The 576,716-nt window shown below is 35.2% G+C and overlaps 4 protein-coding genes and 1 long non-coding RNA gene across 14 annotated transcripts; 2 read left to right on the forward strand and 3 right to left on the reverse strand.

Moving 5' to 3' along the window:
• Positions 1-34,400: 34,400 nt before the first annotated feature.
• RPF2 (ribosome production factor 2 homolog) lies at positions 34,401-79,420 on the reverse strand. 2 transcript variants are annotated; one of them, XM_074310092.1, is made up of 10 exons: positions 78,969-79,420; positions 76,692-76,824; positions 76,212-76,249; positions 72,138-72,177; positions 70,121-70,202; positions 69,503-69,579; positions 61,512-61,611; positions 46,598-46,700; positions 36,617-36,761; positions 34,401-34,860 (listed from the first exon to the last, which is right to left on the reverse strand). In XM_074310092.1, exons 1-10 carry the CDS (start codon positions 78,989-78,991, stop codon positions 34,672-34,674), a joined length of 930 nt encoding a protein of 309 aa, XP_074166193.1. In that variant the 5' UTR covers positions 78,992-79,420; the 3' UTR covers positions 34,401-34,671. The 2 variants fall into 2 exon arrangements, with proteins under 2 accessions (XP_074166193.1, XP_074166194.1); XM_074310093.1 differs by lacking the exon at positions 78,969-79,420 and adding an exon at positions 78,646-78,906.
• A 3,605-nt stretch (positions 79,421-83,025) lies between these two features.
• Positions 83,026-92,821, reverse strand: GTF3C6 (general transcription factor IIIC subunit 6). The gene is made up of 6 exons (XM_074310094.1): positions 92,633-92,821; positions 87,676-87,756; positions 85,218-85,281; positions 85,073-85,117; positions 84,877-84,990; positions 83,026-84,193 (listed from the first exon to the last, which is right to left on the reverse strand). The coding sequence occupies exons 1-6, from the start codon at positions 92,696-92,698 to the stop codon at positions 83,892-83,894; spliced, it is 672 nt and encodes a 223-aa protein (XP_074166195.1). The 5' UTR covers positions 92,699-92,821; the 3' UTR covers positions 83,026-83,891.
• Positions 92,822-149,361: 56,540 nt separating this feature from the next.
• AMD1 (adenosylmethionine decarboxylase 1) lies at positions 149,362-164,016 on the reverse strand. Its single transcript, XM_074310095.1, has 9 exons — positions 163,492-164,016; positions 154,881-154,967; positions 153,921-154,047; positions 153,069-153,171; positions 152,385-152,427; positions 152,156-152,300; positions 151,967-152,059; positions 151,718-151,873; positions 149,362-151,586 (listed from the first exon to the last, which is right to left on the reverse strand). The coding sequence occupies exons 1-9, from the start codon at positions 163,599-163,601 to the stop codon at positions 151,446-151,448; spliced, it is 1,005 nt and encodes a 334-aa protein (XP_074166196.1). The 5' UTR covers positions 163,602-164,016; the 3' UTR covers positions 149,362-151,445.
• Positions 164,017-179,048: 15,032 nt separating this feature from the next.
• On the forward strand, positions 179,049-467,422 carry CDK19 (cyclin dependent kinase 19). 9 transcript variants are annotated; one of them, XM_074310097.1, is made up of 14 exons: positions 179,049-179,225; positions 294,609-294,670; positions 324,031-324,106; positions 397,781-397,891; positions 400,330-400,470; positions 425,220-425,277; positions 432,221-432,352; positions 446,018-446,161; positions 446,352-446,421; positions 450,359-450,431; positions 453,757-453,854; positions 454,695-454,773; positions 459,123-459,392; positions 462,951-467,422. In XM_074310097.1, the coding sequence occupies exons 1-14, from the start codon at positions 179,220-179,222 to the stop codon at positions 463,080-463,082; spliced, it is 1,452 nt and encodes a 483-aa protein (XP_074166198.1). In that variant the 5' UTR covers positions 179,049-179,219; the 3' UTR covers positions 463,083-467,422. The 9 variants fall into 9 exon arrangements, with proteins under 9 accessions (XP_074166198.1, XP_074166199.1, XP_074166206.1 ...); XM_074310101.1 differs by lacking the exon at positions 179,049-179,225 and adding an exon at positions 251,985-252,119; XM_074310100.1 differs by lacking the exons at positions 179,049-179,225; positions 294,609-294,670 and adding exons at positions 252,090-252,119; positions 359,102-359,259.
• LOC141566071 (uncharacterized) lies at positions 192,618-203,125 on the forward strand. The gene is made up of 3 exons (XR_012489229.1): positions 192,618-192,686; positions 201,408-201,637; positions 202,046-203,125. It is a non-coding gene; the product is annotated as an uncharacterized LOC141566071 (long non-coding RNA).
• Positions 467,423-576,716: the final 109,294 nt, after the last annotated feature.

Here is a 576,716-nt window from a genome sequence, read left to right on the forward strand (position 1 = left end):
CCTGAGTGATCACAACTCTGTACAGGGAAAGGGTATTGGTAAATGTGCTGCTGGTTAATTAGTATGTCCAGGAAAAGGAATAGAGTTTTGCTTTTTTTTTTTTTTTTTAAATTAAACTTCGACCTACCTTTCAACATGACACCTGATCCATTCTACCTATCCAACTAGGATAAGGAAAACAAACATCTCCATCTGGAATTTGTGGTAATACTGTGCAATCCAGAACCAGGTGACTTTTAAAACATCAAAGTAACCCTAGCAAAAAAAAAAAAAATTGCAGTTGCTGGGCAAAGAAGGACATTTATTCAACTAAGTTGGAACAGGGTAATTCTTAAGTCATCTGGGATGCAACTCGGTGAAGAGTTATTAGAGGTAGCTTATTACTAGTCTGGAGATTGTTTTGTTTTGTTTGCTTTTTTAAATAAATTTTTATTAGTCTTTTTTTTAAAAACACCACCATAGTTTCTCCCAAGTATCCCTCCTGCTCCTAAACAACTATTTCAAATAATAAATAGTATTTTTAGAGACAGAAAAAAAAAGAATTTTAAAAATCACTATAACTGACTATTACACTTTAAAAAAGTCTAACCACAAGGGACCTCCTTACCTCTGAATATCCATTCATATCCTGTAGGATACTTTGATGAAAGATGAATTCCAAGATTGTGCAACTGAATCAGGAGTCAAGGGTCTTAGGGACAATTAATTCCCAGCTCTGTTTCATACTATGTGTCCTGGAGAAGTTTAATATCTAGGTTAAATGAAAGGATTGGATTAGACCAGTGGTACTAAACCTAATGTCCTTGGATCATGAAAAGATCTGAGAACTTGGATGAGGGAAAACATTTTTTTGTTTAAATATAATTGTTTTCATTTGTAATCGTCTATATTTTATTTTAGGCATAAAAACCATTATCATGGAAAGGGTTCATATGCTTCATCAGAATACCAAAAGGACTGTATGATGAAACACATATATTATGTGTCCATAATTTAAATAAGGCATTATTTAGGAGACTGGATTCATTTCCAGCAAGGATTTTCAGAAAAATCTTGACCAATGATCTTCAAAACTTTGTTCTGAGAAGTGGTTTAAAAGTTTCAACAGACTGCCAAAAAGCTCAGTGATGCAAAACAGATATTTTGGATTAAATAATATAGATATTTTGGATTAAATAATACCTTCTAGAAAATACTTTGCAGGAACGAACTCATACCACTCACAGAGTCAAATGTCAGATTTTCAGTGTGGGCAAATGCTATAAATCTAGGGTTGGATTTGTTATTTTGTTGATTGTCTAAACTTAAGAAAGTGATGAAGAAAAAAATTCATGCAAATTAAACTTTAAAGTGTGTCTTGTGTATTTTTTTTGCCCTACTTTTTATTCTGGGGATTAGGTACCTCCAGCATACTCCATGGCGAACTTCTACTCTTGGAGAGACTAGAAGTGTGTGGAATGGAGAATCACCAGTTTGCCCAGGAGTAAGGCAGGGTGAAAGAATTCTGGACTCAGAGACAGGAATGTCTGGGTCTAATCCCCACTCAGTCATTAACTAGCTAAAGGACTTTGAGCAACTACTTCTCTGATGTAGTTAGCTCATTTATAAAATGGGTACTAGATACTTCTAAGGATCCTTTCAGCTTGTTTTAACATTACGTGGTTCTGTGATTTCCATAATCGGGTCTACTCAGTAGAGAAATTGTACCCAGGACCCTATATGCATTAGTTCAGAGAAAGATGGTTATGGAAATAAAATACATTGAAATAAATAGATTTTGTGGACCATTTCATTCCTGCCTGGTTGTGGAAGGAATATTAACATCCTCTGAACCCATTGATAACTACTACATATTCATCAGGGGCCCCTTCAAGAATATGTAATTAGTTTTCTCATCTCTGCACTTCAATGTGCCCTACCTACTAAGAATTTATCTTAAGCTCACCAGAACCAAAATTACCCTTTCAAGCCTCCAGATGGCTATTATTAAATCCTACACATAAGGAAACACCTCTAGTGCAAACAAGCGGCAGGAAGACGAAGGGAACTTGTAGAAGGTGTTGAGGGGCTGGGTACTTGCCCAAAAGAAGTGAGTCAATTTTCTCAAAAGGAATAGATTAGATTATTTCTTCCCTTTCTTACCTGCTTCTCATCCTGTATGCATGATAATCATCAGCTAGAAATTCTTCAGTCAGTTCTATGCAGGCAGTCCTAGATAACAAAGACTTTTCCATTCTTTCAGTCCTAAAAAAAATTTCTCTTCCAGCTGAGAAAAGAAAGCAGCACCTAGGACAAGTCACAATCATGAGTTGCTCCTTTTTTTTTTTTTTTTTTTTTTAAATCACTGGTCAAGATTTTTCTGAAAATCTTTGTTGGATGTCGACCCATCCTCCTAATGTCTTGTTTATGTCTGACTCTTGCAGTAATTTGTTCTGTCTTTTCAATTTCCGTGGTTTTACTAAACTCAGACTCTTGGCTGACAATCCTGGCACAAAAACAAAGGATTGGAGGGAGGTTAATGGTTAAGCCTGGCGGGGGGACCCCTTCAGATCAAAACTGAAGAATTTAAGTAGCCTACTTTCTTCCAAGTGCCTCAAAAGCATTTTCTATTCAACATTCCTTCCTTCTTTCTCTTCTTCCTTCCTTCCCTTCCTTCCTTCCTTCCTTCCTTCCTTCTTTCCTTCCTTCCTTCTTTTTTTCCTTCCAAAAGTAAGTTTAAGTAACTATACAATAAAGGCATTGTGTTAGTCATTGAGGAAATTACAAAAAGTTAATTTCTAGTTCACAAAAAAAAAAAACCCTCAAAAAGTGGTCTGCTTTCTTCCAGGTGTGTTAAAAGCATTTTCTTTTTAACATTCCTCCCTCCTTCCCTTTCTCCCTGCCTCCCTTCCTTCCTTTCTTCCAAAAGCAAGTTTAAGTACCTATTATGATAAAGCCTAAGGAATCTATAAAAAGATAACCTCTAGTTGCCATTCACAAAAGACTTACACTCTAGTCCAGAGATTCTTGACCTTCTGTGTCATGGAATTCTTTGGCAATTCTGGTGAAACCTTTGGACCTCTTCTCAGAATTAAGTTTGTCACCTAAAGTTATAATTGAAAGAAATGTTCATTTTCAGTTAGAGGCTAGTAAAAATAAAGATGCATTTTTTTCCCCTCCATCCAAGTTAAGGGTTTCTTTGAAATCTATTTTTAAACCTCTTTTGGGATCTGTGGACCTTAGATTAAGAACACTTTCTCTAGTCTTTTGGTCAACACTCTAGTAATGATATGTGTCTACTCCCTCCATTGATGAGAAGAGACTAAATCTTATGGAATATACCTACATATACTATACATATATACATACTGCATGGAATATACTCAATATAGGGGACTACCAATGAGGGTGCATTCTCTACTAATAAGATGGGGGTAATTTCCTTTGCAATTTATAGTCTTAGATAGTTGTCTAGGACACATAGGGATTAAGTGATTTACCTAGCTTCACACAAAATTGGAGACAAGAAGGTAGAATTTCCTGAATTGGAGGCCCTCTCTCTCCACTTACTAGGCCATAATGCATCTCTCATTGACATCCTAATAGATTGTCCTAATAGATGCTCTCCAACATCTAATAACCAACCTCTGGGAATGAGTCTCTCCAGACTTAGCTAAGTTGATCTTGGAATAGCATACATAAGATTTCTTTTGGAAGCCTTTCCAGTTTGGCAGATCCTATGTTCTGTTGGCATAGAAACCAGGGTCATCTCTACTCTACAGTGAAGCAATAAGAAATACAATCTAGTAAAGGTGGCAAAATTACCTTGCCCTGAAAAAAAAATCTATAATATGTAAAAATAAAAATAAATTTAAAATATTTTCCATTCGAATGTAAAATATTAGCACTACTGTCTATCTACCCAGGTTACTTATACCTTCGGAATCTAATACTTAACGTGCAACAAGAAAATTGGATTTACACACATATATTGTATCTAGGCTATACTGTAACACATGTAAAATGTATGGGATTGCCTCTCATCTGGGGGATGGAGTAAAGAGAGGCAGGGGAAAATTTGGAAAAATGAATACAAGGGAAAAATGTTAAAATATATATTTTTTTTTTCAATTTAATTCAACAACCTATTTTGTATACCCATATGAAGCTTTTCCTGATCTATCTACTACTGATCTTCCTCCCACACTATATTGTATTTAACTAATTTGTATTTATTTGTAAGGAGAGATTATTTCATGCTTTGAAGTTGTAACTTCACAGTATCTAGCTTGTTTTCTAAATACTTTTAGATTGATTGATATATGCTAAGCATAGAAACATATGATGTACATATGAAGCATCTAGAAAGATACAATAAAGATTTGCCTTTAGGGGCAGCTAGGTGGTGCAGTGGATAGAGCACTATCCCTGAAATCAGGAGGACCTGAGTTCAAATCTGATCTCAGACACTTAACACTGCCTGGCTGTGTGACCCTGGGCAAGTCACTTAACCCCAACTGCCTCAGCAAAAAAAAAATTAAAAAAAAAAAAAGATTTGCCTTTAAAGATAAACTAATACACATGAGATAACATTGAACACAAGTGCCATACATTTCTTAGTAAGTAGGCACTTTGTCTATGCAAATGAGAGAGATTTAATACTTCCTAGCTGTGTGACTTTGGGCAAGTCACTTAACCCCAATTGCCTTAGAAAAAATAAATAAGTTAAGACTAGATTTGAACTCAGGTCCTCTTGACTTCAAGGCTGGTGCTCTATCCACTGCACCTCTTAGCTGCCCTTGAGAAAGTAGTTTTAAGCTGACCTTGAGATGAGTAGTCAAATAAATATGTAGTACTTTAGAGGACTGAGAAAAAAATATATTTCAATGATATATCCCTCTTTGAATAGATTTATCTTCTTATAATTATAGCCTCTTGCTTTACTGTTGTTGTCATCAGGAGTGTGCTGGAACCAGCTTGAAGACTTAGTTAAAAGAATTATGATATAGGTAATGAGATGTCAGCTTTGTAAAGCATTACAAGTGTTTTAACTGAGGCTATAACAGTGCTTTCTACATCATACTTGGTCTTCAAAAGTTCAATAGCATATCTGAAAAACTACTTAAAATTAGGCACATTAAGAATCTTTCATGTTCAGAGGTTTGTCAGTCAACACAAACTCCAAAGTCTAACATATTTTTAGAAAGAATTTTAATAAGGCATTTGACAGAGAGGATAGAAAAAAGTTGTGGTTTTCATCATGAAGTTTACATTATATAGAGCTGAAGGACAAGCATTTGTGTGTCTAGCACTAGTAAATATTGTTTGAGATATCAGCCAATAAGTATACATATTCAATAAAATTTTGGGAAAGTCATAAAGCTGTGAAACAGATCCCCATAACCAAATTAATTACTTGGTAGACCCAAAACAAAACCTGGATAGCATTTAAACATCCCTTGCTATCTCTGGCTTCTCTAGAGCATTTATGAGGTCAGTTTGAAATCTATAATAAGTTCTGAGTTAGGCAAGTTCTGACCTCATAAAGCTGGATCCAAACAATATTTATAAATAATAAAGTATTTCCCCACAGAGAGATGAATATCAGAATTATGAATAGTGAATACATTATACAAACAACATTATGATGGAGAAAACTAAAAGTTGGAAAATTTGCACTTCTGTTTTCCTTTCCAACTTCACCTGCTTCCTTGGAAACTTTATTAGAAAAGTAAAAGAATACTTTGGACTTTGGACAAAAATCCAAGCTTTTTTGCCTGTGAAATTGATCTTCATTTTTGTGGAAGAGTCACTCCTTTTCCACTGAGTTTAGCAGCTGTAGAGTGGGAAGGAAATGAAATTGCTTAACCAATAACAGGTGGTTCTCTCCCAGAAAGGCAAAACTCTTTAGTTCAGGTGTGGCAGTAAACAGATGTCCTGCCTCCCACTGCCCTGACTTCACACTTCTAGGAAATGCCATATCCAAGGTTTCTATGTCCTAATTCTTATGATCGCCACATTTTATGAATAAAATTATTGACACATATGATCTGGCAAAGGATGATCCTTTTGCAAGGCTTTCATGAGGGGGAATATTTGGTTTGAGGTTTTTGTTTGTTTGTTTGTTTGTTTTTTAAGAATTTTATTAAAGTCCTCATCTAGAAACAGGTCCATCCCCAAAAATCCAGAGACTTATAGCTTAGCTCAAAACCCATGACATAGGACAGGAAGGAGGCAAGATATTTATTTTGAATTTTAAAAAAATCTCAGAAAAGATACAATAATAGCTTTCAGGAATGTGAATGGTCATGTGAAAGAGAATGAAAGACATAGAGTTGGAAGGACTTTGGGAGATTATTTAGTTCAACTGGAAACTGAGGCCTATGAAAGTCAAGTGTGCTGCCCAAAGTTGAACAGGTAAGTAAATGGCAGAGCTAAATTTTGATACTAAGCAGATGAACTTTGAATCTAGAGCTCTTTTCACTTCACTATGCTGTCTCCTAGGGATTGGACTTGTTTTGTTTTGTTTCCAAAGGACAAACCCAGGAACAATGTATGGACATTTCAGAGAGGCAAAAAAATGAAAGGAAAAACTTCCTAACAGTTAGAAACATTCATAATTAAAATGGGCTGTCTTGGAAGGTAAAATAGACTCCCTCTCACTAGAGGCCTTTCTGGAGAGATTGGATGAATATATATCATCTATATTGTAATGAGGATTCCTCATTGGACTATGATTAGATTAAATAATCAATAAGGTACTTTCAAACTCTAAAGAATCTATAAATCTGTGATACTTTAAAAAAACCTCCAAGATTGGAAAAGTGAATTTTATTCTATAATTGGGCCCTCAGACCAAGGTCAATCTCTCTCTGTAATTTTTCTTTGTATCATCCAGCTCAGTTTTCTGTGCAATGTCTCTCATCAGCTGCTATCCCCCCAAGTATAGACTTAATAGTGAGGGAAAATAAAGTGCTTGTTTGATGGGTAAAAAATATATATATTTCCTTCTATGTAAAAATGGTCTTATGGGTCATTGCCTAACCCCAACTGCTGTTGTGGACTGTGAGATTAACATAGTGTCATTACTAAAAGTCTGGGTAGTCCAAGCAGAAACTAACCCACAGGAAAGAGAGACAGGAAGTGAAAAATAATAAAGACAGGGTAGAGTTAAACATTATCAAGTCTAGGTCAGCATTTTTTGTACTGATTCAGTAAGTAGCTATTGGGGAAGGAGTATTAGAAGTGAAGTGTCTAAAGGAAATGATAGTATAGTTAGACTATATATTTAAGAAACCATCACAGTAAAATTAGAGGAAAGTTTAACATGATGATAAAAAAGGGAGAGATTTTTGTTTACCCAAGGATTGGTGAGAATCACTAGCTCTATCTTAGTAACACATCATGATGAGTTTCCTAAATTAGAGACTTGTTACCTTGGACACCTAAAGGGAAGGCACAGAGAATCTGAGACCATGAAATACAAGGCAGGTACATTTCAGGGAGGAGGGAGAGAAAACAAAGCAAGGACAACATCTGGGTGATAGTTTAGAGCCCTGACTAGGGCTCATTGGTAAAGTGCTTAAGGGGTGTGTGTTTGTGTGTGTGTGTGTGTGTGTGTGTGTGTGTGTGTGTACATACACTCTTAACTCATGTATATGAAATATCTGAAATCAAACTATAACTACTTTTCAGTTTTGCACAGAACTGGTCTATTCTCCCAGACTACAGCATAGTGAATAAACTATAAAGGCATTGAGTGTCACTGGTAACAGAACACAGCCTCCCACAATGCAGGTCCCTGCCTAACTCGCGGGTTCTTTACTGTGTCTATGGTCTAAACTTATGATTTCTCATAATATTAATTCAAAATAATCATGAATGAATATGGTATAAGGTTCATGAACTCTAGTATCCTGTAATAAATATCCTGATAGTACCTGTGAGCCAGGATCAGAGGACTGAGAACACTTCAATAGGAGGTAGAGTTCACAGTTATTGCTGTCTGTTCTTCATTTTAAAAGAGGACCAAAGACCAATGGGATGTCTTGATTCATGCATGAATTGGATTTAAGTGAGGTACTTGTGCAAAGTCATCAGTCTCACTCTCTCTTCCAGTCATCTAAGTCCAGTAGCAGCACAAAAATCAAGATGACTGGTAACAGCCCAGGATGCACTTTTATATCTTTTATGTTTGATCAAGCTCTAAACACTCCATGAGGGTGATCTCTAGTCCTATTGATCTATTTTTTGCCACTGGACCCAGATAGCTCTGGAAGGGGAAAGTGAAGCAGGTGACTTTGCCCAGCCCTTCCTCTCTCAAATCCAATTCACTTGCATGTCACGGGCATCACCTCCCTGATGTTGGTCTTCTTCCAGAATGAAGGTCCATCAACAACAAAGGCTCCACCAGCCATCTTCATAGCAGTTGGAACAAATTGTTCTCATCGGCCCATTCTGTTGGGGAAAATCTTCAGATGCTCAGGGTAGATATGCCCCTAACTTACAGTTACCCTCAGCCTAGTTTAGCCCATCTCCTGAAACACTTTACTCAAGTGTGGCAACTGCATGTGCTATAGCTTTTTGGAGAGCTGAGTGCCAGGTGAACACCAAAGGTGTCCTGAAAAGCAGCCTTAAAAAGGATCAGCAAGCTCTCATAATAGAGGTGCCAGTCCTCCTTGAACAACCATACATTCCCAACAGCTCGTAGCTATTGTCAAAGCTGAAATTGAGTGTAGAAAGCCATATTAGAGCTATTCCCTATCTGTCTTTCTCGGTCTCTCTCCTTCTGTCTTAATACATGTACATGGATGGACAGACAGACATGCTAATTTCTGTGTCATTGCAGTACTTTTGTCATCCTGCATATATCTGTTTGTGAAGGCCAGTTTTAGCCTACAAATTTGACAGTGAAGTAATGAAATAAAAGAGGAGGTAATTAGGTTGCACAGCTTCCAGCTGGAATTTAAACTGTGTCCTGTGGCTGAGTTAACTTGCAGTATCCCTCAGAGGCACAGGAGATAGCTAGCTATCCAGGTGTCATTGCCAGGAATTTTTGACTCTCAATTTAATTTCTTGTTGACTTGCTATTCTATTTCATTAAATGCTTTTTATTTTTCTCTTGAAACTCATGTCTCATATAGCATGATCCAGGGAAAGAATATAATTGAATGGAGGCTCACAGGCTATGAATTTGAATAGATGCTGACCTGAAGAGTACCTATCCAGGTGTTATTGCCAGGAATTTTTGACTCGCAATTTAATTTCTTGTTGACTTGCTATTCTACTTCATTAAATGCTTTTTTCCCCCCTCTTGGGACTCATGTCTTATATAGAATGATCCAGGGAAAGAGGTAATTGAATGAAGGCTTACAGGTTGTGAATTGGAATAGATGCTGACCTAAAGAGTACTTTGACCAGAAAAGAAAGTTAGCAATATAGCTTTCAGGGAGTCACACTAAGGGTGCTTTTAGCCTCATCTCTGTTCTCTTTCAACATTCTTGTGGTTTCAACTAATATCTGTTCATGGGTAATTACTAAATCTTATGCCTCCAGCTCTACCCACCCATTCCCATTAGATTATACCCCTATTAAATCATCCTGACTGCTTTTCTGTTAAGGGTTTCCTTTCAGTCACTTGGAACTTGGAAAAAAAGAGAAGGTAAAGCATGGTGAATAATATAACACCTAGCAATGCTAGCAAAGGTATGAGTAAGAGAGGAGGTTAAAACTGGTGACATCTTGTATTTGGACATTTAATTATTCCCAGCCCACCACTGTGCCTTATTACCAAACCCTACTTAATCTTTTTCTCATTTCTTGAAACCAGAGGAGTTATTTCCACTCAAGCATTTATTAATAATCCCTGGGTACATTCCCTCTGTAACAATCCAACAGCAGAAAGTTTTCAAAAAATCTTTTCACAAAAATTCACAGAGAAGAAGATTGTTCCAACCATAACATGTCACGAAAGCCAAACTGTTCAATAAGGAGCCGTCGGGTGGAAACTGGAAAAGTTTCCAAGTCTCTTACTCTGTGCCAGGAGGGAAAGGAGGGGGTTGGAGACACCACAGTATCGAATTCGAGACTTTGAGTTTCATAGCAGTGATTGCATTGCCTCTGTTGGCTATAAATATTCCTTTGACTGAAAAAAAAAAAATGCAGATCCTGCCAGCTTGCTGTAACAACACAATATTGTTTCAGAATGTCCACAAACTAAATTGCAGTCCTAGGCTCACATACAAGCAGAGAGAGCTTGGAATCAAACAGAGAAAACATATTGAAGGCATTGAAATTCCATTAAAAAAAAAAAAAAAAAAAGTTTCCAAAGGTGCTTATTGCCCTTAGCCCCAAAGTTGCTATGTTCTGTTTACAATAGATGAATGCAACATAGTTAAAATTTCCCAGTGGACTCAAGGAACTGTATTTGAGCTAATGCTCTTAACAAAAAAAAAAAAAAAAAAAAAAAAAGCACTGTTTTCTTGTATGTCCTATTTCATAAATTGCAATTGTACTATACCACTTGTGCTATATGAGTTTCATGATATATAGTAGCTTTAAAATATAAAACATATCACTCACAATTAGAAGAAAATTGAAAGTAGGTACTTTATATAGTTATGGCTGGGGTAGGGAGGGGGAAAGAATTCTTTTTTTCCCCTTAAATATCAAGGATACACTCTTTTTAAAAAATACATAAATCAATGAATAACAATTATATCACAAAATCTTCCATTAATGTTCTCCAAGCCTCCAAGGCTTTGTCAAGGCCCTGAGTTATGAAAAACTCTACTAGAGGAACACAGATTCATTGGAGCATCTTATCTAGAGAGGTTTTGAATTGACTCCCAATCTATCCTTTGTGGATCACTATAGCTAGGTCCAGTCTCTTTGTTTGTTAACCAAAGGGTGAGGAAATTTTCAGTAATAGCAATTCATCAAAATCATCAAAATTTATCTGGTCATTCTGATTTGCCTCTAGAAGTTTAGCTTTAGAGATTATGCAGTCCAGCTTTATCTCCTTAGAGATAATTGATATCTCCTAAGTGATAATTGAGAGTCCTAATTGTCATAAAACCCACTACTAAAAATTCACCTTTTTTGTTTTGTTTTGTTTTTGTTTTTCCTAGTCCTCTGCAAAGTTTATTATAATTGTAAAAGAGGGCTTAAATTTCCAAAAGAAATTAGAAACTGAAGCAAGGAGACACCTTACCCAGCTTTTTATCATAGATAAGCTAATCCAATAGCTCAAAGATATGAAGGAGTGGTCTCTGGAATTTGGTTCTTGTTCACCATATTATTACTGATCAGATTATCAGTCACCAATGAATTGAGGAGTGGTTTATTCACTATTATCTTAGGAGTTTGATCTGTGGAATCTATCTGATTTAGAAGTGGTCAGAATCAGACTGAATGTGGGAGTTTCCTGAGGCAGACTTCAAAGCCAGAAGATCTAGAATCACTGACTTATTGCCCCCCTAAAATCAGGGGACCACAAAATCATATAACATTTCCCTTCTCAAGCAGTTTGTACCCCAAATTCATTTGGGACAAAGGGAAAGAGGTCTCATCTTTTGGAGCCGCTTCATGCTGATAATGGGCATAATATAAGGCCCTGCCTAGTAGGGTCCAGATTGAGGAAGGAAAGCAAGATGGCAGCAGCAGCATTCAGAAAGATGAGGGGTTTCAGAATTAGTTAATCAATGATATTTGGAGTGGACAAATAGTTGGAAGTTCATAGCTTGGAGTCTGGAAGAAACAAATCTCACAGGTTAAAAATGCAGGAACCAAATAGGAATAATTTTTTAAAAATAAAAGAATAAATAAGAGGACAACTAAATAAATATTAAATAAATTAAACAAACTAACTAACTAACTAAAATAAATAAATAAGTAAAAGAATAATTAAAAGTGGAGATAGTCGGGACAATAGCCAGGAACCCCACCCAGGGAAAGACTTGGGGGGTAGGGGGAGGAAATGAGGCTATCTTAAATGCCTCTTATCCAAACAGCTTTTCTTAGGATAAATACCAAAGAATGTTTTCCCCCAAATCCCCACTTTTGTCTCTTTGAAGGGATAGGGGCAGTTTCGGAAGCAGTGGCATTATACACAGTGAAAAAAGCACTCAGATGACTTAGCAAGCATCAAGTTTAAAAGGTGTTAAACATTGATCTACTCAAATTTTAATTCTACAGTGAACAATGCAGATTAGGTGGAGGACAGCTATTTTTATTTCAACATGAAAGAAATGCTAAAATTAAAAAGATTCAAAATCACATTTTTAAAAAAGTATTTATTTTTATTTTTTATTCTATTATATTTATTAGCTTATAAAAACTAAATAAACCATATAAAGAAAATAGACCTGTTATGTGCAACTTGTTTTTATTTATAATTATATAATACATTCAGATTATTGCTTCAAAGTCTATGCTTTTCCCTAGCCTTTCTTTTATCTTCTTTCTATTTTAAGCAAAAGATGCCTCTATGAGTGTCTTCTCTTCCTTTTTTCCTTCCTTGCTATCCATGTGCCATTGCTTAAAACACTTCTCAATTTAATTTCATTTCCTTGATATTCTATTTCGTTAAATGATTTTTCATCTCTTGGAATTTATGTCTCATATGATTTAGTCCAGTAAAAGAATAACATGAAAAAGAGTCTCATTTTTATCCCTTCCTACATCTATCTAAGGAGAACTTACACATGATCTAAACCTAAGCTTTAAGTGATTTTTTTTCCTCCAGGGCTCCAGTGTGGGGACTGAGAGTTTGAGAAAGAAACAGACTCTGCTCTTTATGAGCCAGGTTCCCTCAGGACTGAAGATGGTCAACAAATGTGAATCCAGAGTTTAGAACATCTTAGTGAAAGAGGTAAATGGTGAGAGCCCAAGCCCCTGTGGGCCTAGTAGTGGTTCTGTGCTGTTACACTAGAGGGAAAAAATCTTAATAGCAGATATCTTTGATAAAGGTGTGTTAGCCAAGATATATAGGAAATTGATTTCAAATATAAAAGAACAATGGCCATTTCCCAATAGATAAGTGATTTAAAGATATAAAAAAGGAACTTTTCAAAAAAAAAAAGAAAGAAAGAAAGAAAGAAAGAAATCTAGTTATATTAAAAAAAAATGCCCCAAATCATTAATTTTTTTCTTTTTTTTTGAATTTTTTAAATTAATTTTTATAATTATAACATTTTTTTTGACAATACATATGCATAGGTAATTTTTTTTTTTTTTTACAACCATTATCCCTTGCACTCCCTTCTGTTCTGAATTTTTCCCCTCCTTCCCTCTACCCCCTCCCCTAGATGTCAGGCATTCCCATACATATTAAATATCTTATAGTATATCCTAGGTACAATATATATGTGCAGAACCAAATTTTGTTGTTGTTATTGTTGCAAAGGAAGAATTGTATTCGGAAGGTAAAAATAATCTGGGAAGAAAAACAAAAACAAAATAATAATAATAATGCTCACAGTTTATACTCATTTCCCAGTGTTCCTTTTCTGGATGTAGCTGATTCTGTCCATTATTGATCAATTGGAATTGGATTAGCTCTTCCTATGTTGAAGATATCTACTTCCATCAGAATACATCCTCATACAGTATCATTGTTGAAGTGTATAATGATCCCCTAGTTCTGCTCATTTCATTCAGCATCAGTTGATGTAAGTCTCTCCAAGCCTCTCTGTATTCCTCCTGCTGGTCATTTCTTACAGAGCAATAATATTCCATAACATTCATATACCATAATTTATCCAACCATTCTCCAATTGATGGACATCCATTCATCTTCTAGTTTCTAGCCACTACAAAAAGAGCTTCCACAAATATTTTGGCACATACAGGTCCCTTTCCCCTCCTCAGTATTTCTTTGGGATATAAGCCCAATAACAGCAATGCTGGGTCAAAGGGTATGCACATTTTGATAACATTTTGGCCATAGTTCCAAATTCTCTCCAGAATGGCTGGATTCTTTCACAACTCCACCAACAATGCATCAGTGTCCCAGTTTTCCCACATCCCCTCCAACATTCATCATTATTTGTTCCTGTCATCTTAGCCAATCTGACAGGTGTGTAATGATATCTCAGAGTTGTCTTAATTTACATTTCTCTGATCAATAGTGATTTGGAACACTCTTTCATATGAGTGGAAATAGTTTTAATTTCATCACCTGAAAATTGTCTGTTCATATCCTTTGACCATTTATCAATTGGAGAATGGCTTGATTTCTTATAAATTAAAGTCAATTCTCTGTATATTTTGGAGATGAAGCCTTTATCAGAACCTTTACCTGTAAAAATGTTTTTCCAATTTGTTACTTCCCTTCTAATCTTGTTTGCATTAGTTTTGTTTGTGCAGAAACTTTTTAATCCCAAATCATTAATAATAAAATAAATGGAAATTAAAATATCTTTGAGGTTTCACCTAATATCCACTAGGTAGGCAAAAGTAACAAAGCAGCAAAGAAATGATCTTCAAAGTAAGTAATGTTTGGGAACCCAATGAATGCTGGATAAATTGTGATATGAGAAAAAATACCATATTTTTGCTAGAAAAATGACAAACATGAAAAGAGAAGATTTGTGTGATTTGTATGAACCAATATAAAACAAAGTAAACAGAATCATAGGAACGATTTAGATGATGAATACATTAGAAAATATTATGAAAGATTTCAAAGCTCTGATCAGTGTAGTAAACCAATCATGACTTCAGACAGCTGATGATGATATTTGCCTCTTACCTCTAAAGAGAAATAAAGGACAGTAGGTCCTAAATATATATTTTTAGACAAGGCCAAATAATGATTCATTATTACAATGAGAGAGGATTCCTATGATGTGAGGTGGTCATTTGGGAGTTCTAATAATGTAAAAAAAAGAAAAGCATTAATAAAATATTTAAAAACATAAAAGATATGTAATTGTGCTTTATTTTAAAAATAGTTGCTTCTAAAATTATAAGGAAGTTAGTTTTTTATTTGGTTTGTTTTTTGCAGATTAAAACAGTTTCATTCATTTAGCAAATATTTATTAAGCACCTGCTGAGTATTAAGAATATAAAGACAAAAAAGAAAAAAAAAAACCAATCTTATTCCCAAAACACTATGTATTTTAATTGTATTAGAATGCTATAGTGAATCTTTCTGTAATATGCCCTTTGAGTCATGCATGCATTCATTTATTCCTTCAACATTTTTTATTAGGGATTTGTTATATTTAAGATAATTTGCTAAATGCTGATGATATAGGGAAATAGGGCACAAACATTATTTTCAGAGTAGCTTTCAATCCAATATGAAGAAAGGCATTTTTTTTATACTTTATTTTTTATTAATTTTATAAACATTTTTTTTGACGGTACATATGCATGGGTAATTTTTTACAACATTATCCCTTGCACTCACTTCTGTTCTGAATTTTCCCCTCCTTCCCTCTACCCCCTACCGTAGATGGCAGGCAGTCCCATACATGTTAAATGTGTTATAGTATATCCTAGTTACAATATATGTGTGCAGAACCGAATTTCTTGTTGCACAGAAAGAATTGGATTCAGAAGGTAAAAATAACCTTAGAAGAAAAACAAAAATGCAAATAGTTTACACTCATTTCCCAGTGTTCCTTCTCTGGGTGTAGCTGATTCTGTCCATTATTGATCAATTGGAACTGAATTAAATCTTCTCTTTGCTGAAGATGTCCACTTCCATCAGAATACATCCTCATATAGTATTGTTGTTGAAGTGTATAATGATCTCCTGGTTCTGCTCATTTCATTCAGTATCAGTTCATGTAAGTCTCTCCAAGCCTCTCTGTATTCATCCTGTTGGTCGTTTCTTACAGAACAATAATATTCCATAACATTCATATATCATAATTTACCCAACCATTCTACAATTGATGGGCATCCATTCATTTTCCAATTTCTAGCCACTACAAAGAGGGCTGCCACAAACATTTTGGCACATACAAATCCCTTTCCTTCTTTAGTATTTCTTTGGGATATAAGCCCAGTAGTAGCACTGCTGGATCAAAGGGTATGCATAGTTTGATAACTTTTTGGGCAAAATTCCAGATTGCTCTCCAGAATGGTTGGATTCTTTCACAACTCCACCAACAATGTATCAGCATCCCAGTTTTCCCACAGCCCCCCCAACATTCATCATTATTTTTTCCTGTCATCTTAGCCAATCTGACAGGTGTGCAGTGGTATCTCAGAGTTGTCTTAATTTGTGAAGAAAGGCATTTATAAAAATAATTTTAATGCAAGAGATAATGAGAAAAATAAAAAAGAGGAATACAAAGCTTTATAGAAGTTTGGGGGAAGAGTAGGTTTAGAAGAGAAAATGATGACTTCAGATTTAGATGTATTGAATTTGAGGTAAAATCTCAGCATCCTAGTTATATCCAGCAGGCAGTTGGAAATCTAGAAATGAAGTTGAGGGGAGGGGTTTGAAGTAGAGAACTAGAATTGGGAATCTTCACATAGGTGATCACTGAAGTCGATTAACAGGAAAAATTTCTTGTTATGTCTATATCTCAAAGAGATCATAAAAGAGGGGAAAGGACCCAACATGTGCAAAAATGTTTGTAATAGTTCTTTTTGTGGTGTCAAGGCATTGGAAAATGAGAGAATTCCCATCAATTAGGGAATGGCTGAATAAATTATGGCATATACCATATATAATGGAATATTACTGGTGTATAAGAAATTATGAGTAGGCTGATTTCAGAAAAGCCTGAAAGACTTATATGAACTGATGCTGAGTAAACAGAACCAGGAGAATACTGTATACAGTAACAGCAAAAATATGCAGTGATCAACTCTGATAGGCTTAGCTCTTGACTCAGCAATACATTTCCAATAAACATGGTATGGAAAATACCATTTGTATTTGGAGAGAGAAATATGAGAACTATGAAGACTGAATGCAGATCAAAATATACTATTTTCACCTTTTTTTTTTTTTGAACAGCTTTTTTTTCTCATGGTTTTTCTCTTTTGTTCTGACTTTTCTTCCACAAAATGACTAATATAGAAGTACATTTAAAATGATTGTACATGAATAACCCATATTAGATTGCTTCCTGTTTGGAGAGGTAAGGTAAGAGATGGAGGGAGAAAAACATTTGGAACTCGGAATCTTACAAAGATGAATGTTGAAAATGATCTTTACATGCAATTAGAAAATAAAATAATATTGAATTTAGAAAAAAATTCCTTATAATGAGAATCATTATGCTTTAAGTGATCTGTTTTGTACTTTCAAACTTTTATATCAGCTTTTTTTTCAGATAAGTCAAATCTTTTTTGTCTTTTTTTATAGAACATTTCTTAATATTTTATTTTTCCCCAGTTACATGTAAAAATAATTTTAGCTCATTAAAAAAATGTTGAGTTTCATATTTTCTCCTTTTTTCCCCCCTCAAACAACTTGATATAGCTTATACAGTCATGCAAAATTATTTAGTCAGGTTGTAAAAGAACACACAGACCAAAGAAAACACCAACACACACACACACACACACAGTGAAAAATACTATGCTTCAATCTGCATTCAAATTCAGATGAGTCCTTTGGAATTGTCATAGATCATTGTAGTGATGAAAATATCTAAGTAATTCACAGTTGATTATTGTACAATACTGTTGCTATTGTTCCTGGTTCCATTAATTTCACTTTGTATCAGTCTTTCCAGGTTTTTCTGAAATCATTCTGCTTGTTATTTCTCCTAGCATAACAGTTTTCCCCTACAATCATGTATCAAGATTTGTTCAGTCCTTCCCCAATTGATGGGCATCATATAAATTTCCAATTTTTTTGTCACCACAAAAGAGCTGTTATACATATTTTGTACATATACATTCTTTTCCTTTTTTTTTTTTTTAATCTTTTTTTCAATACAGACCTAGTAGTGATACTGCGGTTCAAAGAGTATGCATACTTTTATAGCCCTTTGATCAGTTCCCAGTGACACCAATAGTATATAAGTGTTTCAATTTTCCCATATTCCTGCGAACATTTGTCATTTTTCTTTTCTTTTTTTAAAATTAATTTTATAATTATAATTTTTGACAGTATATATGCATGAGTAATTTTTTTACAACATTATCCCTTGTATTCATTTTTCCATATTTTCCCCTCCCTCCCTCTACTCCCTCCCCTAGATGACAGGCAATCCCATACATATTAAATGTGTTACAGTATAACCTAGATAACATAGATACAATATATGTGTGTAAAACCAAATTTTTTGTTGCAAGGTAAGAATTGGATTCTGAAGGTATAAGTAACCTGGGTGGAAAGACAGTAGTACAAACAGTTTACATTCAATTCCCAGTGTTCCTTCTCTGGGTAGAGCTGTTTCTGTCCATCATTGATCAACTGGAAGTAAATTAGATCTTCTTTATGTTGAAGATATCCACTTCAATCAGAATATATCTTCATACAATATCGTTGTTGAAGTGTATAGTGATCTCCTGGTTCTGCTCATTTCACTCAGCATCAGTTGATATAAGTCTCTCCAAGCCTCTCTGTATTCATCATTTTTCTTTTCAATCATATTAGCCAATCTAATAGGCATGAGGTGCACCTCCGAGTTCTTTTTAAATTTTCATATCTCTAATAAATAGTAATTAAGGGGTGTTTTTTTTTTGCATGCGATTATAGATAGTTTTGAATTTTTCCTTTGAAAATTGTCTGATAATATCCTTTGACCATTCATGAATTGAAGAATGATTTGTGTTCTTATAAATTTGACCCAGTTTTCTATTTATTTGAAAAATTAGGCCTGGAGGAAGGAGGGGAAAATTGGAACACAAGATTTTGCAAGGGGTAATGTTGAATAATTGTTTATGCATATGTTTTGAAAAATAAAGTTTTACTGGGACGCTAATATATTGTTGGTGGAGCTGTGAAAGAATCTGGCCCTTCTGGAGAGCAATTTGGAACTATGCCCAAAAAGTTATCAAACTGTGCATACCCTTTGATCCAGCAGTGCTATTACTAGGCTTATATCCCAAAGAAATACTAAAGAGGGGAAAGCGACCAAGCGACCTGTATGTGCCAAAATGTTTGTGGCAGCCCTTTTCATAGTGGCTAGAAACTGGAAGATGAATGGATGTCCATCAATTGGAGAATGGTTGGGTAAATTATGGTATATGAATGTTATGGAATATTATTGTTCTGTAAGAAATGACCAGCAGGATGAATTCAGAAAGGTTTGGAGAGACTTACATGAACTGATGCTGAGTGAAATGAACAGAACCAGAAGATCACTGTACACTTCAACAACAATGCTGTATGAAGATATATTCTGATGGAAGTGGATATCTTCAACATAAAGAAGATCCAACTCACTTCCAGCTGATCAATTATGGACAGAAATAACTACACCGAGAGAAGGAACACTGGAAAGTGAAATGTAAATTGTTAGCATTACTGTCTATCTACCCAGGTTACTTATACCTTCGGAATCCAATATTTAAGGTGCAACAAGAAAATTGGATTTACACACATATATTGTATCTAGGTTATACTGTAACACATGTAAAATGTATGAGATTGCCTGTCATCTAGGGGAGGGAGTAGAGGGAGGGAGGGGAAAATTTGGAAAAATGAATACAAGGGATAATGTTATAAAAAAAATTACTCATGCATATATACTGTCAAAAAAATTTATAATTATAAAATAAAAAAGAATAATGAATTTACCTCCCAAAAAAAAAGAAAAATAAAGTTTTAATAAAAAAAGAAAGAAAAATTAGGCCATAATCAGAGATACTTGCTGTAGAAATAATTTCCCAGCTTTCTACTTTCCTTCTAATCATGGTTGCATTGGTTTTGTTTGTGCAAAACCTTTTAAATTTAATGTTATCAAAATTATGCTCCCTATATCTTGTTTCTATAAATATATATATATATATATATATATATATATATATATATATATATATATATATATATACATACATATATATTGAAGGGAGGCAGAATGGACATCTCTAGCCTCCTATTTCATAATTTCCTCCCAGAAAAACTATTCTTTCTGCCAGAAAGGAAATCCATTTATTTCTTTCTTATACAAATTCTTTTCTATCTAGTTCCCTTATCTCTTCTTATAGGTCTCCCCATTGACACTTCATACTCTGTACCTCCCTTCCATATCCTCATCATAGTTCCTCTCTACTGGAATTCCCTTTTTCCTCTCCATTGTTCTTCTGAATTTGCCTCCAAGATCAGCAACTTCTACTCATATCCCTACTTTCTCATTTCTATGAAATCTTTTACAAGTCAATTTTTTTAAATGTTTGCTTGGCTTTATTTATATATTATAATAGAAAGCTTATGGAGTGGGGAGAGTCAGTGGGATTAGGGGGAAAAATAAAGATAAAAACATAAAAAATACACCAAAGATAAATGGTCAAAGGATATGAACAGACAATTTTCAGACAAAGAAATTAAAATCATTTCTATTCATATGAAAAAATGCTCTAAATAACTATTGATTAGAGAAATGCAAATTAACACAAATCTGAGGTATCACTTCATACCTCTCAAATTGGCTAAAATGCTAGGAAAAAAAACAATGATGAATATTAGAGGGGATGGAACACTAATACATTGTGGATGGAGTTGTGAATTGAAGAGAACAGCTGGAAAGCAATTTGGAACTATGTTCAAAGGTCTATTAAACTGTTCATTCCCTTTGATCCAGCAGTGTCTCTACTGGGCTTACATCCCAAGGAGATCATAAAGGAGGGAAAGGGACTGACATGGGCAAAAATGATTGTAGCAGAAAAAAAAAAAAAATTATCCCTTTTGTAGTGGCAAGGAACTGGAAACTGAGTGATTGTCTCTCAGTTGGAGGATAGCTGAATAAGTTTTGGTATGTGAATGTTATGGAATATTATTGTTCTGTAAGAAATGACCAACAGGATGGCTTCAGAGAGACCTGCAGAGACTTACATGAATTGATGCTAAGTGAAATGAATAGAACCAAGAGAACATTGTACTCAGCAATAACAAGATTATGTGATGATCAACTGTGATAGAGTTGACTCTTTTCAACAAGGAGGTTACTCAGGCCAATTCCAATAGACTTGTGATGGAGAGAGCCATCTGCATCCAGAAAGAGGACTATGGGGACTGAGTGTGGATCACAACATGGTATTTTCATCTTTTGTTGTTATTCTCTTGCTTTTTTTTCTCTCTCATTTTTTTCCCTTTTTGCTCTGATTTTTCTTGTACAGCATAAATGTGGAAATGTGTTTAAAAAATACATCAGAGATGGAAGTGGATATCTTCAACATAAAGAAGATCCAACTCACTTCCAGCTGATCAATGATGGACAGAAACAACTACACCCAGAGAAGGAACCCTGGGAAGTGAATGTAAGCTATTAGCACTACTGTCTATCTACCCAGGTTACTTATACCTTTGGAATCCAATACTTAAGGTGCAACAAGAAAATTGGATTTACACACATATATTGTATCTAGGTTATACTGTAACACATGTAAAATGTATGGGATTGCCTGTCTTCTAGGGGAGGGAGTAGAGGGAGGGAGGGGAAAATTTGGAAAAATGAATACAAGGGATAATGTTATAAAAAAAAATTACTCATGCATATATACTGTCAAAAAAATTATAATTATAAAATTAATTTTAAAAAGGGAAAAAATACATCAGAGAGAACAAAAATAATCAAGAAGGGGCATAAATAAAAAGGCTAATTAGTGGGCCCATTTTGGCCAACACAACTCCCACGAGTTACACCAGATTAAAATTAATTGAGAAATATTTAACAAAATAAATGAAAATACAACTGAATATAGACAATATTAACATGTTTTTCTAAGTTCCTATTAGGCCCCTCAAGGATTCTAATGTACGATTTTGTTCCCTCCATTTCTATTTAAGTTTGACACCACTAGTCTAGACTCAAGATTTTACTGATATAGATAAATAAATAACAAATTTACCAGGTATCTAAGTCATGCAGTGCTAGAGTATTGGACAAGAAATCAGAAAAACTTCTCTTCCTGCATTCAAATCCAGCCTTAGACACTTACTAGCTACTTACTGGGCAAGTCATTTAACCCTGTTTGTCTCAGTTTGCTCATCTGTAAAATGAATTAGAATAGGAAATGACAAACTACTCTAGTATCTTTGCCAAGCAAACCCCAAAGAGGGACATTACTGAAAGACTGAACAACAATATGCTTATCAGACACTTACTATATGCTGCACATTGTGCTAGTCAGTAGAGATACAAAAATAAGTAAAAATGTCAGTTCTTACCCTCAAGGAGATTACATTCCAGTGTGAGAAGACAAGCAGTGCATAAACATTTATTGACTACAATAAGGAGCCAGAAAGAAGAAAGGGCAACTGACAGATTCAAGAATTCTGGGGAAATAGAAAGTTATGGAGAATAAAAGATATAGCCAAAAAAGAAGTGATTATTACCTAGGCACCTTATGGGCTAGGGACTCACAAATAAGGAGAAAGAAATGAAAAATAAAGGCATCTCCAGAATAAGAAGGCAGTTTTGATGTGGCTTATGGTCCCTTTAAGATTCCTTTCTGATTCCCAACCCCCCATGGCTAAAGAAGCTAGGATCTTTGATTCACAAATCCTGGTCAAAAAGCATCCTTTTGAATTCCAATGATATCTGGGCTTTCCCAGCCCCCACAGGATCTGAGCTAACTTGGGCTTTCCCAGCCCAGCCACTATCTGCTCAGGTTTCCCCAACCCCTACAAACAGTTTCTTCCTTATCTAAAAACCCATTGAATTCTACTTTTTTTTCCCCCCTGAGGCTGGGGTTAAGTGACTTGCCCAGGGTCACACAGCTAGTGTTAAGTGTCTGAGAGCAGATTTGAACTCCGGTCCTCCTGAATTCTGGTGCTCTATCCACTGTGCTACCTAGCTACTCCCATTGAATTTTATTCAATACTAAGCCTGACCGAAATCAGCCAGGAGCCTGGGACTCCACCTACCTTCAAGATCACCAAGAGCCCCCATTAAAAAAAGGGAAAACTCTGGAGCCCATGCTTTGCAGGAACCCTAAAACATGGTGTCCTTACGCTATTCATGTAGGGGTTCCTGTCTGCCTGGCGACCAGCTCTGGCCCTGGCATCTTTCTACCCTTACTTCCAAACCCCTACAATAAACCTTTTTTATCAATTTAGGTTTTCAGGCTTGTAAATACCTTTACAGTGGACTCTGTGCTGTCACTAGACTGTATTTAACTGTATCCTTGCGCCAAACCAAAAGGGGTTCCCCCTTTCCTAACTCTCATCAGTTTCCAAAGAGAGGAAAGTATTCCTTTCTGTCTCTATTCAATTTTCTCCAAAGATCTATCATATCTAACTTTTCTAGTGTTCTATTTACTTTCTCAACTTCTTTCATATTTATTTTGTGGTTTGATTTATCTAATTCTGACAGTACAAGGTTGAGATCCTGCACCATTATAGTTTTGCTATTTATTTTGTCTTGCAGCTCTCTTAACTTCTCCTTTAGGAATTTAAATGCTATACCACTTAATGCATATATGTTTAATATTGATATTTCTTCATTAACTATGGTACCCTTTATCAAGATATAGTTTCCTTCCTTATCTCTTTTAATTAGGTTGATTTTTGTTTTTGCTTACCTGAGATCAGGATGGCTATCCCTGCTTTTTTTACTTCGCTTGAAGCATAATAAATTGTGTTCCAATTGTGTTCTTTTTGCTACCTCTGAGGCAGGACTGTTGCTTTGCCCATACAAGATTCAGCTTGGAGTTCTGGGTGGCAGGCCCTTGGTGAAAAAGAGCACTGGCACATCAGAGCTTACAGCAAGAGTGAAGCAGAGACTCTCCTCACAATTCCAAGGCAGAAAAGAATGGTCACTCACAGACCAGATCACAGCCCAGGAAACCTCTCTTTAGATCATGTCACCTTGAAAGAACTGAAAATTTATAGGACCTGAAAAATAGGTCCAGGAGAGGCAATTTAAAAATTATTGGACTATCTGAAAACCTTGATCAAAAAGAGCCAAGACATCATCTTTTAAGAAATTATCAAAGAAAACTGCCCTGATATTTTAGAAGAAAGGGCAAAATAGAATTAAAAGAACCTACTTATCACTTCCTGAAAGAGATCCTAAAATGAAAACTTCCAAAAATATTATAGTCAAATTCCAGAGCTTCCAGGTCAAAGAAAAAATATTGCAAGCAGCCAAAAAAATAAAAATAAAAATAAAAACAATATCTTGTAAATAAAAAGCTATAATAATAATTAAGAAAAAGAGTGTGCAGGATGGTCTAAGAAAAACCTGAGAAGACTTACATAAACTGATGCAAAGTAAATTGTTACAAAGTAACAGTAATTTCATTTTTTAAACATTATTATGGCTTTTTATTTATAAACTATATGCATGGGTAATTTTTCAGCATTGATCTTTGCAAAACCTTCTGTTTTAACTTTTCCCCTCCTTCCCCTCACCCCCTCCCCAGATGGCAGGTAGACCCATACATGTTAAATATGTTAAAGTATATGTCAAATACAATATATGAATAAATATCCATACAATTATTTTGCTGTATAAGAAATAACCTGAGAAGGAAATAAAAAATGCAAGTGGACAAAAGCAGAGAGAGTAGAAATGCTAGGTTGTGGTTCACACTCATTTCCCAGAGTTCTTTCGCTGGGTGTAGCTGGTTCTCTTCATTATTGAACAAATGAAACAGATTTGGTTCATCTCGTTGAAGAGAGCCATGTCCATCAGAAGATGATCTTATGAAATTACTGTTACTCTGAGATACTCCTAAACACTTGTCAGATTTGCTAGGATGAAAAAATAATACTGAATGTTGAAGGGGATTTAGGAAAATAAGAACACCGATACATTGTTGATGGAGTTGTGAACTGATCTAACCATTCTGGAGAGCAATTTGGAACTATGCTCAAAAAGTTATCAAACGGTACATACTCTTTGATCCAGCAGTGTTACTACTGGGATTATATCCCAAAGAGATCTTAAAGGGAAAGGGACCCATATGTGCAAAAATGTTTGTGGCTGCCCTCTTTGTAGTGGCCAGAAACTGGAAACTGAGTGGATTGTAGAATGGCTGAATAAGTAGTGGTATATGAATATTAGGGAGTATTCTTGTTCTGTAAAAAATGACCAACAGGATGATTTCAGAAAGTCCTGGAGAGACTTACATGAACTGATGCTGAGTGAAATGAGCAGAACCAAGAGATCATTATATACTTCAACAACAATACTATATAATGATTGCTTCTGATGGACATGGCTCTCTTCAACAAGATGAACCAAATCTGTTTCATTTGTTCAATAATGAAGAGAACCAGCTACACCCAGCGAAAGAACTCTGGGAAATGAGTGTGAACCACAACATAGCATTTCCACTCTCTCTGTTTTTGTCCACTTGCATTTTTTATTTCCTTCTCAGGTTATTTCTTGTGCAGCAAAATAATTGTATGGATATGTATACATATATTGTATTTGACATATACTTTAAAATATTTAACATGTATGGATTACATTATTACATAATTACAATTATTCTCATCAACACAATGATTCCAAATAATTCTGCAGGACTTGTGATAAAAAATGTTATCTATCTCAAAGAAAGAATTGAAACATGCTTTTTAAAATTTATTTTCCTATGTTTTTTTTTTTTTCACAAAATGACTAATATGGAAATGTTTTGCATAATTGCACATAGATAACCTATATTAAACTGCCTGCTTTCTCCATGAGGAAGAGAGAGGAATGAAGATGGGAGAGAATTTAAAGCTCAAAGTTTAAAAATGAATACTAAAAATTGTTTTTATATGTAAGCTGGGGAAAAATAAAAGACTATTTTTGGTGGAGTTGTGAAATGATCCAACAATTCTGGAAAGCAATTTGGAACTATATCCAAAAGGCTATAAAACTGCATACTCTTTGATCTACTAGTATTAGTACTGTGTTTGTATCCCAAAGAGATTATAAAAGAGGGGAAAAGACATGTGCATAAATGTTTGTAGCAGCCCTTTTTTAGAGGCAAGAAACTGAAAATTGAGTGGATGCTCATCAGTGGAGGAGAACGGTTGAATAATTTATGGTATATAAAGGTAATGGAATGTTAGTGTTCTGTAAGAAATGATGAGTAGGCTGATTTCAGAAAAGCCTGAAAAGACTTACATGAACTGAAGCTGAGTGAATTGAACAGAACCAAGAGAACACTGTACATAAGTAATAACGAAATTATGCCATCAACAACTTGACTCTTGTCAACAATGAGGTGATACAAGGCAATTCCAATAAACTGGTGATGGAAAGTGCCATCCACATTCACAGAGAGAACTACAGAATGTATATCAAAGCATAATATTTTCACCTTTTTTTAGTTGTTGCTTTTCTTTCTTTCTTGTGTTTTTTTCTTTTTTGATCTGATTTTTCTTGTGCAGCATAATGAATATGGAAATATGGTTAGAAGAATTGCACATGTTTAGCCTATATTAAATTGCTTGCTGCCTTAGGGAGGGGAGAGGAAGGAGATGAGAAAGATTTGGAACATAAGGTTTTGCAAAGGTGAATGTTGAAAACAATCTTTGCATGAGTTTGGAAAGATAAAATACTATTTTAAAAAAGAAAGTGTTAAATTTTTTTAAATGAAAAAAATTCAGTAAGAAACCATAATGTCATTTTTACCAGCCAAAAACTGCTCACACACACAAAAAGAGATCAACTAGGGCCCTACTAGCAAAGTCAACCACAGTACAAGGTAACCTTCCAGTTCAATCTGATCCCAAAAAAAAGGAGACTAAAAGTAAATGAGAAGGAAGAAATGAGAAGGAAGAAAAGCAAAGAACTAGAACATAAGCGATGCCTTACATTGCTTCTGAGGAAATTGGGGAATGGCTAAACAAATTGTATTTGTGATGGTTACTATTATGAAAAATATAATAAAAGATTGCAGAGATTCTTAGGTAGTACTTGAACTGACAGAGTGAAAGGAACTTCTGATCAGAAGAACAATTTATTCAAGGATGACATTATAAAGAAAAAACAACTTTGAAAGATTTAGGAACCAATTACCTATGCTGGTTTTCAGCCAATGTCTCTAGAGCACTTGTAATGATGCATGTAGCCTATCTCTTGGCAAAGAAATGATGGATACAAGGTGTATAGATACACATTTTTGGACGTAACCACTATATGGATTTGTTTTGCAAAATTTTGCTTATTTATTACAAGGGCTCCCCCCCTTCCTTAATTTTGGTTAATTGGAGGATGGAATTTTTATTAACTAAAAAATGAAATAAAAACTTCTGATCCTGACATTTCAGGCCCACCACTATCTCATTTGACAAACTTCCTTTCCATTCTTATTTCATAGCATAGGACTTCCCCAACTCCTCACTCCAGTGAAATCAAATCACTTGCTGTTCCTTTATCTCATCCTGATTTGTTTCTGTGTACTTTTGCACACAGTATCCCATCCATGGAAGAAACTCCTATTCTTCCATTCCCTGTTCTCCTAGTAGAATTTAGGCCCTTAAAGAAATTGATGAAGAAACATTGGCTTCTTAACAGTCTCAGTTTATCCTTCTCAAGATAATAAAAGGGCACAGAAAGAGAAAAGGGAAAAAAGATACAAAGCATTCATTCATTTGGACTTTCCTTCCCCTACATCTAGGGAAATAGACTTTATATGATTTCTGGGGAACTTCTGCTCTCCCAACATCATCCAATTTGCTTGCTAATACTAGGAATACTTTTTGCCAGGATCTAAAGTCTTTTGTTTCTAAATGAGCTAAGTCTTAAAGAGTAAATGCATCTAGATATTTAAATATCCTAATAAGAGTGCATAGCATTTATATAGAACTTTACAATTTGCAAAACTTTTTTCATATGCTATTTCATCTTCACATCTTCCCTGTGAGGTAGTTTTATTATCCTCAGTTTACAGATAAGGAAACTGAGGCTTAGAGAGTCTAAGTGACTTGCCTAGGATCACATAGTAGTGAGTGTCTGAGGCAGGATTTGAACACCGATCTTCCTGATTCTAGGTCTCTATTCATTGCACATTTTGCTTTTTCTCAGATAGCTGATAGTTTCCAATGTGTTGTGATCATTGGTTACAAGTATAGCAGATCATCTGCTGCTTGAATGGATGAGAAAGGTAAGAAAGTTAGGTGAATTTTAGAAGTTTATGTAGGATCCACAGAGAATGGGGCAAAATAAGTGGCTGTAGGGGACAGTCCTCATTGATATAAAAGTCCTCCTGTCTAGGGAGTTTGTTTAACAAAGTTTCATTGTAAAAAGACCATCCTCTGGGCCGCTGCCACTTTCATATCCTTTTTCTCCACCATCATTAGACATTCCTTCTTTTGAAGTTCAGGACTTCTGTTTAGATCACCTCATCCAGATTCTTTTTGTTATCAGGTTATTTTTCCTCCTTTCTTAAGGTGTACAATACACTCTTGATGTTTCAATCACTCACCCTGCTAATTCTCATCTTTAGGTCAACCCCTACCCTTCTCATGGTGTTATGATGTCCTTTGTGACAAATGAACAGATTCAAGCAAACCAAATGCACATAAAACGTAATTTCTCCTGTTTATATCTTTTAGTCATGTCTGTTTTTACTGTATTGTCTAAGATCATGATAACTGCCTCCTGCATTTTTAGTTCACCAGAAGCCCAAGTTCTGATTGAGTCTTTTATTTGAATTCTGTGTGAATATTTCAAGTATGTTTCTTGTTAATATCTGATTGGATTCTGCTTCCTAAAATCATATTTTCTTTATTAATTCTCAGTTATGATTGTTATATATTTCCCTCTATAATATCCACTTATACTTTTTTTCTATTCCCCCTTACCCACATTTTCTCTTTCTAAAGAAGATAGCAGGAGAAGGCTGTTGTTCAATCATGTCTGACTCTCTAAGTCCATCTGGGGTTTTATTGGCAAAGACACTGGATTAGTTTAACCATTTTATTCTCCACATCATTTTACAGATGAGAAAAGTGTGGTAAACAGGATAAAGTGACTTGTCCAGAGTCAGTTACTATCTGAAGCTAGATTTGAACTCAGGAAGATGAGTCTTCCTGATTTGAGGACCAGCACCACCTAGTGAGAGAAGACTGTATTCAACACTAATAATTTATAATTGATGTGACAGTTCCACTGTCCCTCTTCCCTTCTTACCAAGACACAAACCCAGGTCTTTTCTTTTTTTCCTTTTAATCATCCTTTTGAGAATACACCTTCAGAAGATAGTTTATATTGCTTTTGACTGATCACTTCCCGATTCTATCCTCCATCTTAATCTTTCTCACCTTTTCCTATTCCTACATAGAAGTTTCCTGAATTGAAATTATTCTCATAAAAATTACAAGTTATCTCGATGATTTCATCCAACAGCCTTTTTTTTTGTTTCATTTTTCTCAACTTTCCAAGGTTTTTAACATGGTTAACCACTCCATTCTCCTATATACTCTTATCATGTCCTATTTTATCTTGTTTCTCCTACCTGCATGGTTAATTGCGTTTTCATCTCCACTTGTTTATCTCTTTCCTAGGACTTTAATATGAGATGTTGATGAAAAGTTTATCTTCAACTGTCTTATGGTCACCTCATTCACTCCCATGGTTGCAATTATCATCTCTATGTAGACAATTCCCAGATCTGCATAACCAACCCAAATCTTTCAAATGTTTCTATAAAACTCCTGTCCAAAAAAAAAAAAAAAAAAAAGTCTCTTATATTAGTGAAATAATTCTAGTCCCTATTACTATCTTAAACTTAAAATATCCAAAATAAAACATTTCCTATTAGCCTCCACTAACCCAAATGTGCCTATTTTCTCTTTCAGGGTACAATTATGCTAGATGTTCCCTCACAATCATATTAAATTTTAACCTGTCCCTTGTTATCCTAAGCCAATTAGTTGCAAAGTGTTACTGATTCTATCTCCATCCTTTCACCTTCCCTTCACTTTTCACCTTAACTAATACTGAAGCCTCCAGATTTGTTTTCCGTATCCAGTCTCCTTCCCTAATAGTCTCATTTTTTAATCTTGGTAATCCCAACAACAAGCACATAGTAGATGCTTAAATGTGGAATATCAAAGTAGCAACAGGGGTTGGGAATCAGAGGGCAATACAGGATATAGGCTTTCCCTGGACACAGGATGCTCAAAGCAATAAATGTAGAGGAGGCTCTTCCTCTACAACACCTGTTCAGAGAAGGGGTCCACCTTCCTTTTTACAATTATCACCAACTGCTGACTGATGAGAGAGTAAGTCTATAAATAGCAGATTTTCTTGGAACAGGTCTTGCTTCCAGTCTTGTTCCTATAGCCATCAACCAGGAAGCAGACTATGTTGAAAGCCAGAAATTGCTTTTGCAGATGCTTCAGTGACACTTTCCCAGCAGCCACAACTCCTAAAGACCCAGAAAATAAAGTTCTTTGCCAAAAAATTCCTTGTCACTGTCAAATGCTTCCATACCAAAAACAATTAGTAGAAAAGAGACCTTTCCATTTGAATTATGGCTGAAATTTTCTTTGTTGTTTCCATTAAGATGTGAGCTCCAGAACCGGAAGATCACTATACACTTCAACAATACTGTACGAAGATGAATTCTGATGGAAGTGGATATCTTCAACATAAAGAAGATCCAACTCACTTCCAGTTGATCAATGATGGACAGAAACAGTTACACCCAGAGAAGGAACACTGGGAAGTGAATGTAAATTGTTAGCACTACTGTCTATCTACCCAGGTTACTTACACCTTCGGAAGCTTAATACTTAATGTGCAACAAGAAAATTGGATTTACACACATATATTGTATCTAGGTTATACTGTAACACATGTAAAATGTATGAGACTGCCTGTCATGTAGAGGAGGGAGTAGAGGGAGGGAGGGGAAAATCTGGAAAAATGAATACAGGGATAATGTTATAAAAAAAAAAAATTACTCATGCATATATACTGTCAAAAAAAAATGTATCATTATAAAATTAAAGGAAAAAAAAAAAAGATGTGAGCTCCTTGAACACTGACTTTGCTATTTGTATTCCCAACACTTAATATAGAAGTTCATTCATTTTTCTACTTATTAGTGGTCCTCTTCAGCTGGTCATCCAGGTTGTTCAGCTGTTTTCGTTGATGGCCGATTCTTCTTGACCCCGTTAGGGATTTTACTGGCAAAGGTACTGGAGTGGTTTACTGTTTCCTTCTCCATATGGTCTTCATAAGAAATGACAAAAGAGATCGTTTTACAGAAACCTGGAAATACTTGTGTAATGTGATGCTGAGTGAAGTGCAAAACCAGAACAACACTGTAAAGAGAAACAACTTTGAAAGACTTAAAAAATCTGGTCAAACAAATGACTAATCATGATTACAGAAGACCAAGGATGAAGCATGCTATTCTGACAAAGATGACGTTCAGAGCATAGAATGAATGAGACTTGGTGTTTGGATAGGGCCATGTGGGAATTCGTTTTGCTTGACTATGTATATTTGTTACAATGATTTTTTTTCTTTTTCTTTCAGTAGCAGAGGTAAGGCGGGGTGAGGGGAGGAAAAAGAATTTATTTTTTCTTATTGTTATTGGTTTGCTGTTGTTATATTGTTGTAAATATATGTTATTATTAATAATAGTTATTTGTTAAAAAAAAAAAAAAAAAAAAAAACCTGGGTTTCCAGTATATCCAATACTAGCCTAACCACCCTACATAGCCTTCTCCTCCATTCTCCTTTACCAGCAATTACTTGTTCCTTCAAAATTACTTTCTTCTACTTCAAGCTTTTCCCCTTGTTCGAAATTTATTTTCATTAGTGTAGGTCACAGCAAGATAAAAAAAGAATGTCACCAAATTATACTGTGAATTAACTTTTTTTTTAATAAAAATTTCTCTCCATTTTACCTCCCCTCCCCTCTACTTCAATTAGGGAAAAATAAAACCAAAACCCTATTAACAAATATATGTAGTCAAATAAAACAAATTCCCATGCTAGCTAGCCAGTTCAAAAAAATTGTCTCTTTCTGCTCCCCAAGTCTTCTGTCAAGAAGGTGCTAAGTGTGAATACATCCAGCCATCATGGAGAATGATTTGGAACTATGCTCAAAAAGCTATCAAATTGTGCATACCCTTTGATCCCGCAGCGTTGCTACTGGGTTTGTATCCCAAAGAGATCTTAAAGAAGGGAAAGGGACCTGTATGTGCAAGAATGTTTGTGGCAGCCCTTTTTGTAGTGGCCAGAAACTGGAAACCGAGTGGATGCCCATCAATTGGAGAATGGCTGAATAACTTGTGGTATATGAATATTATGGAATATTATTGTTCTGTAAGAAATGACCAGCAGGAGGAATACAGAGAGGCTTGGAGAGACTTACATGAACTGATGCCGAGTGAAATGAGCAGGACCAGGAGATCATCATACATGGCAACAAGATTATATGATGATCACTTCTGATGGACGTGGCCATCTTCAACAATGAGATGATTCGGAACAGTACCACTTGTTCAATGATGAAGAAAGCCATCTACACTCAAGAGAGAAAACCATGTGTGTGGACCACAACATAGCATTCTCACTCTTCTGTTATTTGCTTACATTTTGTTTCTTTTTTTCTGTTTTTTTCTTCCTTCTTGATCTGATTTTTCTTGTGCAACCAGATAGCTGTGTGAATATATATATATGCTTATTGGATCTGGCATGTATTTCGCCATATTTGGCAGGGGGGGGGGGAAAGAAGGGGAAAATTTGTGGCAGGGGGTTATGCAGGGGTCAATGTTGGAAAAATTATTCATGCATATGCTTTGTGAATAAAAAGCTTTAATTTAAAAAATGGTAAGCAAGTTTCATCACTGAAAATCACAGTTGGTTCCTGTTATTCAGTTCTCAAATTTTTCAAAATCTATGTAATGTTGATAATGTATAAATTGTTCTTTGTTCACTTTGCTTGGTTATTGATTCAAACTGGAAAGTATGAATCCTTCATCTTTTTTAAAAAAATTTTTACTAAAGCTTTTTTATTTATAAAACATATTCACGGGTAATTTTTCAATATTGACCTTTGCAAAACCTTTTGTTCCAACTTTTCCCCTCCTCTGCCCACCTCCTCCCCTAGATGGCAGGTAGTCCAATACATGTTAAATATGTTAAAATACATGTTAAATACAATATATGTATACATATTTATACAATTATCTTGCTGCACAAGAAAAATCAGATCAAGAAGAAAAACTGAGAAAAAAAAACAAAAGGCAACAAACAAAAAGAGCGGAAATGCTATGTTGTAGGCCACATTCATTTCCCATAGTTCTCTCTCTTGGGTATAGCTGATTCTCCTCATTACTGAACAATTGGAACTGGTTTGAATCATCTCATTGTTGATGAGAGCCATGTCCCTCAAAATTGATTGTTGTATAATCTTGTTGTTGAAGTGTACACCGATCTCCTGGTTCTGCTCATTTCACTCAGCATCAGTTCATGTAAGTCCCTCCAGGCCTCTCTGTATTCATCCTGTTGGTCATTTCTTACAGAACAATAATATTCTATAACATTCATATACCACAATTTATTCAGCCATTCTCCAATTGATGGGCATTCATGTAGTTTCCAGTTTCTGGCCACTACAAAGAGGGCTGCCACAAACATTCTTGCACATACAGGTCCCTTTCCCTTTTTTAAAATCTCTTTGGGATATAAGCCCAGTAGTAGCACTGCTGGATCAAAGGGTATGCCCAGTTTGATAACTTTTTGAGCATAGTTCCAAATTGCTTTGCAGAGTGATTGGATTCATTCACAGTTCCACCAATAATGTATCAGTGTCCCAGTTTTCCCACATCGCCTATTATATTTTCCTGTCATTCTAGCCAATCTGACAGGTGTGTAATGATATCTCAGAGTTGTCTTAATCTGCATTTCTCTGATCAATAGTGATTTAGAGCATCTTTTCATAATTACAAATAATTTGAATTCTTATCCCAAAAGCTGGGGTCTTTGGGTTTGTCAAACACTAGATTGCTATTTTTATTCACTATCTTGCCCTGTGAACCTAACCTATGCCACTGATCAACTAGTCTACTTCTTGGCCAATACCAAATGGTTTTGGTGACTGTTGCTTTATAATATAGTTGTAGATAAGGTACAGCTAGACCACCTTTATTTGATTTTCTTTTCATTAGTTCCCTTGAAATTCTTGATCTTTTGTTCTTCCAGATGAATTTTGTTGTTATTTTTAGGTCAGTAAAATAGTTTCTTGGGAGTGAATCCTTCATTTCTTATGATATTATATTCTATTACATTTATCTACCATAATTTGTCCAATCTTTCCAATTGATGGGCACCTCCCCTTAGTTCCCAGTTCTTTAATACCACAAGAAGTACTTTTTCTTGATCATAACAAAATTTTATTTAGCAAACATTTATTAGGTACCTTATTGTTTACAAGGCACTATGGAGGCACTTCCATATAAAAAATAAGATAATATAGTTCTTACCTCAAATAGTTTACAATATGAAAATGTAAATTTTATATTTACTGTTTAACAAAAAAAAAAAAAAAATCAAATAGGTCCATGTAATAATTTTTATAGAATTGTTTACATCTGACAATTCTTTCCTGCAAAATATAGTAACAGTCAATTGTAGACTAAATTCAATCAATTTTTCTTCTCTTAATTTTCTGAGATTTATTTTCTTGATTATTAGTTAATTTTTCTGCAGGTCTTTTTTTCAACCCTTTCATTTTCCTTGTTTGCAATTTACTCAAATCTTGTTTCTGCATGTGAATTCTTCCATAAGTTGCACCAAAAGTATCATGGGAAATATTCTTCTTCTTCTTTGGCTGTAAAATAAAAATTTTTCTTTTATAATTCTTAGTGGCATAAAATAGTAAAAGCTTAGCTTCAGTGGGTCATCTTAAAGGGGTTTCCATTAATGAACATTTACTGAGCACACTTTGGATACTACAGGATGACGTAGCCATTAACAAGTATAAAGAACCTTTAGTAAGGAGGTTCAAATAACCTGTCAATATCCCTGTCCTTACAGGGATGGCAAAAATCCAATTTGTTTTTCAGCTTAAAAGGTAAATCTACAAATGAGGTTGTCCATGAAGCTTTGGGCCATGTGAAAGATTGACTATAATTTCCAGTCTCCATAGGTCCCAAACTTATTTCCATTACAGTATTTGATTATTCACATTCACCAAAGCATACTAAAATACCTTCTTCTCCCATATTACCTGGTAGTAAAATTTGTGACTGGACCTCTGTTCTACTCATCTAAAATAAAAATTAGTCAATTTTGACTGAGGCAAGCATAAAATATTAGGTTTGCAAAAAAGTGAAAAAAGAGCTAGATTTAGAATTACAGGATCTGTATTCAAAAGTCAACCCTGCCAATTAATTTGATCTTGGGCAATTTCGCTTCTAGGGGCCTCAGTTTCCCTCCTTTCTTAAGTTAGGGGGTTGGATGAAATATTTCTGAAGTCCTTTCCATGTCTCAGCTTTCTAAGATCCATAATGTCAAAAACATAGTTTTAAAAATATTATGCCTAAAACAGATTAAGACTTTATAACTTCTTTTTTTTTGTACTTTATAATTTCTTAAAATAGCAAACTGTTGAGCTGGAAAGGACTTCAATAGACACCCAGTCCAATTCCTTCAATTCAGAACCAAGGAAACTTGAAATTAGAGGAGTTAAGTGACTCATTTGGGTTATACAACTAAGAACAAAGCAGCAGGCCCCAGCAGCCAGGATACCAAACTCCCAAGCCAGTGCTCTTTTCCACTAACAGTGACCACAATCTGTTTTCAAAATTATTTTGAAAGCTAAATAGACTCTCAAAAAAAAGTGCCCTGGACAAATTCATGCATAGGAGTTAGAATCACAAGGTTTCTCAACACCACAGCCAGAGTCAAGATCAGACTTTACAATTAAGTGGCTACCCCACTTGGTCAATGAAAATTCAAGAGTTCACTGGAATCAATTATTTACTGAACACCTACCAGGCCTTAACAACTGTCAAGACACAAGAATTATCAGCTCAAGAATCAATCATCAATTCTAATTATTTGATAACAATTAAGTTATTTATCTTCTCTTAAAAAAATATATCATCTTTTCAAATATCCGTTCAGTTTGTTCTGTTTTTTCTACATTTCAACAAAAAGTTATGATGGAAGGAATAGAGCTGAAATCAATCTTCCACAGATACAGTGACCACAAGATAGATTTAAGCCTTCTTATAATACGACACATGACAAGAAACTTTTCTATAGGCCTCCATTGTCCTTCTTATGGGTCTAACTCTTTATTTACCAATCTCGAAGCCAAACCTTGAAAAGATATGTGGGTGGCTATAAAGTAATGAGGTCTATTCTGTGCTACTCATGGAAATCAGTCCTATCTGTTCCACAAGCCACCAAAAAATGCCATTCCTGCTGTTACACTTTTCACTGTAATGGTATCTTTACATTATGGCATTCCAACTCCATTCTTTTTCTGAAGTTTAATTTTAATGTCCCTCCCCCCCAAAACCAAAAGACTATTTTGCAAGAATTGACACTTTTTTGTTTTGTTTTTTAGGCTTACACACCTTCAGTGCTTTAGGCAATTTCATGGATAACTTATAAAGATCATCTGATGCCAAATAGGTTCTCCTCATGATCAGATCCAGTGATGGTCCCATTTCTTCCAATTCAATTCGTGGTGTTCTGCAACCAGATTTCTTCAATAATAATCTTTATAAAAATAATAATTAAAAAAAATTAGTGTCTTTTCTCTTATAAAATACTTCCTCTCCCCTGCTAATAAAAAGAAAATCTAAATTTGGTATCTTACAAGTTTCATTCAAATGTTCTCTTTGACGAACATAGACTTTTAGGACAGAATATAATAAAATATAACTGGAAAGAGTAATTCAAATAGAAAAGTGTTTTCAGGAAAAAAATTATTGTCTCTCCATTTAACTTATTCAGTTCCCCAAGTATGAAACATTTAATGTCCTCATGCATTTATGTATGCATAAAATTCATTCTATGAGTTTTGAAATGAGTTTATACTAACATGAAATACAGTCTTACATCTGATAATTATGAATTATGATAATTATATTATATGAATTATGATAATTATTTAACCTGGATCATACTGACATAATTTTATGCAGAAAATTTAAATATGAACTAAAATACAGTCAAACATCAGGCTTGTGGAACAGCCCTGGGCAAGAAAATAAGAAAAGGAGGGCAGCTAGCTGGTGCAGTGGCCAGAACAGTGGCCCTGAAGCCAAGATGACATGAATTCAAATCCAGATTCAGACACAACACTTCCTAGTTAACCCCAATTGCCTCCTGCCCTCCTAAAAGAAAGAGAGGGGGTGGTGGCAGGAAGAGACCACTTCTAACCCTTTGAGACTCTGAAACAAATGAATACAGCTAAAAAGAAAAAAAGAAAAAAAAACAAACTGAAAGACTATTGGATCACAGGAATTGGTAATTAAAGAGAAAGCCATCTATTCTAGCCCCTTCACTATACAATTGAGTAAACTGAGGCTGAGAGGGGTCAAGGAGTTAGAGGATTCTACAAACCTGAGGTTTTTCTGATATGCTAAATAGCACTCTATCCATTATACTATAAAAAGGCACTACACTACTAAAAAGAGTCAGGAATTGAATCTAGTCCTTGCTTATGATGAGGGAATACTGCCACTGAGTTCAGTAGAACCTGATTAGAATTCTAACTAGCTGATGAAACTATATAAGACTAACCTTTCTGGGTAAAAGCTGAGGAGACAAAACATAAAATAAAAATTTAAAAAAATAAAAATAAAAAAAAATGGAAAGAAGATAAGGATGTTATCACTGAAAGAGTACCAGACTGTGAATCAGGAAGCCTGGGCTCTTCTGGATTGTCTTTTGCACCAACCCATTTGTAAACTGGCCCTAGATCTCTTGAGTTCTGTATTCCTGTTTTCTCATCTGCAAAAACAGGGTTTGGATTAAGATGATCATTAAAGTCCCTTATAGTTCCAGGACTGTGTGATTAGTTGCAGAGGGAATAAGAAGGGAAAGAGTAGGGGGAGAAGAAGGGAAAAGAAGGGAGGGAAGATGAAAGGGAGCAAGAGACAGAACAAGAATTTATTAAGCTCCTACTATGTGCAAGGCACTGAGTGCTTCACAAATATCTCATCTGATCCACACAATAATCCTAGGAGGTAGATGCTATTTTTCTCCTCATTCTACAATTTAAAGAAATTGAGGTAGACAAAATTATTAAGTTGACTTGCCTAAAGCCACACAGCTTCATACTGCACCTGAACTCGGAGCTTCCCGAGTCCAGGCCCAGTACTTTGCACCCTGTGTCATCTAGCAACAAAGCTGTTGGTGGCAGAGAGACAGCAAAGTGCCATTCACACTTTGACACTTCAGCTCCAGAAGGATAAGGAGTCTCCACTATGTGTGTGCTGAGAGATGGGGGGAAGGAGGCTGAGAGCCAGGGAGTGTGAGGGTGGGGAGAAGAACCAGGGGGCCTGTACTGAACCTCAAGGATTCCTGGAACTGCGTACATGCCAGACCGAAGCAACCAAAGTAACTTGGCAAGGACAGATTCACTGCCCACCCACAATGTAAAGTTAAACCATAAACACAGAACAAAAGGAACATCTCTTTAACAAAGTAAGCAGAATCACCCTTGTCAGCACAGGTCTGACCATGTGCCCCATTACCTCCAGAAGCAAATTTAAAGTCCTGTTTGGCTGTGAAAGCCATGACTGCCTGGCCCCTTCTTTTCCAGCCTGGACATTCAGTGACAGGCCTGCGAGATTCTCTTATCCTGGACTCTGCTTCTTCCCTGGCCATCTCTCCCAGGCCTTGAATGCTGTCTTCATCACTGCTGCTTTTGCTCGAGATGAGCTGAAAAAAGCCTTCCCCATCTATCCTTCATATGGCTTATATGGACACGGATGTTTATGTGTTGTCCCCCCTTACATTATGAACTCCTTGAGGGGAGGGACTGTGTTTCTGCCCTTTTCTGAACTCCCCAGTCCTGGCATAATGAAAGCAGTAAGTGCCTGCCGACTTCTGCCCGTAAAACCCCCTGCATGACTCTTACAGCTCCAGCCTCCAGATGAGGGGCTTATCTGAAACCAGAGGGGGTTTTCCTGCATCAATGAAGTCACAGGGTTGTGCTGCAAAAATAGCGGTATCTATGCATGACTGAAAGCGTCAACCCAAGAAGCTTTTAATAGATCAGTACAAGGATGGTCTGTCTATCCTAAAAAGATATTAGGATCCAAATGGAAAAGCTTTTGAAATTCTCTGCAGATTCTGAATCCTAAAGTTATAGGCACAATGCCACATAGAGCATCTACTTAGATTAGATGGTTCTGCAAAAATGATTCTCTCAGGGAAAAAAACCAGGAGGCCTCCCCTCTCTGCTGTGCCATGGTTATTCAGACAGAACTGGTAAAAAAGAGGAGACTGTGAGGCTGCAAAAATTTCTGTGCAATTCCTCTCCCACACCACCTCAGATACTGATAAAACAAATGGACCTGGGCAGAGCCGGCCAATGCTGGCACTAGCTTCCAGAAAGTAAAAGTTTCAATTCCCGGTTTTGTTGGGCTTCCAAAAATGTCACACTATCACTTGTTAAAGTGCAACAGCTAAAGCACAGAATGGAGAGCAACAGAGAGAGAAAGAGAAAGAAAACAACAAACATCAATCCTATTATCTTTCTCTTTCTTCACCGATCAAGTCTAGAACCGTGACTTCCCCAGTGAAGGAAATAAAGCCGAGGAAATAACTGCCCCATGTTCTGGCCTGTGCACCTTAGTTATGTCATTAACTCATTCCATGAACCAGGATGTTAGAATATAAAAGGTGATTACAGAAGAGTTTTCATGAGAAACCTGACCCCTCATGCAAGCACTACACAAGGCTTTCCGTTTCATTACACATTAAAGATGTCATTTTTTAAAAGTACTGCTTGCACTTAAAATTCTATTCCATGTCAAACATTAAAAAGAAAAATGTTCTATTCTTCGCAGAAGTTGGGAGACTTATGGAGGTAGAACATTAAATATGCTATCAGACACATTTAAGTTTGCTGAACTGCCTTTCCACACAAATTCCTACCTTGTTTAAATGGACTAGTTCAGGGACAATTAGGTGGTGCAGGGGATAGAGTACTATATCTAGAGCCAGGAGGACCTAAGTTAAAATCCAACTTCAGGCATCTGGCACTAGCTGTGTGACCCTGGACAAATCACTTAATTCCAACTGCTTTGCCAAAAAAGAAAAGTCTAGTTCTCTGGATAGCAGAAGTGGGAAAGATATTTGAAAGTGAAAGTGGTATTAGTATAAAAAACAGAAGCTATCAATAAAAATTAGAACATTAAAAGAAATCACTGTGGCTAGGCAGTTTATTTGTAAAAATCTAACCATTATCATGACAAAGAATATGCTGACATTTTAGTCATTCATTATCCAAAACACTAGCAGAAATTCTTGAAATACTTAACTATATTACCCCCAAGCCACAAATAGCATATGAGCAAACAACACAATTCAAGCTGACGAGGAGATCTGTCTAGTCCCTTGAGCGGGGAAGTTCTCAGAATAATAGCATGAACAAGTTTAGAGACTTGCTAGAAACCTGCAGAGAACAGAAAATTTTCTTAAGATTTGGAGGTTACATGATCAGTACTAGTCTTGTCCAGGCAGTCTAGCTTCCAGCCAGACTCCACCATGCACTGTGTCCCTTCCCTCTATATAGGCCAGCATGTTCCGAGGTTCCTGCCTTTACTTGGGCTAGTTTTTAGGCTAGAAAGACCATCCCTTCCTTCTTCCAATACAACCTGTAACATTTTTACCTACCCATAAGTAGGTAAAACTTAAATAAGTAGGTATAAATACTATCATCCTCCCTTCTGATCTCCACTCCCCTGCCCATTGCTTGATCTCAGACAGAGCACTTCACACTTATGCTTTTATCATGTATTAGAGTTACAAGAGGTATGTTATTTTTCCCCATTTACTTCCTTACTAGACAGTAAGCTCCATAAGGGCAGGGGCTAAGTTTTAAACTTTATTGCCCTTAGTGCCCAACATTGTACTATACATGTGAGGCACATGATATGTTTGCAGAATTGAATAAAATGCTTTGATCTTTGATCTGCTAATAAATTTTACAGAAAGGCAGTCACATTACCATGGGGAGGGGGGGGGGGGGGAGAGAGTGGAGAAGAGAGAATCCGAGCTACAAGCTTTAATTCACTTTTGTAAGAAAGATGCAAATGACTAAAAAGCAAGCTGAAATGGAGTTTTTCAAGAAGACTCAATTAAGTTTGCTTTTGTCCTGTGATGTCACCCATCACAGAAACTGATGCTTTCAACGAGTCAACCGGAGGGGGGGAGGGGAAAAATTTTTTTTAATAATAATAATAATAATAATAATAATAAAATAAATATATATACACACCCATTAAAATATATACATATATGTATATATATATAAACATATACATTTAATGTTCAATATCTTCTATTTATGAAGGCAAAAAAGCATTTACTATTATTTTAGAAAGGTACTATAACGCAACAATTTATATTTAGAGTATTTAGAACACGTAAGCGTAATTGTCATCTATCTGGAAATCTTGTATTTGTCTACTAAGCAACTCAGATAGATGTAGTTCTATTATACTTAATCAATCCTTTGTCGCAAATTGTATTTCCTTGTCTCACCACAAAACAAGAATATATTTTCCCATGTAGACCAAGAATTATTTCTTTCCAATAATCTTAAACAAATTTTATCTTCTCACTTTGTCAAATAATTGAAATGTAGTTTCGGTGTGTATGAACTTAACTCATTTTAAATAGAACTTAATAAATAACCATGATGAGATATCAGTGAGCAAATTTCCCTAGTTCTTTATACATTATACACACGCTCTATGATCTTTTTCCTTAAACAATTTTGAACATCCTAGTGGATGCCCTATAATCAAACTCCAATTTTTTTTTATCTCTATGTTAACTATAACAACCTCAGTATTTGTAATGAACTGAATTTTCTATATAAAATTAAGTAAATCCTCTTATATTGTTTTTTATGCCAGCAAATCTGTCTTCATGACCCAATTAACTATAACTGCTAATCCTTTTGAGAAAATATTTATTCACTTTCTTTCATAGAAAGGACTTCTTTCTAAAATTTTCAATCACTTTAGTCTATTAGTTTTCTAAAGAAAATCCAATCAATTAATAAATAGTTTATTCATGGGAGAGGGGAAGTGTTGGAGAGTGAGGGTAGGGGAAAACCAAATAAAATAGACCTAAAAATATTCTCAAGTGGAAACAAACATATAATAAACATAAAAATGTAAAGGAACAAAACCCTTATTAATATAAAACACACACAATTTCCACCAAATAAAAATCAATTTTCCCAAGGATTTTTCCTCCAAATCTACACACACACACACACACACACACACACACACACGCATACACACGTACTCATGAACACAGGCATGCACACACCCTCACCTAAATTCTCAATAGCAATTCTAGTACCTGCATTTCAAATATTATTTTTAAAACAAATATTAGAAATGAAGTACAAAGGCTATATATTAATGTCCACAATTTCTGTCTACTTCTCAACAAGGTTTATAGATATGCTTACAATAATAATCTCTTGATTTTCTCCCTCACATTCTCTTCTTTCTTTCCTGTTTTCTACTCTTTGTTTTTGTATCTCATCAAACACTGCTTTAGGTCTTTCAGTAGAATCTCTAAGGGATGGCCCTGATGTTGTAGATTTTTCCAATAAAGCTTCTGAAAACGCCAGCAAACATATTCATTATTATTAAATAATTAAAGATTTTCTATGTTTCATAACAATGATTCTAATTCTACAAAGAGTAAACTAGTTTCTGGTTGTAAAATATTTATTTATATATGAAGAATGAATTCTTTAAGGGTTCAAAGGAAGAGGCAATTAACCATACACATGTAAATAAGGTTACTCATCAAGGTCAGAGGCGATATTCTCACTTTATATTCAGAGATCCTTTAATCTAAGCATCTTATAAGATTTATTAATTCTCACGAGTAACAACTAAGTCATAAATGTAGGACGTACCATTACTATTTAGAGAAAAAAATAGCTTAAAGGGTCTGTCTAAAGTAGTAAAAGATACAAATAAGGAATTTCCAGAATGAGCTTCTTATAGATACCTTACATATTATTATGTATACCTCTATTTTAGATATGCCATTCTGAGTGCTTCTCTGACTGAATAATGTTCTACTGTTTTTCTTCTACAAAGTGAACTTTTTATGAAAGAGAATACCTTAATACAGAATATACTGAAAAAAGCTAACGCAGTGCTTGGTAACAAGCTCCCTTAGGGAAGCTTGAAGTATAAACTACAAATCATCTTGGCATTTCACCAGGCTGCTTCACATATTTATTGATTTCCTGCCTGCAGCAGAATTTTCTCAGCCCTACACTTCCTCATTTTTTTATGTCAAAGTAACAACATACAGGCATTATAGCCAACACAAGAAAAGTCCCAGGCACTTTAACTGGATCATCAAACATATCCTTCCTGAAATGAGGAGTGCCCCAATTCAGCATGCTGGAAATTATGGAGAATTTCTGCTCACTTGGTTTAATTATAATCTCGATGCAGATGACTCCCAGATCGTCTATGCAGTTGCAGCCCCTCTTGCGAGCTTTAGTCCCTGATACCAATTGCCTCTCAGACTTTCCAAATTCAATGTTTTACAGATACAGACCTAAGAACTGGACTTGATATTTCACTGGCATAAGTAACTCCTACCAAAGAAGGTCTGTACCTTCTCTTCCAGGTAGAGTCTTAAAGAGATGCCTGTGGCACTGAGACAAAAGGAACACAGAGTCAGTGTTGTCAGGGGCCACAGACATCTCTAACTCAACAAGAGCAAAACAGAACCCAGCAGCTTTCTGGGAGAGCCCATCCCTCTTCTGAACTTCCCTATTTCTATTGGGATGATGACCCTCCTGTCAGACATATTAGCATCCTCTGGGTCATCTCTACTCCCCACCCACTCCATATATCCTATCATTTGTCAAATCCTATGAATTCTACTTCCATAACATCTCTTCTATCTTTCCCCTTATCTCTGCTTCCATAGCCACCATTCTAAGCCAGGCCTTCATTCCCTGTTACCTGAGCTATTTGTTCGCAGGTACAAGAATTGGTGGTGGTCTTTCAATTTTTTCCTCTATTTTCTAGCTTGGCTCCAGCTTTCTTTTCCAAGTTTAATGCTGCAGTCATGCACTTAGTGGTTCTGTCAAATTGACCTTCTGACCCCTTCTTACACATGAAATTCCATACCTCTTTGTAGAGGGCCACAGTCAGTGGGGGAATTCTGGGTGAGGTTTAAGACCCTTTAGCCCAGAGGGAATCTGATAACAATGTCTGGTTTGGCTCCCCATCTCTCCTAAGGGCTCACGGCATTCCTGAGAAGTCAGTGGGCAGTGACAACCTGTGTGGAAATTGAGGCAGGGTGATACCAGGTGACAAACTACATACAACAGCAAGTTGTTTATGTGGTACCACGTGCTCAGTGTTGTTTTTGTTACATTATAAAAATGGGAAAGCTCTTAAAATAAACGGTCTCCATTTTCCCACCATTCTTGGGAGTCCCGCCTCATCACTTCTCCACTAGGAAGGTATATTTTAATTACCCCGGTGTGGGGGCTCTGGAAAGTAATGGTACGTTTTGTCACCCCAATTTGGGGGCTCTAGAAAGCAGGACACAACACCTCTTCTCTATGCCTTTGCAAAGCAAAGTCTGTCCCTCCAAGACTGAATTGCATTTCCTCCTTAATTCTGATATCTTTCAATTCCTTTAATTCCTTCCTAGTTTCCCTCAAATCTTAGCTTAAATGCTTCTACTACATGAAGTTTTTTCTAATTCTCCAGATTTGGCTAGTGCCCCATGTACGTCAAATTACATTTTATTGTAGCATGTATTTCATATATATTTATGTTTGGATATATTGCCTCTTTCTTGAGAGAATTACAACTTCTTGGTGAAGTGACTATTTTTTGTCCCTAGTGACCAATATTGTGTCTGATATAGAGTACGGGCTCAATAACTGCTTGCTTGATCTGGAATTAGTTTCTTGGAGTAAAATTTTAGAAGATTTTTTAAAATTATATTTCATATTTTCAATTCGGGCTTAAACTCAATTATTATTTCTAGTTTCCTTAATAGAAACCAAAAGGAAGGAAAGACATGAAAGCACACTTGAGGTAGTTACACTCCTAGATGTCCTGAATCAACAATTCTTTATTCATTTTATTCTTTCAGAAGCTTATATTTCTTTCTTTCTTTTTTTTAATTTGCAATAGTTTTGCTCAGAAGCAGCTAAGTGGCATAGTGGGTAGAGAACCAGCCCTGAAGTCAGGAGGACCTGAGTTCAAATCTGGTCTCAGACACTTAACACTTCCTAGCTGTGTGACCCTGGGCAAGTCACTTAACCTCAATTACCTGGGGGGAGGGGGGGGGAAACAGTTTTGCTCAGTTTGATTTTTGACACCATAATGAAAAATGCCTTGATGCTGGTAAATCATATGAAAACTATGATGCTCTTTTTTAATACTCATTTTCTCTACTTCACAATCATACTTCTCATCCCTTGGATAGCCCTACCTTCCCTGTATTCAATTTATTCATTCCCTTCTACATCCCTACCTCAAATTTTCATTAAAAAGGAATTTTATGTATTTTAGGAATATTCATCTTTTCATAGTTTTCAGTTTCTATATATTGGTTCTACCCATTTGTTTTATTTGTTTGTTTGTTTGTTTTGGGCTGAGCCAAAAAGTGACTTGCCCAGGGTCACACAAATAGGAAAAAGTTAAGTATCTGAGGCTGGATTTGAACTCAGGTCCTCCTGACTTCGGGGCCAATGTTCTATCCACTGCAGCATCTAGATGCCCATTACTCATTTGTTTTAGAAAGAAAAATACAGAAGTATTTTACAAAGGACAGAGGGCTACAATAAAATCGTAGTATGACATGGTTACTTGCAAGCCTAGAATCTCTAGAGCTTTAAATTGAAATATCTCATGGAAATTTTTGACCCCTAGGATGAAATAGATATAGGAAAACCATAGTTCTAGTGAATGAGTTATTTTCTAGTTCCTTTAGATTTAATCTTGGGTTACCCTCAAGGTCTGGAAGCTTAGACTGGACCTAGAGAGGAGGGCTTAGAGTTCTCTGACCACCTGGGTGAAGGACATACAGAAAACAAGGATGATCTTACGGCTTTACTAAAATTTCAGGCTCAAAGAGATTCAATATGAGGATGTATCCTCATTGTCAAACCCAGACATCCAACAGTTTATTTTTAGTAGATTATGTTGAGGCAAGACACAATCAACGTGCAGCACAGAGCTGGTGCCCCACACAGTTCACAAGACTGTGGTCTCACAATTCTGAGTTTGAATAATGGAAAACAAATACGAAATATTCCCCCCAAAATAAATAAAAATATGCTGAGACAAACTTACTTATAGGTCCGAAAGTAAATCTTCCCATCCACTGCAGTGAAATGCAAGACATACTCTAAACCAGCAAGACGAATATTTGGTACTGTAGGGCCTCTGAAAAAATCTAAAAGCATAATTCATGACATAAGAAGAATCTTGAATGAAAACTTTTTTTAAAAAAATTCATCTACAAATGGAACAAAACTATCAACATGAAAATGCAATTTATTCTAAACACAAATCAGAATATCAAAAAGATGACAGGTAGAAAGAATCCCTGATTAAGCCTCACAAGTGCTTCTTCTACCTCATAATGTATTGATTCTCTCTGGTTAGTTCACTGACCATGATGCTTTTCAGTTTTAATGCTTTTCTCCCTCTCTGCCAATACTTGACAAGGGGTCGAAAAGTCATGTTCATCATGGGCATTAGCTTTAAACAAAAACCTACAGAAAAGATAGTTCACATGTTTTTCTAGTATAAGCAGACATACAGGTTAATAAAAAAAAAGTGTTACATAAACTGTGTCTAAACAACAAAACAATTAAAACTAAATGTTGTGAAATCATGATGACCAAATTTTATTCTTCAAAAAGAGATGAGAAATCACGTGCTCCTACTTCTTTGGACAGGTGGGTAATCAAGTTGTGGAACATTGTATATGACGTCAAACTTTTTGAGTATGTTGATCATCGGTTTTGCTGAACTTTTTCCCCTTCTTGCGTATTATAAGGGATCACTTACTTGGGAGGGGATGTGGGAAAAGATACAGGAGGAAATATAGGTGATATAAAAACATAAGCTATTGATAAAAATGTCTTTTAAAAGAAAAGTCAATAATCCAAGGTGACCCTTATGACAAAGAGGAAGTCTACAGTAAAAGTAAATCTTAAAGAAAATTCCCCAAAGAGATCCCAATTATAGAAGAAAAACTTAGGTTTTGAGGAAATCATTTGAATAACTATGACTAAATTCAGAAAAAGATAATCCTTCCCCACTTCCTGCCCATATGCAGAGTCTCTCTTTCCGCACATAACTCAAGGCAATTAAAATAAAACAATCAAACAATGTACCAAGAGAACATGGTGCAAATTTCACAACTAATGAAGAAAAGCCAAAAGATTTTGACCCAAATTCACCAAACCAGAGCTACCAAATCAATAAAATTGTTAAACTCTGTCTAACAGTACCACCATTGGGATCAGCTTAATTCTTGAATCAGCACATATTTCCCTCTACTTTGAAGAACAGAATCATTTCCAACATGTGTTGCTTTCCTAAGTTTTTAAAGAATGAAATGATGGATTAAGAAAAATACTTGGGACAACAGGCCTATATTCTTTACCAGTCAAAAGATTTTAGACATAAAATAGCTTATGAATCTATATCTCACCAAAGTCAATTCCCTTAGATGATTACTCCTTGAACTGCTGATTTCATTAGTTTATACTTCAAGAAAAACAGAAAAATATCTTTTAGAGAAGAAACAAGGAGAAACATGTGGGAAGTACATCAGTAGCATACGTACTAAGTCTTAGCAACACAAATGCAAACATGATGAATGTAATAAGAAAGTTTGCCTTAGAAGTAGGGGGAAAAGAAATATTAGGTGTCATCAGATATTTGCTCTAAGAGGTATTGGGAGGATATAAAGATGAATCTTTATCCTCAAAGATATATACTATATCTTACATACATATATATATATATCTCAACTATAGAAGTTGAAACAATGCAAATACAAAAATAATAACGTAATTTAAGTGAAAGAAGAGGCTGAAGCTAGAGTCCTGGGTTGGGAAAATGAGAGGCAGTTTTGGAGGAAGGAAAAGAGCCTAAGTTTGGAGGAATTAAAAAAAAAAAAAAAAAAAAAGAATGGTAGGAATAGTTGGAGATAAAGCAGGGAAGCCATGTTAGGAATGGTAAATTCAGGAGACTGATAGTAAAAAGCATGCATGCCTTCTAATTCTCTTAACTGAGAGGCTCTAGAATATTAGTACAGAATGAGGCACACATTTTCAGACAAGGTCAGTATATTGATTTGTTTTGTTTGACTGAATTGATCTATTACTGTTCCCCACTATGAAGGGGAGAGAGTCATTAAGAGGTAATAATAGTGATTTAAAAAAAAAAAAAAAAAAAAAAAGGACTATCAACAAAACTTTTTTTTAATAGGTTTGGAGTCAGATCAAAGAAGACCTTGAATACTGAAACAGGGACTATGAACTTTATTTCTTAGGCAATGGGAAGCCACTCAAAGTTTCTGATTAAGGGCAGTTCTAATATAATCAGAACCATGCTTTAGGAAGACAACCTTGTATTGGTCCACGTGCTGTTTGTAAAAGAGAGGAAATCCACTAGGGACAATCACCTAGTAAGAAACTACCTTTTTTTTTTTTTTTTTTTTTTTTGGCGAGGCAATTGGGACAACAGGCCTATATTCTTTACCAGTCAAAAGATTTTAGACATAAAATAGCTAAATATGCTTGCATATTTACAAACATCAGACTACTATCCTAATGTGAAAGCCTAAAATAGGGGAATAGGTAAAGACAGGACACAGCAAGAGAAATTATGTAGAATCTAATCAACAGGACTTGGTGACTGGATGCTGGGTGGCAAAGGAGAACCAATGAATGATGAGTTCAAGTTTTTAAAAAGCAGGCAGCCCGAGAATGATGATGCCATTAACAAGGTAAAAAAAAGTCAGAAGGTGCTGGGTTTGGAGGGATGGTGAGGTGGTGGGCTATTATTACTACTACGGATTTTCATTTCTTTACAGATTATCTAAATGAAACTAAATAGGGATATGAAAATAAAGGATGGAGACTAGTAGAAAGACCAGACCTAGATGTATACATTGGAAGCAGTAATAACACTTCACATTTAATAGTGCTTTAAGGTTTACAAAGAGCTTAATGTGCATTATCTCACAAATAAGCTCACCAAGGATAATCACCAAGTAAAGAGAGAAGGAACATGATGAGACAGAATGACTGAGGAAATCTAATGAGGAAATTTATTAAGGGAATAGAGAAAAGAAACAGAATAAAGAGTAACGAGGGGGTAACAGAAGAGGAAGATGGTGCAGAATCCCAGAAATAAAACTTCAACTTAGAAGAATGGACAGGAGGGTCAAAGACTTGTGAAAAGCCAAGGAAGATGAGAATTAAGCAAATTGGTGAGCACCACTACTCTATGGGAATTTTGGCAATAGAAAGAAGAAGAGAGGTGGGACAGCAGCAGGTTATGATAGAAGGCAAGTTGTTTGCCATTTGGTTCTTTAAAAATCCCCAGTGGATTATAAATATGGAGAATTCAGAAAAACTTGGAAACTAATGAAGAATTAAAAAAAAGAACTAAAAGAATAAACACAATAAGTATAAACAATGTAAATGAAGACAATAATAAGGGATGACAATTTAGGCCAAACACATCAAAAAACCCCCACTAATATCAAATTATTCAACCAAAAGCATACCACCCTTTCTGCAAAGGACTTTTTAAAACAAACACACGTAAAGGTATTTTACTCACAATCTTTGTGGTGCAAAGTTGGACTATATGGTTGCATAAAGTGCCTATGGTAAGCAAATAGAACTAAAACAGATCCCAGAAGACTGTTTAGCACATACATGTACAATAAAGACAGAGGGAATTCTCAGTTGTTGTTTTTTTCAATATAATCACTAGCTCTAAGTTACTGCACAGAGAAATAACTGCTTATGATCTTCTCCTCTTTCACCATTAGTCATCTACACAAATCTATATATTTAAAATTATCACATGGTATCATGCCTTCAGAGCCAATGCTCCTTTCCCCCTAGCCCTCCCCACCTCACTGCCTCCTTTTTCCCTCCTGCATCTCATGCTCCAATCACTGATGGCAGAGGCTCTATAGTTATGCCTGGTCAGTTTTGCCACCTAGTGACTGAATCAAAAACATGACACAGAAGAGGCAGTTTAGATTTTTTAGACAAACTAGTAAAAATTTCCACTATAACTAATTTTGATACTGATACCTTAGTAAACCTTTCAAATATCTAAAGATATAAATATGACCACAGGACCATGAATCAATGGTCTGAAAGCTACTAAAAGCTAATGCAATTTTACATTAACCCAACTACAGAATCCAGGATTACTGGCTTGTTGAAACAGTGCCATTCTCAGCTCTGTAACAGGCCACAAGTCAAACAGGCAGTCCTGGATGTCACACTTTTAGGACTAAGAAAGGGGATGCAAGAAACCCTAAGGAGCCTTCTCTAGAGGGTCCATGATTCTATAAATGGCTCTAAATAATTATTCTGTATTAATGAAATAAGGAATACCATGAGATTTTAGCTTTTCTTAATCACAGAGGCGAAATATATCTGGTCAAACACTAGTGTTCAACTTTTTAAAGTGGCTTCCTATTGCTGATTTAGTAAAATTCAAAATCCTTTCCTAGATATTCAAAGCCCTTCAACAATTCTCATTCACTCTACTTTTCTGAGCTTATCTCAAATTACTTCCCTCCATACACTCATGACTTAAAACTACTACTGTCTGTCCTGCAAACATGAGCTATACTCTTCTGCCTTTGCCCATGCAGTTCTGTATGGTTAGGAAGCCCTTTTCATCAACATTCTTTAAATGTTAAAATCTAACACAATTAAAACTCTTCCTCTTCCACTGAAACCATCTGACGCTTCTATTAAAATTACCTCAGAAATAACACAGGACTTTGTTTTTTTAACTCTAAAAATCAAATGACATGTGTGTAAATTCTTTTGCTCATTGTCACCCACATGGCAGGAGCTCTAAATGTTTGTTCCGTTCAAACTCTTTCCCTATTTCTCTAAAATGTAAGATTATATGATGAGTGCACTGCAGTTAGCCATTTCAGTAGTGAGCTCTATGAGAACGGAGCTTTATCTTGTCCCTTTGTGTATCTAACAAATCATAGTACTCAGTGCACAATAGAAACTTAACATATGCTTTTGATTATCAGTGGATGTATGATTTCATTAGGATATTTTATTCATTCATACCTTTTTATTCTTTCAAGTCCTCTATGGAAGATGTATCCAATATACTACAGCCTTTCTCTAATTAATATTTTATGGATATCAGTGTTAACGCCTGGGCCAGCCATCTTTCACTCTCAAGAAATCTTCTTTTCCAATCATGCTTGTCCATCACTCCAATTATGCAATCATCAATAGTCATCAATGGTGATATGCTATAGTCTACTCATACCCACACCAGGGTTAATATCTTCTGAATTGCTAGCGATTTTTATTCTTTTTAAGAGAATGCTAGTGCATAATTGGCAGTCATACAACAGTACTGGAAGAATACTAGTGTTAAAAAGATGAGATTCTGTGGCCATGAGCAGCATGAGATCTCTGTAAGTGTATAAATTTCCAAATGTAATTCAGATCTACCTCCTCTGCTTATTAAATTCTAGGCTGAATTCAATGGCCTATATATAGAGTACCTATTCAAGACAAATTTAGGTATGGGTTAACTCATCAGGTTGCCTGTCATAAGCATCCATGATGCAATTTTTCCAATGTGAATGGCTAGGCTGATGTTTTATACCAATGGATCTTAAATTTTTGTGTCATGGACCCCTTTGGCAGTCTGGTGAAGCCAAGGAACCTTTTTCAGAATAATTTTTTTAAATGCATAGGATTACAAAGAAAATAAATTATAATATGATAATTTTATATACACAAGTTTTGAAGAAAACTAATGACATCACAGGGTGATATCTTGACTTGAATGTGGATACACACATAAATTAATATAGTCCTAGTTTAAGAAACTTTGTTGCAGAATGACTGATTCATTAAGAAAGCTTGGAAACATTCTAGAGCTTGATGCAATCAGCATAATGCTATCTGCAAACAGAATCATTTGTAGAACCTTCCTGTAAATAAGAAATCCAGCTTCTACTTGTATTTTGTACAAAGCCATCATCCATGACATTTGTAAATATTTTTTTCTTATTTTAAGTGCTGCGTCTAAGAATATTTCAATGATCTGCTATTTCTATATCTGTATTTGTCTTAGAATCTTGTATTATTTTAAGGTCATGGTAGAAACTTTTTTTTTTTAAAGAACTTACAAAGCTAAATTTTGCTGACTCAAATGCTTTGTTATAAATCAAATGGAAGGATTTTCTATTTTCTCCTAAAACTCATCAGTTGAAGTGTCTATAAAGATGTGATCTTCCAGGGAAATCAATCATGAAAGGCTGTTTATTCACTTCTTATATTCTCCATTCCCTTTATGCTTAAAAAATTAATTCTCAAAAAATTTGTGGAGATGAGAAAATGGAAATAGTTGATAGTTTATTTTTTTTTTTAGCCATCTTTTGAAATTCTTTTGGAACCATTTCAATATCATGAAAATTGATGCTTAAATTCCCTTAAAATTTATCACTTCCTGTACACATTTCTTCTGCACTGTTCTTATTAGGCATAAACTTATCATCTTAGAGATACCTCTCCATTTCTTCAAGAGAAGAGAGTACTAAAACAGTGTTTCAAAAATCACCAATAGGTAATGACCTAGAAAAAATAACAACAAAGTTCATATGGAAAAACAAAAGGTCAAGAATATCAAGGGAATTAATGAAAAAATAAAATAAAATGAAGGTAGCCTAACTGTACCAGATCTAAAATTATATTATAAAGCAGCGGTTACCAAAACCATTTGGTATTGGCTAAGAAATATATTAGTTGATCAGTGGAATAGGTTAGGTCCAAAGGACAAATTAATAACTCTAACAACCTATCGTTTGACAAACCAAAGAACCCCAGCCTTTGGGATAAGAACTCAATGTTTGACAAAAATTTCTAAGAAAATTGGAAATTAATATGGCAGAAACTAGGCATTGATCCACACTTAACACCGTACACCAAGGTCAGGTCAAAATGGGTTCATGACCTAGGAATAAAGAATGAGATTATAAATAAATTAGAAGAACATAGGATAGTTTACCCCTCAGACCTATGGAAGAGGAATGAATTTATGTCCAAAGAAAAACTAGAGATCATTATTGATCACAAAATAGAAAGCTTTGATTATATGAAATTAAAAAGTTTTTGTACAAACAAAATCAATGCAGATAAGATTAGAAGGGAAACAATAAACTGGGAAAACATTTTTATAGTCAAAGATTCAGATAAAGGCCTGATTTCAAAAATATATAGAGAATTGACTCTAATATATAAGTAATCAAGCCAATCTCCAATTGACGAATGGTCAAAGGATATGAACAGACAATTCTCGGATAAAGAAATTGAAACTATTTCTAGTCATATGAAAAGATGCTCCAAATCATTAATAATCAGAGAAATGCAAATTAAGACAACTCTGAGATACCACTACACACCTGTCAGATTGACTAGAATGACAGGGAAAGGTAATGCAGAATGTCAGAGGGGATGTTGGAAAAACAAAATACATTGTTGGTGGAACTGCGAATACATCCAGCCATTCTGGAGAGCAATTTGGAACTATGCTCAAAAAGTTATCAAACTGTGCATACCCTTTGATCCAGCAGTGTTGCTACTGGGTTTGTATCCCTTTTCCTTTCCCCTTTTCCTCTCCCCCCTTTTAATGAGGTGAGAGAAAATTCTCTGAAAAACAAATATGTTAATTATTTACTCTTTGAGCCTCTTCTGATGAGAGTAAGATTCACACAATGATTCTCCCCCTTACTAAGTTCCCTCAGATATGGTGGATTTTCTATGTCTCTTCCTGGGATGTAGTTTCCCTCTTTTTATCACTCCTTCCCCTTTTTCTGAACCGACCTCCTTCCCTTTACTACACCCCCCTTTTTTTCTTTTATATCAGTAAAATCAAATTATCCTTGAGTATTTTTTATATACCCACAACAGAGTTACAGTTCTCAAGGGTTCTGTGTACCTTTTTCTGTTTCTCTTCAGTCTTGTGGATGTAGATCAAATTTTTTGTTTAAGTCTGTTTTTTTCTTAGAAACATATAGAATTCCTCTGTTTCATTGAATGACCATCTTCTTCCATGGAAAAAGATGCTAAACTTAGCTGGGTAGTTCATTCTTGGTTGCAGTCCTTGATCTTTTGCCTTTCGGAATATCAGGTTCCAGGCCCTTCTATCTTTTAATGTGGAGGCAGCCAGATCTTGGGTGACCCTTATTGTGGCACCTTGGTATTTAAATTGTTTTTTTCTAGCTGCTTGCAGGATTCTCTCCTTTGTGTGGTAATTCTGCAGCTTAGCCACAATATTCCGTGGTGTTCTTTTTTTAGGGTCTATTTCAGAAGGAGTTCGATGAATTCTTTCCACATCTACTTTCCCTTCTGTTTCTATTATCTCTGGACAGTTCTCTTTGATAATTTCCTGTAAAATAGAATCTAGGCTCTTTTTTTGGTCATAGTTTTCTGGAAGTCCAATAATCCGCAGATTATCTCTCCTAGATCTATTTTCCAGGTCTATAGATTTTCCCAGTAAGTATTTGACGTTGTTCTCCAGCTTCTCATTTTTTTTGTTTTGTTTGACTGATTCTTGGGTTCTCTGTGAATCATTCATTTCTATTTGTTCCATCCTGACTTTTAAGGAGTTATTTTCTTCTTTCACAGTTTTTAGTTCTTTTTGTAAATGCCCAATTTCGTTTTTAAATGAATTATTTTGCTCTATTGAATTTTTTTCCATTTCCCTAATTTTTTTTTTGAGAATTATTTTCTTTTTCCAATTCAGAAATTCTATTTTCTTGAGACTTTTTTATCTTTTCCAATTCAGAAATCCTACTTTCCTGTGTTTTTTTAACCTTTTCTAATTCACTAATTTTGTTTCCCTGCATCTCCTGTGAATTCTTTATTTTTTCCAACTCCAATTTCAGGACGTTGTTATTCTCTATCATAGCTTCCCTTTCCTTTCCCCATTTTTCTTCGATCTCCCTCAATTTTTTAAGAGCTTCTTCTAGGAGAGAGTTATGTGATGGGGGGCAGGAATCGTTCCCCTTTAGGTTGTCTGCTGATTCTCTGCTGTCAACTTCCTCGGGGTTGGACACCCGCTCTTTCTCTGTATAGAAGGAATCTATGGTTTTTCTAGCTTTTTTGCTCATACTTAAAAAAATCTTTTGGGGTCTGTCCCTGGGGTAGGAAATTATTTACTTCTTTACCAGCTTCCTCCCAGACCGGATGGATGCAGCGGCCCCTGCGCCAGCGCTAAGAGAGAGCTCTGGGAGAGAGTTCCCCACCCTCTCCCTGGGAGTGCCTCAGAGGTGATTAGCACTGCTGTGCTTTGAGGGCGTAGAATAGTGAAGACAGCACGAAGCCCAGCCTATGTGTCCGGGTGGGGCGTGGATGTCTGCAGCAGGTGACGTGAGAACCCCCTGGGCTCAAACTGGAAGTGTCTGCCAGAAACCGCGGTCCCTAGTTCAAAGGTTCCGCTTCTCTGGGACTTCCTGGAGCTGAGTTCCACTCCCGCCAGCTAAGCTAGGCAGTGTGTGTTGCCTTGGGCCGTATCCACCCACTTGTCAGTCTCTTAACTATTCTCAGGAGGTAGCTGAGGCCACACCCCCTGGTGCCGAGATCTGTGCCTGAGTCACCCCCAGGGTCCGGGGAAAATCTAATCTGAGTTTTAAAATATTTTGGCTTTCTCTTCTGAACTGCTAAATAATTAGCAGAGAAGAGCTAACAGCCTGTGCCAGATTCCTTTACCTCAGTGGCTTCTCTGATCCCAGAGCCCTTCCCAGCGCAATGGGCGCAGTGTGCTGCAATGGGCGCAGTGTGCCTGGGTTTGTATCCCAAAGAGATCTTAAAGAAGGGAAAGGGATCTGTATGTGCAAGAATGTTTGTGGCAGCCCTCTTTGTAATGGCCAGAAGCTGGAAACTGCGGGAATGCCCATCAATTGGAGATTGGCTGAATGAATTGTGGTTTATGGATATTATGGAATATTATTGTTCTGCAAGAAATGACCAACAGGAGGATTTCAGAAAGGCCTGGAGAGACTTACATGAACTGATGCTGAGTGAAATGAGCAGAACCAGGAGATCATTATACACTTCAACAACAATACTATATGATGATCAATTCTAATGGACGTGGCCCTCTTCAACAATGAGATGAACCAAATCAGTCCCAATAGAGCAGTAATGAACTGAACCAGCTACACCCAGCGAAAGAACTCTGGGAGATGACTATGAACCACTACATAGAATTCCCAATCCCTCTAATTTTGTCCACCTGCATTTTGGATTTCCTTCATAGGCTAATTGTACACTATTTCAAAGTCCGATTCTTTTTGTTCAGCAAAACAACTGTTTGGTCATGTATACATATATTGTATTTAATTTATACTCTTAACATATTTGAAATGTATTGGTCGACCTGACATGGGAGGGAGGGGGAGAAGGGGAAAAATTGGAACAAATGCTTTGGCAATTGTCAATGTTGTAAAATTACCCATGCAAATATCTGATAAATAAAAACTATTTTAAAAAAATCACTAATAGGAAGAGATTTCTTTCATTTCCCATCTTTTTTGGTCCTTACAGTTTTATCTACAGATAGTCTTTGGTTGATCTGATTTATATGGGTCCCATGTGCAATACTTTTTATACTTTTCCTGTTTTCAGTGGAGTACAGTTCCTACTCATAATTTTCTTTATCTTTCACAATAATTGTAGAGATATATATTTGTTTAAGGAAACAAGCATGGAAAAAGATGGAGTAGAGAAAGATTAAGGAGGAGGATAATCAGAAATGCAAATTAAGACAACTCTGAGATACCACTACACACCTGTCAGATTGGCTAGAATGACAGGGAAAGATAATGCACAATGTTGGAGGGAATGTGGGAAAACAGGGACATTGATGCATTGTTGGTGGAGTTGTGAAAGAATCCAAACATACTGAAGAGCAATTTGGAACTATGCCCAAAAAGTTATCAAACTGTGCATACCCTTTGATCCAGCACTGCTACTACTGGGCTTATATCCCAAGGAAATAATAAAGAAGGGAAAGAGATTTGTATGTGCCAAAATGTTTGTGGCAGCCCTTTTTTGTTGTAGTGGCTAGAAATTAGAAATTGAACGGATGCCCATCAATTGTAGAATGGTTGGGTAAATTATGGTATATGAAGGTTATGGAATATTACTGTTCTGTAAGAAATGACCAGCAGGAGGAATACAGAGAGGCCTGGAGAGACTTAAATCAACTGATGCTGAGTGAAATGAGCAGAACCAGGAGATCATTATACACTTCAACAATGATACTGTACGAGGATGTATTCTGATGGAAGTGGATATCTTCAACATAGAGAAGAGCTAATCCAATTCCAATTGATCAATGATGGACAGAATCAGCTACATCCAGAAAAGGAACACTGGGAAATGAGTGTAAACTGTTAGCATTTTTTGTTTTTCTCCCCAGGTTATTTTTACCTTCTGAATCCAATTCTTCCTTTGCAACAACAGCAACAACAACAACAAAATTCGGTTCTGCACATATATATTGTACCTAGGATATACTATAAGATATTTAATATGTATGGGAATGCCTGCCATCTAGGGGAGGAGGTGGAGGGAAGGAGGGGAAAAATTCGGAATAGAAGGGAGTACAAGGGATAATGTTGTAAAAAATGTTATAACTACTAAATAAATAAATGAATGAATGAATGAATTAATTAATTAATTAATTAATAAAGGTTTAAAAAAAAAAAGGAGGAGGATAATACTGAGGGATGGTTTTGCTGGTAAGGCTGCTTTGCATGTTACAGTTTCTTGAGAATTGGGACAGGTGGATACCAAAGCACCCCTGGATTAGCAGTCCTGAAAAGAACTCAAAAAAGTTCACATACCCTTTTAATGCCCCAAATACACCTTTAAAAAGTAAAGTCCTAGGGCCAGCTAGATGGCACAGTGGATAGAGCAGTAGCCCTGGAGTCAGGAGGACTAGGGGATAAATCCAGCCTCAGACACTCAACAATTCCTAGCTGTGTGATCCTAGGCAAGTTACTTAACCCTAACAGCCCATAGACTCACCATAAAAAAATTTTTTAAAAAGGAGGAAAAGGAAAGCCCTAGGCGGGGGGAGGGGAGGAGGGCAACAGACCTGTAACTCTCAACACATCCCAGTAAAACTATTTCCGTAAGAGAAGCTAAATCAGGTTGGGGGTCAGCCCTAAGTATGTGAAAACTTTCTCCTGTTGAATGGGAAGATAAAAACAATTATCCCAACAGCCATGGGAACAGCTGAAGCAGGAGCTGTGGAATTAATTCTGTCTCACTTAAATGTAAAATTTTCATACATGTTGCATGATCTTAAGACAACTGGAAAATGTCTAAAAAAATGATGGCATATGAATGTAATGGAAAGTTATGGACCATAAAAAAGTCGATTTTAGAGGATTCAGGATAGTATCAACTGATACAGAATAAAATTAGCAAGTCAAAAAATGTACACAAAAAGACAACATCATAAAGAAAAATAATTCTGAAAGCTTTAAAAACTCTGAGCAAAGTAATAAACAATTTAACTGTGTTCTCTGTCTCTAGAAAACCTAGAATGACATATGGTCAGCCACCTCCTGAACAAAAAGTAATGGAATACAAGATATAGTGAAAAATATTTTTTAACATAGTCAATGTGTATATTGATTTTGTTTGACTAAGCTAAATTTTATTCCCTCCTTGATAATGGGGCAAGTAGAGTGGGGGTGGAGATGGGAGGAAAAAGACAAGGTCAAGGAAGAAAAAAGATAAACCATAGTGATGCCCCAAAAAAGATGGACCACTGAAAGAAACATTTTTTAAAAAAATGTATTGAAGAGAACAGAAGGAAGTTGAAAAAGAAGACTAGATTAACAGGACAGTTTTGAAAGTAACATATACATTCAGGTATGTCTCTAACAGGAAAACTAGAAGTAACATTTCTTAAACAAGGAAAAGGTCACAGTATGATAAATTAGAATTTGGAGTTAATGTTTTATTCCCCCTAGTTTAAGTATTCATTTAAATCTTCCTCTAAAACTATTCAATTCCTTCTCAGATCATTTTTCTTGATCCAAAGGATTTTTTCTCTCTAATTAATACCTTAATCTGTCAGAATGAGGGAAGAGGACACTGTCCTTAAGTAGGTCATACCTCTTCTTTCAAGTAATGCTTATGATCTCTGCAACTAGGGAGACTAAGTCCAAGACACACAAAATGGAGTGTGCCCAGGAATAGAAGGCCAAAAGACTTCTAAAGGTGGGTGAATGGGCCCAGGTCAGATAAAAGGAGCAACAAATTAAAGCTTCTTTTGCCAGCAGTAATGGGGTTAGGCCCATAAGTGACCTAAGTCAGAGAGAGAGAGACAGAGACAGAGACAGAGACAGAGACAGAGACAGAGAGAGACAGACAGAGAGAGAGAGAGAGAGAGAGAGAGAGAGACCTAATCTCAAAAAGTAAAATAAAAATTTAAAAATCAAGTCTCTGGAGCCTAAAGTTTTATTCTTAACCCTTTCCATATTCCTAAAAAGAAAATTCTGGAAAGAATTTGTAATTACAAAATATCTGTGTTATAATATTTTCAATTGAACTCGAAAATTTTCTATGTGCTTTCACAATAAGTGAAATAAGTCAGTTTTAGTAGAAGACAGAATAAAAAATGAGGAAAACAGATTTCAAGGGACTATGAAGTATATGAGCTTTAAGGAAGTGCCCCAAGGTAAGAAACATGATATAAAGATCATAGTCCTGATGAGAGACAATCCAAGAATCATACAAACAAGCACAGAGCTTGTTATCTCTAAGTTGATCTTAGACAAATCATAACAAACTATGAAAATATTTATGGACTGGAAAGAATAAAATAAATGGTTTTGGAAATATCAAATTTGAGATGCCAGCAAGATATCTCGGAATTAACAAGCCAGTAACTGCAAATGTATCCCAATTCAGAGGAAAGGTAAAGACTGTTGATACAGACTTAGAAGTCACCTATATCAAAGTTATAATTACTGGGAGAGAATAACAAAAAAGAATTAAAGATAAAGTTGGACACGGAAGTAAATGCTAAACTGTAGAAGACCTTAAATATCTAATTAAGGAGTTTAGATTTAAAACCTATAGACAATGGGACACACAGTTTATGAACTGAAAATTTCTAACATTTCAAAATGTTCTAAAATTTTAGTGATTTCCTAACAGTTTTTAGTTTATTGACCTAATTTAAAATTTTTGTTTTAACAATACTGTATGAGGATGTATTCTGATGGAAGTGGATATTTTCAACATAAAGAAGATCCAACTCACTTCCAGTTGATCAATGATGGACAGAAACAACTACACCCAGAGAAGGAACACTGGGAAGTGAATGTAAATTGTTAGCACTACTGTCTATCTACCCAGGTTACTTATACCTTCGGAAGCTAATACTTAATGTGCAACAAGAAAATGGTATTTACACACATATATTGTACCTAGGTTATATTGTAACACATGTAAAATGTATGGGATTACCTGCCATCGGGGGGAGGGAGGGGAGGGAGGGAGGTGATAATTTGGAAAAATGAATAAAAATAAATAAATAAGAAATTTTAGTTTTAAATATCAGTTCCCAAAATTATAGTAATTTTTAATAATCTGTAACAGAGATTAATAACTCTTAGCTCTGGATATCCTCTACAGACCTAAACAACATTCATACAATACCACAGCAAAAATATTTATTAAAGAAAAATGATTTTGGAATGAAAGGAAAGTGTTTTGTGATACCTTTGGAGGAAAAAGTATTAGTTTGGGATGGCGCTATCAGCAGAAAAGAGTGATAAAGGGGACAGGGGAAGACAAAAGTAAAGCTACAGAAGGAAAAAAGATAGCAAAGGAAAAGAAAAGGTCCACATGATTGGAAGTTGGCAGACTATCATAACCCATTGCTTAAATTTTTGATAATGAAAGTTAGAAAAACCACTTACCAATAAGAAGACTTTTCAATCTTCTGTAGTCTTCACTTAAATCAAAAGCATCACCAGCAAATATTAACATGGGTTTTGTTCCTTCAGGACACTTGCTGTTCTAATAGAGAAAAAAAAAATTTTTTTTAAAGTACAGACTATTCCAACCATCAGCTAACCTTTTAAACTGTCTATCCTTCTACATAAAAAAATCAAGGCTTTCAAAAATTCTTAGCTATTGTTACCTTTTCTTTTTTTCTCTTTTTCTTGGCAAGGCAAATGGGATTAAGTGATTTGCCCAGGATCACACAGCTAATAAACATTGTCTTGAAGCTGCATTTGAACTCAGGTACCTATGGTGCTCTATCCACTGAGTCTTCTAGCTGCCCCTATTATAACCATTTCTGGGAACATTTGCAAAAACAAATGTCTTCTGCCCTACTCTGAGTTTATCCCCAGAGCTTCCTTCTTCCTGGTACACTCTTCTTCCCTCTGATATTCTAGATTATCTTAGACCTATCATTTTGTCTTAGCTAACTTCCCTAAAAAAGAACTCTCATCTGATGAATCTTGGACATCTATCAGATCCTTTCTAGTCGGTTCTGTTCCACTATTGCCTGTGCTTGAGTATTTTTTGTTCAGTCCTTTCAATTTATTCTTTCTCTTGCCAAGCACTCCCAGACTAATTTTAACCATCAAAAATGACAAGTCAGCCTTTCCCTAACACTTCTGCTCCTTGCTCATTTGGGAAGTCGGATCTGTCTCCCTTGATCCTCAATGACAGAAAAAAGTTCTGTATATGTGCTTTGGGGTACCTTGCTTTAGGTCCATAATAAAAGTTTAACCTATGGTACCAGGTAAAATGCCCTCATGATAAGGGAAGAAGGACTTTACTAAGGTATGATAGTTCTAATAAATTATTTAGGTGCTATCTATTGTATTGGAATATTTATAAAAACGTTAATTAGTTCTACTGGAGTAGTTTGGGAGTCAACTGAGAGAAAGTATAGTCTAAGAAGCTTCTAAATACTTCGGGACAATGGAATATAGCATTATTATCTCAGAATGTTTAAGGTTCAAGCCATAGCCCTGACACAATTAGTGGGTAGTTACTCAATTTTTCTGTGTTCAGTTCCTCACAAGATGCTTTGGAAAAGATGCTTTATAAGCCTTAAAGTATTATACATGGAATGTCATAATTATCTAGTCAATTATTATTTTATAATTACATAGAACTTTAGGCATAAGGAATGATTTTTTTAAATGAAATAGCCTCTGCTAAGCAACAAATATGACTGCTAATATAAATTATTTTGCAGACAGGTTCAAATAAGAGAAAAAAAAAATAACAGTTAAATGATTAAAAATTAACTGAAGCAGTAAAGCAGAAATATTTACAAGCTACAGATTCCCTTCTGCAGAGTCAAGAATCAAATAACTAGAGCTAAACTGATTTGGCAGGAAGGGCCTCTTCCAATCCAGACAATAATGACTGGAGAAGTCTGACTTCATTAACTGTATGCATTGGGTCATAGTCTAATCAGAAAGTAAGGGCTTCATTCAGGGTATGACAATCTGAACTAACCTGATAAAGAGAAGCAGGTCCCCAATGTCCAATAAAGAAGTCAAGAATACTTGTTAAAACTGAACATTTCTCTATTATTATTCTGTAAGAAATGACCAGCAGGATGATTTCAGAAGGCCTGGAGAGACTTACATGGACTGATGATGAGTGAAATGAGCAGGACCAAGAGAGATCATTATATACTTCAACAACCATACTATATGATGATCAATTCTGATGGACATGGCTCTCTTCAACAATGAGATGAACCAAATCAGTTCCAATAGAGCAGTAATGAACTGAACCAGGTACACCCAGTGAAAGAACTCTGGGAGATGACTATGAACCACTACATAGAATTCCCAATATCTTTATTTTTGTCTGCCTGCAGTTTTACAAAGTCCGATTTTTTTTTTTGTACAGCAAAATAACTTATGGGCAAGGAGGGGAAAAATCAGAACAAAAGGTCTGGCAACTGTAAATGCTGGAAAATTATCCATGCATTTATCTTGTAAATTAAAAGCTATTAAAAAAAAAAAAACCCAACAACAACTCGAACATTTCTCAAAACTTTTAATCAGAGTTTTGTTTTGAAACATTATTCAAATACATTCTGCTGCTTGGGGACTAGTAGGCCTATAAGGCCTCTAATCATAATCAGCAACTAGAAGACAAACTATGAAGTTCTATTAATAGTCTTGTGAATTATCACCACTAAACAGAGTAAATCTCTCTCCCCACCATTCCCTGGTTTCTACTGCCCTGACCCCAACCCTAGTTCATGCCTTCATTCTCACCTGCCTGGAGTGATTTCACCTTCTGTTCATATTAACTTTAAAATCACAGACACACATGAGAACTTAGGGAGTCCATTCCCTTGACATATGAGGAAGCTGAGGGTCACAGAACTCTCAAGCCAGATCCTCCATAATTCCAAGTCCAATAAATCTCTACTACTCTTCTTCCTATACAGACACAATCCTACTCAAAATCCTTCAATGGCTCCCACTTGGATAACTCCTGAATATGGCATTCTATACTAACAACAGATAACATTTAAAAAGCACTTACTTTGTACAGACACTGTGCTAAGCATTTTCCACTTTCTATTTGAACCTCCTAATAATTCCTAGCAGTAGGCGCTATTTTGTTTTACAGAGAAGACTAAGGCAGATGGAAGTTAAGTGCCTTGCCCAGGGTCCCTTAGCTGGTAACCATCTGAGGCTGGATCTGACTTGGGATCTTCCTGACTCCAGGCCTGGCCTTTATCTGTTGGCCTACCTCACTGCCGTATCACATAGAGCTCCCCTCCCATTCTCCATGTTTGAGCTGTTCCCTAAGTCTAGAACCCTATCTCTCTCCTTTACTGCTGATTGCCACTCATCCTTTAAGGCCCAACTCAAACACCACATCCTCTGTAAAGTCTTCACTTCAGCCTCACCATCCTCTTCCATGAAGGAGAAAATAATAACTTCAAAAACTGCTTCTTTTGCATTTCATTCATGGACCTTTTTTTGGTACAGATCTCTGATTTCTCTAATGTGGGGAGCTATTGTCTCTAACTTCTAAAACTATTTAAGGGCAGTGAGAAGTTAAGTTATGAGTCAAGGTCACAGAGCCAGGAAGGCTAGCATTTTTACAGAACCAGTTTATAAAGGCTTTCCATATTTTCTTCTTGATCCTCCAGGCAGCACTTTCCAACCTCTTCCTCTGAAACGAGTCACCTGCTGTCACCTTGTATTTTGTACTGCATCTTTTGTTTATTTTTAAATGTGATTTCTTTCTACTAGACTATCAACTTCCCAAGAGCAGGTATGTGTGTCCTGCTGGAATTTTGTATCTCACCCGTCAGCATCTAGCTTTATCCTCTGCACTGTACAGGACAGACTTTAACAATCTACTTAATCTGCTGAATCAGTAGAAGTAAAGCAAGATCTCAGGCTTCGACTTGGCGTTGACAGAAGGCTCTGAGAATTTAAGAGTCTAGATTAACTCTCAAACAATGAGTGCTTTACAAAATATGCCCTCATTCACCTTACAGGCACCTCAATCCCTAACACATTTTGAAAAACATGGCAAATTTTATTGAGCATTTATTACACTAAATTTAAATTCCTTTATAATGGTGTTGATATTCAGTTGTTTCTAATTGTGTTTCACTCCTTGTAACCCATTTTGGGTTTTCTTGGCAAAGATACTGGAGTCTTTTACTATTTCCTTTTCCAGCTTGTTTTACATATGAGGCAAATAGGATTAAATGACTTGCCTAAAACCACACAGTCAGTAAGTACCTAAGGCCAGATTTGAATTCATGAACTTAAGTTTTCCTGATTCCAAATTCAGTGCTTTATCCATTCCACCACTTAGCTGCCTCCAATACAGACATACCAGTACTTATATTCTGGGGCATTCAATATAGCTTCAGAACAAGTAAAATATTCTTTCCCATTTGCAAAATACTTCCTCTCTTCTCAATTTGTTATTGTCAGTGCTTTAATAAACATGATGGATGAAATCTAAAATAATTGAGGAAATAAAAGTTTGAGCTTCTGAGCATATCAATTTATAAGCAAATGCACTCCAACTGCATAACAAATCAGGACCAAGCCTATTCAACTTTGCACTGGATCCTGAATACAGGGAGAAACAGATTTTTATGCACTAAAAGCAAACAATTAACAGAATATAAACCAGGATACAAGATGAGGTAATCTGATTTTTTGAGTGGAAGAAAGGTTAGGGGCTTCCCAAGTTGGGAGGGGGAGAATAAACAAATACAATTCCCTGAAATCAGAAAATGACGTATCCCACTCTGCCAAGTGTCTGTATTCAATCAAAGGAACAAGGAAATTGTAACTGACTGACCAGTACAGGACCAATTTTCAGAAAGGACACATGAGTTGCATGAAATATCTAATTATGAGAAAACTCTGCATCCGTCTTCAGATGTGACTTGATTTCTTGTCAGTATAAATTGGGGTCCTTAATTAAGGGTTTCTAAGCAACAGGTAGTGATGATCCAGCTTCCTAGCCATGGAGGTCTAGGTTCAAACAATATAAGACAGAAACTGGATTAGATCCATAATTGAATAGAAAGAGAACTGAGAGGCAGCTAGGTGGCAAAGTGGATAGAGCATCAGCCCTGAAGTCAGGACTTCAATGAGTTCAAATCCAGTGTTAGATGTTTAACACTTCCTAGCTATGTGACCCTGGGCAAAGTCACTTTACCCAATTGCCTCAACAACAACAAAAAAAAAAAAAAAAAAAAAAAAAAGAAGAAGAAAAAAGAAAAAGAAAGAAGAAAAAGAACTGAGCTAGATCCAGAACTGAATAAGAAGATGGAGTCAGTTTAGTAAACACAATTCCTACAATTCCCTCAGCAACTCTCTTAAAACTGTAGGTTGTAAAGGTAATGCCTGGGATTGATAAGGAGCTTCCTCATCTAAGTAATTTCCTCTACTAATGAAAACACAGGTCTAATTTCCAATCCCTATTATCCCTTGAAAATGCCTCTGGCTGACATGATGGTATACTTAGAGAACCCCAAAGATTCTGCTCCAAAGCTATTAGAAATAATTCAGAACTTTAGCAAAGTTGCAGGATACAAAATAAATCCACATAAATCCTCAGCATTTTTATACATGACCAACACAATCCAAGAAAGAGCAAGAGATACAAAGAGAAATTCCATTCAAAATAATGGTCGATAGTATAAAATATTTGGGAATATATCTACCAAAGGAAAGTCAGGAATTATATGAGCAAAATTACAAAACACTTGCCACAAAAATAAAGTCAGATTTAAATAATTGGAAAGACATTCAGTGCTCTTGGATAGGCCGAGCGAATATAATTAAGATGACAATACTCCCTAAACTAATCTATCTATTTAGTGCTATACCAATCAGACTCCCAAGAAACTATTTTAATGACCTAGAAAAAATAACAACAAAATTCATATGGAACAACAAAAGGTCCAGAATTTCAAGGGAAATAATGAAAAAAAAATTAAATGAAGGTGGCCTAGCTGTATCTGATCTAGAATTATACTATAAAGCAGCAGTCACCAAAACCATTTGGTATTGGCTAAGAAATAGACTAGTTGATCAGTGGCATAGGTTAGGTTCACAGGGCAAGATCGTGAATAAAAATAGCAATCTAGTGTTTGACAAATCCAAACATCCCAACTTCCGGGATAAGAATTCATTATTTGACAAAAACTGCTGGGAAAACTGGAAATTAGTATGGCAGAAACTAGGCATGGACCCACATTTAACACCACATAGTAAGATAAGATCAAAATGGATCCAAAATTTAGGCATAAAGAACGAAATCATAAATAAATTGGAGGAACATGGGATGGTTTACCTCTCAGACTTGTGGAGAAGGAAGGAATTTGTGTCCAAAGGAGAAGTAGAGACCATTATTGATCACAAAATAGAAAATTTTGATTACATCAAATTAAAAAGTTTTTGCTGAAACAAAACTAATGCAAACAAGATTAGAAGAGAAGTAACAAATTGGGAAAACATTTTTACAGTTAAAGGTTCTGATGAAGGCCTCATCTCCAAAATATACAGAGAATTGACTCTAATTTATAAGAAAACAAGCCATTCTCCAATTGATAAATGGTCAAAGGATATGAACAGACAATTTTCAAATAATGAAATTAAAACTATTCCCACTCATATGAAAGTGTGTTCCAAATCATTATTGATCAGAGAAATGCAAATTAAGACAACTCTGAGATACCTGTCAGATTGGTTAAGATGACAGGAACAAATAATGATGAATGTTGGAGGGGCTGTGGGAAAACTGGGACACTGATGCATTGTTGGTGGAGTTGTGAAAGAATCCAACCATTCTGGAGAGCAATTTGGAACTATGCCCAAAAAGTTTATCAAAACTGTGCATACCCTTTGATCCAGCAGTGCTACTACTGGGCTTAAACCCCAAGGAACTACTAAAGAAGGGAAAGGGACCTGTATGTGCCAAAATGTTTGTGGCAGCCCTTTTCGTAGTGGCTAGAAACTGGAAAAATGAATACATGTCCATCAATTGGAGAATGGTTGGGTAAATTATGGTATATGAATGTTATGGAATATTATTGTTCTGTAAGAAATGACCAGCAGGATGAATACAGAGTGGCTTTGGAGAGACTTACATCAACTGATGCTGAGTGAAACGAGCAGAAGAACTAGGAGATCATTATACACTTCAACAATGATACTGTATGAGGATGTATTCTGATGGAAGTGGATATATTCAACATAGAGAAGAGCTAATCCAATTCCAATTGATCAATGATGGACAGAATCAGCTACATCCAGAAAAGAAACACTGGGAAATGAGTGTAAACTGTGAACATTTTTTTTTTTTTGTTTCTCTTCCCAGTTTATTTTTACCTTCCGAATCCAATTCTTCCTTTGCAACAACAACAACAAAAAAAAATTTGGTTCTGCACATATATATTGTACCTAGGATATACTATAAGATATTTAATATGTATGGGAATGCCTGCCATCTAGGAGAGGGGATGGAGGGAAGGAGGGGAAAACCTCAGAACAGAAGGGAGTACAAGGGATAATGTTATAAAAAAAAAAATTACCTACGCATATGTACTGTCAAAAAAAAAATGTTAAAATTATAAAATTAATTTAAAAAAAAAAAGAAAAAATGCTTCTGGACATATGCTTTATGTAGGCCAATCAAATCATTCTACACCTAGTCTCATCTACTCTTATTCCCTTCCTTTGCTAGATAATAGTCTTCATGTTAAGAAAATATTTAAAGAATTTAAGTATTAAGAAACCATTTAAGTATAAATTCTATTTAAGAAAGCTAAATATAAGTCAGATGTAATTTCAACTATCAACACCACATCCTCAGTATGTAGGGAAGCATATACAGTATGTTTTTTAAAAAACATAAGATGAAAGAACTAAGATAAAAAGTTGTTCAAGATCAAAAGAGAAACAGAAGCAGAAGAATGTAATTTTCAGGATTCTCCACTAGATGTGATAGCTGTATGTCTTCAATCAAATGAAACAAACAAAAATCTCTTGTCTTAGTTTCTCCATGTATAAAACCTAGTAAGGAACTGAGACATCTATGTGGATTGATAACTGTTCTCCAAAAGATAAGCAATCAAAGGAGATACTGTTTTGAAAATTGACAAAATTTGATCAATAATTATATGAAAAAATGTTCAAGAACACCAAGACTTTATAATCTCGAATAGCTATAGTTTTTCAATTCTAATATCTATGATTCTATAATTATGTAGCTATACCTGTTTTATGCTTTACAGTATGTTAAAAGAAAATAACAAAAATCTTTCTAGTCAGTTTAGTTTGCAAAATTATAGTGTAACTATTCACCAGAAGATGTCACTAGAGCTACATCATCAGTGTTATAAAGGGAATTTTTTTTTTCCCAATCAACTTACCTTAATATCTTTAAGTGAGACAAACTTCTCAATACCTAGTTCAATCATATCCAGAATATGATAATCATACATACGACCTAAAAAGGCAACACACAAAGTTTCTATTTAAATATTCATTTCCACATGTAGCCTTTTATATGCATCCAGTGGTACATAGACTCAAGGTATCCAATGACTATCAGCCTCTCCCCTCCCCACCTTCTCTTCATTATTGAAGGATATTCTTTCTGTAATTTAACCCTTTACCTTCTCTACTTAGTATAAAAGAAAAGTTATGTTAGGTAGATGAACCTGCTAAATAACAAGTTTGAGGGATTTTTAAAAGAATATTATTGACTCAGAATTTTAGTTGCCTTCATTTTTGGAAAACATTTTATCATATCAAAATATTTTATCTCTTTTGAAACCATATATATTTACTAAACTAGACAATATAAAGGAGATATAACCATTTTATAGATGAGAACTTTATAGATGAAAGCTAAGAAATTGTATATTTAGTATTATTCAGAATTGTCATTAGAATATACTACTTATTCCTAAATCTAAAACTTCAGAATACAATCTGAAAAACCTGTCATTCAGCAATAATCATTCTTAGATGCAGATAAATCTTACCTACTATGAGATTATTTGGTCGCTTCTTATTATGAGAACCAAACATGAATAAGGAGCAATCTGACTTCTTTGAAAAAAATTCCTATAAAGCCAAAGAAAAGAAATTTAAAAATTTATACATAACAAAACCATTGCAGCTAGAATAAAAGAGATGGCACAGATTGTGTGAAAAGTCTAATATCTAAAAGTAACAAGCAATTGAGACATATATATAAAAAACCTAAGAGATATTTTCCAATAGATAAGTTGTCTATATAAGTGGTCAAAGTATTTGAGTTTTCAAAAGACAAAATATCTTATCAGCAACTGTATGAAAAAAATGTTCCTAATCATTAACAAGACAAATACAAATCCATAAACTTCGAATTTAACCTCACATCCAATTAGCAAATTTCTCAGTGTTTAAGAGGCTTGTGCAGTTATTAGAATTGTAAAATGGTCCAATTATTCTGGAAAACAATATAGAATTTGGTGGAAAAAAAAAAAAAAAAAAAAAAAGACATTAAACTGTTCATACTCTATGATCCAGATATCTTACTACTGGGCATATACATCAAAAAGGTTAATTACAAAAAGAGCATATAAAACAAAATATTTACACCAGCACTTTTATTAAAAAATTGAAACTGAAACTAAAGCAGATACCCATCAACTGGAGGATGGCTAAAGATATGACAAACAAATGTTATGAAGCCCCAAGAACAGATGCTGAGTAAAAAAGAATTATGAGAACAATATACAAAATGATATTAAAATATAAATGAAGTAAAGACTAAGAGGGAAGGGAGTTCATATCAAATGCATTGACAGTGATATTTCCAGAAGACTGTTTTTGGAAGACACTTTCTTGGAGATATAATGGTCTGTGGGTATAGAATACTCTATCAATTATCACTTTAGCTGACAATTTGGTTTAACTTTAAAAAATAACGAAGGCCTTAGGTTTTTTAAAAATACAGTGAATCAATAAAACATCTCAAAATAAGACCAAAGAAATAGCTATTATTGCTTTTTGCAATTGCACATATTTAGCATATACTAGATTACTTGCTATCTAGGGAAGTAGTTGGAAGGAAGGAAGAAAAATTTGCAACACAAGATTATGCAAGGTTGAATGTTGCATATATTTTGAAAATAAATTTTCAAAAAATAAGTATTAAAAGCAAAAAGTGATTTTTTTTGTCTTGACATCACAGTCATTTCAGAGTATACTCCTCCATCACAATTAACAGCACTACAATATTTCTCATGTACCTACTTCTTCATTTCTATAAGTCCATTATAATCACTGTACTCAGCTGCAAAACATCACTTTAGATAACACATATACACATACAAGGTCTCTGTGCTTCAGATCCTTTCATCTCACTTTTCCCTTCAAAACTTAGGATTCCAGAAACTTGTCTGCTCCCCTTCCATCCCCAATCCCTTTCTATTCATTTCCCATGTTTGCGTGGGCCATACTATCCTGCTCATGTCTTGGGAAGCTCCATTTGTATTTCGAAAATAAGCTCTCCCATTGTATGTGGCTTTGGTTGAATTTCTTCCTCTTGGTTTATGATTAATTTTCCTTTCTAAATGTGATGTCAATAACAATTACTATACTGCAGCACATCTCCAAAAAGGATTATTATGGTAGCTAAAATATCTCTTAAGAATCCCCCCACAACAGTCCCTAATTTGGGCTGAATCAGATTAAAATGTAACTGGAAAATAAACAAAATAACAAAATAAACTTCTGTAGAAAAAAAGACAATGCTGCCCAAAGGGATCCTAATGTACATTTTAATTGTCCCCATTTCTGAATTTGATACCACTGGTCTAGGGAGCTGAACTCATAGATCATCTGAATAAATTAAGGAAACTGCTTTTTTCCAAAACAGACTTATCTGTATTATACATTCCATAATTTCATATGTGGTATGATTTGTAATTTCCTTAACCACAAATAATGGCATTCTGCACTTAGCTATTCTGACAACTTCATCAGACCCTAAAGGAGCTGCTTTATACTTACCAGGGATGTCTGATCCTCAAAAGGCCTTGTGATGTTTTTTCTAAGAATATAAACATAAATGACCAAAAAATATTAATGTTATTATATTTTATGCACTTTATTTTTCAGCAACAATGCTCAAAATTAATAATAACGGAATACAGTATATTGAATATATTCCCAGTAATACATTATTGGGATAAAAAGTTTATTTGTGCATTACTGTGTATTACCAGATTCCTCCTAAAAGATATTACTAATTTTAATTCTTTCAGCAGTATATGCTGTATATATTTCTCAACAATCCTGCCAGGATTGAGTTTTGTCGATTTTAATTATTCTTTTCCAGTTTAATGGATGTAAACTGATAAGTTACTTAATCATATCTTTTCACCATTTATCTAATGATGTCTGGTAGTTTCTTTGAATATGTATTTAAGTTTCTCTATTAACTTTACAGCATATGTTGTCCAACATAACTTTTTTAAAGCTTTATAGTTATGCAGAACTTAAATGTATAAAGGCATGTACTTTATATCATTAATTCTAATAGTTTAAAATTATTGTCAATCATGAAGAGCTAAAAAGTAGCATATTATTCCCTCTTTTATATTTTGCTTTCTTATATTTAATAATTAGTTATACTTTTAGATTATTAATTTACATTACATAATATAAAATGTCATTTATTTATTTGTTGAGGCTGGAGTTAAGTGACTTGCCCAGGGTCACACAGCTAGGAAGTGTTAAGTGACTGAGACCAAATTTGAACTCAGGTCCTCCTGAATTCAGGGCTGGTGCTCTATCCACTGCACCACCTAGCTGCCCCTAAAATGTCATTTATAAACATATAAAATATATTTTATAATTAAAAGCTCTAATATTATTTATAAAAAATTTCAACAGTAACTTTATCTTACTATATGGAAAGATAAAGTTGAATTCTTATTGCTTTCTTCCCCTATGCTGTCATTTCATTTAGAGGATATAAAACCTGTTTTGCATCAAACAATTCAACTAAATACAACAGATATTTATTAAGTGCCAGTTATCTCCTCTTATTATCTCATCCCTATTCTCCTTAACCCCACCCTACCCATTAACTAATCCAACCTAGTCCATTACTTTTTCTATCTTCCATTATGTCCTCTGGCATTTTCATTCCGTCAAGAACAAATTCCTCTTCACCTGGACCTTACAATCCTTTCTATCTATTAATCCTCTCTGAAACCTAGTTCCCCTCGTCTGACAACACTGTATCCCCCTGCTAGATCCGGCATGGATTACTGTACTTTCCCAACACCCTGGTCCACAGTAGCGACTGAATGAAAATTCTCCCTATTCTCTATGATTAGTGCCAGGCTCCCCCTTTACTTCCTCCAGTCAGGAATCTCTTCCTCTTGTGAAGTCCACTCAATCAAAATCTTCTACCCAGGCCCAATTATAGTGACTGTCTCTCATGGCTATCTTTCTTTCCTCCCCAACTCCTGCCTTTTTACTAGGGGCCTTTAATATCCATATAAATGTTCTCTCAAACCCACCGAATTTCCCAATTCCTCAGACAATTTAAATCCTATGACCTACTTCTCTACTTCACTTCAGATCATATGAAATGAAAACACTCTGTATCTCACCATTACCCACAAGTTTCCTACTTCCTTAATTAGAAACTCTTAACATTCCTCTATCTGACTGTAACAGCTCTCACTCCATATTCCACATCTTCTTATGCCTTACCCTCCCCTGAATTTGTCTTTCACCACTATATGTCAAATCTCTTGATTTCCTCCTTTCCCCAAAAAATGTTGTCAGGCACTCCTTAGGCAACTAAATAACTCAATGAGAGAGTTGTGGGCTTAACAACATGGTGGAGAGTTGTGTCCTTATCTAGCTTGAGATATCAGCTGTGTGATCCTTTTTTGGAATGTCAAAAAGCCTCTTTTGTACAGGTAGGTTCTTAAATTGGGTGTCAGGTTACCCTCTAAAAGCTATTTAATACTACTTTACTATACAAGGTTTGAGTGATTAGATAAAATGTCTGCCTTTGGACAAAGTTTGTTTTGTTTTTAAATTTCTTTAATATAACTTGAAGTGGAGAATATAATAAATTACAAAAACTGAACACATTAACTTTGTCCCAAGACCCTACCTGCTTCCAAACTCCCCTATTTCTATCAAAGGCATAAATAGCATCGTTTTGTTCTTCATGAATCTTAACTCCTTACTCCACAAATCTGATATTTGCTAAATCTTGCGGATTCTACCTTCATAACATCTTTTGCATCTGACCCTCTCTCCTTAATTTCATAGCTGCCACTCTACTTCAGGCTCTCATTACTTCTGGTGTAGATTTTTACAAAATATTCCTAATTAGTCTGTCTCAAGTCTCTCAGCATTCCAATTTATCCAACACATAGCTGCCAAAGTAATTTTCCTCCAATCTCCTATCCATTAAATTCTGTAGCTTCCTCATGTCTTGAGGATAAAATACGAACTCTTTTACTTACTTTTAAAAGTCCTTTATGATCTAGGTCCAATCTATCTTTCTAGCTTCATTGGATATTACTTCCCCTTTAGCACTCTACTACCCATCCAGACTGTCCTTGTCTCTTCTCTTTACTTAGGACACTCCATCTCCCTTGCCTCCATGAGACTAGAATGCACTTCCTCTTTACCTTTGCCCCAAACTCCCTCTTCTTTTAAGCAGCAGCTCAACAACCATATTCAGGATAAAGCCTTTGCTGATCCTTGCTAACTCCCAAATTATCTTGTATTTAATGACTTTCTGTATATTTATCTCTGTTCATTTTATAACAATATTAGCTAACATTTATATTAGTTTTAGGGCTTGCAAAGCACTTCCACAATATTATTTCATTTTATCTTTGTAAGAATGCTAAAAGATGGGTGCTATTATTATCCCCATTTTATACATGAAGAAATTGAAGGAGACAGTGATGAAATGATTTGCCTAGGGTGACAGAACTAGGAAGTGTCTGAGGCTTACTTTGAACTCAGCTACCTGATTTCAGGTCTAGAATTCTATCCACTGTCACCAGTATATGTATGTCCTGGTTGCCATCCTCATAAAAGTGCAAATTCTTTACAATTAAAAGAATAATTCATAATTTTTACTTGTATTCCCAATATTTAGCACAGTTTGGGGAACACATGTAGACATTTGATAAATACTGATTGATGAAATATATAAGATGTTAAAGATAGGAAAAATAAACAAGTTACTGCCCTCAAGAAACATACATTTTACTGAAGAAATAGAACACTTAAACAAAAGGTAAGACTTGTCTCCAGATCCTTTTTTTCCCCCAATCATATTTCAATATTTTTGACAGCTATTATCCAAGTCTTGTATTCCACCCACAGTTGTCAGATTTTTTTTTTTTTTTTACTTTATGATGCAAATCCATAAGGGCAAGAACTATGGCCTCTTAAATCTTTGTAATTCTTTCAGTAATCAGCCTGAAGCAGATGCTTAATAAATGTTTGCTCAATGAATGAATTCTGCTTCTTTTAATCTCTATTTTACCTATAAAGAAGTTGAAAGGAAATAAAGGTCAACATAGTGAGAGTGCTCCTTATACAAGGAGATAAAGAAAAAGACTAAGTCTGTAATATAGGGAATGAGAAGTGATTCCAGATAATAGCGGCTAAGATAAAGGAAAATAAAGGAATGCAAGATACTGTATTAAAATGGCAGAGGAAAGGATGTATGAGTAGGAGAAATGAAAAAAACTTTTTTTTGAGAGTTCAGGAAAAAGTTTAAAATACAGCTGTTAAGAGGATAAATATGTAGATCATGTCTCTACATGTAAGAGAACTTAAATGAATGAATTAATTAATTAATTAATAGATAGATAGATGGATAGATAGATAGATAGATAAATAAATAAATAAATAAATGCAGCAGCAGCAGCTTATCTGGCCTGATCTAGATCTACTAATCTTCTTTTAAAATATTTTTTGATTTGATTTGTCTTAAAGAAACTACTGCTTCTTACCCTCAAAGTCTACTTTTCCCATGAGGCTACTACACAATAATTACTTGATTTTAGAAAACATTAAAACATTACTCACTTTTTATATAAAACACTATAAGGTTTCTTCAAAGCATACTGCAAAAGAGAATTTAGAGTTATGAAAACATCAAATCATCTGAAACTCAGTAAAATTAAATTATTATAGTATTTGTTCTAGATTATTCCCATACTTAAACCACAACTCATTTCTTATCTGAATTACTACATACTTCTGTTCCCAGATTTGTTTACCACTAAGACCAAATACTACATCAATATCTCTTTCACCTTTCATTTTTTTGGTATCATATATTTTCAAATATTATCCTTCTTCACATCACTTTGAATCTTCCCTCACTCAAAATTTCAATACTCTTCAATAGTTCACTCAGTATAAATATGCTTTTTTCTTTGAAAGTAGAACCTTATTCAAATGAGATGTTTTAAATTAAAGAGCTCTGCTGAAAACTTTATCAACTACTTTCAGTAAGTACTTTCAATAATTACAGAAAGTTTTAGGTTTTAAAAATGCACTCACCATATCTCTGAGTACTTGAGTAATTGTTGCATTTGCATTTCCCCCTTTAATAAGCATGGCATTTTTAACATTTTCATTGAGTTTAGGCTCTCTCTTCTCAAGAAATCTCTTCGCCCGTTTAGTTTTGGGCTTTCTATACAAAGAAATTGGCAGTTTAGAAATCACATTCAAATATAAATTGCTATTTTTCAATTTTAGGTCAAATGAACATTTAACTAATATGCACATTCTTTCAAAATTTACATGAATGTTAAAATATATGCTTACATTAAGATATTTACCAATCATAAATTACACTCATGTGAAAAGTTTTTTAAAGGGATACTTTAAGGGATACAACTCTTATAAAATTATAAAGGAAACAAATTCTCCACTAAAATCCTACACATCAAAATCTATGGGGTAGAGTGAGGAGGTCAGGAGACAATACATTCAAAATATGAGAAAGAGAAAATCCAGAAACAGAAGATAAAGTGCAAAGTATAAAAATGAAAAACAGAGGGAAATCTACTTTGGCTGGTTCTTATGATTTTGGGATGGGGAATAAAGTATAATGAGGCTAAAAAGAGAGCTTCGGGCCCTATTCACTCACTCTCCCCACTGTACTACCTATTGTCTCTTTTAAAAACACTCAAGTAAACAAACAAGAGAATGATGCAGGCATACTTTACCCAGATATTAAAAACACTTGCAACTTTCCAAAGTTGTTCTTGCAAACAAAATGGGGAAAATGTGGGCTATGCATGAGTACACTTACATTCAGAACTACCTTGAATGGTCAGACTTAGTATAGTAATTAGTGATTCAACTCAACAAATATCTATTAATTGTAAAACCTGACTTTGTGAAAAGCCTTACCTTAAATAGTAGGCATGCAAAGACAAAAATGATACGAAGGGACAGCAATACACACAACATGAAGGTTAAAAAAATAAAAAAATTTTTAAAAAGTAAAATAATTTCAAGAGAGAGAATTTTAACAATTAAGGGAATTTTATGGTACCATTTCATAACAACTTTGGCAAATTAATCTAATTAAACAAAAAGCCTATCCCCCCCAAAATTCTTAATTTGAGTTACACAAATTGCCCAAAAACTCAGCTCTTGAGCTGTTTCTGCTAATCATATACTCCCAGTTTCAACTAGCATGTCTAAACATATTAATTCCCAAACCTATATTACCTTAATCATCTGAATTCTAGACCTGCATTTTAAAATAGTAGCTAAATCTTTTCTACTAAGATTTCTGTCAACCCATACAAAATCATATCTATTTTACTAAAACTGAACTGCCTCTTTCTTAGCTTTTCCGTTTACCATGACCCTCAGTTACACAGACTTGTAATGAATCTTCTGACTCTTCTCAACTATTCTGCACATCCAATCAGTTGCCACTTTCGATCAATTTCACTATATTACACTCCCTACTTCTCTATTCCAACTGCTGTAATTCACCATCTTTTCAATTAGAAAAGAGTTAGGAATTGGATTTGGGATTTCACTGCTACGGTGAACTTCACAGTGAGGAAACTCATTTTAATGTATCTTCCTTGCAATTGAGAAATTGACAAGGGCACTGAAATGTATCTGCCTAGGATCACAGAACTAGTGTCAGAGACAGGACTTCAATCGAGGTCTCGAGGGAGGAAAAGAAAGGGAAATAGAGAATGAGCCTCTGAAACAAAACTTTAAATAATTTAAATGTATTAAATTGCTAATTCGCTATTTCATGAAATGATTTTTTTTAAAGGATCGTAACGTTTTGGATAGGTTTATTTTAAGCAAAGGCTATTCTATGAATGGAAACATGGAGACAGTAATAAGGAGTAAAGGACTCATTCACTTATTTTATTCCTTCATTAAGGACGCAAGTGCCCACAACACACCAGACCCCGAGGGTAGGACCCGAGGACATAAACACACACACACAATCCGATCAAACACTGCAGCTCGCCTCCAGAAGCTATTCCTGCTAAGGAGCTGACACTCCGCCAAACTGTGGCGCCGGAAACAGGACGCCTGGGCGGCTTCCTTCAAAACATGAGGGGAAGGGAGAGGGAATGGGGAGACAGGAAGAGAGGAGTTGAAAAAGAAACCACTCTCGCGGCGTCTCCATGTCACTTCTAACTGGCCTCCGCTAGAGCCCCCCAATTAAGAAGGGCCGCCTCGCGCACGGACTCCCCGAGGGTGACCACAGCTGGTTCCCTCAGAAACTGGAGGACGCGAAGAAGCACCAAGGTCATAATGATGAAGACTTTCCCATTACTTTCCACTTACATTACTCGATCCAACTCGGCCATGGCTCCAGCAAGCAGGACTTCACAATTCACATGTGCTAGGAGAAGAGCCAAACCACCACAGTTCTCCGAACTTAGACTCTCGCAAGCGGAACCGGAAGTTGTTCTGTGACGTCAGATCCGCCTGAACCTTGTGGGAGAATAAGTAGACACGTGCTAGCGGCCATTTTTGGTAAGGAGTGAATGGCTGCTATGGTTGCTATGGATACCAATAGCGCTTTCCCCAGCAGCTGTGCAGTGGGAAGCAGCCTACACCTCTAAGTCCCTTTGGTATTAAATGACTGCTGTGAGTTCAAGAAATATCACCATGTTTTATGTTGGGTTTGTTTTAACAGATGTCTTGCAGGGGACGGAAGAAATTATTTAAATGTGACAGATAGTGTAATAAAAGCTCAAAAAAAAATCATCTGATTTAATCTTCCCAACAATCCTGAGAGGAAGGTGCTGTTACCCTCATTTTATATAGCATCTCCTGTGTCCTAGATAGAGTAATAAGCGATTTTTTTTCCTGAGGTAATTGGTGACTTGCCCAGGGTCACACAGCTGGGAAGAGTTAAGTGTTGGAGATCAGATTTGAACTTAAGGGCTGGGGCTCTAGCCACTGCGCCACCTACTCGACCCCCTAATGAGCGATATTTAAAAATATTATCAATGCATTTTTAATTTTTTTTATTTTTATTTAATCTTAATTGATTTTCACAACAACCTTGGGAGATAAGTGCTATGATGTGAGAAATACATCTCTTGGATTCAGAGAGCGGTTAAAAGTCTGTTTTATTACACACAACTACAGAAGTGGGTATGTCCTATTATAGACACACACTAAGAAAGGACAATCAAGCATTATATCCCCATTCCCGCCACAGGGATCACAACTTACCTTTATGCTTACTATATGCTTACCCTTAGATATATTCCCTCTCCCACTACATACATTGCATGACTATTAAAATGAGTCTACACTCCTCCTGAGGAGGAGAAGTTACTATTTATGAGCTTTCAAAAAAAAAGCTGAACCTTTACTTTATCTTACCTACGGCCTCAACTTGAACAGAACCGAATCAGTTACATTTCTTTAAATCTGGTCCTTCTGCTAATTGCTCCTCTGAATTTATGGAGACACAACACTTCATTTGTTATCTCTCTCATTATTATCTCAAATGATTTAGGTGCCATTATTACTCTAAATGAGCGTAGCACTTTTATGTACAAAGTACTATACTATGAGAGCTTAAAAAAATACTATCTGATCTACTTCATATATTTTTATTTCATTAAATATTTCTCGGTTACATTTTTTAAAAATTAACATTCATTTTTAACCATCTAATTTGATTATATCTATAACAGCCCTGGTAACTACATACTATTATTCTCATTTTGTTTAGTATCTACTATGTGTCAGGAACCATCCTAAGTGACTAAAAAAAAAAAATCTGATTTGATTTTCACAACAATCCTGAGATAGGTGCTATTTTTATCTCCATTAAGTAGTTGAGAAAACTGAAATTAAATCATTTATCCAGAGATAGACAGCTATTAACTGAGGCTGAATTTGAACTTGGTTCTTCTGGATTCTACATTCCATCAGCTGCTATCTGTAGACATCTCAAACTCAATTTGTCCAAAACTAAACTCATTATGTAACTCCCTAGTCCCTTCCTTTCCAAAATTCCCTATTACCATACAGAGCATCACCATCCTCCCAGTCCCTCAGGCTTTCCTCCAGAAGTCATCCTGGATGTCTAACCCACTCTCCCATATCCAAACTATTGACAAGGATTGTCAATTTCTCCCTCTGTAACTGCCACTTCTTAGACTAGTACAACAGCCTGGTGGTGGATCTGTCTGCCTTAAACCTCTTTCCCACTCCAGTCCATCCTCTATTTAGTCATCAAAGTGATTTTCCTAATGTACAAATCCATGTCAACTCTTCCAATAAACTCCAGTGACTCCTGATTGCCCAAGGTCCTTCACAGATTAGCTCCCTCTCACCTTCTTACACCTTACTTTCTACCACTTACTCTTTAATGCAGTAATACTAGCTTCCTGGATATTCTATAAACAAAACTCCTGGAATTTTCTTTGCCTAGAATATTTTCCCTCCTCATCTTTGCCTATGATCTTTCTTGGCTTCCTTTAAGTCCCAATTAAAATTTCACCTTTTGTTGTTCAGTTGTGCTCAATTCTCTTCTTAAGTGGGGAGGAAGTGTCAGGCACTAAGTGCTTTACAAATATTATCTCATATGTTCCTTTATGATACATTTTTTTTTTTTATCGTAGCTTTTTATTTACAAGATATGTGCATGGGTGATTTTACAGCATTGACAATTGCCAAACCTTTTGTTCCAATTTTTCCCCTCCTCCAGATGGCAGGTTGACCAATACATGTTACATATGTTAAAGTATAAATTAAATACAATATATGTATACATGTCCAAACAGTTGTTTTGCTGTACAAAAAGAATCGGACTTTGAGATAGTATACCATTAGCCTGTGAAGGAAATCAAAAGTGCAGGTGGACAAAAATAGAGGGATTGGGAATTCTATGTAGTGATTCATGTCCCCAAAAAAAACCCATAATGACATATACCCTCAATATCAGGCACTCCGAGTTATATTAAAGTCTGTCTCCTGTGTTAGAATATTGTTAGACTATATTACTTATATGTTCTGTTAAGACTATATATAAAACTCTCAGCATTCTTAGAAGTGAGTTTAGAAGACCCGCACCTTGCATAGATTATTTCTATACTTAAGCTATCAGCCTGAAATAGGAAACACTTCTTGAAAAAATTATCAGCTCCTCTAATGGATCTCTCCACAATCTGAGACCTGCCTACTTTTCATTTTATTTCCCACCATCTCTGCTCTCTTTTCTAGCCAAATACTTTGTACCTCAATGTGTCTTAAACTTTCCTGCTATTAATGCCTTCATCTCCTTTCTACCAAAGTTGTTTTCTTCATTCTTTAAAATCTAAGTCAATACATGAACTGATACTAAGTGAAGTAAGTAGAACTAAGAGAACATTGTATACAGCAAAACAAGATTATAGGATGATCAATTCTGATATACGTGACTCTTTTCAACTATGAGGCGATTCAGGCCAATTCCAATAGACTTATGATGGGGAGAGGACTATGGAAAACTTAAATGTGGATCAAAGCATGGTATTTTCACCTTTTTTGTTGTTTGCTTTTTTTTTCCTTTCTCATTTTTCCATTTTTTCAAGCTAATATTTTTTTTGTGCAGAATGATAAATGTGGAATTATGTATAGAAGAAATGTATATGTTTAACATATATTTGATTACTTACTATCTAGGAAAGGGGATGGGGGAAAGGAAAGAAAAATTTGAAAACACAAGTTTTTGCAAAAGTAAATGTCCTATCTTTGCATATATTTTGAAAATAAAAAGTTATTATTTAAAACCCAAATCATATATCTTAACTCAACTGACATTTGTCATATAGTGCCTTAAACTGTATTTACATATGTCCTTACTCTTAAATCAATCTTAAGCTCTTTGAAAGATCAATCTTGTGAATCATTCTGTCCTTCACACATTTTACACAACTTTACATATTTTAGACGATCAATAAATATTTAGTGAATATTATTGAATTTAGAAGTTGAGTTGCTAGTATCTAAAAATCACACCTGACCTTTTTGTATTAAAAAAACCCTAAAACTTGCCTCTTCTGTGTTTAGTTGTGAAATGCATGCCTTTCCAATTAACGATTTTATGTTTCTCTAAAGAATTTATAAGATAACAATCTAAAGAATAAATAAGAGAATATTTTCCAATTGGAAAGTCCAATTGGTCTGAGTCTTTGAAAATCACTACATTCCATGTGAACATAAAGGACAAGAAGAAAAAACTCAAAAACAGGCACTGTGATAAAGGTGTGCCAGAATGCTAACAGAATAATAAAGTTCTTTAAATGTTTTGCATATTAAAAAAGAGATATCCACAAAATAAATTGAAAAATGGTTTAATAAATAGAATAAACTAGTAACAGACAACATTAAAAAGTTTCTGAAAAATAAGACTTTATTATATACCAAGCATTATTATAAACAAGATAAAATGCACCCATGTTCTTCACGGTACTTATTACACCATTTTTATGTAAATGGATTAATTGCCATCTCACTTACCTAACTTTTGCTAATCTGGAATAGTCTGTTAAACAACCTTACAAAATGATCCTCTATAATTCCTTACACTATAGGATTAAGGTATATAAACCAATTGTTATAGAATGAGAAGAAAACTAAATTTCAAGATAGAACAGAATCAAGATACAGATAGCAGAGTCTGGAAATCCCAGGTTCTTCCCCAGATTTATCTCCTATGTGACTCCTAGGCAAATCACTTAACCTCTGAGGACCCCTCACAACTCTCCAAAATTAACTTGAGGGTAGTGGGAAAATAGCGAGGAGATAAAGGATGGAGATTACATTGACAATATAGAAGAAATTTCCATATTTGGAAAAAAAGCCAAATCCTTGGTACATTACAAAATGCCTTTATTAATTAGCAAAACTACTAGAATTTCCTGGTTATCCTCTTAGAGGAAAGGGCAGAATACATAGCTATGTTTTGCTCAGGATCTCTCTTCTCAAGTTGCCAGAAGTCCTTTAAGTCCCCTAAAAATAGTGCCTTCACCTACATAAATATCCACTTTAGCCAAAATCTCTAATTTAGAGAATCTGAAGGAATTTAAAAAAAAAAAAATTATCTAATTAGTGCTCAGTCCTGACTCATCCAAATATATGCAGCTACAATCTGTGTATGGCCAAAAGTCATGGAATCCATGAATAACTAAAAGCTATACACTCAATTCTCCAAAATCAGAACTCTAGTTATGTCCATGCCTACAACCTACAGGAATGATGTCACCTGGGAGTGGCTTCTAAGGCAGACTCCTGGGTTTCCACAGAAATAGAATCTTCTGTCTCAGAAGATAGACTATCAAGAAGAGGACCAGCATCCTCCATTTCTAAGTGTTCTGATTTTTCCAGTTCATTGCCCATGCCTGTGTTCTCTTTGGCTTGCAACTCCTGATCTTCCATTTCCAAAGTTTTGTCTGGAGCTTGAGCTGCAACTTCCTCTTCTTCCTTCTGATGTGCAAAGCTACAAATCATGTTGGGTCTGTATGAAAAATCATTGTCCTTGATCTGTAGCCATTCTACACCACCTATTCCAGAAAAGAAATAATTATGCCAAGAAATAGGGATGGGGAAATGAAAAAAGTTATCAATTAGCATTTCCCTCAATTGATAGAATCTTAGACTGATATGCCCAAATAAACATGTCAAGAGAAAACTATAACATTTAACACATTAAGGCATATGATCATGAGTGTTCATCTAAAAATCTTGGAAATGTGAGAGTAAATATGGTGAAAAATTACATAAAGCCAAAAAGAAAAAGAAAATCTTAAAAAAAAAAAAAAAAAAGTGGCTAATCACTTGTCCACTTGTCCAAGTCTGGACATCTGCTAAAACTATCTCTGACAATAATGATCGTCTAGTCATCATATCAAATCATCATCTTGATCATATTTGAGTTCTTTGAAACATGACAGATTCTCCCATGCCCATACTGGATATGCTTTCCTTGCTTAGTTTCTGAAATAAAACATTTTCTCCTGGTTTCCCTATTCCCTCACTCATTACTTTCTTTTTTCCAGCCCTTAAGTTACAATATTATTAGGTTGCCTTTATGCAGATCTAAATCCTAAAGTTCTAGCTTTTGCATTTTTTGTTGTATCCTCATCTTTAGAGTAGTTCCTGATACAGAATAAGCTCTTAATACTTTTTGACTGATTGATATAATGCAAGTTCAAATCACTATTTTCTGAAAATGATGTATACCAACCTATGTTTTCTTCTCCCTCCTTCTTCTCAGTCAGAAGTGTTCTTGTCATACTGAGCTTCTTCATTGTGTGACACTTGTATTTCAGCTCTGTTTTATGGTTACCTTCTGCATCAACTATAAACAAAGTTACCTCAATTACCACAATGTTTTCAATTTCATATGATCTTAACCTGAGAAATCAAGAGTAATTACTTACCTTGGTCAGTATTTTCTTCAAACACAACACAGGTCCCAAGAGTATCTACAGGAAAAGTAGAGGACAATTTATTGAGAAATAAGGTTCTTCTCACTCGGAAAGTCATATAATTAAAAAGAAATGTCTGACAGTGACCTACTCCTACCTTCATATTCCCCCGCAAAGACATAGCTGTCCACTTGAAGAATAGGTCTCTCTGTGTCAATACCCTATGAATTGAACATTATAAAATATAGTCAGAACTAGATTCAACAGGTTATCTAGTGGAAAACCTTTAATGCACACAAACATCCTTCAAGTAAATACTCTAAGAAATGATGTTATTCTAACCATAGATATTTAGGTCCACATAATACTTCTTTGGTGAAGTATTAATTTACTCCATGTAAAGCCAACTCTGAAAGATTAAACTAAAAGAGGGTTAAATAGCTGTCAACATTACCAGTCTATTAAAGGGAGGTATAGTATAAAGGGAGATAATTCACTCAGCAGCAAATAGTCAATAAACATTTATTAAGTCCCTACAATTGCCATGCATTGTGTTAAATTCTAGGGATACAAAAAAGAGGCAAAAGGCATTTCCTGTCCTCAAAGAACTCACAATTAATTGGGGAAATAAATAAGCAAATAAATATGTTCAAACAAAGTATAGACAGGATAAATAGGAAATCAGCAAGAGAGTTTGAAAAAGGCTTCTTGGGGGCAGCTAGGTGGTGCAGTGGATAGAGCACCAGCCTTGAATTCAGGAGGACCTGAATTCAAATCTGGTCTCAGACACTTAAGAATTCCTAGCTGTGTGATCCTGGGCAAGTCACTTAACCCCAGCCTCAAAAAAAAGAAAAAAAAAAAAAAAGAAATCTCTTGAGAAAGGCTTCTTGTAGAAGAAGGAATTTTAGCTGGGAATTAAAGGAGACCATAGAAGCCAAAAAGCAGAGATGAGGAGGGAAGAGTGTTTTAAGCAAGGGGAATAGCCAGAGAAAATTCCCACATGTAAGGGCCCTTTAAATGGGCGGACACAGTGCATCGGGAGATTGAGGCCCGGAAATAATTTCTGTGGATATTAGGACTGCCCTTGGGCGGGATCCTGGCCATATTGAGATAGTTTCGTAATGGGTGACTCTCTCACTGATTGGCTGTGTATGTGACCTCACAGGCCCTATGTAAGCCCACTGCAGGCAGCAACCGCCCTCTTTAACCTCCTGCTGTTCACCCTGGCTCCCCAGCCTGGGTGGCCAAGCCAAGATGGGTAGCCAAAAGAGGTAAGGGTTTTGGTAGTGAACACATGGGTCTTCTGACCAGGTGTTCACTTGGGAACCAACAAGTCAGGGCATCAGTTAGGGCATTATGTGAGTAGGTATAATAAAGGCTTTTAAGATTACACGTGGTTGTTCTTGAGTGCGCTACCGGTTATTAAGCTATAGATTCAAGAGATTGTGGCCAGAGACCTTAGAAGGCCTCAGAGGAGGCGAGCCGGGTAGAGTTCACACTGCAGAGGACAGTGGTCAAAGGTACTCTGGTGGGTCTAGGACAGACTAGTAATTGTAACTGCCAGGAGAGCACGTTACACCCACACATCTTTTCCTACTACCCATTCTTCTCCATGTTTATCTGTTTCTCATTCTCTTCATGTATCTATCCTCCCCCCATTACTCCTCTTCAGTAGCAACTATGTGCATTTTATATTTTTCTATTCTTCATATAAATTGTATTTGCTATTCTAACTGTAAAAGGGCAGAACACTAAATATTTTATACTTTTCTTAAATAAAATTCTGACACATGGCTCTCAAATAATTTTGAGGTTAGTAGATGGAGAAAAGGATTTGCCTCGGAGAAAAAAATGAGTGACAACTCACTCAGTAGCAAATAGTCACTAAAACCTAAAACTTGCTTGCCCTGTCTTAAATCATCTGATATGGATAATTGTTCATTTTAAAGATCTATAGGAAAAGAAAGTCCACAACTTGGGTATTTAATCATGCTTTATAGTGATTTACTATTTTAAGAATAATTATAATCTCCCACCATTTTACATAGCAACTGTCACACTTAACACAGAAATTACCTTTAAACAAAATCTAGGGACAAATATAAATATTTAGCAGACAAAGTCTTTGTGATCACTACAGCTTACATCTATGCAGTTCAAATCCTTCTTTAGTCACTTACTATATTGGTATGACGATGACCAAGTCATTTCACCTCTGAACTTAAATTTTCCCATCTACAAAATGATGATGCTAAGAGCGCCCCCCTCCCAGAGCTGCTGAAGATACAATGAGATGAAAATTGTAAACCACTTCTCAAACCTTAATGTGAGTTACTGTTATCATACCTAATGGTGTACCAAATGCTTTCCTGACAAAGTTCCTGCGATACAGAATTCAGAACAAATATGAATTCTTATTCCATTCTGCAGAAGAGGAAAGTGAAGTTCAAAAAATTGTGACTTTCCCCAAACTCAGAACCAGGACTCAAACCTCAGTTTACTGAATTGAAGTTGTATTCTTTTTTCTTTTTCCTATATTCTTCAGTTAATAAGAATTTAATCCTGCTTTTAATTTAGGAATAGTTTAAGTAAACGGCAAAATGTCAAACACTCACCAAAATCTTGCATTTGTTTCCACATCTTGTTAAAAACTCTGAATCAATAATGCCGGATAATTCCACCATGACCAATTGCTCCTGGAGGGGAAAAGGAAAAGGTGTTAAAAGCTATCAGTTGACAAAGTAGATTCCTATTTTAAAGAACCACTGAATAAATTCTGCACATTAATGCAATGGAATATTACTATGCTGTAAGAAATATCAAACACCAATACAATAAAATAATATACACAACTACAAAAATGTAAATGAAAAAACTAAAGAGTAACTAGGATGAATATTACAGAATTATGAAAAACAAGTAGTCACAAAGAAGAGGTATAAGAAGATATCTCCCTCCATTCTTGCAGAACCAGGAAATCCTAACCACGAAACATTAAATATGTGTATATATATATATATATATATATATATATATATTTTTTTTTTTTTTAATTATAGATTTTTATTGACAAAACATATCCATGGGTAAATTTTCAACATTGACCCTTGCAAAAACTTCTGTTCCAACTTTTCCCCCTCTTCCCTCCACCCTGTCCAGTCTCCTAGATGGCAGGCAGCCTCATACATATTAAACATGTTAAAGTATATCTTAAATACAATATATGTGTACATATTTGTACAGTTCTCCTGTTGCACAAGAAAAATTGGATTCAGAAGGTAAAAAAAACAAAAATGCAAGTAGTCCACATTCATTTCCCAGTGTTCTTTCTCTGGGTGTAGTTGGCTCTGTTCATCATTGATCAATTGGAACTGAATTGGATCTTCTCTTTGTCGAAGATATCCACTTACATCAGAATTGATCATCATACAGTGTTGTTGTTGAAGTGTTTAATGATCTCCTGGTCCTGCTCATTTCACTCAGCATCAGTTCATGTCTCTCCAGGCCTCTCTGTATTCATCCTGCTGGTCATTGTACAGAGCAATAATATTCTATAACATTCATATACCAAAATTTACCCAGCCATTCTCCAATTAATGGGCATCCATTCAATTTCCAATTACATATATTTTCAAATGTTTTTGACATACCAATGGATTTTATTAATTTTTTTTCTTCTTCCTCTTGATAGTTTTTTTCCCTTTAAAAATATTCTTTGCTATATAGGATGTCCTTCTGAGACAGAGGAGGTGAAAAAATACTGGAAGAAATTTAGTTGATGTAAAAACAAAGCTATCACAAATTCTTTTTAGAAAGCTTACCACATAAGTACAGGAAAGCACTTTTGAGCGGTAGAGCTCTGCCATTCACTATGTATGTAACTTCCTCTATACAACAGACAAAAATTCAGTCCTAAGAAAACAAATCTGACCATGTCACCCTCTTTAAGCTTCAGTGACTCCCTACTGCCTTCAGGATTTAAAAAAAAAAAAAAAAATCAAACTTCTCTGGCATTTGAAGCCCTTCACAATCCAGCTCCAATATTTTTATATCAATTTCTCTATACTATCCTTCACTCATTCCTATTCTTGCCATTCCTTCTCCCAGCTTTATATCCTTACACCAGTTCTTGAAATTAACAAGCATTTATTTAGCATCTATTTATTAAGGATTGTAAATGCTAGGGGCTCTGTACAAAGACAAAAATAGTCCTTGCTCTCCAGGGATGTCTAATGGACAACATGCAGAAACCTAGTTGCAAACAAGATATATGATAAACTGCAGAAACCTTAAAAGGAAGATCCTAGAATTATAAGAATTGAAAAAGGTGGGGCTTTAGCTGAGTCTTGAAGAGAAGTCAGGGAGTCCAGTCAAGAGAACAGCTTGTGAAAATGTCTGAGAAGAAAAGTATAATAAGACTAGTGTCACTGAATCTCAGACTTCTTGGGAAAATAAGGAGTAAGACTGGAAAAGTGGTTGGGTTATGAAGGACATTTTTATTACAGGGATCAAACCTGTTCTTTAGGAAGATCATTTTGATAGCCTATTTAAAGCAGGGAGATGAATCAGATGGGGTAGTCCAAATGTGAGGAGATTCAGAGCTGTACCAAAGTGGTACAAAGAGAAGGGGGGCATGTACTGGAGATGTTACAAAGGTAGATTCCACAAGACTTAGCCAAATATTGGAAATGGGAGAGGAGCAAAAGCCAAGGATACCTAAGTTGCCAGCCTGGGTGACTGGGAGGATGTGATATCCTTAACAGTAATAAGGAAATAGGAAGAAGAATGGGTTTAGGGAAACATGAAGAATTCAGTTTGGACAAGTTAAACTTAACATTTCTAGGGGGGGCATCTAGGTAGCGCAGTGGATAGAGCACCAGCCTTGAATTCAAATCTGGTCTCAGACACTTAACACTTCCTAGCTGTGTGACCCTGGGCAAGTCACTTAACCCCAGCCTCAGGGAAAAACAAAAACAAAAACAAAAACAAAAAAGCAAAAAAACCATTTCTATGGAAATCTAGTTTGGGGTATCCAATAGCAGTTAGAAAAGTTTTCTTTACTTATCTCTCCCCAATTAGATAGTACAGCAGATACAGCATTTGGCTTGGAGTCAGGAAGACCCATATTCAAATCCAGCCTCAGACACTTACTATCTGACTGTTCACTTAACCCTGTTTGCCTCAGTTTTCTCATCTGTAAAATAATCTGGGAAAATGGCAGACCACTCCAGTATCTCTGCCAAGAAAACCTCAAAAAAAACAAAGAGTGGAACACAATTGAACCTCTCCAATTAGATTCCTAGTTACATTTAAAGCTCAGCTCATAATTCTTCCTATAAGAGGCTTTTCCTGACTTCAAGTTGCATTGATCCCATATACAGAATTTTACAATTTTATTTATCTTTGGATGTTTTCTGTTTTCTAGAATGTAATCTTCTTGAAGGCAGAGACTCTCGAATTTCCCTCTTTATATCTTCAGAATCTAGGAAAGTTCCTGGCACATAGTTATCACTTATCATGCTTATTGTCTTGACCTGACTGGAAGCCAATTACATCAATGTACAGGATAGAGTACACAATTTGAAACTATAGGTCTGAGATTAAAATCTATGTCACTTTCTGTGTGACTTGCCAAGTCACTTAGCAACTCCAGCCCTCATCAGTAAAAAAAAGTTTTTACCTGGGTAATTCCTGAGAAACCTTTTAGTTCTAATAATCTTCATAACTTTCCCATGGATTTTATCAGAAAATTAAAGAAAAAGTCATCATAATTCTACACACCACATATTTTCATATCAAATTAAATTCTAAGCAGTATGACCTTACAATAATTTCACTGTGACTTTTGCCTTTTGATTACAAATGCACATTTAGGACAAAGTATTAGGTGCAATTGGAAAGGATGATGAATGGAAGTCAGGAGATCTGCACTAGGGTTTTTTTATTGGCTAGTTGTATGTCCTAATCAAATCATTAAAAAAAAAAAAAATTAACCAGGAGATCATTATACATTTCAACAATACTGTATGAGGATGTATTCTGATGGAAGTGGATATCTTCAACATAGAGAAGATCTAATTCAGTTCCAGTTGATCAATGATGGACAGAATCAGCTACAGCCAGAGAAGGAACACTGGGAAATGAGTGTAAACTGTTTGCATTTTTGTTTTTCTTCCCAGGTTATTTTTACCTTCTGAATCCAATTCTTCCAGTGCAACAAGAAATTCAGTTCAGCGTACATATATTGTATCTAGGATATACTATAACATATTTAACATGTATGGGACTGGCTGTCATTAGGGGAGTGGGTGGAGGGAAAGAGGGAAAATTTGGAACAGAAGTGAGTGAAAGGTGGGGCAGCTAGGTGGCGCAGTGGATAGAGCATCAGCCTTGAATTCAGGAGGACCAGAGTTCAAATCTGGTCTCAGACACTTAACACTGCCTAGCTGTGTGACCCTGGGCAAGTCACTTAACCCCAGCCTCTGGGGGGAAAAAAAAAAAAGAAGTGAGTGCAAGGGAAAATGTTGTAAAAAATCACCCATGCATTAGTTGTCAAAAAAAAAAAGTTATGATTATAAAATTAATTTTAAAAAATTATTTTTATCTGTAAAAAATAAGTTTAGATTAGTATTTCTCAAAATGTTTTGCAAAATGTGTCCCTATAGCTGTAAATGGAAGGGTTTCTTGAAAACACCCTTGATGCTGGTCATGTTTTTCCAAGGGAAAAATAAATTTTAAAATTTTCATTCTAAGCAAATGAATCAAGTTTCTAAAACATTATATTGCACTGCAGCATTAAGTTCTGACAGATCCAGGCAGGGAAAACATGTGGGCTGCTTTCATAGCCAGACGTAAGGACAGTAACACTGGTACCTAAGACTTTTAAGAGGCAGAAAAAGGGAGTCCGCTCTTAAGCTGATTTTCTAAGGGTGCGTTTCATAAGGGCGGATAATGACAACAAACATGAACTTGGAGCTATATCAAGGTTTCTTAAACTTTTTCCACTTTCCACCCAAGAAATGTTTATAAGACTCCGGGTATGTAGGTATACAAACCAAACGTTTACCGATAATAAATCATTATTTACTACCGCCACATGCAAGGATCTCCGTGACCATGATCACACAGAAATTTCTAGATATTTTGCAAGGGTGAATGTTGAAAACTGTTTTTGCATGTGCTTGGAAAAGAAAAAGGCATGCAACAACAAGGCGATGTGCTGATTAATTCTAACGGGGGTGGCTTTTTTCAACAATGAGGTGATTCAGGCCAATCCCGAGTCCTGGGAAGAACCTTTATCCTGGGAGGCCCGACCTGCACACGCAGCCTGGCCGCCACTCCCGGGGCTGTTAAAGGCAGCCAGCCAGGAGTATCCCGGGCAGTGCCGGCCCCGTCAAACGGTCCCGCATCGGCGACGGAGACGAACGAGGCGGTAAGGGTTTTGTCTCAGGGCCGTGGGTCCTCTCCCTCTGACTCTCCCTAGAGTGGGCGCCTGGAGGTGGGGACAGGCAGCGCAGTGGTATACAGTCGTTTCCCAATCGCGTCCGACTCTTCTCGACTCTGGCCACTTACCTCTTCTTCGTCATCCTCCTCCTCTTCGCGCCCGGAAGCTCGCTCACGCAGGGCGGCAGCAGCCATCGTCCTCGGGCTTGGGGCTTGAATCGCTCCCCCCCCCCCCCCCAGCTCTCCCCACTAGTGTCACGTGATCGAGTCAGGCCTTTCCCCCCTCCCTCTCCGGAGCCTCCATCTTGTGGGCGGACTGCCGAAGAGCAACTTCCGTGTTCTTAGGTTCCGGTTCCGTCTTTTCCGTCTAAAGAATCCTCCCCGCCTTCCACCCGAGCAGAACCGACCCTGCGGGGCAGGATGCTCGTGAGTTCTCCTCGAGTTTCTCTCCCACTTTAACTCTTTACACCAGGCCTGAGGCGGGCAGTGTTTGCTGATCGGACTGGCCGAGCACAGCCCCTGCCGAGAATACGTGAACTGAGCAAGCGTGAATTAAGTGTCTCCCTCGGGCCTGGGGAACTAGTCTAACTTGTTAGTCACGGCAGCAACCATTTATTGAGCACCTACTGTGTGCGGGGAAGGCAAAAATAGGGTTTCATACAACCTAGACTGTATACAATTAGCCACATGGGGAAAGCACGGTGGCGAAAGAAAGAGCGGAGGTCGAGAAGTCTGAGGGGTGAAGCCAAAGCTTGGGATCGTATAGTTTAGTCCCCGTCATGGATTCGAATCCCGAACTTCTCGCTGCCCCCCCCCCATTCCCTCAAGTCAAGTAGCTTTTATTAATTGTCGGACTCTTCTAATCGCTTGGATTGCCCCCCTCCTCCAAGCAAGGGAAATGGTCTCTCCCCTGGTCCCCGGATCACGTGGGATGCCTCGAAAGGGAGACGAGGTGAATCTAGGGAGAGAAAAAAAAGACTTGATATTTAGAACAACCAAAATAGAAATAACGTAAAGTGCTTTATAAATGCTGATAATTAGTCATCGTTACTTCCCAAATGGCCACTGACAGAAAGTGGAGAAAAAATGGCGTGTCCTTGCTTACAATGGTTTACAATCCTAGGGAGTCCAGAGGAGTCCGCGCCTAGATTAGAATAAGACAGGCTGTCCCATGAGGGCCCAAAACTAGGTCCCGATAAAATGCTCTGGAACTACTGTAAAGTTGTAGCCATTTTCAGCGAGGGGGTTAGGGAATACTTCATAGAGGAGACAGCACCTGAACTGGGCTAACAGCTTTCTGTCTGCTGAATAGTCTAACAAGGATATTAAAAGAAAAAAAAAAAAAAAAGGCATCCTTTTCCTAAATGACTGAAAATTGGCACTCTTTCAGTTTTACATTCAATTCATGGCAACGCCATTCCGGATGAGATTTTAGATCCTGAGATACAAAGCAAACCGAGTGAAGAAAGTCACTTCAATTTGGACCAAATTTCTAGTAAACAAAGTGTTTATATCTGGAGCTATAAAACAAATGAAAAAGATAATCCTCTTAGAGGATAATCACCTACTCCAACCTGGGGTAATACAATCCCAGTATCTGAGAAATGGAATTGTTGTTTAAAACTGTGTGCTAAACTCTGCCACTAGGAGGAGCCACGTGAATGAAAAATAACGGTAAACCTGCTTTTAAAGCGCTTAAAAACTGAGATATGTGCAGATGTAGTTCATGTGAAATCATTTCCATGGGGTGGACAGACAGATGATTAATTGGCTTTAACTGTTAGGATCAAACAGGGGCAGCTAAGTGGTGCAGTGATAGAGCACCAGCCTTGAATTCAGGAGGACCTGAGTTCAAATCTGGTCTCAGACACTTAACACGTCCTAGCTGTGTGACCCTGGGCAAGTCACTTAACCCCAGCCTCAAAAAAAAAAAAAAGAAACGGATCAAACAAAGCAAAACAAAACAGCAAACCTCTTGCCCACCTATCTGGTAACGTTATATCCTGAATTTAGTTAGACTGTTTTATAGATGTAGACTTCTAACCAGAACAAAATCTTTCAATTTGTTAGGGAACTTGGGTTCTACTGACTTAATGTTCAAGAACACAGGCTCTTTTTCTAGATAAGATAAAGCACTGGCATGGGACTTTAGTGAAGAGCAGTTCATCACTTTATTTTGTGTAATAAATAAAGCATTACCTATAATTACCTTTAAATGAATGTTAACATTTCATCTTAAAACCAGCAACATTTATATATCTCTTATTCAATCTACAGATATCAATATTTCATCATAAAATGAAATCAAATGAGATATGGTACTTTGTAAATATTAAATCACTCTATGAATGCCAGCTATTATTAATTTTAACAAGTGTCAGTGCCATAGTTTGACGAGCTAATATTGAGAGCTAAAAAGTAAATATAGGAGTGGATGCAAAATTATTTAACTCAAATTTTCTAATGCTAAAGCAGTGTTTCCTCAAATGTAATTTGGAGGATTTTCAAGAGTTGGAACTCATTGTCTGGAAAATGATCAAGGCTTAGAGCACTATTAATGAGTGAAAATGTTGCAAGTTGAAGACTGGAGACTATGGAATTAGTAATGAGATATTCTAAGAGTTATTTAGAAGTATTTGCATTAGCTCTATATTGCAAATTAAGACTATAAATTGGAGAAGCTGTCAGTCTGCATCAGTGAAGCATCCAAATTGGGAGTTTCCAAAATAGATTAAATCTCAGCAGTAAACAGCTTCTCCCCCACCCCCTTCCTCCCCCACCTCCACCAAAAAAAAGGAAAATTACTAATCAATCCCATAAGCAACCAAATCTCTAAAACTATGATTTGCAGGACAATTGCCTAATCTGCATTCCCTGAGGAAATCTCAGTAGGAATTTCCCTACACCAATGAAATCACTGGGACACCATGATTATTACTACATATTTTAGGGATATATAATTATTTATCCATGAGCAAAAAAGGACTACCCAGAAATACTTTAATTAAGGAAAAGAGAAAATCATCACTAATGTCAAGATTAATTCTGTTTTAGGAATTTTTTTTAATGGTATTCTTGATAGCTTTAAAAATGAGAAACATAAGACAACACTGCTTTTTAACATGTGGGACCTTAAGCAAGTCAGTTAACTTCTTTTGAACAGGACCAGGAGATCATTATACACTTCAACAACAATACTATATGATGATCAATTCTGATGGACGTGGACATCTTCAACAGTGAGATGAATCAAATCAGTTCCAATAGAGCAGTATGAACTGAACCAGCTATACTCAGCGGAAGAATAATGACTATTTTTGTCTGCCTGCATTTTTAAATTTCCTTCACAGGTTAATTGTACACTATTTCAAAGTCTGATTCTTTTCGTACAGCAAAATAACTATGGACATATATACATATAGTGTATTTAACATATACCTTAACATATTTAACATGTATTGGTCAACCAGCCATCTGGGGAGGGGGTGGGGAGGAGGAGAAAAATTGGAACAAAAGCTTTTGCAATGTCAATGCTAAAAAATTATCCATGCATATGTCTTGTAAATAAAAAGCTATAATAAAAAATGTTTTATTTTAAATTTTGAATAAATAATTTACATTCTAAAATGGGGAGTTGTTTTATATGTTTCCTCAGAACCCTAGTATCATCACTTTGGTATGGTATGATGCTGAAGAAATTGAGCAAGATAGAGATTAGAGAGTATTTAATAATTTATAAATGGAGAGATATTCTGGGACCAAAGTGGATCCATGATTTGGTCCCAGGGCTGAATGAGATTATCCTCTCCAAGAATCCAGCAAACAATATGAGTTCTCAAAGCCATATATATACATATATATATATAAATAAGATGAGGTGAGATCTTTCAAGACAGTTGTGAAAATCGAGTAAGGCTTCATCTACTTCAGAGTTCGAGTAGGCCTGAAGGACTCTGAAGTTCGAGCAAAGGGCATTGCCTTCCCCTCCTATGACATCTCCCTATTTCATCCAAATATGGGCAACTATGTACTTATTGGTCAAGTTCAATTTCATGGGTAGATCTCACGTTTAGAATGTAAGACTCTCAGCCAATGAGGATGAGGGTCAGTGGTGGGAGGGGGCGTATTGCGTTAGGGATTAAAGGTGCTGTCCTGCCCACAGAAGGTGCTTCCTCTCTTAGGTAGTCTACTCAAAGAGTGGGACGCCCTTCTCGCGAGAATGTACAATAAACTTTGCTTTTCTCTAGAGCTCTCTCCAGCTTTTTTATTAAATGGTGACCCCTCACCATTTCCGTACCCCACACACACACACATATATATATATATATATATATATATATGCATCTGAGCCGTGTGTGTGTGTGTGTGTATATATATATATACATATACACACACACATGGCTCAGATGCAGGTAGACTGAGGCAGGGGCAGAGTCAGGGTGCTGAGATCGGGAATGGGATTCTGACAGGGTGTGATGAGCCTCTGGAGATAGGGTTGACATAATCAGGAGGTGGGGAGAGGCATCTGGATAACACCATATCTGATATTCTAATAGTTTGAGATGGTGAGAGGCATTCTGATTTCTAAAACATAAGATCTTTTATCCTTATCAAGTATTCTGATAAAGAGGGAGGGGAGGTTTTACAGAACTGAGGAGCAGGGAAGGACTGAGAATAATTAGAGAAACTGAGTCAGGACAATAAAAGAGAACTGGTATAACATTCCACACTCTTCTGAATATTCAAATCATTGAATTACCTTCCTCTAGAAGGTCTCAGCACTATAATTTTTTACCAATCCTATGTAAAGCAAATAAACCAAAACTAAAACTAGAAAAATGTCAGCCCTGGGACCAAACCATGGATCCATTTGGTCCCAGTAAATCTCTCCATTAAGTAAATTATTAAATTGTTCTCTAATCTCTATCCTGCCTCAGTTTCTCTGCCATTACAAGCTTTATATTCAAACTCAAGATCTTTATTGAGCTGCTCTCTCTCTACATCTTTTTTCTAAATTTTCTATTTTAATGTCAAAAAATACTAACATAATATATAATTAAAAAAACCATACAAAAGATAGCTTCAGCAGGCATTACATAGATAGCATAACATGTAATTAAACTAATCATGTTATCCAGATTGTGAAAAGAACATTCCACAGCAAATAAAAGAGATCCAGATTTTAGTTTTATGTCTGCCCCAAGTTAGCTGTGTGATAGTCTTTTGAGTTACTTAATTTCTGTGGGGCCTTATCTGGAAAATAAAAGGATTGATTAGATGATCTCTAAGAGTCCTCATTGCTCTCTTGAATCCCATCTATCTAAATTTAATTATTATCCTTTTATGAGGTTAAGATAATGAGAGAGACTAGCCAAGAGGTTCTTTTAAATATCTCCCTAACATCTTGTTCATCCCTGGGAGTTACAAGTATCACATACTTGAAATGAGCAAGAAGAGCTAGATATTAGTCTATAAATTTAGAGCTCATATTTTGGTCAGAAAAGACAATATATACATAAGTAATGATATATAGGAAAAATGCAAAGCAAATCATCATAACCTGTTCTATTTTATTGGACCAACCACTCTAACTTTTTAAAGTCATTTCTTACCTATTCTCAATATAGTTCTGCTTCAGTCAAGAAAACCTGCTGTCCTTTGGAGTCATTCTGTTAATTTTGTTCCTTGATAGCATTTGTTCTTATCAGGAACAACTAACTTCATTCCATTTTCCATAGATTTCATATATACTAATTCCTTCCAGAAAGAATTAAAGGTTTGCCTTTTCTAGAAATCTTTCTTCTTAGATTCATAAAACTATAGGCAGAAGTATAAGGTATCTTAAAATTTATCTAGTCCACCCATCTCATTTTACAAATGAGAAAAATGAGATAAGATCTTTGAGGAAAGATGAGAGAATTAACAAAGATCAAACAAGTAGTAAAATGCAAAGCCAGCTCTCAAACTAATATAATCCAGCTCCAAATGCAGATCTCTTTCTACATGAGATAATATTTGTAAAGCATTTAACACTTTGCCTGGGCCGTAGTAAGTACTAAATAAATGCTTGTTTTCTTCCCCTTATCATTCTCCACTATGCTGCATCTCTTAAGTGTACAAATAAAAGGGTTTCCTTTGACAAGAAGTATCCCTTATCCTTCAGAGACAAGTAAAAAAATTGATTCTTTATACCTCCTCTAGTACAGATGAATCTTGAAACATGAAGGGAAAAAAATGAAAGATCTTGTGATGAAAATCTCAATTTTCTCAGTAAAGTAGGGATTGAGAATATGTGCAGAGAAAAAAAGGAACATAAAGGAATGTTACAACAGCCACTAAGAGGAAAAGGGAGACTAAAAAGAATGCCTGTACCAGTAAGAGCAGAAGTAAGATTGCATAATATGAATTTTAGTAGGCCTAATTAGTATGGTAGTATGACTTTCTCCAGCTGCTTTCATTAGCAAGGTAGGAGGAAATGTGGCAATTAAAAAAGTTTGAGACATAGTTTCTGGATAACTTATTCATTTTCTAAACAAGGGCAACATGTTATTAATGAAAGGGTAATTTGGTTGTCTGTCTTAGACTAAGGCTCATAGTTTATACACCCTTCCAAGAGTAGTTTTTAAGAGATGCTAATCAATTCTGAATGTTTAACACAATGGGAGGTGGGTTATATTAAAATTCGTATTTTAGAATATATGTCTTAAGTGATTCAAATCTTGGTCAAAGAGATATCAATTTCTATATCACCTTTCTTGACTGAAAGGGACTTTTCCCAGAACCATCTGAGCAAACACATTGGTCAGGAATGTACCCTTTAGCATAGACTTTTATTGTATGATTAGATCTTGGCCTGAGTAAAACTTTAAGAGAGGTTTATCACACAGGCTGGTTTCCTCTGGATCAGGAAGCAGAAAAGGGGGAAACCTTGGTCCTAATGCAATAATTAGTTATTAGAGGAGGAAACTATTCATTTCTCACAGAAAGAAGGTAGATGGTACAAGTGATTCACCTCAAGGATTCTTCTGGATGGTTGAGAACAATGTATGTTAAGAGACCAAATATGCTAGAATATATCCTAAATATGTTAGAGACTGAAAAGCAGAAGGTAAGGTCAAAGGAGAGGTGACAGACTAGGATAAAATAAGGAAGCAAATAAGGAACTAGAGTTTTTAATGAAACTGAAAAAATAAGGTTAGAAAGAGTGAGGCTGAAGGAGACAGAGAATGTCAGGTTATTAAGGCATTCTCCAGTTGATAAATGGTCAAAGGATATGAATAGACAATTTTCAGATGAAGAAATTAAAATTATTTCTAATCGTATGAGAACTTGCTCTAAATCACTGTTGATCAGAGAAATGCAAATTAAAACAACTTAGAGATACCACTATATACCTGTCAGATTGGTTAAGATGACAGGAAAAGATAAAGACCAAAGTTGGAGGGGATGTGAGAAAACTGGGATACTAATACATTGTTGGTAGATCTGTGAATGGATCCAGCCATTCTGGAGAGCAGTCTAGAACTATGTTGAAAAAAATTATGAAACTCTGTGTACCCTTTGATCCAGCAGTGTTACTACTGGGCTTACATCCCAAAGAGATCTTAGAGGAGGGAAAGGGACCTGTATGTGCCAAAATGTTTGTGGCAGCCCTCTTTGTAGTGGCCAGAAACTGGAAACTGAATGGATGTCCATCGATTGGAGAATGGCTGAATAAATTGTGGTATATGAATATTATGGAATATTATTGTTCTATAAGAAATGACCAGCAGAGCAAGAGATACAAAGAGAGATTCCATTCAAAATAACTGTCGATGGTATAAAATATTTGGGAAATAATCTACCAAAGGAAAGTCAGGAATTATATGAGCAAAATTACAAAACACTTGCCACAAAAATAAAGTCAGATTTAAATAATTGGAAAGACATTAAGTGCTCTTGGATAGGCCTAGCGAATATAATTAAGATGACAATACTCCCTAAACTAATCTATTTATTTAGTGCTATACCAATCAGACTCCCAAGAAACTATTTTAATGACCTAGAAAAAATAACAACAAAATTCATATGGAAGAACAAAAGGTTGAGAATTTCAAGGGAAGTAATGAAAAAAAAATCAAATGAAGGTGGTCTAGCTGTACCTGACCTAGAACTATATTATAAAGCAATGGTCACCAAAACCATCTGTTACTGGCTAAGAAATAGACTAGTTGATCAGTGGAATACGTTAGGTTCACAGGGCAAGATAGTGAATAAAAATAGCAATCTAGTGCTTGACAAACCCAAAGATCGCAACTTCTGGGATAAAAATTCATTATTTGGCAAAAACTTCTGGGAAAATTGGAAATTAGTAAAGCAGAAACTAGGCATGGACCCACATTTAACACCACATACTAAGATAAGATCAAAATAGGTCCAAGATTTAGGCATAAAGAACGAGATCATAATTAAATTAAAAGAACATAGGATAGTTTACTTCTTAGACTTGTGGAGAAGGAAGGAATTTGTGTCCAAAGGAGAACTAGAGATCCTTATTGATCACAAAATAGAAAATTTTGATTACATCAAATTAAAAAGCTTTTGCAGAAACAAAACTAATGCAAACAAGATTAGAAGAGAAGTAACAAATTGGGAAAACATTTTTATAGTTAAAGGTTCTGATAAAGGCTTCATCTCCAAGATATACAGAGAATTGACTTTAATTTATAAGAAATCAAGCCATTCTCCAATTGATAAATGGAGAACAGACAATTTTCAGATGATGAAATTGAAACTATTTCCACTCATATGAAAGAATGTTCCAAATCACTATTGATCAGAGAAATGCAAATTAAGACAACTCTGAGATACCACTACACACTTGTCAGATTGGCTAAGATGACAGGAACAAATAATGATGAATGTTGGAGGGGCTGTGGAAAAACTGGGATACTGATGCATTCATTGTTGGTGGAGTTGTGAAAGAATCCAGCCATTCTGGAGAGCAATCTGGAATTATGCCCAAAAAGTTATCAAACTGTGCATGCCCTTTGATCCAGCAGTGCTATTACTGGGCTTATATCCCAAGGAAATACTAAAGAAGGGAAAGGGACCTGTATGTGCCAAAATGTTTGTGGCAGCCCTTTTTGTAATGGCTAGAAACTGGAAAATGAATGGATGTCCATCAATTGAAGAATGGTTGGGAAATTATGGTATATGAATGTTATGGAATATTATTGTTCTATAAGAAATGACCAACAGGAGGAATACAGTGAGGCTTGGAGATACTTATATCAACTGATGCTGAGTGAAATGAGTAGAACTAGGGGATCATTATACACTTCAACAATGATACTGTATGAGGATGTATTCTGATGGAAGTGGATATCTTCAACATAGAGAAGAGCTAATCCAATTCCAATTGATTAATGATGGACAGAATCAGCTACACCCAGAAAAGGAACACTGGGAAATGAGTGAAAATTGTTAGCATTTTTGTTTTTCTTCCCGGGTTATTTTTACCTTCTGAATCCAATTCTTCCTTTGCAACAACAACAACAAAATTCGGTTCTGCAGATATATATTGTACCTATGATATACTATAACATATTTAATATGTATGGGAATGCCAGCCATCTAGGGGAGGGAGTGGAGAGAATTAGGGGAAAATTTTGAACAGAAGGGAGTACAAGGGATAATGCTGTAAAAAATCTTATAATTATAAAATTAATTAAAAAAAAAAAAAGGAAAAAAGAAACAAACCTAAAAAAAAAAAAAAAGAAATGACCAGCAGGATGATTTCAGAGAGGCTTGGAGAGACTTACATGAACTGGTGCAAAGTGAAATGAGCAGAACCAGGAGAGGAGATCATTGTACACAGCAACATCAATATTATATAACAATCAATTCTGATGAATGTGACTCTTTCCAACAAAGAGATAATTGATGCCAATTCCAATGATCTTGTGATGAAGAGAGCCATCTACACCCAGAGAGAAAACTGTGGAAACTAAATGTGGATCACAACATAACATTCTCACTCTTTTTTTTTTTTTTTAGAATTTTTTTTCCACAGTATATATGCATGAGTAATTTTTTTTCATAATATTATCCCTTGTATTAATTTTTCCAAATTATCCCCCCCCTCCCTCCACTCCCTCCCCCCAATGGCAGGCAATCCCATACATTTTACATGTGTTACAATATAACCTAGATACAATATATGTGTGTAAATACCATTTTCTTGTTGCACATTAAGTATTAGATTCCGAAGGTATAAGTAACCTGGGTAGATAGACAGTAGTACTAACAATTTACATTCACTTCCCAGTGTTCCATCTCTGGGTGTAGCTACCTCTGTCCATCATTGATCAACTGGAAGTGAGTTGGATCTTCTTTATGTTGAAGATTTCCACTTCCATCAGAATACATCTTCATACAGCATTGAAGTGTACAGCGATCTTCTGGTTCTATTCATTTCACTCAGCATCAGTTGATGTAAGTCTCTCCAAGCCTCTCTGTATTCCTCTTGCTGGTCATTTCTTACAGAGCAATAATATTCCATAACCTTCATATACCATAATTTACCCAACCATTCTCCAATTGATGGACATCCATTCATCTTCCAGTTTCTAGCCACTACGAAAAAAGCTGCCACAAACATTTTGGCACATACAGGTCCCTTTCCCCTCCTCAGTATTTTTTTGGGATATAAGCCCAATAGCAGCAATGCTGGATCAAAGGGTATGCACAGTTTGATAACTTTTTGGGCATAGTTCTAAATTGCTCTTCAGAATGGCTGGATTCTTTCACAACTCCACCAACAATGTATTAGTGTCCCAGTTTTCCCACATCCCCTCCAACATTCATCATTATTTGTTCCTGTCATCTTAGCCAATCTGACAGGTGTGTAGTGGTATCTCAGAATATAACATTCTCACTCTTTTTGTAGTTGCTTCCTTGCATTTTGTTTTCTTACTCATTTACATTCTTTTTTAAATCTTATTTCTCTTATGCAGCAAGAGAACTGTATAAATATGTTTGGATTTAACAGATTTTAATATGTTTTAACATATATTGAATTGCTTGCCATCTAGAAGAGGAGGTGGAGGGAAGGAGGAGAAAATCTGAAATACAAGGTTGTGTAAGGATCAATGTCAACTTATGTTTTGAAAATAAAAACTTTATTTAAAAAAAAGAATGTCAGGGTATTATGATCAAAGAGAGGATTTCACAGTTTAAACTCATGTAGGTGGCACAACTACAAGTGATACTAATTTCTGAAGTATCATTGCTGTGGTTTTCTGAGGTAGACTGAAGTTGTAGGTCATGAGAATGCAGGTTCATAAAATGCAAGGCTAGGGAGTTGAAGGAATATCAGTGCATTTACCAAAGTCCCCACCTTTGAGGGCAGGAGTTGGGAAAATAAGGAGCCAGAAACTAAACTCCTTGAGAAAAGAGGTAGATCGTAGCAACAAAGGTCTATACTAGTGAGGAAATAAAATTTGCTTTAAGGTAAGAGAGATTGTTGAGTTATAAAGGGGAAAGATGATATGATCTATGGTGTAGGTTTTGTCACTAAATGATGATAGGCACCAGAAGTTGAGGTTTGGTCATGTGAAGAAGTCACAGTGGCCATTCTTTTTGGCAAAAAGGTAAATTTATTTAGGGGAAGATGGGGCAGACGAATTGAAAAGATACAGACATGTAAATATGAAATAGAGTGGAAAGAGCTTATGAAAGACAAGTTCCTCAGTGAAACTCACAATTGCCCAGTAGAAAAGGAGCACCCCGTGAGTTAGGGGCATGTCCTTTGCTGGCAGGCTAAATCCTGAAAGGGACTGAGCATCCTAAAAGAGTTAGCTGTAAGGAAAAATGGGGTTGGGAAGCACAGTGGAATTAGAGGAGATACCACATGGCATGGAGGGAAGGGGAAAGACCCCATAAGGCAGAGTGCCATGGTAGACTGAACCAAAGGAAGGCAACAGCCATGGGATGGCCCATAAAGTAGATTTCATAGGGAAAATTTACCCTCAGGGACATGACTGGGATTTCTGACAGGGCATGGCAAGGTGAGACTACAGAGGGTGGGTCTCAGGGGTCTGACATAATTTGGATTTTAGACAGGACCACCTCCCCAGAGGGTGAGCCTTCAGCCTGCCTGCCTCAAGAACCAATTCTTCAGTTTCTCTTGGTCCAAAACACCATTCAGGATCTCATCAGAGGGAAAGCGTATAAGTGATCTGAGGAGCAAGAATTAAACCAATTTCTCCTAGCCCTGTGCAGAGATATATGACAGGAGCAAACAGCAATGGAAGGCTAGGAAGAGATACAGGTGCGTCTTTCTGAAGGAGCCATATTTCAGTGCATGCTAGAAGGTGGAGAATGTGAAAAGGAGAGATCTCAAATGAAAGTGATTTTCATGATGGGCAGTGTTGCAGAAGGCACAATGGCAAGGAAAAGAAGAGGAGAAATTTAACTGGGGAGGACTAAAGCTGGGGTAAAAGCTGAGCAGGATGCAGGCAAAGACAAAATGTAGCTCAGTCCCAAAACCCATTGAATTCAATTCAAATTCTAACCCTGGCTGAAACCCAGTGAAGAGCCAACCTAGGACTCCATCCCCTCCCCCCCCAGCCCTCTTCAGTTTGTAGCCAAAGCCCCTTATTATAAAAGAGGCAAACTAAAACCCTCTCTTTGCAGGGGGTTTAAACATGCTATGCTATGCCATCCTTGGCATACTATGAGTCTCTGCCCACTGGAATACTGTTTCCAGTGCTATTTTCTCTTTACCCTCAAATATTTCCTTAACTAGACTTTAACCTTATTTCCAATCCCCATAATAAATCTCTTTTATCAATCTAGGTTTTCAGGTCTGTAAATTCTTTTACAGAGAACTGCTTGTACCACTAGAAGGAAATTCCCCAGAATTCCCTACCCTTGCACCGAATCCCAACAGGTTGCAGCGGAGCCAAACCTACCCTATAACCCAAACCTACCACTAGACCTCATTTAACTCCCTAATCACCAGTACCCTAATTTAATTTGAGTTCCTCAAATCTAAACCTCATCATCCTCACTTCTGCCCCTGGAAATGAGTAATTTCTTCCAGGATCAGCTCAAATGCCTCTTCCTCCTGATGGCCTTAGTTGCTAGTGCTACCCCCTCAGTCCTAATTCTATTTTGCATTTGCTTCATGTATACTTTGTATTTACTTATTTGTATACAAGTTGTAACTTCTAGTGGTATATAAACTTCTTGAAAGTAGGAACCGTTTTACTTTTGTCTTTGTATCTCTAGTGTTTGCACTATGTAATTTGTCCATAGTAGGGCATAATACATGCTTTCTGGATTAAATTTAATTTATAGTATTGGGCTTTTAGAAGGCACACAATATTTGTCAAATCAGCAAGTCCCATCAAGGCAACAAGCATTTATTAAGTCACTAGTATGTGCCAAGCACTGTGTTAAACCATTAACAATCCCTGCTTTCTAAGAGGTCAAAGTTTAATGGCAGAGATAATATGCAAACAAATGAGATATGTACAGGATATAATCCAATTTTAAAGAGAGAATAAAGGACAATGGACAGGGGTAGGAAATATAATTCCGTACTGGATATAAAGTAGATGGAAAATGAATAATTTATAAAGAAAAATCAGCTAAATAATTGTCCATACATATGTTTTGAAAAATAAAAAGCTTTAATAAAAGGGAAAACAATTAAAAAAAAAAAAGAAAAATTAGCTAACAATGGCTTATATCTTAAGATATGGCACAAAAAAGGTACCTTCTAATTTACAATATTGTTCTTCTTCTAAGTGCAGTGCAATGCTTGAAAATGAATAAGCATGGATTCTGATATTTTACTGCTTTCTTACACTCAAATCACATTTTACATTAAATCTGGTAATTTTAGAAATCGCTCCTTTTTTTTCTCTGCTCTATCCCTATACTCTAATAGAAAAGAGTTTAACATAAACTGTTTTTCCTCTTTATTACAATGTAAGAAAGCACAGAGAAATTGAGGATAATTTATACTAATGAACCTGTAGAGTAGATACCAGTCATTGCTACCAATTTCCAAACCAAGTTTGGTTTGGAGTATTATGTTATAATTAAATCACATAAAAAGGGCAGAGACACAAATGAATCTAACATAGTTTTTCTTTTAACTGAAAGTGCTTGGGCCACTGAAAATGGCACTCAAACAGAAAGCCTATTGTTGTAAAAGTAAGTCAAACATCAAATTGTCTCTGGTCCCAACATCCGGGAGAGAGTGTTTGCTTTAATTTTTTCCCCATTCAAACCCTATCCTATGACAAGTCTGAGATGACTAGGCCTAACTCTGAAAGTAGGTTAAACTCCTAACTAAAAGAGTAGAGAAATAGAAGACATAACCTGTGGATCCTGGAGATTGGGGATTATTTAGAGTAATTCTGGCCATGGGCAGCTATCCAGCCTGGGACAATTGGCTCCTTGTTGGCTGCTGAGTCCAAATTGTATCAAATTAATTTAGACTGCCTTTAAAAAAAAAACAAAAAAACAGCCCTCTGCCTTAACATGTGACTTCTGAAAAGTTACTTGTGAGTTAAGATCTGGGATTCACTTTCCTCATTTGTCAAGTGAAGTATTTATCGTTTACTAATTGTTTATCACATATAAAAAAGAACAATAACTTTTAATCTAATAGTCCCCCTTTGATCAAAGATTCTATGAAAGTAACACCATAGTTTGGCAGAGATGCAAAACCTAAGCAGCTCATCTATCATAGAGAACGTCCAACTGTAGTGCTGCAGTTCCCTTTTTGTCCTGACCCATTTTCGGGAATTGTCCTCTGCCTCAGGTTATATTCCCTCATAAAGTTAGGATAAAGGTCTTATATCTTATATCTTAGACCTCAGGCTATAGTCATTCCCTCTTTATGTTTGATGAGATAAAGGTCTTTATCCATTTTAGACATCATTAGAATATCAGGAACCTTTCCAATTACCTGCTAGGAACTGTTAAGTGTCTGAGATCACATTTGAACTCAGGTCCTCCTGAATTCAGGGCTGGTGCTCTATCCACTGCGCCACCTAGCTGCCCCTGTTTCCGCAAAAATTAATATAAATCCTTATTTCTTGCTGGGCATTTGACACAAAAAAATATTTATCTTGATATTGCTATGAGGACTATGGGCAGCAAATCATTACAGGCCATAATGCTCTTGGCATTTCTATAAAACACTGTATTTCCAAAAGGGCACAGTTTTGGAATGGTATAGAATTAGCATGATGGGGGGGGAGGGGGGGGCAGCTAGTAAAGTGACTTACCTAGAGTCACCCATTATACCTCCTAGCTGCCCATATAATCAGATAGTGAAAAAACATGTTTTTCTTTGCCCTTAACTGTTAGTGAGTGTCTCCTTCCCTGGATGTAGACAGCATATTGTGAGGTTCAAGTGAGATAACAGATATAAAGCATTTTATAAACTTTGAAGCACTGTGTAAATGCCTGTTATTATTATCCTTGACATAATTATTGTTTTTGTTATCATTAATCTCCAGTTACTAGGCTTCCATTTCGATAATGACTTCATTCTCTGAGCTTCTGCACTCTTGTTGAACTCAAGCAAGTTTTATAGAGAGCAATATAGGAGTGTGCTGCTACATGCCTAATGACTAGGCTCTCTAGGGAAGAGTATATGCACAAACTTTTACACTTAATCTGCTTTATTAACACTTTCTGAAATCAAGACAACCAAGAAAACAATAAATCAAGCCATAATTTGTAGTGATTACAGGTATTGAAAGTATAAAATTTCTCATTAAAAATTTAACAATGGCTTTCACAATTAATTTAGAGTTGGCTTCCCTAATCACTTTGTGTTTTTTTGTATTTATTTTGTAAGTAGTTATCTATGTACATGTCAGTTTCCCCAAATTGACCATAAGTGAGAAGATGGGTTTTTTGTGCTTATATCTCAAGTACCAGCCACGTGGGAGATGGTTAAAAATGCTAATTAATTGCAAAAAATCAAAATCTGTCACAGCTGATGTATCAGTTAGTTTTATTTAGCTTTTTTCTTTTCAAATCTTTGTCTTAATAAGGGAAGATTTTGCTGTAAAAACACAAGACCTCAATTTGGAAAAGATCATTTGAACAGAAGTAAAATCAATTGCATTGTGCAATTCATTGCACAATAATGCAATAAGCATTAGCTTATGCTAATAAGCAAAAGGCTAATAATGGTGGGGGGGGGGAAATTCTGCTATTGGAAAGCTGTACCATTCAATTAACATTTAGTGAATATTCTGGATGCATTACAGGGTGGTTTAAATGAAAAAGCTTACCATGCATTTTGCATACATGCAATTTAAAATAGAAGAGGGAATTCCCCTCAAGGAGTATAGATTATAATCAATTCAACAGACATTAAATGCCTACCTTTGAGAGAATACTCTTCTAAATGTTAGTAAAACAAAAATAAAAGGAATTTCCACTTTTTAGAATTTGCAATCTAATAGAACTTTGCCCATGGTAACAAGCTGAATTTAATTCAGAGGTGGAAGAGATGACTTCTGTTTTAGAGATTAGGAAAAGCTTCAGGTGTTGGGTCCTAGTTAGGTCTTGAATACAGGAATAATTTCAGTAAACTTCAGTAAAAATAGGAGCCAGGGGATGGGGGTGGGATAGTTTATGATCAATATTGTGGTGCAACTGCCTCAAATCTTTATATATTATATATTCTTTATATGCCCCTTATGTCAAACCCTTTGTGACTGTGTGGTACGGAAATGGTGAGGGAACACCATTTAATAAAAAAAGCTGGAGAGAGCTCTAGAGAAAAGCAAAGTTTATTGTACATTCTCGCGAGAAGGGCGTCCCACTCTTCGAGTAGACTATTGAAGAGAGGAAGCGCCTCCTGTGGGCAGGACAGCACCTTTAATCCCTAACGCAAAACGCCCCCTCCCACCACTGACCCTCATCCTCATTGGCTGAGAGTCTTACATTCTAAAAGCGAGATCTACCCATGAAATTGAACTTGACCAATAAGTACATAGTTGCCCATATTTGGATGAAATAGGGAGATGTCATAGGAGGGGAAGGCAATGCCCTTCAGAGTCCTTCAGGCCTACTCGAACTCTGAAGTAGATGAAGCCTTACTCGATTTTCACAACTGTCTTGAAAGATCTCACCTCATCTCATTCAGTCCCTCCTCTTATTTTGTACACTGAGATCTCTTCAAATTTTTTTGTAACATAATTTCACATTCCCTATTAATTCCTCACTTCCTTCTGATTCCTGTTGGCCTTGGGCCACCGGCTCCACCCTTACCCTTTTAACAGCATCTATTTAACAGACCCTTCAGCTTTCTCTTCCAACCTGATCATTCCAGATGATGAGTTTTGGACAATTCTGGTTATTAATCTGATCAAACATGGGATGTAGATGGGGAATAATATAACACCACTAAGGGCTATAAGGCCAAACCAAAGGAGCTGCTTCCACCAGCTTCCCAAACCAGGACCATCAAGAAGTATTGAACAGTGAGGTCCAAGTCTGTACAGGAACATGAGCAAGTTTCCTAATGTTCTTAGTGATTTCCTTCACTAGATTACCATTGTTATCAATCTCTATACAACATGTGGATAAATTTAGTTTAGCACAAACTCTCCCTTCCTCAGCCAACAAATAATCCAGCACAAGTCTATGTTGTAAAACAGCCTCTCTGGTTTGAGTAGCTTCATCAGCCAAAAGATGTAGTGCCTCAGCTGTCTGATTGGTGGTAATCTCTACAACTGCCTGAAGCCTAATTATCCTGTTCAACATCTATATTGGAGTTCTATATCCCCAACTTCCATCTTGAGCCCAGGTCGCTGGCCCATACTCTTTGACTATTCTTTCTGGAGGCCAGGCCTCACCCCAACCATTTGCATCTCCAGTCCAAGTGATGGAGGTATCTAAACTCCGTTTCTCCCTTCCCAAATCATCATACAACTGAATCCCTAAATATTGGTTTGCCTGTTCGCGAAGAAAGAAAAATTTTGGCCTTATTAGTCCAATATAATAATTCCCTGTCCAATTGAGAGGCAGGTGATTATAGGCAGTTAAACCACAGATCCAATAATGACCCTTTAGAGCAGGTTGTTCCCTTGGAAATATGTCTGAGCTATTCCTTGTAAAAGGGTAATATTGTTGGTCTCTCGTCCCTAGGGGGCTTCCCCCACAAAGGGGTCATACTGGCATTTCCATAAACCTTGCTCTTTTCTCCAACTACAATTGGCAACTGGCCACTGGCCTGTTAGATTAGAGGTACTCCAAAATGTGGAAAACAGAGTCCCATGTTGCCCGGGTGTCCTTGGGGTGACATTATACCAACCCCATTGGTAACTGTACCCAATGTATATGTTCCTTTTCCTCTTATTCTCTTTTATACATCTTAATACATCCCATTCTACTTCATCACACTCAGCAGTAGTGACTTGTTGATAGCAATATCCCTGCTCTCCTATTTCTGGGAGAACATCCAAGGTACAGTCTTTCTAGTCCTTCCCACACTTCAATTGAGGATTCCTCCCCTTATCCCGCCAATATTTAGACATTTTTGTACAGTCAATTGTCTTTGGCCTCAGGTCTGTTCTCGAATAGGTCCACTCACAAACACTATTTCCCAGCTTCAAACCTCGTCCTGTCTGATTTAAGCAGTATTTCCCTTTCCTATCTTCTGTCAATGACCACTGATGTTTTTCTCAATTCCAGAAACCGGTCCCATTATGAATTTGGGATCTGTTGCTAAGGATCCAGGCTGGGCTTAAGGGGACAGGTACCCATGGCCATTGTTTGATTGTTGGGATCCACCACAGATCAAACAATTCGATAAGTTAAATGTGCTCCCTATATTCTGCATGAGCAGGAGAAATTGGTTCTCATCTCTAGAAGGTAAAGGTCTAGTTTCTATGACTATCATAAGGAAATAGATAAACCCAAAGCTTAGGGAGAGCCTCATAATGTTCAACTATTATAACACTGTGAAGTTAAGGTGAACTTCCCAAAGGAAAATATATCAAATCACAAACAGGCAAAGAGACCCAAAGTAAGAAAAGAGAAGTCATACAGTTACAATGCACTGGATTCAGAATCATGTTCCCATTCAGTGGAGGTCCCCTCCTCTTATGTAATTGGAGGTCTCCCCTGTCTTCAACTGTCCACTCTGATAAAGGTGGCGCCACAGGTCCTTTTGTCCTGGTGTGGTGTGTCCAGCCTCGTTCCTGGGTGCGAATCGCAGTATCTGAAGTCAGTATCACTTGGTAGGGTCCGTCCCAGCACGGAGTCAGCTTCTCTTCCTTCCAGGAACGGATCAGCACCCAATCACCAACCTGAATTCTATGAACAGGGAAACCTAGAAGTCTGAGCTATTAGCCCTTTTTGTTGAAGTCCTTGCAAATGTTCCAGCAATGATTTCACATATCTCTTAACAAACAAATCCTTAGTTTCTAAAATAGGGTCCCAGTCTCCCTTAGGATAAGCCTGGAAAGGATGACCATACAATAATTCATAAGGTGAAAGCCCAATATCTCTATGTGGCTTGGTTCAGATTCTAACCAGAGCGAGAGGAAGGCATTTCGTCCAAGGTAGTTGGGTCTCTAAAGATAACTTAGTCAGCTGCCATTTTATTTCTTGGTTCATCCTTTCTACTTTCCCAGAAGAGGGAGGATGACAAGGGGTATGGAGATCCCAAGTGATTTCTAAGGCCCTAATCAGATTCTGCAATACCTGGGCAGAAAAAATGTGTTCCCTGATCCGAGTCTATCCTCTCCACCATTCCATATCTAGGAATAATTTGTTCTAATAAGACCTTACTTACTGTCGAGGCAGTTGCTCGGCCTGACGGGAATGCCTCCACCCATGAGGTCAGATGGTCCACTATGACCAGCAAGAACTTAAGGCGACCCACTGGTGGCAGCTCAGTAAAGTCCACCTGGATGCTTTGGAATGGTCTGATTCCAGGAGGTCGTCCCCCTTTTGGAAGCTGGCGTTGGGCAGCCCTGTTAGTCCTTTGACAAACAAGACAACCGTCCACCAGTTGTCGAGCCATAGTATATAGGCCGGGGGAAACATACCTTGTCAGTATAGCATCACACAGGTTTTGGACATCCCAATGGCTGCCCTGGTGCAGTTGCTGAAGGACTTGCCTCATACTTGCTTTGGTCAGTACCTCTCTGCCGTCAGGTAAGAGCCATCGTCCTTCCGAGTTCTCAACTGCTCCGAGAGTTGAGGCTTTCTCTTTTTCCTCCTGAGTAAAACTAGGAGAGGGTAGACTAGGGGGAAGTACAGGTATCAAAGCCATTATATGAGAGATTTCCTGATCTCCGGCTCCCTTGGCCTCCCGGTCTGCTAATCTATTTCCCCTTACCTCAAAAGAATTTCCCATCTGATGTCTCTTTACATGTATTACTGCTATATTCCTAGGAGTCAGAATATTTTCTAGTATCTCTCTGACTAGTGTATGATGAACCAGTTCTTTACCTTTACTGTTTACATATCCTCTTTCCTCCCAAATCCTCCCAAATACATGCACCACACCCCAGGCATATTTAGAATCAGTATATATATATTCCCATCTTGGTCACACAATAATTTTAACGCTTGATTTAAAGCATACAATTCACAGCAATTCACAAGTTTGAGCAGACCAATGGGCAGGTAGACTGCCCTTGGTAACAGTGTAAGTTCTAACAAACCCATTTCTTTTCCCATTTACCATCCTAGAAGAACCATACATAAATTCTAAACAAATATTTATCATAACCTTGTGTTGATAACAATAAGGAATTTTTCCCAATGAGTTTATATCCAAGTAGATCTTTCATAAGTGAACATTATTCATACAAATCAGTTTGTTTTTAAAAACATCCAATGCAAATACAATCATATACAGAATGTCTAATTCCACACAAGAGAATTCAAGAAGTTTTGATAAGAGATTCCCATTAACTTGTAATGGGAGAGACATTCTGCTATTCTGAAACATAAGGTCTTATCAAGTATTCTGATAGAGGCAGGGGGGTTTTTTTTTGCAGAACTAAGAGGCAAGGAAACTGAGGCAGGACTGAGTCAGGACAATAATTCAAAGTTAAAACATAAGCCAGCCAATCATAGTCTAGCAAATTTTCAGCTAGAGTCCCCTGTAAAGGCCTTTTGTCTCTGCAGCCTTCTCCAAACCCCGCATCTGCTAAAATCAGGTGTGTCTAGCTAGTGGACAGGTAAAGAGCTTTTTCAACTTTTTGCAGCCTCTCCCTTATCTGTAGAGACAAGAGAGCGAGACAAAAGGAGACCTTTTGTCAATCGCAGCAATTCTTAAAAGAAATGTGCCAAGCATAGAGCTCTAACAACGATCCAGGCCAGAAGCAGCCTGGATGTCCGCTGCAAAAAAAGAAAAAAAATCTTTTACCTTTTCCAGAGTTCCATTCAGTACCCAAATTATGTCTAGTTTTTTTTTTTTGAGGTCCTTCATCAGGGAACCAAAATGATGAGGTAAGCAAAGAGTAAGTAGTTTCCAATTATGCCTGAACTGAAATAAGACATCAGTTTTTCCCAATCTTCTGACCAGTTGAAATCTCCGTTTCCCTTCCCCCCTGTTTACAGAAATTATCAGATTATACACAACAGACTAGTAAATTTCCCAAAATAGCAATAGTCATACAGTTTTATACAGCAATAGTTCTGTTCTCCAGGGGACAAAAAGGAAGCAGGATTAAAATCGTGATCTTGGATTATGGAACATTCTTTTCTAATAGTATTGCCTCATGTTTCAACACTCTGGAATCTGTGAGCCATCTCCCAGCCCTCTAGATTTAATATTGTTCTAACTTGAATACCCCTTCATTTCATCTTCTCTGCATATTAAATAGGGGATTGAGTGTCAAAAGTTCTTTCCCCACCATGATCATGCAAGACATGAAAAACGCATCTGAATATAGATCTATAGTCAGGAACTTGGGATTGGGGTTCCAGAGATTGCCAGCTTCGTCTCAAAAAGAAAGGCAAAGTGGGAGCGGTCCTAGCAATGTATATCTCACTGACCACTTGGCTCTGATTACAAACATAAGAGGAAAAACCAGGGGCATGATTTAAGGCAGTTTTACTTCAGGTAGCTGTCCTAATTTTAACCATCCCACCTCCAGATGGTGGAGTTTAACGACCTCTGCAAACAGTTATACCTGAATTCAAAACTCCAAGTAAATATTAGCTTCAGTCCCAAAGGATTTTATCTAAATGTAGGCTGTTCCTTTAAACAGTAGAAATAATTAATATCTAAATCAGCAAGGAGGTGTAGTTAAAAACAAACTAACAAACAAAAAAAAAACAACAAAACCCCACTATACTTAATGGGAGGAGGGACCTCTCCACGTGGTCACCCTTCCCCCACACCACCATGCTTCCAGTCCCAATATATCATAGCTCCATTTAAACTATTAATTACTTTTACAAATCAATCTTTCCTGTCCCGTCTTTAAGTAAATATATATGTATATATTTTTAAACTTTACACTTCAATGTTTGCACGTAACTGACCCAAATTTCATAAAACTTAATACATGCCCAACAGAGCTGACAAACACTTAAGGCATAGCTCAGTTACAAATTACCCAATACCTCTAGCAAACATACCATCTAAGTAGGGAGATACAACCACAACCTCCCCTAAGTAAGCTACCAGCATTGTTTTAAAAACCTATGTTTTAACTTAAAATCCCAAACACAGCTTTAAATTCCCAATAATATAAAACTACTTTGCTATCATATTTAAAACAATGAACTTCACCAAATAGCGGTTTCTTTCCCCCGGCCCACGTGGCCCTGCTGCAGTCAGGACACGTGGGAGGAAGAGGAAGGAAGCCACCATCTTCACTGGCTCAATCCCACAAACTTCCCCATGTACAGGGTTTCTGATCCCAAATGGGATCTACTAACAGCTATTTCTGGTCAGCTGAAACGACCCCTGCTTCAAAAGACCTAGTTCTCCTCCCCGCCCGAAGGCCCTTGGAAGGGCTAATGGAATTAAAATCCTCTCAGGTCCTTCCCTTCAGGTACCATTTAATCCTTTTGGCACCACCAGTCTGCAACAAAACAACAATACCTTATCCACTTTTTCTTGCTTTTTATTTCTCCTCATATTTTGGCAGTTTGTTCCAATTACTTAATTTATCTCCCAAGGGAATATCTACCGGTATTTTCTGATATTTTTCTCATTTCTCTCCGCGAGGGCTGGCTGGGACTAGGCCACACCCATTGAATTTGGAAGGAGTTTAACAGACTCCTAAACGCCCAAACACGTTAACCGTCACCGATTAACTCAGTCACCCAGGAAGGCCTAGCTCTCTTCCTGTCTACCGTCTACAGCCCCCTCCAGAATCTATAACTAGACTCAAGGGGCTTCACAGGACGCTTACCTCTGGGTTGCTGCGCAACAAATTACTTGACTGATCTGTCCTCCACCAACCGGTTGGGATTTTCACCGCGGAGTTTCCGTTGCTTTTCTCTGAGTTTCTCCACTTCGGGTCCACTCTACGTCAGGGAGCAAGGAGAAGCCCCTGGATGCTGGCGGGCTGCCTAAATCAAGGCAGGGCGCCATCCCACTAGCACCCAGGAGTTCACTTACCGAGTAAAGGATCCCGGACGAGCCCCCAAACTGTGTGGTACGGAAATGGTGAGGGAACACCATTTAATAAAAAAAGCTGGAGAGAGCTCTAGAGAAAAGCAAAGTTTATTGTACATTCTCGCGAGAAGGGCGTCCCACTCTTCGAGTAGACTATCGAAGAGAGGAAGCGCCTCCTGTGGGCAGGACAGCACCTTTAATCCCTAAAGCAAAACACCCCCTCCCACCACTGACCCTCATCCTCATTGGCTGAGAGTCTTACATTCTAAACGCGAGATCTACCCATGAAATTGAACTTGACCAATAAGTACATAGTTGCCCATATTTGGATGAAATAGGGAGATGTCATAGGAGGGGAAGGCAATGCCCTTCAGAGTCCTTCAGGCCTACTCGAACTCTGAAGTAGATGAAGCCTTACTCGATTTTCACAACTGTCTTGAAAGATCTCACCTCATCTCATTCATGACCCTTTGGACCATAGCACTCCATACTGTCCATGGGTTTGTTTTTTTTTTTTTTTTTTTGGCAAAGATATTAAAGTGATTTATAATTTTAATTAAGACAGAGATTAAATTAAGTGACTTGCCCAGAGTCAGAGTATCTGAGATAATATTTGAACGCAGGTCCCCAGGTTTACAACTCTGTCCACTTAGCTACTTAGCTATCTTTATGGACCTCAACACTACGTATAATTAGGAGTCAATAGTATTCCCCACTAATGCAAAAATCTCTGATACATAAAAAAGAAATGAGAACTAAAAGGATTACACAATTTCAAATTACAATTTCAATTTCAAATTTACAATTACAAAATTTCTTTTTTTTTTCTCTCTCTTACTTTTGTTGTCAGATAGGATATAGATAAATAACAATTTAACTGGATTCTCTTTGGCCCAAGTCTTCTGGCCTTGAACCACTTATCAGAAGCTTACACAGCATATGTTTAGAAAGCTTATGCCTTCTTCCAGTGCTACAATTCAGTAAAATCAATACATCGTGATTCATCAGAGAGAAAATCATAGGAACTCAGTTGTTTCTAGAGAAAAAAGCAAAGAAGTTGAACTATGGTGCCTTAAAATAGGAAGCTTTACATCATTCATGTCATTATTATTATCAGGCTCAAAGTATAGATTTGGACTTGAAAAGGAATCTTGCTAGTCTAACACCCATTTTTGCATATGAGGCCTGGAGAGTGACTTGACTGTGGTCATTGGGTCACACAATTACTAAGTATAAGTGTAAGATCTGGGATTTGAATTTGAGTATCCTGACTCAAAATCAAGTTCTTTTTTCCCCCCTGATTGTGGGGTTTTTTTTGTTTTTGTTTTTCCCATAATGAATTACTATTAGTAATTCTTTAAATGTTTCAAGAAGAAATACAGCTTAAAAAACTCATTTAGACTATCAGGATCTTTCTATTTGTGTGGGGTGTGTGTATGTGTGTGTGTGTGTGTGTGTGTGTGTGTGTGTGTGTGTGTGTGTGTGTAATTGATGTACTTGTGTTATTTTTATGTACAATAAGGTGCCAGAATTCATAGTAGTTTGAGAAAGAAAGAATGAGGATTCCTGAATCATATAAACATTCACAACAGATAAATAAAGCATTTAATAAAAGTTAAAGTACATAAATCTTGGAAAATGTAACCAAAGAAAAACCCAAAAATGTATTTTTAAAATGTGCCTTTTTGGAGTGCACGTATTTAATCTATATCATATTGTTTGTTGTCTTGGAGGCAGGACAAGGATGTGGGGAGAAAAATTTAGAACACAAAGTCTTTAAAAAATGAATGTCGAAAACTATCTTTACATGCATTTGAAAAAATAAAATACTATTAAATAATGAAAATAAAATAAATTGTGCATTTTTAATTTCTTACATATTATTTTTTAAGATGTTGTTAGGAATTCACTGGAAGTCCTGACAAAGACTATTTTTTTAAACTAGCACAGACAGGAAATATTGCTATATGCTATTGTTATCATCTGACACACTCACTTATTGATAAGAGCTGTGGGGGGACTAGAGGAATAAAAGGCTAGATAAGGCATTTGATGACATCAGTTCTGACTTTCTGACACAGATGTCATAGTCTAGATTAGCCATAAAACAGGCAGTTCCAAAATATTCTGAAAATGATTAGTACAAATTCAAGTTAAAATACTCAACACTCGTGGTTTTCTTGTGTGTGTGTCTGTGTGTGTTTTAAAAGGCTATCTGACTGGATATATTATAATAACGCTAGGCTTCAAGTTTTTCCATCTTTAAAATCAGGGGGTTGAACTAGATGATTTCTCAGGTCCTTTCCAGTTTTAAAAGTGTTTGATTATATGAATTCTTACCGAGGTTTTTCTATTGTTGGATCACCAAGTATGAAAGATTTCCTAACTCAGGAGCTTGCTAGTTCTATGTAATGTTAAGGCTGCGGATAGAAAATGATGCAGCAGCAGCATCCATTAACATTTATTAAGGACCCTATAATAAGTATAACAAGAATATTGCAACCTGTATTGTCGGTTTCCTTTTCTCCCCTTAATTCCATGCTTGTTCATTTAATCAGGTTTAGTCAATAAAAAGCTTTACTCTGTTGTTTAACACATTGCTGGTTTTATGTATTTGAAGTTGACATTCTCCATAGGAATGGTAATAGATTTTATATTTTAATACAGTTTACTGTATGGGGCAGTTAGATAAGCCAGTGATCAAACCTGAATTCAAACCCACACTTAGTCACTTATTAGCTATATGACCCTGGACAAGTCACTTAACTTGTTGACCTCAGTTTCTTCATCTGTAAAATAGGACTAATAATAGCACCTAAATTCCAGTGTTGTTGGATCAAATGAGATAATAATTATAAAGTGCTTAGTACAGCATAGGGCACCTAGTAAGTTCTATGTTAGCTATTATTATCCTATTATTCTTTCCACAATGTGTAACATGACTCCCTTATTTCACCAACTCCAGTGGTTCCCTATTGCCCTATGGGATAAAACTCCTCTGTTTTGCTTACAAAGCCCTTTACCACTTAGTTCTAACTTCACTAATTTCCAGCCAAAGTGGCATTTTCTCTATTTCTTCACTCATGATACTCCATTTCTGGGCCCTGTCCCTTTCTAGGGGTTGCCTTCCTTTAAAGGTAAAGTACTATCTTCTTTATGAAGCATTTCCTGATTTCCTTTACCTGCTAGTGTTCTCCTTCCCAAAATATTTTGATATATATTTTTTAATAATAATAGCTTTACACTTTTCAAAATACATGCAAAGATAATTTTTAACAGTCATCCTTATAGAATCTTGTGTTCCAAACTTTTCTCCCTCTCTTACCACCTCCCCACTCCCTTAGACAGCAAGCAATCCAACATAGGTTAAACATGTGCAATTCTTCTATACATTTCCACATTTATCATGCTGCACAAGAAAAGTCAGATCAAAAGGGGGGAAAATGAGAAAGAAAAAAACAAGAAAACAATAACAACAAAAAAAGTGAAAATATTATGTTGTGATCCACATTAAGTCTCCATACTCCTCTCTCTAGATGCAGATGGCTCTCTCCATCACAAGTCTATCTGAATTGGCCTGAATCACCTCATTATTGAAAAGAGCCCTGTACATCAGAGTTGATTATCACATAATCTTGTTGCTATGTACAATGTTCTGTTGGTTCTGCTCATTTCATATAGCATCGGTTCATGTAAATCTCTCTAGGCCTTCCTAAAATCATCCTGCTGATCATTTCTTATAGAACAATAATATCACACAACATTTATATACCATAACTTATTCAGCCATTCTCCAATTGATGGGCATCCACTCAGTTTCCAGTTTCTTGCTACTACAAAGAGGGCTGCCACAAACATTTTTGTACATGTGGGTCCTTTTCCCTCCTTTAAAATCTCTTTAGGATATAAACCCAGTAAAGACACTACTGGATCAAAGGGTAGGTACAGTTTGATAGCCCTTTCTTTGAGTTGGTTCCAAATCACTCTCCAGAGTGCTTGATTCTGTTCATAACTACACTAACAATGTATTAATGTCCCAATTTTTCCACATCCCCTCAACATTTATCATTATCTTTTTCTGTCATCTTAGCCAATTTTAAAGGTGTGAATTGAGTTTCTTTGTATTTCTTAACTTTATATATATATGCTGTATATAATTTTATATGTATTTGTTGTTTCCCTATTAGAACATAAGTTCTCTATGAATAGATTGCATTAGTGATATAGAGTGTGTAGAACGTGTAGAATGTTTAATCTCAAGTCAGGAAGACCTGAGTTCAAAGTTGGCCTTTTCTAGCTATGTGACCAGGGTCACTTAGCTTCTGTCTGCCTCATTTTCCTTATCTGCAAAATGGAGATTATAATACAATTGTTGTGAGAATAAATTATATTATTTGTTAAGTGCTTTGTGAACCCTAACACAGTGCCTGGCAAATAATAATTTCTTAGTAAACATTTGTTGTTTGTTGATTAACAAAATGTTTCCCATTTATACATTAAAATCATATGACTCCTTCTAGAGATAACTTTGTTATTGAATCCTATGATTATTTAAATCAAGTAAGGCATGAAAAAGAAAGATTTCTGATTCCTTTATTACCTCTCCAGGGACTTTCCTGACTCTGGACTTCTCTCCTTCCTCCTTCCTTTCTCTTCCCTGTCCTTCTTTATCTTTCTTCCTTTTATATTATCTTTCCCCCTTAGTTTGTGAACTCCTTGAGGGCACAGACTGTCATTCTTTTGATTTTGCTTAGCACAGTGCCTAGAACATAATAAGTACTCATAAATGCTTGTTGCCTTGCTTGTTGATATATGTTCACCAAATTTGTTTGATTTCATCATGGAGACATCCAACACTGAGAGATCAAATGGAATAGAGATTCACTGTAGATGGTGAGTCTTGCAGATCTTCCTGTATGTAGATGTCATTGTACTAATGGGCCTAGTCCTGGAGAAGTGTGGAGTTTTCCTAAATGAGATAGAAAGTCACTCAAAAAAGGTGACTAGCCTGCAATGGTCTTCTGATGGAGAGAGCCAATTGCACCCAGAGGACCATGGGGATTGAGGGTACATTACAACATCATAGTATTTTCACTTTTTTGTTGTTTTTTGCTTTCATTTTGTTTCTTTCTCATTTTTTTAATCTGATTTTTCTTGTGCAGCATAATTGTGGATATAGCGCAGAAGAGTTGTTAGGAGCCTCTGCAAAGAGAGAGCTCCAGCTTGGCTCTTTTATAATGAGAGATTTATACTATTGATCAGAGAAATGCAAATTAAGACCACTCTGAGATACCACTATACACCTGTCAGATTGGCTAAGATGACAGGAACAAATAATGATGAATGTTGGAGGGGATGTGGGAAAACTGGGACACTGATGCATTGTTGGTGGAGTTGTGAAAGAATCCAGCCATTCTGGAGAGCAATCTGGAATTATGCCCAAAAAGTTATCAAACTGTGCATACCCTTTGATCCAGCATTGCTGCTATTGGGCTTATATCCCAAAGAAATACTAAAGAGGGGAAAGGGACCTGTATGTGCCAAAATGTTTGTGGCAGCTCTTTTCGTAGTGGCTAGAAACTGGAAGATGAATGGATGTCCATCAATTGGAGAATGGTTGGGTAAATTATGGTATATGAAGGTTATGGAATATTATTGCTCTGTAAGAAATGACCAGCAGGAGGAATACAGAGAGGCTTGGAGAGACTTACATCAACTGATGCTGAGTGAAATGAGCAGAACCAGAAGATCGCTGTACACTTCAATGCTGTATGAAGATGTATTCTGATGGAAGTGGATATCTTCAACAAAGAGAAGATCTAATTCAGTTCCAGTTGATCAATGATGGACAGAATCAGCTACACCCAGAGAAGAAACACTGGGAACTGAGTGTAAACTGTTTGCACTATTGTCTTTCTTCCCAGGTTACTTTTACCTTCTGAATCCAATTCTTACTGTGCAATAAGAAATTCAGTTTTGCACACATATATTGTATCTAAAATATACTATAATACATTTAACATGTATGGGATTGCTTGTCATCTAGGGGAAAGGGTAGATGGAAGGAAGGAAAAATTTGGAACAGAAGTGAGTACAAGGGATAATGTAAAAAAAGTTACCCATGCATATGTACTGTCAAAAAAATTATAATTATAAAATTAATTTTAAAAATTAAAAAAAAAAGAATTGGTTTAATAAGAAAAGCAATAAAACATTTCCCTCATATATATATATATATATTTTTTATTCCAGTGGGCAGAGGTTTCCTTGACGTACATAGCATGGCGTAGGCATGGCATGGTATGGCATGTTAGGACCTCTGCAAAGAAATGAGTTTAAAATTGCCATTTTTAATTTTTATAAGGAAGTCTTTGGCTACAATCCAAGGCTTGCACTCCCTTTCCATGAGGCTGGTGGGTGGAGTGGGAATTGAATCTTCAACTGAATAAGGTGTTTCTCCAATTCAGTAGTATTCATGTGCCCCACCTAGACAACAGAATGAAGCTGCTTGTCCTCTGGTGGGGTCCCCACAGTGGCAGGATTCAAGAAGAATTTGTCCTTCAAGGAGTTTTAAGTGCTTTACCTCATGGCTCATTCCCAAAGTCAGAGAGAAAGAGTTTTGGGGCTCCTCTTCTCAATATAGTTGAGAATCATAGCATTTAATTCTGAAGAATTAAAGAAATTAAAGTTGCAGCCCATGCAATGGGAATCAATAAAGAATCACACAAAAGAAGTGATGCAAAGAATATTATCTGAGAGGTGAATGCCTGAAAACAGAATTGGACCAGTCCATGTGCAAAGAGTAAGAGATGGCTGGTATACAGTTTATATACTTTACCAGGCAAATATGGAGAAGTCTGAAAACAATGGTAGTAATTGGAAATGTATAATGTCTGCTTTTTGTATAGGATTTATTGGAGGATGTGGATAAGGGTACTATTGAATGAAAAGGTAAGGATAGGTTGCAAGTGAAAGTTCATAGGTACCTTGATGTAATTATGTGGGAGAAGATTAACTGCTAAATTTAAGTAATTTAAATCTAATTCAAGACATAATTAGACCATAGTCTTATAAGAAGCGATAAGAGGTGATCAAAATAATGCTGAAGGATTAAGACTCTTGATGCCATATGTAATACATATAAAAAACAGGAATAAAAATAGGTTTCCTAGAAAGCTGTAATCTATCTGAATGAATGAATGAAGTATTTATTAGTTATGTACAATGTGCAAAGCACATAGAATAGGAAGACAGTCTCTGTTCTCAAGAAACTCACATTCTAATGGGGAGACAATACATATGGAAGATTTCAGTTGCAAGTCAGATGGAAAGGTCCCATAGTTCTTATGATTCAGAAGCAAAATATGATATTTAATGTAATTTTCACTACTAAAATGATATCAGTTTCTGATATTGAGCTATTTGACAGTGCCAAGAATTTTTTTTTTTTTCTGGGTCTTCTATAGATGTGACTGTAACATTTATAGGAGAAAGTTACAATGTTGCTTCTCTGCAGGGATTTCTTCCCAGGGTTCTTGGATTGGGGTCCTGGGCTGTCTCCATCAGGGTCACAGGGGAAATGATGACTTGTTTGCATCAAGAAGCCCTGATGTAGATGTGGTTGTAGAAATAGAGAAAGAATACATTGGTACTTTGATGGATCTGTGATCTTATTATGGCTACTCTCTCCACTGATGCAGTCTAAATCCAAAACATTTTATCTAGGTATTTCTTGTCCTCTTATTCTCCCTCCTTATATTTACCCACAGAATAAGATTTCCTTAAAGTTTATTTTAGTATTCTATGTACAATAGACCAATACCAACCCTGGTTCTTGTTCTTGCTTCTCAATTGGTCGATATTTTTTTCTGATCTTATCCATGAATGATATTCCTCTTCTCTCCTCCCATTCCTTCCTCCTTCCTCTCACTCTCAAGACTCAGACTCCCCATTTCAACCAAGTGCAGCAGCCCCTTACAGGTCTTATTCCAATGTCAATTATTAGAGAAGTTTTACCTGCTTTGTTTTTTTGGCTTGAGCCAGGTAGCCCCCTCTTCGTAGGGAACTTGGTGATCCTTAGTTCCCAGACATTTACCACATTTGTGCTGGACTTGGTACAAAAATCCAACTGACTTTAGCCCTACTGCAGTGCAGAATTCTCCAGCTGAATTTGTCAGCCTCAGTCTATACTAATAATTGTAGGTATAGATTCCCCATCACCAGATCTGGATGATATTTTTTTTTTTCCTGAGGCAATTGGACTTCCCCAGAGTCATAGGGCTAGGAAGTGTTAAGTGTCTGTGATCAAATTTGAACTCAGGTCCTCCTGACTTCAGGGCTGGTGCTCTATCCACTGTGCCACCTAGCTGCCTGCCCCTGGATGGTATTTTTAGTACTATGTCTTACATTTGTAACAGCAGGGGTCACTGTATAGAAAGTTTTAGGGTGAAAAGCAAAACTGAAAGTCAGAACCACTCCTTCCCAAAGTCAGGTATAAGTCAACAGTGAAAGGTAGATTTTGCAGCCTTTGGGGAGATGAAAGGTCCTCTTTAATAAGATTTTTCTTTGGGGAGCCTATAAGGTTATAACAAAATTACAACATTAACGTCTCCTGTTAGGAGAATAAAATATGCTCCTATTAGAGGTCCCCTTAATAATGGGCCAGGGGTTGGGTCCTCAGCTTTAATCTGGGAAAAAAAAAAATGTTCCTAATGTATGGCTAGAACTATCAGAGCTTCCCCACCACACACTTAAGACTGAAAATAAAGAACTTTAAAGAAATATATATTTGGGGTGGGCAGCAAATGTTTATGAGAAGTAAAACTAAATCAGTAAAGGAAAAAAAAACAAACCTCCATCAATTTATAGCAGAGAAATGAAACAAACTCAGACATGGGCACCAGACATAGCCAGCTGAGATAAGATAAGGGGAAGGGATAAAGGAAGGTTTAATTTCTTCCTATTCATCACATCTGCTTTTATCAGAACTTTAGTCACACCAGAAAGTCTCCAGTCAGCCCCATTGTTTTTTATTTCTTTGTCTTTGGCTTGGAAAAGGAAACTAACAGTCACTGTCCTTGACTCTGCTGCTGTTAAATTATTCCCAAGTCTTTTTTCATCCTCCCCCAGATGCCAGGGAAAAAGCAGAGTGAGTGACCTTTCTTTATACTCTTTTTTTTTTCCAGACTCCTTTTCTATAATTCTCTTCAAGTCTTATCCCTTTCCCAAAACCATGTGATAATTTTTTTGACTGGAAAAATGAATGAAAACTCAAGGGTTCAGGCCATTCCTTTCACCTGCAGGGGATCAGAATCTGATCCCCTCTTTCAAGGGGTCTGCTTTATGAGCATTCACTATTGGTAATAATATTGCAATTTATTTTATTTTTTTTTAAACTTTGACAAATTGTTTGACATTTTTAAAAATAATTTTATAATTATAATTTTTTTGACTGTATATATGCATGCATAATTTTTTTATAACATTATCCCTTGTATTCATTTTTCCAAATTTTCCCCTCCCTCCCTCTACTCTTTCCCCTAGATGACAGGCAATTCCATACATTTTACATGTGTTACAGTATAACCTAGATACAATATATGTGTGTAAATACCATTTTCTTGTTGCACCTTAAGTATTAGATGCCGAAGGTATAAGTAACCTGGGTAGATAGACAGTAGTGCTAACAATTTACATTCACTTCCCAGTGTTCCTTTTCTGGGTGTAGTTGTTTCTGTCCATCATTGATCAACTGGAAGTGAGTTGTGTAAGGGGCCTTTAAATGGGTGCCACAGCAAATCAGGAGATTGAGTGGTCCGGAAGTAATTTCTGTGGATATTAGGACTGCCCTTGGGTGGGATCCTGTCCATTTTGAGATAGCTTTTGTAATGGGTGACTCTCTCGCTGATTGGCTGTGTGTGTGACCTCACAGGCCCTTTATAAGCCCACTGCAGGCAGCAGGCGCTCTTTTTAACCTGGCGTTCTTCACCCTGGCTTCCTAGCCTGGGTGGCCAAGCCAAGATGCATAGCCAAAAGAGGTAAGGGTTTTGGTAGTGAACACGTGGGTCTTCTGACCAGGTGTTCACTCGGGAACCAACAAGTCAGGGCATCAGTTAGGGCAATATGTGAGTAGGTATAATAAAGGCTTTTAAGATTACACGTGGCTGTTCTTGAGTGGGCTACCGATTATTAAGCTATAGATTCAAGAGATTGTGGCCAGAGACCTTTGAAGGCCTCAGAGGAGGCGAGCCGGGTAGAGTTCACACTGCAAAGGACAGTGGTCAAAGGTACTCTGGTGGGTCTAGGACAGACTAGTAATAGTAACTGCCAGGAGAGCACGTTACAAATGGCGCCCCACGTTGGGCGCCAAATGCTGGAACTCTATCTTTCCAGAAATCAGCAGGAGTCAGGACCACTAAAGATCTTTACCGTCACCTCCAACGCCAGGTCACGAGTGCAAGTGAGTGTGAGTTCCACCACCCAAGTTTCTCTTACTCCTCCCACACAAGTCACTTCCTTCTCTTTGTCCCACCAATCAAGTCAGCACAGAACAGCTGGGGAGGTCAACCTTCAAACAAGTTAATAGGGAACCGTCCAATTGGCAATTAGTCTCACATGCTTCATTATCCAAGTGCATTGCTCAGTTCTAGCCCTTTACATCTCCCGCTTTCTTTTGTTTTAGACCACAGGAGGTCGCACCATCCCTGACTTTTCAGGGAGATGAGAACCCCAAAAAGGAGGTGATCACGCCCCCCCTGACTTCTCAGGAGGGGAGATGAAAGCACTAAAAAGGAGATAATCACACCCTCCCTGACATCTCAGGAAGGGAGATGAAAAGCACCAAAGAGAAGTGGGGATTACTAGCGGGTTTCTGGATTGAAGGGCCTTATTAGAGACAAGTATGCACAAACCCATCAACATGGGAGTTATTACACAAGCACATAGCAATAACGCAGAGGCTATTAGTGGTGACTCTCCCCACAGTCAGTGCAGGCTCGATGTGGTGTAACAAACAGGAATTGTACATGTAAGTAGTGATATAACAAACAATATAAATCAACATGGTATTGTAAGAGATTTCCAGAAGTCCTAGAAGGAGGGTATGTAAACACCAGACACACATACCCCTTCTTCAGCAACCAAGAGATAGTCCAAAACCAATCTATTGTCCATTGCTTCACTGTTAGGGAATCCAATGATCCCCACAAGTTTTTGAAGTCCCACATCAGTCTTTTTATGTCTAGAATGGGTTGGAAAATTGCTGTTTTAATCACTAGAATAAATAGACAGTGTGTGATCTTTGACCCAGGAGGAAAAGTAATATCAGATTTATTGATTCACATTCCTGGAGTACAATTCGGTATCAGAAACTCAAACTTTGATTTTTAGGCAAAAGAATTCAGGGATATAGCCGAGTGTTCTTTTTTCATTAACTGTATGAGTGGATGTTTTAAGACCAATGGACACTATGGCTTCATTCCAATCTGGAGAAGCAGCTAGACATGGGATCAACCATTTTTCTATTGTAGAAATTTCACATGCATTTAAGACAGTTTATGGATTGGCTTACAAATACTTTGCCTTTAGGTGTTTTTGCATTGAATTTGATTTTGCCCATTCCATTGGCATTTCTTATAATCCTATTAGTAAAGTCATTACTGCACAGACTATCCCCAAGATCTTCTCTTCTAAACAAGAGAAGGGAATTTTGGAATATGGGATTGCTTACAATTTTTAAATTTTGATTTTACATTTTTAAACATTTTTGATTTTACATCTTCAAAGTATTTTGATCTTGCTAAGTTATTTTGATTTTACATTTTAAAGTTATTTTGGTTTTATATTTTTAATCTATTTTGGTTTTACACTTTTAAATTATTTTGGTTTTACATTTTTAAATTCTTTGCCTTTTACCTTAGCAATGCACTTTGTTACTTCTCTTCTAATCTTGTTTGCATTAGTATTGTTTGTACAGGAACTTTTTAGTTTGATGTAACCTACTGCATGTTAAGATTCTCATAGCAATTTCCACAGAAGGCCCTGTGAGTTACACTATATATTTATATTATCCCCATTTTGTAGTTGAGAAAACTAAGATTTGAAGCACTTAAATGTCTTGCCCAGTGTCATACAGCTAATTAAGGTTAGAAGAGGAAATTTAAATCTAAATTTTCAGCTTCAAAGGCGTCATGGCATCAGTACATAACATGCTTGGAGTCAGGAACATGGGTTAAAATCTTCTATTTACTGGCAATATGATTATTTAATCTCTCTGAACTTCAAAATTCCCTAGATCAGGGAACTTAACCTTTTCATGGACTTCCTGTGTCTATGTAGTCCTCTAAGAATAGTATTTTTTTTTTATTTATAACATAAAATACATAAGATTACAATGGAAATCAATAATATTGAAATGTATTTTAATAAAATTTAAACTAGGTTCATGGATAGGTTACCAGCTCTGAATCTATTATCCTGGAATTCCAAGTCCACTATTTTTTTTTTCTCCAAAATACTATATGACCCTCTAAAATATTACATAGCATAGTGTCTGGCATATAGTAGGCACTTAATGTTTCATGACTTATTTTCTGTTTTTGATAAATGTACATGCTTGGAAAAGTTAATTAGGTCAATTTTTAACTGATTATGTTACTTCGATATTAGTTTAGCTTACAGGACCTTTGACCAGAATTAGCATGCAAAAGAAAAAAATTAACAATGTTTCATGTGAAAATAGTAGAAATGTTTTAGACATTTGTCAATTATGAAAAAATTAGACAGCTCCTGAGCTTTTACAGAGAAGTTATCAGGAAGAGCCTAAAGCAGTTTCAGGTATATAGCAGGATCTGTGCTGAAACATGTTTTCTGCTGGTGGCTCAGTTTCACTCATTAGCTATAGGAGCTTCACGATCTCTTGTGTAATTCAAGTTTAGTTCTGACCTGACAGCTTACTCTATTCTTTGAATCTCATTTCTTCTAATTTGGCCCAAATACTTAGATCACTTTGTAAAGATAGTCTTTTTAAAAGCAAGAAACCGCAGAGGTTATTTAGTCCATCTTTTTCATTTTGCACACAAGGAAACTGAAACCGGGAAATTAAGGGAGACTTGTCCACAATCACACAGTGTTAAATGGAAGAGCTGGATTTAACCCAGGTCTTTTATTCTTAATCTAACACATTTTCCTTTTGCTCCATGACTTTCTGGTACTAGAGTGATCTCAATTTGATCGAATTTAGCTCTCACTAACCAAAGTATCACTGCCAGAGATTCATGGACTTAAATGCTTAAGGGATAAACATTATGCTTCCACAAATATCATTCAATCAACAAGTATTTATTTAGCATTTGCAATGTGCCAGGAATTGTGCCAAACTAAGCCCTGGGGATATAAAGAAAAAACAAAAACAACTTCTGCCTTCAAAAAGCTTAAATTCAAATGAGTATATATATATATATATATATATATATATATATATATATATATGCACACAAGATAAATAAGGAATAGATAGGTTGTTGCTACTTATTCTTCCTCCTGGAAGAATATCATGACCCACAGATGAACTGAATTTAAGTGAGGGAGGGCTGTGCAAAATCAACAGTGTCATTTTCCCTTCCAGAGCCATCTGGGTCCAGTTATAGACAAAAACAACTTGAAATGGTTCTGAATGAAGTGGGAGACCTTGGCCTTTTTAAATTAAGGTCTTTAACAGGTCTCAGTTTGACTGAGGAAATATCCAATCAATGAATAAGGATAGGTTAGAAATGTGGGAGAAAATGGTCTCTTTTACCCAGTCAAAAAACCCTGACATATACACATGTGTATATACATTAATATATTATTGTGTTAATTATATATAATGTTATATTAATAATATATTAATTATAATATATACATGTGTGGGATAATTATATTTAGATGTTATATATGTGTGTACATATATGTCACATGTAAATATAACATAAGTAAATAACAACTGTTATTTACATTCCTTCTCAGTCAATTAGAGCCCAAACAATGACCAAGTGGATCAAGTTAATCTTAGAATGGAAAATACCAGTAGCTGGTGGGACTTGGGAAAAGAATAGAGCTTGAGTTAAGTCTTAAAGACTTAGACATTCCAAATGGAAGTGAAGAGGAAGAGTGTTCCAGGTGGGAGGGGGATGATGGTGCAATCAATGAAAAGGAATGGATATAGAAGATATAATTATTGTGTATCAGAAGTAGCAAATAAACCATGAAGTGGAGTAAGGTATGAAAAGGTTGCAAAGAAAGAGGAGGGAGCTAGGTTGTAAAGAACTTTAAATGCCAAAGGAATTAATATTTGTTCTTTGAGATAAAAGGAAATCTCTGGAATTTGAGTGGGGAAGGACAGTAACATGGTGAGAACATTCTTTGAAAAATCACTTTTTGCATGTGAGGATGAATTGGAGTGAGGAGAGATGAGGCAAGGGAGACCAAGCAGAAAGCTATTACATGATGATAATCTTGTAAAGATATAATTACTTTGATCAATGAAATGAGCAATCATGAATCTAGAGGGCTGCTGCTGAAATATTCTACTATCTCCCCACAAAAGAGTAATGGATGCAGGGTACAGAATGAGACATGTTCTTTTGAATACAGTCAGTTCATGTATATATTTGGTTTGACTTCCTCCACCTCTCAGGTGGGGGTCAGTAGAGAAATATAATTATTAAGTGAAAAAAAAAATTTCAGAAAGTAGATTTATTAGTCCAAATGAGAGATGATGCTCAGGAGAGAAACAAATACATCTGGGAATCATTTGCATAAAAATTATTATTTTTTAAAATCTTTCTTTTTTTTTTTTTAATTAAAGCTTTTTATTTTCAAAACATATGTATAACATTAACCCTTGCAAAACCTTGTGTTCCAATTTCTCTCTCCTTCTCCCAATCCTCCCCTAGAGTCAAGTAATCTATGTTAAACATGGTGAAAATATTTGTTAAATCCAATATATTGGATAGAAATTGTAATGGGAGTTGCTAGGAAAGAGAGTTGGCAAAATGCCCACTGGGGAAAAATAAGTGGTCAAGGAGGACCCATAATTAGTGGGCATGACATGAATGAAGATTCAATCAAAGAGAATGAGGGGAAGTCAGTCATGTAGAAGGAGAATTCAGAGAATTAGGCAAACTCTCCTTCCAGGGGTTTTTCAAAGTTTCCTAAGATGCATAGAGGTTAAAAAAAAAAAAAGTCAAGATTGAGAAAAGGTTATTAGATTTGGTAAATAAAGGATCACTGGTAACTTTAGAAATTGCAATTTCAGTTGGATGATGAGGTAAGGAGTCAGATTATAGAAGGTTTAGAAGAGAGTGAGAGAAGATTTATCCAAGACAACAAGTATAGACAGTTTGTTCAGGATCTCATTTCTCACTTGGGCAATTGCAGTAGCTTACTAATTAGTGGAAAAGAAGAGGAGAGATATAGGACAATACTTGGCAGGCATGGTAGGATCATAATCCTATTGTAATAAAAATAATTACATAATATAACATGATAATTATGTATAAAATAAAACCATAATAACCTACATTTATATAGTACTTTAGGGCTTGTTTACAAATCACTGTGAAGTAAGTATGGTAAATATTATTAGCCTCAGTTTACAACAGGAAAGGGAATTTCAGAACTTAAATGATCTGCTCAAGATCTTACAACTAAGTTGTGTTTTTTTTAAATTTTTATAATTATAACATTTTCTTTGACAGTACATATTCATAGGTAATTTTTTTTTTTTACATTATCCCTTGTACTCCCTTCTGTTCCAAATTTTTCCCCTCCTTCCCTCCACCCCCTCCCCTAGATGGCAGGCATCCCCATACATATTAAATATCTTATAGTATATCTTAAGTACAATATATATGTGCAGAACTGAATTTTGTTGTTGTTGCAAAGGAAGAATTGTATTCGGAAGCTAAAAATAATCTGGGAAGAAAAACAAAACAAAACAAAACAAAACAAAACAAAATAAAACACAAAACAGTGCTCACATTTTATACTCATTTCCCAACAACTAAGTTTTTAAAGTCATGATTCAAACTTCATTCTCCTGACTCAAAGTCTGGTGTTCTTTCTAAATTATGTAATGAAAAGAGCAGGGTTTCTTTCCCCCATCTCAGTTCTCTGTCTCCCAAGACTCAGGTCCCATATGGTGTTCAGGGATATCTCCACCTAAATGTTCCTTTATGGAAGCAATACTTCTAAATTCCAGATCTTTTTTTTTTTTTTTTAATGATTTTTTCATCTAATGTCTCACTTCCCTAGGACCCTGTTCTTTGCTAGATGACAACTATTTAATCTCATTTAAAAAAAAAATCATATTAACATTAATTGAAAGTAATGTGAAAGCTAATGTTACTTTCAGATATATATAGAAGATACTGGATAAATATTTTTTGATTAATTTTAATAAGACTTGTCTGGTGACAACTCAAGAAAATTATTCTAATGGTGGAAATTTCCGAATGATAGTTTATTGGCCAAGATAAAGCATTGAGAATACTTCAGATCACACCAAATGGAGAAGAAAAAAAAAATTAAGTAGAATTCACAATATTACCCTTTTTAGAATACTGTTAAACTGAGTGTTTATGTAAATTTGAATCAAACTTGCTAAACACAGTATCTTTCATATCTTACTCTGCTTGTAATATGTAAAGCCATAAAGCTCTCTTTTGAGAGCTTTAAAAAAAAAAAAAAGGCAAAACAAAGAACATAACTTCTGTTTTCATGGGATGATACTCCTGAGATCATGTAAGAAGCCATCTTATAGGGAGCAGAGTATAAAGGCAGGTACTCAATTGCAATTTCCCCTCCAAAGCAACTTAAATAATGCCTCAAAATGAATCCTGGAGTGGCAAGCCAGTAGCAGCCTTGGAGTTGGAAGCAGAATACATAGGCAGAAGGCATGGATGTAAGTAGACTATGATGGGATGATATCTAAAAAAACAAAATTAAGAGGTAAGAGGGAGAAAGGGAAGAGAAGGGTAGAATGTGAGCTTTAACAGTGGAAAAGATGGATGAGTGGCAGAGAACACTTGAACTTCACTCTCATTGGAACAGTCTCAAAGAAGTAATAATATCCACACTTAGTTGGGTATAAATATAGCTATATTTAGTTAAGTGAAAAATGCTCAAAATCACTATCAGGTTGGCAAATATGATAGGAAAGAAAAATAATAAGTGGAGAGGATGTGGGAAAATTGGAACACTAATGCATCATTGATGATGTTGTGAACTGATACAACCAATTTGAAGAGAAATTTTGAACTATGACCAAAGGGTTATCTGAGCACACCCTTTGATTTAGCAGTATCACTATTAAGTTTGTATCACAAAGAGATCATAAAAGAGGGAAAAAGACCCACATGTGTAAAAATGTTTGAAGTAGATCTCTTTGTGGTGTTAAAAAGAACTGGAAATTGAGGGGATGCTTAATTGGGGAATGACTGCACAAGTTGAAGAGTATGTTATAGGTCACTTTAGAAGAAATGATGAACAGGATGCTTTCAGAAGAACCTAGAAAGACTTAAATAAACTAATGCAAAGTTAAGTGAGCAGAATCAAAAGAACATTGTACATACTAACAGCAATATTTGTGCTGTTCAACTGTAAATGATTTAGCTATTCTCAACAATACAATAACCCAAGACAATTCCAAAAGAGAAAGAACTAATGAAGGCTTTTTTTACTTTATTTTTCTTGGATTTTGGTTTGGGCTTGTTTATTTTAGTCTGTGTTTTCTTTCACAACATGACTAAAATGGAAATAAGTTTTACATGATTGCATATGTAAAATCTATATTAAACATGACTTCTATGGAATGTTTTTTGTATAACTTCACATGTGCCTTCCTAATGAGGGGAGAGGAAGGGAGAAAATCTGGAACTGGAAGTTTTGAAAACAAATGTAAAAAATTGTTTTACATATAACTGGGGAAAATTAAGAAATATTAAAGCAAAAAATAGAAAGTAAAACCTATTATTATATTGATTGCCTTTTTAAGGAGGGGGTAAGGAAGAAAGGGAGAAAGAAATTTTGGAAATCAACATTTTTAAAAAGGAATGTTAAGAATTGTTTTTACATGTAATTGGAAAAATAAAATAGTAAAGGGAAAAAAAGAAGTCATCATACATTTATGACAAAGTAGCATCATTGAAAGGCTAATATTCAGTATTCAGTTTTAGCACTTTGACATGGGAACAGAAAAGTATCATATTCAGTTTTCTTCAGGGAATGATATAATTATTAACTAAAAATGGATAGGACTCCTTGTCCCCTCAGCAATTGTTGCCAATGAGGTCAGATAACTGAAGTTAATTGCTTCATTATGTATTAAAATATCCTTGAGACCAAATAAATGATAAGGTACTTCCCTTCCCCGACTTTTCTGGAAACTAGACAATTAACTTTTCTGGAATAGGAAGTGAGAACAGTTTGTTCTGAAAGTATATGATTTCATTCTTATAAAAATTATATTCCCAAACACACACACACACACACACACACACACACACACACACACACACACACACACACATATATAGTTTTCATATAAGTTTTTCCTAAGTCATTAAGGGATTAAGAATAGTAGAGAATGGGCAAGATACTCTTACAGATTCTAGGATCCTGCATCCCAAGAGTTGTCCTCCCTAAAAATAAAAAATATACTACTAGTCTAAAAACCCAAACTGTACTGAGTAGTAAGGGAATGCACAGAACAAGGTGAAAGAGGATCATATTGAAACCTGTAATGTTCAGGGAAAGAGTAAATAAAGGGCAGACATGGATGAAACCATTTAGCTAGAAACTTGAAGTGATTACAGAAATTGAAAACTCAACAGTTCAAATATCTTACTATGGATCTACAAATAGCTACTGAAATGTCATATTATTAAAATATTAGTATTCGTAAAACTGAATAAAATTATTTCATCACCTAAAACTGTTTCCTTTCTGCTCTTTGCTTTGCTTTTCCCAGAGAGTAAGAGTTGGTTTTCACTTTTAGTCTATTTAGTTCTCATGAAAATTTTGATTACCAAAACCTAGCAAGATATCTTGGGGTTTATGGGCTAGATTTTTTTTTTTTTTTGGGACCATGTCTTTAACCCAAATCATCTGACTCTCATTTAGCTAATATGGTCCTAGCCCAAGCCTCACTTAGTCACTGGGTTCTGATGGTTCAAAATAGTGTAAATAGTAATTATTTTTGTTTTGTCCAGAAACTCTGAAGATTTTATCCTCCTTGATTTTTTTGATTAGGTAAAAAGAGATCACTCTTTGTTTCATTTTTTTACATTAGCCTTAATCACTGAATGGATGTTGCTTCAGTCAAACTGAGATTGGGGGAACATCTTAGCTAAAAAAAGCCAAGGTCTCTCACTGCATCCAGAGGCATCTCTAGTAGTCCTGATCTATCTCTGGCCACTGGATCCAGATGGGCCTGTAAGAGAAGGTGAGGCAGTAGACTTTGCACAGCCCTCCCTTACTTAAATCCAATTCACTTGCATGACATGGAATTCCCTACCTGCAATCATGGTCCTCTTCCAGAACAAAGACAAACAGAAAAGTAGAATTCTAACTCTTACTTTCTATTACAATTCTCCACTTCTCATTAAAAAAAAAAAAAAGTCTTTTCTCTTCTGGCTACCACTTGGTCCTAAAGTGGATCCAATTCGAATAATTTGTCAGGCAAATACTAATAACTGCATCCTTCTTTTATATAACCTGTTGTGTACTTTATTACTGCACATTTATTACTACTGCAAATGGAATGACTTTCTCAGTCACTCAGTATACATTTCAAAACTTTGTTGTTTTTTGAATTTTTTTCACAGTAATTTTATTTACATTAGAAAATTTGATGATGCTTTGATTATTTTATCAACTATGTACAGATGAAACAGGGAGACTAGTTTCCAAATTCAAAAAAGTTTCATTTTTATTATTGTTTTATTATTCATATTTGTTACTTGCAGGTTTTTCAATTCCCAAATGATTTTTCAATTTAGAATGAACTAGTAAGTAAGAAATCATTCTATTCCTTATAAAAGAAAAGAGGTTAGGACCTGTGATTTAACAATTTGGGAAGCTCCACTCTACTGATACAAAATGCTCTGCAATATATCCCTAAAGAGTTGCCAGAGGTCTTGACAGATGAAAGGATTTGTGTAGTCACATATTCTGAAAGTGTCTGAGGGTGATCCCAGTTCCAACTCTCTCCAACATGATACGCTTCCTCTTGAAATGAGATTTTCTACTCCCCAAACTGGATAGTTACATCAGTAATTTCAAAGGAACCTCATCAATGAATATAAATTTCCTTGAATGAATAGTTTATCTGAAATTTAATGTAATTATCATATCATGGAAGATTATAGTTAGAAAGGACTTTAAAGATCATTTAGTTCAACTTTCATTTTAGAAATGAGGAAATTCATATGAGAGACATTGTGATTTGCTTATGGTCACACAAATGTCAACATCTAGTGCTTCTTCTTCTCCACCATGATGGATATTCATTTTGAGAGCCATCTATGAGTACTGAGAAAACTGATTTTTTTTTTTTAACATGGTCTGCCATAACCTCAAATTGTCTGGTAAAGTATCTTTTATTGCTTAATATTTATTGTTAATGAAGCAGCAGAGCCCTTCTTAGAACAAGAGAATGTGTTTCTTGTGGTCTTTTTTGTCTCCACTTTGTTTTTGGTAAATGAAAACTGTACTTATCTAACCAGGCGATATTAATTATATTGCTATCATCTAGTAGAATTGATTATTCACTTGTGATTCTTCCTGGCCTACCTTTTCTTCTATGCATTTAAAAAAATTGCCTTTTCATTCATTCCTTTTCTTCTTCCTTCTTTCCTCCCCTCCCTATTTTGTTTTTTTCTTCCTTCCTACTTTCCTTCTTTCCTCCCTCCCTCCCTTTACTTCCTTCTCCACTTATTCCCATCCCCATTCTTCATCTTATCTCCTCATCACTGGGGGGGAAGGGAAAGAGTACTATATTTCCTCTAATTAATAATGATTTGGAGTATCCATACATGAATTGTTCATGACCTCTACTTTTTCCTCTTGCTCTGGCTCTCTCACTTACATTGAGAAGGACTCAGATTATATATATCATTCTTGCCTTGGTAGTCATATTCCTAAACATTTTGCATACTCTGAAACATTTGCATATTTTCCTGCTAGGTTTTGCTGTTTAAGATACAGAAATGCTAATGATTTTTGTCAATTTATTTTATATACCAAAACTTTGCTAAAGTTGTTTCAATTAATTTTAGATGAATGTTTAGGAAGTTTCTAAAAACTTTATTTAGGGCACTATATTAAATGGTCGTCATGAAAGCAGACATTATTTCCCTTCCTTCTTATTGGAAAGGCCTTAAACTTTTCTCCATTATATGTATTTGCCTGATTTTGATACTACATACTCATCTTAGGGAAAATTTATTCCTATGCTTTCCATTTAAATGCATTGGATTTATTTTTATGTATCTATTAATGTAATCATATAGCTATTTTATCCTTAATACACTATACTTTTCCTCATATTGAACCAACTGTTTTACTGGCTTAAATCTAACCTATTCATATTGTTTTTTTGTTTGTTTGTTTTTGATATGCTGTTGTAACCTTTAAGCTTAAGGTTTTTAATAATTTTGCATCAATATTAAGAATTACTTTTTTCTGCCTTGTTTCCCTGCCTTTTTTTTTTTATTAAGATCATATTTATATCAGTTTGGAAAGAGGTCTTAGTTTAACCAACATTTTATGTAGTATTACAATTAATTTTCCTTTGAATGACAGAATTCACTCATAAATTCATCCAATGCTCTGTTTGGTTTCCTTTTGATCATACAGGTAATTTGATGATTTTTTAATCATCTCAAATTGTTTTCTAGATATATTTTTGATAGGACATATATTTTTCAGGTTTTTTGGGTTGAAATTGGAGTTGATTGACTTGCCCAGTGTAACACAGCTACTAAGTGCTTGTCACATTTGATTCTAGGGCCAGTGTTTTATCTACTATACGATAGCTGCATTTTGCTTGTTTTACATTTCTTACCTCATTGTTGTTTCTCTTTGGCCTATTCCAGTTTTGGGGGAGTTAGTTCCTCAATAAGGTTTGCCTAATATTATTGTCCTAAACCGCTAACTTTCCTTACTATGTTTTCCTCTTAGTTTCTATTTTATCATTATAATTTTACATTTTGTACCTTTTTTACTATTTGGATTTCTCTCAATCCATGGGAATTTTTTGTTTGTTGTATAGTTTTGGTTATTCCCGCCTCCAGCCAGTTTCTGTATTGGAGGAGAGGCGCCCGTTTGTGCCTAAGGCATCTATACTCCCTCCCACACTCCAGCTTTTGTATTATTCATGTGGTAATTAGAACTTGGGACCCCCCCTCCTGCAGTAATTCTCAGATTTTAGCTTCTGGTATGGTTTAAGTCAAAGCTGCCTTAGGTTCTGGTTCAGCAGCCTGCTTAGGTTGGGTTCTGGCCCTTTTTCCAGAGGCTGCAGGTAAAAAGAGGGGAAGCCTTTTGCTGCACACGGGCAGTTTGGTTCTAGTCTGGTCCTTTCACCTGCTATGGACTTGCTTCTTGTTTTACCTTCTTCCTACCTCCTTATTCACTGCTTCCCCAGCATTTTATCAATCTTTTTGTGCAGTCTTGTATTGGATGGAAAAAATTATAAATTTTCTCTTTTATCACTGTACCTGTTAGCACAATTGTAGAACTTGACCGTGAGGGATAGTTCATTCAAATGATGGATTTCAAGGCCAAGCAACCACAGCTGGCTGAGGTAAAAGACTTGAGACCTTCCACACAAGGGAAAGGATACTGGTGATTGAAGTAAGAGTGCATAATAGCTGACATATTAACCATTAATGTAGACATAAGGTAAACAGTATTGCAGTACTATGAATGGAATGAGCAATCTACAGGAAGTCTCATCTTTCACGACCTTTGGGTACCATTGGTTGCTGACCACCACTCTTTCATTCTGGATTTTCTTTCCTCCTTTGGCTCTCTTCCTATATATCTGATTGTTCCTTCTTTGTTCTTTGCTAGTATGTCATCTCCCCAACCCCAAACATCTCCCTCCCACCACCATCCAAAGGATGTTCTCAGTCCATTTTTTGTAGTCTTTATATTGCTTCCCTGGGAAACTTCATCTACTTTCATAGCTTCATTTATCTCCTTTATCCAAATATCTTCTACTACATTTCATCCCCCCATATCCTAGTTTTTCCACTTCCCCCCAAAATCTATTCTTCCTAACATCTCCCCCTTGTTACACAGACTCAAATTTAACTCCTTCCTCCGGTTCTACCTTCATAGTATCTCTTTTCCGATACCAAATCTGACACTCCTAACTCAATAACCTTGGTTTCTCATAGCCTTTAAGACAAAATACTAACTCCTTAGCAATGGCAATTAAGGTTCTTCACAATCTGGATCCAATATTATTCCAGACTTAGTCCTCCTCCTCCACATACTCAAGGAGGATTGCCAGTAGAATTTCCTTTTTTTTGGGGGGGGGGGGATGGATAGGGGGGAAAGGGTTTCACTTCACCTTTTTCTGCCTGTCCCAACTGGAAAATGGGGATTACAATTCATACCTTGTTAGGTTTGAGGATCAATTGAAATTTGTTATAAGCATTTATCTGTATGTCTCATATTAGATGCTATGTAAATGCTTAATTTCTTCCCCTTCCTTTTCCTTTTCTGTTGCCTTAATTTCCCTAAACTGGCTTTCATTTTCCAGGAGTTGAAGATTCAGATCTAACAGAAATTACACATGAGGCTCTATGGTTGTGGATTCTGGAATACCACTTTTTTTTTTCATTTAAAAAATTTTATTGATATTTTACTTTACATTACATTTACAGAAGACTCTCATTTCATGAGATTGCTTTTTAACAAAGTAAAACAGTTAAGAAAAAACTAAATACAGTGACCTCATCTGAAAGTGCATGCAACATTTCACATTTGTAGCACTTCTTTATTTAAAAAAAAAAAATTGAGAAATCTTTTTTCCCTCCCTCCCACCAATTCAACCATACCACTAAAAAAACAAATTTCTTGGGACAAATATGTATAGTCAAGCAAAACAAATTCCCTCAATGGCTGTATACAAAAATAGTTTGCCTCATTCTGCACCCTCAAGCTATTATTTAGTAGATAGCATGTTGCAACACTGATCCTCTGGAATACTGGTCATTGTACTAATCAATTCTTATAGCTTTCAAAGTTGTTTTTGTGTAAGTTGTTCTGATGCAGGTCACTTCATTAACTTATAAAAAACCCCTTAAAATTGTTCATTTTTCTAATATTACATTCTTCTGGTTGTGCTTACTTTAATATACACCAGTTCTTTTCAAAGAAATAACAGCATCTTAGAAACATTACAAACAACTCAAAAGGGCCATAGAAAGATGCCTGGCTAGTACAGATTTGTAGTAAATGATAACTTACAGAAGAGATGTGATATAGATAGTATCAAGGACAAAAAAGGACTAGAAGAGGATATAGTAAATTAAGCCTTTCAGTAGATACCCAAAGACAGGAGATTTGTTCTCCTGCTTCAATTCTCCAAATAAAATATTTTAAAAACGTTCTCTCTGGCGAGGGGGAAAGGAAACTCACACAGAAGGCTCATGTATACAAAACTATTTGTAGGCTGAATCTAGATTTGGGTGATGGCTCCTCCATGGATTGTTGAGGTATATGGCAGCTCCAAAGACTGTTTTCAGCATTCCCAATTTGTCTAAGATAAGTTCCATCCCTGACATGTTACAGATGGGAAATTACTCATTAATGACCAATGGTGAGAAGTCTAGTTGGGCTGGATTTCAGCATGTAGACGAATGTAAAGAAATTAGAAATGGATGGGCCAACTTGAAGAGCTTTATGTGATAACTTATATTTTATTTTAGAAACAAGAGGGAGCCATTGGAATTAAGAAAGGTGAGAGGGGAGGATTTAGGACAGAACTGTGGGGGCATGTTGTGGAAGCAAAGAGAATACTAAGCATTAGTCAGATAGGTAGGAGAGGCAAGAGAGTAATGCCATAAAAATCTAGAGAAGAGAGTATTAAAAGGAATGGGGATGGAGTCTCAAATGTACTAAAAAGAGGAAGACAAATGAAAAATGCATCAGATTTAGGGATTGTGAGAGCACTGCTACGGAGCCAGATGGGCAAACAGCCGTATGAGGGAGAAGGAGAGGGGAGAAATATGCTATTGTTGGCGACAGATCTGCGGACAGAACAAGTCTCAAGGACTTAGCTACATGGCTAGCCTGTCCTTTCCTTATCTCAGAGCAACATGCCCAACCGAGAAAGGGCCAGGAACAGTTGTGCAGTGGAGGTCACAGAATCCTGAGAAGTTGTTTTAATCTGCAAGATGTAAAAAACTGACTAGTCACATCAAGCAATTCAATGCTACTGGAAAAACAAAAACCAAAAAACACCGGATGCTAACAGTGACTGGTGCCCCTCCCCCTCACTCCCTTCATTCACTATTGTATTTATTTTGCAGAATCTAGGCAGTGATTGGAATTAACTTAACCAGAGGCATCCATGGTGAAATCTACTCTCTGCTTCAACCTTTTGCTTTATTGCTAATGCACAGGTGGCATTATTTACTATTAAGTCTATTTTTAACTTTAGCAAGTTTGGTCTGAACATTTTGTTACCCTGGACTTTCTTTCTCCCTGTAAGATTACAATGGAAGGCCACACCCTGATCCCAAGGAAAGATCTTGTGTGGTCAGTCAGCCGTAAAGTGTTCCTCAGCCCTCTAGGTAGTGATAATCTGAGGATAGAGGTGGCTTTTTTAAGGATTGAAAAAACAATTATGTGTGAAAAGCAATAGGAAAGGAAACAATGGGGGGGGAGGGGAAAATGAACAGAAAATGGTGAAGTCAGTCAGTCAATTTCAAGGTCTCCAGATTGGAACATTTGCACCTCAAACTAGTGAAAGATCAAGATGATTTGTAGCAGAACAGGGTCCTGAAAACAGACCAAGATTGGAGGACTCCAGATGGGGATTAGCCCATAGGAAACATCTCCAGGCCAGTCAGCTCGGAGGAATGGGGAGCCCAGGGGCTAGCTGGGTAAGGTTGGAGAGCTCCCTGACAGGTTCAAGGGTTAGGATGGCTGTGATCATCCCCTTTCCCCCAATGAGGAAGGCCAGCTGGGCTGCCGAGATCAGGCCTGGAGCAGGGATGCTGCATTGGGGGAGCTGTTGGATGGGGTTCCTATCAGAGAGTTGAAATAAAGCTGGACCACTATACCTTTAGCCCACAATTAGAGGTGCTTACCCTAATACCCCTCATTAAAAAAAATTAACCGGCATTTAGAGTCCAACCATAGAAACATACTATGGTAACGGAAGGATCGGGGTTCATCTTGGGAAGATACTGAAGGAATTGTAAACAACACCTTTCCCAGAGAGAATTTATAGAACAAGAAAAAAAAATTAAAAATCAAGTGGGACATAAAGGAAAAAAAATAACCACCCAAGAAAAACAAGATTATAGAAAAAAATATACGAAGGCAGAACAGGGGTCCTCTTTGTACAGCCCAAGAGTAACCAGAAGTATGAAGTGTGTTGCTCAATGTATATACATTCATTACATACATGTGTAGGTCTGTATGCATATCTACATATTTGTGTGCATCTACATTAAATATAGACTGCTTGGGAAATGAAAGGAGAAATTACAAAGTAAAAAGAAATGCAAAAGAACAAAAGAAACAGCTATAAGGATAAAGATGGACCCCCCCCTTGAATATAATTTACTATATATCTTTCCTGAACTGGAAAACTGGTTATATTTTGAATCCTGACATTCTGCTGGGCACATGACATTGTGCTCTTATTTATTCTTTTGTTTTTGGTTTTCTTGGCAATGATACTGGAGGTGGTTTGCCCTTTCCTTCTCCAGGTCATTTTATAAATTGAAGCCAAGCCAAGAGGATTTATTTAACATTTGAATTCAGGAAGATATTTTTTCCAATCCTGGAGCCCCATGCTCCCCACGGTCACTTAGCTGCCCATGAGACATTCAAATTTGATCTCAGATATTTAACTAGCTGTGTGACTGACCAAGTTCAGTAGTTTCCTTCAGCTACAAAATGGGATAATAGCACCTATCTCACAGGGTGGCTGTGAGGATTAAGTATTTGTATTGTACAGTGCCTTACACATAGTATGTGCTTAATGTTTTTTCTCTCCCCATTTCCCTTAACCTTAAATAGAGATTGGTCTTGTCAAAGGAAAAGATTTCCTTATTGCCAATGTCTAGGGAAAAGATTTAAGGTTATTAGGGGTTTGGGGATGAAAGAGGGCCCGGGAATTTACTGAGAAGGGCTGGTCAGGTCTCTAGCTGAATTGGGGTGCGGAAAGTGAGAGGCTTGAGATAAAGGTAAAGTTTAAAAATATGAATTTAAAGCACCCAGTTAGCTTAGTTATGACACTTTCCCCAGATCTATTTAGGGGCTTAAGAAGAGAGGAACCAGATAATGGGGATAAGTCAAGGTGGTTTAAGAGGAACTGGAAGGTTACGGAATTGGGGAAAACATCAATATAGATGTGTAAGTCTCAGTATAGGAGGGAAGGGGAAAAAAAAAGTATAGCCCTTACTTAATTCCTTGAAAGAATCTGCAGGTAGGTTCATAGTTGCCACCATGATTTTAAAAGGACCCAAAATTATTATCCACAAAATAAGTTGGTGAATAATGTCATCAGTACAGAAAGACTAGGCAAGATTGGAATGAAATATAGGTAGGAGATGGAGAAAGTGAACAGTGGAGGGAGGGAATTTGCTACATATAGCAGCAAGATGGTATAATGGGATAGAGTACCAGCCCTGGAGTCAGGAGAACCTGAGTTTAAACCTAATCCCAAAAAGCTGTGACCCTGGCTAATTCGGTTTAAGAGGGCAAACGTTCAGTGTCAGGAGGTGGTTGCTTGGGGGGGGGGAGGGTGAAGAAAGGCAGGGTGGGTGCTAGCTTTAGTACCCACATAAATCTGTTAATTGTGCATATAAAATGATAATGCTCATGCAACCTCTCTGGCTTATCACAAAGTGTTGGAAAAAAAGCTTGCCTGAGAATTTACAAAGACAAAACTCCCTTTTTTTTGGGGGGAGGAGTGTGGGTTTGTGATTAACATATGAATCAATTGAGGATATGCAAAGAATGACTGGGTTATAAAAAAACATATGTTGCACTAAAAGTGACTGCTTTAATTTCCAGAGACTAGTACAAAAACTATGCTATCATGGTACATTAGTCATTGTGCATATTTCCAAGGAATCTCCTTACTTCGTAGTGATATGTATCATTCCTGCTACAATTATAATAAAATATTAGTTTTACTTGCCATTTATTCAACTATTCCCCAACTGATGGGGACTCATGGGTTACCAGAAGAGCCTTGTAAATATTTTGGTACATCTTTGTCTTTGACTTTTTCAGGGTAGTTGAAATTTGTTAGGTCAAAGGGCAGGAACTTCCAGATTATTTCCATTTTTTATCACCTTTAATTCAAGCACTGTGAGATATATTCAATTTCATTTTCTTTGCTATTTTTCTATAATCAACAAGCAAACAGCTTAAGTCAGTAACATCCTAATGTCGCTCATCCTTATTTCCTCTTGCAAAAATGTTGTCCTGGATTTTTCCACTTTCCTTTAGCTACCTTAATTCATATATTCCATCATTTATATGTCACTTTGCTCTATTAGATTCTTCAGACACTTTTCCCCAAGCCTTCAAAGTATAGCATCAGTACAGCAGGACTGATTTTGAGGAACAGGTCACCAGACTCACTGGATTATGTCTGAGAGGGGGACAAACTTGATCTCCCCAGAATACATTAAAATCTTTTGATAAGAACCTATAACTTGGTCTTGGGGATAGACTCCCTGAGTTTAGTTTGCAGAATACAACATATTAACAATATTTATTGAGCACCTAATATATGTAAGGCACTGGAAATACAAAGATTAAATTTAATATAACTTAATATTGTTCCAGTCCTGCAAGAGACCACAATGGGGGGGGGGGGAGAGAACAAAAGCAACAATACAAGAATACAGGAAAACAATGCAAGGTATCACATCCAGTACCACATTACTGCCAAATGAATGGTAGTTTAGCATGACTAAATATGAATTTCAAAAAAGAGACCCCTATTGTCACCAGAAATTCTGTGGCCAAGACCCAGAAAAATTGACTGTTTTTACCTTCAGCTCCACTCCTTGCACTGGAATATTCCTCACCTATTATTTTGCATTGATTCCATAAAGATCTCTGAAGCTAAACACTCAACTTTAGAATAAAGCAGCTAAGACAGGGTGTTCTTTGGTATCAACAGGACTTTGCTTTGATCTCAAGCAATCTGACCTGAGGTCAAAATTAAATATTTGCAGAGAAGAAATAAACATTCTTCTTCCATGTGAAGCAGTTTTTGCAATGAACAAACAAATCAGGGCTTGCCCTTTGTGATCAACCATTCTGTGTAAGAAAAGACTCTTTGGACAAAAGCTTCTAATCAAAAGAAAATTCATCAAGGCTACTTCCATTTACCAAAACTATATAGTTTTTAAATGTAGCTAGTCCAAGAATTGGGTGACCTTGTTTGCCTTACAAATATTAAAAGATTGAGCTCAAGTATATCATTTGACCTAATTTAGTGGAAAGTATAAATTCCTGTTAATGGTCCTCTTTCTTACCCAAAAGCTAAAACTATTCCCGATAAAATTCCTCCAAATGCAGATTAAATTCCTCTTCTACATAAACATTCCCTGACTATTCACCAATTCCCCTTTTCCTGAACTCTTGTCTATATCATGTAATTGGAGAATTTAGGTTTTATAGGATCTTTCTGAATCTTCCTAAAAGTGAGAGATGGAATCTAGAAATAGTTTCCAAAGCCAAATTTGTTTAACACTTTTAAGCCAGTATATTGTACATAGATCCATAACTATCATCTATCATGATTTGATACATTAACAACAAAAAATAAGACAAGCTTGGACCACCCTGATTAAAAATACTTGCACCATCAGAAAAAGAATGCACAACACATGGAGAGATCATTTAAAAATAAAGGCACCCTTAGGTTATAAGCAAGCTGTTTCAGGAGATCAGATCATGCTTTTTCTTCTGCAACCCATTAAACCCAAGTTTGCAAAAAGTACAAGGGAAAAAAAAAGGAAAATGGAAGAACTATTGAATTCTTACTGATATTTCCTTTAAGAAAATGGAAAAAGTGCTTCAAGAGGGAAACTAGGTGAAAAAACAAAGGTAACATTTCTAGGTGTTTTATAAATTCTATGATTTTTAAGTGTTATAAATCATATAATTATTTGAATTAAATGTTAAATGTGCTTAACAGATGAAGAAAGGAATGACAAGATCTACTTGAGCAACAGGGTAGTGTGACCAATAACAATACAAATATGTATCTAGGAGTTGAAGCTTTTTTTCCCCCAGATAGTTGCAGGTATGATATAGAAAAAATACAATCATTGAACGTACAAACAAATGCACATAAATTTTTATGGTCTAATGGTGTTATAAAGGAATTATTGATCTTGCATGATGATTTGAGTATGATAATACAAAGATAAAACTTGAGACTCCAAAAAACATTTAAGTGGTGGTATATCAAAAGATATTAAACTTGTAAAAAACTTGTAAAAAGCCCAGAAGTGCTACAAGCAGTTCAAATTCACTGAAATATTGTCAAGTAGCAAATTGAGGATTTGAACCAGGATTTCTTCCCTAGAATAAGGCCAAATAAAGATGGGATAAAAAAGGCAGAATTGTCAAGAGAATTGTCTTTGCTATGCATCCACTGGGACTTGATGCTAACACCTTTGAAGGGGTTCAGTATCGATGGGTAAGGATTTTAATTGCATATTCTTACTTCTGCCTAGAGTTTTTCCACTCTGGCTTAGTAAAAACCTGAATCCAAAGCTTGTCTCCAAAATGTTAACATTGGCAAGTACCATGGCCTCCTAGGTGCTTCAAAATTGCCTATCCCAAAGTAGCTATTAACTGAGAAAATACAAAAAATTTTAAAATCGGGCAATTCTGATACTTATGATAGCCTCTGCTAGAAGTAAAAGCAGTTATAAAGTAGATGGATCAAGAACCATATAAGTTTTTGATAGATCTGGACTACAAGGTAGATATATAATCTACTCTGGAAAACAGGTATCAGAATGAGTTGTTGCTGAAGTTGAACTAAAAGGAAAATTCTGCTAAAGACATGAATGAACCTGATGAATAAGGTATTTTATCTACACAAGTGGGAAAAGGGACAGAAGAGGATGTTTCGGGTAATAAAGATAATAGACCTTCCTATTTTGTTACTCTTCAGAAAGGAGAATGACCTTTCAAACTGTTTATATTTGTATCCCCAGTATACTGCAATGCTTAGAAAAAGGATTGAAATAGAATACAATGCATACACCTCTTCCTAAATATGAATTTTAACTTATATCCAAAGGTGAATGTTAATTGGCTGAAAAGATTTCTTAAGAGGTTGCAAACTTGTAAAAAGTGGAATACACATTGTTCAAACTATAGGATAGTAGCTAAACCAACAGGTAAAGGTCAAGACTGGTTTGTCACATGGGGTACACCATTTATTTTTAATTATGAAATCCATGCAAAAAAAAAAATCAAAAACTTCATTTAGCATCAAGGACATGCTGTGTTTTCTAGAAGGCAGGCAAAAATGCTTTGTTATGTTTCCATGTGCAAATTCTGCTTGCCACTTGTACCAGTTAAATTTCTACAAATACCCCATATTTTTATATATTTGCTGCCCCAAAAGCAGTCCTTTTATCCTCACCTACCTAGGAAATGTGTAGAGTCAAGATCCTATCTCCATTAATTTCCCATCCCCACCCCCAGGGAAAGAGGTTTATTTATAGCTGGCTTACAAGGTAAACCTGATCTACTTCTAGGTTAAGAGATTTAACAGGGGAATATTATTTTGTAACTTTACCGCTATGGCAGAAGTTTCTTAGAATAAGAGGAAAAAAGGCTTAGCTCTGGAATTAATGGATCTAGGTTCAAATCTTAACTTTGGACCCTTATTATCTTTGTGATCTTGGGTAAATCAGTCAATTTAACTTCCCTGAGATTTAAGAGCAAAGACCACAAGATGCTCTCTCCAAGATCTGATCTTAATGGAAGCTGGTAAGGCTCAATATGTACAGGTTAGCCAAAACAATTTTTCAAAAAACCTATAACAAAGTAATATACCCATAAACCTTATTTATTTGCTTGTTTAGTAGTTATCTGAAAATGTACCCAAGAAGTTGATGAACAATGGGCATAGTTCAAACAAGACACTACTAAATATCTAAGGTTAGTATTTTAAGCAAATGTTAAATACCTCCACACAAAGTACTAATACTAGGTGCTAGGGATACAAAGACAAAGGTCCTGTTCTTGAGCTTAAAATCAAACTGGGTAGAGTAAGAATATATAGAAATAGAATGTCCATTATGAGCTGGGCTTCCTCTCTTGAGGGTAAGGATTACAAAATTTAGGGGTGAGGAGAGTTGGGGAAGGGAAATCCTTGCCTAAAGGCACAGTATTGATTCGGGAAGAGGCAGAAGATCATAACTGGATTCTGTCTGGATGAAAAAGAATGAAGTGGAACAGTTTGAATACTAGGACATTTGTGGGGCAATGGGATCTAGGAGTAAATATCAGAATAAAGAAGCTTTCTGATGTGCTGGCTGGAGACTGAACCTTTGGATTCGGTGACATTTGGAGGGAGCTAGAGGCAGAAGCTGGGAGAGGCAAAGGCCTAGCAGCAGGAGCTCTCAGAACCAAGGAGAGAGATAGGCTTCTAAGACAACTAACCAGGCACGCCCCAGGCAAGATTCTGAAGGAGACAATAAAGGATTTGGACTTGTGATTACTGAATTGAAACTAAGGCTGCTCCCAGAAATCCCCAAGAAACCTGCTCCCAGAGAAAAATTTTAGAGAATATTACAGTTATAATAGGAACGAAAAGGAGAGAACAGATGTCCAAGATGTTTCAGGGAAGAAATAGTTCCATTTCTGTACCAACTCCGAAAATTAAGATGCCAAAGAATTTGGTGAACAGAACCCTGATTTGACATAATGTTAAAAAAAAAATCTCTGAATGTCTCTATACAATTAATTAAGCAAACTTTTATTGAAGCATTAAGTTTTGTGGTACAGATTTTAAAAATACATTTTAACTGATTAAAGTCCAACACCATGAAGAGAGAAATTATGACACCAAAACTTCCCCTCTTCTGATCATACTAGATTAATTATCAGAGGCTTGTTTTGATACTTATATAAATTTGTGCATTTTTCAACTAGTTAGAAAGAGGGATGTTCAGTAAATTAAAAAAAAAAAAAAAAAATCAGACCTCAAGCCAACAAATGTCATCATCAAATCTTTTGGGACACTGTTCAAGAAACAAAATCCACTTGAATTATTGGTCCTCAAAAATATCAAGCACCAAAAAGTATCAGGTGCCACATTACTTACAGATCACAGAATCAAATTGACCAAGTTGGTAGAATGCTTCTTCAATGAAGCATTTAGTCAAACAACATGCTTAAAATAAAAGTCAAAAACAGTGTTCCAACCACTTGATTACTAACCAAGCAGATTTTTTAAAGTTTAGAAACACTAAAAAAAAAAGTGTTTCATTTATAAATACGGAAGGAACAAAACACCACTGCATCAATCCAGAAAGTCAAAACAAAATTGGAGGACAAGAGGAAAATTAATTGTTGGTCTCACAACTGCTAAAATCCCACAGTTATTTGTTGAAAATGCCAACTCTTGAAAGCCTGCATCTACTAGTCATCCATTAAATGACCCATGTTTGAACATGCCTTTATTTTTTAAAAAATCAATAGCATTTTACTTCACTGTCTGTCTAAATAACCTAGACAGTTCTCACTGTGCAGTCATTCACTTGATGCCATCAAATCATGGTTAAAGGAATCACCACATTAATTAAGAGGAACAGATGAAGTCACAACACTATCAAATACAGCATAATAGTCTCATGCACCACAATATCACAGGACTTTCAGTCACAAGATAAAAAGGCATATCAATTCTGCTTGGAACAACAAAATTAGGTTTACAGTATATTGTTTACTCACAATTAGGTTGAAATGGCTGCTAAGGAAAAAGTTATGGTGAATGATCCAAGCTGACCGGAATATCTAGTCTGGTAAATTCCATCTCTTACACTATATCTCCCTATTAAATTTGTTGATTTTAAAAAATTAAGTATTTGAAGGTTTGTGGCTATATATTTGGTGCTCTATTAGTTGTGGAGTATTGAAATAGCATAGTTAAGAGCCTCTATAACTCTGTAAATGCATTCTAATCTTACCCCACACATAGTGGAGAAAGTCTTGGTGCCCCACTCTTCTCCCCCCCCCTGCCAATCATACATCCAAAGAGACCACCAAACCCACCTTGACATGAATTTAGATCTGGATGAAGGTTCTCCCCTCCAAAGGTGAAAAGCTAATGTTAACCAGGGTAACAGTATATTGCTCATTTTATGAAGAGGAGGTGGAAATCACTGAGCTTAAAGAACTAAAGATACAGGGAGCAAAATATGTTCCAATACTCAATTTTTATAATAAAATGATCAGTTCTAGTAATCATTAATTTTCTTAAGGTAAAATTTCTAATTTCTCAAGTGCAAAGAAACTTGTGTTTAAAATTAGTCATTAATTTCATTAGAATTAATAGAGAAAAATGTGGTCTAGAAATTGGAAAAAACTGCCCACAAAAAAATCTGGCAGTAATTTGACAGAACAGTCCCAGATGATTTAGGCTGAGGCCAACACCTAATGAGGACGAAAGCCTTGTCTGTGGGGGATTTTTGGTGATACCTGGAGAAAAATTACACCGTGCATAATCCTAATTGAATTGTTTTTACAAGTGTTGTAAAGTCTCATACAGTAAAAGTTTTTCTCTACATGCACTTCAAGTTCACAGCAAGAGTGGCATAGAATACCTAAACACAGAAGAGAGCAGTCATGCAAGATATCTAACTCCTTGATATAATAATGCATACAATTCAAAATGATTATACTATGATTACATCTAGGGCTTTCCGAAACTACAAGGTGGTGGGTATGGAAAGCATGGCCCCCTGTATCATTAACTAGAAAGCTGCCACCACCTTCTATTTGTGTTCTCTTTTTGCGTTTTTTCTTCATTTTTCTTAATCAACTCTGCTGTTGCTGCCGATTCTTAGCAAAACTGGTAAAAACGAAATTGTAATCATTGAACTGAGCAATCTGGCGATCAAGACGTTTAAACCCTTCAATCTTTTGGGCCGAAGAAAACACTGTGCGACATTTAGAACTCTGGGGGGAAAAAAATTAAAGAAACTGTTTAGAACATATGAAGATCAAAATAAGCTTTTAAGCAATAAAATAAGACTAGTTTTTTTGCTCTATACTCCAGGTTATTGTTAGCAACAATAAAACAGGTTTACCTGATTTACAAAGAGGGTGGTCACAAATTTTCCAGGCTTGAAAATTTCCACTACTTTCCTGATCAGGTCATCGTAAGAGGTCTGACCTATGTTAGTTTCAAAGCTAACATAAGAAAATGCTGGTTCTGGAGTGATGTGAATAGTCCAATAAGTTCCCTTAGAGGAAAAAAAGTTTGCTTCAATAAGAGAACAGTTGGGGGGGGGGGGGGGGGAAGAAGCCAACCACTTTAATCATGCAGAATTACTTACATCCGATTTCATTCCATTCATTGAATACCCACAAGGATTGAACATTGTAGCATCAATGACAGAACCTGGTATCAGGTCACGAATTCCACTCACCTAGAAAATTTAACCCAGAAATTAAGACAATGTCAGAATATTAGAAGACAGTACTTGGCTTAGCAACAAAAGTCAAGACTTAAAACCAAAGCTTACACGAGTGACATCATTTGCAGTAACACCATCTTTCATGTAGAACTGGTCCATAACTGCTGGGTCAAGCTCACTCATCAGAATTTCCAGTGTCTGATCTGGCTGATTAATGACTCTACTCTCTGGAAAATCCAGAGTGTACAAGTACCTATAAAAATAAAAAATTTAACTTGCCAATTATGGAACTAACATAATTCTTAAAAACAAAAAGTATAATTGTATTTAGACATACCAGCAATCAGAATTCATACGCCCCATACAATATGCTGCTCCATCTGTGGAAAAGGGAACAAAGTTTTAATCCAATCTATAGTAATGTCTCATAACCACCTTACAACTCTTGAAATAATTAGGCTAATACCCTTATTACCACAGATTCACAATTATCAGACTTAAGCAGATAGTAAAATGAACAATACAATTACATTAGACATGGCTGAATTTATTAGATTTATTAAAAACAAATCTGATTCATCAACATGGCACTGGTGGTTTGTGCAAAGGATGATCCCTTCTCATTCTTAACTTACTTAGGTAAACTACATGATAGACATGAGGCTAATTCACAATTGCAATCATAAAATGATAGATTCAGACAGAATGTATTAGACTCAACTGTGTGGTTTGCTTTCAACCAGTTTTGACCTTTGGCTTCTTGATCCATAAAATGTTCTGAAATAATACCCCATAAAAGGCTCAAGTATATGTAAAGTAATTCTCAAAAAGTAATTCACACAAAAATCTTGCTAATAGTAATAAAACAAGCTCAAAGGGAGAAATTTGTGCCAAGAATACTAAATGTCATAACTAATAAAACATTTCAACCAGGATCCTTCTGTGCTGACCAAAAAAGTCTTCTATTATTCAATGCCTATTTACAAAATCTAATTAACACATCTGTTTTAATTGAGCTTACTTGGGAAAATTTCATTAAGGAATTCGACTTCTTCCTGGAAATTCCTGTGTGGGTACTCCTGGTGGGAAGGCTTCATGAAATTCTTACGAGAATAAAAGAAGCTCTGAAAAGCATAAAAATAATTTAATTAAAACCCCACATTAATTATCATGAAAATCTCAAATCACTTCACCTGAAATGGTATTGTACAGTTTTAAAAACAAACTCTTGTAACTTTCATTTCTCTCCTCCCAATAAATAAGGTTATCTTAAAAACTTTATTAAAAAATAAGGTTAACTTAAAAGACCAGGGGAAAGTTTATTCTGATTGCTGCCTTCTGTGCTTGAAGAATGGAGCTAATTAAAATTAAATTAATTAATAAAATTATAAAGTAGGCAACTTTTAAAAAACCCAACTTCACATAGTATATGTGAACTTTCTTAAAGCTGTTTTATTTCCTAAGATAAATGTTCAAATGGCTTAGTCACCCTTTTAAGAAACCATAGCACCCTTTCTAATATGTCAGAGAGCATTGTATATGCATTAAAGAACTGTGTGAACATTAGTTGATCTGTCACAACTATATATACACACACATATATTTATCTATACCATAGGCCAAGCGTTACCATAGTGTCAATAACATAAATTTGGTGTAAAGAACTCCTTCCACCAATGATGTTCATAAAAACACAAGATCATCCACAAAATCATCCAAATCCCTTTAACAAAATGGATTTTTGTTAAATAACATAACAATTACATGGAAAAGCTATTCTTTCCTGTGACCTACCAAGAATTTATCTACACAAGACATTGATATTTTGTTCTAGCATGTCACCAATACAAACAAGTGTTCTTTGTATACTTACTTGAATTGAGTCAAACCCACTGTACTCCCTAGCAAGCTCCAACAGGGGGACCAGTGCTTGCAGTAAGAGGGTGGTACCACATGTCTTCAAAATGAAACGTCTCTTGGAGACAAACATGCTACTCTCACTGCAGGTTTTAAGAAAGAAACCCAAGATAATCACTGTAATAGTTCATGACTATAAGTCATCATGTAGGAATAATTTAAGTACAAACTTCTAAGTCTGGATTGTGTCTACAAAGTGAAATTAGTATCATATAATCCCAAATTTCCCAGATATTATTTACATGTAAGACCATCTTGATGTGATGTGTTCATTAAAGTCTACAAATTATTCAGTACCTAACAAGGTATTCAATCAACATAATTTCTAAAGAAAAAAAGCAATCCTAAAACCAGCACATGATGAACAGTTTCCTCAATGATTTATTTAATTTTTTAAATAGTGTCCCAAAAATTCGAGTGTAGGTATTAGCTAATCAGCTTTTGAAACAAGATTTGATTCTGAGATCAGATCAACCCAATCAAAAAGCTTTTTGTTTGCTTTTTTCCAGAGGCTGAAAAATTAGCAAACAGTTTATTGACACTGCTTTATAATGACATTTATAAAATATTATGTATATCCTACTTTACTTGGTAGAAGCAGAACCAGGAAGGAATCTAGATCTTATAATTCCCCAAACTAGCACTGTCTTCTTCCAAACTTCTTGCCAAACGGTCATTATTTACTCAGAGTCTTAAAAGCCTTTAATAGCTTAAAATAGCGTGAATAAACCAAATAGAATACCCCCCAACATATTTCTGTATAGTTTAATAGTAGTACTTTTAGTAGCTTAGCGGCCTTTAATATAAGGATCATGCCCTAGCAGCTTCTGTTTATATCAAACTTTTAAATTTAAGTGCTTCGGAATTAAAATGAGAAAGGATAACTATGTATTCTCTTAAAATTGTTTAATTTTACCTGAGTACATAAGCTTCCTGCTTGTCAGTTTTTGTCACACTTATGATTAAACAATGCACATTCTCCAAAAGTTTGTCCCACTCAAACCTATAAAGAAAAAATTTACATAATTAGTTTTTATACCCTTTGGCCCTTTGACTTTCCAAGAAATTTAGGAGAACTTAACCATATTAACATATAACCAATTAACACCATAGATTTTTCTTTCTGGTATCAAAAATTGCAGCTCAGTCATACCAAATGTTCACAACATTTAATCTACTACTCATTCAACTACTAGGCAAATAATCTTATGGAGAGATACAAAAGAAATTCTTAATTCTTAAAATTCTTAAATTGGAGTCTGAGCTTTTTAAAAATATCAATAACTTTTTATTCCTAGTTTTTTCCCCGGAGGATAACCTGAACAAGTTTTATTCTCCAAGCACAATATTGCTTAATTTCTTTATTGCTCCCTAGCTTTAGAAGCCAAAAGGTTATTATATTCCAGCTTCTTTGTGTAAGCAGAGGGGAGAGAATAATAAACCTGCTTGACAGCTGCCAAGTCAGATAGACCAGGCCTGTCTCTCCTTCCAATTATTAGTATACTGTCTTGTCTTCCCTTTGGAAGTCACTACCTTTTTTCACACAGCCAGAATAGCAAACACCAACCTACTCTTCAATGGCTTACAAACCAAAAGGGGTTGGAGGGTAAGAAGAACTCCAGGTAAAGGAAATAAGGATACTTTTTCCTAGAAGTCCTCAGGAGGCATTTGCCATCATTCTACTATGATCATTCTACTATGCAGTGTATCTGCTTCTGTCAGGATGACCTAAATGAAAACATTAGAGAGGACTTTCCAGGTATTTGTGTTCCATCATAGTCTTCATTTGGGATTTTCGTTATCAAAGATATCTGGAAAAATTAGCAACTTCCTTCTTTTACAGAACTTGGGTAAACAGGACTTAATTAAGGTCACAAAGATTTGAACCCAGGAAGATCTTCCTGACTCTAGATCCATTCCATTCTACTGTAGCATACACCTCACTATCTAGGAATACTTTGAATATCTTTTCATTTAGCATTCAGGATTTAAGTGTGGATCCATGCTTAAGTTTCTGCCATACTAATTTCCAGTTTTCCCAGCAGTTTGTCAAATAGTGAATAATTATCCCAAAAGTTGGGATCTTTGGGTTTGCTGTAGCAATTGACTATTATCATTTGAACCTAACCCAAATGGTTTGTGACCGCTGTTCTATCATAGTCTTATATCAGGTACAGCTAGTCCACAAATTATGGCATATGAATGTTATGGAATATTATTGTTCTGTAAGAAATGACCAGCAGGATGAATACAAAGAGGCTTGGAGATACTTACATGAACTGATGCTGAGTGAAATGAGCAGAACAGGAGATCATAAATACACTTCTTAAACAATGATAATGTATGATGTATTCTGATGCTTATTTTTACCTTCTGAAGCCACATATTGTATCTAGGATATACTATAACACATTTTAACATGTATGAGACTGCCTGTCACTTAGGGGAGGGGGGTGGAGGGATGTGGATACAAGGGATAATGTTATAAAAAATTACCCATGCATATGTACTGTCAAAAAATGTATAAAACTATTTTTACATGTATTTGGGAAAATAGTTAACACCTTAAGCATAATATATTTAAGGAAATATAAATTAAATGGGGTATAGATCTATAGATATACTGATCTGTGGTCCCTTTCCAAACTATATCAAAGTAAATGCTATTTTAAATGGCATGTGGCTTTTCAACTGTCTGATATTTCAAGATCAATTTTAATAACATGAAAATATTAATAAATTGGATTACATATTAGTTGGTCAGAGGAATATGAAAGATGTTGGGCTTTCAAAGGAAAATATTTGTATAAAGAAGTGTTGATCAATAAAGTAGTCTGTTACTGGCCGATCCCTTCTGGATAACTAGTTTAGAAAACAAAAACTGTTGTGGGGAATTTTTCAAAGTTCAGCTCTTTATAGGAAAAGGTTTATTTAAAAACATTTTTGCTAAAAGGCTTTTTGGCCTAGACTGTGGATTCCTTTAATGTAAATCATTGATGCTGTAAAGCTTGAGAGCAATGACGTAGTCAAGTATGGAATGAGTTCCGGGAAAAGTTAATGCTGAGGTTTCAATTACTATATTTGCAACTACTGGTCCTTAGCCTTTACTGCAAATTTCTTATAACCATAAAAACCTTCCACAGCTTAAAAACTGCAGAATGACTGCCAGAGTTCAAATTTAAAGCTTTAGTACAACTATTAAATTAACTTCAGCAACAAATAAAATACTATTTCGTGTTACCCTAGTAAAACAAAAAACAAAACACCAATTTATGTTCCTTACTCTGCTTTGATAAGAATTTGCTTAGTGGCTTAATATGAAGAGACAAAGACATTAATTAATTAAGTATTTGGAAATGTTCTTAATCAGCAAAGTAAACAATTATTTCACTCTCATTTGACAAATGTGGAAACCGAGGCTCAGGACTTTTTTATAGGTTACAAAGACAGATTTCCTGAAATCCAGCCTTCAAATGAAGGTGGCAGTGGTCCTGAAACTTAAATAGGAAAAAGTGAATATCCCACTTTATATATATATATAAAATCAAAGTGATATGAAATTGACTATACCTTTTAAGAATTGCAACAAACTTCCTTTTCTTCAGCTTATACATAAAACCAAATGTAAGATACTATTGTTAAATTAGTACATAGGAGTTGGCTCAAAGAGAAAATAATTGAAAGTTCACTTCAATATGTACAAATCCAGTTCAGGAATCAGGAAACTATTTCCTATAGTTTATTTTCAGTTACTTGTCATTCTGCCTCCCCAAGTCTATTTCATTCCCTCATTCAGTATATTCAATGACTATGCATAGAAAACAGTGCTATAGTGATGCATTCATGAAAAATTAAGCAATACACAAAGGTATACTCTAATCTGTATAATGAAGTGGGGATAGAAGGGAAAGGTAGATAGTTCTGAGCATAGCCCCCAATAGTATCAATAGGAAAAGTGAAGAGGTTCCATCTTGCAAGTTTTTCCAGATAATGTAACAAGCACTTCAAAGTATTTGAAAATTTTTTTTATCATTTCAATAGTATTCTTCCCCCAAAATGACATCCAAAAATACTTCACTTTTCACTCATTCACTTTTGCATAACTAATAATTTGCATAACAATGTTTTTCTCCTAATCCTTTGAGAAACAGATATAAGTTTAACATGTGTAATTCTTTCATTTCCATTATTTCCAATGGTGTGGGGGAAAATTAGAAAAGGGGGAAAAACCCAGCATACAAGCAACAATGACAAAGATGAAAATACCATGCTTTAATCCATTCTCTCTGGATGTGAATAGAACTTTTTATTATCAAATTATTGCCTATTCTTGGAGACTTGCATGAACTGATGCTGAGTGAAATGAGCAGAACCAGAAGATCACTATACACTTCCACAACAATACTGTATGAGGACGTATTCTGATGGAAGTGGATATCTTCAACATAAAGAAGATCCAATTCACTTCCAGCTGATCAATGATGGACAGAAATAACTACACCCAGAGAAGGAACACTGGGAATTGGACGTAAAATATTAGCACGACTATCTATCTACCCAGATTACTTATACCTTTGGAATCCAATACTTAATGTACAACAAGAAAATTGTATGAGATTGTCTTTCATCTAGGGGAGGGAGTAGAGGGAGGGGAAAATCTGGAAAAATGAATACAAGGGATAATGTTATAAAAAAAAGTACTCATGCATATAGTCAAAAAAATGTATAATTATAAAATTATTGCCTTAAGTCACCTCATTGTTGAAAAAAGTTACTGACAATAAAAAAAAAAAACCAAAGCAGCCCCAATTAAAATTGGCTTACATGTTTAGGTGATATAGTATTAAAAGAAAAAAATTTACTTTCATCTCTCCTCAAAACTATCAAACTGGTTCTTAAATCTGTTTTCCAATTTACTTTAAATGGGTAGAAAAATTCCTTGGGACATCTATTACATAGCTCTTTCTGCTGATGTCTCTACTTAAAAAAATGTTAGAAACATGGTGTTTTATAACCCACTAAAGAGCAAAAACCAATTCTCAAACTATTTGCTGCTGTATTTTGTTAGTAAAGAATTGGAAACAAAGTAGATACCCATTGATTGAAGAAAAACCCAAAAACTATATAGTTTGACATAGTTCCAAACCGCACTCCAGAATGACTGGGTCAGTTCACAGGTCCACCAAAAATGTATCAGTGTCCCAGTTTTCCCAACATCCCCTACAACATTGGTCATTATTTTTTCCTTAGTCAATCTTGTCAATCTGACAAGTGTGTTATGGTATCTGAGTTGTTAATTTGCATTTCTGAGCAATATATTTGGAGCACCTTTACATATGACAAATTAGTTTCAATTTCTTCATCTGAAAATTGTTCATATATCCTTTGAGCATTTATCAATTGGAGAATGGCTTGAATTATAAATTTGAGTCAATTCTCTATGTTTTGGAAATGAGGCTTATCATATCCTTGGGATGAAAAAGTTTTCTCAGTTTATTGCTTCCTTTCTAATCTTGACTGCATTAAATTTTTATTATGTAACCAATAATGATCTCGAATTCTTCTTTTCCTCCTCAACAGATCTGAGAGGTTTACTATGTTCTTCAAATTTATTTTCTTTATTATTTATTTATTATATATTTATTATTATTTATTATTCTTTATATACATATATAATCAATCTTTTCTATTGCTATTTTCATAAAATAAGTATGAAAATTCCTGTTTTTTTTTTAATTCAGAAAAATGTTCATTAGTGTCAGACTTCATTATCCCAATTTGGGTTTTCTTGTGCTTTTTCTAACTTTTCTTTTCAAGCAACTGACCTATAATAAGCTTACTTTTACTATATTCTTCCCTTTCACAGGTTTGGCGTGCCACTCTCACCCTCACCTTTAAATCCTCATTTCTCAACCACTTTTTCATTTTCAACTAAAAATATTCACCAATGTAAATATCTTTATTGGCTAAATTTCAGAGGCCTTTTCTCAGTTCTCATCTTTATCTCTCTTTAACAGTGAATACTGTTGCATTCTCCCTTCTGGATGTTTTCCTTCCTCTGGGACATAACTTGGTTCTCCTTGTCATATCATTTCTGTTCAGTCTTCCCATTCCATTTTATTAGATCTGGTACTTTTCCCTCAAACTCAGTTCAAACAGAATTCATTATGTTCTCCCCTTTTCCATCTAAGTTCATTTCTATCAAGGACATCATTCTACCAGAACCTCTTTAAAGGTCTTTCACATAAAGACTATTTACATACTACCCAAGATATAGGATGTACTCCAAACCTACCAGTGCATAGGCAGTGCACAATAATGAAATGTTACCACTAGATGGTGGATAAGGCACATAAAGAGCCAGGGAGACCTTTCTGGGTTCAAATCTGGTCTCAGGCATTAGCTGTGTGACCCTAGGCAAGTCACTTAACCTTGTTTGTCTCAATGCTATGTCTTGGAGAAGGAAATGGCAAATCTTTGTGAAGAAAAAAACCAAATGGGTTATCTTCTCCTCAACTCCTAATTCTTTTGATGTTATTTTCTTCCTGTTCAAAAATTTCTTTTGGGAATTGCACTATTTTGGATTTTAGTTTGGAAGGGAATTGGGAACTTTCAATCCCTATATTTTGATGAGTGAATTGACCCTCAAGAGATGCAATAAATGTATTACAGCTGTGAATTAAAATTCAAGCTTAATGATCAGAATGTCCTAATAATGAATAAAACGAATATATTTCATTACACCATACAAAGCATGTCACAACTTGTTTAGTGCACACTGCACTAAACACTTCTGAATCTTGTAAAATGCCACAAACTAATCAAGGTAATTGGCAAATATGCCAATAGAAATGACACTATTTTGTATTTTTAAACACACCCTGGAAATTTACTTAGTTTCTTAGCCCTTTTTGCTTATGTTATGGTCAGGGGTCAGAATTTCCTTATAGCATTTACATACACTTCCATCCCATGTATTCCCAATAAATTGAGAAAGCCAAGGTTTGTTTATAACAAAAATTTCTTATCTTACTACTTACTTACATTTATAAGCTGAATAGCAAATTTAGTGCCTGAATCTAAAAGTTCAGGTCAGAGAGATGAGAAGTAGAAACTAGGTTAGTCGGCCTATAAATGAACAGACACACTTGTCTATCCACACCACTTGTTTTGGAAATCCATTGGGAGTACCTCAGAGAGCTCTTTTCCCCTCTAAGGTACTCAATAAAAATCCCTAAGCATCACCACAAAAAGAAACTAGTAATTTTGAGATATAAATTTCCAAAAAAGTTCAGACCCTTTCATACAGTAATTATCATTCTTATCAACATTCTTCAAATTCTACCTACCACCTTGTGAAGGGGAACTTCTCTGGATGAGAATCCCAATCTATTGGAATTAATTGCCTTGAATCATTGTATTGTTGGGCCAACATAAATGTAGTTGCTACTGTTGTTTGATTCTCTACCCACTTAAAAATTTAAAAATATGCAATAGTTCATTACATTCATATGCCATAATTTATTCAGTCATTCCCCAAATGATGGCTATCCAGTCCACTTGCAGTGGCTGCTACAAACAATTCTTGCAGAGTAGGTCCTTTTCCTTCTTATGTCTTTAGGATGAAGCTCATCCTTCTCCAAGAACTATTTGATTCATGGGGAAAATCTGTTGGCCAAGGCAATCTGTTTCTGTAATAATTAATATGGACACATAAAAGGGAAAATAGAAGAAAAAGTAGCATCCTTGCAATTAAAGCCTTAAGTGCCACACAAAATTATGGCATATGAATGTAAGAGCCAATGTAGTTAAAGATCAGAAATCCTTTCAAAATTTACAGCACAAAAAGTGCCTAGAATGACTCCATAGCATCTCCTAGTTTCCTCTTACCCCCGGTTCCCTTTATCGGACAATTAGGACAGAGTGGCAGCCAACATTCTTCAAAATCTCATTGGTGGATAGCCTTAGGGCCTAAACATTCTGCCTACCCAGAAAGCTCTCATTGGCTCAACTTTTCAATGAAGAGGAGAGACAGCTAGACCTTAAGGCAGAGCGAAGAACCTCACGTGTAATCGTAGTGGTGGCCACGGGGGAGGAGAGGAAAAGGGGGTGCCGCAGTGAAATGAGGGAAGTTAAAAACGGTTTAAAAAGCACATTGGGCCTCCTGAGTCACTACAGGCCAATCTATACTAGGTTCAATGCAACTTCTTTCAGCTATAATTTATTATTACTACCTTGCATAAAATACAGGCTAGGATTCCCAAAAATGCCATTTAAAAAAGGCATTTGCCTCCAAAGGCCACCAGTCGCCATCTAGGAAATTAAGTTACTGAAAAAGCATCTGGCGTTTGTGCTGTGCCCTCAAGTGCCGGGAGCACGGGCCCCGAGGCCCCAGATCTCCTTGACCAAGCTTAAGGCATTTAAGTAGCATAATACGTTACATGCAGAGCATTATGTCCCCAAAGAGAATTGCAGGATGGGCTTCAATCCTATTAACGTTGCATTCCAGTTCCCCAGGTCCCCGATCTCACTGGCTCAAGTAACAGGTTATACTGCACAAGGTCAGAAAAGCCTCCAACCAATACTTCCTCTCCTAGCCTACAGTCACGGGATTCGTCAAGCCCCTAAGGCAGCCGCAGACCAGCCTCGAGGGCCAAGACCTATCCCAGGTACCCCCGAGACCGCTCAGGCCACGCGCTAGGCCAGAGGTTTTGGTGCAGAGCCTACCCAGGCGACAGAGGTGCCCCCCCAACCCCCACCCAAGGCCGCCCAGGGCACTGCGACACCGCCGCCTCCCGCTCACTCCCCACCACATGGAGGCAGCCTGCAGGGACTCGACTAATACACAAGGGGGAGGCCTCGGGAGGCGGGTTTTTATGGCGGCTCCGCAGGAGGCCTGGTTAAACGAGACCCTACTACTAAGAGGAACCGGGAGGAATTCCCCTTCCTCCCGGCGGCGGCGGGAAGAGTAGTCTGCACTCTTCCCCAAATTCCCAGCAGGAGGCCGGGGAAGTGGTGGTGGAAATAGCTGATTTGAAGTCACCTAATGGTGAGGGAGGAACGTCCCGAGATAGAGCTCCAAAATAATTAGGTCGGAACCGGTGTCGCCCACCTCACCTGCCAGGGAATGGAAGGGAGAAACCACTGACCAGTGATCCTCTTTTTCCCTCCCTTCCCAGCGGGGGCGGCGCCCAGTATCCCGGATGGGTGAACATTCCATTCCTCAATTACCTGAAGCCCGCGCTCCCAACCCCACCCCCGACTCGAGGAAGGACGTTACCTGAGCGCGGCCGGCACGAGGCAGAGGCCCCCACAGCAAACGGCGCCCCAGTCCCCCCCCCGCCCCATCCTCATCACGAGAAATTAGAGCGCCTACTACCGAATATGGGCTTTTACCACCTGACGGAGGGTAGCATGCCCCTGGCCCTCTCGACACCTCCGCCGCACCCCCCACCCACCCTTTAGATCGGCCCGCAGACCGCTTATCCGTGCTTCCAACCCTTCGGTCCCCCACGCGTAGCCCCGACCTTGGGATGGTGCGGAGATCCCCAGATCCTTTGCCGTCGTCTGGCTGCTGCCGGTAGAACCAAACCTCCAGCAGCTTCTCGGTCCCTTCGAAGAAGTGTGCAGCTTCCATCACTGTGAGACAAGCGAACAACCAACAACCACAGAAAATCAACTAAATTAAATCTCTTCTCCCGCCGCCGCCGCCTCCGCCGCTGCGGGTTGTTCCTGCTGCTTCTTTAAAGTTCAGGAGGTTTTTTTTTTGTTTTTTTTGTTTCTTTTTTGCGTGCGTGTGGTTCTTTTTTTGCTTGTTATAATTTTATATTAACTTTAAAAAAAATTAATAAAATTTTTCCCGGCTTTTTTTTTTTCTCCTCGTGCGAAAGTTGAACGTGAGTCTGTGTTGGAAATAGAGGCAGATGCTGTTCAGTCTCTTTTACTCCGCTGGTTCCCGTTACAGAGAAGAGCATAGAGCGAGCGCTAGCTAATGTCGCCGGCCATACTGTGTAAGCGAGGACGCTGCGTGAGCAAGTCCCTTATATAGGCCCTCGATCCTCGGGGTCCGGAAGTGACGTATGCCACCCCGCCCATCCCGCTCATAGCCCCAGTTGGCTGTCAATCATTTTCCGTCTCAGTTTGGGGCGGGCCTCCAGCGAGCGCCGGGAAGCAACTAGCCTGATCAATCTTTTGCCATGGCTCCCTACAGCGGGCGATACTGGAGAAGGAGACCGCGTTTGCACTTCACTTATGTGGGAAACCAAATCGGGGTGAAGGGGTCTAAATAGAATTGGGAAAATGTACTTGTCCCGGAGAGCTAATCTTTTCAAAAATTCAGCTAACGTGGGCGGGTCCTCGTCCCCTAGCTGGGCTGGGCTGGGCGGTGTGCAGGGCGGGGCGGGGCTGGGCTGGGCTGCGCTGCGGGGGCGCGGCTCTTTCCCTTTTCTGTGGGGTGGGTTTGGTCGCTTCAGCTTCTGCTAGACCTCGCTATGCTCCGCGCACATTTCCCCCGAGGCCAAAAAAAAAAAAAAAAGCATTCACTGTTTTAAAACTCTACGTGTTGCCCTTTTCTCTGCACTTGCAAAGATCGGGAAAAGACACATTCGTTTCATCTTTTGCTCCAGCGCGTGCGAATGGGAATGAATCCGTACCGCTTTTACACAATAGGCAGAAGCTGTTGGGGTTTGCCTTCTATTTTAAAAAGGGAAAGCTAAGCACTGGCGCCCAGCCCTAGAGGGCTCTGAGTCTCCTGCCCGCGGCGTCCATTAACCTGTTTTTCCTTGGAAGCTTATCTAAGCTCCGAGAGTTTGTGGAGCTGGGAGCTCCTGCAGCTGACAACTTCATGCCTCAGTGGGTCAGGTTGTGAGAAGGAGGATTTGTTCTGTAAAAAAATCTAAAATTACAGAATACTGATGGGACATTAACTTAATGGTAAATCTGAGGTCTGATTTGTCACAATCTCAACCAACTGGAAAGTGATCGATGGGAAGAGGGGCGTTGGAACTACGTCTCGTAATTCTTTAGGTATCTTAGTAAATAGGAAATTTAGTGTTCTGCAATAGGTCAATTAGGACTATTAAGAAACACATCATTGTTGGGATGACTAATTCGCACAAAATTAATAAATGCCTGACAAAGTTAGGAGGGGGTCAAAATGTCACAGTGAACCTTTCCATTCTTTTGTTATTTTTTTGCTTGGAGAACTTAGAAGGTAAATATATCACGAAACGAAATATATTCCTCTCAAGATGAGAAAAGACCTCCAAACTGGACTTCAGGATGTTGCCAGCATGAAAAAAAAAAAAAAAAAAAGCTACTGGAAAAGCGGTTTGAGCTTGCGTTCCAGATACCCTGCAGGGTTATATACTTGTCCAACAAGTACAGGGGTTTGTTCACATTTCTCCATGAAACTTGTTGAAAGCAGCTAGGTATTGAGGTTATGATATTTACTAATAATCTTTCCATCTTGTACAAAAACATTTGACTGCTTAAATAGGGGTTATGAACTCCCAGATCATATAGTCCATCTTTCCATTAGTAGAGGCAAAGACAAGCAAATGGGTAGGCAAGTCAAAGCTGTTTATTATTATTATTTTTTTTAATGGAAAGATGTCTTGTAATACTAATTGGGATGAAGATGAAAGTAGTAGTGCCATGTTTTTACAAGTCATTCCACTCTTTGGCTTTAAGCAGTTGCTTATAGAAATGGAGACAACAGTGTCTGTTTAACTACCTCAAACACTACTTGTACTATAAACATTATTTGTCTTATAATTGCTTGTAATTAGTTGCTTTTCAATTGCTACCATATTATTTTTTCCAATGTAATTTGAGTCTTAATATAGTGATGAGAACAATGATACTGTATAACCTTGTTAATTTGATGGAGGTTAATTTAAAATTATGTGTAAATTAAAGCAATTACAATTTCCAAGTCAAATAATTTTTACAGAATCAGTTTTAGAGCTGGAAGGATCATAGGATCATAGATTAAATCTAAGGTCATTTAATGATCCAAGGAGGTTTAACCTGAAGTCCATGTATAAGTTATGGTTTCCTTTGAAATCTCATGTAATTTTAGGTATTTAAGAACATTATTCTGAGATGAGATCCAAAAGGTTAACCAGACTGCCCAAGGGGTCTAGGGCAGAAAAAATGCTTAACAACTCTTGAAAATCAATACCTCACTTTAGAGAAAGAAAACAGAAGCCCAAAGATACGTACAAGGTGATGAAACTAGTTATGTCCATAGTAGTACAGCTGGGATTAGAAACCATGTGTTACCATCTAGAAGCTATTTCAAATCTTGAAGTTGAGAATCTTCATGTGCTTAGTTTTTAAAGTGTTAATAATCCATGGAGAGACAGACTATACTTTCCCCCAGAATCAACAAGTCCCAAAGTGAACTCTTTTTTCCCATTCCTTTCCCCAACAAGTCCAGTTCTGGTGAGTAAAATCATGGTACTATCCATCATTTTCATAATTTCAAGGTCTAGCAATCTCCTCTGCCTGGAATATTCTCCCTTTTCAGCTCAGCCAATTGCCTACAGAAAGTCCTAAGCCTCTTAATCCTATCTTCCTGCCGTTAACGATATATTTAACTTGTATATAGCTTGCTTTGTATGTGTTTGCATAGTCTCTGCCTTAGGATGGTAACCTCCCTCTGGTCCTGGACAGTTTTTTTGTTTTGTTTCCTTGATATCCCCAGCACTTAACACAAATGCCTGGAGCTACCTTTCTCCTGAGTCAGGAATCTGACCTCCAGCTGGAGCTCACTCTCCCAGGAGTCTGCTTATTTCAAGTCCTCCCAGCCCTACTTAAAAATATAGTACATATACTAAGGTACTAAATATGTGCAAACTAGAGAACCATTATCTCATCCATCACACTGAGTAAACACCCTGTTGTAAGTATCCTTGTTTCAAGTACACTTTTCTAGAGTTCCAGCCCTCTACAACCTGGCATATAGTAGGTACTTATTAAATGTTTATTAATTGATTGATGACTGGACCCCAAAAGTAGTATTAGATATCTAGAGGATATTGAGTGCCCTAGGAATTTGTCTTTTATTTCATTATATTGTTAGATAATTTTTCTGTTCTTTATTATTAATAAATTAGATAAAGACATAAAAGTATGCTTATCAAATTTTCAGATAACGTGAATCTGAGAGAGGCTAGATAACACATTGTAGAATGAACTCAAGAGCCCAAAAGATAGGTCAGGCTAGAATAATGGACTGAATCTAACAAAATGAAATTTATTAGACATAAATATAAAATGTACTACCTACATTTAACAAATTAACAAGCTAAGGAAGGCTGAGGGAAAGGAAGGAGCAACTTTGGAGTTTTTAGTGGACAAAAAGTTCAATGTGAATCAATCACCTTCCAACCACAGTGTTTCATTGGGTCTGTGGTTTCATCAAAATAGATACTCTTAATTCTCTTTAACAGTACATTTCAACTGTTCCATGCATGTTCATCTGCTTGTCTATATATATTTACAGCAAAGTGTCTCCCTAATATGTTGGGGATCTTTTTTTATTTCTCTTGCATAGATTCCAGTGTAGCACATAGCCTGTTGTTCAGTTGCAGTTCTCCCTTCCACATCACAAATTTCCCCATTGTTTCAGTATATCAAGGGCGGGCATAAGGAATTAAATGGGAATTTAGGAATTTGTGAAAGCCACAGATGACACCAGAAGGCCAGGAGACTGTAACAGAGAAAAACTTTAGAAACTCAGAAATGCATAAAACATATGTATAGTATTGTATCCTATCAACGTTTTATCTTCTAAAACCATAATAATTCAAACTTTTCTGGTCTGGAAGGAGAGCCAAACAATTTTGTGTTGGCACTGGGCCCCTAACCCCAGCAATATGGAAGGGAATCACTACTTCTTTGTCCTTGTTATATGACCAGCATTTATATATTTGTTTTGTGGCATCCTTTATACTGTGTCTCCTATGTAATTCTTTATTTGTAATAAATAACAACCTACTCATGTCCACTATGAGCCAAATCACCATTCATCTCCATCATATTGACTAGCCTTTTTGGTGAGTTTATATTTTATGCCTGAGAAAATAGCTCCTTTAGTCATGTTGGATGTATCAGGTCCAAAAATATGCAGTCTTGATAGGTCAAAATAAGGTCCAAAGTAAAGGAGTTCTTATGACTGTTAAATTGCCTCTTCTTTTCAGCATTACTGGAAAGTCTTGGGGTATTTTAGCAGATCAGTGAGAAAACTCTGTCAGGGTGAGAAACTCAGAGATGAAGTGTTAATAGTTGTGCCATAAAATTTAATAGCCACAGCAAGTATTTTGTCAGTGTAGAGATCTCTCTGTATAGAATAGCTTCCTTTATGCAGGCCACAGAATTCTGTAGGTGGAAAATACATTGGAAGTTGGTGGTCTAATTCAGATCTGATCAAGATTGCTTTTTTGCAATTTTCACCTGTTATGCTGGTTCTACTCTCTGGGGTCAAGTATAATAAATGTAAAGTAGTGCATCTTCCACTTGACAATCCTTCAAGTACTTGAAGACAGCTAATTATACAGGTTTTTCCTCTGGCCAATTATATGCTACAGACACTCCATTGTCTTTTTCTTTAATGAGCACTTTTCTAATTTGGCAAATACTTTTTGTTGCCCTAACTGCTAAAAGAAATTCAGTATATTCTGTGAAGCCACAAGTATATGACATAATTATTGAAATAGACTGGTTTTCCATAGAACTTTAAATATTTAATTTATGTGAATTTTTTTTATCTTATCAATATGGGTACTTTCCTCTGTCATACAGAACTCAACCCATCAGTTTAGTCAAGATTTGACAAAAGCAAGAAAATGACAAATGTTGGAGGGGCTGTGAAGAAGCACGCACACTGTGTTAGGTACATTCTAGAAAGACAGTAAAAAGTGTGATCCTGGACAAATTTCTTCACCTCTGTTTGCCTCAATTTCCTTATTTGTAAAATGAGGATAATAATAGTATCTGCCTCCCAATGTTGTGAATTAAATTAAACACTTAGCACAATATCAGGTCCACAGTGAGCACTATATAAATGCTAGTTACTATTGTTGTGGATGTAACGTTATTTAACAGTGCAAGTATTTTATCCTAGCTATAACACTACTAAGCCTTTACTCAATAGAGATTAAGGAAGAAGAAAAAGGAGGTTCTAGTCAAATAAGGAATAGTTGAATACATTGTGGTGTATGAATATGATGAAATAGTACTGTGGTGTAAAAAATGAGGAAATGATGATTTTAAAAGACATGGAAAGCCATATGAACTAATAGAGTGAAGTAAACAGAATTAGAAGAACAATTTATACTATAACAATATTATCAGGACAATTTTAAAGACTTTTACAAACTGAGGAAGAATGAAATTAACAAAGCTAGAACAATTTATACAATAATTACACTGTAAAAGCAAATTTTGAAAGCTATAAGAACTGTTAATGGAACCATTCATGATTCCAGAAAACTAATGAGAAAACATTCAATCTAAGACAAAAAGATGGTGAATTTAGGGTACAGATATGTGTGTGTGTTGTGTGGTATACAACTGCTGAAGGAATTTTTCTTGATTATACATACATATACATTTTTTCTCAATGAGTTAGGGGGTATAAGAGGAAAATAGATTTCTATTTTTTTTTTTTAATATTGAGAAGTGAGAGCACTTCCTCTTTAGTTATCACAATTTGCAAATATAAGGCTCTAGTAGCCTTATTATAAAAGATATGATTTAAAAGTCCATGCTGAAAATGGACATGTAGAGTATAATATACCTGAGTGCTCTCTCACTTGCTCTCAAAGTTCTTTAAAGAGCTGATAATATATATTAAAAACTACAAATTTTATTTGAGTTGTGGTAATTCTTTGTACCACATCTATTGAATAAGCTTAATCAAAAATTATATTTACATACCCATATGCAAGGCTTAGAGCTGTAGCCTATAAATTTTTTCCACTCTGGGATGGTTTCACAACACACATCAATTTGTGCATTGATATGAAAGATTTATTTTACCAGGTCTTGTCCCAGATAATTTTACTACTTTCTCAATGGCTTTTATTAAAATTCTAACCACATATATTGTAACATATGTAAAATGTATGGGATTACCTGTCATGGGGGGAGGGAGTTGAGGGAAGGGGAGGATAATTTGGAAAAATGAATACAAGGGATAATATTATAAAAAAAATTACTCATGCATATATACTATGGAAAAAAAATTCTAAATAAAAAAAATTCTAACCACAAGCACTGGATAAAATTTTTAAATGTTTTATCTGATTGTGTTGAGAGGTTCACCCACTTCATGCTATCTCCTTGATGAAGGATTGCTATGGGTGCCTTTTATATAATAAAATTTGATATTTCCAATATTTTTTATTTATTTTTTTTTAGCCATATTAGGTAAAGCCAATTCAATCTCTCTTAGAGCCTCCTGAGCTTTTTAAAGCTGTATTGTCAGTCTAAAGTACTGTTTCCTCTTAAAGGTAGTACCACTTTAACTCTTGGAGATACTTTTCTCACAGGAGCAAGGTTAGCAGCCACATGCCTTTGATTCAAAGTAGAGCTGTTCTTTATGCCATGTGGCAAGGCCGTCCATTCAAACCCTTTTAAGGCTCAGCTGGAGTAATGCTGGGCACTGAAAAGATAATATCCTTCTTATCTAGAGAAATAAAATTCTTAATCCTAGAAGACCCTTCTTCAAGTAATTGAGAAAATGGAAGCCCAAGCTGAAGAACTTCAGTTGTTTCCACGTGTCCATTTACTTTTCTCAGATCAATAAACATTCTCCATTCCCCAAACAAATTTAAGGGAATTACAAGGACTTAGAGAAGCTTATAAATGTCCTTGGTTAAGTCTTTTCTGTCCTATGCCTAATGAGATCTGAATTTTTTCATTTTTTAAGAAGTCTCTTCCTCACTGATCAATGGGGGACCTTTCAACTGTGTAATAAGTCTTTCTGTCTTATATTTAAATTCCCATTTTAAGAGGTAGCACTATTTTTAACTGTCATAGATTCTTTTATACCAGACATATAGGTATTTTCTGTGGTCTTTAACCAATTACTAGACCAGCTGGCACCTTTAATAGCTGCACTATCTACTTCTGTGTCTAGCAACCCTTTTTCTGCCATTCATACAGATAATGAGCAAAGGACACTTGGCTATGAAAGCTTCAGTCCATAATATCCCTGAATTCTTACTATATTGTATTTCAGGAGTGTGAATCAATAAATCTGATGTTACTTCTCCTGGGTCACTTCTATCTATACCAGTGATTAAGACAGCAGTTTCCCAAATCATTCTAAAAATAAACAGTTTTATAAGTATTCGTAGGGGGTTGGGCAATCAAGCCTTCCAGTGGAAGTGGAAAATCCAAGAGGTAAGCAAAAGGTAATTCTAACTCTCCAAAGGCTGTCCTAGCAGTTCTAAGGATATAAAATTCCATTCTAACTGCAAGGTCTTACCCTTGTAAAGTTGCTTAGAAACTGAGCTGTATTTTTAAAATTTTTCTAAATATTATATTTATTACTGTCCTCAGTACACAATTCTTTTTTGCCTGGAGCCATAAAGCCTACTCCCTTCTTTTGAAATGAAGACATAGGAGGGCAGTGCGGATGATATTATCGCCCTTCCTATTTCTCCTCCCCCTCTCTCTCGACCCACTAAGTTGGAGCTGAGGGAAGAGGGTCAGGAATTGGAAAACTCCCCAAAGGTCAATCTAAAATCCAAACCGAGCTTTGCACATAGAAAGAACTAAACCTCTTCTCAAAGGAATGGTAATCAATAAATTCCTTAAAACAATAATACATGAGGTAAACCAACCAAACGCTCTGAAGAATTTCTTCAACATGATTTATTTCTCTCCTTAGCTTCAGCCACTGGTTTGAATTCTTCCTGTTCTAGTTGTCATAACCTAGCTTTTTCTTCTTTCTCTATCTCAACCCGCAATTTAGCCTGCAATTCTAGTAACTCTTTTTTAATTGTTTGTTGTTCTACTTTTAATTCAACTTCTAGTTTTGTATTTTATGCTCTACACTCTCATACTTGTTATACTTATACTTATTCCATTCACCCAGTTAATAGACATTTAATGGAATATTATTGTGTAGTAAAAAATGATATGAAGAATTCAAAGAATAATTAGAAGATTTATATGAACTGATGAAATTAGCAGAATAAACATGACTACAATAATATAAATGAAAAGATCATTAAAAAGAAGTTGAACTTTAAGTACTTTAAGTCAATAAACATCCCAGAGAGCAAACATGCCTCTCTCCTCATAGAAGAGAAGTTGGATCTACTAGAGCAAAATATTTTACATCTCGTCTCTGTATCAGACACTTTTGCTTGTTTTGTCAGAAAGAAGTGTTCCCAGAAGTGATTGTGACATTTAAAAAAAAGGTTTAAGAGATGGATAAATGATGGATATAAGACAGGTAATTTTAATGATAACAGCTAGATAGTAAGGTATGTGTAAAGTATTGTGGTAAGTGTTTTACAATTATTTCCTCATTTGACCCTTAAAACAATCTTGGGAGGTGGGTGCTATTATCATTCCCATTTTCAAATGAGAAAACGGAGGCAAACATTACAGAAAAAATGAGAAAGATTAAAGAGAACAAAATAATAAAATAATATTGCTAGATGCTAAAATGCTAAATGCTGAATAATAGGCTCTATGGTAGAGGGGAAAGGACCCTAGATTTGATCTTGGAAATCCCAGGTTTAATTTGTGTTTAATTAAGGAGTTCTTAACTGTGAGATTATGACTATGTCATTTTACCTTTCTGAGAAAAGGTTAACATATCTATAGGTCAACCTATCTATAAAACTATAAAATAAGGGTAGTAATAGTTATCCTAATAAGATCACAAGATTATTGTGTGTGCTTCGTAAGCTTTGGAAACTCTGTAAACGTAGGCTATTCTTTTTTATTCCAACAAACATTTATATAATTATTTTAAGAATAGCTTTTTTATTTTTCAAAATACATGTAAAGATAGTTTTCAACATTCATCTTTGCAAAACCTTGTGTCCATATTTTTCTCCTCCCTTCCCACCTCCCTTCCCTCTTGGGAAAACAGCAAGTAATCCAATATAGGTTAAACATCAACAAACATTTATTAAGCACCTACTATGTATAAATTCCCAGACAAGTGCTGGATTATATATAAATATCCGACTAATTTTTAAATTCCTGTGGGAAGAGAAATGTTTCAGGCAGAGTGCTTCATAATACCTCTCCATTAGGTCACCCAGAACACTTTTGGCTAGGTATCCTTCCCCCACTTTGACAGAACTTTTTAGCTTTGAAGAGTTCAGAGGATATTGTACTTCCCATTGGTGTCCGAAAATATGACATCTGTGTAGCAGCTGGCAATATTATCAGTATCAGGAGCCAAGGACATATTGCAGAGATTGACTATGCAGTCAATGCAATGGTAGAGGGGAGGTAAAATCTTAGCTAGGTCTTTTGTATTTGCCAACTTATCATCAGAGTCCTTGAAAAGTCCTCAGGTAAACATAGCAATGTCTAAATTGTGACCTAAGGATAGAATGGACACACACACCCAAAAGTACATATACACATATGCATACATGTACCTATGCATATATATTATATGTGTACACATATGTATTAGTGTATATATAGTCAAAGCTCTAGAAAAAGTCTCCCAAAGGCATAGAAACACCTTACAAAAGAGAGAAAAAGACATCCAGCAACCAAGAGTTATGAAATATCTCTTTGTTTCATGAACTCTCTAAACTTGGACCCACTTTTTTTTTCCTTTTAAAAAAAATAATAGTTTTTATTTTTCAAAATACATGCAAAGATATTTTTAAACATTCACCCTTGCAAAATCTTGTGTTCCAGATTTTTCTCCCTTCTTCCTATGCCCTCCCCTAGAAAGCAAATAATCCAATATATGGTAAACATATGTAATTCTATGTATATGTCCACATTTACCATGCTGCACAAGAAAAATCAAATCAAAAAGAAAAAAAAAATGAGAAAGAAAAAACAAGCATGCAAACAATTTTTAAAAAGGTGAAAAAACTATGTTGGAATTCACATTCAGTCCGATGGTTCTTTCCATCACACATCTATTAGAATTGGCCTGAATTACCTCATTATTGAAAAGATCCACATCTATCAGAATTGATCACTGAATAATTTTGTGGTTGCTGTGTACAGTGTTCTTTTGATTGAACCCATTTTTTCATGGCGTCTGTACTTGAGAGATATTGTCACAGACTTTTGGGGGGATGTTCTGTACCACTATTCTAACTCTACTATTTCAGTAAATACTCCCTATCCAACAACTACAGTAACTACAAAACAAATCTGCTTCTTTTGTGATTTACATTTTATAAAAGATACAAAATGTTGATAAGTTTGTTGTTTGTCTTTTGTTTGTTTGTTTGTTTTTTAGAAGAAGACCAATGGCATCATAGGATGATATCTTGACTCAAATGTAAATTGAATTTAAGTTTGTACACAATAATATGAAAAGGCAGTGAACACCAATAGCTAGGAATATCAATAAAGGCTTCTTGTAGAAGGTACATGAAATGAATTTTCTAGGAGTTTAGACAAAAGTGAAGAGATTGTACATTCTAGGCATAGTGAAGTAGCCTGTGTAAAGGCATAAAAGTGGGAGGACTGCTGAGTTTGTAAAAGAGTAAGTGGATCGATATAACAAATGTTTCAGAAGGAGTAAAGTGAAATAAACCTGCAAATGTAGAGTAAGATTGTCAAGACATTTACTTTAAATGCAAAGCTGAGAAATTTGTGTTTTATAGTAGAAGCAAAAGGCTACTGATACTTCATGAGCAGAGGAAATGATTGACATACTTAAGTTTGAGGAAGATTAGTTTGGCAATTGTGTGGATGATAAATTGGAGAGATGAGAGCCAAGACACTAGAAGTTCAGTTAGGATATTTTTGCTATAGTCTAGGTAAACAAGAATAATAAAGGTGGCCACAAGAATGGAGGGGAGAATTTAGAGGCCAAAGATATGGTAGAGGTAGAATTAGCAAGACTTGGCTACTGATTGACTATGTTAGTTCAAGGAGAATGGGATGGAGAATGACTACAAAGTTTTGAGTCTAAGTAACTGAAAAGACAGTGCTTGCCTCCACAAAAATAGGGAAATTTGAAGAAGGGATGGGTATAGGGAAGGAAATAGAGTTCTCTTTTGTAAATGTTGAGTGTGAGATGCCAATGGAGTATTCATTTGGAGATGAGATCATAGGTTCATAAATGTAGAAGTGAAAGGGACTTCAGAGGCCATTTATAAAAAGATACAGGATTATTAATCTAGAGCTGTAAGAATCTTTGGCAATCATCTAGGCCAGGTAAGAAAACTGAAGCCCAAGTCCAGATGAGAAAACTGAAGCCCTAGGTCACATGGTAATCATCAGGGAAAGGATTTGAACTCATATCCTCTGACTTTATAATTAGTGTCTTTTCTACTGTCTTATAATGAATCATAGACTTGGAAAGACTCTTAGAGGCTCTCTAGTCTAAATCCCTCCTTGTACAGATGAGGAAATTGAGTTCCAGAGAGGTGAAGTAACTTGTCCAAGATCACACAAGTAAGTTAAGAGCAGATCCAGGATTTAAAGAGTATACCTTATATTGATTTTGTTTGAGTAGAAGTTTTTTTAGCTTTATGTAATCAAAATTGTCCTTTTATCTTTTATAATACTATCTGCTTCTTGTTTGCTCAAGAATTCTTCTAGGAGCAGCTAGGTGATGCAGTGGATAGAGTACCAGCCCTGAATTCAAGAGGACCTGAGTTCAAATCTGGCCTAAAACACTTAATATTTCCTAACTGTGTGACCCTAGGCAAGTCATTTAACCCCAATTGCCTCAGCAAAAAAACAAAACGAAACAAACAAAAAAAAGAATTCTTCTATCCATAGTTTTGAAAGATGTCTCCTATTTCTCTAATTTCTTTATATTACTTTTTATATCTATTTTGTAGATCCATTTGTACTTTGTTTTAGTATATGGTATCACATATTAGTCTGAACCTAAATTCTGCAATCTGCTTTCCAAGTTCTCAGTTGTTTTTGGTATAAAGTGAATATTTACCCCAGTAGTTAGGATCTGTAGATTATTAAAAACTATTACTATATTTATTTACTTCTGTATCTTATATACTTAATCTACTCCCTGGATGAATTTATGAATTTTTTTTTAACCAGTGGCAAATCACTTTGGTAATTAATATTTTGTAATATAGTTCAAAATCTGGCATTTGTAGGCCTTCTTCCTTCACATCTTCCCCCCTTATTATTTATACTGAGATTTCTTGTCTTTTTTGGGGGAAGGATGTCATTATTATTTTTTTCTAGCTCTATAATAATATTTATTTGTTGGTTTGTTTGACATATCACTACATAAATAAATGAATATTGGTAGCATTGTAATTTTTGTTACATTGCCATAAATTAAGCATGAGCAATTAATATTTTTCCAATCATTTAGGTCTGTCTTTATTTCCATAAAGATTACTTTGCAATTTATTCAAATAGCTCATTGAACAGTTCCACTATATATATAGTTATTTTGAATGGAATTTCACTTTCTATTTTTAAATTTTTACTGGGTTTTCATAACATAAGGAAAATTGACTATGTATTTTTATATTATAGCCTACAACTGTGTTAAAATCATTGTTTCAATTAACTTTTAGTTGTAGAACCCTCAGGCTTCTCTCTAGATAAATCACCATGTCGATTACAAAATACAATACTTTTGTTTCCTTTCAACTATACTTATTCTCTTGATTTACTTTTCTTTTTTATTTCTGTAATTAGCATTTATGGAATTATATCAAATAATAGTGGTGAGAAAGTACATAATTATTTTACTCTATTTTATTGGTATGGCCTTTAGCATTTCTCCATTACATATAATCCTGTCCTTGCTTGTAAATAGATTCTATATACCATATCAAGTTCTCTTTCAATCAATCTACTTTTGTATTTCTCAGCATTTCTAATAGAAGTGGATATTATATGTTGCCAAAAGTCATTTGGTATTTATTGGTGTAATCATTTAACTTTTATTGTTTTTGTTATCAATATATTGTATTTGTAATTTTTTATATTGAACCAACTCTAAATTCCTTTTATGAATAAAACTGGTCATAGCATATAATCTTTTAATGTGTTGCTATAACCTCTTTATCACTTTTGCTACTGGCTTCTTTAGGATTCTTTTTAGATATTTATATTTTCTGAAATTTATATGGGGAAACTGGGCTTTTTTACTTCTGTTCATATCATTTTTCTTACAAAAATTCTCTTCTGAAAAATGATAAAAGTATTGCTACTATCCTTGGTGGCAATCAAATGTGGGACTTATTCCGAACAAATTTCCAGATGAACAGGGGCAATTTCTTGGCTGTATTTACTTGAGTTAATTCTTCATAGATAGCCATAGGCAACTGTTTCAAAAATTAATCTCCCATGGCAGGGGTATTCCATATCACATCTGACTTGGTATCTGGAAAGAGTTGCCATAGTCTTGCATGGTTATTTACCCTTGATTAGACCTAATTTGTCTTTTGATTGGCAGGACTGATTTAAGAGGATGTTGGAAGTATTTTTGAGTTCCCAGTTTTCTCTATAGATTGTCTAATAGTAAGGAATCAATCAGAGAATAATGGAGGGTGGAACTGCTTTGGACAGAAAACCTGACTTCAAACCCTTCCTCTAGTTAAGGACCAAGGGGAACCTCAAAAATGTTAGGGTTCCAAACCAGTGTCAGGAGGTATCTCAAAAAAATTTGTAGGCTTGAATCCATCTCCAAGTCAAAGAGCAAAGTTTATTATAATTGTAATGCCAATTAACTTCCAAAAGAAGTTAGCAAAGATCCAGGGAGCAAGAAAGTAAATTCATAGGGAAAAATGAGAGAGACTAAATACTTCATGTCACTGATATGCTAAGAGGTGGTCTGCTTCTAGTTTTGTGCATAGATGCAGTAAACATAATTCTCTGGGCAGAGTTCATGGGAAACCTTCCAGAGTTGGTTTTTTTGCCCTGAAATATCATTAGGTCAAGTGACAGACACCTAATTTTGTTCTGCTCCTGTGTCAACTTTAATCATCTCATTATTATTGTTCATTAGTCTCAGAAACCCAGTTATCACTGAGCAGTAGGCTGTGATCTGACTGCCAGCAATATTTTCAAGCTCAGCATCCTGAATATATACAGTAAACTCGGGCTTGATAGTCTAAGGAATAAAATATATCATTTCCAACTATATCACTTTCAAGGCCAGTTGACCTTCAAGTTATTGCTACATTCTTCTTAAGGGCTGCACCATGTCACTCTGATTGTGTGACTAGGCAAGTCATTTAAGTTTTCCAGTTCCTAAGGAATTCTAAAAATTTCAGAGCAGTTATTGATTTCTATTTTCCACTTAGGTCATTCCCTATATATATCTACCAATGAAATCACCATTCTGTATACACATGCATGCATAAGCTTATGTGGACATACACATCTACCTGTGTTTATAGTTATATGCACACAACATACACATACATGTTTTTATATCTACACACATGTGTGTGTTTATGCATGTGCACAATATTTATACATATATGTATGTTTCTATTCTTTCCTTGAGGTAGAGGGTTTCCTAAAGGTCAGCCTGTTCCTTCAGGCAAAAGGAAAGTTGACCAGGTTTACGAGGAGTAAGACTTGGGAGTGGATATCTACTAACAATTAGAATTGGCCAAGAATCTGGGAGGTTCCTTGCCTGACTGATGAAAGCATCTAGGGGACTGACTCATTGTGAGCAAGTAGTAACTCGCCCTACTTTAATAACTGGCATCTATATTGGTTAAGGTTTGGCAAAGCCCTTGATATGCATCATCTCATTTGAGTCTCACAGCAACTGAATGAGGTGAGTGCTGGCATTAGAATCTGCTTAATAGATGAAGAAACTGTGTTTCAGAGAGGTAAAGTAACTTGCTTGTGATCATAGCAGTGTCAGAGACTGGATTCAATCAAAATCGTTCTGACTAGCAGTCCAGAACTCTATTACACCAGAATGATTTTTATTATAGTAATTAGATTAATTGGCTAGTTCTGTAGTGGCTCATTTGCTCCCTACAAGTCAGCAAACTGCCAGCTCTGCAGAAGTAAGCTACAACTGTTGCTCAAGTGCCTCGACCTTCAGGGAGCCCCAGATATGGGGGTAAGTAGCAGGCTGACAAGTCATTCAATCTTTATCATTGCCACAAGTAGGTAGGGGACCCAATTATTCCATGTTGATATCAAACAAAGCCAAAAGTCCCACAAAATTTATTCATGTTGATATCAGACAAAGCTAAAAGTCCCACAGCTGTAGGGGGAATTGAGCTAGTGATTAAAGAGAACTGAAAAGACTCAAAAGAAAGATCCTTTGAAGAGGAATGGGACCTGATTCAAACCTTGATTAGAAAGACTGTAAAAGTTCACCGGAAAAGCCTATTATATATGTCAGGGAGGGAAGTGGGAAGTAGAGCACAGAGAAGTAATCAAAAAGATTAGGAAATTAATTAATGGAGTCAGAGAGAATATACCAATGAGTGGTAGATGACCTTAAAGTGATAGTTTGTGTGATGTAACTTTTTGCTTAAGGTTAGGATGATGTGCTAATGGTGACATTTTCCCCTTGTACCATTCTAATGATATTGTCATTGGTCTGTACTAATGGTGGTCTATTTCAATGTTTCTTTTATATGATGTTATAATAGTAATTAGAGCATGGAATTTGAAATTAGAAATAATGAAATTCAACTCTAGCTTTAGACTAATTGTTCTCAAAGTAGGGTTTGGGGAACCCTACGAGGTCAAAACTTATTTTTTTATTTTTTTTAAAATTTTGCAACTTTGTTAAAGTTGTGAATTGTTTCTAGTAGTTTTTTAGTTGATTGTCTAGGGTTCTCTAAGAATATCATTATATCATCTGCAAAGAGTGATAATTGATTACCTACTCTAATTCCTTTTATCTCTTTTTCTTCTCTTATTGCCAAAGTTAACATTTCTAATACAGTATCGAATAGTAATGGTGATAGTGGGCAACTGTTTCACCCCTGATCTAATTGGGAATGCTTCTAATTTGTCCCCATTACATATGAAAAATTATTTTCTTAATAATTTGTTGTTGTAGTTCAGTTATGCCTGATGATTCATAAAATCCATTTGGGGTATTCTTGACAAAGATACTGGTTGTGGTCTGTCATTTCTTTCTCAAGATCATTTTACAGATGAGGAAATTGAGGCAGAGTTAAGTGACTTGCCCAGGGTCACACAGCTAATAAATGTCTAAGGCCAGATTTGAAGTCAGTAAGCTGTCTTCCTGACTAGAGGCCTATCACTCTATCCACTCAACCAACTAGCTGCCCTTTTCTCAATAATATTGACTTTTAAATTTCTAATATGGTATTAGAATTTTATTTAATCTTTAATAAAAAGTGTATATTTCTAATAAAATCAGTATCATATTGTTTTGTAAATATCATATATCAGACATAACCTTGTAAGCAAAAGCTTTTTAGGAGGGTCCTTGATAATTTTTTAAAGTGTAAAGGGATTCAAAGACCAAAAAGTTTAAGAGCCACTGCTTTAGACATTTGCCTCCTGACAAATTGCCTGACCAAACATATGCCCATGGAAGATTAGGCTTTAACTCTAGAGAACAAGTGCATCTAAGTGTCAAAAAGCAATATGGTAAAGTGGAAAGACAGTGCTAGCTTTGAAGTCGGAGTAGCCAAATTCAAATCCTGCCTCTATCATTACTCATTTAACTACTCTTGAGATTCACTTTTTTCCCATTTTAAATTAAAGCAAAATTGAGTTAGAGTTACTATATGTGAATTATTATAACATGTTATTATGATACATTGCATATAATAGAATATTATGCCCTGCTTTTCTTCCCTTTACCCAGACCCTGATCATAGGTTTCTTTTTAATCCTTCCTTCATTATCCATTAATAGGTAGCATCTATTTTTGCTTATAATTAATTCTTCCTTTTTCTCTCTGTTTCACTCTCTTTTCTCTGATCCTGCCTGCTTCCCTGTTCAGTTTAATGTATTTTTATATCAAAAATATTTTTATGTTTGTGTCTCACCCTTTCTTTGTCTAATTCAGACAAAAGTGGTAATCATATGATAACTGCTTCCTCCATTCTCCTTGTTTGCATATACTATTTTTATTTATCACCCTGATTATACAAAATGTTAAGTTCTACCCTTTCTTCCCTAGTATATTTATTTTCATCCTCTTTTCTTTCTTCATGTAATATCATAAAAACAGGACAAAACAAGACAAGCTCTCTTGTCATATTAAACTGCACTTATGACCCTTAAAGACATTAAAGCTCTCAGGGGATTAATTTCCTTCTCTCCCTACTAGAATATAAATACTTCCTCATACTCTCTTCCAAGTATTGCAATAGATTTACCATTCTAGGTTTCTTTTGATTCCTGTTTTTGTATTTCTTTTTTTTTTTTTTTTTAATTTAGTATTATGTTTTTCCCAATTACATATACAAATATTTTTAAAAATTCATTTTTAAGGTGTCGAGTTCCAAATTTTCTTCCTCCTTTTCCCTCCCCACATAAGTATATGTCATATATACAAAATTTATTTCTACATTAATCATGTTGTGAAAAAAAATATAGACCAAAAAAAAAAAACCAAAACCCAAGAAAAATAAAGTTTAAAAAAAAAAGTATGCTTTGATTTACATTCAAACTCCATCTGTTCTTTCTCTAGAGACAGTCAGAATTTTTTTTTTTTTTTTTTTTTTTTTTTTATCATAGGTCCTTTGGAATTGATTTGGTTCATTCTATTCCAGAGAATACCTAAATTCTTCATTTGATCATTATACAATATTGCTGTTATTGTATACAGTGTGATCTCCTGGTTCTGCTCATTCACTTTGCATTAGTTCATGTAAGTCTTTTTTAGGTTTTTCTGAGACCATCTTACTCATCATTTCTTATAGTATAATATCATTTCTTATAGTATAATATTATTTTATCACAATAATATAGTCCAACTTGTTCAGCCATTCTCCAGTTGATGAGCATCCCCCTCAGTTTCTTTTTTTTTTTATTTTTTATTATATATATATATATATATATATATATATATATATATATATATATATATATTTTATAATATTATCCCTTGTATTCATTTTTCCAAATTAGCCCCCCTCCCTCTATTCCCTCCCCCCGACGACAGGCAATACCATACATTTTACATGTGTTACAATATAGTCTAGGTACAATACATGTGTGCGAATATCATTTTCTTGTTGCACAATAAACATTAGAATCCGAAGGTATATGCAACCTGGGCAGACAGATATTAGTGCTAACAATTTTCATTCCCCTCCCAGTGTTTCTTCTCTGGGTGTAGCTACCTCTGTCCATCATTGATCAACTGGAAGTGAGTTGGATCTTCTTTATGTTGAAGATTTCCACTTCCATCAGAATACATCCTCATACAGTATTGTTGTTGAAGTGTACAGTGATCTTCTGGTTCTGCTCATTTCACTCAGCATCAGTTGATTTAAGTCTCTCCAGGCCTCTCTATATTCCTCCTGCTGGTCATTTCTTACTGAGCAATAATATTCCATAACCTTCATATACCACAATTTACCCAACCATTCTCCAACTGATGGACATACATTCATCTTCCAGTTTCTAGCTACAACAAAAAGAGCTGCCACAAACATTTTGGCACATATATGTCTCTTTCCGCTCTTTAGTATTTCTTTGGGATATAATCCCAGTAGTAGCGCTGCTGGGTCAAAGGGTACGCACAGTTTGATAACTATCCCCCTCAGTTTCTAATTCTTTGTCACCACAAGTGCTTCTATAAATTTTCTTATACATATAGGTTCTTTTCATTTTAAAAAATCTCGTTGGGATATAGACTTATTAGTGGTATTGCTGAGTCAAAGATAAATATTCTATATTTGTATTTCAAGACTTCAACTTTTATTTTCTCATTAACAATGCTTTAAACTTTTCTCTTTCACTCAAAGTTCATTTTTTCTTCTATGCTTTTAAATACTATAAATTGCAGAGAACGTGCCAGTTGGCATAAAGTTTCTTCACCCCCAAAATACTATTGTATTAATAAAAATACTACAATCTTGTTGTTTTCAACTCCTCTTCTATCTCCATATATCTTGTCTAGAGCCTCTTTTCCCACCTATACTAAGTTTTTCTAATCTTTATAGTAATAATTGTCAAGTATTATAGAATTTTGTTCTTCAATTCTTTCTTTCTAGTTGTAGCCTTTTTTTAAACTTGAAAATTTTGGATTTTGAATAAGACATTCCTGAGAATTTTTATTTTAAATTTCTTTCAGAAGAACCAGTGGATTCTTTTTATATTCACTTGCCCTCTGGTTCTAATTGTTCTAAAGAATTATCATTTTCTTGAATTATCTTGTTTTCTTGAATTATCAGTTTCTTGAAATTCAGTATTTATGATTTTTTTTTTGGTCATACTTGTCAGATCATCCAGTAATTCTTATATCTTTTTGACCTATTTTCTAGAGAAATTCTTTTAAAAAGATACTTTTCACTTCTATTTTTCCCTGCAATCTTTTGATTTGTTCTGGAACTTGTTGGTTTCATAGAGTCATCAATTTCTAGTTTGTCTAGTCTAATTTTCAAATAGTCTTTCTTTAGGGTAAGATTTTGTATATTTTGCTTCCACTTTTTCTTCAACAATCTATATTTATATAATTGGAGAAAATCTTTTGAATAATATCTTCTAGGAATTTTAATTGACCTTGTGAACAAACTGTACTTTTATTTGAGGGTGTGCCTCTTGTTTGTGTGAAGTTACTCTCTCCTCTAGGTGAGAATTCTGGATGTCCCTGGATTCATAAAATTTCTTTATTGCCAGAATCTTCTTTTGTTTATTCATTCATACTTTTAGCTTTACTTACTGAATTGGCTCTGACTGTTTCTGTGCACTTGGACCGCATGGTGATCCCCCTTTTTGGTCTTGATCTCTATATTATATGAGGTCCTGCCACCTTTTGCTAGTAAATGATATATAAAAAGTGCTGGCTAGCCCAGGCTCACATGGCTCCTTCCTGTACAGAGCACTAAATTCAAGGTTTCTGGATAGCTCATGTAACCTTGCTACAAACTTTCAGAGCATCTCACTTGTCAAAGTACAGAGTTGCCCTGTAACAGCTTTCCCACTATGCTAACTCCTATCACCACACCCAGGTCCAGAACTTTTTTAGGTAATTAATCAATCTGGATCTTATCACTGGAGTTCTATGAAACGCTGATCCCCAGGTCCAGGGCCTGCTTAATCACTCTGGGATTTTCTAGATGGACCACTCTGAGATCACAGCTGGAAGGCTGTAGAACACTTTGGCTCCTCTGGCTAGTCCTGTTCTTCAGTGCCTGCAGATTTTTTGGTTGTGTCTTTTCAGGAAACATGGGTTAAGCTGTTCTATTCTTATCTGTACTGCCATCTTGTATGGAAGCCCATCAAGTAGCCTATTGATTCACATGCCTTAAGTTATCAGTAATCACTTCATGGCCATTGGGGAAAGCCCTTGAATGCTCCCTGGTATAGTACATAAAATCAGTTACAGTCCAGCACCAAAATCCATTGCTTAGCTCCCACTTCTGTCATTATCTCAAGGTTAAGGTGACTTCTAGAAAATGAAATTAAAATTCCTGAGGGCCAACTCCTTGATTCTTGGTTTACATCATTTCTAATAGTTCTTTATTATGTATCTGTACTTGCAACCAATCTTTCAAAGATAATTGAAACAAAAGATACTGGTTAGACAAATTGATGTGGGTTGTGCTCCCTTTAAGAAACTAATCCTTTCAGATGGATTTATTCTTTTCTGATTCCCAGCCCCTCCTATCTGATCCATTATAAATTCAAGAAGCTAGGACCTTAGTTTCACAAATCCTGTGAAAAGCACCCTTTTGAATTCCAATAGGAGATCTGGGCTCTCACAACCCCCACCCAGATCTGAGTCAACTTGGGACATCACCCACAGGCCCCTTTGGCTAAATCTCTCATTATAAGAGAACCTTTGCAGAGGTTCCTAACATGGCAGCCTTACTTCTGGCTGCCAAGGATTTCTATCCACTGGAATCCTATTTCCAGTGCCCTTTTATTTCTATCTTCACCTTTTATTTACTAGACTTTAACTTTACTTCCAAACCCCATAATAAACCTCCTTTATCAATCTAGGTCTTCGGGTCTGTAAATTCCGTTACAGGGGACTCTGTGCCGTTGCTAGACTGCATTTAACTCTGTATCCTTGCGCAGAATCCAAAGGGGTTTCAGGGGAACTCTATTTGACTCCCTGTACCTCGAACCTGCCACTAGATCTCACTTAACCCTAATTTCATTTAGTTAACCCCAATTCTAAATCTCATCAAAATGATATGTCTTTTGGTGGAAGTTCCAAACTATCAAACTGCATTTCTATTTGACTGTAGCCCAGCATTCTATTATAATAGTGTTCATTTGTTCAATACATAACCTTGTAACTACAATGTCACAAGACTTGCTGACAGAGCTTTTTTTTTTCCCCCCCCTGAGGCTGAGGTTAAGTGACTTGCCCAGGGTCACACAGCTAGGAAGTGTTAAGTGTCTGAGACCAGATTTGAACTCGGGTCCTCCTGAATTCAAGTCTGGTGCTCTATCCACTGCACCACCTAGCTGCCCCGACAGAGCATTTTCATTCATATTTGTCTTTCTTGGCCAGTACTGTATACTGACTTCATAGTAATTAAGGTTGTTTCCCATATTTGGCAGGCAACATACATTGTAAATATGGTCAAAATATGTGGATTGGTGGCTTTTGAACTTTTCAATAGTCCCTTTCAGAGCAAAACCCCCTCCATTTTGTGAATGGGATACAAAATCTCATTGTCATTAAGGATTCTACTGTCAAAATTAATAATGTTTCATTATACGTAACAACAGCAAGATTTTGCAATGGTCAACTATGATGGTCTTGATGAGATTTAGATTTGGGGTGTCCAAATGAAATTAGGGTTTCTGGTGGACAGGGAAATGAGGTCTAGTGGCAGGTTCAAGGTTCAGGGAGTCAAATGGAGATCCCCTGCAACCCCTCAGGATTCGGCGCAAGGGTAGGGAGTTAAATGAGGTCTAGTGGCGGCTCAAGCAGTTCTCTATAAAGAAATTTACAGACCAGAAAACCTAGATTGATAAAAGAGATTTATTATGGGGATTGGAAGTAAAGTTAAATTCTGGTTAAAGTCTAATTAAAGAAATAGGTGAGGATAAAGAAAAGAGGGCACCGGAAACAGTATTCCAGTGGTCAAAGGCCCTTGCAAAGCCAGCCATGGTGCTGCCATGTGTGAAACCTCTGCAAAGAGAGGACTCCAGCTTGGCTCTTTTGTAATGAGAGATTTAGCTAAAGGGGCCTGTGGGTAGAGTCCCAGGTTGGCTCCTGGCTGGGTCTCAGTTAGGGGGAGAATTAGCTTGGTGGGGGTTGGGAAACCTGACCGATCATTAGAACAGGGGCTGGGACAGCCCAAGTTGGCTCAGATCTAATTGGGGGGACAAGTCGGATCTCCTATTGGAATTCAAAGGGCTCCTTTTGACCAGGATTTGTGAATCAAAGGTCCTAGCTTCTTGAATTGACAATGCATCAGCCAGGAGGGGCTGGAAGTAATCTGAATCACAAATCAATTTCTTACAGAGAAGACAACCAGATTCATTCAGTCTTGCTTCTTCTAAGCAGTTTAGTGATCTAAGGCAATCCTAATAAACTTTGGGTAGAAAAGCAGCATCTAAATCCAGAAAGAGAACCATGGATTGAATGTAAATTAATACATGTTAAGTTCACTTAAAAAAATTTTTTTTTCTTTCATGGTTTTTCCCCTTTGTTCTGATTTTTCTCTCCCAACATGATTTATAAGGAAAAGTTAAAGAAATAAAAAATTAAAAAAGCTTCAACATATAATTGGGAGAAAAGGTTTTTTTAACCTACAAAAAAATTTGATAGATTTCTGGTGGCCATTATTCTCTTGGTTTCAGTACTACTCCCAAACTTTCCAGAACTCCCCAGAAGTTGGGGAAAGAGAAAAAAGAAAAATCTCCTCCCACTGTGCTCTGACAGAGGCACAATAGAAAAGAGAAAGTGATTCCCCTCTCAAACTGCAGTTCTCCATGTTTGGCTCTCTTCTAGACTGCCAAGGGTCATACTTCTTGAAACTCTTCCTTGCCTTGGTTGTCTCTTGAAATAATGATGTAAATTGTGTCCCCTTTAACCTTTGGGGTGGCCCTGAAGTAAACTGTGTCCCCTTTGGGGGAAGGGTGTTCCTGACTCTCAAACTCTGGGAGGAGCACACCTTTCCCAGACAACTCCCAATAACCTTATTCAATTGGAAATCTCAGCCTGTGGCATAGTCAATATCCTCTATTGAGTGGCTCCAGGCTAAGACTGGCCCAATATAACTGGGGGTTTGTTAACACATCTTTCCTAATCAGGAAGTCCAGCCCTTCTGGATTTAGCCCACTTATGAAGATAATTTCTTCTCAGTGTCAACCCATCTTTGCAAAATTATCCTAACAGAATTCTTTGCCTACTAAGAAAGCTGTCTTCTTAGTGTAAATAAACCCATTCTTTGCCATAGATCTGGTGCCTGTATTTATAGGAATTTGTGAATTCTTTTGCAAGGCAACCCGCCAAGGGGTTCCCATTGCTGTTGAAATGGGAAGTCTGAAGAAACTTTCTCTCTGAAGGAGAAAGCTACCTTGAACTTTACCTCTGTATCCCACCGGAGGCAAACAGGGTAACCAGCTTTGTTAGGCCCTTTCTCACCTAATGCTAATTGGTCCTAATGCCCAGATCTATCAGAGACTGGTAAATATAATGTCAACCTTACCTCTGTTTTGAGGTCCCCAGAATCCTCCGGCTGCTATCTCATAGGGAAGCAGCTTTAAGCACAACAGAGCACCCGAGAGTTTTGGGGAACAAGCTTAGACTTTATTTACGTGGTTCACATCTACTCTATGATCTCCTATACCTTGGTACTGCTTCTCCAGGCCAAGCTTTAAATCAGGGGTTCTCAAACTACAGCCCACGGGCCAGATGCAGCCCGCTGAGGATATTTATGCTGCCTGACAGGTTATGGCAAATGGGCTGAGGGGCAGAGACAAAGTGTGAATTTTTGTTTTACTATAGTCCGGCCCTCCAACAGGAGCCAAACCTCTTCATTTGGTTCCCTGAACCCCGAACCTGCCACTAGAAACCTTAATCTCATTTTGGTTCCGTAAATCTAGACCATATCATTTGGTTCCCTACAAAAGGGAACCCCAAAACCTAAACTTCATCATATTTTGGTTCCCTGAAAGGGAACCTCAAAAATTAGACAGACATCCTTTTCATTCTGACATCAAGTCCACTGGCTTCTTACTATACCATTATGAATAATACCAACATTTTATTATTTTGAAGAGTGAAACTATATTAATAGTTTTTCTCCCTTTTTAATTAACTTTTAAAATATCCTACCTGTTTATTGGTCTCTGTTATATAGGAACTAAAATAAGTGCTTTAATATAAATTTTAAAACTTTTAAGTTTTTCATGCTCTTTTCCCCCTCCCAAATATTTCTTTTCTGTTTCTATATTTCTATTAAAAGAAAAGACAAGCATAATTTTTAAATGTATAAATTTTAGAAAGAAGGATATTCTTTGTGGATGATTATATCACCCATAAAGATGTGAAAGCATTAAAACCTTAAGGAGTAGAATATGATATAAATGTAAAAGGATACTTGTGTGCCCTAAGGAATAGTATAAGTGATGAATTCAGAGAAAAGTGGGAAGATTTGTGTTGACTATTGTAGAAAGAAGTAAGCAGAACTAGATGAATAATTTACAAAAACAATTACAATAATGTAAAAGAAAATAGTTTTGAAAGTCTTAAGAGCTAATAACCAATAATGACTCCGAGTCAGATGATGAAACATGTTCTCCCATATCTTAGCAGAAGGTTATAGACTAAGTGCAGAGTAAGACATATATCTTCAATGTATTTTTTTGTCTTTCTTGACTATATTTATTTGTTGGAAGAGAGAGTTTTTATTTTTTTTACAGGAAAAGTTATGGTAGGTAGTTTGTGAGTAGTGCTAATGATGTAAAAAAGGGAGAAAAGAAAGAAAAAGGTTACTGAATTATTTTAAAAATTCAAAAAGAAAGCATAAAGAAATGCAGGAAATAGATTAACAGGGAAGTGTTGATACTATTGTGTTAAATTATATTTTAAAATAGTATAGGTACATAGTTTCATATACCATTCTCCTTTTCTGTTCTTTATATGTAGGAATGTTAATGTTTGTTTACATAATATATAATTTAATGCATAATAAAAATGAAATGAAAATTTAAATTTTCTAAACTTTAAGGGATGTTATATTATTATTATTATTATTTTTTTTGCTGAGGCAGTTGGATTAAGTGACTTACTTGCCTAGGATCACACAGCTAGGAATTGTTAAGTGTCAGGGCAGATTTGAACTTGGGTAGTCCTGACTTCAGGGCTGGTGCTCTATCCACTGTACCAACTAGCTGCCCCCAAGAGATGTTATTTTAACTTAAGAAATACAGTGCATACTAAGATAAGCTACTAATTATTCTGATTAATATTATCATTTTCTTCCATTAGTTTGCCAAATGAGAAAATAGCATTATTTACAAGATCTTAGATTTAGAGCTGTAAGGGACAAAATTATCTTGTCCAACTACCTCATTTTATATATGAGGACAATGAAGCGTGTTGAACTTTAGTGAAGCTGTCCAGGATCACACAGATATAAAAACTAGAATTCAACCTTAAGTGTTGGGACTCCAAATTCATACTATATTTAAAAGATAATGTTATAAAAACTGCAATTACATGTGAGCAAATATGCTGAACCATTTCTTACTCTACTTTCATAAATACACTTCATGCTTGTTTTGTCCATACAAGGTTTAAATCACACCCAATAGGTCCTTTGATTCCTTTAATCTCCTACATGAAACCTTTTTTTTTTTTTAATCACCCAAACTGCTAGTAGTTCCTCATCAAACTATCTTGCATTTATATGTTTATTTTGTACATACCTATGTATGAATCCATTGTCTCGCCTTAAGTTCCTTAAGAATCTTTCATTTTTTTCCTTTTTTTTTTTTTTTTTTTAAATTCCCAGAGTCTATTGTTTGAGGCATGACACAAAATAGATTCAATGGATTAGAGTATTGGCTTAATACACTATTGATTAATGGATTAAATATGTTTATATTTACATTTTATACATTGCCAATTTATGTAAAAGTGTGATTAAAATATATATATATATTTTAACATTCATTTTTTAAAACATTGAGTTCCAGATTCTCTTCTCTCCGGTCCCTCCTCCTCCTATTAAGAAGGCACACAACATAATATCAATTATTTGTGAAATAAGGCAAAATGTGTGTCCATATTAGATAAGAAAAAAAAAAGAAAAAAACCCCATGTTTAGTTTACATTCAGTTAGTTCATCATTCTCTTTATAAAAGTGGATAGAATTTTTCATCATGGGTCCTTTAGAATTGTCTTGGATCATTATATTGAGCAGAATAGCTAAGTCTTTAATAGTTGATCATCATTACAGTATTGCTGTTACTAGGCACAATCACAAACTTGTGATTTGTTTATACCCAAACATATAGTAACTTTAATCTAAAAAACTGGAACAAGGAGAATGTCTGAGTTTCTCAATCATAGTCACTTTGGCAACAAAGGAGTGTCATTATGGATGAGCTCTGAGCAAAGCTTCATTCCAGTTTAACATGTTTATAACATGCTAGTCATTATGAAGGAAACAAAGTTCTGAAAGGGAATTTTGGGAATATATCAGATTCTCTTGTCTTTTAATAAACAAGGTAACTCTACCAATTATTTTTATTAATCTTAATTTTTTATTCCATTAATTTGCCAAAAGAGAAAGGTGAAGATCCTAGATTTAGAACAGGAAGGGAACATCCCTAAAAACTTCTTGATAATATATTATAGTATATTTTGTTTATGTAGAAAAGTTGTCTGTGCATTTATCTAACTTCTATATTTTAACAATGTCTCTAGATTAGCAATGAGAGAAGTGATTTAAAAAAAGCAAACTATTGAGTATGACCTATTATAAACAGAGTGGTGCAACTGGATGAAGCTTTTTGTAAAGCCATTGTATTCCCTGATGGATCATTGGCCAAGAATATGAAAAGACATTTTTCAGAGGTGAAAAAAAGAAATGTAAGATCTGAACAATCATTTTCTATTTTGGGAAAAAAAATTCCAAATCACTAAAAGTAAAGGAAATTTAAAACAACTTTTAGATTCTACTTCATAACATTGAATGGCAAAGGTGACAAAAAAAAGAAGATGGTAATTGTGGGACAACACTTATTCTTATGGAACTGTGAATTGGTCTAACTAGTCAGTAAAGTGATGTAGAACTGTACTCTCAAATCACTTAACTGTTCATATCCTTTGACCCAGCTACTGAATATATGTTCCCAACAGGTCAAAAACAAAGAGAAAACAATAATATACAGAAAATATTTATAGCAGCACCTTTTTGAGGTTGTTTTAGCTAAGAATTGCATGAAGTGGGTGGTTTTTAATTGGGAAATAGTTGAATAAATATGAATTTTATGGAATATCACTTTTCCATAAGAAATTATGAAAAGGATAGATTTCGAGCAAACGAAGAAGATTTGCACAAGTGAGTGATACAGAATGAAGTAGGCAGAACTAGGAGAACAATTTATAACAAGGATTATAATACTGTTAAAAAAAATAGCTTTGAAAGATTTAAAAGCTCTGATCAATGCAATGTCTAGTCATTGAATCATGAGTAATCCACTAGAGTTACAGAATATATCTTCATTCATGTCCAATGAGTAGATTTATTTTGCTTGACTATAATTATTTATTTTAAGAGGGGTCATCTATGAGTCAGGAGCCTAGAGGAAGATTTATTTGGTGTGAGAATAATGTTGAAGAAGAAGAAGAAGATCAGAAGAAAGAGAAATAGATAAGAACATAAAGTATTACTAAAAATACTCAGAAGAAAAGAGTTCAGAATAGGATGCACATAAATAGATCCGTTTTTTTGCTATCATGTTAAATGTACTATATATTTTAGGAAACTATGTAAAAGAATCTCATGGTTTCATATATAATCCACTTTTCTATTCATTATATGTTGAAATAGTCATATTTGTTGATAAATTTATAATAAAAATAAATTTTTGTTTAAATTAAATTATTTACTCATTTGTTCATTTATTCACTAGTATTTATTGATATTGATATAGTTACTCTGCTATGCTTTGTAGCAGAATATAGAAAGGCTTAACTTTATAGTATCTTCCATCAATTTGCTTTTTTAGCTAGAGTTGGTCCTTTTGAGAGTTTCTTTCTATCCAAGGTCTGAATCTATTTCTTTAGTATATTCTTGGACTTCGGCTTAGAAATAGTCTTACCATTCATATTGAATACCTTGATTTGGCTGTTTGCTATCTCACCAGAAACGGAGTGAATTGGAAAACTTTTATAACTGGAAAATTGATCCTTATCTCTCAGGCTATGAAACAGGTATGTACTACTTTTTAAAAAATATGTAAATCTGAATTTAAATGAATTGGGAGGTAATTATTAACAGTACAGCAGGGTATTTTGCTTTATGAAAGCATTTGCTACAAAGTTAAAGAGAAAACTCTTATCACATGTTTTGAAAGATTGAATTTATATACTTAAGGAACATGATTAAAATCTTTCTTGTAATTCATATGCTAAATAATGGTATACCTCAAGAAAGTTCTGTTCTTATCTTTATTCTTGTGTCATCTGCGGCTCTGAACTGCAGCTTTAAATTCCCACAGCCTGGGTTCAATCTTGGGGATCTCTTAATAATAATTTGAAGTAGGCTTGTTTTGTTTTCAGGCAAAGTATTCTCTAGAATTCCTGAATTTTGCCCATTTGAATTGTCTAAAAATCCTCCTTTTTCCTACAGACAGTCCAGGCTAACAGGAAATGGATCATAGAACAAGTTTATTACACATAATACAAAATACAGAAAGGACTTACAATTGAGCCCATAAAAGCCAAAGAAACTTTACCTCTTGTGAGGCTTACCTTTTCCAGGACTATATAAATCCCAGGCTATTATATAATATCATCATCAAGTTAACTCCTCTCTTCTCTCCGTAGGAGATAAAAAAATTGATTGTTACGAGGGATGTTTTGAAGCTCAAATGACATAATAGATTTAAAGCATTTTGTAAACCTTAAAACACTAAATTCATGCCAGCTATTATTATAATTATTGTTATTATCCTATTGTCAATAGACTTCTACTTCAGTCATGAAGTCTTCTACTTAAGTCTTAAGTCTTTACTTAAGTCTTCTACTACATGGCTGTTCAAGCATTGTTTCTAGAACAAAACAGGACAAATGTGAAATGTATGATGACTACCTGGAGGAAACCACATATTTGGACACTTTAAAATTGAATTTGTATTAATATTGTATTCTTAAGTCTAAACAGTCCATAAAACAGTAAATAAAGCCCAAATCTGTAGTAATTGTCATTTGTAAGGTATACATTTTCACTTTGAAAACTTAACAATTAGCTCTCCATTAGATTTGGCTCCAATTCACTTTTTTTTTTTTTATTTGGGCAATTGGGGTTAAGTGACTTGCCCAGGGTCACACAGCTAGGAAGTGTTAACTGTCTGAGATCATATTTGAACTCGGGTCCTCCTGAATTCAGGGCTGGTGCTCAATCCACTGCGCCACCTAGCTGCCCCCCAATTCACTTTTGATTATTATCTTAAGTCAAACCACATCTTTTGTGAGCCTTCCTTCTTACCAGGGTATCTATATGGTCACTACCAGACCCTAAATAGGAAAAAGAACTGGATAGTTCCCTTACTGTCCCTTGGACCTTGTATAGACTATACAGTGAAGAGTAAGTCTTCAGGACTTTATGCTTTCCTACTCCATAGTTTGAGGTTTTATGTCTCCTAGTTTAAACCAAAGATCCTTAGATTGTTCCAGGAATTCCCTTGCGTTGCTGCCATCTCTCTCTGTGCTCTGCCACAATTGCCCCAGTTCTGTTGCCTTCTTCTCCCCAGAAAAGTATTAAAGTTTTTATAGATCCAGGGTCCATATGCCTCTGAGCTAGTTAATATATTTTAAACTTGGATTTAGCTCTTCCACTCTATACCTGGACCACAAAAGGTCCTTCAGATGCTGTAAAGATATCCAATTTGCATTGTTAGTCCCCACACTCACTCCTTGACAAATTATAGCAATTAAATTTCATTCACTTTAGAGGTTAGACAGGAGAATTTGCTTCATGATGAGGCAATATAGTAGTACTTTAATGCAGCTATAGGTGATAGCTTTAAAGCAAGGAACTATGGTGAAAGGGTATTAGGGAATTGGATCAGGGAAGAAGCATAGGCCAGCAGAAGACTGAAAGATGTGGGATGATAGTTTCCAGATCACCAGAGAGTAGGTCTCCTAAGGAGAGGAACTGGGGATCCCCCCACCCTGATTTTGATCTCCCTAAGGCTGATTCAGGTGTCTAGGCCCTAATCATTGCATTGTACTCCATTTATATTTCCTTGCTTAATTCTATTCTCTTTTTCAATCTAACCTAATTTCTTCCATCTCTTTTTCAATCTAACTTCCACATAGTTGTACAATTTGATATTCCTAAAGTAGAAGTGTGATGGTGTCCCTCTTCTGCTCAAGAACTTTAGTGGTTCCCTAGAATCTCTAGGATAAATACAAGTTTCTCTGGCATTTAAAAGCCTTTTGCAATCGGGCTTCAGCCTATCTTATTATATATATTTCTGTCATATCCAACACTTTTATTAGCAAAGATACTGGAGTAGTTTGTCATTTTCTTCTCTAGACAATTGGACAGAAGTTAAATATGTGACTAGCCCAGGTTCACATTGAAGTTGGATTTGAACTCAGATCTTCTTGACTCCAGCCCCATCACTCCTATTACATATTGCTTCTCCTCACTCTATATTTCAATCAAACTGATTTACTTGCTGTCTCCTGTACATAACCTTCACTCTCCAAGCTTTAGAAAAGATACTACCAAACCGAGAACATTTTTCCCTCTACATCTTACTCCCTTGGAACCTCTAACCCTTCAAGGTTCAGAGACTCAAAACTCAACTCCTTTGTGAGGCTTTCCCTAATTCCTTTATTTGCTAGTGTTCTCCTGCACAATTGTTTTGTATTTTTGTACTTATTCCTCATTTACTTACCTGAACATATGGGCTCTCTCCAGTAGAAGTATGCTAAAATTTTATTTTGCTCCTTCCTCATGACCAATCCCATCTTCTAGTCAGTATAGTAAGTTTATAAGTAGCTGGCATAAGGTAGCAATAGAAGGAAATAAGATTGTAGAGAGGAACCTGAAAGTTACTTACAAACAGTCCCAAAGATCAAAGGAGTGTTACTTACAAAGTGTATTATATGTTAACCAGAATTCATATCCTGATACTATGTGACCAATAAGGAGGAAGTATTTACACAGTATTTGTCAAGGTTCTGGTCCTATGATACATACATTCCAAACAAAAACTAGCCCTCCACACCTTTAGACCAAAAGAACATTCAAAAGGTGCTGATAACTCTGGGATGATGAGATGTTAATAACCTAACCCCAAAATGGCACAGATAGGAGTTGGTATGTCTTGTCCAAAATATCTATAAAAATGAAAATTCCTGCTCCCCAAGAAATCTTCCATCCACATCAGTTTTGCTGTCCTGAGTGCTCTTAACTCTAATTCATGGTTACTTGAATGATACTCTCTGCCTCTTCCACTTTTCCTCTTTCTGCTTGTCTTCTTTCACCATCCTATTCCTGGTTCCCAACCACTGTCTGTTACTTGCTTTTCTGAACTTTTGGCTTCAATACTCTCTGTCTTTCATTAAAATATGATTGTTCCCTGTTTTTCAGCTGCCAATTGTGATCTTTCCTACCCTAAGAATACCTGCCCCCACTTCATAATTTCATAAATTAATTACAATTCAAGAAGTTCCTTTATGAGAACTGTCTTACATTCATATTTGTATCCCCAATTCATATTATTATTCTATGAAATTTGTTTCATACAAGGGGCTTAATAGTTTGTTGATCAATTGATTGATTTGTGAGTAAAAAAATACATATACATCATCACATTTTTTTACTACTAAGGTGAAAAGCCCTGGCTTTTTCATCAGTGTTGTGTCTAGTGAATTATTATCAAATAAGCTTATTTCAAAATTACATTATTAAAAAATCAGGTTTCCTAGCATCAGAGATGTTGTTTCTAATATTTCAGGGATAAATTTTTTGTCCTTATGTTTAACACAATTGATTCAAAGAGCTAATAATAAAGTTTGATACTTTACTAAAATTAATTAGTTAAAACTATGCTTAAAAAGTTATCAAACTGTGTATACCCTTTGACCCAGCAGTGTTACTACTGCGCTTATATCCCAGAGAGATTTTAAAGAAGGGAAAGGGACCTGTATGTGCAAGAATGTTTGTGGCAGCCCTCTTTGTAGTGGCCAGAAACTGGAAACTGAGTGGATGCCCATCAATTGGAAAATGGCTGAATAAATTGTGGTATATGAATATTATGGAATATTAATGTTTTGTAAGAAATGACCAGCAGGATGATTTCAGAAAGTCCTGGAGAGACTTATATGAACTGATGCTGAGTGAAATGAGCAGGATCAGGAGATCATTATATACTTCAACAACAATACTATAAGATGATCAATTCTGATGGACGTGGGCATTTTCAACAATGAGATGAACCAAATCAGTTCTAATAGAGCAATAATGAACCAGCTACACCCAGCAAAAGAACTCTAGGAGATGATTATGAATCACTACATAGAATTCCCAACCTGTCTAATTTTGTCCACCTGCATTTTTGATTTCCTTCACAAGCTAATTGTACACTATTTCAAAGTCCGATTCTTTTTGGACAGCAAAGCAACTGTTTGGACATGTATACATATATTGTATTTAACTTATACTTTAACATATTTAACATATATTGGTCAACCTGCCATCTAGAGCAGGGTGGGGAGGAAGGAGGGGAAAAATTAGAACAAAAGGTTTGGCAATTGTCAATGTTGTAAAATTACCCATGCATATATCTGGTAAATAAAAACTATTAAAAATCATAATGAGAAAGTTAAAAAAAATTAATTAGTTAAAATAAAACAAAAAACCCCAAAAGAGCCAAGTTTCTTTTGGACAGGCCACTCATTGCCATTGAATGAGACCTGAGGCAATTATTGAGGATACTCATTGACTCCTCACAAGATGGACTTTTCCCTCTTTTCTCATGTTTTCCTACTTTTCCATTCCTTTTGCTCTCTTGTGTTTCCTTTACGCATACCCATGTTAAGTTTGTCAGAAGCCCCCATAGATACTAATGCATCTATCTGGATACTAGTTACATTCTTCTTCTTCTTCTTCTTCTTCTTTTTTTTTTTAAGAAGTTACATTTTAAACCCATTGCTTTGTCCTCATGAGACCCTAGGAGTGTCACATAGATGAATATGCAAACTCTGGGTTTAAATGTCATCACTTTGCCCCACCCCATCTAATCTCACATCTCCTGATACACCCTTATCCACCCAGTTTGCTTAAGTCAGACAAATTTATGAGATTTATTCCAGGTACTTAATCTTCCTCCCACTCTAAGGGAGACTTTTAGTACAGGTAATAATCTACTCTTGCTATTGATGTCCTTTGTTTTTAATTCCACAATCATTTCTGGATAAACACCTCCACCTAGCTTAGTCAATTAATGCCCTTTCTTGTAACAAAGAAAAATAGATAACTAAAAATTACTAATACAATGACTTCCTCTGACAATGTCACAAATTGCCTAATTTTTCACTAATCTTTCTTCTCCTTGATAACTCTCCTCTATTTTTTTGGGACATTTTCTTAGTTCTCTTAACAATCAGTTTCGCATGCTGAATGAGTTCTGATGTAATGGACTATGCTCTTTTGCTTTCCCAGTCATCAATGGAACAAAGCAGAGCTGTGTGTTGCTCCCGTGTTTTTCAAAAAGATGCTTTTGGTGATTGTCAGATTCTTCAAGGAGCACTAAAATGGCATGCTACCATACTGCACTTAAATTGAAAAAGCTACAAGCTAAGACTGTTTGTCCTTCATTCTTGAAGAAAACCAATAACGTCATGAATGAATTGTATTTAATTGAGACAGCGCTGAGTAAAAATTCATTTTTTCCTCCAGAGTTATAAGAGTCCAATGACAAGACAAAAGTCAAGGTGACTGATGATGGCCCAGACAAGCTAAGGTGCTTATTATTGAACCTGAAAAGACTACAAGTCAAGACTAAAGTCAAGGGAGAATTGATGTGTGACTTTTTATTCACAGATAATTGTGCTCAATGAAGTGTTTGAGGGTGAGATGTGACAGAGTATGGATTGATTTTCTGCTGCTTCTGCTAATTTTGACCTGATGATCAACACTAAGAAAACAAAGGTTCTTCTGTCAGTACCATCCCAATGAAACCATTGTTAAAGCAAATGGAGAAATGTTGAATGCTTTGGATAAGTTCACTTTCCTTGGCAATTTACTTTCTAGGGATGAAATTCCGATTTACTCACAGGGATGATATCATTAATGCTTTTCAAGAATGAAGAAGAAACAGCAGTCTTGGCTTGTAATCTTTTCAAGTTAAATAATTTGCCATAAGAGCAGCAGCTGCCTTCACACTATTTTAGTCCTCCTTGAAGGAATCTGATAGCATCATTAAAAGCATCATACTGAAAAGCACAGGAGCAAATATACAGCTCTGCTTCACTCCACTGATGACTGGGAAAGCACAAGAACACAGTCCATTATCCACATGATGAGGTTGACACATGCATTGCCAGAGCTATCTCAATATTTGAGAGGTCCAAAAGAAAGTGTGAGAGAGAAGAGCCATTACATTGCTTACCAAACTGAATATCTCAGAGCCATTGTGCTGACCTCATGGTTGTATGCCTAGGAAACTGGATTACTTCCATTTGAATTGTCTTAAGAAGATTCTGAAGAACACCTGGCAAGATAAGCTGCCAAACACAGAGGTCCTTTCTTAAAATGAAAGGTTTAAGCATCCAAACTCTACTGCAGAGAGTGTAATTCTGATGGTCAGCTACCAAACATGCATTTACCTAAATGACTATTTTATGAAGAACACATGCAAGGAAGATGCTCCTATAGTGATCAGAAGAGATACAAGGACACTCTCAAGATCTCTCCAAAAAACTTTGGAATCAATCATAAGACATCAGAGACACTAGCACAGCACTGCTCAGGATATCAAAGAAATATCATATTTTGGGGGCAGCTGGATGGCTCAGTGGATAGAGCACCAGCCTTGAATTCAGGAGGACCTGAGTTCAAATCTGATCTCAGACACTTAACACTTCCTAGCTGTGTGGCCCTGGGCAAGTCACTTAACCCCAGCCTCAAAAAAAAAAAAAAAAAAAAAAAAAAAAATTCATATTCTGTGGTCAAAGCAGAATTGCAAATAACTCAAAAGAAATAGGGGATGTGAACATTTAGAGACATCTCCATTCTAAATGTTCACATGGACTATTTATGTCCTGTGAGTTCATATGAACTATTTGTGGGCTGTGCAACAGTTGAACACATTGTACCTTGACCTCAACATTTTGGTCTTCTTTGAGAACAAAGGACAACAAACAATCAAACTACCAGATTGCTCTTTCTCAGTCTCCTTTGCTCAATCTTCATCCAAGTCATGCCAGGAACAGTGGGTGGATATATCACAGAACTCTGTCTTGGACCCTTTTCTTTTCTTTTTTTAATACAATTTCACTTTGTGATCTCACCAGTTTTCATTGATTCAATTAAAATCTCTGTGTTGATAATTCTCAGATCTATTCATTCAGTCCAAATTACTCTCCTGACCTCTAGTTTGCATTTCAACTGCCTACTAACGTCTTGAAATGGATATCTTGTAGCCATCTCCAACTCAACATGTCCAAAACTGAACTCATTAATTTCCCCTCCAAACTCTCCCCTCTCTCTAACTTCCCTATTAGTATAGAAGGCACCACCATGTTCCCAGGAGCCTAGACTCAAAAACACGGCATTATCTTCTACTCTTCATTCTCTCATTCCTTACATCCAATCTGTTGCCAATTGATTTTTTTCCTTTGTAGCATTTCTGGCATGTTCCCCTGAGTCTCTGATGCTGAAGTGATCTCTTCACTTTCTACTTAAACCAGCAATAACCTACTGGTTGTTTGTCCTTTTACAAGGACAAACTTTTTAGCTTCTCCATTCTCCACTCAGTTGCCAAAGAGACCTAAAAGTTCAGGTTTGACCATGTTACCCTCCTTCCTCACTCAATAAATTTAAGAGATTCCTTATCAGTTTCAGGATCAAATATAAAATCTTCTGTTCACAAAACTTCATTAACTTCCCCTCCCTTTCCAATCTTTCTTCCCCTGCCCCAAACTCTGTGATCCAGAGACCTCCTTGTTGTTCAAACTAGAAACTTCAATTGTCTACTCTAAGCACTTTTACTGACTATTGCACATGTCTGGAAGGCTTTCCCTCTTCATCTCTGCCTCTTAGCTTTCTTCCAGTCTAGCTAAAATTCTGCCTCATTTAGAAAACCTTTCCCTATCCTTCTTAATGCTTTCCCTCTACTGCTTATTTCCAATTTATCTTATGGCCAGGAAATTAATCCTCCTAGGTATAATCTCTCAGTCCACATTAGTTTAGTACAACAGGTCAGAGAAAATCAACAAAATATAACCTAACTATTGGTTCAAAAAATATGCTGACCCAGATATATATCTCTGCATCAAATCAATCAACAAATATTTATTAGTCACTTATGTGTCAGGCCTTGTACTAGGATACAAGTATAAAGAATGAAACTATAAGGAGCAGCTAGTTGGTGCAGTGGATAGAGAATGAGCCCTGAAGTCAGGAGGACCCGAGTTCAAATTTGGCCTCAGACACTTAACACTCCCTGACCCTGGGCAAGTCACTTAACCCCAATTACCTCAGAAATTAAGAAAAACCTCAAACTATCTCTGCTTGCAACTGGAATTATATCCCAAAGAAATCTTAAAGGAGAAAAAGGGACCCACATGTGAAAAAATGTTTGTGGCAGCCCTTTTTGTAGTGGCCAGAAACTGGAAACTGAGTGGATGCCCATCAATTGGAGAATGGATGAATAAATTATGGTATATGAATGTTGTTAAATATTATTGTTTTAGAAGAAACAACCAGGAGGATGAATTCAAAGAGGCCTGGAGAGACTTACCTGAACTGATGCTAAGTGAGTAAGCAGAACCAGGAGATCATTATACACGGCAACAATAAGATTACACAATGATCAATCCTGACAGAGGGGGCTCTCTGCAGCAATGAGATGACTCAAACCAGTTATACTTGTGCAGTGACAAAGAAAGCTATCTACACCCAGAGAGAGAACCACGGGAACAGAGTATGGAACACAACAGAATTCTCACTCTCTCTATTGTTGTTTGTTTGCATTTTGTTTTCTTTCTCAATTTTTTTTTCTTCCTTCTTGATCTGATTTTTCTTGTGCAAGATGACTGTATAAATATGTGTGTGTGTGTGTGTGTGTATATATATATGAGTTAACATATATTTTAACACATTTAGCATGTATTGCACTACCTGCCAGCAAGGGGAGGGGATGGAGGGAAGGAGGGGAAAATTTGGAATAAAAAGTTTTGCAAGGGTCAATGTTGAAAAATCACCTATGCATATGTTTTGTAAATAAAAACCTTAAAAAAAAAATAAAGATTGCCATGCTTTGCCTAAAACACTTGAAAACAGTAGTATTGAGAGATGACTAATACTAGTAAATTTCTCTTCTATTCCTCAGCCACCAAGAGGAATTCAAAGAAAAAGAAACAAACTAACGGCATGCTCCTCATCTGTCACCTATATTTTTTTTGGGCAGAGTATCCTGTACTGGTGGTTAATGTGGTGCTGTTCCTAAGAAGTAATATCTAATTGTTAGTGAATTAAAATGTGCCTATGTGGTTCTTTGGTGGGAAAGCATACTTTACCTTTTTTTTTTTTTTTTTTAATTTTACCCTGGCAATGAGTTTCTCTTTATGAATACATCCTATCCATATGAGGAATGGGAAAGCCACAATGAAAACTGTGGGAATTATAGAAATTGAGTGAATTACATTGTGACTCAGTTTTGGATCTAGATCCATTCCCTTTCTATTATAGTTCTAGTCCAATTTCTGTCTTATGAGAAAACTTTATTGTATTGTTTGAACCTAGCCCTTCTTTGCTAGGAAACTGAACTATCTCTACTTGTGGTTTAGAGATCCTTAACTAAGAACCGAGGTTATGCTGATCAGAAACTTAGTCAAATCCGAAGACTGATGCAAGGAGTTTTCTTACAATTATATATAACAAGTAACCTATATGTCTTATCTGAAAACTGGCCCAAGATAGTTACTATTTCTTTGTTCCTTTGATTTAATTCTTGGGAGAGAGTGGGATAATTCTTTTTCTGATTTCACAGATTTCACTTGTTCATTCTCCTTTTTTTTCAACTGACAAGTTGGAAAGCCTCTAATCTTTCTTCTAATTAGGAATCAGATTATTTAATCTTGTATCCTGTACTTTTTTTTTCCCCCTTCTTTTTTTGTAATTCCAAATTATTTATTTAAAATTTAAATGCAAAATAGAAAAAGAAAAAAAAATTTCCATGTGCACAGCAGAACATGAGAGCATTCAAAATGTAAAACAGTAAATTTCCATTTCAAGAAAGCCTATATAATAAATACTACGTATTATATTCAGAACTGTCCATCTTTTCTTTGCTTCCTTGTAGATTTCTTTTATTTTTCTGCTGTGCATTTTTTACTTTATTCTTTTTCGCCTTTCCTTCCCTCTTCCCCAAGGTTACAATTAAGTGTGGATACACACATACACACACACACATGCATGCACATATACATATATACATACATATGCATATATATTTATAATCATTCATATATATATATGTATATATATATACACACATACACATTCATATACAACTATGTAAGATCATACTATGCTTATTTTCCTGTTTCTCTGAAGGTGCATCATATCTTCTTTCCTAAGTCTAAGTCCTTCCATATTTTTCTAAATCTACCAATTCATCATTTCCTATACCACTGCAATACTCCAATTTTATGCTGTCATTTTAAATCATCTAAAACACTATCGATTATTATGACTGACAAATAGTGTAGTTTCCCTATTTTTCTCTTTTGATTAAATCTATTTAATTGATTTTTAAAAATGCATAAAATTTTATCCCCCACCTTGTATTTGGGTCTAATATCAACCTGAAGAAGCCTGGTCCTGATTTGTCATACAATTGGTGTGCATTGCTTAATAAATTGATATGTTAAAGAACTCGAACCTTTGTTTCCTCAGCTATTTCAACCTTCAACTGTCACAAATCATTGGCTGTGTTTTTTCTACCTTGGTGATAATTAATACCATGGCACTTATATGACACTGCAGGATCTGCTGTTTTATTATTGGGGGTAAACTTTTAGGTACTACCAGTAAAGCTACTCTCGGAGTTCAAGAGTATCTTTACCTTAATTTCAGAGAGGGGAAGGTATTTTTCTAATGTTTAGAGAAGTTTCTCATCACATATACTTGTCTTATTTGGAGGGCTATTTTGGAATATGTCAGGCATCCTGCTAAATCCTGGGGAAACAAATATAAAAGCAAGACATGGAAACAAAAATTATATTCTAATTGGGGGAGATAATATATGCATACAAGGGAGTGGTGAAAAGGAAGACTATTTTGGTTTGGAAATAAGAGCCATAGATGACACACCCTTTCCAGGAACAATGAAAAGAGTTAATTTAATTATTGTACCCCAACCATAAAGCTTCTACTCACCTCCCACTCCAACCTCAGAAACAGAAGTAGCATGGTAGTTAAAGTGAGGAGATGGACTAAAAGTGTATTTTAAAGACATTTTGGTGAGGAGAGTACATACAATTTTATCAGAAGTAGAGTAAAAAAGGTAATAGAGTAATACCTAGGGATGTGAACTGAAGAAAATGGGAGAAAGAATTTGAAATAATGATTTTCTCAACAAAGTGTGAGTTAAGGACCTTACTTGAAATGGTAGGGGAAAGGGGTGCTGTAGGAAGCTTGAAAAAGAGAGGAGGTGGTTTAGAATAACTGTTGTGATGAATAAAATAGAAAATCAATTAGGGAAGAATAGGAGTGCCTGAATATATATATATAGTGAGGTCCCAGTTAGGATTAGCTAACATAAATTTTAAGTGGATTCAGTCAAAATAGGTATGACTTTTCCCCCTCTTTTTTATAACTTTATTTTGCCCAATACCTGCAAAGATAGTTTTCAACATTCATATTTGCAAAACCTTGGATTCCAAATGTTTCTCCTTTCCTTTCCTCTCCTCTCCTCCTTCCCTTAGACAGAAAGCAATCCAACATAGGTCAAACATGCAATTCTACACATTTTCCCGTATTCAGCATGACTTTTTTTTTTTTTTTTTAACATATGAGTAGGAGTGGAGGAGGTAGAGGGTAGGAATAATCTAGGATTGTGATTTGGCAAAATATGAATATCCATAGGAATGGGAACAAGGGATTGAGAGAGAGTCTAGTGCTTTTTTGTTTCTGAGGTTTTTCCTATTCTATTTTCTGTGAGTGAAGAGGAAGGATATGAACTCTTAGCCTCTTTAGCTGCTTTAATCCCTTAGTAATCTATGATCCTTCCCTCAAGGGGATGTCTCATCTTCATCCTACCAGTTCTTGGTGTCCCTCCCTCTGTTGTTTTCCTTTTCCCTCATATATCCTCTCTCAAATTAGAGATGTTTTTAGGCATGGACCCACATTTAACACCACATACTAAGATTAGATCAAAATGGGTCCAAGATTTAGGCATAAAGAACGAAATCATAAATAAATTGGAGGAACATGGGATGGTTTACCTCTCAGACTTGTGGAGGAGGAAAGAGTTTGTGTCCAAGGGAGAACTAGAGACCATTATTGATCACAAAATAGAACATTTTGATTACACCAAATTAAAAAGTTTCTGCACAAACAAAACTAATGCAAACAAGATTAGAAGGGAAGTAACAAATTGGGAAAAAATTTTTACTGTTAAAAATTCTGATAAAGGCCTCATCTCCAAAATATACAGAGAATTGACTTTAATTTATAAGAAATCAAGCCATTCTCCAATTGATAAATGGTCAAAGGATATGAACAGACAATTTTCAGATGATGAAATTAAAACTATTTCCACTCATATGAAAGAGTGTTCCAAATCACTATTGATCAGAGAAATGCAAATTAAGACAACTCTGAGGTATCATTACACACCTGTCAGATTGGCTAAGATGACAGGAACAAATAACGATGAATGTTGGAGGGGCTGTGGGAAAACTGGGACACTGATGCATTGTTGGTGGAGTTGTGAAAGAATCCAACCATTCTGGAGAGCAATCTGGAATTATGCCCCAAAAGTTATCAAAATGTACATACCCTTTGACCCAGAAGTACTACTACTGGGCTTATACCCCAAGGAACTACTAAAGAAGGGAAAGGGACCTGTATGTGCCAAAATGTTTGTGGCAGCCCTTTTCATAGTGGCTAGAAGCTGGAAGATGAATGGATGTCCATCAATTGGAGAATGGTTGGGTAAACTATGGTATATGAATGTTATGGAATATTATTGCTCTGTAAGAAATGACCAGCAGGAGGAATACAGAGAGGCTTGGAGAGACTTACATCAACTGATGCTGAGTGAAACGAGCAGAACCAGAAGATCATTATACACTTCAACAATGATACTGTATGAGGATGTATGCTGATGGAAGTGGATTTCTTCAACATAGAGAAGAGCTAATCCAATTCCAATTGATTAATGATGGATAGAACCAGCTACATCCAGAAAAGGAACACTGGGAAATGAATGTAAACTGTTATTTTTACCAATTCTTCCTGTGCAACAAAAAATTCGGTTCTACACACATATATTGTATCTAGAATATACTGTAATATATTTAACATATATAAGACTGCTTGCCATTTGGGGGAGGGGGTTGGGGGAGGAAGGGAAAAAATCTGAATAGAAGTGCAAGGGATAATGTTGTAAAAAATTACCCATGCATATGTACTGTCAAAAGAATGTTATAATTATAAAATAAAATAAAAATTAAAAAAAAAATTAGAGATGTTTTTCCCACTTCCTTTGGCAATATTCCTTCGGAAATAATTTATTATTAAGTTCCATTTTTATTATTTACTTATTATTTTTATTTATTAATTACTAATTTGTTATTTATTATGGCTACTTGTTCTAGAGATAATACTATATCCATCATACCTTTTTGGTATTTGTCCAGCGTGACATAACTATATTTCTTGTTAAGTTTTCTGCCTCTGGTTCTCCATTCTGGGGCATCTGTATTATGACTGGGTGATAGGATATTCTCTTGTCCTGTTACCCTTTTCAATCTTAGAATTCTAGCCTATATATCTCATTGTTTTTTCAGTATAGGATAAGAATTTTCTCAAAATCTCCTTGATGATGTCTCAGTGTGGTTCCTGTACCAAGTTAATAAGATAAGGGGCCATATGAATATCCATTTATCTGTGAACTTGTTGTGGGTTGCCACTCCCTTTTAGATGGATTTATTCCTTTCTGATTCCCAGCCCCTCCTAGCTGATGCATTTTCAATTCAAGTAGCTAAGACCTTTGATTTACAAATCCTGTGAAAAGCACCCTTTTGAATTCCAATAAGAGATCTGGGCTCTTACAACCCCCACCCAGATCTGAGCCAACTTGGAACACCACCCACCCTTTGGCTAAATCTCTCATTATAAAAGAGCCAAGCTGAAGTTCTCTCTTGGTAGAGGGTCCTAACATGTGACAGTCTTCTACTTGGCTGCCAAGGATCTCTGTCCACTGGAATCCTATTTCCGGTGCCCTTTTATCTCTACCTTCACCTTTTACTAACTAGACTTTAGTTCCAAACCCCATAATAAACCTCCTTAATTAATCTAGGTTTTCGGGTCTGTAAATTCCTTTACAGGGGACTCTGCCCTGCCACTAGACCTCATTTAACTCTGTATCCTTGCGCTGAATCCAAAAGGTTTGCAGGGGAAGCTCTATTTAACTCCCTGTACCCCAAACCTGCCACTAGATCTCAATTAAACCTAATTTCATTCTAAACCTCAGCAAACTGTTGATTGACACAATTTGTTTTAAGCTAACAAGGTCCCTTTTAGATGTTTAGATGTTTTCCTAATAATGCTCATCATTACAAGTCTCATATAAATACAATTAGGTCAAATTGAATGGTTTCTTAAATAAATTGTTGGTAGTTTGACAAGATTTTATTTAAAAAATTTTGAATAAATAATAATTATATTGATTTACATTTCTCTTCCCCCCCCAACCCCGTATTCTTCCCTCATTTAGGTATTAGGATTATTTACATCTCGTAAAATTGAATGTTTCCTTTCTTTATTTTGAGAATTTGTATGTAGTATTGATACTGTGTTCTTTAAAGTCTGAGAGTAGAATTTTCCTAAATATTCATCAGGACCCAGTATTTTTTCTTGTTAATAGTCAATAGTCAGTAAACATTTATATATGCCAGGCATTGTGCTATGTTTTGGAGATCTTACAAATACAGTAAAAGAAAGGGAAGACAACATATAACACTAAGTGGAAAGATGGGATTAGGTGGATGATAGAAAAGTTGAGGGAGTTCTAGAGTAGTGTTGAAATGAGCTCTTGGATTTTAAAGAAGGGAAAGGGACCTGTATGTGCAAGAATGTTTGTGGCAGGCCTTTTTGTAGTGGCTAGAAACGAAACTGAATGGATCCTCATCAATTGGAGAATGGCTGAATAAATTGTGGTATATGAATGTTATGGAATATTATTGTTCTGTAAGAAATGACCAACAGGATGATTTCAGAAAGGCCTGGAGAGACTTACATGAACTGATGCTGAATGAAATGAGCAGGACCAGAAGATCATGTTACATGTCAACAGCAATATTATACGATGATCAATTCTGATGGACATGGATCTTTCCAACAATAAGCTAACTGATGCCAGTTCCAATGATCTTGTGATGAAGAGCCATCTAAACCCAGAGAGAGGACAGTGGGAACTTAATGTGGATCACAATTTAACATTCTCTCTATTTGATGTTGTTCACTTACATTCTGTTTTCTTATTCATTTTCTTTCCTTTTTGATCTGATTATCTTGTGCAGCAAGAGAATTGTATAAATATGTTTACATATATTGGATTTAACATATATTTTAACATGTATAATATATACTGGATTGCTTGCCATCTAGGCTAGTGGGTGAGGGGAAAGAGGGGAAAATCTGAAACACAAGGCTATATAAGGGTCAATGTTGAAAAATTATCCATGCATATGGTTTGAAAATAAAAAGGCCAAAAAAAAAAAAAAAAAAAAAAAAGAAAAGAAAAGAAAAGAAAAGAGAGGATTAGAATTACCTCTTGGTAAATGAGAAACTAAGGTTTCACTAGCTAGAGAGAGCAAAACTCATCATAGTCCTGGAATAGGAAGGTCTATACTAAGGCACCATAAAGAACAACAATTTTAAATGGAAGAAAGTTCCTTACATTATATTCCAGTCTCCTGCCTTAAACAATTAAGCTAAATTAAATATTTATTAAGCACTTTCTACATGCATCCTATGTAAAGCTTAATTTGTATAAATTTGCTTGCATGTTGTCTCATTAGATTGTAAGCTTCTTGAGGAATTGTCTTTTGACTTTTTTTGTATCCTCAACACTTAACATGTCTGGCATATAGTAGGTGCTTATTACTATTTATTAAACGAATGAGTAGACTTGACATACAAAGATAAACATAATCTCTGGCCTCAAAGAGTGCATATTTCATTTTTCTTCATGATCCAAATCTATCACCAGTCCTCCTAATCTTCTTTTCAAAGCTCTCTGACTTTGTTCATTCCCCATGATATGGTAATATCCTGATTGTTCCTATTCTAAGCCTCTTCCTTTAGGTTACTTCTAAGCTGTTATAAATCACTTTCCATTCTGATGAGGTGGTCTGGTGGGAGTTAAGCCTTCTTATTTTTCAGACTTGGCTTTCTGAAACATGTATTACTCTCACACTTATGGTATGATTATATGTTAAAAGAACATGAAAAAAATGTGATTAACATGGTAGAATGAGATATCTGTAATACTGAGGCAGGAAAAAATGACAGTTATGATACTGCCATCATTAACTAAAGCTGCTAAAACAGTCTCATAAATATGTCAATATGTGATGACCCTGGGGGAAAATATCTTAAATCAAGAGTTTGGAATGCTCAAGGAGACCCAATCTTCCTGGACAATCAGATTGGTCATAATTCTACATGGAGTACTATTCTTGAATTCCTTTCCCACATAAATATCTGTATCTTTGCATCTTCTAGTACTTGTCTTTCTGCCCCACCTTGGTATATTTTTTATGAGAGTACTGGTGTGATTGAAGATAAAAAGAAAAAATAAATCTGGGCAGTCAAGTAGAGATTGGAGGCAGAATTCCAGTTAAAAATAAATAACAAATCAGTCCTTTCTGGATATTTGGCTTATCCTAGAGTCTTATGGCAATACAACCTCATGTTGAAATCCTTGAGCTCCTTCTCTGATTCAACTTTAGGATATCCACTAGAAAGTACATCACAAGTTCTTATAGACTTGTTGGGCACTAAGAAACTCAGTCCCTGACTTTCCAATAATAGTATACAAATCTAAGTGGATGAACTAAAGTGTCAATATACTTTGAAAAAAAAAGCAAATATATATATATATATATATATATATATATATATATATATAATAAAGTATATATATAAAATTTATTTATCTCATTGGGGTTCAGTTTTCTCATATGGAAAAGACAAGATTGGACAAGATGACCTCTAAGGATGCTTTCCAGCTCTGAATCTAAGATCTTATGGACATAGTTAAGGAAAATAAGTTAATTATAATTTATATCCATTTTATCCATAAAATCACAAAGCTGTTGAAATATAATTTACCATTAATCTTTACCCTCTTCATCCCCTCTCAAAAATACAAAACCCAACAAAAAACAAGGAACCTAGACTAGTATATTTCATTTTTCTTTTGTAGTACTCCTCAGTGGAATTTTCCCCTCTATAGGTTAGTAACTTTCTAGATGGTTCCTCAATCCTATGACCCCAGAGATTCCTTCAGTTAGCATCTCCCCATCTTTCATGGTTTCAAATCTCAGTTCTAGTCTGAAGCATGAAACTTCCATTCATTTAACTTTCTGGAACAAGCAGAGTAGTTCCACTTTTTACAACATTAATGAGAGGTTCCTCTAAATAGTTCTTAACTCCTCTTTTATTCCAAAACATCAACTTTCAATTTATTTAGAATAAATATATTGGTCCTAAAGTACTTTTTTGAATGGAGTCACTTCATTCTATTCTATTCATGTGAATATACAAGTCAAGGAACTGTAATTTTATGAGTATGTGAACTCCCTCCACCTACAATCAGTCTATACTTTATAGTTTTAAATAAAGAGCTGCCCAAGGTCAAATAATTTAAATGACTTTACCATGTTCACAAAAGCTAGTAAGTGCAGGAGGTGGGATTTGAAAGGAGGTCTTGCTGACCCTAAATCTAATAGATTATCTACACACTAGGTTTTCTCTCTTGTAGGAATCATAGAATATTAATTTATTTCAATGCAACAAAAATTTATGAAGCAACTCGCATATAATGTACACAAAGGTAAAGGAAGGGAAAAGTGGTTAATCAAAGGAGTTCTCTTGGAAAATTCAATTTCTTACTACAGGTCAATGAGCCTTTTTTTGGGACATTTTATATGCATCTCTGGATAGAAAAGTGCTTTTTGAACTTTTATGTAGCAATGTCTGAGTTATTTTTGCCAAAAATTATTGCACCTTTCTTTTTATAAAACAAGCAACTGAAATAATTTTCTTAGTTCCTGTTCCCTTTAAATAAAATTGAATTTAAATTTTCATAACTTAAGCATATATTAAACATGATGAAAATAATAAATAATTGCTGTATTGCAATCACTGTTATAGAATTTGAGGTTTAGAAATGGATACTTTTGAGGTCATCTATTCCAACCCTAATCAGTATGATCAGGCAGGGCCTATTACTCCTAAATACTTTACTGGTATTAAATTTCACTTTCATTGACTTTGCTTGGAACTATGTTTTCATTGAAAAAAGTGGAATATTTATTAAGAAAAATTTATTAAGAATGATTTTGTCTATTACATCATGGAGAAGATTTTTGAGAGTAGGTTCCATATTTGGAATATTCTTCCATTGAGTGTGAGCATGCCCAATGGCACTCTGTTGAGATCATAAAAGACAACTTTTTTTTAAATTAAAGCTTTTTATTTTCAAAATATATGCATGAATAATTTTAAGTTTTCACCTTTGCAAAACTTTGTCAAAAAAATTTTTTCCCCCTTTCCTCTAAAAGAAAGATGAAAATACTATATTGTGATCCACATTCAGTCCAAAAGACAACTCCTAACTGGTTTCCAGTGACAGGAGCAGAGTCCAAGATAATGTGGCTGAATTCCTTAGTAAAATAAACTATTAATGGAAGGAGTCCTTTTTTATTTTTTCACTTTCATCTTTCTTCTGTAATACAATAGCAAATTATTTCATCCCCTCCAGGATCTATTGACCAATGATTTCTGTATTAACTCTAGACATGCAACTTTTTAGCCCAAAGGATGGCAGTAACCAGGGTCATGACTGAATATGAAACATTCCAGCAGAAGCATATAACATGAGCAGATATATGACTGCCCCCATTGTTCCAGAAGGGAGATCATAGATCATACTTTTTAACCCTAACTTTCTGAGAGGATGAGAGGGAAAAGGAGACTTTATATTCTTAAGCAGCATGATATTGGAAACTAGTCTATACAGAGAATGGAGATTTCTTTTGGGATTGACTTGAGAGTTACTCTAAGAATTTGGAAATCTAATATTCTTTTTTTTTTTTTTTTTTTTTTTAAACTGAGGCAATTGGGGTTAAGTGACTTGCCCAAGGTCACACAGCTAGGAAGTATTAAGTGTCTAAGGTCAAATTTGAACTCAGGTCCTCCTGATTTCAGAGCTGGTGCTCTATCCTCGAAAATTAGCCTCGAAATCTAATATTCTTAAATAATAAGAGAAATTCTTGAATACTGTGTCACTTAGAGATAAAAGAACTGTAATGGACTTACAGCTATGACATAAGGCAGCAGATGACCTGTACTTTGTCCCTTAATCTTACCATGAGGTATTTAAATGATGCTGTCCAATGGAATGTGGTTGATTTCTGGAGGAATCCAAACCACAGGATGGCACTATGAATCTGGGAAGGACTGTGGCAGAGACAGGTTCCACCAGAATATCAGGGTTTTGCTCTGATGGCAACCCTAAATTCTTTTCTCTTTCAAGGCAAACTGATGGGCTTACTATGAGTGATTTGTTTTTTGCATTTTGATTATGTAAGTCATTTGCATTTTTTTTTTTTGTATTATTTGTGGAATGTGATAAAGTCTATCTTGTCTCTGATAACTTCATTTGTTAACTTGAGTATTGTAAGAGACCTGGAGACTCCTTTTCCCCACATAGTAAATTCTATCCCCTTTCTCCTCCAGAAATCTATACATGAATACATTTTGAGATTTCCCAAACTAAATCCTAGGGGGTAGCAGGGCATGAGTCAAAAAGATCTTGATGAGTGTGGTGCTCTTCACCACCCTTCTCCCCCAAATTAGACCTAAACCTTAAGTTAAACAAAGGATTGCCTTAGATGACATGATAACTATTGGAGACTCCTCTCAGGTTAATGCAATATATATGCACATAAATAAGTATATGAAGTGAAGTATATAGTAGGATAGGAGTGAGCATGAAAAATAATCTAGAAAAAATGTCGGGGCAGCTAGGTGGTGCAGTGGATAGAGCACCAGCCCTGAATTCAGCAGGACCCGAGTTCAAATCTGGTCTCAGACACTTAACACTTCCTAGCTGTGTGACCTGGGCAAGTCACTTAACCCCAGCCTCAGAAAAAGGAAAAAAAATGTCAACTGAGGGATCAGGGAAAGCTTCAGTGGAGGAGATATTACCTGAGTTGGACTGAAAAAGGACATAAGGATTTCAACAAAAAAAAAATGAAAAAGTAGCATATTTCAGGTATGGGTTAATATTATCTCATCTAAACCGTTTATTTTACATATGAGGAAGCTAAATCCCAGAAAAATAAAATTATTTGTCTGTCACATTAGAAGTAAATAGCAGAGCCAGACATCGAACTTAGATCAAATGTTTGAGTTTTCTTTCATCCTGCTGGCAATATTGCTTGGAGGCAAGAAAAATTTAGGGCAAGAACAGAACATATTTTAACATGCAGTTTGGCTAGTATTTAGAGAATGTAAAGGTGACTGGTGTCAAGTAGATCTGAGAAAGTATTTTGGAATCAAACTGTGGAAGGCATAGAAGAGAGGATGATATTGTCAGATTTGTGCCTTAAGATTATTTTGACAGATATTGATGGACTGAATATATAGAAGCCAATTAGAAATTTATTCCAATAGGTCAGGTGATGAAGGCCTTAATTAGTGTTATCTCTGGTACTGCAGAGGAGAGAATAGCTATGAGAGGAGTTACTAAGGTAAACTCAAGATAGGCTAATTGATTAGAAAATCTGGATAAGGGAGAAAGACCAAAAAATAGCAGATTTTAAGCCTTATAACAGGAAGGATGGAGGGCAGTGTTAAAAGTAGAAACAAGGAAGTTGGTAGAGGGGGAAGGTTTTTGGGGAAAGCCAATTTTATTTTTAGATTTATTGAGTTTCAGGTGGCAATGGAATATCCACTTATAAATATCTCACAAGCATTTGGGAAATTTGTGACGTATTTCAGGAAGGCATTAGAACTGGATAGATGGATTTAGAAGTTACTTACATAGAGGCAATCAGTTTAAGGGAAGGTAGCAGGTGACTACCTTGGGCAGCTAGGTGGACCAGTGGATAGTATGCTCAGTCTAGAGTCAGGAAGACTCATATTTCTGAGTTGAAATCTGGGTTAAAGAATTACTAGTTGTGTGCAAGTCACTTAACTGTTTACCTCAGTTTCTCATTTATAAAATGAACTAGAGAAGGAAATGGCAAACCACACAAGTGTCTTTGCCAAGAAAACTACAGATGGGCTCATGAAGAATTGGATGTGACTAAAAAACAATTGAACAAGGGGTTGACTTCTCCAAGGGAGGCATATAGAGAGAAGAGAATAGGGTTTATGGAAAGCTTTAAAGCAATATCAACCACTATGGTAAGATGACTAGAATCAAGTCAGACAAGAAAGAAATCCAACAAAGATTTGTGCCATTTAAGGCTGAGAATGAAAATGTATCAGGAGGAGATGACCAGCCACCACGATTTGTGGTATAAATTGTTATCAAAAGTTCAAAGAGGATAAATAACTGGAAAAAAAGTCATTGCATCTAGCAATTAAGAATCCATTCTGGAGAGCAGTTTGGAACTATGCTGAAAAAGTTATCAAACTGTGCATACCCTTTGACCCAGCAGTGTTACTACTGGGCTTATATCCCAAAGAAATAACAAAGAGGGGAAAGGGACCTGTGAGTGCCAAAATGTTTGTGACAGCTCTTTTTGTAGTGGCTAGAAACTGGAAGATGAATGGATGTCCATCAATTGGAGAATGGCTGAATAAATTGTGGTATATGAATATTATTGTTCTGTAAGAAATGACCAACAGAATGATTTCAGAAAGGCCTGGAGAAACTTAGATGAACTGATGCTGAGTGAAATGAGTAGTACTAGGAGATCACTGTATACTTCAACAACAATATTATATGATGATCAATTCTAATAGACCTGGCTTGCTTCAACAATGAGATGAACCAAATCAGTTCCAATAGATCAGTAATGAATTAAATCAGCTACACCCAGCAAAAGAACTCTGGGAGTTCCCAATCCCTCTATTTTTGTCCACCTGTATTTTGGATTTCCTTCACAGGCTAATTGTACACTATTTCAAAGTCTGATTCTTTTTGGACAGCAAAATAACTGTTTGGACATGTATACATATATTGTATTTAACTTATATTTTAACATATTTAACATATACGGGTCAACTTGACATATTGGGGGGGGGAAGGAGGGGAAAAATTAGAACAAAAGGTTTGGCAATTGTCAATGTTGTAAAATTACCCATTGGTAAATAAAAACTATTAAAAAAAATAATAATCCAGTGGAGTTATTATGGAAAATATCATCCATATCCAGATAAAGAACTATGAAGTCTGAATGTAGATCATAGCATACACTTTTTCAATTTTCAGTTGAAAACTTTAAAAATTTTTAAAAATTTTTAAAATTTTAAATTGTTTTTAATTTTCAATTTTTTTTGTTTTTTTTTCCTTGTAGTTTCTACTTTTGTTCAAATTTTTCATTAAGAACATGACTAATATGGAAATATGTTTAACATGATGATACATGTATAACCTATATCAAATTACTTACTCAAAATCTTATAAAAATAAATGTTGAAACTATTTTTACATGTAATTGGCAGGGGGCGGGGTTACAATTAAGTGAGAGTTTGGGCAGTAAAAGTGTGGTAAACCATTGGTATCATCAAGATTATAGACAACTCATTTTAAATTTTGTTGTTCCATTGAAAGGGAGGAAACATACAGGAAGCATTTAGTGAACTTGAAGGGGGACTGTCAAGGGATTTTTGTCCTCAGGTCTAGACCTATGTTTTCGTTGGTGTGGGGGATATCTTAGTGTGGAAACTCTTCTATTACAAATAAACAACTTATCTGTCATTTATTGTTTTGGAGAGTTTCTCGGACATGATCAGAGGCAATATCTGACTCCTGGTCTTCCAAACTCAAAGGCCAGTCTTCTCAGTCAAGGGCTTTTTAAATTTTTTTTTTTTTTTTTTTTTTTTTACAAAAAATTTATGAATAGGTAATTTTTCAGCATTGGCAATTGCAAAACCTTTTGTTTCAACTTTTTCCCTCCTTCTCCCCACCCCTTCCCCCAGATGTTAAATATGTTAAAGTATAAAATAAATACAATATATGTATATATGTCCAAACAGTTATTTTGCCGTACAAAAAGAATTGGACTTTGAAACAGTGTACAATTAGCCTGTGAAGGAAGTCAAAAATGCAAGCAGACAAAAACATAGAGATTGGGAATTCTGTGTAGTGGTTCATAGTCAACTCCCAGAGTTCTTTCGCTGGGTGTAACAAAGAGGGCTGCTACAAACATTCTTGCACATACAGGTCCCTTTCCCTTTTTAAAAATCTCTTTGGGATATAAACCCAGTAGTAGCACTGCTGGATCAAAGGGTATACACAGTTTGATAACTCTTTGAGCTTAGTTCCTAATTGCTCTCCAGAATGGCTGGATGTATTCACAATTCCACTAACAAAGTATGAGTGTCCCAATTTCCTCACAGCCCCTCCAACATTGCACATTATCTTTCCCTGTCATTCTAGCCAATCTGACAGATATGTAGTGTTATCTCAAAGTTGTCTTAATTTGCATTTCTCTGATTACTAAGGACTTGGAGCATCTTATCATATGGCTAGAAATAGTTTAAATTTCTTCATCTGAGAATTAATTGTCTGTTCATATCCTTTGACCATTTGTCAATTGGAGAATGGCTTGATTTCTTATAAATTAGAGTCAATTCTCTATATATTTTGGAAATAAGGCTTTTATCAGAACCTTTGACTATAAAAATGTTTTTTCCATTTTACTGCTTCCCTTTTAATCTTGTCTGCATTAGTTTTGTTTGTATAGAAACTTTTTAATTTGATATAATCAAATTTTTCTATTTTGTGATCAGTAAAGACCTCTAGTTCTTCTTTGATCATGAATTTCTTCCTTTTCCACAGGTCTGAGAGGTAAACTATTCTATGCCCTTCTAATTTATTTATAATTTCATTCTTTATGCCTAGGTCATGAACCCATTTTGACCTGAGCTTGGTGTATGGCATTAAGTGTGGGTCAATGCCTAGTTTCTGCCATAGTAATTTCCAATTTTCCCAGCAATTTTTGTCAAACAGTGAGTTCTTATCCCAAAAGCTGGGGTCTTTGGGATTGTCAAACACTAGATTATTGAAGTTATTGGCTGTTTTTTCCTCTGAACCTAGCCTATTCCACTGATCAATTAGTATATTTTTTAGCCAATACGAAATAGTTTTGGTGATCGCTGCTTTATAATATAATTTTAGATCTGGTACAGCTAGACCAAATTCATTTGATTTTTTTTTTTTTTCATTAATTCCCTTGAAATTCTTGACCTTTTGTTTTTCCATATGAATTTTGTTGATATTTTTTCTAGGTCATTAAAATAGTTTTTTGGGAGTCTGATTGGTATAGTGCTAAATAAATAGATTAATTTAGGTAGTATTGTCATCTTTATTATATTTGCTTGCCCAATCCAAGAGCATTTAATATTTCTCCAATTGGTTAGATCAATTTTAAAAAAAAATTATTTATAATTTTTTGGACAATATATGCATGAGTAAATTTTTTTTAATAACATTATCCCTTGTATTCATTTTTCCACATTATCCCCTCCCTCCCTCTACTCCCTCCCCTTGATGACAGGCAATCCCATACATTTTACATGTGTTACAATATAACCTAGATACAATATATGTGTGTAAATACCATTTTCTTGTTGCACTTTAAGTGTTGGATTCTGAAGGTGTAAGTAACCTGGGTAGATAGACAGTAGTGCTAACAATTTACATTCACTTCCCAGTGTTCCTTCTCTGGGTGTAGTTGTTTCTGTCCATCATTGATCAACTGGAAGTGAGTTGGATCTTCTTCTTTTTTTTTTTTAATCTAATTTTATTTTTATTTATATTTTTTTGATAGTATATATGCATGAGTAATTTTTTTTAAACATTATCCCTTGTATTCATTTTTCCAAGTTATCCCCTCCCTCCTTCTACTCCCTCCCCTTGATGACAGGCAATCCCATACATTTTACATGTGTTACAATATAACCTAGATACAATATATGTGTGTAAATCCCATTTTCTTGTTGCACATTAAGTATTAGATTCCGAAGGTATAAGTAACCTGGGTAGATAGACAGTAGTGCTAACAATTTACATTCGCTTCCCAGTGTTCCTTCTCTGGGTGTAGTTGTTTCTGTCCATCATTGATCAGCTGGAAGTGAGTTGGATCTTTATGTTGAAGATATCCACTTCCATCAGAATACCTCTTCATACAGCATTGAAGTGTACAGCGATCTTCTGGTTCTGCTCATTTCACTCAGCATCAGTTGATGTAAGTCTCTCCAAGCCTCTCTGTATTTCTCCTGCTGGTCATTTCTTACAGAGCAAAATATTCCATAACCTTCATATACCATAATTTACCCAACCATTCTCCAATTGATGGACATCCATTCATTTTCCAGTTTCTAGCCACTACGAAAAGAGTTGCCACAAATATTTTGGCACATACAGGTCCCTTTCCCCTTCTCAGTATTTCTTTGGGATATGAGCCCAATAGAAGCACTGCTGGCTCAAAGGGTATGCACAGTTTGATAACTTTTTGGGCACAGTTCCAGATTGCGCTCCAGAATGGCTGGATTCTTTCACAACTCCACCAACAATGTACCAGTGTCCCAGTTTTCCCACATCCCCTCCAACATTCATCATTATTTGTTCCTGTCATCTTAGCCAATCTGACAGGTGTGTAATGATATCTCAGAGTTGTCTTAATTTGCATTTTTCTGATCAGTAGTGATTTGGAACACTCTTTCATATGAGTGGATATAGTTTCAATTTCATCAGTTAGATCAATTTTTTAAAGGATTATGACATCTAATTTTATTTTGTTTTATTTTTTAATTTTAATTTTTTTATTATAGCTTTTTATTTATAAGATATACGTATGGGTAATATTTCATCATTGACAATTGCAAAACCTTTTGTTCCAATTTTTCTCCTTCTTCCCCCTCCCCCAGATGACAGGTAGACCAATACATGTTAAATATGTTAAAGTATATATTAAATACAATATATGTATACATGACATCTGATGTTATGAGTGGCAAAAGGTTTGAAGCCTAAAGGGATAGAAGATTCAAGAATTAGAGATGACTGAGGAAACAAAGCCCTCAGGTGAGGTGAAATATTTGTGTGAAGGAGTGTATTATTTAAGTAGATACTATGTACATAGGAACTGAAAGTGAAAGCACTAATAAACATAATTTAAATTAATAATAAATAGAAATTAAAGTGAGGCTAAAGCATAGGTTTTGGGATTAGTTTGGTCCTTTTCTTTTTTCTTTCTTTTCTTTTTTTTTGGTATAACTTTTATTCAGTCCTTTATCTCTATTCTAAAGAGCATTACCCTAAGCCAAATTTTCATCACAATTTCAACTGAGGTAAACACTACTTATTTTTTGTTTTTAAATCCTTAGTAGGTATTCAATAAATATTTTCTGAATTGAATTAAATTCCTGATAGCTGTTAAATTATTCTTTGGTCTTCCTTCCTTCCAGTTAGCTCAGATAAATTGTGTCATTTCTAAGTCTCTTCTCAGAAACTTTCATAGATTTCCCACTGCTTGCAGGATAAAGTTAAAATTTTTTCAGCCCAGTGTTAAAAGTCTTCCATAATTATTTATTATAATTTTTAAAATAATTTTTTATTAATCTCTTTTGTATTTTTTATATCTTCTAAATTTCCTAATGTACATGTGCCTACTTTCTCAGAGAACCATCCTTTATAACAAATAATAATAAAGAAGAAAAAACCCCCACAATTCAACAAACTTAAAACAGTTGTCTAACATTATAAAGTTTTCTATATCCATAAAGTCCCCCACCTCTGCAAAGGAGCATGAAATGGCATCCTCTCATATCTTTTCTTTGGTTCCAAGCTAACTGTTCAGTTTTGGTTGTTTTTTCCTGATTTTGCTTACTTTACTTTGAATCAGAATATATGTCTTCTCATAATTCTCAGCATTCTTTGTGTTTTTATAGTACAATAATGTTTCATCACATTCATGTACCACAACTTGTTAAGCCATTCCCTAACTGATGAATATCTACTTGTTTTCAATTCTTTGCTACTATAAAAATACTGCTATAAATATTTTGGCATATGTGGGTTCTTTTTAAAAAATTATTTAATTAATTTTTATCATAGCTTTTTATTTTCAAGATATATGCATGGGTAATTTTTCAGCATTGACAATTGCAAAACCTTTTGTTCCAATTTTTCCCCTCCTCCCCACCCCCTCCCTCAGATGGCAGGTAGATCAATATATGTTAAATATGTTGAAGTATATGTTAAATACTATATATGAATACATACCCATACAGTTATTTTATTGCACAAGAAGAATTTGACTTTGAAATAATGTACAATTAACCTCTAAAGGAAATAAAAGATTGCAAGTAGACAAAAACAGAGGGATTGGAAATGCTATTTAGTGGTTCACACTCATTTCCCAGAGTTCTTTCACTGGATGTAGCTGGTTCTCTTCATTATTGAACAAATGGAACTGATTTGGTTCATCTCACTGTTGAAGAGAATCACATCCATCAGAATTGATCATCATATAGTATTGTTGAAGTATATAATGATCTTCGGTCCTGCTCATTTCACTCAGCATCAGTTCATGTAAGTCTCTCCAGGCCTTTCTGAAATCATTCTGCTGGTCGTTCTTACAGAACAATAATATTCCATAACATTCATACCATAACTTATTCAGCCATTCTCCAGTTGATGGACATCCACTCAGTTTCCAGTTTTGGGCCACCACAAAGAGCGCTGCCACAAACATTCTTGCACATGCAGGTCCCTTTCCCTTCTTTAAGATCTCTGTGGTATATAAGCCCAATAGTAGCACTGCTGTATCAAAGGGTATGCACAGTTTGATAACTTTTTGAGCAGAATTCCAAATTGCTCTCCAGAATGTATTAGAATGTATTAGTGTCCCTGTTTTCTGTGGGTCATTTTTTACTATTGACTTCATAGGAATATATGCCTAATAATAAATCCTGTAAATCAAAGGATATAGGATTTCATCAACTTACTTAGCCCATTTAAAATTGCTTTCCAGAATGGCTTAACCAACAGTGTACTAATATCTTTGTCTGTCTATAATCTTTCTGACATTCATTGAAGTGAAAATTTTGATTTCCATTCTTTACTGATTTGGAACATTTCTTCATTTTGTTTCCAGTTTTTATTTTGAAAACTCTTTGTTCTTATTTTTGACCATTTATTTATTGAGGAAATGCTTTTTGGTGTTTTGTATTTCTGGTAGTTGCTCTTATGTATTTTTATTTTATTTAAGATTTTACTTTTTATTCATAATAATGAACCTGATAAACATCAATAAACATAAATACTTCCCTATACAAAGAATAACAGGAAAACAGGCGCTCTCTCTCTCTCTCTCTCTCTCTCTCTCTCTCTCTCTTTATATATATATATATATATATATAGATAGATAGATAGATATATCTATATATATACACACATACACACACACACATATATATATATATGATATATAAAACTGAATTTCTACTTTTTTAATACTTCAAAGTTAATATGGTAATTACAATATTTTTTAGTTTTGCGATGTCACCTGAACTTTTTTGCAGGCATCTACTTATTTTTAAAATATTTCATTAATGTTCTTTTCTTTCTTTTCTTCTCTTTCACTATCACTCACCTCCATTTTCTTTTTTCTTTTATTAAATCTTTGCATTTTTCAAACCATATGTGTGGACAATTCTACATCAGCCCTTGCAAAACCTTTTGTTCCAATTCACCCCACGCCTTCCCCTAAATGGCAACTAGTCCCATACATGTTATACATGGTAGAAATATATGTTAAATCCGATATATGCATCCATATTTATGCAATTATCGTGCTGTACAAGAAAAATCAAATCAAACCAGTAAAAAAATAAACAAATAAATAAAATTCAAGCAAACAACAAAAAAAAGAGCGAAAATGCTATGTTGTGAACTACACTCAGTTCCCACAGTCCTTTCTCTGGGTTTATTCAGCAATTCTCCAATTTATGGGCATCCATTCAGTTCCCAGTTTTTTTTTTGCCACTACAAAAAGGGCTACCACAAACATTTTTACACATGTGGGTTCCTTTCCCTCCTTTAAGATCTCTTTGGTATCTACACCTAGTAGTAATACTGCTGGATCAAAAGGTATGCATAGTTTGAGAATAGTTCCAAATTGCTTACCAGAATGGTTGGATTCGTTCACAATTCCACCAACAATATATCAATGTCCCAGTTTTCCCACATCCCCTCCAACATTCGTCATTATCTTTTCCTGTCATCTTAGCCAATCTGACAAGTGATATCTTAGATTTGTTTTAATTTGAATTTGTCACTGGAAGCTGAATGGATGTCCATCAATTGGAGAATGGCTGAATAAATTGTGGTATATGAATGTTATGGAATATTATTTTTCTGTAAGAAATGACCAGCAAGATGATTTCAGAAAGGCCTGGAGGGACTTACACGAACTGATGCTGAGTGAAATGAGCAGGATCAGGAGATCATTATATACTTCAACAATAATACTATATGATAATCAATTCTGATGGGTCTCTTCAACAATGAGATGAACCAAATCAGTTCCAATAGAGTAGTAATGAATTGAACCAGCTACACCCAGCAAAAGAACTCTGGGAGTTGACTATGAACCACTACATAGAATTCCCATCCCTCTATTTTTTTCTGCCTGCACTTTTGATTTCCTTCACAGGTTAATTGTACACTATTTTAAAGTCTGATTCTTTTTGTGCAACAAAATAACTGTGTGGACAGATTGTTTAACATGTATTGGTCAACCTGCCCTCGGGGGGAGCAGGTGGGGGAAAGGAGGGGAAAAGTTGGACCAAAAGGTTTTGCAACTGTCAATGCTGAAAAATTACCCATGCATATGTCTTGTAAATAAAAAGCTATTTAAAAAAAAGAAAATTAAAAAGTTTAAAAAAATTAATTTGCATTTCTCTGATCAATAGTGACTTAGAGCACCTTTTCCTGTGGCTAGAAATAGTTTCAATTTCTTCATCTGAAAAGTGTCTGTTCATATCCTTTGACCATTTATCAATTGGAGAATGGCTTGAATTCTTATAAATTTGAGTCAATTCTCTATATATTTTAGAAATGAGGCTTTTATCAGAACCTTTGAATGTAAAAATGTTTTCTCCAGTTTATTGCTTCCCTTTTAATCTTATCTGCATTAGTTTTGTTTGTACAAATTTTTTTAACTTAATATAATCAAAATCATCTATTCTGTGATCAATAATGATTTCTACTTCTTCTTTGGTCACAAATTCTTTCCTCCTCCACAGATCTGAGAGGTAATGATAAATTAATAAGGAATTTTGTTGTTATTTTTTCTAGTTCAGCAAAATGGTTTCTTGGGAATTTGATTGGTATAGCACTAATAAATAGATTAGTTTAGATAGTATAGTCATCTTTATTATATTTGTTTAACCTAACCAAGAGCACTTGATATTTTTCCAATTGACTTTATTTGTGTGGAAAGTGTTTTATAGTTTTGTTCATATAGTTCTTGGCTTTCCCTTAGCAGAGATATTCCCAAATATTTTTACTATCGAGAGTTACTTTTAATGGAATTTCTCTTTGTATCTCTTGCTGTTGGATTTTGTTAGTGATGTATAAGACTGCTGATGATTTTTGTGGATTTATTTTGTATCCTATAACTTTGCTAAAATTGTGGATTATTTCTTTAGTTTTTAGTTAATTCTCTAGGGTTCTCTAAGTATATGATCATATCATTTGCAAAGAGTGATAATTTTGTTTCCTCATTACTTATCCTAATTCCTTTAATGTCATTTTCTTCTCTTATTGCACAAACTAACATTTCTAATACAATATTGAATAGTAATGGTGATAGTGATTAACCATGTTTCATTCCTGATCTTATTGGGAATGGTTCCAATTTATCCCCATTACATATGATGCTTGCTGGTAGTTTTAAATAGATGCTACTGACTATTTTAAGGAATAGTCCATTTATTCCTATAATCTCTAGTGTTTTTTTTTTTTTTTTTTTTTTTTTTTTGAGGCTGGGGTTAAGTGACTTGCCCAGGGTCACACAGCTAGGGAGTGTTAAGTGTCTGAGATCAGATTTGAATTCAGGTCCTCCTGAATTCAGGGCTGGTGCTCTATCCACTGAGCCACCTAGCTGCCCCTCTAGTGTTTTTAATAGGAATAGATGTTGGATTTTATCAAGTGCTATTTCTGCATCTATTGAGATAATCATACATTTTTTGTTAGTTTGATTATCATGTTTTTATTTTATGTGGTTTTATATGTCAGTCTTCTGGAATCTTGATTGGTCATTCTGTTAAACATAGTTATGCAGTTGCTTTCTTTTTGTGTGGGACATTTACTCTTACCCAAAAAATCAGAAACTCTCAAGGTAAAAAACAAAACAAAACAACAACAAAAAACAACAAACAAAAAAAAGGATTTATTAAGATCTTGAGACAAAGGGCAACTCCCAACAGACAAAATGTAGGTAGAGAAGTGCAAAGCACAAACTGCAAAACACAAGATTTATAGACCAGAAGCCCCACCCTGCTCCTCCCATCCCCTACCTGTTCTCCCATTGTTTGGGGGAGTCCAGGCTTACACTCTAAATATGGAATTCCATCCCAGAAACAAAGAATATTAATTTAAATTTCCTTAGAGAATTGCTAAACAAGCAGATATTTTTGGAAGAGAGAATTCTGTTACCTGAATTCCCAAAGCCATCATTGCCTTTAAAAGTACTTAAATGCTAATTGAGAGTTAGGGGAAAACAGTAGGGGAAATGTTTATCCAAGACAATTGTACACTTGCAGCTTTTTAGTGATAGCTTAACATGGTATCATAAAGTCTCAAGTCACAATTAGTACATAGTTCAGGGTCACATAAAGGTCTTCAGTTTATCCCATTCACTTTGTACTATTCTAGTCATTGTATACATTGTTCTGACTCTGCTCACTTTACTCTGAATCTGTTTATACAAGTCCTCACAGGTTTTTCTTAGTCCATTCTTTTCATCGTTTCTTATGGCACAATAATATTCTCATATATTTTTGCAACATTTTTTTCATATTCTACTTGATTTATCTAAGACAGGTAGATCTCCTTCCCAATATATATTGTCACTTTGCTTGCTTTTATCTGTGAGAACTTGTTTTTCCTCTCTAGAAAATTCACTTCTACTTCCTTGCTTGTCTAAATCCTACATTTTTCTCCACATCCAACTACCTCTATAAAGTCTTTCTTAGTGCTCTGATTGTACTTTCTTCTGAAATCTCATACTATTTTTCTTTACTATTTGACTCTTTGTATATGTTATCTTGTATTGCTATTTATTGTTTTATTTGTGACACCAGAAGGCTGACATCATGGATAATGGTGGCTCCTATTCAGTAAGAAGAACCAGAATATGTGTTATCAAATAGAAGCTTACTCTATCTGTCATGGATATAGTACAAAAATCAAGGAATTTAAAAATATTTAGTTTTATCTTTTAGCTGTTTCCACAAGAAGCTTACAGTTACCTCCTTCCCCCTTCTCCGACCTTGATTTTTTTATTTTTGGCAAAAGCCTGAGGATTGTAAATAAACAATAGTTGGGGTGATTTAGGCGCTCAGAGTACTTAATCTATGCCTCTCTCTTCAGGGTAGAGTGACTTTGGCATTTGGAAAATTAGATCTGATGATGATCCTTTATTCAAATGACCCTGTCTCCATTTTGTTCTGCTATTAGCTGGATTCTAAATATTTTTATCCTTGCCCTTGACGTAGATCATGCCAAAAGAGTGCATGGCTCTGCTATTAAAGCCCTGGCATAGGAAAATAGCTATGGTAGACCAATGACGTTTAACACCATTTTCTCTCTCTTTAATCTTGAAAAAAACTGGAGCAAATTTACTGCATACCTTTGCTCTATCAGTTGGGGGATGGGTAGGGCAACCCTTACCTCTACTACATATGTAGATATCTGGCCTCCTCAGCTGTATTAAAGAATTTTGTACAAAGCAGGCCCAAGAAATTAAGTTTAGAAGTCAGTTATTTTGAATCTAGAACATATTTCCCCATAGAAATAAGGCCATAAATATTAGATTCCTAACATAGCTTTAAGAAATCTATTTGACTAAAATTACAATGAAAAATGATGAACAAATGTTGAAATACTAGCATGGCACATATGAACTCTGGGCTCACTCCCCAATCAATAACTAATAGGTCAGTTCCTCGGGATAAAGCTAGTGCTTCCTTCTGAGTTCTAAGGGAAACCCTAAGGAGATGAAGATTTCTTTAGTAGTAGAGTTCACAAACCCAATCTGGTATATTTTGTCCTCCAAATATTAATTTATTTCCATTTCTGTTTTATTAATATTTCCATACTATCACCTAATCAGTGACAACTTCCCCAATATAATTTTTTGGTCAGTTGCTTCCTTTACATTATACATTGACTAATTGGCTTTAACAAAGGGATATTTGTGAGAAAGGATAATAAAGATGGAATTATAAAAACATTGTCTTGAACCAGGGCACATTTTCTCTTCTGTACATTTACCCAGTCACTGGGAGTGTGGGTCCAAACTCATCAGTTGGTTTCTTATCGAACAATAATATTCCATAACATTCATATAACTTAACTTATTCAACCATTCTCTAATTGATGGCCATCCACTACAAAAAGGACTGCCAGAAATATTTTTGCACATGTGGGTACCTTTTTCTCCTTTATGAAGAGATCTTTGTTAACTTTGGATGGAGATGTTTCAGTTCAGCTACAAAGTTGGAAGCCAGAGTGCAGTTAACAGAATGAGAGGAATGAATCATGAGGCAAGGTTCTCAGCTGAGAGTTTAGTGGAAGGAGGACTTAAGGAGGGATGAAATGATTTAGAAAAGAAGCTAGGTTGAGTAGAAGAGTAAATTGATTAGGGCTGTGTGAAAAGATTGCCTTGTCACAGTAAGGCCCAATTTAAATTACAAAAAATTGCAGCAAATTCAGGCAGAATGGTTTCATAATTTTTCTCCAGTTTGATCAGCAGCACATGAATGGGAGCAAAAGCAGGACACAGGAGTAATCCAAGGCTGTGATTTTGATGGAATAGAATGGGCACAAGGAGTGGTAAATACAAATAATTTTGGGAGAGCAATAAATTTAAAAAAATATAAAAATATCATAATAAAGATTCAGTTCATGATATGGAACAATCATGACAAGACATCTATCACAGTTATTAAGTATTATTATTACTTATTAAGTTAGGTATTTATTAAGTGAATTAACAAAAGGAAAGATTAGTTCCCCAATGGGACTTATAATTAACCAGGAGGACAGAGCCATTGGGGGGAAAGACAATGAGGAAGAAAATATCTTATAGTGCGCTTGGTCCTAAAAAGTATTCAGCAAAAATCTTCATCATAGGCACATCTTTTTTTAGAGGAAATACAATCTTGGGGATTTCTCAGGGAAGTAGGGAAAATAAAGGTGGGAACAAAAATGTACAGGATGTACATACATCCTTTACATACAAGATATAAAGGAACAAAGATTGATTCCTATTTCCATCATAGGTGTCTTAATGAGACAGTCCAGGAAACTAAGTTTTCAGGATCACCATTTTAGCTCCTTAGCTCTTTAGTTTAGAAAGAGAATAAGTTGGTTTCAGGAATCACATCAATTTGGCTGGTAAAATCTATTATAGGGTAAAAGGGCAAGGGGTTTGAGAGAAGAGAGTTTTGAATTGACCATGTTTATTAAGGGGTCAAAATGGAGAAAGCAAGAGAGTATAGGCAGTATACAGGTGATGATCTGTGAAAGAAATGAGGGTTGGAGGGATTCAGTCAGTAATACACCATTTGAGAGAAATGCCATAAGTTACTCAGAGGAATGCCTTCGTTAACTTCCATAGGTGGACATCTTATCTGGGCAAGAGCTGGGAGGATAATCTTAGCCTGTGCTTAAGGTGGGATACTTCTGACTCAGTTTCCCAGTTCTGTTTCTTTGTTTCCTACCTGATTATTCCTGATTCTGGCTATGAGATGAAACTGTTACTACATGATTAGTTGTCAAACAGAGCTAAGGATGCTTTATCCTGTCATGTATGAGCTCTCAGGCTGAAGCCTGAAGGAACTGTTTTGTTGCTATTATAATCATGCCCCTCCTTTTTTCCTTTATAGCAAATTTCTATAATCAGACCAAATGATCAGTAGAAGCCATGAACCGAATACAAGTATCCCAGAGGAAACAATGGTTTTCTACCTTAGACCTTAAAGATGTTTTCTTTTGCATACCATTGCATAAAGACTTATAATTTCTTTTTGCCTTTGAAGAGGAAAATTCAGGGGCAAAAAACATAACTCTCAACAATTAACATGGGCAGTCATGTCTATGGCAGGGAGTAGCTCAGGGTTTCTGGGACAGGCCCCATATATTTGGATAGGCATTTGCAGTATGTAGATAACAGCTTAATCTGCAGAGGATTCTCTGGCTGCAGCCATAAAAACCCTTAAACGCCCCTTCCAGGGCTATGAAGTTTCTTTGACTAAAGGCCCACATTAGCTATCAGCCTATTAAGTATTTGGGCCTTGAATTAATTCCCACTTCCCTTTTACTCATAGTGGAGAGGAAGCAATCTTGTCATTCCCTGAATCTTCCTCAAAGAAACAGCAGCATACTTTCCTGGACATTTCTGAATTTTGCCAAGCGCCTCTATGATTCTTGTTATGGGCCAGAACTCTGAACTTGAAACAAAGGATTCTTACGAGGTACTAAGTCAGTGGAATTGATAGAGACAATAGTTATCTAATTTAGCATGGTTCAGTATGATTGATTTAATCCTACAAGGAGATGTTATGGGCCAGAACATAAAACAAGGTACTAAGTGGAATTGAGGAGACAATGGTTAAATCTAGTTTAGCATTGATTTAATCCTACAACAAATAATGGTTTCCTAGTGATATAATGACTGGTGTGTACTCAGTGTACAGCATATAAGCTAGAAGCTCTCAGGGCCAGAAGGACAAGGGCACTAGAAGCTCTCAAAGGCTGAGACAGGTTCATTCCATCTTCCATCTTTGTTGTGGCTGGAGGCTGAAACCTTTGGATTCAGAGACAGTTGGGGAGATTCAGAAGCCAGAGAAGGCAGGCGGGAGCTTAAGCTGTTGGACCCAAGGAAAGAGGAAGGCCTCCAGAAACTAGCTGAGCCCCAAGTGAAGGAGACTAGACTTTGAAGGAGACGATAAAGGATTTGAACTTTAATCCCTGGCTGTACTCCTATGGTGATTACTGTACTGAACTGAAGGCTGCCTCCAGAGACCCTAAGAAAACCTCAACAGAGAACATTACATTTTAGAGAGAATATTACATATTCTATTTAATTCTCCTTGAATGGGGCCCTGATCAGGCCAAGGCTTTCAAGGTCCTGAAAGCTAAACTAATTTCTTACCCAACCTTAGTCCTACCTAAAATCTTTTTTGCTGTATGTTGAGGGAAAGAAGGGCCAGGTCCTAGGGGTTTCGACTCAGTCCCTAAGATCCTATCCCAGACTTCTTGCTTACTTTTCAAAGAAGCATAGTGTCTTTGGGGTGACTCTCCTGCCTTAGAGCAGTGGCTGTCACAGCCCTTACTTTAAATTAGCTATTGGAGATTCTAATCCCCCAATGGGTTCAGAGCATTTTTACCTTCACAGAGTTTTAGAATTGGGGAAAGGAATGAGAGTGAACATCTATATTAATTCCAAATATGCCTTTCATGTTTTGCATACTCACGGGGCTACATGGAAAGAAAGGGGACTTTTAATAACAAAAATAAATAAATTCCCCATTAAATATATTGGGGAAATTCTACAATATTACAAACTGTTCATGGACTTAGAGAGTTTCTGTTATGTTTTATAAAGGACAACAGAAGAGGGATTCACTTCAGGACAAAGGAAACAGGTTTTCAGATGCTTTTCAGATGCAAGGAAGACAGCAGCTACCTGTGATCCTGCCTATTTGCTCCTGTCCATGGCACCTTTAATTCCAGAACTCCCTGACTCCTACACTTTCAAAGTTCCCAGGAACAAGCCCTTGCTAAAGAAATGGGGTATACTCTTTTCTCTCTGGGTGGTTTCAAACACTTTCAGACCAACTTCTAATCCTAGAGCCCAGCCAGTGGAAACTTCTCTTTGGCCTAAACCAAGCTACTTACTTGGGGAAAAAATGCTCTCTAATCCCTTGTGAAACCTATTTTCACTGTTCACAAGCTAGGAAAAACAATTTAACAGATCTGTCATGTTTGCCCAGTTTGTGCCCAAGTAAATTATAAAAGGGCTGTTAACCGCCCCCAGCCTGCAGCCTATCTGGAGAAGAGGTACATATTTAGTGCAGGACTGGCAGATAGATTTTATACATATATTCCCTCTTAGGGCCTTCAAACTTCTTTTGGTTTTTGTTGACACCTTTACTATTTGGGTAAAAGCCTTCCCTTGTAAAACTGAAAAGGTTCAGAGATTTTGCTAAAGGAGATCAAACTCATGTAAGATTAATTACCTCCACTCTGAATGTCATCCTCTCTATGCAATGCTTAATGCCTTTCAAAGATTATATTGCTTAAACCCTAGGCCATCTGAGCACTTCTTTCTCTATGTATAATGCCACTATTTTACCCATTACCCTCATTCCTTAGAGGAGACAAAATACTCAGGGATTTAGGGGAAATATTCTTTGGTATTTATTCTAGGAAAAGCTGTCTGGATGAAAGACATTTCATGATAGCCTTGTCTACCTTCCCCCACAAGTCTTTCTCTGGGTGGAGTTGCTGGTTACTGTCCCTAGTAACCTCCATACCAATTCTTTTTTTTTTTTTTTTTTTTGTATAGTTTTTATTTACCAGATATATGCATGGGTAATTTTACAGCATTGACAATTGCCAAACTTTTTGTTCCAATTTTTCCCCTCCTTCCCCCCAGCCCCCCCCCAGATGGCAGGTTGACCAATACATGTTAAATATATTAAAGTATAAATTAAATACAATATACACATACATGTCAAACAGTTATTTTGCTGTTCAAAAAGAATCGGATTTTGAAATAGTGTACAATGAGGCTGTAAGGAAATAAAAAATGCAGGTGGACAAAAATAGAGGGATTGAGAATTCTATGTAGAGATTCATAGTCATCTCCTAGAGTTCTTTCACTGGGTGTAGCTGGTTCAGTTCATTACTGTTCCATTGGAACTGATTTGGTTCATCTCATTGTTGAAGAGGGCCTTGTTCATCAGAATTGATCATCTTATAGTATGGTTGTTGAAGTATATAATGATCTCCTGGTCCTGCTCATTTCACTCAGCATCAGTTCATGTAAGTCTCTCCAGGCCTTTCTGAAATCATCCTGATGGTCATTTCTTATAGAACAGTAATATTCCATAACATTCATATACCACAATTTATTCAGCCAATCTCCAATTGATGGACATCCATTCAGTTTCCAGTTCCTGTCCACTACAAAGAGGGCTGCCACAAACATTTTGGCACATACAGGTCCCTTTCCCTTCTTTAAGATCTCTTTGGGATATAAGCCCAGTAGTGATACTGCTGGATCAAAGGGTATGTGCACAGTTTGATAACTTTTTGATCAGAGTTCCAAATTATTCTCCAGAATGGCTGGATGTATTCACAATTCCACTAACAATGTATCAGTGTCCCTGTTTTTCCACATCCCCTCCAACATTGCACATTATCTTTCCCTGTCATTCTAGCCAATCTGACAGGTGTATAGTGGTATCTCAGAGTTGTCTTAATTTGCATTTCTCTGATTAATAATGACTTGGAGCATCTTTTCATATGGCTAGAAATAATTTCAGTTTTTTCATCTGAGAATTGTCTGTTCATATCCTTTGACCATTTATCAATTGAAGAATGGCTTGATTTCTTATAAATTAGAGTCAATTCTCTATATATTTTGGAAATGAGGCCTTTATCATAATCTTTGACTGTAAAAGCGTTTTCCCAGTTTGTTTCCCTTCTAATCTTATCTGCATTAGTTTTGTTTGTACAAAAATTTTTCAATTTGATTTTCTTTAAACTAACACATTTAATTATTTTTGCCCATATTTAGCCTCTGAATTTTAGCCTACTTGTTAGTTTTGTTTCCTCCAGAGTCCAAGCCATGAATTTCCAATTATTTGTTCAACCTGAATACTATTTTTTTTCAAATTATATATAATTTAATCAAAGAAAATGACAACAAATCAAAAGAAAAATGACAATTCCCCAAATTTTGGGAATATAGAGTAATCTTTAAGAGAAATTGAATATCTTTAAATGCTTTTATCAACAGAACAAATCAGTGCATCAACACAGCTAAAATACATGAAAAGCAAGAAATTAAAAAAAAACAAAATAAATTTGCAGTTGATTCATCTGAACTTGTAACCTGTTTGACAATTGAAACAAAATGAGATTATTTTTAAACTTGTAACAATTTACAAAAAAGAAATTTACTTAGCTATGATAGGCCTTAAACCAGTTATTCTAAGTTCAAATAAAATGAGGTAGTCATAAGCCATTGAACAATTGTGAAGGGAAATTAACTATTATCTAGAAATATGCAGCACAACCTGAATACTATTGGCTAACTGATTCTGACACTCAGAACTAATGTTGTGCCACAGTTCTCTTTTAAAGCCCTGACTCTGTTTCCCTAATTGTCCTGACTCAGTTTCCCTAAGTCTTATGTCTCTCCTACTCAGTCTGGATCCCACAAGGCAGGGACAGCTCTATATCTCTCTCATTAGCATGAAGCAGCTCCAGAAGACAAGATCTCAGGCCCTTTGTTCCAAATGAATTTTGGGGGTCAAACTATTTGAGAGGGGAAAAATGATGGAGTATAGCTTCCAGGGGAAACAGCAGTAAGGAGGTTCCCTCTGACCTTAGAAGGCTCTGTTCTAACAATCTGTCATTGATTCTAAAGTCTTCTGACTTTAGATCCTAAGGGCTCCTCTTCCCCAGTGTTGTTCTTGGAGTGCTGCTGTTCTAACAATTTGTCTGTCAACAAATATTTCTGACTGTCAGATACATGATCTGCTGGTCAATGATAACCAAATTATCGACACCACCCCTCAGTTCTACTTCTGGGCCATAAAATTAGCAAATCAGTGACATGAAGCATCTGAGTTGTCTTTTTCATATAAAATTATCTTCTTGCTCCTGGTTCTTTGCTAAATTCTTTTGGAACTTAGCCTGCTTAGGTAATCAGGAAATGACTTGCCTGAAGTCACAGAGGTGGTATGTATTTGAGGCTAAATTTGGGCTCAGGTCCTCCTGTATCCAGGGCCAATTCAATATCCACTGTATCTATCACCTAGGTGCCCCAATGTGGAACATGAATGATAGCAAAAACAAGGGTATGATCATTGTGTGTAATTGAGTAACTCCTTTGGGTTAAGGAGTAAGTCTTGAGAAATGAGTAAGTTCAGAGTTTTGAGGGAATATCAGTAAATATTTTGAAGTTCCTCAACATGAAAGCAGGAACTGAAGAAGAGAAAAATTATGTCAATATTGTTTTGTGCTTGAAGTGGACCATGACATCTGAGAGGTGAGCTATGCAAAGTTGCCAGCATTTCTCCTTGGGAGCTATCTGGCCTCAGGGACAAGATATAATGTGCCACAGTTCTCTTTTAAAGTCCTGACTCTGTTTCCCTAATTGTCCTGACTCAGTTTCCCTAAATTGTCCTGCCCCAGTTACCCTGAATTGTTCTGCCTCAGTTTATAATTCTTCTGCTCAACCACCACCCCTCCCTCCTAATCATGATGATTCAGATAAGGAGAAAGACCTTCTACCTTAAGACATCATCAGAATGTAGAGTGCCTCTCCCCATTCTATAATCCCAATTATCAGATATTTCTCATGCCTCCCCTCACTCTGTCAGAAATGGATTGTTATTCTTCTGTTCCCACTCTTAACACTATGACTCACCCCTGCCTCAATGTACCCCTTGTGTCTGAGCCATGTGTATATATGTCATTGAGAGCTCACATTGTTTGCTGGATTCTTGTTGATAATAGTCTCATTCAACCCTGGGACCAAACCATGGATCCATTTGGTCCCAGTAAATGTCTCCCTTTCAAATAAAATATTAAATACTCTCTAATCTCTATCTTGCCTCAGTTTCTCCAGCTTTACAATAGATTAGTAAACTGGAGATAGCATTGAATGCAGTGGGGGACCTTGGCCTTTTTGACTGAGGCCCAGCCATTGATTAAGGCTAGATAAGGAATGAGGCAAAGAATGACCTAGTGTGTGTTCAGGAAATTAATGTGGGAGAAACAATTGTTATTTACATTCACTTTGAGCCTATCAAGATCCAAACAATGACCAAGTAGCAGCTTGGGCTGGTACCCATTGTTGGGACTGATTTGCATTTAAGGCATAGTCCTAGCCCATAAACCCCAAGATATCTTTCCAGATTTCAGGGATCAAAATTAACATTCCTTTGGGTATAGTGCCCATAAGTAATTGTGTAACACTCTATTATATGTTGAAGTTCCCCAGAATGAAGGCAGAAGCTAGAGAGGAGAGTGATCTTGAGCCAAGAACTTAACTCATTGAAGAAGGAAAGAAAACGTCTTGGGTCAATAGAATGACTACAAGAATCAAAATTGGATGATAAATATGAATTGAATGACTCTCCAGTGGAAGAGTGGTTACTGAGTGATGGTGATAGACTATAAGTGGCATTTGGAAGCAGAGAATATTCCAATTTTGCCACCATGATCAGTGAGTGGGAGTGATAATGATGGTGTGAATGAAAATACAATCAGTGATGAAAAGGGTAGCCAGGGAAGGAGAGAGGCATGTCTCAGCAACTGCAAGAAGAGTGAGAAAGAAAAAGATTTAAGATAAAAGTTTGTTGATGAAGGGGGTGTGAAACTGTGTCCCCTTTAAAATTATCACTATGAAACTGTGTTCCCTTTAATCTGTAAAATTATCACTCTGAAATTGTGTCCCCTTTTGATTTGAGAGATCAGGGTCTCCCAGGCTTCAAGGTATCTAGAGAGGGCCCATCTTCCCAGGATGAGACAAGCAACATTATTCAAGGGAAATCAACTCCAATTGATCTTTTGGAAAGTCACATCCTTATTCAGGAAATTCTAAATTCTCATTCAATTGAGAAATCCCAGTCTGATCTGCTCAAAGTGTCCCCAGCCCTCTCCTCACCCCCCACCCCCAGCTGCTCATAAAATTGGTTTCCTTTTACTCATTTCTTCGCAAAATGTCCAAAGTAGGACCATGCCTTGTCCCTTGGTATAGCTGCCTATTAGGAGGACCCTGCCTGCTGTGAAGACATTCTCTTTTCAGTGTCAGCCTCCATTTCCCTAATAGGACCTTGCCACTGAAGAAGTCAGTTTTTCTAGCAAAGCTGACTTCTTATCCAAAAACAAACTTCCATTTTTGCCACCTAAAACTTTTCATGTTTGTGAATTCTTTCACGAAGGACCTGTGTCTTTGATCAAAAGGGGATTTCCACAACTCTCTGACTGCCATTAATCTCATCATCATTTATGGAGTAAGCATCAAAGAGAATGCAATGAAAAGGTTAGGTAGCTTTGGAGTGGGGCATATGTAGGGTTAGACTAAGGGAAATAGGTATAAAGAAATTGGATCAAGAATGTGGTTTGAACAATGGCAGCTGTAGGTTCAAAATTACTGGGATAGGGAGGGAATAAGGAGATAAAGATATATTTATCATTGAGCAATGAGTTCAAATATGTTATCACTATTCATAGAGTTTTAGCCTGGGGTGGAGATGATCCAGGACATCAGGCAGCATGATACAATTTCCTTAGGAAAGGATGGGGGAGGATAGGGTTTGCAGGTGTGTAGGAAGTATCATCCACAAAAACAATCAGAGATTCTCAGAGTAAGAAAAAGCAAAAAGGGGTTTATTTTGATCTTAGAGAAAGGGCATCTCCCATCTGACAAGGTCTTTGTCAGGAAAAAGAGTGCAGAATATTAACTGCAAAACACCAGATTAAATAGTGGCCTGACCCCCCACCTGGCCTTTTCTCCCATTGTTTGGGGGAGTTCAGGCTTATACCCTAAACCCAGAAATCTATCCCAGAAACAAAAAAAATACAATACTCTTTATTTTTTTGTTTTTTAATTTTTTTGGTATTTTTTATTAAAGCTTTTTATTTACCAAACATATGCATGGGTAATTTTTCAACATTGACTCTTGCAAAGCCTTCTGTTCCAAATTATCCCATTTTCCCTTGCCCTCTCCCCTAGATTGCAGGTAGTCTAATACTTGTTAAATATGTTAAAATACATGTTAAATCATATATATATGATGTATATATGTAAATATATATATATATACATATTTCTCTTGCTGCACAAGAAAAATCAATTCAAGAAGGAAAAAAAACTGGGAAAGAAAAAAATGCAAGGAAACAATAAGAGACAGAGTGAGAATGTTATGTTGTGTTCCACACTCAGTTCCCACAGTACTCTCTTTGGGTGTAGATGGTTCTCTTCATCACTGAACAAATGGAATTGGTTTGAATCATTTGAAGAGAGTCACATCGATCAGAATTGATCATCATACAGTACTGTTGTTGCTGTGTACAATGATCTCCTGGTTCTGCTCATTTCACTCAGCATCAGTTCATGTAAGTCTCTCCAGGCCTCTCTGAAATCATCCTGCTGGTGATTTTTTTTTCTTTTTTAATAGCTTTTTATATATAAAACATATGCATAGGTAATTTTTCAACATTGATCCTTGCAAAAACTTCTGTTCTAACTTTTCCTCTTCTTCCCTCCACCTCTTCCCCTAGATGGCAGATAGTCCCATACATGTTAAATATGTTAAAGTATATGTTATACAGTTGTCTTGTTGCATAAGAAAGATCGGATTTAGAAAGAAGATAAAAATAACCTGAGAAGAAAAAAACAAAAATGCAAGTGGACAATAATAGGAGTGAAAATATTATGTTGTGGTCCATACTCATTTCCCAGTGTTCTTTTGCTGGGTGTAGCTGGTTCTGTTAATTACAGATCAATTGGAACTGATTTGGATCCTCTAACTTGAAGAGAGCCAAGTCCATCAGAATTGATCATCATATAGTATTGTTGTTGAAGTGTATAATGATGTCCAGATTCTGCTCATTTCACTCAGCATCAGTTCATGGCCTTTCCGAAATCATCCTTCTGGTCGTTTCTTACAAAACAATAATATTCCATAACATTCATACCATAACTTATTCAGCCATTCTCCAATTGATGGGCATCCACTCAGTTTCCAGTTTCTTGCCACTACAAAGGGGGCTGCCACAAATATTTTTTCACATACAGGTCCCTTTCCATTCTTTAAGATCTCTCTGGGATATAAGTCCAGTAGTAACACTGCTTTGCACAGTTTGATAACTTTTTGAGTATAGTTCCAGATTGCTTTCCACAATGGTTGGATCCATTCACTACTCCACCAACAATGCCTCAGTGTCCCAGTTTTCCCACATCCCCTCCAACATTCATCATTATTTGTTCCTGTCATCTTAGCCAATCTGACAGAAGTGTAGTGGTACCTCAGAGTTGTCTTAATTTGCATTTCTCTGATCAATAGTGATTTAGAGCACCTTTTCATATGACTAGAAATAATTTCAATTTCTTCATCGGAAAATTGTCTGTTCATATCTTTTGACGGTGGTGTGAAATTGTGTGTCCCTTTAATCTGTAAAGAAGTGTGATTTGAGTCTCAGGCCCTCCTGGGAAACATATCTATAAAGTCCCCCTCAGAGGTTATTGATTGCCATTCTTGCCTAATCCCAGGCCTTCAGAGAAGTCTGGCCACTGCCTTGGTAAGCAGTGGTTCTATGTTCAACAGAGTACCTGGACACAGTGGCTTGAGAGCACAGGTCTTTATAACATCCTTCATTCCTCTGCACTCCTCTTACTTTCTGGTCCCCACTTCTTTTATTGGGTCTGTGAGGTCACATGCACAGTCAATAAGAGAAGGAGATACCTCCTGTTGATGATGTGTTCTCAATGAGACCAGAGTTCCAGCTCACAAGGGGTTCCCTCCTAGCTGGAGATAATCACATCTGGCTGCCTCAGGCATCAAAGCCTTTTGACTTCCTTGTTGCACTATGTGAGGTTTCTCTCTGGACCCTTACACATATCTCCCCAGACAAGTTAAGTGGTGTCATCCATCTGGTCCATTTCTAAGGCAAGCAGGATCTCTATTCAAATTCAGACTGAAAAAGCCTTCAAAGCAATTTCTTTTGGGAGATCCTGGCCTGATTAGCTCAAATTGCCCTTGCCCTCCACCAAGATCAGCTCATATCATAGGTTTCTGTTTACTCATTTCTTTGTAGAAGGTCCAAAGTAGGATTATGGCTTTTCCCTTGGTATAGCTGTCAGTCTCCTGCTTGCTGAGAAGACATTCTCTTCTCAGTGCCAGCCTTCATTTCCCTAATAGGACTTTGCCACTAAATAAGTCAGTCTTTTAGCAAAGCGGACTTCTCATTCAAAAATAAACTTCCATTTTTGCCACCTAAAAATCTGCAGGTTTTTGAATTCTTTCATAAAGGACCTATGTCTCTGACCAAAAGGGGATTTCCATAATGCTCTGAACTGCCATTAACCTCATCACTTTGATCATTTATCAATTGGAAAATGGCTTGATTTCTTATAAATTTAGGTCAATTCTCTATATATTTTACAAATGAGACCTTTATCAGAACCTTTGAATGTAAAAATGTTTTCCCAGTTTATTGCTTTCCTTCTAATCTTGTCTGCATTAGTTTTGTTTGTGCAAAAACTTTTTAACTTAATAAATAGCTAATTTTGAGTTCAATAATGATCTCTAGTTCTTCTTTGGTCACAAATTCCTTCTTTCACAGATCTGAGAGGTAAACTATCACATATTCTTCTAATTTGTTTATAATATCATTCTTTATGTCTAGATCATGAACCCATTTTGATCTTATCTTGGTATTCAGTGTTATGTGTGGGTCAATGCCTAGTTTCTGCTATACTAGTTTCCAATTTTCCCAGCAGTTTTTGTCAAAATAGTGAATTCTCATCCCAGAAGCTGGGTCTTTGGGTTTGTCAAATAACTAAATTGCTATAGTCAATGACTATTTTGTTCTGTGAACCTATTCTACTAATCAACTAGTCTATTTCTTAGCCAGTACCAAATGGTTTTGATGACTGCTGCTTTATAATATAGTTTTAGATCAGGTACAGCTAGGCCACCTTCATTTTTTTTTTTTTTTCACTAATTCTCTTGAAAATCTTGATCTAGGGCAGCTAGGTGGCACAGCCTTGAATTCAAGAGGACCCAAGTTCAAATCTGGTCTTAGACACTTAACACTTCCTAGCTGTGCGACCCTGGGCAAGTCACTTAACCCCAGCCTCAGGAAAAAAAAAAAGAAAGAAAGAAAATCTTGATCTTTTGTTCCTCCAGATGAATTTTGTTGTTATTATTTCTAGGTCAGTAAAATAGTTTCTTGGGAGTTTGATTGGTATAGCACTAAATAAGTATAGGTTGTATTGCCATTTTTATTATATGCAATAGATCTATCCACGATCACTAGATATTTTTCCAATTATTTAGATCTGTCTTTATTTATGTGCAAAGTGTTTTGTAGTTTTGCTCATATAGTTCCTGAATAATAATACTCTTATTTTAAGTTTCCCTAGAGAACTGCTATACAAGCAGATGTTTTTGGATAAGAAAATTCAAAGCCATCATCATCTTTAAAAGAAGTACATAAATGCTAATTAAGTGGTGGTGGGAAACTGGAGGGGACAAATACCTGCAACTTTTAACTAGGGTTCTATTTGTTATTATAAAATCTCAAGTCACAATTAAAATATAATTTAAGGCTATATTCCCAAGAGAGTGTCTTTACAAAGTTATTCTACACACTGGTAATACTTAATTGGAGGGGAGCAAAGCCCAAGTGTAATTGTTGATTTGACAGGATAGTATGCAAATAAGGATTCTGGGAAGGGCTTGTTCTAGGAATTGAGTATTGTATACCAAAGTTGTGTAACAAGATATTGCCTAGCATCAGGCATTGCTGAGATAAGAAGCAAATTTAGTGCTATGATGAGAAAAGAAGGCATAAATATTATAGAATGCAAAATCAAGCCCTTAAGACTCTAGAGCCAGTATTCTTTAATTGAACCACAATAAGAAATTTGGTTCAAATTAATTATGTTTTTAATATCTGTTACAACTTGGCTCATTATGTACCTACATGAGATATTCCTATGTGCATGAGATATTCCTGTAACTCAAACAAAATTCAACTCTGTTGCCCCTTCCTTTTTGAAGGTTCCCTTGATTCCCTCCAAATGTTAGAACATATAGATGTAATAGTGTAATACCAGGGAAACTGAGGCAAGATAGAGATTAGAGTTTTAATATTTTATTTGAAAGGGAGAGATGGTGCTGCAGGCACGTTGCCCCCAGGGCTGATGTCTTAAGCATCTGAAGCAGTTGGTGGTCCCTTTAAGAAACTATATTTCCTTGTGATCTGTGATCCCTTTGATTCTCAGCTCCTCCTAGGGAAGACATATCACCTTAGACAAGTTATCTTTCCAGGATGCCAGGGCTTTCCATTCAATTAGAAATCCTGGTCAAAAAGCACCTCTTTTGAATGTTGTTAATTCCATAGGAGAGCCAGGCTGATAAGAATCTGAGCCCGGGAATATGGACTGTCCTAGCCCCAACCGGGTCTGACCTGCTTGGGCTGTCCCAGCCCCCATCAAGACACTTAATATAATAGCTTTCCTCAACCAAAGTCTTTTGTAGATGAATCTCGGTACCTCACTCATCTGGCAGTACCTTCTGTGCACTGACAATTGCATTCTCTCAGTGCAAAACTCCATTTTCTAATAGATCTGCCACTATAGAAGTCAGTCTCTTGGTAAACTGATTTCTATCTAACAACAAATTCATTTTGCAACTAATAATTTGGGAATGAGTGAATTATTTCACTCCTAAAACCTGTGGCCAATTTAAAGGGGATTCTCTCTTGTTGCCACTAACATCTAGACCACCAGGATTTGAGACCACTCAAACCGAATCACATCAAGCAGCTAATGTGTGCTTTCCATGAAGTATATATACACACATGGCTCCAAGCTACCAGGGGGTAGACCAAGGCAGGGACAGAGTCTGAGCACTGAGAATGGGGAACAGACTATCAAGCCAGTTCTGACGGTGGGGGAAGGCACAGGACATTACGATAAGTTCAGATCAAGAAGAACAATGACAGGATAGGGAAAGGCACTGGACTTTTTGATAAGTAGGGAGGCTCTGGGGTCATGATGTCTAAGATCTTTCTCCTTATCAAACATCCTGATGATTAATAGGGAACCTGGGGATTGGGGCAGAATAACTGAGGTCAGACAATTCCAGGAGACTAGTATAACAATAGGACGCTGTGTCCCCCTGATCTTTAGTGGGGTGGGCCTGGGTTGGAAAAACCTTGAATCTCAGCCCTTCTTGGCTCTGAGAAAACTACCTGGTTCCCATGAGAAACTCCCACCTCCAACTGATCTGGGAATCACTTTAATCTAGGAAACAATCACCACCCTTATTGAGTAGGAAATTAGCTCCTCAATAGCTTCCTAGTCCCAAGTCATAGAAGGATAAATAAAGTCAAGACTCTGTTTTCCCAGTCTTTGCTATCTTCCTAATCAGGACGGGGTCCACTGAGAGAAAAAGTTTCTCAGTGAAAATAAACCCATTTTTGTCAAACTTTGCTTGGAGACAACCTGCAACATTAGCCTGGAGACCCCCATTGCAGTTAGGGTATTTCATCCCTCAACAAAACAACCTTGCATTCATTTTTCTGTGTATATGGTGAGTTCCCTGAATTGAATGAAAGATCCTTGAGGGAAGGATATTGTTTCATTTTTGTTTTGAAAACCCCATAATTAGCATAGTGCCTTGCAGGTAGAAGCATTTGATATGTTTGTTGAATTGATATATTCAGCGCTGAATTTTGTTTGAAAAAGATAGGGTTCTGCTAAGCCTCGAAGGGACAAACAAGGAACTATGGGTGAAAGTTGTAAGGAGGCAGATGACTAGATATACTTTAGTGCCTTTCATGGTGGAGGTGATCTGGTTCTGGGGTATTCCAATGAGTCTTAAGCTCTGATATGGACATATAGGCTTTTTACAAATTAAGCCCATTTTTTTGAAGGCCAGCTTAATTATATTTGGAAAAAGGTTTCCTCCAGTAGGTTGTCTTTGTATGCTGAATCCTTTGGGCATTACTACTCATAAACAATCAGTCAAAAATAGAAAAAGGCCATCATTCCTTTGTGGGTTTCTTCTTTTTTCATTCCACAGGCAGCTATAGGAAAAGGAGCCATAGGAAACTAAGGATTATTCAATTTTTAGACTATCTATGAACACTGATAGCACTCCCAACTCTAACTATGAAAGCCCTAATTACCAACAAGTTGTTCATTTGGAGGAGAGCTTGATACAAATGAAAAACAGTTCTAGCTCTAAAGTCAAATTAGGCCTCTGATGTTTGATGTAATTATTATTATTATTTTTTATATTTCTGTAATCAAATTATATAATTGTAACATTCAGGAAGCCACTTCATCTCCTTTGACCAAAATTGCTTCACTGTAAAGTGAAAGGTGGGACTGAATGTTCTTTGATATATAGTGGTAAGTATTTAATCCTATGAATGGGAATCAGAGTAATAAATAAATGAATAAATAAATCAAAAGGAAATTGAAGCTGAATAGAAGGAAGGCTCAAAGGACTCCTTTGATGTGGTAGATAAAATAAAGTAGATAAGTTTTACCTTGCATCCAAAGATAAGAAATATTCCTGGACTGTTTTCCTTTCTTCATCATCTTGGGTGCCAAACAGCTATGCTGGTTTCCACAAACCACACTTGGCTATATAAATGCTTTTTTTGTTTGTTTATTTTGAAACATAGAGGCATGGCAATATTGTTTACTGCATAATTATACATTTAACTATTAAATTTTGGGAACTTATTAAAAAAAAAACTGTGGCTCAGAATGGTGACAAGTCACCTTTTAATAAAAAAGCTGGAAAGATCTCTAGGAGCAAAGCAAAAGTTTATTGTAGGTTCTTGCCAGAATTGGGTGTCCCACCCATGGAGCCCGCAATTGAAGGGAGGAGGCACCTTGAATGTCCTTACAATATTGTTGTAATTGTATAAATTGTTTTCTTAGTTCTGATTCCCTTTATTCTGCATTAGTTCAAATAAGTCCTTCTACGTTTTTCTGAAATCATCCCTTATTTAATTTACATTTTTTTAACATTCTTTTAAAAAATTTTTTTTTGAGTGAGTTCCAAATTCTCTCTCCCCCTTTAGCTTCTCTTCCACCTGTTGAGAAGGCATGCTATATAATACCCATTATATACATGAAGACATGTAAAACATATTTCCATACTAATTATCTTGCAAAAAAGGAAGAAAAATAAAGGTGAAAAAATGTGCTTCAATCTTTCTCAGAGCAAAATAGTATTCCATTGTATCATAAATACTTTCTTCAAGAGGAGATTGGAAGGTGCTGGACATGCTGAGTGCTGAACAAAATCATAAAAATAAAATTGACTATTATGACAGAAAATTATTGGTTAACAATGTAGACATCATAGTCACACTACAGATTTGTTGTGGCAAAGAAAAAAATCAATATTTTACCAGAAAGTAAGAATAAAGATGAGAAAATAAGATGTATATAATTGAGGCAATTGAAACCCAGCCTGTTTAAATATGTGAATAACACCAAAAAATGGGAAATGGATAAAAGGGAAATCATTGATACCAATTATCACCATTTCCTAAGAAAATTTAACCACGTAAATAATTTGCTACAACAAAAACCCAAAGACACTAGAAACTAACTTGTTATAGGCTACTGCTATTAGTTAATGCCTTGAGTGACTGCTATAGCATTCAAGGTACTCCTAATTAGTGAATCTCTGCTGGTTATTGAAATAACACTAAATTTCTGTCTGTAGAAGGCAGGCTAAATGATAATTCACACCCTAAATTGGAATAGATCTATTTCTTGTTTATTTTGTCCTGAAATTCCTATCCCCATCTAGAGAGATTTATCCCTCTCCAGTGGGGAAAAAAATTGTATATTATAACACTTTGTTATGTACTGAGTTGTGTTTGAAGCATGTTTTATAACTTCTTATAAACTCTAAGCTTGTCTATCAAAACTTCAACAGTTTTTTTCCCCTCAATGTAACTTTTGTGAGGTTTCACTGTACAAACTTTGCCCCTTATATTATAAAATACATGAACTTCTTCAAGGCTATTCTTAGGTATGAGAAACTTTACTGAGCAAGCTGCCTGCTCTGATATGACAGCTATCTCCCAAATGTGCTTAATATGTGTCAAGGCCAAAGGTTTAGGAAAAAACCTCCCAAAACTGTCCATGAGTTAAGCCATCTATTTTGGGCATCAGTATTCTTCAAACCTTCAAGATTTGAAGGAAATCAAGACTTTTGCTGATACCCACAACCAAAGAGACTTTTTCTTCAAAGAGCAATCCAGTCTCAAATCATGTTATTTGTCTTCCAAAGTCAAGGGATTTTCATTGTTAGAGACATGGATTTACCATAGATCCAAGAATAATACTGGAAAGCAAAATTCTGAGATATGGCAGGAGAGGCTGATCTGATCACCTAATTCTTGAAATTAGATCTTTGAATACAGAATTATCTACAATCAGCAAATACTTAATCTTTTGATCAAGAGATATAGCAGCCAAGACCAATGCAGTGTAGAGTATAAAATGAGTTGTTAAATCTTACAGAGGAAAATGAAAGAAAATTATGAGTAGGACCATCTCATAAAACAGTGAATAGTATTGTGCTTTTTGTCCAATCTGCAAGAAAAACAGGTAGAGCTCCAAGGCAATAAACATTTATTAAAGGGACTAGACTCCCTTAATGAATGATATTTCAGATTTTCTCCACAATGAGATGTTCCCTTTGCCCAGGGCCTTACTTTTATTGGGTTTGATTCTCAGACACTCAGAAGAGGCAAAGTAAAATACAGTTGCATTGGTTGAGAGACCTTTCTTTTGATCTTCCAGGAGGGCCAGAAATGATGCATCAGCATGGGTGGTCACAAGATGGGCAAAACCAAAGTTATCTTCACTGATTAAGTGATCATAAGATAGACTCTTTTTTTTTTAATAGCTTTTTATTTGCAAGACATATGCATGGGTAATTTTTAGGCATTGACCCTTGCAAAACCTGTTCTAATTTTTCCCCCTCCTATCTCCCACCCCCTTCCCTAGATGGCAGGTAGACCAATACATGTTAAATATGTTAAAGTATATGTTAAATGCAATATATGTATACATATTTATACAGTTATCTTGCTGCATAAGAAAAATCCGATTTAGAAAGAAGGTAAAAATAATCTGAGAAGTAAACAAAAACGCAAGTGGACAATAATAGAAGGAGTGGAAATACTATGTTGTGGTCTACACTCATTTCTCATAGTTCTTTCACTGAGTGTAGCTGGTTCTCTTCATTACTGAACAATTGGAACTGATTTGGTTCATCTCATTGTTGAAGATGGCCACTTCCATCAGAATTGATCATCTTATAGTATTGTTGTTGAAGTGTATAATGATCTGGATCTGCTCATTTCACTCAGCATTAGTTCATGTAAGTCTCTCCAGGCCTTTCTGAAATCCTCCTGCTGGTAATTTCTTACAGAACAACAATATTCCATAACATTCAGATACCATAATTTATTCAGCCATTCTCCAATTGATGGGCATCCATTCAATTTCCTGTTTCTAGATACTACAAAAAGGGCTTGATAGTCTCCTTCTTGTGTTGGACAAGAGAGGGTGGTCTGGAGATAATAAAAATAGTTTTGGAGAAACTTCCCATCATATCATATCAAGGCATTCCACCCACACTGGGTTGGGCCATCAGCATCTTAGACAAGTGAACTTTATAACAGGTTAGTGAACAGTGAACTTATAGTTTATAGTTTAAAGTTTGGAGTTATAATATAACTTAGAAACTATCTAACCTAATCTAATAGTTCCTCTATATATGTGAAATATGTATTAATATATGTAATTCCTATATTCAATTGACTAGACTGACTAAATGTATATTAATAAATACAATACTAATGATTGCTAACAATTGCTACTCCTGTGGAATCATTCTAAACTGATTAATACTGACTAAAGATAAAGTTGGAATAAAATAGGGGTCTAAATAAATCATTTGTCTCAGCATTGAGATTCAGGGTGGAAGAAACATATATATGCAGAAAGCTTAGGAAGAGATCCAAATAATATATCATTGTTATAAATGGATGATAAATAGAGGAAAATAATCTCTTTTCTCTAACAAGGACAGTGAAACCATCACATTTGGACCCAAATATTACAGTGATGAATGAATAAGCACTAGAGGAAGTAGAAATGGTAAAGACAAAAGAAGGGCAATTTAACTAAATCAAGCACACAGGAAGCTGGACCATGTTGGAGACAACAAAATTTTGAGAGCATTATGAAAGCAATGCTCAAGATATGTGAAAGAACTTTTGATGCTTACTGCTTAGAAAAATTATAGATATTAGTATTGAAAAAGGCAATGAAAAAAATCCATGTCTAGATTCATATTCCTATTTCCTTTCCACAAATTCTCCATAAAAATAATATACTTATCGAAGATAAGAGAAGATAACAGGAGGGTTCTTAACAAAACATTTTTATGGTCACATCACTGAAAGAGAATAAAAGATCCTACTCTGTTCATTTTTGTGTTTGAAAAAAAAGCAGTCTATGATCCTATTACGATCCTTTTTGATTAAGCAGAACAAAATCCAGATATAAGTATTCTCCTAAAGGTATTTCCCTTTCCTTTTTTCTCTTCAGAAATAGTGACCCTCTAGTCTGGTGGGCCGCTCTTGCTTCCAACTTTTTTTTTTTTTAATTTTATAATTATAACTTTTTTGACAGTACATTTTTTAAAATAACATTATCCCTTGCATTCATTTCTATTCCGATTTTTCCCTCCTTCCCTCCACCCCTTCCCCTAGATGGCAGGCAGTCCCATACATGTTAAATGTGTTATAGTATATCCTAGATACAATATATGTGTGCAGAACCTAATTTTTTAATTTTCTTTTTTTAAAATTAATTTTATAACTTTTTTTTGAGTACATATGCATGAGTAAATTTTTATAACATTATCTCTTGCACTCACTTCTGTTCTGAATTTTCCCCTCCTTTCCTCCACCCCCTCCCCTAGATGGCAGGCAGTCCCATAAATGTTAATATGTTATAGTATATCCTATGTGTGCAGAAATGAATTTCTTGTTGCACCAGAAGAATTAGATTCAAAAGGTAAAAATCACCAGGGAAGAAAAACAAAAATGCAAACAGTTTACACTCATTTCCCAGTGTTCCTTCTCTGGGTGTAGTGAATTCTGTCCATCATTTATCAATTAGAACTGAATTAGCTCTTCTCTTTGTTGAAGAATACATCCTTCCATCAGAATACATCTTCATACAGTATCATTGTTGAAGTGTATAATGATCTCCTGATTCAGCTCGTTTCACTCAGAATCAGTTGATGTAAGTCTCTCCAAGCCTCTCTGTATTCATCCATATATATATATATATATATATATATATATATATATATATATAAAGTTGCTTACAACTTAAATCCATTCAGCTTTGGAACTTCATGCTAGAATTATTCTCACTAAAGACTGATTAAGTGAAAAATTCACCTAGTTCATTATATTTAGTGGATTCCAGGTTCTGCATGACAGTTTATCCAGCTTTATACCAGAAACAGAGAACCTATTTAGTACAATCTAATCTTGCCATTTATTCTGCTACTATGGACATATCGGGGTATATGGGGTATTCCAGAAAGACTATCACCTTTGGTGTGAGAACTTGCTAAGCTTTTTTAAAAATAGCATTTCATTTACCTCCTATCCCCTGCAATTACATGCCAAAACAATTTTTATTATTCATATAAAAATGAGATTTTAAGATTTTGAGTTCAATTTTTCTCCCTTCCTTACACCCTTTCCTTTTTGTTAAACTGATAGGCAATTTGATATAGATTATACATGTGCTGTCTTGTAAAACAGATTTCCATATTAGTCACAGTTGGGAAAGAAAAAACATATCAAAAAAGAAAAAAACTCATAAAAATAATTAAGTGAAAAAAATGTGTGTTGTTCTGCATAGAGGTTCATTAACTGGAAGTGGATAACATTTTCCTTCATGAATCTTTTGTACTTGTCTTGGATCATTGTGTTGCTGAGAAAAGCTGAGTCATTCATAGTTGATTAATAATATAATGTTGCTAATACTGTGTACAGTATTTTTCCTGGTTCTGCTCATTTCTCTTTGTTTCACACATTTTTCTAGGTTTTTCTGAAATCTGACTGTTCATCATGTTTTTTTTCTGTACCTGACACAAAGTAGGCATTTAAATGGTTTTTTATTCTTTCATTCATCCAAGACGTTACCTCTCAGGCATGTGTTAAAATTACACAAGATTTCTTGAAATATGTAGCTAGAAATAAATTTGTTCAATATAATATTCAATAATAGCAAGCACAGCACAAAACAAGGAGATATATGCTTGCCAAAAGTTTTGCCAGAAGCATGGTAAATGTGTAGTATAGAACACAAATTGAAGAGGAATATCTTATAGATAAGATCCTCCAGATGATCTTTTTTGAAGATATTATTGCCTATTAATTAATTTATCAACTCCTAGGTATATAATTAGTCAAATCAACAAGCATTTATTATATACCTATGATTACCAAAGTGCCAAGCACTATGCTAGGTATGTGGATATAAAACAAAAACAAAACTAAAACCAATCCCAGGCCTGACTCTTAAGGAAATCAGGCTGATGAGGGAGACATGGAAATGACTATATTCAAATAAAGTTGTATGTGGGTGAAATTGGATATAAGAACCTTCTTGCAGAAGATTGGATTTTAGTTGAGGAGAATGTAAACCAGGAGAATTTTTTTTCCCCCTGAGGCTGGGGTTAAGTGACTTGCCCAGGGTCACACAGCTAGGAAGTGTTAAGTGTCTGAGACCAGATTTGAACTCAGGTCCTCCCGAATTCAAGGCTGGTGCTCTATCCACTGCGCCACCTAGCTGCCCCCCAAACCACGAGAATTTAAGAGAATTTAAGAAATTTAAGAACAGTGAAAATGTAGTGTGAAGATGGAATTTTTTATTTTTGTGAGGAGCAACAAAGAGATTAAATTTTTTTTTTGTACCAAAGTATATTTAATCAAATTGGCCTTCTGTTTCTAACAAAATCTCATTCTTCTGTTTCTGTGCTGTCTTGAACACTGTATATTCTTACCATCCCCTCAAAGAATTCCTTCCTCTTTCAAGATGTAGCTTTAAGCACCATCTTCTAAATGAAGTCCTTCATAATTCTCCATTCCTCAGCAGCCCATCAACTTTTAGTATTCTTCCTATCAAATTACTTTGTGTATACTTGTATTTATATTTATTCTGTTTACATTTACATATATAAAAGTACTATATTTCTCCTCCATTACAATGTAAGATCATTGAGAGTGGAGATTTTTTTTTTTTTAAATATTTGTAGCCCTATTACCAAGCAATTTCTGGCACAAAGGAATCACTTTACCAATGCTTGCTAACTGGTTACTGATGGCATCAAGCCCTGGGAAGACTTGCAGTCCCTTCCATATGACATCTGCAATCTCTCAAAAGAGATAGCCATGGGTTAGTTAGGTAGAATCGGTAGTGGATTAGACTGGAACTAGGAAGACGAGTTCAGATCCAGCTTAGACACTTACTAGCTTTGTGGCTCTGGGCAAATCACTTAACCCTGTTTGCTTCAGTTTTCTCATCTGTAAAGTGAGCTTCCAAATCAGTCCAGCATCTTTTCCAAGAAAACCTTTGTTTCACGAAGAGTTAGCCATGATTAAACAATGTGGAAGTGACAGGGTGTTATAGAACTTTGAATATATGATGTGGTCAAACCTGTGTTTTAGGAAGATCATTTTTGATAGCCGGATAGAAGACGGATTGGAGTGAGGAGAGACTTGAGGCATTTCAAATAGTCCAGGAGTCAGGTGAGGAAAGTCTGCACTAGGATGGTGATAGTAATCAAAGGAGAGATGGGAGTCTGTGAGAAGTAACAGGAAGATAAAATCCACACATTTTTGTGCAGATGGGTCCTTTTTTGGTATAAAGCCCTAACAATGGAACCTGTAGGTTCAATAATATCTATTTTGTCATTATAATCCTGCTGCAATATTGCTCTTCAAAATATTTGCACCAATCTACTCATTAAAGTGTGGACATCCTCATAATTTCTGGGACAATTCGGTATTGTGCCTAGCTAATGCATGGCCCTTCCAATTTTAATCTTCACTATTGTTCCAAAATGCTGCATCCTCTGTGCATTCAGTGTCTTCACGTGGCAGGATGTTTTCTGCTGCTGAGACTTTATGCTAGGAGCAGCACCAGTCAGAGGAAAAGGTGACTGCCGGCTCAGGTCGTTAACATTCACCTTCTCCTACAGTTAGTTGCAAGCTTAAGGAAACTGCTGTGGGTTCATCATTTGAACTGCGATTTTCACTTTGCCATAGCATGGGAATAGCCTATAGGGAAGGACTGTGTAGAATCATCGACCAATCAGAAGGAAGAATCAGGCAAAAGGCCGGGATTCCAGCAGACCAATTAGAAACCCATAGTCTAGGACCGGCCAGTCAGCTGTAGGACTGAAAGGAGAAATAGGCGGGCCAATTGCCTTAGAAAATAAACAACCGTCTGCACTAGAGCATCTTTAACCGACGTGCACTCCCAGTTCCTCCAAAACCCAAGAAGGGAATTAAGGTTTATCTTCACCCTTCCAATTAGCGTACTGCCTCCTTAAGTGTCGGTATGATGGTCTAGCTACTTCTTGCTTAAGTTAGTTTAGAGATAGCGAACTGCAACTTTTTCCGGGCTGTCACTGCTTTCAGAACCACTCACCCTCTCCCCAAAGTGGGAGGGGCGATCGAAATAACGCAGGCGCGGTCACCGGGTGGGGGTGGGGGTGCGGGGAGAAGGCGAAGCCTCTGTCCGGGGCTTTCTGGGATTTGTATGTTTTCGACGGATAAATTACACAATTTCCATCATCTCCAGGACTACAGCCCCCAGCAGCCTCAGTGGCTCTCAAGGGGCGGGCAGTGTGATAGTTAATGAGCTCGAGGAAGCCGCGGTGCGGCCCACTAGGTTCCAAAACACGGAAATGAAGGAGGGAGGCGGGACTGAGGGTGCCTGCGGGAGCCGCCGCGGAGAAGGAGGAGGAGGAGGAGGAGAAGGAGGAGGAGGAGGAGGAGGAGGAGGAGGCCGCCGCGATTGCGGCGGTGCTCCGTGCTGAAGGCGAGGGACGCTTGAGTTGGGGAAATCTAGGGGGGGGGGGAGCGCCAGTGCGCGCGCCCGGGCGCCAGGCGTCTGTGAGGGGAGAAGTGGAGCGGCGGGCCGCGGGAGGAAGCGGTGGCGGCGGCGGAGTGAGAGAGCGGCGGCGGCCCCCGCGTACCCCGTGCCTCTATGGGGAAAGCAGACAATGGATTATGACTTTAAGGCGAAGCTGGCGGCGGAGCGGGAGCGGGTGGAGGATCTGTTTGAATACGAGGGCTGTAAAGTGGGACGCGGCACCTACGGTCACGTCTACAAGGCGAGGCGGAAAGATGGGTAAGAGCCGCCAGAAGATGCGAGGGGTTGCGGCGGGGACGAGGAGGGGGGAGAGGCGCGCGTGGAGCAGCCTTGGGGGTCCCCATTTCGGGCCCGGCGCGGGGGGTGTGGGATCACGGCCGGGATGGCGGCAGGCGGCACGGGGAGTCAGGTCTTTTGGTTTTCCCCTCCCGCTCGTGATCCGCGCGGGAGGCGCCGCCGCCGCCGCCGTCGCCGTGTCCGGCGAGCGCCTCCCTTTCCCCGCTCCCGGTACGCGGTGCCGGCGAAGAGGCGCCCGAGCGGACCTGGGCTGGAGGGAGGAGTCTGCGGGCTTTGGTCTCCTGGGGAGACGGCGAGGGGCGGGCAGAGCGCGGCGCGGGCTGCTCGGCTGCTGCGGCACTGCGGGCACGCCTGTGACGGGCGTCCCGCGACCTCCAATCGGCGGAGGCCCTCTCTCCCGGGGGGGCAGTTCAAACCCGGCTGCGGGAGCCTCCGGCAGAGGCGGGGACGTCTTGGGGTGGGGTGCGGGGAGGTCTGTCTAGAGTTGATTTTTGTCCCTCTGGCTACCACGGGAAGGACCTGAACCCGAGTGTTACCGGGTTGCTGCTTCTGTAAATCTCGGGGAAGCGTTCTCTCTTCTGACATCTTCCTCCTCCTCAACCCCCCACCCCCTAGCAAACTACTCTTAATAATATTGACTAATATGTATGTTACTGTGCGCCAGGCACTGTGCAACATGCTTTACCTTAGCATTTCATTGGATCCTCTCAGCGGCCTTGGGAGATAGTTTCTGTTATAATAATATTAATAGCGATAATCGTAGTAACAATAACTAATATTTATATAGCGCTTACAGTGTTCCAAGCCCTTTAAAATTATCATCTCATTTAATCCTCACAACAACCTTGGGAGATAGGTACTGTTATTCTACAGCAAAATAATTATAAAAGCTGACACATATATAGAAAGCTTACCATGTGCCAGGTAACTGGATTAGGGTCTTTACTATTGTCATCACATTTGATCCTCACAACAATCCGTATAGGTAGGTGCTATTATAAAAATAATAATTGTAACTAACATCTATATAGCACTTAGTGTCAGGCACTGTGCTGCTTTATAATTATCTCATTTAATCCTCTCAACAACCTTGAGAAGTAGATATTTTTATTATAATAATTATTTTAGCAGCTAACACTTATATAGTACTATGTGCCAGGCATTGTGCTAAGTGCTTTATAATTATCTGGTTTAGGCTTCACAACAACCCTTCCAGCTAGGTGCTGAAATAATAATAATTACTAACATTTATATAGCACTTTACCATGATCTCATTTGATCCTCACAACTCTGGTAGGTAGATGCTATTATAATAATAATAGCTAGCATAGTGCTTGCTATTTCCAGGTGTTTTATAATTACTATCCCATTTTAACTTCATAAAAACTTTGGGAAGCTATGGTTGCAATTATTTCCATTTCACAGATGAAATTGAGTCAAACAAGTTAAGTGACTTAACCATGGTCACACAGCTATTACATGTCTGAGGCTAGATTTGAACTCAGATTTTCCTTATTCCAGACCTACCACACAATCCACTGTGCTACCTAGGTTTCTTTTCTAGAACCTTGGGACTCTCTTTAAAAAACACACAAAAAAAATCCATCTGTATCAGGCTACTTTGTGGAACTTTGCTATTAAACTCTTTCTAAATTCTGGTTTGTGGTCAGGCCTCTGATTAAATCCTATCTTCTGTAAGAAGCCTTTGCTGGATCTCCTTAATTCTGGGGCCTTTGCTCTATGAATTTATCTATAATACTAATAATTTGTACGTAATTGTTTGCAGGTTGTTTCTGTAGAGTGTGAGTTTCTTGAGGGCAGCTATTGGGTTTTTTCTTTCTTTTCTTTTTTTTTTTTTTCTTTTAACTTTGTATCCCAAGTGCTTAGTGCAGTATCTAGCAAATTGTGGGACTTGATTGGGATTTTGAAACATTCTTGGAGAGTTTCATCCAAGGTGGTGGTGGAATAGGGGAACAAGGTGATAGGACTTGGACTCGGAAAGACCTGAGTTGAAATTCAACCTCAGTTGCCTACTGGCTATGTGGCCTTGGTCAAGGCACTTAATCTTTAAGCCTCAATTTCCTCATTTTGTAATTTGGTTACAGTAATAGCAAGTACATCACAGAGTTGTTAGGATCAAATGAAATAACATATAAAGAGCATTGCAGTTGTCAAGTTTTCTTTGTAAATGTTAGTTAGCTGCTTCCATTTCCTGACAATAACTTGGTTCTTCACCTTGGTTAACTTTGTGTCAACATTTAGTCTTGTTTTTTATTTTACATTGATAGGAAAAGTTGCATAAAAATGATAGCTATAAGTGGATATTCTATATTGTGTGGGGAGTTCATAGAAGAGTTCACAGAGATGCAACTTGCAAACCTATTCAGGACAGAGAAATAAAATTACTTACCCAAGATTCTTAGGGACAGCTAAAAATTGCCTTTATGCTTGAACCCACTGAGTGTTTTCCACAATTAAGGAAGTTTCCAGAGTGGAAAGATGTTAAATTCTCTTTTGAAATAATTTATAAATATAAACTAGCTTGAAATTTGTCAAACTTTTAAGTATTGCCTGTTTACATATGCATTCTTTTTTAGTAATAGCTTTTTGTTTTCAAAATATATGCAAAGATAGTTTTCTTCATCATCTTTGTAAGACCTTTCCCTCTCCCTTTCCCCTAGATAACAGGTAATCTAGTATGTTAAACATTGTAGTTCTTCTGTATATATTTCCACAATTATCATGATGCACAAGAAAAATCGGATCAAAAAATTAAAAAAAAAAAAGACAAGAAAAAAAGCAAGCAAACAACAAAAGTGGAAATACTATGTTGTGATCCACATTCAGATCCCACAGTCCTCTTTCTGAATGCAGGTGGCTCTTTCTATTATAAGTCTATTGGAATTGCCCTGAATAGCTGTTGAAAAGAGCCAAGAACATCAGAATTGATCATTACATAAGCTTTTTGTTGTTGTGTACAATGTTCTCTTGGTTCTACTCACTTCACTTAGCATCAGTTTATATAAGTCACTTCAAGCCTGTATTCTAATGATGATAGTCTTGTAGTTATTTAAAGTTTAGAAAGTTTTATTCAGAAGCTTATAAGATAGTAATCTATTTTATACAGCTTATTCACCCTTTAAGTAGGATTTGAATTCAGGTAGCTGCTGCCTTCAAGGCCAGCATTCTTTCCACTACTTGGTCCTAAGAAAAGGAAACCAGAATAAACAGTAAAAGTAGGGTGTGTGCCATCATATTTGGAGTTTGAACTATTTGCCTAGTTTTTCCCCTCAGACAAGATGTGTTGTAGATGTCTATGTAATTTCATCCCACAAGTACTTGAGAAAAGACTTTTTTTTTTTTCTTCCTCTCTGTAAGAAATAATAGTGTTATACAAATGAAACAGGTTAGTGATAGAGGCTGCATACTTTAATTAATAGGATCCAGAAAACCTGGGTTCACATCTCACCTATGATATCAATTATGTAACACTAGGGATGCTACTTGGAGCCTGTTTTCTCCTTTTGAAAAATGGGGATAATAATAACTGCTTATCATCACATATATCATCACATATCATCACAGGGTTGTTGTAAGCCTCACATGAAATAAATTAGGTGAAATGCTTCATAAATTTTCATTATTTTGAAAAAAGGCAGTTACTTTTCAAGTTCTTCTGGTTTTAATCTCCTTTTTTCTTTATTTTAATCATCACATATAAATGAATGTATAACTATCTTTGGCATCTGCTTTTCTTGTTTCATTTTTGGCCATATAAGCTGTTTAGATCAAAGTATATGTGATCTGATTACAATTGTTCTTTTTAAAAAATATTTAAAAATTGGATTGTCTTTGCCTCTTATGTATTCTGTATTATTTTTAACCTTAAAGACTTTGTATCTTTGTTTTGATTTTTTTTTTTTTTTTTCTTCTCGGTGAGGCAATTGGGGTTAAGTGATTTGCTCAGAGTCATACAATTAATAAGTGTATGAGGCTGGATTTGAACTGGAATCCCGTTTCCAGTGCCAGTGTTAAAGCTCCTACTGCTCCATCTAGCTATTTCCATTTTGATTTGTTTAAGCATCTTTTGTTGTGTAGTAGATAGAAAACTGATCTCTGGCCCAAATTCCTCCTTAGACATGCCTTGATAGGGACACCTAACCTCTCAGAGCTGGCTCTAGGCATCTTCCTAAGACTATAAATTGTAGATAAGCTGACTGTCTATTTTGGCCCAACTTAACCTTATCAATAAAATTGCAAGAATTGTTCCTATTCCAGTCTACTTAGAAATAGAATCACTTTTAGAAAATCAACTAAAATAATACTGTTTATTCAGGGTGTAGCTGAATAAATAAAAATAGTTTTTAATATAGTCGATGCATATGCTTATTTTTATTATTTTTGAACGAAATTACATGCTAATAAGATTTTCTTAAATGCATTTTTTTTTGAGTTAAATTTTAATGAGAAGTGACATTTTAAGAATGTAATAATTTTGTCTCTTATTAAAAGAATCATTAAATATTTTACTAAATTCAGCAAAGGTTTCAGGTGGAATCCATTTTAACATTTAAGCACTCACATTTAGTAGGGCTGCTTTCAAGAATTGAAAGTGAGAAAATTAGAAGAAAAAGACTACAGTTAATTTCTGTAATGGAACAAGCCAGGCAAGTTGTGTGCCATTTCACTAATTTATTGAGCAAGAATCTAGTTAACAATTTAGATTTCCTCATCTTGGTCAATTCCTAATAATGTGAAAATTTCTAATAATGTTTCTTTGAGGCAATCTACCAGTGCTTTTTAGTGGTAATATTGAACTGTATTAACAAAAACAATTATATAGCACAATATTGTAACCAGAAAAAAAATCATTTCAAATATTACTTATTCTATTATCACAGTTTTTAAAACATTTTAAGAGTTGTCATGTTTTTACATGTATGAGTTGTATTCATATTTTATGTATATATTCATATTATATTCATTACTCAATCTTTAAGACAGAAGTCCCCACCAGATTCCTGGATGAATTTTTTTCATGAAGTTAGCTTTTGGAGCATATTATTTCTTTAAGAAAAAAGGCATTTAAACTTTTAATGTTTCCAGGAGTTAAAAAAAAAAAAAGTAATAAAATATCCCCATCCAAGTTTTATAAGTACAAATTCCAGTTATTTTTTACCTTTCTGTATATCAGAATTAAAGTAGATTACATATATATGGAAAGTCATTTGGGATTGCTTTATGAAAGTTTACCAAAAAAACATCATTTAGCAGTAAAGCCTTATTTTTATCAGATAAGGGAAAATTTATCAAATTGCTTCATTTCATTTTCAGTAAGGTCTCTTCAGAAGTCATTTTGTGGTTTTGTTTTGAATTATTACTTCTATTAATACTATTCTTCAACTTTGTAATCATTATATTGACTTTGTTCAAACTGCTAAAAATGATATGTCATAATACAAGATGCGCTTTATGTATTTCAGCATAAAACATATCAGTATTTGGGGGTATTGTATTTTTACTGTTTTTTATTTATGTAACCAAAGTTTTAGGTTGTCTATTTAGGCACAACTCAACACCATTAATATGTGAACATATCAGTAGAATAGACAATGGATAAATTCCTCATAAGTAACTATTTTCCTTTTTCAGCTAACCTTTTGAGTTGACTAGTGTTTGGTTATTTTATTTTGAAATATCATTATTATTAGTAACAATAGCAGGTATAGTGCTTTAAAGTTTGTGGAGTTGTGTAGACAAATATCTCATTGATACTCACAGCAATCCCAAAAGACACATGGTGTTATTGTTGACATTTTACAGAGGAGGAAACAGGTAGAAGTTGTCCAGTTTTACAAAGCTTTTGAAAGTCTGAGTCAAGTTGTTGTTTTTGCTGAGGCAGTTGGGGTTAAGTGACTTGCCCAGGACGACACAGCCAGGAAGTGTTAAGTGTCTGAAGTCAAATTTGAACTCTGGTCCTCCTGACTAAAGGGCTGGTGCACTATCCACTATGCTACCTAGCTGCCCCTGAGTCAAGTTTTCAACTAAAGTCTGCCTGACTCCAGGGTCAGCACTCTGTCTACTGTAGAATCATATTAATATGATTGTTGATAGTATGGTTATATTACATTGGCATAGAAATACTTGTGTGTTTTAGGAAAATGTTATTTTTGAATATTACATGGAGGGAATGGAAAATTGTTTTTCTTGAATTAATATTTTGTACTGTTATTATATTAGCTATTTTCTAAGGCCAATTCTGAACTCTAGAACAGTTTTTTAAAAACAGTGAACTTGACATTAAAGGATTTTGGTCCTTAATAAAAAATTGATGGTACTAATTCCTGTGAGGACTGTTTTCTGAGTATGTTTATGTGGTGTAAATTGTATAGAACAAAAGACCATCTCAAGAGAAAAAGCAGGATGTAATTCAGGATACAAGTGTGCAGCAAATTTTTTTTAATTGAGCATTCAAGTTTTTGTCCAGAAAGTAATTTAGACAGATCAAGAGAGAATTTAAAACCTGCATAATTATTAAATAGTAGTTCTTGTAAAGTATAATTGTTTCTAATAAATGGAGCTTCCTTTAAAGGAGTGCCCCAAATTGATGGTTATTATTTTTTTCCCTTTGTTTCATTTTGTACTAAAATGAAGCCTTGTGGCTAGTTATCTTATTTAGCTGGTACATGGTGCTAATCAGGTCATGGACTTAATCCCCTTTTGGGCTAGCTAATTTTGCTTTCTTCTGTATTCACAGACTTGTGACTTTGACCAACTATAATGAAGATACTTAGGGAAACTGGATACAATTGGGTTGAATCTGTATTATTCTGTCACCTGGACTTGGGGTAGTACTTTACTGAGTGATTTAAAGCATCTTCAGCATGCAAGAAGGACATTACTGTGTTATTGTAGTTGTTATAATAGCATTTCAAGAGGACTAATCTGAAAGGAGCAAAAATTGGGTTTATTGTTCTTGGTTGAAGGGCAGGTTTTTTAATTTTAGCTTTTGATTTTCTCAAGTAAAATAAAAGCTGCATTATCTTATGGAAGGAGGAATTTCATAGTGTTTGGATAACGAGTTAATTTTTGTCCAGTTTTTCTAACAAGTATTTTGAAAATTGTTTAGCTTTTATTTCCTATATTTTAAAGTCTCCTACATTTTTATGGCACTAAAAATGCCAGGACAGGAAAATAGAAAATTGTGTGATAGGTGCTAGGGTGATACTTAAGATGTTTCATGGTTTTTGATATTATGAAACTTACAGTCAAAAATTGGGGAATAATACATATATTGGGAAAGGACTATTGGAATAGCAATCAGAAAATCTGGCTTCCAATACTAGTAGACCTTTGGTTTCTGCTTTGTATATCTCTTAGAGTTGTTTAGTGGATTAGGATTGGCCAAATACTTGCACCTGAAATGTTATATCAAGCTTCATTGAAGCTGTAATGATTATAATGTATTTGGCCCAGGGAATCTGACTTCTCTTTGCCTGATTGAGATCACTGTCTTCTCCACTGATTTCTTTCTCCTCTGCTTTTACATGAGGAAAGGTAGTGAGAGGGTTACTCTTAAATTTTAAATTGCTCCAAATATTGATGGAACTTAGATTGAAGGGTTTTAGCTCCTTTATTTTATTTTTAAAAATTTATTTATTTTTAATACCCATTACTTTATGAATTGTGAATCACTGCCCCCCTTCTTAGGAAAGCTGAGAGCTCTTAGGGGTGATGGGGGGGCTAAAACAGACATTGTTAGCAGGTTCCCTCTGGGCTGAAAGGTCTTACACCTCACCCAGTGTTTCCCCACTGACTGTGACCCTCTACAGATAAGAATGTAAATTTTTTTTTTTTTATCCAAATTCACACATGGATCCCTTGCACCATTTCTCCATGCACCCACTGGTCCCTGTTAAGAAACCCTGATCCAAGATACGAAATTTAGTTCTGCACTTAGTTATAAATTCTGAACCAATTTCTTTAGTATTTTACTGATATTATCTCAATTTAACTTTACAACTCTTTACAACTACAACTCATAAGTTCTATTACTCATATTTTATACTTGAGAAAATTGAAGCAAACAGGTGTTAAGTAATTTGCCCAAAGTCTTAAAGTTAGTTAAGATTCTGGGGCTGGGTTTTAACTTGGATCTCTCTGTCTTGTGGCCCAGCTCTTTCCACTACATGAGTTGTTTTATTTTTCATGCTCCCACAGGAGTACATAAGATTATGTATTTTGACAGCATTTGTTTATTTCTCTTTGGGGATTTAGTATTCATCCTTCTGGCTTAAAATTGCTTTATTTGCTTGTGCTCTCAAACTTTCACTGGGAAATTTTATATCATAGTTCTTTCTTTTAAGACTTCTACCTCCCCTTATTCATCTTTTTTTTGGGGTCTTTTACTTTTGCAAGATTACAAGGCTGTCAGTGGGTAATGAGGAAACCAAACTATCACTCTTTGCAGATGATATGATGGTATACTTAGAGAACCCCAGAGATTCTATGAAAAAGCTATTAGAAATAATTCACAACTTTAGCAAAGTTGCAGGATGCAAAATAAATCTACATAAATCCTCAGCATTTTTATACATCACCAACAAAATCCAACAGCAAGAGATACAAAGAGAAATTCCATTAAAAGTAATTGTCAATAATATAAAATATCTGGGAATCTATCTACCAAAGGAAAGTCAGGAATTATATGAGCACAATTAGAGAACACTTGCCACAAAAATAAAGTCAGATTTAAATAATTGGAAAGACATTAAGTGCTCTTGGATAGGCCCTGCCAATATAATAAAGATGACAATACTCCCTAAACTAATCTATTTATTTAGTGCTATACCAATCAGACTCCCAAGAAACTTTTAATGACCTAGAAAAAATAACAACAAAATTCATATGAAAGAATAAAAGGTCGAGAATTTCAAGGGAATTAATGAAAAAAAAAATCAAATGAAGGTGGCCTAGCTGTATCTGATCTAAAACTATATTATAAAGCAATGGTCACCAAAACCATTTAGTATTGGCTAAGAAATAGACTAATTGATCAGAGGAATAGATTAGGTTCACAGGACAAAACAGTGAATAACTATAACAATCTAATGTTTGACAAACCCAAAGATCCCAATTTTTGGGATAAGAACTCATCTGACAAAAACTGCTGGGAAAATTAGAAATTAGTATGGCAGAAATTAGGTATGGACCCATATCATATAACAAGATAAGCTCAAAATGGGTCCATGATTTAAGCATAAAGGATATCATAAATAAATTAGAGGAACATAGGATAGTTTACCTCTTGTGGAGGAGGAAGGAATTTGTGACCAAAGAACTAGAGATCATTATTGATCACAAAATAGAAAATTTTGATTACATCAAATTAAAAAGCTTTTGTACAAACAAAACTAATGCAAACAAGATTAGAAGGAAAGTAACAAGTTGGGAAAATATTTTTACAGTTAAAGGTTCTGATAAAGGCCTCATTTCCAAAATATATAGAGAACTGACTCTAATTTATAAGAAATCAAACCATTCTCCAATTGATAAATGGCCAAAGGATATGAACAGACAATTTTCAGATGATGAAATTGAAAGTATTTCCACTCATATGAAAGAGTGTTCCAAATCTCTATTGATCAGAGAAATGCAAATTAAGACAACTCTGAGATACCACTACACACTTGTCAGATTGGCTAAGATGACAGGAAAAAATAATAATGAATGTTGGAGGGGCTGTGGGAAAACTGGGACACTGATATATTGTTGGTGGAATTGTGAAAGAATCCAACCATTCTGGAGAGCAATCTGGAATTATGCCCAAAAAGTTATCAAACTTTGATCCAGCAGTGCTACACTGGGCTTATATCCCAAGGAAGTACTAAAGAAGGGAAAGGGACCTGTATGTGCCAAAATGTTTGTGGCAGCCCTTTTTGTAGTGGCTAGAAACTGGAAAATGAATGGATGCCCATCAGTTGGAGAATGGTTAGGTAAATTATGCTATTGGGTAAATTATGTTCTGTAAGAAATGACCAGCAGAATGAATACAGAGAGGTTTGGAGAGACTTACATGAACTGATGCTGAATGAAATGAGCAGAACCCGGAGATCATTATACACTTCAACAACAATACTATATGAGGATGTATTCTGATGGTATGGATATCATCAACAAAGAGAAGATCTAATTCAGTTCCAATTGATCAATGATGGACAGAATCAGCTATACCCAGAGAAGGAACACTGGGAAATGAGTGTAAACTGTTTGCATTTTTGTTTTTCTTCCCAGGTTATTTTTACCTTTTGAATCCAATTCTTCTGATGCAACAGAAATTCGGTTCTTAACATATATATATATATTGTATCTAGGATATACTATAATATAATATATTTAACATGTATGGGACTGCCTGTCATCTAGGGGAGGGGGTGAAGGGAAGGAGGGGAAAATTTGGAACAGAAGTGAGTGCAAGGGAAAATGTAAAAAATTACCCATTCATATGTACTGTCAAAAAAAAAAGTTATAATTATAAAATTAATTAAAAAAAAATAAAGTAATAAAAAAAAATTGGAAGACAAAAAAAAAAAAAAGATTACAAGGGTGTCTCAGACTCTAGATATTGAGGAATTGGTTGTTGCCAGACTATTTCTTTACCCTGAGTACACCCTGGCAGGGCAGGGTTGACTCCTTTCCACATTACCTGTCTGTACTCTCCTTTCCTTTCCCAACTGGGACTGTATCTTATCTACTGATTTTTGTCAGATGGGGCAAAGGTGAAGAGGACGTTATACTAGGACTTATCTAGGACTGAGATCTAGCCAAAAGGCTTCATATTTTCAGCCCCTTCCTGCTATTCCCCAAGCTAGGCAGTCTGTCTAAAATAAGAATGAGAGAACAAAGAGTGTGTTAACAATCCCCGTGGTGGAGGGAAGGAGGGGGAAGTCTCTTAATGAGCTCCCAGTAGAAACCTGCATATTAGCCTGTGTCTCTACTGCAAGTTTGGATGTTGAAAGGGAAAAGGTATTGAGTTATTGCTTTGATTACATAAATTAAGATTTCTTAGTATTTAGTTTTAAACAAAAATCAGTAGTTTGTTTTCATTATTGTATCAATAAGCTTAGATAAAGTTTTTATTGAGCACTTAGTATGTTCCAGTTCCAGGCACTGTATATATAATCTGTTATTCTCTCTAATCATTTAAGCATTTATTAAACGTCTGCTTTGTATCAAGCAGTATACTAGAGAAAAAGACACAAATGTGCAGTTACTGCCTTCATGAAGTTACTATTCCATCAGAGAAGAAAACATGTACCTGTATATGTAAAATAAATATTATGGGTGTAATATATAATATTGTATATTATATAGTATATAGATATGTATATCTATCTATCTATCTATCTATCTATCTATCTATCTATCTATCTATTATGGGTATAATATATAAAATAATGTAATGGTATGAGGGAAGCTCTAAAAGATGGGATCCAGAAAGGGTTTGTATAAAGGATGATATCAGCTGTAAGTATGTAAAGAGGGAATACATTCCAAGCAAAGGGACATCCTATGAAAAGCCAGGGATTTGAGAGAAGGGTTCTGTATGAAGAAACTAAGGGCCAAGAGAGTATGTAAAGAAGAGCAATAATGTATAATAAAACTGGAAAGATATTTTGGGCCCATATTTTTTATTTATTTATTTTTTATTAAAGCTTTTTATTTTCAAAACATTTTCAACGTACTTTTAAAACATATTTTTCCCCTTCTACCCCCTCCCCAAATGGCAAATAATCCAATATATTATCAAACATGTGCATTTCTTCTATACATATTTCTGTAATTATCATGCTGCAAAAGAAAAAATCCGATCAAAATAGAAAAAATGATAAAGAAAAAATGCAAGCAAACAAAAATAAAAAGTGAAAATGCTATGTTGTAATCTCTGGGTGTAGATTGCTCTCTTCATTCAGTTCCATTGGAAGTGTGTTCTTGGTTTGTTTTTGCTTATTTAATTTAGAAAATATTTTTAAAAACACTGAATAGAGGAGTTTGTATTTGATCTAAGAGGTTACAGGATCATTGATTTAGATTTGAAGGAATTTCAGAGAATGCAGAGTCTTCATTTTCATCTTTCTTCATAAGAAAATTGAGAATGTGATCCTGTTTTGCTCAGGATAATACAGCTAGACAGAATTTGAACTAACTCAAAGTTTAGTCTTTAAATCACAATGCTGTCTAGTCGAGTCATAAGGAGCCCCTCAAGTTTGAGTAGGGATTGGACTTTGGCAGTTGTGGAGGATCCAACTCAGGTCATAGTTCTTTTATGATTTAGTTGGATGATTCTTATGAATTGGCAAAATTCAAAAACAAACAAAAAAACCAATAAAGTTCCATAGCCAGCTTTCTGGCCATGAAGTGTCTTAACTTAGCTAGTTATACTCTACTAGTCAGCTATATTTAAACTATCTGATTAAAACCCACTAGATAACTGTGTTTTTCTGTCAGAGCAATCTTTAATTAGGATGGGGCAAATTGGACTAGCCCCAAGGGAGCCAACTTGACAGTGTTTGGTGTGTCTTTTCTCCTTGGCAACCACAGCCTTTTTACTTCACCTTGTGTTCCTTTGCCTGACATTTAACAGGTGCAACTATGCCACAGATACTGTGCCGCTGGTCAGAATCTTTATGCTCTGTTTCATCCTTATACCTTCACCATTCTTCTGCATCTTTTGCTCCTCTTCTTGTTTTATATGAAAGAAATGCCTGTATTTTCTGAAGTAGCTTTTAGGAAACAAGGGTAACCTCTGTGGCATGATTGTAGGAACAGAATAAGGCTTAGGTAGAGGATGGATGGATGTAAAATTCAAAAAATTGCATTTGGAAATTGTGTAAAGAAATTTTAGTGGCAAAGTTAAAAGACATACCTTAAATTTGGCTCTAAAGTGATCAGTCACTAAACATCTATTAAACAAATACAGTGTGCAAGGCCTTGTGCTAAGTTCTGGGGATATAAGTATAAAAAATGAACAATTCATACACAGCAAGAGCTTAACATTCTAATGGGATGGAAAAGAAATGTGTAAATTTGGAAATATATATAGCATAAATATAATGTGAATGAGATATATTAAAAGTAACTGAGTACAAGGTAGCAATAGAGGGATGAAGAAAAAGCTTCATTTAGATTTAGAAGATAGTGCTTATGCTGTATCTTTTTCTTTTCAAAATATATGCATATGAAAGAGTTAACAAACTGTGCATATCCTTTGATCCCGCAGTGTTTCTATTGGGCTTATATCCCAAAAACATTATAAAGGAGGGAAAGAGAACCATATTTGCAAAACTGTTTGTGGTAGCCCTTTTTGAAGTGGCAATAAACTGGAAACTGTGTGGATGCCCATCAGGTGAAGAATGGCTGAGTAAGTTATGGTATATAAATGTTACGGAATATCATTATTCTATAAGAAATGATCAGCAGGATGATTTCAGAGAGGTCTGGAGAGACTTACATGAACTGATGCTGAGTGAAATGAGCAAAACCAGGAGATCATTATATACTTCAAAAACAATACTATATGATGATCAATTCTGATGGACCTGGCCCTCTTCAGCAATGAGATAATTCAGACCAGTTCCAATGATTTTGTGATGAAGAGAGCTATCTACACCAGAGAGAGAACTGTGGAAACGGAGTGTGGATCACAACATAGCATTTTCACTCTTTTTGTTATTTGCTTGCATTTAAAAATTTTTCCAGTTTGATTTGATTTTTCCTGTGCAGCAAGATAATAGTATAAATATGTATGCATATATTGGATTTAACATATATTTCTATCATATTTAACATATATTGGACTACTTGCCAGGGAGTGGGAAGGGAGAGAAAAATTGGAACATAAGGTTTTGCAAGGGTAAATGTTGAAGCATTATCCATGCATATGTTTTGAAAACAAGCTCAAATAAAAAATATGCATGAACAGTTTTCAACATTTACCCTTGCAAGAACTTGTGTTCCAAATTTTTTTTTTTTTTTCAACCTGCCTTCCTCCTGCCCTCTTACCTAGAAGGCAAGGAATCCAATGTTAAACATGTGTGGTTCTTTTATGTGTATTTCCACAATTATGTTGTACAAGAAAAATCAGATCAACAATGCAAACAAACAATAGCAAAAAAAATACTATGTTGTGATCCACACTTAGTCCCTACAGTCTTCTCTCTGGGTCCAGATGGCTCTCTTTATCACAAGATCATTGGAAGTGGCCTGAATCACTTGAGTTGTATTGTAAAAGAAATTAGAAGCTGTATAAAATAGAGGTGAAAAGGGAGTATATATCAGTCTTGTGTTACACAGCAAGTACATAATTAGGGAGATAAGTGTCCTCTGTGAAGGATAGGGAAGGCTAATTTGACTAGCTTTTATAGATTGTGGGAAGGGCAATAATGTCCAATAAACCTGAAAAGATAGGATGGAGTCTGATTAAAATTTATTTATTTTTCAATTTATTTATTTATTTTATTATAGCTTTTTATTTACAAGATGAATGCATGGGTAATTTTTCAGCATTGACAGTTGCAAAGTCTTTTGTTTCAATTTTCCCTTTCCTTCCCCCCACCCCCTCCCTCAGATGGCAGGTAAACCAATACATGTTAAATATGTTAAAGTATATGTTAAATACAATATATGTTTACATGTCCATACAGTTATTTTGCTGCACAAAAAGAATCAGACTTTGAAATAGTGTACAATTAGTCTGTGAAGGAAATAAAAAATTCAGGTGGAAAAATAGAGGGATTGGGAATTCTATTCACATTCATTTCCTTGAGTTTTTTTTTTGCTGAGTGTAGCTGATTCAATTCATTACTGTTCTATTGGAGTGATTTATTTAATTTCATTGTTGAAGAGGCCCATGTCCATCAGAATTGATCATCATATAGTGTTGTTGTTTAAGTATATAATGATCTCCTGGTCCTGCTCATTTCACTCAAAATCAGTTCATCTAAGTTTCTCCAGGCCTTTCTGAAATAATCCTGTTGGTCATTTCTTACAGAATAATAATATTCCATAATATTCATATACCACAATTTATTCAGCCATTCTCCAATTGAGGGGCTGTTAGGTTCTTACTAAGTGCTAATGAGATATTAGGTTCTTACTAGGTACTTAACAATTCACCCTCAGATGCCTACTGGGTATGTGGTCTTGGCCAAGGCACTTAATCTTTAAGCCTCAATTTCCTCATTTTGTAATCTGGTTACAGTAATTGGGGGGAGTTTTACCCCTTTAAACTTCTGGGGAGGAGCTTGCATGCTTAGGAGGAGCAAGTTCATTGGTTGAAGTATTTTCCCCCAGAAGCCCCTGAGTTATTCCACGCCCATTCTCTGGGAGGATAAAAGAAGCAACATTGAGCAAGAGAGAGTCTCTATTCTACGTCAGAGTTGGTGGCTGAGAGATTGAGTTGAGACAGCAGATCTCCCAGAGAGCGATTGGCAGTCTCTGGAGACAACAGGACTTTACAAGGGATGTCCACTCAGTTTCCAGTTTCTAGCCACTACAAAAAGGGCTACCACAAACATTCTTGCACATGTGGGTCCCTTTCCCTTCTTTAAGATCTCTTTGGGATATAAGCCCAGTAATAACAATGCTGGATCAAAGGATATGTGCACAGTTTGATAACTCTTTGAGCATAGTTCCAAATCGCTCTCCAGAATGGCTGGATGTCTTCACAATTCTACCTACAATGTATCAGTGTCCCAGTTTTCCCACATCCTCTCCAACATTCTGCATTATCTTTCCCTGTCATTCTAGCCAATCTGACAGGTTATAGTGGTATCTCATAGTTGTCTTAATTTGCATTTCTCTGATTAATTAATATTGACTTGGAGCATATTTTCATATGGCCAGAAATAGTTTCAATTTCTTCATCTGAGAATTTTCTGTTCATATCCTTTGACCATTTATCAATTGGAAAATGGCTTGATTTTTTATAAATTAGAGTCAGTTCTCTACATATTTTGGAAATGAGGCCTTTCTGATTCAAATTTAAATAGAATTTATATTCAGTCGTGGAAGCAATATTTAGCTACTAGTGTTAATCGAGAAAGGGACTTTGATGGTCAGATTTGTGCTTAATGAAAATTATTTTTCTGAATGAAGGATGGGCTGAAGTGATGAGAAATTTGAGACTGGGAGACCAGTTAGGAGTCTTTTGGAGCATTGGGACCTTTGGTAAGATGGTATATGACAGTGGAGAGGAATCAGATAAAAGAAGTGGTAGACATTTTAAATTTGGCAACTTCAGTATGTGTGGTAGGGGAAATAACTGAGGTTTTGAACCTCGATGTCTAAAGGGATGATGTTTTGGCAGAAATAGTGAAGTTTTATAGAGGAGAGGGCTTTGGGGAAAAGATAATTCAGTTTTGGATATGGCAAGTCTTTGGAATATTTACTTTGAAATGTCCAGTGGTCAATTTGTGATGTGAGACTGGAATATAGGGGAGATATTGGGGCAGAGTATATACTTGGGAGTCACTTATTAAGAGAAAATAAGTAAAAGCCAATGAAACTAATGATCATCCTTAGAGAGAGTGGAAGGAGGGAAAAGGGCCTAGATAAAATCTTAATAAACAGAGGATACACAAGTGTCAGATGTAGCAAAGAATTTAAGGAGGAGAATATGAATCAAGAAAAGACTGTTAGATTTTGAAATTAATTGGTATTTGGGAACTTTGGAGAGAACAGAAACCAGATTATAAAAAATTGAAGAATAATTGAGTGGAGAATAAGTGGAGGCATTAGAGGTAGACAGCTTTTTGCTAGTACCTTTCCCTCTGAGATTTCTTGCAATTTACTGTGTATATATCTTGTATCTACATAGTTTATTATCTCCCTTATTAGAACAAGAGCTCCTTGATGGCAGGGATTATTTTTGCTATTCTTTTTATCCTGGCACTTAGTACAGTGCTTGAAAAATAATAACCCCTTATTTTTCTCAAGTGTTTGGCTGAGAGAGGAGAAATATATATGAGGGATTCTGAGCTTTACTGAAGTGTTGTTTTTTTGTTTTTTTTTTTTTTTAATATGGGGAAGACTTCCATGTATGCTTGAAGGCAATTAAATTTTTTTTTCATATATTTTTAGTAAAAAATTCTGAACTTAAAAGCACCAAGTAAAATGCACATTTTATAGAGTAGAAAAGAGGGATATATATTAAATTGCTGATTTGTATATAATTTTTCTTTTTTTAATAGCTAACAATATATAATAAATTCAACATGCAATTTTTAAAGCTGTCTTGTGTTTTCTTTTAGCTTTTAGTTTTAACTTAAAAAATTCCAATGAACCTCTTTTCTTTTTCATATTTTTTGTTCTGTATTATCCATTTCTCCCTCTTAAAACAAAGAAAAACAAAACCAATAGGGACAAGTTGAAGATTGGATAGAGTGGTTGTGCAGTCTGCTGGAAGGGATACAATCAAGTGTATGTGTTCTTTTATTTATTTTTTTTCTTTTATTTATTTTTTAAAATTAATTTTACAATTTTAATTTTTTGACAGTACATATGCATGAGTAATTTTTTTTTTTGTTTTACAACATTATCCCTTGTATTCATTTTTCTAAATTTTCCCCTCCCTCTACTCCCTTCCCTAGATGACAGGCAATCCCATACATATTAAATGTGTTACAGTATAATCTAGATACAATATATATGTTTATTGTGTTCTTTTAGAATGAAAAGGGAGAAACTGGGAGAAAGGAGAGAGTGGGATAAGATGTTATTGAGATGAAAATTTATGACTTTAATTTTCTCAGTAAAATAAGCCATGGTCCTTAAATGAGAGAAAGGTAGAATTGCTGAAGTGAAGTTAATTTTTATCTGCATTGAGGAACCTTGAGGTTGGATAACATGTATTTGTGATGTACTTGTCTATAAACCATAAGCTTCCCTGCTATTATAAAGTAATTCAGACAAAGGTTCTGTTGACTATAGACCATCCGAAGTGTTCCTTAACAATAGAGGGAGAAGGTAAGTCATTTCATTATTTATTAATAACTATTGGGATGTACTTTTAAAACTTTTCAGTGTGTGTAGTTGAGCAACGGAGAGGCAGCAGCATTCTTTTTCACTCTGTCAGCAAATAATTATCAACTATCCTTGAAGTTTAAAGCATTGTGCTGGATGATATAAATGCAGAGAAAAATAATATAGGTTAGAGGAAAACTACATGACAGTTCTAGAATTGTAGAACTATACAAGCTGGAAAAGGGACCTTTAGGAGCTTTATCAACTCTTCATTTTTTTTTGTTTAAGAAAAGTTTCCAAGAAGATAAAAACTTTAAAAATGTTTTTTTAAAAAAATATGCAAAGATAATTTTCAACACTCACCCTTGCAAAACCTTGTGTTACAAAATTTTCTCCCTCCCTCCTTCCCCCCCTCCTCTAGAGAGCAAGTAATCTAATATGGATTAAACATATGCAATTCTTATATACATATTTCCACATTTGTCATGCTACACAAGAAAAGTCAGATCAGAAAGGAAAAAAAAGCAAGCAAACAACAAAAAGGTGAGAATACTATGTTGTGATCTATATTAAGTCCTCTTAGTCCTCTTTCTGAATGTAAATGGCTCTATCACAAATCTATTGAAATTGGCCTGAATCGGGGCTGCTAGGTGGCGCAGTGGATAGAGCACCAGCCTTGAATTCAGGCAGGACTCAAGTTCAAATATGGTCTCAGACACTTAACAGACACTTAACAAAAAAAAGAAAGAAATTGGCCTAAATCACCTCATTGTTGAAAAGAGCCAAGTCTATCAGAGTTGATCATCACATAATCTTGTTGCTATGTACAGTATTCTCTTGGTTCTATTAGTTTCAGTTACATCAGGTCATGTAAGTGTTGTAGATCAGCAATATTCCATAACATTCATATACCATAACTTATTCAGCCATTCCTAATTGATGGGCATCTACTCAGTTTGTAGTTCTTTGCCACTAAGAAAAGGACCGCTAAACACATTTTTAGTGCACATGGGGATCATTTCAGATACAAACCCATTGGATAGCATAGTTTGGTAGTCCTTTGGGCATAGTTCCAAATTGCTCTCCAGAATGTTTGGATCAGTTCACAATTCCTCCGACAATATCCCAGTTTTCCTATATCTTCTCTAACATTTATCATTAAATTTTCCTGTCTACATTAAAAACTTTTTAAAATAAAACTTAAAAAATTACTTGAAGGAACTCACTATTGGAGGGAAAGAAGAAAGAAGAAAAGAGTTTCATTTCTTGTTTTGGAAGAATATTTAAAATTAATGCTTAGAGTTTTTACTCTCTAAATTAATCAAGATAGGGATTTGAGAGAAAATTTATTAGCAGTGGTTTCTAATGAAATGCTCTTCTGCTTGTGGAAATAAGAAGAAAGGCCAGATGGTGTGGTTAAAAGGGTATTCTGGAGTTAGAGAAGCTAGGTTCAAATCCTTCTCCTGACAATGACTACCTATGTGACTGGTAAATTGTTCCCTATCTGGAATCTGTTCCCTCAGATGTTTAAAAAAAAATTCAGGATGGGGTTAATTAGATAATGATTTCTGAGGTCCTAAATTTCCAAATTTCCAATCATCTCAAAAGATTATAACAAAATGATAAATACACTGTAGATGATTTCATTGTTTTTAACATCGACAGAACTGCTTGTTTTTTAAAGAAGATCTTTAAAAAAATTTTATGCCCAAAAAGTTTATGTAACAGATCAGTATTTTTTTTTTTAGAGTTCTTTTTTTAAAAAAATGTGAATGTGTGCTTTTAAAAAATAACTATAAGGCAAATCTTAGAGGCCTCCCTAAGTGTCATGATAACACAATTATCAATTTAAAAATCATATCCTTACTTGAATGATAAACTTTGGTTAGTGGGTGGAGGCTTTTATTTAAAAAAAAAAATAGGTTAACAATATATTTCTGTTACTTAGCTTTGCCAGATCTGGAGTAGTAATTATTTTTAAGCTCACTTTTGATGCTTTCAGCCATCTGTCTCTGTGTTTTCCACATACCCTGAACCTATCTAGAAACCAGAAGATTATTTTACAAGTATAAAAGAACCAAGGATATTTTTTCTTTATCACAGATAGCATAATAAAATCTTAATACAGTTCCTGCCAGCAAGTATCATCTATTTGTTCTTTTTCCTACCGTTAAGAAAAAAAATTAACTAGCAGTCAGTAATAGCCAAAATGGTTTGATTTTTTTTTTTTTTTTTTTTCCCCTAGTTGAGAAAATTTCACATGAAGCCTCTTAGTCAGAAAATCTTATTAATTTTTTGGTTTTAGTTTCTTTTAATGAATAGTTTCACTTTTGTTTCTTTTATTTGTGACTTTTAATGGAAATACTTTTAAATAAAAGTAAGGTCACAAATTGTAGTGTATTTAATAATTCACAATTGTTGGGTGGAATAAATTCATAAGAATAATGCCATATTGTGCCTTTTAAAAATGTATTCATATGTGTTGTACTATAAATGTGTGTTTTTGAAGGCAAGAGACCATCTTGTTTTTGCCTATCATCAGTATCTAGCACAATATCTTAGAAACAGCTCAGAGTGCTGTGAAAAGAGGGGTTAGCTTAGAAACAGGAAAACCTAAGTAAAAATTTGACCTCAGACCCTAGCTGTATGACCCTAAGCAAGTCCCTTCATTTATTTGTGTCAGTTTCCTCTTTTGTTAAACAGGGATGATAACAGTACTTACATGAAATATTATTCTGAAAATCAAATGAGATAATTAATATTAGCAAAGCGTGTAGCATAGTACTTGACATATTGTAGGCACAGTATAAATATTTATTCCCTTCTCTTTGTCCCATTTTCTGCCTGGTTTGTACACAGTAGGCACTTAATTCATATTTATTAAATAAAATTCACAAAACTTAATTAGCTTTTTAATTATTCATGCTATTTCAGAGTAACATTCATACAGATAATTTGAGTAGTTCTTTTGTGGGAATTGGTGACACTTGAAATGAAAGTACTACTGTAAACATTTAAGGGAAGTAAAGCTTCAAGTAAAGTTTACCCATTTTGTTTGCATTTCAGTTTGAAACTTTTCCCAGCTTTACTCAAATCTCGGAATAATGTAAAATATCAACCTAGAATTGAGGTGTATTTTTTTTCCCTCATGATTTAATGCTTGCACAGACTTTTTTATACCTTAAGAACATTGTGATTATTTATAAAGCTTAGGTGTTTTGTCAGTTATCTCAGTTATGCAAATTGACTTGAGAGTTAATAGTTTTTTATCTAAGCTATTTCATCCTTTACCATTTATAGTGCTTTATTAGTGCTGTGTTTGGTATAGGGCCAGTCTGTATTGGAATCCTAACATTTTTAGTTTTGAGAAAGCATAACATCTTTACCTTGTATTGACACTGAATTTGGAATGGGAAAACCTTCATTCAAATCTTTTCGCCTTTTTACTACTTTTTTGACCACGAGCGAATCATTTAAGTTCTAAGTTACAGTTTCTTTGTAAAATGAAAAGATTAAACTGATGATGTCTAGTGTTTAATTTTAAATTTATGATTTTGTGCCTTTCCTTTCTTCTCCTGACTCAAAGGGCAGAACTATCTGGAGATATTTTGTATTTTGAAGGGAAAATAAGATAAGCTTTTGGAGATCAAGCTGACATAATTTAATATCTTTATACTCTGAATCCATTTTTTTAAAAGAATTATGATTATCAGATGGATAGCAACCCTAAAAGGACATAAAAAATCATTAGTTAACCTTCTAATTTCATAGAGGAATCAATAAGTATAAGAAGAGAGTTAGCCTTAGACTCAAAAAGACTAGTATTCAACTTGTGTATCTCTGACAGATATTGGCTATGCCTCTGAGCAAGTCCTTGTAAACTCTTGACTCAACTATCTCTAAGCAAGTTACAGAGCTGAGGCAGATATGCTTTGATAGATGGGATTTCCTCACTAGTAAATTCCCTTTATCAATAAATCACAGGTTTTATATATATATATATATATATAAAAACAAGGAACTTAGCCAGAGAGATTGTGAGTTGATCAAGGCCTTAACTTAGATTTCAGAACTGGGATTAGAACCATGGCTCTTAATTCTAGGTTCACTGTGCTTTCCATTATACTGTGCTGCTTCCTCCTATGCTTTTTGACTCTTGAGCAGAATCTGAGAGAGATAATACAGGTCTACTAGTTCATGTAATTTTCACTTCCTATTGTCATTCACTGATGTAGTCAAATGGCATAAACTTTGATGATTAGACTATATAATAAAGTTCTAATAGGTAAATAAATGATAATTGGTTTGAAATGCAAATGGAGAATAGTGTGATGATTTTAATCGTAGTATAGAAGAAATTTTATTTAAATACTCAGTATTCTAATAGATCTGTAATCTTTGTGTTTCAGAAGTTCCCTCCTGAACTGAAAAGTTCTCTACAAGGGAATCCACTCAATATTGCTAGAAACTTTTCTTGAGATTTCTTCTATCATTGTTTAGTAGGATACACTGTGACCATTACTTGTCATCTACTGTTCTCACCATGTAATTTTTGACATCTTTACTCCTGTTGTTCTTCATTGTTTCTAATTGGTTACGTAGAAGCCTGAACATGTCTAAAACATGGTTTTTCAATGCCCTTTATGTGATGTTTATCCTTAATATTTGGAAGAAGTGTTGTTCCAAGTTTCATGGCAATACAGAAAGACCAGTAAAATGTGTGTATTGACAAGATGGGTTTTTGCAGTTATAAGAAGCTTTGGGGGTCAGTAATTTTCTGAAAATAGTAATCTATTTATGGATCCACACTTAACACCATATACCAAGATAAGATCAAAATGGGTCCATGATTTAGGCATAAAGAATGAGATCATAAATAGATTAGAGGAACAAAGGATAGTCTACCTCTCAGACCTGTGGAGGAGGAAGGAATTTATGACCAGAGGAGAACTAGAGATCATTATTGATCACAAAATAGAAGATTTTGATTACATCAAACTAAAAAGTTTCTGTACAAACAATACTAATGCAAACAAGATTAGAAGGGAAGTAACAAGTTGGGAAAATATTTTTACAGTTAAAGGTTCTGATAAAGGCCTCATTTCCAAAATATATAGAGAACTGACCCTAATTTATAAGAAATCAAATCATTCTCCAATTGATAAATGGTCAAAGGATATGAATAGACAATTCTCAGATGATGAAATTGAAATTATATCCACTCATATGAAAGAGTGTTCCAAATCACTATTGATCAGAGAAATGCAAATTAAGACAACTCTGAGATAACACTACACACCTGTCAGATTGGCTAAGATGACAGGAACAAGTAATAATGAATGTTGGAGGGGTGTGGGAAAACTGGGACACTAATACATTGTTGGTAGAGTTGTGAAAGAATCCAACCATTCTGGAGAGCAATTTGGAACTATGCCCAAAAAGTTATCAAACTGTGCATACCCTTTGATCCAGCATTGCTGCTATTGGGCTTATATCCCAAAGAAATACTGAGGAGGGGAATGGGACCTGTATGTGCCAAAATGTTTGTGGCAGCTCTTTTCGTAGTGGCTAGAAACTGGAAGTTGAATGGATGTCCATCAATTGGAGAATGGTTGGGTAAATTATGGCATATGAAGGTTATGGAATATTATTGCTCTGTAAGAAATGACCAGCAGGAGGAATACAGAGAGGCTTGGAGAGACTTACATCAACTGATGCTGAGTGAAATGAATAGAACCAGAAGATCGCTGTACACTTCAATGCTGTATGAAGATGTATTCTGATGGAAGTGGATATCTTCAACATAAAGAAGATCCAACTCACTTCCAGTTGATCAATGATGGACAGAAACAACTACACCCAGAGAAGGAACACTGGGAAGTGAATGTAAATTGTTAGCACTACTGTCTATCTACCCAGGTTACTTACACCTTCAGAATCTAATACTTAATGTGCAACAAGAAAATGGGATTTACACACACATATATTGTATCTAGGTTATATTGTAACACATGTAAAATGTATGGAATTGCCTGTCATCTAGGGGAGGGAGGGAATAATTTGGAAAAATGAATACAAGGGATAGTGTTATAAAAAAATTACTTATGCATATATACTTTCAAAATTTATAAAAAAAATAGTCATCTACTCTCTTCCTTTTTTCTACTTCTGAGTCCAGCTTATTTTCATCCATATTATTTATTTCTGATATGCAGCTCTAGAGGGTGTCTATTCAGATATATTTTGAATTCTGAGCAAAAGACATTATTCATTTATTTTGTCTGTTATGTTTATTTGAAAAAGCCAAACTCCTTTGAGGGATTGATTCTAGGGGTTCTGAAATATCTTGCAGCTTGATATAGTTGGCCCATTCCACCTGGGAAAGTTTTTACATGCTTGGGGCAAACACCCCCGAAATTCACTGTAGTGTTTGAGGACCCTACAGCTTGGTTTAGTCTGTCTGCTGAAACAATTTGCCCGTGTGTGGCTGCTATGCATGCTTCAGCTTCTTGCAGCCACAGGTGAGTTAGGTGGCTCAACTGGCACCTGAGATGGAAAGCAGCCCTCACAACAGAGGTAATAGTGTTCCCTGAACACACCCTCTATCCCAGCTGAATTGGTCTTAGGAAAGTTTTGAAGATCACCAGGCAGGATAAGAAACCTGATATTGAGCTCTTCTTTCGAACTAAACTGCTAAGCATTCTAACTACTGCACAGAGCACAACTCTCTTGGGTTGGTCACATTGTTCAAATGCCAAATGGATGCTTTTCAAAAAGATTGTTTTATGGAAAACTATCACAGGGCAAGTACTCACAAGGTAGTCAGAAAAAGTGATAGGAGGACACTCTCAAGGTCTCTCTTAAGAACTTTAAAATTGATGGTATGACATAGAAGACACTGGCACAGGACCACCCTGCATGGTGTGCTCTTACCAGAGAAGGTGCTGTGAATTAGCTCAGAAATAATTAGAGATATGCAAAAGGAGCTTTCTGAGTTCCTTTTGGTCTGATCAACCATAGTCGGTCACACTATAATTCGACTCTTAACATAGTAGTGTCATTTTGGTCCTCTTCAAAAACTGACAATGTTCAACCAAAGTGTTATCTGTAAACTGGAGCATCTGGAAGATCTCACTGTCTACAAAGAATCCTTTTTTTTTTTTAACTTGGACTCCTTTCTGTCACAGAGCAAATACTTTTGTCAAGCATATATCTCCCTGTTTTATGAAATGCCTGATGTTTTCTAGCAGAGGGTCATTGAATAGGAGAGGGTTTTTTCTGTTGTAACATATTCCAAAGAATCTTTAATACTTTTGATATATGGATGGAAGAAACATTTGTTTTTGTTTTGTTCTACCAAGTCATATGCTTTTTTGTAATCAAACAATGAGATCTTGTTTTTTCTTTGTTGTAGTTGTAGTTTGACTTTCTTTCTTGAAGAGGACCACAACATCAGAATGGGGATGCCATGACATGCAAGTGAATTGGATTTGAGTGAGGGAGGGCTATGCAAGGTCACCTGCCTCACTTTCCCCTCCAGAATCTGAGACCTGTTGAAGATCTTAAGCTTAGAAAGACCAAGTTCTTCCATTGTATTCTTTATCTTTCAATTAATTATGAAGTAGTATTTTACTTGAATTACTGATGCTATTCTATTTCAGCTTCTGCAGTAGATTGTCCAATTCTCTTCTGTCACTTTGCATCTTACCTGCTGCCTGCAGGTATCTCCCCTCTCTTTTAAAAACCCTTCACTTGATGTTATCATCTCTACCTGTATAGTTCCATACTGCTTCTCTCAATTAAACTTGAGAAAGTTACCTGTATTAGCTGTCTCTACTTTTTCTTTCATTCTGAAATCTGGCTTTTGAACATAAATTCTGGACAGAAATTATTCTTTTCAAAGTTATCAGTTGCTATTTCTAATGGCCTTTCTCAATCTGTCAGTTAGCCTCTTGCTTGATTTCTTTTCTCGGGTTTTAGTTCTCCTGCCTACTTCTCATTTTTTTTTCTTTCTTCAACCAGATCATGCCTAATGGTTGTGGGTATATCCCCTAAGTTTTCTCCTAGGCCTTCTTCTTTCATACTATTTCATGTGGTGATCTCATCAGCTTCCATGGGTTCATTGATCAACTTTATTCATATAATTCCCAGATTTATAAAGCCAGCCTTAATCTCTCTCCTAAACTGCAAGCTCACATTACCAATTGCTTTTTGTCTGTCTTCTGCTGGATATCCCATAGGCATTTCAAGCTAAACTTTTCTAAAACAAAACTCATTATCTTTCTCCCTCAATTATTTTCTAAACTTTTCTATTACCTTTGGCCTTCTACTTCTACTCCATCTCCTTTCATCTTTTTAGTCACCCAAATTCTCAGCCTTACTGTTATTATTCTTATTTATACTCATTTTACATATTTAGTCTGTTACCAGACTTTTAAAAAAATCTTTACAGAATCTCTCTTCTTACTCTATTATTGTCTCATCTCCATCTCTGCTATTTACTATTATCATTGGTATTTTCTCTATATTGTAATAGACTTTTAATTGATTTTCCTCCTTTAAGTCTCTTCCCCACTTTAGTCTTTCATTCAGATTATCATATCCCTAATCTTTCAACTGAGTAAATTCTTATATTTTTCTGTTATCTCTTTGATCAAATTAAAATTTTCTTTTTGGCTTTTTAAAGTTCCTCATAACCTATTCCTTTTCTACCTTTCCAATCCTCTTTATGTCCCTCCTTCACTCTGACCTAGTGACCCTGGCTTCCTTGCTGTTACTTCAGTATGGTGCTTTATGTCCCAATCCTATGCCTTTTCATGGTTTGTTCCTCATGACTGAAATGCTATTTCTTTTCACCTCTGTCTCCTAGCTTTTTCTAAGATTTAGCTCAAAGTTTCCTACCTCTTCCCTATATTACTTTCTATGTTTTATTTATTTCTCCTATTAGAGGGTGAGCTACTTGAGGGCAGTGACTGTTTTACTGCCTTTCTTTGTATCCTTATTGTTTGCTTATTAGCATGATGCTTGGCACATAGTGAGCATTTAATGTTTTTTAATTGACAAACTGATGATGCTGTTTATAATCATCCATCATTATTTTAAAGATTTTTGCAGGTATTTGTATTGTAATGTGGTATTGGCTTTGGCAGCAGTCATTATTTAGTTCAATGTTTGTGATCAAGGTATTTTCTAAGTTCTTTTGTTCACTTTATGTAGGTTTAACTTCATAATTGAATGATTATAGATGATGTTGATGTCATTTCTATTGTCCATTTCCCATTTTTGTTTTTAGCTTGGTCAGGGTTAAATTTTCTAAACTACATATATTTTTTCTCTCTCTTTTTTAAAAATTAATTTTATAATTATAACATTTTTTGACAGTACATATACATAGGTAATTGTACTCCCTTCTGTTCCGAATTTTCCCCTCCTTCCCTTCACCCCCTCCCCTAGATGGCAGGGGTACATACATACTAAATTAACATATATCCTAGGTACAACATATATGTGCAGAATCGAATTTTGTTGTTGTTGTTGTTGTTGTTGTTGTTGTTGTTGTTGCAAAGGAAGAATTGGATTCGGAAGGTAAAAATAACCTGGGGAGAAAAACAAAAAATGCTAACAGTTTACACTCATTTCCCAGTGTTCCTTCTCTGGGTATAGCTGATTCTGTCCATCATTGATCAGTTGGAATTAGATTAGCTTTTCTCTATGTTGAAGATATCCACTTCATCAGAATACATACTCATATAGTATTGTTGTTGAAGAGTATAATGATCTCTTGGTTCTGCTCATTTCACTCAGCATCAGTTGATGTAAGTCTCTCCAAGCCTCTCTATATTCATCTTGCTGGTCATTTCTTACAGAACACTATATTTTTTCTCTTTACTATTTACTATTTAAAAAATTATTACAAATTCTTATCTTAGCTCTGATGAGTAATCGTCTGGCTGTGCACATATAGATGAGTCATTGATAGTTCTCCTTCCACATCCATAAAAAGACTTTTCCTGTCAGGGTACAATAAAATCATTATTGTGATGTTGTTTGGAGCTTGTCATATCTTGGAACCGTCTGATTTTCTTTCTTTCTTTTCTTTCCTTCTTCCACCTCTCTCTCTCTTTTCCTTCTTCCCTCCCTCCTTCCCTCCCCCCCTCCCTCCCTCCCTCTCTCTCTTTCTTTTTCTCTCTCCCTTTCCTTTCCTTTTCCCTCTCTCTTCCTTCCTCTTTTCATCCTTCCCTTCTTTCCTACTTTTCTTCCTTTCTTATTTGACTTTTAAAATCTTTGATGCACTCTCCCAAGAAGGCTTTTTTGGTCTCGAGACTAATTCATATCCCCCATTGAGCTTAACATGTAGGGATTTTTTGTGTTGCTGTTTTGGTCTTCCCTGATAGAAGAGTAGTTTTCTATCATTAAAGTTCTTTTTTGGTTTCTTGCTCATTTAATTTCTTTTTGTCTTTCTTTCCCCAGTCTCCCTCCTCCCTTTATGATATTTAAACCTCTGCTCCTTGGGCAAAAGAAGCACTGTGCCAAAGCTTCTTGTGTAGTTTTGAGTTTTGGCTTTCAGCACAAATGCTCCTTGTGTTTGGTGACTTGTTAGAGTGCTGCAGGTAACCACACCTAGTCCTGCCCGTTGTTGCCTGGTTTCCCTGGCTTGGCAACATTCTATCTGTGCTGCGACTGGAGGTTGCCTCACTTGTGTACTGTGCTACTGTTTTACTAAGACAGGACTTGGTTGCTGATCCTCTGTAATTAAGAACTCTTGTTTGGCTTTCCTAGACACTATCTGAACTGGGCTGTATACCCCTTTCTTGAACTGGAAATTGTTTCATTCTTCATAGGTTCTGTACTTCCAGACTTTTGTTCAAGGGAAACTGGGAGAACTCAAGCAACTTCCTGGCTTGTCTCTACCTACTTGGAGTTAAAAACTGTCCCAATACCCCTCCCCCCCTTAATAATAGAGATGGACTTTTGGAGGGATCACTGATTTCAGTCTCCTGGTATGAGATAAGAATAGATTTTTGCCTTCCCATCAGAGATAAGAATCTCTCAAGAATCCTTGGAAAGGAGATTTTGCAATCTCCTTCCCTCCTTTCTTTCTTCCCTAGTTCTCTTCTTTCCTTTCCTTTCTCTGTCCATATTGGGTATCATACCTTTACTTAAAGATATTTATTCTGTTGAATTGATAAAGGCTCTCCCTGCAACAAGGCAGAGAGCTAATTGAGAGGGAAGCTAAATTTGGGTTAGAGAGGAAAGGTGCTCTTAAAGTGATAAGGTTAGAAAAAATTTGTGTGGTAAAAAAGTATCATGGAGAAACGGTGACAAAAAAGGATCATAAGGAAAGAAGAGTATACACTATGCTGTGATTTAAAGTTTGAAGTTGAGGGTGGAAATGAGTATATATTTTAACTAGTGCCATTGACAGGAGGAGAATTGATCAGCTTTTTGAAGTAGAGAAGCCCTCATTGGTGAGGAAGGACCAATAAGGCTAATGAGATATGGATATGATTTTATATTTACATGGAAATGTAAAAGTCAGATTTTTTTCTTGCCTCATATCTTAGAAAACTTTGAAAAAGCTGAAATTAACCTTGTTTCTTTTTTCCCTATCGTCTTCAATTCTCAAAAAACATAATAAAAAAGGTAGGAATAATCATATGCCAAATTAGCTTTTCTTTTCTCTCGCACACACCACATACACCCCCCCCCCCCCCCATTCTATTTGTCATATTTGAGGCTTTTTAGAGGGGGCATAGGAGAGAACACTTGGGATAATTATGGGAATATAAAAAAAGCGGAAAGTAACATTCCCATTTAGAAATGAACATTTTGAGTTGTGGAATATGAAGTTGTTTTTTTTTCCCCTTTTAGCAAACTATCTCAGCTCAGTGGTGCCATCTTCAGGTTTTAAAGATGCCAACATTTCTCCTTGTATAAGATAGTTTTTGGTTAGAGAGAAGACTATAGTTATTTGTTCTGCCCCTTCTTGTCCCCATGACAACTTAATATTTAAGGGGAATTTCTCAGGAAATGTAAGTATATTATTGTATAGAATATTCAGGGTCCCACAGGACAGGAGCAAATAAAAAAAGATTTTATAGGTCACAATTTACAAAGGCTCTTAGTATTTTCATTTTTCTTTTGGAGGAAGTCATCCATTTCACTTAAGTTATCAAATTTATTGGCATAAAATTGGGCAAAGTAACTCATTATTTCTCTAATTTCCTTGGTGGAAAGATCCCCCTTTTCATTTGTAAGATTAACAATTTGATTTTCCTCTTTCCTTTTTCTGATCAGATTTACCAAAAGTTCTATTTTATTGGCTTTTTCATAAAACCAACTCTTGGTTTTATTTAATAATTCAATAGTTTTTTTACTTTCAATATTATTGATTTCTCCTTTTAATTTTAGTATTTCAAGTTTGATTTTTGGTTGGGGGTTTTTAATTTGGACTTTCTAGCTTTTTAAGTTGCAGGCCCAATTCATTAATCTTTTTTTTTCTTCTCTATTTTGTTCAAATAAGCCTCTAAAGATAATAAAATTTCCCCTTATTACCGCTTTAGTGCATCCCACAGATTTTGGTATGATGTCTCATCATTGTGTCATTATCTTGGGTGAAATTATTGTTTCTGTAATTTGCTGTTTCACCCAGTCATTCCATAAGGTGATATTATTCAGTTTCTAATTACTTTTTGGTCTATTTACCCCTAACTTCTTATTGAATGTAGTTTTTATTGCATTGTGACCTGAGAAGAAGGCATTTATTATTTCTGCCTTCCTGCATTTAATTTTGAGATCTTTATGTCCTAATATATGGTCAATTTTTATATAGGTTCCATGAACTGCTGAGAAGAAAGTATATTCCTTTCTATCACCATTCAGTTTTCTCCAAAGGTCTATCATACCTAGTTTTTCTAATGTTCTATTTACCTTTTTAATTTCTTTCTTATTTGTTTTGTGCTTTGATTTGTCTGAATCTGAGAGTGCAAGTTTGATATCTTCCACTATTATAATTTTGCTGTATTTCTTCTTGCAACTCTCTTAACTTTTCCTTTAGAAAGTTAGATGCTATACCACTTGGTGCATATATGTTTAGTATTGATATGGCTTCACTGTTTATGCTACCTTTTAGCAGGATATAGTTTCTTTCCTTATCTCTTTTAATTAGATCAATTTCTGCTTTTGCTTGATCTGAGATAAGGATGGCTATCCTTGCTTTTTTGGTTTTACCTGAAGGATAATAGATTCTGCTCCAACCTTTTACCTTTACTCCGTATGTATCTTCCTGCTTTGTGTTTCTTGTAAACAATATATTGTAGGGTTCTGACTTTTGATCCAGTCTGTTATCCATTTCTGTTTGATGGGAGAGTTCATCCCATTCACATTTACAGTTAAAATGACTAATTCTGTATTTCCTGCCATCATATTATCCCCACATTATGCTTTTTTCCCCCTTGACCCCCTTGTACCCCTTCCCCAATATTTAATTTATAAACCCCACTTGTGATGCGCAGCCCTCCCTTTTTAGTATCCCTCCCCCCTTCTTTTAAGTCCCTTCCCTTTTCTTGTACCCTTCCCTTATTCCCCTTTTCCTTTTCCTCTCCCTCCTTTTAATGAGATGAGAGAGAATTCTTTGAAAAACAAATATGTCAATTATTTACTCTTTGAGTCTACTCTGATGAGAGTAAGATTCACACAATGTTTCTCCTCCTCTCTAAATTCCCTCAGATATGGTAGATTTTCTATGCCTATTCCTGGGATGTAGTTTCCCTCTTTTTATCACTCCTTTCCCTTTTTCTGATATTACCTCCTTCCCTTTACTACTACCCTTTTTTTTATATTATATCAGTAAAATCAAATTATCCATGTGGACTTTCTGTATATCAACAACAGGGATATAGTTCTCAAGAGTTCTTTTTACCTTTTTTTTGCTGCTCTTCAGTCTTGTGGATGTAGATCAAATTTTTTCTTTAAGTCTGGTTTTTTTCTTAGAAACAAATGGAATTCCTCTGTTTCATTAAATGACCATCTTCTTCCATGGAAGAAAATGCTAAACTTAGCTGGGTAATTTATTCTTGGTTGCAATCCTTGATCTTTTGACTTTTGGAATATCAGGTTCCAGGCCCTTTGATCTTTTAATATGGAGGCAGCCAGATCTCTTGAGTGACCCTTATTGTGGCACCTTGATATTATTTTTTTCTAGCTGCTTGCAATATTTTTTCCTTAGTTTGGTAGTTCAGCAGCTTTTCCACAATGTTCCGTGGAGTTCTTTTTTTAGGGTCTTTTTCGGAAGGTGTTCGATGAATTCTTTCAACGCCTATTTTCCCTTCTGTTTCTATTATCTGTGGACAGTTCTCTTTGATGATTTCCTGTAAAATAGAATCTAGGCTCCTTTTTTGATCATAGTTTTCGGGAAGTCCAATGATCCTCAGATTATCTCTCCTAGATCTATTTTCCAGGTCTATAGATTTTCCCAGTAAGTATTTTATGTTATTCTCCAGCTTTTCATTTTTTGTTGTTGTTGTTTTTTGTTTGACTGATTCTTGGGTTCTCAATGAATCATTCATTTCTATTTGTTCCGTCCTGATTTTTAAGGAGTTATTTTCTTCATTCACATTTTTTAGTTCTTTTTGTATATGTCCAATTGAATTTTTTAAGTGAATTATTTTGCTCTATTGAATTTTTTCCATTTCCCTAATTTTTTTTTAGTGAGTTATTTTCTTTTTCCAATTCAGAAATCCTACTTTCTTGAGACTTTTTTTTTATCTTTTCCAATTTAGAAATCCTACTTTCCTGTGATTTTTTTTTTTAACCTTTTCTAATTCACAAATTTTGTTTCCCTGCACCTCCTGTGAATTCTCTATTTTTTCCAACTCAGATTCCAGAACATTGTTATTCTCTATCATAGCTTCTCTTTCCTTTCCCCATTTTTCTTCAAACTCTCTTAACTTTTTAATAGTCTCTTCTAGGAGATAGTTATGTGATGGGAGGCAGGTATTGTTCCCCTTTAGGTTGTTTGTTATCTGCTGACTCTGCTGTTAACTTCCTCGGGGTTGGATACCCGCTCTTTCTCTGTGTAGAAGGTATCAATTGTTTTCTGCAGCTACTTACTCATTGTCAAAAATCTGTTGGGGTCTGCCCTTGGGGTAAGAAGTTTATTTATTTATTTGCCAGCTTCCTCCCTGACCAGATGGATGAATCGGGTCCTGTGCCTGAGCTAAGAGAGAGCTCTGGTAGAGAGTTCCCCTCCCCTCTCCCCGGAAATGCCTCAGAGGTGGTTAGCACTGCTGCAGCTTCTTGAAGTGCCCAGTGAAGGACCCTGCTGTGTGGCCTAGGGATTGCCCTGAGGTTTAAGGCTGAATAGTGAAAGTGTCACAAAGCCCAGCCAATGCGTCCAGTGGGGCGTGGATATCAGCAGCTGACATGAAAAGCCCCTGCGCTCAAACCGGAAGTGTCTGCCTGGAAACCGAGATCCCTATTTCAAAGGTTCTGCTTCTCTGGGAATTCTTCGGCTGCTAGAATTCCATTGCCTCAGGCTGTGTCCCTGCTGTTCAGGCTCTTACTTACCCCAAGGAGAAGCCCCAGGTAGCAGAAGGCTGCTGCACAGCAGTGCTGAGCTCTATTAGTCACTTCAGGATTGGGGTGGATTAAGGATCTGGCTTTATATTTTAAAGTAGCTTGATTTCTCTTCTGAACTGCTGTTTTATAAGCAGAGAAGAGCTATCAGTCTGTGCCAGATTCCTCTATCTCAGTGGCTTCTCTGATCCCAGAGTTCTCCCCAGCCTGATTGGCACAGTGTGTTCGCACCTAACCTTGTCTGTGCTGGCCTTTTTTTTTTTTTTTTTTTTCTCTCCCCTCAGAACTGACTTTTTCTGTTGAAATTCCAGGTTCTCTTCAGCTGTTAAGTTGTGCTTCTAATCCTTGTGGTTTTTATCAGTCCAGTGTTATTTTTGAGGCTGATTTAACTAATTGGTAATGAGGGAGGAAGGGAGCTTACAAATTCCCATGTATCTTCTCTGCCATCTTGGCTCCGCCCCTCATTTTTCTCTCTAACAGATATAGTGTATCTTTGTGCTCTGTGACATGGCCCTTTTTCCTGCATAAATTTTTTTTTTGTTCTGTGTCTTGCTGATCAGTTCTAATTTTATGGTTGTAGAATTGACCAGCTTGAACTACCCTTTCTGAAACAAATCTCCAGCTTTTCTTTATGACAGTTGGGTATCGGAGCCTATGCAAAGACTTCATTCCATCTGCCCCTCCACTAAGTCATCTGTTCTTCTGCTACTCTGGCCATGTCCTCGGAAAAAGTTTAATAAACATGCATTTACTCTCTTATGGCAAGGAAGATAAAACATAGCCTGTATTGCAGTAGTTTATATTTTAGAGGAAAAGATACACAAATAACTATGATATAAAGGAGAGTAGAGTAAGCACAAAGAAGTTGAGGGTTGAATATTCCCAGAAACTTGAAGTATGGCAAATGTAGCATTTGAGCTTTAATTGGGCTTTGATGAATGGAGGATTTAAAGGCACGAGAAATCGTGGGAGCAAAAGTTTGGAGAGAGAAAAGTTTAAGTTGAGAATGTGCGATGAATGGGAAGTAGTTCTATTTTGCTGGGATACAAGAGTAAACATGATAGAGTGTAGCGTAAAATTATATGGGTATACTTGTGGGATATTGCAGTTTTGGTTCTAGACCAACACAATAAAGTGAGTCACATGAGGTTTCCCAGTGCACATAAAAATTATGTTTATACCATATTGCAGTTTATTAAGTGTGCCGTTATGTCTTTAAAAAAATTTCTACCTTAATTAAAAAATATTTTGTTGCTAAAGAATGCTAACCACCATCTGAACCTTAAGTGAATTGTAATCTTTTTGCTGGTGGAGTGTCCTGTCTTGATGTTGATGGCCACTATTGGTTGAAGATTGGGATGGCTGACAATTTCTTAAAAGAAGACAATAATGAAGTTTATTGCACCTGCTGACTCTTCCTCACATACCTTGTTATTGCTTTATCAACTATGTTTATTTAATTTTCTTTAGTATTGTTATGTCTCAGGAAATAGGGATGTACAAGGAGACGGAGAAAGATGAGGGAATGGCTAGTTTCTAGAGCAGTCAAAACACATACATTCATTGATTGTTAGCTGTTTTATATCGATGCAGTTTGTATTGCCCCAAAATAATTATATTGCAATATCAGAGTTGTAGATAATTATAATGAAAAATTTGAAATATTGGGGAAATTACCAAAATATGACACAGACATAATGTGAGCACATGCTGTTGGAAAATGGGCACTGATAGACTTGCTTGATTCAGGGTTGCTTTAAATCTTCAAATTGTAAAAAATTGAACATCTGTGAAGCTCAATAAAATGAAATTTAGAAAATGAGATGTGCCTGTACAAGGGTAGATTGTAGTATGGATTATGGATTATGGAGATTATGGAGAATAGTATTGAAGTCAGGTAGAAAGATTGGTGAGGTGTGAAGTAAGGACAACCTAGGTTTGAATCTCCTCATCATGAAATTAGGCAAGTCAGTTTAACCTCTCTTGATATCCCGATCTTCAAAACTGGAATAATAATTGTACTTACCTCACAAGATTATTACAAAGATCAGAAGAGGTAGTTTATGTAAAGTGCTATGTAAATCTTCAAGTACTAAATATTAGATATATTCCCGGATCAAGAGTTTATACTTTTCATTCTATAGGAAGTAGGGAGCTACTGAAGGTGTTTTTGTTTGTTTGTTTGTTTTTGTTTTTGTAGAGAACTGAGGAACAGAATGATATTTAAGAATTGTGCTAATAAGCACATGGAGGATAGAAAAATGAGCCAGTAGATTGGAGAGACTCATTATCTTAGGTTTTGACTTATCCTGGAAGAAACTTAAGAGACCACAGCACCAGAATAAGAATATTGTCAGTAAGATCACTCATGCATTAGATGGGATCAGTAGTCTCTAGGTTTGTTTTCTCATGTATCTTATTGTACCCATTTTTTTTTAAAGAATGGACCCCTAATTTATGTATATTATGTAATTTACTATTGTATTATTACATTATATGTGCATTAAATTTCATTGACAAAATATTTTTAGTAAGCAAGTTGCAATTGAATATGCTTCTGTGTTTTTAAAAGTATAGTTTGACATATATCCTTTTTGATACCAAAAATGTAAATTTATGATATCTTGATAATAGTGATGGCTTTGTGTTAATTATTCTTTCTTTTGAAGGCACAGTGTACCTGTATGATAAAATTTCTCAGTCCTACATACTTAAATTGATAGTGGATGTTAATATTTATATATATATATATATATATATATATATATATATTTCAAATGTTAATGTTAGTCTATATTTCAAATAACCTATAATTTTTAGATTTTTTGGCCAACTTTTCTTCAGCTGTAATTTATTTCTGTCTTTTTCCATTTCTTGTTGTTTGATTGTATTTATGATGTTGGTATTTTAAAACTGTTGGTATTTTAAAAAAATGTTTATTTATTTTTGAGGCAATTAGGATTGCACAGCTAAGAAGTGTTAATTACTTAATTTGTGTCTGAGGCCAGATTTGAACTCAGATCCCCTGACTTCAGGGCTGGTGCTCCACCTAGCTGTCCCCAATTTTTCCTTTTAAAGTTAATTTGTACAATATAATTATTTAAATTCCTTAATTGGGTACATGCTAATAGCAGTAAACCATCACATACTGAAGATGAATGAGTAAAGGTAACATTTGTCAATCTGTCTTTTCAATTAAATACTCTTTTTCCTGGTCTGACATGGATCAAGTGAGAGCTCTAATGCCTATCCAAATGTTAAATATTGATAAGGCTTAAATTTTTTTTGATGACAAATATAAATATATTAATTTTCTTCTTGTACCTTAGTAGATTGTTGTAGTAGATTGATTCAGATCAATGGTCCCTGTGCAAGAAGAGATGAAGGATTGAATGAGATTGTTTGGATAGTGGTATTGTGGAAACGGAATTGTGGAAATGGAACTTGGCAAATATTTAATTGTGTGGGGTGGGAGAAAGAGAATAATAATAAATGACTTTTGAAGATGACTTGGGAAAGATCCTTGTGAGATACTTCTGAGAAATTGCCTTTTCTTTCTTTGGGATGTAAAGTTAACTCTTACCATTGTGGTTTTAAATCTATCTTGGAAGGTTGTGTGCTGTAGACCATCTTAAAGCTATTCCTTTTTTTTGCCATCTGAAGCTGAAAGAGGCAATGGAAGCCCAGTAGAATTTGGATACCTTTTTATGTTTAGCTAGGGATCACTGATAGTGCTTTGTAGTGTTTTATAAAGGAATTTGTATTTAAATGCTTTAAATTGTTGTCTTAAACTCCCCCCCCCCCCCAGGCTCGGGTTAAGTGACTTGCCCAGGGTCACACAGCTAGGAAGTGTTAAGTGTCTGAGACTAGATTTGAACTCGGGTCCTCCTGAATACAAGGCTGGTGCTCTATCTACTGTGCCACCTAGCTGCCCCTGCTGTCTTAAACTTAACATACCACTTCAGTTTTGGGTATGTTGAGTTTGATTATCTTTCCCCTAAACCTTCCCTCTTCCTAACTTCTTCATTATCATGAAGGGTGCCACCAGAAAGTCCTCCCAATCATTCTGGCTCACAATATTGCCCTCAGCTTACTTACTCACCCCATATCCATTCAGTGGTCAAGTTCTATAATTTCTCTTTGTATATCTTGCATATGCAACTTTCTCTCCTCTGACAGTACTCCAACCTTGGTATAGGCCCTCATTATCTCTCATCTAGACTATCACAATATCCTGGTCTCTCTACTTCAGGTCTTTTCCCATTCAAATCTGTTCTTCATTGAACTGTCAAGTTGATTCCTTCCTCTCATCTACAAATTCAATCAAGTCTAGTCAAGTCCCTATTATCTCCAGGATCAAATATAAAATCTTGTTTGATTTTTAAAAATCCTTCATTACCTTTCTTATTTTTTTCTTGTTTTCTTATACATTATTCTCTTCCATGTAATTTTTGACCCATTGACACTGGCCTTCTTGCTATTCCTCGCACAAGATACTCTCAGTTCTATGTATTTATATTGCTTTCCCTTGACTCCTTTCTTCCCCACTTTTTATGCCTGGAACCCTTTCCATCTTAATCTCTACTCCCTACTCCTTATTACTTTCACGTTTCAGGTGAAGGTGTTCCCCCTTTTCTTTCTAAATGTGATAGGGCTTTCCCTCAGATTATCTCTAATTTATGATATAAATTTAATATGTTTTATATGCAGTATGTATATATGTATGTAAATATATGTGCGTATGTATATAAGTATGCATATATGTGATCGATAGTTGTTCAGTCATTACAGTTGTTTGTGATTCTTCATGAACCCATTTGCAGATTTTTTTGGGGAGGGTTGGTTTTTGTTTTTTTGTAAAGATACTGGAGTAGTTTGTCATTCTCTTCTGTAACTTCTCTAACTTTTATAGGTGAGGAAGCTAAGGTAAACAGGGTGAAGTGACATGCCTAGGATCACACAGCTAGTAAGAGATTGTGAACAGATTTGAAGAGTCTTCTTGACTTTGTACCCTACGTTCATTCTTTTTTTTTTTTTTTTTTTTGTAAAAGAATATTTATTTATTTTAATAGAGCTTTCATTTTTCAAAATTTATGCATGGATAATTTGACAACATTGACCCTTGTGTTTCAGATTTTCTCCTCCTTCTCCCTTCTCCCCTAAATGGCAAGCAATCCAATATATGTTAAACATTTTAAAATATATGTTAAATCCAGTATATATATAAAAACATATTTATACAATTCTCTTGCTGTACAAGAGAAATCAGTACATTCATTCTTTTAAATTTTTTTTCAATAGTATTTTATCTTTCCAAATATGTTTAAAGATAGTTTTCAACATTCATTTTGTAAAAGTTGGTATTCCAAGTTTTTCTCTCTCCCTTACCCCACCCCCTCACTCCCCAGCACAGTAAGCAATCTGATAAAGGCAATATATATACAATCTTTTTATACATATTTCCATATTTCTTATATTGTGCAAAAAAAAAAATCAGACCAACAGAAAAAAATTCACTAGAAAGAAAAAAAGCAAACAACAACAAAAAAAGTGAAAATACTATATTTTATTCAGGCTCAATAATATTCTTTCTCTGGATCCTGTATTCATCCTATTGTATTATTTATTTAGCATGTGTGCTTGTGCATATACGTGTATAAGCATGCTGTCTCCCCTAATAGACTATTCGTTGAGAGCAGAGATTGTTTTTTGTCTTTGTTTTTCCAGGGTTACAGGTCTGGACCATAATAAATGCTTAATAATTGATTTAACTACACTAATGTTTCCCTTGGCTGCCATGTTCTCTACTTGGCAAGGACATAAAATGTTTGTAGTCTGAGGTGATAAGACAGCTACTTTAACATTAAATTTTTGATATTAAACTAATGAAGTTAATTATGATAATCAAGGCTAATATCTTTATTTTTTCTATTTCCTGTCTATCAGTATGATACCTTGGTGGAATAATTCTTAATGAAGGTATGAGACATTGATTTTAATGTTCTATCTGGTTAAATTGCCTGTACCCATAGATTCTTATATATAATTCTAATGTCAGAAACTATTATTTCACATGAGTTAAGATTTTGATAATTTCATTTTTGTGATGTCTTAATATTTTCCATTTTCTGTCTCGCCTAAGAAAGTATTGATATGGGGCATCTAGGTGGCGCAGTGGATAGAGCACCAGCTTTGAATTCAGGCAGGACTCAAGTTCAAATCTGGTCTCAGACACTTAACACTTCCTAGCTGTGTGACCCTGGGCAAGTCACTTAACCCCAGCCTCAGAAAGAAAAAAAAAAAAAAAGTATTGATAAACATGAAATTTCTGATTAGTCTTCAAATCTTTGACCTTTTTACTATCTTAAGGCTCAAGGGAGCTTATAAAATAGAATTTTTTTGTATCTCTTCATTCTCTACAATAAATTTTGATGTATACGTTGAGGCTAATTTTCCTCCTTTATGTTCATTATGAATACTGCAAAATATGACCCAAATGTCTCATGAAATGTTTTAATTATGATAAAATCACCTAACACTTTTGGTAGCCTTTCCAAGGACTTGTAAGCTATATATATTTTCATTTTGCTTCAGGTTTCTTTCTTTCTTTCTTTTTTTTTTTTTGAATGCCTCTCATAATGAAATCTGCCATGTTGATGTATCTTGATTCTTTTAGTAGAATCTCAATTTTTGAGTTTCGGACAATAATCCTACATATATGGGATCAACAGTTGTTAGTTTGAAGACTTTCTATAAACATTCTATCATTCTTGGGACGCCTGACCCTTTTTTACCTTATGCCGAGGGCTGCATAGCACTAACAGCATTTTTTTGTTTCATGGATTGTTTTGGCCAAAGAATTCATTAGCTAGTAGGCAACTTACTGATGATATACCCCTCTAGGCATAGCGTTTTTTTCTCTTATCAAGTCTCTACTTGGAACACTTTGATCAACCCTGCCTGCAGTTTACACTATATGGTCATTGCTTCTGAGAACTCTGGGTTACCCTGATGACTTAATGAATGGGACTTTGTGGAGGTTGAAATTAATTTTTGTCATATTAAGTATTTTAAGGTAATGGCATCTAAGCACCCTTGGTTATTTGACACTAAATTTTGTAGATCTCTCCTCCTATTTTAAAAAATTTATATTTATTCATCTGATTTCTTCTCAGCTAATTTTAAAAAATTACATTTCCATGTATCTTTGAAATGTAAATATTTCACTAGATGGAATCCCCATTTTATGAAAATTTGTTTGCCTTGTTGGAATCTTTTATAATTGTTATATCATTCTACCTATATTTCCTTTTCCTTTAAATGAATTCTTTATTCAATCTCCCCTCACCTCTACTCCCCCATTTCTTTTTTTTTTTTTTAATTAAAAATTTTTTTTAAATGATGGCTTATTTTCAAAACATAAGCAAAAATACTTTTTAATATTTAACCTTACAACTTTTCCCCCCTCTTTTTCCTTCCCCCACCAGCAGCAAGTAATCCAATATATTTTAGACATGTGCAGCTTTTCTATACATATTTCTACAATTATCATGCTGCACAAGAAAAATAAGATCAAAAAGGGAAAAAATGAAAACAAAACACAAGCAAACAACAAAAAAGGTGAAAATCCTATATTGTGATTCACATTCAGCCCCCACAGCCCTCTTTATGAATGCAGATGGCTCTCTCCATCACTGGTCTATTGGAACTGGCCTGGATCACCTATTGTTGAAAAGAGCCATGCCCATCAGAGTTGATCATTACATAATCTAATTGCTGTTACACTTAGCATCAGTTCATGTAAGTCTCTCCAGACCTTTTTGAAATCATCCTTTTGGTTGTTTCTTATAGTAGTAATATTTTATAATTCATATACCATAACTTATTCAGTCACTCTCCAACTGATGGGCATCCACTCAGTTTTCAGTTCCTTGCTACTACAAAAAGAGTTGCTTCAATTTTGAACATGTGAGTTCTTTTCCCTCTTTTATGATCTCTTTGGGATACAGGCCCAGTAGAGACAGTGCTGGATCAAAAGGTATGCATAATTTGATAGCCCTTTGGGCATAGTTCCAAATTATTTTCCATAATTGATGAGTCAGCGCACAACTTCACCAACAATGAATACTTCTTTATATACTGTTTTTGTAGTGTCCCAGTTTTCCCACATCCCCTCCAACATTCATCATTATCTTTCCCTCTCATTTTAGCCTCTCTAAGAGGTGTGTAGTAGTACCTCAGAGTTGTCTTAATTTGCATTTCTTTGATCAATAGTGATTTAGAACATTTTTTTCATATGAATAGAAAAGTTTTAATTTCTTCATCTGAAAATTGTCTTGAAAGAGACCATTGCAAAAGGAGAGATTGAAGCCACATGAAAGATGGGGAGGATAAGATTGTTTAAACACTATGATCTTTTAAATATTTACTGGGAAGATGTTTTCCTACCTTTCTAGCTTTTTACGGATCTTAAAAAAGTCTTAGATAAAGGCAAATATAGCACTAGGGACCTTTAAATTCCACTTAGGGAATAAGTTTTTGAAGTTTTGTTTAAAATTTTCTCTAATTATTAATTATCATAACCTATTTACTTAAAATATCTACATTTATATTTTATGATTATAATTTTTTTTTATCCCTGGAGCCAAATCTAAATTTTTTATATTTTAAAATTCAGTTCATTAACTGTATAATATCTAATGCAGCTTTGATTTATATATTGATAAAATCTAACTGAATTTTTCTTTTTGGGAAGATGTGTAAACTTATAATAGGCATTTGGCATTTTATGTTTTGGGAAGTAGAACAAATCTACATAAATTTCTCTGCCTTTTGCCTCTGCTGTGTTCATAGATTCCAGAAGGGCTTCCTGTATGGACCTCAAGCCTTGGAGGTAGCAGAATATTCAGCAGAAGGTAAAGAGGAGTGTTGCCTTCTGGTGTCATTGTGTGTGTGTGCTGGGTTGGGTGACATGACATAATGCTGCTTTTCAGGAAGGATGGCAAAAATAACAATTTAAATAGTGACCTAACATGATACCTAAATCCTTATAAGATAAAATTTAAGTCTTTGGACTTGAATGTCTTGACTTCTGCCCTTAATGAATAGCATCTCTTTATCTTGTTTGATTAAAATAATTAGGAAAAAAGAGAGGTTTATTGTGATATGTGTTATTTAACATATTTTCCTTGTAGTAATTCTTCATATTTAATTGAGAGATTATGGCTAATTTGACAGAAAATATTTTTACTATAAGAAAACTCTCCTTGAAATTTTATTATATGAAGGAGAGGAACAGAGTAACAAAAACTCAGAAAAGAGAGTTTTTAGCAGCATCAAATTCACTAGCCAAAAAGTTTGTTTTTTATTATAATATGCTTCCTTTGAGCATTCAATATTTTTCTCTCAGGTTTCTTTCTTTCTTTCTTTCTTTCTTTCTTTCTTTCTTTCTTTCTTTCTTTTCTTTTCTTTTCTTTTCTTTTCTTTTCTTTTCTTTTCTTTTCTTTTCTTTTCTTTTCTTTTCTTTTCTTTTCTTTTCTTTCTTTCTTTCTTTCTTTCTTTCTTTCTTTCTTTCTTTCTTTCTTTCTTTCTTTCTTTCTTTCTTTCTTTCCTTTTTCTTTCTTTCTTTCCTTTTTCTTTCTTTCTTTCCTTTTTCTTTCTTTCTTTCTTTCTTTTTCTCTCTCTCTCCCTGGAAGGAGAAAACACTTATAAATTCATTTTTGTATAAGTCTTAATTTTTCCTTTACATATTAGTAAATATGACTGATAGTTTTTGAATTCTTAATTCTGGTTAATACTTTTTGTATTTTGGAGAAAGAGTTTGACTCTGAAATGCCAAATAAAGAAAATAATTTTTGTGAATTCTTGATTATAAAACTTTGGGAAATTCGTGAATAGCATATTTTTTGGGTGGTTTTTGTTTTTAGTGTTTATTAAAACATGTAAAACAAAATTTTACATTTGTTTTTAAATTCCAGATTCTCTCCCTTTTTTCCTACATTGAGAAATCACTTGTAAAGTTATGTAAAACATTTCCATAAAAGTCACGTTATAGAAGGAAACATAGAAACTCTCCTCCCAAAAAACTTCAAAGGAAAAAAAAGTATGCTTCAGTCTTTTCAATCTTTTTTCAGTTCTTTCTCTGGGTATGGATAGTAATTTCCTCAAATGGATAGTAATTTCCTCAAAGTAATCTTTTGTAATTGTATTACTGAGAATAGCAGTCATTCACAGTTGATCATTCCACAACTTTGCTATTACTGTATACCCACTTTCACTTTGCTTGAGTTCATGGAGAACTTTCAAGGTTTTCTCTGATGGCATCCTTCTCCTCATTTCTTATAGAACAATAATATTACATCATAATCACATATCAGAATTTGTTTAGCCATTTCCCAATTGATGGGCATCTCCTCATTTTCTAATTCTTTGTCTTAAGAAAAGAACTGCTATAAGTATTTTTGTACATGTAGCTTCTTTTTAAAAAAATCTTTTGGGATTCATGCTTAGAAGTGGTATTGTTAGGTCAGAAGATATGCATGATTTTATGATCCTTTGGACTTAGTTTATGTCTTTTGGTCATTTATCAACTGGGGAATGACTATTTTTAATAGATTTGACTCAGTTCTCTAAATACTTGAGAAATGAGGCTTAATCAGAAAAACTTGCTTCAATATTCTTTACATAATTACTATTGCTAACTGTATTCCTCTCACTTTTATTCTATTTTCTCTTTCTTTTCATTTTGATCATCCTCCAGTGTTTTACTTCTGACTTCTCCCTTTCCTAATATGCTTTTTCTTCTTTTACCTCCTTCCTTATTATATCTCCTTCCCATCTTTTCTGCAGGGTAAGATAGATTTCTATATTATGTATGTTATTTCCTCTTTGAACCAGAGCTGATGAAAGTAAGGCTCATTCCCTCTCCTTTCTCTCTCTCTCTTATCCTCTACTATAAAAGCTTTTTATTGTCCTTTTATGGCAAATAATTTATGCTATTTCCCTTGTCTCTTTCCTTTTCTCCCACTGCATTTCTCTCTCATACTTTAATTTTATTCTTATTATTTTTTAGATATTATCCTTTCATATTCATCTCATACCTCTGCCCTCTCTCTATATTCCTACTAACTGCCATGATAATGAGAAAGTTCTTATGAGTTACAAATATCATCTTCCCATGTAGGAATGTAAATAAATAAACCTTATTAAGTCCATTATAATTTCCCCTTGCTAATAACTTCCTTATATTTTTCTGTCTGGGTAGCACACTTTTTAAGAAAGATATTACACTTTCCATAAACTGTTACTGGATAGGTTAAACATTTTTGGTAAAATTCTTCAAGGAGATATTAATATGAAATAATTCTTATAGTTCTTTAATCATCTGTTCAAATGATAATTTATCTTTATCCTACTTTGTTGATAGCCAGTGATAAAAATTATTTTAAGTATTTTCTATTGTTCATCTACTCAATTTTCCAAAATTAAAAATATACTATTATGGATTTCTTAAAAGGTAATACTAAACATTTAATAAAATTATCCATATGTGATTGAAGAACTACTAGGTGTTGGGTCTACAATTAATAATACATGTGAGCAACTTAAATAGATGAATACTTGCAATATAAAATATAAATATATAAATATAAATTTAAAAATAGCAAAAATAGTCATAAAAAGCAGCAAAAAATAAAGTGATTGGATGGTGATTCGAGAGAGAAGACCCTAGAAGTTGAGGGGAAATCAAGAAAAGTTTCCTCTAGAAGATGGTGCTTGAGCTGCACTTTAAAGGAAAGGAGTATATTTTTGGTACATAAGCAGCCAAAACAAAGGCATAATGTCATCATGGTAAGAAATGGCAAATCATTTTAGATGGATTTTAAAGTATTCCAGGGCAGTTTATATATCAAATGAGGCTGGAAAAGATAGATTATATACAAGTTATGAAGGACCTTAAACGTTTAACAGGAATTTATGTTTGATCTTAGAGGTAAAAGGAAGTAAGGAAAATCAATTTAGCAGAAAATCATCAATAGGATGAACTGGGAATGATAAGATATTTTAGGTAGGAAGATGAATCCAGGAGCATTTTACAATGGAAATGAGAGGCAATGAGAACTTGAAATCTCTGGCAGTAGTTGTGTTAGTGAAAAGGAGTTGGATGCAAAATGCTTTGGTAGAAATGGGTAAATTTTGGTAGTTGGGATACATATGCTGAGAAGGAAAAATGAGAAGTCTAGGTTGGACTGTATGGTTATGAACCTGAGAGACTGGAAAGGTGATATTGCCATGGGAAGACATATCAACATTTGATAGAGAAGAGGGTTTGGGGGCGGAGGGAAGATGAGTTTAGTTTGGGACATGTGGAATTTCAGGTGTCATCTATTTTGAAATGCAGTTTTGCAGTTGGTGGTGTGGGACTAAAATACAAGGGAGAAAATGTAGTTTAATATGTGTGTATGTAGATGTATCTGTCTGTAAATGATCTGCATAGAGATGATAATGTCCAAGAATCTGACATTTACAAAAGCAGGACAATAGAAGAGGAAAAAAAAGAAAGGGCCCAAGACAGAATAGTATGTTAAGGAACATCTATAGGTAGGGAGCATGACGCATATGAAGAGCCAGCAAAGGAGATCAGTAAGGGAAAGAGAATCGTTATTTATTAAACATTACTGTGTATTGGTCACTGTGCTAAGTGCTTTGCATATATTTCAATTGATGAGAATGAGGTGACTAAGGAGAGTAGTAGAGTAATAACCGCCCTCCCCAAAAAAGAAGTGGTCACTAGCATCAAATTCAGTAGTCAAGAACGATGAAGACTGAGGAAAGACCATTGTGCTTAGCAATTCAGAGATCATTGGAAGCTTTGGAGAGAACAGAGTCATTTGAATGATGAGCTCAGAAGCCAGATTACAAAGGGAGCAGAATGAATGACAGGAGAGAAGATGGAAGTACTGAGTTTAGCTATTTTCTAAGGATTTTGTTTGAGAAAGGGAGGCTAAAGGCATAATATGATAGCTTGATGGAATGGTAGGATCTTATAAAGGCTTTTTAAGGATGGGAGGGCATGTTATTCTTCATCATGAAAGAGGGGAAGAGAAGGTTCTAGTCACCAAGCGCTTATTAAGAGCCTACTCTGTACCAGGCATTATGCTAAGCAGTAGAGGTAAAAAGGCAAAAAACCAGTCCCTGTTCTCAAGGTTCTCACATTTTAATGGGAGAGACAACACATGTGTAGCTATGTACAAACAAGATACATGAAATATAAATTGGAAATGGATTCAGAAGGAAAGTATTAAAGTTAAGGAAGACAGCGAAAGACTTCTTGTGGAAGGTGGGCCTTTAGCTGAGACTTGAAGAAATACAGGGAAATCAGGAGTTGGGTCTGAGAAAGGAAAGAATTTCAGGCATTGGAAGACAACAACTGGAATCAGGAATTGGAATGTTTTATGTGAGATACAATAAGGAGATTAGTTTCACTAAAAGAAGAATACATGGAGGGGAGTAAATTGTAAGAAAACTAGAAAAGTAGGAAGAGATCAGGGTATAAAGGACTTATAAAAGCTAAACAGGATTTTGTATTTGATTTTGTAGTTATAGAGAACCGTTGGAGTTGATTGTGAGGCATATAATTACCTAATTAGACTTATGCTTTTTAGGAACATGAATTTGAAATCTATACTGTTTAGGAACATCAGTTTTATAGCTGAGTGTAAGTTAGACTAGAGTGGGGTAAAATTTGTGACATGAAGATGAACTAGCAGAATATTTGGAATAGTCAAGGTATCAGGTGATGAGAGTTTGTGCCAGCGTGTTAACGTATTAGATTAGAGGGGCAGAATACAAGAGATAATTTGAAAATAGGAATATCAGGACTTGGTATTTGATTAGATATAGATCTGAGAGACAGTCAGGAGGTGGAGACATCCAACTGTAAGCCTGAGCGATTGGGAGGTTGGGGAACCCTTGATAATACAAGGTAAATTAGGAAGAGAGGAGAGGGTTTTTATTTTGTTTTGTTTTTCTATGACTTGCCTGGGTGACACAGTGTTAAGTGTCGGATTTGAACTCAGGTTCTTCTGACTTCAGGACTGGCACTCTATCCACTGTGCCATCTAGCTTGCCCCAGTTTGAGATGGCTAAAAGGAATTAGAGATATATTACTGAAAGTCCGAGGAACAATATTTGCATATAGATGAAGGTTGAATTCATGAGAGTTGATTGGATGAAATCACCAAGTAGAATTAAAAGTCTGCCCAGAAGGGCTTCCTAGCCTCTCAGTGCAACCCAATTGCACTCCAGACAAGTGGCCACTTACAACTTCAGTCATTTTCTTGCACATAAATTCCTCATCTTTTTTCCAACTACTATTCTCTTTCCAATAACTACCTGATGCCCTGGGACAAATCTACCCCAGGCTGAACCTATGGTCAGTCAATTTTCTCAATGATTAATATAATCCCACCCTGTAAATCCCTTCCCATCACAGGAAGTCTGAACTTTACTGCCATTTGGCTGCTATTATCCAATCTCCCTGTCTACATCCCTTACTGACCATTCCCTTATTCTTATCTCCCTAAAGTCCCACCAACATCCCATTCGAAAACTCCCCAAGCCTTTCACTGTGCTCTCTGGAATCCCTGTTCCAAAGTTAACAAACCAACTTTCATCTTAAACCTCTTCCTTTTCCAATTGTTCCCACCTTTTTTCAATTACTGACACATGACTCCCTCCTGATAACATAGCTTCCCTGGCTATCCTTTCTGGCATGGTTGCACTTTCCTTCACACATACCTGTATTATGTATTATACCTGTTAACTTCGATGGAAGAGTTTAAATATTCCTTTGTCCCCATCGCCATGTGCAGACTGTCACCACCACTTAGTAACTTCCCCTTATTTTGAGGTTCATTAAATTTATATTCATCACTTAAACAAGTTTCTAGTGGCTATTGCCTACTGATTTCTAGGACATTCTCTTTCCTCCCTCAATGAGTTCAGCTCCTACCTCAATGTCTCCCCCCTTTCCTTCTCAATTTCTGCCCTCATGCTAGATTCAAGAAATCTATAGATAATTTCCTTAAACTCTCTTAACCTCCCAGTAACTTAACTTGCTTATTTTCTATGACCTACTATTTCCATCCCACCAGAACTACCCCAAGGTCATATCCTTGATCTTGTTTTCACACACAAATGAAACACTGATGTTTATGAACTTTTAAAATTCCATGATCCATTGTTGTTCTACTTCTCCCTCTGCCTTACAGCCCCCAAGTCTCTTCTTTGTCTTCACCATGATTTCCAGTCCTTCCACTCCACAGTTCTATCCCATGTCCTTGTTTTTACAATGAAAACACTCTCCTCCTTTCCCAATTTTGGCTCCTCAGTGAGCCAGTTTAACTCTATTTTATTCTTCTTTCAAGTTTCTTGTCCCTTATCCTGTCAAAGATCTTACACTGTTAAGTCTCAGTTTTGGATTATTTTTACTATCTCCTGCCTTCATTCCAAGTCACATACTGATAAAGAACATCAGGAACCAATGCTGAATAGCACCATTCAAATTCATGTTACAGAGCCTTAACTGGACTCTCACTGCATGTCTTGCATATACACCTCACTACATATCCCACTCACCACACTATCTTTTCTAAAGCTTTTCATCCCTGTTCAAACCTTCCATGGTTCCCTTGCTCTACATCCTTTGTAGAAAAGGAAACATGAGAATAATAAGTCTTCACCAAATTAAAAACAAAACAAAACAAAACCAAATCCTTTACTTGATTTGTTCATCCCTACTAGCTACTGTTTCATATATATCTTCCTTTTTATGGATGAAGGCTATACAATACGCACTTCTCTCACTATCTTTTTGATATCTACAAGATGGCTTCTGACCTCATCATTCAATGGAAATTTGCTCTCTCCAACTTTCCTAATGATCTCTTTCTTCATTGCTTCTTAACCTCTCTTGCAGTTTTTACTCTGGGGACCACTCCCTTAAGACAATCGGACTTCACTTTTAAGTGCCTGAAGAGCTTCTATCCATATCTAATGGGCGGAACTGGGAGGAACTCATCTAATCTGGAATATTAACTGGGTTTTTTGGAGGTAGAGTAAAGGCAGGACAGAAAAGGCAGAGAGGAAAAAAAAATAAACATAGTATGTGTTACATGTAGTCCCCATAGTTCTCTGTCTAGATCTTGCTGGTATTTTCAATATAAAATTTATTGGGATTGCCTTGGATCACTGAACCACTGAACAGAAAGAACCAAGTCTTTGAATTGTAGGTGACAATTTTGTTGTTACTGTTTGTCCAGCGCAGCCTAGCCCAGCCCAGTCGGACTCCTCCATTCTTGACTCAAATCACTTATTGAAAGTAACTTCTCTCTTTATATACTTCCCCCCCACAATGCCATTCAAGCTTCTTTGGTGGGAAGAGGGGGCGGGATGTGAAGGTGGAAGCTATGGTACTGTACTCTCAACAGAGCAGGGCTTTGGTTACAGCCAGGTCATGAGGCTGCCAGGAGTCCTGTGTCCTTTTGCCAACTGACACTTGGTCTCCCACCGCTGTTGCACTACTGCTCCTGCTCCTGCTCCTGATGTTTATCCTCCTGCTGAGCTCTATGCACCTTCCAGTCCTACTGTTTTGGGATCCAGGAGACTATATGTAGCAGCCATATTATCCTGCAGAAACCACCCTTTGATCTGCCCTCTAACATACACAATTGTAAGCATATAGGCTCCAACCTGATAATTATTGGGGGCTGGATAGTATTCCTAGGTCACCTCATATCCCTATGATTCAAGTGAGACTACCACCAAATGCATTATGCTGAGCAAACATCAAGTGCTGAAGCATTTTTTTTTTCTTGTTGAAATCTGTCATACTGAAATTTTGAAGGAAGAGGTTGCTGAGGCACCACTATTATTGGATGCTTGAATATAGGGCCCAGGTACCCTTGTGGGAATATTCTGGCATTTGAGGGTTTTTTCCTTCCTGAGTACCATCTCTGAAGAAGTATGAGATCATTGTGCCAAGGCTTATACTGGAGGCAATAAAAATCTGAGATTTATAATTTGAAACTTTTTCTAGGAATTAGAAAAAATATACCTTGGTTCACTCACTGTCCTTATTCCCTTCATTCCTGTGTAAGAAAGAGTTTCAAACTCTTTTCTGCTTTTACTGGAAAAAGTAGATCTAAATAAAAAATTTGTTAGTTGGACTTACTTAGATGTAGTTAGGATGTACTTACCTGAATTATTATACAATTTATATTATTGTTGAAGTTTTCCTTTGTGTTAGTTGTACCTTAAGGTATTGATGTAAATTAAAAGGTATAACCATGGTTTTTTTTTTTTTTCTTTTTCTTTCTGGTATAATTGAAAGATTATGGCTTATAATGTAGCTGTGATCTTGAAGAAATACTGTCACAGCAATTAACATTAGCTTTTGGGAACTAACAATTCCAAATTTCAATGAAAAGGAATTTGCCATAGCAGGATCTTTACTTGTGAATTCTTTGTCTTTCATTTCACAAAGTGATAGTTTGCTGTTCTTTAGGACATAATGTCTTTAAACTTTTATATTGATTTTGAAACATAATAATGGTTTTTACTTTTATAATAAAATAAAAATTCTGCAATCTTGAAATAATTACACATTGGAGGGAGAAATTTGAAAAATATTGATCAGCATCAGTAGTTCTTTTGGGCATATGAATTTGGAGATAATGCCACATATTCTCTTTTTTTTTTTTGGGAATGGGCACTATTCAAGGCAGATTTTGATGTCTATTTATTATTGTTCTTAGCTATACTTTGGTGTACTCAGTTGCTTAGCTGTAAATACCCCAATTGTTGTGTTTGGAAAATAACTAAAATATTTTGAAAGATAGAAAAAATGGAATTTTGCTAGGATAATTTTTACTGTGTCCATTCAATTTTGCAATTTCAATAGTATTGGAGAAGAATATGGTTGTAGAAGTATCTACTAGAGTCCCCTGCTGTGTGGAGTCACCAATTTTTCCTTTCTTTAAAAACTATTTAATTGGTTCTGGAAACTTAATTGATTCATAAAAGATTTGTCATATTGATATAGAATTCTAATAGCTTGAGTACAGAAAGCCACAAGGAGTTTCTAGCTACTTTTTAATGCTTGACTATCAGACCATTGAGGATAATTTAGAAGCAGGAGAGAACTTGATATTCATTCAATATAGTCTCATTGAATATCCTTTCCCTGTTATGGCTAAATAAATCTTTGTTAATTGTTAGATGATCTATGAATGACTTATTTCATTTCATTTTTGAACAATCAAGATCCTCCTGGATTTATACAAATACCATTAGGTTTTTTATTAAAATATTTTTTCTTACTATAATTCATATAAGCTTTGAGGATTCATCTCAACTCTCATTCGTAAAGTTGGATCTTGGGTCAATTTTTTTTTTTCCTTGAGGAACTGTGGTCTCTTTCTCTATCATCTACTTAATATCCTCCATTGATATCCTTTTCTTCCCTCCTTCCACTACAATTGATATAGTCTCCTCCCTTCCCTCTAGACATATTCTTTGACAAGTTCATACAGATTCTGCTAGGAAAATGGCCGTCAGCACATAATGTTAAGGGGTTATTCATAACTCTTATTTATAGAAAGTTTTTTTCTCTCATTTGTGGGATTCTTAAGGTATTTTTCTTAGTCATGTTGAATGTCTTTGCTGGACTTTCTGTAGAGGTGTGAATCTGGTCTGTTCTTAGTTTAGAAAATAGACACTGTCCTCAGCTGATCTGGAGATGATGCTATGAAACTGCTGACAAGATAAGTTCAAAAGGAGAATTCAGCCAAAGCTGAGGCCTCTTCTCTCTCACTTCCAAGACAGTTCTTCTTGCTTTTTTGAGTTTTATTGAATTTTATTGAAGGGTCATACAATTTTATTGAAGGGCCATACAATTCCAAACTAGGTTGATAATTTATAGATGAACATGAATAATTTCCTCAGTCTATCTGAACGCTTATGTCAAGACAGTATCATTATAATTTAAAGGTACTTTTAACATTTAGTTTAAAGTTTGAGGTTGATTGATTCAGCATCTTATCATTCATCCTAACAAATTTATCCTAACATTGATATCCTCTTTTTACATCAGTTAAGTTTCCCACTGTATCCTTTCCTCCGCAAGAGCCATCCTTCGTTGTTTTTTTTAAATTTTTAATAGTATTTTATTTTCCAAATACATGTAAAGATAGTTTTCAACATTTATTTATTTGACTAATTATCTATTTATTTATTTTTTTACTGATGAAGTTGGGGTTAAGTGACTTGTCCAGGGTCACACAGCTAGGAAGCATTAAGTGTCTGAGACCAGATTTGAACTCAGGTCCTCCTGACTTCAGGGCTGGGGTTCTATCCACTGCATTACCTAATTGCTCCTACATTTGTTTTTAAAACTTTTGAGTTCCAGATTCTCTTTCGTACCTACCCCAATCCCTTGTTAAGAAAGCACATGTGAAATTATATAGAACAACAGTCTAGAGAGAGAGAGAGAGAGAGAGAGAGAGAAAGAGAGAGAGAGAGAGAATGCTTCAGTCTGTATTCTGACAGAATCAGTTCTCCGAGTATGGATAGGAGTTTTCATCATTAGTCTTTCAGACTAGTTGTGGTGCTTTGTATCTATTGAGAATAGCAAAGTCATTCACAGGTGATCATCTCAGAACATTGCTATTTTGTTGTTACTGACCACTCCCTTCCCAAATATACCCTTTCTTTTATCACCCTCTTTTCCTTCCCATATCCCATTCCCCTTCTATTTTCCTGTAGGATAAGATAGATTTCTATGCCCCTATTGAGTTTATATGTTTTTTTCCTATTTGAGTCAATTCTAATGAGTTTAAGATTCACTCACTCCCCCTCTCCTTCCCTTTTTTCTTACCTCTTTTTTTAATGATAGATAATTTGTACCTTTTCACTTCTCCCTTTCTCTTTTTCCTAGTACATTCCTCTCTCACCCCTAATTAATTTTTTAAAAAATTATTCCTTCATATTCAACTTGCATCTATGCCCTCTGCCAATATATGTTCTAACTGCCATAATAATGAGACTGAGTTACAAGTATCATCCTCCCATGTAGGATTGTAAATAGGTAAACCTTATTAAGTCTCTTATGATGTCACTTTCTTAATTATCTCCTTATACTTCTCCAGAATTCTGTATTTGGAAAACAAATTTTTTTCAGCTCTGGTCTTTTCATCATGAATGCTTGAAAATACTTTTGTTTTCATTCAGTGACGACAACCTTTTCCTTAGGAGGATTGTACTCAGTTCTGCTGGGTAGATGATTCTTGGTTGCAAAACTAACTCATTGCTCTCCTGAATATCATATATCAAGCACTCTGATACTTTTAATGTAGAAGCTGTTAAATCTTATATTATCCTGACATAGTGATTCCACTATGCTTGAATTGTTTCTTTCTGGATGCTTGAAATATTTTCTCCTTGACCTGGGAGTTCTGGAATTTGGCTATAATATCCCTGGGAGTTTTTATTTTGGGATCTTTTTCAGGTGTTGATTGGTGGATTCTTTCCATTTCTATTTTACCTTCTGGTTCTAGAATATCAGGACAGCTTTCTTTGATAATTTCTTGAAAAATGCTGTCCAGACTCTTTTTTTTTTTTTTTAAAGGCATTCTTTTCCTCATTTTCTTTTGTACCTCTCAATTCTTTCCCCAATTTTTCCTTTGTCACTCTTATTTGATTTTCAAAGTCCCTTTTGAGCTCTTCCATGGTCTGAGCCCAATTTTTTGGAGGCTTTGGATGTAGGAACTTTTGACTTCATCATTTTCTGAGTGTGTGTTTTGATCTTCCTTGTCATTATAATAACTTTAATGGTCAGAAACTTTTTTTTTGTTTTCTGCTCACTTTCCTAACCTATTACTTAGCTTTTAACTTTTTGTTAAAGTAAGGCTCAGTTTTCTGAGTAGAGGATGCATTGTACTAAGCTTCAGAGGTTTTGTGCAGCTGTTTTCAGAAATTCTTCAAGAATTTGACCCACAAAGACTCTTTTCTGCCTTGGAATTGTAGGAGTGTCCCTGCTGCATGTTAGCTGTTAGATCTAGTGTGCTGGCTGGGGCTCCACTGCACTGGGACTGCACACCAGACCCCCCTGTCCTACTGCCAGAGACCTTTTCTACTGACCTTTGGAGTCTTCCCTGGTATCTCTGGGTTAAGGGGTCAGGAAGCCACTTGTACTGCTGCTATTTCAGAAGGCGGGCTGGGGCTGTGCTGGTGTGCCATGCCACAGACCTTTTCAGCTGAGCTTCTAAGTTGCCCTCAGGTGAAAGTATTCTGCTCTGGTTTTTTGGGGGGTACACTGATGCTTTAACCTTGTTTAGAACCATTATTTAAAGGAATTTGGAGCACTTTGAGGGAGAGCTTGAGCAAGTTCTTGTCTTTGCTCTGTCCCCTTGCCTCTGTCCTCTCAACACTTATTTTTGTAAGATTTTGTGTTCTAAATTTTTCCCCTTCCCTTCCCCAATACAGTAGGCAGTCTGATATAGGTTAAATTCTTTTAAACATATTTGCCATGTTATACAAGAAAACTCATGCCAAAAGGAAAAAAAAATTCACAAGAAAGAAAAAACAAAATGTGAAAATACTTTGGTTCCATTCATATTCATTCACCATAGTTCTCTCTGGATGTGGATGGTATTTTCCATCCCAAATCTATTGAAATTGCCGTGAATCACTTCACTGTTGAGAAGAACCAAGTCCATCACAATTGATCATCACAAAATCTTGTTGAGACGGTTATCTCTTGATTCTGCTCACTTCACTCAGCATTACTTCATAGAAGTCTGCTCCCCCTGCTATCATTTCTTACAGAACAATACTAATTTTTCCATTCATATACCATTACTTAGTCATTCCCCAACAAATGGACATCCACTTAATTTCTAGTTCTTTTACACTACAAAAAGGGCTATTGTAATCCTTTTGGGATGTGTGGGTATTTTCCCACCTTTTATGATCTCTTTGGAATACAGACCATGTAGTGGCTGGATCAAAGGGTATGTAGTTTTATAGTCCATTGGGCATGGCTCCAAATTGCTTTCTGGAATGTTTGCATCATTTCACAACTAGACCAACAATGGCTCTTCAATTTGGAACTATGCCCAAAGGACTATAAAGCTGTACATTTATTATGTTTTGCTGTAATGTTTCATCATTATTTCCATATACGTATCAATCCATCTATCTATCTAGATATCTTTATATTACTGGCTACAGATAGCTATCTCTATTTGTAGATATAGAAGTCTATATTTGTATATAGATGTAGTCATTGTGTGTGTTTTCCTAGTTTACTTTACATCTGTTCATATTTTTTCCTTTGCTCATTTCCCACCTTATTTATGGTTTGTTACAGAACAGAAGACAGTTTGTTTAGTCATTTCCTATTTGATGAACATCTATTTTCTTTCTAGAGTTTTTACTACTTAAAACAAATGCTGCTATTAATAGTTTGGTGTATGAGGCCTTTCTTTTTGTCATCAAGGGTATTTGAATAGCTTGGGACCTTCTGGTGGAAGCTAGACATGACTTTTTAGAATGGTTTGATTAATTTATAGTTCTATCAACAGTGCATTAGGTCAGCTACCACACTGACAGTAAATAAACTATTTAATTTGAAAAGGCTACAAGCCAAGAATAAAGTGGAGGGAGAGTTGGTGTACAGCTTTTTGTTTAGAAGATGACTGTACTCTCAATGCAATTTCTGAAGCTGAGATGCCACATGGTATGGGTTAATTCTAGCTTGACTATCAGTACCAAAAAAAAGAGAGATTCTCTACCAGCCAGTACCACACCATCCATATATGAAGCCACAAGATTATAGTAGTTGAATAAATTTCAAATATTGTGGATAAATACACTTACTCTTGGCAGCTTATTTTCCAGAGTTGTCCATACAGCTGATGAAGTTAATCTCCAGAGCTAGCTTGGCATTTGGGAGCCTCTGAAACAAAGTGAGAGAGGACATATTAGCTTAGCAAATTGAAGGTCTGCAGAGCCTTTCTGCCGACTTAACTGTTGTTTGCCTGTGAAACTTGGATGCTAGTGCTTTGTCAGAAAACTGAACTGCTTCTATTTGGCTAGATAAGCTAACTGCCAAACATTCATACTCTACTGCAGAGTGGGAGTAACTCTTGTGGACTGACCACGTAGTATGAATGCCAGACATATATTTACCTAAAAGACTATTTTATAGTAAACTTGCACAAGGTAAGCACTCACACAGTGGTCAGAAGTGGTATAAAGACACCATCATAGTCTCTCTCAAGATCTTTAGTGTTGATTGTGAGACATAGGAGATACTGGAACAGGTTTGTTTTCTATTAAAAAGCAAATCACAGTTACACAAAGGAAATGTGAGATGTACAGATCTAGAGACATCTTCAGCCCAAATGTTTAAATGGAATATTTGTGCCCATCCTGTGGGCCTTCGGATCTTTTCTTGGACTGACCAGTCATAGTCAAAACGCATGATATCTTGTCTCCAAAATAATGATGTCTTTTTGGTCTTCTGAATATGAAGAATGAATAACAGCAATATCCCTTTTATTATCTGACCTCTTCAACATTGCTAATTCCCCACTTGATTTATCTTTCTTTTCATGCTTTGGAGTTTTTTTCCATATAGTTGCTGATAGTTTACAATTCCTTTTTTTTTTTTTTGGATACCACTTTTATTGGGCAATAATTTTTGGTTTTATATATTTCTTTTAGGTGTATGAGTATTGGGGATATCAAACTCATTATCAGGGCTGTTTCATGCAATGATTTTTTTTCTCACAGCAGACCATAAAATATTTGACTAAAATTTTTTCTCAAAATAAATATTTTTTATGTATTTTGGTTTTACATTTCCTAAATTTTTTGTATTCCTCCACTCATCCCTTCAGAGAGCCCTTCCATGTAATTAAGACTTTTTTTTTAAGAAATAAAGATGGGGCAGCTAGATGACACAGCACCAGCCCTGAAGTAAGGAGGACCCGAATTCAAATTTGGCCTCAGAAACTTACCACTTTCTAGCTCTGTGACCCTGGACAAATCACTTAACCCCAGTTGCCTCAGCAAAACAAACAAACAAATAAATAAATATGGAGAAAATCTGCAAAACTGATCAGTAAATTGGGGGAAACAACCAAATAGATATTTGACCCCCCAGCTCTACAGAGCAATTGCAGAAGGGAACATCTAATTCTTAATTTCAATTTCAACTTCATCTTCATAGAACCAGAACTTTAGAGGTCTCATTAACCAACCTCCTGTATGATTTAGGAATCTGCTTCTATATAATACTTATCAGAGATGGCTGTCTAATTTCTACTTAAAAATAATTAGTGATAGAAGTTTCTTGAAGAATATTCTTCCATACTTGGAGAGTTTTAATTATTAGAAAATACTTCTATTTGCTGATTTGGCCCTCTTCATCAGTCTTCCAAAATAAGATTATCCTGGGATTGGAGTTTTCTGATAGACTAAATCCAGTATCTGGCTCTACATTGTCATTTTATGTCATGATTTCTCGACTTGTATGGAACTCTAGCTCTTAAATTTGACAAAATATAGATTTTGTTGCTTTGGACCCCTCCAATGTTGACGATGCATGTCTTTTGTTATCTTTGTCAATTTGTCAATTTTTGTCAATTTTTGAGTGAAACCTCAAGAGTTGTTTTGATTTATATTTCTCTATAGAAATAGAAGGTGGAACATCTGTGGGAGTCAGAAGACTTGGGTTTTGTGAGATAATTGTTTAATTTGTTTAATTTTAATTGTTTAATTTTAATTGTTTAATTTGATAGCCATATAACTTTGAAGAAGTCATTTCCTCTTCTGAGGTTTAATTTCTGTATCAGTAGAAAGAGAGGATGGTAGTAGATAACTTTAAAAAGTCATCTCCCTCTATACCTCTGTAAAATCATTCTAATTCTAAATTCTCTGATTCCCTTCAGGGTTCTATTTAGAGAGGACTTCGAGAGCCTATTAGCATACATTGGTACATTTGGCTCAAAGGTTGTGTATATTTTAGTGACTTATACATGAATATAGTTTTAAAGTTCTTTCCAGAACTGGACCAGTTCCCAACCTTACTAGTAATACATTATAGGCTCATAGATTTAGAGCTGAAAGGGACATCAGAGACTGTCTAGAGTGTGTGTGTGTGTGTGTGTGTGTGTGTGTGTGTGTGTGTATTTCCTGAGGAAACTGGCTTTAAAATTTCTCAGGGTTAGAGGGTTATTAAGTATGAAAAATGGGATTTGAAAAGCCAGATTTTGCATTCTTAATTATACTAGAGGTGTCAAACATGCAACACTCCCAAGTGCAACTGAACCTGATTGAAATATAATTAGGAAATATTTCATAAAATAAATAAAAATACAACATGCAAAATGTTAATATATAGTTTTCTAAGTTAGTATTGAGAGATATAATGAAGTGTTTGTCTCCATAAATTCAGATTAGCAGAAGAACCAGATAAAATGGAATGAAACTTATTCTGTCCTATTCTGTTCAAGGTTAATTAAATTAAATAAAGTATAAGCTTTGCTTGAAGTGCTCATGTACAATTAGCTCACAAATATCAACTTCTCCTTCCCAGTGACATCATTTTAATGATCATGTGATGTATGTGGTAGGGGAACATTTTTAGGGGTAAATATATAATAAGCAGTGTAGGAAATTAGGTACTCTGGATTACCTGGCACATGGGGAAACAGGAGGGATTTTGTGGCTGGGAATACAGATATAATGTTTGATTCTCTTTTCTCCCAGTGTGTGTCTATTCTGTAATAGAACATACCTGCTTCTGCAGTTGTGTGTAATAAAATAGATTTTTAACTTTATCTCTTTTTGAGTTTAAGAGGTTTATTTCTCACAGTATGTCCCAACAGGGATGGTTTATGTATGGTTTAGTGACCTCTCCGTTTTATTTGAGTCCCATGACATGCATGTCCTTTCCATTCCCTCTATCAGTTGTCATTTCCCTTTTTTGTTGTTTGTTCCAGTCTGGTGGATGCCACGTGGAACCTTGTTTTAATTTGAATTTATCTTATTTGGAGAATCTTTTTTTTTTTATGTTTGAATGCTTAGATTTCTTCCTTTGGGAACTCCTGTTCATATCCTTTAACTATCAATTGAGGAAATGGTTCTTGTTCTTATATATTTCATTTAGTTCCTAATTTTGTTTTGGATATCAGACCTTTCATTTGTTGTAAAGTTCTCTAACTTATTGCTTCCTTTCCATTGTTAACTTCAGTAATTTCATTTATATTCAGTTATCCATCATCAAAACCATCCATTTTAGCTCTTATGAGCCTTTCTATAATTATGTCATGTGTCCATTTGGAACTTATTGTGGGTATAAGGCATGAGATATTGATTTAAATCATATCTCAGCCAGATTGCTTTCCAGGTTTTCCAGAAACTTTTTGGCACAATGACCCAGTGGCTAAATATAAATACTATGCTACTATTATTTTGTTTCTATAATGTTGTATATGTAATCTGTCTCAAATTGACTTTTCTATTTTTTAACTTGTAACAAATAATTTGATCAATATTGCATTTTAGTTAGTTTAGAACTTTGATGTTCCTCCTTCTCCCACTCCCCATTATTTCCTTTGAGGTTCTTGACATTTTGTTCATAATGAATTTTATTATTTCTTTCTATTTCTGTAAATTAACCCTTTGGTAATTTGGTTATTGTGGCACTGGATAAGTATATTTAGCTAGATTTTTTTTTTTTTTGCCTTGTCCTAGTCATAACTAATGTACATTTCTCTAATTAGGCCTGCATTTGTTTCTGTATTTTATGATTATATTACTAAAATTCTGGTGTATCTTGATAGTTGGCATCCCAAATAATTTTTACTCTGTGGTTTGGTTTTGTTACTTTATGTCTTACTATATTGAGATTATTATATTCTTATCCTACTATATTGAGGTTATTATTTTATCTTATAATTTACATATTTAATATATTTATATGTAAACATAAATAATATATGTTCATATTTATATATTTATTTTAGTTAATTTTAGTTGAATATCTGAAAAAGCAACAGTTGCATGCTTTATTCCCTCAGTTTCTTTTCTTTTTGGTCTTATTTTATACCCAGTATTTATGGCACTAGCACTATGTCAAATAATAGTGATGATAAGGGCTATTCTTGATTTAATCTAGTCATATAATTTTTTTAAAAACATCTTTTAAAATTGAAATGGTCCTCCCAAATTGTTTTATTTTTGTCATCTGAACTTTTTTTTTTAATGTGCTTAAGTATTTCCCCCCCCTTTTCTATTTTCTTTACTATTTAAAATTTTTTTCCCTACTTTTCTCTCTCTCCATAGAAATCTTCCCTTGTAACAAACTAATATAGTTGAGCAAAACAGGTTAAGACATTAGTCATGACTGAACCAGCTACACCCAGTGAAAGAACTCTGGGAAGATGACTGTGAACCACTACGTAGAATTCCCAATCCCTCTATTTTTGTCCGCCTGCATTTTGGATTTCCTTCACAGGCTAGTTGTACACTATTTCAAAGTCCGATTCTTTTTGTACAGCAAAACAGCTGTTTGGACATGTATACATATATTGTATTTAATTTATATTTTAACATATGTAACATGTATTGGTCAACGTGCCATCTGGGAGGGGAGGAAGGAGGGGAAAAATTGGAACAAAACGTTTGGCAATTGTCAATGCTATAAAATTATCTATGCATATATCTAGTAAATAAAAACTAATTTTTTAAAAAAGACATTAGTCTTGTCAATATTTTTTACTTTATTATAATATTTTTAAAAATTTCTTACTCTGGTTTTGTTCCTGGGCAAATACAAATTTAGACTAGCTCTTGATTGGAGTTTCTGGAGGTAGTTGCAGGCACCAGTCTCTGTTGACTAGTTGTAAACCTTGGTAGGTTTAGGGTAACAGCATTAAACTTCAACTTGGTCTGAGCTCCCACATAGCTGCTTCTCACTTCTATCCCTTGCACTTCACATAGCCAGGTCTGAGCTGTGTTGACTGGAATACTGTTGCAACTGTTTCACAATTTGCCCCACATATCTTCCTAAATTCACACTGGTCCCTTGACCCAGTTTTGGTGTCACCTCCAGAACTGCAGACTGACTCTGACTCTCTTGGATGTGGTTGTTCCTTTCTTTAGAACACAGTTTAGGTTCCCTCTTTAAGTTCTCACTGGATCCACAGCCCAGCTTTGAATTAAAAAAGACATAGATAGGAGGTAGCTCTTGTTCCTGCTTTCTGAGCTGATATTTTGTTTTTTTCTTGATCATTACTAGATTTGGCACTTTCCTTAGATCTTGGAGTAGTCATAGGAAGAAGCTGTATTCTTCTATTTTACCATCTAGGCTCGTTCAGTATTGGTGTTCCTTGTTTTTTCCTATTGTTGAAGATCTCTCCTATGCCAGGTAGAGTGGATCACAGATGAAAAGAAAGGATTCCAACACTTGAAGATAAAATAAGACTTGGAGGACATTCAAATAAGAATATTGCTTTTAAAGTTGTCAACAGTTAGTTGTAGGACAGTCAGTAATGAATCTTTTTGAGACCTGTTCTATTGGTAAGGTAGGATTCAAATAGCAGAACTAATTTGGTTGGGAAAAAACCTTCCGTAATTATGTATAGAAACTTTAAAGGTTTTCTGTGTGTATTAAACTATTTAGATAGTTTATCTTCTTGAAGTTCTCTTCATCAGTTCTTTCCTCTTGAGTTCTCTTTATTTCTGATTCACTGTATTTTGGTTTGGATGTTTATAGTTTATTTTTTTCTGAATTGGAGTATTTTGTTTTGATTGTAATGAATAAGTGAAAGAACAATCATTTATTAAGCATTTACCAAGTGTAAAGCATTATTCTAATTGCTAGAGATACAAGTTTAAAAATAGAGTTCAAATTTTAATAAGAAGAGAAAACATTTATAGAAAATTTCTGTTGTAATTGGTAAGACCTCATGTTCTTTGAGGTAGAACAGTAGAGGATAATGCATCTTCTTTAATGTCATTTCCATTAATAAAATGGTAATATAAGCTTCTGATTTAATAATACCAAGGACTTTGTTGGTGAGAAATTTTTTTTTTCTATCTTCATTAGCTGTTTTTGCAAAGGGGACAAATGGGTAGTACCTACAAAAATTTTCAGATTGCTTTTTCATAAGTGTTGCTTTCCTGGAGTGTGGCTTCAAGGATCAGGATCTGCAAAGAAGAGAAGCTCAAGTATTCTCATTTTTGAATCTCTTAGCTGACCTAATATTTTTTAATCATCCTAGACTACTTTTTATCATTCCACATATTGAATCTTTTGCCAGGTACTACATCTTTATACCATCTCCTCATACATTTCTTGTCTTCTGATGCTTGAGTACTTTCCCTGGTGCTGCCCCCCATGCCTGCAACTCTCTCCCACCTCATTTCTGCCTGTTAGCTTCCCCAACTTCCTTCAAGTCTCAATAAAAGTCCTACTTTCTTCTAAAGCCTTTCCTTGCCCTCTATCATCTGAATGATTTCCCTCTCAGATTATCTCCAATTTATCTATCCTTTATGTATCTTATTTGACATAATAGTTTGCATGGCTTCTTTCCCCATTATTTTTAAACTGTGTGCTCCTTGAAACTATTTTTATTTTTCTTTGTATTCTCAGTCTTTATCACAGTGTTTGGCACAGAGACAATGCTTGTTAACAAAAGATTTAATAAAAATATCAATTTGATGTGTTTCATGTCTGCTCCTATTTTGTGGATTTGTTTGGCATGGGAGGAGGGTGCCAGAGAAGGGCCTCAGTTTAGTCTGAGGTCTACTACTGCCATCTTGTCTCTATTTAACTGGGACTTAAACCTCATAGGTTAAAAGCTAATACCACCTCTTCATTCTCTGAATCCTCAGGAGATGAAAATGGTTTAGCAAAGGTGATATGGGTTTAATCTGGGACATTACTGTACAATGTTAGCTCTTTATGTTCATTGCTGAGTTAAGTCTAGGGCCTTCATTTTGAGGAGGATTGTAGGATGGCCATATTTCATTTGTCTCCTGTCTGTGTTCCTGACTCTTTAGACTTTATCTATAGTTTACCTCTCCCCTCCCCTAAATACCTTTATCTCATCAGTTACCAAGTGGTTTCTTAATTGACAAATGCAATGGCATTTCTCAGTCTTCATTCTTCATGATTTCCCTACAACCTTTGACACTGTTGATTTTTTTTCTCTGAAATATTTTCATAAAGTTTTTGGAGATATCAACCTTTCGGGACAGCTAGGTGGAGCAGTGGATAGAGCACCAGCCTTGAATTCAGGAGGACCCGAGTTCAAATCTGGTCTCAGACACTTAACACTTCCAAGCTGTGTGACCCTGGGCAAGTCACTTAACCCCAGCCTCAGAGGGGGAAAAAAAGATACCTTGGTTTTTCTCCTACTGATACCACTTTTTTTTTTTTTTTTTTTTTCCCCCATTTCCTAGATATTCTAGGTCATGCCTTCTAATTGTAGGTATCCTACAAGGTCCTATTCTGGGGCCTTCTTTTTCCTTCTGTACTACTTTACTTGGTGATCTTATCAGTTCTCATGGATTTAATTATAATCTTTGTGCTAATGATTCTTAAATCTACCTTTTCTGTCACAGACTCTCTGCTGATCTCTACTCCCTATTATCACCTCTAGGATCAAATACAAAATCTGCTGTTGGGTTTTCAAAGTGTAAGTGGGTCTCTCTCCGTTTTTCTGGTCTTAGTACACCTTATTCACCAATACATAATCTGAGCCAATGACAATGACATCCTTTGCTATTCCATTAAAAAGACATTTCATCTTTTGGCTCTAGACATTTTTTCAAGTGTTTCCCTGTTTCATGATGTTCTCTCCTCATCTTCACCTTCTGGCTTCTTTCAGGTCCCAAGTAAAACCTATCTTCTACAGGAAACCTTACTCAACCCTTCTTAATTCTTCTCTCTGTTAATTATTATTTATCCTTCTATAACTATTATGGGCCAGAATCTTGTACTTAAAACAAGGAGTCTTACAAGGTACTAATAACTCAGTGGAATTGATAAAGACAATGGTTATCTAGTTTAGCATGGTAATTAATAGTTCTCTAGTTCAGTACATGTACTTAGTACTTAATATAGTTCCACAAGATTGACACCTATTCTACAAGATTCACACCTATGATAATGTAATTAGAATAGAGCATATAAAGTGGGACAGACTCAGCCAGAGATAGAGCCAGAGAAGACAAGAGGATTGGAGGTGGGAGCTGAAGCTCTCAGAACCAAGGAGAGACAGATTCATTCCATCTTCTGTCTAGTCTGTCCTGCTCCCCTACTGAAACTAAGACTTTTTAAGGCCTCCAAGAAAGCTGGCCCGGGCTCCAAGCAAGGAGACAATAAAGAATTTGGACTTTTCTTGTGGTGATTATGCTACTGAAATGAAGGCTGCTCCTAAGACCTTCAGTAAACCAACCAAGAATATTACATATAGCTTTTTTGTACATAATTGTTTATTGCCTTCCCCCCACAGGAAGGTAGTGAACTCATTGAGATCAATGACTGCCTTTTGCCATTTAGCACAGTATCTAGCACATTAATAAATACTTATTTGCAGACTAACTTTCCCCTCTCCCACTCCCTTTAGCTTCCTTTTTTTGTATTTGTATTTGTATTCCTATTAGAAAAAACTCCTTGATAGTTGGGAATGTCTTTCTACTCTAGTAGCATAGTGCCTGGCACATTGTAAGCCCTTAATAAATGTTTGTTAGCTGATTGAGTGTTCCTCAGATATGATACACTATTTCTTCTGTCTTTTTGTCTTTTTGCCAGATATTCATCCATATGTGTAATTCTTACCTTCTTTACCCATGTTTCCTGGTTTCCTTGGCTTTTTTTGAGATTTACCCCAAATCCTACCTTCTATTGAAGGTTCTTTTGGCTCCTGTTCCTTTGCTCCCATTCCTAAGGATTATTTTTCATTTATACTTATTACTGTTAAAAATAATTCTAGTTATAGCTGGGGTGGGAAACTTTTTGTTTGTTTGTTTTTGTTTTTTTGCCACAGGCCATTTGGATATTTACAGCATCATTCATGGACAATTATCAACTTTTGGAACACAAGCAAGTAGGAGATTGTTTCCTACAGTTGCCTTGGGAGGGCCAGACAAAATGATTTCACAGACTTTATATAGGGGACCAGATTTTTCCCACCCTTGATCTACAGAAATGTGAGCTCTTTGAGATATCCTTTTTTGCTTTCTTCATTTCTCTGGTACTCTGCATAGTGCCTGGAACATAGTAAACACAAAAATTACTGGTATTGGCTGTCTCTGAAAATGCATGCCTCGTTCTGTATTCCTAGACCATTTCTTTGTAAAGATTTATCATCAGTCTTCTGGAGTCATGATTAGTCACCATGGTGATCAGAACATAGAACTCTTATTTATTTATTTATTATAGCTTTTTATTTACAAAACATGCATGGGTAATTTTTCTTTTTCTTTTTTTCTTTTAAATAGCTTTTTATTTACAAGATATATGCATGGGTAATTTTTCAGCATTGACAGTTGCAAACCTTTTGTTCCAACTTTCCCTCTCCTCCCCACCCCCCTCCCCCAGAAGGCAGGTTGACCAATACATATTAAATATGTTAAAGTATAAGTTAAGTACAATATATGCATACCTGTCCATACAGTTATTTTGCTGTACAAAAAGAATCGGATTTTGAAATAGTGTATACTTAGCCTGTGAAGGAAATAAAAAATGCAAGCGGACAAAAATAGAGGGATTGGAAATTCTATGTAGTGGTTCATAGTCATCTCCCAGAGTTCTTTCGCTGGGTGTAGCTGATTTAATTCATTACTGCTCTATTAGAACTGATTTGGTTCATCTCATTGTTGAAGAGGGCCACGTCCATCAGAATTGATCATCAGATAGTGTTTTTGTTGAAGTATATAATGATCTTCTGGTCCTGCTCATTTCACTCAGCATCAGTTCATGTAAGTCTCTCCAGGCCTTTCTGAAGTCATCCTGATGGTCATTTCTTAAAGAACAATAATATTCCATAATATTCATATACCACAATTTATTCAGCCATTCTCCAATTGATGGGAATCCACTCAGTTTCCAGTTTCTGGTCACTACAAAGAGGGCTGCTACAAACATTCTTGCACATATAGGTTCTTTTCCCTTCTTTAAAATCTCTTTGGGATACAAGCCCAGAAGTAATACTGCTAGATCAAAGGGTATACACAGTTTGATAACTCTTTGAGCATAGTTTCAAATTGCTCTCCAGAATGGCTGGATCTTTTCACAATTCCACCAACAATGTATTAGTGTTCCAATTTCCTCACATCTCCTCCAACATTCTGCATTATCTTTCCCTGTCATTCTAGCCAATCTGACAGGTGTGTAGTGGTATCTCAGAGTTGTCTTAATTTGCATTTCTTTGATTAATAATGACCTGGAGCATCTTTTCATATGGCTAGAAATAGTTTCAATTTCTTCATCTTAGAATTGTTTGTTCATATCCTTTGACCATTTATCAATTGGAGAATGGCTTGATTTTTTATAATTAGTTAGTTCTCTATATATTTTGGAAATGAGGTCTTTATCAAAACCTTTGACTGTAAAAATGTTTTCCCAGTTTATTGCTTCCCTTTTAATCTTGTCTGCATTAATTTTTTTTTGTACAAAAACTTTTCAATTTGATATAATCAAAATTTTTTATTTTGTAATCAATAATGACCTCTAGTTCTTCTTTGGTCATAAATTCCTTCCTCTTCCACAGGTCTGAGAGGTAAACTATCCTATGTTCTTCTAATTTATTTATAATCTCATTTTTTATGTCTAGGTCATAAACCCATTTTGCTCAACAATTTTTTTCAAGAAGTGAGTTCTTATCCATAGGTAATTTTTCAACACTGACTCTTGCAAAACCTTCTGTTCTAACTTTTCCCCTCGTTCTCCCTACCCCCTCTCCTAGATGGCAGGTAGTCCAAAACATGTTAAATAAGAACATAGAACTCTTTTAAAGTGCTGTGTCATCAATTGGGGAATGGTTAAACAATGCTTTTAATGGATTATTATAGTGCCATTAAGAAATGAAAAGCAGGATGATTTCAGAAAAACCTAGAAAGCCTTATATGAACTGATGCATAGTGAAATGAATAGAATGAGGAGAATGTTGTATATAGTAACAGTAATATTGTTCGATGAAGAACTATGAATGACAAAGCTATTCTTTAGCAATACAGTGTTCCAAGACAATCCAAAAGGACTTACTAATGATGAAGCAATATCCTCTTCCAGAAAAAGAATCGATTATAGTTTGAATCCACACTGTAGCATGCAATTTTTTACTTTTTTTTCTTTTTTCTTTTGAGTCATCTTTTGCAAAATGATTAAAATGGAAATGTTTTACATAATTGCACATGTATAACCTTTATCTGATTGCTTATCCTCACAGGAAGGGAAAATTGAAGAAATTTATTTTTTGACAATATTATATTCATTGCATAAGTTCTCCTGATTCTGTTTATTTCAAAGCTGTATCTATTCCATATATTGGTTCTTTTCCTTAATTTTTGTTTTCTTTTGAGTATATCCCTGGTAGGGGTGTCATTGGATTCAGGGGCAGGAATAGTTAGTTCAGTGACATTTTGGGGAAAGCTCCATATTGTTTTACAAAATGGTTAGGACATTTTTTAGCTCCATCCCCACAGTGCCTTGGTGCAGCTATCCACCCACATATTACATTTTATTTTAGAGACAGAAAGAAAAATAGAATCTATGAATTTAAAGTAGTGATACTAGGATTGTTGATCTAGAATTGGAAGGGCCTCAGAAGCCATGTAATTGTTGAAGAAAAATATTAATACTGCACTTTGCATTTTAGACAGAAGCAATTTTTATTAATTTATCATAATTCCAAATCCCTAGCATTTCTATTGGAGACAAACACACACATTATCACTTATTTTCTATTGAAACATGGGGCCTTCAGAGCTTCTGTTTTCCTTCTAATGTCAGTATTTTAAAGGTTCTGAATATTTAGAAAGATTTTTCTCGTAAAAATATATTGAGAAAATCGACAGGAATGATAAGATGAAGATTTCAAATGAAGAGTCTAGAGAACTGAACAGAATATTTTATGATACAGAGGTAATAAGGGAACCATTAAGTTTATTGACTAAAATAGTGATGTGGTCATTCCACACTTGGGAAAAATCATTGTTAGTTGAATTTGGGGTGGTATTAGAATGGGGCAAGACTTTAGGCACAGAATCCAATTAAGAGACTATGGTAGTATTTAATGTAAAAGGTGAAGAAAACTTGAACTAAGAAAGTGACTGTATAGAGAAGGTTTTTTTTTTTTTTTTTTTTTTTTTTTAGTAAGATAATTTGTAGCAGTAAGGGCAGTTGATTCTTTGAGATGACAGAACGTAGAGTCAAGGATATTGCTGAAGTTATAAATCTGAGAAACTGGAAAAAAATAGTGATGCTTAGATAGAAATGGGGCAGGTGGAAGATAGGATAGATTTTTTTTGTGTATATGTTGAACTTTTGATTTGTTTAGTTTGAAATATTTTGAGGATATTCACTTTTGCATCTCCAATATGCAGTAGGTGATAGGATGCTGAAGCTTAGAAGAGAAATGGGCTAGTTATCTGTGAGTAATCTACATGGTGATATTTGGTTAAATTAAAATTAAACTCATCATAGTTGATGGAGTCATCAAGAATCAAGAGAGATTGTAGAGAGAGAAATGCCTAGGGTCTAAGGACAGACTTCTGGAGGAGATAGATTGTCAAGTTTCATACTTGTTAAGAAATTGAAAAGGGGGGGGGGAGGAATTGGTAGTGTGGGATAGCTGAGAAAAGACTATCCCATTTATCAGTTAAGAGACACTTACTTAGGGGACAAGTGGTAAAGTAGGAAATCAGACTACAAAGTCTTGAATCAATAAGAAGGAAAGAAGTGGAGGCAGATCGTGACCAGTTTTTTCCCCCTCTCTAGTAGCTGAGAGAAGGATGGGAGATACAAAATGAGAGCTTGAGGGGATAATAAGTTCTAGCAGAGTTCGTTCTAATTCTCCCATAGTTACAATAAATATTTAGAAATGTTAATAAAATTATAGTAAAATAGAAGGCTAAATGAAGGTTGGCATTATCCAGGGGCATACTGGAACTATGTGGTACCAGCTTTGATCATCAAAACATAACAATTACTCTTATTCTTTATATCTGCTTATACTTCTTCTGTAACCCTCTGATTATGGGGTTTATAAGGGATACATTATTTCCCCAAATTAGAATATAAACAGTTTGTTTTAGTCGCCTTTGATATTTTTTTTGTGTGTTTACTATTGTATGTTTCTCTCTTTTGGGGGGAGCAGGTTAGGAATTTATTTTATTAAAAAAATTATTTAATATTATTTTTTCACTTACAAGTAAAGATGATTTTCAATGCTCATTTTTGTAAGATTTTGAGTTCCAATTTTTTTCTCCCTCCCTTACTTTCCCTGTCCCTATAACAGCATGCAAACTAATATAGGTTATAGCAGGAGAGGGATGTATCTTGTCTAATGCTTAGCTTTCTGTTGTGCATATAATAGATGCTTAATAAACATTGGTTGAGTTGTTGACTTCTTTTTTTCATACTGTATTTCCCAAGTTCCTCTGAAAGTCTAGATTTAGAATTCAAAAGGCATAAATATGTGATAATTTTATTCTTTCACTTGTAAAAAAAAGAATCTTATGGTTCCCATAGCAACTATTACTCATCTAGATTGTATCTTCCTTACAGAATTAAAAATAAAACTACAATCTTTGAGCTCATGTAGTATTTCATTTGAGGGAAAGTGGGAAATCTTATTAAAGTTATCGTGGTTTTATATGAAAATTTTGTCTGCATTCTGATAGAACATTTTTTCATTAGTATTTATTAAACTAAATTGTAGTACCAAGCATTTAATCCTTAAAAACATTCATTGTGTAATGGAATTTTAATGCAAATTATACTGACTTACATTAACCTATACAATATAATTTGGAGTTTGGTTATTTGAATATTTGGTTACTTTGTCCTTATTTTTCTTCTCTGCTTCTGTAACATCTGAACAGAAGTTGAATGATTATATATTAAGTGGGAAAGAATGGCATTAAATTTTTTTTTTCTTAAAGAATATTTTTAGAAATATAATATTTTGAGTTTTTTGGTTTCAGGTGGTAGAATCTGTTAACTAGTAATTTTTTTTTAAGGAATGGGTAAACTGTGATGACTGAATATAAAGCAAAGTTCTGGTAATAGCAGTAATGTCTATTGGTTGTTTTCCGCCTTGTGTCTTGTGCCACAGAAACATATTAGACATATTAGCTAGCAAAGATTCCCTTCTATAGGTTCTTGATTTTTTTTTTAAATTTCTCATTTTAAAATTTTATTTTATTTCTGTTTTTAATGGTATTTTACTTTTCCAAATACATCTAAAGATAACTTTCAACATTAGTTTTACAAAACCTTGTGTTATAAATTTTTCTCCCTCTTCCTCCCATCCAATATAATTGCAAGCAATCTGATATAGGTTAAACTTGTGTAATTCTTTTAAACATATTTCCATATTGTCATATTTGGGGGAAAAAAATAAAATCTAAAGGAAAAAAAACACAAATAAGCAAAAAGGTGAAAATACTATGCTTTGATCCACATTCAACCATCATAGTTCTTTCTCTGAATGTGGATGGCATTTTCCATAAAAGTCGTTGAAAAGTATAGCTCTTGATTCTTGATTTCCAATACTGCCACCTTGCATATGTATGTGTATCTGTGTGTGTGTGTGTGTGTGTGTGTGTATATATATATTTGTGGATTGTTCCATATTCTAATGGAATTCTGTATTCTTAGACCCTTAATTTTGAGTGATTACTGATAAAAACTCATAATCTCAGTGAAGTAACATTTTTATATCAATGGTTTTGTTACAAGTCAGTGCTTATTTCTTCTTGAAAGTTTACCTTTCTGGAATTGAGATGTTAATGCCAAAAATATTTATGAAGCATTGCACAGGATTTTGAAAAGAGTTTCTTAACATGAGAATTCTTTTTTCATTTCATTTCATAATTGATTTTAGGGAAATTACTGTATCTGCATTTAAAAATTTTAAATCTAAAGATAAATTGTAGAAAAATAAAATGATGATTTTTTGTTTATGTGCAGAAAAGATGAAAAGGAATATGCATTGAAGCAAATTGAAGGCACAGGAATATCCATGTCGGCTTGTAGAGAGATTGCAGTAAGTGGATATAAACATAGTTCTTTATTTTATCATGTTAGTTATTTTAGACGGTGTTAATATGAGAAACCTTTTATGCATACATGTTAATTTCATAAGTGTTCAATGATTCTAAACTGAAATGTTTGTGAAAGAGGCTGCATTCCTTTTTGAGTATTGAATCTGATGGCATATTTCGGGTGAAAATATTCATAAGATCACAGTGCATATTATTAATAAGAAGTCTCTGAACCCAAGTGATGATTCAATGACTATTTGTTTTGTATGAATTTAATTTTTCTGTGTAATAGGAGGCAATTGTGAAGGGAAGTAGGAAGTTTACAGTATATTGAGCTGAATACAAATCTTAAAAAGTGCGAGTAAAAAGGAGGAAAGTGATAGCATTTGTAGCCTTTTGAACATACTATATAGGAGAAAATTTGAAGTACGTTCATTTGTTAAAATTGGTTTCTTTTATGGTGACTCATTTTTATTGTGAACATTTTAATAACTTAATGTTTAAATGCATTACAAATAATGTTTTTAATTTACTATGCATTCTTCAATGACTATAGCAAAGTTTTTATATGTTGATGCCGATAAATTCTAAAGAAACAAGAGTGTTGTAGAAAGAGATTTTCTTTGCAACCTTTGGAACTGGCTGATTCCATGAAAACAAAACTTTATCACAAATTGCTTACTAGAAAAGAAGAGAAGATAATGGTTGAAGAGGAAAGAGAAATGATGCATCATCAGAATTAAGATGAAAGTTTTCCCAGACTCCCTGCTTTTTTTCAAATTAAGGTACTAATATAAAGCTAAGTTTTTTAAAATTACCCTTCTGTATTGAATCACTGCCCAGATTCTTCTATAAACTTTAGGTTATACTTAAACATTACCTTAAAGATAGTCATAGTGATTTTGCTTCTTGATTCTCAAGATCAGGAAACAATTTTATACATTTATATATTATACATTTATACATATACATAATATACAAATTATACATTTATAACTCTGATAAGATTCTAGAGTAAAATTGTAACTAGAAATTCACTCATGACTGCTCAGTGTATGAATTAATCGTAAAGAGATGTTCTTCTAAAACTGAGCAAATTAGTTTTCAGAGTGAGATGAACCATTTATCTTTTTTCATTTTATTATTGTATACTGTTTAAGCAGCAGCAGAGGCATATTCACCAACTCTTCATAATGGATTGAAGAGTCAAGATGAGAGGATAGTCAAAGACTGAGCTTTTTATAGGAGCACATAAAGGAAGAAGAGGAAAAAATAATTGGATTTCTTTCTAATGCTTTGTAGACACGACCTAAGAGAGCTTCTTTTTAGTTTAGTGTTTTGGCAGGATCTTTTCATTGCATTTAAGTTGCACTTGAGCAAGCAAGTAAAATAGGATAAAATAGGTAAAATAGGATGGAAAGGCTCAGAAAAAAGGGCTTTTCACCAGGTGTTAACCTGGTGGGCAAATGAACATTTAGTTATTTGGTATTGAGAATTAGTGTCTTCATTATAGCAAGTATGGAAGGCAAGAGAACATTCAATCAATAAATCAATATTTTTTAATGCCTACTTTATGTTGTATATACTATATTCATGTTTCTCTTAGGGCAGAGTAATAACTATTACATTGGTTTAAAATAAGATTTGACTTTTCCAGTTAGAAGAGAAACTGAAAGGGCTAGACATATATCTCTTCCCTAGGTTATCAGAGAATACTTTTAAAAAAAAAATTTCAGTATTATTTTACTTTTCCAGTTATATGCAAAGATAGTTTTCAACATTCATTTTTGTTCAATTTTGCATTCTATTTTTTCCCTTTTTTAGTTCCTCCTTCCCCAAGACAGCAAGTAATGTGATATAGGTTATAGTTGTACCATTATTTATAACAGATTTCCTCATTAGTCATGTTGTGAAAGAAAAATGACAACAAAAGGAAAAGACCATGAGAAAAAAAAAGCAAACAAAAAAAGATGAAAATACCATACTTTGGTTTGCATTCAGTCTCCATAATTCTCTCTCTGGATATGGATGGCATTTTCTATTCCAAGTATGTTGGATCACTGCATTTCTGAGAAAAGCTAAGTCTGTTATAGTTGATCATCACATAATCTTGTTGTTACTGACTTTACTCAGCATCAATTCATGTAAATCTGCCCAAACTTTTCTGAAATTAGCCTGTTCATCATCTCTTATGAGAATAAATTCTTGAAATAATCGAAGTACTTCAAAGGGAAAACTAAGAAGAAAAGAGAAACTGAATAGACAGAGGGGATACTGATCTGAGACAGAAGCTTGCAATAAAGAAGGTAGCACAGAGAAGAAAAAGTATATAATGTAGATGAGATACTTTCCTTGGAGGGTGGAAAGGAGGGTGTTTCTTTTGAGGAAGAAAAAAAAAAGGCTGAAATAGCCTTTTAGATTTGAAGGAATTTTTTATGAGATCAATAGAACCTCTAATGTAGAGCATTTTCATTGTGGTGTTTGGTGACTTCTTGCTAAGGGATATCATGGAGGCCATTTATTAGCCTAAGAGTATTAGTAAAAAGAAATGCTTCCTTTTTGGGGCATGCATTCAGGATATAACAACCTCCCCAAACTTGGCAGAATTGACATCTAATGATGATAAGTGACCTTGCATGAAGGGCTCTTTAAACAATTTCTGAGGTTTAGGAGTCTAGAGAAAAGAATTGAAGACGAAAGGGGACAGAGCTGATCTATTTATCACTACTGCCTGTTGAAGAAAAGAGCTTTGGAAGAAAAGGCGGGATTTCTAAATGGATAGCTGGTTGAGCAAATCATTTTTCAGATTTGGGATAAATCTGACCCTAATTTATTTTTTTCTTTCTTTGTTTATTATAGTTTTTTTTTATTTACAAGATATATGCATGGGTAATTTTTCAGCATTGACAATTGTAAACCTTTTGTTCCAATTTTTCCCCTTTTTCTCCCCACCCTTCCCCCGAAGGCAGGTTGACCAATACATGTTAAATATGTTAAAGTATAAGTTAAATACAATATATGTATATTTGTCTGACCCTAATTTATATACTGGAATTGTGTACTCTTGAACAGGGATGGTATACATTTCCTTGATACAAGTAAATAATATGTTGGCCTGTGGATTTTTGTAAATCTTCTCAAGATGACTTTAAATTGAAAATGGAGAGGTAAGAAAGAAATTGCCCATCTATTTCTCCCAAAACAAATACTATAGAGAGTAGCAGGTGCTTTTGTAGGAGGAATTGTAATGTATTATTATTATGTATCAAAAAGTTATGCTTGAGTAAGGCCATGACCTTAGTAGGGGGGAAGGAATTGGGTAATGTTTATTGGAGAGATGATATCAGTGTAAATCAGTAGTATTAAACAGTTGGGGGGGATACTAAATCATATATTAGGATCTCTGCCAGCCACTTATTAATTTAGAAAACCATTAACATATAAGATTAATATTTTCTTTTTTCTAATGTATTTTAAAAATTTTGTTAAATATTACCTAATTACATTTTAATCTTGTTTGCTCTAGGGAATGTCAGCAACACTGTTTTAAACTACTCTACTACCAAGCTAGAATGAGGAAAGAAAATGACAAAATTTTAAAAAAAAAAAAAAAATCACAAGCTTAGTTTGGAAGTATAAATGGCCTTAGTAAAGATGGTTGACATTGATTCCCTAGATTTTGAAATAACTGATAAAAGCAGAGCAGATATTAACTTCTTGATCTGTCTTAAAGTTACTTTAGTTTTTTCAAAAGCTGGAAGAAGTGATAACAGTAGTTTTTTTTTTTTTTTTTTTTTTTTTTTTGTTTTGTTTTGTTTTGTTTTTTTTGATCTGATTTTGAATAGTGGGAAGTATTTGATTAATGAAATAGAAATGATGAAAACTTTGAAAGTATTACATTTTCAAAGAATAAAGAAAGGGTAAATAGGATCTCAAGGTCTTGAGATCTTCATCTGCCAGGGTTCTCCATCTTCTTCATTTTCTTGTGTTTGCTTATAAAGTGTACTGGAGTACAAGAACGTTGTTTATTTTGGTTTTTATATCACTGATGTCAATGCAATGTCTGTCGTGGAGTAGGTACCTCATGATGGTTTCTGTTTCCCTTTTTTATTATATGTTCATTTGTGCAATCTCTGGATCAATGAGATGGATTGAAGTCATGTTTTAGAAATCATTTATGATTTTGCAGTCAAGATGGCATTATAAGAAGTTCCAAGGAAGTGGGTACCACAGATTTCTCCAGCAAACAATGTACATTTCAAAGAGAAGAAAAACTGAATAAAAGCTACAGCAAATACAGAAAATGAAGAAGGTGAAGGAATATGTTGATACTATCAGAATAATGAAAATGGAGAAAAACAATTGCCAGTGTTTGGAAAGACTTCTTCAGATGGGTAAATAACACATTTAAAGAGGTTAGCTAATGGAGAATATTGACAACAAAAAAAACCCCACAAGAACAAACAGAACATCTTAATAAAATACAAAATCACCAGTAGAAGTATAACTAGAATTGAAAAACAACATAAAAGGTTCAAAGATAATCATTTTGACATGATTCTTATGTTCCTCAGGTAAGAAGAATATGTACAATTGATCAAAGTATTGCTAATTTTGTTATAAAAGTTATACTTGAGCCACTTTGTGGAGGCTTTATGAGAATACATAGAAAGGAACTGCACAGATTGAGAATCTATGGGTGAGCTTCAGTCTGCACCCATTTGTTGGTAACACCTGAATAAATGTATTGGATTCTTTGATGTATGAAGAATATAATAGAAAATGATCTTCCCTTCCCAAGTAAGAAGTAACAAACAATGGACATAATGCAGTAGAAAAACAAGCTCAGAAAATAACTGTTCGAAAGAATGGGGTAATAAATGAAAATCAGCTGTTGATCAAGATGAAGCAACTCCAGAACTATCAAGTGTTGCAATAAATTTAGAAAAACAAAAAATAATTGATATCATATGCTAGGAAATTATTCATTATAAATATTTCAGTATGAATAGAAACAAATTTTGATATAGAAAACTCTGACTGGAAGAACCTTGGGATTCAACTCTACTAGGCATATCCTAGTTATTTTCAAAAGAAAAAAAATCCCACAAGTAGAAGATGACAAAAATTTACATGGTGAAGTCCATCACCAGTCAAAATCATAGCGGTTTTCTCAAGGAAGAAAAGAAATAGAGAAATTGGACTCTGACATAAATAAAATTTAGAAGCCTAAGCCATGGGACCCAGTTATCTGTCTATCCCTTAAACCTATTTTTTTTGGGGGGGAGGGAGGAAGGTAACAAACTTGTTTTTATTAGAAAAATAAAAAAATATTTCATAGATCTTGATACTTGAACATCAAGTGCATTCACATAAATGGTGCTAGATGGAAGCCCCATATGGCACTACTGTAGCAGGGAGTTCCATTCCACACCATCACTGCTTGGCCCCAGCATTTCCTAGGAGTCATTTCTGCAGATTCCCAACATTCAAACCCTTCCTGTGTTCTAACAATTGTGTGAGTCTCTAAGATAACTGCCTAAAAACAAGTCATTAGTAGTGAAGCTGATCCAAAAAACAAACACAATTGGCCTCTTCAGACCCTGATTTTAAATCACACAGGACAAAAATGAGAACAATCCTCTAGGAACTCCCCTGTCACCCCCCCTGTGAAACACAAGCACACATAACCTCCTTTTGCAAAGGAACCAGGACCAACAGCCCAGCTGCTCAGTTTTGGTCTGTACAATATTACCACCCTACAATTTGTCATCTTCACTGTCAGTCATAATAACAATAATAATAAAATAAGGAAATTCATGCTACATATTAGTTTGGAGAATTGTGGCTGACCCCTGGGGGGAGCCAGCTCCATTTTTCCAGCCCTGCACACATTCCTAAGCTCCAGGAGTGACCTCCTTCCCAGTGGTGGCTTTAGTCAGTTTTGCACAAAGACATACCCAGCCCTTCCCCACTTCAGCCAGTTTGCTGCTCCCCTCTCTCCCTTCCCCTACTGTCCTGTGGGTGGGGGGCAATACTGGGCTCTCAGCACTCTTTGATGAGGAGCTATTCTGAATTGTACAGTTTCTTAATGATCTAGAAGCTGGTGCTCAGGCTAAGGGACTGGTTGAAACCAGGGATGAAGGAGGACAGCCCGGTGCTGAAAAGTCCCTGGATCTTGAGTCAGAGGCAAGAATCCAATCTCAGCAAAAGGGTCAGCTGGTAGGCATCAAGCTGGTGTTCACGGGCAGCTGCTCCATTCTGTAGCCGCTCTAGCCCTGTTCCATGCAGATGCAGGGCCTACCAAAGGCTGCAGGGCTTCCTGTAGGCCAGGTGTAGGAGCTCCTTGCCAACCTGGGCTACCAGCTGACTGGGCATCAGAAGGTGGCTGGGCACTTGCTGCCCAGCTCGCCCTGGCTCATGGTCTCCTGGAGCAGCTGCATTAGTCTGATAGAGAGCCCTGGCATGGCTGGCACCTTTTGCTGCAGCCATGTTCACAGAACGAGGTCAGGTTCAAGGCACGGAGCGGGGAATAGGCTGGGCTAGAAGTGCAGCTAAGCCTAATGAGAGCCTCAGTGGATGAGTCTGACTGGCGAGTGGAGCCAGCGGGTATCTGAATGGATCAGGAGAATTGATGAGACTGAACAATGCCTGGGCTTGCCCTCCCACTCTACCCTCCCCCCTTGCACCTCTCCTCCATCAAAACTTAATAAAGCTGTATGAAGCATTTGAATTTTGAAAAGTTTTGGAGAGATGCATTTTGTAGGGAATCTTTGAATAATAAAGATTCTAATTTAAAAAGGAAGTCTCTAAAGCAAATAAAATCACTTCTAAAATGAATAAATTGGTTGCTAAGTAAATCAGGTATTAAATAAATCTAAGTATCTCTCTCTTAAAAAGAAGTGCTCAGCTCAGAACGTCTTTTTCATGTCTCCCATGGTTGCCTTGGTCTAGGACTTCTCCGACTTTTCCACCATGCTCCTTCCTGGGGTACCTTCCTTATTCAGTTTCATCTTTTCAGTTTCCTTTTTGTGCAGTCTTCCTCCATTAGAAATTTCTTGAAGGACTTTTATCTTCCCTGCCTAGCACAATGTCTGGTACATAATAAATGCTTAATAGTTACTAGCTGATTGTTTCAGAAATGTGTTTCACATAAATTCACATAAACGTTTTAAAAAAAATACATAGTTACTAGTCAAAGTGAATTTATTTTCTTTATTTAATAGAGTTTTTAAGATGTAGTAACAATAAGTGACTAAAATATGTTCAGTGCCATGAATGAAGCAAATAATTGGTTTGATCCCAAACTGATTTAACACCTCCCCCTCCTGATCTGAGAGAACATTTTAGATCAAGTTAATTAATGAATATCAACAGAAACATAATTAATATTTTAAAAAATCCATAGATGAAGAGATAGTTTCAGAAAAATGTCATTTCATCTACATTGAAGAATTTTAAGTAAGCTTTGCATAGCATGATAAACTATATATTAAAAATCATTAGGTAATAGTTTAAAAATTGGAGAAACACTAGAAGCATACCCATCAAAAAACAGGGCTGTGTACTTTTCTATAGTCTTATTTTACATAGATTTGGAATTTTTAGAAATAACAATAAAAGAAAGTTAATAAGTGTCAGGAAGGAAGGATTTAAAAATCACCATTCAGAAGACATTTATATTTAGAAAATCTAAGGCAGTCCAAATCCACTAATCATTTTTTACACCACAGTAGTATTTCAACCCAATCACATCCTGTTTGAGAAATTGTCTCTGAAAGTTTTTTCCCCAAGTTTCTGTATTAATCTATTCAAGAAAGTTTTATTTTAAAGTAATCACTGTTATCAATTTTTATACTTTAACAATATTCTTACCTTGTAAAATAGGCAATGAACAAATCTGCTTCCTTTACACTTTACCTATTTTCTTTGAAGTCCCTGACTTTTTGTTTTTCCAAATGAACTTTGTTATTTTTTCTCAGTAAAACAATTTAGATTAGCTAGGTAAAAATCATCATTTAAAAAATCATATTGACTATAAATGTTCAGTTACTTAATGTGACTTTGTACAAAAAGTATTTCATGTTTATGTTCTATTTTATCTATAGTTTTTCCTTTTATGCCTCATTAATATAAAATAATTACTCCTATTTATCTTTCCCTACAATTTTTTTTTTTGAATCACCCTATCATGTTTAGCTCATCCCAAGCCTTTTAAAAAAACTATTCAAATAATGATGACAAGTCATAAAGAAGTAAACAGTTTGACTATATTGAGTCCTTACCTTATATTTCTCCTGATTGTTATGTTAAAATTTCCCTTAACTTTTGGGTTTTTTGTCACAAATATTGTAAAACTTTTCAGTTTGTTAGATGTGTTCATTCACCCACTGCTCCCTATCCCTCACCCTGCCATTTAGGATGGGTAGGTTGTGGGAATACCCTTTTTTTGAAATATAGTATTCCAAAATCTATGGTTCTTCAACATAATAGCTGCTAGGTCTTGAGTCATCCTTATTGTAACTCCCTGCTATTTAATTTTTTTTCTTGTTGTTTCAAATATTCTCTTCTTAACCTGCTGTTTATGATTGGGTTTTTTCTCCTTTACTTACTTATTTTTATTTATTTTTGTTTCATTCATTCATTCATTCATTTTTAGCAGCTATTAATGTAATCAGATTCTGGTCCCAAGTATGAGGAATGATGCCTTAAGCCATAGGTCTTTCTTACTCTTATTTTCTGAGGACTATTTTGGGGCTCAGTCTTGGGACTTCCTTCCCCACTTCCAACCATGACTAGGGCCACTGGCTCTGTCCCACAAATGATTCTGCTCCTTTCAGTCCCTTAGGTGGCTGCAAACTCCAACTGTACTCTGCCCTGGAACTGAAACCAGGTACTGTCTTCTCTAGCAAGTATACCCCTATGCTACTGTACTCATCAGGTATGTGCTAGCTCCTTGTTCCCTGTAGCTGCAGTTCAGCCTAGGATGAGTTTGGTCAGAAGTATTGCTTGGTGTCCCTTGACAATGGAGGTTTTTTAATTTTCTCATTTTCAGTTGTCAAACTCCCACAGGTGAAATGAAAATCTCATCCAGATTCCCCTAGAGCTTGCTTGTTCATTCAGCAAGAGTGGTCTGGAGGGTTTGTGTATCAGTCAGAACTTTCCTGGGGTCTTTTCCCTTTTAGGATGACAACAGCTTTACCAATTCTCTTAGGCAATGTTCTCTCTCTCTCTCTCTCTCTCTCTCTCTCTGGGTAAAAGTTGGAATTCACAATCTTATAAAAATGAATGCTGAAAATTATCTTTACATGTAATAGAAAAAATAAAATACTGTTGAAATTAAGAATGAATATATGGCAAGAATATGTTGAAAGATACAAAAAAGGTATACATATCACAGAGCTTGTGATTACAAATTTAAACTAGACATCCTAGCAAAAGAAGCCCTGTGGGCCCTAGGAATCATTGTTAATTAGAAAGCTAGTGGAAGTGATGGAATCCCAGCTGAGCTATTTAAAAACTTATAAAATGATGCAGTTAAAATGGTACACTCAATATAAAAGAATTTGGAAAATTTAACAGCAGTCACTGAATTGGAAAAAATCAGTTTATATCCCTTCCTGAAAAAAAGCAGTGCAAAAGAATGTTCAAATATCTAATAATTGAACTTATCTTACTTGCCAAGATTATGCTTCTGATTTAGCAGTCTTAGGTTACAGCAATATGTGAAGGAAGACTCAACTGAGGAGCAGACTCATTTTTGACGAGGCAGGGGAACTGGAGACCAGATAGCCAACATTTATTGGATTTTGAAGAAAGCAATGGAGTTCCATAAAAACATCTATGTTTGCTTTATTGACTACACTAAAGGTTTTGACTATATGTATCATAACAAAATAAGATAAGTCCTCTAAGAGATGGAAGAACCAGATCATATTACTTTGTCTCCGAAGGAACTTGTATGTGGTCCAAGAAGAAGTAATTACAACTAAACATGGAATAGTCAATTAATTTAAAATTTGTAATAAAGTATAACAAGGTTGTATACTATCACTTCATTTATTTAATGTATATGCAGAGCATATCATGTGAAATACCAGGCTGAACAGTTAACTAAAAATACAGAATTAAGGTTGAAGCAAAAAATAAACTTTATGCAACTTATACTACTCTGATGGAAGAAAGTGAAGATTTAAGCTTTTTGATCAGGGTGAAACAGGAAAGTGTAAAAGCTGGCTTGAAGCTTAAAAAATACAAAGAAAAAGAAAAACGTTAAGATCTTCCCCACTGGTCTCATTACTTCCTCACAACTAGAAGGAGAACAAATGGAAGCTTTCAAAATGGAGCTAAAAATTACTGCAGATGGTGACTGCAACCATGAAATTAAGAAGCTTACTCCTTGGAAGGATAACTATCGCAAATTTGAGTAGTATATTAAGAAGCAGAGACATCAATTTTTCCAACAAAAGTATGTATAGTCAAAGTTATAGTTTTTCCAGTAGCAATGTGTGGCTCTAGAAGTTGGTTTGGAAGAAAAACTGAGTACTGCAGAATTAATCTTCAAATTGAGATGCTAGAGAAGACTTTTTGAGAGTCCCTTGTTTAAAAAGGAGATCAGTTCAATCAGTATTTATTCAATCAGAAATTAATTCAGGTTATTCATTGGATAATTCAGACTACTGGATTCTAAATGTGGAAGCTGAAGTTTAAATACTTTGGCTTCATGTAGAGAAATAGTGAAGGCAAAAGGAAAAGGGGACAACAAAGAATGAGATGGATATATAATATCATGATATCAATTAATAAGAGCCTTTGGGAGTTAGTGGAAGATAGAAGGGCCTAATGTGCTCATGGGATCATAAAGAGTTAGATGTGACTGAATGACTGAAAAAATAAGGATAACAACAAAACATGTATAATCCATTCTGTAATTGATTATTGATGCCAAAGCTGTTAGTAACTAACAGAACAGATTGCTTGTTTGACAAAATCATGCAATCTATTAAGTGAATTTTAAAAAATATCTAATATTAGCTGTAAGATCATTAAGGAATTGTGGGATGCAGTATATTATTGTTCCATTATGGCACAGAGAACCCTTGCTAAGATATTTTGTCCATTGAATCTATATAATATTAATGAATATGGAGTGGAACAAGACTCCCCTGTCCTTAATGCAAAAGTTCATTTCCATAGAAGTATTTTTCAAGTTTAGGTGTTTTATTACCAGAGAAATGTAAGTGATGGCAGTGTTATTAGATCAAAGTCCTAAGTTGATTTGTGCTTTTTCTGAGGTGCTGGACCAAAGAAAGATCATCCAGACAAGATGCTGTAGTACTAAAAATGTCTAACCATTTTTACTTAGAGCTAAAAGGAGACTATGTTTCATTCCTAAGAGACACAAGAGTTGTTATTCATTTTCTTTGCTCTGGAGTTGCAAATCCTGTTCTCTGGTGTGATCCAGTTTTCTGTTATTTGGCACAGTCTTTAAAAGATCCAGATAGAAGTGATGATCAAGAACTATAATGAATCAAGGAATGGGAATTAGTTAATATTGTGAAGCTTGTAACCAATTAAAAGGCAATGGATCTATACTATGTAAGATGTTAGTGGTGAGGAGAATTTGGAATGGGCCTATACATTTAGGTTCCCAATAAGTTTTAGGATAGTTGATTTTGATGTAGACCTAGTCATCAGGTTGGAGGGGGCTCTTAGAACAAGGCAGGTCATAGCTGTACATGAAAAGCTTTGTCTATGTTTCAAAATTATTCAAGTTGTCATTATCAGTTGATATCTGGAATATTGGCTGCCCATTAAGTCCAATTTTTTTTAGGAGAGGTAGAGACTAAAGTATCTGATTATATTCTGCTTCAGTACAAAATTTAGCTGTCTTAAAGTCAAATTTCATTCTATTGCCTCTAAGTATTTAAGGATTTAGGGTAAATGAAAAAAAATTATCCATGCTTTCTTATTATCATTTGTCCAAAATGATACAAAAAGATACCACACTAAGAATAAAATTTCTTAAAAGCCTTTCTGCTAAATATACTATAATTTGCTTTTTAATGGGTTTCCACACATCCTAGAATACATACATACATATCATACACACACACACACACACACATACACATACATACACACACATACAAAAATATATTCTCACAGCAATTAAGTATTGTTAGGCATTTAAATAACATTAGACATTATAAAAGGCCCTCTTGGAGGATGTAAGGTACTTTTTTTGTTCTTATAGGCTTTTTTCCATTATTAGTTTAGCAAATAGATTAACTCATTTAGTACTCTAGGACCACAGATGGAAAAATGTAGAACAAGTCAGTCTTTTCTAACTGCTTCAACTGTCTTTCCTTTTTTGTTCATGTGCCAAGTGTGATACCTAGTTTAGTGGTCTAAACAGCTAGGAAATTTTCCATTAAAAGAGAAAAAGCAAAATTTCCCTTTGCATGGAAGATTGCCAGTTTGGCATTAGAAACACTTTTTACCAGCACTTAGAGTGAGATCATAAGTAATAAGTAAATCAGATTTACAATACTCAAGCAATTGTACTTCACCCAGTCAGTGATTTCTAGTGCTTATAATTCAGGTAGTATTCAATTGTCTATAAGTTAACATCAGTATATATATATATATATATATATATATATATATATATATATATATATATATATATATATATATATATTGCTATAAGATAGTATATGATTGTATATAAAATAGTACATTTTTCTCACAGTTCAAGTTTTAAAGGTATAAATCGTGAGATTCATTATTGGCATGTATAGCCTATTTTAATGTTTTTGATATCATTTTATATAGTCTTAGTTTTTATATGTCTTATCATCTCTGTGCTATGCTATTGTGCCCTTAAAGTTTTAAATACATATACTTGCTGCAGAAGAATGTGGTTAGGGGATCTGAATATATTCAGTATAATGCAAATTCTTTTTTTTTTTTTAATTAATTTTATAATTATACATTTTTTTGACAGTATATATGCATGGATAATTTTTTTTTATAACATTATCCCTTGTATTCATTTTTCCAGATTTCCCCCTCCCTCCCTCTACTCCCTCCCCTAGATGACAGGCAATCTCATACATTTTACATGTGTTACAGTATAATCTATATATAATATATGTGTGTAAATCCAATTTTCTTGTTGCACGTTAAGTATTGGATTCCGAAGGTATAAGTAACCTGGGTAGATAGACAGTAGTGCTAATATTTTACATTCAATTCCCAGTGTTCCTTCTCTGGGTGTAGTTGTTTCTGTCCATCATTGATCAGCTGGAAGTGAGTTGGATCTTCTTTATGTTGAAGATATCTACTTCCATCAGAATACATCTTCATACAGTATTGTTGTTGAAATGTATAGTGATCTTCTGGTTCTGCTCATTTCACTCAGCATCAGTTCATTCAAGTCTCTCCAAGCCTTTCTGAATTCATCCTGCTGGTCATTTCTTACAGAGCAATAATATTCCATAGCCTTCATATACCATAATTTACCCAACCATTCTCCAATTGATGGACATCGATTCATCTTCCAGTTTCTAGCTACTACAAAAAGAGCTGCCACAAATATTTTGGCACACACAGGTCCCTTTCCCCTCTTTAGTATTTCTTTGGGATACAAGCCCAGTAGTAGCATGGCTGGATCAAAGAGTATGCACAGTTTGATAACTTTTTGGGCATGGTTACAGATTGTTCTCCAGAATAGCCGGATTCTTTCACAACTCCACCAACAATGTATTAATGCAAATTCTTTAAGGAATTATTATAAAACAAAATCTTGTCATCTCAAGGAGTGGTAGAACAAGACTTTTGAAGGCTAACCACAATTTTATAATTGCTATGTCCAGAGTACTGTCACTACACATTTATGTGTATGTGGGTGTGTAAAACTTTTATATGTGTATTCACATGTGTTTATGATTTAATTTTAGTTGAGGCTTAAAACTTTGAAAAAGACATTGCACATTACCTGACTTGCCTATTCCTGTAGTGTAGTTAAATCAGTTAAATCACATTTGTTTTTCTTGCTATTGAAGAATCAGAATTTAAAACTATTGATTTGAACTAATTTAATTAATCTTAACTGAACTCTAAATGTTTAAAAAAAAGTTTTTTCTCTCCTCAGGATCTCTTATACTATTTACCAAAAAATAGTTCCATTTCTTGATATGCCAGGGTATGTACATTTAAATATATAGATGGTTCATTGGAAAGGAGACAAATACATGATGTTTTAAGCAAGCCCTTCTTCCCTTTAATATGTATTGTTTTTACCTTTTAGAATAGAAGCTCCTTAAAGGGAAGAGTTTGACTTGTTTGTAGCTATTAGATGATACAATGGATAGATGTATTCGATCTAGAGTTTTTAAAAAAAATTTTTTTTAAATATTTTTGTTTCCTCAAGTGTAGAGATAAATAACAAGGTCTAGTATATTTTGTTTTATTGCATTTACGATTCTCTAGCAGTCATTTGTTTACTATTCTCAGTTTAAAACTGAAAGGCAGATGAGCAGGTTTTCTGGCTTATTCAATGTGTTTACCATATCATGTACCTTAGAGCAGTGATATCAAACTCCTTACAGTTCTATAGTCTGCACAACTGCCAAGTGTGGCCAGAACCAGACTAAAATGTAATTTGGAAATGTTTAGTAGACTAAATACAAATATAAAACATATTTGTGGTTTTCTAAATTCATATGTCCACTTTAGTGATTTATTCTAATCCAGTGCTATAGAGTCTGTGCAAGAATCCTTTTTTGAGATTGTAGTTACCCAAATTTTGTTTGTCATCATTTAAAAATACTAAGTTAGTTAAAGTTAGTAAAAACTAATATTTGTTGGTTCTTTGATCTCACCAATTTGTGTATTCCTTTCAACAGTACAGCTCAGGCTTGCCTTCTCATTTTGTAAATCTTCTACAAAATGTCACCTTATGTGCTATGGATCTTCTTTAGATTAACTGTTGACAATGTGCAGGTGCTAGTGGATCATATGAGCTGTCAATTACCTTTGTTCTTGCTATACAAGTTGCACAACTGCTTTTCCAGTTAATATACTTCTAATCCATATGAATAATTTAACCAAGATTAAAGTCCACTAATTAGACAGGAAATTCAAAAGAAAATTTCCATTAAAAACTAATTTTTTTTTTTTACTTCCCCCCCCCCCCTGAGGCTGGGGTTAAGTGATTTGTAATATGACTTTTTATTTGATATGTACTGATTGAGAATTTAAAAAACACACGAAAGATTTCATATTTAATTCTGCAGATAATAGGGTCATACCAAATTGCCAAAGAGAGGTGAGAAGGAGAAGATGGTCAGAGTTATGCTTTAGAAATATGTTTTATGGATGAGAAGAGACCAGAATGGGAAGAGATTTGAGTCAGGGGCTCAGCTAAGTAGTAAGTAGACTGTTGTAATAGTGTAGGCTAAAGCAAAGGTCTGTTCTCTCTTCTCCCCTATCTTTCTGCCCATGCCTAAATGAGAATGAAACAAATATTGTTATAGACATCAAGCAAAACAAATTTCTGCATTGACCTTTCCAAAAACTTTGTCTCATTCTGTATTCTTGAGTCCTTCATTTTACAATGGGTAGATAGGTGGGTAAGTAGCATGATGCATCATTTTGTCCAATGGAATTATAGTTGGTCATTAGCTTATAAGACCAATTCTTTCAGAGTTGTTTAACTTTATCATATTAATGTTATTGTATAAATTGTTCTTCAGGTTCTGTTCATATCATTCTATCAGTTCATATAAGTCTTCCTAGGTTTTCTGAAACCACTCCCTCCTTCATTTCTTATAGCACAATAGTATTTTATCACATTTATGTACCATTATCTTTAAGCATTCTCCAGTTTTTGGGCATTTCTAGTCTTTTCTACTTCAAAAAGTACTACAAATATATTTGTGCACCCTTACTTAGATTTCATTTTGCTTAGAACCACTTTTCCTTATAACTTATTCTCCCTCAAATTTTTCCTTCTCTCTTTTCCCTATTATTTTTCTGTTGAATGACATGTATTTGTTTTTGTACTCTACTCTGGATGTGCATTTGTGTATTTTTCCTGCCTTTGATGAGTTCAGATAACAGTGAAGTGAACAGTGCCAGCTTCTCCTGGAACATCCTTCTACGTTTGTATCCTAATTGCATGAAATAATTTATTTTAACGTTATTCTTCTTTCTCTCCATATGTATTCCTCTGTCCCTCTCTTTCCAGTCTTAAAAAATGTAACTGAAGCACTCCCAGAACTTAACTAATTATACTCCTTTTATGACACTAGATGATCATCTCCCTGTATTTAAATGTAAGCAGTTTATCTTATGATTCTAAGGATTTTGTGTGTATGTATGCCCTTTTTCTGTTTGTCTTAACTCCTGCATTCTTCAAAACTTCTATGTAGTTTGGTTCATCAAGAATTCTTGCAATTCTTTGTTTCATTAAAAGTCCATTTCTCCTCTAGGATTATACTTAGTTTTGGTGCTTAAGTAATGCTTATCTATGAGTTTATTCTTTGTCTTCTGGAATGTTGTATCCTAAGTTTTCTGCACTGTGATGGCTGCTAAATTGTGTCAGATCCTGACTGTGGTTCTTGAGGATTTGAATATTTGAAGGTGCCAAACTTTTTGTTTCTGGCTGCTTGCAGTATTTTTTCTTTGATATATCTAAGCTCTGGATTTTTGATTCTATTGTTTCTGGCAATTTTAATTTTGGAATGAAATGAATGGAATATTGTTTCAAGAAGTGATCAAGTATATTCTTTTCTGTTTCTATTGTCATCTATTGGAAAATTATGCTGATTCAGAGTAATAAAACTATCAGTTCCTATTTGGGGACTGATTCTTACTCTAGTTATTTCTTCCACAGCCTTCATTCTGTGCTAGAATCTGGAAATGAGACTCCATACTGTGGTTTTCATGTTTTATCAATGTAGTTAAAGTCCCAAAAAGATTAAGAAGGATCTTTAAAATATTATTTTGTATATAACAAATGTTTTTATGCAAATTCAATTGCCAAACCACTTACTATAAAATGAAACACTTAAAACCACTGTTAGGGGCCGGGACCTTTCACAGGAAACCTCAACAGTGACTGCCTCTTCCAGCTTCCCCGACCCGACGGGGCTTCGGACGTCTCCGGCCCTCCTCCTGGAGACGGGAGGAGGGAATCACCAGACAGAGAGCCGAGGTGGATAGAACACAGTGATGTTTATTGGAGTTACAAGTCAGCAGTGTCTCTCAGAGCCCTTCCGTGCTTGCTCTTTTATAGCCCATTTATCTTTTTTGCATATTTCCCCATTAGAGTTTGGACTCCTCCCTGATTCCTCCCCAAAGGCGGAGCCAATCCTTACTGTGCCTCCCCTGCACCCACCCAGATCCTACCGCGTCAGTTGCCACGGTGACAGATCCGGGTTCGTGCGGGTCCTGACACAAAGGCGTCTCAACTATCCCCCAGGAGGTTCAGGTCCAGAGCCTCTTACAAACCACCATCTTCAGAATATGAATATTTGTCAAATACTTGGTGAGAAAGCTGGGGGTTAAGTATGTTTTTAACAAGTATTTTAGAGTAGGGCTTAGCTGTGAAAGAATTGAAAGTTATAACTTTTAAAGGAAATTGAGTTTATCTTTCTAGATCTGGATTTTTTTTTTTAACATGGAGTGTTGTATTTTGATGATATGCTTCTTCCTTCAACTTGTAAAATTTAATTCCTTAGCCCTTGAGATTTCAAGACTGCAAAAGTTTCATAGTCTTATTCAGAATTTCTGTTTTGGCTTCTTATTGTAGTCATAATTTTTAGTCTAAAGCAGGGGTTCTCAAACTACTGCTCTTGGGCCAGATGCCTCCTGCTGAGGACATTTATGTACCCGCCAGGTTATGGCAAATGGGCTGAGGAGCGGAAACAGAGTGTGAGTTTTTGTTTTTACTATAGTCTGGCCCTCCAACAGTCTGAGGATCAGTGAATTGGCCCCCTATTTAAAAAGTTTGAGGCCCACTGGTCTAAAGGATAATCTGAAGGATTCTGGCAAAACATCTGACCTTTTTTCAAAGATTTTCAGGTAACATTTGACTAGTAATTCCCAGAGAAGATTGTGGTTATTGTTTATAACTAGTCTTTACACACAAAAGATTTCTTATCTGGGCTTTTAGGGAATTTACATTGGTCTTGGATTAGCAAATTATCGTTTTTATGGGTTTTTCAAAAGGTGATACTTGATCTGCATCTGGAAGTGAGGGATTCTAGAAGTGGATATGATGAGACAGAGTGCATTTCAGACATGGAGGGTGTCTAGTATAAAGGCTTGAAAATGGAAGATGACCTGCTACACATAAAAAACAGAGAAAAAGGCAATGTGGCTGGATGGCAGCATGGCAGGGGAGTAATTAGAAACTGAAAAGATAAGATCGGGTATAGACCCAGTTGTCCTGGGTATCTAGTACCACCTCGGAGAGACTGAATGGGGATATATGCTTTTTCTTCCTACCTGACCCTTATCTTCTCTTCCAAAGATTACAGGTCTGAGAGAGAGAAAGATCTTTCTTTGAAACTTGACTTAGGGGCAGCTAGGTGGTGCAGTGGATAGAGCACCAGCCTTGAATTCAGGAGGACCCAAGTTCAAATCTGGTCTCAGACACTTAACACTTCCTAGCTGTGTGACCCTGGGCAATTCACTTAATCCCAGCCTCAGAAAAAAGAAAAAGGAAAAAAAAAAAAAAAAAAAAAAAACTTGACTTAAAACGTTTGTTAGCTATGTGGGCAAATCACTTAATTTGTCTACATGTTTCCTGAATTATAAAAATGGGATAAGAATAGTAAATGTCTCTCAGGTATACATGGTAGGTTTTTAATAAATATTTTTCTCTTTCCTTTTCCCTTACTATTTGTTCTATTTGTAAGACAAAGCAAAAGTTTAATTATATCTGTTAACTGTTTATTAGTAATTGTAATATATTTCTGTTGAGAAAAAGTTTTAGGTTGTGATCAGATGTAATAAGAATCAGTCACCATCCCTTTAAAAATTGCTAGGAGTTTATATCATAATATCATTTCTTCACTCTTTATATTTATTTAATTAAGTTTATTTTTCTTCAAACATTATTCCCAAGCATCATTGACATAGTCATATAATTTTGGAATTCTAGTCCAACTCAAATATGAAAAAAAAAATCATTAGATTTTTTATTAGTCATCTAGCATTTTTTTTTTTTTTTGAAGAGACCTAATAAAAGAGCTTTCTAAGGTAGCCCATTCCACTTTTGATTAGTTCCAACAACTTTTTTTCTTATTTAAAATATAAATTTACCTTTTGGTAAATTTGGTATAAGTTACCCATTATTACTGCTTATTTCTGATATGTCCAATTATTTTTTCCATATTACAGTTTTTCATATAATTAAAGACAACCATCATATGTATCCTCGAATCATTTTTCCAAGTTAAAGTTACTCAGTTCTTTTGCCTGAGAGGCAGTATGGTAAATTAGAAATAGCAATCTTTTTGGAGTTCAAGTTCTTCATTTGTAAAACAAGGAAATTGGACTAGATGTATTTGAATGTTCCTTCCAGATCCAAAGCTATGATGCAGTGAGCCTATTAGGCATGAAATCGAGGCCTTTGATCATCTTAGTTGCTTTCTTTGACAATGTATCTGGCTTCTCTACAGAGTCTTTCTTAAAATATATCTATCTTCACCTTCCCCATTTTATCCTCACAGTTACGTAAAGCTTTACATTTCTTTCTATTAAATTTCATCTCTCATTTCATCAAATGTTCTATCCTATCAAGATCTTCTTGAATCCTGACTCTTTATCAGGTGTCTTTATTAGTTCCTTTTGCCCTGCCTTTGGCTATGTGCAGTGTGCTTTCTACCATATTCCTGTTTTTCTCAATGAAATTGGAAAAAGAAATCGTTCTCACACTTACAAATGAAGAAATAACACATTCAAAGTAAGCAAAATGGAAAAGACTTAAGAAAATCAGGAGACTGGCTATGAGTCTGAAAAAGTTTTTGAAAATTAAATGAGGAAATTGAATTAAAAAGATATGAGAGAAAAAAAGGAGAGATTATTAATGGAAGAAAATGCCCACTATGATGAATGTATTAGAAAATCTTTAAAAAATTACAGAATCAACTGACTTTTGAATTATTATAGTCAGAAGATAGATTGTGTATAATAGAACTAGTAGCAGGCTTAACATTTTTTGGAATTATTTAAACCAGTGGAAAACATGGATCCCAGTGTTGCAGTTTGGTAGTCATGGAGAAGAAAAGAAGGGAGAACCAAATCTTAACATTCTGTTTCATGAAGTTGTCAAAGAAAATCCTTAAGAAGTAGTGAAAATAATTGGAGAAATACAAGGAAATACATTTTCCATAGCAGCTATATAGCTAGAAACATTTTAAATAACAACATTGATAGAACTTTTGAATGACTATTATATTTACAGAATAAGTAGAAAAAAATGTTTATTGATATCATAGGAATATGTAGAAAAGAATGTGTGCCCCATTCTGCCATCTCATTTGAATATACCTAAATTCAGTGGTGTGAATTTGCCCCTGGGGATTTCCTTATGAAGTGATTGTTTAGTCACCAGTCACCACCGAGTGAGGGTGTTTCCTATTACCATGCAGTGTAAACCAAGATTGAGATTAGTGTTCAGTCCTGTCCTGTTTTTTTCCTCCCCTCTTTTTTAAAGATTAATGGAAAATGGCAATATTTTACAATACATTGTTAGCCTAATCAGTCAGAGCTGAAAGGGCATCATACTTCATTATTTAAATGAAAAAAACTAAAGTCTAGAGAGATTAAAAATTTCCTCCAGGTCATATAGAAAATTGGTGACAATGCTGACATTAGAACTTGAGTCTCCTGATTCCAGTGCTCAATATCATGGTGTTTCCAGGGATGAGTTTTTCCCCCCATATATATATATATAGTTATTTGGAGAATAGATTATTTTGTATTAGATTGAATGGATATGCTGAAATTTGAAGCCTTCACAAGCAATATAAGTCTATATAGATATTTTGTTGGCATACTGACCACTGTCAAGGTCCCCTGCAAAATTTCAAAACCAACAACCAGTATAGACAAAAATAAAGCAAATGATGCCTTTAAAGAATTTATAATCTATCAGAAGAGATGGCATGTACAAAATAAATACAAAAGTTTTTGGATGGAAGACGTTAATAGTGGTTGGAAGATCAGCAAGTAACTCTTCTCAGCAATTTAGTGATTCAAAGCAATTCCAATAAACTTTGGTAGAAAATGCCGTCTGCATCCAGAGAGAGAACTATAGAGACTGAATGGGGATCAAAACTTACTGTTTTCACCTCTTTTTGTCTTTTTCATGGATTTTCCCTTTTGTTATGATTTTTTTCTCTCAATATGACTCACGGAAATATGTAAAAATTGAGTATACATTATAACCCTAATAAATAAATTTTAAAACATCAGGAATCAGGAAAGGTTTCAATATACTTAAGTTTCAGTTACCTTGTAATTAACCTATACAAAAAGGCCAGTTGGCTATTTCAGGGCCCTCATTTTAGTGTAATTAGCCTTCTTCCAGAGTTCTCTCTAGCTTTTAAGGTTTAGGAATTTAGTTTTGTAAATTTTTTTACAGTTTGTTAGGTCTTAGGACACAGACAACACTAATTAAACTTACTAGGAACCAATTAATTAAGCAGAATTCATATTTTTAAAGTTATAATGAGAATCATATCTACTGCAACATATTGTACCAGTTGTTTGTATAATATGTTACCTTCTGGTAACTGTGCTCACTCAGAAAACCAAAGTATCGATTTGTTGAGGGCGGTAGCCCCTTTGGTATTCTTTGTTTGATCTCCAACTTCTTTTGGGACTTGGATCTTTGATACAAGATGTGGTCAAACTAGTTTGGGCTATCTGAGATGGCCAGGGTTTTACAGCCCCCATTCTAATCTGCTCAGATAGACCAAATGGCATCAGGAAAGTCCTTTTGGGAAGAGACTTCTGTCTGTCCCCAAAAGATAACAAGAGAGTCCTTATCTTAATTTACATCTCTCTCAGGAACCTCCCTACATCACTGCATAAAAAGAGAGAACGGGAATCTTCTCTTTGCAAATGGCCTTGTACCATGCAGCCATTTTGCCCACCGGCTCTCCGGTGTTTCCATTCTAACCAATAAAGACTATGTTTCCATACAGCATTAAGTAGCAAATTCCTTTGCTGCCGAACCTGCCATTGGTTACTTTGGGGAAGGAAGGAGAGAGAGAAAAGGAACGGAACCATCTTTGTTTAAACCACAATTTACCCATCATTTACTACTCATCATTTAATACTCATCAGATTAAGCATTTGTTGAATTTAAAATAGAACAAAGGGAAAGAGTTCTAGATTGAGAAGCTGAAGGTTTAGGCCATGAATTATTTGAACTGATTCATAAGATCGTTACTTTGATTTTTCAGATGATGAAACATTTTCAGAGAAGTTTTGTGATTTTCCTGGCAAATGGAGAGTTCAGGTTTTTTTTGTTTTGTTTTGTTTGTTTTTAACTGACTTTAGTTCTCTTTCTCCCCCTCCCCCTTTTTTTCCCCCTGAGGCAATTAGCATTAAGTGCCTTGCTTAGGGTCACACAGCTAGGATATTAAGTATTCTGAGGCCTGATTTGAACTCAGGTTCTTCTGACTTCCGAACTGGTGCCCCACCTAGGTGCCCCTTTTATTCTCTTTCAAAGACAATAACATCTGAAAAACCACTCCACTATAGGTTCTTCCACTATTGTGTCCTCTTTGAAAATTTGTATTTAAATAACTGCAATTAATTTTATAGCACTGAAACATCTTTTCCCTAGATTTCATGCTGGGGTTATTTGATCCAACAGGTATTTATTTTGGTCACTGGACCTTTTCCTGTTCAATTCAGCAGGTATTTATTAATTGCCTTGTTTTATATTAAGCACTTGCATCCAAAGACCAAAAAACAGAAACAAACCCCAAAACTCTACAGGAGAACTGAAGTTCTCCTGAATCTATATACAGCATATTTACAGATAAACACTATTAAATTTCCACATAGAGGCACAAGGAAGTCACTCATTAAGTATTTTTTGCCAGGTTCTGTAGTAAGTACCAGAAATGTGAAGATTGTAAAAAAACAAACAAAAAAAAAATCAACCCCTTATATTCTTTTGGGAGAACTATATACACATGTTAAGTACAAATTAATATGGAAAAAGGCATCAGAAGTTGAAGGAATCTGAAAGGGGCCTCATTGGAGGAGATACTTGTGAATTTTGAAGGAGATTCTAAGAAGCAGAGGCAATAAAAGAACATGCTAGGCTCCCAAGAACACACATGGAAGATAAAATATAATGTAAAAGGAGCATTGAGTAGGATATTTGAATGTGGGTATAATATATAAACAAGCCTGGAAAGCCAGATTGCAGAACACTTTAATATTAAATAGAGGAATTTGTTTTTTTATCCTTGAAGTAATAGGGAGCCAGTGAAATTTCTTGAGTAGATATAGTTAGACTTGTACATTAGGTATAGCATTTCACTATCTGGATTGGGATGATCAGAAATTGGATTCATATCCTTCTATCCTAGTTCTCAAGTCTTTAAGGAGCCTGAAAATCCTAAACTGCCTAATTCCTTACGTTCCTTTTTCTTTTTTCTCAAAGTTTCTCTCTTCAATTTCTTTCTTCCCTCTGAGATTTACTGAGGTTGTTTTCAGGTAAAGGTAGTCACTTAATTTTTTAAATTAAAAATTGTTTTCTAAAACATTTGTACCATTTCACAGCTTCACATTGAATGTTAGTACCTAACATTCCACAGCCCCTACATCATCAACTGTCGCCAATTTATTTATTTTTTGGGGGGGGGGCAGTTTACAGGATGTAGAGTAAAATTTCAGACTTGAGAACATTTCTCTTATTCATAGTAATTTGTAGCATTTTTTCATGTGGCTATGAATACTTTGCAATTTTTCTTGTGAGAACTTTTTATTGGTATCCTTTGCCCATTTAACTGTTGAAGAATGGTGTAAGAACCTTTTTTTTAATATATATTTTTTCCCAGTTATATGTAGAAAAGACATTTTTTAGTTATACATGTACATTTTTTTAAACATGTTTCCTTATATTGGGAGAATAAATTCAAAACAAAAGGGAAAAAAACTACAAAAGGAAGAAAAACCAGAAGAAAAAGAAAAAAAAAAGTTAACATAGCATGTGTTGATTTACATTTAGTCTCTATAGTTCTCTCTCTGGATGTGGGTGCCATTTTCTATCCAAAGCTTATTGTGATTGTCTTGGATCAGTGAATTGCTAAGAAGAACCAAGTCTTGTCCTAGTTGATTATCACCCAATCTTGCTGTTGCTGTGTACAATATTTTCCTGGTTCTGCTTGTTTTGCTCAGCATTAATTCATGTAAATCTTTTCAGACTTGTTCAATATTTTTTATGGAACAATAATATTCCATTACTTTCATATACCATAACTTATTCATCCATTACTCAATTGACGAGCATCTACTAATTTTTTCAATTCTTTGCCACCACAAAAAAGGTCTGCTACAAACATGTGGGTCCTTTTTCTTCCCTTATGATTTCTTTGGGATACAAACCCAGTATTGGCACTGTTGGATCAAAGAGTATATGCAGTTTTATAGCCTTTGGGCTTAGTTCCAAATTGTTCTTCAAAATGGTTGGATCATTTCACAAGTCTACCAACAATGCATTGGTGTCCCAGTTTTTCCACATCCCCTCCAACAGTTATTATCTTTTTCTGTTAACTTAGCCAATCTGAGGGATCTGTGCTGCAGAGTAGTTTTAATTTGCATTTGTCTAATCATTAGTGATGCAGAGCACTTTTCCTTTTTTTCTTTTTTTTTTTTTTTTCTTTTGCTGAGGCAGTTGGCGTTAGTGACTTGCCCAGAGTCACACAGCTAAGAGATTTAAAATGTCTGAGTCATATATGAAAGTGGGTCCTCCTGAATTCAGGACTAGTGCTCTATCCACTGTGCCACCTAGCTGCCCCTAGAGCACCGTTTCATATGATTATTGATGGCTTTAATTTCTTTATCTATAAATTGTCTGTTCATATCCTTTGACCATTTATCAATTGGGGAATGACTTGTATTCTTATAAATTTGACTTCATTCTACCTCTATAATTTAGAAATGAGACTTATCAGAAACACTGGCTGTAAAAAATTTTTTCCCAGCTTTCTGCTTCTCTTCTATTTTGGCTGTATTGATTTTGTTTGTGAAAACCCTTTTTAATTTAATGTAATGAAAGCTGTCCATTTTGCATTTTATAATATTCTCTATTTTTTCTTTGGCCATAAAGTCCTCCCTTCTCCAAAGATGTGATAAACTATCCCTTTCCTAATTTGCTTATAATGTAATCCTTCATGCCTAAATCATATACCTTGACCTTGTTTTGGTATTGGATGTGAGATGTAGGTCCATGCTTCTGACATTTTATTTTTCAATTTTCCCAGCAATTTTTGTGAAATAGTGAGTTCTTATCCCAGAAGCTGGAGTTTGGTGGTTTATCAAACACTAAATTACTATACTCATTGATTATTGTGTCATGTATATCTAACTTATTCCACTTATTTCTTAGCCAGTACCATATGGTTGTGATAACTGCTGCTTTATAATAGAGTTTTAGGTCTAGTACTGCTAGGCTATCATTTTTTGTATTTTTTTTTTCCACCTTGATATTCTTGATCTTTTGTCAGATGAATTGTTATTGTTTTTCCTAGCTTTATAAAGTAATTCTTTTTGGCAGTTTAATTAGTATGGCACTGAACAAATAGACTAATTTAGGTAGAGTTGTCTTTTTTATTATATTAGTTCAGCCTGCCTATGAGCAATTGATGTTTTCCCAGTTATTTAAATCTGATTTTATTTATGTGGAAAGTGTTTTGTAAATTGTGTTCATATAGTTTTTGGATTTGTCTTGGCAGGTAGACACCCAAATATTTTATTTTATTTACAGTTATTTTAAATGGAATTTCTCTTTCTATCTCTTGCTGCACAGATCCCTCAGATTGGCTAAATGTAGAAGTGCTGATGATTTGTATGGGTTTATTTTATATCCTGCTACTTTGCTTTCAAGTAGGTTTTTGAATGATTATCTAGTGTTCTCTTAAGTATACCATCAAATCATCAGCAAAGAGTGATAGTTCTATCTCTTAATTGTCCACTCTAATTCTTTAACTTTCTTTTTCTTATTGCTATAGCCAACATTTCTAGTACAGTATTGAATAATAGTGATAATAAACATCCTTTTTAAATCCCTGATCTTATTTAGGAATAGTCTAGCTTCTCTCCATTACAAATAATGCTTGCTGATGGTTTTAGTTAGTTCTGCTTATCATTTTAAGGAAAACTCCATTTATCCCTATGCTTTTTAGTGTTTTTAATAGGACTGAGTGCTATATTTTGTCAAAAAAATTTTCTCTATCTATTGAGATTATCACATGATTTCTGTTAGTTTTATTATTAGTATTTTCAATTATGTTAATAGTTTCCCTATTTAACCAGTCCTGAATTTCTGGTACAAATACTATTTGGTCATAGAGTATTATCTTGCTGACAAGTTGTTATAATCTCCTTGCCAGTATCTTATTTAAAAATTTTCCAATGATATTCATTAAGGAGAATAGTCTGTAATTTTCTTTCTTTCTTTCTTTTTTCCTTTTTCTGAGGCTGGGGTTAAGTGACTTGCCCAGGGTCACACAGCTAGGAAGTGTTAAGTGTCTGAGATCACATTTGAACTCGGGTCCTCCTGAATTCAGGGCTGGTGCTCTATCCACTGCACCACCTAGCTGCCCCCTAATCTGTAATTTGCTTACTGTTTTGGTTCTTCTTGGTTTGGGTATCAAAACCATATTTGTGTCATAGAAAAAATTTGGTAGGACTCCTTCTTTGCCTGCTTTTCCAAGTAGTTTAGGTAGTATTAGTATTAATTCTTTTTTAAATGATTTAATCCTAGAGATTTTTTCCTTAGGGAGTTCATTGATAGCTTATTCAGTTTCTTTTTTTCTACAATGAGGTTTTTTCTTCTGTTAATCTGGGCAATTTAAATTTTTTGTAAATATTCATCCATTTCAATTAGATTGTCAGATGTGTTACAGTTTGGCAAAATAGCTCTTAATTATTGCTTTCTCATATATTTTTTCATCATGGTAGTTTGATCTTTTTCATTTTTGATGCTATAATTTAATTTATTTCTTTCCTTTTTTTCATCAGATTAACCAAAAGTTTATCTATTTTTTTTAATGAAATCAACTCAGTTTTATTAATTAGTTCAATAGTTTTTTACTTTGAATGTTATTAATCTCTCCTTTGATTTTTCAGAATTTCTAATGTTTAATCAGGGTTTTTAATTTGTTCTTTTTCTTGGTTTTGTTGTTGTTGTTGTTGCATACCCAGTTCATTGATTTTTTTCTTTCTCTGTTTTATTCATGTAAGTATTGGAAGATAAAAATTTCCCCTAGTGTAATGTCTGTTTCTCTAAAGTGTAACCGTTTTCTTGGGGGCAGGTTTCTTGGGGAGCTTCTGGAGGCAGCCTTAGTTTCAGTTGAGTTCCAATAATCACCAAATGCAGCCAGAGTTAAAGTCTGGATCCTTTATTGTGTCCTTCAAAATCCTGAATCTTTTTCATTGCCCAGTTAGCTTTCTTAGAGGCTTTTCTTGATTCCCAAGAGCTCTTGTCTGAATGTCTCCAGCCAGCAAGCACGAAGGTAGAAATGGGAACGAATCAGACTCTGCCTCCACGGGGATTGTGGTTTTCTGTCTTGTGAATCTCCAAGAAGTCAATCCTAGTTCTGAATCTCCTGGAAGTCCATGAGTCCATCCGAATCCCCACTGAATCCTGGCTCTGAATCTTCTCTCAGAAAGTGGGCTTGTCCTTTTATATGCTCTCTAAAGGTATGAAGTCTAATGTGTGAACCAATGAGCAACTTCTTTAAAGGTATTAACTCCTTTAGTACATAACTCATTTAGTACTTAAGCACATAAGTACCTTGTCTCAAGTTCTGGCCCATATCTCCTTGTAAGATCAGATCAATCATACTGAATAATTGTATCTATTCCAGTGACTTAGCATCTTGTAAGAATCCTAACACCCTAGAACTGCTTTGGCTGCATCTCATAAGTTTTGGCATGTTGTCTCATTACTGTCATTCTGTTGGCTGAAATTATGGATTTCTTGTTTGACTCTCTCATTCTTTGGAATTAGATTATTTAATTTCCAAATGGTTTTTATTTCATCTTTCCCTTGCCTTTTATTAATGTAATTTTTATTGCATCATTATCAGTAAAGGAAACATTTGCCATTTTCTGGGATCTTATTTCCTAGTTTCTTTCTTGCTTATTTTGTGATTCGATTTATCTGATCCTGTGAGAGGGGGAGTTTTAGGTCTCCCACTAGTACAGTTCTGCTGTCTATTTTTTCCTATAACTGGCTTAACTTCTCTTAGAATTTGGGTGCTGTACTACTTGTTGCATACACATTTAGTATTGATATTACTTAAATTTTTATGATACCCTTTTATAAGATGTACTTTCCTTTTAATTAGATCTGTTTTTGCTTTTGCTTTAACTGAGATCAGGTCTGCTACCCCTGATCTTTTTCCTTCAGTTGAAGTACAATAATTTCTACTCTTAATCTTTTAACCTTACTCTGTATGTATCTTTCTGTTTCAAATGTGTTTTGTGAAAACAACATATTATAAGATTCTGGTTTTTAATGCACTCAGCTGTCTGCTTCCATTTTATGGGAGAGTTCATCCCATTCACATTCACAGTTATGATTATCAGCTATGTATTTCCCTCCATTTTATTTTGTTTTCTCTTTCCAACTTTCCTTCTTTAGTAGTATTTTGTTTGTGACCCACCTTCCTTTCAACCTGCTCTCCCTTCTATTATTTCTCCTTTCTTAATCCTTTCTCCTAGTGTTTCTGTCTTCTCTTCTATCCAGCCTCTCCTTTTTCTTTCCTTATAGGGTGAGAGTAATTTCTACACCCAGTTTGAGTGAATGTTATTCCCTTTTAGAACTAAAACTGATGACATTAGACTTCAGACAATTCTCATCCCCTTCCCTTCTTTCCCTCTATTGTAACAGATCCTTTGTGTTTCTTCATTTAATCCAATTCATTCCTTTTTATGTCCCCTTTCCTCTTCTACTACAACCTTTTTTTTCTAACCCTCAATATCTTTTTCTTTGATTTTTATCACATCAGATTTAATTTATATTCACGCTCTTTATATGCTTGTTCCCTCCAACTGCCCCAATAAAAGATACAGTTCTCAAGAGTTACAAGTATCATTTTCCCATCTAGGGATGTAAATAGTTTAACCTTTAAATAAAATAATATAGTTTTTTTTTTTTTTCTTTTCTATGTTTTTCCTAAGCCCTATGTTTGAAGTTCAGAATTTCTTTAAGTCCTCCCAATATATTTTGAGCTGGAGTTTTAGTCTGTCAAACTTTGTTCAGAGACATGGTGTCATGTGATTTTTGAGGGAAAATGGAAAAGTCTGAGTAGCTTCCTAGCTTCACTTTGCTATCTTGACCTGCATTAATCTCATAAAACCTTTTTCATTGATTTCCCTGCTCTAGTTTCTTATCTCTATTACTCTCCATACAGTTGTCAAAACAAAACAAAACAAAAAAACCTTGGTAAAGCACAAGTCTGAAATGTCATTTCTCTCTCTTCAATAAATTCATTTGGCTTTCAGTTAACCTTTAGAATCAAATAGAAGCTACCTTGTTTGTCATTTTTTTCTCATTTTCTTTTTTAAAAAAATTATAAACTTGACAAACTCACATTCATATCTAAAGAGTAATTGAAAAAGAAAATATATCATATATAGATTGTATATTAACTTATATGAGAGAGAGAGAGAGAGAGAGAGAGAGAGAGAGAGAGAGAGAGAGAGAGAGAGAGAGAGAGAGAGAGAGAGAGTGTGTGTGTGTGTGTGTGTGTGTGTGTTTAACACAATGGTAGCAGCATGGATTGTCTGTATTGGATATGGATTGAATTCTGTCTCTTCTCTTTTGCACACAATGATTCCCTTTTTCTTTTTTCCCTCCTTTCTTCTTCCTCCTTCCCTTCTACTTTTCCCTCTGACATCTCTTTTTTTTTTTAATATTTATTTTTTTCCTCTTTTCTTATTGTAGTAAGTTTATTTTATTTATTTATTTTTTTGCTGAGTCAATTTGGGTTAAGTGACTTGCCCAGGGTAACACAATTAGGAAGTGTTAAGTGTCTGAGGTCATAATTGAACTCAGGTTCTCCTGACTTCAGGGATGGTCCTATATTCAAATAGTTCATCGCCTCTTTATACTCTCAGCCGCTACTACATCGCCTCTTTATACTCTCAGCCGCTACTACATTACCTAGCACACAGTAATTACTTAATAAATATTAATTGATTTGCTTCAGTTTATAATTCATAACTCCTTTTTGGCTTTGAACTTTGGATTCTTTTAATAATAGCCTACAGTTTTTTATGTTTTCAAGTTTTCCTCCATTTTCAATTTGACTTCATCCTTTTAGCTTCTTAAGTTTCTGGAAAAACTAGGTTATTTTCTTTTTGGATCTCTGATTTACTTTCACTGGCTTCAGGTAAAAACTTGGTCTTTTTTTTTCCTGACAATGCTCATTTTCTTGTTTCACTCTGAAATACCTTTTATGTGACCCTTTGGTTGAAGCTACTTTTTAATTTGTACATTTTAATTTCACTCTCTATTAACTAGTTTTGTTTTTCCAGTATCCTTTTTTTAAGCCAGCATAGTATTGTAGAAGAAACACCATATTTGGAGTAAAAAAAAAAAAAACCTCTGATTTGAATCATTTCTCACTTATCTAGATGAGTAACTATGGCAAATCAGTTGACTTTTCTAAGACTGAATTTCTTTATCTGTGCCTGTATTTTGTATCAATGTACCATAAGGCATCGTTTAAAAAAAAAAGTTTTGTAAATTTTAAAATCACTAAAGGTTTTTTGTTATAAAATAGTGTTGAAGAATCTGTGGTAAGATAGACATATCAATTATACTGTTGATGGAGTGAATTAGACCAAGTACTCTGAAAAGTAATTTAGAATTATGCAAGATTGTTATAACATTTGATATAGCAATCCCATTATTAGCTTTATATATGATAATAAAGTTCCACAGGTACTGAAATAGTCATTGTAACACTATTTGTAGTATTGAAAAAAAAAAAAAAAAGCTGGAAACAGATTATGTGCCCATTATTTGTTTAACCTTTCAGTGTTATAGATAACTTTCTAAGACTCTAAGATTGAGAGAATTTGTTACTTGTATAAGTAGGAGGAGCTTCATCATTTTGGAGCTGCCTTTAGGAATGAAATTATAGATACAGTCTCTATAAGAGGATGTCTCTCTTAAAAATGCTAGCGGAGGGATGAAGTAGTAAATGTAGGTGCATGCAAAATCGAAAGGTATTAGTTTTTGTTTTTTTTCCTTAATGCATGTTCTCATAGATTGGGGAATGATTGAACAACTTGTGATTTATGATTATAATGCAATAATTATTGTGGTATAAGAAATGATAAATAGGAACACTTTTTATCAAGTTGGAAGACCTATATGAACTAATGAATATTAAAGAAACGAAAGAACAATATGCACAATGGTTATGTCTGGTCTAGCTCTCTGATCAGCCAGAGTCCTTGGTCTTAGTGAAGTGATGAAGGCAGGAGGACCACCATGAAGCTGGTCAAAGAATCCGGAGTCTGTAATCTGGAGTCTCCAATCTTCTCTGTGTCTGTGGCTGAGAAAGACTTCTGTATCTGAGACTCCCTTAAATACCTCAATACTATTATGTCACTACAGCAGACTGAGCATGTACCAATTGCCCCTTACATCACCATCACATTAAGTATATGTTTAGAGAACTATTCTCTCACAATGAATAGGTGCTTAATTAAGTACCCTGCTGTCCTTGATTCAAGTATACCTTTTCAGAGTCTGGGCCCTCTACACACAATAATAATAATGATGTAAATGAAAATAGTACTAAAAACAAGAGAAGTTCAGTGTCCAATATTGGTTATAGATGTAATTAGAACATACTTATTTCACTTTTTTTTATGAGTAAACAGTAAAAAGTTCCTAGTCATAATTGCTACTTTAAATTATTTTTTCTTAACAAAGCAAAACAATTCTAAAGGGTAGTTACTTTGAAGGTTTATTGGGAGGTGATTGTTTTGTCAAAATAAATTTTAATTAAAAATTTTTTTAAAGCAATAGAGTAAAAAATCCTAAAGACCAATTTGAATCATGCTATTATAATTATATCTCACTAATTAATTTAGCTTCTCCCTCTGAACCATTTTAGTTAGGTTGTCTTGGTCTCTGCTCCAAACTTTTATGAAAAGCCTTTCCTTGACTTCATCAAATTTTCCCATCTGCTTTTGTAAAGTTTATATTATCCCTTCTCCAATATTATTACTATATTTGAGATGATCTGAACTTTCCTTGAAGTCCCTTCCTTATGTTTTACTTCTTAGATTTTGTCATATCATAGCAGTTATGAAACTATACACATAAAAACAATCATGGCAATTTATGATTCCACCCATTCCAATCTTAAAAGCTACAACGTTGTTTATACAAGTTATTTTTAAGTCCCAAGGATTTAAAACACAATTAGCATTGTTTCATTTCCTTCATCTGAGAATAATATTCTTCTTAGTAAATTTAACTTGCTTTTGTTAGTGAAGAATGCCATTGAATGATGCCAAACTATTTTAGGACCTTGAAATTAAATTATTTACAAACAAAATATACTTAGGAATTATTGTGTTTTTTTTTTTTTAAGTTTTTCCTTTATTTGAGGTTTATAGCATAGTAATGTTTTTAAAGTTCGTAAGTAAATTTTACGAAGATTTGAAGTTGACTGATAGTGATGATCACTTTAAAAAAAAAAAAAGATCTTTTGAAATTCTGTTCACGGTGAAAGTGTTCTTCCCTCTTGATTTATGGTAGAGGACTTTGGTACTGATCCTGTTCCTCTCCAGTGTTCTAGCTCCTAAGTCCAGCGCACTTTCATTTTTAAAACTCATGAAAACCTAGGCGAAAGAGGAATCAGTTTTTGTCTTACTAATGTTTTACCTTAATATGAAATTGTCTTAAATTAGGAATCCATTTGTTAGGTTATCTTTTGTTGTGGGAGAGACTGAAATAGTAAGAAATAGACTGAAATATCCCTATTACTGATTAAAAAAGCAATGAATTGTAGTTGGGGAAGGAGGAAGCTCCTTTTTAAAAGTAAATAGGAAACCAACCCCTAAGATTTTTTTACATTACTTTTATTAAGTGAGGTGAAATTTTAAACCTCTTCCTTCAAAGCATTCCTAAATCAAAGAGTTTGTTTGTTTTGTTTTGTTTTTTTTTAACATTTTCATTTTATAGTTAAAAACATCACAAAATAAGTAATTTTGATGGAAATATATTAGAAACTCAATAACACATTGTTCACTTTAGAGCAAAAAGCCAGTAGAAGTAAAGTTCTTCTTGGATCATATCCAAGGGATTCTGAAATACTAAAAGAACCTCAGTCTAGGATTGAGTTTTAATATATTTCAGTAGGAAGAAAAAAGGAATTTTAAATTGGAGGTAGTATTAAAATCTTTTTGGAGAATAGCTGTTTGTAGTTAGATTTTAAACTTCATTCTTTCATGTATGTATATGTAGAACTAGAGTTCAGACATTGGCTAATGATGTCCATAGCAGAGAAAAGAGCCAAATACATGTTTTTATTTAGCATTTTGTATATAAATCTTTTATTCCTTTTTGTTTTTGTGATATTTCTCCAGAATTGCTCTTAATGTTCGTTTGATTTTGCCAGAAATATTTTAATTGGGGCAAGGAATGAACTCATGGCTTGATTTGCCCTGGGCCTTGGAATCTGAGATTCCTGTAACCTCTAACGGCCTAGAGAATCTTACTGAAGCTTAATTTAAGTAATATCTTCATGCTGAGGTATAAAATTAAAGACTTGTGTAATTAAAATGTACTTGTGAAATCTAAACTACCCTTTCATTGACTAAATACGACTAAATCAAATCAGAAGCCCTTGCTTTTAACAAGTTATTAGTTGTTAGCTTTTTACAAAAGCTCAGCTAATGATAGAAAAATAAAAATGAATTTTCTGACCTATTCTTATGGGCAGTTGTGGGCAGTGCGTCTTTAAATAAAAATATATGTATATAAGGAAACTAAATAGTTGGTAGAAAGTTTCCTCTGAATCAGGAAGTCCGGCAAATACTGGTCATGCAACCCTTGGCTAGTCCTTCACATGAACAACCTAGGGCAGCTTTTGAAAGACATTAGTTGCAGAGAAGATGCTGACCTGCATTGGTATACCAAGTTGCCTGTTCCTCTGAAGTCTCTATCCACTACTATTCTGTATGTATGTATATACACTGGCACAAAGCTATCTTTATCTCCATACTGTAGATAAAATCAGGACATCAGTCAGGTGGCTCCTTGAAATAGGTTTCTTACATAGAGAATTAAAAAAAAAAAAAAAGTTATTACCAGGGCAGCTAAGTGGTACAGTGGATAGAGCACCAGCCCTGAAGTCAGGAAGACCCAAGTTCAAATGTAGCCTCAGATACTTAACACTTTCTAGTCATATGTGACCCTGGGCAAGTCACTTAACCCCAATTGTCTTAGGAAAAAAAAAGTTATTAACCCCCCCCTAATTTTTTTTTGTAACTAGCTGTTGCAAACTAATATAAAGTTTCTCTTTAAAATATTGTGGACATTGATAAATAGAAGTCAGTTATGGCTTTCCCTTCTTATTTTTGTTTTGTATGTGCAGTGTTTTAACTTAATGGTGAAATGAAGTCTAATACCTTTTAGTGTTAGATTCATGTATTGTATGTTTTGGGGGTGACATCTATATTGTATTTCTATTTAGAGCTGATCTGTCTTATGACTGATGAACACCAGGGTTCTGTTCAGAGTTGCTTCTCATACTTGGATCCTGATCCTAAAGGGGAAGCCAGCAGGCTTTGGCTGTGCTAGAGCAGCATGGACTCAGAGCTCCTCCCAGAGGATACAAAAATTGACTCCCAGGTGAGTTACTATAGAGCCAGAGGAGATAGGCTTTCATAAGATTGTGCTTTACAGAAGCCAATTATGAAGGACCATATAACTGAGTCATTCAGAACTGTAGGTCCTTGGATTCAATTTGTCAATCTATTATTCTTTTCAATAGGCCCCTCTTTTCCTAGTCAGAAGAATCTTTTTACCTTGTGCTTTTTTTTTTCCCCTTAAATAAATTGTTTGAATTTACAGTAATTCTTCTCTTTTCCCCCCCACAATATGGTTAATTTCATAGATCTCAAGATTTAAGTTGTAATCTTAATGTTGGATTAAATTTGCCAATTTTTTGTGATATTGGTGGCTTACTTAGGGAATCCTATCTGATTTGGGTAGGAATGGTAATAAATAATTCCTGAATGTAAATAGAATTGTTTCAGATTAGGCTTAGATTTACTTATTTATTTATTTTTGCTTTGTCATGTAAAGGACTGTCAGAATATACCTTTGTACAGATTATAAAAATATGTAGAAACTTTAGAATGAATCTGACTTTCTATGTTCAGAAATTTCTGATTCTCGTTTCAATATAATTGAAAGAGCATTGAAATGAGAATTAAGAGATTTAGATTTGAGTCCTGACTGCCACTTATTGAAAAAATGGTTTTTGAGAAGTTACCCATGTAGTCTGTCTGGGCTTTAGTTTCTTCATCTGTAAAATGAAGGGGTTGAAGTAGATAGTCTTCAAAATTTCAAAATCTCTATGTGCTCTAAAATTTATTTTGATATATAGATTTCTATTGTGATATTCTGATATCCTTTAATTTTCAGTTCCAAATTAATTGCAGCCTTAAAAATTTCATTTTGCTCATTTTAAAAGACAAATTTAGAATATTTGAGGAAAAAAGCCAGTGTAAGTCTTTGAAATACCAAAGCAGTAGAAGTTCTGATTCATATAGCATTATAAAATCACTTGGTTATCTAAACTAAAAGTGGAGATTTTTTTTTTCCCTTTGTTTATTCCTTACAAACAAAGGATTCAAAAAGTGAATCATGTTAGTTAAGTGGATGAAAGATTTATGCCACATGTATCATAAAATTTCAAGAGTGGTTTAAGAATTGTGTAGACATTTCTCTGAGTAATACAATTATATAAAATGATGGCCAAAGTATTATGCCTTAATCATAAGTAGGTATAATTGAAATGCATTCCTGCATGTAGAATTATACTTTGAAACACACCCACATCTGGATAGGCCCAGGATACATGTAGAGCTGTGTTTTAACTTGTATCATTACATAGTTCTATGGAAAAACAAGAGACCTGAATTTCTGCTTAGAAACTATCCCTTTTGTTTGTTCATTTATAAGAATGCATAAATTTAGTATTCCTAATGGTAGTCTGAATTATTTTTTAGTCAGTCTTAGGTCATTTATTTTGAAAATTTTTTGTCAGATTTATATTTTTATTCTGTTCTGTACTTGTATTCATGGGACTTCAGAAACAGACTAGATGCTAACCAATATTAATTTGTTGGGTAAATCTTTATATAATATATCCAAGTTGAATAGGTTCTACAATTTTAAAATTAAGTTATTCAGAGTTCAATTAGTAAGACATTAAATGTCTGCTTATGTGCAAAGAACATGGTAAACTTGGAATAAAATAATTTAAAAGTGAATTTCCTGTCTTCAAAGAATTTACTATCTGTAGAATTAAGATAAGTATACTATAAGGTAGAATGCTCATACAGAGGAAAAAGAGTGATTCAGACAAATTTCTACAATTGAAGTAGAGAGCAGCAAATACTTATGAAATTATTGAAAGTTATTTTGAGACATAAAAATAATTTCATGCTGTAATGTTGAATTAGAAATGAGATTATCAAAGATTGTCTTCATCATTTTTTACAATTGCAAATTTTAAATTAGCTAAATGCAATAAAGGAATGGCTAAATATTTGTAATACATTCAGGTAATGGAATATTTTAATATACTTAAGATGTTGACATACGAGGAAATAGAGATTATAGGAAGACATTTATGAAATAATGCAAAATAAAGAGAAGAAAGGAAAGAAAAAGGACCAAAAGACTATGACTAATTACCATATTAAAAAAAGAGAGAGAATGAGAATAAATGGGCAAATAAAGGTCCTTGGAGATAGTCACAAAAATGTTAGGATGTTTTGTGCATTTAAATTCATTTTTAAAAAATGGAAACAATTGCAAAACTTCTGTGATATGTTGTATTAATATTTAACATTGTTTAAAATATTTTAAAATCCTTTTAGCAATAAGTAAAAATATTTTTAGTACTTTATATGTATAGGAAATTCCTTATTTGCTTTAGACATGTCACTATCCAACTAACTCCAACTTTTTTGGGGGGAAAAAGAAACAAAAACATGTTATTTTTAAATCTATGGATTCAGAAGTTATAAAAGGAATAATATAAATAAGGGATGTTGATTCCCAGGTAGGATTAATTAGAGTTTGGTCAATTATCTTGCATATTCCCTGTTACTGTTGTTATTTTTAATTTAACTTTTTTGGTGACCTTTCCCCCCAAATGTTGTCTGTGTAACTATTTTGTAAATTTATGTATCATTTTCTCCCGAGGAAATGTAAGGTCCTTGAAATTAAACAAGGACTTTTGGAATTTTCTATCATTCTGTACCTACATACAGCCCTATCCTGTTACAGCAAAGAAATTATGCCTTATTAGTCTTCTGAATTGATTGGTTATTTTATGGAATATTGTATTTTTAAGTCTTCCAAAGTTTTCAAATACAATATTATAGTCAGATTGTACATTTTTCTTCTGATGATGATTTCACTTTGCACCATTTTATATAAGTTTTCCCCAAGTTTCTATGAATAACTGTTTGGTCACTTATAGTGTGATAATATTTCATTACATTCATATATTATTATGTTTATCTATTCCCCATTTGATGGGCACCTACTTTGATCCAGTTTTTGCTACAAAAAAAAAAGTGCTCCTTTAAATGTTATGTACATATTGGTAATTTCTGCCTTTCGAAGGATTTATTCATTATAGTACTATGTCACTTGGGTGAAAGGTTCTGGAAATTTTAGTGAGTGTTGATAACTTCTAATTGTTTTATATAATTATTGAAGTAATCCACCAGTAATACAGTCTTCTTGTGTGGCTTTCATCCAATAATTGTAATTTCCTTTTTTTATCCCATTTGCTTATCTGCTGGAGGTGAGAGAGCATCTTGGAGTTGTTTTAATTTGCATTTTAGTTAATCCCATCTCATTGTTGAATAACCACTGAATTTAATGGTACAAAAAGAGTAAGAATTTTGATTGGACAAATAGCTGAATCTTTTAGAATATACACTAAAATTATTTGATTTCATCTTTGGCTAATTTCATTGAACTTACAAAATATGTATAAACTTACAAAGTATGTATAATTTAAATCATAATCAAGTATTCCGAATAGATCTTTAATTTTTTGATTTAGGATTTGGGCCCCGAGAAAGCACTGTTTTAGAAATAGAACAGATTTCCTGGAAGACTTAGGTTTTAGTCCTGTATTTGTCACTTGTGTGACCTTGGACAAGACATTTAACCTATCATGGGCCTTAGTTTGCACATTTATAAAGCATGATATTTGGACTAAGTAGCCCCTGAGGTTCCTTCCAGCTCCAAACCTACTAATGCCTTTTCAAAGCTTTATTTAGACTTTTTAATAATTATGTGTAGTTTTGGGTTTTGTTTGATTTTGCTATTTTACTTATTTTGCATGGTTTTTTGGTATTGCTTTTTTCTTCTTTTACTACTAACACCCCCCAATGTTGTTTCAACAGGACAATAGCATAAGCTTCATTGTCTATTCCACTTTGGTGTCTTAACAAATTTCTCTTTTTCCCTTGTTCTCTTATTTTTCCCCTAGCTTTTGCATTTTCAGAAATGTGACTCCCTCCAGAATATCCTGAATTTTATTTTCTTTTTTGTTTTCTACTAGTATTTTATTTTTCCAAATACATGTAAAAATAATTTTCAACATTTATTTTTGTAAGACATTTGTGTTCTAAATATTCCTCCCTCCTTCCCTTATCTCATCCCATCTCAAGACAGTCTAATATAGATTATATATTGTACTCCATCTTTTGTCTTCAATTCTCTTGTTGCTGGTCCAATCTTTCTTCTTACCCCCTCAATACTGGACCAAACTTCCAATTTTTTTCTCTGCCACTTAGCAACTTCACTTCCTTTGAGATTTACTACATTTCTGTTGCTCAGTTCATGTAATTTTTGTGGTAGCTTACTTGTTTCAAGGTAATTTTTCCCCCTTTTTTTTGGCAACAGTCAGTATGCTTTTATTAAATGTGTTATTTCTGAAGCTAAGTTCTGGGGTTTAAAAAAATGGGAAAAGCCTTTTCTGCCCTCAAAGAAGTTAGTTCACTTTCTTCAAGAAGAGATTTTGTAGTACCTGACTTAACCAGTTTTCTTGATCCCTTACTCTCTTTTGACTTTGTTTTATTATTTATGCCTTATGGAGCTGTTAACTTCTGTTTGACTAATTCTAATTTAAAAGATTTATATTTTTTCTGTAAGGTTTTGTATCCCTATTACCAAGCTATTAATAACTTTCTTATCTTTCTTATCTTTTTAATCTATTAATAACTTTCTTATCTTTCTTGCAGCTCTAATTTTTTTTACCCATTTTTTCTCTAGTGCTCTTTTAATTTTTAAAGTAATCTTTTTTATTCTTTTTAAAAAAACTCTTGAGGCAGCTAGGTGGTGCAATGGATAGAGCACCATCCCTAAAGTCAGGAGGATCTGAGTCTCAGACAGACACTTAACATTTCCTCTCTGTGTAACTCTGGGCAAGTCACTTACCCCCATTCCTTCAGCAAAAAAACTTTTACTTACATGAATTGATGTAAAGAGAATATATAGGACATTGTACACAGTAACAGCAATATTGTGCAGTGATCAACTTTGATTAACTTTTCTCAGTAATACAATGATCCAATACAATTCCAAAGGATTTATGATAGAAAATTCCATCCACATCTGGAGAAAGACATGATAGAGTCTAAATGCAGATAAAAGCATATTATTTCTGTTTGGTTTTTTGTTTTGTTTTGTTTTGTTTTGTTGTGGTTTTTCCTTTTTTGTTCTTTTCTTTCATAACATGACTAATATGATTTATTTTTACATGATAGCAGATATGTAATTTATCAAACTGTCCATTATCTTAGGGGAGAAGAAACTCAATTTTGCAAAAATTGAACATTAAAAATTATTTTTTTTCATGTAATTAGAAAAAATAAAATACTATTTATAGAACCCAGGAGACAAAATTTAAAATCTTTTTTTCATCTCTATTAAGAATTCTTGATGGGCTTGTGTCCAATCTGCATTTTACTTTGGGGCCTTTGTAGATGTTTTCAAGTCATTGTCTTCTATGTTTGTGTCTTTACCGTCACCTTTTTGTGATAGAGTATGTTTGTCTTTCCTCATTTTTCTAGATTGCTTCTGGACTTTGTGGTAGTATTGGGTTTTCCTTTCAGTGGCAAGGTGTATCCTAAGCTTTTGTCTTTTATGTCTTGCTGCTTTCATAGTGGTGTGATCCTTGGAGAGATTTCTGGTATGAACTCTCCAAATTCCTGACCCAAGTTTCTTTCTATTAGCTTATTATCTAGTTGAGTTTGAGTAGACTGCTTCTGGATTTAGTCACTGTTGGCTCACAAAGATGTTGTGCAGGTTCAGAACAGCTGAATTGACTTTCTCGTGGGTCTTAGTTTCCTACCTTGGGTATTTCACTGCAGGCTTGTGTGTGATGAGGATATTGAGGGGATTAATACAGCAAGGTGGCTAATTGTAGGAATTGAGTGAATCACACTGACTTGTGTGGTTCTTGGGACTTTCTATTCAATTATAGGTCTAGTTCAATTTCTGTCTTGTGAAAAAAAAACTTTATGAGAATGGGGGGGAAGTCTCATTACATTGTTTACATTGTTTGAGCCTAGCCCTGCGTTGCTGGAAAGTTGGATCAGCTCTATCTATCATTTACAGACCCTTTCCTAAGGACCTAGGTAGTATTAGTTAGAAAGCTATTTCTTTCCAAATATTAATGCACAAAGTTTTCTCATAATTGTACATTTCAAGAATCCTATAAATATGTCTCTGGAAATTGGCCTTGTATTCATCAGTCAGTTATTGTTTCCATGTTCCTTTGATTATTACAAATATATGGGCTATCACACTTTATTCTGATTTCAAAGAATTGTACATATTCACTCTCTCCCTTCCAACTTAGTACTTTTATCAGAATCTTTCATCCAATGAGAACTAAGTTTATCTAATGTTTTATCAGCCTTATTTTATTTGTTCTTAATATATACATATATATATATATATAAATTTATATATGTAAACATTTCTTCTGAGGAAGTCTAGTCCCAGTTTGTCTGGCAGTTGCCACTTGTATTGCTTAATAAATCAATATGCTTAGAAGATTGAACCTTTTGTTTCTTCTTTTCATCTTTCATCTGCCACAGTGGGGCTAAAGATTAGAACTGAGTCAACACTCTATCCCCTTGTGACTGCTCTTTTTCACCATGAATTTGTGACCCAGAACTAGGTAATATGAGACAATGTTGCCAGATGGCATCTTATCTTGCTTCTTAGTGCTAATTCAGGGATCTCCTGAGATCTGTTTTCCCCTTGGTATTCTCTCCATTCCTGCCTTTGGTCCTAGTCAGTCCCTTTCTTGTAACCCAATGTTTGTAAACCTTTTTTGTCTGTCTTCCCAGGTTGCCCTGGTCTGGAAAAATAGCACAGTGACTTTTTCTGGGTTTTTGGATCAGAATTAGATCTAATGCATTTTCTAGGTTGTTACCTTGGTTTCTAGATAGGTTTGCTCAGTGAGTTAGGCAAAAATGCTTTCTCTCATTCCATCATTATGACTTCACCCACTACCCTTACCCACATACTTGGGAATTTTAGTATACATATTGATGTCCTCTTAAGTATCCTTGCCTCCCTTCTTCTTTCTCAGTCACTATTTATTAAGAGCTTATTATGTTCAAGGCACTCTACTGAGGTTTAGGGATACAAAACCTCATATTCCTTCCTTATAAAGAGTATGTGTTCTAATGGGGATAAATGTTTGAATAGCAATCAAGGTATATATATATATATATATGGTTATCTGAAAGTGGAAAGCATTAGTGGCTGGGGAAACTAGGACAGGCTTTCTTTAGAGAAAGGATTTAACTCAGAATAGTAGTGTTGTTGGCTCACATCTAAGAAAGGTAGGAAGATGCCAGGTTATGAAGATATTTAAGTCTGATGGAGTTTTTATTTGATTCTGGAGGTAATGAGGAACTATGGGACTCTGGGTAGAAGGTAGCATGATTAGGCCAATTTTGTAATCACTTTGGAAGCTGAATGAAGTGGGAACAAACTTGAAGCAGGGAAATCGTTTAGAAGACTTTTACACTTTGCAGATGAACAGTGATGAAGGCATAAATGAGAAGGTTGGCTCCATAAATGGAGAGAATCCAGATCATTACCTCTTTACTGGAATTAGTTGACAACCATAATCATAAGCTTATCTCTGCCCTTGAATTTATTTCCCTTTTATCCATTTTTTTTTTTTGTTATATTTTCAACCCTTTCAACCCTTGTTTGCACCTCCTATATTGCTGAACACTGCTGAAACATGTTTCATAATTAGTATTGATTGGAATCACTTCCAACTTGATGTTATTTTAACCAGACCCCTGATACTACATAGGAATGCTTTTATTTTTTCCTCATTTACTCACTGACATGTTCCTCACAACAGCTATATTGAATTTTTTAATCTCCCCATAATCATATCACATCTTCCTCCTAGTAGATTCCCTTTTTTTTTTTCACTTGAGAACGTTTTTTGTGAGCTTTTTTTTAACAGTTCTATATTATCCTTAAAAAAAATCTTCTGACTTTCTCATTGTTTTAAATTACTGTCTTATAATTTTTTTACTGAACATAATTGTAATCATTCATACTTCTGTTAAAAAAAATTGTCTATACTCATGGTCTTGCTTCTCATCTTGAAATATAATTTCTGATTCTACCACACTCCTCTCTAGGGTCTTCTGACTTTGCTACCAACAGTAAGATCTGAGTTCCTATTCACAGGGGTAGGAAACCTTTTTTTTTTTTTTTTTTTTTTAATTTAATTTTCCTTCCCTTCCCTTCCTTCCCTTCCTTCCCTTCCTTCCCTTCCTTCCCTCCTTCCTTCTTTCCAATATTTATAACATTTAAGTCCCTACAAAATTAAGTAAAAGAACTCTAAATCGGTGGTTGTTATGTGGTCCTCCAACACTCACTACCCCTACTTTACCATCTGTATTTTGGGAGGAAGTCATCTCATAATCTTTAATCCTTTTTTCTGCCCTTATTCTTCTTAATTTCTCTGTAGCTTTTGACACTTTCTACATTTTCTCCTTAATTCTTTTTCATTCCTTGATTTTTATGATAATGCTTTCTTCATCTCATAAGTCACAGCAATTATATTCCTTATTGATCCCACAGCAAACTCATGAAGTAAATACTACAGTTGTTATTATCTTCATCTTACAGATGAGGAAACTGAAAATCTGAGAGATTAAATGATTTGCTCATGTAACCTATATGGAAAGTATTCGGTGTTGAAGGCATAAACTGAAATCATGTTTATCCTCACTCCAGGTCTGGTTCTCCACAAACAAAAATGCACATGCACAAACAATTACAAAGTTTTAATTATTCCTTCATCCCATGCAGTTAGCATTTTCTTCCTTATATATAGCATTTACTTATTTGTGTATTTGTTTTCTGTTCATTAGAATGTAAGCTCCTTGAGAGCAGGGACTATTTTGTTTTTGTTTGTGGTTACCTGGTTCTGTATAGTGCTGAGAAGCTTTGCCATTTCTACATTTGCTTTCCCATGTCCTTTCAGGAACCTGGTCTTTTTGCTTAGGAATTTGGTTATTATGTACGAAGATTGCATATAGTAGTTGCATAAAAGATGGTTGTTGAATTGAAATGGAAAAATTTATGCCAGATCAGATGTTTTCTCATTATGTTTTTGGAACTTAAAATCAGTCATTAAGATTATGCTTGAGTACCTTGTGTAGTATAACTGATTAAATAGTTCATTATCATAGTGTGATTATTTTTTAAAGTGTAATGAATGGGATATAAAAATAGAATTCAATGTTGGTGACATTATTTTTGTGAGGATACTAATTATTTAAAGAATTGGACATTGTTTTTTCCCCCCATGTTTTTCTTCAGCATTCTTGAAATGAAAATTAAATATAAATATATCACCATACTGTTATTTTTTTTTTAATGAACAAATTGATGTTTTTCTTTTCTTTATATGTACTTTGCTGGTTACAATAATAGTGTATGAAAAGCTGACATATTATATATGAACAAATTTTCTTAATCCGACTCAATTTCTGTCTTTTACTTGTTGTTTTAGCATATTTGCATAAAATAACAATTAAAAGGCACAGTATTTGGTAATGTACTCATACTGATGAGGTTTAGATTTGGGGAACCTAAATGAAATTAGGGTTTCTGGTGGTCAGGGACTTAAATGAGGTCTAGTGGCAGGTTCAGGGAGTCAAATGGAGCTCCCCTATAACCCTTTTGGATTCAATGCAAGGGTAGAAAGTTTTGGGGAACTCCCTTCTGGCAGCGCAAGAAGTCCCCTGTAAAGGAATTTACAGACCTGAAAACCTAGATTGATAAAAGAGGTTTATTATGGGGATTGGAAGTAAGGTTAAAGTCTAGTTAAGGAAATATAGGTGAGGGTAAAGAGAAGATAGCACTGGAAACAGTATTCCAGTGGGCAAAGACCTTTGGCGTGCCAAACATAGGGCTGTCATGTTTGGAACCTCTGCAAAGAGAGGGTTTTAGTTTGGCTCTTTTATAATAGGGGGCTTTGGCTACAAGCTGAAGGGGGCTCATGGGTGAGTCCCAAGTTGGCTCCTAGCTGGGTTTCAGCTTCAAGCTGGAATTTGAACTGAATTCAGTGGGTTTCAGGACTGAGTAGACCCCACCCAAATAAAAAGGATGAACCTGTTTGTCCTTGGGATGGGGTCCCTCTCTCAGGCAGAATTGAAGGGGATTTTCTCCTTTAAGGATTTTCAGAATTTCGGGCTCCCCTTTTCATTAGTAGCTTTGGATCTTGTAATTTATTAACTATAAAACCATTACAGGATTTTTTTTTTTAAATCTGATATACAGATTTGCTCAATTCAGTTGAAATGTAGATTTTTTTTTTTCTACTAATGGAAGATATTTGGTTTTTTATGCTAACTGAAAACATTTTTATCTATTATTATACAGAAGAGGTTTTCCATCTGAATTGATACAAGTTTTTGGCCTCAGTGATACTATCCTTTTTCTCTAAGCAAGAAAACCTATAACTTGTATCCTCTTAGCCTATATTCCTCAAGGGTCCCTAGTTCCTGTATTCATCTTCAGCAGTGGGTAGTACTTAGGCCAGAGAGAGGCAGAGGGACTGGGAAAGAGAGAGGGAGGAGGGGACAGAAGGAGGGGAGGAGGGAGAGAGGGTGTGGCGCATGTGCAAGTGTACTCCATCTCCTGGGAGTTTACAATATAATTGAAATGATATGCCCTCAAATTATTTGCATTTTGTATTGTTTGTATATAATTGTATAATGTTAAGTCCACTATTCTGAAATATAATTTAAATTTCACTTGGACATTCGTTTTATGCCCTTTTCCAATTATATTATAATTATGCATTATTTAATATTAAATATTTTCTCATTCAAATATAACTCACAAATTTCGAAATTTAATGGAGCCTTCCTTTGCCTTCTTTGCTCAAAAAAAGGAAAGTTTTTGTTTTTTTTTAAACTATCTAGTAAAGCATATTAATTAGAGCTGCCTATATGCATTAGTGGAGGTAGCTAGGTGGTTCTATAGAGAGGAGATTGGCTGGCCTGAGTTCACATTCAGCCTTTTAACCTATGTAACTTTGGGCAATCTAGGTTTACTGTAATCCACTGAGGAAGAAAAAGGCAAACTATTTCATTATCTTTATTCAGAAAACTTGGCCCACAGGATCTTGAAGAAGTGGAAATGGCTTGAATGATTGGATTACAATAAATTAAACCAGAGTAGATGATTGAAGGAATATGCATTCAGCTCTTATTTTGTCTCCTTTGGTGTTTAACACTGGAGAAACAACTGGAGAAATTGTGAACAGAATTCTTATTTGAAAGTTTTTTTTTTTTATATATTTTTCTTATTGTTTAATATTTTTAATATTTTCTTATTGTTGTATAAATTGTTCTCTGGTTCTGGTTACTTACTCTGCATCAGTTTAATGGGTGGGATGGAGTGAATAAGACCGCAGCAAAAGGCTATGTCCCTGCTAGTAGTCCGGTGTCTAGGTAGGCTGTAGGGAGGGGCATTGACTGGAGAATGCCTTTGAATTTAAGGAGGCTTTTTATTACAATGAGCCTTACTTAATTGAATTCCCATAAGCTAGTTCATGAGGCAAGGAGGGAGGAACCTTGGAATTCCTTGCATTGGTTAAGTTATCGTGACCCCACAGTTACTGTATCTAGTCAGAAGGCCAAGTTATGTCAGTCCCCCAAGTTATTTTTCCTTTTATACAAGAACTCACTGGTACCACACTTCTATGTGGGTTCATTAAGAATTACCCACCTTATGGCAGCAAGTTCTCTAGGAACTTTGTCTGCCTCATGGCATCTTTACCTTTACTATAGAGCTAGTTCATTAACATTTAGCCTGCCTCCTTATTAATGGTGAGTTCTGTTAGGAAACTTAGCCCAACTTTTCCCTCTTAATGACTAAAAATCTCTTTTGGAAACTAGCCCACTGTCATCACCATAATAAAATATTTGCCTCTCAATTTGATGGTCTAAACCTTTGCAACACCAACCTGAAACTTCAGTATAATTTTTGGTTCCAATCTCTGCTCCCCACATTTAGTGTATGGAGAGAGTCTTGGAACCCCAGTATAGTTCTGGGGTTCAGTATGTCTATATTCCATGCCCCATCATTTGGTGACTCCATATGGGAAGAATCTGAATTTACTCACTCCATTTCAAGGTAAGCCCCATTTCCCTTTGTTTCTATAGGTGGGAGGACCCTGGACTACTAGGAGGACTTATTGGGTTGTTGTGAGTTTCTATAATTACCGTGCTCACCATATTTCTCTTGACTGAGGCCATCTTTTGGCATACTTTCCTTTGGGAACACTTGTCACTTTTTGACTCCCCAGGACATATCCAGGGGAGACACATTGCTGTAGGAATAGAAACTTTTTTCAGTGTGTGGCAAAGAAGGGAGTCCATTTCTAAACTTAAAAAAAAGCACAATAGTCTCTGTGTTTGTACAGTGTCTGTGTTGTATGAGTTAAATTCTGTTACCTTGGGAAGATTTAAATACATCCCTAGAAGGAAACTTCTGAGGGCTGCAATTAGCCAGAACATTGGGAAAGATTTATTAGCATTACTAACTTACACCTTAGGGGAAAAAAGAGAAAAAACCCTTTTGTGGTCCCAATATTGGCCAAATTTCAGTTTTAGAAATAAAGCTAGATGATTAAAATTGTGGAACTACTAAAAACATCTTAGCAAATTCTGGAGTTTTTATGTTTAATCATTAAGGAGATGGGCAATTAGTCAATTTGAGATTTCTGGGACTATGGGGTAATTCCAGGAATTCTCTCCCCCTCCTCCCTTTCTGCTGACCCTCTCCAATTTAAGGTAAACTCATTCCCTTATTGTCAGCACCCTGAGATTCTGGATAGACTAGGGAGATCTAGGCACTAGCCCCCTTGCTCTCATCAGCCTGGGAAAGTCCGGGTGTCCCTGGCACCAACTAATGTGGCAGTGTGAGTGGGGGAGTCAGCCAGCCTGTCTTTCTACTTTCTACATTTCAGTAGGAAAATATATTAAGTAGGCAGTTGTATCTTTTGTAATCTGTTAAGAGAGTTTGAGAATAGCGAGAACCCCACTCTTGTATTCCAGTAGCAATACAGGCCACTACTTTCTGTAAGGAGATAATAATTGAACCCAGTCACATAACTGTAAAAAAATCTTGGTAGAATAACTGCTAAAATTGTCTTGTTTTCTCCTTGAAATAAAGGGGAAATTTAAATTCAACAAAAGCCTACTCTTATTAATGCCCCTGAGGGCCCTATGGCCCACCTAGACACTGGCCTTTTGCTGGAGTCTTAGTCACTCTCTCTGTCTCCCTCCAACCTCATCAAGTTCATATTATGGTTCCAGATTTTTTGGAAACCATCCCTTTCACAATTTCTTCTGTTGTAATATTTTATTAGATGCACCCACAATTTATTCAACCATTTCCTAATTTCTATTTTTTTGTTACTACAAAAAGAATCGCTATAAATATTTACATATATAGATTCCTTTTCACTTTCTTTGATTCCTTTGGGGAGGTCCTAGTTGTGTTATAACTATGACAAAAGATATGCATAGTTTAGTGAATTTTGGATTTCAAAACACTTCTCAGAATGTTGGGCCAATTCATAGCTCCATCAAGCAAATATTTTCTTTTATTTATTTGGATAATTTTTTTTTCATATGTTTGTTGGTAGCATTTTTTCTTCTGACAACTTTTTCATATCTTTATTAAAGAATTTCTTTTATTATTATTATTGTATAGCTTGCTCATCAACTTGATATTTTCTCATTTAATTGTTGCCCTTTTAATTTTAATTGCATAATTTTGTTTGTGCAAAACCTTTTTAATTGCTTATAAATCTAATAAAGAATTTTGCATGTGTCCCAGTATGACATATGTCTGTCTGTCTGTCTCTCTTTCTCTCTCTTTCTCTCTCTTTTACACACACACACACACACACACACACACACACACACACACACACACACACGTGAGAAAGACTGTGTGAGAGAGAAATAAAACAAAGAGAACAGGAAAGGGAAAGACTTTTAAAGAAGACTTTGAGGAAAGTGGAACTGTGTAGAGATTATAGATAGTAAAAGAGCAAAGTAGCACTGACGGGGAAGGAAAAATAAATATAAAAAAAACAAAACCCTCAAAACCCTCTGGATGGTTCTACTTTATAAATCGTCTGAATTTGAATTGTGGAAACTTTTAAACAATCTTTTAGATTGAGTAAAAGAATTATAAATTCCTAGAATTGGAAATGACTTGAGGCCAATCTAAGCCATATATCTAAACAACAGCCTTCCTTACATTGTCAAAAAGTAGTTATCCAACCTAAACTTTCAGAAATAGGGGAAAGAAAAAATTCAAGTTAACCATTGACAGTTTTGATGAAGACATTTTTCCTTCAATGAAAATCACTTTTTTTTTTTTTTTTTTTTTTTTTTTTTTTAAATTCTTGGACCCTTATTTTGCCTTTTGGGATAAGATAAAATAAAATTTATGAATTTATAAAATAAAATAAATTTAATCCTGTTTCTGCCTGACATCAGATACCTGAAGACAGCAGTCATGTATCTATTTCTTTTCTTGTTCAGGCCAAAATCTTTCAAATTTTATGTTTTTATTTTATCTTGATTAACTTCAATAAGTACTTTTTTAGACTATGGTACTCAAACCTGGACATTATGTTTCTATAAATGCAGCCTTAAGTTTCATTTCCTTTTTTGACTGCCATGTCTGGACTGTTGATTTGCACTGAGCCTAAAATTAACTAAAATCCTCTGGTATTTTTATTTTTGGGGGAACTGTTACTTCTTTGATTCTGTATCTGTGATAATTGATTTTTTAAAATTTGCTTTCAATTTTCAAAATTTAAATGAAGATAATTCATTTGGGAGAAAAAAAATAATGCAATAGGTACTAAAATAAAAGTAAGTGATAAAGAGAATGTGCTGTTACTTGCCCTAATGAGCTTGTGATTCTATTTTCCCATCAAAATTAAAAAATAGTATAATGCCAGAGAAATTGAGGCAAGATAGAGATTAGAGAGTATTTAGTATTTTATTTGATCCATGGTTTGGTCCCAGGGCTGAATGAGACTATCCTCTCCAAGAATCCAGCAAACATTGTGAGTTTTCTATGACATATGGCTCAGACACAAGGAGTAGACCGAGGCAGGGGTGGAGTCAGTGTGCAGAGAGCGGGAACAACGGACTAACAATCCAGTTTTGACCAGATGAGGAGAGGTTTGGGGAATATCTGATAATTGGGATTACAGAATGGGGAAAGGCACCCAAGGTTCTGATGATGTCTTTAGATACTAGGTCTTTCTTATCTGGATCATCATGATTAGGAGGGAGGGGCAGTTGAGCAGAGCAGTTATAAACTGAGGCAGAACAATTAGGGAAACTGTGGCAGGATAATTAGAGAAACTGAGGCAGGATAATAAGAGAACTGTGGCATAACAATAGTTCCCCCCAAAATACATAAAACATAGTACATTGCACTTTTATTCATTGTCTGCCCTTTCTAATATTTGCTTTACATGAAAGAGAAAGATGAAAAGTGAAAAGTAACAAAACAAAATCTTTTACTCTACAAGTTACGAGCTTAAAAGCTTTAGAGAATTCATTTATACCTATTATAAGTAATGAATGTCAACCAGCTTAAAGAAAAATAGAAAATTTCTACTAACAAGTACTAACAAGTATGCTACTAATAAATGCCTACTATATGCCAAGCACTGTGCTAAGTGCTCAAAATGCAAAGAAGGCACTGTGCATCATGCTTGGGATGATCCTTGTTCTGAAAGGGTTCACAATTCAATTTTGGGCGAAAACGTACAAATAAATATGTACAAACAAGCTATATACAAGGAAAATAGAAAATAATCAGAGGAATCACACCAGAATTAAGAGATTAGGAAGAACTTTTTGTAGAAGGTGGGATCTTCTCTAGGACTATAAGCCAATAGTTACATATTTGTAGGGCCATCATACTAAGGTGGAAAGCAAATTTAGGAGAAATGAAGCATAGGTATGTACATTGGCATCAGTGGCAGAGAGGGCTGGCTGAAGGACCACCAGATTTTCACACTGCCAGAACCAGAGTTTAATTTTTATTTTCTGAATCATAATAAGTCATTCCAGGCCTGAACTTCCTATCCTTGTATCACATCACTGAATTGGGATTTTTTTTTTTTTTTTTTTTTTGACATTTGCTGACATTTTAATTTTCAATTTGTTGGTATATATAATATAAAGAAAATTCAGTGATAAGATGGATAGAAGTCTGTGCCTAGTTTCAGGAAGACCCAAATTCCAACTTTGCCTCAGATATTATATATCATTTGTGGTGACCCTTAGTAAGTCACTTAACCTATATTTTGTCTCAGTTTCTTCAAGTGTAAGTGGGATTAATAAATAGTATCTACCTCTCTTAGCATTGTTGTGAGGATCAAATTAGATAATACTTGTAAAATGATTAGCACAGTGCCTGACATGTAAAAGGTCCTATGTAAATTTTTATTTTTGAATTCAAGTACAGTGCTTACATTTACCCCTTTAAATTTTTAATCACAGTATCATGTTGTACCCTAAATTTAGTGTGTTTAGCTGTCCTTTTTAGCCCTGTCATAAACAAATAGCACAAACATGCTATCTGCCTTTGCCCAGGTCTGACAAAAATTTGGACCTCAGCAAGGGCAAGCATCTCTTTACTACTACTGAATATACTTAACTCCGCTTTCATCCATTCAAATGACTTGCTAAAATCCATGTATGTTCTCTTTTTGTGAAGTTCTCTAGCTACTATCTTACACATAGAATAGTAAAAGGTACAGGCTAATGCTTGAATAAGATAGCCTACAAGTAGACACTTTCAAATAAATTTAGGTGCCCTTGAGAAATACTGAGAAACATGAATGTTTATTGTATGTTCTTCTACAAGGGATCATGTCACTGCAGGAGTAGTTAGGACCATGCAAAAATTGCAGTATATTTAACTTCTTTTTGGAAATGATCAAAGCTTATTTGTACTTATGTGATAAAATATTGAACAAATATTTGTAAGATAGGAAATGTCAAGAGTCCACTAAAAATGTTAATGTTGAAATATAATTTTGCCATATCACATTCATAATAATTATAGTATATGGTATAGGGAATAAATTAGGATTTGACAGAAAAACAAAGGTCAAACTTGAAAGTTATATATTCTGAAAGCTGTGCATTTAGGGAATATGGCATAACTCCCAGTAGATGAATGCATCTAAAAGCCTTGAATCTCTGCTCCTTACCCACATACAATAATGCTAAGGCAAATTGATTTTATGCCACCAAGTATTATTCCATAAGATAAAGCGTTGTTTCATTAGAAAGTGTATAAATTGAATTTGTTTAATCATTTGTTATCAATATTATAATAGAACATTCAATTCAATTTCTAGCATTTTCTAGTTACTAACCTACAGTAACTGATTGTCCCTCAGAATATTTCCTCCATTTTAGATAGCATTTTTCCATATTTATGCTAATTGGAGTACTATGTAGATTTTTATTACATGTTACTGTGAAGCATGGGTAGATTGGTTTGTTAGGCCTCTCAGAGATAGAAGAAAAATAAAGCAAAAAATGATAGGTAATATTGATACCTCAAAAAAAACCAAATGAAAACATTTGTAACTATTGACTCATACTTTTCATATTAATAAAATCTTTGAAAATGAATATTTGAAAATTTGCAATTGAAAAAACATGTTAAGAGAATAGGTAATCTTATATAATTGGTATTCTTGAAAGACAGCCTCTTTATATTCCAGTTATATAACTAGAATCATAGGTTGAAGTTGGAAAAGAGCCAATTTTATCTATCCAGAATCAAAAGGAGCTGTCTTGGCACATGTGAATGCTTCCTTTCTAAAGGTCCTCAGACAAAGGTGAGATGACCACTTGTCATCTAAATTATAAATGGGAGGTTCAGGTACTAGTATTAGCTTTTGAAGCACTTATTCTGTGAAGGAGAGCTTTTTTTTTTTTTTTTCTGAGGCCGGGGTTAAGTGACTTGACCAGGGTCACACAGCTAGGAAGTGTTAAGTGTCTGAGACCACATTTGAACTCCGGTCCTCCTGAATTCAGGACTGGTGCTCTATCCACTGCACCACCTAGCTGCCCCTAGGAGAGCTTTTTTCACAAAGATGTTCTACACTTCCATGGAGATAATTTTAAGCAAAGTCTGAATGAAAGAATAATTTCCTGTTCATAATAAGGTTCTAAAAGATTCATGGTGGGTGGGCACATAAACCTGCAGTGGAATAACCAGGGCAGGAAACCTAGATTAAAGAGGAGCTGGCAGTTCAGTTGTTCTGAATATGTAGAGCTTCCCTGTGGGCTAATTGTGACTGATCCAGGAGCAATCTGTTGAATTTCTTTTTTTTTTTTTTTTTTAAAAATTCATTTTTCCAAATTATCCCCTCCCTCCCTCCACTCCCTCCCCCTGATAGCAGGTAATCCCATACATTTTACATGTGTTACAATATAACCTAGATACAACATATGTGTGTAAATACCATTTTCTTGTTGCACATTAATTATTAGGTTCCGAAGGTATAAGTAACCTGGGTAGATAGACAGTAGTGCTAACAATTTACATTCGCTTCCCAGTGTTCCTTCTCTGGGTGTACTTATTTCTGTCCATCATTGATCAGCTGGAAGTGAGTTGGATCTTCTTTATGTTGAAGATTTCCACTTCCATCAGAATACATCCTCATACAGTATTGTTGTTGAAGTGTATAGTGATCTTCTGGTTCTGCTCACCTCACTCAGCAACAGTTGATTTAAGTCTCTCCAAGCCCCTCTGTATTCCTCCTGCTGGTCATTTCTTACAGAGCAATAATATTCCATAACCTTCATATACCACAATTTACCCAACCATTCTCCAATTGATGGACATCCATTCATCTTCCAGTTTCTAGCTACAACAAAAAGAGCTGCCACAAACATTTTGGCACATACAGGTCCCTTTCCGCTCTTTAGTATTTCTTTGGGATATAAGCCCAATAGTAGCGATGCTGGGTCAAAGGGTACGCACAGTTTGACAACTTTTTGGGCATAGTTCCAAATTGCTCTCCAGAATGGCTGAATTCTTTCACAACTCCACCAATAATGTATCAGTGTCCCAGTTTTCCCACATCCCCTCCAACATTCATCATTATTTGTTCCTGTCATCTTAGCCAATCTGACAGGTGTGTAGTGGTATCTCAGAGTTGTCTTAATTTGCATTTCTCTGATCAGTAGTGATTTGGAACACTCTTTCATATGAGTGGAAATAGTTTCAATTTCATCATCTGAGAATTGTCTGTTCATATCCCTTGACCATTTATCAATTGGAGAATGGTTTGGTTTCCTATAAATCAGGGTCAGTTCTCTATATATTTTGGAAATGAGACCTTTGTCAGAACCTTTACTTTTAAAAATATTTTCCCAATTTGTTACTTCCCTTCTAATCTTGTTTGCATTAGTATTGTTTGTACAGAAACTTTTTAGTTTGATGTAATCAAAATCTTCTATTTTGTGATCAATAATGATCTCTAGTTCTCCTCTGGTCATAAATTCCTTCCTCCTCCACAGGTCTGATAGGTAGACTATTCTCTGTTCCTCTAATCTATTTATGATCTCATTCTTTATGCCTAAATCATGGACCCATTTTGATCTTATCTTGGTATATGGTGTTAAGTGTGGATCCATATCTAATTTCTGCCATACTAATTTCCAGTTTTCCCAACAGTTTCTTCCGAATAATGAATTTTTGTCCCTAATGTTGGTATCTTTGGGTTTGTCAAAGATTAGATTGCTATAGATGTACCCTTTTTTGTCCTTTGTATCTAATCTGTTCCACTGATCTACCGTTCTATTTCTTACCCAGTATCAAATGGTTTTGGTGACTGCTGCTATATAATATAGCTTTAGATCAGGTACACTTAGACCACCTTCCTCTGACTTTTTTTTCATTAGTTCCCTTGCAATTCTCGACCTTTTATTCTTCCATATGAGTTTTGTTGTTATTTTTTCTAGGTCATTAAAATAGTTTCTTGGGAGTCTGATTGGTATAGCACTAAATAAATAGATTAGTTTGGGGAGTACTGTCATCTTCATTATATTCGCTCGGCCTATCCAAGAGCACTGAATGTCTTTCCAATTATTTAAATCTGACTTTATTTTTGTGGCAAGTGTTTTGTAATTTTTCTCATATAATTCCTGACTATTCTTTGGTAGATGGATTCCCAAATACTTTATACTCTCAACATTTGTTTGGAATGGAATTTCTCTTTGTATCTCTTGCTGTTGCATTTTGTTGGTGATATATAAGAATGCTGAGGATTTATGTGGATTTATTTTGTATCCTGCCACTTTGCTAAAATTCTGAATTATTTCTAATAGCTTTTTAGCAGAGTCTTTGGGGTTCTCTAAGTATACCATCATGTCATCTGCAAAGAGTGATAGTTTGATTTCCTCATTTCCTACTCTAATTCCTTGAATCTCTTTCTCGGCTCTTATTGCCCAGGCTAGCGTTTCTAGTACTGTATTGAATAGCAATGGTGAGAGTGGGGAACCTTGTTTCACTCCTGATCTTACTGGGAAAGGTTGCAGTTTATTTCTATTGCATATTATGCTTACTGATGGTCTTAAATATATGCTCCTGATTATTCTAAAGAATAATCTATTTATTCCTATACTCTCAAGAGTTTTTAGTAGGAATGGATGTTGGATTTTGTCAAATGCTTTTTCTGCATATATTGAGATGATCATATGGTTTTTATTAATTTGATTATTAATATGGTCAGTTATACTAATAGTTTTCCTAATATTAAACCAGCCCTGCATTCCTGGTATGAATCCTACTTGATCATAGTGTATTATCCTGGGGATGATTTTGTGAAGTCTTTTTGCTAATATCTTATTTAAGATTTTAGCATCAATATTCATTAAGGAAATTGGTCTATAAGTTTCTTTCTCAGTTTTCGATCGACCTGGTTTAGGTATCAGTACCATGTCTGTGTCATAAAAGGAGTTTGGTAGGACTCCTTCATTCCCTATTTTTTCAAATAGTTTATATAGCATTGGGGCTAATTGTTCTTTAAATGTTTGGTAGAATTCACATGTAAATCCATCTGGTCCAGGGGATTTTTTCCTGGGGAGTTGATTAATAGCTTGTTCTATTTCTTTTTCTGAAATGGGACTATTTAAGCAATTTATTTCCTCCTCTGTTAATCTAGGAAGCCTATATTTTTGGAGGTAGTCATCCATTTCACTTAAGTTATCAAATTTATTAGCATAAAGTTGGGCAAAGTAACTCCTTATTATTTCTCTAATTTCCTCTTCATTGGTGGAAAGATCCCCCTTTTCATTTGTAAGACTAACAATTTGATTTTCCTCTTTCTTTTTTCTGATCAGATTTACCAAAGTTTTATCTATTTTATTGGCTTTTTCATAAAACCAACTCTTGGTTTTATTTATTAATTCATTAGTTTTTTTACTTTCAATATTATTGATTTCTCCTTTTAATTTTTGTATTTCAAGTTTAATTTTTGGTTGGGGGTTTTTAATTTGGTCTTTTTCTAGCCTTTTAAGTTGCAAGCCCAATTCGTTAATCTTCTCTTACTCTATTTTCTTCAAATAAGCCTCTAAAGATATAAAATTTACCCTTATTACTGCTTTAGCTGCATCCCACAGATTTTGGTATGATGTCTCATCATTGTGTCATTATCTTGGGTGAAATTATTGTTTCTGTAATTTGCTGTTTCACCCAGTCATTCCATAAGGTGATATTATTCAGTTTCTAATTACTTTTTTGGTCTATTTACCTCTAACTTCTTATTGAATGTAGTTTTTATTGCATTGTGACCTGAGAAGAAGGCATTTATTATTTCTGCCTTCCTGCATTTAATTTTGAGATCTTTATGTCCTAATATATGGTCAATTTTTGTATAGGTTCCATGAACTGCTGAGAAGAAAGTATATTCCTTTCTATCACCATTCAGTTTTCTCCAAAGGTCTATCATACCTAGTTTTTCTAATGTTCTATTTACCTTTTTAATTTCTTTCTTATTTGTTTTGTGCTTTGATTTGTCTGAATCTGAGAGTGCAAGTTTGATATCTTCCACTATTATAATTTTGCTGTATTTCTTCTTGCAACTCTCTTAACTTTTCCTTTAGAAAGTTAGATGCTATACCACTTGGTGCATATATGTTTAGTATTGATATGGCTTCACTGTTTATGCTACCTTTTAGCAGGATATAGTTTCTTTCCTTATCTCTTTTAATTAGATGAATTTCTGCTTTTGCTTGATCTGAGATAAGGATGGCTATCCTTGCTTTTTTGGTTTTACCTGAAGGATAATAGATTCTGCTCCAACCTTTTACCTTTACTCCGTATGTATCTTCCTGCTTTGTGTTTCTTGTAAACAATATATTGTAGGGTTCTGATTTTTTATCCAGTCTGCTATCCGTCTCCGTTTGATGGGAGCGTTCATCCCATTCACATTTACAGTTAAAATGACTAATTCTGTATTTCCTGCCATCATATTATCCCCAGATTATGCTTTTTTCCCTTGACCCACCTGAACCCCATCCCCAATATTTAATTTATAGACCCCCCTTGTGACGCGCAGCCCTCCCTTTTTTTTTTAAATATCCCTTCCCCCTCCCTCCACGTCCCTTCCCTTATTCTCCTTTTCCTTTTCCCTTTTCCTCTTCCCCCTTTTAATGAGGTGAGAGAGAATTCTCTGAAAAACAAATATGTCAATTATTTACTCTTTGAGCCTCTTCTGATGAGAGTAAGATTCACACAATGTTTCTCCCCCTCTCTAAATTCCTTCAGATAATAGTGTATTTTCTATGCCTCTTCCTGGGATGTAGTTTCCCTCTTTTTATAACTCCCTCCCCTTTTTCTGATACTACCCCCTTCCCTTTACTACACCCCCTCCTTTTTTTTTTTTCTTTTATATCAGTAAAATCAAATTATCCATGCGTACTTTCTATATACCCACAACAGAGATATAGTTCTCAAGGGTTCTGTGTACCCTTTTCTGTTTCTCTTCAGTCTTGTGGATGTAGATTAAATTTTTTGTTTAAGTCTGGTTTTTTTCTTAGAAACATATGGAATTCCTCTATTTCATTGAATGACCATCTTCTTCCATGGAAAAAGATGCTAAACTTAGCTGGGTAGTTTATTCTTGGTTGCAATCCTTGATCTTTTGACCTTTGGAATATCAGGTTCTAGGCCCTTCTATCTTTGAATGTGGAGGCAGCCAGATCTTGTGTGACCCTTATTGTGGCACCTTGGTATTTAAATTGTTTTTTTCTAGCTGCTTGCAGGATTTTCTCCTTTGTGTGGTAATTCTGCAGCTTAGCCACAATATTCCACGGTGTTCTTTTTTTAGGGTCTATTTCAGAAGGAGTTCGATGAATTCTTTCCACATCTACTTTCCCTTCTGTTTCTATTATCTCTGGACAGTTCTCTTTGATAATTTCCTGTAAAATAGAATCGACGTTCTTTTTTTGGTCATAGTTTTCGGGAAGTCCAGTGATCCGCAGATTATCTCTCCTAGATCTATTTTCCAGGTCTATAGATTTTCCCAGTAAGTATTTGACGTTGTTCTCCAACTTCTCATTTTTTTTTTTTTTTTTTTTTTTTTTTGTTTTGTGGGGAGCTCTGGGAGAGTGTTCCCCACCCCCTCCCTGGAAGTGCCTCAGAGGTGATCAGCACTGTTGTGCTTTGAGGGAGCTGTGTTCTAACGGCTTCCCTGAGGTTTGAGACTGAACAGTAAAGGCGGCTTAAAGCCCAGCCTATGCGTCCCGGTGGGGCGTTGAAGTCAGCAGCAGGTGACATGAAAACCCCCTGCGCTCAAACTGGAAGTGTCTGCCAGAAACCACTGTCCCTAGTTCAAAGGTTCCGCTTCTCTGGGACTTCCGTTCCACCTCCTCCAGCCGAGCCAGGCACTATGAGTTACGGCCCTGCCCACTCTTCAATCTCTTAACTACCCCGAGGTAAAAGCCTGGATTGCCTATGTCGGCCACACCCACAGTGCCCACAGTGCCAAGATCTGCTGAGTCACCCCCAGGATCCGGGAAGATCCAATGTGGTTTTAAATTTTAAAGTTGCTTAGATTTCTCTTCTGAACTGCTGTATTATAAGCAGTAGAAGAGCTAATAGCCTGTGCCAGATTCTTTTATCTCAGTGGCTTCTCTGATCCCAGAGCCCTCCCCAGCGCAACCAGCGCAGTGTGCCACTACCCCACCGTCTGCGCTGGCCTCTCTTCTTCCTCCCCTGGGAGCTGACCTTTCCTGTTGAAACTCCAGATTCTCTTCAGCTGGTAAGTCGTGCTTCCAGTCCTTGTGGATTCTATCAGTCCAACGCTATTTCTTTTTTTTTTTTTTTTTTTTTTTTTTTATTTTATATATATATATATATATATATATATATATATATATATATATATATTATAATATTATCCCTTGTATTCATTTTTCCAAATTACCCCCCCTCCCTCTATTCCCTCCCCCCGACGACAGGCAATACCATACATTTTACATGTGTTACAATATAATCTAGATACAATACATGTGTGCGAATATCATTTTCTTGTTGCACAATAAACATTAGAATCCGAAGGTACATGCAACCTGGGCAGACAGATATTAGTGCTAACAATTTTCATTCCTCTCCCAGTGTTTCTTCTCTGGGTGTAGCTACCTCTGTCCATCATTGATCAACTGGAAGTGAGTTGGATCTTCTTTATGTTGAAGATTTCCACTTCCATCAGAATACATCCTCATACAGTATTGTTGTTGAAGTGTACAGTGATCTTCTGGTTCTGCTCATTTCACTCAGCATCAGTTGATTTAAGTCTCTCCAGGCCTCTCTATATTCCTCCTGCTGGTCATTTCTTACCGAGCAATAATATTCCATAACCTTCATATACCACAATTTACCCAACCATTCTCCAACTGATGGACATCCATTCATCCTCCAGTTTCTAGCTACAACAAAAAGAGCTGCCACAAACATTTTGGCACATATATGTCTCTTTCCGCTCTTTAGTATTTCTTTGGGATATAATCCCAGTAGTAGCGCTGCTGGGTCAAAGGGTATGCACAGTTTGATAACTTTTTGGGCATAATTCCAGATTGCTCTCCAGAATGGCTGGATTCTTTCACAACTCCACCAGCAATGTATCAGTGTCCCAGTTTCCCCACATCCCCTCCAACATTTATCATTATTTGTTCCTGTCATCTTAGCCAATCTGACAGGTGTGTAGTGGTATCTCAGAGTTGTCTTAATTTGCATTTCTCTGATCAGTAGTGATTTGGAACACTCTTTCATGTGAGTGGATATAGTTTCAATTTCTTCCTCTGAGAATTGTCTGTTCATATCCTTTGACCATTTATCAATTGGAGAATGGTTCGGTTTCTTATAAATTATGGTCAGTTCTCTATATATTTTGGAAATGAGACCTTTGTCAGAACCTTTGTTTTTAAAAATATTTTCCCAATTTGTTACTTCCCTTCTAATCTTGTTTGCATTAGTATTATTTGTACAGAAACTTTTTAGTTTGATGTAATCAAAATCTTCTATTTTGTGATCAATAATGATCTCTAGTTCTCCTCTGGTCATAAATTCCTTCCTCCTCCACAAGTCTGAGAGGTAGATTATCCTCTGTTCCTCTAATCTATTTATTATCTCCCTCTTTATGCCTAAATCATGGACCCATTTTGATCTTATCTTGGTATATGGTGTTAAGTGTGGATCCATATCTAATTTCTGCCATACTAATTTCCAGTTTTCCCAACAGTTGTTTCCGAATAATGAATTTTTATCCCTAATGTTGGAATCTTTGGGTTTGTCAAAGATTAGATTGCTATAGATGTACCCTTTTTTGTCCTTTGTATCTAATCTGTTCCACTGATCTACCGGTCTATTTCGTAGCCAATACCAAATGGTTTTGGTGACTGCTGCTATATAATATAGCTTTAGATCAGGTACACTTAGACCACCTTCCTCTGAGTTTTTTTTCATTAGTTCCCTTGCAATTCTTGACCTTTTATTCTTCCATATGAATTTTGTTGTTATTTTTTCTAGGTCATTAAAATAGTTTCTTGGGAGTCTGATTGGTATAGCACTAAATAAATAGATTAGTTTGGGGAGTATTGTCATCTTTATTATATTCGCTCGGCCTATCCAAGAGCACTGAATGTCTTTCCAATTATTTAAATCTGATTTTATTTTTGTGGCAAGTGTTTTGTAATTTTTCTCATATAATTCCTGACTATTCTTTGGTAGATGGATTCCCAAATATTTTATACTCTCAACATTTGTTTGGAATGGAATTTCTCTTTGTATCTCTTGCTGTTGCATTTTGTTAGTGATATATAAAAATGCCGAGGATTTATGTGGATTTATTTTGTATCCTGCCACTTTGCTGAAATTTTGAATTATTTCTAGTAGCTTTTTAGCAGAGTCTTTGGGGTTCTCTAAGTATACCATCATGTCATCTGCAAAAAGTGATAGTTTGATTTCCTCATTTCCTACTCTAATTCCTTGAATCTCTTTCTCGGCTCTTATTGCCCAGGCTAGCGTTTCTAGTACTATATTGAATAGTAATGGTGATAGTGGGCAACCTTGTTTCACTCCTGATCTTACTGGGAAAGGTTGCAGTTTATTTCTATTGCATATTATGCTTACTGACGGTCTTAAATATATACTCCTGATTATTCTAAGGAATAATCCATTTATTCCTATACTCTCAAGAGTTTTTAGGGAATGGATGTTGGATTTTGTCAAATGCTTTTTCTGCATCTATTGAGATGATCATATGGTTCTTATTAATTTGATTATTAATATGGTCAATTATATTAATAGTTTTCCTAATATTAAACCAGCCCTGCATTCCTGGAATAAATCCTACTTGATCATAGTGTATTATCTTGGAGATGATTTTCTGAAGTCTTTTTGCTAATATCTTATTTAAGATTTTAGCATCAATATTCATTAAGGAGATTGGTCTATAATTTTCTTTCTCAGTTTTCGATCTACCAGGTTTAGGTATCAGTACCATGTCTGTGTCATAAAAGGAGTTTGGTAGGACTCCTTCATCCCCTATTTTTTCAAATAATTTATATAACATTGGGGCTAATTATTCTTTAAATGTTTGGTAGAATTCACATGTGAATCCATCTGGCCCTGGGGATTTTTTCCTGGGGAGTTGATTAATAGCTTGTTCTATTTCTTTTTCTGAAATGGGACTATTTAAGCAATTTATCTCCTCCTCTGTTAATCTAGGGAGCCTATATTTTTGTAGAAAGTCATCCATTTCACTTAAGTTATCAAATTTATTGGCATAAAGTTGGGCAAAGTAACTCCTTATTATTTCTCTAATTTCCTCTTCATTGGTGGAAAGATCCCCCTTTTCATTTGTAAGACTATCAATTTGATTTTCCTCTTTCTTTTTTTTGATCAAATTTACCAAAGGTTTATCTATTTTATTGGCTTTTTCATAAAACCAACTCTTGGTTTTATTTATTAATTCAATAGTTTTTTTACTTTCAATTTTATTGATTTCTCCTTTTAATTTTTGTATTTCGAGTTTAATTTTTGGTTGGGGGTTTATAATTTGGTCTTTTTCTAGCCTTTTAAGTTGTAAGCCCAATTCGTTAATCTTCTCTTTCTCAATTTTCTTCAAATAAGCCTCTAAAGATATAAAATTTCCCCTTATTACTGCTTTAGCTGCATCCCAAAGATTTTGATATGATGTCTCATCATTATCATTATCTTGGGTGAAATTGTTAATTGTTTCTATAATTTGCTCTTTCACCCAGTCATTCTTTAAGATGAGATTATTCAGTTTCCAATTACTTTTTGGTCTATTTACCCCTAACTTTTTACTGAATGTAGCTTTTATTGCATTGTGATCTGAGAAGAAGGCATTTATTATTTCTGCCTTCCTACATTTAATTTTGAGATCTTTATGTCCTAATATATGGTCAATTTTTGTATAGGATCCATGAACTGCTGAGAAGAAAGTATATTCCTTCCTATTGCCATTCAGTTTTCTCCAAAGGTCTATCATACCTAGTTTTTCTAATGTTCTATTTACTTTTTTAATTTCTTTCTTGTTTGTTTTGTGGTTTGATTTGTCTAAATCTGAGAGTGCAAGGTTGAGATCTCCCACTATTATAGTTTTACTGTCTATTTCTTCTTGCAGTTCTCTTAACTTTTCCTTTAGAAAGTTAGATGCTATACCACTTGGTGCATATATGTTTTGTATTGATATGGCTTCATTATTTATGCTACCTTTCAGCAGGATATAGTTTCCTTCCTTATCTTTTTTAACGAGATCTACTTCTGCTTTTGCTTGATCTGAGATAAGGATAGCTACCCCTGCTTTTTTGGCTTTACCTGAAGCATAATAGGCTCTGTTCCAACCTTTTACCTTTACTCTGTATGTATCTCCCTGCTTTAAGTGTGTTTCCTGTAGGCAACATATTGTAGGGTTCTGCTTTTTGATCCAATCTGCTATCCGTCTCCGTTTGATGGGATCGTTCATCCCATTTACATTTACAGTTAAAATTACTAATTCTGTGTTTCCTGCCATCGTATTATCCCCAGATTATACTTTTTTCCCTTGACCCCCCTGATCCCCCTCCCCGATATTTAATTTACAGACCCCCCTTGTGACACGCAACCCTCCCTCTTTTTTTTTTTTTTTTTTTTAGGATCCCTCCCCCCTCCCTCCAAGTCCCTTCACTTATTCTCCCTTTCCCCTTTTCCTCTCCCCCCTTTTAATGAGGTGAGAGAAAATTCTCTGAAAAACAAATATGTTAATTATTTACTCTTTGAGCCTCTTCTGATGAGAGTAAGATTCACACAATGATTCTCCCCCTCACTAAGTTCCCTCAGATATGGTGTATTTTCTATGTCTCTTCCTGGGATGTAGTTTCCCTCTTTTTATCACTCCTTCCCCTTTTTCTGAACCGACCTCCTTCCCTTTACCACACCCCCCTTTTTTTCTTTTATATCAGTAAAATCAAATTATCCTTGAGTATTTTTTATATACCCACAACAGAGTTACAGTTCTCAAGGGTTCTGTGTACCTTTTTCTGTTTCTCTTCAGTCTTGTGGATGTAGATCAAATTTTTTGTTTAAGTCTGGTTTTTTTCTTAGAAACATATAGAATTCCTCTGTTTCATTGAATGACCATCTTCTTCCATGGAAAAAGATGCTAAACTTAGCTGGGTAGTTCATTCGTGGTTGCAGTCCTTGATCTTTTGCCTTACGGAATATCAGGTTCCAGGCCCTTCTATCTTTGAATGTGGAGGCAGCCAGATCTTGGGTGACCCTTATTGTGGCACCTTGGTATTTAAATTGTTTTTTTCTAGCTGCTTGCAGGATTTTCTCCTTTGTGTGGTAATTCTGCAGCTTAGCCACAATATTCCGCGGTGTTCTTTTTTTAGGGTCTATTTCAGAAGGAGTTCGATGAATTCTTTCCACATCTACTTTCCCTTCTGTTTCTATTATCTCTGGACAGTTCTCTTTGATAATTTCCTGTAAAATAGAATCTAGGCTCTTTTTTTGGTCATAGTTTTCTGGAAGTCCAATAATCCGCAGATTATCTCTCCTAGATCTATTTTCCAGGTCTATAGATTTTCCCAGTAAGTATTTGACGTTGTTCTCCAGCTTCTCATTTTTTTTGTTTTGTTTGACTGATTCTTGGGTTCTCTGTGAATCATTCATTTCTATTTGTTCCATCCTGACTTTTAAGGAGTTATTTTCTTCTTTCACAGTTTTTAGTTCTTTTTGTAAATGCCCAATTTCGTTTTTAAATGAATTATTTTGCTCTATTGAGTTTTTTTCCATTTCCCTAATTTTTTTCTTTTGAGAATTATTTTCTTTTTCCAATTCAGAAATTCTATTTTCTTGAGACTTTTTTATCTTTTCCAATTCAGAAATCCTACTTTCCTGTGTTTTTTTAACCTTTTCTAATTCACTAATTTTGTTTCCCTGCATCTCCTGTGAATTCTTTATTTTTTCCAACTCCAATTTCAGGACGTTGTTATTCTCTATCATAACTTCCCTTTCTTTTCCCCATTTTTCTTCGATCTCCCTCAATTTTTTAAGAGCTTCTTCTAGAACAGAATTATGTGATGGGGGGCAGGAATCGTTCCCCTTTAGGTTGTTGTCTGTTGATTCTCTACTGTCAACTTCCTCGGGGTTGGATACCCGCTCTTTCTCTGTATAGAAGGAATCTATGGTTTTTCTAGCTTTTTTGCTCATACTTAAAAAAAATCTTTTGGGGTCTGTCCCTGGGGTAGGAAATTATTTACTTCTTTACCAGCTTCCTCCCAGACCGGATGGATGCAGCGGCCCCTGCGCGGGAGCTAAGATAGAGCTCTGGGAGAGATTTCCCCACCCCCTCCCTGGAGGTGCCTCAGAGGTGATTAGCACTACTGTGCTTCGAGGGCAAAGACAGCACGAAGCCCAGCCTATGTGTCCGGGTGGGGAGTGGATGTCTGCAGCAGGTGACGTGAGAAGCCCCTGTGCTCAAACTGGAAGTGTCTGCCAGAAACCGCGGTCCCTAGTTCAAAGGTTCCGCTTCTCTGGGACTTCCTGGAGCTGAGTTCCACTCCCTCCAGCTAAGCTAGGCAGTGTGTGTTGCCTTGGGCCGTATCTACCCACTTGTCAGTCTCTTAACTATTCTCAGGAGGTAGCTGAGGCCACACCCCCTGGTGCCAAGAGATCCGCTGAGTCACCCCCCCGGATCGGGGAAAATCTAATTTGAGTTTTAAAATATTTTGGCTTTCTCTTCTGGACTGCTAAATAATTAGCAGAGAAGAGCTAACAGCCTGTGCCAGATTCCTTTACCTCAGTGGCTTCTCTGATCCCAGAGCCCTTCCCAGCACAATGGGCGCAGTGTGCCCCTACCCCACCGTCTGTGCTGGTCTTTCTTATTCCTCCCCTGAGAACTGACCTTTCCTGTTGAAACTCCAGATTCTCTTCAGCTGGTAAGTCGTGCTTCCAGTCCTTGTGGTATCTATCAGTCCTGAGCTAATTTTGAGACTTAATTTATCTAATTGGTTGTGAGGGAGTGAGGACGTTCACTGAGTTGTGTGTTTCTTCTCCGCCATCTTGGCTCCGCCCCCCAGTCCAACGCTATTTCTGAGGCTGATTAAATCTAGTTGGTTGTGAGGGAAGAAAGGAGCTTACACAGTCGTGTGTATCTTCTCTGCCATCTTGGCTCCGCCCCCAGCAATCTGTTGAATTTCAAATACACACAAATCAGAGAAACAAAATGTGAGTCAGGGACTTGTATGGCTCAGACAAGGGGAGTATTGACTTCTTTTGAAGTCACATCACTTTTGAACCACTGAAACCTTCCAGGCTCCTAGGTTGAGCTGTGAAAAAAGATTAGGCCAGACATTTTCTCTGGAAATCAGCAGAGCCCAAAAGAAGCATGAAGCCTACCTTCCTTTATTGAGTTCATTATGTGGTGCATAATTTTTTTTTCTCTTTTCAACTCCTGCCTTCATGCTATTTTAACATTCCTTCAAACTTACTAAACCCTCATTTTCTCAAACTATTCATCTCTCATGAACTATTTCTCCATGTACCTCAGCCACACACAAAGATATTCCTGAACTTTCCATCACCTCTGATTATACCATCTCCATTTTTATGAATTCCCAGATACTGTGGGAAAACTGGGACACTGATATATTGTTGGTGGAGTTGTGAAAGAATCCAGCCATTCTGGAGAGCAATTTGGAACTATGCCCAAAAAGTTATCAAACTGTGCATACCCTTTGATCTAGCAGGGCTGCTATTGGGCTTATATCCCAAAGAAATACTAAAGAAGGGAAAGGGACCTGTATGTGCCAAAATGTTTGTGGCAGCCCTTTTTGTTGTAGCTAGAAACTGGAAGATAAATGGATGTCCATCAATTGGAGAATGGTTGGGTAAATTATGGTATATGAAGGTTATGGAATATTATTGCTCTGTAAGAAATGACCAGCAGGAGGAATACAGAGAGGCTTGGAGAGACCTACATGGACTGATGCTGAGTGAAATGAATAGAACCAGAAGATCGCTGTGCACTTCAATGCTGTATGAAGATGTATTCTGATGGAAGTGGAAATCTTCAACATAAAGAAGATCCAACTCACTTCCAGTTAATTAATGATGGACAGAAACAACTACACCCAGAGAAGGAACACTGGGAAGTGAATGTAAACTGTTAGCACTACTGTCTATCTACCCAGGTTACTTATACCTTCGGAATCTAATACTTAATGTGCAATACTTAATGTGCAACAAGAAAATGGTATTTACACACATATATTGTATCTAGGTTTTATTGTAACACATGTAAAATGTATGGGATTGCCTGTCATCGGGGGGAGAGAATCAAGGGAGTGGGGGATAATTTGGAAAAATGAATACAAGGGATAATATATTATAAAAAAAATTACTCATGCATATATACTGTGAAAAAAAAAATCCTAAATAAATAAATAAATAAATAAAAGAATTCCCAGATCCCTTTATCCGTTCATAATCTTGGGCAAAATCCTACTGTTTATCTACATGATTTCCAATCTTTTCACCCCTCAGTTCTCTCCTAGGTTATCTCCCCTATACTGTCCATTGTCTCCTCTTTTCCCCCTTTGACCCTATGTGAACCAGTTCACTTCTAATTTGTCCTCATCTCTTAAGTTCTTAGCTCTCTTATCATACCAACAAGTATACCCAACCAAATCACTCTCAACCATTTATAGCCTTTGTTCCTTCACAGATGCTGTTGAATGAAGATGAAAGATCACCCAGCCTTTGTGATGGAATCTTATACAAATTTATGTTACCCAAACTCAACTGCTCTCTCACTGCTGCTAGGCAGTCCTATATACCTATTAACTTTTTCTCCACATCAACTTTTTCATATCTTTTCATCCCTCTTCAAATCTCCCATTGCTCCTCCTCTCTCAACTATCCTAAGTTGAAATTTTTTTTTTAACTCAGGTCTTCCTGACTTCAGGGCTAGTGCTGTATCCACTGCACCAACTACCTGCCCTCTCAGTTGAGATTTTTAAAGAAAAATTTGAGATCATTTTTCTCAAGCTCACTTTCCCACCTAAAATCCTATGTTCTACAGGGTTCTTTTCTTTCCCCTCAAAAAACCCACTTCTCTTAATTCTAGTGCTTTCCCTCTGTTAGCTATTTATTGTGTATATATTTTGTTTTGTATATTTGTTATACTGTCTTCTGATTAAGATAAATATAAAATGCACTGTTTCTCATATAAAGCCCTTCACAAATCCTACCTACCTTACCTTACACTTACCTTACACCCTTTTTACTCCCTAATGTCATTTTCCATTAATGCTGTATATAGTTATTTGCACATTCCATTCCATTAGTATATGATGTTCTTGGGAGCAGCAACCATGTTTTTGCTTTTCTTTGTGAGCTCAATGTTCATCATGGTACCTGGAACATAGTAAACAATTAATACTTTTTAAATGATGTGGCAACTGTTTGCATATATGTAAAGGAGTAAGGAAGACAGGAGAGTCAAGATTGGCTTTAACTGTCTCAATTTCTAAGTCTGAGGGAATGGAAGAGTGCCTAATGGAGATAGGGCTAGGAGGAAAGGTGATTTTAGGAAGAAAAAGAACTTCTGTATTTGCCATGTCAAGTTTGAGATATCTATGAGATAGATAGGTGGAGATATCCCACAAACAATTAGTGGCATGGGGACTGAAGGTCTGAGGAAAACATGGTTTATATGTAAGATTAAAAAGTCATCTGCATAAAGAAAGTAGTTAAATTCATGAAATCATTGAGTGTATAGAAAGAAGTAAGCCACAGTTTGTAATGTAGTTGTAGAGACAAAATATGTTCAAAAAAAAAAAAAAAAAGCTAAATAATTATATAGTGCAAAAAAAAAAGCATAGTGAATGTCACTAGGAAGTTTATAATAATTTAAAAAATAATATATATTTATATATTATCCTTTCAGCCTCAGAAAAGCCTTATAGAATAGGTTTGGGTAGGTGTTTTTAACATCACTTCACAGATATTAAGTTTCAAACCAGGACTTTGTTGCTCAGGACAGTTACTGGAAACCAGGTCTAGAACCTAGTTTGCTTGATTTCCTGAGAGTTTCTCTTTTTTTCCTACTCTGTCATAGGGCCTCTTGCTACAACTTCCCTAAGCCTTTCATTTTTTTTACCGTCCAAACCTTAATTCTTCTTACCATTGTGAATGCCACCAAAAAAACTTGCCAGGAGTTAAGTAAATGACTGAAACCACATATCCACTTTGGCTCCTGAGGCCTGTGTCTTTTCTGGGGAATTTAATGGTGGGAAAAAGAGTGTCTAACAGGTACTTAATTTAGTAATCATGCTACATGTCAAATAAAATAAAACTTAGGACTGGATTTGGTCTGTAGCCCAGAAATTCATCATTTCTGATTGAATATATAGTACACCATAACTGATTTTGCAGAAAAATGGAGTACTCTATAAGGTATTTTTAAAATAATAAATTGTGTTTATAATAAATAAATAGTGTTAATAATAAATGAATTTACAGGCCCGAAAAGCTAGATTGATAAAAAGATTTATTGTAGGAATTTGGAAGTAAAGTTTAATTTGAAAGATGCCAGGGCCAGAGGTAGTGGCTGGGCAGGCAGGAACCCTTACATGGCCGGAAGGATACCATGTTTGGGGGGAAGGGCTCTTGCAAAGAGACAGCTCCAGTTTGGTTCTTTTATACCTAAAAGGGGCTTGTAGGTGGTGCCCCAAGTTCTGGCGGGCTTTTCAGATAAGGAAGAAACTGTTTGTGGGGGCTGATAAAACCCAAGCCAGCTCAGATCCGGTGGGGGGTGGGCCTGGATATTCAAAAGGGTGCTTTTTGACCAGAATTTGTGAATCAAAGGTCAGCCATGGAGGTTGGGAAATCAGAAAGGAATCTTAAAGGGACCTCAACCCCTATCATATTCATTGCACCCCACTTTCTTCAGTTTTTCTAGAGGATATCTAATATTGGATACCATACACATTACTTATGATATGCAATTGACTTGTTATTTATGTTACTCATATGGGCACATGTACCTTTTGATCTGAGAGTTTTTTTTTTTTTTTTTAAGACTTAGAAGGAAATGGTAACATATCCTTGATATTAAGGTATCATATCCTTTTCCCCAGGTTTCTTTAGCTTTCATGGTTGGTCTTCCTTTTTAGATTTGTATCTCAGAATTCAATACAATGTGTGACACAGTAAACATTTAATGGATGCTTTTGTATTCATTTATTCATTCATTTACTAATTAACAACGCAATTAAGTTATTGACAGGAATTTGTTCTTTATATCATGTCTAATGTGCTTCTTTTTCCCAACTTTCCCCCATTGCTCCAAATTTTCAATCACACAAAGTTTACTCTCACACATGACATACCTTCAGACATTTGAAGACAGTTTTATAATCCTTTCAAGTCTTTTTATCCTTTTGAATAAATGGATCCTCATGGATCATTGTTGTCATTATCAGCATCATTTTCATCATCAGTCCTGGCATTTATAAAATACTTTAACTGTTACAGAATGCTTTATGTAGATTGTCTCATTTTATCCTCAAGACATCCTTTTATGAAATAGGTGCTATTATTATCCCCTTTTATAGGAAAGTGAGGGTGAGGTTAAGGGACTTGCCCTGGGGGGATAGTCAGCAAAAGCATGAAACAGAATTTGAAGTTTGGTCTTTACTATCTTCAAATATAGCATTCTATCTGATGTACCACCTAATTGCCTTGTCATGCTCTCAAGTTCTTTGCTATCCGATTGCTTTCTTATGGATAATCTATAGTATATTAGTGCTCTTCCCAAAATGGTGATATCCAGACCTGAATACAGTGTTGTCTGATCAGGGGAGAAAATTATGAAATCTTAATTTCCATTCCCTGGACACCAAATTTTTTTTTTTAATCTAGAATTATATTACTTTTTTTTTTTTTTTGGTTGTTGAATATCATGCTATTTATAGGGTAGATGAGTGGAACTATAGTGAAGTGAATTGACACACCTTTTCCAGTTGCAGTAGCAAGTATTATTTGGGGAAAAAGAGTGGAGAAGGATTGAGGCTTAGAGATTAACCTGGCAAGGGAGTAACCTAATATTTAGGCCAGCTCCAGCTGTCACTAACCATAAAGACAGGGGTGTAATGTTCTGTTGTCTCCAGAAACTGCCAATAGCTCTCTGGGAGAAGGTCTCTTTTCTGTAAAATCTTTTCTCTGTGAGCAGGTTTCTTGGGAGCTCTGAATCTCCTCCAGCTCTTGTCCTTCTCCATTCCAGACTCCTTCTCCAGGCTGCAGTCCCAACTCTGGCCCAGATTCGACTCACTCCTTGCTCAATGTTGTTTTCTTTTATCCTCCCAGAGAATGGGCGTGTGAGAACTCAAGGGCTTGTGGGAAAATTATTTCTACCAATGAACTTGCTCCTTTTAAAGGTTGTATAAACTACCTTTCATATGTAAACTCCTCCTCAGAAGTTCATAGGGGTAAACTCCCCTTAAAGGCAGGAACCAAAGGTGTGAACTAGAGAATTGTTAAGTACCAACTTAGCACTTAGTAAGAACCTAACACAGGGGAACCCCCAAAGGTGGGACTTTTCAAACTGAAAGAGTTAACCTCTTTAATGGTCTGTAACCCTGGTAGCAAGAGAAGATGATTGGAGGATAAAAGACTCCTAAACTCAGTAGGTCTTTTTCCTTATAAACTTTTTTTCCTAGTTACTTCTCCCTCAGTTTATTTTTTTATAATTGATTTTGGAGGACTTTATTTTTTTTTTTTTTATTCAGTGTCATCTTTTTGATTTAGTCCATCTTTCCTGACTTTTCAAAATGACATCTGGCATTCATATTGAGCCTTAAAGTTCAAAAAGCATTTTATTTATATTATTTCATTTGATCCTTACAGTAATCTTGAAGGGGCAATGTTTTATTGACCTCATTTTACAGATGAAGAAATTGAGGCTGACTGAGTAATTTGTTGGAGGTTACAAAGTGACTGAGGCAGAATTTGAACTGAAATATTACTCACTCCAAATCCAGCATGCTATTTACTATGCTGAAGAGCTTTTTTTAAACACTATTTATCTTAATAGCAGTCATTCAAAGCTTTTTATAATTCACATATGTGATAACATGCCATCTGTCTTCATTCCATTGTGCTAAAAGGATATAATTGTCTCTCTAGAGGTATAGCATAACATAGTGAATAAAGTTCTAGATTTGGATTTAAGAAGACTTTGTTTCCTACTTTCTTCATGCTTAGCGGCCTTAGATAACCATGAATAAAGCCCTTAATAGCTTTCTGACTAATTTTCCTATAAAATGGAGATACTAATACCTCTAGAACCTTTCTTACAGATAAGACTTGCTTGAAATATATATAAAATGTTATGTAGACTTAAAAATTTTGTATAAATGTTGACAATATGGGGTTCACATGCAGGATGTAAATGCAAAATATAAAAGTTTAAGACAGGTACATTGTTGGAATACACAGGAGCCACCTGACAGTGGCCAGACCTGCGGAATGGATCTCCTCTTGTGAGGGGATGATACAAGGAGACTGAGAGGCTGTTGCATTGTCTGTCCCTCTGCCTCCAATTTATCTCATTCCCAGTCAGCAACACCTGTGTCAGCAAAGGCTACCCTGCAACTTCTTCAGATGTTATGATCCACAGCAGTGGAGGCTGGAGGCTTTTGGAGAATTGACTTGTCCCTTAACAGTACATTATGTAATTGTGCATAATGCATTTCAAATTCTATGATCAAAAAATGTATGTAATAGAAAAGAATGCAAAATGTAGCCTGTGTCTAGCAGAATCAAAGTTAAGCATGTGAAACCTTCCCCTGGCAGAATGGGTGGTACAGAACAATTTGTTCCAATAACTGTGGTCAGCTGGAACAGGTACTTTGTAACTCTTAGAAACATTGAAGACATCAGGGTCATCTACTGAACCATCATCAGTTGTCCTGACTTGTCTTGCTGCTGGACTTTGATTATTGTAGAAGAGATCATGAGGCCAATGACTTCTTACAATTCTGTCTTACTTAAATCCAATATAAGAAATGCATTACCCATGATGTCAGGAGCTCTGTGCTTAAAAGCCCACCTTTGTGGAAGTTTTACCTAGCTTATGTTAGATGACAGAGCATTGGACTTGGAGTTCAGGGATTATGCAGGAGAGAGAAGGAAAGAAAGGAAGGGAAGAAATAAAGGAAGAGGGTAAGACATTTTCAAAAAAAGCTGAGTGATGGATATTCTTGCTTTTTAATAAGCTAAATAATTTTTGTGGGATTCAGATTATAAAAATTTAGTGTATTTATCAGTTGACTCAACATCAAATAAATGAATTAAACCTTTTTTCCTCTCCAAGTTAGTAGTTATTCATTAAATATAATCGTAAGAATAGTGTTGTACCTTACTCAATGGAGATACTCATGTGCTTCTATTTTCTTTTCAGCTTTTGCGGGAATTGAAGCACCCTAATGTGATTGCATTACAAAAAGTGTTCCTTTCTCATAGTGATAGAAAGGTTTGGCTGCTATTTGATTATGCAGAACATGATTTATGGGTAAGTTCAAACTTCTTGATCATATTTAAGCTTTTTTCCCTGTAGATTATTTTATTTGTGTATGTAGTAGAAGTAGGCTAAAACATAGAATCAGAAATCCAGTCTTCATGACTATTGTTGATGAGTTAAGTGTTGAAGTTTTATGTATGTCTTAGACACACACATTATACTTTAATAAAAATTGTATGTTATCTTATTTTGTTTAGGTAATACTCTATTTCACTATGTCTAAGAAATGGAGTTAACATGTTTTTTTTATTTGATAGTTAATAAGCTTAATGATTTTAAGAAAAGCAAATTCATGTTTACTTTGTGATACATATTGTAGTTCAAATTTAACTAATGTTCTGCATTTGATTTTTGACCTAATTACTTTTAACCTCTTAGTTGCCCGAGGCAACTATCTTAAGACAAATTTTCAGAGAATGTGCTGACCTGCTTTGTTGGAGAGAGTTTCCTTATTTGGAATTTCCCTTTAATGATCATAGGTCCACTCCCTCTCTAATCACATTCATATATAGTTCACTTTCCCAAGTTAAAGTTTAGCAAATATCTCACAAGCTTGTAAATAAAATATCAATATATGTTTATTTCTCTTTATAGGAATTTCTCTGAATTGATAATTGAATTTAATGTTATGACAATATACAGAAGAAGCCAAAAGTACTATTTCTTGTCTAAAGTTTATTATAACTTTTTAAAGTACTCTAGAATATTAGATGTTTAAAAAAAAAAGGTGACAGAGATAACTAAATGTGATAATATCAGGGTCTAGTGACAAGTCAGTCAGGAAGCATTTATTCATCTACCATATTAAGCATTTGGGATACAGAGAAAGACAAAAGTATTTCTAGCATTTGAGGATCTAATAGAATAATTGTTAAGTCTAATGACAAGACTGAATTCTTATTGTGAAATGGTGTGATGGAAGTTTTTTTTGTTATCCATGGATCCATATATTATCCATGTATAAATCAATACTACATTTAAAACATTTATTGACCTTTTTTGCTTTTATATCACATTTCATTTAACAATAAACCTATCTAAGTTCCCCATCCCCAGCAAAGTTTCTAAGACTTGCAATTTCCTGACTACTTATAGATTTGTGTGGAGTCTTGTCTCCACAAAGAATATGTTAATTCATTAATTTTATTAAATATTTATCTCTTACACCCCCCCCCCCCACACACATTATGTTTATCTCTTACCAGTCTTTATATGCTCCTTGAATAGAGCTTTTGATCTTATATGTTTTTGTATATACTTTGGTACATATTTAAGAAAGATAACCTATAGATTAAAAAATTGAATCTTTAAGTTTCCCTTAGCTCTAAAAACTTTAATTTTATGAATACAGTGGTATGCATTATCACTTATGTGAAGTAGGATGATAGGTGGGATTTTTTTGGTTTTAGTTTCTGTTTTTTGCCAAATTTATCTGCAATTCATTCGAGGCTTGAATGTTTGAATGGGAAAAGATGATATTTGAGTAGAAAAAGACCATTAGAAAGTAATATTTTCAGCTAAGAAATTTAAAAGAGAGTCAAGAAGAAAGCAATAATAAAAGAACTGTGAAGAAAGCAATAATAAAAGAACTGTTATCTATTGAGAAATAAAAACTTGATAAGAGGGAGGGAAATTATAAACATTAAGTCCAGTATTTTAGAATTCTAGTTCAGCACCCTAATTCCTTATATGTGTATCTCAGTGGGATCAACTTTCCTAGCTGCCTGACTCTTAGTGACTATATAATAGCCACTGGGAATGAGTTATTAATTACAGGACAAAAGAATGTAGATTATAATATGCTAAAGACTACCATGTGATACATATTTTATTGCATTTTATTTTTTCCTGTCATTGTTAATAGACTCTACTAAAACAGGATTTTGTTTTTGTTAACTGGGAGTTTTTATTTCCGTAGTAACAGAGTAGAGAGAAGCTAGATTTTCTTTGTCAGGGAAAAATTCACCAAAACTATCTCATTTTAGGGGGATAGACTAGAAGCAGTCATGGTTTTGGCTTATTCCTATATATCTTGCTTTATAGCTGTAAAGTGGTGCTTTGGATTGGGCATCTTATGATAAAATGTGAAATCTTACTGAATTGACTGGTTTTTTTTTTTTTTTTTTTTTTAATATCTCTTCTAGCTTAAATTCTTTTTTTAATATCCACAGGAAGATTTATCAGTTTTTTGTTCCTGTTTGAAAAGAAATCTTTAGTAGTCTGTCTATATTTACTCACAACACACATTTAATTTTAATTTGATTTAATTGAATTTCTTTTCATTATGTATTTGTCTTGAGTGTTCAAGAATTTAGAAACCAAGGAATTATAATCTCATTCTCACATAAGTGAACAGGGCTAGGAGTACATAGAAATTTTTGTTTTGTCAAGTTTGTACATAAATAAAGCAACTTTTACAAAATTTCTAGCATATTATTAAGTTTCACCGGGCCTCAAAAGCAAATAAAAAACCGATGCAGTTGCCAAGATCGATGGTTAAATCACTGCTTTACCAGATTCTTGATGGAATCCATTACCTCCATGCAAACTGGGTGCTTCACAGAGACTTGGTAAGTATTGTTCATTTTATCAGATTAGTTTTATGTTAAATGATTCAGTTACATGTTTTCAAAAGTACATATTGATCACTGCTGTTCTTCCTGTTATTGTTGCTCATTATTAGTAAAAACTTTCAAAAAGGAAAACAAACTGAATTCTTATTGTTTCTATCCTCAAGATCTTAACTGAAACAATTTCTCTGTATCCAGTAAAAGGAATTCAGATAGCATTATCAACATACAGTGATTTACCATGTGGTATATATCTTTTGTTAGGAAAAACCAGCCAGAATTTAAGTGTTTTCCTTTATATGAAAAAAGCTTTTAATTCATTAGGAAGTGTTGATAATTATACCCTACATCGTGAGTGAAAGTAGAGACTACATAAAGATATATAAAATGCTTTGCAAAATTTGAAGCACTCTATAAAAGCTAGTTTTTACTATTTCTACTACAACTGCTGCTGCTGCTGCTACATTTGGCATGTGGACATTCTGTAATGTAATAGTTCATTATATTAGCTGTTTTTTGTTTTTATTGTCGTTATGTTTTCCCTCTCTGACAAACAACATACACTCTTCATTTGCAGTCTTTTCTTTGGATTTCTTGTACTTTAATTTTATTAAATTGGTAGTTTTCTTGATAGATACCTGTGTTTATGGTTATAATTGATACGTTGGTTTTTTTTTTTTTTTTTTTAAATACCTGGTATTTGCTTTTAGTTTTGCCAAGACTGTTAGATAGTCTTTTCGTGAATCATTATTTTGGTTTTCTGAGAGTTTGATAGTTGTGATTTTACTACATATAATATTGTACATCAATGTAAGCTAACCAAATACTTTTTTCAATTGATGAGTAAATGTTTATTTAAAAGTAATAAATGAGATGGAGAGCACTCAAGTGGTACCATTTGGTCCTTTGTTAATCAACTTATGGTTTTCCTTATTTATGATCTTTCAGTTCATCAAGATCAGAGTTAGATTATTGAGTTCAATAATTCCATCATTTATTAAGTGTCATTCAAGTCACTATACTAGATATGGGCGAAAGGAGCCCTGATTTCAAGGCGCTGATAGTCTTTTGGGATTTGAAGGCTGTTGTGGGAGAGGATATATATGCACATAGATAAATACAAACAAATTAATTTGAGGAATAATCCTTTCCAGAAACAGGTGCCATCTTGGAGAAAATGGGTGAAGTTACAAAGGGAATATATAATAGGAATAAGGATGATTTGAGCAAATGTGGCAATAGGAAATGTAGTGTTAGATTAAAAAAAAAAAAAGTGGAACTTAATTAAACTGACTCTACAGATATTTCCCCCCCTTCCCGCTTCCTTCCTTCCTTTTTCTCTCTCTCTCTCTCTCTCTCTCTCTCTCTCTCTCTCTCTCTCTCTCTCTCTCTCTCTCTCTCTCTCTCTCTCTCTCTCTCTCTCTCTCTCCCCCTCCCTCCCTCCCTCCTCTCTTTCTCTCTCTCTCTCTCTCCCTCCCTCCCTCCCTCCTCTCTTTCTCTCTCTCTCTCTTTCTCTCTCTCTCTGTCTCTCTCTCTCTTTCTTTTCCTTCCTTCCTTCCTTCCTTCCTTCCTTCCTTCCTTCCTTCCTTCCTTCCTTCCTTCCTTCCTTCCTTCCTTCCTTCCTTCCTTCCTTCCTTCCTTCCTTCCTTCCTTCCTTCCTTCCTTCCTTCCTTCCTTCCTTCCTTCCTTCCTTCCTTCCTTCCTTCCTTCCTTCCTTCCTTCCTTCCTTCCTTCCTTCCTTCCTTCCTTCCTTCCTTCCTTCCTTCCTTCCTTCCTTCCTTCCTTCCTTCCTTCCTTCCTTCCTTCCTTCCTTCCTTCCTTCCTTCCTTCCTTCCTTCCTTCCTCCCTCCCTCCCTCCCTCCCTCCCTCCCTCCCTCCCTCCCTCCCTCCCTCCCTCCCTCCCTCCCTCCCTCCCTCCCTCCCTCCCTCCCTCCCTCCCTCCCTCCCTCCCTCCTTCCTTCCTTCCTTCCTTCCCCCACCCCCCTCTCTCTAGCTTTATGGTTGTATAGTTGTTTTCATTGAATCTGAATTATATGAAAAGCAGCCTTTGATTTTATTTATATTTCCAGCACTTATCATTGTGCCTGACAACAGTGTAAGCTTTCAATAAATGTTTATGACTGAGTGATAGACTGAGCGAAGATGTCTCACACCTACTCTGAAAAATAGTAACAGTAAGACCATCTCACATAGTAGGTATAAGATACCTTAGATTCATCCTTTATTTTTCCTACTTCCTCACTCTCAATATCCAACAAAATGCCAACTTTTATTGACTCAGTTTCCATAAAAGTTTTCATATTATTCCTCTTTTCTCTACTCATGAAGCTGCCATTTGAGTTCAGATTATTCTTTATCTCTGGTCTAACCATTGCAATAGTTTCCTTGCTTCCAAACGCTCCTTCTTTCAGTCCATCTTTCACACAGGTGCTAAAAGTTTTCTAATACATAGGTCTGACCAGACTATTCCATTGCTCAAGAAACTTTAGGGGCTCCTTATTTCCTATAGTATAAAATACAGTCTTTCCAGTGTGGCATTTAGTTCTAGTACAATCTTACTTCAGTCCATTTTCCAGGTTTATTTCATTGAACAAGCATTTTTAAAGCACCAACTATATGTGAAAGAAATTTCTTAAATCTCTATTCTAGGAATATAAGATAATTTGAAGAAAGGGATCATTCACAACTAGAGGATCAGGAAAAGTTTCAAGTATGGATGGTACACCTTGACAAAAGTTAATGTTTCTAAGTGGAAATATTGAGGAAGGAGTACATTTTAAGCAAAGAGAAAGCCTATACAACAAAATCATAGAAAGAAAATGAAACTCCCTCTTTAAGAAATAATAAGTAGATAGATTACGGTATTTATTTGGGAGTAGTATGAAATACATCTGAGAAAATGGCCTGAAGTTAGAATATAAAGACTTTCTATATACCAGGCTGAGAAGTTTTTGACTTTTTTCTTATTAGTTCAATATGTTCTGTACTAGTTATAATTAATTATAGATTTCCTCTTTGGTTCTTATCCTGAGAGGCTAAACCTTTGTCACAAGATTATTATTAGATCCAATGATTTAAATAAATGGAATGTATGTGAAAATGCTTTAGAGGTTGTAAAATACCATAGAAACAAAGGGTGGCAACTTATAGTCCTCCCTATATGTATAGTTGGGACAAATAAGATAAAACAAATTCCTCTTTCTCAAAGAGTCAGGTGGATTGAACTTATTCATCGGAGCTTTCCTCTCTGCCAATTTTTGTCAAGCTTTAGCTTTGAAATGTTTTTATTCTTTCATTCATTCAATTATTCTTATTGGTGGTGCCTGCCCCCTGGGCCTTTCATAGGCAGGTCTGTTTTACAGAAGGTGAATTTCAAGAGGCCCTCAAAAAAGTCTCTCGCATGTGGAGAAATGCTTCCTCTTTAAGATTTAATTTAGTTGAATCTTGGATTATGTCATAGATCCCCTTTGATGGCAGGAAGTTAGTCTTTAAAGGTGTTAAATCTTAATCTTAATTAAAATTTATAGCAGCTTGAAATAAGAATCCATAATTTAAAAACCCAGTTTCTTGCTCATTTTATTTATTTTTGAGTGTTTTGTATAGTATGTATCTATATGAATGATGGGCCTTGTTACAGAAATAATGGTTTACAGTTCCACTTGTTCAGTAATGAAGAGAGCCATCTACACCCAGAGAAAGAACCATGGAAACTGAGTGTGGACCACAACACGGCATTCTCACTCTCTGTTGTTGTTTGCATTTTGTTTTCTTTCTCAATTTTTTTTCCTTCTTTCTTGATTTGATTTTTCTTGTGCAGCAAGATAATTATATAAATATATATACATATATTGGATTTAACATGTATTGGACTACCTGCCCTCTAGGGAAGGGGGTGGGAGGGAAGAGGGGATAATTTGGAACAGAAGGTTTTGCAAGGGTCAGTGTTGAAAAATTACCCATGCATATGTTTTATAAAGAAAAAGCTTTAATTAATTTCTTTTAAATTAATTTAATAATTAGAACATTTTTGACAGTACATATGCATAGGTAATTTTTTACAACATTATCCCTTGTATTCCCTTCTGTTCCAAATTTTTCCCCTCCTTCCCTCCACCCCCTCCCCTAGATGGTAGGTATTCCCATACATATTAAATATGTTATAGTATATCCTAGGTACAATATATATGTGCAGAACCGAATTTTGTTGTTGTTGTTGTTGTTGCAAAGGAAGAATTGGATTCAGAAGGTAAAAATAACCTGGGGAGAAAAACAAAAAATGCTAACAGTTTATACTCATTTCCCAGTGTTTCTTCTCTGGGTATAGCTGATTCTGTCCATCATTGATCAATTGGAATTGGATTAGCTCTTCTTTATGTTGATGATATCCACTTCCATCAGAATACATCCTCATATAGTATTGTTGTTGAAGTGTATAATGATCTCCTGGTTCTGCTCATTTCACTCAGCATCAGTTCATGTAAATCTCTCCAAACCTTTCTGAATTCATCCTGCTGGTCATTTCTTACAGAACAATAATATTCCATAACATTCATATACCATAATTTACCCAATCATTCTCCAATTGATGGGTATCCATTGATTTTCCAGTTTCTGGCCACTACGAAAAGAGCTGCCACAAACATTTTGGCACATACAGGTCCCTTTCCCCTCTTTAGTATTTCCTTGGGATATAAGCCCAATAGTAGCACTGCTGGATCAAAGGGTATACACAGTTTGATAACTTTTTGGGCATAATTCCAGATTGCTCTCCAGAATGGTTGGATTCTTTCACAACTCCACCAACAATGCATCAGTGTCCCAGTTTTCCCACATCCTCTCCAACATTCATCATTATTTGTTCCTGTCATCTTAGCCAATCTGACTGGTGTGTAGTGGTATCTCAGAGTTGTCTTAATTTGCATTTCTCTGATCAATAGTGATTTGGAACACTTTCAAATGAGTTGGAAATAGTTTCAATTTCATCATCTGAAAATTGTTCATATCCTTTGACCATTTATCAATTGGAGAATGGTTTGATTTCTTATAAATTAGAGTCAGTTCTCTATATATTTTGGAGATGAGGCCTTTATCAGAACCTTTAACTGTAAAAATGTTTTCCCAATTTGTTACTTCCCTTCTAATCTTGTTTGCTTTAGTTTTGTGTGTACAAAAGCAAAAAGCTTTAATTAAAAAAAAAATAATGGCTTATAAGCAGATATCCTATTTAATCCTTACAACAACCCTGTAGGCTTCTGTCACCATTTTATGGATGAAAAACTGAATCAAACAGTTAAGGGACTTGACCAGGTCATGCAACTAGGAATAACTGAACTAGGATTTGAAATCATCTTTCTAATTCCAAAGTCAACATTCTATCTAATGTACCATGTAATGTTCTTGTCTAAAATATAATGTTCTCTGGGAGCAGCTTTCTTAGGGAGCTTCTGGAGGCAGCCTTAGTTTCAGTTCAGTGTAATAATCACCTCAAATGCAGCCAGGAGTTAAAGTCTAAATCCTTTATTTTCTCTTTCCTTCACTTGGGGCTTGACTAGCTTTCTGGAGGCCTTCCAGATCTTGGTTTCAGTGTTCTCCACAGGACAACCTGCCACCACTTCTCTGTCTTCCTCACTTCCGCCCAATTGAATCCTGGTTTGTCAATCTCCCAGAGTTCCCCTTTGGCCCTGAGAACTTATTGCTTATATGCTGCACATTGAGTATACTCCAGTCATTACATCACTAAGAAACCATTATTTGTTGTAGGATTAAATCATTGCTAAATTAGATTTAACCATTGTCTCTTCAATTCCACTCAGTACCTTGTTTCAAGTTCTGGTCCATAACATCTCCTTGTAGGATCAATTCAATCATACTGAACCATGCCAAATTAGATAATTACTGTCTCTTATCAATCCCACTGTCTTAGTACCTTGTAAGAATCGTAACAGTACCATCTAGTTGCCAGTACATATTTAACTAAACATCAGTCTGGATAATGCCCAGTATTCCAGGAATGAGGACCTTAAGTCAACTATATGCTATTGGTTTTATTTGAAATGCTTTTGTTGATGTCTTTTTATTTCAAAAAAATATTACTTTTGGGGAGGATTCTGGGAAGATGGCAAAGTAGGTAAGTACATTTCAGGTTCTTCCACAAACACTTTTGTCAAGTTTTATCTCAAGATCAATATAGATTGGTGAAAGATCAAGAAGACTTGGGGCAGAACAGGAATCCTCCTGGTACTACCCTGGAAGATTGAAAGAATGTCCTCAGGCTGGGAATTAACCTGTGTAAAGTGCAAACATCTGTGAAGTGGGTACCCCTGAGGCTAGTTGTTTAACTAGAGCCTCAGCAGGAACTGTAGGAATTTTCACCTTCTGGACATCTTGCTGAGTCAGGATCTGAGTTCAGGAAGACTGAGGAAACTTTGGCTGATTAGGTACAGCAGACCTAGCTGTGATGCTGAGACACACTGCTCTGGGTAAGAAGGAATCAGCTCAATCAGAGGCAATAGGACAGAGGTGCTGACTTCCAGCACTTGCAGGAGGATGGAGTGTTTGCTTTGGGGTTCCTGGTCAGAGGAGAGAGCTGAAGTGAAACTGGAGGCAGTATTCCCTCCCTCTCCCAAGATTAAAGTCCTTACACTAATACTTCTCATTTTTAAAAAAAATGAATTGACAAAAAAGAAAGAATCCAATTATAGAAATTTAGTATGGGAAGAGGGAAGATCAGGGTTCATCTTCAGTGGACACTGAAGTTAAAAAAAAAAAAAAAATCTTCTTTTATCCCAAATAGTAATGTTCAGTGGCTCCCTAGCCAGAGAGAATTTATAGAATTTAAAAGTCTAATGAAGATATTGAGGACAACTTTTTTAAAAATCCAAAAAAACCAAGATTGTGAAACAAAAGGAGAGAATCTTAAAAGATGAAAATAACTCTTTGAAAATTAGAATTGGGCAAGGGGAAGTCAGTGAAGTTATATGAAACCAAAAAATAAATAATATAAAGAATGAATAAATAGAACGGAATATGAAACATCTTATGAGGAAAAAAAGCATTTGGAGAATAGATCAAAAAGAGAAAATATAAGAAGAATTGTACTACCTGAATACTATGACCAAAAAAAGAACTTTTACACAAAAATGCAAGAAATTATCTAAGAAAATTATTGTGGAGTGACAGAACAGGAGAGGAAAGTCGAAAAAAAAAAATTCACTGATCACTAACTCAAATAAATCCTTTGTGGAAAACACATAGAAATATTATAGCCCATTTTCAGAATTCCTAGATCAAAGAGAAAATTTTGCAAGAAACAAGAAAAAAACCATGCTAGAAGTACAACTAGAATTGTATAGGATTTGTCAGCAGCCATAATAAAAGATCATAAATCCTGGCATCATATATACCAGCAATCAAACCAACTAGACCTGTGGCCAAAAATAGCATATCCAGAATAATTATCTGTAATATTGAATGAAAAAAAATGTATATTCAACAAAGTTGGAGATTTTCAAAACTTTCAACCTCAATTCAATAAACAATTTAACATATAAGAGCCAATATCAAAGATCATTTTTAAAGAACTTAACATGAACAAATTATTTATGTTTGATATATGGAAATGTGTATTATGTATGTTTAAATAAAATTGACATTAGCAATTAGCTCAAAAGAAAGATTGGGACAGAATTAAAGTAAAAATGGTAATTATGTTATACAAATGAGGTGCAGAGGAAGAACAGACACAGAAGTATTAGAAAGAGAGGAGAGTTTGTAGTTCTGAAAACATTCACAATGGCAATGGATTAAATAGGCAACACTACATAGATACCAAAAATGGCATAATACCCTCCAAAATTTATTAAGAAGTAAGGAATGGATGGTGAGGAAAGGAAACAAGAAAGGGATCCACAAGTGGGGACTGTTAAGGAAATAGCAAGACAAATCAAGGAGCAAAATTAAAGAGATAATAGGGATAGGAAAGATATATGTATGTGGAAGTGGGAGGTATGTATGTTGTGTATATATAAATCTATACCTAAATATATGTACATGCATATACATACACACACACACACATATAAAAAATTACACACACACAAAATTATATCCTAGCTTAATATAGCCTGCTTGGAAGAATTGGAAGGGCATGAAGGGGGTGGGGGAAGCAGAGTAAAGTTAAAGAATGTGTGCAACAGAGGACAAAAGAACAATAGTCAAGGAAGGAAAGAAAAAATGGACACTCATGAATAAAATTTTTTCTATTATTTCCTTTCTTGAATTGGTAATTTATTACCAATTGTTATATATTTTTGAATCCTTCCTCATGTTCTGCTTGGGCACATTTCAATGTTTCGTTTTATTTTGTTTTATCTTCCTTTTCTTTTCTTTTCTTTTTTAATTTTTTTTAATAAAATAAAAATTCTGTTCTCTACCCTCCTCAAAGTATTATTTTATAACACTTTTATATTTAAGCAAAATAAATAAGTGCTGATTATAGTTATAACTGTAAGCCAATTTCTATATCTCTCTCAAAGAAAAGGTAGATATGATTCACCATTGGTGTTCTGAAATTGTAATTGGTTACTGTGTTGGATCAAGTCTTTGATTATTATTTTCCTTTACATTATTGTGGCCAATTTTCTGGTCCTGTTTACTCCATCAATATATGGATTTTCACTTTGTTTCCAGTTGTTTGTTATTACTAAAGACTGCTTGATAAATATTTTTGTATATACACTATCTTTTTTTGAGGTCTGGGATATAGTATTGGTATTTTTAGGTTAAAGAATATATTACTCTAAGTCTTCCAAGTGATTTTATTTTATAAACCCAAAATTGCCTTGTTTAAATTAATAGATAATATATAATTACTGGAAATGTAAGCACTTATTTTCTAGTAAGTAGGAAGTGGCTTTATTTTAGTTACTCTGATTACATATGATGGATTATACATATTAATGGACAGACTAGAGTCCAAAATATACATTATTATTTTGGTATTATTTTGGTTGTGTTAATTTTCATGTCTTAATAGTTGTATTCTAGTGTGATTTTGGAATTGAGTCAAAAGCTTTAGAGATAACCTATAGTTGTTTTCTATCAAGCTATTATATAATAGTATTATTGGTTGTATTATTTGTTGGAGAAAAACAAACCTTTATCTCTTCTGTTTACAATTGAAACCAGTCCTAAAGGCAGAGAACTCTTTCTTCTCTCTCCCCCCTCCTCTCCCTCCCCAGCAAAAACAAATTCATTAATTGTTGGAAATATTAGTAAACTTCACATTAGAATCAAAAATTCTATTTTTATAGGTATATTCCAAAGAAAACCCTCCAGTCTATAAATGTGATATGTAATTTATTAAAATGCTTAATATTATTGTATCACATAATCTGTATTTCCTTTTTGTGTTTTTGTATTTCCCTTTTGCTCTTAAAAACCTTTTTTTCCCCTAAATTAAATTCTGTAAGTAAATCAAATAGAACAATAACATGACAAAATCCATCAGATTCATATGGAGATTAGCTTTACAGTTGCATTCTTGCTAAATATAAAATACCACTGAATTTTATTTACCCACAAATTTGTTTTAGAGGTCTTTTACATTAAATTGAAAATAAATTCTATTGTTAAAACTGCCCATATTTAGACTTAAGAGAGAAAATTCTGAGACTAATTAAACATCATTAGTTAATTATATAATTTCCTCAAATAAACAAAAAAAAAAAGACTCACAAAACAAAATTTTGCTTTCTTTAATAATTACAAGTTATAGGGGCAGCTAGGTGGCGAAGTGCATAGAATACCAACCCTGAATTCAGGAGGACCTGAGTTCAAATCTGGCCTCAGTCACTTAACACTTCCTAGCTGTGTGACCCTGGGCAAGTCACTTAACCTCAATTGCCTCAGTTAAAAAAAAAATTACAAGTTATAATATTGCCTAATGAATTTTTTTGAAAAATAAAATCTTTTGTTGATGGTAGGTCAATTATACATTACCTTAAAAAATCCATTTTAAATAGTATTTAGTGTGAAAATGATAAATTAATATGAATGTTGGTTGTTTTTTTTTTTTTTTTTTTGTTTGTTTGTTTTTGTTTTTTTTAATAGAAGTAATAGTTATGTTGTTAGACAGGCTAACATAGAGCTGTAGTACACTGGTGAAAGTATATCTTCCATCAACACAAATTAAAATCCCCATGTTGTTAGAGTAGCTCATGACTTAGTGGGATTGAAAAATTTCATTGTCCCGTTGCTAATCTTGTAATGAAGTCCTCCAAACTCAGCTAAGTTTTTTTTAGTTTTTTTACTTATTCTAAAATTTCTGTTTTTCTAGTTTAGTGGAACCTGCCAGTGCTTTCCTATGTTATGCTTAGGACACAAAGAAATTATGTTTTTCTTCTTTTGGTATGTCTGAGACTATCACTGAATTCCATTACATTCCATAATTTTTCTCTTCTAAAGGAAGCTAAGAGTCTCACTTCTTCTAAGAGTCTGAGATCCTTTGTGTTTCTTATTGGTTTTTAATCTCGCATTTGGATACTACCAGCAGACCAGAGAAAGAAAGAAACAGACCAACCAAAACCCCCCACTTAAACAATCAAAAAAGAATTGCATAAACATAAAGGGACTTTTGTGAAGACCAAAAGATGATTTATGTAGAACACTTTACATTTTTGTAAATGTGTTTTATTTATGTATATATATATATATATATACACACACACAAGCCGCTGTTATTACTGTTATTTTAATTCTTGTCTTTTTAATGGGCTTTAGATTGGAAGAATTTACTAATGTTTGTTTATAGTCAGTCTTCTAAAGTTTCTTATACAGGTATATAAAAGGGACTGCTTTCACTATTTGAATAAGCATATTAAGATGCAAGTTTATTATCTTTAGGCTCACTGGGAGCATCCTTGGTGCATCTACTATGGCTTTTTATCTAAGCTTGTTGAATATGTATATTTGGGATGGTGATATCTATTTAAAATATTGTCCATTTATTTTATAAATCAGTATCATGTACAACTGTCTGTGGTCAAGAACGTGGTTTGTGATAAAGTTCCAGTTCTAGTATGGCTTATTGGTTGAATTCTTCAGAATACTTAGAGGTCTTTATTTGTAATATGGGATCTATTATCTGACAGCCCGTAGAGATAAGTAAGTTTCTTATGTATTATTGTAGTTACCAGTTTTTCTCCAAAGATCTATCATATCTAACTTTTCTAATGTTGTATTTACCTCTCTAACTTCTTTTTTATTTATTTTGTGGTTTGATTTATCTAGTTCTGAGAGTGCAAGGTTGAGATCTAAGTTTGGTCTTCTTAAAGCCAACTCTTCCTGTAGTTTCTAGTGATGGTGTTCTGGTCCTGAATTGAATAAAATCCTGTTTCCACAAATAAGTCTGTATGACTCAGCCATTTTTTGGAGGCCCATTTGTTGACATATTATTGGCTGAATTCACTTCGATGCCATCAATATGCCTTTTAATTTCATTTTTATATCTTAGTTGTTTATAGGTTCTGTCTGTAGGGAAACTACTTTTGGTCACACTCCACAAACCCAGTGGTATATGGATCTGTCCTGTAAGCAATATGGCAATATATTAAAAACTACTAGACTCATATATCCTCTCTCTCTCTGTTCCCCCCCCCCAACCCCCGTCCTTCCAGATTTCCTTATTAAGTGGTGGAATTTTTAAAATAATATTATCCCTTGTATTCATTTTTCCAAATTATTCCCCCCCCCTCCTTTCACTCCCTCCCCCCATGACAGGCAATCCCATACATTTTACATGTGTTACAATATAACCTAGATACAATATATGTGTGTAAATACCATTTTCTTGTTGCACATTAAGTATTAGATTCCGAAGGTATAAGTAACCTGGGTAGATAGACAGTAGTGCTAACAATTTGCATTCACTTCCCAGTGTTCCTTCTCTGGGTGTAGTTATTTCTGTCCATCATTGATCAACTGGAAGTGAGTTGGATCTTCTTTATGTTGAAGACATCCACTTCCATCAGAATACATCTTCATATAGCATTGAAATGTACAGCGATCTTCTGGTTCTATTCATTTCACTCAGCATCAGTCCATGTAGGTCTCTCCAAGCCTCTCTGTATTCCTCCTGCTGGTCATTTCTTACAGAGCAATAATATTCCATAACCTTCATATACCATAATTTACCCAACCATTCTCCAATTATCCATCCATATGTTTTGCAAAACCCTATGTTCCAAATTTTTCCCAACCCCTTCCCCATATGGCAAGTAATTCAATATGTTAAATATATATATATGTTAGATCCAATATATGTAGACATATTTATACAATTGTCTTGCTGCACAAGAAAAATCCAATCAAAAAGGAAAAAAGGAAAAAAATTAAGAAAACAAAATGCAAATTAACAACAACAAAAACAAAAGTATTTTTGAAAATACTGTGTTGTGATCTACACTCAGTTTCTACAATCTTCTCTCTGGATGTAGATGGCTCTTTTCATCACAAGATCATTGGAACTGGCCTTAGTCATCTCATTGTTTAAAAGTGTCATTTCCATCAGAATTGATCATTGTATAATCTTGCTGTTGCTGTGTATAATGATAACCTAGTTCCGCTTATTTCACTTAGCATCAGTTCATGTAAGTCTCTCCAACCCTCTCTGAAACCATCCTCCTGGTCATTTCTCATAGAATAATAATATTCTATAACATTTATATACTATAATTTATTCAGCCATTCTCCAATTGATGGGCATCCATTCAGTTTCCAGTTCCTTGTCACTACAAAAAGGGCTGATACAAACATTTTTGCATATGTGGGCCCTTTTCCCTCTTTTATGATTTCTATGGGAGACAGGCCCAGTAAAAACACTGCTGGACCAAAAGATATGAACAGTTTGATAACTTTTTGAGTATAGTTGCATGGATAATTTTCAACATTCATCCTTGCAAAGTCTTGGGTTCTAAATTTTTTCCTTGCTTTTCCCTCACTTCCTCCCATAGACGACATGTAATTCAATATGTTAGACATGCAATTCTTCTTTACATATTTCCACAAATATCATGTTACACAAGAAAAATCAGATCAGAAAGGTAAAAAAATGTGTGTCAGTTTCTTCAATAATAAAAGGGGGATGTGAGGATTAAATGAGATAATGTTTCTAAGGAGCTTAGCACAGTGCTGGCATATAGAAGACATTATATAAATGTTCACTCCTAATTTCTTTCCTTCATTCCTCTTTCCATTTCTTTTCTTTGGCATCCCTAGGCTTGTTAATCTTGTTGTCATCCTCAATGCCTTGCTGTTTCTTATCTTCCATATCCAATTTGTTGCCAAACCTTTTGAATTTACTTTAAAACATTTCTCAAAAATACCCCTCTCCTCTTGAATTCAAATATGGCCTCATACACTAGTTGTGTGATCCTGTGCAAATCAACTTAACTCTATTTGCTTCAGTTCCTCTCTAGTGAAATGAGCTGGAGAAGGAAATGGGGAACCACTCCTGTATTTCTGCCAAGAAAACCCTAACGGGTGTCACAGAGAGCTGAACACTGACAACTTCAGTTGGGCTGAAAAATAACAACAAAATGAGTAGGCATTGTGCTAAAAAAATTTTTTTTAACAAGTATCCCATTTGATCTTCACAACAGTTCTAGAGGTAGGTCCTCATATTATACCCATTTTGCAATTGAGATAACTGAGACAGAGAAGTTAAGTGTCTTGCCTGGCGTCCCATAACTAGTGGTGGCTCATGCTATTTTTGAACTCAGTAGTTCCTGATTCTAGGCCTAAAGCTCTTATGTAATAAACCAAAGGTACCTATAAATGAAACAATCAATCATGTGTGGTTATCTATAGGACAAGGAAGCAAAGGAATTCCAGAGTGGGAGATTCATGCAGAATTCGATTCAGTTGCTAAGGTGATAGCTTGGGAAAGAACTAAAGAATTGGAAGTCACTGTGAGAATGAACATCAGAGTTGGGATTATTGTTACTGTTATTATTTAGTTGTCATCATCATTATTATATTAGATGTATTTTTTTTCCTTTTCTTTTTGTTTTTGTTTTCAGCCCTTTATTTTCAGATGTATATTTCTGGTTCCTTTATTCTATGCTTTTTCCCCCCCTTCATTTAATAAGGTACTACAAGCCTTTTACATGCTTTCCCTCCTTGAGATTCTCCTAACTTAAGCAGATTCTCTCTAAAAAACACTTAGAGAATTGCCTTCTTTATCTGTAGTCTTAGGTTTGTGAAATTAAAAAACCAAACAAAAGCAAATTTAGAATAGATTGAAGAAGACACTTATTCACTCAAACTGTTCATATAATCGTGTGAATACAGCTAGAAGCAACCTCAGAGGTGATATGTTCTAATTTGTTCATTTTACAAATGAGTAAACTGAACTCCATAGAAATTTAACTTGAAATACAGAAATTTAGAAAAACATTTTGCATATTTTTAAGTGAAAATGTGGTGAGAATTTAATTTTCCTATTGCTTCTGTTAACAAGCCTTTAAGTGATAGATTAGATCATGATCAAACATTATCAGTATTTTGGTTTGCAAATTATTACATTAGTATAACCATGATACAAAATAGTATTTTTTGTAAATCAATGCAGCTGAGCAAGGAAAAAAAAAACAACAACTTGGATTTCTTGATAGTGATGAGGTACTTTGGTCCTTGGAATATACCAAGGCCAAAAAAAAAAAAAAGTTTATATTGCTGATAAAGAACATTTCATTGCCAGGTCATTATGACCCAATATGGTGCAGCAGTAGTTACAAGTGTCTTTTTTCCCCCCTAATTTGAGTAACATTCATTTTCTTGGGTGCTCCCAGCAACATGGTAGTTTTCTGCAGCCTAGAACATGATTTAATCCCTAGTCCACAGAGTTTTTCAGCTATTTAGGTCCTATAGCAAATGTAGTTGACTTAGTTCTAGTTGATCACTTTATGCCACTAATACTTCACAATCCTTCTAGCAGCTTCACCAGGCTCCTTTGATACAATCACTTTTTGCTTTTTCCAAAATTAACTCCAGCTAGATCAAAAATTTAGCAACCAAATTTAAAGCTAATAATTCCATTTATAAAACTGGTCTTCTAAAATATAAACTAAGATAGTTCAGTTAGCATACTATAAATCTCCTAATGTATATATGAGATTTATCTGGGGTTTACAGATCTTAATTGAACTTCACAATAAAAAGCTGCAATACATAATTAGGAACTGGCTTACATCATTCCTTTATAGCATCTAAAATAGTGATTTAAGAAGAAGGCCCTAAATAAATATTTGTTGATGAGTTATTTCATATATTATTTTTTACACACTCTTACGTTTCAGACAAACTAGCCTGTAGGCTGTTCCCAAAATTTCACATTCCATCTCCAATTTAAGTTCTTTGGCAGAAGCCATCTCCTGTGCCTGATAGACATGTTTTCCTTGTCTTCATTTCACAGGGTTTTTAAACTTTTTTTTCTGTCATGGATTCATTTAACAGTGTGAACCTCTTCTTGGAATAATGCTTTTAAAGTCATAAAATAACTAGGATTATAAAGAAAATATTGAAATATAGTGATCAAAATTTTAAAACATATACAAGTTCTCAGACTTCAGGTTAAGATCTTTTGACTTAGCTGAATCATCTTTTGAATCTTTCCTGTTGTTAGTGTTATTTCACTCCTCATAGCTATCTTTACCTGTGTATATATTGTAACCTTTCCTTAAGCTTCTTGAGTGTAAAATCTGTTTAATTTTTTTGTCTTTGTTCATTCCCAGTTCTGGCTTTGTATTTTATATATAGCAATTCCTTGATAAAGGCTTGTTAAATTGACTTGAATTAATTGATCAAAAATGAAAAAAAAAACTCCTCTTCCAAGCTCTCATTATAAACATTCTTCACCCTTCTGTATCTTTGATTTAAGGAATGGGCAGGAATAGAGAAGCAGTAAGTGGACTAACACTGAGTGGTGTTCAGCCTATTAGGAATCGAAGGAAAGAAATTTAAACCACCAAAGGGAACACGGTTTCTCTCCCCACACTCCCTTCTTAATGGAAATGCTTACTTTGTATTGAACTGGAAAGGTCTTTAAGGTAGCCAATTAGCACATTTTGAAAATTTTTTTTGTTGTCCTAAAATAATGTCAATTATCCCTGGGAGCAGCAATCTGAACATAACAAGCCTGAAAGGGTATAAATACAATCACTTATCAGCATAGTTGCTCTATATAATCTGTTCAGGCTCTATATAGTCTGATATAGTCTATCAGTGATAGAAAAATAGTATTAAGGATATTTATACAGGGATTTTGCTTGAGTAGAAGGGAGAAGAAGCTCTTTTTAGCAAATGACTTCAATCTTTTTAGTGATGTGTGACGAAAAGTCTTCATCTCTGAGATTGTGGGCAAAGAGTCTCATGAGAGTTTTGAGAAGGAATGAAAAGATTAAAAACTGTAGGATGATGAATTGTCTTGTTACATTGAGGACTTGTTGGACATTATGTAACACATTTATAGAGCTCCAAGTTACCACAGCTTCTGGCACTTCAAGTTTTTCCTAAGTGATAGAGAGCTTTGAATGCCAGTTCAAAAAATTGGAATTCATGCCATAGACACTGACTGGAGAAGAGTAGTAGTGTAAGTTCTAGTACTTGCTAGATTTTTTTCAAATTTCATTTAGCTATAGGAATTATAGGATCATAGATTTAGAGCTCTTATAGCTCATAATATTTTTTTTTTCCTGAGTCTGGGGTTAAATGACTTGCCCAGGGTCACACAGCTAGGCAGGGTTAAGTGTCTGAGACCAGATTTGAACTCCAGTCCTCCTGAACTCAGGCTGGTGCTCTATGCACTGCGCCACCTAGCTGCCCCCTCATAATATTCTTTAAGTGATGGAGGAAAATAATAGTGAAGGGGGAAAAAACCTTTTTACAAATCAAGTGTTTTTATATACTTTCTGTGAAAATTTTAAGGTATAAAAATACTTTATGGAGAACTAGAAAAGTAAATGTCAAAACAAATTCTGCCTCAGACATTTATTAAGCTATATGACTTCGGCAAATTGCTTAACTTTTTTTAGCCTCAGTTTCTTCATCTGTAAAATGGGGATAAAAATATCCTATAGTTCTTGTGAGGCTCAAATAAGAAAATATTTGTGAAGTGCTTTACAAACTTTCAAGTGCTATGTAAATACTTAGGGAATCATAATCATATAATGCTGATGATGAAAGAAACTTTAGAAGACATTTAGCTATCTAATTTGACTTATGTGAAAACTGAAGATTGGAGTTTTGACTTCTCTAAGACCACATAGCTGGGACTATGTGGAAAGTGACGACTAGAAAAGTTCCCAGTTTAAAGTTCTTTCCAATGCATCATACTTCCTTCCTTGTGTAGAATTTTCAGCAACAAATGTAGTCAATCTCAGGCCAATGCTTGACAGACAGGAAAGACAAAGTTTTAAAAAGGAGATGCACGTGAGGTCAGTAAAATCCTGAGCAGTGTAAATAAAATGAACATCAAAATTCTAGTAATTAGAAATTTCTGAATTTATGAATGCCTAATTTGCCAATGCCCCATACACATCAATGTCATATTTCCCTTCATCAACTTGGAGACCACTCTCCTTGTTCAAGGTAGTAAGGTAACCTTATCATTAACTATCCCATTTCATTTATGAGTCAGAATAAATGAACCTAATTATGACTGGAAAAACATGAATAATGATAGTGGTTCACTTTTACTAAAGAAAAAAAGAAAGCTGTAAGGATTGAAGTAAAATTGCATGTTATAAAGATTTAATGCTAACAGTTTCTAAGAACCCTCCGAGTGCACCAAAATCCCCTTCAGAATCTCCATAAAAAATCTTACTAAAACCTTTAATCTTTTATTATTGCTTTTTCTCATGAATCTAAACATAATTTAGAATATTGTATCTGTGAGAACTAATCATGTTAATACTGAAAACACTTTGTATTTCAATATGCTTTATGTATGGAATTTTGAAATATAAACACTTATTAAGTTGGGAGTTGTATGTACTACAACAAGGGGACATCATATAAAGCTCAAGTATTTAGTTTAGGATGAATGAAAAGAAGCTTTACTTTGGATGATGGGTTATAAACTTAGGGAATCAATCATTCCCTTAAGAAGAAGTGTGGGATAAACATAAAAATGCAAATGAATATAAATATAAAAAGTTTAGATATCTTCATGAATAACATCCATAACATATTAAGAAAAATTAATATATATTAGACATTTCTTACATTTGTAAGTCAATGCAGAATATTGGACTTCGTGAATCATATATAGGTCTGGAAGTTCACATGTTCTTATTTTCTAGATGTTTAAAAATAAAAAGTATACAGTAATGGATAATGCTTGGATTTGCAATCAAAAAGACCTCAATTCAAATTCTGCCTCTGATATATACTAGCTTTCAGAAGCTCATAAATATTTCTCTGAACTTCTGATGGTTCTAAGATGTTAAAAGTCTTAATGATTTCTCAAGCAAATTATAAAAATGATGAAATCACAGGTCTTTGACTTGTTGATGTATTAATAAGAAGCAAAAGGAAAGTAGGCAACTGCATTATATTTTAAATGCTATAATAATTGATCTATAAGCTTTTTTTTTAAAGTTAGATGTATTGAAATACTGCTTCTATTAGCAAGTTTAAGACATGTAGCAGGAGCCTTCATTTCACAATAGATCATTCTTTGTGCTGCACTTTACAATGGACATTTCTTTTGTTTGTTTAGTAGAAACAAAAGAGAATAACATGAGGAGAGGAGTATAAAATGAGTCAGATGTGAGGTGAAATATGTGCCACCATTGTATCTAAAAGAACATATGTAGTTAATATTACTGCAAATTTGTCCATTTTTACAGCATCATTCATATGTTCTGATTGTTTCTTACTTCAAGATTATCTATAATTATGTTTATATTTGTAATTCTCTAAACTTTGACTATATAGTCTAGTTGGACAACCATGTAGAATTTTTGAGTCTCACATTAACTTTTCAGGTACTTTAATTTTACTTACATGTTTCCTGTTCAATTAAATATTATTTTAAGGAAAAAAATTACAGATGTTTAATAATCACAAGTTCTATTTTGTAATACATTTTGTAACTAATAGAAATCTATGTTTGGAGCAGCTAGGTGGCGCAGTGCATAGAGCACCAGCCTTGAATTCAGGAGGACCTGAGTTCAAATATGGTCTCACTTAACACTTCCTAGCTGTGTGACCCTGGGCAAGTCACTTAACCCCAGCCTCAGGAAAAAAAGGAAAAAAAAAAAAAGAAATCTATGTTAATACCTTGAATTTTCTGATTATAAGGGAGAGAAAAAGCAGTTGTGATTATAACATAAAACAGTATAAACATTAAATCAAGATTTAACCAAATCAAATGGTTTAAAGTTGTGCTTCTATGTTATATTTTCAAAGGTTACTTGGATATTATTATGTATAAAATCTCTTGGTGTGTGTTTTGTTTTGTTTTGTTTTTTGTCTTTATAATACAATTCAAATTAGAATAGTTCTTATCGATTTCTGTTTGCTTTTATTGCTGATAACTTAAATATGAAACTTTAAACTTCTGCCATTTCTGCAGTTACTATGGTAACCAGAGTGTGCAAACCCAGCAGTATCGCTTTTCTTTCACAGCTGGCGTTTTGTGTTCACAGTGAGGGGAAGAGTTTTTAATAAAGCAAGTTTGTGTTAATTGGAATGTAACTAGGTCAGAACAGCTTTTGTGCCGTTTTCTCACTCTGAAAGGTAAAGAGGGCAGATTCCTTTTTCTTTAGAATATAACATCATTTAAATTCACCACTGCTGAAACTAACTCAACCAAAATTATGCAGAGCAAGATGATTTAACTGTTTCTTTAAATTCAAGCTATAGGGGATGAATATAACTTGCTCTGATTTAAACTCCATTTTCCCTTTGATTCTGAGGTGATATGAAAATGCTTTTAAGGTTTCAAACCAATATATATGTGTAAATTACTACTGTAATTATTATCATCAAACTATTAATGTTAAGAAATATCCATTCAGATGTAGTTCAAGTCCCAGAAGAACTTGAGTCATTTACCTTTAATTTAGAAAGGAAGAACTGTAGTTATGGCTTTTGAAAAAGTGAATAGTAGTGAAACAGTAATAATTCGCAGCTTCTTACGGATATAGAGGTGATTTGTTATCATTCAGGATTACAAGTTACATAAAGAGCTATATAAAAGTATGGTATGTGAAAGTCTTAGAAAAATGTTTAATTCTAATTTTACTAGTTTTATTTTGCTATTTACTTACTAACGGACATTCTTCAAATTACCCCTTCTCTCTGTGGGCCATCTCTTCCTCTTTTTCTCATGAATCTAATTATTACTTTTTCTGTCGTGATATTGTACTTCCTTATTGGCAACCCCAGGTGTATTTATTTCAACTTACTTATGCATGTCTCATATAAGAACAGCTGTTCTTTCTCTTCCTTCCCCTACTCCCTCCTACTAGGAAGTTTTCTTAGCCTTCGATCTTTCCTTCTCTTAATTTATGCTACTTAGTTAGGACTGTCTCTTTCTTCTTTGCCATTTCCTACTCTAGATGTTCACACTTCACTAAAGTCAGAGTTATCTAGGTACAAATCCCTTCTGTGCCATTTATTAAATGTGGTCATGGGGAAATCATTTAATTTTTTTTGTTTCAATTCCCTTATCTATAAAATGAAGTGGATATACAAAGTAATCTCTTTGGCTCTTCTGTGGTTATAGTTCTGTGAAAGAAAGGTAGGGAACAGTTTAATCTTTACTAGTATAAAGGGAAACAAATTGACCAAGGGATCCACCCACCTCTTCCCAATATGAAGTGATAGGGAGCCATAGAATGTCCCTAAGAGTGTATCCCTATAGATCTTTGCTCATACCCCTCAGAATTCTTTCTCTTGTTCCCTTTTGATGTTCCTTGCTTACTATTTCTTATCTAGCTCTTTCTGTACCCTGTCATCTCATGTTTTCTAGAGCTGCTGCCCTGCTAAGTGTGCTACTAACAAAAGTCTTGAGTCATAGAACCATCACTTATACTTTATGAATGGGGGGAGGGATTAGGGGAAAATTTATTTTCTCATTTTCTCATTCTTTTAAATGTATTTTCTCACAGAAACATTGTCCAATCAATGATACATGGTATTTATGCTTTAAAGCTCAACTAGGTTTTTTGAACTGGCCTGAACGTAATATTTCTAAATATAAGCATGAATTTTAGAATATAAAATGTGAATTTGAGATTACTTTTGTCTCCAGTTCTTACCTTCTGTGTGGGACAGCATTGACCTCTACCCAAATTGAAATTAGAGACTCTCAAGGTAAAAGAACAAAAAAGATTTATTATGTTCTCTCGAGAAAGGGTAACTCACGATAGACAAGGTGTGCTCTGTGAGGAGTGCAAAGCACAAGCTGCAAAATACAGGATTATATAGATCCTAAAGCAAAACCCCCATTTCCTTCTGACCTTTTCTCCCATTGGCTAGGAAGTCCAGATTATATCCTAATGTGGAAATCTTCCTAGAGATTAAAATTCTATCCAGAGACAAACTAAAAATCTACATATAGACTAAGAACAGTAGCCAGTGACACACTCTTTACCATATTAAAAATTGGCAATCCCTTTTCATATGTACTTATAGTCTATATTCAAAACAAGTCAGAGTCCTCCCTGAGTACCCCCTCCCTCTGTTCTTACCCATAGGTTGGAATCCAAAATAACTGGTCCCCTGACCTCTGCTGATTTCCCATTATAGATTTAGCTACTGTCTGTACAGTTTGTCACATGACCATCTATAGTAGACCACCCCTCTTGCTTCTGGAGCTTTTTGTTTATATCTGGCCATGAATTTGTGCCAAATATATACTTTTTTTTTTTTTTTTTTTTTTTTTTTTTTTTGCTGAGGCAATTGGGGTCAAGTGACCTACCCAGGGTTACACAGCTAGGAAGTGTTAAGTGTCTAAGGCCAGATTTGAACTCAGGTCCTCCTGAGTTTAGGGCTGGTACTCTATGCACTGTACCACTTAGATGCCCCTGACAAAATATACTCTTAGTAGGCTCTGGGTGATATAATTTTCTCATAATCCTGAATATCCTCATACGTCTATGAGTCTATTTAGAAAGGCTGAGGGCATCTCTCTTTTTTCTTGCCTGATTTCTATTTATAATATCTTGAACAATCATCTGTCTTGGGTCCCTCATATTTTCTCTGTGAGCTGAAATGTTATAATCCCAATGGGATCCTGAAAGGTAAGTTTTTGTTCTCCTCTGGGACCTCCTTGTGCACTGAATGTGAAGCAGGTTGTGGTCCCTTTAAGAAACTGTATTTCCTATTGATTTGTGATTCCTTTCAGATTACTCCCAGCCCCTCCTGGCTGATTATCAGTTCGGGAAACTAGGGTCTTTGATTCACAAATCCTGGTCAAAAGTACCTCTTTGAATTCCAATAGGAGATCCGGGCTTGTCCCAGCCCCCACTAGATCTGAGCCAAGTTGGGCTCTTACCACCCCCATTGGATCTGAGCCAACTTGGGACTCCACCTATGGGCATCCTTTAGCTAAATCTCTCATTTAAAAAGAGCCAAACTAAAACACTCTCTTTGCAGAGGTTCCAAACACGCCAGCTATACCATGCTTGGCACCCAAGGGGCCTCTGCTCACTGGAATACTCTTTTCCAGTGCCATCTTCTCTTTATCCTCACCTATTTCCTTAACCAGACTTTAACCTTACTTTCAATCCCCAAATCTAAACCTCTTTTATCAATCTAGGTTTTCAGGACTGTAAATTCATTTACAGAGAACCTATGCTTGGGCTGAATCCCAAGGAGTTGAACCCCAAGCCTGCCACTAAACTTCATTTTAACTCCCTGACCACCAGAAACCCTAATTTCATTTGGGTACCCCAAATCTAAACCTCATCAAATGGGCCTCATCCCAGGCCTACATTGCAGTTCTGCTAATCTGCCCTTGTTTTTCTCTGTGTTCAGTTTTGTGTATATTAAATATTCACTTTTCTTTTTTTGTTTTTTAAAAATTTTACTACCATCACTCTCCCCTACTGCCCTGTTGTAACATATGAGGGTAGTTAAGCAGAAATAAATCCATATATTGATCATGTCTGAAGCAGGTTTCATTTTTCAGAGTTTTCATAGTATAAAATGCAGTTGACTAAATAGCTCATAGTTGGCTCATCAATGTATATATAGCTTGGACAAATATAATAGTTCGACAGTGTCCTAGAAAGGTGTCATGTAGACTGCATTGCCTTTAGGAAATTGTGTATTGTACATAAGTTTTCCCTTTAAAATATTATTATCCTTTCAGTGAATTGATGAATGAAAAGTCTTTTTTATGCATTTTTGCCAAGCCCAATGACAGTTTTTAGGGATATGTAAAAGGTGGCCAGGAGGGAAAGTATTTTGCCTTAAATTTTTTTTTCTCAAAAGAATGGTAATGTTTTCTTCACTATAATATCTAGAAATAAGATATGGAAAATTTCTGAAAGGAGAGTGATGTTATTTTCACAAAGCAAAGTAAATGGCAAGAAGATGGTCAGGGCTGGTGTCTGAGTGTATGGATTGGTGACTTGAGGCTGGCTAGAAGACTGGGTTATGCTCCTTGGCTGAATGAAATTATTATCTGTGCCAATAAGTCATGAAAAACTTGCACTCAAATAACTGCAGATTACACAGATGGCAATGGTAAGTTACATGATTAGTTAAGAGGACATTATAGCATGTTATCAATGAAGAATTGCACAGGAATAGTATACATCAAAGTGATACTATATGTACAGAAAAGAATGTGGGATAATTCTGTAGTAACAGAAAAAGGTAACCAACTGACACATAAACTATTCCATCCAATACAATGTTAAGGGATCTAGAGCATAATTTAGCATATTTGATGGACCCAGAGTTTGGATTTATGAAGAGGTATGTGCTGAGTTACACTGAATGAGTGAGTACAGATAACAATCCATTCTTACCTTTTCATCCTGTGCTGGGGTCTCCCTCTATATCTCTTTAAAATTATAGGAATAACAATCTTGGAACAGATGTAATCAGAATAAAACACATGAAATTATTTTGTATTTCTCATTCTTGTGTAAGGGTAGCTTGAGAGAACTGTCAACTATCTCTGTTTAGAAAACTTTAATTTCCTTCTGCCTCCCTCCCCACCCCCCAGTATAGTTTCTTTATGTGTTAAAAGTGATAGTAGTATATTTATTTATTTTAATGAAAGAAATGTTTAGATATGAAAATTTGAATAAATATTTTGATAAGAGAAATTATTTTAAAATTATGTTATTATGTATTAGTGATGTATCAATTTTGTGATGTAAAAATATTTTGATAAGGATTTATTCTAAAAATGATAATTTTATGATGTATCTCATAAAAATGTAGTCTAAATATTGGCTGTATATAAATCAGGTTTACTTCCAAAATACATCTAGTTTTCATAACTCTTACTGACAATAGTTGTTAATATTCATTTGAAATAAATACAAACTATATATGCTTTATATTAAGGTCTCAGTAAACATTTGCTAATTGGTTTGCCATTTTGAACAGAATACTAATTTGTTATTGCCATCCTTCTATGAAAAACATTTTTGATAGTTTTTGAGCATTTCATGTCAGGAGTATTCATTTAATTGTTTGAATATTTTATTTTTATTTTTTAGAAACCAGCAAATATTCTAGTAATGGGAGAAGGCCCGGAAAGGGGGAGAGTCAAAATAGGTAGGTAAATTTATAAAGTGACTGTCATTACTTTGTTCTGACTACCTGTAATAGTTATTGATTATAAAATTAATACCATATCAGATTGTATGAGAATTATGGAGAAATTAAGTATTGGAAAATTTAGATATAACATTTTTTGTAAAAATGTATTTGTGTGTGTGTGTGTGTGTGTGTGTGTGTGTGTGTGTGTGTGTGTGTGTGTGTTTATTGGGGTTAAGTGATTTGCCCAGGGTCACACAGCTAGGAAGTGTTAAATATCTGAGGCCAGATTTGAACTCAGAAGTCTGGTCCTCTAGCCACTGTACACCAAGCTGCCCCTAATATATTTCTTTTACTGAAAGAATCCATGAACCTTTTAGAATCTTTTTCACTTGTAGATTCCATGAATCTAAAATAGAGCAGCATTGGTAAGTCACTAAAATATTAAATTTCTTGTAGTATCTTCTGTGGTGCAAGAAATATGCATATAGATAATCACTTAATCTTAACTTCTCAGACTCAACTTTACTAATATTACCTCACTCAGCATAATGACCTTTTAGTACCTAACTTAGATAGACCCATACACATTTGGTTCTAGTATGCATCATGTTATAAAGCATAGTTGATCATATCATATACCTGCCGCTGCTGATCTCTAGCATATCCCAGAAATTCATAATCTCTCTTATATATTCTTTTGTTTTATTTTTTTATTAAAGCTTTTTATTTACAAAACATATGCATGAGTAATTTTTCAATATTGACCCTTGCAAAACATTCTATTCCAAATTTTCCTCTCCTTCCCTCTCTTCCCCCTATCCCCTACCCTAGATGGCAGGTAGTCTAATACATGTTAAATATGTTTATATTTTTACATACACACATACACACACACACACACACACACACACACACACACACACACACACACGTATATATAAAATTTTAAATATAAAGCCCCTGCCCAGGATTAAGACCAAACAATGCATTTGAAGGAATTCAAACTTTAATCAAAGATTTCAGTTCAGATATTGCTTGCCAATTTACCACTTGTATGACCTTGGATGAGTCAACCTTTTAGGGCAGGGTATCAATTTCCTCACCTGTAATGCAATTGTGTCTCAAACTTTTTAGTCTCACTTAGATTATTATATTAATTTTAGCAACTAGGTAATGTACTGTAGTAGAATCCTGAGCTTGGTTTCAAGAATATCTGCATTCAAATTTAGCCTCAGTCGTCTAATAACTGGTCAAGTCACTTAATCACTCTCTGCCTCAGTTTCCTCAATTATAAAATGGGGATCATAAAAGCATCTATTTTCCAGGGCTGTCGAGAGTATAAAATGAGATAATATTTTAGCATAGTTCTTGGCATATAATTTATGCCAATTAATTAATTGGCTTAATTAATGCTTGCTCCTTCTAATCCCCTGCTAAGTGCTTTGTAAAATGTATGTATGAAACTACAGAAATCTGGATTCTAGATTTCACATTTTTCTTAAGACCTAAATTCTACTGCTTAACTTGATGTCATCAAACTTGGTGGATGTTCTTAACTCACTTACTTACCTCTTCATCTCAAGTTAGGTGTATCTTTGCTTGAATCATAAGGGACAAGTAGTCATTGAAGGCTAACATTTTTAGATGGGACCCATCCTTTTCTGACTTCCACACATAGCTTCCACATATGCTTCCACACATAGCTTCTTTTCAATGAAGTATCTTTACTTCTCCACTGTGTTCATTTTCCTTTTTTCCATTCATATACTTTGCTTCACCTTGCTGAACTCAAACTTCTGTTTTCATATTTCCTCCTCCTACTAGATTCCTTGAGTGTATGCATACTCATTCCCTCGTTTCTTTATTATGAATTCCTTTTTTAACTCTCCAATATGAAATTATTTATGATCGTAATTTTCCTATATGACTTTGTAGTATTTACAGTTTTAAGTGTCAGCCACTTGTTCTTTTGTGATGCTCCCTGTCTTGTTCTTCTCTTTTAGCTCCTCCTTATTCCTCTCCTCTCCCCAACCCTCCACTCCCCTGTCCATATTTTAACTGGAAGTTGACAAAGGCTTTTCATTCTTAACTATTAACTCTTCTTCCTGTTTGTTTAGTTAGAAAATTAATCCATGACTATCTCTATTTACCAGTTAGTTATTTCATTCAAGATCTAGTTCCATATTCTGGTTAAACTTTCAACTTGAATTGTGTCCCATCACTTCAAATACATTATGTCCTAAACTAGTGACTAGAATGCTTACCCATTTCTACAGTATCTTTATAATTCTCTTATTCACTCCAAAACCTGAGCATCATCTTTGGCTTTTTTTTTTTTCCCCCTCTATACCAGTCATCAAATCCTAGTGATTTTTCTTTCAAAATTTCTTTCCTTTTTACTACTACTTCCATTTTTTTCCTCAGGCGTATTATTACAGGTTTCATTTGAGTCCAACAGATATTTATTAAGAGTCTGCTATCTGCAAGGTATTGCACTATATGTTAGGGATAAAAGTGGAGGTTGTGGACCTGTAAGTGATATACTGATATTGAGAACTCTAGGCTGAGGAAATTCCATTCATTAGTACAAGTTTGATCTTATACTAGACTACTGAGAGATTGTGACTTGTCAGGTCCACACAACCAGTATATGTCACAGGCAGAACTTACTTGGTTCTCAGGCCAGCTTTTTTTTTCTAATATTGATTCTTTCAGTCACCATGCTTGCAACCTTAATGTCATCCTTGATTTCTCACTTGCACTCACCCCACATATTCAATTTCTTGCTGAATATTATCATTTTTACTTACATAACAACTTTACATGTGTTCTCTTTTTTCATCACTCGACTACTATGAGCCTCAGCACCATATCTGGATTATTGCTTTTTCTAATAGTTGCCTTGTGATTTATTATCTCCTTTCCCCAAATCTTTCCATTCTAGTCCATTTTCTACTCAGTTGTCAAAGTCATTTTCTTAAAGCACAGATCTGAATGTTTTACTTTCTTACTCACTAATTTCTAGTGGCTTCCTTGAGCATAAACTATAAAATTTTTTACTTGGCATTTAAAACCCTTCAACTCCTGATTCCTTTCTATCTTTCCAGGCTTCCTACATATTTCTCTCCACATCCTCTCCAATCTAGCAATATGGATCTTCTTCCTAATCTTTGCTAATAATACATATTCTCCTGTCTTTGTGCTGGACTTTCTCTGTGGCTAGAATGCTCTCACTCTTTATTTTTGCATCTTGACTTCCTGGGGTTCTTTTTAAGATTTACCTCAAGAGGCCTTTTCAAATTTCTTACTCTGTTAAGAAATTGATTGTTCAGATTAATAACAGCCATCCTGAATGGTTTTTTTTTGCCTTTGTTTTCCAAATATTAATTTCATCCTGTCATTATCCTGCATAAAAACCTCTAATAGCTTATTAGGAATTAAAGTTAGAAGAGAGCTAGAAACTGTCTAATTCAATTCCTTACTTTATAGATAAGGAAATTGGGTCCCAGAGAGGAGAAGTGGCTTGCCCCATTATAGCTCAAAACTTAATAAACTATTACTAAATTACTAAATTAAACTATTACTAAATAACTATTAAATAGTTATTAGACTATCAAATCCCACATGGGATTGAGTAACTGAAAATGAGAAAGCATGTAACTGAAAGGGCTCATGAAAAAATTTGGCAATAGTAAAAGGTATCAAATATTCTGGCAAGATTTAATTTTTTGTGTAAAAATAAACAAGTATATCCATCTCATTAGTATACAAATTTGGTTCTGTTCTTAATAATTATATGTATACCAAAGAATTGTTTAAATCAAATATCTTTATGATTTATTATCAGTAAATGTTTGATTTGTTCACCTACTTTGTTATATCTATATACGTGGGATTACATAAAAATTTCTTAGGCAAAAAAGGGGTGGTGAGTGGAAAAATTTTTAAACTGTACTAGTTTGACAGCTGTTCTGAATCATAAATTTTGTACAGCTAATGAATGACAGAACCAGAATTAGCACTTGTGTTTTCTAATCCTTAGTCCATTGTACTTTCCAATACATTATGTACTAGTCATACGCATAGAATAAAGTTCAAATCCCTTAATACCATAAAACTGTATAATACAGTTTTACTCTATATCCCATTTATCAAGTTTTTATTTTTCTTTAGTATTCAGTAGGAACCATTTACCCTAGCCCATCTTTACTTTTAAGGATTTCAAGATGAGATAGTTTAATTCAACTAGTTTAGTGCTTTTATAAAATACTTCTAAAACACTTAGATTAGTTGCTGGGGTATATTAATAAATTTGTAAGAGCCCCTGCTCCCTAGAGTCTTCTGTTCTATTTGTACTTCATCAAAAAACAATCTTTGAATATAATGAAGGATTCATAAATAAGGAAAAATATAGTTGTTTACATTTTTCTTAAATCTTGTTTTGTGTATATTCTATTTAAATAGATTAGTATTAATTCATCAGTTCTAAGAGGGCCTGACGATATAGAAAGCAGTAGGTGAATTTAATGGTTAATCTATTATATAGTCTGTCATATTGTTTTGGGAAAAATGTTTTTATATTCTCCTTAATAAAGTACAAATTGTTCCTGTAGCTCTCTGTGATAGCTGTCAACAAAGTACTAAGTAGAATAATTTATTTTTTGATTTTGTATGGTTTGGTATATAAAATAAATACAATTACATGTGAATTTGAAATGGAAGAGACCTTAGAGGATATCTAGTTTAAATCTCTTAACTGAAAGATGGAAACATTTTGAAAAAGTAAGAGGTAAGAGAAGATAAAAGGAGAAATGTTAGTTTAGTTTTTAGTTTAAACAATAATAACAACAAAACTTCTTAGTGAGAGGAATATCATATCAACAAAGTAAATATTGAACATTTATTTACTGTACTAAAAGCAGAGCAGCTTTAAGATCAGTGAAATGATTTTATCTCTGATTAGGAAATTTATTGAAATGAGAAAATATTAGCTTAAACTTAATTGTGTGGTTTTTTTTAACGAAGTAGGATCATCTCTACTAATCCCTTTTGAATTCTAAGAAGAAAAACAATTATTATTAATTTAATTATTATTGTGGTCATAATATTTTTAGAGCAGATTTATGATTCAGTACAGCTATCAAATTTTGTGATTCCTCATGCAATCTTTGTCTACAGTGCATTTATGTCTATTTTATAGAACTTGCAACACAATTTTCTTATTTTAAATTCACACTGATCCATCTAATTATTTATTTGTTTCTTATAGCCCATTGATTGGTTGTATTTGTAACCTATTTGATGGCAACATTTTGGTAAAAAATATAGCTATTAATTATATTTGTCTTATGAAAAGACTTTATGATAAATCTCCAGAGATCAATTATGGAATGGAGGATAGTCTCTACTTTTTTTAGTATCCCTATGACTCTTGTATATCATAATACATGTGATTATCTCAGTAATTATTTATGAATAAATGTTTGTTAAATGAAATGGATGTGCGTACATGTGTGTGTAAACACAAAAATAAGCTAAGGACTCATTTTATGCTTTAGGACGCTTAGACGTCTAGGTATCATTAATATTAGGATTTATAGAATAAAGTAATTTTTTTTATTAAAGCTTTTTATTTTTCAAAAATCATGTATGGACTATTCTTCAACATTAGCCCTTGCAAAACCTCGTGTTTTAATTTTCCCTCCCATCCTCCATACCCTCCCCTAGATAGCAAATAGTCCAATATATGTTAAATATGGTAGAAATATATGTGAAATCTAACTATGCATACATATTTATACAATTATAGTGCTGTACACGAAAAATCAAATCAAACCAATTAAAAAAAATTGATCATTTTATAATCTTATTGTTGCAGAAAGCAGCAAAATAAAATACAAGCAAGCAACAGCAAAAAGTGAACATTCTATATTGTGAACCACATTCAGTTCCCACAGCCCTCTCTCTGGGGATAGATAACTCTCTTCATCACTGAACAATTGGAAGTGATTTGAATCATCTCATTGTTGAAGAGAGACACGTCCATCAGAATGAATCATCATGGAGCAGCTAGGTGGAATAGTGGATAGAGCACCAGCCCCGAAGTCTGGAAGACCAGAATTCGAATCCGGTCTCAGACACTTAACACTTTTTGGCTGGGTGACCCTGGGCAAGTCATTTAATTACAATTGTCTCAGAAAAAAGGAAAATAATTTATCATCATATAATCATTGCCATGTTTACATTTTACATCTCCTGGTTCTGCTCACTTCACTCAATCATTTCTTACAGAACAATAATATTCTATCATATTCATATACCACAATTTATTCAGCCATTCTCCAATTGCTAGACATCCACTCAGTTTCCAGTTTCTGGCCACTACAAAGAGGGATGCCACAAACATTTTTGCATATACAGGTCCCTTTCCCTCCTTTAAGATCTCTTTGATATATAGGCCCAATAGTAGCACTGCTGGATCAAAGGGTATGCACAATTTGATAACTTTTTCAATGTAGTTCCAAATTGCTGTCCAAAATGATTGGATCCTTTCCACTATGTCTGCTCCAACATTCATAATTATCTTTTCCTGTCATCTTAGCCAATCTGACAGGTGGTGTGTAGTGATATCTCAAAAGTTATCTTAATTTGCATTTCTCTGATCAATAGTGATTTGGTGCACCTTTTCATATGACTAGAATTAGTTTTAATTTCTTCATCTGAAAATTGTTTGCTCATATCCTTTGACCATTTATCAATTGGAGAATGGCTTGAATTCCTACAAATTTGCATCAGTTTTCTTTGTTTTAGAAATGAAGCCTTCATCAGAAGCTTTGAATGTAAAAATGTTTTCCCAGTTTAAGTAATATTGTTTTAAAAATAGGAAAATGCTAAAAAGTAGTATTTTGCTTTGTATAACATAGTAAATTGATTTATTTTTATTGGTTTTTTTTTTTAGCTGACATGGGTTTTGCCAGATTATTCAATTCTCCCTTAAAACCCTTAGCAGACTTGGATCCAGTAGTAGTGACATTTTGGTATCGAGCTCCAGAACTGTTGCTTGGTGCAAGGCATTATACAAAGGCCATTGGTAAGTTAGCTTAAAATAATTTACCACCTTGGCAATGCTCTTATCTTAAATATTTTAATGTCATGAAGTAGTCTTATTAGAAAAAGCTATTTCTTTTAAAAACTTATTATATTCTAATTTCATTTCGTTTCAAAAAGTTTCATTTGGTAAGCTTAGACTTCATTCTTGGAAACAAGATATGGTCCCTTTAATGGAGAAATCTCTTTCATATAGCAGAAATATATGATCCTGTTGCTATGGAAAAGATTGAATGCAAATTTTATTTTGTACAGAATTACGAGGGTAGAAGATTAGAACAGTTTCCCTCCAAAAACAAAAAAAAAGAAAAAAAAAGAAAGAAAGAAGAAGCCAATAACTGTGGGTAGAGGGATTTTTAGGTGGGGAAAAAGACAATCACCTTGACTAGGAGAGATTGTAATTTTTCTTTTTTAGAAGTATATTTTCTCTCTTGGAGCAGGAGTCAGGAACAGATTACTTAAGAAGTAATAATAATAATATTGATAGCTGACATTTGCCTGGTGCTTTTTTCCTTTGAGATATATAAAGCAATTTCCATAGACAATTTTGTGATCAGAGTGCTAAGAATTGATGATTGAATGTGGGATCTTATAGCAAAAACAAAAGCTTACTGTGGGAGCTGAAATATCTTGAAGAAGAGCTTCAGTTCTGGTAACCTGGTGATACTGCTAAAATTTACGTTCTAGAGTTCTGTATAAGCCTAAAAAGTAAGGCCTATAAAAGGATGTGAATTAAGCGATATAGAATAAATTAATTCCATTCAAGCCCGAGGATAGTTAAGAATCGGTTACCTTAATAGAAATGGAATACTTTAATAAGAATAATGCTTTCTAATTCTTGAATCCCATAGTCTACTATAGAATGTTGCTTGCAAAAGCCTATTTATATCTTTCTACTTACTTTCATCTTGTAGGGGTGTGTGTGTATGGGTGTAGATCATTCTTATAATCATTTTTATATATGGTAGCTTAAGCACATAGATTAATAGTCATTGATGTTCCCTTAATAACTTACAACTTATTTTTTCATGTTGTGTATATATTTAAAACTAAATACCCAGAAAAAAAGAAAATATTGTCATGTGCACAGCAGAACATCAGGGAAGATTCAAAATATGTAACAAATTTCCATTTCAACTAACCACATATAAAAACAGAAGAAATTATAGTCATGACATGCCTCTTTGCTTTCTTTTAAATTATTCTTTTGTTCTCTGCTGTATAGTTTTTCCTTTTTTCCTTTTCCCGTACCTCTCCCAAGTAAGCTACAGTTAAACACAGGTGTGTATACATACATATATGCATTCACACCAATATCCATGTACATATCTATATATGTGCCCATAAGCATACATAGAAACATACATGCATTTACACATGTAGACATGCATCTAAAATAATATTAACATGGCTGTTGTGTAAAGTATATTTCCTTCTTGATTTAATCTTTAAGTTTGAATTTGAGTTCAATGATTATTAGTTCTACTTTTTTTCCTAATGAATTATACTCCTTTTTGTTATGGTATTTTCTATCCCTGCTTAGTTTTCTACTTTAATTCAGTTCCTTAACCTGCTGTGCCATTATGTCACCTCCCTCAACTCATGGATTCCTCAATTTCTCCCTCCACTTTTCTCCTTCCTCTTTATCCCATTCCCATTAATCTACAGATTGTATCCTATACAATTCTAATTGTAGCTCCAGCATATTTGAATTTTTGTTTTATTTTTTTGTTTTTGTAGAATTTTCTTTTTTGATGTAGGGTAAGAAGGATTTTTCAAAATTTAACAATTATATTACCATGCATTTTCCTTGTAGGATCTCTTTGAGGTTGTGAATGGTGGATTTTTTTTTTTTTTCCTATTTCTATTTTTCCCTTTTGTTCTGTCACTCCAGGACAGTTTTCTTTGGTTATTTCTTGCATTATTATGTCAAGATTTCTTTTTATGGGAGCTTTTACGGAGTTCAGTTATTCTTATTTTTCTCCTCTTAATCTATTCTCCAAATCTGTTGTTTTTCTTACACAGTGTTTCACATTTCCTTTATTTTTTCATTATTTTTTGTTGTTGTTGTTGTGTTTTTTGTTTTGTTTTGTTTCTTTTAACTTCACTGGTTTCCCCTTGCCCAATTCTAATTTTTTAGAATTTTTTTCCCTTAAGACTTTATTTCCTTTTCTAATTGGTTAGCTTCTCCCCCTGCCCCAATCTTGTTTTTCTTGGATGGTTTTTATTTTTCTTTTTTTCCCTCATTGTCTTTTATTTTATTTTTGAAGTCTTGTTTGAGTTCCTCTATAAATTCTTCCTGGGCAGGTAGCCATTTAATGTTACTCTTTGGGGTAGAAGCTTTTTTTTACCTCACCGTCCTCTGAAGATGAACCCCAGGTTTTCCCTATTCCTATAGTAAGTTTCTATGTTTGGGTTCCTCCTTTGCCTGTTCATTTTTTTTAAAATGAAAACTATTAGTGTAATCACCTCTAGTCTTGGGGCTGGGGAAAATAGTTCCTGTAGCTTCGTTTCAGCTCTCCCCTCTAACCTGACCTCAAACAAAGACCTTTGCTCCTCTGCAAGTGCCAGCAGTTAGCAGTTTCCCTGTTCTACTGCTTCTGCACTCAGCTGGCATCTGGTTTTTTCTCACGTAGGGCTGTTTCTGCAGCATAATTGAGCCTGTGTTCCTGATTAACAGAGTCCTTCCTGGACTCAAATCCTGATTTCCCCATGCTGTCCAGGATATGAACGTTTCTGTGGTTCTGAGGTTACCTCTAAACCCAACTAGCCTCAGGTCTCCTAGCTTTCTGTTTCTGCAGAGTTAGGCTGGAAGTCTTTAGACTTCAAGGTGGTAAAACCCTAGTCTTGGGGTCTTTTTTCTGACCTTTTCTGGTTGTCCCAGGAGGATCCTTGTTCTACCCCAAGTCTTACTTATTTTTCACTGGTCTATGTTTGCCCTGAGGTGCAATTTTATTAGCACCTTGTTTGTGGGGGTAATCTGGAGAGCTTGGAATTTTCTGGACTACTATATCATCTTCCCCAAATTCTCCCATTTATAATAATTAATAAATAAATAAATAATAATAATAATAAACAACAATAAATCCTCCCCTTTCCTCCTGTCTTAAGGTTCATCCCCTCCTTAAATTATCTTGAAAATTAATTCCTTAGAGCCTTTACAATCTTGTCAAGCACAAATCTCCTTTATGTGCCTTTAGTCTACTCTACCTGTTCTTCATGTGTCTCTTTTTTTCTTCCTGTTTTGTCATCTGCCCTTTTGCTACATCTAAGCTTTTCTCCCTTTTACCTTTGCCTTTTGCTTTGGATAGATTACTTTGCTACTCTTACTTCTGTTAAGGATTTCCTATGGATCATTTTATCATTTTTATGATTCTCTAAACCAAAAAGCTCTTCTCTGGTCTTTGGTACCCTATATGTGTTATTTTTCATATTAGAATCTGAGCTCTTTCAAAGCAGAATTATTTCATTTTAAAATTTGTATTTAGGAAGTAAGGTTCAGAACTTGTATTCCGAAGTTGTATGAATTTGGATTCATAGTGCCAGCACAGTACTTGGCATATAGTAAGCACTTGATAAGTATTTTTTTCATTCATTCATTTTGATGAGAGTTAGGTAAGGGGTACCTAGATGAAATTAGGGTTAATTTTGAGGTCTAGTGGCAGGTTTGGGGTACAGGAGTCAAATAAAGCTCCCCTGAAACCCTTTTGGATTCGGCATAAGGATATAGAATTAAATGAGGTCTAGTGGCAGGGCAGAGACCCCTGTAAAGGAATTTACCAACCTGAAAACCTAGATTAATAAAAAGAGGTTTATTTGGGGTTTGGAAGTAAGGGTAAAGGTAGAAAGACTCCAGGGCCAAGTTGGTGCCAGGTGGACAGGAACCCTGACATGGCCGGCATAGGGATGCCATGTTTGGGGCTCCCGTAAAGAGTAGATTCCAGTTTCTCTCTTTTATAATGGGGGACTTTTGGTGAAGGGGCCCCTGGGTGAAGCCCCATGTTGGCTCCTGGCTGGTTTCAGCCAGGGTTAGAATTAGAATAGAATTCAATGGGTTTTTAGATAAGGAGGAAGCTGTTTGTGGGGGTTGGGGAAACCTGAGCAGATCATTAGAGTGGGGGACTGGGACAGCCCAAGTTAGCTCAGATCCCGTGGGGACTGGGAAAGCCCCGATATCTCCCATTGGGATTCATGGGGGCTGGGAATTAGAAAGGAATCTTTAACCCATATCAATTTCTGCATTTAGGTTTGTGATGTTAGATTTCCAATTTTGTATCCTTGTACTTAGTGTATAGAACTAGCTTAAATTACATCAGATGCTACTAAGATGGAAAGGCTTTGAAATTGGATATTGACTGAATCATGGACCAACATAGTAAAGAAATGCCCATTAAATAAAATGTTGGCTATCAAATAATGGATTTTCTGTGGGGGATACATGAGCTCTTGAAGGATAGTTTAAGAAAGGTTGTGACCCAACTTCATGGAAGAAGTACTTAATATTGATGAAGTCAGGAATCCTTTGAAGTATTTGAGAAAAAACATATTCTAGTCCTACTTATATTATCAAGTTAAATGATGTATTATTTTGTCAGTAAAGATAGAAAAATTACCTTGAGGACCAACATTGTGGTAAGCCTCCTACAGCTTAGCTTAGTTGGCCCTTGGCAGATATATATCCATTCTTGAGAGGTCCTTACATTACAAAGATAGAACTAAATAATTCATAGGGGCATTTTTAGTCTTAAGTTCTAGTATGTAATAGAAGAGAAGATATTTTCTAAACATTTATGTAGGTATAACCCACAAAGGTTGTAGAGAGGCAAAAATGAGGAAGCAAAACATTTAGTGAATTTGATCTATATTTATTGCATTGCCACACTGAACAATTTAGATTTTGCCCATATACTTTTGATAGTCAGTATCCCAAAAATATCTCTCCTTACTTGAAACTTATCTGATGAATTTTAGTTTTAGATCCAAAAGCACACACAACAAATATTTTTTAGTTGTTTACAATATGCAAAGTTTACTACTGTACTTGGCTTTTGGGACACAAAGAAACAAAATATTTCCTATCTGCAAAGACGAATCAGCTCTTTTTTGAAAAGTAAAGGAAAAAATGTGCAGAAGTGGAAAATGGAGTATACAATTGTGAGAATAGCTAATAGAATAATTTGATTGGAATATAGTCAGTTGGTAAGCATTTATAGTGCTAGACACTGTGCTTAAGTACTAGAGATAGAAAAAAAGTCAAAAAGTAGTCCCAGCCCTCAAAGAGCTATAATACAAAGGAGGAAACCTCTTTCAAAAAAATGTAAACAAGTTATATACAATATAATAAAATCAACAGAGGAAAAACTTCAGATTCCTTTTAAGTGTTGGGAGATGCTTCTTGTAGAAGGCAGGATTTTAGTTAGACCTTGAAGGAGGCCAGGGAAACTAGGAGGTGGAAATGAAAAGGGGGAAGACATTCTAAGTATGCAGGGACAGCAACTGGAAATGCCTAAAGCCAAGAGTTGGAGGTTTTTGTTCTAGGAACAACAAGGAATCCAGTTTCATTATGTTAAAGAATATTTAGGGGTAGAGGTAGAGTGATATAAAGTGCAACAAGATTGAAAAAGTTTGGGATGGGGAGGGAGAGGTTATGAAGGATTTTAAATACCCAACAGAGAATTTTTGTATTTGATCCTAGAGATATTAGATAGCCGGTTTTGTTTATTGGGAGAAAGGGAAGTAGTGACATGGTCAAACCCATACTTTAATGAAATCACTTTGGCTGAATGAAGGATGGATTGGAGTGGAGAGAGACCAACCAGCAGACCACTGTAATAATCTAGATAAAAATCTGTGAAGAGGAGTATATTGCAAAAGTGAAAATTGACAAGCTATTTAATTTCTGATAGGATTTTGGTGGTCTGTTCATTTTAATGCCTTTTGTTGGCTAATTAGATGTCATCTCCTTTCCTGTGCCCAAACAGAAGCAGGCATAAAAATTTCTGCCATTTACCATTAAAGTAGAAAAATTTAGAATGATACAACTCCTCCTTAACAATCTTATTGTGATAATGAGGGAAAGGAAAGGGGGAACCCCATTTCTCGGCGCATAGATAGTAAGATAATCCCATGAGGATCAGTGTCCCCTGTAAACAAATTTACAGGCCCGAAAACCTAGATTGATAAATAAAAGGTTTATTTTAGAAATTTGGAAGTAAAGCTTAGTTAGAAAGACGCCAGGGCCAGAGGTGGCCGCTGGGTGGCCAGGGACCCTTACATGGCTGGAAGGATACCATGTGTTGGGGGGAAGGGCTCCTGCAACGAGAGCACTCTGGCTCATTTCTTTTATGCCTAGAAGATGATGGGCGGTACCCCTAAGTTCTAGGCAGGCTTTTCAGTTAGCTCAGACCAGGTGAGGGCTGGAAGAAGCTGAGCTGATAGTGGGGCTGGGCCCGGATATTCAAAGGATGCCTTTGACCAGGATTTGTGAATCAAGGTCAGCCTTGGGTTGGGCAATTAGAAAGGAATCTTAAAGGGATCTCAACCCCCATCAGTGATAGCCATCATCAGTTTTAATGGTTAGCTAGAAAATTTTAGCAGTTGTTTTTCTACAGGAAAAATTTTTCTTCTTTTTTCAAACTTTTTCAAGACTTTTGTTTGTTTACATATTTTTATATATAAATTAAATACATTAAGAGTGCCTTGTCTTTGAATAGTTCTTATAATTGTGCCTGAATTGCATACAAATATGGTTGTTTTCATTTTCATTTGCCAAAGAAAAAATTAGGATATAAATGCTAAATGACTTGCCAAGTTACATAATTAGTGAGTGGCCAAATCATACTAGAAATTTCATTGCTCAGCTCCTATTCTTATCTTTTTTGCATTGTTCCATGTTGCTTCTGAAAGCAGTCACCTGTATCTTCTAGGTTGGAATTAGGAATATAGCCCTTGACCATAACAGAGCAAATTTAGCATATTAAGATCACATGCTAAATAATAAGTAAATCAAGTTAAGCAGGTCCTCAAAGTATTTTATTTCAGAATTTTGAAACACATTGCCAAACTTAATATTGTGTGTGTGCATACACATACACATTCACTGTAGGTAAATATTTTTTACTTTTGTCCTTTAGCTTAATCTTTACAATTTATTAGAAGTGAGCTTCTGAACCTTACTTCCTGAAAGATACAGCTCTTTAGCAAAACACTATCTACCTTGATAGATTCTTTTTTTTTTCCCCTGAGGTTGGGGTTAAGTGACTTGCCCAGGGTCACACAGCTAGGAAGTGTTAAGTGTCTAAGATCAATTGAAGTGGGCTAAGTTTCAAAAGAATTTTAGCAAAGGACCAGGAGCTAGGAGACCCATTTATCTAGTTCTTGTCATTGATATGCTAATTTTATGGCCTAGAGGTAGAACTGAGGAGTGATCTTAGGAATTTGGTTATCACTGACCAAAGATCTAGGACTATTCTAAAGCCAGAAGACTTTAGAATCATTGACAGACAAGATTGTTAGAATAATAACACTCTAAGATTAGAAAGTCTCAGAATCACTAATATATCTGTTTAAGGAAAGAATTATTATTATATTCCTAGGCCAGAAGACTTTTACAATCATTGACGGATAGATTATTAGAACAAAAGCACTCCCTACCTACTACTGTCTACCCTAGAAGCTATAGTCCATCAATGGTTCAGGTGATTAGGGGGTATTTTACAAAGGAATTGTTTCTAATCCTATTCTATACATTCATCTAGATTTATAGATTTAAAACTAGAAAGGAACTTTATATCATGTATTTTAGTTCTATAATTTTACAGATGAGGAATCTGAAGTCAAAGAGGTTGAGCAACTTGTTTGTGATTGTATTAGTATTTAAAGTTGACCCTTGAACTGAAGTTCTCTGGTGCTAAACCCATTCCCCATCCCATCTCCTTCAGTGGAACCATGCTACACACAGTGACCATTTTGATATCTAAATAATCTAATTTTTAAATTCTCTACTCCATTGCCCATAATTTCTGAAATAAAAAATAAATGTTTCCTCGCCCATGTCATTTACTCAGTTGCTTTTTATTAAGAAATAAAAGAAGCATTTATTTTTCTACAAAACTCTTATCACTGTAGGAATATAGGTTCTTTGCCATCTGAATAGAGGCAGGATAGAGGAGGATACAATGGGGAGAGAATAATTTTGAAAACAGGGTTGCCCAGTAATAAGCTTCAGTAATGTGAGAGGCAAAGAGGGCCTGAACTAGTCTTCTAGTTATCTGAGTGAAGAGGAGAGACATTGTGAAGATTGAAATAAGTTCTGATAACTGATTAGATAAATATTACAATGAGGAGTCAAAGACAACACTAAGGTTATGAATGGGTGATTGAGAAAGTGGGAAGTAGGGCACTCTACAAACTGAACCATAGTTTGTTGTATGGCAGAACCTCCTTCTAAGTAAAGAGGGAGTTCTATTCAAACTTCTCATTTTCCACTGGGACTTTTTTGCTTTCTCCATCATTCCTTAGGTATCACTCCATCTTTTCAGTTTCCTTTTGTCTTTTCCCTTTAGATTATAAGCTGCTTGGAGGCAAGGATTTTTTTTTAACCTATTTGTGTTCTCAAGGCTTAAATAAAGTGTCTGCTATGTAAAATAGGTGCTTAGTGATATTTCTTGACTGACTGACTGATCTTAATTAAAAGAGGGAGGTATAGTGAACTTTGCTTCAGCAAATTTACACTTATTCTCATAACACGACAAACTCTGTGAAGTGTAAAGTCCTTTTTGCTCTTCTGTGCATAATAGTCCTTGGAGTAAGAGCTCCAATTTTTTATGCTGACCATGTTAACTCTATCAGTTTATCTGATGACTTCTTTCAGAAACTGGGTTAAGACAGGAAATATGTTGTACCAAAATGATGTGGGTAAAACCATACCTATAGGAATGGTATATCTTTTCTGTAGCTTGGTTGCCTGTGTGTCTCAGAATTCCTGATTTTAGTATACACAGTGAGACATATTTTGGGGAATATTTTCTACCTGTTAGATTCCTGGGTCTGTTTGGGACCTTAGTCTGGAGTATCTCCATAGATGTGACTAGGGAAACTGAGGCTGGAGACCCTAAAAAAAATAACTTTCCACGTTATCCTGACCTTGAAGCCAGCCCAACCCCACCTCTGTTATGTACCACTAATTTACCTTTCTATAGAGTTCTGCTGACACTACCCAAGTTTTCTATAGAGCTGAACTAAAGCTAAGTACCCCTACTTAAATTTCAATAGAACTGAATTCCTGTTAAGTACCTCCACTTAAGCTCTATACAATTTGAACTATCACTAATCAAACTTTCTATAGCCTTACTGAAGCCTATTCAAACCCAATAGCTCTGCATGAAGGTGGGTGGGAAGAATGGGCCGGTGGGCAGAACAGACAGAACTCTAATTCCATCTTAGAGTTCTGCTCCACCGAGATCTCTCCATGATTTATAATAAACTTAAACTTCTACTTTTACATATAATTCAGTAAATTCTTTTACTTCACCCGAGCCTTGTCTCATCAAAAGTCTGCATATCCCCAACAAACCGAAAGAATTAATTAGCAGATCTAAAACTGAAGGATAAACAAAGCTACACCAATAAGACTCTTGTCTTATTTATTTTGCTTAACTATCCAATGAAGAATAGTTAAGCAAAATAAACCAACACTTTGTCTGTGGCTGAAAAGCTATGACTAATTCTACAGTATCTTTTCCAAGAGAAGGAAGAGGAGCATGGTTTGCCATCTGTCCTCTGAAGTTATAATTTGGTAAATATATTGATCAATTTCTTTGGTATTTTACTTTACATTTTTGTGATCATTGTATAAAAATTGCTCTTTTTGCGCCACTTACTACAATCTTCATCAGTTCACATGATTTTCCCAGAGCTTCTCTGAGTTATTCATGTTTAAGGTGGCATAGTGAATAAAATCCTAGGTCATGTTCCTAAGCCTCAGCCACCTTGGGCTGTGTGACCTTGGGCAAGTCACTTAACCCTGTTTATCTCAGTTTTCTCATCTGTAAAATTAGCTGAAGAAGGAAATGACAAACCACTCTTTTGCAAGAATCCCCCCTGTTGGGGTCATGAAAATCCAGACACAATTGAGATAACTGAACATTTTATTAACATGTATCTATTGTAATTTGTTTAACCATTTTCCAGTTACTGAAAACCTACTTTTCTTCTAGTCCTTTTGTTGAGGGCGGTAGCCCCTTTGGTATTCTTTGTTTGATCTCCAACTTCCTTTGGGACTTGGATCTTTGATACAAGATGTGGTCAAACTATTTTGGGCTATCTGAGATGGCCAGGGTTTTACAGCCCCCATTCTAATCTGCTCAGATAGACCAAATGGCATCAGGAAATTCCTTTTTGGGAAGAGACTTCTGTCTGTCCCCAAAAGATAACAAGAGAATCCTTATCTTATTACATCACTCTCAGGAACCTCCTTACATCGCTGCATAAAAGAGAGAATGGGAATCTTCTCTTTGCAAAATGGCCTTGTACCATGCAGCCATTTTGCCCACTGGCTCTCCGGTGTTTCCATTCTAATCAATAGACTATGTTTCCATACAGCATTAAGTAGCAAATTCCTTTGCTGCCGAACCCGCCATTGGTTACTTTGGGGAAGGAAGGAGAGAGAGAAAAGGAACTGATCCATTTTTGTTTAGACCACAATTTACTCCTCAATTTACTACTCATCACTTTACTATCACAAAAGAGGCTACAATGAATAATTTCATAAATGACACCTTTTTCTTTATCTTTGATCTCCTTGGAGTATGTGCATCATATTCTTGAGTTAAAAATGTTATTTTTCAGTTGTGTCTGAGTCTTCATAACCATGTGGACTTGTGGCTTTCTTGCAAAGATACTGAAATGGTTGGCTGTTTTCTTTTCCACTGGAAAACAGGTTAAGTGACTTGCCCAAGGTTACACAGGAATTTTCTATGACTAGATTTGACCAAAAGTCTTATCTATTGTGCAGCTACCTAGCTATCAAAGAATATGCATAATTTAATAACTTTTCTATTATAGTTGTAAGTTCTTGTGTTTTTTAAGTAGAATATTGGGATGTCACAGTATTATAGTATGTTCATGTGCCCGTTTTTTTCTCTTAGTTCTTCCAGCATTTATTATTTTGTCTTTTGTTACCCTATTGCAGGCTGAGCGTTCTCTGGCTTTTTCCATGCTTATTATGAAAATATAGGTGTGCATTTGGACTATTGTAATAACCTTTTCCAAGCTTCTAGTCTAACTTTATTAAAATTTTATATCCCCACATATTCCTAAAGCATTGGGCTCAAGATTTCACTCCCCTACTCAGGAAGCTTCAGCAAGTCCCTGACAGTGATTTTCAGGATGAGAAAGGAAAATGACTTGGCAAAAGATGTTTTTAAAGAATGGAAGTACTATATTACATTTCTAACGGATTTGGCACAGTTTTATTCTTTTCTTCACCAAAAGTTTTAAAATCAAATATAATCATAAAATGGAAGGATTATTTCTAGCCACAAACCCCTTTTACTATGTTCCCAAAGTTATCATCTATCTCATTTATACTTGAAGACCTCCTAATGAGAGAGAACCCACTCACTATCTCCTGGATTAAATTTTTACTTGAGTATAACTCTTAGTGGCAACATGCTTTTCCTTACATCAGGACAATATTTGCTACTTGCAACTTTGACCCATTTCTCTTAGTTCTAAAACCAACCAGAGTAGGATTCACCCCTTATCTACATGACATTCCTTTAAATATTTGAATATAACCACCATGGCCCCTTTAACTCTTCTTCAGAATAAGCATCTGGCCTCACACATTTATTAGGTGTGTGATCTGGGGCAAGTCAATTAACCTTATGGTTATCTTAAAAATAAAATGATCTAGAAAAGGAAATGTTAGATTACTCCTATATCTTTGTCAAGAAAACCCCAAATAGGGTCATGGAGAATTGGACACAATTAAAATGACAAAACAAGCAATGACAAAACCTTCAAATATATTTATATTTTAGCTTTGAATCTTCTTAAATGTAAAGTTTAAGAATTCTATTCTTATATTATTATCATTAATATATATTATTATATTAAAATAATTAATTTTATTAAATTATATTATTGTATTATATATTGACATATATAATATATTAAATTATATTGTATTAAAATATAAAATATAAAATTTTTTTCTTGCTTAAAAAAATATTCTGTCTTAATTTAAAAAAAAAAAAAGCAGCTTGATAACCTGTATTCCACATTCCCTCTTTTTTCCCAGGCCAATTCTTTATAAATTCATTAAGAACGGGAGCTTTTCTGGTATCATTATTATTCATAGTATCTATTATACTATTTTACTTACAGCAAGTTCTCAATGAATATTCCTTTTTTTTTTTTTTTTTTTTTTCTGAGGCTGGGGTTAAGTGACTTGCCTAGGGTCACACAGCTAGGAAGTGTTAAGTGTCTGAGATCATATTTGAACTCAGGTCCTCCTGAATTCAGGGCTGGTGCTCTATCCACTGCGCCACCTAGCTGCCCCAATATTCTTTATTAAAATGTTAAACATTTTATTCTTTAGGTACTACCATCATCCCATTTTAAATGAAAAGTTAGATCCTCTTTAAAAATTTTTTTTTACACTTTACCTTTGTAATTAGTGAAGTGATTCTGTTCTGAATAGTAACTTCATTCAGCAGCTTCTATGTTAAAATTTGTATAAATGTATATTCACATTTTTCATAAATCACCCATATATAGTTTTTAATATAAATTAATTTTGTAGAGATCACTCATAAGATTTAATATAGTCATCCCCACTTTAAATGAAAATTAGACTTGTAGCTCCTTAACAGGAACATTGCCAGAAAACACTTAAGATCATCAGAAATAAATACCACAAACCCTTTATGCTATAATTCTATGCTTCATTCAGAACCTCAGTGATTTTAAGATAAATTACTATTAGCAGAATACAAAAAGTATGCTAAAAGAGAGTTGTTAGAGTGAAAGTTAATATTTTTTGTTTGGTTTTTTACCTGGAGTGTGGTGATACAGCCATCTACATTAGCATGCAGTTATGTAGCTCGTCATTTTATTCTCATAATAATAACCTTGTGATAAAGGAACTCACAGTAGCCACATTTTATAAATGAAGACTATGAAAGTCAGAAATTTAAGTTATGAGGCAGCTTGGTGGCATATTCCAGTGACCCTGGAATCATTAGGACCTGAGTTCAATTCTAGTCTCAATTCACTTAACATTTACTAGCTATGTAACCCTTGGCAAGTCACTTAACCACAATTGCCTCCCCCCCCACCAAAAAAAAAAAAAAAAAAAAGATTAATTCATTTTCCCTGGAGTCCAATAACTAGTCTGAGGTAGAAATTGAAGCCGAGTCTTCTTGATTTTAAAACCATCATGCCATTTACTATGCAATACTGACTCTCATGTGTATGTACTAACCATATGTATATAAATATCTTTGATGTAGTTCTTACGTCTCGTTTATTTAGTGAACAAACTAAATTACATATGTAGAGTTTAATTTTTCTGTGATAAAGAGAACTTAAACCAGTGAATGTAATACATACATATGATAAGTTGTCTTTTCCTCCTTCATAGATATATGGGCAATTGGTTGCATATTTGCTGAACTATTGACTTCAGAACCTATTTTTCATTGTCGTCAGGAAGATATCAAAACAAGCAATCCTTTTCATCATGATCAACTAGATCGTATTTTTAGTGTCATGGGATTCCCAGCAGGTAATTTGTTCTTATTAAAGAAAATGTGTATAATATGTATGTTTTAGTTTTAAATATGATGGTGAGCTTTTAAGATAATTATATCTTAGGATCCAGTAACCATTGAAATATTAAGGAAGGATAAACCATAATATCTCTCCTTTATATCAATCTGTGTCTCTAATTATACATTCTTTTTTTCTTTTGTAAGATAAAGATTGGGAAGATATTAGAAAAATGCCAGAATATCCCACACTTCAAAAAGACTTCAGAAGAACAACGTAAGTACTTTTATGTAAAATATAGCTGGAACAAAAACTCCCAATGAGAATGTTTGAAACTTTCTTTTTTTAAATCATACTTTTTATTAGGTGTGAATCATTGTTTGAAAGTAGGAAATGATTCAGTTATAGTAGTTATGAAAAAGAAAAAAGACTCCAAATAAAGGAAGAATTCTAGATATATATAAGAGGTATTATCAATAGATACTTTAAATATTTCTTCTATTATAGTACAATAAAAGTACTTCAAGGTTACATGATTATATTACCATATTTAAAATGATAAAATAGCATGAATCATTGAATATCAAAGAGTTAGGCTGATGAATTGGGGGAGAGAAAACAAAAATGATATATTTATTTACTGTATCCTATAATTGATGAAGAATAAGTAAGTAAAGAATCTATTTTAAGAATAAAGATGCCATCTAGGAGTTTATTAGAAATTCGACACTGGCAGGAAAAGGTGTTAAAGAGATTGTGGGTATCTTAGACTATTTTTAAAAAAGTATTCCTTTCTGTCTGCATTCAATTTTCTCCGAAGATCTATCATATCTAACTTTTCTAGTATTCTATTTACCTTCTTAACTTTTTCTTATTTGTTTTGTGGTTTGATTTATCTAATTCTGAGAGCACAAGGTTGAAATCTCCCACTATTATAGTTTTGCTGTCTATTTCTTCTTGCAGCTCTCTTAACTTCTCCTTTAGGAATTTAGATGCTATATCACTTGGTGCATATATGTTTAGTATTGATATTGCTTCATTATCTATGGTATCGATTTTTGCTTTTGCTTGATCTGAGATCAGGATGGTTCCCTCAGTATGGTTACCCCTTTTTTTATTAAACTTGAAGCATAATAGATTCTGCTCTTTTACCTTTACTCTATATGTATCACTCTGCTTTAAATATTTCTTGTAAATAACATATTGTAGAATTCAGGCTTTTAATCCAGTCTGCTATCCACTTCTGCTTTATGAGAGAGTTTACCCCATTCACATTTACAGTTAAGACAACTAATTCTGTATTTCCCACCATGCTATTTATATTTTTTCTCTTTCCTTTTCTCCTTTCCCTCCTCCTCAGTATTTTACTTATTAGCACCACTTGCTTCAAGCAGCCTTCCCTCTTTAGAGCCCCTCCCCTTTTATTATACTTTTGCCCTACTATTTCTGTTTTCCCGTCTATTAACTCTACCCTTTCCCTTTTTCCCTTTCCCTTCCCACTTTTCTATAAGGTCAGAGAAGTTTCTCTGTATAACCAAATATGTGTAATATCTCTCTTTGAGCCAAATCTGATGAGACTAAGATTCACACAATGCTCATCTCTCTCCCTTTTTTTCCCTCAGTTATAATAGAATTTTTTTTTGCCTCTTCCATGAGATATAATTTCCCTCATTTTACCTCTACTTTGTCCGTTTTCTGGTATAATCCTTTTTCCACCTCTAGTTTCTTTTTTATATTATAACAGAAAAATCAAGTTATACATGCATTCTCTATGCATATATTAGAAATTCCACAGAATACAGAAATATAGTTCTCAAGAGTTCTTTTCTTTTTACCTTTTTATTCTTCTCTTAAGTTCTATATTTGGAAGTCAAAATTTTTGTTCAGCTCTGGTCTTTTCATCAAAAATAAATGGAATTCACTTATTTCATTGAATGTCCATCTAATTCCCTGAAAGAAAATGCTCAGTTTATCAGGGAAGTTTATTCTTGGCTGCATTCCAAGTTCCTTTGCCTTTCCGAATATCGGATTCTAGGCCCTAGATCCTTTAAGGTGGAAGCTGCTAGATCCTGGGTAATCCTCATTGTGGCTCTTTGGTATTTAAATTGTTTCTGGCTGCTTGCAATATTCTTATCTTGGTCCATTAATTCTGAAATTTAGCCTTGATTTTCTATTGAGTTTTAATTTGGAGGTCTCTTTCAGGAGGTGTTCAGTAAATTCTTTCAGTGGTTATTTTACCTTCTGATTCTATGGTATTTGGGCAGTACTCTGATGAATTCCTGAAAATAATGTCTAGGCTCTTTATTTTTCATCATGGTTTTCAGGAAGTCCAATAATCCTTAAATTGTCTCTCCTACATCTATTTTTCAGGTCAGTTGTTTTCCCAAGTAGGTATTTTACATTTTCTACCATTTTTTTCATATTTTTGGTTTTGCTTGACTGATTCTTGATGTCTCATTGAGTCATTCATTTCCATTTGTTCACTTCTGATTTTACATATTTTGGTTGTCTCCTTGATTGTAAAGTCTTCAAGTCAGGGGCTTTCTTTTGCTCCTTTTTGCATCTGGACCAGCAAAATTCAAGAATATTGGGAGTGCAGCAAATTACCAGCAGAAAATAATTTTGAAGATTGCTAGAAAAAAACCTGTTTTAATTGGAAACAGGAGGGAGGCAGCAAAGCACAAGCAGGACAAGCTCAGATGCTGGGGCAGCAGGCAGTGCAGACCTGGGACAGTGCCCACTGAAGAATCTACAAGGAGGATCTACAGCAGTGTTGGCTACTCTGCCCTGGTTGCAAGGCAGTAAATCAGCAGAGAAGTTATAAAACATCCAACATGAATACAAAAAGCAAATAGTGAACCTTGAAACACTAGAATCTCATGGGACCTGGTCACACTCACCCAGCACCAGGAGTGAGTCAGCACGGACCCAATGCAGCTACAGTTGCTTATAGAGGAAGCTTGAACAACTCCCTTGTCCTAAAAACAGATTTCAATTTTAAAAAAGTACTTAAAGTACTTTTTGCATCCCCAGACTTGGCACGCTGAGTGCTATATAGAAGGTATTTAATAAATGTTTATTTGATTGAGAAAATTTTTGGTCTTTATTGCAGCTGGTTAAATTTTCATTACCTTCATCCTCTTAATTTTCTTATATTTGACATCAGTAATTTGATTAAATTAGGTCAAGTTGAAATTCTTTCAGGTTCATATAATATCTTTTCCTTCTTATTCTTCTAGCTTTTTATTTATTTGATATTGACTGTAACAAGTTGGTAATCTAACTATATTCAAATAGCTGATTGAGGAATGGCTCCTACATCAGTAACAAGTTACTTTCTGTCTGTTAAATTATACATTTCATTTTTTGTGATGGTGGGTTAAGTACTAGGAATAAGGGGGAAAAAAATGACAAAAAATTTTTTCTCATACTCAAAGAGTTTACATTTTACAAACCAGTCTAATAATTCAGTAAATGCTTATTAGATGCTACTTTTTGCTAGGTACCAAGCTAAGTATTGAGGATCCAGTTTTAAGGAAGGGAGAGAAGGAGAGAAGGAAAGAACCAAGGAAGGAAGAAAGGAAGGATAGTCTCTGCCTTTATGAAGATTATAATCTAAAATCTTATACACAAAAGAAGGGGAAGGCAAAGCAGGAGTAGGAGTTCTAAAGGAGCTGAAAGTTTTGCAGACTTAAAACTAGGCAAGAGAAGAACATGCTAAGTGGAGTAAAGTCCAATTTCTATCCTCTCTAAAGGAAGGCATTGGGAAGAATTTGTCACTCTGACCTCCAGCCCTCCAATCAGATTGAAAAAATGTGATTGGAAATAGAACAATAGAATGCTTCAGTAATAATATTAGCCTACAGGTTTCTGTTTTAGGGGTGAAAACATAGGAGCCAAAAATGGTGAAGATTGCCCAGAGAAAGAGGAGGTCTAATATTAGGACCAAGAAAATAGAGATACTTAGCACTTTTCCTTTACCCATTATTACTTCACTCTCAACCCCACTCTCAGTCATTGCCAAGATAAATATTTTTTTTTATTGAATGTATATGTACATAAGAAAGACAGCTTTGAAACATCCACTATTAAAAGGAAAAATTATATGAGGCACAGTGACAAAATACTTAATACTTTTTTTCTGGTGACTGATTTTCTTAATCAGAGATTTTATTACTATTGAATTATAATTTTTAATGTGATTTTTTTTCAGGTATGCCAATAGTAGCCTCATAAAATATATGGAAAAACACAAAGTGAAGCCTGACAGCAAAGTTTTCCTTTTGGTAAGTTAATTTTTTTAAAGCAATAATTTATCAGGGAAAAAATAACTATTTTCTTTTTTAAAATTTCATGAGAATGGGAGAGAATTTTATGTTATGACATTTAATAATTTATTGAAGAATTTATAATTTTTATTCTCCTTTAAGAAAATTTATGGTTATAAAAAAATTACAGTTTTGTAACAATATGGAGATTACATAGAAAAATGAAGGATCCTTGTTTTGTTTCTTTCCTGAAAATTTTTCCCCTATCACCACTTCCAACTGTGAAACTTAGTCTATGGTAATTTTTGAATCTCACTGATATAAAGTTCTAATCAGCATTAAGAGAACTTTTTTTTTTTTTTTTTTTTTTTTTTAACTAATCATTGAATCTATTGTATTATTAAAGAACTATTCAAATCTATTATCACATTATCTCCTTAACTGCAGTTGCTTCAGTATCATTGGGCTGTAAAATAGGGACAATAACAGCACATATCTCAAAGGGTTGCTTTGAGGATCAAATGAAACAATATTTGAAAAATGATTAGCCTAGTTTCTGGCACATAGTTTTTGCTTACATAAAAGCAAATTCTCTTTTCTCCCTCCCTTCTCCTTTCTCTCAAATCCCTTCCTCTTCACCTCAAAATTTTTCTTTTATCTTTTGTCTGCTCCACCAACATTTTTGATCATTCTTTATCTGTGTACTCTGTTGCCTTCTTTTCCAATAACTCTTTTTTTTTTTCCTTTCCCCCAAGATTGTTGCCTTGCCTATCTTCAAATCCCATATCTCCTTATCTCTTGGAAAATCTTGCTTCATCACTAATATCCTATTTCTTACATCTTATTTGTCCCTCCTAACTCCTCTTCTGCTCATGGTTCCCCCAATTAGTGTCCTGTCTCCATTCTTTCAATCTTTAAGTATTTCAGAAAAGAAGTATATACTCGTTGTTTCTGCTTTACCTATTTATACCTGTTTTCTTGGTAGTTTGATTCTATCTTCACTACTTTACTGAAACTGCCTTCTTACAGTATATGTTAAATGTAGTATCCTTTTTTTTTCCCATTTCTTACTTTTCTTGACCTGGGTTCAAATGTACCCTAGATACTTTTTTAGCTGTGAAACTCATTGGAACTCTCTTGACCTCTCTACTTCAGTTTCCTCATCTGTAAAATGTGAAGTTGACTTGGTGTCTTTTCAAGGATTCTTCCAATTCTAAAAGTATGATTCTGTGGTCTATTGCATTTGACTCTGTTGAACACCATTCTCTCTTTGAAATGTTTCTGATAAAAGTATATCTATATATAAATATATAAATAAAAATTGGCCGTAATTAAATGCTTGTTGTATACCAATCCTGGGAATCAGTGACAGAAGTAAAAATTGCTCTACTCAGAAAGCTTGCATTTTATCAAGGAAGATAGCGTATACACATAAAAGTACATGCAACACGTATACAAAAAAAAAAAAAAAAATAACAGAGACATCAGCAGCTTGAGGGTAGGATATTAGGAGAGGTTTCGTGTTGTAGTGAACATTTGACCTGAGCCTTACAGAATTAGGGATTCCTAAAGGTAGAGATCAGAAAAGAATTCATTCTTGGTATGTTGACAGTCTTTGCAAAGGAACATAGATTAGAGATGAAATGTCATGTGTAAGAAATCACCACACAATCAGTTTTCATGATGGTGGAATGAGAGTGTGCAGTCAAATTGTGAAGGACTTATATACCCAGCAGAAGCATTTGTATTTGATTCCCAAGGTAATAGTGAGCCACTAGAGTTTATTGAGCAAGGGTGAGACCATGGTATAGCTTGTGTTTGGATAATAGAAGTATGAAAGATAGATTGGAAGGGGAAAGACTACAGGCAGGGAGACTAATTCCAGGACTATTGCAGTACTCGAGGTGAGAAGGGAATGGGAATCTAAATAGAGAACTGAAGCAGTAGCTATTTTGATCATTCCTTTCTTCTCCCCTCCATTCGTTCTTCTTTCTCCTGCTTCTTAGATGTGGCATTGTTTGGTCTTTAGTCTTCTTTCCCTGTACTCTTTACTGATATCACTGATCTCTGTGGCACAAGCTATTACTTCTGTGCAGATGTCTGCCTGACAATTCTCTCTCTAGGTCTAGATAGACCTATCTCCTGATAGCATTTCCAACTCCCTCCTAGAGTATCTTCTCCTAGCTGTCCCACCACTCCCCAATCTTAAGGAAACTGGCTTCTTTTCTTGGCTTTTCTGTATATATTGATTGCATTGGTAATCCTTCCAATTACCACAAATTCAAACAAGATTGTCATAATCCATTCCTACTTTCCATTTCTTACTGCCACCCTAGCTCAGGCCTGATTTCTTGTTTACTTCACATTCATTTCTTGTTTCCTCTCATTAGGCTCTTCCTAAATAATCTTTCTGTAATCCCTAAGCCCTCTCCTTATGTACCTTAAACTGTAAACTCAATGAGAATAGCAGCTGTATTTTTTACTTTTATTCTTTTATATGTGTAATACCATGTCATTTTAATAGATAAGTATGTCCCCAGTAAATAATGTTTGAATTTAGTTTTATTCTCAAATATTTTCTATGACATTGATGCACAGAAATTCAATATTTGAAACAAAGGATCATATATTGAGAGAAGAGACCTTTAGGGGCATTTAATTCAACTACTTTATTTTTTGTTATTATTCATTCTTTTCAGTCATTACTGATTCTTCCAAACCCCATTTGGGGTTTTCTTAGCAAAGCTACTACAGTGGTTTGCCATTTCCTTTTCCAATTCATTTTACATATGAGAAAATTGAAACAAACAGGATTAAGTGACTTGCCCAGGGTCACATAGCTACATGTCTAAGATCAAATTTCAACTCAAGATTTTCTGATTCCAGGCTTTGTACTCTATCCATTGGGCCATCTAGCTGCCCACTTGATTTAACAGATGAGGAAATTGAAGCCTAGAGAGCTCAAGGTCATACAGATAGTGTTAGAAGATGAATTTGACTCTTTGTCTTCAAATTCCCATTTCTTTTTTTTTTTCTACCATATCACCTATTTTGACAAAGAAATACTTTTTCTTCTCATTCTGAATTCATTTTTAATAACTGCCACGAATAGGAAATGATAAAATATTTCAACTCATGATTTCTGCCAGTTATATAACCATATTATATAAGTAAGTGAATTCTTCTCATGATAAAGTGAGCCAGGGTATACCTTTGTAAAATGCACATGCATGCATGCACATATACATACATAATACCCTCCTTCCCACACATATACACCCTCTACCTATACCTACCAAATTTAATTTTAAATATTCATTCTATGTCTCTCTTTTATCTCTAGCTTCAGAAACTTCTTACAATGGATCCCACAAAGAGAATTACCTCAGAACAAGCTTTGCAGGATCCCTATTTCCAAGAGGACCCTCTGCCTACATCAGAGTATGTATCCCACCCCACATCTTTTTACCTTCTTTGTATGTATTGATAAAAACCTGAACACAGAGAGGACATTTTAAAACAGAATTTGTACTTGAAAATAAAGGGTTGTCTTATCTTAGGTTTACTTTAGAGAAATTTATAGAGAAAAAGAATTTGGGATTCTGGGCTTCCCTCTGTCCACCCTGCTTACCAAACAAAACAAAACAAATTTCAGTAAGTTGTGAACCAGGGCAGGTATAGAATGAGAAAAACCTTCAAGTAATTGAGAGAGAACATTCAGTTTAATGATGCAGGACTAATTTAAAGAAGCAAGTGGCCTCTTAGGGTTGCCTTAGCTCTGCTAGGAGCTAATAAGCCAGTAAAGGAGTACAGAATTGGAAACTTGTGCTGCATGCCCAGTACCTCAAGCCACACTCTTTTCCTGCTTTTAGAGTAATATCATCATCGTCATCATCATCTTTGTCATACCCATTAAAGCAATTTTCTGCACTGATTCAGAAATAGAACAAATATCCCTCAGAGAAATTTGTTCCAGTTGTACAGGCAAATTTGTGTTCAACTTTAGCTGTTAGAAATCAAAATATTATTGTTGTTGTAAGGCTTGAGTTTGGAGATGGCACTAAAATAACATAAAGAATTGTATTTGTATTTTTGCTTCTATGGAGGGATAGTGTAATAAAAGGCACCCAGATGGTATTGGCAAATTGGGGTTAAACATAGAGAGACATAGATTGAAATGAGGGAAGGATGAGCAACCACATGACATTATTACACTCGCAAGATTTAAAGATTTATAGTTTTGAGAAATAATGCAGTCATTTATTTTATGGTGTTTTCCAGTGTATTTGCTGGCTGTCAGATTCCATATCCCAAACGAGAATTTCTTAATGAGGATGAGCCTGAAGAAAAAGGAGACAAGGTACAAATTACATGGTATAATTAAAAGTCCTTTTTTTTTTGCCTGTGACTCTTGCTATTCTTTGCCCCAGTCACTCCCACAACTTTCTCCAGATAGCAAGTAATAAATGAGAAAGTACAATTATTATGCCCAGAGAAATAGTTATTAATTTCAATTAGCTATATAGGAATCTGTTTCCTTCAGTACTCAGAGAGGTGCAGGTACTGTAAAATATACCTATAAGTCCAAAACATAATAAATAAACTTACAGGCTCAAGACTATTTATCATTACTTATAGCTAATTATTATTAGATGCATTTGAGTGACATTATTATATTTTTTTAACTTTTAAAAAAATTATTTTCCCCAATTACGTTTTTAAAATAGGGTAGAGGTTTGATTATACATGTACATTCATTTTTTTTTTTCCCATATCTCCTTATGAATCATATTGGGAGAGAAAAATCAGAACAAAAAGAAAAAAACCACAAGAAGAAAAAAAAATGACCATAGTATGTTTTGACTTGTATTCAGGCTTCAATAATTCTCTCTTTGGATGTGGATGGCATTTTCCATACAAAGTTTATTTGGGATTGTCTTGGATCACTGAACCACTGAGAAAAACTCAAAACCAAGTCTATCGTAATTGATCATCACCCAGTCTTGCTGTTGCTGTGTACAATATTTTCCTGGTTCTGCTTGTTTCACTTAGCATTAAATCATATAAATCTTTCCAGGCTTTCCTAAAGTCAGCCTATTCACCATTTTTTATAGACCAATACTATATTCCGTTACTTTCATACCATAGCTTATTCATCCATTCCCCAGTTGATGGACATCTATTCATTTTCCAGTTCTTTGCCACAAAAAGAACTGCTACAAACATTTTTGGACATGTGGGCCCCTTTCCCTTTTTTTATGATTTCTTTGAAATACGGACCCAGGAATGGCACTCCTGTATCAATGCATATGAAATTGTTTTATAGACCTTTGGGCATACTTCCAAATTAGTGTCCCAGTTTTCCCACATTCTCTCTAACATTTATCATTATCTGTTCCTGTCATCTTAACTAATCTTACCTTAGATTTGTTTTCATTTGCATTTCTCTAATCATTAATGATTTAGAGCATTTTTTCATGACTATAGATGGCTATATGACTCTCTAGGATTCTCTAAGTGTATTATTTGCAAAAAAGTGATAGTTTTATCTCCTCATTGCCTACTCTAATTAATTCCTTTAATTTCTTTTTTTAAAGCCAACATTTCATAATAGTGGTGATAATGGGAATCCTTGTTTCACCCCTGATCTTATTGGGTATGCACCTATAAATATAATTATATAAATAAATATTATAAATAATGCTTGCTGATGATTTTAGATAGATGCTGCTTAAAATTTTAAGGAAAACTCCATTTATTCCTATGCTCTTTAATAGGTGCTGTAATTTGTCAAAAGCTTTTTCTGCATTTGTTGAAATTAATGATTTCTGTTAGTTTTGTTATTGATATGATTAATGCTAATTTTCCTTAGATTGAATTAGCCCTGCATTACTGATATAAATCCCACTTGATCATTGTATACTATCTTGCTGATAAGATATTGTAATTTCTTTGTTAATATTTTATTTAAAATTTTTGCATCAATGTTCATTAGGGAGATTGGTCTGTAATTTTCTTTCTCTGTTTTGGCCTTTCTTACTTTAGTGTTATTACCATCCTATATCATAAAAGGAATTGGACAGTTTGGCTAATTTCCCAAAAATTCATTTTTCTTTGAATGTTTGGTAGAATTCACTTGTGAATCCATCTGACCCTATAAAGTTTGGGTTTTTTTGTTTTTAAGGGAGTTCACTGATGATTTGTTCAGTTTCTTCTTTTAAAATGGCATAACTTCCCTAGTTTCTTTCTGGTTCATTTCAGGTTAGATTTATCTAATTCTGAGAGGGGGAGATTGCGTTACCCCACTAATATAGTTTTGTTGTCTATTTCTTCCTGTAACTGACTTAATTTCTTCTCTAAAAATTTGGATGCTGTACCATTTGATGTGTATACATTTACTATCAATACTATTTCATTGTCTATAGTATCCTTTAACAAGATATAGTTTCCTTCCTTATCTCTCTTGATAAAAATCTATTTTTTGCTTTATCTAAATCAGAATTGCTATATCCGGTCTTTTTTTTTTTTTTACCCCTGTGGCTGAAGCATAATAAATTCTGCTCCAGCCTTTAATCCTTACTCAGAATATAGCTCTGTTTCAAATGTGTTTCTTCTAAACAACATTGTATAATTCTGATCTTTAATCCATTCAGCTATCTGCTTCCATTTTAAAGGACAGTTCATCCCATTCACATTCATAGTTATTATTACCAGCTGTGTATTTCCTTCCATCCTATATTCTCCCTTGTTATCTACTTGTCCCCTGAAAGGTGATGTTCAGTCTCATTGAATAGTTGATTCCTGGTTGTAAGTCCAGCTCCTTTGCCTTCTGGAATATGTTATTCTAGGCCCTCGAGTCCTTTATTGTAGATAATTTTATTATGGATAATCATGCAAAGGATTTGGGAAGGTGTGGCTCCTTCCTACTTGAGTTGTTTTTCTGGGTTTGTTTGTTTGTTTGTTTGTTTTTGTTTTTCCTGGCAGCTTAAAGTTTTTTTTTTTTTTTCAGATTATAGTTCTGGAGTTCTGCCACAGTGTTTCTTGGGGTTTTCCTTTTAGGATCTCATTCTGGAGGTGATTGATAGATGTTTTTCAATGACTATTTTGCCCTCTGGTTCTGGTTATCAGCATTTTCCCTTGATGATTTTTTGAAGAATACTGTTAGCCTCTTTTTTTTTTTTTTTTTTTTTTTTAATTTGTGGCTTTCAGGTAGACATTTTAAAATTGCTTCTCCACAATTTATATTCTAGGTTAGTTGTTTTTCCAATGAAGTATTTTCCATTTTCCATTTTTTTCATTCTTTTTAAAATGTTTGATTCTTGATGTCTCATGGAATCATTAGCTTCCATTAGCCTTCCATTTTAATATATGATTTTCTTTAGAAAATCATACATTTTGTATCTCTTTTTCCAATGGATCAATTCTACTTTTTGAGGTGTTGTTTTCATCAATGGATTTTTTTTTTGCATTTGACCTATTGTATTTTTTTCTAAGGAATTATTTTCTTTGGGCAATTTTTGCCCTTCCTTTTCTAAGCTGTTTACTCTCTCTTGCATCATTTCTTTTCCAAATTATTTTTCTACTTCTTTTATTTGCTTATAAAAACCTTTATGAGTACTTCCAAAAAGCTTTTTTGAGACCAATTCATATCACCCTTTGAGATTTCCCCTGTGATCATTTTGTCCTCTTTTGAGTTAGTTTTTTGCTCTTTCCTGTCACTTTCCAAAGTCAAAGTTCTTTTCTGTTTCTTCCTTTCTTCTTCCTTCCCTTCTTCCTTTCCTTCCTTCAGTTTTATGAATTTTAAGGTCAAGTTCTTCCTCTGGGCTTCAAGGGGCACAGTCCTAATCTTCTTGTGCTCTCTGAGCCTTGGCTTTGAGCACAAGGGCTCCTTGTGTTTGGTATCTTGCTCAAAGCAGGAGATAGTTCTGCCTGGTATCTTAGGCAACAATCTCTTTTCCCAGGGCTAGCAGTATGCCTTCTGTGCAAGACCTGGAGGCTGCCCCACTGGTCTGCTCTACTACTGAGATAGGCTCAAGGGTCTCAGTTGTTGATCTGCTATGATTAAGATCCTCTCACAGGCTTTCCTGGCCATCGTCTAAGCTGGGCTGAACACCTCTTTCACTCCTGTGTAACTCACCTTTCTTGAAGTCCTTCTAATATATCTTGAGCTGGAGACTGGTTTCATTCCATCAGATTCTGTTCAGAGGCTTGGTTTCATGAGGTTTTTGAGGGAAACTGGGAGAACTTGAGCAGCTTTCTGGCTTCACTTGTTATTACTATCTTCTTTTTTACTAACATCATGTTATTACTATCTTCTTTTAAACAACCTTTTCTGTCTTTGCCATTCCCTTTGAATAACTTCCAAAGTAAAGATGGAAAAGATTCCCTATAGCTATTTTTAATCTGTACAGGATTGATTTCATAATGTCACCTACTTTGGGATAATAATATTTAAAAATCCTTACCAGTAGAATATGCCAAATTTACCTTGAAACCGTTTTCTATAGTCTAAATAGCTCCCTGTTGGGAAATGTTACCAGTTACCTGTTCGTCCCATTTCATTCCACTGTTCTTCAATCATTTCCACTAGATCTGATAAGGGAAATTTAAATACTCAAGGAATAAAAAATAACACTCAAATTAGTATTCATGTAACACAGTAATCATACTTGAATTTCATATCTTCCTTTTAATTTGTTTTTTTTAAAGAATCAGCAACAGCAGAATCAACATCAGCAACAAACAGCACCTCAGCAGCCACAGCAGGCAGCGCCGCCACCACCACAGCAGCAGCAGCAGCAACAGCAAAACAGCACTCAGACAAATGGAACAGGAGCAGGAGCAGGAGCAGGGGGTACTGGGGCAGGGCTCCAGCACAGCCAGGACTCAGGCCTTAATCCAGTGCCTCCAAATAAGAAACCACGGCTAGGACCTTCAGGCACTAACTCAGGCGGGCCTGTCATGCCTTCTGAATATCAGGTATTAGCTTGTGTTTTTGAGACCTTTTGCAAATTATTTATTTTATGAGATGATCAAAATGTTAATAAGACATTTTAGAGTTTTATTTAATTGGATTTATTCATAGAATTCCATATTCTATAGAATGATCCCCTAAAGAACTTTTTTAAAAATACATCCAAAAAAAATTGATGGTATATGTAATGTTTTTCATCCATAACTCTCCTATCCTTCTATTTCCCACATACCCTTTTGTGAAGGCACAGAGCAGAGATGTCTTTATAGCTATCTCATCTATGGGATCAAACTTGTGTTTTGTAATTTTACAGCTATCACTTTTGTTTGTTTTGTGGTTTTTCTTTCCATTTGCATTGATGTAATCATATTATCTTCTATTCTTTATATTAATTCATATGAATCTAAGCCTTTCTTTACTTGTCATATTTGTTATTTCTTAAAGAACAACTAATATTCCATTATATTCATGTAGCACATTTTGTTTAGCCATTTCCCATTTATGAGTACCTACTTTCTTATTCTTTGCTGAGGTGTATTCCCAGCAAGGAAGTCTTTTGAGTCTAAGTGTATTGATATTTTAGCCACTTGAGTTTGCATAGTTCCAAATCTATTTCTAGAATACTTTTTATTCATTTATAGCTTTACCAACATTACTTGTGTTCCTTTCGTAAAGTGAAGTATATTGAAGTTGGAACCTTACAGTCTGATGTATCCAAAAGCTGGAAATACTTGATATATTTTTTTACATGAAAATGAAAGTTGTATTATCATGTTCAATATAATTCCAAGAGTACCATGAGTTAATTATCTATTACAGTTTCATTCTTTTTATTCATAGGTTTGGAGTGAGACAAAATATTCCCTTGATTGTTTGGAAGCTGCCTATCTACTTTTAATCAGGCAGTAACCTACATAAGCAACTAAGACACAGAAGGGGAAAAAAGTCATCTTTTCTTTGAATGAAATCATGTGAACTGATTTTCTTTTAATAGGAGACAGTGGAAGCTAGCCATAATAATGGAAGAGAAAGGAAGTCAGACTTTAGAAGTTCTAAAAAAATAACTTGTTATATGTGAATAAAATTTTGAGACTATAAATCACTTTATAACTAAGAAACTATGATTTAAGGGAAAAAACAGAAGCTGAAAAAGATAAGCATTTGGAGAAAGAAAAATAAATAATGGGAATTAATAACAAAAACTTTCAGAGTAGCAGTAAGATGAAAGAAAACAAAGATGGAGCATGAAGGCAGAAAAAAGGTAATTAAATTAAAGAATATAATCCTCTAAGAAAAAGAGAAGCAAAAGGACTATAGAAACTGAAGATAGATCATATAATTTTGATGCTAAAGGAGTAAAAACATTAAAAAGGAGATAAGGGTCTAGCATGAAGTGGGAAAGATGTAGCAATCAGAAAAAACCTAATAAATCCCTTGCTTACTTTTTGGCTTTCCATTTTGAACATTTCAACACACTTCTTTCTTTTCCCACAATAATCTTCACTAAGAATTGCAAGATTCAATGCAAGTAGAAATGTTATACCTGTACTTTGTATCAGTTAAACCAATCAAGACTTCAGATTTGATTGAATAAAAACAATTTGCCTTTTTCAGCAATGTGTGTTATGTAAATTTGGCTTTTTTTCCCCCCTCCTCTTTCTTAAGGTCTGTTTGTTCCCAGTGGATGAACAAAATACTTAAATTATATTTTGTATCATCTTCATGAATTTGCTGCCATTTCTTTGTTTTAGTTAAGCAATTAAATGGTGAGAATACAACTTAAATTCTGTCTTTCCCGCCAGAGTTAAGAATGGTTCTTACTATAAAACTTAAAATTCCTCAGTCCTCGTCCTTAGAATTACCATGGTGGTGGATAATCCATATGCTGATTTTTAAAAAAATTATGAATTTAAAGAAAAAGATCTTCATTGGAACATTGCTTCTTATACCAGATGATTTGCTTTCTACCACATTACTGAATCTTTTTTTAAACATAGTATCGAAGGCCTGTTGTTTCGACATATTTAATGAATTAAGCCAGAAGTTTTCTCTAGGGTTTGAAAAGTAGTCATTGCTAATATTAATCTTATGGTAATCCAATTTCTATGTTTTGTCATCTTGGCCTTTTCAAGAATTTATCTTCCCATATATGACACCGTCTACGTAATAAGGTTTGAGTAAAATACATTAGTAGCCTGAGCTTTAGTTTCCTGGACTTAGAGAGACTTTTAGAGGAAGAAGGAAATTTTAAAATCATTAATGCCACCTTCTCCATTAAAAGGAAGATAGGGGAGAAAAAAACAAAGTTTAAGTTATAGTTACATTGTTAAGAAGTACTGGGGCTGGATCTTGAATTCAGGTCTTAAGACTAAGCCCATTTCTTTTTCTGCAATGGGTATTTCAAATGATAGTGAACTTGTTGGCCCTAATTTTATTTAATTGATTGATTTCCCCCCCCTCCCCCATATCATAAGTGAAGTCAGAGCCTTCACTTTTCTTTTGCAGAGAGCTTATATCTTAATTTTAGCTCATGCCAGTAGTTATACTATAGTGAACCTTTTGGGAATGCCTTAGCTATGAATTGTGGCCTAGTACAATCAGTACTTGTAAACCAAGCACTCTGGCATCTATTTAGCTAGAAGGTATCCTTGAAATTCTTGTCTGTAGAACACAGAGAAATATTTTGGAATCTTATATGATATTAAGGTATATCCTAGCATAAATTGTTGTCAGTGTTTTATGAATGGAAATAATTATATTTTATAGTTAAGAATTTCAAAGTTGCTAAAAGTACTTTCTACATCATAAATTATTATGATTATATAATAGAAAGGCTGAGAGGTAGAGAGGGATTGTCAAATTATTTTTTACCATGACTATTTTATTGTACTGTTCTTTTAGTTCATATGTTGCAAATCAAGTTAACAACTAGTATTGAACACTAGTAAGAGGACCTCTTTACCTATTATTTCTTCTCTCTATCCCCCAATGATAATTCAAGGTCTTCTACATTTTTAAATTCCTAGTTAAAATTTTTCTGTGCACAATATTTTCCTTCCAAGTTTCACATAACAGAAACCATTCCAAAGACTACTTAAAATCAATAATGCCTTCTTTCCTACAGCCATTTAAACCACCCAATTGTAATCTGTTCTTTATCCAGAGATATTTTTTCCATTTTTAAATGCTTTCTACTCAGAAAGGCTAACCTTTCTTATGATTATGAAAGATTTAAAAAAAAAACATTGAATTCAATAATATGATTGTGTATTATGCAGTTATATACATTTTATATATCTGTATATATGTATTTTATATGTATTTTTAAGAACTACTTTATTTATATTTGATTTCCTCTATACCAGAAGCCTAATGATGAAAAAGAAAAAGTTTTCTCTCTTTTTGCCTTTCTCTCCCTCTTCCTCTCTCCTCTCACCCCTCCCTCCTTCTCACTCTTGCTCTCACTCTCCCCCTCTCCTTCCCACTCTTCCCCAATTGTTATTGTGGTCATCATTGTGAACATTCAGTCCCTCTGACAAAAATTTTCCTTGTATTTTTCATAGCACTCCAGTTCACGCCTGAGTTACCAAAGCAATGTTCAGGGATCGTCTCAGTCCCAGAGTACCATGGGCTATTCCTCATCATCTCAGCAAAGCTCCCAGTACCATCCAACTCATCAGGCTCACCGGTACTGAGGAGCCCAGCAGATTCCCCTCATGAACCAAAAGTCAAAAGCTCTAGCAATATGAAGGTCACAGTGAGAAGAACCAAAAATGCCAACTGTGATACAGAAAGAAGATTCTTAAGTTTATGAGAAGAACTGTATTGACTGAGTATTTGCAGTGGACTTATCATCCTTCTTTATTAGCTTAAAGAAGGCCCTTGTGAAGTTTCCCAGCTCCCTTCCCCATGCATGTGTTCCATTGTGGTTACTCTGATAAAACGTCTGATCTAAACCCAGCACTTAACTTTTCTAACCTTCAGCATTGTTTTGAAGGATTCCTGGTGCACCTTTCTCATGCTGTAGCAATTGTCATGATTTAATCTTTTCAAAGCTCTTTAATAGAATTTTAATGTTTTAGATTGGAATTTCAGCTGTATATAGTTTTATACTAAGCATATTGGTTCAGCAACACAGATGAAATGCACCTTTTTAAAGCACTACATTGTTTTCACAGGATGTTACTGTTTTGCTCATGGATGTCACAAACAGAACATTTTAACTATTCCAGAATATTTACTGATTGTTTTTATTAGTCTAGTTTTCAGGGAAGGTATGTTATAGGGAGGGGGGAGGGGAGAACCCACAACAGAAAAACATTCTAGGTCCATACAGTTAATATGTTTCATGCTAGTGAATTGAATATCAATTAAACGATTGTGATTGATATGTTAATCATCCATAGGGAGCACCATTTTAAGAATCATTGTCTTGTTCCACATAGTTTTCAGTAATTAAGTTTTATGGTTTTAATATTTTTCTAGGGCATCCTTTAATGTAGCTAAGACCATCTTAGTTAAGGTTTCAGAACTTTGGTGAAATGTTGTCCTCTGGCCATTCACACCAGCAGGCAAGAAAAAACATTTTAACTACCTTAGACTTTGATTAGAAAGGAGTGAATGTTGATTAAAGAGTGTATTACCTAACCTTTCAAAGGAAAATTGTTCATGCATATTGTATATAAAGTTGGCTTCTCTAAAGATTTATCCCTTTTTTCAATTTTGGCCAACTTGCTTAATTAGCTTAAATAATTAAAGTTAATCAGATAGAAGCTTACAAGCTAATCTTTTAAAATACAGATTTGATGATTCCCATTCACTTTGCATTAAATATAAAGTAACTATTTCAAAAGCATGTTAAAACATCTAGATTTTTTCGTGTTTAAGATAAGTATTATGTATACATAATATTGCTATTGTTGATGCAACTTTCTATTAAGAGGCTTTACATTGCACTGAAATATTTCTTTTGCCCTAGAAGAAAACTTTATGAATGTGCCTAAAATCTATAGGCAGATAATTGTAAGACTATAATAGCTATCATGAATATTCCAGTTACCATAATCCTCAAATTAGACATCCCATCATTGTCTAGTTGTAGGAGCCCTTGCTCAAAAGAAAAGTAATGATTTGGGGAAGGTAATCTTTTTTTTTTTTTAATTTTTTTTTTTTAGTGTTTATAAAGTAATATAAAAATGGACAACTCTTATCACAGTAGAAGAGAGAAAATATCTGGGTTCTTCAGAATGCTTTTAACCATGGAAGTGGCTATCAGCCTTATTTCACAAATTATTTTCCAGAATTAGAAATAACCTTGATTTATTATGTACAATTTTTTGCTATTTGTTAATTCATCTACCTGATTTTGATAATCTAGGTCTAGACTCAAATAAAATAAAACTTTAGAGAGAATTCAGTATACATTTTGCACTAATAATGTATTGTTTTGGCCCGCAGAAGGTCTTACTTCTCTCAGCATAAGGTTTATAATTAATAATTAATCATTTATAAAAACTATGAAGACTAATTATAGACCAGGCCACAGGCTGCATTCAGAGAAATTTTTTGTTCTTCGTAATTTTTTTCCCTTTCATTCTTTTTGTGAGAAAGCAGCTAAGAGCCGGTGTCTAGTACAGTGCCTTGCACATAGTAGGTATTCAATAAGTGCATGTTGAATTAAATCATTATAGTCATGCCAGCATTATAAGTTTATCATATACACTGAATCACAATATAAAACTGTCAGTTAAGTAATTATTGAGCACGTACTATGTGCCTAGTGTTGGACTAGATACCCTTTAAAGTGCAGAACCCTGGTCCAGATCCTAAAGGGGCTTACATTCTAGTTGGGGAAATAAAACTAAGGTGTCCTTTGTGGTGAAGAGTTTCACATCTTGTGATGACTGCCTTATAGGTAGGCTATAGCAAGATCATTAGGTGTTACTAAACCCATTAAAGATGGGTTCTTATTTCAGTTTCTGATCCTATAAGCAAGCAGTGTTCTATTAGAGAGGTTTCATTGTGAATCTAGCTTCAAAAGAGAGAAAGCACCAAAGTAAATGCAGTGAAAGCAAATTAAATTGTGTTTGGGATGCTAATAAAGGTCTTTCAATAATCCTCTAGTCTCTATTATGGCCCAAGCTAAACTAAGTGCTTTAGAAAGTTAGAAGGAAAGTACTCCTGTCATAAAGGAGAGATTACTTTTTGGGGGGGAGGGGTAGGGAGGTGGTAGTGGTGAGAATAGGTTTGGGGTGTGTGTGAGAGAGAGAGACAAAGAGAAAGCAAAAGAAACAGAGGCCAAAATGTCATGCTCTTTAGTACTTGAGACATTTGCAGACATTTCACAGTACTATGTATGTCATGAGTTTTATAGGCTGGTACTGAATTTTGTTATAGCCTATTAGTTTTTGGCTTTAGGGTTTTTTTGTTTTGTCAGCACCCTCATTCTCACCTTGTTTTAGAAAAATTTTACTTTTAATTTATTTTGTTTCATTTCAAAGGGGAGAATTTGAAACACTGCATTTTTACATTTCAATTTTCCTATACCCAAATGAACATAACTTCATCTGAAAATAAGGGAAATATTTTCTCTGTATGCTCAAAGATAGAGTGTATGGAGATCCCCAAACCAGGGTATTTAAAACTAAAACAGGAAATGAAGTAAAAATAAGCATTGTTTTTTGGCATGTTTGCTGCCATTGCTATTGCAAATCATCTTAGAACAGCTTTCTCTCTGGTTTTTACAGTGAGATGAATGTATATCTAGAAGAAAGGTGTTCTAGAATTTTAAGGTATATAAGAGTAAAGGTTAGACTTCCTCATGTCAGGGCTGATAAAATGAGGTTGTAATTACCTTTGTAAAAAGATAAATAATGCAGTAACTTGCAAAGACCAAGGACTAGTAAGTATATTTTTGTATCGTGTGATTTTTGAAAAATGACTTAGTACTTGGAATTTTGGCTTTCTGCATAGCTTCTCTTTGCCCTCACAAAAGCATTTCACATTTTGCAGTTAAACATAGGAATTAACATTTGCTTATTTATTTGTTTATGGCCTGGTTCCTTTAGTAAGACAACAGATCACTGCCTATAATGATGTGATTCTGTTGACGGGATTTAAGAAAAAAAGACAGAAAGGGGAATCAGATAAGCCACTTTGTATACTTTGAGTAAATGTATGTAGCAAAAAACTATACAATGAAGGAAAAATTTTATGAAAATTGCAAATCCTGCCTGCACTATATCTGCAATATTGTCTTCTTGATGGGTGAGGGTTCAGAAATAGCATTCAGAAAAAGAGTCTTGAAGTATTCAAATATATGTAACATTTTATATAAAACATAGCAGCTTAGGTTCCCTTTATAAACTTCAGGAATGGTCCACAAATATCATTAAGCAAAGATAATTGTTATAGGATTAAAAAAAAAAAAAAAACAATGTATTGTACATAAGGCCATACATACTCTTATATAATATCACTACAAAGGAGTGATATGTATTACTATATGGAAAAAAATCCTTAATGCACTGTTATCTCTTAAATATTTAGTAAATTAATACTATTTAATTTTTTTAAAAGATCTGTCTGTGTAGACACTAAAAGTATTACACAAAATGTGGACTGAAGATGTCCTTTTTAATAGCAATTTAAATAACTTTTTATATATGTCATGTAGTATATACTTTCCAAATTGCTCTAGTTTGTATTTTCCCAATGTTTCCTATTTGTGAAAGTGTGCCTGTCTGTTTCCTCTTTCAATAATTACATGCACGCATTCTTCATTTTCTAATTATTACATGGAGTACTATATATGCTTTACATGCTGCCGCAAAGGTTTGCTACCCTACTCATACGGTAGCCAGATAGCTGTGCCCCTTCTGATAGGGGTGCAGGAAGAACCGCTTGCTTACTTTCGAGTTAAGAATTTACTGCATTTGAGTTGTCTTGACATCATTCTTGAAATGACTGTTGAAACTAAAATGAATTAATTGCATTTATTTTATATTCTTGGTTGTAATAAAATTTAATTGACTTTGTTTCTGTGTGAATTTTTAAAATCTGAAATAATATACATTTGTAATAATAATAGAAAAGGAAGTGGAGATGGGATCAGTGTACTTGTAAGATTATAAGGATTACACAGGGAATGCAGAGGGTGGAAATGGTCTCCCACAGAGCAGCAATCTGTAATTTTGTTTAGGATGTTTATGATATCACAAAACCACAGAAATCAAACCTGCAAAATCTCAAGGATAAAATTAGGGGGTTTCTAAGTGTTCTTAGGAAAATGTTATTTTTTAAATATATGAACACAAAGCTATTTTCAAGAGAAAACAAAAACAGACAAAAAGGCCTCTTCACTAGGAATTTTCTCCCATTTTATGTATTCTATTTTTTACAGGATTTGCATTTTGTGACTAAGCAAGTTAATTTTAAAAATATTTTCTGTTAAAAGATACTACTACATGATGAAGTAAGCCAAAAGTACAAAATTGGTAAGTATAACATTTCTACTTCCATTTTACTGATTTTCTTAAATCTGAGCTGTTTGACTAGTTGGAATATGGTATTAATGAATATTCAACACTGTTAATTTTGTTTGATTTCCTACTTAAAAGAAGTTTGAAATTACGGGATGAGCTTCTTCTCCACTCACTTGGGCAAAAGTTCATGAGTGGTTAAGCACTTTTCACTGCTATTGCAAAAAATTCTGACAACAGGCCATTACCACTGTACTGCTTTACGTATGCATTGAAAGCATATTATCATGTTCTTGTAACTTGCTGCTGTGCATGTTTTGTGGGAAGAAATGAGCCGTAATTTGGTAGAAGGAATAATTAAATTAGCTATACTCTCATTTGTTTTTTTCAAAATGGATGCCTTCAATATAAAATAGATTTTAGTTAAGTGAATCCCATTTTCTATCAGCTTAAATCATAGGATTGGACTAAGTACTAAGTATATATGTGAACTAGAGAACCATTATCTGATCAATTCCACTGAATTAACACCTTGTTTCAAATTTACTTCTTCAGAGTTCCAACCCTCTACACTTTCCCAATACAGTTAAGTAGTACCTAATACTAACTTTTTTTTTCATTCATATGAGTGGAAAATGAAGAAAAATTATGAGAAGCGGCTAATGCACCCTAGAAATCATATCTTGTCAGCCACCTAGTAGTGATATTGTTTTTTTGTTTTTTTTTACTCTGAAGAATTTTCTGCTTCTAACACTCAGGCATTTGGATAATACATATTCTATAATTCATTCACTTGTTTTGGCAAAAGGCAATATGATTTAGGGGAAAGAGGAAATATATATTTATTACTAATTGTAAATGGACTTAATATTCAGAGAAAAGACAGTTTCTAAAAGCTTTGTGTAGACATACATCTGTTAGTATCATGTCAAACTATATATATTCATATCATTTCTTGTTAATTGCATTTATTCTTGAGGATATGATTTGTCCTGGCTTTGTGACTTGAACTTATTGAAGGCAGCTAGGTAGTCTCTCATTTCCTCATTTACTCCTTAGTAATTATTTTTATTTAGTCTTTCCCACTCTAAAGACCATTATTCTTGAAAGATTATACAAAACGGAAACAAGTTGAATCGTGCTTTTTTCCTGTCACTCTTTGCTTTAATTCCATTTTTCTCAACCAGCATGTCCTTCCTTTGATCTTGCTCTTGGTAAAAACCTAATTCTAAAAGCTCTTTTCAGTGTCTTTTAGTATTCATAGCCAACTACAACTAGTTTTGAGTTTTCATATTCCAGATATATTTTTGTCTTCAGTTCTGCACAGTCTCTTTAGACAAGCCTCCTTTTATTCGTTATCAGAATTGTTTTTGTTTATGTGGTGATAATATTGTTCACATAATTTTTATAAAATTTTAGGCCCAGCAATAATGATGATGAAGATGATGACAATGACAATAAATAGTAACTAACAAAGGCTTTAAGTTTTGAAAAAAATTGTACATATATTACTCATTTGAGCTTTATAACCATTCTGACATTGGGTATTATTATCCCTGTTCTATAGTGAAGAAACTAAGACTTAAAGACTTACACAGGATCACACAGCTAATAATTGTTTGAGGTAGGTTTGAAATTCTGATTATTCCTAACTCTAGGTCTAGCTCTCTATTAACTATACCACCAAGTTGCTTTTCTCTCAATCTTTTGAAATCTTCTCCTCAGAGTCTAGGATGGGCTTTTTCATTCATATTTTACTTTAACTCCATGATTATTTTCTACCAGATCCCCGTCACTTCTACATTATTAGTCAGAATTAGATTCAAAATTAGTATCCATAGTTATATCTTTAACCTTTTGAAGAAGTGAAATAATAATCATAAAGGTAAATCATGAGTTTATTGGCTGCTCAATTTACAGTAGGTAAAAGTTTTAACAGATAATCTAAAGCCCCTATTACTTTCTCCATGCCAGATTTTTGATATTTCAAGACCTTCTCTTCACCCATTCAGAAACACATCTGAGTGAGTGTGTACATAGAGGGAAGGCGATCTATTTTGTTCAGTTGTTTTTCTGCCATGTCTGTCTCTTCATGACCCCACTTGGAATTTTCTTGGTAAAGATGATAGATGATTTGTCATTTCCTTCTCCAGGAAACGGAGGCGAACAAGGCAAAGTGACTTGCCCACGATCACACAGTTACACGTCTGAGGCAAGATTTGAACTCAAGAAGATGAGTCTTCTTGACTTCAGGCCTAGTGCTTTATTTACTAACTACCCTGGAATTTTTAACTTAAAACACCAAATAAAATGAATACATAGAACAAAAAGAGAACTATATATAAATCTATAAGTCTCCATTATATGCCGCTTGCTTTTTAGCTTTGCTAAGTATCTAATAAGTCTCTAGGGAAAGAAATTTTTTCTAGCCCTTATTATAGCACCTCACTTTCTGCCAAATAATTCATCTTTTCTGTATCTGGCATAGAAATTCAAATCCCATTCTTAGATACTATCTTCTTAATCAGCTATTAATTCTGCTCTTTTTTTTCTAAAACTTTTGTAGACAACCATAAAACACTAGAAGGCTTTTCTCTCTGACTGATAGTGCCTGAACTTTTTTCTTTCTATGAATTCCATACTTTTAAAATATTTATTCTGTATGCATTCATCATATGTTTAATTTCCTGATACAATGCAAGCAATCTGAGGAGCAAAAACTGTTTCATTTTTTTGTTTTTTATAATTCAAGAACTTCCCATAGTGCCCGGCATATAGAAGACATTTAATAAATTGTTGATTGATTAATACCAGGTGCTGATCCCCCAACCGTAAAGTCTGTAGATTATCTACCCTACCACTTTGATTATTTCTTATTACCTGCATTTTATCCATTCTAGTGCCCTCAATTCCAGTACTATAGGAAGTGAAAAGAGGGGGGAAAAGAAGTATTCTAATAAAAATATATAAAAAAGGATGACTTTGTTTTCCATTTATTATCCTGTGAATTACATTACTATTCTACCTTAATTTTTTTGTTATTTGATTTGTGGTTCCTGATTCTGAATAAAGTGAACAGAAGCAGAACACTGTACACAGTAACCACAAGATTATGTGATCACTTTTCTCAGAAATGCAGTGATGCAAGACAATTCCAATAGATTTGAAATGGAAAATGCCATCCATATCCAGAGAACTGTGAAGACTGAATACCAATTGAAGCATGCTGTCTTCACTTTTTTTGTTTTTCCTTTCTTCTTGTTTTTCCCTTTTCTTCTGATTTCTTCCCAATGTGACTAATATGGAAATATCTTAAAATGATTGTGTGTGTGTGTGTGTGTATATATGTATATATATTCTACATCAGATTGCTTACTGTCTTGGGGAGAGAGAGGAACTAAGTGAGGGGAAAAATTTAGAACTCAAAATAAAATCTTACAAAAATCAATGTTGAAAACTATCTTTACATGTAATTGGAAAAATAAAATTCTGTTGTGGATTTATGGTTCCTTCAGATTCTGAATGCATGCATCAAATGATCACCCAAGCTGTGCTTTATGTACCTGCCCTCCAAATATCCCACACTAAAACTAGAAATCTCACAACCAAAGGTAACTCTAGAAGGTGTGCCATGTTGTGTTTCAATTAACCATACTAAATTTGACTTTGGTTGATTTGCATCCATCTGCAGAAATTTATGTAAAGTGTGAAACATGGATACATAAAATCCATGTTGGTGTGAGTCAGGCATTTTTGCCCAGTAATGTATCATTTGTCCCCAAATCTTTTCCCCCCTTTTTGCACAGCTTTGTCAAAGGGGGTGTTAAATATGAGGCACAGTAGAAACTTCATGAGACGGTTTTCATGACAACTAATTTCTCCAATCATGGAAAAGTCCCTCATTAAAGTGGAACAATGACTTGAAACTGTTGCTTTGATGTTTAATAAGCAGAAGTAGTTCTCATGTTAAAGAATCTGTACAGTAGTTTGTTAATATCCTCCAGAACACTTGTTTGTTACTGTATAGAAATACCAAGTCAACAAATCAAGTTAACAAGTTAAATATCCACTTATGGGACAGGCACTGGGGATATTAAAAAAGATTTTAAAGAGTAGACAAACCTCCTTAAACAAACCCATTCTCTCCTCTCAAGGAGCTGACAATCTAATGAGGCAACATGCAAACAAGTAGAAGATAATGACAAAGAGAAAAGTATTACATTAAAAAAGATGGGATTGTAGAGAGAATTTTAGCTAGCACTTGGAGAAACTTGGGAAGCTATCTAGGGGGTAGCAATGAAGAGGGCGAGTGCTTCAGGCCTGGAAGACAGCCAGGAGGAATGCAGATGGAGTGTTGAACAGCAAGAAGAAGGCAGTGTCATTCTGAAAAGATAATTTATAAAATTGGGGTTGGCATGCCTGGTTTTTTGGGTGCTCGCCGGGAAAGACCACAATTGGCAGTGGGAAACAGGGCAGCAATCACACTTTAATTAAATACAGAGGATTTGGGGGCAAAAAGCCCAGAAAGGCAGAAACAAGCAGCAAAAGTGGTAAGAGAGGCAGATGGTGCTATAGGGGCAGGGAATGAAATGGTAAAGGAAAGCAGAAGAGAGTAGGGAAAGGGAGAGGCAGAAAATACTACTCACATTGCCATGAATTAGAATTAGAAGCAAAGACCCAATGGAAATGAATGAGTATTGAGTGGGTAGGAGGCAGGAATTTGAAGGTTTGTTTTTTGTGTGTTTTGTTTTGTTTTTTGTTTCTTATGGTGAAGATGGTTTTGAAACAGAGTTCCAATCTGTGGCACTGAGGGGTTCATTAACATATTAAAATCATCTCAGAATTATCAGTAAAACTGGAAAGTCATCCCAAAATCATCAGTAAATTATTGATGTTTCATTGATCTGAAGCTGTGAAGGTCTGGATTTTGTTTGGAATTTACATATTACAGGACCAGAACCTTGACTAACAATGTGTAGATAGTTTCCCCTGATTTAGCACATACTACCAGCATGTGAATTTTAGTTAATATATGATACAACTTTAAGTTATGTTCCTTTGACTTTTGAGACAGTTTGTGACTTCCAGGTTCCCCATTTATAATTTTTTTCCCTTGCTATTACCTTTACATGAATGATTAATAGATTTATTTTACTGAATAGAAGGAGAAGGGTTGGTCAGGGGAAATTATAGAACAAACTATAATTTTAACTCATGCTGGATCTTAGAGTATATTGAGAATAAATAAGATATAATAAGACTAAAGATATGGAGGGGCCAGATTTTGAAAGTCTTTGAAAGCAAAAATAGAAGATATTATATCTGATCTTAAGAGTAACAGGGAGCTAATGGAATATATTGTATGAAGAGATGTGACCTGCACTGTAGGAAGATCAATTTGACAAGTGAGTGGCAGATGCACTGGAGGCATGGAAGCACTTCTTCAGCTGGGAGACCAACAAGAAGTCTCTTCTATTAATCCAGGTGTTAAATGATAAGGACTTAGATCCAGATGATTGCATTGTCTGAGGAGGAAGGAAGAATATACAAGAGACGTTACAAAGTAAAATTAACAGGTTATGGCAGCAACTGAGTATGGAAACTCAGAAGCTGGGAATGGCATCTATCATTAAATTTCTCTGTGATTCAATTCTCTACCTATTAAATAAAAGGACCTCATCATAGCCCCATTAAGATTCCTGATTTAGGATGCTAACCAAGTCTAAGCGAGGGACTTGATTTAAAGATTAATGAACCAAGAAAAAATGCCATCTTCAACATCTAGGTAGGATAGAGGTAAGAGTTAAGGTGAATGAGGATTGATATAACAAATCAACATAACTTAAGTGTGCAGGAATGGCAGCAGAGAGGGAGCAGAAAAAGATAGTTATATCAGATATAATCACTCCTTGTGTGGTGATAATTGGGACATCCAAAGGATATGAACAAACAATTTTCAGATGATGAAATTGAAACTATTTCTACTCATATGAAAAGGTGCTCCAAATCACTATTCATCAGAGAAATGCAAATTGAGACAATTCTGAAATACCACTACACACCTGTCAGATTGGCTAAGATGACAGGAAAAAATAATGACGAATGTTGGAAGGAATGTGGGACAACTGGAATACTGATGCATTGTTGATGGAACTGTGAACAGATCCAACCATTCTGAAGAGCAATTTGGAACTATGCTCAAAAAGTTATCAAACTGCATATCCTTTGATCCAGTAATGTTACTACTGGGCTTATATCCCAAAGAGATCTTAAAGAAGGGAAAGGGACCCACATGTGCAAGAATGTTTGTGGTAGCCCTCTTTAAGTGGCTAGAAACTGAAAATTGAATGGATGTCCATCAATTGGAGAATGACTGAATAAATTGTGGTACATGAATGTTATGGAATATTATGATTTCATAAAGTCCTGGAGAGACTTACATGAATTGATGCTGAGTGAAATGAGCAGAACCAAGAAATCATTATACACTTCAACAACAATACTATATGAGGATCAATTCTGATGGACGTGGATATCTTTGGCAGTGAGAGGATCCAGTTCAGTTCCAATTGATCAGTGATGAACAGAACTAGCTGTACCCAGTGAAAGAACACTGGTAAATGAATGTTGGCCACAACATAGCATTTACATTCTCTATTGTTGTTTGCTTGCATTTTTGTTTTCCTTCCCAAGTTATTTTTACTTTCTAAATCTGATTTGTCTTGTGCAACAAGAGAACTATATAAATATGTACACATATATTGTATTTAAGACATACTTTAACATGTATGAGACTGCCTGCCATCTAGAGGAGAGGGTGAAGAGAAAAGTTGGAACAGAAGTGTTTGCAAGGGTCAATGTTGAAAAATTACCCATGCATATGTTCTGTCAATTAAAAGCTATAATAATAATAAAAAAAGAAAATTAGAAATATCTTTTTAAAATGCTTCATTAATATACAGTCCTATTTTTATATCACTACCACTTATTTTCCAAGCCAATAGAACTCAAGTAAATATTACCAAACAAATCATGTTAAGCATGATTTGTAGAGGGCTGAAACTCCAAAAAGGTATGCTTGAATCAAACAACCAAGCACTTAAGGCTAATTACTTATTTGATGTGAGACAGTGACTATTAGCATATATTTGGATAAATGGCTCTTCTCACTGTTGGGTGTTTGCTGAATGTTTCGTGTTATGATAATCATATTCTAGGATTGGAGGGAGGAGTTTGAGAGGCTGCAGGACAAGAAGAGAGATTAGTGACTCTGGACTCCAGAATCCAGGATTTTGCTCCTTCACTTCTCCCCTTAAAGACCAAGGACTTTAATTTATCCTGACTCTGGCTGACCCTGAGGCCCTCCAATGAGGGAGCCTGTGCTTCACAATGATTGAATATGTATGCCTCATATTTACCTGTGGTCTTATCATCTCTCTTCTGAAAAGTAGGAAATACACTTCGTCAACATCTGTCCTCTGAAGTGTGGTGCATTAGTCATTGTATTAATCTGGTGTTGACAATGTTAAGTGTTTCTTTGTATATTATATAAATATAAATTAAATTAAAATATAAATATAATATAAAACTTCCTTTATATTATTGTAGTCATTGTATATGTTGTGCTACTGATTCTTTCTTTACTTTGTCTTATTTAATACAAGTCTTTAACGGTCTCAGACTTCTTCGCGATCTTAGTTTCTTACAGTGCATTGATTATTCCACTTATAGGTCACAATCTGTCAGCCATTCCTCAACTACAAGCACACAATTTGCCCCCAGCTCTTTGCTACTTACCAAAATTTTGTACATGTGGGACTTCCCCTCTTTGTCTTTCTTGAGTTATACACTCTAATAGAGGGATCACTGGATAAGAAGATTGTTAAATTGTTTTACAGAATATATTAAATTGTTCTAACTCCACTAACTGTGCTTTAAAGTGGTTCTCCTACATTTACTGTTTTCAGCTTTTGTCTTCTTTGCTAATATGATAGATGTATGAATTTGTATGAACTGAGAGAGAACAAAGAAAGAATCAGCAGCACAACATATACAATGACCACAATAATATGAAGGAAAAGAACACTTAAAAATGTCAATACTCAGATTAATGCAATGATTAATGCACTACACTTCAGAGTTCAGATATTGAAGTATGCTTCCCACTATTCAAAAGAGAAGTGGTAGACCTCAGGTAAATATGAGGCATAGGTATTTAATCATGGTTAACATATGATTTGTTTGACTGTACTTGTAAGAGAGCTCTATTGGCTTGGAAAAGAAATGATAGTGACATAAAAATAGGATTGCATATTAATTAAGCATTTTAAAAGATGTCTTTTAATTTGCACAACACAGTGAGTACTTATATCTGACTGATAGGATCTTTTCCTGCTCCTTCTCTATACTATACCTTTAGAATCACTTCAATTTTTGTTTCTTCTATTTTAAGTGATTTGGAGCATTCTTTCATGTTGTTTATAACTTGGATTTCAAAGTCTTTTGAAAATTATCTGGTCATATCCTTTGACCACTTATCTGATAGAGATACCATCTTTACTAATATATAACTACTCCAAACCATTTCCCATCCAAACAATTCAGTAAATTCTGTTGCCTCTTCTCTAGTCTGTGGTCTAGTAAACAGGACAGAAATCTTGAAATTTTTCCTAGTCAACAGAATTAACTTTTGTTTTTCCCTCAAGGTCAAGGAATGAAAATCCTGGTTATAGATTTTCTTTTTTGACCATATGTTGTTCCAGAAAATAAACTAGCCAACCATCTACTATAATTGCACCCTTTCTTTGCATTATGAAAAGGCATGAGAAGTATTATGATATTTGGATGCTTTTAAAAAAATCTATTAAGATAAACATGTCATGTTAAAATATTAATCGTTGAAAGATACCATAGTGTCTTGTAGAAGACATTGCTTTTATAGTCAGAGGACCTTAGTTCAAGTCTTCGTTCTTAGTAGGTGTGTAATCTTTTAAAATTCCCTTATCCTTGCTATGCTTAAAGCTCTCAGTTTCTTCCTATGTAAAATCAAGATGATAATACTTATGCTAGCTGCCATCTAGAATAGCAGTGAGGAAAATATCACATAAACCTTATATCATGTTTATAAAAATGTGAGTTGTTATTAAAACTTTTATAAATGCCTTTAAATAATAATAGAACCAGCACTTACAATGTGCTCTAAGATTTACAAAACACTTTATGAATATTATCACATTTTATCTTACAACAACTTAGGCAGCTAAGTGGCTCAGTGGATAGTATTCGATCTAAAGTTCAAATCTGGTCTCAAACAATTTCTAGGTATTTGACCTTGATTGTTACTTTACCTTTATTTAATTTCTTTGACTATAAAATGAGGATAATAATAGTGATAAGGTATAGGGATGAAGAAGCATTAAACCTCCAAAATATGTTGAGATTCTAGGACTTTCCTTCCATATATGGGTGTGAAGTTGACCCCCCCAAATAATTGGGGTTTGGGGCTGATGTCATGAGATGTCTCAAAAGAATTTGCAGCCTTAGACCTCCAAATCAGGAGGAAAAGATTTTATTATTACACCATTGACTGATGTGCTAAATTCTAGAAGGGAGTAATGATTAACAAAGGGAAAGATGTGGACTGAGTTCCCTAGAACTCATCATTACAAGGGGAAAAACACCGTAAGTAAGTTCATTAAATTTCTTAATGAACTTGCCATTGTGACCCTTAATAAGTGGAATAAATTCCTAAAAGGAATAAGCAGGGGATTGTGCCATTAATTGGTGGACTGATTTCCCAAAAAGGTGTTAGTAAAGAAGTGGGGTACCAATAGGTTCTTTTATAGAAGAAAAAGAACTTTAGGGATTTGATATCTGTAGCTTGGCCTTCTGGTTGGATACAGTAATTGTGAAATCACAATAATTTTGCCAGTGCAAGGAATTCTACAAGGAATTTAGCTAGGGCCCACTGCAACAGAAGCCCATTTAAATTCAAAAGCCTTTTCCTATCAATTGCCCCTGCTTATGAACCATCTAATTGTCAAGGACCTGGAGTATTTTTGTCAGGGTCTTATTCACCCCATCAATAATGCCTACTTCCTAGATTTGTTGTGGGGGTCAATTGAGAGAATATTTTAAAAATACTTAGCATAGTAATTGGCTCGTAAGAGATCCTATGTAAATGCTAGCTATTATTATTTATGGTGATGGTTGCAGTGGTGGTGGTAGTCATAATACTAGCACCCTCTGAGGTAGGTGCTGTTATTATGGCCATTTTACAGATTAAGAAACTGAAGCAGAAAAAGGTTACATGACCTCCCCTGGGTTACACAGATAGGAAATATCTGTGGCAAGATTTCTTTATTCCAAAACCAGCACTCTATCCACTGTGCCACCTAGCTGCCTCATTTCATTTCTCCATGCAATTTCGTTAACAAGTGGAAAAAAAAAAACACAAGTAATTCAGTGCCTCAACATTAAGAAAGTCAGAGAGATTGGCAAAGTTTTAGTAGTCTTTCATTAAACTGATATCTCTCTCATATAAGGACTTTCACACTGCTAGGGCTTTAGAAATCTTGTCAGTAATAAATAGTGACTATTTTTGTCCTTATCTGCAATCATAATGTTAAAAGTTGCAGAACTCTAATTGTCATCATTTGAATGTTTTTATGTTAGACCACAAATTTTTATTCCCCTAGTTTTTTTGAGAAGTGCCTGGAGCCGTAGCCAGAAAAGCAGTACTTTACAGCTACATTCTAAAATTCACTTGTTTTTTTCACAACAATTCTGCTGTAGAATAGACTGAGCTAATATAATAAAAATGACAATTTTACCTAAATTAATCTACTTATTCAATGCCATAGAGCTAGAAAAAAATAACAAAATTCATCTGGAAGAACGAAGATCAAGATTAAGGGAATTAATGAAAAAATGCAAATGAAGGTAGCCTACCTATACCAAACCTAAAACTGTAAGAAAAAAAGAAATGTTAAGGTAAATTTAAAGTGGTACCACATTAGTAACTGTGTGGCCTTGAGCAAATCTTCTCTCTCAGATCCTGTTTCTACACCTGTAAAATGAAAGAGGATCTCTAAAGTTCCCTTTCTACTCTAAACTCTGGATTCTCTGAAGAAAGAAAAAAAGACCATTAAGACAAAATAGTAATGCTGACAATTTCCCCTAACCTCCCCTGCCCCAGTGAGGCACAAACAGAGTTATTCATATGTAGATGGTGGTTCTTCAGAGCAGGGGATCAATATATGTGTAATATTCCCCACCTCTTGTCCTTCCCTGTGAGGGAGTGAGGAATTCTTCCCACCAACAGCCAAGAAGTTACTATAGCCCTCTTCTCCATTCAAACAACCCGGGAAGAAATGTTTTTCCCCTCTGCACAAGAAGATGGAATAGTCATGGACATGTTCATAAAGGAACCTTGTGAGCTTCATGGAGAAAGATAATTTTGAGTCAGGCCCATAGATATGGACTGGGGAAGCAGTTCATCTCAGTCACAAACTTGGCCCTTCACTGAATTTTTCGTCCCTAGGATAATTCAAAATTCCTTCCAGATATATAATTATCCCTTCTACAACGTGGGACTTAGGAACATGGGAATTCCTCAATTTGGAAAATCCACATAAAATTTTTGGTCCTCCCTTCATACCAGAGATGAAATATGATTTTTTTTCCTTTTTCTTTTATGAGATGTTTACAGTACCTTATTGTAAAATTTGGGTTAAATATTTTTCTGTGTGATCCACAAACTCCCCCTTCAAAATTCCCAATTAATTTCTTATGCTGACTCATGATATATTGAAAGTGTGATACGGAAAGTTAAAATGTTGAAGAAGTAACTGTACAGACAGGCTGAATTTGGACTTTCCTTACCAGAGAAGTGAATTGAATGCATGAGAATTGAAAGCATGAGAAGTCCTATTCACTTAATAGGAAGTGGAAAGGATTGTCAATGGAAATTGCCATTTGGCAATGTAGCTGATAGGGTTTTTGTTAGTTTAATGTTCGTTTCCATCTTGATTAAATATTTACAATTTCAAAGCTGTTCCTTGCCTGGGTTTATTAGTGTTGTCCAGAACTGAAAGAGCAGGACAGACCTGACTTCAAAAACTCTTGTTTTCAGATTAGTGAGGACGAATGAGTCAAGGTTGATAAATTAGCATCAAAAGTCTTCACAATTCAAGTCCTTGTGGAGGGAGAGACCTAGGGGTACTAATAGAAATCAACTTGGTTCTATAATATTTACCTAATGATAAAGAATCGATTATAACCATAGAGTGAGTCAGCATGAGATGAAAGAAAATTGTTTGATAGAAAATTTTTCCTTCTCCTTCCCCTCCATTCCCTTTCCCTAGGCAGCAAGCAATCCAATAAAAGTTAAACATATGCAATTCTTCTAAACATATTTCCACATTTATCATGCTGCACAAGAAACATCAAATCAAAGGGGGAAAAACATGAGAAAGAAAAAAAATAACAACAATAACAAAAAGATGAAAACACTATGCTTTGATCCACATTTAGTCTTTGTAGTTCTCCCTCTGAGTACAGATGGCCCTTTCCAAATCAAGTCTATTGGAATTGCCTTGAACCACCTAATTGTAGAAAAGAGCCAAGTCCATCACAGGTGATCATCATATCATTTTCTTGTTGCTGTGTATAATGTTTCTTGGTTCTACTCACTTCACTTAGCATCAGGTTGATGGAAGTCTTTCCAGGCTTTTCTGAATTCAGCCTGCTTGTCAATTCTTATAGAACAACAATATTCCATTATATTCATATACCATAACTCAGTCAGCCATTCCCCAAATGATGGGCAGCCACTCAATTTATAGTTCCTTGTCATTCCAAAAGGGCTACTACAAACATTTTTTTTTTCCTTTGGGATACAGATCCAAGAGAAACACTGTTGGATATGAAAAAAAATTTTTTTAGTTAGCTAAAAAGATAAAATCTCTCTTTCAAGGGCATCATGCAAATAAAAACTTTAAAAAAAAAAACAAAGCTATAAAACTAGAAGGCAAAAGCAGATAGGATAAATTTTTTAGTATTTCATTTATTTCTACCTTATATTGAGGACATTGAGATTTACTATAAAAGTGAAAGCTCCAGCATCAAAACCCAAACTATGTATCTTGGGGGCAGCTTCCATTGAATCCTCCTGAGACTGAATAGTCACTTTTCTCTGTAGGTTACTCTTGTATTTAATATTATCCCAACCCTGCTTCTTGAACTGATAGATTGGGAGTCCATAGGTTGGCTGGCTACTCTTATGATGCAGGTATTGGGATAATATAAGAGTTTGTAATATTATTACAAGCCCCCAACCAGTATGCTCCCCAATATCAATCAACAGTTAGTTTCAGTTTACTTTTACAAAAGAAGGTATAGCAAGGACAAAAGTACAAAAAACAGCCACCAAAGCTTAGGGTAAGTTTTTCCTCCAGAAGAGGGAGGGAGGAACAAGGGAGAGGAAGATCATGCTTAAAGTAGTTGGTAGAAAACATCTTTCTCTCTCTCCTCTTCCTCCCACATAGAAAGTACCTGGAGAGAATGGGCTCAGACTTGAAGCACAAGGTACCCCAAAACTCCTGACCTTGAGAGTTGTCTCTCTTAAAGAATTACTCAATATAACTTTTTTACGGAATATACCACTGTGAAATACTAAGCTGCATGAATTAAAAGTCTAATTAAGGTTGCCAAGAGAAAAATCAATAATCTCAGATGTGCAAAAATTCTACTTTGATAGCAGAATATGAAGAAGTCTCTTGATGAGGGAAAAGGGGGAGGGTATAAAAGTTGGCTTGAAGCTTAGCATTAAAAAACTTCCCAAAACTAAGATCTTGGCAACTGGCCCTATCTCTTCCTGGCAAATAGAGGGAGAAAAAATGGAAGGAGTGTCAGATTTTATATTCTTGGGCTGAAAGATTACTCCAGATGGTGACTGCAACCATGAAATTAAGATACTTGCTCCTAGAAAGGAGAATTGTGGCAAATCTGTATAGCATACTAAAAAGCAGAGGTATTATCTAGCTAACAAAGGTCCAAATAGTCAAAACTATAGTTTTTCACGGCCATATGATTGTGAAATTTGGACTAAAAGGAAAACAAAGCCTTTCAGACTCAGCATTTTTAAATTATGGTGTTGAAGAACACTTTTGAGAATCCCGTGGATAACAAGAAGATCAAATCAATCAATACTTGAATAAACTATTTCAGACTATTCACTGGAAGGTCAAAAATTGAAGTGGAGGCTTAAATACTTTGATCATATAAAGAGAAGACAGGACTCATTGGAAAAGAGTCTGCTATTGGGAAAGATTGAAGGCAAAAAGGTAGATGGCAAAAAAAACAACATGGATAGATTGTGTCATGGGGGCAATTAAAGATAAAGTTGGACAGACTTTGAGAGATGGTGGAGGATACAGAGTCCTGGAGCATGCTATGGTCCATGGGATCATGAAGAGTCCTATATAACTGAGCTGACTTAAGGATATATTTGGATTTAATTCATTTAAACAAGCATTTAACTACCTACTGCTTTCAAGGCATTGTGTTAGGTGCTGGGGATAGAAAGACAAAATGAGACATAATCCTTGTCCTCAAAGAATTTACATCCTATCAGGAAAGCTCTCTAGCACATAAAAGTGATTTAAGAAGGATCAGAGCATTAAAGAGTACAGCGGTTTTTGTTTGTTTTTTCTTTTTTGTGTGTTTTTTTCCCCTTTTGGTCTGATTTTTCTTGTACAACATCACAAATATGAAAGTATTTTTAAAAGGATAGACCATATTCAATTTATATCAGATTGTTTGCTATCTTGTGGAGAGGGGAGGTAAGAGGGCAGGAGGAAGAAAAATGTAGAACAGAGAGTTTTATAAAAATGAATTTTGACATAATACTTTAACATATTTAATATGTATTAGACTACCTGTTATCTAAGGGAGAGGGGGGAAAGAGAGGAAAAGTGGGAACAGAAGGTTTTGCAAGGGTCAATGTTGAAAAATTACCCATGCATATGTTTTGTAAATAAAAAGCTATAATAATAATAACATATACGAAAAAAAAATGAATGTTGATAAAGCCATCTATAGTCATATGAACAAAATGCTCTAAATCACTATCAATTAGAAAAATGCAAATTAAAACAATTCTGAGGTACCACTACACACGACTCAGATTGACTAAGATGAGAGGGAAAAGATAATGGCAAATGATGGAGAGAATGTGGGAAAACTGGTTCCCTTGTGCATTGTTGGTGCAATTGTGAAAACCCAACCATTCTAGAGAGCAATTTGAACTATACCCAAAGGGCTATAAAAGGTTTCATACCCTTTGATCCAGCAGTGCCATTACTGGATCTTTACCCCCAAAGAAATCATGAAAGAGGGGAAAGGACCCACATGTCCAAAAATGTTGTAGCATCTGTTTTTGCGGTGGCAAAGAATTGATTGGAAAATGAGTAGGTGCCCATCAATTGGGGAATGTCTGAGTAAGTATGGTATATGAAAGTAATGAAATGTTATTGTTCTATAAAAAAGTGATTTTAGATAGGCCTGGAAAGATTTACATGAATTGATGCTAAATGAAACAGATAGAACCAGGAAAACACCATATACAGCAACAGCAAAATTAGGTGATGATCAACTATGACAAAATTGTTTCTTCTCAGTGGTTCAGTGACCCAAAGCAATCCCAACAAACTTTAGATGGGAAATGCCATTTAAATACAGAAAGAGAACTATGAGGCTATGGAGACTGAATATAAATCAACACTTGCTATATTCACCTTTTTTTCCTTTTCTGTTTTTTTTCTCTTGTGTTTTTTTCCTTTCATTATGATTTTTCTCTCCCAAAATGATTCATAAGGAAATGTTTAAAAAAAAAAGAAAGAAAAGAAAAAAGAATGCACATGTATAATCCATACAAAATGTTATTTCTACATGTAATTGGAGAAAGTAAAAAAAAAATTAAATGAATTCTGAAAACTATCTTCACATGTATTTGGAAAAATAAAATATTATTGAAAAAAATTTGGTGAATTAGGACAGTAAATAGTAGTACCTAAATGTGGCCTCAAAAATAGCTAAGAATTCTAAAAGAATGGAAGTATATTCTAGGGATAAAAAATAGTTTATGCATAGAAACTGAGGCAGGAGATAATATCATAAGCAAGCCAGTTTGTTTGGAACTTAGAGTGCTTGAAGGGATGTGAAATAAGTTAAGAAAAGCAGGCCAAAGACCAGCATTGAAGGTCTGTAAGTGCCGAGCCAAGAATTTGCATTTTATCCTAGACAAATCAGACTAAAGTCTATTTTGGTATTTGTGTAGACAATGGATTGGAAAGAAAATAGACTAGACATAGGGAGACCAATTAGAAGGCTATTGCAATAGTCCAGTGGAGAAGTTGGGGAAGCCTGAGCCAGAACTTTTTGGATGAATACAAGAAATATTGTGGAAGTAGAATGAATGAAAGAAGGAATGATACAATTTTTGTTAAGTGTTTACTATGTTGCAAACACTTCTTAACACTTAACTGCATTCTGTTAAATGCAGAACACTGAACATTAGGGATACAAGTAGAAAAACAAGAAAGTCTCTTTTCCCAAGGAATTCACCTTCTAATGGGAGAAGCAAAGGTCTCATAGGCCTCAGCAAACCAGATGGCAGTACATCTTTGTCATTTCTATTGATAAAATCATCATGCTTTCTGATGTTGAATTATTTGACATTGTAACCAAATGATCAGCAGCTGATGTTGGTTATCAAGGAAGTAGATTAGTCATCTCTCCCGCATTGTGTCTTCTGCAAATATGATAAGCATGCCATTTTTACCCATGCGTGTTCTACTTACTAATCAATAGCATTGGGGCAACTACAGATCCCTAGAGTGCTTTCATGGAGACCTTCCAAGTTTAGATTGAATTGTTAATAACTATTTTTGGGGTCTAGTTATTCAACCAGTTCCAAATCCACCTACCGGTTCTATTGGCTAGCCCATATCTTTCTATAAGAACTGTATGAGAAACTTTGTCAGATGCCCCACTAAAATATTGATAAATAATATCTAAATGCTTTTCATAATCTAGTAACTGTCCAAAAAAAAAAAAAAAGAAAAAGAAAAAGAAAAAAAATGAGTTTAAACCAACATTTTTTAATTAAGGCAGGTAGCTATTTTTAATAATTTTTTTTATATGTTCATTACCTTTAATTAAACTGTTCTAGAATTTTACCTGGAATTAAAGTCAAGTTCACTGATCTATGGTTTGCAGTTTCCATTCTCTTGTCTTTTTTTGAAGTTTATAACAAAATTCTCTGGTACTTTAGTACCTCTCCCATCTTCTATGCACTTTGAAAGATAACTACCAGCAGCACAATAATCACATCTAAATCTTTCAGTACCCTATAATACATTTTTTACTAGGGCAAGTAGATACCTCAGTCTTGAACTCTAGGTAGCTCCCATGATTTTGTTACATCTTTGTCCAAAGATAGTTTCCTCTGCAGAGGTAAACAGAAGCTTATTTAGAGAGGCCCAGCTCCACTTTCTCTTTTTGTTCATTAGAATTGTCCCATCCTGTGTTCCCCAAGTAGTTGTCTTTAGTCCTACTTTGAGCCTTTCTCCCATTGTACCTAAAAACAATAGTAGTTTTCCCCAGAACCCTTAGCTGGCAATGTTAAATAGTGAATAAATAGTGTTTTATTGACACTAATCTTATAGGTTATTGCTATGCTTTTATATTCTGTTATCTGTTCTTCTCACCCCTATCTTTTGTTACAACTTTTAAAAATCAAAAATGGTCTGTGAGTTCCCTATCCATTCACATCAATGTCTTTACATTATCTTTTTTCTTTCTGCTGGGCATTTTCACTGGCTGTCCTTAATGCCTAGAATTCTCTCCCTCCACATTTTCATCTCCAGACTTCCCTCATCTACAAGAAGACTTTCCTCAACTCCCTTAATGCTAGAGCCTTCCCTGTCTTGATTAATGGAAATTCTTTTAAATCTCAAAAAATGATATCTACAACTATTATGGGATAACTCACATAAGTTGTATGGGGGAAAGTTCCATATGTTAGTTTTCCAATCTTCAATGATTATCTTTTATGGAAATAACAGAAGGGAACAAAAAGAACAAAAGAGAAATAGGCTGTGAACAGGAAAGAACCAAGAGAGAGAAGTATTCCTTACAACTCCCTAGATGGAAGAAGAAACAGAAACTATGTTGTCAGTGGATAGACTACAGATTACCTGGGCATCTGCTAGATTTGACTTTATCAGCACAAAACAGAGTAGTAGCTAATTATATCTTGATTTGCCTTAATAATCATTTCATTGTTCAAAAAGTAGAGGAATTAACAAGGGAATTTACTATTCAGGATCTAATCCTCTTTAATAAGTAGCAACTGCTTTGTTCCTCATTTGAATGAAAGTTGTTTGAAGTTAGAGACTGTCTTTCTGATACTTTAAATTTTGTTTAGAGTCATTATTTAAAAGAATTTGGAGCAGTTTGGGGTAGTGGTTGGGTGAGTTACTACCTTTACTCTGATATCTTGGCTCTGCCTCCTTGCTTTATTAGAAATGATATAATTAGAAATGATATAGATATAGAAATGATATAATTAGAAATGATAGTAAACCTTGGGTGCAATAGATTTGTGATAGAAGATTTGGGAAAGTTAAGCATAACTTGAAATATGTGATAGAGAAGGACATGAAAGTTGAGCACTGTCTGACTGTCTCTGAGCCTTTGGGAGAATAGATTTGAAAGTCAAATCAAAATGCATTTATTAAGTATTTACCATGTGTCAGGCACTATGCTAAGCACTGTGGATATTATAAAAGGCAAAAAATAGTCTTTATTCTCAAAGTTCTCAGAATCTATGGTGGAGACTACATGCAAATAATTATGTATGAACAAGATTATTGTTGCTGTTGTTTATTGTAATTTGTCCTGTGTCCTGGAAAAGGGTCATGACTTGCAAGTAAATTGGACAGTGCAAAGTCCCAGGCTTATTTTCTTTAGAGTTATCTGAGTCCAGTGACAAGATAAAGATCATAATTACTGAAGATGTATTGGAAGACTTTGGCCTTTTTAAGCTAAGGTTTTCCACAGGTCTCAGTTTATCTAAGGAAATACTCATTTAGTCATTAAAAACTAGGTAAAGAATGAGACAAAATTACTAATATGGAAATGTTTTACAGAATTGCACACAAATAACCTATATCTGATTGCCTACTGATTTGAAGAAGGGGAAAAAGGGAGGGAGGGATAGAATTTGGAATTCAAAACTTTAAATAAAAATGTTTTTAAAAATTAAAAAAAAAATGAAATGAGGCCAAAAAAATGGCCTGGCTATATATACAGAATAAATACAGATCCAGAATAGTAATCTCCCTTGTTAATTCCTCTACTTTTTGAACAATGAAATGATTATTAAGGCAAATCAAGATATAATTAACTACTACTCTGTTTTGTGCTGATAAAGTCAAATCTAGCAGATGCCCAGGTAATCTGTAGTCTATCCACTGACAACATAGTTTCTGTTTCTTCTTCCATCTAGGGAGTTGTAAGGAATACTTCTCTCTCTTGGTTCTTTCCTGCTCACAGCCTATTTCTCTTTTGTTCTTTTTGTTCCCTTCTGTTATTTCCATAAAGGATAATCATTGAAGATTGGAAAACTAACATGTGGAACTTTCCCCCATCCAACTTCTGTGAGTTATCCCATAATAGTTGTAGATATCATTTTTTGAGATTTCAAAGAATTTCCATTAAATTCATTCATTCAATGAGTATTTATTATAGGTACTTGTTCTAGGTGTTTGAAATACAAAGATTAAAAATAAAACATTGCTTTTAAAAGTTATATTCTAATGCAAAGTAATACAACTCTGAGATACACACCTGTCATCTTGGCTAGAATGACAGGGAAAGATAATGCAGAATGTTGGAGGGGATGTAGGAAAACTGGGACACTGATACATTGTTGGTGGAATTGTGAACACATCCAGCCATTCTGGAGAACGATTTGGAACTATGCTCAAAGAGTTATCAAACTGTGTATACCCTTTGATCCAGCAGTGCTACTACTGGGCTTATATCCCAAAGAAATCTTAAAGAAGGGAAAGGGACCCGTATGTGCAAGAATGTTTGTGGCAGCCCTCTTTGTAGTGGCCAGAAACTGGAAACTGAGTGGATGCCCATCAATTGGAGAATGGTTGAATAAATTGTGGTATATGAATATTATAGAATATTATTGTTCTGTAAGAAATGACCAACAGGATGATTTCAGAAAGGCCTGGAGGGACTTACATGAACTGATGCTGAGTGAAATGAGCAGGACCAGAAGATCATTATATACTTCAACAACAATACTATATGATCATCAATTCTGATGGATGTGGCCCTCTTCAACAATGAGATGAACCAAATCAGTTCCAACAGAGCAGTAATGAACTGAACCAGCTACATCCAGAGAAAGAGCTCTGGGAGATGACTATGAACCACTACATAGAATTCCCAATCCCTTTATTTTTGTGCGCCTGCATTTTTTAATTCCTTCACAGGCTAATAGTCCAATTCTTTTTGTACAGCAAAATAACTGTATAAATATGTATACATATATTGTATTTAACATATACTTTAACATATTTAACATGCATTGGTCTACCTGCCATCTGGGTGGGGGGGGAAGGAGGGGAAAAGTTGGAACAAAAGGTTTTGCAATTGTCAATGTTGTAAAATTTTCTATGCATATATCTTGTAAATAAAAAGCTATAATAAAAAAATAAAAAGTTATATTCTAATGGAGGAAACAACAGGAATAAAGAAAAGTAAACATAAATGATATGCAAATACAGACAATGTAATTTTATGGGTTAGAAAGGGGATATTAGTAATCAGAGGGATTGGGCTAGGCCTTCTGTTCAAACTGGCACGTGTGCTGAACTTTGATTAAGGGCTGCTCTGTGGATCCAATGGATAGAGCTTAGAGGTAGGAAAACCTGAATTCAAACCCAGCCTTAGCAAGTCACTTGACCTTGTGTGCCTCAGCTTCCTCATCTGTAAAATGAGCTAGCGAAGGAAATGGCAAACCACTCCAATATCTTCGCCAAGAAAACCCCAAATAGGGTCATGGAAGTCAGGCACAATTGAAATGATTCAACACTAAAGAAACCATTTTATACCTTTCCATACTTATATGTTATTTCCTCACATAGATTGTAAGCTCCTTGAAGGTGGGAGCTTTCATTTTTGTCTTTATATTCCTAGCATAGTTCTTAGCTCATATATTGTCTTGCCTTCTGATCTCTTCCTGGAAAATGTATTCCTTTCTCTTATTCCATAGCATTTGCCTATTTTTAAAATTCATTTTCTAGTCATCTCCAAGTCATGTTACCTTCTATTTAACCTTCTCCTCCCACTCTCTGATTCCTGGACCCCTGATTCCTCTCTTTAGGGACAATGGGCTCTGACTGTTGAAATTTCACCTTATCTATCTTTTCTTATCCTAGCTCTACCATGTTACTTCCTGGTCATTTCTAAATCTCAAATCCTTCGTGTAGCCAAGAAAGAATGTTTTGATTTGTAATTATGGGAATGGTAAGTGGAGCTTTGGAATAATAGATTGGTAGGCCCTTTCCAATTGTAATAACACTATTAATTTGAGTATGATTCTGGAACTGAAAAACAGGATAAGGGTGGGAAACATAGTAGGTATACAAATGGTATCAAGGATCTGGGGAGAAAAAAATTAAGGTAGCTAGCCTTTATAAAGTATTGCAAAGTACTTTACATTTGATTTGTTATTTCAGTTGATTCCTTCAAGGAAGATGTCTAGGAAGTAACATGAAGCACAGCTGTATCTATCCTAGACAAAGTGGGCTGTATGAGGTGCTCAACAATCAGGACCATGGGGCCCTGGAGTTCCAGGGCTGGAGTTTAGAGATAAAGGATTAAGACCTCCCAGGTATGGCATAATCATGTAAAGTATATGTAATGTTCATGTAAGGTATAAGTAATATGGTTAGTGAGAAGCTGACCAGGAATTGTGACCCAGGTGTAGGGACCTCTTCTTTTGCAGATAGGTAGCCATTTTTGCCACTATTCCAGAGAAGAATACACAAGTGCAGAAAACCAGTTAGCGGTCTTAAAAATCAAAGTCTCATTATATTTGGAAAAAACCCTGATTATAACACTGAATAAAGAATATGGAAGAATAAATACAACAGAGGACATGGGTACTTAAAAATGTTTTGGCCCTAAGAGGTTCTCTCTGACAATTTTGAAAAGGAAGAGGGTGAGAATTCATTTATTCTTTTTAAATAGACAGCTAATGGCCCAAATAGCTCCAAATGGTTCTTCTGACTTGGACAGGACTGGTAAATTTCAGCTCTGCAAATGGTTAGATTTCCTCAAGTAAACTTCAATCAGATTTAGAAAAAGTGGTCGTCTTGCTTTGAGGCCAGTTTAAAATTCACTCCTCTTTTCATATTTTGCCTGTAGAAGATGTGGTATTGCTTGACTTTCAGGTGGTAAGATTTCCTAAGGTTCTCTAAGGCTCCCCCTGGTCCACTAAAGGTTGTTTATCTCAAGCCTTTCTAAAGCAGAACTGCCCAGAAATTTCCTCTTGTACCTAATCTGGTCAGTACAATAGCTTGCCATCATCCCTCTGCTCAGGAGAGATGCTTCCAAAATAAATAATCAAATTTCCTGTGTTTCAACAATCCCAGTAACTGGAGTGCTTGTTCTCCCCACGCTTCCCCTTCTTTGTCTCAAGTCCTAGTTTGGTGGTGAGGGATATTGACTCTTTCCCAAAAAATGTAATGTTTTTTGAAAAAAAAAAAAAAAAAAAAGTGATATTATCTACAGCCAAAATAAGCATAGCCACACCCAAGATTGATTCTATTCATCTAGGAGCAGCCAGCCAATCCATAAAGTTAGCATAAAATATAATGGATAGGATAGGGGAATCACCTGATTCCTTTCTTCATGATGTCCTATGAAAGAGGAGTATGTTGTTTCTGATTCTGGGGGTTTGGGGGAAAAAGTGAATAGAGCATCAACCCTAGAGTAAGGAGGATATGAAAGGATGTGAGTTAAAATACACCCTCACACTTACTAGCTGTTTGTTCCTGGGCAAATCACTTAGCCCTATTTAACTCCCCTACCACCAAAAAAAAGAAAAAAAGGAAAGAAAAGAAAAATAAAAAAGGAGTTATGAGCTGATACTAGAAGCTTTGAAAGAGGAGAGCCAGTGACAGAAAACTATAAGTGAGAACCCAGTTAATCCTGTAAAAATATGGTAAAAACATAAAACATAGTAAAGTGTAACAAAGATAGAATTATTAAAAGTTAAATTTTTCTAGCTGACCAATTCTCAATCAAAAAGAACTTTGTTGTCTATTTCTAAGATCCTTAAAGTGGTAGCTCACTTCCTGAATGGCTTTGTAGTATACTCAGCAAGATCTACCTTATTTGATTTATATAAATTTTGAAGTACCAATTTGTTGGGACCAGGGCCTCCTTTATGGAGAACTGGAAGAAACAGCTACCTTTATGGTGTGGCCTCTAAGAAGGTCCTCACTCCAATTTTCTGAGTAGTGTTTGACTCATAGCAGTCACTTGATGAATGACTCACATTTTTGAGTTCAATGTTTTTCATTTAAAGAACTAAACATAGGTGAAGGCTTAAAAACTGACAGAAAATGAAGGAATAAAAGTTATTAATTTATTTTTGAACATTATTCTGGATTATGATTTATGTTGGTCCAAAAAGTTATTAAAACAAAATGTATACAAGAAATTATTAATACTATTGGAAATAAGTGGTCAAAGTATACAGGTAATATGGAACTCACAGTGAGTAGTGATGTTAAGAAAGAACTAGAAAGATAATAAAAAAGACAATCTCACGTTCATGTAAAATAGTTTCTTTTTTTAAAAATTCAGTAGTATTTTATTTTTCCAATTTCATGGAAAGCAATCATTTTTGTAAGATTTTAAATTTTTTTTTTTGCCTCTTCTCCTTATCTCCCCTTCCTCAAGACAGCAAGCAATCTGATATAGACTACACATCATTTTAAATATTTTCATAGTAGTCATGTTGTGAAAGAAAAATCACAACAAAAGGGAAAAACCACAAGAAAGAAAAAGCAAACAAATAAAAAATGTGAAAATATCATGCTTTGATCCCACATTCAGTCTCCATGGTTTTTTCTCTGGATGCAGATGACATTTTCCATCCCATTGTATTGGAATTGTCTTGGATCACTATATTGCTGAGAAGAGCTGTAATTGATTATTGTCATAATTGACAACTTATTTCTAATAGGTACTTCAGGTAAACATGAATTTTCAGGTTGGGAAAATGTGATGTGGGATCTTATAATGTGGCAAATATAAAAATAACAAGAACTTTAAATTTTTTGAAAACTAGTTCACAGGGGCCACTGAAGTATGAAGCCTTGAAGTATGCTTCATGCAAAGAGAGGGAAGTTTATCAAAACTATGAAGTTTATCAGAACTGGTGTCAGACACTTTCTGTGTGACCCTGGGCAAATCTCTTTACCCTGTTTACCTCAGTTTTTCCATCCATAAAATGAATTAGAAAAAGAAATGGCAAACCACCCCAGCCAAAAGCTGACATGAGTGAAAACATTTCAACAACAAAATTCACTTCATAAATGTTTGTTTGTTGATGACTTATTACATTGCCACATGGAGTTACATATTGGCTATTTTTTCTTAGCTGTTTTTCTAGTTACAAGAACAGATTCAGTTCTGGGAGTTGAAGAGGAGCTATAAACAGAATTCATTGTGATGTTTAAAAAAAGACCAATAAAATACTTTTTAAAAAATTAATAAAATTAAACACACTTATGCAAAACACTGTAATCTTTTTATGTCATCCTCTATTTGAATAATTGATACCCAAATGCTGTTGGAATTGTGTAGTATTCATTCCATGTTTGTTCTTTATTAATATTATCAAGTCTGTCCTGGAGCTAAAGCCTTCCACAGCCTTCAGTAGATAAAGCACTGAGCCTAGAGTAAGGAAGACCTAAATTCAAATTTAGCCTTTAGATACTTTCTAGCTGGTCACATCATTTTAATCTCTATATATCTTGGTTTCCCCAACTGTAAAATGGGAATAATAATATCACATCTCTTACAGGGTTGTTGTGAGGACAATATTTATAAAACACTTAGGACTTAGTTTGGCATACAGTAAGCACTTAATATATGCATATTCTCTTCTTCTCTCCACCTCTCTATGCTGCTTCTTAAATTTTTTTCTTTTTATTTCTGTGTGTACTTGGAAATGATGATACAGTTGTCCAAGAGTCTAATTCCTAAAGTCCACATAGATGGTTCTGAAGCTATTCAGCAGCCTCTTTACCTCCTGTCTAAATATTACCCATTGCTTAAGCCATTCCCTTTGGGCCTTGGATTTCTGAAAGAGGCTGAATATAATAGGAAGATCACATCATGGTTTCTATCTGCTAAATATAGAGCCCCAACCAACAAAATTGGCTTGTGGTGAAGCCTGATGGCCTGGCCTGAAGTGATTGTCAGATCAAAGAACTCGGGCCATACGCTGCATATGATTGAAGGCTCAGGAAGCATTCTAAATCTGTTGAGGTCCTCATTATACAACCCATGTCCCTGTCACGGTAAGCTGATCAACCTCTCAGAATGAGCAGGCTATTTCTGTCAGCAGGCTTGGGGCTTCTGAGATAACTACATGACATACACTCTGTCCCTCCTGAACTCTTTTGGTCATACATTCCTCATGCCTCACATTCTATGTCCAAAACAGTCATGATTCAAAGACCCTGGATCTAATTTCAGGACTGGGACTCCTTCAAGATTTCTGGCGTACTTCTCCAAGTCCTTAGAGTATTTTAAGCACCTGCAACTCTGAGCAGCAAGTGGCCCAGGCCCAGCATGTTTTGAGACATTCAATTTCTATACTCCTGGAATTCTGTTGGCAATGACTGACACATTGTTCTCAGTACCGAGAACAAATCTCACTCACAGCCTCCCTGTCCCACGCATGCAATACATGGGTATAACTTCATGCTCAGTTCATGCTTTTCAGGCATTATTATCCTCAGCCACAGCTGTGGGAAAACCTAAAAATTTCAACCAAATTTGAGTTCCAAAAACTTGGATCAAAGCTAGGTAAGGTAAACTCATACCAAGTCACTAGTCAACTCTATGTTTTGAAGGCGTTGCTTCAAAATTCTTCTTTTACTTCTATTGCTAATGTTTTCCCCATTTATTCTATTCTCTCTCTCATTTCACCCTATCTGTCCTCAAAAGTATTGCTACTGACTATTCCCTCTCCTAATATGTCTTCTTTTTTATCACCCTCCCTCCATCCCATTCCCCTTCTATTTTCCTGCAGGATAAGATGATTTTATATAAAATATTTTATATAAAGTTTGGCAAAGTGTATCTTCAGTATCTTTCCACCCCTTCTTCAGAATCAGCTTATATATTTTTTAAGATGAAATTCCATTTTATTTTTTATTTACTATTTTCCCAGTTACAATTAAAACAATTTTTTTCATTTATTTTTAATGCTTTTGAGCTCCAGATTCTCTCTCTTATCCCATCTAGCCCCCATTAAGAAACCACATGGGAAGTTATACAAAACATTTCCATAAAAGTCATGTTATGAAAGAAAACATAGACATCCCACCTAAAAAAAAACCCTTAAGAAAAATAGACAGAGACAGAGAGAGCATGCTTCAATCTTTATTCAGACAGAATCAGTTTCATTTTTGGGTATGGATAATATTTTTCATCATAAGTCCTTCACAGTAGTCATGGATCATTGTATTGCTGAGAATAGCAAAATCATTTATAGTTTGGTCATCCCAGAACATCCCAGAACTGTATCTATATACAGTACATTTCACTTGAGTTCATGAAGGACTTTCCAGATTTTTCTCTAAGAGCATCCTGCTCATCTTTTCCCATAGAACAATAATATTCCATGGCAATCACATACCACAATTTAGCCATTCCCCAATTGATAGGCATATCCTCAATTTTCATTGTTTTGCCCTGAGGAGAGAGCTGCTACAAATATATTTTTGTACAGATAGATCCTTTTCCTTTTTAAAAAAAATCTCTTTTGGTATTCATGATTAGTAGTAGTATTCTTAGGTCAAAGGGCATGCATGAATTTATAGCCCTTTGGACATAGATCATATCATTTAAATCTTTTATCCATATTATTAATTTTTTAAAATCAATTTTTCAATAATTTTGATCATTCATCAATTTGGGGCATGGCTCTTATTTTTTATAAATTTGACTCAGTTCCCTCTATGTTTTGAAGGTGTTGCTTCAAAATTCTTCTTTTACTTCTATTGCTAATGTTTTCCCCATTTATTCTATTCTCTTTCTCATTTCACCCTATCTGTCCTTAAAAGTATTTTGCTACTGACTATTCCCTCTCCTAATATGTCTTCTTTTTTATCACGCTCCCTCCATCCCATTCCCCTTCTATTTTCCTGCAGGATAAGATAATTTAATATGCTCATATTGAGTATATATGTTATTTCCTCTTTGAGACTCACTCCCTTCTCCTCACCCTCTTCCTCTCTAATGTAAAAACTTTTTCTTGTCTCTTTTTATAGCAGATAATTTATATCATTTCACTTCTTCCTTTTCCTTTCTCCCAGTATATTCCTCTCTCACCCTTTAATTACATCATTTAAAAAAAGATATTATCCTTCATGTTCAACTCACACTTATACCCTCTGTCTATATATACTTCTTCAAACTGCCATAATAATGAGAAAGTTCTAATGAGTTGAAAGAATCATCCTCCCACTTAGAAATATAAACAGATAAACCTTAAGCCCCCTATATCACTTTCTTATGCTTCTCCTGAGTGCTGTATTTAAAAATCAGATTTTTCCATTCAGCTCTGGTTTTTTTCATCATGAATGCTTGAAAAATCCTCTATTTCATTGAATATTCACTTTTCCCCCTGAAGAATTATTTATATTCAATTTTTCTGGGTAGCTGATTCTTGGTTATAATCCTGGCTCCATTCCTCTTTGGAATATCATATTGCAAGCTCTCTAGTCCTTTACTAAAGAAGCTGCTAAATCTTGTGTTATCCTGACTGTGGCTCCACTATATTTGAATTGTTTCTTTCTGGCTGCTTGCAATATTTTCTCCTTGACCTTTGAAGTCCAGAATTTGATTATAATATTCCTGGAAATTTTCATTTTGGGATCTCTTTCAGGAGATGATGGGTGGATTCTTTCCATTTCTATTTTACCCTCTAGTTCTAGAATATCAGTCAGTTTTTCTTGATAATTTCTTGAAAGATTTCTTTTTTTGATCATGACTTTCAGGTAGACCAATAATTTTAAAATTATTTCTCCTGAATCTATTTTCTAGGTCAGTTGTTTTTCCTATGAGATATTTTACATTTCCCCCCTATTTTCATCTTTTTGGTTTTGCTTTATTATATCTTGATTTCTCATCAAGTCATTAATTTCCATTTGCTCAATTCTAATTTTTAAGGAATTATTTTTCTCACTGAGCTTTTGTACCTCTTTTCCCAATTAGACAATTTTGCTTTTTAAGGCATTCTTCTCTTTATCAGCTTTTTGGATTTTCTTTTGCACCACTCTCAATTCTTTTACTGATTTTTCCTCTATCTCTCTCATTTGATTTTCAAAATCCCCTTTAAACTCTTCTGTGGCCTGAGCCCAATTCTTATTTTTCTTGAAGACTTTGGATGCTTTGACTTTGTTATTATCTTCCAAGTATATGTTTTGATCTTCCTTATTACCATAGTAACTTTCTATGGTCAGAAACTTTTTGTTACTGTCTGCTCATTTTCCTAGCCTATTACTTAGCTTTTACGTTTTTGTTAAAGTAGGGCTCTGTTTCCAGGGTGGAGGGGTTTTGTTAAGCTGTTTTCAGAATCTTTCTAGGGATCTGACCACAAGCCTTCTTTTCCGTCCTAGAATTGTTAGGAGTGTCCCTGTCCTACTGTAGCTGTAAGATCTAGTGTGCTAAAGCAATGTAGTCTCACTTTACCAATGCTGGGGCTGTGCTGGAGTGGCCTGCACTGAGATTGCATGCTGGACTCCCACCCTGGCTCCACAGCCTTTTCTGTTGACCTTCCTAGTCATCTTTAGTGTCTTTGAGCTGAGAGGTCTAGAAATCCCCAGTACTGACGCTGATTCAGAGAGTCCTAGATCTGTTCCTGTTTTACTGGTGTGGGGCTGGGGCTGAGATTAGGATCTGGGTGGGGCTGTGCTGGCAGACCTGCACCAGGACTGCATGCTGGACTCCCACTCTGGTGTCCTGACTCAGGCCTGATACTCTATCCACAGCACAATCTAACTGCCTGCCCCTGATATGACCCACATATTAACATTATTTGTATTCTGTTGTATTTTTGTTTATTTTGTTAAATATTCCTCAATAACATTTTAATCTTTTTTGGATTATGGTTGAGACTGTTACCCCATGGGTAACAAATGATAACCAAATGATCCCAGGTTTGACACCTCTGCTTTAGGCAACTCTGTAAGACTATAGAGAGAATTCCCTATACCAATAAAGTCAAAGTTCTCCTTCCCTCTCTTCCCTTTCTCCTTTCTCCCTTCCTCTCTCCTCTTTCTCTCTTTCTCTTTCTCTCTCTTTCTCTGTTATTCAGTTGTGTCCAACTTTTTGTGATCCCATTTGAAATTGGCAAAAATACGGGAGAGCTTTGCCATTTTTTTTCTTTACATCACTTTACAAATGAGGAAACTGAGGCAAATATGGTGAAGGGACTTACCGAGGGTCACACAGCTAGGAAATGTCTGAGGCTATACTGATGTTGCCAGGCTCACACTGGAAACCTTGTCAGCTTCCACTGACATAGACTTTGATCACTTCCATGACATGATAAGGCATCAGAATAGGTATTTAATAAAGACTAATTGAATTGAAAATATTATATAAATATCATGTGTGTGTTTGTGTGTGTACAATGTCCGCAGCTCCATGTTAGGCTTTCCTTAGTGTTCCTGTTTTTATTTTTACATGAGAGGTCCCAAGGAGCAGGGAAGAGTCTGTGATTTACATACCCTCAGAAGATTAATGGAAAAGAGTCTGGCAAAAAGTTCTTGCTCCTATGGGAAAGGTAGCATAGTAAAGTGGAGAATAAAAAAGACCTTACTTTATGTACCTCTTCTGACACATTCTGGTTGAGTGACCATGAAACCATTCACTTAGTGTACCCTAGGCAACCATTTGAGGCTATTAAAGTGCAGAAAAATGTACTGACTTGTTTGAGAAAGGGAGTTTCCTTACTGAAAGTTCCCTATAACAATGAAATCACAAATTCAGTCCAAAAGGGGAGAGGAAAGGAGGCACATTATATAGCAGAGCACTTCTAATCAGGAGAGTGAATGATACTATAGCAGGAATATTGAGAGAGGCTCAAATGAAAATACTATATAGCAAATCAGTTTGAGATGGAATATAGAGATTGCAGTAGAGTTTGTGGGTAATGCAGACTGACAAAGGTAGTTTATGATGATGTCATAAATAACACAGAACCACCAGGCACAATGAACCTTCATCTGGCCATTAACTAGGAAACAACTGTTATATCTACAGGAGTCAGAGTGGGGATTGCCAGCTGTCATGTGATGAGATTCTTCCTCTCTCCTCTTTATGACCTTGATATTGGAGGGATGCTTGGTAACTCTTCTGCAAACAGCCTTTGAACACATCTGTTTCCTTGGCAAAATTGAAACTGAGTATTCAGAACTTAATGGAAATGGCTCTAACAACTGTGAGGTTGTCAACCATTCAGGAATTTCAATATTGTATAGTTATCTTCAATTCTATTTGGGAAATATATTTTAACCTATATGGAAAATACGTATTCTTTTGAACCTCATGATGTCCATAAAAACATAAAAACTCATTGGAGATAAGGGCAGAAGCCAAATATTGTGTGATAAACTATATTTTTTTATTTTTTTAATAATAGCTTTTTATTTTCAAAATATATGCAAAGAGTTTTCAGCATTCACCCTTATAAAACCTTGTGTTTCAGATTTTTCTCTCTCTGTTTCCCCCACTCTCTCTCCTAGACAGCAAGGAATCTATATTAAACATGTACAATTCTTCTATACATATTTCCACATTTATCATGTCTCACAAGAAAAATCGTATCAAAACAGAAAAAAAATAAGAAAGAAAGCAAAAAGCAAGCATGCAACAACTGAATGATCCACATTCAGTCCCGAAATCCTCTTCCTGAATGCAGATGACTCTCTCCATCACAAGTCTAGTAGAATTGGCTGAAATCACATCACTGTTGGAAAGATCTATACCCTTCAGAATTGATCATTGAATAATCTTGTTGCTGTGTACACTGATCTCTTGGTTCTGCTCATTTCACTTAGCATTAGTTCATCTAAGTCTCTCTAGGCCTTTCTGAAACCATCCTGCTGACAGTTTCTTATAGAATGATAATATTCCATAACATTCATATACCATAGCTTATTCAGTCATTCTTCAACTGATGGGCATCCACTTAGTTTCCAGTTCCTTGCCACTACAAAAAGGATTGCTACAAACATTTTTGCACATGTAGGTCCTTTCCCTTTTTTCATAATCACTTTGGAATACAGGCCCAGTAGACACTGCTGATCAAAAAGTATGCACAGTTATATATCCCTTTGGGTATAATTCCAAATTGCTCTCCAGAATGGTTGGATCAGCTCAGAACTCCAACAATAATGTGTTAGTGTCCCGGTAATAAATTGTATATTTAAAATTCTAGATTAAAGAAGATGAGATAGAACTTGGGCAGTCACTGAAAGGAAGGTTGAAAAAGGAGAACTGACATTGAACTATTTATGGGTTTAGCAGAAATTTGGGCAGACACTCAACCTTCATACATGTATATATAGAGAAGAGTCACTTGAGCAGCTACTCTCCACAGGGGAGAACTGAAGGAAGACCTAGAGCAAGAAGCACGATCTCCTCCCACCCCAATACTCATTACACTAACAAGCTCTTACTTTGAAAAAATGAGCAGGCAAAGGAGAAAGAGCCCAGCTATAAAAAGTTACTATGAAAATAGGGAAGATCAGGGTTCATTTTCAGAGGAGAATCTAGAAATTAAAAAAAATTTCTGCCACCCCAAACAGTAATGTTAAGTGGTCACTGAACAAAAAGAATTCATAGAATTTTTAAAAGGCTTTAAAAATCAAATGTGAGAGATTGAGGGAATTTTTTTTTTTTTAAAAAAGAACAATCCAAGAAAAACAAGATTATGAAAAAACAAGTCAACCAACTAGAAAAGGAGATATATATATATATAACCATAATGAAAAAGACTCCTTGAAAACTACAGTTGGGCAAGGGAAAGCCAGTGAAGTTATAAGAGATTGAGAAATGATAAAATAAAATATAAAGAATTAAAAAAATAGAAAAAATGTGAGACATTCATAAGAAAAACAAAAGATTTGGAGAACTGATCAAGATCAAGAAGAGATAACATAAGAATAGTTGGACTACCTAAAAACTAAGAGCAAAAAAAGAACTTTGATACAATAATACAAGATATAATTGAAGAAAATTGTCCTGAAGTGATAGGACAAGAGAGGAAAATAGAAATAGAAAAAAATCCATTCATCATCACCTGAAAGAGATCTTATAAGAAAAATACATAGGAATATTATTGCTAAGTTCCTAAACTTCAATAGAAAAATTTACAAGCAACAATAACAACCAAAAAAACCCAACCACCAGCAATTCAAATATGCTAGAGCTACAATTAAAGAGTTACACAAGTCCTTTCAGTGGCTACAATAAAAAACCACGGTCCTGGGATACTATATATTGACAATCAAAAGAACTAGAGTTGTGACTGAAAATATTATATCCAGCAAAAATAAATATAATGCTGAATGAAAAAAAGGACATTTAGTTAAATGTCCAATTTTCAGGTTTTTATTGCAAACAAACCTGAACTTATTAAAAAATTTGATATATGAGAGCCAACATCAAAGACTATTTATAAGACTCAATAAGGTTATGGAAATGTAAATCATATGCCTAAGATTGTCATTAGTTATTGGGCAATCCAAAAGAAATACTGGACTAAAGCTTAGTATGATGTGACTCTAAAAAGCAAAACTGTGTAAGAAAAGGTAAGAACTAATCATGCTATATTAATGAGATTGCAAGATCAAGAACTGACATAGAGAAATTAGATGGGGCTGGAGGACTAGAAGTTCTCAAATTCTACTCATATCAGGAATGAATTATTTTATATTTGTGTCTGTATTACATATATATGTATACACAAACACTATATATATAAGCATTTATATATGTATATTTATATAAGTATTTAAACATACATACACACACACACACACACACACACATATATATATGTACACACACATAGAAGGGTATAAACCCCTCCAAAATCTATAAAGAATTAAGGAGGGAAAAAGATACGAAGATGTGTATATTTTAAAAAGTTGAACTGAATACAAAATAAGAAAAAAACAGAATAGAAAAAGAAAAACAGAAAAAGGGAAAAATCATTATTATGTGTCCATCTTAGGACATCAGGGAGTATTCAAAATATAAAACAATAAATTTCCATTTCAAGAAAGAATAGAAGAGATCTGTTGGCAAATTTAAAATGTTAAAAATAACATATGCTATTTTTCTTTACTCAACAAACATTTACTTATTCTTTATTATCTGTAACTCTCATGGAGATTTGAAATTTTAATTTCCATTTTCAGCAGATCTGGTCCATTTTCACTGAGCAAACAGATGATTTTTACTTTGGTTAATGGAGCAGAAATTAGCATACGTTTTTATTATCAGTGATACTGATACTGGGTGAAAACTGTGTTGTCAGCACATATATGGACATTAATATGACAACTTTTGCTAGGGGAAGTTGAGGAGAAATAAGACAAAGAGTAGCTTTCTTTGCTATTACTTTTTTCAGCGTTTTTCCTCCTCCCTTTCTTTTTGTTCCACAATCCCTTTACCTATGTCAGTAGAAAAGAATTCCCTGAACCTGGTGCTGGAGCCAATTCATAAGGAATTATTAAGACCAGAGGTCTTAGCTTATCTCATTCATACATCCTTCTACCATGTCTTTCTCTTAACTTCTCCTTTGAGACAATTACACATTCACTGTTCTTGCTAATCAAATTTGTTTCTATTTTATGCATCTGTAACTCTCATGGGATTGAAATGTTAATTTCTATTTCCAGCATCTGGTCCATTTTTACTGAGCAAATAGATGATTTCCAAAGTGTCTTTCATTTCATTTCCAAATCCTGTGATTCCTACCCACCTTCAACAAATTAAGGAAAGATTCTGGTAATTTTCTTTTGTCTTAGAGCAGTAGTTCTGAAAAGATATGCTGTGAATTTTTCTAGGAGTTCTGTGAAAATTTGAATGTTAAATTCTTTTATGTAAAAGACAATTTACAATTAATTTTGGTTAATAAATGTTATTTAGGACATCTAGGTGGGGAAGTAGTTAGAATGCTGGGACTGGAGTCAGGAAAACTCATCTTCTTGAGTTCAAATTTAGCCTCAGACACTTCCTGGGCAAATCACTCAACTCAGTTTGCCTCAGTTTCCTCCTCTGTAAAATGAGCTGGAGGAGGAAATGGTAAACCATTCCAGGATCTTTGTCAAAAGAAACAATATAAACAAACAAAAACAAAACGAGATCATGAAGATTCAGACATAATCGAAAGTGATTGAACAATAACCACAAACTATGTGTTTCACAAATATTATTTCTTTGATCATCACAACAAACTGAAAAATGACTGAACAACAATTTTCTTATTTCCCTACTCTAATGGATTGAAGAACTTCCTTTAAGTATGAATTTCACTTTTCTTACATTTACCCTATGATTTTCATTAATTAAAAAACAAACCAATCAACCTCTAGTGAATTGTCAGAATCACCAGTAGTTTTCATTCATTAACCTCCCCAACCCCTAACTATGAGCCAGAAGTAATCAGTTCTGGGCATCATTCATGGTTTTGAGAGGCCATCTATCCATAAAATGAAGAACAAGAAATATGGTGAAGAACCATGAGTTTATGCTTTATGAGTTACTTGGAGAAACCAGGCATATTTAGACTGGAGAAGGGAAGGCTCAGATAAGACATTCGGTAGTTTTAAGAATTAAATACAATCAATCCTGCTGTCACATGTCTTATAAAAATATGAATTTATCTTGATAGGATTGATTTATCAGGGAATATCGTGCTGTCATATTTGTTAAGTTCTGAGCTTGTTTTTTAACATGACATTGATAAAGTTTTCAGCATTGTACTCCTAGACTCATTTTCCCCTATGTTTTTATTGCCAGAATTTGCACAGTGCAGTGCTTTTGGGGAACCATATGCTATATTAAAGCAGAGCTTTCTGTATTTGGAAGGCTGTCATATGGAAAAGGGATTAGCTGTGTTCATCTTGGCTTGAAGGACTGAATGAGGAGTAGTGGATAAGAGACAGGAGATTTTAGATTGATGGCAGGAAAATTTTAAAAATTAGAGCTGTCCCAAAGTAGAATGGGCTGCCTTGAAATGTAGTCGTTTTCCTCCTGCTTCAGGGTTTTTTGGGGGAAACTTTGATGTTCTTTTGCAGATATGGGTTTAACTAGAAATAAGGAATTCTTAAATGTGGGTCTGAAAATAGATTTCATAATTCCACAAACTTGGAAGGGGGGAAATTATATTTTTGTTTCAATATAATTGGTTTCCTTTGAAATTTTCTGTATATTTTACTTAATGCTTTTAAAACCTTTATTTTCAGAAAAGGTCCACAAGCTTTACCAGAATGCCAAAGCAATATTTCATATAAAGAAAGGTTAAGAATCCTTGGATTAGATGAACAATCCAAGTTCTTCTTAAATAAAATAATTTATTCTGACCAAAGCATAACCACTGTTTTGTAATAATATAATTTCTGACTCTACATTTATCATTAATAACTAAGAAAGTTGAAATCAAAAGGTTTTTTGTTTTGTTTTGTTTTGTTTTGTTTTAAGATTTGTTCATGGTTACATAGCTACTACTAAATGGTAAAGTTGGAATGAGAATTCAGTTCTTTGAACTTGTTCTTCCAGCTGGATTTTTTTTTTCTTTTTGGCTTGGTTCAGATGTCTGATTTCATTTAAGTGGCAACTCATTCCACCAATGCAAATTGACAGCTCTTCTGTAACTTAGAGTTGCATCAGAAGGTTACTAACTGACTTGCCAATAATCAGACGAGCAATATAGGTCAGTGATAGGATTTGAACTTGAATCTTCCAAGACCAGGCCTCTATCTACTCCCCCATGCTGTTTCTCAAGGCTACTCTAGATCAATGACCAACACACTAATATTTTTGTTAATAGAGGACCCAAAGTGGAGCACACCACATTGTGGACTGATTCACTATTTCAGGGATGTATGATTTCATCACTGTCAGTACTTCCTCATATAATACAGATAAGTTCCCTATCCTTAGTAGACCATATTCATGAATTGCTGTGGTCAATAACTCCATTACCTTTAAGTGACAAGCATCTCTGTACTTAACTAGGCTGAACCCTGTTAGAGATAGTGTTCTTATGGTATAGTAATGCTCCTTTGCATTTATTTTCCACAAGTCACTAGGCAGTCTGGTAAAGCCAATGGACTCCTTCTTAGAATAACGTTTTTAAATGTAGTAAGTGAAATACACAGGAAATTTTGAAAGAAACCAATTGTATTGAAATAAAGATATAATTTTTCCCATCCAAGTTGATGGACAACTACTTTGTTTCTAGTAATTGGCTACTATCACAAAAAACTGGTGCTACAAATATTTTAGTGTATATACATCTTTTCTTTCTCTCTTTGATCTCCCTGGTATCTGCCCAGTGGTATGATTTCTGGGTCACAGGGTTTAAAACGTTCTCTCTTGTTATTGTTGTCATTTTTCAGCCACCTTGACCCTATTTGGGCTTTCTTGGCAAACATACTGCAGTGGTTTGCTGTTTTCTTGTTCATTTTATAGATGAGGAACTAAAACCAAGAGTTAAGTGACTTGCCCAACTAAAGCCAGATTTGAACTTAGGAAGTTAAGTCTTTCCGACTTCAGACTCTATCTATCCATTTGTCACCTAGTTTCCCTTTCTATCTTAATTGCTTTTAAACCATGAGCAAAAAAAACTTAAAACATTCTGAAACACAATTTTAACACAGAAATCTTTTCTAATACCATCCCTTCCAAGTTGCCATGTACTTATTTTTGTGAATAGTCTGTATATATCATTTAATACACAATATTTTCCCTGGTAGAATTAAGCTTCCCGAAGTGCAAGGGTTTGTTTTATTTTGTCTTTTGATTTCTAACATCTAGCACAGTGCCTGGCACATTAAAGTTTAATAAATGTCTGTTAATTGATGAATTGATTGTCAATTTCAACTAGATATTAGTTTGGTGGTTTAGGTATAGTTCTTTTGGAGGTATGTGTTCTCCTTAACTAAAAAGAAATAATTTTCTTTTTCCTTAAAATATGAAATCTTTATAATAAGTTGTCAAATTTGTTTTCAAATGATATGTGGGATGGTTTCAGAAAAACCTGGAAAGACTTACATGAACTAGTGATCAATTGTTAATGATTTGACTATTCACAACAATGTAACGATCCAAGACAATTTTGAAAGCTTTATGATGAAAAATGCTATCCACCTCCAGAAAAAGAACTGATGAATATTAATGTAGCTCAAAACACAATTTTTTAAACTTCTTTTATTTTTTGCAGGGTGGGGGCAAGTCTGTTTTTGGTCTGCGTTTTCTTTTGCAATTTGGAAATATGTTTTACATGACTCCATGTGTCAGTGTATATCAAATTGCTTGCCTTTTCAAAGAGGGGATGATAATTGGGGGGGAAAGAATATGGAACTAAAATATTAAAAATAAATGCAAAAAGCTGTATTTACAGGTAATTGGGAAAAACATTTTCAAGATAGCATTTTTTTTTTTTTTGGTGAAATTGAGGTTGCAGGAAACTTGCATTCTAGTCTAGGTATTACTATTTGTTTGACTTTAAATAAGTCATAATCTCACCAAGCCTCAGTTTCCTTATATATAAAATTAAGGGGTAGACTAGATGACCTTTCAGCTTTAATATTCTATAGTTCTTACAATGCATCTCAACAGCTGATTAAAATCCTTCCCTGTCCCTGGGTGGAACCATGACTTTAGTTAAGATTCTCACTGCTAGAATTCTACCGTTCAATGTTATGTATCTATTTAGCTCAAGTTATAAAGGAGAAACTTGGTCCTGAGACCAAGGAGAAAGGTTCGAGCCCCATGATTCATAGCCATAAATTGGCCCCTAGTCTAAAGTTCAGGCCTGAGAGAAAATTTGGGAGGAGTGGGAAAAGAATTCAAATGCCAGAGCTCATCAAGACACATTGGATGAAATGATACCTTTGTGAAACATTTTGTTTGTCCTGCTCTGTACACCCTACTATGATGAATTCTTGTTACTAAGTTGTTCCTGATTCTAAGCCAGGAAAATTTCTCAGCCATAGACAAGGCCAACCATGTAAGTTGGTGAATTAGTTGATGCTTCTGTCTAGATCCCTTTTTGGGAAAGATTCAAGGCCTCACCCTAGATATTCACTGCTCTTAAAATGGGTAGCACCTTCGGTTCTGCAGAAAATTAAAACCCATAAAAGCAATGTAACTCCATTGGTACATAGAGGCTTTCTAGGCTTCTGAGGTAAATAAATGTTTTGGGATTCCGCAACTACCAAACAGCCCTGATAATTGTGAAAGGGAAAAAATAAAACACAAAAAAACTGAAGATTTTTTCTTTTCTTCTTTTATTTATTACTAAGGAATCCCATGGTATAGTCAGAAAAAAGATAGGGAAGGTAAAAGGATGGTTTTGGGAGTAAGCAACCCACTGAAAAGGAGACTGCAATCACATAGGTGAAAGAGGTGTAGGGTTAGGGATAGGACCGTTAAAATTAAGTTTTATGTACTGTGCTTAGTACTAGGGATAAAAAAGAGGCAAAAGCCATATCCTAAATCCAAAGAGTTTATTATCTAATGTGTATGTGTTTGTTTACATGTTGTCATATTGCATTAGTTTAGAAAGATAAATAGATCAATTGATATATACATATAAAGCAAATATATCCATATACACAGACCAGCTAGGTGGCAAAATGGATAGAGTGCCAGATTTGATATCAGGAGGATCTGGCCTCAGATAATATTTGTATAATCTTGGGCAAGTCACTTAACCCGGTTTGTCTCAGTTTCCTCATAAAGAAATGACAAACCACTTCAGTATTTTTGGCAGGAAAACCCCAAATGGAATCACAAAAAGTTGGACATGACTAACCAATTAAACAAAAACAAAAAGCAAGCTGTATACAGGAGAAATAGAAATCTGGTAACATACTTGATGTGACAAATTAAGGGAGTAGGGAGTCAGAAATTTCTCAACTTTTTACCGAAGAGCTTGCCGATATGATCCTTATCCAAGTTAGATGAATCTAAAGTCAAAATCTGCCGTATGAAAGTGTATTCTTTGTCACTCATCCGTGCAAAAGACAGGCTAAATAATGCTTAATGCTTAGTTATGGGATTAATGTAGATTAATGGAGTTATGTAGATTATTGTGATCACATGCTGCATATTTCCAAAAATAGTATTTAGTGGGAAAAAACATTCCACCTAAGGACAGGAGCCTGGAATTCAGCTTCTAGCTCAAGTACTTCTACTCATTAGCCCTATAACCCTGAATAAGTACTCACAAAGAAAAGAGCTTTGGGTCTAAAGGAAAAAACTTAGGTCCAAATCTCTTCTCTGAACCTATCTGGATAACCAAAGGTAAATCATCAAACCATGCTGAGTTTCAATTTTCTCATCTGTAAAATGGGAACAATAATACCTCAGGTACCTACCACATAGAGTTGTTGTGAAGCTCAAATGAGGCTATAAGATGTTATAAAATTTATTTAAAGTGCTCTATAAATATTAGCTATTGTGATGATGATAAAAACTATGATATCTCTGAGTTTTAGAGTCCTTATCTATGAAATATTGTTATTATATAGAAAAAATGTAACTATTATATATTCACTACCTACCTCATAGAGAAAAAGTGCTTTTTAAGTATTTAGTGCTATACTGTACAATTCCTTGAGTAGGGATTCAACTAAGAAATTAGACAAAGTTCTTTCATTTGAACAGAGAGTTCCTAGATGTATATATCTGTGTTGAAATTTATAGTCTAACACGTATACATATATTGTATTTAATTTATACTTTAACATATTTAACATGTATTGGTCAACCTGCCATCAGGGGGAGGCGGTAGGGGGAAAGAGGGGAAAAATTGTAACAAAAAGTTTGGCAACTGTCAATACTGTAAAATTACCCATGCATATATCTGGTAAATAAAAGGCTATAATAAAAAAAATTTATAGTCTGAGCTACCAGGGATACTGAGAGTTTAAGTGATTTGCCCAGAATCACATAATTGTAAGTGTCAAAGGCAGAGCTTGAGGATAATTCTTTCAGATTCCAAGACTGTCTCTTTATTCACTATGCCATGATGCCTATTTTTATTTAAGCATTAGTAGTTAAATAGATGTTTCAGATGTCTAAATTCCAGCAGCAAATATTTGCCTTTTCAATCCCTCTATTACCATCAGGACAGAAACAGAATTACACTAATCTGAAGACCATTTTTATCTACTTCAAGGGGTTGCCAATGCCAACTAACTAGCTAGTCCAGGGATTCTTAATACTTTTTTAAAAAAATTATTTTTACTAGTTACCTATAAAGGCAATTTTTAACATTCATTTATTAATTTTAAAAATGTCATTTTAATTTTGTTAAAAGTTCTAACATACATTTATTTTTTACATATTTCCATATAAGTCATGTTGGGAGAGATAGAACAAAATGGGGAAAAAAAGGTGAAAATACTGTGTATTGATCCACATTCAGGTTCCATAAGTCTTTCTTTCTGGATACAGATAGCATTTTTCATCCAAAGTTTATTGGGATTGCCTTGGATCACTGACTTGCTGAGAAGAACCAAGTCTATTGTAGTTTATCCCCATACAATCTTGTTATTGCTTTGTGCAATGTTTTCCTGGTTCTGCTTGCTTCACTCTGCATCAGTTCATGTAAATCTTTCTAGGCTTTTTCTAAAATCATCCTGTTTGACTACTTCAGTTATGTTTCCTATCTTGTTAAACAACTATCCCAAGGCAGAATGGCAATGAAAAGAGAATGAGGTCAGATTGTTCTTGCTATAGAATTTTGTTCTTTCACTCATCTTTGACAGTGTTTTAATTAAAAAGCAAAGAGAGAGAGAGAGAGAGAGAGAGAGAGAGAGAGAGAGAGAGAGAGAGAGAGAGAGAGAGAGAGAGAGACTCAGTTCCAAAGTGAAATTGAAGAAGGGACCCCGAAACAATAAAAATCCTTGAAGGAGAAAATCTCCTTCAAATCTGCCTCAGTGAGGGACCCCCAACTGAGAGAAACAAGACAAAAAGTTTCATTCCAGGTGGGGCTGGTTCAGTCCTGAGCAAAAGAATTCCAATTCTATTAAATTAAAGAAACTCATTCAATTCTATTCAAATTCCAGCTCAAGTTGAAACCCAGCTTGTAGATGAGCCGGCTTGGGACTCCACCCACTAGCCCCCATTGGGTCTGACCTGTTTGGATTGTCCCAACCCCCACCAAGACACCTAATATAATGGCTTCCTTCAACAAAGGTCTTTTGCAGGTGGACCTTGGAAGCTCCCTTTACTGTCAGGACCTTCTGTCCACGGAGAACTGCATTCTCAGTCCAAAACTCCATTTTCCATAGATCTGCCACTATAAAAGCCAGTCTCTTGGTAAATTGATTTCTATCTAACAATAAACTTTCATTTTGCAACTAATAATTCGGGAATGAGTGAATTCTTTCACCCCTAAAACCTGCAGCCAATTTAAAGGGGATTCTTAACAACTCTGTTATAGCCACTAATCTAGATCACTCAAACCACATCAAAATGGGTAATTTTGGAAAATTTTTTCTGCTTTGAGATCTTCATGCAAAGGCTAGATGCCTGCTAAATTGTAGTCAGCGTTCTTTTTCAGGTATGAATTGGACTAGAATCCAAGAATTCTGGGGTCTGAACATAGAAATCAGGGATTCCATGAATTTGGATGCGGGGAGGTGGGAAATCATTTTTATTTCAATATAAGTTTCTTCTGTCATCCTATGTATTTTACTTTATGCATATTAAAATGCTATTCTGAAAAGGGGGCATAGTCTTCACTTGACTGCCAAATAGGTCCATGACACAAAAAAAGCTTAATAATTTTTGGACCAATTGGATACCCCATTCCCTTCGTGCTCTGAAATTCTATGATCCTGATTCTTTTGTTGTTGTTGTTAACAAAAAATTCTAAGAGGCAACAACAACAACAAAAAAAGCATTCACCTGACTCTTATGCCAGATAGCACTAAATTTCAGAGATTTTTCTCTTGACCAAGTCATTTCTCTCATTGATATTCAATAGACTAGAGAAGGAGGGGCCAAAGGTCCAAGCAGTATATCACTGAAGCTGTTTCTGGAGTTCTTAATCGCCTCTGAGACACTTGGGAAGGGCAAGAGCGCTGAGTAAAAGAAACATCTAACTTTTAGCATTGTCAAAATGATCAAGAAGTTTGTTTTATTCCAACATACAGAAATTTTACAGCTGAGCTTCCAAAATGCCTTCTCCATTCCTTTTTTTGCTGCTTGAAGGGTGAGATTCTCTAAAAGACTCTGATGTTACCTCTTGAGAGAAGGTCAGAGGTTTGGAAAATGCCAGGTAGCCATGTGCCAGGAGGAAAGTGCAGGACCCAGCATTTTCTCTGCTGGTATTGGCTATCTTTGAGGACAAAAACAACCCTTCTCCCTAAACCTTTCCTACCCCCTAACTGGGATTCTAGGACTGTTTGGTTGCCTCTCCTGAGGCTCTAGGATTTGAAGTCATCTATTTTTATTACTGCATTGTTCCATTATCTGTAATGGGAGTCTTTTTGACAAATTGAAAGGAGGGGAAGAGGAACAAAGGACAAAATATCTGATCCTCTTCCTCTTCCAATAGGTGTCAACAGGCAAATGCCCCAGTCCTGGAAGGGGCTGTTACTCACTCGCCTGGAGCCTTCTATGAGAGAATAAAAGCCTGATTCTAATTAAAGATGAAATGAAAGTGATTCCTGGTTTATTTCCTGTCCTGAACAGGAAAGAAGAGGTGAATGACTAAGTTAAGTAATCTAGTTATCTTCTCTCAGGTCAGGATCTCTGGTTTCATGATCTTGGACTACTGATTGAGAAGAAAAGGAACTATTTAATAGGATTTTCATAACTATCTTAGAGCATAGCATAGTAGGCAGACCTTGAACAATTGAAGAAATCCTTTTCTCTGCCCCATTTTAATTTTTGAGAAGATTTTTATTGTTTCAAGATATTTTCCTTTATTTTCCATTCTCCAACTTCTATTTTTGTGGGATACAATTTATCTTTGAGGATACAAAATAAGTCTTTGGTTTCCCTGAATTGTAAGAGAGAAAGAGACAGAGACAGAGAATAAGAGAAAGTCAGAGAAAGAATAAAAAGCAGAAAGTGAGTATAGTGAAAAAGCAACACAAAAGGCATCCAAAAAAGCTTGTAAAAAAAATCACCATGCTATGACTAATGAGGCATGTTCCAACATCCCTTCCTTTCTCTCCCTTTTCATGACCTAGAAATGGCAAAAGAAGAGTAGGAAGGTATATTGGGAGAGGGATGTAAGTAATTCTGGGTCTTTCATTTCCAAGAATCTGTTTGAGTCCCTGAGCTGATCTTTCTGCTTGATACTGTTATTACATTTAGAATTTGGTTACCCCCAGTTCAAACCTATATAGCACCAATTACAAATAGGGCCAGGTCCCAGCTAAACAGGTGCTATGCTTTCCCTCTGGAGTGAGCCTGAGGTTCATAAACCCTCAGCTTTGTCAGCTGACCCTTCAATCTGGTATCATGTTCAGGCATGGGTTTTCAGATAGGATCTTAGCCTAACCTTCCAGTACTCATTAATTACCCCTTTTAAATTTTAAGCCAAAAAGGTTCTTGTAATACAAATGGCCCCTAGCAAAGGAACAGAAGGTTTGATCCAACTCACTCTGGAGAATACTAACAAAACACTACACTTATTGGTGCTGAATCAGTATTTTGAGTAAATCAAACTGCTACCATCTGTCCAAACTCAAGTCTAACTATGGGACCTCTCCAAGATTCTGTCCTGGCCCTTTGCTTCTTTCTCAATAGTCAATAAATATTTATTAAGTGCCTACAATGTGTTCTATTCCTTTCTCAACAGTCAATAAACAATTATTAAGTCTCTACAATGTGCTAGACACTGGATTTAACCCAAAATAAAAATAAGAAAAAAAATACAAGCTTAGCTTTTAAGGAGCTCACAACCTAATGGAGAAAGACAATACACAGAAGGAAGCAGAAAAAAAAAAAAAAAAAAAGATGTTGCCAGAGGGTACTCTACTCAAGTTTAAGCAGAACAGCTGATGGTCAATGAAGTTAGCTGGAAAAGTTTGCCTTCTATAAAGGGAGGTCTTAGAGAAATTCATTGTTCTGTCCTCTAGCCCTTCAAACAGAGAGGAAGCAACTGAGAGTATTAAATAGATACTGAGTATCATTTTCTCTACATATATGTGATGTTACCTATTTCCACAGTTTCAATGATCTCTTCTACTGGAATGAAATCTAAATCTGTACCTGTATAGTCTTGACCTTTCCCAAGATTCAGCCTCTTATCTCTCAATGCTAGATATGTCCATCTGGATATTGATGCATCATCTCAAATTCAGCATTTCTAAAACCAAATTCATCATCTTCCTCCCCAAACAATCTCTTCATCCTGATTTCTTTTCATTATATCAATTACATCTCCAAAACATACTGGGTTAAAGCCTTAGGTGGGGTGGAAAACTATTTTTCTGCCAAGAACCATTTGGATATTTATGACATCATTTGTGGGCCCTACAAAAGTATCAACTTATAGAACTAAAACAGTGGGAGGCTGTTGTATCTAACTTTACATATTGACTTTAGGTGGCATAACTAGGGAGTCCAAAAGAATTTCAGAGAAAGCCAAAGTTACCTTGGGATGGAGTTGGTGTAGCAAGAGAAGCAGAGCTTTGCCTGGACCTTAAAGGTTGAACAGGATTTATGATGGTAGAAAGAATAAGTATCCCAGGAGAGATAAAGGCAGGGAAGTGGAAAAACATAAGAGAATTCAAGAAATATTAAGTTAACAGTGACCAAATTTAAAAATCTGTATAGAAAAAAATAAATTAGAAAGTCAGGTTGGGTTCAGATTTTAGAGAACTTTAATTGTTGGTCTAAGAAAACCTTAGAAGGCAGACTAAAGAGTTTGGACCATAGCCTATAGAAACTGGGGAGTCACTGAAAGTTAGTGATTGTTAAGTTCATAATAAAATAAGGTTGTTTTTTTTTTTTAAAGAAAGGAAGAGATTAGTTAGGAGCATTGTGAAGAGAGAATAATTAGGGTTGTGCCAGGATCTGGATATGAATAAGATTCTTTGGGGTTTTTAAAAAAATGAATTTCTAAAATATTTTAAGCAGCAATTATATAAATAGCTCTGTTGGGAGTTGTGAGAAAGTCAAAGAGGTGTGATGTAGAGAATCTAGAATCTTGTTGGAGAAATATAATTTGTATGTATGCATATATACACACATGTAAAAATTAAATAATATAATATATGATCATGAGCTAAAAAAAAAAGTCATATAGTATGACTATTGATAGAATAATAGATGTGGAGTAAAGAATATTTGGGCTACAGAAAAGGAACACTGGGAATTGAATGTAAACTGTTAGCACTACTGTCTATCTGCCCAGGTTACTTATACCTTCGGAATCCAATACTTAATATGCAACAAGAAAATTGAATTTACACACATATATTGTATCTAGGTTATACTGTAACACATGTAAAATGTATGGGATTGCCTGTCATCTAGGGGAGGGAGTAGAGGAAGGGAGGGGAAAATTTGGAAAAATGAATACAAGGGATAATGTTATAAAAAATTACTCATGCATATATACTGTAAAAAATTTATAATTATAAAATTAATAAAAAAAACAAACAAACCAAGAATATTTGGGCTAAAGGGCTTAGTCTTTGATCCAGCAGTGTCTCTACTGGCTCTGTATCCTAAAGAAATCATAAAAAAGGGGAAAGGATTCACATGTGCAAAAATGTTTAGAGGAGCCCTTTTTGTAGTGGCAAGAAACTGGAAACTGAGTGTATGCCCATCAATTGGAGAATGGCTGAATAAGTTATGGTATATGAATGTTATGGAATATTATTGTTTTGTAAGAAATGACCAGCAGGGGATTTCAGAAAGGCCTGGAGAGTTAGATGAACTGATGGTAGGTAGGTGAAGTGAGTAGAACCAAGAGAATACTGCAACACAAGATTGTACAGTGATCAATTCTGATGGACGTGACTCTTTCCAACAGCAAGGTGATTCAGGGCAGTTCCAATGGTCTTGTGATGAAGAAAGCCATTTGAACTCAGAGAGAGGACTGTGGGGACTGAGTGTGGATTACAATATAATATTTTCATTTTTTTTTCTGAGGCAAATGGGGTTAAGTGCTTTACTTGCCCAGAGTCACATATCTAGGAAGTGTTTAAGTGTTTGAAGTAAAATTTGAATTCAGGTCCTCCTGATTTCTGGGCCGGTGCTCTATCCACTGCATCATCTAGCTGCCCCAGTATTTCACTTTTGTTGTTGTTGTTTGTTTTCTTTCTCATTTTTTTCCTTTTTGATCTGATTTTTCTTGTGCAGCATCATAAATGTGGAAATGTGTGTAGAAGAATTTCACATGTTTAACATATATTGTATTACTTGCTGTCTAAGGATGGGAATAGGGGAAGGGAGGTAAAAAATTTTGGAACACAATGTTGAAAATTATCTATGCATATGTTTTGAAAATAAAAAGCTTTAATAAAAAAAGAAAATTAACAAAAAGATTTTAGCTAAAATTTTGCCTTTTGGTGATTGCCTAGACATTGTTAATAGAACAAGGAAGACTGTGTAACCCAATTACAAGGTGGCAGGGGAAGGAAAGAGGCAAGTACAGTAATAGTACCAAGTAATACACCAGTACTTTCATTTCCAAAATAGTTAGTATAATTTAGCTACGAGGAACAACTGATATTGATATTTGCTTCTTAAAATGAACATTAAAATTCTGAAATCAGTTTGAGCAATTTGAGAAAAAGATGAAAAAAACTCTCTATTCTTAGGAAGAGGGAGATAGTATGGTTGCAGAAGGTACCTTCATGTGTATCTTTGGATTCTGATGGAACATTGCCCATTCAAGAAGGACAAAACATCCGTGGGGATGACTAGATTGGAAAGTTGTCTGAAGGTCTCAGAATGAAAATAACAAAATGAAACTAGTCACTGATAATTTAAAGCCTAATTCCAAGATCATTCTCTTTTTCTCAGAGTATATCTCTTAGAGGTCATGGATGCTGAAAAGTATAGTGGACAAAAAGTGAGGGAACAAATATTTTTTTCCTCTCACTCTCTTCTTAACTCTCTACAGTCTGGCCTCTGACCTTATCATTCAATTGAAACTATTCCTTCCAAGTTACCAGTGATCTCTTATTTGACAAATCTAATAGCTTTTTCTTAGTCATCTTAGTCCTCTTTATCTCTCTGCAGCCTTTGACACTATCACTCTCTTCTTTTTGATACTTTTTTCTTTCTAGCTTTCTGTAGCACTATATTCTATCTTGGTTTTTTCTCCTACTTGTATGCATTCTCCTTCTTATTATTCTTTGTTGGGTTTTCTTCCAAGTCATGACTGCTAACCATAGTGTCCTCCAAAACTCTAGAGCTAGACAATTTTCTCTTCTCTTTGTGTACTATTGTGCTTGGTGATCTTATCAGCTCCTATGGATTCAATTATTATCTCTATGATGATGATTTTCAGATCTCCTTATTCAGCACTAACCTCTTTTCTAACCTTGACTCATATTTTCAATTGCCTTTTATACATTTCAAATTAGATGTTTTATAAGCATTTTAAGTTCAACATTTCCAAAACAGGACATGTCCAAACTCTTCCTCCTTCCGAATTTCCCTATTATAGTTGAGGCTACCATCATCCTTTAAACCATCCATCAATCTGTTGCTAAGAACCATTGACTTTAGCTTCATAACATCCTTTCTTTCCTCTGATACTCCTATCACCTTGATATAGTCCATCATCATTTTATGTCCGAATAGTGGTTAGTCTCCTGGACTAAGCATTTCCCCAGTCCATTTCTTCCTTTACTCAGATGCCAATCTTTTTAAAAAGTTGGTCTGACTATTTCATCTTCTTATTCAATAAACTTGAATCCTACAGGATCAAATAAAAAATCTTTTATTTGGTGGTCAAAAACCTTCATAATTCAGTCCCCTTCTAACTTTCCTGTCTTCTTATACTTTATTTATACCCATATATTGTGTCTTCCAGGGATGCTGGCTTCCTTTCTTCCCTCTCCCCTTTCTTTAGGCACGTGATCTTCCAACTTTAGGCATTTTCTTTTTTTTTTTTAAATTGCATTTTATTTTTTCAAATACATGCAAAGATAGTTTTCAATATATTTTTCCCCCCCTGAGGCTGGGGTTAAGTGACTTGCCCAGGGTCACACAGCTAGGCAGTATTAAGTATCTGAGATCAGATTTGAACTCGGGTCCTCCTGAATTCAGGGCTGGTGCTCTATTCAATATTTACTTTTGCAAAACCTTGTATTCTAAATTTTTGTCCCTCTCTCCTTCCCTCCTTTTCCTCAAGGCAGCAAACAATCTGAAATAGGTTAAATATGCATTTCTTCTAAACATATTTCATTATCCTGCAAAAGAAAAAAAAATCAGATAAAAAGGGAAAAAAATATGAACAAACAAACAACAACAACAAAGTGAAAATACTATGCTTTGATCCACATTCAGTCTCTGTAGTTCTCTGGTTGCAGATGGCACTTTCCATCACAGTCTATTGGAATTGTCCAGGCATTTTCAATGACTATCCTTCAGGCCTGGAATGTTCTCTTTTCTTATCTCTGTCTCCTAGCTTCCTTAAAACCCTAGCTAAAATCCCATCTTCTAGCCTTTCCCAGTCCCCCTTAATTCTAGTGCCTTCCTTCTGTTGATCATATCCAAGTTGTCTTGGCTCTACCTCATTTGTACATGATTGTTTGCATGCTGTTTCCTCATTAGATCATGAAGACAGGACTTGTCTTTTTAATTTCTTTGTAACCCCAGAAATTAATATAGTTCCTAACATAAAGTAGGTTCTTAATAAATGCTTATTGACTGACTTGCCTTGGGTCATATAGGCAGTAAGTGTCAGAGGCAAAATTTGATCCAAATCTTCTTGACTTCAAGCCAGACTCTATCCACTATGTCACATTACACTTCTTTTTTATCCCTTAATTATATATTGTACTATCTTTCTTCTCTGTCTCTCTGTGTGTGTCTGTCTCTCTCTCTGCCTCTCTTTTTTCTTTCTTTCTTTCCTTTTTCCCCCTGAGGCAATTGACATTAAGTGACTTGCCCAGAGTCACACAGCTAGGAAATGTTCCGTATCTGAGGTCATATTTGAATCCAGATCTTCCTGATTTCAGGCCTGGTGCTCTATCCACTGAGTCACTTGGCAGCCCCTCTGCCTCTCTTTCTCTGTCTGCTTCTGTCTCTGTCTTTTTCTTTGTGTCTCTGTGTGTATGTCTCTGTCTCTGTCTGTCTGTTGCTCTCTGTTGCTTTTTCCTTTCCTCTTTCTCTCTGTATTTGTCTGTCTTCCTCTCTGTAGGATAGACCTTAGTTCAAATACTGCTTCAGAAACATATGAGCTGTGACCCTGCATAAGTCATCCTACCTCTCAGCTTCAATTTTCTCATCTGGAAAATAGGAACATATACAAGCATCCTCACAGAGTTGTAAGAGTCAAATGAAATAATATATGTAAAGCACTTTGTAAAACTTACAATGCCATATAAATGGTAGCTATTTCTATTGTCATTCTCTCCAACAAGATTCTATATTTAACATTAGTGTCTGTAACCTCACAATTTTTTGACTCATTCATAGTTCCTCACAGAGTTATTCACCTAATCTGTATTCAAAATAGTTTAAAAATTTATATTTTCTTTTTTTTAAATTTAAAAATCAAAGAATCTTACCTTCCTACACTAACCTTAATAATTCCCAACATGGAACACACTTACTGCTCAACAACAAATCCCAATACAAGTAAAGAAAATTATTTTCCTGGTATGTTTTTGGCTAAGAACTATGACTCCCCTTTGCTGAGGACAAGGTGGAGCTGTGAATGGGGAGTGATAGGGGTGGTGAAGAGAAGTTTGGTAACTACTCTCCTAAGGGGAGGCTCAAGGGTCAAAAAAGGGCTTGGTTCTTTCTGTAGAGGGCTAAGATCAGTCTGAAGCCACCCCCTCGCCCCCACAGTGGCAAGAAAAGATGCAATTGAAGATGATTTTTGTGTTGTCCTCAACCCAAACTTATTAAACTGATTTTTTTTTTTTTTTTTTTTTTTTACCTCCAGGGGCTTGCCAAAAGAAAGAGACTAAGAAAACCATTCCTGATAGCCTGGGGACATTGTTAGGAAATTTTTAGTGACTCTGGAAAGTCTTTTGTTACTGAGTTTTATTTCGTAATAGTAGGTCTGTCTTGAAGCTCCTCCAAGGGAATTTAGTTGTTAAAGGAACAAGAAAGCATTAATGGGAAACTCTGGGCATTGTGAGTGAACACTTTAGATCCATGATTCACCTGAATTCAAGAAGGCAGGAGGAGTGTTAAGATGGGTCACTTCAAAGGCAAACACTTTTGAGATGCTATCGATGGGTAACTGCAAGCTACAATTAAATTCAGTCACTGCTTAATAAGAAAGGCATTTTCTCATAAAGTTGCTCTGTTTCCAGGCTTAAGTATGATGTTGAGCTGGCTACAACAAAGAGGCGTTTGTGTGTTATCCCTTTGTTATTGTTTCGTAAGCCATGCTGCTGGCACTGCCAGGCCCCACACTGCTTGGGCTCATTTCTTTAGGGGCTACTCTGCAGGGTTTGTATTCTGGTCTTTGCTCCCAGCATCAGTTTTCAGGCAGCTCAGGGAAGGCAATCCTGAGGGAAGCTTGAAGAAAACAACATGATGAATTAGGAGGGCTTAAGGACCAAGTCAGAGGCCTGGGTCCTTTCCAGGGATATTATTGAAGAGGGTATCTTTGGAAAAATTCCACAGCCAAAGGAAAAGGGGAACTGAAGGGAAGGGTGGGAAGGCAAGAAGCCATAACTAGTGTATTGGATTCTCAAAGAAATTATAGTAAAGAGAGGTCTTTGCATTTATGTGACATTAAATTGGAACAATTATTATTGTTAAAAATATTTGTTATAAAATTTGTTAAAAATTATTTATTCCTTATAGGAAAGAGTTGAATCTTAGCTCTGACATTTATTACCTATGTGATCTCGAGCAAGCCATTTCACCAGAATTTCTTCTATAAAATGAGGACAGGGCTTTTTACACCACTTCCCTCCCTCCCTGGTTGTTGTAAAAAAGGCATTTTACAAACATTTAAAATGCTATAGAAATGTCAGTTACCTTCAATAATATTGGGGTTTTTTTGTGCACAAGTTTGAATAACTTTGTACCACTGCCATGTTTTGTCTGCAAGCCGTCCCTACCAATGTCTATAATGTGCTTCTTCCTTTCTTCCTCTCTATCTTTAAGTTTTCTTAACTTCTATCAAAGCACAACACAGGTGTCATCTCCTCCATGAAGTCCTTCCTGATCCCAATAGATAGTTTAATATATGTTATATTCGTGAAGGAGAATGTAAGTTCTCTGAGAACAGGAACTTTTTCTTCCTCACACTTTCCCTCCTTCTCTCTCTCTCTCTCTCTCTCTCTCTCTCTCTCTCTCTCTCTCTCTCTCTCTCTCTCTCTCTCTGTCTCTCTCTCTCTCTCTCTTTCTCTCTCTCTTTTTTCTTTCTTTCTTTCTCTCCCTTTCTTTCTCATTCTGTTTCTTTCTCTTTTTTCCTCTTCCTCTCTTTCATCACTAGTTACTGACCTCCTAAAAAAGGGAGGAGTCCAATGAAAAGATCTAAGTTGATGGCAGAAGAATGGAGAATGTACCATCCTCTGGGGTAGAGGATTTAAATTTGCCAAGACCAGGTCATGAGGCAGTGATTATAAAGCAAATCCATGATATAACATAACACACCATCTCTCTTTGTTTTGACTATCACCCATTCTTAGAATATACTTTCTCGGGGCAGCTGGATGGCGCAATGGAGAGAGCCCCAGCCCTGCAGTCAGGAGGACCCAAATTCAAATCTAGTCTCAGACACTTAATACTTCCTGGTGGTGTGACCCTGGGCAAGTCACTTAACCCCAATTGCCAAAAAAAAAAAAAAAAAAAAAAAAAATCTTGTCAGAATATACTTTCTCATCTTCACTTCACAGAATTTTCTTCCTTGAAGACACAGCTCTAGTTCTATCTTCCAGAGCAAGACCCAACTGCTATCACTCTCATTCCCACACTACCTTTCATTGAATGACTTTGTATTTATTTTCTGAATATAATGTATATACTGATAATGTATGCAATGATTCCAAATATATACCCCTAACTGTTGGGCTAATTCACAGTCCCATAATCATTGTTTTAATGTGAAGGACCAACAGCCCAATCATTTGATCATTTGCTCATGCTTTACATTCCAAGGAACACATCTCATTTTGACAGGAATGTCTAAGCTCCTAGTCTGAAAACTATTGCTACAACTTAACTTCTCTCTTCTTAGTTTCCATATCGAAACTACAATCTCCTAACACCTTATGATACCAAATGAAACTCTAAAACTTGGCAAAAGTCATATTTTTTTTGTTTTCCTTCTTCCCTTCCCCCACCATCAATTTTCTCCAGAGGACGCCACACTGTATTTCATGGTTAAAGACTCAATCAGTTCAAGTGGCTGCTATAATCTCTCAATGAACAACCTTAGACTCATGCAGAGGACAACATTTGTTATATGACCTGCCAGCTCTAGTCATTCACTCAATCTGGTCTTCTTCCTCAGTGTCTTTTTCTAACTACCCTCGTTACCATAGAAACAATGTACCAAAGAGGAGATCTAAACAAGATGTTCTCTGTTGTTTGAGGAACGAGAGGGAAAATTACAGTAGTTTTCATGGGCAGCAACAGATGGGGAAAGCTACTGTAGCTTCTCTCATTCCTCAAACATCTTAAAGAATCTTGTTAAGCCCTCACCTTTCCTTTGACACATTGTTGTTACTGTCAGTCCTTTCAGTCATGGTAGATTCTTCAAGACTCTCTTTGGGATTTTCTTGGCAAAGATACTAGAAGGGTTTGCCATTTCCTTTTCTAGTTCATTTGATAGATAAGGAAACTGAGGTAAATGGGGATAAGTGGTTTGCCCAGGGTCGTATAGCTGCTAAATCTGAGGCTAGATTCGAACAGAGGTTTTCCTGACTGCAGGTCTAGTATTCTGTCCACTATCACCACCTAACTGCCCAGTTAATACTTTCTACCTTGTGTCCTACCTTGTTTATATGCCTTATTTGCTTCTCTTGGACTATAAACTCTTTGAGCTCAGGGAAGTCATTTTTCCATCTTAGAAAGCTAGGTTGTAAGAATGTATTTATTACAAATAGGGGTTGTTTCTTTTTTTCAAAAAAATATTTATTTTCTTACACATTGCTTTATGAATCATGTTGAGAAATCACAGCAAAAGGGAAAAAAGCATGGAAAAATATAAAAAAAAAACAGAAAAAAGTGAACATACATGTATTGATTTACATTTAGTTTCCATAGTTTTTCTGGATGCGGATGGCATTTTCTGTCCAAAGTCTATTCGGATTGCTTTAGATCATTGAACCACTGAGAAGAGCTAAGTTTTTCAAGGTTGATCATTGCATATTCTTGCTATTATTATGTATTATATATTTCTGGTTCTGCTTGTTTCACTCACCATCAGTTTGTGTAAATCTTTCCAAGCCTTTTTAAAATCAGCTTGTTCATCATTAGATATTCCATTATCTTCATGTACCACAACTTGTTTAGCTGTTCTCTAACCGATGGGCACCTGCTCATTTTCCAGTTCTTTGCCATGACAAAAATATTGTTTCAATCTTTGCATTTGTTTCCCTGTGGCACAGAATGTTTAATAAATCCTTTTTGATTGTATCCCCACTATCGATCACAATGTCTAGCATATAGAAGGTGCTTAGTGTGTATTGCAAGAATCTATGCTCTAGTTTCCCATTTATCTTGGGAGATAATTTTTTTCTTAAAACATAGCAAGTCATGCTCCCTGGAAAGAATTTCTTATTCTTGAGAAGATGAGAGTAATAGATAGAAAACAGATGGGGATGCAAAAATCAAGGTGATTGAATGTTGAAGTTCATTGCAAGATAGCAGACTATATGCTGGCTTGCAAAAACAACTAAATGGAGCAGTGATTTGGAGTGAGGAAGATCTGAATTCAAATTTAGCCTCAGATATTTACTAGCTGTGTGACCCTGAGCAAATCATTTAACCCTGTTTTCCTCAAGGACCACAAAGAGTTGGACATGACTAAAAAGGACTAAACAACAATTGGTTTACACTAAGAAAGGCACATGAAAAATTGACTTTTAAAGGATAGGTCAAGTTTGAATTTGTTGAAAGAAGAAAAGTTAACATGCTAGATCTGAGGACTAAGTAGCAATCATGAGAAAATCTGAGCACCCAACAGCCTTGCCTCCCAACTCTGCCTTCATAATTGACATTCCTCCCCATTCCTATATTGATTTCTATTCTAATAGATGGCTTTTGTGTATATTCATGTGAACATTCATTTTTAAAGACCATTGCAAATTCTCCATGTATAAGATTTAATGTGGCTTCTTAGCATTCCTTCTTCCCCAGCTTTGCTAAAGTTATTTTTATATTTGGGATGATGTATTTTTTTTAAAATTATCTTTGTGTATTGCAGCAAGGTCACTTTGCCATTAATCATGAGACAACAAACTGATTAACTAGGTCTCAAGCACCTTGCCCAGATATAGCCCAAGTCTCCTACTTGTATGTGTCAGATTAGTGCTTCCCCCTCACCTTTCCTTCTTCCATTTTTGGTAGGGTTTGGGAATATTATTTGGTTGGGATACGTGTGTGTTTGTGGGTATATTTTATTATTAATGACACTTTGAAATCATCTCTACTGTTTATAAACCTTCCTCACAGTACAATAAAAATACTGTTTGCTCAGGCTTGGTCTCTGTGACATTTTACCCAAATTCAGTTTTTCTCCCCTACTCTTCAAAAACAAAACCAAACCAGAAAAGGCCTATTTCTGGGTTAAAATTAGCTGTAGAAAAAAAAACAACTGGGCTTTGAACAGAAACAACTCTTGAGAGTGTCTTTTGTTTTTTTGGCTTTTTGCTCTGTAATGGCAAAGTGGAAAGAAAAAAAAAACCCAGCTGTTAGCTGTTTATACAATATTTTTTATTTTTTAAACATCAAACAATAGCTGTTTTCTTCTCCAAAATAATGGTGCACATTCTTCCTTGCACCATCTAAAGTCCTCTGTCCATGTGGCAAATGAGGATTGGTATCCCTCCCTGCTGTTTTTTGGAGAACGTGGATAAATACCCAGCATCTTAAGAAAAACTTCTTTTGAAGACAGATTTCATTTTCCCAGCATGGATTATTTGATTTAATAACATTTTAGAATTCTGTAAGTCACATTTGGATCTGCCTAGACACAGAAATCATAGGGCCAGGAGGAGTTCCCACATTTTTTTAGTCCCCATAATCCCTTGGCTTTCAATAAATCTTTTTCACCTTTCTTTGTAATTCCAGCACTAAGCATGATGCTTGGCACATAACAGAAATTTAATATATTTTTTAACTTGTTTTATTCTTTTTTTCTGATTATCCATGTACATTAATTTTTCAATACACATTTCTTTATGAATCATGTTGGGAGAGAAAAATCAGAACAAAAGAAAAAACCATGAGAGAAAAAAAACAGAAAAAAATGAAAAAAGTGAATATAGCGTGTTTTAATAAATGTTTTTGACTTATAACTCTTATTTTCTGGTCTCTACCATATAAAAGTCAGTTCTAGGGTTTACAATGTACATATACATAAGAAATGAAATAAAGAGATTTTTTTTCATTAAAAAAAACTTTAATACATAACTTTTTTTTTTTTAATATCATGATATTTACCAGAACACAGTCAAATAAATTAATGAGAACTTTGATTCTGTTTCTTGTCAACCAACAGCTTTATTCTTGGTGTTGATTTTGAAAGACTCGCCCACATATCATGTTCAGCCTCCAGTTTGTTTCTTGCTTTGGATTTGATTGAGAACAGGACTGAGGATCCTGATTCACAGAGATAAGTTGGTATAAACAGAATTCAAACCCTCTCTGATCCCATTTAGTAGAAATGGCATATGCTTCTCTAAGGGTATAACATTTTGTGACTTCATTGATTAGAAAACAGTTTGAAGTTTCTAGTTTTGAAGAGATAATTTAGCTCATCTTTCATTAAGTCACTGATACTGATTGGTTTTTTGGTTGTTTTTTTTCCTAGCTCACTGCAAAAACAATTTCATATCCAAGCCTCATTCCTCTGGTTTTAATTAGTAGGAATTCATAAAGACAGACACACATCTTCTGTATTTCAAATCTGACCTCAGACACTTACTAGCTGTGTGACCTTAGGCAAGTCACTTAACCCTGTTTGCCTCAGCTTCATCATCTGAAAAATGAGCTGAAAAAAGGAAATGTCAAAACCCTTCAGTAACTGCAAGAAAATCCCAAATGGGGTAGCAAAGAATCAGAAAGAACTGAACAACATCAACATGGATCCCTTCTCAGTGCCTGGAACATAGTAGGTGTTATTATTGTTGCTGTTGTTGAGTTTCCTCTAATTCTTATGCATTTGAAGCAATTTTTCTTGAATTTTTACAAAGGTAGGTAGGGGCTGTCATTATCTTCATTTTGCAGTTAAGGAAACCAAGGCAAACAGAGGTTAAGAAACTTGCCCAAGGTCTGATTTGAATTCAGGTCTTCCTGATTCCAGACCCCAGTACTCTATCCACTATGTTATCTAGCTTCCCCATAATTATTCCTTCAACTGTGTCTAAAATTCTTTAGTAGCTCTCTAACAATACCTATCTTCCCCCTTGTTTCTACCCTACTTCTTTTTGTTCTTGTTCTTGTTTTTGTTCTTCTTGTTCTTCCTCTTCTTCCTCCTCCATTTTTCTTCTTTAACTAATATGGCTACTTCTGGAATATTTCAATAGAATATTATAATTATTTGCTAAACATTCTTTGTAACCTTTTGACAAGCCCCCTTTACAGTACGTGCACCCCAGCTGGGAATATCTTGCCATGGGAAAATATCTCTATGTGATTTAATTCAACCAATATTAATAATTACATAATAGTCAATGTTCTAAGACTTGGGAATAAAACGAACAAACAAACAAAAAGACAAAACTAAAATATTGGAATAGTATCTGCCCCAAGTAATTTAATTTCTACTAGGATGATAAAATAAGTAGTACTAAAGGTGGCTTCTTTGCTTGATCAAGTGAGTATGTAAAGCACCATGCAAACTTTTAAGTGCTAAATAAATCTTAATTATTATTAATATTAAATTAACTAATAATAGTTAGTGCTTATATATTGTTTACTATGTGTTAAGCACTATACTAAGTGTTTTTAATTATTATCTCATTTGATGTTTACAAAAACTCTGGGAGATAGGTGCAATTATTTTCCCCATTTTACAATTGAGGAAATTGAGGCAAACAGAGGTTAAGTGACTTGCCTGGGATCATACAGCTTCGAGCTATCAGAGCCTGGATTTGACTCCAATTCAAATAGACTTTGGAAGGAAAATATTATTTATATCCAGAGAAAGAATTATAGAAATTGAATACAGATCAAAGCACACTATTTTCACCTTTTTGTTTTGTTTTGTTTCATTCTCATATTTTTCCCTTTTGTTTTGATTTTTCTCCACAAAGTGACTTATATGGAAATATGAGTGATTGTACATGTATAATCTACATCAAGTTGCTTGCTGTTTTGGGAAGGGGGAGATAAAGGAGGGAGGGAAAAATTAGAATTCAAAATCTAATAAAAATGAATATTGAAAAACATCTTTACATGTAATAGGGAAAACATACTATTAAAATAAAAATTTTAAAAGCTATATAAAAATGGGGGAGTTGCATAAAATAGCAGCAAAAACACCAGGCTCCCTCTCCCCTCCTCCCTATATTCCATTCTTTGCATCTTCTGTGTTCTGTTTGTGGACCTAGTACATAAATAGCTTGATCAGTTCCATTTATGGAATTAAGAGACTCTCTTGTTACTCCCCACTTTTTTGAGTCACTAATGAAGTAAACTATCCTTTATTCTCATTGCAGGAACTGTAGAAAGGTAAAGTTGGGGAGATTTAGATCCTCCCTGTTGCAATACTCTTTAACTAATTAAAATTACTAGTATCTTCTCCTTCCTCTTCCTCAACTCCCTCTCCAGCTTCCACTTTTAACATATTTCTTACTCTAATAGTGATACATTAGTTCATTTTATTACTACCAAGTCAACAGATTAACTTTTCACTAACATTTTAAAACCCCCATAGACTGCTTTTTTTAAGACTTCATATAATTTCTTTCAGCATCTGGAGGTTCAATGGATAGAGCTCTAGGCCTCGAGTCAGAAAAACCTGAATTCAAAACTAGTTTCAGACACTTACTAACTCTGTGACCCTGGGCAAGTCACTTTGCCCTGCTTGCCTCAGTTTCCTCATCTGTAAAATAAGTTGGAGAAGGAAATGACAAATCACTCCAATATCTTTGCTAAGAAAACCCCAACTGGGGTTATAAAGAGTCAGATATGATTGAAAAATGACTAAATAACAACTTCTTTCAGGTTTTTACAAATCTCTACACTTTGGTAGATGAGTTATTGTCTAAAACTATAGGGTGTTATTATACATTCTTTATAATGATAAGCATTTGCTGTCCTTTTTTTACTCTAGTATAGCATGCCTTCAAATCCAGCATAAAAAATGTTTCTCTGGATTTAAAGTAGTCTCTTTTCTACTGACCTAGTTTCTGGGAACTTAGTTATCAATGTCTGAAAAATACTCTGAGCTCCTTAGAAGAAAAATACACCTGGTTAGGAAATAGAATCTCTTTATCCCTTTTTTCTCGTGACCATGAGTCAGTCACTTAAAACCATAAAGGACTATTACAAGTTCTAATGCCCCAATGAACTAGAAACCCTAATGCTATCTCAAAAAACATATTTTAATACTATTTCTCCACACTGGTGATATTTTCATTGAAAGAAACATTGTATCATGTCTTTCTTTTTTTAAAATTTTATTTTAATTTAATATTTTGTTATATTTAAAATCCTAAACTCCCTCCTTCCTTCCCACTCCACCCCATTGTAGGAAAGAACAATTTTCTTTTCTTTTATAAGAAAATTTGATCCAAGTGTGATGATTAGATACTGAGAAAATGCTTTTGTGGTTTAGGAATCAGTCACCAGGAACACATTCTGCCTGGCATCTTATCCTTGGTTTCTATTTGGCTACCAAGTCTCCTTGCCAACATTTCTGCCAACCTTCCCTGCTGTGGCAACCTACATTCTTGTCTCATCTTTGTGATTCTCTCTACTCAAACATAAAGGCCCTGGGTGAGGTGCTCAAGTGTCCAGTCACAAGGTTGGCTTGAGTCCCACAGCCTTCTTTTCGGTCCATAGGGGAAAAGGTTGCTGATTGAAGTCTGTTACAGTTTCTTACTGAAACAAAAAGCGTTTCTGTTCCCAGATTGCCTTGTCCTATTACTCACTTAACTTAATGAAAGCTACTTCCCTAGGAACCCAACTCTAAAGAATGTCAGTTAGTGGTACATTCTCTTCCATTAATAGCATTTGAGGAAGTCAACTATTATCTATCTGTTAGTGTTGAATTTGAGGCCGGCCTTGGGGTATGAAGGCTCAGGATGATAGGAAGCTTACAGGAACTCATTCATTCTAGAAGACAAATATAGTCTTTCATTTTTAGTCTATGTATTTCTTTTTCTTTTTGGGGTGATGGTGGTGGTAGAGGAAGAAGTGTTTCTTATAAGCATCAGATTAGGAGGGTCATACCTAATTTGTTACTATCTTTTGTTTTATAGAACTATTCATTCTATACACATTTAAAATTGTGAGGGTTAGATTTATATTTTCCTGTGTTCTTTTCTTTAACATTCTTTTGTTTTTCTAAATTTTGATTTTTCTTTCTCTCTCTGATTAGTTTTGTTTAACCTTTGATGTAGGCTTTCCTTTTCTACAGACTTTCTTAATAACCTCCCCTTCCTTTTTCTCAACCCTTTCCCTAATTTTGGAATTTTACTTATAAATTTATCTTTCTTTGATTTATCTAATTGTTCTCATATTTTTTTCTCTTTTTTTTTTCTACCTTTCAGATAAGTGGTTGATTAAAATTTATCTTCCTCTCTTCTCAGTAGAAGGCAAACATGAAGGAAGAAAATTATGGGGCTAATCCCTAAACCTCAGCTTTACTCATTGAGAAGATATAGAAGCCCCAGGGTCTTGCCCCTACATACTTAGGTGTATTAAGCTGGTATAATTAAAAACAAAACAAAACAACTAGATGATAATTGGCTACCAAAAGGTTATCTCTATGTCTTTTCAGGGAGAGGAGGCCAAGAAGTATTTGGAGTGATCAAGCTGAAATATTGGCACCAATTTCAGCTCCCTTATAATGAGTTCAATAATAATATAGTGTGAGACTGGGTAGGTGGGTGAGTGGGTAGTTGGGTAGATCAATTATTTTTCAAAATTCTTTGCCAAAGTTCCAACTTTTATTGATGTACATATATTGGGACTGAGGGGGAAACAATACCTTGCTAGTCCTTGCATTGAGTGATTGAATACAACTCATCTGAGCAGGATCTGACTTCTATGGTCAGCAGTCTACCAAAGTAAAAAACATACATGTATATATAAACTATATGGTTTAAAGATATAACCTGGAGAGCACAATCTGTGAAAATCTAACCTTCCCTTGTTAACAAGGGATTTTTCTGCTGTTAAAAAAAAAAAAAAAAAAAAAAAGTAGAAGAAAAATCTGCTTTATTTTCATTTAAGTATGGTTATTACATCATTTAGCACTGTCTAAGCACTTGGTTGGATTTTTGGGTTCTTTTTAACTCTAGGATTGTAGTCCCACAACCCTAAATCATTGTGTAGGTGATACATAGGTGGCAAATTGGATTTAGTGTTGATCTGGAGTCAGGAAGTTGTTGTTCAGCAGTGTCCCAGTATTTGTGACCCCATTTAGGGTTTTCTTGACAAAGATACTGGAGAGGTTGCCATTTCCTTTTCTAGCTCCTTTTACGGTCGAGGAACTGGAACAAACAGGATTAAGTGCCTAGGGACTTATGGTAAAATATTTGAGGCTGGATTTGAACTGATGAAGATAAGTCTTCACATTTTTTTAAGCCAAATGCTCAATCTACTGTGTTAGCTTTCTTCAGACTTTCTTCAAACTTTCTTCAGATACTTACTAGCCATGTGACATTAGACAAGTCACGCAACCTCTCTTTGCCTCAGTTTTTTCATCTTTAAAATGGGGATAATTGTACCTGCCTTCCAGGGTTAATATGAGGATCAGATGAGATAAAAATCATAAAGTCCTTAGCACAGTGCCTGACACATAGTAAGCCTCTAATATTTATTGACTGATTGATTATTGTGGTACATAAAATATCCAGACAAGGCACTTGATCTCAAGGAATTTACATGCTAGAGGAGGACATGATTTCTACATGTGTACAGAAGACATGTGCAAGAATTGACTGAGCCTAATTCTCTATGATGTATATAGTACTAATAAAAAAATGCTCCATTTCCCAAAATGCTTTGGGCTAAAGGCACATGCCTCAAAAGGTCCAAGTAAAGAGTATTAGAAATTAAAGGAATCTTTAATAGCTAAGTAGTTAAAAAGTTATGAATAAATAATTGTCACAAGAAAAAATATAAGCTATCACAAAAATATTATTTAAAAATTTCATATCAATAATAACTGAAAGGAAGTGCAAATTTAAAACAATACTGAAGTTTTACCTCATATTCATCAACTTGGCAAAGATGGAAACAATCAGCGTTGGAGGAGATGTGGGAAGACAGACAGCTAATAAATACAATTCTGATGAAGCTATGAATTGCTTTAACTGTTCTGGAAAATCATTGGAACTATTCTGTTAAAATGACTAAATTGTTCAGACCTTTTGATTCAGTTATATCATTCTTGCACATATATACCAAGGAAAGATCTGAGAAGTAACAAAATATTCAGAACATTTGTATGTATTTTTTTAAAACTGGAAACAAGGTGGATACCCATTGATTGAGGAATGGTTGAACAAAACATTGTGTATGAATGTAATGGCATGTTTTTTATTATGCAGGGAGAAAGCACAAATGCCAACATGCATTGACAATAAGTCTTCTCAATAGAATTTCCCTATGCCAGTGAAATCATTGGTATAACCCCTCCAAAAACAAAGAGAAAGAAAGAAAAAGAAAGAGAGAGAGAGGGGGAGAGAGAGAGAGAGAGAGAGAGAGAGAGAGAGAGAGAGAGAGAGAGAGAGAGAGAGAGAGAGAGAGAGAGAGAGAGAGAGAGAGAGAGAGAGAATGGGAGGGAAGGAGGGAGGGAGGAAGGAAAGAAGGAAAAAAGAAAGAAAGAAAGAAAGAAAGAAAGAAAGAAAGAAAGAAAGAAAGAAAGAAAGAAAGAAAGAAAGAAAGAAAGAAAGAGAAAAGGAAGAAAAGACAAACAAAGGATGAATATGAGAAACTCACAAGAACCGGAAGACTTGTATGAACTGAGGTAGAGCAAATTAATAGTAGCAAGAGAATATACCATAATAATGAAAAGAAAATCAGCACTAAAAGACATCAGAAATTTGCAATGCAATGACCAATCTTCAATATAGAAGACTAATGATGAAGCATAACTCCTTCCTTTCTGTTGAGAGGTGATACATTAATAAGTGCAGAATATGTTTTATTATATAATAATGTTTTATTTAATTGTACTTCTTTGCTATGAGGTAAGGTCCCATGGGGTAATTGGACTATTGGAAAGTGACAGCAATGTAAATATATTTTAAAAGAAAACAAAAATAGAAGAAAGTTATTTATGTGCATACAGATAGAATAACTTCCTAGTAGTAATGGTGCATTTTAAGGAGAACCCAGCTGGACAAAACCAAGGTAACTGCTGATCAGAGCTGATTGAGGCAATCTGGCTAATAATAATAGAAGAAACAATAATAGCAGTTAAGGTTACAGTGACCTGTGTGGCTATACTTTCAAGTGGCCAGCACATTGTAGAACCTATCTTTTTTTGTTATGGCTATAGAAATAGAGATATACTATAGCTGATGAGATTTTCTCCAGATTATTTATTTTGGTACAATTTTCTGGGAATTGAGACCAAATTTTTTCTAGGAAGAGAGGAAACAGTAAGAAAGCACATTCACCTAGAAATGAGAAGTATTTCCCATTATGTCACCCAAAAGGTTGGAATACTAGGTCTCCTTTTTTACTTTTATACTGTCCTGGATAAATATCCTTTTAAAAATGCCAATTGAAAAGTGGCAGCTAAGTGGCACCTGGGAAACCTGGGAATCAGGAAGACCCGAGTTCAAATGTGGCCTCAGACACTTACTAGCTGTGTAACTCTGGACAAGTCACTTCACCCCATTTGTCCCAGTTTCCTCATTTATAAAAATGAGTTGGAGAAATAAATGGCAAACCACTTGGATATTTTTGCCAAGAAAATGCTAAAGGTATCATGGAGAGTCATGTATGACTGAAAAAGACTAGACAACAAAATAACAATGTTAATATGTGGTTTTCTGTATCAATATAGGGCCTTTAGGAGCTTGTAGTCTAATGAGGGAGACAACATACAAGCAAATTTTTATACAACAAGGTATGTACCAGAAAAATAGGAAATAATTAAAGGAAGGAATTTAGAATGGTTGGGAAAGGTTTCCTACAAAAGATGGGAACTTAGTTAGGACATAAAGGAAGCTAGGGAAGTCAGTAGGGAGAGATAAGATATAACATTCCGGGTATGGAGAACAGTTAGAGAAAGTGGGATGACTTGTTCATGGAACATTCACATCTCTGTAGTCATTGCATGTAATGTTTCCTTGGCTTTGCATCAGTTGGCGTAAACCTTTCCATGTTTCTCTATATTTATCACGGTCATCATTTCTTTCTTAGAGTAAAATAATATTCCACTACATTTATGCGCCACAATTTGTTTAACTATTCCTCAATTGATGATAGTTACTTTGTTTCCAATTCTTTGCTACCACAAAAAGTGCTGCTATAAATATTTTTGGTGTATATGGAAGACTTTCTTTTCTTTCTTTCTTTTCTTTTCTTTTTTTTTTTTTTTTAAGTCAGTGATCTCCTTGGGGTATATTCCTAGTAGTGGAATCTGGGAGTTAAAGTGTATAAACTTTTTGTTAATTATTTGCATAATTTCAAATTGCTTTCCAGAATGATTATGCTGATTCACAGCTCTGCAAACAATTCACCAGTGTGCCTATTTTCCTATAACTCATTTCACACTGACAATTCTCATCTTTTACATCTTTACCAATTTGCTGTATATAAAGTAAAAAGCCTCAAGGACCTTTTGAGTTAAATTTCTCTTATTACTAATGCTTTGAACATTTTAAAACATGTTTGTTAATAGTTTGTGGTTCTTTTAAGAACTGTTTGTTCATATCCTTTGACTACTTATCTATTGGGAAATGACTGGCCATTTTGCTCTCACAAGGTTGACAGAAGAACAGAGTAGTGCCTCTTTGAAGAACTGGGGTTTCAGAACACTTTCAGAAGAAAATAATGGTGAGGGATAGGGAATGGGGAGAATAAATAATAGAAATTTTATGTTTGTAAGAAAGCTTAAAAACAAAAGGGATTTCACTTTAAACTCACTGCTCACCAAATTTGAATAAACAGAAAAAAAAATTTAATGATAGAAAAATAAATAACCAAAGCTAATTTGTAACCTAATCATAGATCAAGGCTACAAGAATGTTGAAATTTACAAAAAATCAAACAGGTTTGTCAAAATTGCCACAAAGCTTTAAGTTTTTTCAAAATGGCAATTTCTTTTATTGAAACATTTTATTTTGACATATTAATTATTTCCCATAAACAATCTCAATTCCCTTGTAACTTCCCATAAAAAATTAAGCAAAGAAATCTAGTACATTAATTATGGTGGGTAGTTCATGTAATTTTCCAATATTACAGTTTTGGTTTTTTTAGAATTTGTTTTGTAATTTTTAAATTAAACCTAATTAATTAATTTATGTTAGCCTCAGACAGTTTCAGACCAACAAGGTCATCATATTTGGTCTGAATTCTGTATATTTTTATATTGTCCTATTTCACATTATTATAGTAATTTGGATAAGTATTTGGGGGAAGCAACCAGCCTGAGAGAAGAAAATAGAGCCACAAACCTTTCATCATTGCTTAGGCAAAGGAAAAGGGCTGGTTACCAATTGATTTCAGGAAGTATTTACCAAGTACTTACTATGTGCCAGGCACTAAATTCTGGGAATATAGAAACAAAAAGAAAAGTGTCTGTCCTTAAAGAGCCTATAGTATATTGGAGAAAAATAATATGTCTATGTGTAAATAAAAAGTCTATACAAACTAAATATAATTTTCAGGGTTTGAGAGGGAAAGGGAGGACACTAACAATTACAGGGATCAGGAAGGGTTTCTGGTAGGAAAAAGCCATTAGGGCAGCTAAGTGGTGCCATAGTGCACATTGTGCCAGACTTGGAGTCAGGAAGATGAGTCTTCCTGAGTTCAAATCCAACCTTAGACACTTACTAGTTATGTGACCCTGAACAAATCACTTTATCCTGTTTACCTCAGTTTCCTCATCTGTAGAATGTGCTGGAGAAGGAAATGGCAACTATTCTAGTATTTTTGCCAAGAAGACCCCAAATGGGTCATAAAAAGGAGAACACAACTGAGCAATGACAAGGAATGGAGCAAGGGAGTGCAGGAACTAGACGTGTAGAGACAGGGAGATTTCCAGGTATGAGTAGAATCAGGTGGAAAGGCAGGGAGATAGGAGGTAGTGAGGTGGGAGAACCCTGAAACTGTCCTCCTTGAAACTGCCCTCCTTGACTTTTGGGGTGAGCCCAGTAACCCTCCTCTGACAGGGACCCACCCTTCTGGGCAGTTAAGTGGTTTCATTATTAGCCCAGGACCACTCCCAACTTAGCTCAAACTTCAGTAGTCTCATTTAGCTGGAGATTTGGATCTGATACTTCTATTGAGCTGAAAATTAGTCCAGGACTACTCTTGCTTAGCTCAAACTTAAATGGTTTTATTCAATTGGAAATCTAAGCCTGGAGGCAGTGACAACATTGCATTCAGTTGAAACTTTAGTCTTAGATTTCTTTTAAAGGGCAACTTTGGGTTCATTTTTTCTTAGAGGCCCAAAAGCAGGACAATGCCTTGTCAAGGAACCTCTCTCTCTCTCCTTGGCACGACTGCCTGCAAGTACCCCCTGCCCGCTGTGAAGACATTCTCTTCTCAGCATTAATCCCTCTTTATCTATCTGCCAGGATTTCCTGATAGACCTTTACTTCTCTGTCAGGACTTTGCCACTGAGGAAGTCAGCCTCCTAGCAAAAGCTGACTTCTCATCCAACAATAAACTTTCTTTTTGCCAGTCTAACTTTTTGGGTTTGTGAATTCTTTCACATTAAACCTCTGTGCCAACCAAAGAGGGGTTCCTACAACTCTCTGCACTGCCACTAACCTCATCAGTAGGAGATAAAATAACAAATAAGCTGGGTTTGGCTGCAACACAATGTTTGAAAAGAATTGTGAAATTAATCTAGCAAAGTTGGTTGGGGGAATTTACTTGAAGCTGGATTATGATGGCTTTTTATGTCAAAAAGAATTGATTTTTTTTTCTGATTGGAAATAGGGAGCTACTAAAGCATCTTAAGCAGGGGAGTGACATTGTCTGGAGCTCTGTTTTAGAAATGTGGATTTGTCAGTTGTATGGAAGATGCAAGGAACTTGAAACTGGAAAATTAGTTAAGAGACTATTTTAACAATCTATGTTAGAGATAATAAGGACCTAGACTAAGGTGGTAGCTATGTAAATGGAAGGAATGAATGTGAGAGATATTATGGAGGTAGAATCAATGAGACTTGCCAACTAATTGATATGAGATTAAGAGAGAGGGGATAGTCAGGTATGACTCAAAGATTGTGACTTTGTGTGACTAAATTCAACAGAAAAAGTTAGGAAGTAAGATAGATTTTTGGAGAAAAATAATAAATTGTAGAAGTGAAGATTCCTCTAGAATATCTAACTGGAAATATATATATATATATATTTACTTTAGAGAATGTCTAATTTATTTAATTATCTATTATTATCTAATCATCTAATTAGAGATTACCTAATTGACCCCCTCCCCAAACTCAGATAATTGGTACCCTTGAAGGTTAAGTGAATTTTGCAGATAATAAATAGATGCAGTGGTCCAACCTGTCCTATCTATGTATGAGATTACAGAACTGGTGAATGGGAAGTGGATGGGTGTAACCAAAGGTTACTTTCAATGTGATCACTGGGAAGACTAGTCAGCTCCTTGAACAGAAAATTCACAGTGTCAATACTTCAAGTAACCTCTAAGATCAGGCCACTTTCAGACCTAAAAGGAAGTTACTGAGTATAGGATGTTTTAGAGCTTGGGAATGATAACCAGCTGCTAGGTTGGGAATGGTCTTAGGACATTATTTCTTTCTTTCCTTCCTTCCTTCCTTCCTCCCTTCCCCCTTTCCCCTCCCTCCCTCTCTCTCTCTCTTCCTTCCTTCCTTCCTTCCTTCCTTCCTTCCTTCCTTCCTTCCTTCCTTCCTTCCTTCCTTCCTTCCTTCCTTCCTTCCTTCCTTCCTCCCTTCTTTCCCCCTTTCCCCTCCCTCCCTCTCTCTCTCTCTTCCTTCCTTCCTTCCTTCTTTCCTTGTTTCCTTCCTTCTTTCCTTGCTTCCTTCCTTCTTTCCTTGCTTCCTTCCTTCCTTCTTTCCTTGCTTCCTTCCTTCTTTCCTTGCTTCCTTCCTTCTTTCCTTGACTCCTTCCTTCCTTCCTTCCATCCTTTTTTTTTTTTTTTTTTTTAAATTTCTTGACTTTTTTTTTTTATTCATTTTTTCAAATTATCCCCTCCCTCCCTCCACTCCCTCCCCCCGATGGCAGGTAATCCCATACATTTTACATGTGTTACAATATAACCTAGATACAATATATGTGTGTAAATACCATTTTCTTGTTGCACATTAATTATTAGCTTCCGAAGGTATAAGTAACCTGGGTAGATAGATAGTAGTGCTAACAATTTACATTCGCTTCCCAGTGTTCCTTCTCTGGGTGTAGTTATTTCGGTCCATCATTGATCAACTGGAAGTGAGTTGGATCTTCTTTATGTTGAAGATTTCCTAAGTGGAAATATTAAGTTGGCAGTTGGATATGGTCCCAGGCTTCAAGAAAGAGGTGAGGGATACACACACACACACACACACACACACACACACACACACACACACACACACATTTGGGAGTAATCTGTAGAAAGAAGATAATTGAAGCCTTGGGAATTGATGAGAACATTTGGTATATATTTGTGTCTGAAAGTACTTTGTGCAGCTGTTAAATTATTATAGTTTAAATGGATTGGAGTTGGATTGTGATACCTTCTGCAAATACTCTGTATAATGAGAAGAATGTCTAGGATACAACTCTGGGGCACACTCTCTAAAGAGTTGGAACATGATTTTTGTTCCAACAAGAGAATAAGGTCAGACAGATAGGAGATCCAGAAGAGGTATCTGGTGGCTAGGAGTTGTCAAAAATGTCAGATGCTTCAAAGAAGTGAAAAGAATGAGGTTAGTGTTTGGGGGATTATATAGGGACAACCTATATTTAGCAATTAACTCATCATTGGTAACTTTGGAAAGAACAGTTTCATTTGAATAATAAAGTCAGATTTCAAGGGTTTAAGGAGTGGGAAATTATGATGTAAGGTGTATAGACAATTTTTTCAAGAAATTTAGCAGTGAAAGGAAAGTGGGGGAGGGAGACAGCTAGATGGCACTAACCCCCGAGTCAAAAGGACCTGAGTTCAGTTCAGATACTTATTAGCTCTATTGCCCTGGGAAAGTTACTACTTAATCCTAGTTGCCTTGGGGGGAATAAAAGGCAGTGGGACATGGGGTCATATTTTGACTGGATAAAAAGTCCTGGTGAAATCTTTTCAAAGAGTGAGAGATATGTGAGGATGTTTGTTGGAAGGAGGAAAAGGAAACATGGATAATGAGAAATTGAAGATTAGAAAAAGATCAAAGGCATAATCTTCAGAAGAATGATGAGAAGGAATAGTCAAGCGGACTAGTCAAGAGATTGGCCTTGACTAGGAACAGTGATGGATTACTTCTTTCTCTGAGACTGGAGCATAGCAGAAGATAATGGGTTGGTGAGATAATGAGAAGTATAGAATTGGGGAGGTAATTGTCTCTATTTTCTATGTTTAAAAAAAGGCCTTTTTATTGAAATATGGCAGAGAAGAGTTGACACAGGTGGGTTGAAAAAAAGGCTTGAAGCAGATGCTGTGGAGGCTGATAGAGGTTGAAGAAAAATTATGAAAACTAACAATATACTTTGCAATTTAGGCACCAGTCTTCCAGAAAGTTTTATCTAATATTATATTAACATATATCTGAACCATTTCTAGCTTGAAAAGAGAGCTATTAAAACTAGAATGCCCCCTTTCCTCAAGCCCTTCAACATAATTCTGCTCCAAGAAAATCTAAAGTAATATTTGTAGGAATTTTCAACAAGAAAAAAGATAAAAATATGTCAAAAAATAGTTTTAGATTGACATTCCAGAACTATTATTCTTCCTGGACTACTCCCCTTAAGGATTGAAAAGAGTTCCTTCCTGTGATCAATATCTTAACCTCAAATGAAAAAGAGGACTCTCCCTTTAGGTGAGTTTAGAATCATTTTAAATGGGTGGGGAGGTACTGATCATATCTAGAGACCAGAGTTAAATTTGGTTAAATTTCTCCTTATCTCAATTTATCTTCCTCATTATTTAATTTCAAAGAAAAGCTTTAGCTTTTGTTCTTTCAACTGTTCCTAAAGGGAAAAATCTCAAAAGGGCTTCAGACTAAAAAAAACATTTCACAATATTTCTAGAGAAACTGAAAAGGAAGCTTTAAAAATATAATTTCACAGGAGATCAATTAGAGAGGGGTAAAAGTATTATTTAGTGACAATCAGCTATGAGGATTGCAATAAGAAGATCTGTTAGTGGATCCACATAAAATGATTGTGTGATTTCATTGGTATTTATCTGGGGAGTGGAACTAGATAGAGTAAGCACTGGACTTGGATTTAGGAAGACTCATGAGTTCAAATTTGGCCTCTGACACTTAGTGTGATCCTGGCCAGATCACTTAACTCTGACTCAGTTTTTTCATCTGTAAAATGACCTATAAAAGAAAATGGCAAATCACTTCAGTATCTTTGCCAAGAAAATCCCAAAATGGGTGGGTAATTTGAATATAACTCAAATATCTCAGCAACAGTAATAAAGAAGTAGATAGAAAGAAATAATAATAGAACCAACTGGTAAGCAATTATAGGATAGGACACCAAAGTGATGAACTGGTTGACTATAAATCCAGAATTCATTCACTATGGCATACCTCCCCACCGAAAAGGAAGAAATGAGGAAGCAGAAGGGTAGTGTCAATGGAGATTTTGATGAAGATGGAGAATAGGTTTAGGAGGAATGAAGCACCAGAACATATGAAAGGACAGGAAATTATGGCCAGAGAGAATTTTAGAGGTCTGTCTTCTCCTTTTAGATTTCTTGACTACTCTGTATTTATTTTATATCTGGCATGTAGCTACTTTTTTACATGCTGTCCTCCTATATATTCTTTGCATATATATTTTTTGAGGGCAGGGACTTTATCTGCTTTTTATTTATTTACTTTCTGTAATCTTGGTTCTTGGCACAGTGCCTGACACATAGAATGTGCTTGATAAATGTTTTTTGGCTGACTTACAGAATGACCTATAAGGAGAAACTTTACTCAGAAAAATAATCATTGGAGAGGTATATGAAAGGAGCACAGCCAGTTATTTAATAAGATAACCAATAGGCAACCTGCAAACTTCATTCATGGTTATCCAATGTTTCCACACTGGGTGGAGGGGGAGGATTTACAGGAGGATATAGACAAAAGCTACACAGATAAGATATTTCCTGGCATATAGTAGTGCTTAATAATTATTTTTTTTCTTTGAAAGGCAATTGGAGTTGTTACTTGCCTCGTATGTGTTAAGTATCTGAGTATGAATTTGAATTCAGATCCTCCTGACTTCTATCCACTGGTATCCATCTGCCCCCTTAATAAATGTTTATTGACTGACAGAGAATTTTGGTCTTGGAGAAAGTATCCATGTTGATGAGATCATAGATTCATAAGAGGATTCAGCTAACTGTTGAGATTCCTTCCAGATTTATATATTATGATTCTATAATTATGTGATCTTATGACTCTGTGCTGGCCATGTTTCATGATGACAAAGCAGTCATTGTGAACCCTATAGGGTTGATCTCATCAAACTGTGATTATTCCAGACAGATCCTCAGACGACTGAACACAGGTGTAAGATATCTTGGTACTCTCCCTTAGCCTGTTCTCTCTCCCTTCTTCCCCACCCCCTATTCTTGTATGAACCTTTCCTGGGTGCAGGGAAAAAAAAAAGAGAGAGAGAGAGAAGTGTTCCATACTCTAAGAGTTTTGTTTTGTTTTTAGAGTGATATGTGCTAATGGTTTTGTGGCATCACTGACTGTCCAATCTCCCAAGAAGCTAATAATCCATATGAAGAAATAAAACTAAGGCATGAAAATTCTACACAGCACCAGACAATAGATTATTCAGAATTAAACTGGGTGTTAGTAAGGAGCTAGTTAAATCTAGGGAACTTTCCTTTCTTTGCTCAAAATTTACTAATGCCTTGTGAAGTAGGTCTGCATTTTTGGAGATGGAAAACTCATTTCTTCTTCCTTTAAAGAGAAGTTAGTGAGAAACAACACATGATTCGATTCTACTCCAAACTAATAAATTCAGATAATTTAGGAAAGCTGAACTGGGAACCATTGAAATTTAGCATATCAGAGTTACTAAAGAGAACATTAAGAGAGTAAAAAGTGTCTCCCTTCTTAAGTCACTAACTTGCATTCTCCATTTTTTTGTTTTGATGCTTCCATTTTCCTCTCTGGGCAAGGTAGTTGAAGTAAATTTGTTAATGGCTCACCTGGAGGAATTGAATGTAAAAGGATGTTGAACCATCTTATCTAAGTCCTTGACTAGTAAAATATAAAATACAAGTGTGCAGATAAAGCAGTTGTCATTGTCTTTTGTTTTTTGTTGTGGTGGTTGTTGTGTTTTTTCCAAAGAGGACCTATGCCTTTACTGATCTTTTGATTAGTTCATGAATTGGGTTAAGTGAGGCAGAGTTGCAAAAAGTCATCCTCACTCTCTGGGAATTGAAGCCCAGTTGTAAGACAAGAGTCAGGATGATGACCACGGATGGCCTGGGATGCAGTGGATAACATGGGCGTCTTTGATGTCTGAGCAAACTCTAAATGCTTCAGCTGTCTTCATGGCCATTGGAACAAATTGTTCCACTGAGTCCACTGGGACAGACTCTCCATTAATTCACTAATGTGTTTGAAGTTGTTTGGTTACCCTCAACCTGTTTTAGGCTGTTTGCTGAGATGGTGTGCCTGCTGGACATAATACAATTTCTTGGAGCCAAATGTGAGAGTTGGGTAATAGATATATACCCTGAATAGGGCTCAGCAAATCCTTACACTAAAAGCGTATACTTCATTCATACACCCCATTGATAACCCTAGGGGTTTAAAGAAATGAAAATTCTTGTTTATGGTACTTCCCAAAATAAATATAATTCGTAGAGTCATGAAGAGCTGGACATGACTGAAAATAACTGAACAACAACAACAACAGACAATCTGTTTTACAAATTTATTTTATTTGATCCTTACAATAAGCCTGGGAGAGGTAATTCCCATTTTGTAATTGGGGAAATCGAGGAAAACAGAGGTTAGTTGACCTTCCCAGAGTCACACAGGTAGGAAATGTATGAGGTTGCATTTGAACTTATCTTCCTGACTCCCTTTTTTCATTTTAATTTCCCCTATATGGAAAGCAGGTTGGCACAGAATCAAATTGTGGTGCTGGAAAAGACTTTTGAGAGTCCTTTGGACAGCAGGGAAAGCAAATCAGTTAATACTAAAGAAATTAATTCAGATTACTCATTGGAAGGACAAATACTGAAGCTGAAGCTTAAATACTTTGATTATATAATGAGAAGATAAGGATTCATTGGGAAAGACCCTGATTTTGGGAAAGATTAAAAGCAAAAAGAAAGGAGGATATCAGCGAATGAGATGAACAGATAATATTGTGGAAGCAATGAATAGAGGCTTGGACAGACTTTGGGACAGTGGAAAATACAAAGGACTACTGACTTGCTATAGTCCATAAGGTCATAACTAAACAACAACTTCTTGACTCCAGGCTCAGCGCTCTGTCTGTTATACCACCTGGCTGTCTGGAATTACATTACCCCGAGGTCCTCTGTTTCCCCCTTTCCCATCCCCAGCTTATTTAGAAATAAGTCTTTAGTTTTCAGAAAAAATAAGTATTTTTATTGTTCATCAGAACTGTCTGTTCATATTTATATTACATTAGACAGTGGCATCTGCTGGTGAAGTATGATATCGTAGCCCAAACACACCCAAAACAAAGCTTGTATCATAGTGAAGATTATGAGATTTAAGGTTGGAAGAAATCCAAAGACCTTCAAATCTGACTCCCTCATTTTAAAGAAGAGACACTTGAGGCCTCAAGTCAATTTAATGAGCATTTATTAAGTGCCTACTCCAGGGGAAGGCACTAAGGTAGGTACATAATATGTAAAGACTTAAAGTAAATTGTCCCAGCCCTCCGTAAACTTGTTTTCTCTAGGGGAAGGAAATATAATGCAAATTCAAATAAGTATTGTTTAGTTGTTTTCAGTTGTGTCCAACTTTTCAAGACCTCTTTTTGGGTCTTTTTTTTTTTTTTGAGGCTGGGGTTAAGTGACTTGCCCAGGGTCACACAGCTAGGAAGTGTTAAGTGTCTAAGACCAGATTTGAACTTGGGTCCTCCTGAATTCAGGGCTGGTGCTCTATCCACTGCGCCACCTAGATGCCCCTTTTTGGGTCTTTCTTGGCAAAGATACTGAAGTGGTTAGCCATAACCTTTTCCAGTTCATTTTATAAATAGGGGAAACCGAGGCAAATAGAGATGAGTGACTCACCCAAGGTCACCCAAGTAGTGTCTGAAGTCGGATTTGAACTTAGTTCTTTCTAATTCCAGGGCTGGCACTCACTATTTTACACCTAGCTACCCACATAGAAGTATAGTGTAATAGAAATAATGAAAAATTGAAGTTGGGAGACACTAAAGGATGAGAGGAGATTGGGAGTGGGGTGGGATGGGATTGTGCATCTTAAGGAAGATAAGGATTCTGAGAGGTGGGGTTAGGGAGGGAGTGTATACTTACTTTCCTGACATTTGGAATGGCTGCTTAAAAAGCCCCTAGGTGAGAGAGAGTGAGTTTCTAAGGAGTAGGTACAAAACTTCTTGCTGCTCTCATCCAGCCTGTCCTCCCTCCTCCTCTCACCAATGGGCTGGAGCATAGTGTCTGTGAAGGACACTAACATGAAATATGTAGGGAAAGATAGGTAGGAGCCTGATAAACTTAAATGTCAGTAAGTGAGCATTTATTAAGAGCCTACTCTATGCAAGGTGATGAGATTCAGGAGAATAATTGACCCCAAATGATGAGGTTCAGCACCAAATGATGGCGTTGGGGTAGCAATCCTAGTCCAAATACAAGGCACTAGGGGCAAGGCATATGTGATGAACTCACAATGGTTTTCTTCTTACCAAAAGTTACCTTTATTTATGAGAAGAGGTTATGGAACAAAAAGAAGAGTTAAAATAGACACTAGGAGTGGTAAATATGAAATAGATTTGGAAGAGCATATACTTAGCAAAGAAAGGTGTTTTTACAATTAACTATCCAAAAGACAAGTTCCCCAAGGGAACTCACAAGAAACCAAGAGAAAGGGTATAGGCCATAAGGTGGGAGTAAGCTAATGACTGTAAGGCTAAATCCCAAAAGGGATTTAGCTCCCTAAAAGAATTAGTTAAAAAAGGAGAAAGACAGCATGAGGCTTTGGGGAGGGAGATGAGATGAAAGATACTGCAAGACAAGATGCTGTGGCAGACTAACTCAAAAGGGATTCAGCAAAAATGGCAAAAGCCATGAGCAGATTTAAAGGGGAAATTTAACCTGGAGAGGTCAGGTTTGACATCATAACTTGACTTTCTGATTGGATACAATAAGATGGGGTCACCCAAGACTTTTATAGGGGGTAGGACTGTAAGGCTGAGCTGATCCTCATCAGTATCCTTCCTTGTTTACCTTAGGGACTATTATAATATTATCGTATTTTAGGCTTTCTCTGCCAATGCCAACCTAGTTACTTATCACTAGGTACCAAGCTAAGGAAAGATGAGGTGAATAAGATCACAATAAAAAAAGCTCTAGGTCTAAGGTAGCTGGGTAGATCATAGGGAGGAACATTAATAGGAAAGGGCCTAAATTAGGATCCAAGCTACTCCCTGAGGCAAGCAGGGAGGAGCACTGACAGGACTATCTCCTTAAATAGACCTTTGGTTTTTAAGTGGATCTTTTGTTCCTTTTCAATTTCCTTGCATTAACAAAATTATCATGACCCCACAGTTACTATATCCAATAGGAAGGCCAAGTTATACCAACCTCCAAGGTTTATAAAAGAACTTATTGGTTCTTCTTTGCTAATTCCAGTCAATGACAAAATTCCTTGCTAACTCCTTTTAGATTAGCCTGCTTGCTAAGTATCACAATAGTGAGCTTATGAGATATTTAGCCTGCATGAATGACATCTTCCTTATTAATGGTTAAAACTCTCTTTTGGAAAATAGCCTGCTGTGTAATAAAAGCTTTGCCTCTTGATTTGTGTAATGTCAAAACTAGCTCTCTGGAGGACCTCAGGATATGCCAAATTCCTTGGTCTTAGTGGAGGAGTAAAAGAGGCAGGAGACTCACAGGATGGTCAAAGATGGAGTCTGGAATCTGGAGTCTGGAGCTTGAAGTCTTCTCTTTGTCTGTGGCTGAGAGCTGTGGCTGAGAAAGTCTTCTGTGTCTCAGATTCCCTTAAATACTTCAGTACAATTAAGTCACTACAGCAACTGAGCAAGCACAATCATTACATCACATTAAGTATATGTTTAGAAAACCATTATCTCACACTGAGTAGGTGCTTAACTATAAGCACCATGCTGTCCTTGACTCAAGTACTCCTTTTCAGAGTTCCAGCCCTCTATATCTCCTGCTTTCTTTTGTTTTAGAACAGTGGTCACACCCTCCCTGATTTCTTAGAAAGGGGGGTGAGAACCCCCAAAAGGAGGTGATCATGATCTCCCTGACTTCTCAGGAAGAGAGGTGAGAACACAAAATAGGAAGTGATCACTCTCTTCCTGACTTCTCAGGAAGGGAGGTAAAAACACCAAAAAGGAGGATATCATACCCTTCCCTGACTTCTCAGAAAGGGAGATGAAAACACCAAAAGGAAATGAGGCAAATATTGTTAGTGGGTTTCTTCTGGGCTGAAGGGTTTTACTTGAAACAAGTATACATAAATCCATCAGCATGGGAGATATTACACAAGCACATAATAATATATGTCAGGTTAGTAGTGATATAACAAACAACATGAATCAACATAGTGATATAACAAACAATATGTTAGGAGGAAGGTATATAAATAAAAATCACACATATACCTCCTTCAGGAGCCAAGGGATAGTCCAAAACCAATTTATTATCCATTACTTCACATGTCAGGGAAGCCAATGATTCCTGCAAGTTTTGTAGTTCTGCAAAAGCCTCATCCTGTGTCAGGGAATCCAATGATTTCTGCAGGTTTTAAAGTCCTGTTGCAGTCTCATCATGTGTCAGGGAATCCAATTATTCCTGCAGATTTTGAAGTCTTGCAATAGTCTCATCATGCCTTAGGGAATCCAATGATTTCTGCAGGTTTTAAAATCCTGCAACACTCTCATCATGTGTCAGGGAATCCAATGATTCCTGCAGATTTTGAAGTCCTGCAACAGTCTTATTGACAATTTTTGATGTTCATGAGTCAATTGCCATACACATTGGGTTAACAGTCATGCTTTTTCAGGGGCACATGCAGTCAGCGATGGAACCACCCAATGTTTTTTGGGTTTTCTCCTTTGTTTCAAGGGTCTTCTCCATTTCTCTCTGATGGACAAGGTAAAAAAAGGCTCATTGGCACCCATACGATTCCTTCTCCATCTGTAGAGATACAAGCAAACCCTCTCCCCCAAGCAGTTAACCTATCTGCTCCCTTCCATTCACCACTTTCTGGGTCTCTCCACATCACCTGGCGATTAAGTAAAGATAGTGGAGCTGCTTGCATTGGACCCTGCCCTTCCAGTGGGTTATGAAACCTGTCTGCTGGAGCCAGTGTATCTTTGTCAAAAATCAAAATATTAATAGTATAAAGAGCTAAATTTAGAAATTCTCTAGGGTTACCTGTGGGATCCCCCTTTCTTTTGTTTTTGGATGAGCATCTCTGTTTCTACTCTCTACTATTGCCTGTCCTTGAGGATTAAAGGGTATGCCAGTGGTGTGTAAAATCTGATACTGTGTACAAAAATGTGCAAAATGTTTAGAAGTATATGCAGATCCATTATCTGTTTTTACTGCTTGCGGCACACCCATAATTGCAAAATCTTGTCAGCTGTCACAGCTGCTGTCAAGAAAATTCCTCTATTCTGTTGCTTGGAGTCAGAATCTGGGCAACTATCACCAGATTACCTATTAGGAGTCTGTATCAGTAAACCTGATGCTACTACTTCTCCTGGGTGATAAGTCCTGTATTATTTACACATTCCCCAGTTTCCCAAATCAGTGTATGGATAAACAGTGTTTTGTAAGTACTCTCAGAAGGTGAAATGATCAAGCCTACTGTGCCTGGAGGCAAGGAATCCATAGGCTGGAGAGGAACAGATTTTGCCTTTCCAAGGGATATTTCAGTAGTCCCAGTTGCATACAACTCTATTCTCCCCAATTATAATCCCTTTCTCCTATCAGATTGCTTCTCAGCTGATCATGCCCCAAGTATTTTTTGCCTGGGATCCTGGAGCTGAGCCCTGCTTCCCATTTCCCTGAGTCAATCTCATTCTGATGCCCAATGGAAGCCTCTGTTGCATTTTGGACATGGAATTTTGGGTCTTGTTCTCCCACACTGTTTTCTCACTCTGTCTTTTTTTTTTTAAAATTTTTATTATTATAGCTTTTTATTTATAAGATATATGCATGGATAATTTTACAACACTGACAATTGCCAAGCCTTTTCTCACTCTGTCTTTATGCCAACATTGAGCTTTCAGATGCTTTACTTTACCACATTGAAGGCATTGACGAGTCTCTCTGGAAGTCTCGTACCAAAAGGGACCCTGTTTTCCCATGTTCGGATCTTGGAAAGTCTGCATCATAGCCTGGGTATAAAAGGTATTTGTGCCCATAATGTATAATTCTTCTACAAACCTCATTAGCATTTTCTTTAGCATGTTATCTTATCATAATTTCTGTTTCTACATTTTCACCAATAATTTGTATGACAGCTGTCTGCAGATAGAAAAAGGTTCATTTGGACCTTGCTCTATTTTTGTGATGCCTTCCCCTCCATCTTGTCTTCTTGCAAGGATGCCCCATGCTTTGATAGCAGCAGAAGCAATTTGTTCATATGCTATCAAAGGTTAATTAATCTGTGCTAAAGTATCTGCATAAGGACCTACACCTGTTAGTTGGTCAGAGGCGATTGGTATATCAACTCCAGTTTGCCTATTTTGTTGGGCTTGTATTCTACAAAGTTCACTATACTCAAAAAGAAACAAGATGTTTTGTCCAGGTTCTAAACATGTCCTTGCTATAGATTTCCAATCATTAGGGGTTAAAACTTCAAAATCCAAATTCTCTAATAACATCTTAACATAAGATGATGTGCAAGCCTTTTTCAGAGCTTTGATACTTTCCAGATTAAAAGGAATGTATCTTCTTTTTTGACCTGAAGAGTCAAACTCTTTAATTCACAGGGTATGCTTCTATTCTCAAACTAGATGTATCCTGTCCTTCCTCCTTAGCTTTAATTAATGTCTCTTGTAATGGTGACATAGGGAGTGGGAAAAACTGCAGCATGGATGGTGCTGATGGTGTTCCATTCCTCTTCCTGCCTCCACCCAGGAAGTCAAAATTGAGGGAGGATGATCAGGACATGGAGAATGCCCTAAGGGCACCTGCTCAAGTGTAACTAAGTTGTAAAGTGAGAAGCACCACACTCTTAAAGCTCATCAGCACTTACTTAACTCTTTTCTTGTCCAATTCTCCAAGCTTTTCAGCTGCTTTATCAGTACTATCCCTCTTCTCCTGCTCTTTCTCCTCACACTTCTTTGTCTGGCTGTCCACATTAAAACTTTTCCTTTTTTTTTTTTTTTTTTTTTTTTTTTTTTAGAACTTGTGGGATTCTTTAAAACCAATTATATTATATTATACATAAGGAATGCTTCCTTAGGAATTGAATCAGGACCCTTAGCTTCATAATATTCAATTAGTTGCTCTCCCACTATTTCCCACATATCTGGCTCTAATTTTTCTTCCTTTGACAGCCAATGAGACGTGCACTCTAATATATTTAAGAGTCCAGTGATCTGCCTCTGAGTTACCAACAAACCTTGCTTCTTTATTAACCTAACTATACATTCTGTATACTCTCTCGGGGTGAGGGAGGCTCTTTTCTTAGTATTTGCCCCATTCAGCTGATAAATGAAAGTGACTAGTTTAGCTCTTACCAAAGTTTCCTGCTTGTCTATTTTTATATTCACCCTATTTCCGGGTCACAGGGACTTCTCCACTGAGCTTATGATCTAGTCAGTAGAACTGCTTTGTGCCCTGCTTTAGAAGGTCCTGCATTTCTTGAGCCCCACTTTTGAACGTAAAATGTAATGTCCAAACTAGCTCTCTGGAGGACCTCGGGATCAGCCTGATTCCTTGGTCTTAGTGGAGGAGTGAAGGAGGTAGGAGGGCCACCAAGAGGCTGGTTAAAGATGGAGTCTGGAATCTGGAGTCTGGAGCCTGAAGTCTTCTATGTTGTCTGTGGCTGACAGTTTTCTATGTCTGTGGCTAAGAGGCTTCTTCTGTGCCTCAGACTCCCTTAAAATTTGGAGGTCTAAGCTTACAAATTCTTTTGAGACACCTTCCAAAACCCCCATATATATTTCGGGGTTCAACCTTCACTCCCCAGCAGGAATGCAAAGAAAGGCCTTTGAGGAATTCACAATCTGCTGGGGAAGACAATAGGCAAGCAAGTATGTACAAACAAATTACAGAAGGGATGAATTGGAAATAATCAACAGAAAGAAGGCATTAGATTTAAGAGATTGGGAAAAACTTCTTAAATAAGGTAGGGTTTTAGGTGGGACTTACTTTTTCTTATTTTTAAGTCTAGAACTTGGCACATAGTAGATAATTCCTGTTAACTCTGGTGTCCAACTTTTTGTGACCCCATTTGAGGTTACTTGGCAAAGATATTGGAGTAGTTTGTCATTTTCTTCTACAACTCATTTTACTGATGAGGAAACTGAGGGTTAAATGATTTGCACAGGGTCACATAGCTAGTAAGTGTCTGTATGGGTCAAAAAAACCAATCAGACTCTGGAGGTTAAAAAAAAGGGGGGGGGGATTTATTGTGATCTTGAGAGAAAGGGCAATTCCTAACAGACAAGGTGTCGTTGAGGAGTGCAAAGCACAAACTGTAAAACATAAGATTAAATAGATCTTGAATGCAGAAGCCCTCCCCCCTTTTCTCCCATTGTCTGAGGAGTTCGGACTTACATTCTAAACACAGAAGTCTATCCCAGAAACAACGGAATATTAGTAAATAATAAAACTCTTAATTTAAATTTCCCCAGAGATATTCTTAGATGAGAGATTTTTGTTACCTGAATTCCCAAAGCCATCATCACCTTTAAAAGAAGTACTTAAATGCCAATTGAGAGGTGGGAGGAAGGAGAGAGAGAAGGGGAAATGTTCTTCTAAGACAATTAAACATCTGCAGCTCTTTAGCTATAGCTCAACTTATTATTGCAAAATCTCAAAGCCATATTCTCATGTGAGGTCTTCACTCAGTTTATCCCATACAGTGTCTGAGGCCAGATTTAACTTAATTTTTCCTTATTCCAAGTCCATTGCTCTATCCACTGTATCACAAAGTAAGTCCTTAGTAAAGTTTGTTGACAATTCACTTGAAGAAAGTGAATTGCATATTGACCGTTGCATATGTTTTGGGTCAAAGTCAACTGAGCCCAGCCATCTGCCTAGTACTATTGGCTCCTTGAGGGAATGCAGTTCCTGCTTTGGTTGAGTTCTCAACCTGGTTAGAGACAGATGAATTAAGCAAACCCTAAAGGACTAAAGGGTCAAAGAGCAAAAAGATAACACCTGTCCTTTCAGAAGTGAGGCTTTTTTTGGGGGCAAGGGGATATATGTGTCTTCAGTCTCCATAAAACATTATATTCATATATATACTTCAACTCAATTCCTGCTCATATTATCACTTTGGCTTGCTGAGGCCTAATTATTATAAAACTCTGGTTTGATGAAGAAAATGCAAAATGATCAAGGAAAATAAGGTAGAATCTAGGAGATAGAATTGTTTGGGACAAGAAGACCTACTAAATTGACTACTCAGAGATCACTCATAGAAAGCAGAATTATTTATTAGAATCTCGAGAAGCTGACAGACCCATCCTGGTCTGTGAGCCAAATTCACAGCAGGAGAGAGTCACTTCCTTGAAAATGTTCACAGCTTTTATACATTTCAGACAAAGAACCTCCAAAATCTCATCCTCTATATGTTGTGATTGGTCATATAAGTCTGTATTCCCCTATTTGGTCAGTGGAATGTAGTAGACAAGATGATATACAGCCTCTTTGGCCACATATACGTTTTTAGTCCCTTCTTTGGACAATGGAATGCAGTCTAGGCCTTCACATGACTGAAGCCTATAGGCCTGATCTACTTTAGCTAACAGTCTCTGATCAATATGTGCTTAATCTGTAAGTTCTTCACCTTTCCACACAGAATGAAGAAGGAGGATTGCATTCTTAGTTAGAGACAGCCACTGAAAATGACCGGAGCCAAGAGATAAAATGTCTTGCTTAAGGAAAAACAAAGAGTGTTGGAAAAACAATGGTGTCATTGAATCAAAGAGTGTGTATGAGGAGGGAGATGGGGGAGGGTAAGGTGTAAGAAGATTGGAAAGGGAATGATGATAGATTATGAATACTAATGAGTTTGTATTTTTATCCTATGAGTAATGGAGAACTATCAAAGATTTATGAGGAGAGTAGTGAAAGATAGTAGTCAGAGATAAGCTTTAGAAAAATATTTTTAAAGCCTTGTAGAGAATGGATTAGTGAAGGAAGAGTTTAAAAAAAAAATGAGACCTATTAGGAAAATAGTTATAATAATCCAGGCCAGAGTTGATAAGAATCTGAACCAAGTTAGTGACTGAGTGGGAAGAGACAGATGTGATAAATGAAGTCAATGAACCAATTAACAAACATTTATTAAGTATATAACTAGTTAAAAAATGCTATGCCAGGTGCTGAAGATACAAATAAATAAGATGTGTAACTGGTGTGATGTAGGGGAAAAGTCTTTGATTTTGGAATTATTTTGCTTCAGATCTCTTTGGAGATCTATTTGGAGGTCAGAAATTGCCTGGGGCTGTTGAAGATTGATCAACCACACCTAATAATTAGCTTACTCTAGCCTAGAGGCAAACTGGCCCTCAGGTCCACTAGGATTCCTTCTGCTTTGGGGGGGGAATTTTGAAGATAATGAAAAATCTTAGCTGTTTTGGACAGAGTTGCAGCCCCAGAGTTTTGATTAAAATTCACACTAGTCATTGTTCACTTCCCCAACCCCTTTTACTTTTTCAATGTTGTAATTAAAGAAAAAAAACTAGGATTGATTTTATTTTATTTTATCAAGGGAGAGCCAAATCCCTTTGGTACTCATTAAAACAGAAAGTATAAATTTGACTTTATTGACTAGAAAACATTCTCAAAAGAAATCTACTTTAGAAGGAGGATAGAGAAAAAAGGGTGGGGGACATAAGTAGAGGGAAAGGATGGGGAAAAGTCACTATTGTCCATTTTTGCAGAATCAAGCAGCCATTTTGTCTCTCTGAAATTCATCCAAAATTTAGCTATTTAAAGCCTTGAATGACTGTCTAATCCTGCCAGTCTAGAGAGGTTGCACCTTTTAAAATTGTCAGAGAAAAGTGTTCACACCTCATAAAGGCATTGCTGGGTGACTACAACTTCACAGTTTTAACACCTTGTTACCACATTAAGCCTCCATAAACTGTGATTAAATCTTGTGACTACTGAGCTGGGCTAGGGGAAAGAGGAGGAGAAACCAAAATTTCCCTGTCCTTTCTTGCTTATATTTAATGAGCATTTTATTAAGTTGCTGTTTGTCTTTTGATTTTGAAGAATACATCAGGGAGGTGATGTGTAACATGAAGGTGAATGATTTTAAGTGAGGGAGGGCTGACAAGATCACCAGCCTCCTTTTCTCCTCTGGACCTGTCCATCTGGTTCCAATGGCAAGATACAGATCAAGACGATTGGAGCTAGCTCTGGATGCTATAAGAGATTAAATATTTACTATGGACTGGAGACATAATTACAAATGTGACCCAGTCCCTTTTTTTCAAGGAGCATACCTTCTACTAGAACTTAGTTTAGTTCAGATAGAACTATTATTGGAGAGTCTCTGGTGGACTGGGCCAGGAATGGGTTCAGGGCATGGAGAATCTCTCTTGGGTAACTTCTCTTCCCTCACAGAGACAGGAAGAGAGAGAGCACTGACCATTTGGTAACTTACTCTTTTAACAATGTTGTTCAGTTATATCCAACCATTCGGAGTTTTCTTGGCAAAGACAGTAGAGCAGTTTGCATTTCCTTCTCCATCTCATCTTACAGATGAGGAAACTGAGGCAAAGAGGACAAAGTGACTTGCTTAGGCCACACAGCTAGTAAGTATCTGAAGCCATATTTGAGCTCAGGAAAATGAGTCTTCCTGATTCCAGGCCTGGTTCTTTGTCTACTTTGCCATCTGGCCAACTATACCTGTTAATCAATAAATTCATTTGTTTCTTCCTATGTTCACATGCTGTCAATACTCATCAATTTTGACTACCCAGGGGAAAATCTCTAGTTGTGCTACCTTAATTATAGCTCTGCTTTCCTTGATCTGTCCTTAATAGCTCCCCTGTGCCTTTCTTAATTCTGCTCATTTCATTCAACATAAGTTCATGTAAGTCTTTCCAGATTTTCTGAAATCTGCTTGCTCATCATTTCTTACAGAACAATAATATTCCATTACATTCATATGCCATAATTTATTCAACTATTCCCCAATTGATGGGCATACATGCAATTTCCAGTTCCTTGCCACTACAAAAAAGGCTGCTACAAACATTTTTGCACACACCACACAAGCTATTCCAATTTTCGCTTCCCTTCTCAAACCTTCCCTCTCTTAATTGACCCTCTCTATTGACCAAATGAGAACCTTGCCTCTTATTTTGCATAAAAAAGTGAGGTTATTCACACATGAATTTCGTCTACTCCTTCCCTTTCTCTTCATCTTGGGACCGTCTCTGTTATTCCTTCTTCCTTTTTTCCAGTCTCTGAAAAAAATGTGTCTCCTTGCCTTGGCAAGGCTAACCTCCTCTACTTGTTCACTTGATAAGATCTTAATTTCTTCTCATTTCTCTCTCAAGTCTTCAACCTCTTCTTATGTACTGGTTTCTTCTGTATTGCCTTCAAACATGCTCAAGTCTTCCCTATTCTTAAAAATAGAACTTTCACTAAATCTTTCCATCCCTTTATATTTTATTCTATATATCTTCCCTATTTCAAAATCAAATTCCTTGAAAAAATTCTCCACAGTTGCTTACTCCTCAATCCCTTGCAACCCTTTTCCCTCTCACTATTTTACTAAAACTACTCTTTCCAAAGTTACCAGTGACTTCTTAACTGCCAAATCTGACAATTTTTTCTCAATCTCTTTTTATCTTTGACAGCTGGCACTTTCTCCTCCTATGTATTCTCTCTTTTGGGTTTTTGTGATGCTACTCTCTCCTGGTTCTCCATCTACCTGAATGCCCACTTCTCCATCTCCTTTACTACTTCATGATACATGTCACACCCCTGAATAGGTAGACTCCAAGGATCTATCTGAAGTCTTCCTTTTTTCTCTTTAGTAATAATCTTGCTACATTTCCTGGGTTTAATTATCATCTCTATGCAGATGTCTCAGATCTAGATATCTATCTTTAGTTGGGATTGCTAGGTCTGCCCCCTCCTTTAGGCTAGCTCTAGCATTTCAGAGTTTTTGATCCTCTTTACTATTACTCTTTAATATTACAGAACACAATCATTTCTAAAGTCTAATAGACTCTAATCACTTTTCTCTTCCATTCATTTTTGATTGCTGTTTCCATATTTTATCCTGAAATCTTTTCTTCCTCTTTGCTTGATCCAAGAGTCTTATAATTTCCTTTTCCAAAGATGGCAATGGTAGAGCAAGTTTGGAAGTCAAATTCTAACTCCTCTCAAAGAAATGATGTACTCGGGGGCTGCTAGGTGGCGCAGTGGATAGAGCACCAGCCCTGAATTCAGGAGGACCCAAGTTCAAATCTGGTCTCAGACACTTAACACTTCCTAGCTGTGTGACCCTGGGCAAGTCACTTAACCCCAGCCTCAGGAAAAAAAAAAAAAAAAAAAAAAAGAAATGATGTACTCGTGAATGTTTTACAACTGACCCTCTGAAACAAATGTCCAACACTTTTAATTTTAATTTATATTATTAACATTTTTTAAATTACTTTATTAGGTCAAGACAATTCATCATACAATAAATTAAGTCCTAATTTGTAGCAACTGAAATTTTAATAAAAAATTCTCTTAAACTGCTACAAGTAGGCTCTAACATACTCTTTCTCTGTTCTGAAGGTTTGTTATTGTCATATAATCTCAACAACCAAATAATTAATCACCAAGTGGCCAGACCATTTAGATAAATTGGTACTTAACACATAGACATAGGTTGATGCTGGGATTATATTTGAAGACCTTTTAGCATCATAGACTTTACCTGACATTGTCCTCTGTGGATAATCTTTTGAGAACACAGGGTCAGTTCTATTCAGTGATGAGGTATGAAAGACAGACTTTGTGAATGTAAAAACAAAGGAAGAAAAAAATCCTTTGTTAGGTCAAGGTAATTCCTTTGGGTCATGGTAACTCAAATAGCTTGCTAAAGTTCTAGAACTTGCCACTGTCTTAGCCCCTTCATTTCCTAATATTTAGAGCTAAAAAGGTTTTCAGGTATTTGTCTAATCCAAGTTGCTAATTAGTAAACTGATGCTTAGAGATTTTGTGATTTACTCTCAATTACATAGATCCAAAGAGTAGAGCCACAATTGAATATAAGGCTGGTCTTTTGATTCCAAATTCAATGTTTTTCTTTCTGCACATTCATTCATTAAAACTCATTCTTTTATAAATCTTTTTCTCCCCATGTAAAAATAAGTCCACAATTTTATAATGGAAGTTTATTGGTGAAGGAACCAAACCTTCATTTCATAACTACATTTTTCTGGAACAAATCTATCCCATATGCAAGGATCCCACTTTTTCTAGACAGCCCTTTGCCCATATTCATTCTCCTTCCCACATCTTCCAATTCATTTTTGCTGAAACAATAGTGCCATCTTATGGACAATCCCTGATATTCCATCTGCAGATTACCCACTACTTGATTTTCAATTATTTTAGTCCTGTCCCACTCCTTGTGACCCCATTTGAGGTTTTCTTAGCAAAGATGCTGGATTGATTTGCCATTTCCTTCCCCAGCTCATTTTACAGAAGAAGAATTGAGTCACTTGATAATCATAAAGTCACAAAAGTGGAACTAGAAAGATTGTTAAAGAATTTGTCTGAAAAAATGTTCCCTACTGATAAGTAAAATCCATCTACTACAGTACCAGCATTGACTGCTTCTAGGGAATCCCTTTCTTCGAGATTTTCAACATGTTTTGAAAATAGCAATTATGATTCCCTAGATGCATTTGATTTGTTTAATAAAATTGAGTAACCAGACTTCATCAATTATGCTCTCTAAGTTAATTTAAGATTTCAAAGACATGTACATTTATAGTTGGAAGAGACTGAAAAGACATATACCTCAGACATTATGTCATTTAATAAGGATGATGATAGCTAACATTTATACAATGCTTATTAGGTGCCAGACTTTGTTCCTAAGTGCTTTGAGATTATCTCATTTGATGCATATAGCAATACTGGGAGGTAAGTGCTGTTATTAAACCCATTTTATAGATGAAGAAACTGAGGTGGCCAGAGAAGAAGTGATTTTTCTCAGGATCATAGAGCTAGTAAGTGCCAAAAGGCTGCATTTAAACTTGTCCTCCTTGTACAAGAGAGAGAGAGAGAGAGAGAGAGAGAGAGGTGGGGGGGGGGGGAGAGGGAGAGAGGGAGAGAGGGAGAGAGAGAGAGAGACTGTATTGGATGTTTTTATTTTCTTTTTTTCTTTTATTTATTTTTTCTTTTATAATTATAACTTTTTATTGTCAGTACATATGCATGGTTAATTTTTTACATCATCCCTTGCACTCACTTCTGTTCTGATTTTTCTCTTCCTTCCCTCCGCCCCCTCCCCTAGATGGCAGGCAGTCTTATACATGTTAAATATATTATAGTATATCCTAGATACAATATATGTGTGCAGAACCGAATTTCTTGTTGCACAAGAAGAATTGGATTCAGAAGGTAAAAATAACCTGGGAAAAAAAGACAAAAATGCAAATAGTTTACTCTCATTTCCCAGTATTCCTTCTCTGTGTGTAGCTGATTCTGTCCATCATTGATCAATTGGAACTGACAGATCTTTTTGTTGAATATATCCACTTTTATCAGAATACATCCTCATATAGTATTGTTGTTGAAGTATATAATGATCTCCTGCTCATTTCACTCAGCATTAGTTCATGAAATCATTCTATTGGTCATTTCTTACAGAACAATAATATTCCATAATATTCACATACCACAATTTATTCAGCCACTCTCCAACTGATGGGCATCCACTCAGTTTCCAGTTTCTAGCCACTACAAAAAGGGCTGCCACAAACATTTTGGCACATACAGGTCCCTTTCCCCTCTTTAGTATTTCCTTGGGATATAAGCCCAGTAGTAGTACGGCTGGGTCAAAGGGTATGCACAGTTTGGTAACTTTTTGGGCATAGTTCCAGAATGTTCTCCAGAATGGTTGGATTCGTTCACAGTATGTTTTTATTTTCTTTTAAAAAAAAGTTTATTATAACTTTTTATTTACAAGTTATATGTATGGATAATTTTATAGCATTGACAATTGTAAAACATTTTGTTCCAATTTTTACCCTCCTTCCCCCCACCCCCTCCCCCAGATGGCAGGTTGATACAATACATGTTAAATATGTTAAAGCATAAATTAAATAAAATATATGTATACATGTCCAAACAGTTATTTTGCTGTTCAGAAAGAATCTGACTTTGAAATAGTGTACAATTAACCTGTGAAGGAAATAAAAAATGCAGGTGGACAAAGGGAATTCTATATAGTGGTTCATAATCATCTCCCAGAGTTCTTTCACTGGGTGTATCTGGTTCAGTTCATTACTGCTCTATTGGAGCTGATTTGGTTCATCTCATTGTTGAAGAGGGCCATGTCCATCAGATTTGATCATCATATAGTGTTGTTGTTGAAGTGTATGGATGTTTTTATTTTCAATTTGTTTTTCTTTATATCATCTGTAATTAGGAAATGATTGTTATGTAAAGATAATGACCATTTTTAAAACATGCTAAATATGTGTATCTATAAATAATTTGAATTTTAGGGTTCAAGAGTTGGAATTTAGAAAGTAAATTCTGAAATGTGAGTCTTTGACTTTTTCCAATTCCTGTATTAAAAAATACAGGTTGACTCAGTATTCAAGAAAGTTTTGTTCCAAACATGAATAAAAAATGCTTTTGGGGAAAATACATTGTATATATAATAGAGGATTGGTCATGATATCCTAGGCTTTATGAATAGATGTGTTATACTATCTGGCTCAATGCCTCATCTGTGTGTTTAGTAATCCTGCTCCTGAACATGAATTTTGGTTGCTCACATGTAGAAAAGCTCCAGAGAGAAATTCTTTTTCCTTTTTCCTTCTTTATTAATCATAAGGTAGAGGGATGATTATCTGAGCTCTGGAGGAGGGGAAGAGATCCTATGTACACAACTTCTTCCTGTTTGTATTTTTATTTTTTTTTTTTAATATTTGGTGCAGGTCTTTGTGAGATCTTGAAAATCTGGGAATGGGAATGCATGCCATAATTTGCCAGAAGCACTAGGAATGATTCAGTCCTATAAGTGTATTGACCTGACAGCCAGGGCCATATAGCAGGGAAACAATTTAGGACACAGTGGAATGAATGCTTTGCAGCAAAGACTTTAAGTTTGAATCCACTCACTCCATGACCAAGGTTGTGATGGGGAATGGTGTACCCAGGTTTGGAGGATATATTTAATGACTTTCTATTCTTGTTTTGTTAAAAATTTAGTTGACATTAATTAGGTTAGATGGTGCAGATCCAGCTGCAGATACTAGCTGCACATCAAGTCACTTACTCTTTCTAAGGCTCATTTTTCTTATCTATAAAATAGAGGAAAATGACAATTTCCTTCTAAAGTTGTGAAGATCAAATGAGATAATATTTATAAGGCTTTGCAAAGCTCAAAGTGCCATATAAAGCTAACTATTGTGATTAATAAATGATGTTGTTTGGTTGTTTTGATTCTTTGTGACTCCATTTGGAGTTTTCTTGGCAAAGATACTAAAGTAGTTTGCCATTTCCTTCTCCAGCTCATTTTTACAAATGAAGAAATTGAGGCAAACAGGGTTAATGTGACTTGCCCAGGGTTATCCAGTTAGTAAGCAATATGAGAGCCTGGATTTGAACTCAGGTCCTCTCCTAACTCCCAGGGTCAGCACTCTACTGTGCCATCTAGCTGTCCCTTAACAAATTATAGTATAGTATTAATTACAAGGTCGAGCAACAATATAGAAGAGATATTAACCTGGACACTGATTATATGATATTGAAGACACAATTGGCAATTGCTATTGGAGAGAATATAATGGTATGGAATTTAGAGCCAATAACATCAGAACAATCACCATCGGAGTTGCTCTTGGATCCTAAAAGGAAGATATAGCTAGAAGCTCTTTTCCTTCCTACATCCATTTCAGTGAATCTCACTAGAGCAGAGACCTCCTCCACTGGTGAAAACTACATCTCAGCAGTGCTTCTCATCCTCTGTGTATTGACCTAAATCAATAGACAACTTAATTCTTTTTTAATCAGTAATACAATGTGAGAGCATTAATTAATTATTCCAAGCATAAGGCAAGCAGCTATCACCTAGTAGAATTTCATTCTGTAGTTAAATGTACAGACCACAGCCAGAAAGTATGCACATATATACATACATATCTATCTATCTATCTATCTATCTATCTATCTATCTATGTATACACATTTTCCATATACATATATATGTTAGCAATATAGTATTAGCATATTAGCATCCACAGCAGCAAAAAAAAAAAAATACAGCAAGAATGCAGATATAACATGGTATGTTGGATGTTAACAAAACCTGTATTCCAATTTGTGCTGGCTAATCTGGTATTAGCTAATCAAATTGATAAGAAAATTCATGCAGTAGTTGAACCTCTATCTTCTGAGTTCTCCTGGAGAATGTGGAGATCAGTGTGAACTTGAGGGGAGTAAGAATATCAGTGGATCTTTGTCAATATATATTCTAGGTGATATGTTTATGTGGGGAGCTGCAATCTCTAAGCTGATTGGCAAAGCCCAGCACTGAGATCAAATGTGCACAGCACTCATGCAGGAACATTTCCTTCTATGATTCTCATTAGTGGACTATTATTCCCTATATTATTTATAATTGGCTTGATTACAGCACTAAACATTATCTAAAAAAATCTGGTGACAGGGGGAATTTGGGCAAGTTAACTAGAAATGATTCCACATGCATATTCTGTCCTAATAAAACTAATCTCTCACTGAGACAAATGATGAAGGAGAGAACACTATGGAAAGCATTGTCACTATTGGAGAGAATCCAAAGGTCCAAGAAATAATGGTGTTTACCAACTTAGACTCAGAAAAGATCAGTATGTCTAGGAACCAAAAGATGGTTAAAGTATAACTAGGAATTGCCTTAAATGCCTATGTATATAGTTTCAAGTCAGAAGAATCAAACAATCCATAGAATTGACAAAGAAGACATAAATAAACTAACAAAATTCACTGACATTTCACCTTGTATAACATTTACCTTTCATTATTGGCTTCATGTAATGTAATCAATAATTAACACTTAACCATAAAAAACTTACTCAAATATTAAATGCCAAATGTAACATATAAAGGTCAATAAGTCAGAAGACTATGTTAATCTAAAGAAAAGTATATGATCATGATATAGTATAAAATAAAGCCTGAAGGAGCCTGAGAGAAGTGGGAGCATCACTTCCATCAGTTCCTCACTCAAACTACCCCATGACTGCTGTTTTCCTTTGACGCTGACTCTATTCCTCCTGCTCAGCCTCCTGGACCCCCTGAAGAGGCTGGACCGCTGCATGTTTCCATCAGCTTTCATGCACAAGCTATAGATGATAATATAGGGATCTGATATAACTAAAAGAATGCTGCAGGATTTGAAACCAGGCATTGAATTTATATCCCACTCCTGATTTTACTAGCTATGTGAGCTTGGCAGGCTCACAAGCTTACAGTCTTGACAGGCTTGACCTCTCTCAGATGGTTTCTTCATCTTTAAAATAGGAATTAATAATTAGCATTTACCTCACAGGCTTGATGTGAGGTTCAGTGTTTGTAAAGTAAGTGCTACATAAATGTTAACTATTATTAGCATTCTACTAAGCCCTATCATGGATGTATTCATTTTGAGTTTCATATTTTTCTGTCTCCTTTCATCTTTTCCCCATCCCTGAGACAGTAAGCAATTTGGTGTAGGTTATATATGTGTAATCATACAAACATATTGACATATTAGTCATATTGTGAAAGACAACAAAGACCCAAGGGGGGAAAAAATCAACAACCATGAAACAAATTATAGAACATGAAAAAATAGAATTCTTCAGTCTGCATTTAGACTCCATCAGTTCTTTCTCTAGAGATAAATAGTATTTTTCATTATGAGTCCTTTGGAATTGTCTTGGATTATTGTATTGCTGAGAATAATTGATTTACAGTTGATTATTGTACAATATTGCTGTTATCCTGTACAATGTTCTGCTGGTTATATTCACTTTATTTGTATTAATTCATATAAGTGTTTCCAGATTTTTCTGAAATAGTCTTCTCTTCATTTCTTTACAGTAATATTTCAGTACAATCACATACTACTACTTGTTCAGCCATTCCCCAACTGATGGGCATCTCCTCGATTTCCAAATTTTTGCCACTACAAAAAGAACTGCAACATTATTTTTGTGTAAATAGGTTTTTTCCCTCCCCTCATTTTAAATCTCTTTGGGATACAATCTGATAGTGGTATTGTTAGATCAAAAAGTATGCACAGTTTTATAGCCCTTTGAGTATAAATTTAAATTATTCTCCAGAATAGTTAGATCAACTTACAACTATATCAAGAGTGCATTATTGTCTCAATTTACCCACATCTCTCTCTCTGTCCCCCTCCTTTCCTTTCCTCTTTCCCTCCCTCCCTTCTTCCTCCTCTCTCTTTTCATTCTGTCCTTCCTCACAATGTTTTGCTTCTGATCTCCACCTCCTCAATCTTCCATCCCTTTTATCAGCCCTTTCTTTGTCTTGTCCCCCTCCCCTCCTACTTCTCTATAGGATAAAATGGATTCTTATACCTGAGTATGTATGTTTTTCTCTCTGAGTAAAATCCAATGAGAGTAAGGTACAAACAATGCTCACTCCTCTCCCTTTTTCTTTCAACTTTCATGCTTCTTCATGTAATATAGTTTTATTCCATCAAAATTAACGTATATTCACACACTCTCTATATTTCATATCCCAAGCCCTCCAATCCTTTATTGTGGAAGCTACTAAGTCCTGTATAATCCTGACTGTGGCTCTTCAATATTAGAATAGTTTCTTTTTGACTACTTGCAATATTTTTTTCTTTGACCTGAATGTTTTAGAATTTGGCTTTAATATTCATGGAGTTTTAATTTTGGGATCACTTTCAAGAGGTGGAGTCTTTCAAGATGGGTTCTAACAAATCAGGTCTATTAATTTCTTGAAAGATGCTATCCAGGGGCAGCTAAGTATTGCAGTAGATAGAGTACCAGCTCTGAAATCAGGGAGGACTTGAGTTCAAATTTGAACTCAGACACTCAACACTTCCTAGCTGTGTGATCACTTAACCCCAATTGCCTGAGGCGGGGTGGGGGGGGGAGGAGGGAAGATGCTATCCAGGCTCTTTTTTTTTTTTTTTTTAAATTAGGGTTTTCAGGTAGCCCAATAATTCTTAAATGATCTCTCTTAGATTTATTTTCCAGATCAGTTGTTTTCCCAATGAGATATTTAACATTTTTCTTCTATTTTTTTCATTCTTTTGATTTTGTTTATTCTTGATATCATTAGTTTCCACTTGTCCAGTTCCAATTTTTAAGGAATTATTTTCTTTAGTTGGCTTTTGTACCTCCTTTTCCATTTGGCCAATTCTACTTTTTTTCAAGGAGTTGTCCTCTTCAGTGAATTTATATATATCTTTCCCCATTTTTGTACTTCCTTTACTTGACTAATTCTATAATTGTTCAATCAATCCAGTGCTTCATCAACAATTCACTAATGTGCCTAATTTCTCATATCACTTCCAATATTGACTATTCCTATCTTTTTTTCACCTCAGTCCATTAGATGGGTGGATGATAAAACCTCAGAGATGCTTTAATTTTTTACTTCTTTTATTACCAGTTATTTTAAGTCTTTTGTTTGTTTTTTGATAGTTTTAATCCTTCAAAAATAGATTTTATTGATTCAAAAATTTCTTATATTGCCTAAATTTTTCCCATATTTCTTCTTGACTCCCTCCCAGAGAACTGTCATATATAATAAAGAATTTTTTTAAAGAAAAGAAAAAGAAGAGAGAAAACAATCAGTAAAACTGATTCAGAAAAATCTGAAAATATATTCATCATTTCATACCTGCTCACCTCCCTTCTGAAAAACAACTAGAAAACATGTCTTTTCATTTCTCCTATTTTGGGCTATACTTATTCTTTGTAATTTTGCAGTATTTTTTTTCATAGTTTTGTGGCAGTTGTTATTTAAATTATGTATTTTGATTTCTTGGTTCTATTTTCTTCATTTTATATCAGTTCATGTAAGCCTTTCTATACTTCTCTTTATTCATCATATTCACCATTTCTTACAGCATAGTAATAGTCTATTACATTCATATACCACAATATTTTTGGCTATTTCCCAAAGAGTGGACATCTCCTTTCCAGATTTATTACCACAAAAAAGTTAGTGCATGTACTGTCTATCTACCCAGGTTACTTATACCTTCGGAAGCTAATACTTAATGTGCAACAAGAAAATGGTATTTACACACATATATTGTATCTAGGTTATATTGTAACACATGTAAAATGTATGGGATTGCCTGTCATTGGGGGGGAGGGAGTGGAGAGAGGGAGGGCATAATTTGGAAAAATAAATACAAGGGATAATATTATAAAAAAAAAAGTTAGTGCATGTCTTGATAATAGAACAGTGATAGAGAACAAATAAAAGGGAATGTGAATTGTGCAGGGGTGGAGAATTCAATTCAACATTTATTAAGTGCTTATTTTTGAATGAGGCATGATGACAAATCTTAACTCTTTTTTTGTTTTTTGTTTTTACCTATTCTAGTGTCACGCATCAGCCAGGGCTCCCCAAAGACTAAAGGCTTATACAAAGCAGACTCAGGATGCCTAACTTGAAAGATGTTAATTTCTCTCTCTGTGCCCTCACCCTAGATAAAACTTCAGGAAAAATCTCTAAAACAAAGCTTAGGTATGTCTTATGTCTAGAATCTCCTAATATGTAAGTAACAGGATCCTCCTTCTTCAAGGAGCCCAGTGTACAATGTTGGTACCAGGTATGGGAAAGTTTTTATTTCTTTCTCTACAAAAATAACATAGAATGAAAAAGCCTTACAGACTTGCATGACCAAAGAAACACCAAACACATAGTAGCCCACTATGCTGCCTTAGAAGATAAAGATATTTCATATGAATTCTGAGTGGAACATATTATTTTTACTTTCATTTTTTGGTGTGTTTTCTTTTACAATGTAACTAATATGAAAATATATTTTGCTTGACTTCAACATGTAGTTGTTATCATAATTGATTATCATGTTACTTTCTTAAGGGGAGGGGCAGGAATGAGAAGGGGATTGGAAGGAGAGAATTTGGAACTCTAATTTTTTTTTGAGGTAATCAGAGTTAAGTGTTGCCCAGGGTTCCATAGCTAGTAGAAACTCATTTTTTAAAAAAATGAATGTTAAAAGTTTTACATGTAAATGGGGAATATTTAATGAAATAAATAAAACTATATTCAAAGACACATATTTTACACTGAACAAATATTCCTCCTTCACCTGAACCATTCCAATGATATTGTTTTAGTCTTCTAGCTTTAGGCTATAAACGGTCCTGTTTTCTTCTGATTATTTAAGGAAATCTCCCTTTTAAAGAATAATGCCCAACTACTGAGCTCTGGAACCCTAAAACACAGTATCCTCTTAAGTAACCTCCACAGTTAGAAATATTAGTCATCAGAATCATTGTATCCAATTTCTTATTAGATATGAAAATAGAAAGGAAAAGAAGGAAGCTATGCCTTTGAGATCCAGGATCTTCCTTCTCAGAGTACATGCTATATAACCTGCCTTCTAAGTCCATATCCTTCTCCTTTAAGCCACCTCTGCTATTCCTTTGGTGATGGTAGGAGGATATAAAAGGAGGAGAAAGGATACATTCCTTTTCTTCCCATTTGCCATAGTCCAGGTTAAAAATTCAAAGGAGAGCAAGGAGAAAAAGGTCCAAGTGGTAGTCAGATCCACAGTTCAATTTTGAAGTTCATAGAGAATGTAGTTTCTTTGTATGCCTGAGTCTTTTATCAGGAGGCAGCCCAAAAAACTTAAGATCTATCAGAGTAGTTCCTTGTGTCTTCTTAGCAAGAGGATGTGGTTTATGTCTAACTCAATGAGATATTTCTGGCAAAAATCTGTGGCCTATAGTTTTAATTAGGTTGTCTACAAGGGAGGGAATTTATCAGATTGATTGGAAGTTCTACTGATCAATTTTGGTACACTAATCATAGCTGTTGCAGGGTATAAAAGGTATCTTTCTGAGAGTATTTTAACTTGGAATCTGCAGACTCTCAAAGGGTCCAAAGATAAAATTCAGGGAATCTGGATTTAGTGAAAATGACACCTTTATTTCAATATAATGAGTTTCTCTGTGATTCTATTTTTTAAATAATTAATTTACATTTTAATTGAATTTAATTCCATAAATCTTAAGTACCTTCTATCTACAAGGCATAAGATTACAGTATCAAAGTACTAAGAAATTAATATCCTCAATAATTAATAGAATTCTATTGGGTTTAGTATGCAAAGAAGTTGATTACATCCTAAGAATTTTTGTTCTATTTTTTGTTGCTTTTCTTTTTTTTTTTTTCTTTTCAAAACATATGCATGGATAATTTTTCAACATTAACACTTGCAAAATCTCGTGTTCCAATTCCCCCTGCCTTCTTCCATCCCTTCCCTTAGATGGCATATAATCCAATATATGTTAAACATGGTAGAAATATATGTTAAATCCAATATCTACATACATATTTGTATGATTATCTTGCTGCACAGTAAAAATCAAATCAATTAGAAAAAAATGAGAAAGAAAATAAAATGCAAGCAAACAACAACAAGAAGAGTGAAAATGCTATGTTGTGAACCACAACATAGTTCCCACAGTCATCTCTCTGGGTGTAGATGGCTCTCTCCATCATAAGATCACTGGAACTGGTCTATGTGATGCTATTTGTTTTAGTTTATGCATATAAATATAATTTTGAGAAGGCTCCATGGGCTTCACCAGAGTGCCAAAGTAATCTATCACAAGAAAGTCTTAGAATGCTTGATCTAGTAGAAAGAAAATTGAGTCTTGTGTCAAAGGATCTGAATTTGAGCTCAGATCCTACAATTTGCTAGTTGTGTGATCCTGAGAAAATCACTCAGTGTCCTCTGAGTTTCCCCAGTTTCTTCATCTAAAAATATGGGAACAGTAATATTCGTATCTACTTCATAGGAGTTGTTTGATAAACCAAAAGTTATAATGTATATAAAACACTTGTCATATTTATAAATGTGAGCTATTAGCATAAGCATTTTGTGGAAATTTTGTATTGCTATTGTCTTGCTTGATCTGAAGAGCAAATAACTTCATTTTCCTGATCCTGATCAAAACTTTAGACTAGAGGAATTGTAGGGTTCCTTCCCTCTTTAGTCACCTTTAACAATTCCAATTTCAAAAGTCACACTAAAACATAATGCGTGTATTTGGCAGATTCTGCTTCAATGTTGGCAACGACAAAGCAATGAATCACAGAGGGATTGTGCTCCAGATCTTAGTCTGCGGTTATTGTTCTGGCTGGGTTGGGCTTTGCTCTGTTCCAAGCAGAGCAGTATTAGGCCTTAGCTTAATAACACTTGGAAAATGTGTACACGTTTGCACATATGGAGGGGGAGTGGCACACAGCTTTTCAATATTAACCACTCTATAAAGTTTCTTTCTGACTCATTTATGTCCCAGTGCCAATTTGCCAAGACTTGTGAATTTTTATTGTTTTTATTGCCAATTTTCAAATTATTTTACTAATGGTTTTTCAGATCATATACCATTTTAAAGTCAACTAGAGCTAAACTAAATTGGCAGCTAGATGGCACAGTGAGTAAAGCACAAAATCTGTACTTTACTCAAGTAAAGTCAAAACTGGAGCCTAGAGTCAAAGTTAAAGGCAAGCCACTTTAGTATTGCCAAGAACACCTCAACAAAGTCTCAAAGAGTAAGACATGACTGAAAATATTAATAACTAAACTAAATTTTTTGGGTGTATGATAGAAGTGGAGAGAGTGAAGAGAGTGGGAGAGCTAAATTTGCATTTATTAGATTTAAAATTGATTGATATTTAAAGGTTCCTTACTCAAAGCAATTCTCAATAAGAAAATTAAAGGGATATTTGAAAACTTCCCACATTAACTATTTAATTACTAAATGTTTGACACAATCAATGGTTAAATTTTATTTTCTTGCTTATGTTCTTCAGAGTTGGAAGAAAACTTAAAACTTATCTAATCCAAAATTCCTTCTAATGTAGAGGAAGAAACTACAGTCCAGAAAAGTTAAATGATCTTCCCCAGATCATGCAATAAATTGTGACTAGGTCCTCTGATTCCAAATCCAATATTATTTTGAGTGCTTTCCTGTGTATTTTTCAATGAGTGGTTTACTCTTTTAGACTTAAATTTCTAAGTTACATTTCTAAATTTTCACATGGAGTTTTAGAAATTAATTGATGCATTGTGATGGACTTGGTTCTTTTCCACAATAGGTGATTCAAAGCAATTTCAATAGACTTGGACTGAAAAGAGCCATCTGCATCCAGAGAGAAGACTATGGAGACTGAATGTAGATCAGAGCATAACATTTTCACCTTTGTATGTATATGATAGTGGTGTTTGTTTGCTTGTTTGTTTATTTTTTATTTCTGGTGTTTTTTTTTCTCTAGTAATCTGATTTTTCTTTCACAGTATGATAAATATGAAAATATGTTTAGAAGAAAAAAATCATGCTATTGGAAAGAGTAAGGGGAGGTGAATTGTCATATTGGTCCAAATCAACCACTAATTTGCATGTTTATTTCAATCTCTTATTTTCTAGATTGTTGCTTTCAGTAGCTTAAGTGCCATCATTCCTTTTTTTTTTTTTTTATTCATTTTTCCAAATTATCCCTCCCCTCCCTCCACTCCCTCTCCCCATGACAGGCAATCCCATACATTTTACATGTGTTACAATATAACCTAGATACAATATATGTGTGTAAATACCATTTTCTTGTTGCACATTAATTATTAGCTTCTGAAGGTATAAGTAACCTGGGTAGATAGACAGTAGTGCTAACAATTTACATTCACTTCCCAGTATTCCTTCTCTGGGTGTAGTTGTTTCTGTCCATCACTGATCAACTGGAAGTGAGTTGGATCTTCTTTATGTTGAAGATTTCCACTTTCATCAGAATACATCCTCATACAGTATTGTTGTTGAAGTGTACAGTGATCTTCTGGTTCTGCTCATTTCACTCAGCAACAGTTGATGTAAGTCTCTCCAAGCCTCTCTGTATTCCTCCTGCTGGTCATTTCTTACAGAGCAATAATATTCTATAACCTTCATATACCATAATTTACCCAATCATTCTCCAATTGATGGATATCCATTCAACTTCCAGTTTCTAGCTACAACAAAAAGAGCTGCCACAAACATTTTGAAGTGCCATCATTCCTTAAAGGCAGTTATATATTTCTAAGCCTGGCAGCTAGGTGGTGCAGTGGTTATCGTACTGGGCCTAGAATCAGTATGACTTTATCTTTCTGGTGTTCTGAGTTCAAATGTAACAATTACTAGCTGTATGTTTTTAAGATATTTCAAGCCTGTCCTGTTATTCTTCCTTTGTTTTAAGTAAACCTCTTAGACATGTAGAAAAATGATTTATGATGATATTGACACATGAAGAACTTTAAAAGAGTATTGTAAGGATTAAGATACTGACCAGCTGTTCTTCATCTTCTCTGAAGTTTCCAGAACTGAGCAAGAAAGTGAACCATTTTCTTTTTCTTTTTATAATAATTTTTTTTATTTTTCAAAATACATGCAAAGATAGTTTTCAACATTCACACTTGCAAAATCTTGCGTAAGGGACCCTAATCTTAAAGCTCTCTACCAATGTCAGTTAATACTTTTGCTTCTATAATACCATCAGGAGGATTAAACTTCCCTCTGCTCCTCTGTAAAGTTCTGCAGCAATTTGTCCACCAAGAACATTCCTTTCTTTGCATATTATTTTTTACTCTTATCCTTTTTGATAGACTATGGAGGATAATAATTAGGTGAAACTTGAAGTCACCAAAGTCAATTTCACCAAAGCCATTCCAAAAGTTACCTCTAATATAATCAAATAGAAAGATGATGAGCTGAAAATCTCAAATGCAATTGGCATTCTCTTTTCTTTTATTGTCATATAGTTCTTCAGTCATGTTCAATTCTTTATGACCCAATGGATCATGGCATACCAGGATTTCTGTCTTCCACTATTTCTCAAAATCTATTCAAGCTCATGGTAACTGCTTCCATGACATTATCTATTCATCTCATTTTCTGTGAATCCCTTTCTCCTTTTGTCTTCAGTCTTTCTCAACATCAAAGTCTTCCCAATTAGTCTGATTTTCTCATTATATGACCAGAATCATCAGGTTTCAACTTTAGTATTTATCCTTCCACTGAATAGTCTGAATTAATTTTTTAAACTATTCTCTGGCATTTGTCAAAACATTTGATTAGCAGTAGCCTCAAAGATATAAGCCTCTCTATAAACCCATATAAAAATAAGTGGGGCTGACTGGTATAAATTGTTTGAAAATCTTCACTACTCAGATGAGTAACACAAAAGGTAAATTTTAGATATAACTCCAGTGTGAACTTTTTTTTTCCTTTCCTGAGTAATTGGGGTTAAGTGACTTGCCCAGGATCACACAGCTGGGAAATGTTAAGTGTCTGAGGTCAGATTTGAACTCAGGTCTTTCTGACTTCAGGGCTGATGTGCTATCCACTGTGCCATCTAGCTGCCCCTTAGTAAAAACTTTTTAACCTATATGCCTTTCATATTCTGTTCCCACCAATGGTTTTAATTCCTTGATGCCTTGGCCAAAATTAATGTCATCAATCTTACTTATCCTCATTTCATATCCTGTTGTAAACTAGAATCTGTCTCCATTGACTGCCTTTGTTTGCTACTCTTTCTTCAATTCCTGGTCTACATTTCAGATGTCTTTTTGGGAGAGTCAGTTTATCCACCTGGTTTTATAGCCACCTTGTTCTGATAGTTAGAGTAGTTACTTACTTGTACTTATCTATTCTGATTTGGGATCAGAGAGCCATACCCTGTCTGAGAATAATAGAAACTTATTTGGTTTTTATATGTCTAATATTAAGAAAAAAAGGCCAATTAGTGAATAACTATTTAAGTGCCTATTATAATCACTGGGGATATAAAAAGAAGCAAAACACAGTCCCTGTCTTCAAGGAGTTCACAATCTAATGGAGACCATAGACATACACACACACACACACACACACACACAAACAAACAAGCTATATACAGAAAAAATAAGACATAATTAAAAAAAACTGGATGCACTGAAATTAAGAGGAGATAATATAGAACATAGGATTTTAACAGGGACTTAAAGAAAGTCAGAAAGATCAGTAGTTAGGTCAGAGGAGGGAGAGTGTTCCAGATAGAAAGACAGCCAGGGAGAAGGCCCAGAGCTGATAGATGGAATGTCTAGTTTTGGGGACCTATGTACAAAATTGGTATCAAAATAGGTTGCAAAACATGCGTAACGTGGAAATGTTTTGCAAAACTGTACTTGTAATGATCTCTATCAAAATGCTTGCTTTCTTAGCAAGGGGGAGTAAGGAAAGAGGGAGGGAGAGAATTGGGAATTCAAAATTTAAAACAATGAATGTTAAAAGTTTTTTGTTTACATGTGATTGAAAAAAAAAACATAAAAGATACTGCAAAGATGATATTGAGAGGTCTTGGCCTTAACTAAACAGAGTTATCAGGCTTCCATTACCCTCAAAAACATTTTCCTCTACATCTAAATTTTGATCTGATCCTCCCTTTGTGAACTCTCATCTAAAAATGACTCTTCAGCTGCAGTTTGTTGGTGGGTCCTTCTTGGAGCTCTTTCCCCTGACTCTCCACTGTTCTTGTCCTCCTGGTTGCTAAGTGATTTAACTTAACAGCCCTAAGTGGCAAGTGATACATTTTTTCTCTCTTGCCTCTGAAACTGTTTTGTAGCCTGGCACTTTGCCCAGCCTTTCATTTATTTAGTAAGGGGTTGCTCTCCATCAGTTTGCTAAACTGTGTTTTTCTTAGACACCAAGATTTCAGAGCTGGAACCTTTCCCTTGACTGATGTTACAAATAACGTAAATGTTATACTGTTGCTTGTTCCTCTTTTTTTGAGCTGAGGAAATTGCAAGACAGGAGACCTCTTTCAACTGATCTCTAAGAGTGTTGTAGTGACCATGAGTCACCACATCTCTATCTAGCTCTATGTTTCAGAGTTGCTGAAGAGTGGAACAATAGGCAAATGCGGCTTTTCTTCAAACATCAGCAGGGATTGGTATGCAATAAGGCCAGTGACATTGTTCTCAAAGGCTCTATATGCATGTTATAAGAAAGACCAAGCAACGACTTCAATGAACCTTTTGCATTGGCCTTGGGATCCCCATCATATTCAGTGAAGCATGATTAAAATGTCCTACATACTCTTTGATGGAGCAATATCATTATTGGGTTTGTATCCCAAAGAGATCATAAAAGAAAGGGACCCACATGTGCAGAAATTTTTGTAGTATCTCTTTTTGTAGTGGTAAGGAACTGGAAATTGAGGAGATATCCATCAATTGGGGAATGGCTAAATAAGTTATGGTGTATGAATGGAATGGAATATTACTGTCCTATAAGAAATGATGAGCAGGCTGACAAAAAGTCTTTAGAAAAGTCAGAAGACCTATATGAACTGATGCTGAGTGAAGTGAGAAGAACTAGGAAGACACTGTACATAGTAACAGCAAGAATTGATGATCAATTACTATAGATTTAGCTCTTCTCAGCAATGTGATGATCCAAGATAATTCCAATAGATTTTGAATGAAAAATGTCATCTGCATCCAGAGAGAGAGAGATGAAGATTGAATGTGGATTGAAGCATAGTATTTTTGTTTTTTCTTTCTTATGGTTTTTCCCTTTTGATCTGATTTTTCTTTTACAACATTACAAATATGAAAATATGTTTAAAAGTATTGTATAACCTATATCAATTGCTTGCTGTCTTGGGGAGTATGGAGGTAATGGAGGGATGGAGAAAAATTTTGGAACATAAAATTTTACAAAGATGAATGTTGAAAACTATTTTTATATGTGTTTGAAAAAATAAAATTCTATTAAGGGAAAAAAAGAGAATTTCTGAAAGTGGGTTTTTTTTAGTCCAAGATAAGACAACAAGTAGGGAAATTATGGAGTTCCTGTAGAAGCCTGTGGCAAAAGCAGGCATATGAAATCATCCTCAGCCCCAAGAGAGTTAGTTAATAGACAATATTCATGAATTCCAGCTTCTTGTGGGGAAGAAAAGAGCTTTTCCTTTCAAGTGCAAGAAGGGAGATTTCTTGGGTGATATCAGCCTTGTTTGGATACCAAATTTCAGATTTGATGCATTAGATCTAGAGAGAGGAAGAGATTTCCTAATCCTAGAGCTGGAGGAATTAAGGATTATAAAACATACTATCTATGGCATAGCAGTGGCACAAGATTGGGATCTTGCCACCTCCTACTATTAGGATAAATTATTTATTCAGTGCAAATCTGATGGCAAGAAAGTTGTTTACCTAGAAACCCTAAAGGATATTCATTGAGTTGGGAAGGGACTTTGTAAAACTGTGTAAAAGACCTAAGGATTCTTTGGAATGTTGAGGTGCTGTCTCATCAAAAATGTCAAGTTCATTTCCTTCTGAGGCTAACGATCCCAAATAATTTATGTGACTTTCTGCATCTATAGCCTTCTAGACTATTAGGATCATTGGAGTCTTTTGAATTTTCTGCATTGTATTGCCAATATCATTGAGTATGATGGCAGAATGACAACAGTGCCTTGGAGACAGCTGGTCTCTTTTTACACTTCCAACCTGTTTCAATACACAACTCCCCGCCTAACCTTTCCATTGCTATACTTTAGTACTTTAGGAATGACTGAGTTGAGTAAATGTTTGTTGTCCAGAATAGAGCCTAACTAGATAGAATACCCAGGATTCTGAGTCTGATGAATTTTTGGCACTGGTTTGGAACTGCAACAATTTGTCCCAGGATGTAGCAAGGGATTAAGTGCCTATGTTCTCCATTACTGCAAAAAACAGCCTGTTATTTCTATTGATTCCTCTATATCCCAAACTCCAACATTTTACATCAGTAGTTTCTTCACTATAAGATCATTAGAACCATATGAGATAATAGAATTCATCAGTCACCTTCATTTTACTAAAACATAAACTATGCATCCCATAGAGATAAATGATATGCCCAATCACATAGTGAATTAATGGCAGAGCTGGGACTAGAAGTCATTTCTCAACTCCCAGATTTTATTTCACTGTTCTCTGCCTCCATTCTTCTCTCCTGTTCATTATATTCTGCATACTTTTTCCCTGGTCATCTTATTAAAATATACTTTTGATCATGTAATTTCTTTGTTCAGAGAGCTTTGAGGTCTTTCCATTGCCTATTGCCTGATATTCAAAGTATTCTATTAACCATTTTAAACTTAGCTTTTCAGTCTTCTTTCTCTCTACTATCCTAAATAAATCTCAAGATCCTGCCAAATGAGACATGTTGTTCAATTATTTTAATTTATCTGAATTTTTGTGGTCCCATTTAAGATTTTTTTAGCAAAGATACTATAGTGATTTGCCATTTCCTTTTCCAGTTCATTTTACAGATGAGGAAACTAAGGCAAACAGTGTAAAGTGACTTGCCCAGCCAGGGTCAATAGATAATAAATGTCTGAGGCCAGATTTGAACTCATGAAGAGGAGCCTTCCTAAGTCCAGGCTCAATACTCTATCCACTGCATTGCCTAGCTGTCCCTGCCTCTCTATTCTAAATAAATTTCAAGATCTAGTCAAATGGGACTATGTGTTATTCCCTAAGTAAACATTGGACCTTTCTGTCTGTTTGTCCTATTCATGCCAGTCTCAGGTTAGCCTGGATTGCTTTCTTTTTTGTCACTCTTTATCTAGACAATTAGGAACAACATCATCTCATAAAGCAGAAGAAAGCTAAGGAGTGTAATAACTTAATTCCTCAAGTGCTTATTCAGTCTACTATTCAGTCAACTAGCATTTTTGTTGATTAAATAACATTTATTAAGGGCCAGATGTGTCAGGCAGTATGCTAAGTGAGGGAAATGAAGAAAAGTAAAAGACAATCCTCTAATATTTAAGAGCATATAATCTAAGAGGAAAATGCTTCAATTCTTACAACATTTCTGTGAGTTAGGGATTATTATTACCTTCATTTTATAGATGAAGAAAATGAAGCTGAGGAGGTTAAGTAATTTTTCCAGGATCTCGTGCCTGGTAAGTATCTGAGGTAGATTTTGAATTCAATTTTTCCTGAATCCAACTCTAACCATGCACCATCTAGCTGCTGAAATGTGGAGATAATTGCACTAAATAGAAACAAAGAAGAGAAGGACTAGGTTGGACCAGGTATACTAAGAAGAAATTCATGTTAGAAGTGATATGACTGTGAAGGCATTAAGGAACTAATAAACAACATATCTGAAAGAGGGGATGATAGTATAAATGTAAAAAAAATCAAATCTCAGACTTTATTAATAATTAGAGGCTCCTATATGGCATTGGGAGGCAATGAGTAGCTTAGTGGATAGAGCACTGGACCTGGAGTCACTTTGATTGCCCCCAAAAATGGATTCACTGGAGGAAAAAAAATGCCAAACAACTCCAGTATCTTTGCCAAGAAACCCCTAAATGGGCTCATGAAGGGTTGGACATGACTGAAATAACTTAACAATAACAATAACAATATGGCATATAGGAAGAGTGCTGGACATGGGAATAAGGAATAAGGAAGACCTGATTTCAAAACTGGCTTCTGAAGCTCCCTAGCTATATCTCTAAGCAAGTTACTTAACCTCTGCCTCAATTTTCTAACCTGCGAATTGAGGATAATAAAAAATTACTGAAAGAACAGCAAATCTTTGAGATATGGGAATCCTTGATGAGAGTATCAGTAGAGAACAATAGCAAAAGCTATTTAACAGTGGACCGCATCCTTACTATCTCACAACTAACCAAAGATATAGAAGTCTAAAAGATATATATGATCCCATTACTTACTGTGTTTGTTGATTATGAAAAAAACATTTGATTGAGTATAACAGAACTCTGCCTTATAAGTTCCTTTACAACCATGTTTTTCATCCATACATTAAGATCTTTGTTATTTCACTGGAAGAAACAAACCTATTCAAGAAGCCTCTAGTAATAAATGTAGGGCAAAGTACAAAATAGGAAGATATTTCCATGCCAAAAGTATTCACTCTACTGTGATGAAGGCAATTCAATGTAGGGTACAGGTAGAAAAAGCACCTGTAAAAAAGATGATGAAGTCCTCTAGAATCACCCATTTGCAGATGATGAGAGGTATAACTGTTCATCCACACAGAAAAGGCTAAATGAATGAAGACAATCTACTGTCCGCATTTGAATATGCATTGGGAGGATATCTTATAGGTCTTGCTCAACAATTTTCATATCTGGGATAGACACTATTGAGGACAATGAATTCAACCTGGAATTGAAAAAAAATTAGGAAATTATTGTTGTTTTTCAGTCCTCTCTGACTCTTTGTGATCCCATTTGGTGATTTCTTAGCAAAGATGATGGACTAGTTTGCCTTTTCCTTCTCCAGCTCACGGGATCTGGAGCTAGTCTGAGGCCATATTTGAACTGAGAAAGATGAGTCTTCCTGACTCCAGACCCATTAGGAAATTACAAAATTCTTTACTGTTCTCTAGCTTCCCATGAAAGCAAAGGTCCATCTTTTTTAATATGGATATTTTACTAGTGTTGCTTTATGGTAGCAAAACATGAAACACCCATGCCTTTGAGCAAAGTCTGAGTATCATACAGAAAAGACACATGGAAGCAGAGAGCTGGTGGTAACATGTAACCAATGATAAACTTCAAAGACAAACGGAAGTGAAGGATATCATCAAAGAATGATATGATAAGAAGAGAAAATGGGCTTACTACATTTCAAGAATGAGGAATGGCAGCCAGTGGATACCCAGGATGCTCCAGTAAAACTCTTGAAGTGTCAGGAAAAATTTAATAAGCCTTTAAGTACATTGGGTAATTTGCTTGTGGCAAACTTTTAGAAGAACAGTTGGCCAACTAGCATTTGCCTAGTCAAGCAGACACGGTGAAGAAGAGAAGAGTCACCTAGGATGGGCAAGCATGCATGGTTTACAATCTGCATCATTGGCAGAAACTCTTGCATTGATGAGATCACATCCACTTGAACATCTTGTCTTAGTTTTAAACTCTGATTGGCAATGCAGTTAGGGGGCATAGACTAATAGTGCTACTCCTGGAGTCAGGAAGAGCTCAAGTCAAATCCTGCCTTATACATTTACTAGTTGTGTGACTTTTAGCAGGTCACCTAACCTTTGTTTGCCTCAGTTTTTTCATCTGTAAAATAGGTACGATAAAAGAATCTACCTTTCAGAGTCATTGTGAGGATAAAATGAGAAAATATTTATAGAATGCTTTGCAAACTTTAAAATTATATGTAAAATGCTGACTATTAAGATTATAATGATGATTATTACTCCACAATCTTTCAGGTAACCAATCTGGTCCTTAGATTATAGCTGCTCTTCTGTTATCTCATTACTGCCAATCTGAAAAATTGTAATTACAGCCTCACAGATCTTTGTGTTTCTATCATTCTCCTTCCCTTCCCACCTACTCTCAATCCATTTTCATTCCAATGTCAGATCAATCCTTTTTCTTCATAAAATTGGCCATGATACTCCTTTACTCAATAATTTGCA

The sequence above is a fragment of the Sminthopsis crassicaudata genome, chromosome 4, assembly GCF_048593235.1.
Source record: "Sminthopsis crassicaudata isolate SCR6 chromosome 4, ASM4859323v1, whole genome shotgun sequence".
Classification (NCBI taxonomy): domain Eukaryota; kingdom Metazoa; phylum Chordata; class Mammalia; order Dasyuromorphia; family Dasyuridae; genus Sminthopsis; species Sminthopsis crassicaudata.

Bases quoted from the DNA above. Each gene is read 5' to 3' on its own strand.
- RPF2 (XM_074310092.1), bottom strand. From the start codon at position 78,991: ATGGCCGAGTTGGATCGAGTAAT. The intron at 72,178-76,211 runs GTGAGTAATGTT...TTATATTCTTAG, and splicing joins TATAGTGTTTTATATAAAAA to AAAAAACATCACAAGGCCTT. The intron at 61,612-69,502 runs GTAAGTTGATTG...TTTCTCTATTAG, and splicing joins TCTCACTTAAAGATATTAAG to AACAGCAAGTGTCCTGAAGG.
- GTF3C6 (XM_074310094.1), bottom strand. From the start codon at position 92,698: ATGGCTGCTGCCGCCCTGCGTGAGCGAGCTTCCGGGCGCGAAGAGGAG. The intron at 85,118-85,217 runs GTAGGAGTAGGT...CTTTTCCTGTAG, and splicing joins CTTTGCGGGGGAATATGAAG to ATACTCTTGGGACCTGTGTT. The intron at 84,194-84,876 runs GTTGGTATACAT...TTTCTGGAATAG, and splicing joins GGAGGGAGAAGAAAACATAG to GTGGTGTAGAATGGCTACAG.
- AMD1 (XM_074310095.1), bottom strand. From the start codon at position 163,601: ATGGAAGCTGCACACTTCTTCGAAGGGACCGAGAAGCTGCTGGAGGTT. The intron at 153,172-153,920 runs GTAAGTATACAA...TATGCTTTTCAG, and splicing joins GTGGGTTTGACTCAATTCAA to AGCTTCTTTTATTCTCGTAA. The intron at 152,301-152,384 runs GTATGTCTAAAT...TTATTTTTATAG, and splicing joins CGTATGAATTCTGATTGCTG to GTACTTGTACACTCTGGATT.
- CDK19 (XM_074310105.1), top strand. From the start codon at position 251,992: ATGGATTATGACTTTAAGGCGAAGCTGGCGGCGGAGCGGGAGCGGGTG. The intron at 400,471-425,219 runs GTAAGTATTGTT...TTTATTTTTTAG, and splicing joins GGGTGCTTCACAGAGACTTG to AAACCAGCAAATATTCTAGT. The intron at 425,278-432,220 runs GTAGGTAAATTT...TTTTTTTTTTAG, and splicing joins AAGGGGGAGAGTCAAAATAG to CTGACATGGGTTTTGCCAGA.